General features: G+C 40.9%; 3 protein-coding genes across 8 annotated transcripts; 1 reads left to right on the plus strand and 2 right to left on the minus strand.

Moving 5' to 3' along the window:
* Positions 1-6760: 6760 nt before the first annotated feature.
* Positions 6761-82898, minus strand: BARX2 (BARX homeobox 2). The gene is made up of 4 exons (XM_019421410.2): positions 82583-82898; positions 21872-22172; positions 17206-17290; positions 6761-7785 (listed from the first exon to the last, which is right to left on the minus strand). The coding sequence occupies exons 1-4, from the start codon at positions 82767-82769 to the stop codon at positions 7519-7521; spliced, it is 840 nt and encodes a 279-aa protein (XP_019276955.1). The 5' UTR covers positions 82770-82898; the 3' UTR covers positions 6761-7518.
* An 87445-nt stretch (positions 82899-170343) lies between these two features.
* Positions 170344-468613, plus strand: ARHGAP32 (Rho GTPase activating protein 32). Of its 6 annotated transcripts, none has more exons than XM_019421406.2 (23): positions 170344-170699; positions 289742-289850; positions 310127-310218; positions 310845-310886; positions 311257-311341; positions 352270-352356; positions 374405-374542; positions 376695-376787; positions 378132-378254; positions 379850-379927; positions 392354-392435; positions 425517-425666; positions 435065-435167; positions 436986-437130; positions 437551-437633; positions 445743-445850; positions 446114-446259; positions 446868-447063; positions 453450-453595; positions 456032-456103; positions 458422-459300; positions 460024-460997; positions 462545-468613. In XM_019421406.2, exons 2-23 carry the CDS (start codon positions 289746-289748, stop codon positions 464795-464797), a joined length of 6180 nt encoding a protein of 2059 aa, XP_019276951.2. In that variant the 5' UTR covers positions 170344-170699; positions 289742-289745; the 3' UTR covers positions 464798-468613. The 6 variants fall into 6 exon arrangements, with proteins under 6 accessions (XP_019276951.2, XP_019276952.2, XP_019276949.2 ...); XM_019421407.2 differs by lacking the exon at positions 170344-170699 and adding an exon at positions 224024-224207; XM_019421404.2 differs by lacking the exon at positions 170344-170699 and adding an exon at positions 270033-270253.
* A 45426-nt stretch (positions 468614-514039) lies between these two features.
* Positions 514040-543496, minus strand: KCNJ5 (potassium inwardly rectifying channel subfamily J member 5). The gene is made up of 3 exons (XM_019421402.2): positions 543221-543496; positions 521413-522351; positions 514040-518300 (listed from the first exon to the last, which is right to left on the minus strand). Exons 2-3 carry the CDS (start codon positions 522347-522349, stop codon positions 517978-517980), a joined length of 1260 nt encoding a protein of 419 aa, XP_019276947.1. The 5' UTR covers positions 522350-522351; positions 543221-543496; the 3' UTR covers positions 514040-517977.
* Between the last annotated feature and the right edge of the window lie 20969 nt (positions 543497-564465).

Here is a 564465-nt window from a genome sequence, read left to right on the forward strand (position 1 = left end):
CTCAGACGTGACCCCTTCCTCCGAGCCTCCTCCTGGTGCCAGCGTCCCTTTCCCAGGTCACTGCAAATGACAACGCAGTACAACGACTATTCCCAAGCCTGTGGATACGTAACAGAAAAGGTGGGAGGGGGGCTGGACTTATTGCTGGTGTGAGTGGGTAGATGGAGGGCTTGACCATTCACAGTTAAGATCTGTTGTCTGCACCCCAAACGCGAGGCCATTCTGTGAAAGATACCCCAGGTTACAGCAGGATGAGAACAGGGCCAAGGCACCTGTAGGGGAAGCTGGGAGACAAAGGAGTCTGCCTACCTCCCTGCTTTGCCCTGAGATCAGGCTCAGGCAACTCAGCCTTGGTCTAAGTAAGGCAGGCCCGGTTCAGGGCTGAGAAGTACACTCCCAGGGGTGTCAGGCAGCTGCCTGAAGAGTTCCCCACGTTGTCTCGGCTTTCCCATCTCTGAAGTGGAGCTGGTAATAGTGCCGGCTTCACGGGGCTACTGAGATGATCCAATGTGATGATGCAAATGTCCTGGTGACAGGGCCTGGCGAATAGTCAGGGTGCATAAAGACGCCAGGCCAGAGCCTCGCTACGTTCAGCAAAGCTACGCGTGTTTCAGGAGCCAGGTGCTGGGGAAGAAACCCTGGCAGAACCAGGAGGGCTTGGATCAAGGACATTGTCGAAGAATCCCCAAACGGCAGGGACTCAGCCCAACATGCCTGGAGGTTCCTGGCAACCATTTTGAGCAGGTGCACAGCCACCATGCAGCCGCCCCAAGCGGTCTGCTCCTGGGCAGCGGGGACAAAGAATGAACTCTAGACCCCTGAGTCCCGCAGGAGAGACGACACACATCTTGACGGACAGGGTGAACTCAAGGCAACTCTGAGGGCCCTTGTTACATTCTTGAGCTCCAGGAGAGGCCGCGGCTTGGGTTTCGGTTGTTCTTGGCCTCCTCACTGACCTGGGGCACTATTTCCTCCTCCTCTCCTCGGCCCCATTCCTCCCCACCTTCTTTTAAAAAAAGGTTTAAAGGGTTTTGTCAGTGAATGATCTTATTCATAAAGCAGGCGTGATGACAGTTTGCAGAGCTAAATGGGCACTTAACTGCGTGTCTAATAAATCTGCAACAAAAATAAACAGAAGGGAAGTGGGTTTGGGAAAGAAAGGAGGTCAGGTATGAAAGGAGCCTGTCACAGTGATTTACCACCACCCCCTCAGCAGTCAGTGGTGGCCTCGTCCCCACCCAGCCACTGTGGACTTGGAGATATGAGAGGCTGACTGGGAGCCCTGGGTAGAGTCCAGTCCAGGGCACGGCCGGGTGGGCACAGCCAGGTGGGTGGGAGAAGACACAGGAAAGGCCCCTGGCATCCACTGCCCACTGGGGAGGCAAGTGTGGAAGGCAAGGAGACAAAGGCAGGCTGGAGTCAAGCGCCTTCTTTTCAGCATCTGCGCCCGGATTACAGATGGAATGACCAGCCCCAAACCACCCAGGATTTGGGTGACAATCCGGGATTAGAGGCACATTCAGGTGAATCTAGCAAACACCTGTTGTTCCAGTGTTAATCACACTTCCAGGTGAACAAGGGGCCTACTTAAAATATTAACACCCCCCCACCCCCCATCACCCTTAGTGGAACTAGCCTGGTGAGGACACTAAATCACCTTTCTTGTCCTGGAAGAATGCCATCTCGCAGGGAAGGGCAGGTGTAAATACCTCAAAACCCTTTTTGGAATCCCTGCTGCTTTTCCAAACCCAGTAAAGTAGGAGTTTCTCCAACAGGATTTTAACTTACTTGAGGGCAGGGCCCTGTTCCTTTGTACCCTGTCCCCCACTCCCCCACCCCCCCACCGCCCCGCCGACCCCACATTAGCACGGTATTAGGCACAGGATAGATGCTGAGCAAGCATCTGAACTGTGGCTAGTGCTACTTAAGGAGACAGAAGCCCAGAGCACTCTGCTTCCAGAGGGCGGAGGACCCCAGCACTGGCCTCCCACCCGGCTGGCTCGGGGCCCTCTCTCAAGTGACTGCTTGACTCAGTTTCTCCCTCTGTGGGCGGAAAGGATGTCTCTGGCTACTGCCCATCCCAAAGTTTTAGATTTGGCTGCAGTCCTCAAAGCTGAGCCCCTGGGTACACTGCAACCTTCCCACCATAGCCCTCCCAGGCATACTTTAGGATGCACTCACCTCCCTTTAGCCATTTCTCCATATTACCTTGTGAATGAATCATCAGGTCAACTTCACCAACCCACCACCAGCTACCAGATTTGATTTTGGTATAGACAGGATTTTAATTTTTGTTTTAGACCAATGTCTCAGTAGGCATTCTCTTCCTCTCAGACTGCCCCCTGCAACACTGCCTGTGATCTCCTTGAGGAAAATTCTTCTGAGGGTATTTTCCTCAGAGCCCTGTCAATACTTCTTCTAAAAGAACTAGCAAAATGGGGGAGGAGGGGATAGATTGACCTTTGACCATGAGCCAAGTATGGGCTCCTGATCATTCTTTGCCCTCTTTGGTCCTGGGGAAATGGGCCAAGCATTGCTTCCCTTGGGTGATGGGAATGTTTCCGTGGACAAAGATCTTTTCCTCTGCCTTCTCTCTTGTGTCGGAAAAGTGCTGGCATCCCTCAGCCCTAAAGCCAATGAGTGTGGCTCTAACAATGGCCAATGACCAGGAGAGTTGCTTCATGATTTGGGACCACAATGTGACAGCAAGTTGTGCCCACCAGACCACTAAAAACCCAAAGCCTCTGGACATCCAAGGAAGATGTCGACAGGATACCAGGAGCCTCCAGATCCTCTCATTACGTACCCATGGGCCTTGGGACCCTCAGCACAGGAAAAGGAACTCAGAACAAGGAATTTAGGCTAATCCATGTCCTCTTTGGAAATATGGCAGGACTATGGTGTTGATGACAACAGGTGCATGAAGAGGAAGAGGTGGAAAGGAATGAACAGGTTAGACTGGAGAAGAGGTGAGGTAAATAAGGAGCAAGAAGACATGACTGAGAAGGGTAAGGGAGAGGGGAGCCAAGGCAGGTCAGAGAGAGGATGTTGTCTCCTGGGCACAGAGCAGCTTGGGTACAGTCCCTCAGAGTGGGACTGAAAGAGAGAGAGAGGAGGGTGGCCTCTCTCTGGAAGATGCAACGGAGAAGAGAGGAGTGAAGGGGTACCTACCCAATGAGCCACAGCAGCCCCTCAGGGCTTTAGGCAAACATAAGAGCAATTCAGTGCACAGAAATCCTGAGAAACAAGTTTGCCTTTTTTTTTTTTTTTTTTTGGTGCAAGGCAAATTTCAGCCCTCTAACCCAATAGCTCCTGCCCTTCAAAGATGGGCATGACATGATAGGGGTTAAGATTTAGGCGGCATCTACAGAAATTGGTGGGAAGATCAGGCAGTCACCTAACCTAAGTGGCTGGCCCAGGCAGGAGAGAGATGGGGGAGGACCCCTTTGGACAGTCTTTACTCTGGTCCTGCAAAGTCCCTGTTCATTTTCTGCTGAGTGGACAGCATGTGACCCGGCTGACAAAGCACAACCTGTTGAGGAAAGAACTTCATACCCTGTAAGTCCAGCCCAGCCCAGCCCAGCCCAGGGCGTGGGGCAAGGCCGGGTGGAACCAAGTTGAAAGGTCATGAAAGGGACAGGGAACTTGAACCACCTGAGGAAGGGAAGAGGAGGTCACAGAGGTCCCCAGACCCCATCTCTAAGACAGCTCTAGACCGGACTAGTCTCTGAGGAAAACTTAAAACCAGCCTAGTGAGAGCTGGTTTCTGATATATCTCTTTGGACTAATTTAAGGACTACAGGCTCACAGCATGGAACCCATTTGGTTACTGTTTGAGTCAGGCCAGGTCTGAGCCTTACGTCTCAGCCAGCCTTTGTAGACTACGTAGAAGCGAATCAGAGGGTACGGTGACCCAGAACCCCAACCCATTGTTAGGTACACACACTTGGGACACTTACTGAGAGTCTAGAACCTGCTCCAGGAATCCTTGCTCTCTAACATAAAAGATGCAAGGGTTTGGGAGCAGAGGCGGTGGCTTCTGGCAGCCTCACCTTAGGTAGCCAGGAAAGCCCCCAGCCCCTCCCTGCCTAGGACGAGGTTGACTTGTGGGGCACACTGCTGCTGAACCCACCCCCACCCCCTCCCCCCTGACAGCCCCTTGTGGTCTTGGGAGGGAGTGCTAACCTCTAAGGTCCCAGCAGGGAATCTGGCCCCTGGGCTGGTTCTCAGCATGGCTCTTGACCAGCTCTGTGACCCAGGGACAGAGATACAAGGTAACCTCTCTCTGGTTAATAGGCTTCCTATAAAACTGGAAGAAATAGCCCATTTCACAGCCTGAGGGGGCGGCATCAGCTACAAGTGCTTGTGAAAGCATTCTCCGATGCTCAGAGACACTGAGAAGTAAGAGCCAAGGTCTCTGTGGTCTGCTTCCTTGTGTGGGCAGTTGGCCTCGGCTCTCTCCCTTCCTCTGGAAATTCTCAAAAAGCATCAGGTGGCCAGACCCTAGAATAAGACCCTGAACCCTCATGGTGTCACCATCCTGCACACCAGACAAGGGAGAGAATGCTTTCGTTTAGCAAAGGCCACACGGCCTCCTCCTAGTCACCACACCTCAGACAACTTACGGAGTTGGTTTCTGGGTACCATCACATATCTTGGGAAGTAGAGGTAATATGGAAAAGACTAGAAGGAAAAGGGAAAGATGGAGGGAGAGCAGGGCTTGGTGTGGAATCAATGCCCACTCTTCTCAAGGCCCAGCCCTGACCCATCTTGGAGTCACAGGGCAAGAGTACACAGAGCTGAGGCCAGAGGACAAACCCAGGGCTCCCAAGTGGAGGTGACACTGGGCTCAAGTCTTCCAAAATACCAGGAAGATCATCAGAGGTCTTAAGCCCTCCACTGAAATACCTCCAACCCCTAGAAACAATACAGATGACAGGCCAAGGACTAAGGGCCTCAAGTCAGAAACAGTGCCTGTGTGGGGCATCTGGGTGGCTCGGTTAAGCTTCCAACCTCGATTCAGGTCATGATCTCGTGGTTCATGAGTTCAAGCCCCATGTCAGGAGCGCTGTGCTGACAGCTCAGAGCCTGGAGCCTGCTTTAGAGTCTGTGTCTCCCTCTCTCTCTGACCCTCCCCGCTCGTGCTCTGTTTCTCTCTCTCAAAAATAAACATTAACAAGAAAAAAAATTAAAGAAACAGTGCCTCTGTGTGTGTGTGTGTGTACACACATATCTGGTGTGATGACAGTCACTACCAGACACCTCAGAAAAGGACAATATGAGGGGCACCTGGGTGGCTCAGTCGGTTGAGCTTCCGACTTCGGCTTGGGTCACGATCTCATGGTCCGCGAGTTCAAGCCCTGCGTCCGGCTCTGTGCTGACAGCTTGGAGCCTGGAGCCTGGAGCCTGCTTCGGACTCTGTGTCTCCCTCTCTCTCTGACCCTCCCCCATTCATGCTCTGTCTCTGTCTCAAAAATAAATAAACATTAAAAAAAAGAAAAAAAAAAAAAAAAGAAAAGGACAGTATGAGAGCCCTGGACAAGAGCCCGAAAACAACCACAGGAAAACAGCAACCAAATGAAAAGTTTTCTGGGATGGAGCTGAACAGGACAGTGCAGTTCCTTAGGAGTGAGACCAGACTGGCACAGGCCCACCCGCTTACTGTGTCCACGTGTATCCTCCAGCTCTCTGGGTCACCGCACGGTAGGCAGATCATAAAGCTGTACCTCTGGGTGGGCTAGAGGTGCAGGAGGCAGCTTTCTGCATGCACAGGGCGAGCAACCTCACACACGGCTGGGTGTGGTCTGCACAAACTGGTTCTCGGAGGCCAAATCCTTACCTCCTTTGTTCACAAGACGTAAGAAAAAGACTGCTTTCTTTTTGCTGATCTCAATAGCGAAGGGGATGAAGGCATTGCCTCGCCAAATCAAAGTCGCAGTCTCTCTCGTTGTCGGTGTTAATGGAGGGAAGCAGGCAGCCGGATTAGCGAAAACAAGCAGATCGGTCCCACGTACCTTTGAAAAGAATTACGTAATTTGTTTCACAGAACAAGCAACACGTTTTGCTCCCTAGTGGAGGCCATGACTAGAAGCTGGTTTACGTTTCCCGAGCCCAGAGTAACTGTGGGATGGTGAGCTGCCAGCGTGCAGGGTGGGCGCTCTGCCCAGCAGGACATCAGCAGGGAGCGTGCAGGGAAATGCAGATCAAGGGGACCCCTGTGAGGTCAGGCCTCTGGGCCAGCGGGCGCGACAAAGAGATGGTCACAGTTCTTCAGCGAGTCTGGAGTCCCCTCTTTCCTGGTCTTACTGAAAGCTGGGGAATCATTTTAAATTTCGAATCGCAGAGCACATCTAGCAAGGAGCTCTCAAATCTCCTTTTGTGGCGGAGCCCATCATCCAAATGATCCAATTTTAAACATCCATGTTTAGAGAAAGATAAACAAGAAACCAATAAAAATGGTTACCTATGCAGGGTGGAGGTGGGGAGCAAGTCTTTTTGGATTTTTGAAACAAATACATTTATCATCTCTTCAAAAAAGTAAAGGAATGTTTACAGTTGGAAGGCTACAGTGTAAAGTGGCTGATGGCAGAGCGACTCTGGCAGAAGGCGGTGGGAGGGGTGGTGGGCAGAGCCCAATCTTTTATTTGACAGCGGGGGAAATTAAAGCCCAGGGAGCCGGGCTAGCTCTCTGGGTCTTTCTTTCCAGAAGACATATTCAGAAAGGACTAAATATACTCCCCCGAAGAAACCAAACACCCAATCCTTTTGAAAGATTTATTTTTCATTAAAAAATAAAAGTTTTCTTAACATATCTGCGTTGCAGCTTCAGGGATGGCAACTCAAAAAAGCAAGAAAAACAAGGCGTATCCGTTCTCAGGTCACCTGACCATCTTGTAATGGGTACAAAGGCACACGAGTCTTCAAACAAACTTTATTCAGAAACAAGTCTAATAATTCAGAACTCCCTTCCCCCAACTTTTCTTTGTCCGCCCTCACCGGCCCCACCCACCCCCCCCAAAAAAACAACCAAAACCATTAAATTCTCTTTCAAAACTACAGAAGTTAAGTGCTGAGTCAGCAAGGAAGCCAGGCGTGCTGCCCAAGCTTCTCCATCTCTCTCTGCTTGGACGCCGGGCTGCCCAGAGGCTGGCAGGGAGAGAGCCAGAACAGTCCTCCACCACGCCAGGGTGGGGCTCGCAACATGGGCAGGCCTCTTGCACCCAGCCCCGAAGCCACCACCCCAGTGGGGGCAGGCAGTTCCAAGGCACTGTTTCCCTTCGTCAAGGGCATCCCATGGCTAAAGCAGCCTTTCAGGAACAGAAAGGCCTAAGGCAAGCCAAGTCTTCATCAAATGCTTGTGATGAAAACCACTGAGACCCGTGGGGGAGAGGGGGACCAGGATCTCTTGTCCCCCTCCCCCCCACCGAGTTTACCAGGCTTTGGGAAGCGGTTCCCTATTCTCCCTGCCTTCTCTTTCCATTCCTCCCCATCTCCCCCTTCCCCCCAAAGAGTTTTATTTTAGCTTGATGGTGGGGGTTCCGAAGAGGCTACTGGCAACTCTTGGGGCTGGCCTGGGGGCTCTGGCATCTCTAAGGGGACATCGCATGCTTTTGCTTCCTGTGTGTCACAGAGCTCCTCCTGTCTCTGGGAGGGTGCAAGGCGCTCCTGGCTCTGGGCCTGGCTGTTCATCTTCTCTTCAGCTTCAATCTCTTCTGAGGTGGGGATGGAGTTCTTCTTGGGACGACCTTTGGGTTTTGTGGGTGCTTCCTGTCCACCTTTAAGAACCTATATGGGAAAAAAGGATGGTCATTAAATCTAATAAAGAACTTCCTCCCTCCTCTTTCCCAGTCAAGAGCATCTATACCATCCATTCCCAGCAGTGATGGCCTGGCAAAAAGGATTTTCAACTCATCACTTCTAGGGTATAAAGACATTTTCATTCATTAAATGTTCATTACTCATTTTCCGTCAATATTACATATTTTGGCATTAAATAAAATGATCACAAACACATTTAAAAAATCCAACTTCAACGGTAAGGAAAGAAATAAAAAAATTAAAATATTACTGTGATTTCTATCAAGTTGACAAGTTAAAAGAAAAAGACAGTATTTATAGCAAGCAGGAAGAGAAATACTCATACTCCAGTATGGAAGTGTAAAGGGTGCAACCATCTCAAAAGGCAATCTGAGAATTCAAATCAAAAGTCTTAAAATGTGTACACTCTGACATAGAAATTCCACTTCTAGTAATTAAGCCTAAGGAAGTCATCAAAGACTGATGTAAAGATTGATCTGCAAAAAATGTTCATCAAAGAATTGGTTTTAACAGCAAAAACTGGGGGAAATATACTCTAAATTTCTGCAATATGATTGGGTAGATAAATACAGTATATCCCAAACAGAGAATACTTGATAACCATTACAGTTATTATGTAGGAGAATGTTTAGTGATACGGGAAATATTATTAATATACTTTTGTGGAAAACAGGTTATACCAGCATAATCCAAACTAGAGGACAGACAACTATATACCACCTTGGTTGCAGTATGAAGATCATCAATAATTTTTAAATTTTTTTTGTATTTTCTAATTTTTTTAAACAATGATCATATATTTCTGTAATCAGAAAAAAATGTAAGAAATATAGAATTGTATCTATAAAGAACTTACCAAACTCAACACCCAAAAGACATAATCCAGTGAAGAAATGGGCAAAAGACATGAACAGACACTTTTCCAAAGAAGATATCCAGATGGCTAACAGACACATGAAAACGTGCTCAGCATCACTCATCATCAGGCAAATCCATATCAAAACCACAATGAGATACTACCTCACATCTGTCAGAATGGATAAAATGAGTAAATCAGGCAACAACAGGTGTTGGCGAGGATGCGAACAAAGAGGAACCCTTTTGCACTGCTGGTGGGAATGCAAACTGGTGTGGCCGCTCTGGAAAACAGTATGGAGGTTCCCCGAAAACTTAAAAATAGAGCTACCCTACGGCCCAGCAATTGCACTAGGTATTTATCCAAAGGATACAGGTGCGCTGTTTCAAAGGGGCACATGCACCCCAATGTTTATAGCAGCACTATCGACAATAGCCAAAGTGTGGAAAGACAACAAATGTCCATCGACTAATGAACAGATAAAGAAGATGTGGTATATATATACAATGGAATATCACTCAGTGATCAAAAAGAATGAGATCTTGCCATTTGCAACAAATGGATGGAACTAGAATGTATTATGCTAAGCAAAGTCAGCCAGAGAAAGACAAATATCATATGATTTCATTCATATGTGGAATTTAAGATACAAAACAGATGAACATAAGGGAAGGGAAGCAAAAATAATATAAAAACAGAGAGGGAGACAAACCATAAGAGACTCTTTAAAAAAATTTTAATATTTATTCATTTTTGAGAGAGAAAGACAGAGTGTGAGTGGGGGAGGGGCAGAGAGGGAGACACAGAATCCAAAGCAGGCTCCAGGCTCTGAGATGTCAGCACAGAGCCCAATGCAGGGCTCAAACCCATGAGCAGCAAGATCATGACCTGAGCCAAAGTTGGACGCTTAACTGACTGAGCCACCCAGGTGCCCCATGAGACTCTTAAATACAGAGAACAAATTGAGGGTTGCTGGAAGGGTGTTGGGTGGGGGGATGGGCTAAATGGGCAATGGGCTTTAAGGAGGGCACTTGTTGGGATGAGCACTGGGTGTTATATGTAAATGATGAATCACTAAATTCTATTCCTGAATCATTATTACCCTATTATATATGTTAACTAACTTGGATGTAAATTTCAAAAACGTGTTTAAAAACTGAAAAAAAAAAGAAATATAGAATTATAGTGTTCAAGGGTGTAGTAGAGAATAGAAAGTTCTAGCTAGCTTTGAAAGCAGAATAACTAGGTTAAATGTTAACTCTGTTACTTTTCTGTTTTGTCCTTGGGAGAGTTCAGAGTTCTTTAAAGACTCTGAGCCTCAGTTTCCTTATCTGCAAAACAGAGATAATAATACCTTATCTCACAGGGTGACCAACAGATAGTGTACTGGAAAGAGCAAGAACTTTTTCTGAATGGCAGATTTCCTCGGTCCAGAATAGGCCTCCCACCCTCCTCATCTGGTTAACTCAGGTTAGGTAGTGCTTCTCCTGGGAGCCTTCTGTGATCTCCCAAGTGGAAGTCCAACACCCTCCACCATGTGCCCCATGAGCTCTTACACTCCCTCCATGCGAGCACTTTTCATAAACCACTGTCACTGCATGTTTACTTGCCTGTCCCACCCACTCAGCCCTTGCACATAGCAGGCATTCAATAACTGGTATTGAACAACAAGCCTTTTCCTAGAGGTGAAGAAAGATATAAAGCAAGCAAAATAACAGTATCCCAAATGGCCTTTGCTGATCTCATACATTATTATCCCAGTGTGTGATGTTCACAAGGGTACCATGACTTACGAAGGGGTAACTCTAAAAATATTTATGTGTTACTTTAGAACATAACAGATAGTCCTTCCACTGGCTCTGTACTCTGGTGTGGTTTAGTTGTTGATTTTCTCAGCAGCTAGTGAGAAGGGCTTCAGGAGTACCTGGATTAGCACAGATAATTAGGAGCAAACTATATTTTTGCTGCTTACATAACTAGCTTAATCTTATCTTCCATAGTTGAACAGAGGCTCCTTGAAGGTGAGTCCTACATCTATCCCTTGCGTCAGGCTCTAGGCAAGCAACTTCTAACTATATCTCTGCAGTCACTAAATACTTACTCTTTCCTTTGAGAGGAGCACAGGATCTCCAGTGCCAAATTGTAAGAATGAATGAATTCAATAAACCATAGGTTCTTTTTTGAAAACAGCTTTACTGAGATATAATTCACATGCCATACACTTCATCCATTCATATCGACAATTCTGTGATTTTTAGTACAGTCAGAATTGTACAACTATCACCAGAATCCAATTTTAGAACATTTTCATTGCCCCCCAAAAGAAACCCCACACTCGTTAATAGTCATTCTGTATTTCTCCCCAGCCCCTGCTCCCCAACCCTAGGCAACTGCTGATCTTGATTCTGTTTCCACAAATTTGCCTACTCTGGACATTTCGTATGAATTAGGTTATACAATATGTCATCCTTTGTGACTGGCTTCTTTTCAGTCAGTATAATGTTTTCAAGGGTCATCCATGTTGTAGCATATATCGATATTTCAATTCCGTTTTATGGCCAACTAACATAGACTGTATGGATATGCCACATTCCATCTGCCCATGTGTCAGTTGATGGGCACCTGGATTGCTTCTACCTTTTGGCTGCTGTGAACAGTGCTGCCATGAAGATGGGTATAGAAGTATCTGTTCAGTTCTTTTGGGTACCTACCTACAAATGGAATTGCTGGTCATAGGGTCACTACATTTTTTTGACGAGCTTCCAGACCTGTTTTCTAAAGCAGTGGCACCATGCCAATCAGCAGTATATGAAGGTTCCAGTTCTCCATATGCTCACCAATACTTGATATTCTATCTTTGTGGTTATAGCCATGCCGGTGGGTAGGAAGTGGTCTCCCGTGTAAGTTGCACTTCCCTGATGACTAACGAAGTTTGGCATCTTTTCCTGTGCTTATGGGCCAGCTCTGTGTCTTCTTTAGAAGAAGAATCCTTTGCCCATTTGAAAATCTGGTTGTCTTTTTATTACCGAGTTGTAATAGCTTTTTATACATTCTGGATATAGGTCCATTATCAGATACAAGATTTGCAAATGCATTCTCCCATTCTGTGTATTGTCTTTTTGCTTCCTTGAGGATGTCCTTTACAGCACAAAGGTTTTTAATGTTGATGAAGCCCAGTTTATTTTCTCTTTTGTTGCTTGTGCTTTTAGTGTGCTAAGCAGGTTTTGCCAAGTCCAGGGCTGTGCATACTTACTCTTAAATTTTCTTCTAAGAGTTTTACAGTTTTAGCTTTTACATTTAGGTCTGGGGTTCACTTTATTTTTTGTATATGGCACGAGGAAACCCATTAGCTCTCAGTAAACACCTCCTTCTAGCCAGGAATCTGCTTGGCCACTGTACTTTCCATGCAAACAGCAAACACAGAGATATGAAGGGGACCTCTAACAAGGGATACATGCTGACAGAATCCACCTCTGGGGAGAAGGCGTCCCTATATATTCCTTTTCACATAAGTCAGCATCTGATTTTTAATTCAGTCTGAGTGCAGGCTGTTGAAAGCACCCAGATGTGCCAAGATGGAACTGACATGTTGAAAGCAGCTCCACTTGGTATAAAAGAGGTTATACAAAATTAAGTTGCCCCATATAGTAATCAAGTTATAAAAGGGCAGGTCTAAGGAAGCCACCTAATTGGCAAAAGAAAGTCCAGCCCAGCAATTAGAGAACACCACCCACACAGCTTGGATAGACCCCACCTGGCTGTTTTCCTACCGCATGAAAAAAAATAATAATAAAAACAACCAGACCATTTTCTAAATGGAATAAAACATTCCAGCACAAGCAGTAATTAGGAGATAACTACCCTCTTGGCTGCTTCCCGCATTCAACCTCTGGCCCCCTGCCTCCCAGCACACCTGAGATGTGCCATTATCTCACAACCGCCCCACTCCAGGAGCTGCACATTCTCATGCACCCTGTGGCCCTCCTCCCCAGATCCCTCCTTCCCAATGACTCCTAAAGCCAGTTTAGTTCCCTCGGTTGGGAGAGTCAGACAACCCACTGCTCTCGAGGTCACATGCCTCTTGGAAAAACAGCTTGCACACCATCTACGTCTATTAGCTGTGCCTGCTGCCAGTCTGCCTCAGAACTCTAAAACTAGAGTTTTACAACTGTTTTTCAAATGTTCTGTTGCTGAAGATGTCAGGACAGGCCTCTCTTTCCTTCCCGAGGCGCTTGGGTCAGGGACAGGCAGTTTGACAGCACAGCTGTAATGTCAATGCAGGGAGGAACCCTCTACCTCCTCCATTACTCAGACAGGAAACCGAGCAGGCAGAAGTGGTTTGTCGTGGTCAAAGAGCAAGCCGAGGGCAGGGCTGGGATTTGAACACAAAACCCTGCCCATTTGAATCTAACGCTCATTGTGCATAATGTACAAAGGATACCTAAAATGTGCCGCTGTTATTTCTTTTCTTTCCTTTTTTTTTTTTTTAAGGTTTATTTATTTTTGAGAGAGAGCAAGAGCACAAGCAGGGGAGGGGCAGAGAGAGAGAAGACTGGACCGAAGGGGGCTTTGCACTGACAGCAGCGAACCAACGCGGGGCTTGACCTCACGAATTGCAGGATCACAACCTGAGCCAAAGTCGGACGCCCAACCAACTGAGCCAACCACTGAGCAGCCCTGTGCTCCTGTTATTTCTAATATTTATCTGCAGTTATGCAGTCTCCCAGCAGACCCTCGGCCACGGACTCATTAACCGGGGTGCTTTTTGCTCCTTTTTCTCTGTCTTCATTTGCAGCTCTCTGGAGCAGTGAGAGTCTGCTAAACTGATGAGTGTTCCCAAGCAGTGAGAGGCAAGTTCAGATTCTCCAGCATGAATCTCTTCCCAGCACCCTGTTCAGCAGCCTTTCTGTCCTAAAGGCCCAGTGGTGCCTCAAGCAGGGCCCCAAACACGAAGACACTGACTGGGAGACAACCCAGCAAGTGCTCAGTGAGAAAGAACAAACAGCCAGGATCGCTCTCATCCAAAAGAAACATTCAGAGCCCCTGGAAATTTCAGCTTGTGTCTCCTGGCCTCAGAAAGCATGGATAGGTAAATGAGGAGGAGGAGGAGGAGGAGGAGGAGGGTGGCAGCTAAATTTCTCAGCTGCATACTATGCAGCAGGCATGGTGGTAAGAGCTTTACAGGGATTAGCTCAGTCAACACCACAACCCTATAAGGTACATGTATATTAGGCATTGTACTAACGAGGAAACAGGCGCACAGAGGTTAAGTAACCTGCTCAAGATTACATAGACAGTAACTGGTAGCATTGTGTGGAATTGTTGCCTATTCTGGAGACTTGCTGATGATGGTACATGGTCTGTGGCCCACCCAATTCTGTGACCGGGGCAGGAAGGTGGTGAATACATTTGGATCCTCTCACAGAACAGAACTGCGTGTTAGAGCTGAAAGAGATCACTGAATAATGAGGCACTTTCAGCCTGTTGCAAAACATTGTGGGTCCTCCTGGAACTAAAGCCAAAGAGAAATGGAGTGGAGGGTGAGCGTCCCATCTAATGTGCAAGATTAAATTTACCCACCTGCTATAGCTTACAAATGCTGACCGGTAAAAACTAGTCAGAGATGCTATCTGGCCTCTGGCAGCACTATCGTTGGCCGCCGTGTGAATAACTCAGAATCAAGTGCTAATCTTTTTCCAGTTCCAATTAGGTTACTAGCCTTGAGACATCTTTATTACCCAATTAGCTTTTTCTTTCTCTCCCAGTACTTGAAGAGATAGCCTTGAAAGAGTTTTACCAGGAAAACATGAGGCAATCAGGCTCAGGCCCCCAACAATGGCTCGCTGTTCTGGGAGAGTCGGAACTCAGACCCACAAACTGAGCAACGACCCTCTCTCTCCTTTTAGCTCTGGCCATTCTGAAGTAGTTCAAGTGCTCCAAGGATTTCTGCCCATGACGCTCTTCCCACCTTCGCCTGGCCCACTTCTATTCACCCACTAAAACCAACGTGAAGCCCTCCCTTCTCTATCCTGATTCTGAACCCAGTAAATCCCCCTGTTGCCCTGATCACTCTGAATGATTACTAGTTTTACAGGTCGGTCTCCTCCTCCTTGACTGAGTATCTAGCTCTAATTTTATTTTGGAACGGACGGGTTCATGACCTACCTTTGCATCTCCATTGCCTGGTGCTCCAATATATGCTCAATAAATAACTGGTGAATGGAGAGCCTGGCGCTCTTGCTTCCTAAAGGGACCTGAATGTGGTTGGCCTGTGGCACGCTGAGGTTCAATCTGCTCACTTACTTCCATCTTGCCTTATATGACATGGATAACCAGCTCACACTGTGCCTGTAGCACCGTGGCGGGTGACCAGCAAGTGACGTCGGAGGCAAAGGCACACGCTCGTCCCACGGGCATCGGGCGGTGCTGGCAGGGATGGCGAGCTGTCAATTCATTAGTCGTCTGACTCACAAAGAGATTGCTGATAACCGATTTCAACAATGCCTCTGCCGCTCAGGAGACATTGATGTCGATGATGATGATTGACGGAGGAAGGAGGTGGGTGGCAGACTTGCCCAAAATCAGTCAGGGAGGGACAGGCATGGGAACTTGGCCCAGGGTTTCTAACTCCCAGATCTGGTTCTTTCTGAGATCAGTCCCCCAGGAGGTTTCCGCCATCGTTTTCACGTGTGTATTAGCGTTCTCGAGGTGTTGCGATGAACACTATTTAACTGAATCCCATTTATCCGGCACCTTCTCCCGGCACCCTTCTCACATACCTGTCCTCTGAACTCTTGTGGGCTTATACACCGCCCAGTAATTATAACTCATCATCATGTGCTCCCTGGCTGCTTCCTGGACCTCGATTCCCCAGCTAGATCACAAATGCCATGAAGGCAGGCTTACATCTTATTTCGTTACTTCCCATAATGCCTAGGACAAGGCATGGCTCACAAGAGAGGCTAACACACGTGCTGATTCACCCAGCATATGTGTGTTTTGTACACGCAAGTGACATCTAGGCCTCGCCTCGCAAGCACTCCGAGAGCCACACGGCCTCCACCTTCATGAACCTCCCTTCCGCTCAGGCTCAGGCCTTCCCAGAGCAAATGATGAGATTTGCCTAGGAATTTCCTTCCGGGAAGATAAATGCTGCCTTGTTGGCTTTTTTTTTTTTTTTTTTAATGTTTCCCATTAATATTAATTTACAATGTATTTATTTTTTTCATTGTTAGCAGTCAACAGCAAGAACTAAAGTTTTCAGAAAAAATTACTGGACAAAAACACAAAAAATGAGACAATGTCTCACTATCTATTAGCTATTAAAAATATCTATTAGCTTACTTGTTTTCCTGAAAACCAGGGGATGGATAATTACCTTAGCTATTCTCCAATAGCTAAGGTAATATTCTCCAGTGATTGTATAAAAAAAAAAAAATCAGATTCTAGCCTTTGAAATGCCAGAGAAGATGGCGCATGACCAGATGGGTTAGCAAATTAGAATGTCAACCAAGCAGGCCTGGACCCCCTGGTCCATGCGAGACGAGAAAGGACCAGTAGGATTCAGTGAGGACTGACAAAGGACCGGGTCCCAGGTTTATGAGGATTACAATTCTGAGGTTTCTGAGTATTCCTGGTCCCTAAAGAAAATAGGCTGCTTCCCAGCCTCTTTTCCCAGCTCACCTCTGTTCTCTGGGCTTTGACCTTTTCCCCTTGCAGTTTACAAAACTGGAAATGAAACACTCAACTACTTGGGAAGTTTGGGTTTAACACATCTTTCAAACTGTTTGTTTTTTTTTTTTTAAAGGAAGTTGAGTTCCTCAAAATATAAGAGATGTAGATTTGTTTTTTTTTGGGGGGGGGGGTTTGTTTAGAGAGATGTTTCTGTTCATCGGTCCACTGAAAAACCAAAGATGGAATGAGGCATTAGCTAGGTGTTAGAGTAGTATTAGGGACCCCGTAGTCCTTATATCAAGTGCATCAGAGGAAGCTGGGAGCTTGTTAGCACATGCATTCCCAGCCCTGTCACAGATCTCTGCAGTCAGGGTGTTGGGAGGCTCCTGGAGTTCTACGTTTTTGCCTGCAACCCAGGTTACTCTGATACCCACTAAAGTTTGAGAATCACTGCATTACAGGACACAGAGCTACAGGAACAACAGATGGGTCCTATATGTCATTATAAACAAAGAGTACTGACTTCTATTCTAAGCTACTGGTGGGAGGGGGAAGGAAGTTCTTTGAAAAGGCTAGCAGGTGGGGTTAAAACTAGCAACTGAGAAGCTTGTGGGCTTTCTTTTATTTCTAAGGAAACTGTGAAAAAGAATATCCTTCTGGTCAGGAAATCCAGGTCAGGAGGAATGACTTATCTGACTGTTCAAACTGCCTCCCCCCACAGCCAGCATCATGATAGGAATCACACTCTCTGGAACCCAAACCACCAAATGGTCCTTCCTGCCTCCTTACCAGCCCTGTAGTAAGACTTTTTCCCATCATGATGGGCACATGGTGAGACTCACTCTCTTCTTTCTTACCATTTTCTTCCACTTCATCCTGCGGTTCTGATACCAAGTCTTCACCTGCAGTTGAGTGAGTCCCAGAGACTGGGCCAAGTCCAACCTAGAAGGCATGAGATACAGAGGAAGGATGAGGAAGGAGGGGAAGGGCAGTAGAGATGGGGTCCTTTGACCAACTCTGGCACTGCTATCAATGCGTGAACGTCCTCCATTAAACCAGTTCTTCCCCCCAAAACTATACTTTCCAAGAATCTCATGGATGAAACTCTGGGAACCTAGGAAACAGTTGCCCACACCCACAGATACCTAGGGCAATCATCCTGGAAACATTCAGTGTCTACACTGGACCCAAAGAGGATTTCTCAGCCTTGACTGCAAAGTCCTCTTTCTGACCTGACAGAGTCTTTACTGGGATCCTACACAAAATAAGGGCTCTGACCCCCAAATCCATACTGGAAAGGAAAAGTTAAGACCTATCATCCTTGTCAAAATCCTGCTCATCATCCCAGATCTGGCCCAAGCCACTCCCCCCCCCCCACCAGGTGAGCCTCCCCACACCCATGACACCTCCAATGGATTATCTGCTCTGTACCTTCCCAACTGTCAGCCCTCACCGAGGTGGCTCCACATTCTCAAGTGTTCTCTAACTGTTTCACATGAATAATTTGTGTCTCCCTGACTCAACTGCAAGGGCAGAGTCCACAAATGTGCCTATCACATTCTAAAGCCAGACCAAGGACTCAAAAATACCTTCTGATGGATTGATTCATTCCTTGTAGCTGCCCTAAACTGTTATAATGGTAGACTCCAAATGAAATTAAATCAGTAGCCCCTCCTGTTTCCCATTCTGCTTTTAACCACGGTTCTGCATTTCTCTGTAGCCTTCTGAAAAGTCCTGAATGTCAAAGCCATTCCTGGGAGGTGTGAGGTTGGAGTTACTTCTGACAACAGAGCAACTATTTCTTGAGTACCCAGGCCCCCGTGCTAAGCCCCTGACATACGCTGTCTTATTTCTTCCATTCACAGTGCTGTGAAGTAGGTATAATTATTCCCCATCTTATGGATGAGAGATTTGAAGCTTGGAGAGACTAGAATCTCTTGTTAACCATGGCTAAATCCTGTCTGCTACCTGCTTTCGTAAATAAAGTTTTGTTACGTACTGTCCATGGCGACTTTCATGCTACAGCCTGAGAGTTGAATGGTGGAGACAAAGACTATATGGCCCACAAAACTGAAAATATTTTCTCGCTGACCCTGTACAAGAAAAACTTTGCTGACCCTTGGTAGATGATCCTAGAGTGAGAAGTGGAGCCAGAATTCAAACTTGCTTACGTCTGTCTTATAGTCCTCCTCCTATATAGGGGCTCCCCTCCACCCACCATATTTTTGTACAAGTTAGATCTGTCAAAGGGAAGTCCTTGCTCAAGCTTTTGTGGAGAAGAATGCAGGGGTGGGTGCCACATCATAAGGTGTAGCAAACAACCCAATTGGAGCATATTAAATGTGAAAAAGAACCAGGCTTCCAAACCCAGTCCTCAAGATTACAACTACTTTGTTGACCTACTTTGTTCAGAACCCCAGGTCTACCTGAGCATCAACTGGTTGGACCACCTCCTTGAGCCAACCCTAGCTGTCTCCCTGTGGCTCCAACCTGGGTCACTGCAGAAGTATGGACAGCTAGAGCAGTAATTTGGGATGAGCACCCTTGATATAATGAGCAGGGGTCACCACTTTCAAGGGTCCCAGGATCCTAAGGATTACAATTCTGAGGTTTCTAAGGATCATAATTTGTGGATCTAAGGTCCCTTATCTCACACAAACCTTCAGAGCCAAGAACCTGAGCCTCAGGGACTCCCAGATGTGAGTTCTCAGCTCCAACTATCTTCCCCGTGAGAGTGAGGAGCAACATATCACCATCAGGAAGGCCAATGGGTATCGGCAATGAAGGTTCCAGGTGCTAATTCCTGGTACTGCCGGGTGCACTGCCCAGCCCCCCTGCTCTGACTAGAGTGTGCAATTTAAACCTCCAATACTAAACACAGTCTTTCTCCGAGGAACTTCAGAGCCTGTCTTAAATCTGCATTCACGTATGTCTGGCCGTCCCAGGAAAAGGGCTACTGGAAGCTAACAGTTTTATTGAAAGTGATTAACAGACTGAAGCTAATAAAGCCCCGCTGCCAACAGCACTTAGGTCTCCCCCGCTAACAGAGAGCTGTTTCCCAGGCAGTCATTCATGAAGAACCAAGGACCCAGGGGGCCATGCCACAGGCTTCTGGTCTCCCAGGCTCCCACCGCGCCTTCCAGCCCGGTTCACCTGAGGCCATCAGGTGCATTAGTCAATGGAAGGCTCAGTTCGCAGCTCTGTGCGTTGTGTTAGCACATGGCGTTAGCTCACTTGGGAAAAATGCACCCCTGACTCACTCTGGCTACAGAAACAGCTTCACTGTCATCAGCTTTCTCTCATTACCTGCCACCGTTACAAATTCTCACTTCCCTGCATATTCACTTAAATGGGGTCACCTAGGAAACTGGAGAAACAAACAAAGGGGAAGAGGGAGAAAGCTGTGGGAGGAGGGAGTGCTCATGGCCCTGGTCACGTACATAGGGAGGTGAGGAACACGGGAGAGGGCGGGTTAAGGCGGCAGCTTCCATGCCAACCAGATGGTGTCCTTCTCCCCAGGCAAGTGAATCAATCCTACGTAGGTCACCTGAGAGGTGCCTGGGCAGGTATCCGGAAGTCCCAGGAGCTTTATTAGGAACTAACATTTCTGTTAAAGAATCCTCTGGCTTCTAGAAAATAAGCCTTAAGTTTTACCCTGTTGAAGCCCTTCTGGTAAACCACCACACAAGTGGTAAATAATGTGCTCACCTCACCTGGTTGCCCACATCCCCGAGGCTCTCCATCACATGCGGGGGGTACCGAAATTGCTGCTGATGCCTAGAGATCCCTTCTGTTAATCCCCAGTTCACAGCCACGTCTCCACTGTCCACCCAAAGGCTCCTCAGATGCTCAAGTTCAAACAGAACTCACTCTTTCCCCACCAAATCCAGTCTGTCCTCTGCCTTGCACACCTGCAGTTACGGTGGCCCGATCCTGGAAGCGCAGAATTCCCACTCTCTCTCCTCTCTTCTTCACGCCAGTGTCAGTTCTGTCCATTCCACCTTCAAAACTGTTCTCCAATCTCTTCTCCCCTCTGTGTTCCCACTGTCACCACCTTAACTCAGGTGTTCAGTGACTATCCCTGGACTCCCTCCCATTCTCCTGCTCCATTGCTTCCCTCTCAAATCAGTCACTTACGGTGCCACCAAAGTGAGGAGTCTAAAATGTCAACCTGGCCATGTCATTTGCAGTGCTTGGTGGCTGCTGATGGACAGCCTAGACAAAGTGTGCATTCTTGGGCCAGGCCCACGAGCCTTCCCATCCCCACGGCCTCATCTCTGGCCACGCCCACACATGCACCTTCATCTGGAGATGTCCCTACCACTTGCATTTCCCTCAGCAGGGAGACGTGCCTCTCTGCCTCTGAGTGCCATTCCCTCTGGAATCAAAGCTCTTCGTAAATGCTGCCTCCTCTGAGAAACCTTCCCGATCCCCACCCGACACACTCAGCAATATCTCTGTGCTCCTCCAGCCCTTGGTAACACACCGGCACCAGTACCCACGCACTGTGTTGTAGTCATTTGTCATTTCCTTCCCCTTGATCCGGACTTTCTAGACTCATAACCCCTGCCACAGTGCCTGGCATACGGCAAACCCCTGATGTGTGCCCTTTGGTTAGTGGTTTATAGACTCCTCTCTCACTTAAATTTGTATCAAACAGCTACTAATAGCTTAAGAGATGCATTGGGGTTTCCTTCCCTTTCTCTTTGCTAGGACTAAGGGCCAAACCTAGCACGGACCAGGAAGTGAGCAGAAAGGACCTGGAAAATCCTCCCCCAAAATAGATCGCTCATTAGCTCAGCCACTTCCACATCTCCAGAGTGAGTTTGAAGAAACAAGACATACATTCTTGCACAGTCTGCAGTTTAGATACTAAATTAAAGAAATAAGGTGAGAATCTGAGTAAAGCAGGGGTCATAGTTCAATGATCTGGATCTCAAAAGGGTTTAAAGAAGGGCCTCCCATCCAAGTCCTCCTCCTCTCAGCCACGTGGTTCTGACTTAGTATCTCTCACATGTATCAGGACATCTAACAGCTCCTCAACTGAATTAATCCAGGCCTTTCCATGCAAGAGCCAGGCCAGCACACTGAGCCAGCTGGGAGTCACGGGGTAGGGAGAAGCCCCAGAAGGTCCCGGGTCCCAATCCCACATCTAGCCCCACTGCACCTGAGCCTGTGTGCAAAGTGGCTTTTCAAAACCAAACCCGTTTTCCAGCTCAGAACCTGGGCAACCATTTCCTAAACATGACCTTGCTTATTATACTTGAGCAGTTAAGCTAAATACAGCAAGGAGCATAAATTCAGCAACACGCAGGCTTCCGGGGCTTAAGTGTGAGGAGTGCACGTGGGCTGGGTTCTGTTGAACGAGCAGGAACTACAGAAGCCAAGGACGAGACTCCTGCCGTGGTGTGGAACCTCTCTAAAACAGTCTTTGTGGCCATCCATCCCACACACACAGCCAAAGGGGTCTTCTTCCCTGCCCAAGGGCCTTCCCTGTGGACAGTCCTCTCCCTGGTTTCTCACCTGTCTGGGGTGGACAAGTACTTCTGCTTCTGGAATTTCTTCTCCAGGCCCATGAGCTGCAGCTCAGTGAAGATAGTGCGACTCCGACGGGGCTTCTTCTGCCGGGGCGTGGGCTGCTCCGTCTCTGACTCGCTGCTGCCTAGAGCCTCGCCCCCCGGGACCTCAGCAGAGGTGGCCTCAGAGGCCGGGTGGCAGGACAATGCCTGGGCAGCTCCCGGGGTGGCAGGGACCAGGTGGGAGATGACCGCGGGCTGTCGGGTGATCACTGAGAGGAGAGGGTATGCCCGGAGGGAAGCAGGGCCTGGAAGACAAACAGGGAAGCAGGTCACAAGAGGAGCCAGCGGGGGAAGGAAGCCAGAGGCCCCCGGAGGACCGCTTGCAGAGACCTGACTGGTGGGGCCTCTGGATCAGGAGGAGGTATAATGGAAGAAGGGGAAGCAGCAGCAACTCATGACCTAGAACTGCTGGGTGGGCGGGTGAGCTGTGCTCGGCCTGAGGTATGAGGTCCCCACGGCCAGGAAGAGGGTCCTGCAATTCCTCTGGTGTTAAGTGGACGTTTCCCCTCTCTCTTTTTTCTTTTTAAAGTTTATTTATTTATTTTAAGGGGGAGGAGAGGGACAGAGAGGAAGAGAGAGAAGGAGAGAACCCCAAGCAGGCTCTGCACTGTCAGCACAGTGCCCGACACAGGACTTGATCCCATGAACTGTGCGATCGTGACCTGAGCCCAAATCTAGAGTCAGATACGTAACTGACTAAGCCACCCAGGAGCACCCACCATCTTTTTTAAACCTCTAAATTCTGGTTTCAGAACTATGGGTCAATAATCTGAGCAGATGAAAAGCAGTTGTCAGAAAAAGCTAGAAACACACACTTGAGAATACAAATAGGTTTGTAATATACAAACTGCCTGAGAATCACCTCTGGTCTTTGTAAAAATACATAGTTCAAACTGTGCATTCCTCCTGAGAGGTCTTTAGACCTTGAATCATAACATTTTTCAGAGCTGGAAGGATGCTGAAAGATTATTTCATCCAGGGGCTCCTGGGTGGCTTAGTCGGCTCAACGTCAACTCTTGGTTTTCGGCTCAGGTCATGATCTCACAGTTTCGTGGATCTGAGCCCCGCTTAGGGCTCTGTGTGTTGCCACTGCAGAGCCTGTTTGGGATTCTCTCTCTCCTCTCTCTCTCTGCCCCTCCCCCACTGTCTCTCTCAAAATAAACAAATAAACTTTAAAAAGAAAATGAGTATTTCATTCAACTTCTTCATTTCAGAGACAAGGCTGAGTGAAAGGCTAAGTGACGTGCCTAACATCACAGAGATTAGAGCTTTGAGCAAGAAGGCCCAGGAGTCAAACCAAGTTCTTCTGGCTTGAAGTCCACTCTTATCACATCATGAACCACATGCATACATCATTTAGGGAAGGGGGAAAACAGAAAGATTTTAATTCACATGGAAACTCGGATCCATTACGGCCGGCTGCCTACAGCACTGTGCTGAGGACAACTGCCAGGCTGGGTCAGAGCTTGGCTGAGAAAAGAGAGCTGACGTTGAGTGATGACGTCTGCCGAAATGCCGTGGGCATCTGCGGGGGCGTAAGGTGGTATATATGCTAGCCATGTGCCACTCCTGCCTTAGGAATTTCAAGGCAGAAGTACTTTTCTGTCCAAGAATCTTACGTCTTTAAAGTTCAAGTAAAAGAGCTCTTCCTTTTCATTATTCAATAGGATTATGTTTCAAATGTCATGATCATTACCTATATGTCATTTTATCTTTCCGGGCCTCAGTCTTGCCATCCACATAGTGAGTAAAAGATAATTTCAAAGAATTCTTCAAATTCTAACTTACTGATGCCAGTAAAATACTTCTCATCCCAAGCCCATTTTGATATCTGATGAATACAGAGGAGACACAGGGACTGCCCTTGGGGACTCGGCCCAGCCCTGACAACTCATTACGAAGGCAAAGGCAGGCATGTGAGCCAGCCAACATTCACACTAGTTCTGGGTTAAAACGAACCAATGTCAAAGAGACATTCAGGGGCTGCTTGTGTTCTGTCTCCCTCCTCTGGGTTGGCTTTTCTCTTCTTATTCATTCCCATGCTTCTGTTTTGGACTCCAGTCACAGTTATTAAAGCAGATAACTTCTCTTGTTCTTCTAGAAAGGCCCAGTACAAACCACAACGTTGTTAAATAATAAATCACCAACGGCTATGACTTCCATGAACTCTCCAGCCAATGCTAACACTTGAGGTTTTGTGTTGTGGATTCTTTTTGAAGAAAACAAAACAAAACAAAACAAAACATCTGGGAATGAATTATAGCAAGAAAATAAGGACACCTGGGCCTCTGGTTTTGGATCTCCCAGTATACATTACAAAATGTCACTTCTTGAAAAAAAATTATCTGAAAGCTTCTTTACTGGCATGAGGTATTTCTCATCTCAAATCACTTTATTCCTTTAATTCGGACATTTCTTTTAAAAGGAACAGGCTTTATTAAACAGGCTAACTTATACTCTAGACACTCTGGAGCTTACCAGCATGGCAACTGCCTAGTTACCTACCTGTCAGTAATGCTTTTATCACCTGAGTTTCCGCTTTCTCTTGTGAAGAGAGTTAAACTTTTTTCCCTAACATTAAAAAATATTTTGGAAGTGTGGTAATATCTAGTGTTGGCAAGGATATGGGGAAATGGGCACCCATATATTGTTGGTGATATACCAGTATAGTCTTTTAGAAGGCCAAACTGGGGTGCCTGGGTGGCTCAGTTGGTTAAGTGTCTGACTCTTGATTTCGGCTCAGGTCATGATCCCAGGGTTATAGAATCGAGTCCTATGTCGGGCTCCACAATGGGCATGGAACCTGCCTAAGATTCTCTCCCTTTCTCCCTCTTTCCCTCTCCCCTGCTCTCTCTCTCTCTAAAAAAATTTTTTAATAAAAGGACAAACTAAGCAGTGCCTATCAAGTTACTGACCAGGCAATTCTATAATGAGGCCAATTTGCCCATACGCACAAAGATTTACGTACAAGCGTATTCACTGCAGCCTTGTTTATAATAGTGAAAAAGGGAAACAACTCACGTATCAACAGGAAAATGATTAGTGGTACATCTACAGTATGGACTACGATGTAACCACTAAACAGAGCTATATAAACAAATAGACAGATAGATACATTGATTGATAGGTTACATGGAAAGATGGATAAAGTAAAGTGAAAAAATTGTAAAATATATTATTGAGAGAAAATAAAGGTATGGAACAATCTGCATTCTATTAAAAAATCCAGATGGGTATCTGTATTTATAAATGCATTTTTTTAAGCCTAGGAAGTTAGTCGTCAAGTTATTAACAGTAATTACCTCTACAGAAGGAGTGGGAGTAGAACATAGTGCACAGTGGTCTCTACGTATTAATCTAATCCTGGATTCAATCCTGCCATAAATGGTTACTGAGCAACTGCTATGGGCTGTACTCTGTTCTAGAGGTTGGGGACATAAAGTACCACCTTTAGGAAGCTTACATTTCAGTCAGGGAGGTAGACAGAAAACAAATATATAATGCTAAAGGAACACCTGGGTGGCATTAGTCTCTTGGTTTCAGCTCAGGTCATGATCTCACAGTTCATGGGTTCGAGCCCCACATCGGGCTCTGTGCTGATGGTGCAAAGCCTGCTTGGGATCCTCTCCCTTTGTCTCTGCCCCTCCCCTGCTCTCTCTGTCTCCCTCAAATTAAATAAGTAAAAAAATTTTTTTAATTAAAAAAATATATATATCCACTATATATATACATACATACAGATACGCATACATATAATGCTAAGTTGTGATAAATTCTGTGAAGAAAAACACAGCACATTATGAAGATGGGGCAGGTGAGGAGGAGGCAGATACTTCCGAGAGGGGAGGCAAGGCAAGGAAGAGGTGACAGTTTTGGCAGACAGGTGACTCAGGGGAGAGAACCTTGAGAAGAGCACCCGGGCACAGAACCAGCTTGAGCAAAGCCCTAAAGTGGGAATGGTCTGTGTTCAAAGTCAAGCAAAAAAGGCAGAGTGAGTAAAGTGTGTGTGTGGGGGGGGGGGGGGGGGGGAGTCACAGGAGATAAAAATTTGGAGAAATATGCTGCAGTCAGATCACATAAGGTCTTCAAGCCCAGGCCAAGCAGTTAGGATTTTCTTCAGAATGAGATAAAAATATTGGTGAGATCTGAGCTGGAGAAGGACATGATGTGATCTGTGTCCTGAAGATCCCTATGGCTGCCATGTCGGGGACTGAATGTAGGGGCGGAGGGGAAGCAAAGGAGTAAGCCAGGAGGCCAGGCCACATTCCAGACCAGAGACCACAGTGGCATGGGCCAGAGAGGTAGCAACTGTGGTTGTGAGAGGTGGTCAATTCTGCGTGTGCCTTACAGTTAGGGGCGAAAGAGCCTGTGGAAGGGCGGATGTCATGTCTGAGCTACAGAGAGTTGCCATGACACATCTGGGTATCTGGCCTTAGCACCCAGAGGAACAATGGTGCCATTTACTAAGAAAGGAAAGACTGGGTGAGGAGTAGAATTAGGTGGGGAAACGAAGATTTCAGTTTCAGACAAGATGCCGTTATACATGGTAGATGTGCTGAAAAGGCAACTACATACACCAGTCGCGAGTTCAGAGAAGAGGTTAGGTTGGAGATACAACCCTGACTCATGGCAGTATATGTGGCACTTAGAACCACAGGATTAAATGCCATCACCGAGAGAGTGAGTGGAATAAAGAAGTAAAGAGACCCAAGGATTGAGCCCTGGGGTATGCCAACATCTGAGGTCATAAAAAGGATGAGAAGCCTGCCAAAGGAGCAAGGAAAGGAAACAGAAATGGGAAACCACTGACCCCATAGTTGAAAATCTGTGTACAATATTATGACTCCCCCCAAATGTAATAGCCTACCGTTGATCAGAAGCCTTACTGATAAACAGCTGATTAATACATATCTTGTACATTACATTATACACACACACACACACACACACACACACACACACACCCATGCTTATAATAAAGTAAACTAGGGAAACACATTAATAAAATAATAAGAAAAAGAAGATACATTTACCATACTGTACTGCATTTGTTGAAAAAAATCTGCATAGAAGTGTACCCATGCGGTTCAAACCTGTACTATTCAAGGGTCAACTGTATTTACATTCTACTATAAGCATGTATTACTTCTGTAATTTAAAAACAAAACTTTCAGTTTTGTTCTCATTGGAAAGTTTTAATATATGTTCAACTTGTCAAAAAAAAGAATTTTCATGTATTGGTGCTCATACCCATAAATCATTAAAACTTCTCAAGAGCTAGGCAAACAATAACCAACTAGAAACTCCAGCAATAGAGTATAAAGTATTTCTGGTTTTATGACACTGATAGTAAAGCAAATATTGTGGTATTCTGAGCAAAGGGGACTCTTCTTAGCCACCTCTGAGCCAAAGGGTCTATGGAATTTTCTCTCTTCATGATAGAAGATGTTTGAGTTCTCATGCTAGATAGAATCATATTCTTTCCTTTAAAATAAAAACTATTTAGTGTGGAGAAGTGATAGTCTTTAACAAGTGGTCCTGGGACAATTAGATATCTATATGCCAAAAAAAATGCTAACCTAGAACTCATACCTTATTTAAAAAATCAACTGAAAATGGATTATAGATCCAAAAGTTAACACTATCTTATAAAACTTTTAAAAGAAAACATAGGAGAAAAATCTCTGTGACTTTGGGTTGGGCAAGGGAATTCTTAGCTATGGCACCCAAAGCATGACACATTAAAGAAAAAGGCAAAAAATTGGTTTCCATCAAAATTAACAACTTTTATTTGGCAAAAGATAATATTAAGAAAATGGAAATATAAGCTATGGACTGGGAGAAAAATACTTGCAAATCACCTGACAGGGTGTATCCAGAATATATATTTAAAAAAACTCTCAAAGTTCAACAACTTAAAAAAAATCACCCAATAAAAAAATGAACAAAGGTTTTGGACCCTTCACCAAAGTGGATACACAGACAGTATGTTAAGTACATGAAAAGATGCTTAGCATGATTAGTCATTAAGGAAATGCATATTAAAACAATAAGATACTACTACATATCTGTTAGGATGGTCTAAATATTTTTATAAACTGACAATATCAAGTGCTGACAAGGATGTGGAGCAACTGGAACTCTCTCTCATACATTGCTGCTGAGATGCAGAATGGTACAGCATCTTTGAAAAGCGTTTTGGCATCTTCTTATACAGTTAAACTTATAGTTACCATATAACCCAGTAATCCCACCTCTTTTAGGTACTGACCCAAGTGAAAATATAAAAACCTGTATGCAAACGTTTATAGTGGCATTATTAGTAATTACTTACAAAAATTGGAAATAATCCAAATATCCCTCAACTGGAATGGATAAACAAACTGTGATACATACATAAAGTGGAATAATGGAATACTATTCAGGAATAAAAAGTGAACAACAAATTATTTGATACAGGCAGCACCGTGGATGAATCTCAAATGCATTATCCTAAGTGAAAGAAGCCAGACTCAAAAGCTGTGGAATTTGATTTACATGACATTCTGGAGAATGCAAAACTAGAGATGGAGAAGACATCTAGAAATCGCTGGTTTTCAGAGATTAAGGGTGAGGGAAGAATTTGACTACAAAGGGGTAACACAAAATAATTGGGGGTGAAGGGATGAAGTGACAGGGCTGGGTTTATTATTATTACTGAAGTGTAGTTGACATACAGTTGTTTCAGGTATACAACACAGTGCTTGGACCACTCTATACCTTACACTACACTTTACTTCTGGTGATGGGACTGTTTTGTATCTTGATTGCCACATTTGTCAAAACTCATAACCATACACTAAAATAGTGAATTTTTGCTGAATATAAATTAAAAATAAAATTTAAAGCCCCCAAAACAGTCAATAAATATTTTAGGTACTGTTTTGTTTTTTTAGGGTTAAAATTTTTTTTTTTTTATTTCAGTATAGTTGACACACAATGTTACATTAGTTTCAGGTGTACGACATAGTGATTGGACAAGTTTATACATTGTGCTGTGCTCATCACAAGTGTAGCTATTATCTGTCACCACACATACTACAATTCCACTGACTACATTCCTTCTACTGTGCCTTTTATTCCCATGACTTATTTATTCTGTAACTGGAAGCCTGTATCTCCCACTCCCATTCACCCATTTTGCCCATCCCCCCACACCCCTCCCCTCTGTCAACCAAAGATTTGTTCTCCATACTTACAGGTCTGATTTTACTTTTTGTTTGTTTCTTCATTTGTTTAGTTTTTTTTTTTTTTTTTTTTTAGATTCAACTTACAAGTGAAATTACATGGTATTTGTCTTTCTCTTTCTGACTTATTTCACTTAGCATAATACACTCTAGGTCCATCCATGTTGTCTCAAATGGTAAGATCTCATCTTGCCATTAAAGCTGAGTAATACTCCAGTGTGTGTGTGTGTGTGTGTGTGTGTGTGTGTGTGTGTGTGAACACATCTTCTTTCAGCAGGGAAATGCTAGAATCAAAAAGGCAAGAAATAAAAAATGTTGGCAAGGATGTGGAGAAAAAGGACCCCCATGCACTGTTGATGGAAATGTAAACTGGTGCAGCCACTGTAGAAAACAGCACGGAGGCTCCTCAAAAATTTAAAAATAGAACTACCCTATTATGCAATAATTCCACTACTAGGTATTTACCCAAAGCAAATGAAAATGCTATTTCATTTTTATTATAAAAGTAACACAATCTGTTACAAAAGAAATTTAAAACAAATCAGAAATATATAAAGTACAAGTCTCCTCTCATTACTATGAAACCTAAACCTTAGAGAGAAACTTCCATAACTATTCCTATGTATATAGCACAAACATACAGATAGATGCTCCAAATCTAGTAATACCTAGGCTCATCTACTAAGACACGTAGTTACAAAGTGCTTATTTTGTGAAATATAAATATATCACTTAATTTTTTTCGAAATGGGTAGCCAACAATGTCAACGCCATACACTGACCAGCCCAGTGACTTAAAATGCCAGCTTTAAGACACACTAAGTTCCCAAAGAAATGAAATTGGGAATTTTGGTCACCAGAATTCTGAGAATCTCCTGCTGTCCAGAAAAGCAGCACTACCCTTCCCAAGGGCTGCCCTCTGGGGAGGTGGTCACAAACAGAGAACACAACTGTGGTAGTATTACATGAAGGCAGTGGGTATGGGGGAGGTGGTGGGGCGGAGGGGCAGGAAATCAGAGAGACAGGTAAATTTCTAGAGGCTGCCATGAGTCTGCAACTTTGGAGAGAGCAAAGGCTATTTAGAGAAGATTTCTGAAAAACAGGGTATACACTGTGTATAATCCATGAATATACCTGTTAGAAAAACTAAAGATCTTCATGTTCAACGCTTCTGTGGTCAGATTTTCATTGTCTTTGAATGTAATTCTGTACATACACTGGGCCATATGTGGTCCTAAAAACAGGTTGTATTATGTACATGTGTCTGTTTCTGGACTCTTCCGATCTATGGAACTAATCTATGAGCCAACCACTCCACTTTAATTATTATAGTTTTTTAAGAGAGTTTTGTTATCTGGCAGAACAAGTCTTTATTCTTTTAACAAAATTTTCTTTTTCCCATTGAATTTTAGCATCCCACTAAAAATTTGGTTCAAATTACACTAACCTTATAGATTAATTTAGGGAAAAACTGTTATTTGGGTGACCCTATCCTCTGGCAGGTTGATGGCTTTTTAGGGGCACCTGCGTGGCTCAGTCAGTTAAGCATCCATCTGTTGATATCGGCTCAGGTTGTGACCCTGCAGTCATAAGGTCAAGCCCCACATCAGGCTCTGTACTAAGCCCAGAGCCTGTTTAAGATGTTCTCTCTCTCCCTCAGCCCCTCTCCCCGACTCGTGCTCTCTGGTCTCTCAAAATAAATAAACACTTAAAAATGGCTTTTAGAGGAATGCTCATACATTGTTGATGGGAATGTAAATTGGCACAGTCACTGTGGAAAATAGTATGGAGGTTCCTCAAAAAATTAAAAATAGAAATACATATGATCTAGTAATTCTACTATTGGGCATTTACCCAAAGAGAATAAAAACATCAACTCAAAAAGATATACTCATCCCTATGTTTACTGTAGCAGTATTTATACTAGCCGAGATATGGAAACAACCTAGATGTTCATCAATAGATGAATGGATAAGGAAGATCTGGTGTGTGTGGGTGCGTGTGTTCATATTATATACATAATGGAATATTATGCAGCCACAAAAAGGATGAGATCGTGTCATTTGAGACAACATGGGTGGATGGAGAGGGGATTATGCTAAGTGAAATAAATCAGACTGAGGAAAACACATACCATGTGATTTCACTCATGAGTAAAATCTAAAAAAAAATAAACAAAAAGCAGAATCAGACCTATAAATGCAGAGAACAAACTGATGATGGCCAGAGGGGAGAGGGGTGGGGGATAGACAAAATGGGTGAAGGGGAGTGGGAGATAAAGGCTTTCAGTTAGGGAATGAATAGGTCACAGGAATAAAATGCACAACATAAGGAATATGCTCAATGGTACTATAATAGCGTGTATGGGGACATATGGCAGCTATACTTGCGGTGAGCACGTTCAATGTATGAACTTGTCACATCACTATGCTGTACACCTGACACTAATTGGGAATTGATGTAATTTGGTTCCAAAAGACTTAAATCCAACAACAAAAACACCTTCGTTAAACACAAAACAAACAGGGGCGCCTGGCTGGCTCGGTCAGTAGAGTGTGTAACTGTTGATCCTTGGGGTCATGAGTTCAAGCCCCATGTTGGGCACAGAGCTTACCTAAAAAATAAAAAAAAAAAAAAAAAAACTTCCAGTGAAAGACAGTGACCTAAGGCAACATCCTTCACCAAAGCCTATAGCTGCAGGAATCCTGACCCGAGGTTCTAATGCAAGTTCAGCAAGAAAGCTGCACTCTATTCACTGGCTGAGAGCACCTTATGTTGTTGGAGGTTCACAGACAAGGCCACTGTGATGATGATAAATGTTTGGGGGTTTCAGCAGGACCACCCTTGTAAATAACATAATTGCAGTGAGGCACTGTGCTGAGTTTTTGGTACTTGGGAAGCACAAACTCAGATGCAACGGAAGTCAGGGTGGGTAATGTGTGTGTGCCAGAGCATGGAGTCTCCTGAAAGGCAAACCAACAGGGAGCAGAAAAGTGAGACACAACGTACTCGAGCCACAGCTGTTTGCTGTCTCTTCGTGTTTTAATATATGACCCGATTTCCAACAAAACACCACTGGCCCCAAGCTTTAATTTCACAAAGCACTTGCAACTCCCATTTCATATTCCCACAAAACTACTGTGGGATCATCGGCCCTATTTTTACATTTTGGCTAAAAATCAGATTTAGGTTTTAAAAATAGCAAGGAAACATTTAAAATTAACACACACGTTAGGGGGCACTGCGGTTACTGAGAAGTCAGATGATGTAGAATGCTATGTATTAAGTATGTCTTTCCCTTTCCCTGAGAATTATCACTATGTGAAAATGTTGACTGAAGACAGCTGCCTTGCTATGCTGGACCATTTACATACACTTGTGAAATTCAAGCACGTTATCTGCTACCGAGAGAGTAATGACTAATAAAGCAAAGACACTGTTTAAACAAACACATTTTTAGTTGACAAAAGGGGTGTAAACATGACCACAACGAATGCATTTTCTAATAGTTGTTTTCCTTCCAACAATCCCCCTAACCAATGTTTTGCGGGAGGATGGATATCACATAACTGTGTGTACAGTATACCTAGAAGTCATTCCCTGCCAAAGGGTTGACCACTTTTAGAATCTGTTTTTGGATTAGAAAATCTGAGTGCATTAGTGGTGGGTAGGACATGGGACATCCCAGGATTTGGGGGATGATACAGAACATTCAGCAGGCTAAACAGAACATTTTCTGTTGTGCTGATTCTGAAAACTGTAAACTCATGCATGTGAACACATTTGGGCCAGGCTGCTGACTCCAGGCACATCTCCTCAAAGGAAATCCCCTTTCATGGCAGAAGCCCGTCCCCTCCAACTACAGCTGTACTTGAACTTGATAGCAGAATCTCCAAAGAACAGTTTTTGTTCCTACTCATCTCCTGTGGGCTTCTCTCTTCCATGCTTCCAACATACCAGTCCCCAAATTGACTTTCCACACCCACGCTTCCGGTTGACACAGGCGAGGGCCAAAGGTCTGAGTGGATAAGAATCTCTAAGCTGCCTGCTTGACTGATTTATGTTCCAGGAATGTGTGACCTATATATCCGCTGAAAGCTTCCGAGGGTCGAAAGCAACACACACAAAGACAGGGTGCAGAAATACTCAGATAACCTGACAGACTCAATGGGACAACTGGGTAGCTCTAGCTGAGCTTCCTGGGAAAAGTCATAAAATCACCCACATCAAACTATTCCCATAGGCTCACATTTCTACCAATTGGCAGGTAACCTGGGGTAGTGGAAAGACTAGGGTCTCTACCATTGACTTGTGGAGTGATCTTGAACAGGTTACCAACCCTTTCTTAGTTTCAATTTCCCCTTCCATGAAGCAGGGCTAATAATAGTTCACCCATGTAGATTACTGTGAGGTTTAAACACATTACCATATGTGAAGTGCCCAGTGGGCATTTAATTGCTGTTCCCTCCTTTTCCTTTCCTACCTTCCCTGGAGTTGCCTGATGCTCTGTGAGTCAGCCAAATGAAAGCAGATAAATGTTCTTACCAAGAAAGCAGACTTCCCTGTGAACTGCGGAAGTGGGTCTTCTCGTCATCTATGGTTTCACATGCAAAGCAAGACCGCAACTCCAGAATCTGCCAAATGGAGGTCTTCAACTGCCCTTACAGCTATGTAGAGAGACAGACAGCAGCAAGGGAGCAAAAGAAATCGGTGGGAGGGCTGACCTGGCTGGACATCCCCTAAACACTATCAAGACTCCAGAAATCATTACTCGGGCTTTGCAGACGTGTATAAAAAAAATTCACAGAACGCTTAAGGGACCTAACGCACAACTCTTCCCAAGGTTAAGAAGGATGGGGTCAGAGATGGGAGACCCAAGATGGGCCATAGTCAATCTCTAACATCTGCAGAGAAAGCAGATATGGGTGGTGAAAATGAATTTGGCTTCTCTTATGCTGAAAGAGGGCTAAAGAAAGGCTGGGCTGAGGGGAAGTGGTAACCAGACATGAAAATTCAGTCGCTGTGTGTCTAGATGGATAATCTGTAAGCATGGGAAAGGGGGAGAGGGATGAAAGCAAATATAAAGATGCTCTGAGAGGCCTTTTCACTTTGTGACCCACCACGTTTCTGGCCAGCAAGAGCTAATGTGAAACGGATGCACCCCTTTACAGGTTATGGTTTTGTACAACTAAAGAAAAGAGAAAATGTTTTTTTAAGAGGCCAACTCAAAGGCTGACAAATATGTCTTAGCCATGAACTACTTCATTAAAAAAAAGGTGGCGGGGAGAGTGCTTTGATAGGTTAAGTATAAATGAATTAGAAACATATGGGACAAGGGGTGCCTGGGTGGCTCAGTCAATTAAGCATCCAACTCGGGCTCAGGTCGTAATCTCACCACTTTTGAGTTCGAGCCCCGTGTCGGGCTCTGTGCTGACAGCTCAGAGCCTGGAACCTGCTTCAGATTCTGTGTCTCCCTCTCTCTGTGCTCCTCCCCTGCTCAAGCTCTCACTCTCGGTCTCTCGCTCTCTCTCTCAAAAATAAATAAACATTAAAAAAAGAAAGAAACATATAGGATAAATTTATTCCAAAATGTACATGAGACTGCCATGCTGTAGACTCTGGAATAAGCATCTAAATAAAAACTTAAGAAGGAGGTTTGCAAAGGTTGGAAAATACAGGAAGCAGGGAGAAAACATTTGGGGGGCTTTAGAGAAATGTAGGAAATTGGGAAAACAAGCAGAGGCCATCACAGCAACCCCGGCAGGCTGATTGCATCATTCCATCTTTTCGGATTCTTGATTTTGCAAAGAGACAGGCTCAGTCTTATCACAGCCAACCTGCAGTGTCATCAAAATTGCAGCCGCCCACAAAAACACTGGGCCACTCTGAGAGCTCAGTGAAATCAACAAAGCCGGTTGGGGCCGATAGGTTTAGGGACCTTCCCCTCCTGCCTAGAATGTCAGACTACCCAAATGTGGTCACCATCCACCCTCTAGCCTCCCCCACCCCTCGTTGCCTTCTGCCAAGGAACACACTGGAGACGGCATTGTCTTTCTCCCCCTGGCCATTCTGTTTTCTACATACACCCACACCTGCTTTCATCCATACCTCATAATCACTCACTGACGGAAAGCTTCCCAGAGCAGCTGTTGTTTAGTACAAAGACTGAATTAATCACTCCTACCTTCATGCGCCCACAGCATTTTGTTTGTGTCCTTATTCACCCTTACTTAATTCAAACCTTGGAGTAAGAATTAATTTGTTTACCCATCTATTTCTCACTAGATTGCAAACTTCTTTAGGACATGATCACAAGTGCATCTTCCTAGTGTTTAACTGCATGCCTTACTTGAACTGATTTCACCTGGAATCAGACAATCAGGGCTGGAGATGTGCTCCTGACACCCTTGGGCTCTAATGGTCTCGGTCAAACCGAATTCCCAAGCTTCTGTTTTCTCTTCCATAAAATGGCAATGATACTTCTCCACAGGCTTGCTGAAGGTTAACATTAGATAATGAGCAGGAAAAGAAATATTTTTAAACAGTGAAGACCATACCAAAAAAGGCACTGATTTTTCCAAACACTCAAAAGGCACTAACGTTCTGTATTTTTGGAGATACTTCTATTGATGAGAAGTCCCAACACTGCTCCCTTGTGCTAATCTAATCCAACCCTTTGCTTCATACCTTGTGCTTTGCAATTTCTACCTAAGGTCCTGGCACCCCATGGACGCGGTCTACACAAAGCCAACCAGGAAGATCCCTCTTGTTCACTGTCACTATCATCAGTGAACTTGACCAAACAGCTATGCAGCTCTACACTAACTGCTAGAGACAGGAAGGGAAACGATTCCTCACCTCTGCCCTCAAGAAGCCAATTATCTCATTGGGAAAATGAGCCACTAAAATGAAAAGGAGACAAGAAAACAAAAGCATGCAGCAAATGCTGGGTGGGATAAAAACCCTAGGAATTCAGGACAGATGGCTGTGTTCTACAGCGTACAGGGCTGATTTGGGAAAGAGGAAGGGCTGGGTTGTGGGGAGAAAGGAAGGAATGGATTCCAGAGGCACCATCAAGGAAAAACCAATAAGATCTGGAAAACTACTAGCCTAGGGTGGGAGACAGGTGCGGACACACAGAAGGCACAGGAAGACTCAGACTCTAGTGGCCCCTGCGGAAACTGTGGCACTTCTGCTGTGGGAGAATGTCCTGGTAGGAAAGATAAGGCTTACAGAGGCTTATTTAGTTTGTGCTGACGATCAGACACCCAAGTGATGATACCTAATAGGCAGTGTTAGCCGCAAACTGTACTCCCAGAAGCGCCTGGAGGTGGGTATGGAGACTGTACAGAGAACCAGAATTGAAGGATGGAAAGTCAAATCCATCTCCCAAAAAGTAACACTTAAGAACAACAGAGGATCAAGGACAGAGCCCTGAGGTGTGTCTTTATCAATGGGGATGGAAAAGGAAAAAGAAGTAATAAACAAGACAAACTTGCCTAAGAAACAAGCAGCACAATAGAAGTGCATAGGTTCCATGAAAACAGCCAAAGAGAATTGTAAGAATGACTAACTTTCAGTGAGTCTGCTCACTAGGAAATCGTTTGACCTGGGGCGCCTGGGTGGCTCAGCTGGTTAAGCGTCCGACTCCTGATTTCAGCTCAGGTCATGATCTCACTATTTATGAGTTTAAGCCCTGCATCAGGCTCTGCCCTGACAGCATAGAGCCTGCTTGGGATTCTCTACCTCTTTCTCCCTCTCTCTCTCAAAAATAAATAAATATTTATTTAAAAAAATCATTGCCTTAAGTTCTAAAATTTTCTCCCCTTCTGACACATACAGACCTACCATCATAGTATATGAATCTCCACCAGGCAAGCTGGGAAAATGTGTGTAACGCCAGGGCCCCAGGTGAAGTTTCTAGAAAAAGCCACAGGAGGTTACTTTTCTGCAAGTGGCCCCACGAGTCCACAGGCAAGCTCCTGATTACCCAGAAGGAAAATCACCTGCCAGACTCAGTACCTATCTTATGCCAAAATGTAATTTTCTAAATTCAAGTTAATTTCCTCCTTCTCCCTATGCATTCTAATCCTGGCTTAAATATATTCTCCATAGCTTGCCTTTGGTTGCAAAGAATAGAAGCAAAGTGGGATAAAAGAGAATAAAATTCAATTCAATTTAACAAATTATGGAATACCTCGCGTAGACACTGTGCCAAGAACTGGGGATAAAACGGTACACAAGACAGACCAGGTCCTTGCCCAGCTTATGGTCTGGCCAGATGGCAGACACTTAAGAAAGAAGTAATGCAGGGTGCTATAAAGAACATTCAGCAAGAGGATTTAACCAAATATAGGCGGTCAGCCTGCTCCAAGAAGGCTGTCGTTTAAACGGAGATGTAAGGTTGAGATTAGCTGAGATTCTAATCCGAGACGAGAAATAGGTAAAAGGATGCAAATTCGCCAAACACTTATTGTAAAAGAAAAAATGATTTTTTTTAAGAAAAACAAAAAACACAGGATGAAAAGGCATTTGGGCCTTACCAGAGAATACCTAAAGAGATTCGAATGTGGAAACTGGTTCCACTGAGTAGGGCCAGTGGGAAGAGTTCCCTGCTGGAACAACAAGGCAAGTCTCTAAACCAGAGTGCTCTCAAGCCAACTGGGGTCTAGGAAGGCCCCCCAAATATAGTCAGGGGTCAGAATATTTCCCTTTGCCATAATGATCAGCATAATACAGGCATTTTCATCAGGATGTCTTGGGATCATGCAGTCAGTCATACCATTTCTGTGGTCAAGTCTCCTCCTCTTGATATCCCTTTGTTTGCTGATAAAGGGTATCCTTAAAGGCTATACAGTGAATGAAGTCAGGAAACACAGAACTGTGTGGCAGAAAGGATTCAAACTTTGGAGAGATGCACCCTATCAAAGAGAGGACAAAAGAGAAGCAGTGTATTTTGTAGAAGGATCTTGTTGGGTAGGATGGATGAGTTCCTCTCCCTTTCTCTTACTCAAGTCATTAAGAGCAAACAGTAATCAGAATATTATACAGCAGAACATCAATACTTACTCATGTGTGAGTCTTGCTCTTGTAGGCAGTAAAGGATAACAGTAATAAGGGATAATAGTAGGAATAAAAACAGTGAACGTGAATTATGTGGACCGTGGTTACCCAACTGGCCAACCAGGACCAAAGAGTTGTGCCGTACGGCAAGAAGGCCTTCCCCTTCCCTGCACGGAGTCAAGTCCTGCCTATTAAGATCCAACTCTACCCTCAACAAGGCCATTAAGTTTACTTCGTCTTCAGGGCACAATGAGGTCTTTCTCTGAATTGTCCTCATTTGTAAATGGAGGAGTTAGATGGTTTTTAAGGTCCCTTTTTGGTACCAAGATGCAATCATTTTATCAGCAGTTAATGATACTCAGAGGCAGTGTGTCTCTGGGTTTCTCAACCCGACTGTAAAGTCTTTGCCTTCTATCTCTACCTCCCATGTGGTACTTCCCTACTTTGCCAAGATACCAACTGAACAAGTATTAGCTGAATTAAACAAGTACGCTGAGAACAAGACTATTAATGCATGCAGGTAAACCTCTCCAGCACTACTAAATCTTCTCAGTTCACAAGGAAGCGGAGTGATCAACTGTGTAACTCATCTCCTATTTCCCACAGGTGATCCAGATTGCAACTACTACAGGCAGAAGACTATCTTTGCATAAAATCTAACCATGTACAATGAAGACTTTGTGGCCATGTGATTTGTAGCTAATGACACACTGAATAACAGAACACAGGGATTACTTTTTCTAACCTAGTCTTTGATGTGTGAGGCAGATGGAATTAAACAAAGTCATACAGAAGGTCGAGGTCTGAACCAAGCCACACCCCTAGAGGTAAGGACAAATGTTCTGTTCATGTCACCGTATTGCCTGCCTAGACAACAGCTACCAAAATGCTGAGTACTGGTTGGCCTCAAACATGTCTTCCTTCATGTGTTCTGTTTTTTTTTTTTTTTTTTCAATCATTAACTCTCTCACTCTGCAACCTAGTGTTACAAACCACTGTGATTTTAATAATCTGAGAGGACATGGTAAATACTACTTTGGAAATTTCTGGGCCTTTGCAATTTCCTTTTTTTTTTTTTTCCAGCTTTACTGAAACATGATTGTGAAATAAAAATTATATATGTATAAAGTGTGCAACATGATTTATGTACACATTGTGAAATCATTATCACAACCAAGCTAATAAACACAGCCATCACCTCACATAATTGCTTTTTGGTGTGTGGCAAGAACACACTTAGCAAATTTCAAGTATACATTATTTTTAACTGTAGTCATCACATGCTGTATATTAGGTACCCAAAACATATCCATCTCATGAATGAAAGTCTGTCCTCTTTGACCAACATCTTCCCATTGCCCCCAACCACCAGCTCTCTGTAACTATTTTCTACTCTCTGTTTCTAGGAGTTCAACTTTTATAGACTACACATGAGTGAGATCATGCAGTATTTCTCCTTCTGATTCTAACGTATTTCACTCAGCATAATGTCCTCCAGGTTCACGCATGCTGTCACAAATGGTAGGATTTTCTTCTTTTTTAAGGCTGAATAATATTCCATTGTATGTGTACACCACATTTGCTTTATCCATTCACCTGTCAATAGACATTTGGGTTGTTTCCATGTTATTGCTACTGTGAATAATGATGCAATGAACACGACAGTGCAGATCTCTCTTTGAGATAATGACTTTATTTCCTTCGGATGTGTACCCAGCTGTGAGACTGCTGGATCATATGGTAGTCCTATTTTTCATTTCTTGAGAAACCTCCATACTGTTTTCCACAGTGGCTGTAATCATGTGGCCTATTTTTAAGGAAGCTTGAGTGTATGTATGTATGTATGTATGTATGTATTCATTCATTCATTCATTCATTCATTGAAAGAGGACTCTATGCCCAACATGGGGCTTGAACTCACAACCCCAATGACAAGAGGTGCATACTCTACCGACTGAGCCAGCCAAGCACCCCAAGAAAGCTTGAGTGTTTTAGAGATTAACAGCTAATAATCTGACATGTTACAAAGCCAATTTGAAAGACTTTCCTTGGAAATTTCTCTTAAATTGGGCAAATACACATTTAGGAAGAGAGGAGGAATGTAAAGGTAGACCTTTAATCTGTATATTTCAACTTGATGGCAACATTGACACTGATTTGCTCACTAAGAAAAAAAAAATAGTAACTCATCTTGTGTCAAGGTCCACAGGAAGGATCAATCTCTCTAAAATAATAGAGGGTCAACAAGCCACTAAATCAGTCTCATGCCTCTTAAATTTTACCCATGTGTAAAAGGCAATGGACAGAAGAGCCAAAAGGAAAGCTTACTGAGCACTACTGTGGGCTAGATTTTGCATATATCTACCTCTTAGTCCCAACAAAAGTCATCAATGACTTAGGCACATATCTGGAATCTGAATGGATATGTGTGATTCACGGTCATGTTCTTTTAATTATATCACACTATCTTCCAAAATTCTAAAATACAGTTTCCCAGGGATTTTCCTTTCTGGTATTCTAGGGGTCCAGGTAATCCATGTACATGCATACACAGTTAAAACCTTCTGCTTCTTCCAAGGGATACTAATGAGTTATGCATTGGTGTTGGCTCATATTGCATAAGAATAGTCAATACTTTCTCAAGGGCCCCCTAATTTTCATGACATGGTGCCCCACTCCCAAAAGAAAAAGGCAAGCAAGGATATATTTTTGTTTCTTCTTCAATCGCATTAATTTTTTCCCAGTAGGAAGCAACATGTTTCAATGTATAAAATTTAAATCTACAGAAATACAGACACCAAAAAAAGTATATTCCCACGTACAGAAAAACCAGTGAAGTTCACAGATTTCTGAAATATAAAGGAGATCCTATTTGGAGAGGCTCTGCGTGGAAGAAAGATGGTACCATGGTTTTAGCCCGGGCCAGAAAAGAGAACAAATAGTTGTGTCTCCTGGGGAACAGCTTGGGTTGAAACAACATATGACATTCTGAAATCCATCTAACATAGCAATAATGACCCTATTACCAAGACCAAAGAAGTAAGCCAAGCCATACACTAGGGCAAAGAACTCAGATTTGTAGCCAGATGCCCAGGTATTGTCTCATTTTCCATGAGCTATTTCCCCATTGACCATGTGAGAAGTAGAGAGGCATTTTTCATAGAACTTGAAACCATTATCCCCAGAGATCTGTATCAATAATGCTTTGGGTTCCACTTAATTAATCAAATTTATTTTCTTTGCTGCTAACAAGTTAGCAAATGCTATAGAAAAGTAAGGAGAAAAACAAATGTTCCCTTTCCTCACTAGATTCTGAGTTCAGAATTTTAGGCTCAAAAATTATCATTCCAGGGGTGCCTGGATGTCTGTCTGTTGAGTGTCTGACTTCAGCTCAGGTCATGATCTCACACTTTGTGGGTTACAGCCCGAGTCGGGGTCTGTGCTGACAGCTCAGAGTCTGGAGCGTGCTTTGGATTCTGCATCTCCTGCTCTCTCCCTACTCCTCCCCCTCACTTGTGCATGCTCTCTCTCTCTCTCTCTCTCTCTCTCTCTTTCTCTCAAAAATAAACAAACATTAAAAAACTGTCATTCCATCAACAGAAAAAAAATAAGGTAAAAAAATTGCAGGGTAGAATCGTACCAAGATTACATCAAAGGCACATTATTTTTTTTTTTTTTTTTTTTTGAGAGAGGGAGAGAGAGAACGTGAGCAAGGGGAGGGGCAGAGGGATAGGTAAAGACAGAATCTTAAGTAGGCTCCACACCCAGCATGGAACCTAACTTGGGGCTTGATCTCACGACTGTGCGATCATGACCAGAGCCAAACATCAAGAGTAGGATGCTTAACCAACTGAGCAACCCAGGTGACCCAGGCACAGAATTTTATTTTATTTTTTTTATTAAAAAAAAAAAAAATTTTTTTTAATGTTTATTTATTTTTGAGACAGAGAGAGACACAGCATGAACGGGGGAGGGGCAGAGAGAGAGGGAAACACAGAATCGGAAGCAGGCTCCAGGCTCTGAGCCATCAGCCCAGAGCCCGACGCGGGCTCGAACTCGCGGACCGCGAGATCGTGACCTGAGCTGAAGTCGGACGCTTAACCAACTGAGCCACCCAGGCGCCCCCAGGCACAGAATTTTAAAATAAGTATACATTTAAAATTTTAGGATCCCCTTAGCCTACTAAATAAGATGGATACCAGAACAAGGTCTTAAAATGTAATCAGAAAATGGAAAATTATAGAAATGCTAATGTAACAGTCGGTGCTTAATATGTACTATCATTATAAGCCGAAAGGGGCAATACAAATGTAGGCTCTTGTCATCATCTGACAGGGACCTCTGGGCTAGCACAGTCCTTCCCAGAATATCTCCCTTCTTGCTGTCAACATTACAGAACCCAATTCCCACACCAAGTTTAGCTAACAGCACAGACACAGGGTGATTCTGCAAAGGGCCTTCAGCCTTCCGATATCCGCAATGTGTATTCTCCTCTGCTATTTAGATGCCGCTAGAAAAGAGGGTTTTTGACGAAGCAATGTTTGGGCCCCAAAAAGAGAGGAGCTTAAACATGCAATGTGCCCTGCAGGCTCACGCCCCCTTAATGGGGCATTAGCTCTCTTCCAGTGGCCCTCTCCATCCAGCTGCCCATTTAGGACCTTTCAGGCCAGACCCTGCCTTCCCTCTCCCTCCCATCACACAGCCTGAGAGCATGAGATGAGGGCCACTCCAGGGTCTTTCCTGTCCTGGGGGATGGGGCTGAGAGTGAGTCAGAACGTAGCAGTGTATCTCTCTGATCCAGCTGTGTCTATATCATTATCCCACAACTCAGCAAAGGACTGGTGGAAGGCAGGAGTGTTGTAATGTCTTTTACCATATAAATAGATCTATTGGATAGACAGACTCCTAGGACACTCCAAAAGCCTCCAAAAATAGCCTTGGGCAGCAGCCAAATTATGCCATACCAACATCTCAATGGAAGCCATCCACTCACAGAGGAGAGGAAGAACCACAGTTGATCTTCTACGTTTTTTAGGCCTATAATGAAGTTATTAGAGTCAGTTTCAAGCAGTCACTTTTCCAAGGCAGTAATTAAATATAAACTAGTGGTGACAACTTGTTAACCCGCCCACCTACCGATTAAGGCTTCTGGCTGGTCACAGTTCAAGAAGAAATTATCGGCCCCAACATACCAACTCCAAGTATAGGTGACAGACTCCACAATTTCAAGGATCTATAACAATCCTTAGTTTCACAATGCTTTGTGCATTATAGCCAAAGATAATCCATCAGAAACACTGAGTCAATTCGTTTCTCCTGAGCCATTTCTGAGAAAGTTTCTGTAGAAAGAGGATGTCCTGTCAAATGTCTCCATTCCCCAGCAGCGCTCCTCCCACTTCTCAACACACTAACCTTTGCTAGTCTTTCTTAACTGACATTCCCACCGCCACCCTAACCACACCCTACTCTCTCCACAACAACCACTGAACATCACCCATCTGCCAAGGCTGGGTAAACAATCGAGGACCAAGACACTGGCCTGGTTCCCAAACATGGAGCCACGATGTGGCAGAATTCACAGAGTCGGAGTGAGGATTTAAAAAGCACATTCAGCTTTATCTCCTGTACCAACCCCTGACCCTGAACCCACCTGCAGACCATGGGCAAGCCTTGCATTTCAAGTGCCCATGTGGAGAACAGCCAGCCCATGGAATCCAATCCTTCCCATGAAAGAAAAGGATAAAGCAAGGGGCAGGAGATTCTTAGGAAGTCTACAACTCTGAAACTGGATGGGTCTTTCTGGACATGGACTCTGAAAAGCCTAACGAGGGGGCTAAAAACCCAGGTGATGTCAGACCCCATACTAAAAAGTCTCCAGAAACAGTATCATTGGAGATACAGGGAAATCGCTGGGACGTTAAGCCACCCCCACACTTCAAAAACATCTATGGTCACCACTTTTCTTCAGGAGGAGGGGTACAAGGGACAACTGGGGTAAGAGGAGAGAAGTTTGTTAAACCAAGTCTTGATAAATGTCTAAACATATCTTATGCAATGAAGGATACGCTCATTCCTCAGCTTATGACGCTTTGAACAACTTAGCTACAAGAAGGAGTCAAAACTTTCCAGGATCCAATGGTCCATGATCTGGGAAATGGTTTGTAAACATTTGGGCTTTCTTGAGGAAAAGAGAGACGTGCTGAAGGTGACGGTTGATGCATCTAATATACAAATTATAAAAAATGGGCTCAGTAGAGTGACCAATATTGCTTATCTAAACCTCTGGACAGCTGGAGGAAGGAAAGCTTGCTGCCTGGAATAGTTATGTGAAAGACTTTCCCACGACATCCTACAGGTTTTGCTAAAATAATAAATAAATAATAATAAGGTGAACGGCTTTTCCTGATGCTTCTGGGTTTAAAAGGGGAAAAGAGCCATGAAGAGAACAACTGGCCAGCCTGGCCCCACACCATGAAGTCACGGGAAACATCAAAGAGCCTGTCTTAGTAGGCAACGGGAGCACACTTAAAACTCATCATCATCATCATTAATACCATCAAAACATTTATTAAGAGCCTAATTACGGGGCCTATCATAGGGAGTCAACTCAGTGCACCAAAACCATGCTTGCTCATAAGGAGTATAAAGGGGTTGAGGTGGGAGGAATCATCTAATTTTTAAATTAAAAGATTAAATATTAAATTATAAATAATAGTGAAACCATTTAAAATTAACTAACAGTTTTAAACAAAGGTATACAGGAGCAATATTGTACTACTTATCATGACTTAAAACGAAACACTTAATGCCCTAGAGCCAAAGAGAACAATGAGTCCATTCATTAATTGCTATCTCATTATTTGGGAGATTTGTTGACAGCTCTATTGTTCACCCTAATTATTTCTGGCCTAAACTCTTTAGCCCTTATGAAAATCATTAGTAATAATGCACTTGAATTTCTCATACCTAGCTCAGGTAGTATTTTCACATACCTGGGACACTCGTAATCAAGGCACAGGGTCTTTCTTAAGCCAGTGCATGGCAACAATCACAACAGAGCTACAAGCTGACAAGGACTCGTTCTGTCTTCCTACTGCGGCATTCCGGTGTAGTGCTAACATATGACTGAAGATTCAGGTATCGAGAGAGCATTATGGAAGCCTAGGAAAGGATCTATAGAAGTTTCCCATCCCAGACTTGGAGAACATCTCATTCAGTGGAGAAAGGTCTCAAGTTGTTAAAAGAAAGATCTGTACCTAGTAGCCATAATTAAAACTAAAGAGAAGACAGCAGGGGAGTGAGAAATAATTGGCAAGCTGAGAAAGCAGCCAAGCAGAGTCCTACATTAGGATCAAAGATTATACTTCATGTAATTCCTTTGTCTCAGAAGCTCTTAGAGAAGCCTTATAAAGTAGCTTAGGGGGCTCCTGGGTGGCTCAGTCAGTTAAGCATCTGACTCTGGATCACAAAGTGGTGAGTTCAAGCTCAGCACAGAGCTCAGCGCTGGGTGTGAAGCCTGCTGACAGATAAATAGATAGATAAATAAATAGAGAGATAAAAAGTAGCTTAGTCACAGGGCCTAAATTAAGTAATAGCCAGAACTGAACTAGATCAAAGGTCATACTATCCTCACAAAACCTAGCACTAATTTAGACAGACTATAATTCCAGAAAAATCACCATTTGCCTTCCCCTAAATAGTCTCTTGAAAATATGAGCTCTTAACTCCCAAATCTCTCTACTAATGTAAGGAAATTCAAACTAACATCAAGCCTAAATTACCCGTGAGGTATTTATTGTCCAGTCCTACATGCTTTGCCAGCTCTGCACAGAAAGGACAGTCCTCCTTCTCTGAAGTGCCTGACACAGTTCCCACCCTTTCCCATCGTAAAGACTTTGTTTAGGTGCTTCATGCCTTGACCACTGAGACATCTGTTTAACTGTTGTCTGTGCCTTCAGGCTCAAAGATCTTCCTAAAAACTACTTTTCATCATTGCACTTCCTGCCTCCAAATTCTTCAAGGACTCCCTAGGATCCAGAAGATGGTCCCCAGGTTACTTTCCAGAGAATCATATAGCTACTCAATCCAACCTGCTACTTAGTCAATGTACAAAAACACACTTTGCTCACTCTGGCCTCCCTCCTCTGCTCACTGGTCCTACAGGTGGTGGTCACAAGCTCAGCTCAAGAGCCAACACCACATAATAACTTGCGTGGCCTTTGATGAATTTTTTTAACCTCATTAGCCTTGGTTTTTCCACCTGCAATACAGAGAGTAACAACACGTAACTCCGAAGTATACTGAGAAGATAATCCACGTAAAGTGCTTCTCATGGTATCTGGGAAGAGAAGTATGCCCTTGCTGTTTGCTTTATAAATGATAAAACTAAATTAATTCTTTGCAATTCTTTAAGGTGAAACTCAAATTCCACCTACAACTAGAAACTTGTCCCAAATATATCTAAGGATACCTCTTTGAATTCTTAGTGCACTTAAATTTCCAATCATAATTTAGGAGGAAATGACTCTGTTTCTCTTCATCTTTTTTTTTAATGTAATTTTTTTTTTAATTTACATCTAAATTAGTTAGCATATAGTGCAACAATGATTTCAGGAGTAGATTCCTTAATGCCTCTTACCCATTTAGCCCATCCCCCCTCCCACAACCCCTCCAGTAACCCTCTGTTTGTTCTCCATATTTATGAGTCTCTTCTGTTTTGTCCCCCTCCCTGTTTTTATATTATTTTTGTTTCCCTTCCCTTATGTTCATCTGTTTTGTCTCTTAAAGTCCTCATATGAGTGAAGTCATATGATTTTTGTCTTTCTCTGACTAATTTCACTTAGCGTAATACCCTCCAGTTCCATCCACGTAGTTGCAAATGGCAAGATTTCATTCTTTTTGATTGCCGACTAACACTCCATTATATATATATACCACACCTTTATCCATTCATCCATCGATGGACATTTGGGCTCTTTCCATACTTAGGCTATTGTTGATAGTGCTGCTATAAACATTGGGGTGCATGTGCCCCTTCGAAACAGCACACCTGTATCCCTTGGATAAACGCCTAGTAGTGCAATTGCTGGGTTGTAGGGTAGTTCTATTTTTAGTGTTTTGAGGAACCTCCATACTGTTTTCCAGAGTGGCTGCACCAGTTTGCATTCCCATCTCTTCGTCTTTGTTATTTTTGTTTTCCCCTAATACAGAAGTTTCTTGTGTGTTAGTCTCCTCTGTGTCTCCTTGAGAACTTCTTTCAGGGCTGAGCACATACTTGGCACTTAATTAAGAGTCCCCAGCTAGCCCAAGCACAGAAATATCTCCCTATTCCAAGCTCATCTTGGAATATTATCTTGTATTTTATAAACTACTTATTTGGCACACCTTATATTATCACTTTAATTTCAGCATTAAATTTCAGGCTCCAATCAAGCACCTTAACGACAGGAGTCGTATTTTGTACTTGGTGGTCTTCCACAGAGACTCCATTCCTATGAGCATCAATTCCCATTACAAATTAAAACAACATTGGGAGCTTTTAAAAAATATTAATTCCCAGGCCCCATCCCCAGAGGTTCTGATTTTTTTTAATGCTTATTTATTTATTTTTGAGAGAAAGAGAACACAAATGGGGAGGCAGAGAGAGAGGGAGACACAGAATCCGAAGCAGGTTTCAGGCTCTGAGCTGTCAGCACAGAGCCCAACGCGGGGCTTGAACCCATGAAGTCTGAGATCATGACCTGAGCCAAAGTCAGACACTCAACCGACTGAACCACCCAGGTGCCCCCACAGGTTCTGATTTAACTGGACCGTGGAAGGGCCTGGGGATTCTACTGTGTGGCCAACGTTGAGAGTTACTCAAAACCAAATAACAAAATACAGGTCAACAAATTCTTGTTGATTTGCTGATGGACATCAACAAATTTGCTGGACTATAATGAGGCCTCCCAGTCTTCCTGTTCCTAGGTTAATAAACCCATGTTCTGTGATCTTTGCCCTACATAAGCCTCATCCCAATTCTCACTGGGTTCTCCTGATTCCACCTAGCCCGTTAGCCCACAATTTAGTTACAGAATTTCCATATGGGCCCAGCTCTCCAAAGATATACGGGCTATTTACAGAGCATAACTTCATTGTGACCGTATTATTCTCATTTACATCTACTCTCTGCCTTTCTTTATAGACTCTCAGCTTCAGAGGGAGGGTCACCAGAGCACAATCAGAAAGACTGTGAAACCTGCTGTGTTACAGACCTGTTTCAAGCCTGTCCAAGAATGTACTTGAAAGGAATCTTGTTACAATTCAGGCTTGTATATAATGTGACCATTACTCTGGATTCTGGATAGTGTATTAGACTCCCCTTTGATTAGCTGAGGGCGGCAAAGGTCACTACACTTCTCTTACGGTTCATGTTCAACCATATTCAAGTGGTATCACACAGAAACCTTCACATTTACTATTGCCTACCTGAGCTCCTATAGTAGACAAAACAGACGTGGTCTCTCCTCTCGAAGAGCTTACAATGTAGACAGAGACAGAACGTCAATAAATAATAAACAAGGAAACAAATATATAATCATAACTCATGGTAAGTACTATGAGAAAAATAAACAGGTTGAGAGATGGAGAATATATGGGCGTGGTTTGGGGAATGGGGGGCTAAGACCTTTTAGAAGAAATCTGAAGGTTTCAGAACCAGCCACAGAAAATTTTCCAGGTAGTGGAACAGAATATGCAGGGGACCAGGGAAGAGCTTAGTGTGTTTCAGGAACAGCAAAGAAGATGTATGTAGATGAAACACAATAGGAGTTCACGGGGACAGGCAAGGGCCGGGTCAGACAGGGTGCAGCAGGCTTTGTAAGGCCTGCGCACTGCCTGCTGGCCATCCTGTTCAGTGTTATTTAACAGCTACTTTCCAAGGCAGGTTAAGGTGCTCAGACCTTATTTTATTATCCCTTTTTATTATCCAAAATTTGGCTAGAAACAGAAAAGGGGTTCTAACCAAATCCTCTCATGTCACAGAAAAGTAATAATGTTGCGTGACACAACCAGGATTTTTGAAGCTTGGAGGGCGCTAAAATCAACAGGTATTAAATACATCCTTCAGTGGCATTCAGGACAAAATTCAATCTCTTTAGCAAGGCAGGAGAAGCCCTCCCCACCTCTGCAGTTTCCGCCCTCATCAGGGAGCCTATTGTTCAAGCCAGTCCTCCAAATACCCTCAGGCCTCTTTCATGCCCAACAGTCCTGCAAAGTGTGTGCTGTCTGCCTGGTTCTCCTTCACCTGGTTTACTTTTATTTGTGTTTCAAGAGTTCACAGAGGTACCAAATCCTCCAGGAGTCCTTCTCTGGCCCTCTCCCCGCACTCTTTCATTCCCAGAGAGGGTTCAGTGGCCCTCGTCTGTGACTGCGTAGCATCTTGCTTGCATTTCTATCAGTGCACTTTCCCACCATATTGGTTATATCCGTTTATTTATGTGTCTTTCCTACTGGACTGAGCTTGATTCTGAAACTACATCTTGGTCCAGAACTGCATCTGAGAAACAGGATCTAGTAAAGTCCCAAATATTCAGTAGATACTCAACGTTTACGGAATGAATAAATGAATTAAATAAATACAACCTGGAAACCATCCGACTGAACAGTTGTTTGTGGAGTGCAGATGGGTGGAAAGTGGGATTTGAGTTGATCACAGTTCAAAGAGAGCCCAGCCAAGGCATCACTAATGAAGTACAAACACAGACTGTGCGTAGAGCGTTGGGTCCAATAGTTGAAACCACCCTTTAAATGCAACCTACCTCTCTAGAATAGTGTGATGGAAACAGTATCGCATCAAGAATTTCCAGTTGAACTAGACTATGAGCTCCTACGGGGCAAAAAGCTGTGTCTTATCATCTCTGTATCCCTAGCAAGTATTTTGTGTTATTTATACAAATATTTATACACAATAAATACACAAAATAAATGCTCTGCATATATTAGATGAGGGTGTAGAAAATTGACGCAAATGTGACTTAGCAGGACTAAGAAGCTGCCTACAAATATTTGTGGGGCCTTCACCTGGAAAATGAGATTTCTAATGCATGGCTCCAGAGTGTTAAATGAAGATTCTGAGTAGGTGGCTTTAACTTTATGAACACCAACAAAGAAAGGAGCTGTCGAGGAAGCAGCAGTTGTCTTCCTCCCCACTGGACGTGCAAGCAAAGTTTGTGGCAACCTGTGCAGTCTGCGGAGGAAAGCCCTACAGCACGTCGGGGGGTCAACAAGGTGGCCTCTCTGGTCCCATTCAACAGGCTCTAGGACTCAGAGAGTCTACACTTGAACATGAGAAAGATGTATCTTCTGCCTAGAATATCCCTTTGGTAGACCACTGTCGGTTTTTCTCATGAGATACCCACGCAGTGCTTCCTTGGCTTCTTTCCACAGCATGAAAAAGACAGAAAGTCACAGTTGTTTTTTCTATTTTTTTTTTTTACCTGATTTAAAAAAATTCTTTAAACACTTGTTTTATTTTATTTATTTTTGAAATGCAATTAGTATACAATTTTATATTAGCTTCAGGTGTGCAACAGTGATTCAACATTTATATACATTATGAAGTGATAAATCCAGCTACCATCCATCACCAAAGTAGTTACATGCTATTAACTGTAATCCCTATGATATATACATCGTATACCGATGTCTTATTTATTTTATAACTGCAAATCTGTACCTTTTAATCCCTTTCCCCTATTTTTGCCCATTTACCTGATTTTTAAAACAAATTCCTGTAGTCTCTCCAGTGGTCTCTCTGCACCTCTTTCTCTTCATCTATTTTATGCATTTTATAGACTTATCTACTACCTCAGAAGCCATAAAAATCCAAAAACTGAGGGTAAATTTTGTTTACCAGGAAATGCATGCTAACCAGAACTAAAACCTTAAAGAAGAGTTATACATTCAATCCCTGTTGAGACTGGTTATCCCAGCCCAGAGAAAAACCACGTGTCCATCCTTTTCACAAACCCCCCTCTGACACAGTCCACTGATTCTCGTGAAGTGCCCTTACCAGTGTCTGCCCCCCACCCCCACCCCCCCCCACCCCACCCCCCGCCACAGTGCCTGATGGCAGGCGCCTCTCCTCCAGCAGCCATCTTGCTGGAATGAGACTGTGGCTTGCACACTCACCTCCCCACCAGCCTGCCAGCCCCCGGGGAGGCAGGAACAGGGCTTTATTTGCCTTGTATCTGCATGGGACACCTGATGGACAACATGGCCCCCAAATATAAATGTATGTTTTTGGAGTCAGACCTAAATTTGAGTTCAGACCCTGCCACTACCAAGTTGGGTGGTCCCAATGGAATTCACTAACCTCTTTGAGCCCCATTTTTCTAAACTGTGAAATGAGGACAAAAGTAATAATTATGCCACAGGATTATTGTGGGAGTTCAATGACATTTTTTTCTGAGTTTTATTAATGAAGGGCTCCTTAAACATTTGTTTAAAACAACAGACACAGAAGGGGTGCCTGGGTGGCTCAGTTGGTTAAGTGTTCAACTTTGGCTCAGGTCATGATCTCATGGTTCGTGGGTTTGAGCCCTGCATTCGGCTCTGTGCTAATGGCTCAGAGCCTGGAGCCTGCCTCAGATTCTGTATCTCCCTCTCTCCCTGACCCTCTCCCACTCATGCTCTGTCTGTCTGTCTGTCTCTCTCTCTCAAAAATAAATAATAAACGTTAAAAAACTTTTTTTAAGTAACAGACACAAAGACAGAGAAAGACAAATATTGCCTGGTATCTCACACATGAGATCTAAAAAAAAAAAAAGGCCTAACTCATAGAAACAGAGTAGAAAAATGGTTGGTTGCCAGGGTCTGGAAAGTGATGAAAATAAGAGAAGTTGGTAAAAGGCTACCATCATTATGAAATGAATAAGTTTTGAAGATCTAATGGAGAACATGATGACTATAATTGGTAACGCCATATCGTATAGTTGAAATTGCTAAAGGAATAGAACTTAAATGTTCTCTCAAACAGAGATGAGAGAGACAGAGGAAAAGGGGGAGGGAGGGGAGAGACAGAATGGAGGGAGGGAGGAAGGAAGGAAAATATGTGAGGTGATGGATGTGTTAATTAACTCCATGGGGAGGGGAGGAATCCTTTCACTGTGGATACATATATCAAATCATCATGTATACTTGAAAAATCTGAAAACTGTATTCGTCAATTATACCTCAATAAAGCTGGAAGCAATGGGCACTAAGGATATTAGATGAATGTGTGGTTGCCATGGTTTACTATGCTCCATTTATTTTTGTAAAGTATTTAAGAGTTACCTTATGCAACGTACTATGCTTTGCTCTGTAGCAACAAATACATGTCAAGAAAAAAAGAAGCCTTTTGTCAGGAATTTGTAATCTAGTAAGGAGACAGGTAAGTAATACATCAATATCTACAAAGCAAGGCATTTGATTAAATGTGGAATAAAGAATAGAAGGCCTCTAGAAACTTGGTAGAGGGAGTGAAAACTTCTGCCGGAATGTTCACGGAAGGGAGTGGCAGTGCACTCCGAGTTAACAGGATTTTGATCGGCAGACGGAAGGAATGCAAGCATTTAGGCAGAAGGGACAACTTGACTGAGATAAAAAGACAAAAACATGCAGGACAGGTTGTGGGGGGGAAAGTCATGGAGGAGAATTAGAGACTGGCATTCAAATGCGAAACAGAGTTTCTGTACTTTTAACCTCTGTCGTCTTTTGAAAGGCAGTGTTTTTTGGATGTGCTCCTGGAAGCCAACAAAGTATGCCCACCCTATAACATTACCAAAATGGTTTCTATTTACCATGTTTATTTTTTTTTAATTTTTTTTTTCTATTTATCATGTTTAAATGTAAATGTATATTATCAGTTAGGGGCCTGGTACATTGGTCTGGGTAATAATGGCCTGAACTAAGAGTATCAGTGAAGAGACAGGCAAATAAGAAAACCTACACACTTTATGGACATGGGTCTGAGGTAGGAGGTAAAGGAGCAATCAGGGAGACTCATGCCAGAGCTTGCTGCCTGTGACCAAATGGTGATCCCATTAAATACGTGATGGATGTCAAAAGGAAGACCTCCCTGTAAGGATGGGGCACAGGAAGGAAGATGAATTTGGTTTCAGACTCACAGACTCTATAGCACAAGCGTAAATTCGTCACCTCCACTAGACAGTCAACTCAAGTCACCTGCCCTCTGGAGGGTGAACAGCCTTGGCATATGAAAGAGGGCTGTTCTATCATACTATTGTTGGAATGTCTCAGAACTGCTTCAGGTCCAGGGGAAAGAAATGCTTCTGCCCAAATGCTCTGAGGCCTCAAACCCCTCAGAGCATTAAGGGACTGGATTTCACTGCATCCGATGGAAATCTCTCTCAGATCGTGCGATGGTCACAAGGAAGCAAAACACGGATCAAGAGGATATATGTATGAATGTATATATAACCCACATATTTTTTGCATACTTCCAAATTGCATTGTTTATACAGCTGTTCACAAACTCAGCTTCTCTGTTTATTTTTGTCCTTAGAGGAAACAGAGAAGAGGGCTCTGCCTATTAGACAAAGGGAGATCAAAGAGTCCCCTTCCTGGCCTGAGAGGGTATTCCACTAAAGCCTTCCATCTAAGCAGAGATCAAAACAAGCCTGCTGCCCTCCGAATGGCTCCTCCACCGGCAAGCTTGCCATGGCACCTGTTGGAACCCTCCTTTCCCTGCTCACACCAAATGGACAGGCTTTGGATTTTCCTGGGAATGCAACGTGAAATAACAGCTAGGTTCTCCAAAGAGAAAAGCACTTGCCATCAGGTTTATTAAGACAACATGACTCTCACAGGGCAGGTAGTGTCGTTGTTGTTTTATGAACCAAGGGGGACAAGAGGTAGGAAAGGCCAACCGGCAAATGAAAGGTATCCGGCGTTTATACACAGACTCGGGAAGCAGCAGATGGCAAACACTTGCTTTCTCTCTTGGGCCATGGAGGGGGAGGGGGAGGGGGATAAAAGTCAACACCCTCTGTGTTTTCTTTCCCCGTCTCCACGATGTGTCACCCTCTTAATTGGGTCTAATCACCTGAAGCAAGACTATAGAGTGACATCTATTCCCGGCACCATTTTGGTTGGCACATGAGACAGGCCTGCCCTTGTAACCTGTGAATAGAGCATTGTTCAGCACGTCAGCCTGTGGCCTCCCGTGAAGTCCTGTCCAATCTGACTGGGGTTTACTTCAGGATGTGGCAATTCCAGTCAAAACTGTAACAAAAATGGCTGTGTGGCAGCATGCACGACTTCAGGTATGGTTTCAATACTTCTCCTTCTGGGAGATTTCAGGGTTAAGTGGACACTAGACTAGCTCTCAGAGAGAACTGTGCTCAAATCGTTATTTAGGATGGGTTCCTGGTTCAGCACCCTAACCCTTGTTCTGGTGCTGTCCTTACCCTTGCTGACATTTCTGTGCCTTCAGGAAAGTGCCAGTTGCCAGTTGACCCAAAATCCACTTGCAGCAGAAGCAATGAAGGAGCATCCCAGCCAGAAACAAGGCGGAGGGACTTAAGTTCTTGCTTTCGTGTCCAGGTGCCTTCAGTTCGACACCAAATCTACAGCAAAAAATGCCACTCAGTTGTATGATAAATGTTAGTTAAGTGGACAGTCATGTGAGGTAGAGGGATACGCCTTGCACAATCACCACTGGCCGGGGAAACACACTGACTGAGCACTGTGGCCAAAGGCAGTAGGGCACGTGGGGAAATGGGGGCCCAAGAGTGGAGGCTGCCCGTGGGAAGGCCGAAGGTGGAGAAACCCAACAGGAGCCTCATGGATGGACCGGGAATAACACCCAGAGACAGATCCAGATTTCACTCCACTTTGCAGCACAAAGGAGCACGAAATTCACCCAATTTCCGTGATAAAGATTACATCTGCGACACTGCTGTGCTATCCCTGCTTCTAAGCAAGGAGAAATGGAAAGGAAGAAACCATTTGTAAGTACACGGCCGTCAGGGACTTCCCCTCCAGACAGCCAACAGGAATACTAAGAAACCTTGAAGAGGCTCAGAGAACCACAGCGGCTCCGGGCTCTATCTAGAAAGCCGTGGAGCTTCAGGGGAGACCATTTCACCTCAAGCACTGCTACACTTTATTCCAGGGACACCGTGGGCATTCCACAGCTGCTCTTGTTATGTGCCAATTTCTCCAAGTACTGCACATGTGCATAAAGAAGTGATTTGCAGGGCGCCCGGGGGGCTCAGTCAGTTGAATGTCTGACTCTTGATTTCAGCTCAGGTCACGATCTCCCGGTTTGTGAGTTTGAGCCCCGAGGTCAGCACAGAGCCTGCTTGGGATTTTCTCTCTCCTTCCCTCTCTTGCTCTCTCTCTCTCTCTCTCTCTAAATAAGCATTAAAATAATAATAATAATAATAATAATAATAATAATAATAATAATAATAAAAGAAGCAGTGATTTGCAAATGCTCTCTTTGTCCTCTGACCCTGCACTGTTTGAGCGCCTCACTTTGGCCTGAACCACTTCCCTCTTTTGAATCTCTTTTGAGTCTCTTCTGAGACTTCACGCTCCTCCTGGTTTTCACTGTTGTTTGTCTGTCTGTTTTGGATCTCCCTTGGTGTCTAGAATGTTATCTTACATACTTCAGACATTCAGTTAGCAGGTCGTCGCCTGATTAACTGACCAATTTCTCCGTTAGAGGGTCTCCTAGGAACCTGTCACAAAAGGAGTTAACCAACCAGCTAATGCTCTGACCACTAGTCTCAGTATTTACAAACATAGTTTAACGTTTCCTTTAGCTTCTAAAAGTGTTAACATGTCATGACAGTGTTTCATAAATAGCTCATTTTTCTCGTTATAAAATCGTATACAGAAGGCACTATTATTGGCCCTTTTTCACAGATAAGGAAATTGCAATATTCCAGCATGAAAAAGCTTGCCTAGTCATGCACTGATTTTCACATCTACGCACTCAACTCAATCATTCATTCAAACAGTTGTCGGGTGCTTACCTGGTCTACCCTAGTATGTGACACCTGAGAGCTTACACATGCACTTTCTCATGTAATTACCATAACAATACTGTCTAGTGGGTATGGTTATGCCTTTTTTTTTTTTTTAATATAGGCCTCCTTCCACTCAAAGGCCTTACTCTTTTATCATTATTATTATCATTTGAGATGGGCGGGGGAAAGGGGCAGAGGGAGAAAGAGAATCTTTGCGGGGCTCAATCCCACGATCCTGTGATCATGACCTGAGCTGAAATCAAGAGTCGGACCCTCAACTGATTGAACCACCCAGGCGCCCCTATTGCGCCCTTTTTAAAGATGAGGAAACAAATGCTCAGAGTGTCTAAAATAATTTGCCCAAACTTAATGGTGCTGGGCTGAGAATTCAAACGAATCTGTTCCTTAAAAAGCTGTGGGTTCTTATTCACACACAGTGATGCCTCTCAGCGAAACCCCAGAAACACAGAACCGGCACTGAAAGGCAAGCCTCATGAGTTCAGGACAGCAGTCACAGCACTCCATCCTACACACGACAATGCCTTGCATTTGTTCGATTGCTTCTGTGTCAGGGTATTTATGTCTCCTACATATTTTTTTTACTCTATCCACCTTCCTAATCACAAATCTCAATCTTTCTGCTTTCCCTGAAGCCAAAACACAGGCGCACAGGTCTCTGCCATGCTGAAAACGTGGTTTCTTGACTTATCCCTGTCTCTGGCAATTTCTCCCTTTCCCATCTTCGCCAAGTTTCTAGCAAGACTGTATAATCTTCACCTTTTCATTTCACAGTCACCCCCAGATTCACCGCAGTGTTGATTCTGTCCCCACCATTTGAGTGAAAATGGTATGCCAAGGTCATCAACAACCACTTCCACACCCAGACCCTGTCTCTGAAGTGTGGGTCATGAGTCTGCATTCCCAACCAGCTCCCAGATACCGCTGGTGCTGCTGGCCCACGGACCATGATTTGGAGAGTGCTGCTCCTGACATTTCTTAGTCTTGAGTTAAATGGATCCCTCGGCTGCACTTAATACCCCGATCACGTATTCCTTTTGAAATTCTCTTCTTGACACTCTTTTCTGATTCTTCTTCCATCTCTCTGACTGGGGTTCTGCTCAGGCTCCTAGTTCTCTCCTGCCCATTGGGATTCCCCAAGGCTCCCTCCTTAGCCCATTCGTACCACTTCCCTAGTTCATCATCTTTCGCCTGCATGAAGACAAAAGCCTCCTAATGGTTCTCCTGCCATTGATCTTGTGCCTGGCAAAGCCATCCTCCAAAATGACTCTTCCCCAGACCAAACCCAAGCGTTAGTCCCTTGCTTGGACCCATACAGTGATTCTCCGGGGCCTGCAGAATAAAACCTCCGTTGGCATTAGGGCCCTTCCTTTCCAACCTCACCTCCTAGCACCACTTCACATTTTATTAATACTGACCTGCCTGCAGTTCCCAGACACATACCATGTTGTCTCAAGCCACATTTTCCTTGATCACATTTTCCCTCTTCTCAGGATGCCCCCGGCTTCACCCCCAGGAGTCTCATTCCCCTGCCTAATTCTCATTCATCCTTTAAGATTCAGCTTGGGCTTTCTCATCCATAAAACTTTCCCCAGCCTTTTCCTGCTGCCTCCTACACAGACTGAGCTAAATCCCTTCCTCTGTGCTCCCACGGTGCCTCTGTGCTTACCTTTCACAGTGCTCTCCCCAGAGTACTTAAATTGACTTATATTTGTATCCCTTCACTACTCAGTAAGCTCTGAGGGGGTAATTCATCTTTGTAGCTGTTCCCTCAACCTGGCAAAGAGCAGGCCTTCAGTGAATGTTTTCTGAGCTGACTTAAATCTGTTTCTCAGCCAAATGAAGGTGCCAAATGAAGGTGCTTAGTTGATGAACAGCCACAAGTACCCTCTGGCTTTAAAGGTCAAGGGTTCTAATCAAAGGACCATCTCCCTAGATTCAAGAGAAGCAGTAGCTGACTTCAAGTCAAATTTGTTCTCTTGGCTCTCCAGGACCACTTGCCCTCCCACTGTGCCCCAATCTGAAGGTCTTCCCAGGAGAACAGTACAGTAAAATCTTGGATTGCAAGTGACTTGTTCTGTGAGTGTTCCGCAAGGCAGGCCAACATCTCTGATAAATTTTACCGTGCTAAACAAGCAGTGTCTTGCAATACAAGTAGCACGTGACACTGAACATCACACGATCACATGATCACAACTGAGTTTTTGAAATTCGCTTTGATATACAAGTGCTTTGGATTACAAGCATGTTTCCAGAACAAATTATGCTCCCAAACCAAGGTTTCACTGTAATCTGAATGATAAACTGATTATTTACACTCCTGGAGAGATTACAATGCTGATACACCGTGTTACAAATGCAATACTGATGGGCTAATCTAGGGGGCAGACAGGAGCCCCCAGGGACGACCACAGAAGTACATGGACTACATGGACTGTCATATAGGTAGTCTGCCACGATGTTCCTTGAGCAGCTACTGACAAAAGTTGTTATGCTTTTTCTCTTTCTGAAAATATCCCTACAGTGGAACCACAATCCCCAAATGGTAGCTTCACTAGGTACAGGAGTCTGGCGTGATTTTCGCTGAGCCACTGTCACCAAGGGACACAGTTATCCCAACCCTTCTGAGGACAAGGAGACTCAGAACTACACAGGCCCCTTCTCTCACAAACCCTATCATGGGCACTTGGCTGTGTCAAGGTTTTATAAGCCAAGTATTTGGAACTGAGATCAAACACAGCTTCTGCCAGTAGAGTGCCAAACTGTGTTCTGTACGAAGTGAACTAACACGTTTCCTGACCTCCCATGCAGATTTGGACGAACTCAGCCAACGAAATGATGAAGGAGCCAGAATCTGAAATACACATGGAGCGCTGAAATTCCAATGGGAACAGCAAGGACACACTTTATTATTTTTTTTATGAAATTTATTGTCAAATTGGTTTCCATACAACACCCAGTGCTCATCCCAACAGGAAGGACACATTTTTTTAAATTCACCTGTTGCAACTAGGATTCTAACACTTTGCAGTGAACCAGGAATGGTTAAGATCTCAATTAAATTTCCTTTGGCAAACATTTATTGAGCATCTGCTTCAAGCAGGCAAATGTGTATGTACATAACTACAGTTTGCATTTTCCTAAGTTTCCTATTTGGTATTTAAGAACCTCCAAGTACTCCACCAATGAGCATGCTATCTGCATTCAAAAGAAAAGTTCGAAAGAAGTGCAACTTACTCTAGGAGTGTAAGTCACTCTAGGAACTCATTACACAATTACAAGTAAACTCAGTATATCAAAGCACCCTCCATTCTGGTAAAACAAAGACCTAATTTCATCAAGAGACATGGATACTATACTGACCCTACAAGGCAGTAATGATGAAAACGGGAGGATTTTGGGGGGGCGCCTGAGTGGCTCAGTTGGTTAAGTGTCCGACTTTGACTCAGGTCACGATCTTGCGGTTCACGGGTTCTAGCCCCGTGTTGAGTGCTACACTGGCAGTGCAGAGCCTGCTTTGGATTCTCTCTCTCTCTACCCCTCCCCCACTTGTGCTCTCTCTCCCTGTCTCTCAAAAATAAATAAATAAATTTAAAAAAAAAAAAGGAGGGATTTTTGAGGCAACAGTGGTCATGATTCAACAACACACAATTTACCCTCCTTCTGCATTGTCCTTCTCCTATGCAAGCATTAGGTTGAGTTTACACGGGTTTATGTTTAAAACACAACTTCCAAAGATGCATTTCAGACAGTAGTATCTTTAATATTCCACTAATATTTTATACAACTACATTTACAACACTGTATAAAGACTGGTGATAAAAATTACTACCCTGAAGGTCACAAGTTCTTCAACCACCAAAATCATGCTCAATCATGTTTGCCATAGCATTCAGGAAAAGGAACTCATTTTAGAAATGAGTTAGAATTCCTCTGAGCCTGCCTATTTATCCTGATGGCCTCAGCTTAGAGGCTGCCTTCCCTGGGCCTTCCCTAACTGCTACCCCATGTCCTTGTCTGGGTTAGGTGCCCCTCAGCACACTGACCTACCCCCATCATGGAATCTGCCATTTGATATTGTACTGGCGACCTCGTATTTACTCCAGTGCATCTCCCACAAGAATGCGGGCAGAAACCTGGATGCTTTGTCACCATCCTATCTCCAGTCCTGTCATAACACCTGGGGGACAAGTGCTTGATAGTTTTTTTATTAATGAACTCTAGTTGAAACAGTAAGGGCTGTTACCTTTTCTTTGTTTCAATCGGAAAGTTTAATGTGGATCTCTCCATCATATAAGAGTTAAATTTTATTCACTAAGGCTGTTTTTTTAATGCCAGTATAATTAATGTACAGTGTCATATCAGTTTCAGGGGTACAATACAGTGATTCAACAATTCTATACATTACTCAGTGCTCCTCATGATACGTGTGCCCTTAATCCCCATCACCTACTTCACCCACCCCCCCGCCCCCTGCTCTCTGGCAACTACCAGTTTGTTCTCTGTATTCTAAGAGTCTTTTTGTTTGTTTGTCTCTTTTATTTGTTCATTGTTTTGTTTCTTAAATTCCACATATGAGTGAAATAATATGGTATTTTTCGTTCTCTAGCTGACTTATTTTGCTTGGCATTATAAGCTCTAGCTCTATCCATGTTTTTGCAAATGGCAAGGTTTCGTGTTTTTTTTATGGCCGAGTAATATTCCATTTTACACACACACACACACACACACACACACTCCACATCTTCTTTATCCACTGATCTATTGATGGATACTTGGGCTGCTCCCATAATTTGGCTATTGTAAATAATGCTTCAATAAACATACGGGTGCATGTATCTTTTTGAATTAGTATTTTTTTATACTCTTTGGGTAAATACCCAGTCGTGGAATTACTGGATCATAGGGTACTTCTAGTTTTAATTTTTTGAGGAGCCTCCATATTGTTTTCCAGTGGCCACACCAGTCTGTGGGTGGGTGGTGGGTCAGTTTGGCATTCCCACCAACAGTGCACGAGGGGTCCTTTTCTTCCACATCCTCGCCAACACTTGCTACTTCTTGTGTTTTTGATTTAGGCATTCTGACAGGTGTGAGGTGATATCTTATTGTTAACTCACTAAAGTTTTTAATGTAGACATTGTAAGTTTTGATAAACTTGCTTAGAATCTGATTTGCATAAAATCACAGCCGTCTGTACAATTTCCTGTGCATAAAGAGAGGCACGCGAGTTCATTAATAATTTCATCTCCAAATGGGTCACACTCGGAAGTGAAGCTGTGAACATTTTAGGGCATCTTCCCCAACTGCCAGCATTGGCCAGGTTCTTTCATGCAAAGATGTTTCATACCAGTTTTATATGGTAGGTGACTTATTCTTTCAGTTTCTTAGTGCTTTTCAACCAACCTCTGAAAATTCTAAAAGGTTTTGCAATTATTCTGATCATCAACTTTACATGACACCAAGGTGGCAAGAACTGTATGTCTATTACATGGATGTTTCAAGTAAGGAAGCAAGGAATGGATGCTCCATGCCAACGGAGGGTAAAGCTCCCCGAGCTACACTGAAACCTTGCTGGTGATTCCACCAGGCTTTCTTCTGGGGCATTGCGGGGCTAAAGGCTCAGGGGCTCTGGTCTCATGAGGCGTAGTCATTGTCTACAACTGCAAGTTCCAACCCCATGTCCTGTAGCACACGGTGTCCTCATCAAATTCCAGCATATTCTATTACTCCAATTCCCTTTTCATGTTTAAGCCGTTGTGAGGAGTTGCTATGCACTGTTCAACAGCTGCCATTTAGCTCCCATCTCCCCCACCCCAGTAAGTTACACTTTAGTCTTGTAGATTAACTGGAAATGAACCATTATCCCTCATGGGGAAGTACAATCAATATGAACTTAGAGCACCAGACACTTTCATTGAATGACAGGCCTTAAATTTAAGGATTCTCACACCAGAGCAGACAATTCCAGATAATAAAGTCTATTAGCCACGTGTGTGACAAGCTGCATATATCATAAATTCTGAGACCAAAAAAAAAAAAAAAAAAAAAAAAAAGTGGGTCCGGGAAGGAGCACCAACATCTGAAAACTACAGGTGTAGGAACATGCCGGTTCCTAGATGGGTTCCTAGTAGGGAGGAAGCAGGGAGAAGCTGAGCAGAAAAAAGACTACACTGCCTACAGTAAGTTAAGTGCTGGAAGGCGACACCAGGCAGAGACAAATTGCAGCAGGTTTAGCAAGTTTTGGTAAGGTGCAAAACCACACTGTTTTCAGTACCTACTAAGTGCCAAACTATGCTAGGTGCCAGCCGCACAAAGATGAATAAGGCATTTTGCTCGGCTGATGGAAACTCACAGTCCCACAGCAGAGACAGTCAAACAAACAGAAAATTTCAGTGCGGTATAGTAGCTGAGCCAGGTGCTGCTGGAGGGCAGGAGAAGAGGCCAGCTGGTGTGCCCCAGTGCGGGGGCATGCCACGCATCTCGCAATCACCGTTCCCTCCGACTTTCTGTAGACGCCTTCTCTGGCTTTCTGATGCAAAAAAATAAGGAAACATGGAGAATATATCTATTTTTAAATATTTATTTCAGAGGTAAATTCCTTTGTCCGCGTAAGATTCAGGAGACGCAGCTCAGTCAATCTCTACAGCAAAACCCGGGAGCACCGGTACATCTGATTACATCTGATTACTGATGTATCTATTTCCCACTCAATAAGGGAGAGGCGGAGAAACACACAGCAGCTTATGTGCACATCTGCACAGTGTGCCTCCAAGTCCTCTCTTGGCGCTCCTGTTCCGTTCGTAAAACGGATTTTAAGCTTTCAGAGATTGTTCTTAAGGGGAACCAAGTCAAAACCCACCCCCCGCCCCTCCCCTGGCAAATGCAGAGCTCACCAGCTCAGGAAGATTAGAGGAGCAAATTTCTTCCACGCTGAACCATGGCTATTTCAGGATGGGGGCAGAGGGAGAGGGCTGGACAGGGCACTGGAGGGGTGTGATGGGAGGGCCCGGCGAGATTCCAAGAACATTAAAAGCCTCACACCCAACCCTAAATGCATGGAACTCATTGCCCCCTAACCCCCCTCTAATCCAAATGACCTCATTAAGCTCTCTCTTGCAAAGCTGCCGTTTCCTTAAGAGGGAAAGCCCCAGGACAGTTTGTGGACAAGCTGATGAAGAGATGCCTGTGCCAATATTTGTTGACACTACAGCAGGATTCTTCAAGCTTAGTGCTTGTCTTCCAACACCGATGGCGGCCGCTGAGTTGCAAGACAATGGAAATATTGTCAGTGACAGAAACCAGGCTCCGGAAAGTAAATAAAATCTCTCTAAGGTCAGCACAGTTGACAGGGTGGGGAAAAGCAGTTTTAAAAATCAAGCCTTAAACTGTCATGATAGGTTTGATTAATGATTTCATTTTTTAAATGATCCTAAATAAGTTAAGATGCACTGAAGCAAAAAATAGGACCGGGAAAAGCGGCTGATGACTTACAAAGGAAACTGTGGGTTCCTGTAGCTCTTTGAGAAAAGCTGCATTTAAAAGGCATGGCAGGCCCCTCTGTGGTCTTGGTTAAGTAGCGTAATTACTCTGGGCTTTGGGTCTCTTTCCAGTCAAAAACAGCGGAGTGGAGTATAGATCCCTACCTGCTTTAAACCTCTGTGCCTTTGTACAACTCCATAGATTATTTCAGAAAGTTTTAACGACTATCTTTTTAGGTTGAAAAATGTCCAAATTAAACATTTCTTTTCTAGTCTATAAGGAAACGGGTGGAGCAAAGACCATGTTACCTATATAATGCAGTATTTGCTCTCTGTTGCTCTGGATGACAAAAAGCTTACTTAATGTTTCATTTAGAGAAGAAAGTACTTCACCTTCTAGTTAAGATTACTTTGTTTTCAACCTTGTTTGTTTTATTAAAAAATAAAAATCTTAAAACCACCTGGGTGGCTCAGTCGGTTAAGTGTCCAACTTCAGCTCAGGTGATGATTGCACTGTTCGTGGGTTTGAGCCCCACATCAAGCTCTGTGCTGACATCTCAGAGCCTGGAGCCTGCTTGGGATTCTGTGTCTCCCTCTCTCTCTACCCCTCCCCCGCTTGATTGCACGCACTCTCTCTCTCTCTGAAAAATAAACATTTAAAAATTATTTTAAAAATATATAAAACCTCTACCAGGGATTTTCTTTTTCCAATAAATGCTTCAATTCATTAGAAAATAAAACATACAAATCATTTTCAATTCTGGAAAAAAGTTAACCAAAAAAGCAATCAAAAATAAATCCATTTAATATGCAGCAGGCATCCAAATAAAAACAACACCTGTTTGTTTAAAAAATACATATTACAATTTTCGTTAAACTGTAAGACTATCCTTTTCGTAGAAAAACTATTTAAGTGAATACTCCTGATCACTGGTTTAAGAAAAGGAATTTAACAAGAATGTTCAAAACAATGATATCGCTAATAAGAATTGGACACAACCCCAAAGTCCGCCCATATAATGGGTAAATGCGTATTTATATGCTGGATAGTATACAGCCAGGAAAAAACTAAACACACTACAGCCACACAGAACATAGATGAATCTTGGGAATGCAGTGCTACATGCAAACACAAGTCACAAAAAATACACACAGCATACTTACGTTTATATGAAGTTAAAAAACGAGCAAAGTCAAGCAATCTGCAACTTAGAGATACAAACATATGGTAAAACTACAGAGAAAAGCAGGATATGAACAGAGAATGGAAATACTGGTTACCTCTAATGGAGGAGAAGAATGGGGCAGTGTTGGGGAGAGGCACAGGGTAACCTCAGAATAAATGTCTTTTCTTTAAACTGAGTGGAAGTCACACACAGGTGTTCACTATATTGTTATTCTGTATACCGTATATATATTGTATAAACAGTTTTATCTATTCACATTTAATTTTTTTAATCTTAACAATAAGGTAAGTTAAATTATACCCATCCTGGAACAGTACCTAAGGCAGTAAAGCATGATGGGTAAAATACTGAACAGCGCCCACCCTTCACTCACTTGGCAAATTTGGACACTAATGGATTCCCTAGGACTTCAGCCAGGACTTCACCATTCCTTGGGGAAAAAGATATCCTAATCATTCCGGGGAGTTTTATAGTCTAGAAATAAAGAACTAGGTAAGGAAAATCAAATGAGTTATAATAAGAGAAAATCAGAAATTTTCTTAAAATACTGCTGCAGATCTACTCTGTACCCAGGCAGCACTACTTTTCAAAAAGAGAAATTTGGGGGCGGGGGGTGCACCTGGGTAGCTCAGCCAGCTGGGCGTCCAACTTTGGCTCAGGTCATGATCTCACGGTGCGTGAGTTTGAGCCCCGTGTCGAGCTCTGTGCTGACAGCTCAGAGCCTGGAGCCTGTTTCGGATTCTGTGTCTCCCTCTCTCTCTCTGCCCTTCCCCCTCTCACACTCTGTCTCTGTCTCAAAAATAAATAGACATTTAAAAAATGTTTAATTTAAATAAATAAATAAATAAAAATAAGAAATCCTTCAGGAGTCTAAGCTCCAAATTAAGCAACAGAGTTCCCTATTTGTGACAAAGTTGGGATTTCTCCTCTACTCCTCCACCCATATATTTTGAGTAGGGATTTTTTCCCCCCACTTTCTATATTAGCAGTATAGAAATCAGAGATTATCTCCCAATATAATTAATCTCTATACCACCTAAAATGTGATTTCCTCTCCTCTGCCATACTATCCCATCCAAGAAGAGGTCTATTTCTCTGTTTCCTCATTTTTAAGTGCAAGAAATAATAGTATTAAATAAGTGTTTGATGTCATATTTAATTTTGGGTTTATATTTATTTTGTTTATCATTGTTATTACTGTCCTTTAATCAAGTTCATCTCCATTTGGAGTTAAAAAAAAATCAGAGGTAGCGTGTACCTTCTCTTTGAGAAAAAAAAAAATCAGAGGTAGCGTGTATGTTTCTCTTTGAGGTCAAACAGTGAGTGCCTACTGACATCGGTGATTTCTTCTTCCTAAGTTAACCTACCTTCCAGTGTACACACCTCTTTCCAAGTCCATTTTAGTGGTAAGGGCAATGTCTGAAGGATTCTCAGCGCCGTGACTGGATAAATATAGTGGGTAGGAAGTTATCATGAATCACATTTATTTCATATCTCCCACTTCCGAAAGGGCTCCATTAGCTCAAAGGCTGCCTCAGACACTAGAAGCCTCATCCTAACCCAAGTGCCTAAAACAAAATAAGAGTGCACTGAGGCACCAAGAGAATCATAGTTTGTTCTTCCTGAAAGGTCTGGTGGCCCCCTGACCCTGAATAATTGAAAGTTCCGAAAGGTGTGAATTTCCAAATTCCAAGGCAGAATGTGTGACCACAATCGAGGGCTATGGTCATGTAAGTGCAGAACTTGTATTATTATTGCTATTATTTCCAGGGACAGACAAGAAGTTAAAGTCAAGTGAGAAGTATGTAAAAGTTTACCCAGGGGTTCCTGGCTGGCTCTATCGGAAGAGCTTTCTACTCTTTTTTTTTTTTTTTTTAAAGTTTATTTATTTATTTGAGAGACAGAGTAAGCAGGTGGGAGCATGTGAGTGGGGGAGGGGAAAAGAGAGAGGGAGAGAGAGGATCCCAAGCAGGCTCTGCACTGTTAGCACAGAGACCAATGAGGGGCTCAAACTCACAAACTGTGAGATCGTGACCTGAACTGAAACCAAGAGTTGGTCGCTTAACAGACTGAGCCATCCAGGTGTCCTGAGCTGTGCGACTCTTGTTCTTGGACTTGTACGTTCGAGTCCCATGTTTGGGTGTAGACATTACTTAAAAATAAAATATTTTTAAAAAATAAAGAAAATAAAGAAAATGTCACCCAAACCTCAAGCTGAACAATGTCAGTAATTTTGGTACTCCCAGACTCTAAAAAGTTTTCATCTTCAGATTTCCTTTGGGAAAACCCACTAAGGGTTAGGACAGCAAAGAAAAGTCCCCAGAATTCAACGGAATCCTGACTACTTTATTGTAAATATTGTGAACCCCTCTCTTGGTGCAGAAAAATCTTGCGTTATTTCTAGAAAGGGTCAGAAACTCAACCCTAGTTCCAAGAGCCTTGTCTCAATTTAAAAGCGTCCCTGCAAAATTTCCCAGTAAACTCCCACTTCCAAGGCCGTTCACACATCACAGGATGACAACAGAACCCTGGTCTGTGATGAATCAAAGGAGGTATTTTGTGGCCTGGAATAACTAAGATGACATCATATGTTGTGGATCAGTAATAACCGTTATTACACAACAGAGGAACCCTACTTCCAGTAGTCTAGTTCAAGGGTCTGCAAACTTTTCCTGTAAAGGGCCAGACAGTAAATAGTTTGGGTTTTGTGGGCCATACTGTCTCTGTTGCAACTGCTTCCCTCTGCTGTTAAAGTATGAAAGCCCACCCAACACAATATGGAAACAAGTGGGTGTGGCTTTGCTCCAATCTAACTTTATGGACAGAGATATTGGGACTTCAGGTAATTTCCACATGTCACAAAATAAGTCTTCTTCTTTTGATTTCTCTTCTTCCATTTACAACTGTAGAAACCATGCTGAGCTCATAGCAGTAGGAAAACAGGTGGCCGGCCAAATTTGGCTCGCCTTTGGCCTAGCGGTCTAGAGAAACACAGTAATCATGTACGTTACTACCCTGAGACTGCGTGGCTAATCTTGCATGAAGTCTGTGCATGTTCACCACACCTTTATCTTTGCAAAGCATTAAATTAGTACTCCTTAATCTATCACTCTTCCCCAACACATGGGGGAGTAGGTCTGCTTTATCAATAGCAGAAACTGAGGCAGTGAAGGGCCCGAGAAGGGTTTTCTGACAGGATTTCCACTTTGAACTCTGCTCCCACATGGCCTCTTTATATCAAGTACGTGCGATTTCCTGCCTGGCACTGCATGCATACTGTATTATCATGTAATAATAATGATCGTTTTGTGACCCAGGATGATGAAATTCTTTAATGCATCCTTACTATATATGATAATTAGGCAACATGAGTGGCTGGGCGGGTCACTGCCCGATCAGAAGCCATCAACGGCTGTCAGTGATGAGGAACGCCTCTGGTAATAAGCACGTACTCACAGGGCAATTTCCAAAATGAAATATTCCATTCTCATTTTTAAATCTGTTTTCCTGCTGGGGACAATACATGTTGAGCAGGCATCTAAGGACCCATGCTTCAGTCTTCAGTAGTATAACCCATTTCCTGACCCTTGACTCTTCCTTTCTCCACTTGCCAACATTCCTTCTCATCCCCAACCCATTTCTGCCTATGCCCCTACTACTGTAATAGACATATGTACACACTGCTTTTCTGAATTCATGGCTTTACCAGAAAATTCTCAACAAGCTGCCAAAAATCTCTATCTCCAACTGAGTCCTATTTCAACATTGGTTCTGAGGAATTTAGGGAACCAGTTGAGTCTTCTCTATCTCCAACTGAGTCCTATTTCAACATTGGTTCTGAGGAATTTAGGGAACCAGTTGAGTCTTCTCTATGCCAATCACTACCTCTCCATGGTGGCCTTAATGACATATCAACTCATTCTATTTCACCTGCTTCCACTTGGCCCCCAACCCACCACTGAAACTGAATGATGTCATTAGACACTGTTTGTAGGAATCATCGTGATAAATGGGTGGAGAGAGGTACCACCCTGTTCACTGGGGCTTCCTTCATACCATGGAAGGCGAGAACTCCTCATCAAGAGAATTTTTCTCACACTATGGAGGGGATTCACTGATTAAAGTATTTCATTAGCAGTTACTTATCTCCTAAGATACCAGTGGCTAGCTGAGAAACACAATTCCAGGAGAAGTCCATGTAAAACCCTTGTCCACACAATCCCATCCACACAACAGTCACCATTACCATTCAGAATGCAATCTTCAACTAGCCCCTCTACCAATTTAAAAGCTGTAGAACAGGGGCTTTATTTGGAACTCCCTGTGAATCACAGACCAATATACTAGGACAATGACTTATCTCCCAACCTACCTTTTCCCACATCACCTCAAAAAAGGTCACAACTGAATTATTTTTCTCTCTCAGTACTCTGAAATAAAAGAATATTCATATTCTCTTGTACAAGACTATCCCTAACTGTACTCTTCAAAGAAGAAAAGCATTTAAACTTGAGAAATTCTGCCACTTTTCTAAAACAGTTCTTGAGATACACAGCTGTATGATGAAACGTTTCCTACAGGTAATTAATCCTGAGCAACTCTTGTAAAAAATGACATAACAAAGCACAGTTTGTGACGATGTCGTGTTGACCTGTTTGTGCCACTCATTTAGGAATTTACAAAATTCTGAATTTATATCATAAAACAGAAAGGTGAGGGAATCAAACATGTCTATTCATAAAGACCTGAACTTGGCTCCCAGACCACCCAGGATGCAAGAGGCCTCAAAAGGCAGTTAGTGAAATGACATAATTCACAAGAATGCCCTAGAGTGAAGTGGTTTTTTTAAGGATATTTCGTTTTTCGTGAGTTTAATTCATCAAGGATAGTGATCTTTCTCTAAAGGACTGTGCTTCAGACAACCAAGACATGGTTATGATTATAAGATTATTGTTTTTAATCGAAGCTATCAATTACTGAGCACTTACACTCCAGGAACTATGCTAAAAGCTTTATATGCATTATCTCATTTAACCTACATGACTAACCCTATTAGGCAGTTAATATTATCTTTCCATTATAGATGAAGAAATTGAGAGTCAGAGAGTTTAAATAACTTGCCTAAGGTCAAACAGTGCCATCTGACTCAAAATCCATCCACAAGGATCATTCCATTAAACCGGCTTCCTATATTTGAGTCATAGGGTACAAATTATATCAATCTCACCTTTAAGCTGGTATCTACACTACAATGGCTCCCAAACTTGACTTTTCACTAAAATCATTACAATCTCTTTTTGAAAACAGAGTTTCCCAGAACCTACCCCAGCCCAATTAGATATAATGTGAAAAAAATTAGTCTCTTATTCTTTTTAAAGTGATGCCAAACCAATAGCCAGATTTTTTTCCCCACTAAACTTAATAGTGAATATTTCATGAAAAATATTCCAAGTCTTAACTCACAAGGCAGTCGACTGGCATTTAGTGGTTAAGCATACATATTCTTTCTCTCTGGTTCACAAGAATGAATGAATGAATGAATGAATGAATGAATGAATAGCAATTCCACCTTTGACCCCCACAGAAAAGCTTTATTCAAAGAATCATAGCTCATGGAAACACCTTAAGGAAAGAAGCCTTGGGAATGTCATACTGAGAAGGACACTAGTATCCAGGGGCAAGGAGATGTGTTCAGAATCACACAGCCAGAAGGCAGTAGGTCCACAATCTCACTCCAAAGACCTTATGGCTTCTTAGAATTTGTCTAGAATCATTCAGAGACCCAAATAATCACAGGAAAGGAAAGACTGGAGGGCACACACTAAATGATTGGCAATATGTGTAAAGGAGTTACCAGGTTCAAAGTAAAGTCCTTCACATTCGTTGGGCCTTGCTTTATATAAAGTACAGACTTTCTATGGACTCCATGGAAAGGGACAAATGTGACTTCTAATTTACGCATTTTCATATGATTATATACAGTACGGAGCTTTGTACTGAAAGAAACAGACCTGAGTTCCAATCTCAACTCTGCCACTTACTCATGTGACCTTGTTACTATCTATTTCTTAGTGTCCCTGTGTCTCATCTTTCTCACTGGAAAAGCAGTGATCACAACTATTACAGAGAGGGTCTCCCTTTAAGGTAAATGCCTCAATGCAGGAATGTGTCTGCCATGCGGTTACCATTTATAATTATTTCTATTTCAACTTTGCAGTTACCTGACAAGTGAAACACTCTGCTTATGCAGCTAATTGTTCTAACTGCCAAGGCTCAATGTCCCAGTTTGAAAAAAAACAAAACCGGAGCTCCCACAGAATGCTCCTCTATGCTGTACTCTAAACTGAGGATTGAAAACATGCTTCCAGAACACACAGCTGTCTAACGTGCTAAGAGCAATAATGAGTTGCCATGATATCCAGGGATAACACAATTAACAACGTCCTCCAAAACAATGTCCTCTGGGGCGACTTACCAATTATTTCAGTAAAATGTTCAGTCATGAGAAGAAAAGGAAGCTGGATTGGAACTGGGAGGATTCCTACCTCTCTCTCTCAGTGAAACTTGCTGAAAAGTAACCGTAAATATTCTAAATCCTTGCCTGTCTTTTCCCAAGGAGTTCCAAACAGAAGATCCAAGGTGGACCTGTTGGATTTGTTGCCAACAAACAGACTTCCTCGCGTGGCAAGAACAGGTCCTTCTGCATTTTATCCTACTTAGAGCATCCTGCGGCAGCTCTCTGGAACTTTTTCTTGATAATGTTTTCTCCATTCACTGCCTCCAGCCCAGCTGGTCCCTTTTACGAGGAGTAAGATTTCACTGAAAAGATCCAGAAGGTTGACTGAGTAAGACACGGTGAAAATTTCAGCCCGTCTGATCTACTCTGGCCACTGCAAGTGCCTACACGGGTTAAGATAAATTGCAGAACTTGTTCCTGCAACTCGTGGAAGTCTGTTCATGGACAACAAATCTGACAGATCCACCGTCCCTTCAGTCATGTCCAATTTGGCCACAATCCTCTAGATGTGGTCATTAATTCCTGCTGCTGACCGTGGCTGCACTGCTGAGCACCGAAGAAAGCCCTGTGGCACTGTCTACAGATCGTCCGGGTGGGATGTGGGCCCTACAGTACTTAGATTTCTTTGCTTCTCTGTATGTACAGTTGACTCTTGGACAAGAAAGAGTTTGCAGTGTGCCTGAAAATCACCATCTAACTTCTGATTCTCCCCAAAACTTAATTACTAATAGCCTTACCCACAACCTAAGCAGTTAACACATATCTTACATGTTATGTGTATTATGTACTGTATTCCTACAATCAAGGAAGCTGGGGGAAGGAAAATGTTATTAAGAAGATCATAAGAAAAAATACATCCACAGGGCTGTACTGTATTTATATATACAAAAAAATCCATGTGCAAGCGGACCTGTGCAGTTCAAACCCGTGTTGTTCAAGAGTCAGCTGTACTGAGGCAGAGAGGGGTGGTCTAAGAAGGGGAAACGCGTTGGCCAACTCCCGTTTGGGCCACACTGAAGAATATTTTCCCTTTGAGGGATGCAGAGAGATAAAGCCCCCAAAGGCCACATTTTTGTCAAATATCTTAACAGCAGTATTTCTAAATTGGAACTATTTTGCAGAGAAGAGAAAAAAGGTCTTGGATGTTAAGACAGGCTGAGCAAAGCACCTGCCACCACAGTTGTCACTGTAGAGTAATATGGTCTAGGTTAACTTCTCCAAACCACAGGATGGCCATTTATTATTCCTAACACACAGCTATCTATGTGATTTCCATGGTAACAGTTCTCATCCCTTCTTAACAAGCCTTGATACCACATACCAAAGTTTTAAAATCAAATCATGGGTCCAGGGTGCTTGGGTGGTTCAGTTGGCTGGGCGTCCAGCTCTTGATTTCGGCTCAGGTCATGATCTCATGGTGCATGGGTTCGAGCCTCACGTTGGGCTCTGTGCTGACAGTGCAGGGCCTGCTTAGGATTCTCTGTCTCCCCTCTTTATCTGCCCCTCCCCATGCTCACTTGCTCTCTCTCTCTCTGTCCAAATAAATAAATAAACTTTAAAAAATAAAAATAAAAAATAAAATCACAGCTCCAAAATATAAGGAGCACTCGGTCATTTCATATGGCAATACCGACATCATTCTTTCCTCTAATAAGCTACATTTTAATTTAGATTCTTTGGTATTCACAGCTATCCCCAGACAATTGTTTTGAAGTTAAATTGTCACTAGCAATGGACAAACCTTGCTCAAAAGCCAAGGGTGGCATATCGTATCAGCAAATACATACAAATGCAAGATACAAAAAAAAAAAAAAAGTTATTGTGATTTTAAACATCACTAAGAAGAGAAAAAAAACCCTAATGACTCTTGCTTGCGTGATTATGGATGTATATCTAAAACAAACACTTCTTGGAGCAATCACCTCCTAGTCCTAGTGCCCAGCTCAGAGAGCGCTTACTCATATGCCAAAGTATTACTTGGGGAAACGGCAGCTATCCTGGTGATAATAGTACCCCCATCCAGCCAGGGGAGGTTAAGTGAGATCCAAAAGCCAATTACAGAAGCTACAGTGGTTGTTTTAGTGAGAGTTGTACACATGTATCTAATTATAAAGTGTTTTTATTTCCCCACTGTGAGACTGCGTACAACAAGGTCTGCATTTAAAAGCTTCCCCTGTTTCAGGGTAGAAAAGCTATTAAGAAAGCTATCAAAAGGTCCACAAGATTAAGAGTTTCATGGACATCTAGGGTCTCCCATACTATCATTTTTCAATGTTTATATTACGAAAAATTTCAAACACACAGAAAAGAATAATGTAATGAACATCTGTATACCCACGACCAAGCTGTGTTAAATCTCGATGTTTGGCCATATTTTACATTAGGCCTTTCTTTTCCTTAATAAACTATGACATAGGACAATAAAAACCTGTGGGTGGCCTTCCTAATCCCATACCTTTGCCTCCCTCAACAATATGTATCAGTCTGCATGTTTTCAAGCAGCATATAAATGGTATCAGGCTGTAGGTATCAATCTACAATTTGTTTTTTTCTCAACACTGTATTTCTAAAACTTATCCATATTCATACAAATAGATCTGGTCCATTCATTTTCGTTGTATAGAATTTCACTGCTTAAAGGGAGCACACGTACTTTTATCCTTTTTCCTTCTGAAGGGCAGTTTGATTTAGATTTGTCACTATCACAAACAACACAAAAATGACCAGTCTTAAACAGGTGTCCCTCTGCACACATACAAGGCATCAGCCCAGAGGGGGAGCGGGGGCTGGAAGGTACATGTGTATCTGTAGCTTTACGGGTATTGCTACACTGCTCTCCGAAGGAATCGTACCGAAAAAACATTCCCACCACCACCAGTGTATGAGAATGTCTATCGCTGTCATCGATCAATAGAGTCAGATTCTTTGATTTCCACCTATCTGATGGGTGTGAAATGGTATCTCATTTTAATGTGTGTTCTCCTGATTAACAGTGAGGCAGAACATCCTTTCATCTTTACCATGTGGATACTCATTTCTATGAACGGCGAATTTTTCTACCTGCCCTTTTTCTCATTGCTTTGTAAGAGATCTTTCTGTGTCCTGTGACTTTGGGAAAATTACTTCTCGGCTCTCCATTGGTAAAGTGGTGATAGTAACACCTACGTCTTAGAGATGATCTGAAGCTGATCATAGAGCACTCAGTCCCATGCTTATTACACGTTAGGCATTCAAAAAAACCAGTCACTCTTTCTATGACTGTTATGAATGTGAATAAGAAGGTTCAGTGTATTTCTAACATATCTCAAGTTTATAGCTGCCTTTGGGATAAATAAAGCAGGATTCCGGAAGAGGAGTCTGGGCAACTCTCTGTGCCCAAGCTATTTCCCCACCACAGAAGAGATAAAACGAGGACTCTGTTCTTTGTAAGTTACCATGAGTTAAATGTACAAAGTCGCTTCCTATAGATATTGCTTAAACTAAACATCTACCTTGAACTTCCTTCAGTCTACAAGCGGCTGTGCTCCGGTCTGTGAAATGACCATAATCCTGAATTTCAACAAAGGTTATGTTACAGAATGAAAAGAACTCTGAGGAGAGGGAAGTGGGTGGTGGAGGCTGGCAGGTTCATCAGTATCAGGAACTCGCCGGGTATTCCTGGGGTGGAAATACAGCCACGACTTCATGAGACTGCACCAAGCCCAAGACCATTCCATTTTCCCACACTTCATAAGCGATCCTTGAATAAGAAAAGCCAAAGGACCGTCATCATATCACTGATCGCACCTAAGGGTTTTTGTTGTTGTTTTTTTTAAATAGTGACACTGACATCGCCGAGGTGGCAGGCAATCCTTTTCAATGCACATTGTGAAAATGTTTATCTATCCCCAATATCGAGAGGAACATGCTGCTAAGGACGTGTTGGTAAGCTAGAAGGATGCAGTAAAAAGGAATCACGTAAGCCTGTCTGCTTGAACTCTTAATGTATTTAGTTTCATGGTGAGATCCTCCCAGATTGGCTTCTATTCAGTCGTATCTTGACCTTTCCTTGGAGAAAGGCCATGTTCATCTTTATGAACTCTGCCAGTGGAGTCAGAAAGCATATATAGCTGTTCTCCAGGCCTATCAAGTAGTCCTGACATCAGCTTCAGCTGGTGACTGGCAGGGTCCCTTTTCAGATGTACTTGCACCTCATCTAACGTTCAGAATTATCTCCCTCCGTATTCAGTTTCAACTGGCACTAAAGAAACCAGAGACTTTCTTTTGCGACTAAAGTGAGGCCCTCTACCCCCCCCCCCCGCCCCCGCCCCCCCGCATCTCCTCCAGGGCAGTCATGTGTAAGAGTCAACTCTAGCCCAAACATAATTAGACCATCTTCTGATACCTATCTAGGAGCACTGCTTTCTTCCTTAAACGTATGCCAAGTTTCCACTTTCGAGAAGTTAAATTGCCATATAAAAATGCCCTGGTGATGATGAGTAATTAGACACTGTAATGGAAAATTAACTGTGTTTTTATTTAGAGCATTCATTTTCACAAGACTTTTTTTTTTCTAACTGCTATTAAGCTGCAATAAAAATAAATTAAATCCTGAGAGTTTGCAAAGGTTTTCTGGTTAAAAACAAACAAACAAACAAACAAACAAACAAACAAACAAAAACTTCTCATTCTGGAACCGTTTGTTTTGTTAATATCACCAAGTTTATACAAGGTTCTGAATTGAACCCCATTATTAATACATTCTGATGTCAATTTTAATCCCGTCAACTGTGCTGTAGAGGAAGAAATAACCACTCCAATCTCACAGGCAGCTAACGCAGAGACAGGCACCAGAGAGGCAGCCGAGAAGGGCTTGTCACATGCGTCAAGGGCCTTCACCCGAATAGCCACAGTCCCTCTCTTTTTCCCACTTTGTCATGCTGCTTCCGAGGGAAGTGGGCCACTTACAGGCGTGGTTCCTGACAGTTCGGAACACCCGTAGGCTCTGGGCAGCCCTCGGTGAAGAGGCTGATCCAGCTGTGAACGTGGGGTTCATCTCTGGTGCCACACTGAAAGCACCAGCTCCATGAGCCGCGGTGTAAACCAGCATTCCCCAAAGAACGATGTCAAAGGAGGTTTAAATCTGTACATCTCAACCCAATCCCTACAGCCCCTCTGTTCCAATCCTCTGGTCCCACATTCCACTGAAAAGTTCATCAGCGGGTTCGGCCACAGGCCCTGGGTTAACTTCAATTTGGAGCTGGATTCACGCAGCCCGCACACTGGCGGGGCAGGTTCTGGGACACCCACCAAAGTTCACAGGATTAGTACAGATGAGGGAGACTCAGATCGAATGGCCTACCTAAGCTTTTCATCTCTGTTCCTCCCAGACTGCAAAACAACATGCACATGACACCTAAAAATGCTTTTGGCTTGACATTTTTTCAGTCTCCCCTCAGTGAATGCTGAATGCTGGGCAGGGCCCAGACTCCGGGTGGCTCGTTTTAAGGGGTCCGGCACGTATGGAAGCAAAATCAACTTTAGCCATTTACTATCCATGCACCGACAGGTATCTCAGAAGCCCCATGAGTTCTGCTGGGGGGTGGGGGGGAGGTCATGCTGAAGGACAGGGGCTTCGTGCAAGGCTGAATGGAGAAGTGTCAGGAGTTCTAGGGAAACCCACTCTTTTACTTTTTCCCTACTCCTTCCCTTTTCTTTTTTTTTTTTCATTTTAATCTCTCCTTACAATTTAAACAAGCTTTTATAATCCTTACTGCTTTCCTATAGATTCTTGGGATAGATATATTCAAGCTAACAATCTTTTCACTTAGATTCCCTAGGTAGGTTAAATAAAACTAGCAACTTTATGCAGTCCACGCTTGTATCCAAATGCAGTTTTAGTCGAGAGAGGTACAACCAACAAGAACTTGAGCAGACTGGCTTCATTAAGGAGTTACTGTCTACACCATTTCATTTTGGTTGTATTTAACGGGATTAATATGATAGTTCGGTTGGTGATAACACCCTTTAGGTGGAGTTCAAAGACAAAATTCTACATGGTAAGCAAAAATATTAAATTGTCATAATGTTCCCCTATCCCAATTCCAAACTGCCCATCATATGTTCTAGAGAAGAACAAAGAAGGGCTCAGTAGTGGGTCTACAAGTAGTTTAGAGGAATGTTTAAAGTATCCCAACTGTGAGTCAAGATTTACAATAAACTTAAACACAAGGACTCAATAACAGTGCCATCACCAAGCAAGTATAAATATCTGTAGAATGAAATTATTAAATTAAATGATACAAAAGACTGTAGACATTTGGAGAGGCATTTTAACATGTGAACTATACATTCTCCCATGGGTTATTAGGAAAATCAGAACCGGAGAAGAAGCTGCTAATAAACTCTATTCACTAGTTCAAACTGACTCCGAAGGGTCCCCTGAGCCTCCCTGTTTAACAAAGGAGTTACAAAATTTAAGGAGTAAATGAGACAACAGCTGAGGATCCCAGAAGAGCGCAGCTCCAAATATATTCTGACCCTGGATGAGTCCTATATCCTGTGCACCCCTCATTTTATTTACCCTTAGAATGGGAACAGGAGAAGCAGTTATAAGTAATTGCTAATAAAAGCCTATTTGCCTCTGGCAGAAATGCAAATGCTTGGTGATAATGATCATTCTCCCAAACCCCAGTTTACATTTTTCCATTAACATTTCAGTCCTCAATGCTCAGGTTCCCAAGATCCTGTGGGTTTTAGTCTTAGACTAACAGACCAAGCTGAGATTTGGGGAATCACGGGAGCCAACTCCACAAAGCAATAGCTGGCTGTCCAACTCCCAAAGAAGTCATTACACATGTCCCCACCTCATTTCATTTTTCACTGGGATGACACCGAATCTTTGTGATCAAAATGAACCCAAGGACACCACCCGAAAGAACTTGTTTCTCTTGGACCCACCAAAGGATAAAATGTTCTCAATGCCATCTCTTAAGATAAACACCCTCCCCAAATGCCCCTTTTAATTGGCTGGTTGACTGTCCCTTGGGTGTGAGGACACGGATTTATCCCGGGTGTGTAACCAAATTGGAAAAGTCTTCTCAATTTCTGAGTCCCCTAACAAGAAGGGCAGCAGTGCCCAGTGTGGACTGAAAGTGTCTAAGCACTGATGTGACCCCAGCACTTCACAAAAAAAAACTATATTCTAACTGGGGAGATTAGATTAGATTCTAACTGTGACCTCTGTGATCCCTTCCAGCTCTGTAACCGCAACAGTCAGCTCGACACGACTGGCCACCGAAGGTCACTGGGAAATCCAACAGAACCATTCCACCGGAGAAGGAGAAAGGAATTAGCCTATAGGTTTTGGTGGATTATTTAAAAAAGCCCTGTGCTGGTCACAGGCTGAAAATGTCCCAAATATCTACAATTCACCTTTCCCCCAAAATGTGCATGTGCAAGTCTAGGGCAATTCTAGGTTATAAGCATAAGCAATTATAATAAAACTCTAAGTAATTAGCACAGTAGGTTGGTTTCTCGGCATCCCCATGAAAACCCGTAGGATAAATTGTATCCTCGTTTTTGTGAAGCAGGCTATTCATCGTTTCCAAACAATCCTCAAATTTAGAAACCGCCTGTTTCTAAAGGTCAAACTGAAAGAGCCTTCAAAAACGACTCTGCCAGTATCTTTGCAATGGATTCCAGCCTGAGGAACCAGATTTCTCCAAGCTACTCTTCCCCCCAAGAAACGTTAATCACAACCAAAAAGGTGAAATAATGTACTCAAGAGTTAATAGTATTTATGACATCCTCAACTGCACCTCAGTTTTGGTTTTTAATCTGTCAATGTTCTAACACGTATGAGAGAATGTTAATGGATTTCTAAACGGCAGTATATTCCCATTCTAATTGGGGATTGCTGTTACCAGATTTAAACAAAACAACACAAAACAAACAAAACACGTTACACACTAAATAAATTCCAAACATATTTCACCCCTCATAGATGGTCTGAATAACAAACTTTTTTTTTTTTTTTTCAAATGGAGGCTCTCTTTGGGCTTAGTTGGTTTTTTCTTTTTTTTTTAATTTTATTTTAAATTTAATGACAAATGTTCCTTTAGCTTGGCCTCAAAGGACAGGATTCCCGTCCTCCCTGCCTATTTTGTGATGTAGAACATCTCTTGGGAAACTTCAGTAAATTTAGAGACAGCCTCCTAAGCCTAAAATTACTGCATTTGTAATAAGAAAAGGCTTGTTAAAACAAACAACAATTTTTTTGGAGGTGAGTATTCCATCAAGGTTAGAGTGTCGAATAATAAATGACTGTCAGGTGATGATCTGCCTGATGAAAAATGTTTCCATTTCTCAGTTTACTTGAATACATGTTCCTCTGCCTGAGGAGATTCAGTACCATAAATTGGCATCTGGATTACTAAATCTAAACAACAAGGACTACTTAATTATGTAGAGGCTTTTTAAATGCTGTGACTTTTGTTCCACCCCAATTTTATATACTTATTGTGCAGGGTGGTAACTTTTTTTTATTCTTACTTCATTATCTTACCAGGCAAGGTTCACTCCTGGTAGTTATTTAAATCTTAAGAACAGCAAACCAAACGATGAGAAAGTTCAGTAATTTTAATTCCAATTTGTGCCTTTCACTTGATTTGAACTTTTTATACATCAGTTCTATGAAAAGTGCTAAATAATTATCTTTATCCAGCAAATGTATATTTACATATATAGTTGTATGATGAATGCCAGCAACTTATTGCCAGTTTTTTAATTAATAAAAAAAGATTAAGTTTATCCAGTCTAAGATTTTTGATCTTGAACATAACTGTTAAAAACAACAAAAATGCTTTGAAAGTGTGGTATTTGCAAAACCCTTGAGAAGTCACTAATGGGATTCCCATGATCTAATACACGTAAGGCTTTAACTGTAATTGTAAACCCACTAAAGGCTTATGATCCGAAAGTATGGACTATTGTAGCCAGTTTTTATGGGCTTAATTCCACTGGCAAATCCCAGTTTCTATATTTTAAATCTCAACGAGAGCAAAATCATGACCTTTTCAAAAGAACAATCTAAAGAAAGTAAACACTGAAATGATAGGGCAAGAAAACCATTACCAACAACCATCCTTTCATACAAACCATCAATGAACTTCAAAAGCACAAGGCTAAGCAAAACTTTCAGCTCGTGATATATGTACAATTCACCCTTAACAGTCTCAAAACTACATATGAATCAACTTACTTCCTTCCGACTGATTTCCCATACAAGGTTTAGTGAAATACAGAACTTACTCAGCCCGTATTAATGACTGGACCTCTGTTTTCTGAGCAATTTATTCTTTTTTTTCTTTTTTTTTTTTTTTTTTTTTAGCATGTTATTACTATGATCCAATTCTGTGACTGCTAAAAGCCAGGAAAACTGCCTTCAGGACAATACACAGCAGAAAGTTGCTAAAAATTGTGCCGGCCCTGTGTCACACCTAGGTGTTCAGATTTGTTCTGTTTTGTCCTAGGGTCCTGCAGGAGGGCAATGTCTTAGCAGGGTGCATTGAAATTTGTGATTAAATCTTATTTTTCCTCAAAGGTGTCTGAGTTATTATAGCAAATGATAATTTATGCTCATTACAAGATTCAGCCTACCTCCCCTACCCAATATATATGTAGTCTATTCATTCGAGGGTTTGTACATGGCAGACGCATAAATGTAAAAATATACACATCAAGGATATCTACCTTGTTCCTAAAGTGTCTTAGTTGTTTCTTGTCTCATATGCTTCTTGGTTCTTAAAATTCGGGATTGCAAGTCTTGTGATGGCCTATCAGGCCTAATCCCACCTTACAGATAAAATTTATTTTACGAAGGTATAACTGAATATAGTATTCATCTTAGAACCAAATACATGTAGGAACAACTTGCTTTTGAAATAACTTTGCTGTATGTATTTACACACATACTGACTGTCCTAAAGGGACAATCCAAGAAACTAAGGATTCCAAGAACCATGTACTAGAAGCTTCAGGCCTGAAAGTTAAAAAAAAAAAAAAAAAAAAAAAAAAAAAAAAGTCTTTAGAAAACACTGCCAGCAATAATAATAATAATAATTAAATAAAAACACTGCTAGCTCTTCGCTTTACTTTTTCAATATAACTAAATTATTTCATGGCACCCATGCCACAAACATAAACTCAAAGTTCCTTTTCGTTGGGAAATACTAAATTTTTACCTTCAGTTGAAACCACAGCTGATAACTTATTTTTTTATAAAAGTTGCTTCAACTTTTTTTTTTTTTCTATGCCTGCATTTCGACAGCCTAAATCCTTTGAATGCCAGGGTGCACTTTGAAACTTGGAGCTTCTCTTAATGCACTCAAAGCTTCAAAAATGCCTTTCGACTTCCTTTCCACACAAACCTATGACTTTTTCAATGTATTTATTAAATGTTATCTTTCCTATTGGCCTGAGTTAGCTCTTATGGATAGAGGAAACCAGACGTGAAGAATGTTTTTATTGTTATGCCTGTTGTTTTCTTAGTCACTTAAAACAAAAAGAGGTGACCTCCTCAGCTTGCATGCACCACAACGCGACGTCTTCCAGAACTACCGCCACAGAGGGAGATCCTTTTAAGTGAAGTTCAAGGATTTCTGGATCTTGTGGAGAACCTCAGGATACTGATTAACTTGTAAAACTCCCAGGGGAGACAAGAGGAGATTGGACAAGTTAACTCGAGGCGAGCCGCAACACCACGTCCTGAAACAACGATTCAGGCGTTGAACCGGGTCAAGTGTTTGAACTTTCCGGCCGAAAACCACAGCGGCGCTGGGAAGGGGGTAGCTTTTCTCCCGCGGGCAGGATCGCCCGCGCTGCAGTAGCGGCCGCTCCTAGGGGGCCGCTACCTACCTCCACTCCACTTCCAAGCTCGCGATCGACACCTTGCCCGGCCCTTCCCAGGTCGCGGACGCCTGTGCGATGCCCGCCGCTGCCTAGTCTAGCCCCCCACCCCGGGCCGGCGCACAACAGAAGAATCCCCGCGACCCTTCCTTTCGCCCTCCCGCGGGAGATCGGAAGCGGGAAAGCTCCCGACAACGGCGCGAAAGCTACCGCACCCCACTAACCACCACCATCCCCGCTCTGCGGCGGCGCGTCTTACCGGTACAGGAATGCAGGGGCTTGGGTCGCACGACCAGCGACGGGCACACGGAGTAGAGGGAAAGTTTCTCAAAGTAGTCGCAGGTCTCCTTGGAAAGGATCTCGTCGATCATGAAAGTCTTGTAGCGCCGCCTGGCTGCTTTGAGTTGGCCGGGCGAGCTCAGCCTCAGCTCCGCGTGGCAGTGCATGGTGAGCCGGGGAGAGCGCCGGCCGGCCGGGGCCGCGGGGGCTGGCGCGCCGGCGGGGACCTCAGCCCGGCTCCTCGGCCGCCGGGGAGGCGGCGGGCTCGGGAGGCGCGCGGAGGGGAGCGGGCACCGGGCGCGCCGGCCGCGCGTCTAGATCAGCATCTTCGCGGAGCCTTTTTGGGACAGCGCAGCTGTCAATCAGCGCGCGCTTCCTGCGGGGCCTGGTGCGGAGCCGCGCCGAGGGCCGGCCGCCGAGGGGCGTCGGCGCCCACCCCACCCAGTCCGCCCGTGCGAGCCGGCCGCGGACCTGCACGCCTCGAGCCCGCCTCTCTCGCTCGCCTCCTCCCGCCTCGCGGCGTCTCGCGCTCCTCTGCCAGCCTCTCTATTTTAAGACACTCGCTTTGGCTCTCCACCCCGCCCCCCTCCTGGGACGAGCTCCAGGTGTGTGTGCCGAGGGTGCGCGCGCGGGTGTGCGCGCCGTGCGGGGAGCGCGCGCCGCCCCCGCCCGCGGGCCAGGCTTCGGCCGCTCCTCCGCTACGCGACCCCGCGCGCCTCCTTGGAGGTCCGGTACTCTCCACCAGCCACCCTGGGCGGGGGGCGGGCAGGCGCGCCTAGTTCTCCCGCTAGGAAGAAGTCGAGTCCTTGCTGAGGCTCCCGAGGCTGCGGGCCCCAGGGCCGGCGCCCCGATGACCCGGGGGTCCTTATACCCTGTTTCCCAAGGACCCTCGGCGCTCCCTCGAGTTCCCTCCACGCGCTTGCCCCCAGCGGAGCCGCAAACCTGACCACCCCCCACGAGATCCCAAACCGTAAATGACCCTTGCCCCGACCGTTATCCCAATAATGAATTGTAAAAATAAAAAGTAATCCCCCAAAGGCGTGCGTTCTTTTTTTTTTTTTTTTTTTTTTTAAGTTTTAGCAAAAGGTTTTAAACCGTTTTCGCCGCCGAAAGAGCCAGCGCAGCACGATCCCGCGGTGCCTGCGGGCCCTCGTGCCGTCAGCCCCACTCGCGGCGGCTCATCGCCGGCCGCTCCCGGCCGCGCGGCTTTGGTTCCCGGTTCCCTCGAGACGCTGAGCGTTCGGAGAGCCGCGAGGACACGTGCTTACTGGGGGGCTTGCCTTCTTCCTGCTGGGCTCCTAACCTCCGAGTCTGTTCCAACCAATCAATATCTGTAGGAACTTATGCGTTCTATTGGAATTGGTGGGCGAGGGGGGCCCCGCCTGGTCTCCGCGCCCGGGACGGCTCCCGCTGCCTGCGTCCTAGCACCCCGCCCGGCGGCCGGCCGAAACCGCCCGGTGGCACCGGTTTCCCACGATTTTGTCTCCGAACTGGTGTGCGTGGGGCCAGAAGGAAAACGCACGAGAGGGAGATGTCGAATGGCAGAGGCGGACGGCCTTCTCCCAGACCGAGTTTGGGGCTGGGGACATCCCGCTCGGAACCTGCAAGCGGCCCGGAGTCGCGGCGGGCTCGCTGCGGAGCTGCTCGCCTAGGAGTCCGAGTCGCCGCGGAAGCAAGCGGACGCGAGCCCCTGGGCGGGTGGTTCAGGTTGAACGGAAGGGACACACCTGGAGGACTAATAAGTAGGCACTTAGAGAACATAAGAGAGCAATAAACCGGATCAGAGCCTAGTATCTGACAGGGCCGGCAGGGAGACTTTGGGGAGCTTCATTCCCGAAGTGTTCACGTGTGCCAGCGTCCCCACTCGTCCCCTCCTCTCCATTTAGAATGGTTTTCGTTCGTTCTCCTTCTCCACGCACAGGCGGCTCGAGGGCCCGCGAAGACTGCGGCTAGGTGTCCCGGCGGCGGCGCGCCTCCCGCCACAAGGACTGTAGGTCGTCGCGCTGGGCCCAGGAGCGCCCCGGGGCCCGGTGGCCAGTAGTCCCCGCCGCCTGTCCTCTGTCCGGCGCCTGGCAGAGGACCGCTCCCGGCTCGGCTCGGGCCCCGTCGCACGATGCCAGCCCAGAGGGGTTCTCCAGGGCTTGGGCGGAGCGGGGACCAGCTGCTCCACGAGCTGTGGACGGGTCCCAGGGGCGCGGCGCTCACGCCGAGGACAATTTGGGGTAGGGGGTTATATTTTCTCCCTGGCGAGCGCGGAGCTGTTGGCAGGCGCCGAGAAACCGAGTGTTTGGTGGGATTCGAGAGCGCGCGGCGTGGGGAGGACCCCACGGGCAGCGCACACCTCCAGGAGTGCTCCAGCGCCTGGGGCGCCGCACCTGAGTGACAGCCTCTCCTTTTACCGGGCGACCCAGGAGAGGGACTCAGCGTTACCCGTGTGGACTGTCCGGTCCTGCCGGGCGCTTTGGGGACGCGCTTACTCCGAGTTACTCTTCCCGGGCCAGTCTTTGCATGGCTCTTTTTCCCCTGCACCTCTTGTCTCCTTTTCCAGACTTATTCCCCCTCCTCCTCCCCGTCTGGCTCTCTCCGCCCCTTTAACCGCCTTAACTCCTCTCCTCTTCTTCCTTCCCATTCATCCCTTTGCCCCCCCCCCCTTCCCAGCACTTCGGCCTCCCCTCCCCTGTGTAACGTCTCCCTTCTCTTTTCGACCCTCCTTCTCTTCTTCACCCCATCTTCCATCCTGGTTTCTCTCTTTCTCCCCTTCTCTTCCTTCCCTTGCTCCTTCTCCTCTTCCTCTCTTCCTTCCCTCTCTTCAAACCCGGATCTGCAGCCGCGCTCCTGTGTCCCTGCGTCGCGGCGCTGCCACATGGGGGGCTGCAGGCAGCGCGTGGAGGGGACAGCGAGAAAGTCCTCACCGCCTTGCGGGAGGCAATCGCCCTGGCCTCTCTTGGCCTCGCGCCACCCCCGGACCTCCGCTCCCCGCTTGGCCTCTGGACCACGGCTCAAAATTTGCTCACACTCTCCCGCACACTGCCCTTCGATTTGAAATCTAACGCGTTTTAAATAGCTAAAGAATTTCTATTCAACTCCTTGGATTTTCCACTTTTTCCACCTCGCAGAGGGGGTCTGAGGGCACAAGACTCAGATGTAGGGGGGAGAGAGAGATTCCAGATCCCGGGAGTCTGGAGCCTCGAGCTGTCTGTCGCTTATAATCAAAGCTGAGCCTCCATTTTTTCATTATAAATGGTAATCGTAATACCTACCTACTTCACAAGGTTGGCCTTTCATAATCCATGCCTTTACACAAGCTTTTCCCTTTATGGGAACGCCCTCCACAGCCTACCCCCTCCCTCCATCCCTGCCTGAAAAACTAGTTCAAGACCCATCTCAAATGTCACCTCCTCTGTGAAACGGTTCCCCACTCCCCAAGGCTGTTGATTCCTACCTCGGTGGTAGTGGTTCCTTTGCTGCATTATCTTTTACATGTTTATTTCACTCACTGGACAATGAGCTCCTGGTGTGTTACTCATCTTGTATAACCAATACTAGCATGACACCTGGCACATAGTAGGCTCTCCGTAAACGTGTCATGAATAAATGAATGCACGAAAGCTGAGATGATTCCATAACGTGTGTGTGAAAGACCCAAGCATATAATGGGACTTGAAATCTTGTACTGAATTGGTCTTTCTCCTCAAATGAGTCTTTGCCTCTCTCTTTTCTCGATATTTTTGGTTTTTTAGCAATGGCATCTAGCCCAATTCCCATTTTGCTCCCATCTCTCTCTTTTCCCTCCCTCTCTCCTTCTCTCAGACTGTAAAGGGCTTCTGTGGGAGGAAGCACACCCCAGCTGTCAATCATGAAGTGGGGCTTTGGTCAGGAATAGTCAGGGGTTTAGTTTCCAACATTAATGAAGTGGCTGGAACAGCAAACATCTGCCAAAGAGACTCAAACCTTTTCCAGCTGCTGGAGACGCACAGACACTTCCCAGCCTCCTGTGACTCTACCCAGGCAGTGTCTGCCCTGGTGCCCAGGGAGGGGAACACACACAGAGAGGAACAGAACCGTCTGCAGTGAGCCACGCTTAGGCAGGCATGGAAGGGGATAAAAATTCAGGAAATCAGCCCCCCATTCCATCTGGCACCTGATTCCTGGGGACAGAGCCCAGCCAGAAAGAAGGGGACAAGGACATCTTTGCAACGTTAGGAGGCTCAGACAGTCAAACACCAAGAAATCCCTCTTTCCTACTTCAGTTCACACCTGGTATCTCCACTCAACTAGAACTCATAAAATTTAATAAAACAAAGTGGTTTTTAAAAATTCTAGGGCAGCATTGAAATTGCATGCAGGCTTTCACCCTAGATGAACTCAGCTTGGTTTTTAGTTTATCCTTTTATAACCTTGGGCTATGTGTCAACGTAGATCTTCAGAAGCAGCCACACCAAAGGTCTTATAAATATATTTCCAATCTCTTTTCTCCAAAGAAGGGAAGGGGGACAAAAGAACTTTTTATATTCTAGTAAAGTGTATTTAATAACTTGTATTTCAGTTGCTGAGTTTTGAAATCATTTCAGACACGTAAAAGCAAAATAGGGAAAGCCTTGTAAGTTAATATTCCCCTGGGCCCCAGGGCAATGCCCACACTGCTGTCTGTGGAGCCCAGCACGGCAGCCTTGCACAACAGAAAGTTAGAGGTGGTATACAAGGAGGCTAGCTTATTTGTAATGATGATATTCATTTACAAGAACTGCTCTCATACACGGTAAAGCATCGTTTCAAGAGAGGGCACAAATGTAATCCACTTGACAAATGAGTCTGGGAAGGTCTGAGTAAGTCTTTCTGTCTTTTCTCAAAATAGTTTTCTGGAGGAAAAGTTTAAACTGAAAAAATAACCCGCAAAAACCTAAGACAATTAACTATGTCTGCAGAGCACTAAAATGTTATGAAGACTGGAAATGCAGTTAATCGTGCAAATGTTTCCAAATTTTTAATAGTTTGGTATACAGATTAAAATAATTTGTTTTGTGGGGTGCCTGGACGGCTCAGTCGGTTAAGCGTCTGACTCTTGGTTTCGGCTCAGGTCACAATCTTATGGCTTTGTGGGTATGAGCCCCTAGTAGGGCTCTGTGCTGGCAGCTCAGAGCCTGTTTGGGACTCTCTCTCCTCTCTCTCTCTCTCTCTCTCTCTCTCTCTCCCTCTGTACCTCCCCCATTTGTACTATTTCTGTCTCTCTCAAGATAAATAAACTTTAAAAACATTTTTTTAATCAAATAATATCATTAGTTTTGCGAATCCTTTCCCTTTCTTACTGGTGTTATCGTGACCTGAGACAGCCCTATTGCTGCCAATGGCCTGTGTGCTTTGATTATCTCAACTGACATAGCCAGGCAAATAAAATTTGATCTCTCCTATCTTTGTCATAATGTGGTGAAAATAAATATGAGTGTTTGGAGCATCCCTGGCCTCGACATCATTTTTCTCCACCGGATAACCCTTCACCAAGGAGAGAACTACAAACAGAAAAGGCACATCTCAACGTGCAGTGGGGCAGAGCCCTGGGGTAAGTGGAAAGAACCTTTGAGCCAGGCAAATCTGGGTTCCATCCTGGCCAATCACTTAGTAACTCCCCTGACCTCTGGTCTCCAACCGTAACATGTGGGCGATGGCAGCCAATTGGAGGTTTGCTGAAAGAGTCCATGCAAGATCGCATGCACGGCACTCCCACCACCTTTCCCCTGAGTTCAATTGGCGACCAAAAACCATCACCCCAAAAACCTGCTTTTTAAAAAGCATTAGAGCCTTTGCTATTTTGCCTGTGTTTGGGTTTGGGTTTTGCTCCATGTTCAAAACCCAGGATCCACTGAGAAATAAAAAGCGGGGGAAGGAGGAAGCAGAGGAGTATGTGACTGTTGTTCACTAAAAGGAAATGGCCTGGCCACCAAGAGTCCCCAAGTGCTACTTAACATCTGGCACCTACAGCCACAGACTCAGCACATCTGCAGGCGTCAATCATTCTAACGAGCACTTCGCAAGAGACTGACTCATTTATAGTTGTTACATTTTCTTGTCTGCAAAAAAAAAAAAAAAAAACCACAAAAAAACACAAAAACAAAACCAAACCAAAAAGCAACAAACAAACAAACAAAGCAAACCATGATCCTGCACCCACTGGGTGACATCCCATTCAAATCATCTCATAAAATATTTTTATTCTCTCCTTTGCCTCAAGCAGGCCAGGTTGGGTTTCTCATGAACTCTTTGTCATGTTCCCTAACACAGGGCTAGTCAGCAACCCAACAAGGCAGGATCTCAGAGAACAGGCACTTAGCAGTGGGACATTCACATGGCCCGTAATCGAGGACAAGCAGGCTCCTGTGTCAGCCAGCGCAGGGAAAGACTCGTGGGGCCAGTCGGCCTTCCGAACCCATGAAGGTAAAACAACACTCATGAGAGCTTTGAATGATTAAAGAAATTTGCTGGTATGATTGTCGTTTGCGAATACAGAAGAACATTTACCAAGGACACCGGGTGCAGTGTGCCAGTCACAGAATGTAATGGTTTCTGCGTTCCAGGTTCCGCAGAAAGAAGGAGCTTGTACTAACTAGTGGACATAGGTGCTAATCACCCACTTAGGTCTACGCAGAGAGGGTGTGCCTTTGTGTGCATGCCTGCCTGGGCTCATGGTCTGTAGACTTTTTTTTTTTTTTTAGGAGGGATGAAAAACTGGGTAAGAAAGAGGAATTTTTAAAAAGGGGGAAGGAGGTGCGGCACCTGGGTGGCTCAGTCGGTTAAGCGTCCGACTTTGGCTCAGGTCATGATCTCACGGTGAGTCCAAGCCCCTTGTCTGGCTCTGTGCTGACAGCTCAAAGCCCAGAGTCTGCTTCAGGTTCTGTGTCTCCCTCTGTCTCTGCCCCTCCCCTGTTCTCTCTCTCTCTCTTTCTCTCAAAAATAAATAAACATCAAAAAAAAAAAATGTTTTTAAGGGGGAAAGGAGAGACATTTGAAAATCTTGTTGGCTAAACAAATTCAAGACAAATCCATAATCTGCGGAGAAAAAAGAAAAAGGAGCCGAGTTGCCCAGCCAAAATTTCACATTTTTAGTACCCTTCTGTCCTGGGTTCGGCCTAGGTTACAATGCAGGCCTTCATACATGGAACAGCATGTAGACCGTTTCCTTTTTGAAGAAATAAACCCCAATTTGAAATATTTCTCACAAAGATGGCCTCGTAAGAGAAAATTGACCTCTGTGAGCTATTTAGAGCGAATGTTTTTATTATCAGGAGAGATTACAATGCGGCAGATACGCTCAAGCAAAATGGTCCTTGCTTACTTTCAAAAGTTACAGGGGTGCTCAGATCTAAATCAGCTATAAATTACCGAAGTAAATGAATGGGGTGATGCCAATCTCTGTGCATTGCCATTACACAAGCAGCCTGCCCTTTTAAAAGGGATTTGAAGTCATCACAGAACAGAGAATCCCCGATATTATTGCCAATCTACATCCTGATACGTTTACTTAAGTCAATTATTGAGTCTCTTAGATTATGTCTACATAAGCTGCCAAAACATCTGGTCATTTCAATCAGTTCGATAAAAGGTTCTGCCAAGCCAGGGGAAAAAATTAGTCAAATTAGTTCTTTGTATAGGCAGAACAATGGATTATTCTCTCAGGGAAGTCAGTAAATGGATACAGCTCAAAAGGTTTTGGTTTTCGCTTCTGAAACCAGAATACAGTCCAGAGTTCCTGAAGGAGGTTGTGATTTTTATCAAGTAAATGTTTGGGAGGTATTCTGACAGAATTTCTGTCCAAAATGTCATGGGTATGAAGATGACTTAGCCACATTTCTGAGACAGTTCTGTGCTCATTTGAATTCTATGCTCTCAAGGTTGGGACTATGCCAGAACTAGGCCAGACTGGTGTTTCCTAAATGTTGAAAAATAAAAGCGGCAATACTAGAAATCACAGAAAAGTGTGTGTTCCCCCTGGAACTTACTAGCGTTTCTATGAGCATGTGACCTCACTTCGGGATCCCAGCCCAACATTCTGCCCATATTACTCCATTTTCCTTTCACATTACGGTTCTCACTTACGGACTAAAAATTCTCTGATCTGAAACGTTTTATGGAATGATTTAGTTCAGAAATCTGTATTAGAATGCAAGGTCCTGCTTGAATAAATGCGTTGGAAGAACATTTTTTATGTTCATTTCAGGCAACATTAAGTACAGATAACCTACCCATGTCCGGTTTTATATGGCTTTGTTTTCTGTGCATTTATTTGGAGTCTTTTTAAAGCCACAATTAGAAATAATTATTGTTATAATTGAATAATGTAAACTTTATATTGTCTGAGATGACTCACCCTCCCACTGAATATTCCAGAGTGCATGATCTCTTAGGCTGATGTCTGTGTATAACTTGTTAAATGTCTATAGCTTAATTGTTAAGGGTTAATTGTCAATGAATTAGTAAAAACAAAAACAAACAAACAAATAAACAAACAAAAGGCTTTCTGTCTCCTTTAGGAGAGAAAATAAATCTTTACTTCAAGGACAAAGAAATTAAAAGAAATCCAATTTCCCAGGTAGGAGGAAGATAATTTTTGAAAGAGAGAAAAAGACTTGAATTTAGAACTTTAATCTGAAGTTGTATTTAGAAGTTCAACCTGAATCTTGCTTAATAAAATCTGGGGTCCAGTGAAGGAATGATGTTCATGTGGCCAAGGCTGAGGTTGGTAGTATCAAAACTTTTTGGAGAATTAGGCGGCAAGACTCTGGAACTAAGCATGGGATGAACAAGGAAGTTCAAACAGGGAAAGGAGGGTAGATTATAGTTGACTTCTTATGGAAAGAACCAGAATTTGTTTTCCATCTGTAAGGACTAATTATGCAGAGTTTATGCCTTCATCTATCTAGTATAATTTTGGAAAAGTAGGTTTTACTGCCTTGGAGACCAGAAAAGGGGGAGGACAGAAGGGAGGGTGCTGAAGAGAGGAGACACGCAGATTGGGTATCGTGAACACAGAATGTGCAGATACATTCCTGAGGACCACAAAATGATTAATGTGCTTGAAGAGTAGGGCTGGACCTTGAATTCAAACTTTAGAATACACACGTGTGTGCGCACGCGCATGGACACACACACACACACACACACACACACACACACACAGTAGCCTACAAGTAGGTTACTGTCCTGATGACAAACTAAGAAGTAATCTACAAGGTAATATTGTGGAATACAGAGAGATCCAAACAAAAGCGGCCAAATTAGTCACACGCTGTTTGTGGGAACATAAACTGGTATGACATTTCTGGAAGGCAGTTTGGCATTATGTCTCAAATTCAGAATCAATCCAGTAAAGCCCAACCTAGGAATGTAAACCAAGGTTGTGGTTCTCAGACATGACTGCACACAACAACCTGGTTGGAGTGCTATGTCTTTTTCCCCAGACGGGAATCTGGAGGTGTGAGAACTGATATTTTTAAACAAGCAGCCTTCTTAATTTTGTTACCGTCTAACAAACAGATGTGAAAGAGATAATAATAAAGGCGGGAGAAGCTATAAGCAGAAGCAAATGTGTTAATTGTAAAAATCTTAAAATTGCAAGAATGGGAAAATCTCTTTCACATCTCTGAACCTCAGTTCTCTGTCTTTGCAGTAAAAACACTCAATGCCATTCCTGTGAGATTAGATAAAGATTCCACATAAAAGCCCCAGACAATGGTTGACACATTGTTAAGGATCAATAAATTCTAGGGTGCTTGGGTGGCTCAGTCGGTTAAGAGAATGACTGAATTTTGGCTCAGGTCTTGATCTCCCAGTTGGTGGGCTCCAGCCTCACATCGGGATCTGTGCTGACACTGTGAGATCCTTTGGGTTTCTCTGTCTCCCTCTCTCCTCCCCTCCCCTGTGCGTGCACTCTCTCTCTGTCTCTAAAGGTGCCCAAAGGCCTGTTCAAACATTAACAACGATTCCTTGATAATGGAATTTCAGGGGAGTTACTTTCCTTTCTGTAGTTTTGAGTACTGCTCAATTTTACAATTAACACTTATTTTCCCCCCAAAACGTTACATTAAGTTCAAAAAAATAAACTGTACTTCAATAACATCTTACATTTGTATAACACTTCCATTTACAGAAAATTTCCAATTGTGTTACTTTGCGTGAACCTCACACAGTCCTGTGAATGAAAAAGGACATGTCTCATTTCCTTTTTACAGATAAGGAAACCAAAGGTAAGTGGTTTACTTACACCCACACTGCTTGCTATCTTTACAAATCCTAGTGTCAAACCCAGGTGTTTTTTGTTTTTGTTTTTGTTTTTGTTTTAGAGATAGAGAAAGAGAGAGAATCTTAAGCAAGCTCTATGCCCAGCGCAGAGCCCAATGGGGTTTAATCTCAGGACCCTGGGTTCATGACCTGAACCAAAACCAAGAATGCCACACTCAACCAACTGAGCCACCCGGGCTGCCCTCAAACCCAGGTCTTTTGAGCCCAACAGCATACTTTCTATGGGACAATACTCCCTCACTGATCCCAGTTAATATTTAAAAAGAGGGGGGCACCTAGGCGGCTCACTCATTGAGCATCCAATTTCGGCTCAGGTGGTGGACTTCAGCTCAGGTCGTGGTCTCCCCGTTAGTGGGTTGGAGCCCTGTATGGGGCTCTTTGCTCTCAGCACACAGCCCGCTTCAGATCTTCCATTGCCTTCTCTCTCTGCCCCTCCCTGGCTCGCACTCTCTTTCAAAAATAAATTAATTAAAAATAATAATAATAAAACATTTTTAATGGATTTCTGTTTTATGAATATGTATTTTTTCTTATCCTCTGCATTAAGAAGAATACTAAGCACTTGATAAAACTGAGAAAAGTTGAATACCAATATGCCTGATATGGCAACAGTAAAGTCAAAAAATATCAAAGTCAGGTGTTTGATACAAACCTTCACCTTTCCATGTGCCCTGCGGGTTTCGGAGGACACGAGAAATCCTCTAGAGACAGTCCCAGTCACCTGTTACAAGTTAACAGAAATTTCATGAGCCAAGAAAGTAAGTTGGCAGTTATATAGAATGGAGACCGCTGTTGGGGTTCCTCTGAGTTCTCACTGGTTTTTCAGCTCCTAGTTATCCGGCCAGAGGCATCCGACGGAGCTTTAGGGCCAAGCAAGTTTGGCTTTCCACCGCGCCTGAAATCAGGGGACTATTCTAAGGGAGCAGCCTCGATCAAGGGCCGCGGAGTGGCTGACACTGCCCTCTCCTGGATGAAGAGGAAGAGCAGCGTCTGTGCTGTGGAATCCCGTCTCCCCCTACCGGCAGAAAAAATTACTACACCGAAGACCCGCGCTAGGGAGGTGATGAATCAGCGCCCATCGCGGTCCCACGGTTTCCAAACATTATCTCGGCGCGGACAAGCTCGGGTGGAATTTAGCAGCTATCATTCGATGGGTGTTCAGTGCAGACATTTAAGTAACTCTGCGGCCGCACAGAGTTCGGTTCTCTGCTCTGGGGGCTCCTCAACCCCAGTTCTGTGACAGAAGTGTCAGAAGTTGCTATTCTTTCCTAAAATAGTGAAGCGGATCAAGAGACACTCTTTATCTTTGCTGGCCCTAAACCCTAGTCTTAGTCCTGATAGTCTCACTATCAAAGATTTAAATTGTCGGGGCGCCTGGGTGGCTCAGTCGGTTGGGCATGCGACTTTGGCTCAAGTCGTGATCTCACAGTCGGTGGGTTCGAGCCCCACGTCGGGCTCTGTGCTGTCGGTTCAAGAGCCTGGAGCCTGCTTCGGATTCTGTGTCTTCCTCTCTCTCTCTTTGCCCCTCCCCAACTCACGCTCCGTCTGTCTCTCAAAAAATGAATAAAGGTTAAAAATTTTTTTTAAAAGTCTTATACAACATAATTCTACTTCTATTTAATAAGGGCATTTAACAAGGGAGGATACGACAAAAGCACGTAGTACAAGTAGAAAGGCTGGAGCATGCAGTTACAAGATCCCGGACTGTGCCCGCAATACCACCGTGTAAGAGATGCGGCTCTCCTCTGGCGTAGGTTTGGAGGCCTCAACCATAAGGAAAGGCTCACTCTCTCAAGTTAGTCTCAAGATGTAATTAGCTGATGTTGGTAGATCTCTCGTGTATTCAGCAATGTGTACCTACTTTTACATTTTAATTATGGGTCGGATGCACCGACAGGACTCAGAATTCATAGATGACACCTGGTCTCCCTTAACTCAGGTTATAGACCCTCTTTGAAGAAAGAGAGTTGAAGGTCTGGTGGAGGAAAAATGTCAAAAGTAAAATATTAATAACAAGATGAATATGAAAGAAGGGACATAGAAAGAACTCAACATTTCCTGCCAGGAGGGAAAGCCCTGACCCCATACACCGTAAATTCAAAGCTGACTTTGCTATGTTCTCATTAACAAACACCCGTATTTCCTTATCCTCTCTCTTCTTGGAATGGATCTTCCTGAGCAAATCAGTGTTGCCTGGCATGAAAAACGAGTATGTACATACCTACAGCAACTCCCCCTGTCCTCAACAAAATTTTCAAAACAAAACGTCAATTCATGTGACTTGCTTAAATTACCATGACACCATGGAGAGTGATTAAGAAGCTGGCTGAGATGCTGTGCTCCTAATGACTGTTCAGCCAATCAGATAACTGAGTTAAGGACAGGATATTGTTATATTTCAATATATTTAATAACACATTCTTAAATGGCAGCATTTCCTTCTTTGCATTGCACTGCATTGTCTTAATTGTGGCAGTGCACTGTGGTTTTGTGATATATCTAATGTGTGCAAATTGAACATAGAGATCATCTATCCTATGGATATTCATTAAGCACCCACTTTGCCCCAGGCACCATGTTTGTTCAAAGAAATACACGTTTCTTGTGCTCGCGTCAGCAGCACATATACTAAAATTGGAAGAAGTACACGTTCCTGGTCCTCAGAATAATATACCCATAACAGAGACAGACTGATACCCAAGATTATGTACTGGGAACTATGGGAGCACAAAAGAGAGGTACCTAGGGGCGCCTGGGTGGCTCAGTCGGTTGAGCATCTGACTTCGGCTCAGGTCATGATCTCACAGTTCGTGGGTTCGAGCCCTGCGTCGGGCTCTGTGCTGACAGCTCTGAGCCTGGAGCCTGCTTCAGATTCTGTGTCCCATCCCCACTCATGCTCTCTCTCTGTCTGTCTTAAAAAAATAAATAAAACATTTTAAAAAATTAAAAAAGAGAGAGAGAGAGTTACCTAGCTCAGTGTCCAGAGGGATCAGGGAAGGATTTCAAGAGGAACTGTCATCTTAGCTAAGACTTGAAGGTAGAGTATGACTTAGCTGGGAAGAAAGGAATTGGGGAGAGCATGCAAGGCACGTGGGGAAAAACATCTAAGACCGAGGGACAAGAGAAAGTGTCTTGTTGGGATTTGCAGCACTGAGTGTGGTTGAAGCATAGGTTGAGAGGGGAGACTGTTAAGAGGAAGTGAGAGAAGAAAAGTAGGGCCAGATCCTAAAGCATCTCTTAAGCTAGGTTATTGATTTACATTTTATTCTGAAAACAATGAGGCACGGAAGGGTTTATGGCAGGAGAATGACATAACCACATTAGTGCTTCTGATAGCCCTGGCCACAACGTTTGCAGAGTGCAGACCACAGCAGAGCAGGAACATTCAACCGGAGGCAGGGAAATCAGGTCAGAAGTTACTATATTAACCCAAGTGAGAGAAACCCAAGTGTTTCTCCTTGCTTGAGAGAAACAAGGAGAGATTGAAGTGGTTTTCAGAAAATAGACTCTATGAAACTCAAGGATTATTTAGATGGGCGAAAATAAGGAAGTCAAAGTAAAGAGTGAGATCCATTTAATATCCAGAATAAAAAGAACTCCTACAACAACAAAAACACAAATGACCCGGTTAAAGAGTAGGGAAGGGACATTAATAGATATTTCTCCAAAGACAATGTACAAGTGGCTAAGAAGCACACGAGAAAATGTTCAACATCAGTCACTAGAAAAATGCAAATCAAAACCACCACGAGTTATCACTTCACACCTACTAGGATGGCAATAATCAAAGAAAATGGAAAATAACAAGTGTTGGCAGGGAGGTGGAGAAATTAGACCCTTGTACATTGCTGGTGCAAATTTACAATAGTACAGCTGCTGTGGAAAACAGTTCCTCAGAAAGCTAAACATAGCATTCCCATATGGCCCAGCAGTTCAGATCCTCGATATATACCATAAATAATTCAAAACAGGGGTTTAAACAGAGTATATACCTAAGAGAATTGAAAATACTCAGTCAAACCAAATCGTATGTACAAATGTTCATAGCAGCATTCTTCATAACGGTAACAGCCCAAATGTTCATCAGCCGGAGAGGGGATAAATGGTGTTACACCCATACAATGAAATGCTACCACAGCAATTACAAATAAATTACAACCGCTAGACACACAGCGTGCATGAATTCCATAGACAAAAACTTTGAGGGCTAGAAGCTGGACACAATAGATTCATGAAATATGATCCCATGTCTATTATTTTTAAGAACAGGCCAAACTAATCCACGGTGACGTAAGTCAGAATGGGGTCTACCTTTGGCGGAAGGTAGTGACTGGGCAGTGTCTGAGGGGGACTTCTGAGGTGCTGGAAATGTTCTAGGCCCTGACCCACGTGGGAGGTACACGGAGCTATACTTTTATAAAAATTCCTGAAGCTGTCAACATAAGAAGTGTGTACTTTATGTGTGTTTTATCTCAATTTTTAAAAATGTTTTTAAATGCCCTTTAAAGTTAATGACTGGATTATTTAGACAAATATAGAATGAGCAGAATATCCTAGAAAGGGAATGCAGCACCAATTGTATCTACAGTTGACATTTGCTGATGCTCGCTGTAAATTGTTGTCTTAGGCAGCTCAGGCTGGAGGCAGGGTAACTTAAACAACAGGAATTTATTCTCACAATTCTAGAGACTGGAAGTTCAACATCATGGTACCAGCAGGGTCTGTGTTAGCAGGTGAGAGCTGTCTCCTTTCTTCTTCTTCTTCTTTTTTTTTTTTTTCAATGTTTATTTATTTTTGAGAGATAGAGCATGAGTGGAGGAGGGGCAGAGAGAGAGGGAGACATGGAATCCAAGGCAAGCTCCAGGCTCTGAGCTGTCAGCACAGAGCCTGACGTGGGGCTCGAACCCATGACCCATGAACCCATGACCTGAGCTGAAGTCAGATACTTAACTGACTGAGCCAACGCAGGCGCCCCGGTTGTCTCTTCTTATAAGGACACTAATTCACCCTAAGGGCCTGCCCTTATGACCCCATCTAAAACTAATTACCTTCTGAAGGCCCCATCTCCAAATACCAGCTCATTGGGTGTTAGGGCTTCAGCGGATGAATTTGAGAGGGAATACAGTTTAGTCCTTGGCAGTGGTGGTAGGTTCCCAATTTCGAGAAATCTAAAAACAGCGTGAGGAAAAACGAAAGAACCCAATGATCCATTTCATATAAATTCAGGAATATTTACTAGATGACACAAAAAGTAAAATAATCTTTGGCAGATGTGGGAGAATTCTGAGATGTCCCAAGATCCCTGTCCCTTGGTATACGTGTTCTGTATAGTGATATAGTTCATGTTCTGCACTGTGATTATGATGGAATATCATTCCTGGGATGATATGGCAAAAGGGATTTTGCAGATGAAATTAAGATTCAAAGCAGCTGACCTTAAGATAAGGAGATAATGTGAGTGGGTCTGGCTTAATCACTCGAGCCTTTAAATTGGGGCATAGAGGTCAGAGACAGATGTAAAACAAGAAAAGGGTTCAGTGCACCATTGCTGGCTGGAAGATTGAAAGGACCATGTGGTAAGGAAAGTGGGCAGCCTCTGCAGGCGGAAAGCGGCTCCTGTCTGATAGCTAGCAGGGAGTCTGGGGCCCTCAGCACTAAAACTGCAAGGAGCTCAATTCTGGCATTGATGAGATTAAGCTTGGAAGCAAAACTTCGTCAGAACTTTCAGGTAAGAATTCAGGTCTGGGGCACTTGGGTGGCTCAGTCAGTTCAGCATCCAATTCTTGGTTTCAGCTCAGGTCATGATCTCACGGTTCATGAAATGGAGCCCTGCGTCGAGCTCTGTGCTGACAGTGCGGAGCCTGCTTGGGATTTTCTCTCTCCCTCTCTCTCTGCCCCTCCCTGACTTGCTCGGTCACTCTGAAAATAAATAAATAAAGACTTTTAAAAAGAAGGAAAAAAGAATCGTCTGACTCTCAGACTTTGGCTCAGGTCATGATCTCACAGTTTGTGTGTTCGAGCCCTGCATCGGGCTCTGCGCACTGATGGTGCAAAGCCTGCTTAGGATTCTCTCTCTCCCTCTCTCTGCCCCTCCCCCACTTATGGAATTCATGCTCTCTCTCTTTCTCTCTCAAAATATATAAATAAGCTTAAAAAAAAAAAGAATTCAGTTGCCACCTTGATTTTAGCCTTGAGTAGATGATCTATCCTTGGCACACCAGACTTCTGACCTACAGAACTGTGAGCTGCTAACACATGAATGCTGTTTGTGGTAATTTGTTGCACAGCCAAAGAAAACTAATTAGCAAAGCTGTCATAGGTTTAGAAATTATATACACAGAACACCAATACAGTGAAGGTACTCAACCAATGGTGGCTATTACTACCGCATAAACTAACAATTACAAGATAATGACTATAATGAAGATGTTTCTACCAGGTGCACTGGGGGAAAGCAATCCTAAATCTTTCTGAGGGATTCATGAAAAGTTCCTCTGAGAGAGTAGACTCTGAGTTGCGACCGATGAATGAGTTTGTAAGTTACCTCAGCCTGAGTCATGAGAAGCAGAGAACTATGAGCTCCGCGTTCATAAAGCATCGAGTGAAAAGTGTTGTCAACGAAGAGCAAGTAGGAGATAGAGATGATCAGGTTTTCGGGGTCCAGTTCTTTCCTGCTTAAAACCTTCCATATGGGGGGTGCCTGGCTGGCTCAGTCAGTAGAGCATGCGACTCTTGTTCTTTGGGTTGTGAGTTCCAGCCCCACGATTGGTACAGAGATTACTTTAAAAGAAATGTTTTTACAGATAAACTGAGGCAGGGATGCCTGGATGTTTCAGTCGGTTGAGCGTCTGACTTTGGCTCAGTTCACGACTTCACAGTTCATGAATTCGAACCCCACATTGGGCTCACTGCTGTCAGCACTGAGCCTGCTTCAGATCCTCTGTCCCCCCCCCCCGCCCCTCCCCTACTCGTGCTCTCTCTGTCTCTCTCTGTCTCTGTCTCTCTCTCAAAAGTAAAAATAAACATTAAAAAAAGATAAACTGAGGCATATAAAAAATGTAAACCCTCTATACAGAGTAAAATTCAAACTCCTTTGGAACTACAAGAACTGGTTTGTACCTACATCTTGCACCTCACATTCTATTACCGTTCTCTTCAAGTGCTGTCGTAAATTGTATTATTTACCCCAATTCTCCACCATTCCCTGTATCCATCCATTTGTCATTTTCAGCACCTTTTCACTCAACAATGTGACTCGTTTGGCCAATAGAACGAAGCAGAAGTGATGTGTCTGTTCTGTGTCTGTCTGGACTTGAGACCTCTTCTGTGCCTACTCATACTCTTTCACTGCTGAAGTCACCATGAGAACAATATACCCGGTGGGTCACTTCCCCCAGAAGGAAGATGGGAGACATGCAGAGGAGGACCAAATCACCCCAGCCAGGGTCAGCCCAAATCAGTCAACCCTCAGCCAACCTGCCAATAAACCATTGCTGCTTTCAGCTTCAGAGTTTTCTGAAGCTACTTGAGGCAATGGCTGACGATAAAAAAACAAAACAAAACATGGGAATCTGAGACACCTGTTCATAGAATGTACTAGCTATAGTGGCCACAATTCTATGTTGTTTCTCTCATCAAGAAGTAGAGTCAAAATACACCTGGGTGGCTGAGTCGGTTAAGCGTCTAGCTCTTGATTTTGGCTTGGGCCATGATCTCGAGGTTCTGAGATAGAGCCCCATGTCAGGCTCCCCCCTGCTCCTCTCTCAAAAAGAGAGAGAGAGAGAGAGAGATTCTGACTTGGCCTTCTAACTGACTTCAACCAATAAAATGCAGCATCAGTGACACCAGAACGGTCCTGGGCCTGCTACTCAGGAGAACCTTCAGTTCCACTTTTCCTTCTTGGGAGTCAGCTGTCATATAAAAAGTCTAGCTGCCCTGAGAGACCATACCAGGTCTCTTTGTGAGGAAAGCCAAACCAGCCATGTGGGAAGACAGTCACCAGGAAGAGGAGTCCCAAGGAGCCGGGTATTGTGAGGCGACGATCCAGTCCAGCCAAGTCGGTGACCTCACAACATGGAGATGCCACAGGGGGCAGATGAACTGCCTATCCAAGTCCTTCCTGAATTCCTGAGCCACAGAATTAGAAACTATGAGTCCTTGTTCTGAACCACTAAGGTCTGGGATGGTTTGTTCCACAGCAATGAATAACGGAAGCACTTGTGCCTTCTGGACATGTTCAGACCTGGCGTCGGACATATTTCCATCCTACAATGACATACTGCTCTGTAGGCCCAATGTTATAGCTCAGTCAAGCAGTTAAGATTCAGTTCAGGGAGAACAATTCAGGTTGCATAATTACTTGGTATCCCGTAGTCAGACATTCCATCTCTGCTAAGGCCCAGTAGCAAGCAGGCAAATACAGAATAGCTGTCCACAGAAGGGGGCATGGCCATGCCCTGGGGTGTCCTACTGGAGACTTCCAGAAGTTTCATAGCATCTCTGTCTGCCAGAGACACTTATAATAGTTTTAGGTCTGCTGGGTTTTATAAGTAAAATTGGTGGGGCAGTTTGAAACGAAGCCTGGACCCCTGCCAAGACTTCTCGTACTGGGCCCCACCCAAAATATGCAACGTTATAGCTTACCCAATGAGTGAGTCAGACCAGCACAGCCAAACATCATACGCAATCTTCCAAAATCCAAAGAGGCCCATAGCCTGTGCCCTTCCCTTGTGGTGAGCAGTGCAAGGTGCAGAAACTTGTGCCTCACCTAGAGGTGGGTATCCTGACATGCCTCAGACCACAGCACCCTAGTGATTTCATCGATGTAGCAAGCAAGTTTCAGCTCCCACTCTCTAGCATATATGGGTCATACTAAGGTACCTGGAGTGCTTTCTAATGCCTTCTTCCAGATACAAACAGAAAAACAGCATCAATGTCAAGTGTGATATTCTGTGGGATATCTTGGCCAATGGTTGCGGAGCAGGAGCCAAAAGCCCTGTTACTGTGCTCCAGTGAGGATGCTCTTTCCAGAAATGCAGCCGTGATAAGCATCACCACCTGATTAAGTTTACCCTACTCTGTAATCTTTGGCAGCTATTCATCTGGTTCCTGCACAAACTAAATAGGAACATTTGAAAACAATTCAGAAATAAGAAAAAGAGTATGTAATGATCATATAATTTCTTACTCTTTCTAATAGAATAAAATAACTAATAGAAGAACCAAAGACCCATGGATGATATTTACAGGGAAAACCAAATGACAAGGTATCCCCATGAACTGTAAAATGCAAGCAGTGAGGGCAACTACCAACAGTACAAGACCAGCAGGGCGTTGGTATATGTGTGAGAGAATGCAAATGGAAGTAATGGCTTATCTGACAAGCCAACAACAGGTGAACCCCAAAATAGCAGCCGGTATCCCCTGGAAACTGTGGTGATCTAACTTGAGAACAGCAGCTGAAACTGAGTAGTTTGGCCTAACCCCATGGTAAGTGAGCGCAAGGAGGCCGAGGTAAAGACAGAAAGGTCTGGAGAGCCTGGTCTCTGTAACTCAAAACTGACCCTCCAAGACTCCCTTCCAGAATAGGACCCATACTGAGGAGAAAGTCCTAAGAGTGAAATCAAAATTTCATAGGGCAGGGATAACAAAGACAAAGGAAGAAAAGACCCAGATGAAGATAAAGAAAGGAAATCTTAGAAAGAAAGCCACTATATTTTTCAACACTGCCGTGAAGTTACAAGAACCACTGTGAACTATGCTGCCTTCTAAACATTCAGGAAAACCAATTTCAATAAAAATTAGCAATAAAAACGAACATCAAAGTCAAATCCCATGGAAATTCTCATAAGAAATAAAAGAACAAGAAACAAAATAACATCTTTACTGGGTAATGAAACATGTCAACATCTAATTCACAGAAGAGAACGGAAATCCTATTTCAAAATAAGTTAAAAGACATTTTTAAAATAACACAAGCTTTCTTCCTTCTTAAATAATTCAGCCACAGAGCCATTAAGCAACAAAGAGGAAGACTGAGCAGAAAGGTAGCTTGGCAGGAGATTGTAGACAGGGCAAGAGGTGGCCAAGTGAGATCCAGTGGAATCAAAAGATGGGTTATATAGGGTAATTGAGTTACATAAAAGTATCAAAGACATCAGGAACCAGGGTTTTCACTGTCAGAGAGAAGGGAACCATAAATTTGAAAAGAGGGAAAGCTATAGGGAACACTCTTGTTGGAAAGGAATTGGAGATGTTGGTATAAACTTATGGTCTTCCATATGGGAAGAATAATTAAATATAGGTGTGTGTGTGTGTGTGTGTGTGTGTGTGTGTGTGTGTGTACTAGTCTGCTCAAGATGCTATAACAAAATACCATAGGGGCGCCTGGGTGGCTCAGTCAGTTAAGCATCTGACTCTTGATTTCAGCTCAGGTAATGATCTCATGGTTTATGAGATCAAGCACCAGCATTGGACTCTGCACTAACAGCACATGGAGCCTACTTGGAATTCTCTCTCTCTCTCTCTCTCTCTCTCTCTCTCTCTCTCTCTCTGTCTCTCTCTGCCCCGCCCCCCCACTCGTGCTCCCTCTCTTTCTCTCTCTCTCAAAATAAATAAATAAACATTAAAAAGAAAAAAAAAAACAAAATACAATAGGCTAGGTGTCTTAATAAGCACATATTTTTCACAGTTCTGGAGCTGGGAAGTCTAAGATCAATGCTGGCCAATTCATTTCCTGGTGAAAGCCCTCTTCTTGGCTTGCAAACATCTAACTGTCTTCTTAGTGGACAAAGAGATCCTCTCTCTCCTTCTCTTCTTATAAAACTGCTGATCTCATAATGCAGGCCCAACCCTCATGACTTCATCTAACCCTAATTACCTCCCAAAGCCTCCATCTTTAAATACTGACTTCTTGGGGCACCTGGGTGGCTCAGTTGGTTGGGCATCCGACTTCGGCTCAGGTCATGATCTCGCGGTCCATGAGTTCGAGCCCCGCGTCGGGCTCTGTGCTGACAGCTCAGAGCCTGGAGCCTGTTTCAGATTCTGTGTCTCCCTCTCTCTCTGACACTTCCCCGTTCATGCTCTGTCTCTCTCTGTCTCAAAAATAAATAAACGTTAAAAAAAAATTTAAATACTGACTTCTTGGGGAGTAGGGCTTCAACATGTGAATTTGGGATGGATACAATTCAGCCCACAGCAGTGTGTGTGCATAGGTGTGCGTATAATTCCTAGACCCAAGTCTGCTTTGGAGCAGCATTGTCTCAATAGCAATGAGCGTAACTTGTACACCCAGACTTTGGTTTCCAAATACCATTCTCCAGTAAAAGGAGCAATAGTCAATTCTAGGATTGGAGCAGAAAAATTCAAGATGAGCCTGGAATATCTTATTGTGACCTTATTGTGTAAGGGAGTTAAAGGACCAATGGGGACATGTCAAAAGGGCAAAGAGGATAGTGTGAAGCGGCTTCCACTGGACAAACCTGGGGCAAATTAAGAACCAAAATAATGAAGATAAACAATTATATTTCACTGAGTAAAAAAAAAAAAAAAGGATTCTATCAGCCAATACTGAAGTTAACAGAAATGAATAAATAAATGAGGAGAGAGGAAAAAAACCTTTCCTTATAGCCCATGCTAAGCAGTAAATGTATAAGAAATGGTGAAATAAGAAAAATCGCTATTTAGAAAACATCATAGTAATAATTCAAGCAAGAAATATGAATATATCCTAAACTACTGGAATAAAGTTGGATAAGTAATGGAATATTCACAGCGTTTCAAAAGACCTACCCACAAAATAAGTATTAATTATAAAGGGGGAAAGTGTAATTTTACAGTGGAGAAACCTGGTAGATAGCACTTTAGTTAAGTGACCAAAGTAACATCACCAATGATAGAACAAATCAACCCCTGATGGAATTACGGTAGGACTAGCGCAGCATCGATGACGTGTGTGATATTTCTGTCCTCAACATTCAAGGACACACAGAATATTGGTGCCACCACTGTGTAAAATAGTATGGAGTTTCTTCAAAAAATTAGAAATAGGGGCACCTGGGTGGCTCAATTGTTAAGCATCAGACTTCGGCTCAGGTCATGATCTTTTCTTTTCTTTTTTTTTAATTTTTGAAAGAGAGACACAGAGCACAAGTAGGGGAGGGGCAGAGAGAGAGGGAAACACAGAATCCGAAGAAGGCTGCAGGCTCTAAGCTGTCAGCACAGAGCCCAATGCGGGGCTTGAACCCACAAACTGTGAGATCATGACCTGAGCCAAAGTCGGACGCTTAACCGACTGAGCCACCCAGGCGCCCCACGTCGTACGTAACCTTACAGTTGGTGTTCGAACCCTGCATCCAGCTCTGTGCTGACAGTTCAGAGCCTGGGGACTGCTTCAGAGTCTGTGTCTCCCTCTCTCTCTGCCCCTCCCCTGCTTGCGCTCTCTCTCTCAAGAAAAAAAAGATAAACATTAAAAATGTTTTTCTTTTAATAGGACTATCGGGGCACCTAGGTGGCTTAGTTGGTTGAGCATCTGACTTCGGCTCAGGTAATGATCTCGCAGTTCAAGAGTTTGAGCCCAGCGTGGAGCTCTGTGCTGACAGCTCAGAGCCTGGAGCCTTCTTCGGATTCTGCGTCTCCCTCTCTCTCTGTCCCTCCCCAGCTTGCACTCTGTCTCTCTCTCTCAAAAATAAACGTTAAAAAATTCTTTTAATTAAAAAATTAAAATAAAATAGAAATATCACATGATCCATTAATTCCACTACTGTGTATTCACCCAAAGAAAATAAAAACATTAATTTGAAAAGATACATACAGGCCTGTGTTTATTGCTACTTTGTTTACAGTAGCGAACATAGGTGAATGAATAAAGATGTGGTTTATCTATACAATGTACTGTTATTCAGCCATAAAAGAGAATGAGCTCTTGCCATTTGCAACACGGATGGACCTACAAGGTATTATACTAAGTGAAACAAGTCAGACAAAGAAAGACAAACACCATATCGGTTTACTTATATGTGGAATCTAAAAAAACAAAACAAGCAAAGAAACCAAAAGAGCAGAAACAGACCCATAACTACAGAGAACAAACTGGAAGTTGCCAAAGGGGAGGGGAGTGGGACACATCTAAAAGCTGTCTGGGATCTTCCCCGAGGTCAGTAGGTACCATCACCACATTCTCCCTGTGTCCGGCTCCAGGATGCTGGTGCCTCCCTGGAAAGAGCTTGTGCACACATCTGGTCCCTGAGCTGGGCTTGGGGGCTCCTGCCCAGGGTAGCACTCCTTGATCACCTGGCTCCCTCGGGGCCTTGGTCAGTGGCAGTTTGTGTTTGCAAGTTCCACAGGACTTTAGCAAACAAACAAAGGGTTCTTAACTGGCTCTCCTCCCCTCCAGGGATTAGCACTGAAAGAGCAGACAGAAATGCCCATCTCTTAGCCTTTCCTTGAAAAAGGCCTATTTGCATACTTTAAAAGCTGTTGCCTAAATGTCTGGCTTCAATCAGCTAGCATCCAGGTGCTGACTGAGACCCCCTCCCCACTGTGGGAGGCTGACAGGTGTTGACACACCCTCAACTATTAGAAGCCCCAGCTGAGGGGCGCCTGGGTGGCTCAGTCGGTTGAGCATCCGACTTCAGCTTAGGTCATGATCTCCCAGCTCGTGGGTTGGAGCCCCGTGTCGGGCTCTGTGCTGACAGCTCAGAGCCTGGAGCCTGTTTCGGATTCTGTGTCTCCCTCTCTCTCTGTCCCAACCCACTCACATTCTGTCTCTGTCTCTCTCAAAAATAAATAAACATTAAGAAGCCTCAGCTGAGAACAAAGAGAGCAGTCTGGACAATCACAAGGGTTTGAGAGAAAACAAAGAGCCCTCCCTCCACCTGCCCCAGGCCAACCTAAATAATGTTTATCTCCTATTCCAGACCATTCCATCAGACTGAGCGTTAGTATTATCTGATGTACAAAAGCCAACACAGGGTATCTATCAGCAGACGTTTCATCAGAAGTTTTGGAGGACCCGTGGCTCCTGGGTAGCTCAGTCGGTTTAAGCGTCCAACTTCAGCTCCGGTCATGATCTCGTGGTTCATGGGTTCAAGCCCCGGGTTGGACTCTGTTGACAGCTCAGAACCTGGAACCTACTTTAGATTCTGTCTCCCTCTCTCTCTGCCCCTCCCCTGCTCATGCTTTGTCTCTGTCTCTTGAAAATAAACGTTAAAAAAAAAATTCTTTTTTAAAAGAAGAAATTTTGGAGGCCTGAAGGGAGTGTCATGATATATTCAAAGTGCTGAAAGAGAAAAATATCTATCCAGAATTCTACATGGCAAGATTGCCCTTCAGGACTGAAAGAGAAATGAAGAGTTTTCTAGACAAGCAAAAAACCAAAGGAGTTCAGTATTGGTAATATAAGAAATGTTAAAGAGACTCCTTCTAGCTGAAACAAAAGGACACTAATTAGTAAGAGGAAAACATCTGAAAGTATAAATTTCACTGATAAAGGTAAAGACACAGTTAAGTTCAGAATACTCTAAGTGTACTCATCTTGGGTACATCATTTGTAAATCTAGTATGAAGGTTAAAAGACAGAAGTATTAAAAATAACTATGTCACCAATAATTTGTTAATGAGTGCAAGGTAAAAAGATGTAAATAGTGGCATCAAAACCGTAAAATATCAGAGGAGAGAGTAAAAATGGAGAGTTATAGTATGCATTCAATGTTAAGTTGTTGGGATGCCCAGGGTGGCTAAGTCGGTTAAGTGACTCTTGATTTCGGCTCAGGTCATGATCTCACAGTTGTGAGATCAAGCCCCACATCAACCTCTGCACTCACTGGATGTATAGCCTGCTCAAGATTCTCTCTCTCCCTGTCCCTTTGCCTTTACCCCACTCATGCACATGCACATTCTCTCTCTCTCTCTCTCTCAAAAAAAAGCAAAAACAAAAAATAAGTTGTTATAAACTGTTATAAATATAATATATAAATATATAAATATAAGATGTTTTATGTAAGCCTCATAATAGCCACAGACCAAAAACCCTTGGTAGATACACAAAAGGTAGAAAGGAATCTAAACATGCCTCTGTGGAAAATCATCAATTCACAAAGCAACAGAGCAACAGTAGAAAAAAGGAATAAAAGAATTCCAAAACAGCCAGAAAACATGTAACAAAATGGCAACAGTTAAGTCCATACTTATCAAATAATTACCTTAAATGTAAAGGGACTAAGTTCTCCAATAAAACACATAGAGTGCCTGAATGGATAAAAAAATGAAACCATCTGTATACTGCCAGAGACTCGTTTCAGCTTTAAGGACACACACAGATTAAAAGTGAAGGGATGGAAAAAGACATTTCATGCACATGGAAGCCACAAGAAAGCAGAGGTAGCTATGTTTATATCAGACAAAATAGAATTTAAAACATACACCGTAGGGGCTCTGGCTGGCTCAGTTGGTAGAGGATGTAACTCTTGATCTCGGGGTTGTAAGTTTGAGCTCCACATTGGGTGTAGAGATTACTTAAAAATAAAATCTTAAAAATAAATAAATAAATTAAATTAAATTAAATAAATAAAATCTTAAAAAACAAAAAATAATAAAACACTGTAATAAGATACAAAGGTCATTGCAAAATGGTAAAGCGGTCGATCCAACAAGAGGATATGATATTTGTAAACGCTTTTGCACCCAGCATAAGAGCACATAATTAAATAAACCAAATATTAGCAGGCCTGAAAGGAGAAATTCACAGCACCACAATAATGGTAGGGGACTTCAATATCCCATTTTCAACAATAGATAGATAATCCAGACACAAAATTAACAAGGATGCAGTGGACTTAAATGACATGTTAGACTAGATGGGCTTAGATACTTCCAGAGCATTCCATCCAAAAGCAGCAGAATCACACTCTTCTTAAGTGCCCATGGAACATTTTCAAGGACAGATTATATGTTAGGTCACAAAATAAGTCTTAATAAATTTAAGAATATTGATATTATATTAAACATCTCTTCCAGCACAGTGATATAAAACTAGAACTCAATTACAGTAAGAAAACTAGAAGAAGAAAAAAACACCGATATGTGGTGAAGAAACAACATGCTACTAAATAACCAATGAGTCGAAGAAGAAATCAAGAGAGAAATTAAAAAACTCCTTGAGACAAATGAAAATGGAAATACAACATACCAACATAACAAATGTATTAGATGCAGAAAAAGTTCTAAGAGGGAAGTTCCTAGAAATAAATATCCCATTAATTAAAAAGAAAGAATCAGTCAGCCATTCAGTCAGTGGCATCTTAATTTCAGCTCAGGTCACGATCCCAGGGTTGTGTGATCAAGTCCCATGTCAGGCTCCATGTTCAGTGTGGAGCTTAAGATCCTCTTTCTCTCTCCCTCTGCTCCTTTCCCCCACTCATACACACTCTCTCTCCCTCTCTAAAAGATAAAAAATTTTTAAAAAGAAACAAAGAGCTCAATAAACAACCTAACTTTACATTTCAAAGAATTAAAAAAAAAAACAAAAAACTAAGCCCAAAGTTAGTAAAAGGAAAGAAATAACAAAGATCAGAGAGGAAATAAATTAAATGAAAATTTACAAGATAATAGAAAAGATCAATGAAAGTAAGAGCTGGTTTTTATTTTTTTTTTATTAATAATTTATTTTTAAGTAAGCTCTACATCCAACATGGGGCTTGAACTCACAATCCTGAGATCAAGTTGCATGCTCTACCAACTGAGCCAACCAGGCACCCCTAAAACCTGGCTTCCAAAAGATAAAATAAACAAGCCTTTAGCTAGACTTACCAAGAAAAAAAGAAAAAGAACTCAAAAAACATTAGAAATGAAAGAGGAGACATAACTACGGGTACAACACAAATACAAAGGATTATAAGAGACTATGCCAACATATTAGACAGTTTAGAAAAAAATGGATAAACTCCAAGAAACACACAAGGTACCAAGACTGAATTAGGAAGAAATAGAAAATCTGAACAGACCAGTTACTAGTAAGGAGATTGAATAAGTAATCAAAAACCTCCCAACAAACACAAGTCCAGCACCAATGGCTTCACTGATGAATTCTAGCAAATGCTTAAAGAAGAATTAATACCAATCTTTCTTAAACTCTTTCAAAAAAACAGAACAAGGGAGAATATTACCCAATTCATTTTACAAAACCAGATTTACCATAACACCAAAACCAGACAAGGACACTACAAGAAAATTACAGGCCAATATCCCTGATGAATATAGATGCAAAAATCCTTAACAAAATATTAGCAAACCAATTACAACAGCACATTAAAATGATTGTACAACACAATCAAGTGGAATGAATTGCAGGGATGCAAGGATGGTTCAACACCTTCAAATCAATTGACACCATATTAACAAATTGAAGGATACAAATGATCGTATGATCGTCTCAATAGATGTAGAAAAAACATTTGACAAAATTCAAAACACATTCATGATAAAAACTCTCAAAAAACTAGGTATAAGGCAAACATAACCTCAACATGATAAAGGGCAAATATAATAAGCCCACAGGTAACATCTTACTCAATGGTAAAAAGCTGAAAGCTTTTCCTTCAAGGTCAGGAATAAGACAAGGATACCTATTCTTGCCTCTTTGTTTAACATAGTACTAGAAGTCCTAGCCAGACCAATTAACAAAAAAAAAGAAAAAGAAAAAAAAAATGTAAGGCATCTAAATCAGAAAGGAAAAAGTAAAATTGTCCCTGTTGCAGATGACATGATCTTATATATAGAAAACTATAAAAACCCCACCAAAAAATCCTTAGGACTATTAAATGAGTTCAGTAATGTTACAGAATATAAAGGCAATACAGAAAAATCAGTTGCATTTCTAAACACTTGTTGGTTTGCAAACTGGTCCCCCTACATGGAGGGCAAGGAGAGACCCAAGAAAGACAGACCACTCCAGGTTGGTAGGTAGTAGGTTTAATAAGCAAGGGAACTTAATTAAATATGAGACTTATCTTAGCCACCAGATGAGTAGATCCCCACCCCCACCCACCAGAATCTTAAAAGTTTATATAGAATCTTTAACTGGGTTCATTCATGTATACTGTCCACATGACCTCAACAACACAATACTATCTCAAGGCTGTATCTCTGAGGCAACTTCTAGTGTGGGGAAGGCCAGCAGAACACACATTCCAAGGACAGGGAAGGGAGTGAGGATCCTCTGTTTGCATGGATCCAACTCATGGGTCAGCAGATGGTCATGTCCCTTCAAAGACCTCCTCTAACAACACTAGCAAGGAACTATCAGAAAGAGAAATTAAGGCAATGATTTCTGGATTTGGCATCAAAAGCAAAAATAAATAAATGGGACTGTATCGAACTGAAAACTTTCTGCGCGGCAAAGGAAACCATCTGCAAAATGACAAGGCAATTCACAGGGTATTAGAAAATATTTGTCAATCATATATCTGATAAGGAGTTAATATCCAAAATATATAAAAATACAATGCAGTAACAAACAATCTGATTTTAAAATGAGCAGAGGAGGAATGCTTGGAGGCTCAGTCAGTTAACCATCCAACTCTTGATCTCAGCTCAGGTCTTGACCTCAGGGTAGTGACCGAGCCTACTTTATTTATTTATGTATGTATGTATGTATGTAAAAAAAATTTTTTTAATGTTTATTTATTTTTGAGAAAGAGAGAGACAGAGCTTGAGTGGAGGAGAGGCAGAGAGAGAAAGAGAGAGAGAGAGAGAGAGAGAGAGAGAGAGAGAGTGAGCATGAGCATGGGTGGAGGAGGGGCAAAGCAAGAGAGAGATAGAATCCAAAGCAGGCTCCAGGCTCTGAGCTGTCAGCACAGAGCTGGATGCGGGGCTTGAACTCACAAACTGCAAGATCACGACCTGAGCCAAAGTTGGCCGTTCGACTGACTGAGCCACCTAGGCACCCAAAAACCTGCCATTTGTGCCAACATGGATGGACCTTGAGAGCATTCTGGTAAGTGAAATAAGCCAGACAGAAAAAGGCAAATACTGCATGGTACCACTTACATATGGAATCTGAAAAGAAAAACTAAAAAAAAAAAAAAAAAAAATTTAAACTCATAGAAACAGAGAGAAGGAAAGTGGTTGCCAGGGACTGGGGAGGGAAAGTGGTAGAGAATAGGGAGACTGGTAAAGGATACAAACTTTTAGCTAGAAGATGAGAATGTTGTGAGAATCCAGCGTAAAACATGGTAACTACAATTGATAAGACTGTATTGTAAAATCAACATTTGCTACTGGAACTTAAATGTCCTTACACACACAACAGCAACAACAAAAACAATAAATATTTGAAGGGCACCTGGATGGCTCAGTTGGTTAAGCGTCGACTTCGGCTCAGGGCATGATCTCCCGGTTCATGAGTTCAAGCCCCACGTTGGGCTCACTGCTGTCAGCACAGAACCCATATTGGATTCTCTGTCCCCCTCTCTCTGCCCCTCCCCTGCTTGTCCTCTCTCAAAAATAAATAAACCTTTTTTTAAAAAAAGAATAAATATTTGAGTTCATGGATGTGTTAATTAACTAAGATGGGGGGATCTTTTCACAATGTATGTGGACATCAAATTACCACAATATACACTTTAAATAGCTTTGAGCTGTTTACATCAGTTATACTTCAGTAAAGCTGAAATAAAAATTAAAAATAAAAAAAAACACAGGGGTGCCTGGGTTACTCTGGTTAAGCATTGACTTTGGCTGAGGTCATGATCTCACGGTTTGTGAGTTCGAGCCCCCCATTGGGCTCTTTGCTGTCAGTGCAGAGCCTGCTTTGGACACCCCCCTACCCCTCCCCTGCTGGTTCTCTTGCTCTCTCAAAATCAATAAATAACCCTAAATTAAAAAAAAAAAAATAGGGAACGGTTTGGACTAGACACTTCACCAAGAAAGATACACAAATGACAACCATGTGAAAAGATGCTCAGCATCATTAGTCATCAGGGAAATGGAAATTAAAATCACAGTGAGGGGCACTTGCTGGGTCAGTTGGTTAAGCATCTGACTCTTGTTTTTGGCTTAGGTCATGATCTCACAGACATGGGATCGAGCTCCTCATCGGGCTCTGTACTGGGCATAGAACCTGCTTGGGATTCTCTCTCCCTCTCTCTCTACCCGTCCCCAGCTTGCAGTCGCTCTCTCTCAAAAAAAAAAAAAAAAAAAAAGAAAGAAAGAAAAAAGAAAAAAAAATTGGGGGCAGGGTGCCTGGGTGGCTCAGTCGGTTAAGTGTCCAACTTCAGCTCTAGTCATGATCTCGTGGCCACTGGGTTTGAGCCCCATGTCCGGCTCTGAGATGTCAGCACAGCTGAGAGAGCCTGCTTCAGATTCTGTGTCTCCCTCACTCTCTCGCACTCGCGCTCTGTCGTTCTTTCTTTCAAAAACAAATAAACATTAAATTTTTTTTTTTGAATCAGTGAGATATTACATCACACCCACCAGGAGGGCAGCCCTGCTCTATGAGGTCTCCCCGTCCAAAGTGCTTCTGAGAGCTCTAACAGGGTCTCACAGGTGCTCGCCAATAAACCGGTCACCTTTAATTCTCCCCATAGAACTGGGCAAGCAAGAAATCCAAGTGATGGGCATCCTTTCAATCATTTCTCCCTTCAGGAGGGTGAGTGAGACTTTCTTGTGGGGCCAGGAACATTGTGGCTGTTGTCTTGTCTCAGGATGACTTCTTTTCCAGAACTCCTCATAATTCCCTTGCATGTTATCCCTGGAATAATGAATCTCCCGGGCGCCTGGATGGCTCAGTCGGTTGAGCGTCTGACTTCGGCTCAGGTCGTGATCTCGCAGTTGGTGGGTTCGAGCCCCGCGTCCGGCTCTGTGCAGACAGCTCAGAGCCTGGAGCCTCCTTCAAATTCTGTGTCTCCTCCTCTGTCTGCCCCTCCCATACTCATGCTCTGTCTTGCTCTGTCTCTCAATAACAAATAAACATTAAAAAAATAATAATAATAATAATAAATAAAAACAATGAATCTCCGCTGGGCCTTACAACCTGTTCACCAGCTACCCTCAGCATTTATGAACCCCACCATAGCTCTGGTTCCCTCCCCAGCATTTTGTAAACTCACATACAAATTACTTTCTGGCTTTCTTATTGTGTTCAGTCAAACACACTTCAATCCTATTTCCACAAAAACTAAAATCTCCCTACTCATATTACTTTTGTTTGTGTCACTGACTAATTTTATTCCTGTCTTTTCTAGGACTGCATTATGGTCCTATGGTCATATAGTCATAGGGGGTCATTGGCAATTTTGCCTTCTTGGACTTCTTCCTCCAGAAAAATGCTAAAAATTTTATTTTACAAGTAGTGAAATCATATTTAAAATTTGCATTGGCATAATGAAAAATATATTAATACTACTGAGTAACACATTTTCTTCCACCTAAAAGTATTTTTTCTTCTGACATTACAATAAATTAAAACATTTTCGTGGGTCCTTAAAAATTTCATGGGTCCCATAAAAAATATGGACTCTAAACCTGGGCCTTCCCTTACCCAGTGGATTGAGTTGGCCCTAGTCTTTTCATTTTCGTATCCCTAGTTCTCTAGTATGAGCACAACCAATATTCAATAAATTTTTGTTGAATGTGGTTAATATTCTAGTTGGGCCTACTCCAAAAGTTGTTTGAGAATCAAATGAGAGAGTAGTTTCTGAAGCAATTTCTAAAGTGTGAATTCTATGCAAATGAAAGAGATTTGGACGAGGAAGAGAGATTTTAATTTGGTGACTGGAATTCAAGAAGTCATCCAGAAAGGGGGGAAATACCAGGCTACTAGCACCATTAGAAGGCAAAGCAGGAGAAAAATCAAAGACAATCTGTGCCTCCTGCGATAGTTTGCAAAGACCTGGGCCTGAGTAGTTCTCGCCCCTGAATTTGGACAGCCGTCAAGAACACCAGCAGGACATGGGAACAAACATATGTCAAGACACAGGCAACATCAGACTGTGAAAGCCAAGCCACAGGCCTCACTCCACCAGATGGCAGTATGTCAACAGGGAGCCGGCAGGAGCGCTTCTAAGAGGCCCCAATTGAATGAACTTGTGTTGATGCCAAAGCAGGGGCACTGTTTGTTTGGATTATTGCTGATAATTTTTCTACTCATCTAATGAGGATTTTTGTCATCCACAGCAAAGAACACAAAATGACATTACTATTGTCATCGCCCACAGTAAGACTACAGTCAAGAGAGTTAAGACATGCAAATAAACCAGCCATATTTATTGTCACTGCATACAAAAATTGTCATCATCATTATTATCAATTACAAAATACCATTGGTCTCGACTCTTCTTTGAGCTCACACTGGTGAAAGACTTCTGAGTCTTGTGAATGGAAATTAATTCACTGGGTGAGGCTGTGCGTTGTGTAGGCGCAGCCTGGGATAACATCCATTCAAGAGTAAGGAGAGGGCTGGGGAAGTGCCCTGGTGACAGAGGCCTCTGTCCGCACCAAGCGCAAACCCCAGCCTCCCATCAGCAGCTGAGAACTTGCAGGGAACTCCTGCCTGACATCACAGCCTCCTCTTACTAGCCTGTGGAGGCAGTTACAAGAGCATGGGTCTTGCAGTCAGGACATCTGTAGTCGTTTTCTGGAGTTGCTGTTAACAACCTACCACAGGCCGGGTGACTTAAACAACAGAATTTAGTTTTCTCACAATCCTGGAGACTGAAAGTCCAAGATCTGGATGTCACCAGGTTGATTTCTTCTGAGATCTCTCTGCTTGGTTTTATAGATGGCTATCCTCTCCTTGCATCTTCACATGGTCTTCCCTCTGCAGATATCAGTATCTAGTGCCCCCTTCTTATAAGGACATCAGTCAGATTGGATTAGGGCCCACCCTAGAGACCTCATTTTAATCTAATTATCTCTTTAATGACTCTCTTTCCAAATATGGTCACATTCTGAGGTACCGGGGGTTAAAGCTTCAATATGTGAATTTGGGGGGGCATAAAACTCAGCCTGTAACATACCCAAATTCTTATACTGGTTTTCCCACTAACTCAGTGATGTGGTAACATTAAGCAAGCCGCTCTCTGGACCTCAGGCTTATCGGCTATAAAATGCGGTTGTTGGATTATGTCATCTCTGTGGTCTAAACGTCTATGATTACTATGACCAATACAAGTTTGAATTTTGCAAGACTAGGAACAGGATGAGTTCCAAACCAGCCACAAAGGACAATCATGTCTACACAGGGAAATGAACATGTATATGCACACAGGTGTTTCTGTATACTCTTGTAAATATAAAAACAGTTTTCATTAACTTATAGAGGCCACCTTCCACATCTGCACATGTACTCGGTGTTTTCAAGACATCTCGGAACAAAACACAGTAAGAAGATATTTCTTCCAGGGCATCTGGGTGGTTCAGTTGGTTAAGCATCCGACTCTTGATTTCAGCAGACATGTCATGATCTCACAGTTGGTGAGATAGAGACCCAAGATCTGAGCTGACAGCACAAGCCTGCTTAGGATTCTCTCTCTCCCTCTCTCCCCACCCCCCACACGATCTCTCTCTCTCTCTCCCTCTCTCTCTCTCTCTCTCAAAATAAATAAATAAACATTAAAAATAAATCAATAATGGGGCACCTGGGTGGCTCAGTTGGTTGAGCATTCAGCTTCGGCTCATGTCACGATCTAGCAGTTTGTGGGTTCGAATCTGGCATCGGGCTCTGTGCTGACAGCCCTCCGTCTCTGCTCCTCCCCCACTCACACTCTGTCTCTCCCAAGAATAAACATTGAAAACATTAAATAAATAAATAAATAAATAAATACAAATAAAGACCTTTTTAAAAAAAGAATATATTTTCTCCAATTTGGTAATTTACCATTTATTGCATCTTTTAAAGAAAAAAATCTACTTTTAAAAAAAAATTTTTTTTTACGTTTATTTATTTTTGAGAAACAGTGAGACAAAGCGTGAGCGGGGGAGGGGCAGAGAGAGAAGGAGGCACAGAATCCAAAGCAGGCTCCAGGCTCTGAGCAAGCAGTCAGCGCGGAGCCCGATGTGGGGCTCGAGCCCACAAACTGTGAGATCATGACCTGAGCTGAAGTCAGACGCTCAACCGACTGAGCCACCCAGGCTCCCCAGAAAAAAAATCTACTTAAGGACCCTACAAGTAATAAGTCTACTATTAGTTTGCCATTCATCCCATCCTCTTTCAAGACTCCTTGTCCATGGGAGTGATATTCTCTCTGTGTAGATTATACTCCCTTGCCCTTACCCTACTCTAGTTCTTCTGGACAAACAACCATATCAGAGCTCAACTCAAATGTCCCCTCCTTTCCCTGACCTCCCCAGAAAGAGTCATCTGGTCTTTCCTCTGTGCCTATAGAGCACATGGTGTACTTTCTGTAATCTTAGTAATAGTTGCCAACATGTACATAGCTTACACAGCACTGACTTTCTGCCAGGCAGAGGTCTACATGCTTTATGTATAACAGCTCATTCAATCCTCACATCTACCCTATGAGGGAGAGAGATACTATTATTAGTCCCATTTAGCAGATTAAGAAACCGAGGCACAAAGAGGTCAATTAACATGTCCGAGTTTACTCTCAAAGTGACAGAACGAGGATGCAAAGCCACACAGTCCAACTGCAGAGCTTGAGCCAACCGTTACACCGTAACTTCTACCCTACATTGTTTTGTAATTAGTTTTATTTTCATTTCTGCGTCTCACTAGATAATAAACTTCTTGATGACCAGGACCTTTTCTTTCTTTCTTTTTTTTTTTTTAGTTTATTTATTTATTTTGAGAGAGAGCGAGTGCATGAGAGGGGGCAGGGGAGAGAGAGAGGGAGAGAGGATCCCAAAAAGGCTCCATGCCATCAGCATCAAGCCCAAGGCAGGGCTCCATCTCATGATCCCAAGATCATGACCTGAGCCAAAATCTAGAGTCAGATGCTTAGCTGACCATGCCCCACGGGTACCTCAACAAGGCGCCTCAACAAGGACCATTTCTTATCCATCTTATTTCTTCAGCCTAACACAGGACTTGGCCCATGACCAACATATTTGTCATTCAACCACTAACCATGTATCGAGCATATACTCCCTGGCATCTTCCCTTCTAGCAATGTTTCCCCCTTTCCATTCCTCTCTTCACCATTATATCCACTGTTGCATTCCTTCTCCAACCTGTAGTCCTCAAGCCCAAACAAACTACTAAGTGCACCTGTCGGTCGTTGGGGTTCTCTGTGGGATTCTGAATGACATAAGAGATTGGTCCAGATGACTTCTAATAATTACAGCAACGAACGTGTACGTCAGCTTCAAGTTTAGAGGTGTCCTTCCTCCTGTGTTCTCTTTGTTCTTCAATCCACTCAGTTTCAGGAAATAGAGGAAGGGAGCAGGTAGATAAATGGGACACTTATCCAAGGAACCTTTCCACTGGAAGAACCCCACACAAATGGAAGGACTTGTCCTATAGTCCTGAAAGCTCACATTGGAGACATTCAGTTTTGTTAAGAATTAAATGCTCTAATCTTTCTACACAGAGACCTGATAATACATAGTCTGTTTCTCTTACTATTAGTAAGTAGTTACCATAAACTAATGGCCACCCACTATATTAAGGACTTCACATGCAATATCTTCTCTAATTTTCATAAAAACTAATAATGTAGGCTCCCTTTTTATCTTCATTTTGCCAATGAGAAACCATAAGCTCAGAGAGTTTAAATTATTGGCCTAAGATTCCGTAGCCGATAAAGGTCAAAACCAGGATTTGAACCTCAGTCCAGAGGCAGAATCCTTAGCACTCCTCACCACAGCTTCCTCTATTGTTTTCATCTGGCTCTCAGATTTTCTGCCTGTATCTCACCTAAAACAGAAAGAAACAGAAAAAGAGGAATGGGGAGAACAGAGTCAAAGAAAGAATAGCTGGTTATGATGGAAGAGAAAGAATGGGAGATGGGGGAAAGACATGGTAGGAGGGAGAGGAGACAGAAGGTGAGTTCTGGAATATTGTTGCATCTCATGTTTGTAATGAATTTCAATGTCAAGTATAAAGCCATTGGGCAAGTCTTTTCCCACTTGTTTTAAATAACAAAATTCTGGGGTGCCTGACTGGCTCAGTTGGAACAGTGTGTGACTTGATCTCAGGGTCATGAATTTGAGCCTCATGTTGGGTGTAGAGCTTACTTAAATAAATAAAACTTAAAAAAAAATTCTGTGAATGTGCCCTGTAAGGCTGTGTACCAGATGAGCCTAAGGCTGTCCATCCAGACATGTCCTGTGGGCAGATAAGAGACCCCAGACTCTTAGAATACCAGACGGAGATACCAACCAGCAAGGTTGATTTAGTTGTTCCTCGTAGATCTCCTGTATTCATTCACTTAGCAGAACCCCAACAGCAACTATACTCGGCCTCAGGACATCCAGGCCAATGCAATATATCCACTCAGGACCTGGCCTCAGTCACAAAGAACTGTAAATTATTACTCAGAGCTGCATGCTTCCATTCTGTCCCAGAGGCTAACTTTGTTTTACTGCAGAATGTGCCAAGGAGGTTACGTTAAAGGTAGGGCAATATTCCCAAATGCCCCTTCTCCAAAGAACACCTGTAGGTAGATGGGACCAGCACTACATTCATTATCAGTCATCCAGAGGTCAAATTAAAAACATAATGGTGTCAGGGCGCCTGGGTGGCTTGGTCAGGTAAGCAAGCGTCCAACTCTCAGTTTCGGCTCAGGTCATGATCTCACAGTTTCGTGGGCTGGAGCCCCGCATCGGACTCTGTGCTGACAGTGCAGAGCCTGCTTGGGATTCTCTCTTTCTCTCCCTCTCTCTCTCTCTACCCCTCCTCCACTCACTCTGTCTCTGTCTCTCTCAAAAATAAATGAACATAAAAAAAACAAAAACCCATAATGGTCTCATTCACCTCTCTCAGCTCTTTCCTATCCCTGCATGTATGCCACAGATGCACCTGGAGACTAGCCAGAGACATAAAGCATACCCAGTTGTAAACCAGGCTACTCAATACTCATCCTATATTTTTCTCTCGAGCATCCTCCACATCAATATTCCCCACCTGATTTAGATGATGGGTTAGAAATAGGCCTTGACAATGACAATGAGGCCTGGACAATGAGCCCTAGGATGAAATATGGCCTTTTGTAGCAACGTGGATGGAACTGGAGAGTGTTATGCTAAGTGAAATAAGTCACACAGAGAAAGACAGATACCATATGTTTTCACTCCTATGTGGATCCTGAGAAACTTAACAGAAGACCATGGGGGAGGGGAAGGAAAAAAAAAGTTAGAGAGGGAGGGGGCCAAACCATAAGACACTCTTAAAAACTGAGAACAAACTGAGGGTTGATAGGGGGTGGGGGGTGGGGGTGGGGGGGGTGGACATAGAGGAGGGCACCTGTTGGGATGAGCACTGGGTGTTGTATGGAAACCAATTTGACAATAAATTTCATTTAAAAAAAAAAAAGAAATAGGCCTTAAGTCTGGGGTCGATGGAGTCTTCACTTTTCTCAGGAAAGAGGCAGAGCGGCTATTCATTCAGTGTGGACATTTGTTATAATTAGGGAAGGGAACACTGGAGTTCTGGAGGAAAGGACCGAGTTCTGGCAAAAGAGAAAAATTACTCAAACTTCAACACCGGAAGTCCCAAAAAAAGGCAGTAGAACATTCTCGAAAGGACTAACAGTTGGCCAGCAACTAGCTGTGTGAACACAAGCAAATCAGAAACCTCTCTTGTTCTTTAACCCGCAACAAAAGAAGGGTTGAATTCCATGATCTCAAAGATACTCATCTATTTTGGAAGCCCGATTCTGCTAATCCATCCCAAGAAGGCTTTTTTGAAGAAAGAGAAATTTTCAAGGGAAAGGAGAGGAATGACTGTTAGGTAGGGAATTAGAGCCTAACTACTTTGTCTTGATGAAAAGAGATCAAATTCACAGCAAATTATCCCCCCAAACGACTAAGAAAAGAAGTATAGATGTGAAACGATTATTTATATTTCAGCTTTTTACGAGTGAAAATTCTTGCCTATTTTAATTAAATTGAAGACTGAATTTGCTTAACCACTGAATTTGTTTAATAGGCTGACATTAGAATAAAAGATCTATCATGTATCTCTATAATTTCTCATTTTTTATTCTGAATTTAATCATACATTTTGTATAAGTGCAAATGTAAAACATTTTGATGCAAAATTCATAGAATAGAGGCAGATGAAAATGAAATTTAAATGGAATCATTTCTCTTTGACAGCTAAATTCAAGAACTTCAGTCTTGGATTTAGTGTAGAAGCTGCCATTGCAAAGAATTTGTGAGCTCCGGATTATGGGTCAATTGAAGAAGAATTGCGAGCTAAGGAAAGGTCATCTCCTGCACGCTCTCCCTTCTCTACCACACCCCATGCCTTTCCTCTCAATCACCTGGTGACCAAGGCGCCTCTCTCCAGGCCCTCCTGCTCTCCTTTTGTCCCGAGGCCCTTTCCTCATTTTGCCACCTGCTGTAACTCCTACCTTGACTTTGCCTTCCCCCAAGCCTCCCCAGATAGTTCTCCATCCCGCTTTCATCAAAACTCTGCTGTGTTCTCCGTTTCCCCGAGGGCTACATTCCTGAGAATCTGCAGTCTGTTGTGATGGCCTCCTAAAACTGTAGGTGTTCCATCTGCGTATCAAGAGAAAAAGAAAGCAGGTGGCAAAGGAAGAAATCGCCCGAGCTACTCTGTCTCAGCTAGACTGCCCTGAGAGCTTGGAGGGCAATTCCTCAAACTCACCTTTAAAGGGTTATTAATAGACAGGAGTGGTTTCAGGGCAGAGTACTCTGACATATGCTCGTTAATATGAACAAATATTTAAAAAGAGTCACCAGGGCAATGAGCATTAAGAAAACTGTCATCTAAGAGAAAATTCAGGGAATTAGAAATGTTTAACGTGGAAAAGAAGAGACTTAAGAAACCAAATATCACACAGGCAGAGGTATTTGCCACGAGGTTCTGACCCCACAGAGTGACACAGGAAGAATATTTGAGTTACGGAAAGGCAGATTTAAATTTCATGTGAGAAAAATCTCCTAAAAAGTTAGAAGTGTCTATTAGTGGAAAGGATTGGTCTGTGAGGTCAGAAGCTTGTGCTTTGCTGGAGATAATCAAGTCGAGGATAACTAGTCCCCCTGAGGAATTATTCTTGAAATTTTTCCAATGACCGTCCATTAAACACTTTCTGCTGTTAAACACTGGGCTAGGTTCTGGGGCTGTAAAGCTGACTAAGGTATGGTTTTAGCAGGACAGGAAAAAGACATGAACAAGTAACAACACTGCAAGTAACTTTCATATCACCGGCCTCACCAGCCTATGGCAAAAGAATTTACAGAGGGAGCTACAGAATTATAATCACAGTGGGAGTGGGAAACCATTTTGGAATTTGGTTTAGGATTTGAAGCTACTGGATGAAGCCAATCAGGAGGCTTGGAGGCTGGAAAAGAGAGTCAGATTTTAGTGGCTGAAGAGATGCAGTTGCTAAACTTAAAAGAGCCAGTTATTTTACCGAGAAAATGGTTTTATTTGGGAAATGCAGAGGAATTGCAATCCGGGACATGCAAGCTATGGCAAAATCACAGGCAGGTCAGGAGAACAAAGGAGAGGAACACTATGTTATAGAGAAAAGGAGGAAGCTGGGAGGCACTGCTTTGAATGAAAATCTGTTGGAGGAAAATGAGAATCTGGGGTGGTGATGGTTCCCACTGGCTGAGCTGTGTCAGCTTCCCATTGGCTGGGCAGATGGGAAAAAATCTTCCTTCTGCTTGAGGTAGCAAAGTAAGCATTTTCTTTTTGGAAAAATGCAAGGTATACCTCTTCTGTTGGGCTCTGCAGTTGTCAAGTTGAGGGTGAGGGTTCCCCCTTCTGACCTCCAGACTCCTTTTTTGTTAGTTTGTTTGTTTTTGTTTGAGAGAGAGAGCACACTCCAGAGCAAGTGCAAGAGGGGAAGGGGCAAAGAGAGAATCTTCAGCACCTTCCAGGCCCAGCATGCAGCCTGATATGGGGCTCGACCCCACGATGGCAAGATCATTACCTGAGCCAAACTCAAGAGTCAGACGCTCAACTGACAGAGCCACCCAAACACCCCAAATTTACTGAATATTTTCTTTTTTCTTTTTTTAAGTAGGCTTACATGCCCAGCATGGAGCCCAATGTGGGCCTTGAACTTGTTACAATCCTGAGACCAAGACCTGAGCTAAGATCAAGAGCCAGATGCTTAACCCTGGCACCTGAGCCACCCAGGTGCCCTTATGACTCCTTGTACAATGAGGTTTCCTCCCACCAGTTTCACACAGTTTTGATCCGGCAACGGGGGCACGCTACCTAAATCCCAGGCCTAACGGACCTGGTTTGCATAGAAAACTGGGCTGAGACTGTTGGAATCTGAGGGGAGAAGTTTGTGGAAGTGGGAAAGGCACCTGGACGTGGTAAACTATGTGTAGCAGGCTGTTTCCAAACCAAGGACCATCACTGATCTGTCTGTTCAATCCTCGGATTCCTCCTTTGTGTACTGAACAGCCAACTGGGGAAGAAACTGACATGAAACTGATGCCAGGCTGGTCACGGTGGTTGCAGAAGGAGATGAAAGGAACAGACCCTGTCTGAAGGCCCAAGGTAATGAGGACCAGGCTCTGACTGCAGCAGAACTGACCAGAGACCATATGGAAAACCCAAAAGAGTCCACCAAAAAACTGCTAGAATTGATTCATGAATTCAGCAAAGTTGCAGGTTATAAAATCAATGCACAGAAATCGGTTGCATTCCTATACACCAACAATGAAGCAACAGGAAGAGAAATTAAGGAATCGATCCCATTTACAGTTGCACCAAAAACCATAAAATACCTAGGAATAAATCTAACCAAAGAGGTGAAAAATCTATACACTGAAAACTATAGAAAGCTTATGAAAAACTTGAAGAAGACACACAAAAATGGAAAAAGATTCCATGCTCCTGGATAGGAAGAACAAATATTGTTAAAATGTCGATACTACCCAAAGCAATCTACATATTCAATGCAATCCCTATCAAAATAACACCAGCATTCTTCACAGAGCTAGAACAAATAATCCTAAAATTTATATGGAACCAGAAAAGACCCCGAATAGCCAAAGCAATCTTGAAAAAGAAAACCAAAGCAGGAGGCATCACAATCCCGGACTTCAAGCTATACTACAAAGCTGTAATCATCAAGGCAGTGTGGTACTGGCACGAGAACAGACACTCAGATCAATGGAACAGAATAGAGAATCCAGAAATGGACCCACAAATGTATGGCCAACTCATTTTTTACAAAGCAGGAAAGAATATCCAATGGAATCAAGACAGTCTCTTCAGCAAGTGGTGCTGGGAAAACTGGACAGCGACACGCAGAAGAATGAACCTGGACCACTTTCTTACACCATACACAAAAATAAACTCAAAATGGATGAAAGACCTCAATGTAAGACAGGAAGACATCAAAATCCTCGAGGAGAAAGCAGGCAAAAACCTCTTTGATCTTGGCCGCAGCAACTTCTTACTCAACATGTCTCCGGAGGCAAGGGAAACAAAAGCAAAAGTGAACCACTGGGACCTCATCAAAATAAAAAGCTTCTGCACAGCGAAGGAAACAATCAGCAAAACTAAAAGGCAATCGACAGAATGGGAGAAGATATTTGCAAATGACATACAAGATAAAGGGTTAGTATCCAAAATCTACAAAGAACTTATCAAACTCAACACCCAAAAAACAAATCATCCAGTGAAGAAATGGACAAAAGACACGAATAGACACTTCTCCAAAGAAGACATCCAGATGGCCGAGGGACACATGAAAACATGCTCAACATCACTCATCATCAGGGAAATACAAATCAAAACTACAATGAGATACCACATTACAGTTAGTCAGAATGGCTAACATTAACAACTCAGTCAACAACAGATGTTGGTGAGGATGCAGAGAAAGAGGATCTCTTTTGCACTGCTGGTGGGAATGCAAACTGGTGCAGCCACTCTGGAAAACAGTATGGAGGTTCCTCAAAAAACTAAAAATAGAACTACCCTATGACCCAGCAATTGCACTACTAGGCATTTATCCAAGGGATACAGGTGTGCTGTTTCGAAGGGACACAGGCACCCCCATGGTTATAGCAGCACTATCAACAATAGCCAAAGTATGGAAAGAGCCCAAATGTCCATCGATGGATGAATGGATAAAGAAGAGGTGATATATATATACAATGGAGTATTACTCGGGAATCAGAAAGAATGAAATCTTGCCATTTGCAACTACGTGGTTGGAACTGGAGGGTATAACGCTAAGTGAAATTAGTCAGTCAGAGAAAGACAAAAATCATATGACTTCTCTCATATGAGGACTTTAAGAGACAAAACAGATGAACACAACGGAAGGGAAACAAAAATAACATAAAAACAGGGAGGGGGACAAAACAGAAGAGACTCATAAATATGGAGAACAAACTGAGGGTTACCGGAGGGGTTGTGGGAGGGGGGATGGGCTAAATGGGTCAGGGGCACTAAGGAGTCTACTCCTGAAATCATTGTTGCACTATATGCTAACTAATTTGGATGTAAATTTATAAAAATAAAAAATAAAACAAGTTAAAAAAAGAAAAAAAGAACTGACCAGAGTCCTGGGGAGTCTGCTGTTTGAGGTCGTTCCTGGTGGCTCAGTCACATGAGTTAACAGCTGAAAAGTCAGGAGAGTCCTCTACAGGCTTTTCTTCATGCATGAGAGAGAACTGAGGAGACTTAGGGAGAGGGACCAGCCTGTGCTACCCATTCTAAGCTCATGGAACTCAGTGGTTAACACAATCTCCTTACCCCTGCCCCCCTCCACGTGGCTCTCATTGGCATTTACTCACATTCCCAGCTCAAACAACAGCCAAAAAGGTCAACATCACCTCTGCTAGCCCAATTTCCTTTCCAGTCCCAGCATGTCTCCTGGGTCAAGACGCTGACCCAGTACAGATGGGATTCCTTCAGCAGAAGTGACCCTGAGGTTCCTTCGTGATCCTTAGGTAGAATTTTATTTTACTGTTTACAGTGCAAACAGGATGCCACATACTTCAAGCACAGCAGAATTAATAAACCTCACGGAAATGCCAAGAAGTCCTCGAGGGGGAAAAACAGCCTTGATTCCAGAGAAAAGGAAAAATTGTAATAATGATACTACCCCAAAGAAACCACTTAAAGGAGTCAGATGACTTTGTAACACAGAGAGACTAAAGTAAAACACCATGAGCTAGAATGAATGCCAAAAGGAGGTCCCTTGAAATAGTCAATATTGCAACATTAATATCCAGATGGCTCTCCACGGCAGGCAAACTCTATCTGAGAAGGAAGTGGGTAGGAGGGAGGGTGAGAGAGGCAACATTCACACCAGGCAAGGAAAGGGAAATGTGCATTTAATTTTAAACTGTCCTCCCAGACTCCCCACTACTTGAGCCCACCAGAGAAAGAGGAAAGGAAAATAGGAACATTGTGCGGGGTGTGTGTGTGTGTGTGTGTGTGTGTGTGTGTGTGTTCTTTCTGGTAGTTCCCCCGTGTAACCTCAGGGCACTGTTTCCCAAAGGGGATCCTAGCCAATACTAGTTCTTGTTCTTTGAGATGTTAATATGTGTTAATGCTGAGGGACAAGGGGGAGGGATGTCTGTGATGAAATCATTTTTGCAAATACTGGATTTATCAAAATTGTAAATGTTTGCTTGCTGTAGGGTTTCTGGACTTCTCTAACCTGCTGATGTACCCCGTAGCTTTCCAAATAGGGAAATGTGTGGCATTTCTCAAGTTTAGATGAAGGGATACTTCTCATGGAGTACGTTCGGGACCTAGAAAATGCTGCCTTGGAGATACCTTTTACCCCTGTATCTAATTTGCTATTCAGTCTTGAGATCTGTCTCCGATTTCTTTTCCTTCCACTCAAACCCCCACTGCTCTAATCTGAGCAGCAGCAACCCCCAGGCTGGGCAGTCCAGGTGAGATTCTCCGCCCTGAATTCTCTTCCGCACGCTACCCACTGCCTTATCTCTACCAAACCCAGTCTGTCTCCTCTGTTTGCCTTTGAGATCACACCAAATCTGTGCCAATGTGCCTTACCGGTACTCTTACCCAAAGGAATGAACGTTTCTTGAGTGCTAGTTACATGTATAGAATTACTCTAAGCACTTATATCATTAGCTCACCCGATACCTCATGCAGTAGGCACAGTCTTTTGCAGTTTGTCAAATGGAAAAACCAAGATGTAAAGTTCAGTGACTAGCCCAAGGTCAGAAGGCAAGTAAGCAGCTGAGCCACACGATGGAGTTCTGCTGTCTGGCTGCAGAACTGAGGCTCGTGGCCACCACTCTGACAGCCTCCCACCTGCCTTACTCCTACTTTCTCACGGAGGTTCCCAGCCCAGAATACCCTCTCGCCCCTTCCTCATTCCTCTGTGAAACAGTGATGACACTGACAGATCTTGGGACTCTAGGAAGCCCTGTGAAGAAGTTCGGACTTTGCCCTGAGGGCAATGGAGAGCCATTAGAGGATTTAGGAAGACGTGTGCAGGATTAGATTTGTGCTGGTGATAGCTCTCTCTAAAGACAGTGCAAAATAGATGGGGGTAAATTTGACAAAATCAGAGAAGGACAGGGAATGAGGGTAATGCACAGAGCACCTAAGTCAATGAATTATTTTAACTCTCACCACTCTGTGAGGTCAGTAAACTTCTCTCATCACCCCTATCTTATAAACGGGGAAACTAACATACAGAGAGATCAGGGAAACTGCCCAATGTTACCTAGCTAGAATGTGATAGAACCAGGATTTGAACTGAAACCGCTTATTTTTCTTAAGATTTTATGTTTAAGTGATCTCTACACCCAACATGGAACTTGAACTCACAACCCCAAGATCAAGAATCACATGCCCCACCGACTGAGCCAGCCAGGCGCCCCTGAAACTGGTTGTTACTAAAGTGACAATCTCCTGGGGCACTTGGGTGGCTCAGTTGGTTGAGTGTCCACCTCTTGGTTTTGGCTCAGTTCATGCTCCCAAGGTCATGGGACTGAGCCCTGAGTCAGGTCCTGCACTGAGTGTGGAGGCTGCTCAAGATTGTCTCTCTCTCCCCTCTGCCCCTCTCCCTCATGTGCTCTCTTTCTCAAATTAAAAACAAAACAAAACAATAAAATATAAATTGCCACTCTTTTAATACTTCAAAAGTGAGCTTTACTGCCTCTCTTGAGCGTTTTTATACTATTTTCTTAATGTTTATTTTTGAGAGAGAGAGAAGGGGGTGGGGGGACAGGGGATCTGAAGCAGGCTCCAAGCTCAAAGTAGAGAGCCCAATGTGGGGCTTGAACCCATGAACCAAGAGATCACGACCTGAGCTGAAGTGGGACTCTTAACCAATTGAGCCACCCAGGTGCCCCTGTGTTATTCTCTAACCTTTTCGCTGCCCTCAAAATAGTCCATAATTGTTTTTAAATGGACTGGAAGGGGGCAGATCGGATGCACAAAGCATCAAGGAGGCCATTGCAGGTAAGCTACCTGGGGAGCCTTCATGGCATCCTGAACAAAGTCAGAGGCAAGGAAGAGGCAGATGAATGGACAGATTTGAGAACAGAGGAAGAAGAACAGAGAGTCAAACTCAGTGTTTAGGTTGGAAATTTGGCTGCGGCGCCTACCTCTCGTTGCTCTGTGCAGGAATGTGTCCACCAGTCTCCTGGCCCGGCTGCCCGGCTCCCAGCTTTTCAACCTAAACGCTATTGTCAACATGCTGAAAGCCCTTTCTTTACCAAATGAAGAGTCAACTAGAGATATTTACAAAGCATCCTATTTTTATTTTTCTTTTCAATGGAATCTTAACTTACTAGGAAGCATGTGTTGTGTACCAGGCACAGTGCAAGGAATTGGACACAGAGGATGGAGACATGGATAAAGGTACATCAAAATAGGTCTTTCAAAAAAAAAAAAAAAGCTGCTCCACTGATAGCCTGGAAGGCCACTGGGACGCATGGTTGCCTACTTAAAGATTTAAGGGAACCGGAGTTCTCTCTGCCGCTAAATATCCCCTGTGGATGCACAATCCACCATTTGAGAGTCCGCAGACCTCCAAGTAGGAGAGCCTGGAGCTCATATAATCAGACACTTAATTTTTCACAGGCGAAAAGTGAGCTCAGAGAGATTCTGTGGTTTGTTCAGCATCATACTGCTTCTTACAGGACCCAGAGTTAGTGTCCCTGAATTACCCTGATCTCTCTCTCTCTCTCTCTCTCTCTCTCATCTTCTTGGATAACAGAAATACCAGAGGGAAGGAGAGACAATACTTGAACATTCCCAGGACTTCGAGTGAATTCCTGAGAGGCTTTCTTCTGTTCCTCATACCGAAGGATGGCACAAGACGCTTTGCTTACGAGGCCACCGATACCCTCACCATAAGAATTCCTTTCTCCGCAGCAACTTCCTGGTTCCTCTCCAGGTTGCAAAGGGACATTGTCCTCAGGGACACCATTGATGCCTTTGTTGAACTATTTGGGGAGCAATCTGCAGACCTCTTTTAAATATCCAGGGGGCCAGCTATGCCTTGTCCAAAGAGATGGGCCCTAAGCCATTGAATCATCAATCTTTAGAGAGATGGATCTCTTATCTAGTCCAGCGCTCTGCCTTGAGATAAGATTTATTATCCCACTTTTACAGATAAGGGCCTGAGTCCCAGAGAGGTTAACCGACTTGCCCAAGGTCATAACGCTAGTAATTAGAACAGTCACTTAAGGCTATTACCTACTTAGAACCCTAGTGACATAGAATGTCAGTGCTGGAAGTGATCTTATAAATACAGTGACCATATTTTCAGTTCCCAAAACTGGGACATTCAGCCTGAGAAACCCAAGTGCACTTACAGGGACAGTGAACGAGCAGATTCTTTGAATTGGTGCTGCCCCAGAAAAAGGGATTTATGGCTGTGGTTCTTAGAGATCAAGTGGGAGCCCCCTCATTTCGTAGTTGGTTGAGGCAACTGAAGGCCCAAGAGGCCAAATGACTTTGCCGGAGGTCGTGGGCAGCAATGTTTTCTGTTTTCTCAACTCAGAAGGTTGAGTCAACAGGGTGTGGGTGGGGGAGGACAAAAAGGGGCCATTGTTCCTGGCTTTTTTTCCTCAAGTGGACTGACCCAACCCCACAGTGCCTGCTTTAATCCTGAGTGGGTGTGGCAATCCCGTAAACACCAGAGAAATAACATTTGAAGTCAGACAGAGCTCAGGGTCTTGAGCTTTTTCAGACCTGGGCAGCTAGGCAAAAGGAATCTGGAGAACTAAAAATACTTCTCCTTCAGGAGGGTCAAATTCTGTAGAAAGTAGACATTATTTTCTAGGGTTCCCTCCCATACCTTTTTTTTTTTCTCTCCCAGAAACCAGAGGTTAAAATGACAAGATATAAACGAATAACCTCTCTAGTTTTCTAAATGCTAGTGTAAATCAAGGAAACAAGTCTAACTGACAAGTACTTAATAAGGATCTACATAAGCCCCGTAATGAGCTAGGCCCTATAAATATTTATTATTAAATCTTCAATTTGCCCCTAACCCCTGCTTCGTGCACTGTTTGACCTCATTTTATATTTAGTAAGAGAAGAGAGACTAAAAGAATTAGCTTAAGGGCTCAGGGTGAGTCTGTTTCCAGCCAGTGCCTTTGGCCTAGAGGCCCTGATCTCTAGATCAACACTCTTTCCCATATTAAAAAGTGCATTTCATAGTGTCCTTTTAACACTGCAGCCATCCAAATTAGGACTCCAAGTAGCAGATGGAATCCTTCCAACTGTCAGCCTAACCTCTCCTCTATGCAAATGCGGAACTACTCTGCTGATAGAGAAATTGCTTCCCGGAAAACCAATTTCCTCCTTATTGTCCTGCAGGCTACTGAGAGACACCCTGCTGGGTGGGGTGGGCTCCCAGCCTGCTTATCCCCCCAAGAGAGTGACATTGCAGAGAACATGTTGCTGAGGCTGAGATTTTGAAGCTGTGCTTGAATGAGAGTTGTGTTTCCCAAGTCCCCCATTTAGAAATTGTTTTCCTGTTGCTTATTTTCCATTAGTCTGGTTGCTTTGCACCCTCCAAGGCCCTGCAGCTAGCGTTCATAAAGCCTCACTGCCCACGATACCCCCGCTATTGTCCAGGCTCCACAGTTATTTCATTCATTACTTCGTTCATTCATTTCCTCTAAGTTTGATTCCAAAGAACCACAAAACCTTCCATTCAAGCCCACCCTCCATTCCACTGGCAGAGAATCAAGATGGGAGGTGAATGGCGAGACTCTACAATATGCTCCCCAACACTGGGTCCAAATTAGGGCGCTTTTCTATGACCGTTCACCCTCACCTCCAATCCTGCCTTGGATGAAAGCAAGTGACAGTGAACTTGAGAAGGGCTCATAAAAACCTGATCTCTCCGATAGCATCTTCTTTAATTATTTAAAGAAAAGGACAGCCTGTTTAAAAACCCTTCCTGTTCCAGTTCTTTTGTTAAAACTCTCAAGTCAGTGACAGGTTGTGGAGTGAGAGAAGGAGGGGTCCGGCCCCACAGAGGGGATACAGCAGGAAAGATGCTTTCTGGATGTGAAAAGAAGGACGACATGAAGGACCCCTTGTTTAGGATACAGGAGTACTGATGCATAGGGGCACTTGTACCCCAATGTTTATAGCAGCACTCTCAACAATAGCCAAATTATGGAAAGAGCCTAAATGTCCATCAACTGATAAATGGATAAAGAAATTGTGGTTTATATATACAATGGAGTACTATGTGGCAATGAGAAAGAATGAAATATGGCCTTTTGTAGCAACGTGGATGGAACTGGAGAGTGTTATGCTAAGCGAAATAAGCCATACAGAGAAAGGCAGATACCGTATGTTTTCACTCTTATGTGGATCCTCAGAAACTTAACAGGAACCCATGGGGGAGGGGAAGGAAAAAAAAAAAGAGAGAGAGAGGTTAGAGCGGGAGAGAGCCAAAGCATAAAAGACTCTTAAAAAATGAGAACTGGGGGCGCCTGGGTGGCGCAGTCGGTTAAGCGTCCGACTTCAGCCAGGTCACGATCTCGCGGTCCGTGAGTTCGAGCCCCGCGTCAGGCTCTGGGCTGATGGCTCGGAGCCTGGAGCCTGTTTCCGATTCTGTGTCTCCCTCTCTCTCTGCCCCTCCCCCGTTCATGCTCTGTCTCTCTCTGTCCCAAAAAAAATAAATAAAAAAATGTTGAAAAAAAAAAAATTTAAAAAAAAAAAAAAAAAATGAGAACTGAAGGCTGATGGGGGGGGTGGGAGGGAGGGGAGGGTGGGTGATGGGTATTGAAGAGGGCATCTTTTGGGATGAGCACTGGGTGTTGTATGGAAACCAATTTGACAATAAATTTCATATATTAAAAAAAAATAGGGGCGCCTGGGTGGCTCAGCCGGTTGAGCGCCGACTTCGGCTTGGGTCACGATCTCGCGGTCCGTGAGTTCGAGCCCCGCGTCGGGCCCCTGTGCTGACAGCTCAGAGCCCGGAGCCTGTTTCAGATTCTGTGTCTCCCTCTCTCTGACCCCCCCCCCCCCCATTCATGCTCTGTCTCTCTCTGTCTCAAACATAAATAAACGTTAAAAAAAAATAAAATAAAAAATTAAAAAAAAAAATAAATAAAAGAAGGACCCCTTGTTTAGAATAAAGTTACATCCACATTTTACTTGCCAGTCAAAAATTTCAAATGTCAGAAAAGACACCTTATAGCTTTTCTTTTTTTTTTTAACTGGGAACTCTTAGTCTGGGAGAAAGTCTAACCTCATAGATTTAATTTTTTCAGGTAGGCTCCACACCCAAAGTGGGGCTCAAACTCACAACCTCGAGATCCAGAGTTGCATGCTGGGGTGCCTGGATGGCTCAGTCCATAAAAGCGACCAACTCTTGATTTCGGCTCAGGTCATGATCTTGTGGTTCATGAGTTCAAGCCCCGCGTTGGGCTCCGTGCTGGCGGTGTGGGGCCTGCTTGGGATTCTCTCTCCTCCTTCTCTTTTGCTTCTCTCTTTGTCCCTCCCCAGCTCATGCTCTAAACAAACAAACAAACAAACAAACAAACAAACTTAAAGGAAAAAAAAAAGAGGTTGCATGTTCTACCGACTGAGCCAGCCAGGCACTGCCCCTAACCTTGTAGATTTGTAAAGAGCAGATTTGAAAGGCCAAGAACTAGTCAGTCCAAGCTTCCACGGGAACTTGCTGGTGCCTATGAATGCAGTATACATAGTGAGCATGAGCTTCAGAGCTTAAGGACTGGTTCTGCCATTTTCTAGTGATACGACCTGGGTTGAGTTACTAGTTATCCCCTCTAACCTTTCATTTCTTCATTGGTAAAGCAGATATCAGAATAGCTACCCTGCAGAGGTGATTTGAGGTTGAAATAGGAATGGGGAACGCGTGTAAGAGTTTGGGGGGGGACCCGATACATGGTAAACAGCAATAAATGCGATCTTAGCGATGACACGGGCACTCAAGGAATGGAGAAGAAACCAAGCCAACAGAGTCACTAACTGGACTTTCTAACATTGTTTCTGGTGAATGTGTTCTCTTGCTGGACTTCATACTCAGGAACATGCGTTTGAGTTTCTCACATCAATTTAATAGACGTGTACGTAATTGGGATTAGACACTGCATCCCTTGGAATGTCTGGGTCTTTGAATTAGAGGCCACAAAAGCAAATTCGGATGGAAGGTGGACACTGGGTCGGGGGGGTGGGTGGTGGAAGGTGTGGGCAGGGCTGTGGTGTCTGCTCCTGTGGGGGGTTTGGGAATCAGGTGCTGTCTCCTTCTTGAAAGAGGCAGTAACTAGGTAGGGGGAAGAGAGAAGAGGCTGGTGGAGAGCGGCTCAGATGGAGGAATCAGCGATGGAAGAATGAACAGGGAGGAGAAGAAAACAGAAGCATGCTGCCTACTGTGACCCACTGCTACCACTGGGCGTTTCGTTTCTCATCCCTTTTCCAGACTCTCGCGTGTGCGTTAGACCCATGTCAGCAGTACGCGCAGAAGCAGAAGCACCTACCTGGGAAAGGCAACATCCAGGTAGTGCGGGAAACAACAGGGTGGTTAATTTTATTTAATTCCCCTCGGACAGAGCTTACCATGCGCTAGGCCCCTTTCTGAGAACTTTATGAATATTAACTTGGCTGATGTTTAGAACGACTCCACAAGATGGGTATTTTATTATCCCTGTTTTACAGCTGGAGAAACTGAAGCCTGATCATAATAACTGCTTTTTATTAGTGTCTCTGATGTGGTGGGGTCTTGAAAGATCTTAAACACAGTCCTCAGAACACTATAAAACAGAGTCATTATTATTTGTCCTGCAGAGGAAGAGGCTGCAGTCGGTGGGGTCTGAACGACTATCTCGCGGTCACGCAGACACTGAGCGGTCAGGTTCCGCCGCATGGCAACCACGTCCTGGGTCTCCATGACACATGCTTTACCTGCAGGAAGCTTAGATGCGAAGAGGGATAACCATGTAAGACAGACACGGGTGTCATCGAAGTGTAGCAAGGATTTCATGGATTCTTTCCTTTCCCATCACCACCACCTTATAGGATGGAAGCTCCCCTATTGCTGTGGGTGGGCTGGAAATAACCAGATTTACAGAAAAACTCGAAGTAGACCCTCTCTCTCTACTCAAAAAGTACCCTGAGTCCTGGAGGTTCAATGACAGACTCTGATGTTCCATTCTATGGCTGCCACCCTTTGGCCCCTGCCTCTTCACTCCCACTCCCCAGACTTTCTCCGCCGTTACCCTTCCTTTATGTCCCTGAGTCCATGCGATTCAAATCTAATCATCTCTGGGAAGGGATCTCAGTGAGATGAGAGAGGCAGAAGGAAAGGGATGGCTGGAAAGGGTGAGAAGGGAAGGGGACCCAGGGATCCTAAGGGTGGGGCTCAGAGGCCCCGTTCCCTGGGGAATCCAACGCAGGCAGAGTGAGGCCACCACCCGTGTTCTGAGAGCAAACTATGCAGTGTGGTTTCCAGGGATCGTACTTGGAGTTTGCACTGACAGGCACCTTCTCCAGGGTCAAGAAACTCTGAAGTTGTGGGGCAGGGGAAACAAGAGAATGGCAAGACTCTCTGAGACGGGGTCTCTTCCCCTGTCACCAGAAGTCCCGAGTCTGGCCCATGCTGCTTGGAAGCCTTGTGCTTTGTCCATTCTGAAGGGGCCGAGGCAAACCTGGTTGAGCAGGTTAGTGCTGGGGTGGAGCCCTGAGATTGCCCTGGCTCAGGCACATCGGCACCTAGAACAGTCAGAATGCAGCTATAAATCAGTCTGCCCAGCCAATTACATTCCCTTCCTCCTGCAGAGAGGGGCTTGGGTTATTCTAGGCGGGACCAGGACTGGGAGCCTCTCAGTCAGTGCTTGGGGAGGGTGGATTCAGATGCTGGGAAAAAAGACAGCACACAGCAGCAGGTGGGGAGTAAGCAGGGAGTAACCGGTCTGGGACAATTGCCTAGAATAAACACTATTGTCTGCCACAGGCTTTTCTGTGCCAGCCTGGGCCTGCTGAGCTGACCGCGTTTAAAGGGCCAGTTGCTGGGCTCACAGAGGCAAGCTGAAATCAGTCCTGGAGGAGCAGTTCGTAGCAATGAACCTGAGGTTCATCACAGGCTCTGAAGACAGAGGCCAGGAGCTTGTGGGAGCAGGAATGGGTCCAAAGATGGGAAGCAAGTCAGAAGGTAGAAAATGGTCCAGGATGGAGGCTGGGTGACAGTTCTTCCGACCAAAAGCTGGCTGCCTGGTGTCATTTCAGATTGGCCAGTTTAGAAGAACGAGACCTGAACAGAAACCTAGCAGCCTCTCTGTAGACATTTGGGGATGAATCCACCCTACACTCATGCCCTGAGATTCACGGACTGTCATCACCCCTGCTCACTTTGTCCCCATGAAGTCTTTCATCACTACCCGCCTTCCAAAGGCTATTCTTCTCTGTTGCTGGAAACTCGCATCCTTCTAATGTGATCTTCACTCCTTTGAAGCCCAAACTGCAGAGACAGAAAGGTTTAACCATATTAAAAGCCACACTTTGCCCTCATTTTACCTGTAGTGAAGCAATCTATCTCCTGTTTCAGGGGGGAAGATGTATGGCCTCCCTCTCCTCCCTTTGGACACTGAATAGTAGGGAAGCTACTACCTGGATTAAAGGCCAACCGACAGCGGTGCTGGGGTCACCTAGAAACACACCTGTAGTGACGCCTGAGTGGCTCGGTTGAGTGACCGACTTCAGCTCCGGTCATGATCTCACAGTTCGTGAGTTCAAGCCCTACAGCCAGGCTCTGTGGAGCCTGTCTTGGATTCTGTGACTCCCTCTTTCTGCCTTTCTGTCTTCCCCCCCACCCCAAAATGAATAAACATTAAAGAAAGAAAGAAACAGACCTGTAAGAAATGTGCCTTCCAGATCAGAGTCAGGCTGATTGGTCTCTTAGAAACTAACCCAACCCATCCCTGCCCCCATGGTATTTTAATTCAGGAATGGTAAATTGGGATTTCCTTTAGCAAAACTCTTTTTTGGCCACAGTGGGAGTTAGGTGGGGATCCATCTAGAGAAAAGAGGGGTGTTCTCTAAAGGAGAACCAAGGAGATCTACTTGTATTGAAAGAAAGAAAGAAAGAAAGAAAGAAAGAAAGAAAGAAAGAGAGGAAGGATGGGAGGAAAGAAGAAGGAAAGAAGAAAGAAAGAAAGAAAGAAAGAAAGAAAGAAAGAAAGAAAGAGAAAGAAGTGAAGGAAGGATGGGAGGAAGAAACGAAGGAAAGAAGGAAGGGAGGAAGAAAGAAAGGGAAAGAAAGACAAGCACATGATGGAGAAGAATAAGGAATACTGAAGCAGCAGTAATGGCTCTGCCCCATGATTACAACTTGTCTACCTTTTCCCAAGCTGTATCTTTCACTTGAGGGTCAGTTATAGATGAATAGGAACTAAATAGGGCAGAAGAAAAATGGGGAAGCAGAGGGCGCGGGATGAGGTTGAGGCAGTTTGGTTATACTTCATTTTATGTATTTCCCAGCCAAAGACCCATTGGTAAAACCCTTTATGATTCCTTTTCACATATTATAAAATGTATATGACTTGCTCTCCGGTCCTAATGCTGCAGCTGCTTCCTTAACATTTCTTCCTGTAATGTCAGCACATCACGGGAAATGTACCCTGAATGTATGTTTGTGTTTTCCTTGAAGGCAAGTGCTCACCTGCCTAGCCTAATACAAGGCACACAAGCGATTAATAAACTTTTCTAACTTGAAGATTTTCCCTTTCCCCCTGGGCTCCTTTAATTTGTTTTCACAGTAGCTTCTATTATGACATTCCTTGGTTGATCCTTCAAATCACCATTGCCATGTCTAATCTGGAAGCCGGTGGCGGGAGGAGTAAACCTTTTCCTAGTTTCCCATCTACTAAGGTAGGGCACTGACAGTGCAGGGCTGGGTACTAAGACAAGGCAAAGCGACTTTAGAGGTTTTTTTGCCAAAGTTGGCATAGAAGCAGCTTCCTAAAGGACCTGCATGCCAAGTGTTGTACAAATGTATTGCACCAAAAGAGGGAAACTAAATCTGGTGTCTGATGCCCAAAGAGGTTTTTGGAAAAGTTTTTGCTGCCAGAACTGGGACTTTCCTGGAGGATAGACTCAGCCAATCAGAGTTTTTTCTGATGATGTAATGCTCTGCAAACAAGTTTTATTGGTGGGAAAGCTCTTAGGTGTTGTGAGGGTGTAGAGATTCCACTGCAGCTTGGGGAAAATTGTCTGTGGCTTCATTTAAGGTTCTCCTGAATTCCATCGTGCTTATATTTCCAACCAAGCTGAGCTTATATTTGGCACTCGTTAAAAATTGGGAAATCAAGAAACTTTCTTTCCTTCTGATGTCAAAAGCTACTGATTCCTCAACGTCTGCTATTTTGCTGTCCCCATCTTTGACTGGGGACCTTAGGAAACTGACCAGCAGAGCATCAGTACACAACAGTGGGCAGGAAATGATGGCACCACGGGTCAGGTTATACAAAAGAGTCTTCGGGGTGAAAAGGAGGTTATGCAGGCGTGTATTTCCATCTGATGAATTCGCAGGCACACACATGCCTTAAGTCCGCTCTGCACGGAGACGCAGCACTAAAAATAGCTCAGAGATTATTTCCCTCCTTTCCAATGTATCGTCCCCAGCTCTAGTGCCTTTCCTCCCCCAGACAGAGCCCCTGCTGTCTGCCAGTCTGGGCTGGAATTAGCACACCGGTGTCTGCGAGACGCGGCCTCCCTGCTGGTGGAGGCTGATGCCGGTACAGCTCAGCTCTAGCTGCAGTTTTGTGGCCCTTGGTCACCTGCGTCCAGGAGGCTGGGAGCACCCACCCTTAACCACATATTAAAACAATGTCATCGACTGACTCGCTGTCTGTTGTTTCAGACGACCAGCTGTTCCCGCCCTCACCACCTCTCCACCACACCACAGCCTTTCCCTCTGGGTAATTGGCCCCACCCTCGCCTCTTCAGGAAACCCCAGCCAAGCTTCACCTTGCTTCAGTCCTTCCAACCCTTCAGTGATTCCTCTTCGCCGGCATTTTTCTTTGCCACCCCTCTTCCCAAATATGTGGCACTTAATTATGGCTGTCTTAAACTGTGTTAGTGGTTCATGAATATGTTTGTGTATTTCAGCTCTTTGAGCTTCTATGTACCAACTATATTTACTCCCCCAGCCCCTGTAACAGTTAGAAACGTCACTGAGCTTGGACTTGAATGCCCCAGGAATAAAAATTGGGATCATAATGCTTCTATTGCAGGGGTTTTATAAGATTAAATGAAATCATGTATACCTGGCACAGGGTAGGAGCTTGGTAAATATTAGCCGAATCTGAATCCTAGAATGTAAATTCCAGGCATCCCCCCTTCTCCTACACACATTTTTCTATTTTCCCCAGCACCTAGTCCTCTCAGGATAGGGACATTTTTTAAAATGTTTTTTACTGAGGGGGCTGCCTGGGTGGCTCAGTCAGTTAAGCATTCAACTTCAGCTCAGGTCATCATCTCGTAGTTCATGAGTTCAAGCCCGGAGTCGAACTCTGTGCTGACAGCTTAGAGCCTGGAGCCTGCTTGGGATTCTGTATCTCCCTTTCTGCCCCTCCCTGGCTCACTCTCTGTCTGTCTCTCTCAAAAATACATAAAAAACATTAAAAAATTTTTTTATAAAATAAAATGTTTTTTATTTGTTTTTGAGACAGTGCGTGCTGCGGAGGGGCAGAGATACGGGGACAGAAGATCTGAAGCGGGCTCGACACTGACAGCAGCAAGCCTGATGTCGGGCTCGAACTCACAAACTGAGAGATCGTGACCTGAGCCAAAGTCGGACGCTCAACTGAGCCACCCAGGCACCCCAGGATAGAGACATTTAATAAATGCCAACTGACATGCCTTGATTTTCTGGATACCTTTTGGGATCTGGCATCCTTAGCAAAGGGGTAATTTGGGGCACCAACAAACTACAAGGCAATGAGACGGCACCTTTGATAATTAAGCTGCTGCATCCTATGACCACCCCCCGCCCCCAGGTTGGGAGGGGGAGAGTGAACTGCTTTCAGTGGCAGATTCGGGGCCAAGGCAAGCCAGATTGCAATGAGCACATTGTGATGCTCCTCCTTGTCACTATAAAGGACCTTTCTCCAACTCTTTCCTCTTTCTCATCTGATCTGCTCTTACTTTCAGCAGAGATGGGGACATTAATTCCTCCAGAGGTGTTAACTGATAAGGCAGCACTGATAAGGTGGGAACTGATAAAGGCTTAAGGACCCAGCCTGACTTGTTTGGCCAGCCCTTCTACCACATCTGCACAAAGCAGCTTCTAAAACTTGGAAACTCTTTGCAGGCCCAGAGGAAACCTTTCCGTTGGGACAAGATGGGTAGGGGGAGGCGCAGCGAGAGGGGCTGATCCTCCCCAAGGCCAGGATGGGGATGGCCGAAGCTCAGATGCAGAGGGAGGTTTCTTGGGCAGGAGTGGTCGGGGACACCTCACCTCCTCACCCTGATTCTTCTGGTCCTTACATGGCATTGCTTAACCTACTGCCAGGAGGCCAAACCACACAAACTCAGTCTTACTGGGCTTCTCTCAGCCTCTAAAATCACCTCACTTCTCAGAAGCTTTCCGGAAGGGTAACTTTCAGCAATCTGACCGGTCCAGATAACCCTGCCCACTTATCCTTTTAATCCCCGAGTACCAGATACTTTTTGCACACCATTCTCATTCTTGCTAACAGGGTACTTGCACAACCCTGAGTGAGCGCCCCTTCACACCTCACACCCTGGGTGCCTCCTTTGTGTTGCCCTAATCCCAGGTATTCAGAGTTGCTAGATGGATAGAAATGCAGACACTCCTCGCTTTTCAATTACTCTGGGACATTTAAAACACATCCTGATCACTGCTTTATTTGGTCCTCATTAGAACCATACTAGAATTTGGAATCTTTGATTCCTAGTCCAGAACTTCCCCTCCATTCCATGCTGTCCCCAGATGCTCAAACCCAGTGGTCTGTGCATAAGAGATACACTTAACCAAAGAGGTACAAAATTGACATTTTTGAAAAAGTTTGTTTATTTTATGAGAGAGAGCGCAGGGGAGGAACAGAGAGGGAGAGAGAATCCCACGAGGGACTCCATCTCAGGAACTGTGAGATCATGACCTGAGCCGAAATCAAGAGTGGGATGCTTAATTGGCTGAGCCACCCAGGCATCCCAAATTCAAATTCTTCTTAAGAGTGTTCTCGTGTTTTAAAATATCTTTCAAGGAGACAACACATGGGGGTTTGGGTTTTCACCCATGGTACTCAATAAACCAGTAACAGTAGCTTGGGAAATGATGGCTTGGCCAGCCTGGGTGTTTTCTCCCACCTAACCTCCCCATGTCAGCCACTGATGGTATCTACCCACCTGAACATTGCTATGCCCAGTAGGGAAGGACGGGTGGAAGGTTCATGTAGCTATTTAAAAGCTGTCTTGGAAAAGCCTTTCTGAACTGATGGACCAGTTCTGTTAGATCTGGTCCCACCTCACCAAACCAGTTTTGCTTTGGACCCAGACGCCTTCTATCCCCAGGTCCAACTCTATCCCATTCTCAAGGCGGTGCAGACGCAGGTAGGCAAGAAAGAAACTGGATCACCTGTAAATCTCGCTCTCCTCTTCTTGGTATTCACTTTATCAGAAGTGAGACCTTAGGGACCCCAAACCCCAGCGCTGCAAATCTCCTCTCCTCTTTTATCCTACCAGGTTATTTTCCTTGTTTTCCTCACATGTATTCCAGACCTCCTTCTGGGGTGATGTTGTAAAGCCCTGTCCTTTAGTAGGACCCCGGTCACAGTATCTCTTGCTAGAACCTGTTGAGGAGCTGGCCTCTGCTGGTACTATCCTGAACTACCTGCTGGGGTCCTGAGCCAACCATTCAGGTCACCTGGTATAGCTGTGGCCTTCCTGATGGCAAACAGTCATCCCCACTGTGTCTCCACAGTCTGCCCCAGTCAATGACTGGAGTGATGCCTGTTTCGTAAGTTCTCCTCGTAGCCCTGGTTCCTAATTTAGACTGTGGGCTCTTCTTATGGGCCAGGGTACTGCTGAGTTCATGTCTGTCTTATCCGTGGCCATTTAGATCCAGCTGACTACACGTCATAACCTGCTATTTCTTGAGAGCAAGACTCAAATGGTAGCACACATTTGAAGCAAGTTGCTCAAAGCCCACTTCTATCCACCCCCCCACCCCCCACCCCCGCCTTGGCTTTCTATTCTGACATTAATTTCTGTCTTTGGAACTGCCCTAATCTGGCAGTCTTTCTAACTTTTTCATCCTATTTGGACCTGGCTTTCCTCCCCAATTTCTAGCCAGCTCACCCTTCTGCCTGGTATTTCCATTCCTTGGTCTGTGTTGTACTTCTTAGTCCCTCAGAAACACACATTCTTTCTCCTGGCCAGCCATTTCAGGCCCCAGCCCATGGCTGACTTGCCTTTATGCACTGAAGAACTAGAGAGAGAACAAGACTCTTTTAATCTTGGCCTCATTTTTTCCCCCAGTTTCCTCCCTCTCCTCACAGCCATGTCTGTTCATTGTGGACTATTTTAAAAACCATAGCAAGGATGCAACCGCATATCCTGGTGTGTGAGTGTGTTTTAAGTTTATTGATTTATTTTTGAGAGAGACAGAGACAGTGTGCACAGGGGAGGGGGAGAGAGAGGGACAGAGAGAAACTCAAGCAGGCTCTGTGCTGACAGGACAGAGCCTGACACGGGGCTTGAACTCATGGAACTGAGAGACCACGACCTGGGCCGAAACCAAGAGTGAGACACTTAACCAACTGAGCCATCCAGGTGCTTCATGTTGTGTGTGTGTTTTTAAAAATCAGTCCTGGGGTTCCTGGGTGGCTCAGTCGGTTAAGCGTTGGACTTCTGCTCAGGTCATGATCTCGAGGTTCGTGAGTTCGAACCCCGCATTGGGCCCTGCGCTGACAGCTCAGATCCTGGAGCCTGGAGCCTGCTTTGGATTCTGTGTCTCCCTCTCCTTCTGCGCCCCCTCTCCACTCACACTCTGTCTCTCTTTCAAAAATAAATAAACCTTAATTTAAAAAAAAAATCAGTCCTAGAGTCAATTATTTACTTGTCAAACTGTAGATTTTGATTTTGGGGTGAGGAAACATACTCACCATATGTGTATGTGGCAGAGAGGGACACATCAGATATCCTATATACTCCTCCACGTTTCCCAGCCTCCCTTGCAGCTAGAGGAAGGCTATGTTCACATTCTTACCAATGTATGGCAGTGTCTCCTCTGTCCCTCTTTTCGCCTGCACGGACCTTGATAGCTGCATGTTGAGATGGATCTCTGAGGTCTCTGATGAAGAAATGACCCCACTGACCCACTTGGGATTTTACATGAATAAGAAATACACTTCTAGTGTATTTAGTCATTGCGATTTTAGATTTTGTCATCACAGCATTGCTTCACATTACTCTGACTAAGCAATCTAGAAACCCTAACCAAGTGGGGGTTTATTCCTGCTTCCACCACCACCCAAGAAATGCCTTTTAAATAACAAAATTTATGCAAACCATATGTGTTTACTATGGAAAATTACAAAATACAAATAAACTAAAAAGAAGAAAGTAAAAATCATCTATAATCCTGTTAGCTAGAGATAAGTAACTGTAAGAATTTTGGTGTCTATACCTTGTATTTTTTTCTAAGTGTATGTAAATGTATATTTACATATTATTCTGAAGTCTGCTTTAATATTTGACAAAATATTCTGTACATTTTCCCAAAGCAATAAAGATTACTCTAGAACACAATCCTTAATCATTGCCTAGCTTTGCATTATGGCTCTATCACAATTTATTTCTTGTTGGAGAGTCTACTATCTTCCTCTGCCTAAAATTGCTTTGGTAACATTTCTGCTCCTTTTCTACATGTTTTATCTCTTACTTTCCCTCCCACTCACAGACTGGCTCTTAATCATCTACATTCATAAAATGCAAATGAGACAATCCAAAAATAATTAGACTGGCCATGAAACTCACAAGGTGATATTTTTGGATGTGGAAGGAAGAAGCAAAGTTTCTGCAATGTATTCATCCTCTTAAGTATTATTATTGTTATTCTTATTCTTATTTGCTTGGGAAATCTTGGTTTTTATTCTCTGAGTAGTAACAACTGCCTAGGAGAAAGCCAAGGAGATGTCAGGATGCAAACGAAAAGGAAGCTGTTTAAATTACGAGTGGGTTTGGCAGCAAGAAACGAAAAACACAACAAACTTTAATTAACAGTAGCTTAAACAAGCAGAAATTTATTATTTCACTCTTGTATTTAAGTATGGAGGTAGGCACTCTACAGGGTATCATCAAAGATCCAGACTTCTACTTGTTCTCCTGAGCCTTTTTTTTCCATCCTCAAGGTCATCTCACAAGGTCCAAATGGTTGCTTTAACGCTAGCCATCACATCTACATTCTGTCCAGAGCAGAAAATACGAAGGAAGGAGAAGAAATTGCCACTCTTTGAAAAAGCACTTTTTTAGGAAATTGAACATACCATGTCTGCTTAGTCACTTGGCCAACTTTAGATGCACGAGAGGCTGGGAAAATGTAGTGTTTATCTTCAGTGTCTCTGTGCCCAGATAAAAATTGAGGGTGCTGTTACTATAGAAGAAGGTGAAAATGGGTATCAGATATTGGGAGACAACCAGACATCTCTGCCATAAGAACCCCCGGGTGATTCATAAGTATCAAAAATCTTCTAAAGCAAGTAATCCAATCATGGGTAGTTTAATTGAGTGTAACAATACAACTAGTTCATTCCCTCATAGAGGAGGATCCAACTCCAGGAAAATATCAATTACATCAACAATCGATGTAATCGAACTCTCACCGTGAACAGATGGGCTAAGTAAATACACATTCAAGTGTTTTAATCCCTGCTGGATTTCTGAAATCAGCCAAATCCTTCTGGATGAACATGTGCTAAAGGAGAGAAGAACTGATAGCCTCTTGAGCATCTTAATTAGCACCTGGGTTCATCAGAACGGTGTTATATCATACAGCAGGAGCTGAGAGCTGCAGATTCAATGGCACACATAGGTCTAATTTCCAAATCCCTCAAATAAAGAAAGTAATGTATATATATATAATCATACATACTATATGTATAGTATATATGTATAGAGTAGTCCATGTGTGTAGATATATAGATATATATATATACATATATATATATGCACACATACATTCCAGCCAATATATATATATACATGTATATATATATATGTATATATATATATGTATATATATATATGTGTGTGTATATATATATATATATATATGTGTGTGTGTATATATATATATATATATATATATATATATGTAGGATACGAAAGCCAGTTGCCTTCACACTTCTTTGCCTTTGCTCTCGTGGCTTCAACTGCCTAAAACCCCTTGTCCCTTCTCTTAAGTGAAAAAATCCTGCTCTTCTTTCTCATGTTTTTCTTCTTTCTCATTTTCAAGGATACTATTCAAATATTTACTTCTCAGGATGCCTGTTCCTTGACGTTTGAGTTTTGTGGTCAATTCACTCATCCATTCAGCACATGCCAGACACTGTCCTAGACACGGGGTAAGCGGAGCCATGGGTGAACTAGACAAGTTTGTGTCCACCAACCACATATAACGCTAGTTAGCTTGGCTAGTGTTGCACTTCCCCCATTGTGCTGGGCTGCCTGTCTGAACAAAAGATAGGGAGCTTCTGAGGGCAGAAAGTTGGTATTTTAATTAACACATACTTAGAGAGCTCTTCTATGTGCCAGCACTGTTCCATCCTATGTGTATTAGGTATAGTGACTCTTTGAAGTCTTATAATAACCCCATGAGTTATATTTTCATTATTATCTTGTTTCACAGATAATGGAGAGGTTAAGTAACTTGCCCAAGGGCACACAGCTAGTAAGTAAGGAAGCTAAAATGAGATCCAGGGAGTCTGGCTCTAGTGTGCATGCTTAACTAATATGCCGTGCTTTATTATTATTCACCCTATCTGCATTCCTAGTATTTAATAGGATGCTTGGAATGTAGTAGATACTCATTAAATTTGTGTTGAACGGAATTGAGCTAACTGCTCGTCATTGGGCATGCTGTCCTCTAAGGCATGATTCCTACAAAGATAAAGAAAAGATATTGGACTGGGAGATCTCCGAGATTCCTTAAAACTCTAAATTTGTTTCCATTCACATGCTAAATAATCTTTTAAGTTAGGTCTGGAAGAGATCTTGAGGGACCATCTGATGGAGTCCTGGGCTTTAACCAGGCTTCATCTGTAGCAGATAGGTGACAATTCTGTTAGTTGATCAGGTCTATAATGATGCCCCACGTTTTTGAGTCTAAGGAGTGGATGATTCAGATATTTTATAAATAATATACTACAGCAGGATAGATAGGATATCTCAAAAGTTCCTTCAAAGGGTAGAAAGGTAAAGTACTTTCTTCTTGCATGGACAGTAGTCTTGTAGCAAATATTTTGGTCACATTTTACCTCAGTTTCAAGAGGCCTTGGATTACATTCTGAACTGCTTATGTTCTTGTAATAAAATATTATAATGCTTCTCCCATCTCTAATCTTTGTAAATTTGGCTACAAACTATAACTTACCTCCAAAAAACTGCTATAAATTACTCTTTCAGATTACACCATGGCACAGCATTGCTCCCCCAAAGACAGTACCAGACCTTTGACCAACAGCCAGCAAAATCCCCATCATCTGACCAAATGCCAGTTTAGGTCATTATACTTTGGCCAGTCTTCTCCTCCCTGCAGTGTGAGTTGGCGACATTAGCCTTCACCACCCAGCTCACGCTGCCTGTTAATCACTGAATTGGCAGGACTGCCTTCTCTGGTGTAATGGTCAAAAGCGGGCACTGAGTTGGGCTAAAACTGACCGTAGCAGAGAATATTGGTGAGGAGTTTCCATGAGCTTAAATCAACAGTGGTATTGTTTTCTCTGCAGGGCTGAAATCAACAGGGAGCAGGAATGTGCACCATTGTGTTTGAGGATATAATGTACTTGATATGGTTTTGACTATTTGCTTGACTCTGAAAGTCTGTGATGTAATGATTTACCATTTTGCTGAGGCGGGAAGCTTGTGAGTTTGATATAAAGTTCACGATGAGGGGTATCTGGGTCTGTTAAGTGTCCAACTCTCGATTTCACCTAAGGTCATGATCTCATGATTCCTGAGATCAAGCCCTGTGTCTGGCTCTGTGCTGACAGCACGGAGCCTGCTTGCGATTCTCTCTGCCCCTCCCCCCGCCCCCAAATAAACTTAAAAAAAAAAAATAGTTCACAGTGAGTTTCTTCACCTGCTAGTGAGCCTGGCCAACCACTCGATATCTGGGTGTGGCTCCATTTGGGCATCTAATTGATGATATCTTTTAATTTTCTTGACAATCCAATGAGATACATATTATTATCCCAAGTTTACATTTAAGGGAATCATATGTTCTAGTGCTAGTCACACATTTAAAAATATTTGGAGGTCAGCTGCACCTGGCTGGCTCAGTCAGTTAAGCATCTTGCTCTTAGTTTTGGCTCAGGTCATTATCTCATGGTTTCTTGGGTTCAAACCCTTCGTGGAGCTCTGCACTAACAGCACCAAGGTGCTTGGGGGTTCTCCCTCTTTCTCTGCCCCTTCCCCACTCACACTGTCTTTGTCTCTCTCAAAATAAATAAACTTAAAAAATATTTGGAGGTCTAAGCATGTGTCCTTTTTCTCAAGGTTCATTTTGTGGGGAGAAGAGCTGGGGGCAAACTGTAGGTGCAGAGGTGAGTTCATAGCACATTCCATCATCATCACCGCACAAAGACTCCACTTTTTTTTTTTTTTTTAATTTTTTTTTTTTTTTAACGTTTATTTATTTTTGAGACAGAGAGAGACAAAGCATGAATGGGGGAGGGTCAGAGAGAGGGTGATACAGAATCCGAAACAGGCTCCAGGCTCTGAGCTGTCAGCACAGAGCCCGACGCGGGGCTCGAACCCACGGACCGCGAGATCATGACCTGAGCCGAAGTCGGCCGCCTAACCGACTGAGCCACCCAGGCGCCCCACAAAGACTCCACTTTTAATTGACAGATTGATTTCTTCCCTTCACCCCCAATCTCTGCTTTCGTTCCCTTCCTCCATGAATTCTTGTAGATAATATACGAAGTGCTCTGTATGTACGTGTCTGTAATTTACATACATGACATTGTGCTTACATCTCATTCTCTTCCTTGCTTTTTCAACTCATAACTGATTTTTAAAGTGTTTATATTTACTTTGAGAGAGAGAGAGAGAGAGAGAGGGAGAGCGAGCATGGGCACTCATGTGCGAGTGGGGGACAGGGAGAGGATCCTAAGTAGGCTCCCAATGTGGGGCTTCATCTCATGAACCATAAGATCATGATCTGAGTGAAAACCAAGAGTCGGACTGAGCCACCGGGGCATCCCCCAAACTGTGTTTTGATATCCACCTGTGTTACTAAATGCATATGTAGTCCTTACTTTTCAACTCAGAATTATGTTTAATATCCATCCATGTTACTACATGTACATCTAAGTCCAGTGCCTCAAACTGCAGCATTTTATTCCATAGTGTGCATTTGATGGCCCATTCCTCCAGTATGGACACTAAGGTGATTTTATATGTATTTGTACTATATGTATCAGATGGCTTTGCAAGTGGTGATACCTGTCTGCACTAGCAGTGCATACCCATAGCAGTACTAGCAGTGCATACCCATTCTTGACACCATTCACCAAAGTTTTATTTAAATTGACTTTATTTGAATTGACTTAAGTTTTTGGATCATCGGGCAATTAATTGGAAACATCACCAAAAAAAAAAAAAAAAGAGAGAGAGAGAGGGAGGAGTTGAATGAGTTGTGGTCCTCCCAGCCCCCTCCCTCAATGATTTACCTCTCCTGTTCTTCTATACCCCGCCATGTTCCTATTCCTTTCAGGTTGTTCCAAAATCTCTTAGAGGAAAATTTCCCTCTGAACCTCCCCCCCCCCTTTTTTTAAATCAGAGTTTTCATCACACCTTAACAGAATGTTCTCCCTGTTCTCAGCTCTAAATATACAAATTCTTCCTATGTTGTGAGGTCCAATTTAAGACCTATTTTCTCCACAAAACCTTGTCTAACTACACCGTAGTCTACATGTATCTCTTTTCATTTCGACTATACATCCCTCTTTGGGGGGGCTTGTTCATATTCAATTTAACTCTCTGTTGTGTTATATGTCATTTGCAGAAAGAGAGATCAGACAAATAAAACCAGGATGTTCGATCAGTTTCATCCTTCCAGGAGGTCACTAGCTTTGGACCACCGCATTCATTTGACTTAACCTCTCCCAGAACCTGTGAGCGAATCAGATGTTCCCAGGCCGTCATGCTTACCTCCTCCAGTCATTCTTCTATGGGATTATAAATTTTTCACTAATAGAAGAAATAGGTAACAAGCATTACTTCTGCAAAGTATGTATCCGGGAAGTCTTGCAAAATCCCTTTCTCACCAGCTGCATATACCCTACTGCCTCAGTGCATGGGTTAGAGTATGAGGTGGGTCCCAGGTGCACCTGTGTCCCAGTGGGTGCTGTCATCAATGATCTTTCAACAACCACCTGCTCATTCCCTGAATGGCCAAGGGTTCCTAGCAGAAAATGATGTCTTTCCAGCTCTTTCCCCAAATTAAATGAATTGAGAGAAATACCCTTTCTCCCCACAGTTACAACACTATTCCCATTCTTAGTTTTCATACAAAAAAACCCACATTGTACAAACCTTATTAGTTTCTTAACCAAAATTGAGTTTCTTTTTTCTCACAATTGGAACCTTGATATTTTTCAGGATGACATAGATCTAGCTATAAAATGACATTTCCCAGTCTCTCTGGTAGCTAGAATTTCATGTGACAGTTATTGCCATTAAAACGAAAGGCAAACTTACCGTCTAAGATTTTCAGCAATATTCTTTAAAGAGAAATCACTCAGCTGGCACTCACCATTGCCCCTGTCCTTTCTTTTTCTTCCTGCCTAGAATGTGGTCATAATGCCTGAGGGAGCCGTCTTGGTATCATGACGATAAAGACAGCATACTCAAGGGATAACTGAGTGGAAAGATAAAAGGAATCTGTCTCCAATGACATCATGGAGCTACCATACCTACCCTGGACTATTCCTCTAAGTGTTTGTAATGTAAAAAATAAAATAAAATAAAACCTCCAACTTGTTCAAACACTGTTTTTTGTGTGTGTTTTCTATTACGTGCAGTCAAACTCAAACCCTGATTGCCTTTGTTTGTCTTTGACAAACCTTTTCTTCTTTTTTTTTAAAGTTTTTATTGATTTATTTTGAGAGAGAGAGAGAGAGAGAGCACGAGAGAGTGGGGGAGGGGCAAAGAGAGAGGGAGAGAGAATCTCAAGCAGTCTTCTCAGTGTCAGCGCAGGGCCCAATGCGGGGCTTGATCTCATGAGACGAACCACGAGACCATGACCTGACCTGAAATCAAGTGTCAGATGCTTAACCGGCGGGGCCACCCAGGTACCCCCACAAATCTCTTCTTTCTTAGAGTCTTGCACAGGTTCAAAGGCAACCTAGTAGGAAAAATCTGATTATCCTTAAGGAGAGCCCAGCAGTTTTCCAGGTCAGACCACATATCAAGCAAGTGCACTCTGCCTTTCCGACATCTCATGAACTTTCTGTAGGTGATATGTGATATCACCCAGTGGTTTAACTGTTTTTGGCAGTCTCTTCCTCGCTGGTGGAGAATTCCGCCAACGATAAAGGCTGCAAATGCCACACACTTGCTTTCCTAGTCTCCCTTGCAGCAAGGGTAAGTGCACGTGGCCTACTTTCGTCTGAAGACATCTGGGAAGGGAAAGTGCTTGGAAAGCTTGTCTAATAAAAAGGGACACATGGAAACAAATGTCCCTTCTTCAGGGGAAATACTGCCTAGAAATGCCGAGTCATCTTTTGATCAGTGACACGTGGAGGATGGCAAAGACATCAAAGGGGAACTTAGGTCCTTGGCATATTTCCATGTCACAGCACCGGTCCCATATACTAACATCACTTTTGAGTGTGCTTTTTTGTTGGCACTTGAGAGAACTCAAAGTGATACAGGGTGTCAGAGTAAGGCCTGCTCCCTCTTCAGAGTTTCTAGGTCTCTTACTTTACTTTAAAAAAAAAATGATAATTTTTTGAGAGAGAGAGAGAGCAGGAGTCGGGGACAGGGGCAGAAGGAGAGAGAGAGAATCTTAAGCAGACTCCACACTCACCACAGAGCCTGACTCAGGGTTCAATCCCACAATCTTGGGATCATGGACCTGAGCCAAAATCAAGAGTTGGAATCAGGAGTCAGACACTCAATGAACTGAGCCACCCAGGTGCCCCCTTAGGTCTCTTTCTTAAAATTTTTTTTTAATGTTTATTTATTTTTGAGAGAGAGAGAGAGAGAGGGAGGGAGAGAGAGAGAGACAACGCATGAGCAGGGGAGGGACAGAGAGAGAGAGGGAGACACAGAATCCAAAGCAGGCTCCAGGCTCCAAGCTGTCAGCACAGAGTCCAATGTGTGGCTCAAACCCACAAACTGTGAAATCATGACCTGAGCCAAAGTTGGGCACTTAACCAACTGAGCCATCCAGGTGCCCCATGGTCTCTTTCTTTAATCAAACTCCTCCATTCCTTTGCCATTTAGACCTCTGGACAACCTGTATGACTAGTGATCAAACAAGCCCAGACAAGTCTGAATCTGCAAGGAGTATATATTTCAGGCTTTGTGTCAGAGCTCTGCTTTATATGCTTGATGTAATCCCCATTAATCCCCATTCTAAATCCTTTTTTTTTTTTTTTTTTTTTTACAATTTATTTATGCTTTGATAGAGTATAAGCAAAGGGAGGGCAGACGGGGAGGGAGACAGAGGATCCCAAGCAGGCTCTGCACTGACAGCAGGGAGCCAGATGCAGGGCTTGAACTCACGAACCGAACTGTGAGATCATGACCTGAGCTTCTGAAGTCTGACGCTTAACCAACTGAGCCACCGAGGTGCCCCAATCCCCATTCTAATTCTTGACTTTTTAGTACTGTAAGGTTTAATACAATAACCATTGTATGGCATGCTGTTATTTTTTCTTAAAGTAAAACAATTTGGATGTTTCATAAAAAATATTTATAAGGGAATTGGGATTGTTATAAAAAATCAGAATTATATAGGGGCACCTGGGTGGCTCAGTAGGTTAAATGTCTGACTTCGGCTCAGGTTATGATCTCACAGTTCATGGATTTGAGCCCCGTGTTGGGCTCTGTGCTGACAGCTCAGAGCTTGGAGGCTGCTTCGGATTCTATGTCTCCCTCTCTCTCTGCCTCTCCCCTGCTTGTGCTCTGTGTGTCTCTCTCTCAAAAATAAACAAACATTAAAAAAATTAAAAAATCAGAATTATATAAAGAATCCATAAATGTGAATTAAAATGTGTAGAGTCAAACATAGTCCTAAACTTTTATCACCTAATTGAAATATTTGAAAATAATTTGCAAGTATTTAGGGACAATTAATAAATAGCATTCAAGTAAGACACCAAAAGGTAAATATTTATTTGCTACAATAAGTTCTATCTTATTTTTATTGGCACATCCCAATATGTCTCCAGATGAAACATTTGCTTCTAGTTAATCTGGTGGTACTAATTTATGTTCTAAGTTGGGTAGGAACTGCAGAATAGATAAGCTAATATTTAACATTTGAATCCAAACCTTCATGATACATGTACATTTTAAATTGTCCTCTGGTCTCTTTGTACACAATGGCAAAAGAGCCGCTTAGATGGACAGTTCTAAACTCAACAACTCCAGGGGTGCCTGGGTGGCTCAGTCAGTTAAGCTTCTGACTTCGGCTCATGTCATGATCTCACAGTTCGTGAGTTCAAGCCCTGGGTCTGGCTCTGTGCTGACAGCTCAGTGCTTGGAGTTGGAGCCTGCTTCAAATTCTATGTCTCCCTCTCTCTCTGCCCCTCTCCCACTTGCGCGCGTGCACGCTCTCTCTCTCTTTCTCTCTCAGAAAATGAATTAACATTAAAAAAAATTTTAAAAAAATACACTGAACAACTCCAGCTCTGTCTACTTGCACAAGATACCTGAATGAAGAGTGAAAATTTCAATCATCTGACTAGTTTCAGACTTATAGGCAAAGCATTGGAATGACTGAACTTTTTACTTCTTACGTAGACATAGGCAAGTTAGAGATATAGTCTTTGTTTTTTTTCCTAAAGAAGGCACCAAATGGCAAACAGGAGGGCTCTGATTTGTCATAATTAGGGGAAATAAACCTGTATCTCTGTGTATTACAACTACACATTGTTACCAAGAATGTGAAGCTTCCTGAATGTTGAAGTGGCATTCCAAAAGGAAAGACTGCTAACTAGAGATTTGGGAATTATCTTTTAGAAGAGATTAATTTAGTAAGAACATAATGCTTTAGATGGGAATTGTGGGCCAATCGGAAACCAACCCTGGTCTAAATATGAATTAGGTAAATTCTCGGGTAGCTGTTACCAGAGGACTTTGACCACCATTCAGATCACCCTTTGATTTTTTTTTTTTTTTTTGCATTTTTAGTCTCTTTTGTTTCTTGCCAAACTTTTTTTTTTTTTTCCTGAGATAGAGTGAGAGAGAGCATGGGAACAGGGGAGAAGCAGAGGGAGAGGGAGAATCCCAAGCAGGTTCCATGCCCAGTGTGGGGCCCCACAGGGGGCTCGATTCCATGACCTGAGCCGAAACCAAGAGTTGACTCAAACTGACTGAGCCCCCCACCCTTCGATTTTTAATCTATTAGCAAGAACCCTAGGGAGAAGGTGAGTGATGGGTACCCCAAATGTAACCCCCAGTAGTGACACTGCCAATATTAAGCAGGTTCACAAGTTACAGGAGAAAGAGGGGTCTGAGACTTGAGTGTGATATGCCCTCCTTGGCAATACTCTGACTACAGGAGAGGCATGTGCCTGAAGAGCCGCAGTCACAGAACCAGAGCAAAAAGGAGGCTGAGGAATCAAATCACTTAATTTTCACAAATGAGAAAACACAGGCAGGGTCTTATTCAGGATGAAATCTCAGGCAATTAAGAGAGTAAAGGTAGAAAGAAAGAAAGAAAGAAAGAAAGAAAGAAAGAAAGAAAGAAAGAAAGAAAAAGAAAGATGCTCCAACTTTGTGTATCGATGATATATATGAATATTCTCCTAAGGACACAAGAAAATAGAAAGGAGGGGCACCTGGTGGCTCAGTCGGTTAAGCGTCCGACTTTGGCTCAGGTCATGATCTCACAGTTCGTGGGTTCGAGCCCCATGTCAGGCTCTGTGCTGACAGCTAGGAGCTTGGAGCCTGCTTCGGATTCTGTCTCCCTCTCTCTCTGCCCCTCCCCTGCTCGTGCTCTGTCTGTCTCTCAACAATAAATAAGTATTTAAAAAAAAAAAAAGGAAGAAAGAAAAGAAAATAGAAAGGAATTTGCTATAGGTCTCTAAATCTAAGAAAAGGCGTCACCAAAAAGCCCCCAAATAGCAGTCTCACCTTAGTGTGACAGACTACTACACATGTCATGGTCACGGTAAGAGATGTCATTGCCATCTCGCCACCTTCAGAGTTCTGGCCGATAGTGGGCCAAGACACAGAGCTGGGCTATGAGAGCTGGAGCTTATGCATGATTAGGATTTTAGTGAGGGCTAGATTGTAATGGCAGGGCTGGGTGGAGGAAAGCGGGCAGAGGGGAGAGTGAGCTTACTTGACGACAGCAGTTCTGAGGGAGATAGAGAGAGACGGAGAGAGACAGAAAGAGAGCCCTAGGTACAAGCAAGCATGCATTGCCCAAGTTTCAAAGATGGGACAGCTGGTGAAAATGGATGTTAGAATCTCACTAATCTCACTAAGGTAAGACACTTTCTTGTTTATTAGACATCTTATTATTATTTTTTTTTTAGTTTTAATGTTTATTTTACTTTTGAGAGAGAAAGAGAGAGCATCAATGGGGGAGGGGCAGAGAGAGGGAGGCACAGCATCCGAAACAGGCTCCAGGCTCTGAGCTGTCAGCACAGGGCCCTACGCGGGGCTCAAACCCATGAACCCTGAGCCAAAGTCAGACGCTCAACTGACTGAGCCAACCAGATGCCTCTAGATGTCTTTTTTTTTTTTTTAATTTTTTTAACATTTATTTATTTTTGAGACAGAGAGAGACAGAGCATGAACAGGGGAGGGGCAGAGAGAGAGGGAGACACAGAATCTGAAACAGGCTCCAGGCTCTGAGCAGTCAGCACAGAGCCCGACGCGGGGCTCGAACTCACGGACCATGAGATCATGACGTGAGCCGAAGTCAGACGCTTAACCGACCAAGCCACCCAGGCGCCCCTAGACGTCTTATTTTAATAGGTAAAGCAATTCCCTTGGTTTTGTTCTGTTTTGTTTTTCAAAAATTACTTAGTTACTTTCAAGTTTATTCTTTCAATGATTTTTAGAATTTTGATAAAAATATCCAAACTCTGGAACCAGGACAAGGGTGAGCAGCACATCCTTTTAAGGTCATACCACTTTAGGATTGTAGGGAAATAAACTTAGCTCATTGTTTTCTGCGGATTAAGTTTCCAGACTTGGTGAAATTACTGGTTAAGTTGTGGATTTTTGTCTGGTAGAGAAAGAACTCATTTTTGTCTTGCCTGTTGGGAATTACTCAGTTTTCTACAAATCAAACTTGGCGTTAACATTCCTTTGTTAACTTGCTTATATACACTGAATCTTATATACAATATAATTGTATACAATCATTATTATTATTATTAAATGCTCTCTGATCCAATCATAACAACTTACTGGTTTCCTCATTAAATGATCATTGTTCATTTTATATTTGCTAGATAGTTACGATGGTAACTTTTTGTAAATTAACCTTTAACAGAATAACTTTTTTTCTAATCCCCCCCCCAAGACTATCTTGTTGAGATTTTCATTGGAATTCCTTCTGTTAAATTTTTTTTTAATGTTTATCTACTTTTGAGCCAGAGACAGAGACAGAGCACAAGGGGGGGAGGGGCAGAGAGGGAGATACAATCTGAAGCAGGTTCCAGGCTCTGACCTGTCAGCACAGAGCCCGACACAGGCCTCGAACTCACAAACTGCAAAATTATGACCTGAGCTGAAGTTAGAAGCTTAACCGACTGAGCCACCCAGGAGTCTCTGATTAGAATTCCTTCTATTTATAGATTCTTTTGGGGGAGAATTAACATCCTTACAATACTGAGATTTACTACTCAGGAGCTAATCTTTTCTAAAACTTTCCTTAGTGTTTTATGGTTTCCTTCACTTAGATGCTATACAGTTTTCATTCAGTTTATTCTTGGGTAACTTATATTTTTATTGTTGTTAATGAGAATTGTTGACGTTTTTCTTCTCTAACTGGTTATATTTTGGAATATCAGAAAGTGTTTGCGTGCATGCGTATTTATCCTACAACCTGCCACCTTACTAAATTCTTAAGTTATTTCAGAGAGTTTTCCAGTTTTTGCTGCTATACAATAATATTATAATCAAATAACGATAATTTTTCTGTGCCTTTGTTAATGTTTGTAATTCTTATTTTATTCTTGTAGAGCACATCCAGAACAGCATTGAATACTAGAACGTGGCTATCTTTGTTTTGTATAACATCATCACACTTAGTCTGAGGTGCAATTTTCAAAAGGCACTAAAGAAAAAACCTATTTTTACAAACTGACGCAAAAGAAAGGTATCTTCAGCTAGCTCAATGTATTTTCACCCAGATTCCTTCTCCTGGTACTATATCTCAAGGATTGCATCCTCTGTATATTGAAGACAGGTAGAGTAGGGCGCCTGGTTGGCTCAGTCTGTGGAGCATGTTGACTCGATCTTGGGGTTGTAGGTGTGAGCCCCACATTGGGTATAGAGATTACTTATAAAAATAAAATCTTATGAAAAAAAAAGACAGGTAGAGAGCTCCATTTAATACTATTTAACACCAACATAGCAGCTTATTACTACTGTATTAATCTACTCCATATATAGCTACTGTAATGTTCTCTACCTGGCATCTCAAAAATAAATGCATGTTTGAGAGGTAAAAGAATATGTTTTTTACTTTTTCATTTTTTTTTTTAATGTTTATTCATTTTTGAGAGACAGAGCACAAATAGGGGAGGGGGAGAGAGAGAGGGAGGCAAGTAGGGGAGGGGGAGAGAGAGAGGGAGGCAGAGCACAAGTAGGGGAGGGGGAGAGAGAGAGGGAGGGGGAGAGAGAGAGGGAGGCTGTCAGCACAGAGCCTGACGCGGGGCTCATGGACTGCGAGATCGTGACCTGAGCCAAAGTTGCACGCTTAACCGACTGAGCCATCCAGGTGCCCAAAGGATATGTTTGTGTTTTTATTATTTTTTTTAACGTTTATTTATTTTTGAGAGAGAGAGAGAGAGAGAGAGAGAGAGAGAGAGAACAGGGAAGAGGCAGAGATAGAGGGAGACACAGGATCCGAAGCAGTCTCCAGGCTGCAAGCTGTCAACACAGCGCCCGATGTGGGACTCGAACCCACAAACTGTGAGATCATGACCTGGAGCTGAAGTTGGATGCCCAATCGACTGAGTCACTCAGGTGCCCTCCCCCCACCCCCGCAAAGGATATGTTTTTTAACATATCCTTGGAAGTGCACTTAGGGAAAATAGTTGGAACAGGGTACACCATTCCTGCTTCTCTTATACCAGGGTGCCCTGTTCAGGTGAAGGGAAGGGCCAAACAAACAGCATTCACGTTTCTGCCAAATGACCCTAGTCACTGCTTTGGCTCTGGCAAGGGCCGGGCCCCCGCTATAGACTCTGTGGAGCTGAAAGCTGAATACAGAATACTTTTCTGTGCCTCTAGCCTGTGGAGCAGACTTGTCTGGCCCAGATCACACTTGAATAGATGAAAAGAATCCGTTTTTGCCTTGGCCCGAGGCCTGCAGTGGAGGCCACAAAGGCGCTTACAGACACACTGCAGTGGAAGGGCAGCAAAGAAAGAGGAGAGAACTTAGGAGACTTTTTAGAAGAAATAAACAAATCCTTAAGAACATTTCCAGCTGATGTAGATTATGAGATGTTCCAATAGCCCCTTTGCTCTCATTTGGAAAAATTAAAATTGCAAAGCAACTAGTTAGAGCCTCCTGTGTTTTCGCTGGTATCTCGTCTTCCAACCTCTTTGTGGAAATCTAGGTGAAGTTACAGCCCTAAAGGTGGGACCCTGGGAGATGAGAAAACACCCCGTGAACAAGATGGATTTCTCCCCAGAAGTCTGATCCAGGAATTCAAGAGTTTAACCAAAGTAAAAGAAATGCCAGTTCATGCGTGATAATGATGTTGGGAAACCTAGCAGTGATTTTTATCAAGGTGCTTTGTTTGGTGGGTATTTGTGAAAAGTAGTCCCTTTGTTTAAAAGTTGTCTTTGGAATAGCTGGAAAGGCAAGTTCTTACCCCCTTTCTACTCTGGTTGGAACCAATGAAATGGGATTCTCACATGTGAGAATGGCCGTGTGGAATGTTCCTGCCCTGACAGCTTTGTAGAATACATTCTACAGCCCCTGTAGAATGCAGGGACATTTAGGGCAGACCTGTCTAGGGCAGAACCTGTAATTGGACAAGGAAGTAGGGTCTGCAGGACCTACACTAGGGAGGAAGCTCGATCCTTCTGGTTACCAGATTGGTTACTCTTGGCTATTTCTAAATGACAGGAAACACATGTTTTGGGAGAAAAATAAGTAGACTATCATAGACTACCAGGTGAAACCTCTTCTGTATTTTTTCCTCCAATTTATTTCCACCCTTGCTTCCTATAGTGTTCTTTCTGGCCTTTGCCAGAAAGCATTTTGGTATATGTGCCATGGAGTCGTGATCCCCTGTATCACCAACACTTGGGATGCATGTTAAAATGCAGACTGCCAGGTTCCACCCCAGAACTGCTGAATCAGAATATCTGGGAGGGAGGAGGAATGTGCCTATTTAATTATCTCAAGTTTGAGAAGAATTGGGCCCTGAAGACAGAGACCTGACTACAAACCATAGCATTGCCAGTTATAATGTGATCTTACGCAAATTGTTTAACCTCTGTCTCAGTTCTCTGGGTTGCAAAGCAGGGACCATTATACCTACTTGATGTTGTTGTTGCAAACATTAAGTACTACATTTTTAATTAGTGTGCACAGCTTAGCTTGGAGCAGAGTAAGCATTCAATGTATGCCAGCGATTACGATGCTATCATCTCGATAAATCGTGAAGTTCAGAGCCTCCTGAGGGGCTGCAGATCAATTGGTTTAACCTCATAGCTTTGTCTCCCTTAGTCCTTCAGTAGCCAGGCCTCCTCTACATGCTGTCTTAGTAAGCAAAGAAGAGCCAGCTGGTGTAAGCCCTTGTCCCAAGCGTTTGCCCAGGATAGCCTTCCCTGTAGCTCTTGACCCCACGATTCCCTGCTTTGGTCTTCTTATCTTATGCCACCTGGGTCTGTTCTCTGGCTTCCATATGTGCTGCTTTGCTCAACCTGGTGGCCTCTTCAGGCTCCTTCACCAATCAAGATCCTTGACTGTCTTTAATCTGCATGCTATCTTTATTTTGGCATTACTCACAATTTTCTGTAAAAGACTCCTTCACCCTGTGGCTCTCCCAGTGGTGTGACTAGGTTCCCTATCCCTTGTCAGAGGAAGAGAATCCAGATAAACCACACTTGAAGCACAAACTCTTTGTGAATAGACACATACAGAGAGGTGGAAAACAATCGGAGTATTTGCTTCAAAATACCGGCCTCCTGGAGTTAGAGTCTTTGGTCCTTACTCCATTTTATGAAAGCTTTTGTACTTCCTTTTAAACTCCATTCCACTCTTTTGCCTTTCAAAGCTGAAAAGTGGGTCTGCGCAGAGCCTTTTCAGGAAGGAAGGTGTGCTCAGTAGGGTGTGTGAGAACAATAAAACAGCATTCTGGGCTTGACAGCTTCCAACTCAAGGAGCTGGTTATTAACTGCTCAAAGCTTGAAATGCCAAATATGTGTGAGTGGGTGATTATGATTCCTCTCTCTCTCTCCCTCTCTTCCTCTCCCTCTCTACCTCTCCCTCTCCACCTCTCCCTCTCCGCACCCACCACCCCCCCTCCTTAGTTCTTAAATTTGTTAAGCCATTGGGTACTCTTCCCAAGAGAGCAGTATAGAAAAGAAACATCTCTAGTGTAATTGTCCTTCCTTAACAGTTGGATGAAAATACAAGCAATATAAAAGGAACGTGAAGTCATAATGGTTCCCATTGAATCTCAAAACACCAACTGTAAACTAATTCATTCTTATGCCCTGATAATGGAAGAAGTTGGAAAATATCATTGTCCTTGGGGTTCAGGTGTGAGATTGGAGGGGTGGAATCATTCAGTCATTTCCCCAAGGTTGCTCTGTGAGTCTCTGTGGAAACAGAACTTTAGTACCAGCAGCAATTATCATGTCTTAAATACCTGGCAGCCCTTGACATTGTTGACCCTCTGTCTCTCGAGATGGATCTCTCTCTCTCACTCTCACTCTCATGCACACGTGTGCACACACACACACTGTACCTGTTTCCCACATAGAAGCAGAAATCTTCACTTCTCCTTTGGCTCTGCCTTTTACAGAGTAACCAGTATAGTTTGATAACACTTCAGAGACACATTTATTGGGATTAAGAAAGTCTTGGATATGTGACTAAAAAAGAACTATATTATCCTGTTGGTATTAAAGGGAATTCTGGAGACCTCCAATTATAGATTGCTTGGAAGTGAAATAAAAATTGAGGTCTTAGTAAGATTAATTCACAGACTAGGCAGGAATCGAGACAGATTATAAGGTAACTAGATTTATATTTACAGAAAAATCAAACAAATATAAAATACGAGAAACATGAGAATAAAATTAATGAGTATCTGGATCAGGTATTGAGGGAATAAGCTAAGGCTGAACGTGTTTCTTCTAATAAACTAAATTCAGGCTGTAATTAGTACCAGATAGCATTAACTGTGTTTCCAACCACTCAAGAATTTTAGTCAATTATGAAAGTATAACAATTCTACCAGAATATGTGTGGACTTTGGAACTTTTGTGGTTTGACCTGCCAAAGCTTGAGCATAGAACCAAGCTTTGAGGCCCTCTCAGGACTTCCCAAGGAAAAATGAGAAATCAGTGTTGGATAGTGTTTAAGGAACACCCCTATTGGGGATTCTTACTTTTTAAGTAAACAAAATCCTTAAGCCAAAGGGTTGAGGTACTGAGCATGGAATTCTAGGTGTCAGCCTGGAGGTGAAGAAAGACTTCTGATTCTTCCAGGTTCATGATATGCACACATATTTAGCAACAAGCGTAACCCACCAGCCATCACTAACTAGAGCAAAAAACCCTTACAGCACTAGAAATGTCCAACAATAGGAGAATATTAAAGGAAGTATGGTATGGACATATGATCATATGAAAATGATGTAGATAAATATTTATTAACATGAAAAATGAAAAAAAAACTTGTTAAGGGAAAAAGCATATGGCGCACATTAGTTTCAATATGGTCCTGTTTCTGTTAAAAAAATATATATATGTATACATTTTTAGAAAGATATGTCGGAGATATGTACTGGAATATTAGCAGTAATTACTAATTACTAATTACCTCTCAACTGTAGGATTACCATTTTTGTTTTTTCATTTTACCGCCATTTCTGATTTTTAAACAATGAGCTTGTATTACTTTATCCGTTTTGAAATCTTCATTTTTTCAAATATAGAACACTAATGTTTCTGAATTAAAAAAAAAATCCGATTTTTATTTAAAATAAGTGCAACATGCCATACTGGTTTCTGCTTCCTAAAGTAAGGAGAGATTCGTGAGCCGCTTAGGAATTCATCAATCATTCATGTCTCCTATGTTCCAGGTGTCGGGTATAGGAATCCAGGCTAAATAAAGCTGTGTTGCATCCCAGAGTTCCTCCATAGAAAAGACAGGAAATTTCCACGCTGCCGGGCTAGCATGCAGACTTTCCAACGGCATCAAGCTACCGCACGGTTCCTTTCATTTCGCCCCGGACACACGTAGAATAAATAGCAAGATTTTCTTTGAGGTAGGACAGTTCTTGTTGCATTGGTCAGCTCACCTCATTGGGCTCCTGCTATTGCTGGCCACTCTGCCACTTTAAAATTAGTTACTGACACAGTTTCCTGAAAGCATAGTCTGGCATATAAAAGTAATTTCTGAGAAACAAAGTCACTTCAGCCTGAAGACCACGTTTAGAGGTCGCGCATCAGCAGACAACCGCTTACGTAACAGTTTGTCTTTGTTCCTCTGGCCATGGGTGACCTTTCCACTCCTTCCTGCTGACACCATCCCCGACAGAAAAATACAATCTGTTTAGCCTAATGTACCTCCTTCCCTCCTGAGCTTCGGCAGAGAATAATAACAGCAGCTGCATGACTTTTACTTAATGTAAATACTTTATTTACTTTTGTATTTAATTTATGCATCTGTCCGATGTTTGCACAGCTGTTTGATGTCTGTGTACCCATAGACTAACCTTTGCTGATTTGATCTATCTTAAACTCTAAGTACTGAGAAATGGAGGGGACTCCCGGCTCACTCTTCCTTGCCCAGCCTCCAGCCTCCAGCCTGGTACCATATAGATGAGGACTTCATTAAAAAGGATGCTTCCGAGTGAGAGTTAGTCATCTCCTTAGAGTTATCTTTCTCTCTTGGTAAAACGAAGGGTCAAAATTTCCTGATCTGTTCTGGGGAAACATGATGGTTGACTTTGTTTTCCTTGTAAAAGGATGCATTGTAGTATCGAGGTGATGTTGAGGAGGTTTGTCTCTCCAAAAAAAAAAAAAAAAAGCAACTGCACCAGAGGATTTGGGGAAATGTAGGATCGCAGAACTAGCCCAGAAACAGGACTAGTAATTAAGGAATGGATAGAGATGGAACAGTTCATCTCTTATTGAGGTTTACTTGCCCATCAGAAAACCAAGTAAGGGGGCACCTGGGTGGCTCAGTCCATTAAGTGTCCTGCTTTGGCTCAGGTCATGTTCTTGCGGTTCCTGAGTTCAAGACCTGTTGTCAGACCCTGCTGTCAATGCAGAGCCTGCTTTGGATCCTCTTGTCTCTCTCTCTCTCTGCCTCCTGCTTGAATGCATGCTCTCTCTCCCTTTCTTTCTCTCTCAAAAAGAAATAAAAATTTTGACTGGGTATGTGAAATGCCAATGGTTCGGCTAATCAATATTCCAGAGCTTAGCTTGAGACACAGTTCTTGAAGGTGGATTTATTTTTGATGCTGTCTCTTTGCAGATGTGGGAAGAGTCATGGCCACCTGCACCAGGTACAATTACTGAAGGCAGTATGTGGCATGCAAATGCAGGGACCACTGGCCTTCCCTCTAGGAGTAGGGGGGAAAGGAAGAGGGTGAGATGGGACTTTTCTGTTGGATGGGCTTTTTCCAGCAACGTACAGTTAATTTATTTTTAAATAACTTTCTTGTCCAATTTTGTATGACCTAGACATCAACCCATATTTATTAAAAGAGAGATGCCTTTCATGAAAAGAAAAAGATAATAAAGTACACAGGTTGGATTTCAGTCAGAATTTGAATCTCTGAGAGCACCTGGATGGCTCAATTGGTTAAGCGTCGACTTTGGCTCAGGTCATGATCTCTCAGTTTGTGAGTTCGAGTCCCATGTCAGGTTCTGCAGAGCCTGGAGCCTGCTTTGGATTCTGTGTCTCTTTCTCTACCCCTGCCCCCACTCGTGCTCTCTCTTTCTCTCTCAAAAATAAACATTAAAAAAAAAAGAATTTGAATCTCTGTGCCTCAGTTTCTCTGAAAGTTAATACTGCCTCATATTTGTTGATAAAGCTTTGGGTCCTCAACTGAAAGGTATTCCACAAAGCATAGACGACTCTAAATTACCCTAACTATAATTTTCTCAGCTGCTTGACTTTTTCTCTCACTACTGTAGTAATCTTCAACAAAGTATTCTGTAGTCACGAGGAAAACAGTTGCTGTTGCTTTTTGGTTAAAATCCATCGAGAACTAAAGAGAAATACTTTTTAAATTAGATCATGACCCAGAAAAGGAGTGAACTAGTAAGTTTGAGTCTGTTATCAGCTGCCTGAGACTGGCCTTTTATACCACTCTGAGGAGTACTGTTGTTTGTTTTCATCATGAAATACATAAGAGAAAAAATTGAGTGGGGACCAGGGGAATAATATTTTGATAGGGTAGTTTTATTGTTTTGTCAGATATATTGTGACCCCTAACCCCCCACTATATCCAGGGACTGCCCATACTTCAAGTTAAATACAAAATAACTTTCAAGGCCAAGTGCAAGTGATTTAAAAAAAAAATGATAAAATGGCACATTGGATTATCTGCTACAGTTCTTCTCAAGTTGCCCAGGAAACCTAGCATCTAAATTTCAGAATCATAGGTAAATTCTCAGCCAACATGAATTTTGAATACAGCAGGAAAACACAGATGTTTTAGACCTTCTGAGATGCATTAAGTTCTGGAAACCAGAAGCCATAAAAGACAAAGTCGTGGGAGGGGAATTGTAGGAAGCACCCTGGGAAAGAAGCAGCCTTGGAGTTGAATGACCTCTCTTTGATCTCTCTCTTTCCCAAGTCACTTTCCCATGCGCTTCCTCAACACTGGTTTCAGTTCTTTAGATCTAATAAAAGGCTCTGGGGTCGGGAGCATCCCCAAGCAGCTGAGTAGAGTGCTGATTCAGGCAGAGCTCTGAGGGAGGGGTATAGCACTCAATGTGTTTACAGTGAAATGGTATGTGTGTGTGCATGCGTGTGTGTGTGTGTGTGTGTGTATGTGTGTGTGTTCTCTGGAGCAGTAGCAACATCTCATCACCCTCCCCACTGCACAGCCACCGATAGATTTAGTTTCCTCCAAGCCACCTCCATGAAACATACGTTTTAAAAATAAAGCAGCATGTTTGCTGGCGAAATACAACTTCAAAAAGTTCCCCCTTCCAAACATTTTGTTGCCCCTTAAGGATTTCGTATACATCAATGTTATAGTTGTCTCTTTGTTAATTCTTTCACGAGCCCCTGCATGACTTTGCTTGCTAAGAAGCAGAATTAATACTTTATTCAACAACTTACATTTTATTGTGATTCCTTTCATTTCCTGGCCTCAGTTCACATCGGACTATAAAATGGAATCTCTGTTGCTGAGGATGATGCCAAGTGTAGAGCTCAGACAGTGGATTGCTTTGGTACCTCTGAACAGTTTTTCCTGATCATTTTAGAAATGTGGAGTGATTTTTTGTAAGTCTTTAGTTGTCTATCAAAATTAGATTTATTTCTGCCTCGTTTTCAAAATATTATGCAAAGAAGTTTGGGAGGCATAATAATCACTGTTAATTTCCAAATTCCTTTTCATTCCAAAGCTTTTTCATGATAATTAAATTATTCTACTTTTTCTGATACACCCGAACTAATGAACAAAGTGAGCAGGCCCATTTCAAAGATGGGAACACAGATGGGAAATGTCATTGACTTCCTCAAGGTCACAGAGTGGGACAAGATAGAAAAATGACAGGGAGAACTAGCATCTGCTAAAATTTACCACATTTCTTTCCAAGATGGTGATTATTTTTGTTGGGAATGAGAAGACATTTCATATAACTTGGCTTTAATTTTCTGTGCCCTTAACTTAAACAGATCAAAACCTAATTACAAGGTTAGAGTATGATTTTGCCTTATAGGTATTAAATTACTCATTTCATATGTACCCTTCACTACTGAATCTTGATATTTTCTCAGATTTTCAATGTAATTTGTTTCGATTTGACTTGCAGTAATTTGCAAATTATATAATTTTATAATTTGCAGCTGTCTGCACTTGTGATAAGTATAAAGATACATCCATAGCAATAAGTAACAGCAGAAAGTAAGTGGGCATACAGATTATGTACTCGGGCAGTACAGAATTTATTCATTTATTTGGCAATATGAATGCAGTGGTGAAAAACAAAGTATCTGACCTCGCGGAGCTCTCATTTTACTAAGAGAGGCAAATAGGTAACCAGTTACAAAACATAATCATCTACATGATCATTTCTGTGTCAAAAAAAAAAAAAAAAAAAAGAAAAAGAAAAAAAAGAAAGAAAGAAAAAGAAAGAAAAAGAGCAGAATAAGGGGACAGAGAAGGCAAACCTATTTTACAGCAGTTGAAAAGTTTAATTAATTACTTTTTTTAAGTTTATTTATTTATTTTGAGAGAGAGAGGGAGCATGAGAGAGTGGAGGAGGGGAAGAGAGAGACTGAGAGAGAGAGAGGATCCCAAGCAGGCTCCACACTGTCAGTGCAGAGCATGATGTGGGGCTTGATCTCACGGACCAGGAAATCATGACCTGAGCTGGAATCCAGACTTGGATGCTTAACCAGCTGAGCCACCCAGGTGCCCCAAAAAGGTTAATTTAAAAGAAGGGAAGTGACCCTGGCTGCTTTTAAGGAACAGCTGGAGGCTGGCCTCCTAGCTGGCGAAGTGAATGTTAAGAAGACAAGACTTTGTGGGGCACCTGGTGGGCTCAGTCCATAGAGAATGTGACTGTTGATCCGGGGGTTGTGAGTTCGAGCTCCATGTCAGATGTAGAGATTACTTAAAAAAAAAAAAAAAAAGAAAGAAAGAAAGCAAAAAGAAAAGAAGACAAGACTGGAGAAGTGCATTGGGACTAAAGGGGGGACTTGCAAGGCTAGGGAAGGGCTTTGGATTTTATTGTAGTGTGATTAGAAGAATAGAGCACTGGAGAGTTTCGGGCAGGGAGTATGATATTATCTTACTAATATTTGGAAAGAAATACTCAGGTTGCTACCCTGAGGCTAGACCATGAAGGGGAAAGAATGGAAGCAGGAGACCAGTTAGTCACCCAGGAGAGAGATTATGGGGGCACAGATGTGGGTGTTAGTGGTAAAGAGGGACAAAAGAGATTAAATTCAGTATATGTTTTGAAGTAAAACTGGAAGGATTTGCTACAAAAATGAAAGCAGTGTTTGAGAGATGTTTTTGTCTTGAGATGGGAGAGACTTGAAGGAAGCAATTTTGAGTTTTGTTTTTAATATAGAAAATGAAGAGTTCTGTTATGGGCACATTAAGTTTGAGATATCCAAATGGAGATGCCATGGAGGCAGCTGGATATATGAGCCCGGAGTGCTGGGAAGAGGTCGGGGTTGAAGATATACATCAGCGGATGGAGGCTATTTAAAGCCAAGGGCTGGAGGAGACTGCCCTGGGAAGGAGTATAGAAAGAGAATAGAAAAGGCCCAAGGTCAGAGCTGCGGGCCAGCCAACATTTAGAATCCTGGAAGAGGAGAAGGACTTAAGTGAAGAGACAGCAAAGGAGCTACCATCAGGCTGAATGATTCAAAGCAGAAGTGTAGAGAGCTATAGCTGGGTGTAAAGGATTAAAGACTGAAAAAGGAAATCTGTGTGGGAGAACAACCTGAAGTCCTACATTATTGTGATAGAGGCTAATGTGAACCAAAATGTGGCCAGTGGAGGACAGAAGAAAAGAGAGTTTATTGTTTCAATGCGTGCCCCCAGGGAGTGTCACATCCCAGGGAATAGGACTGCTGAGCCCTTTCTAAAATGTTGCTCAATAGTAGCTTTTTGTTGTAAAGGGCTCAAAGTTTAAGAGAGGTTACTCCATGGGCATCTGTATTAGCCAGGAGAATGCAACACAGAGGACACGTCTTTTCAAAAATCTATTTTGTTGTCCTGTTTTATGGGACGCTTTATGGAGCTGGCCCTTGGGCCAGGAAAAAAATAAATAAACAAGGTAATGTCAAATGTCACTTTGGGGAAATTCTCTATTAAACCTGGCCCACTTTCAGCAACTCATATTTCTCAAGCCAGCTGTTGAGCATTCAATGTGGAGATGAATAAGCTTCCCCTCCTTCCCTTGCTCAATTCCCAGGCTCTCTCTGAAACTCAAGGTTAGGTGAGTGTTGCAGTCATCTGTGTGGCTGCCCTCTCACTGGCTCTATTTGTCTGCACCATGACGCTGCTTCAGTGCCTGGAGGGGACTGCAGTGCAACAGATCAGAGATGCCAGGAGTGAGCCCAGATGCTACTGTCTGGAAGATGACAGTGCCAGGCTGAGGCCTCCAACAGCTTCAGAGGGAGAGGGGTTAGCCTTTTTTCCCCTCCCTTTTTTGCCCCTCACCTGTTGTGGTATTGAATCAACCCACAACAAATGCAGATATTTAACATTATTTTACAGTTTGACAGGCTTTTTCTCTTTTACGGAATGTTGCAATTTTTAGGTTAGATGTATTGGATCACTAAAAGTGTTATTAGGACACAGGTAATTGATTACAAACATCTGAAACACCAAGTTCAGATGGCTGCAGAGTTGCCCAGAAATAACCACCTTCAGTTTAGCTGCAGGTTTAGCAATAATAACTATTATTCCTAGGCTATTTGGATGCTTCTTTCCAAGGAGAGGGAGTGCTGACTCAGAATGAGAGTAAGGAGCATCAGCACCCTCAAGCTTGCTCAAACACCTCTGACATTTGGCATACACATATGGAATCCATTTGTGCTTTCTCTGAACTAGATATAATAGCAACAAGGGGAAAGTTACCAAAATGTTTTGAGACTCTGAAGTAAAATATCTGTGTCATCCAACAAATGCGTAAATCCTAGCTCCTTTCTATATTTACCTTCTCCACCGGTTGGGCATAACCCTTGAACATTCAGCCACTGCAGCTGAATTTCGGGGTGTGATCGCAAAACTCTGGGATGTGAAGATTTTCAAAAAGCATGCAGAATGTCATTACTGTAGTTGAGAGTAGGCAAGGGACTGGAGCCTTGGGCAAAACTTGCTTCCCATGCTGACTTGGTTTAATGTCCGGTACTGGCTTCCTTTTGACATCCCAGTAGGTTTTATGTTTAATGCTCACCAATCCTGGGAACAACACAAGCTATTGAATTCCTCTCTACATACATGTCCCTCTTTCCAGAGATGGCTCCCTGTGGTCCAAAGGTGACCCCCTGGAACTGCTTCAGTTTGGAGAAAGAGTAATTAAAAAAAATTTTTTTAAATGTTTATTTATTTTTGAGAGAGAGACAGAGCATGAGTGGGGGAGGAGCAGAGAGAGAGGGAGACACAGAATCCGAAGCAGGTTCCAGGCTCTGAGCTGTCAGCACAGAGCCTGACGGAGGGCTTGAACCCATGAACCGTGAGATCACAACCTGAACCGAGGTCTGACCCTTAACCAACTGAGCCACCCAGGCGCCCCAAAGGAAGAGTAATTTTTAAACTACGGGCTTGCGTTGAAATCAAGATCTCCAGTCTTCATGATTTATCTTGCTGTTTCTCTAGCACTTAGGAAGTACCCATTAAGACTTATGGATACTAAGTATACCTGTCTCCAGCAGATGGCTGGGATACCAGGATCCAATTTATTTGAAGTAGGCTTCTTTAAATGTTCCTATCCCAGTTTGTCCCTCTATGTACACTTCTCATTCTATCCCTGACCTTGTTCTCTGCTAGAAAACATCCAGAATCTTGGTCTTTAAAGAAACTTTGGTTATACTGGAGCTGGCAAGTGTGGGATTACTGAACATGTTCACTCCCTAATTTCTCCCCAGGATGTGTTGAAATCCTGCTTCACGTACATGCCCTTGAAATTGTGCTAAGTGTGGTCAAGGCCACATTTTATATTCAATGACACCCACTGAAATGACTGAATGCTGAGTGGACCCAAATCACTGCAGTGACATTAGATGATGCAGTATATTTGGCATCTGTAGGTTTGAAGACCAAAAGTTAAATTATGTAGGTTAACCACCACCTCCCAACAACATTTAGATACCACATGAATCAGGAGTGAAAAGTACATATATAAAAGAAACAACGAAAATAGAACGGTAGAATGTCAAGATCTATTCTGTTACACAGATGGTTATTGCAGGTGGAAGGAAGTGCTGCTCATCTCTGGAGGCTGAACAAAAGGAATAGGGAAGAACCAAGGGCAGTGCCATCCACAGGCAGCGGGTTCCCTGTGAGCTGCTTCACTTGCTCCAAAATCGCTTTTCAGTCTAGCCGCGCACCTTCAGGTTTGCTACTCTTTCACCCTTGCTTGTCCTTCCTCTCCCCCTGCCATGTCGCTTCCAGTCTTCTGGTCCATAACTCTGAATGAAGAAACCAACTGAAGGAACTTTTAGGCCTCCGATTCCAAATAATAACCGATGCGAGTTGGTTTTGGACCAAAATGCGCAAGAGCTGGAGCCACGAGGATCTTCCTGACTAGTGGCAACGCCCCCTCTCCTCCCCCGAGCGGTGACAGTATTCAGGGGTCAGTTGGGAGTGGAGAGGAGCCACTGCCGTAGTCTCGCAGGATAGCTCTTCCTGGTGTTACTGCTGCTGCGGCAGGTTTTTTATTTTTGAACCGCAGCACAATGCAGAAGCCGAGGCATCACACTACGTCCGAATCCCTACGGCAGCAAGCATCTCAGCCCCCTTCCAGCTCCCCGCCGGCCCTCGCGCCCCCGGGGAAAGCGAGCCACGCGCCCCTTGCCGCCCCCCCGCAGTGCACGTGCGCTCCCGGGACAACAGCAGGCGAGGCCTGGGCGCGCCCCCGCCGCCCTCGGCCGCGCGCGCGCTCCGCCCGCCCTCCTCGCGCGTGCTCGTGCCCGCGGCCGCGGCGGCGCGCCTCTTCTCCCCGCTGCGGGCGTCGCGGGTGCAGGAGGAGGCGGAGCGGAGGAGGCGGAGGCTGGGCCGGCGGCGGGCTCCGGCTGGGCGCGCGCCGGCGAACGGGGCGGGGGCGGCCCGAAGGCGTCGGGGTGGGGGGCTCGGGCACCTCAGGACCGCGTCCCCGGGGCCGACTCCGCCGGGGGAGGGCGAGCGCGGTGCGTGTCGGAGGTGGGGACTCTGAGGCCGCGGCCCGGAGCCCGGCGTCCCCGCCCCCGAGCCTGACGGGGCGGCGAGGCGGGATGAGGCGCTGGCGCGGGGGGCGCCCGGCCGAGCCCCGGCGGCTGCCCTCGGCGGCTAGGCGCTAGGCTCCGTGGCGCGGGCGGTGCTCGGCGGCGGCGGCGGCGAGGAGGAGGAGGAGGGCGTCGGGCCCGGCGCCCGCGGAGGGCAGACACGGAGCGGCGAGCGGGGCGCAGCGACGCCGCGGCGGCGCGGCGGGGCCGCGGGGCTCGGTAAGGCGGGGGCCGCGGGAGGGCCGGGGGCTCGGGTGACGTGGGGAGGCGCCGCAGGGAAAGCTGCGGGGGCCTTGCTTGCCTTTTTAGAATAAATTCTTTTTAAAGTAAAGGTTCCGGATCGAATGTTCTTAGAAGACCATCTCGGGTTTCCCCCGGACCCCCCCCCCCCCCACGTCTCCCCCCCGCCCCCCCTGCCCGGACTCATTTCCCCAGCCTCCCGGGGTGGACCGCGCTTTGGGCCGACCGCCTCCCGCGCTCGAATCGCCAGTCCCCCACTCCCCCCCCCCCCCCCACCCCCCCACCCCGGCCTGGGCGGACCAGGGGTTCGGACGGATTTCTGGCCTGCTGCAGTGCTTCGCGGCTGAGGCTCAAGTCAAGCAGGAGCCGTGACTCCCAGGGAATAGCTGAGTGGGGGCTCTGGGGACACGGGCGCTCCCAGAGGAGCCGCCGCTGGAGCGTTTCCCTCCGCTGCTGCCCACGGGCGACCTCGCGGTGCCCGCCCCCCGGTGTGCGTGGGGCAGGCTGGGCGAGCCGTCTCTGCTCGCAGGGACTCCCTTGGAGTTTTCCCTCTCATCTTTCTAATTGGCTGAAGTTGCCGCTACATATTGGACGAAACTGGTGACTTAGTGCCCTCCCCAGCCCCCGTCCCGAGCTCACCGTATTGGGCCTTTCTCATTTTGTTGACTTGAGTAAATATGGGAAAGGTTTTCGCAAATAGATCACAAGTATCGGTAGGGAGGGAAAGTCAAACCTGAAGTCGTAGCTTTAGTCTACTTCTGGACCCTTGATAACTTAACCTTCTGTTGCTGAATCTTAAAGAAGGTGGAGGGGAGAAGACTCACAGCAGGATGCTTGGGATGCAGTTTAGTAGTTATCTTTTAGGAAATAGAATTTGGATAATTATAATTTTGATCTCCATGCAGAATTGCAATCTGCTTTTAAAGTGCTTGGGGCAGTGCGTGATGCTACGTGGGTAGCTGGCAGCTGAGCCACATTGCATTGTTGTCAGCATCTCTTTTATTTTCCATTCTTTCAGAGTTTTATTTGGCACAGATTTAGACCTTTCAAGTCCGTCTGAATGGGAATAACTTCTGATACACTGGTTGCCTTTCTAAATGTTGTCCATATTCATATTTATATTGGAAGAAGAAAAAGCATATGGAACTGGAGGACAGTGGCTGTTAGAGTCCAGATAATATGCTAGTTTGATTCAGTAATAGGATTTGTTGTAATATGTTTGGGGAGTGATGGTTATAATTCTTTAGTATATTTTTCCTTATGGTGTAAATTGACATCTAACTCGGAGTCTAGTTATTTGCTCCTTGGACTTGAGAGTGAAGAAAATAGAAGCCTAACTGCTGCCACAACATGACCTCGGAGTTTTCAAGTATTCATTGGTATGAATTCTTTTCATTAGGGCTGTTCGTGAAGATGAGACATTATGGTGTTGTAATGTCCATTTACAGGAATATCTGGTATCTCCTTCATTCCTAAAATTGGATATGTGGTGATTCTTTATAGAACAAGTCTCTAGAATGGGGTGAGTTTGGAACCGTGTCTTCTTCATACCATCGTCCCTATAAGCAGCCCATGGAATAAAGCAGCACTTTGGACAGAGACTTGTCCTGCCATAGCTGGCGTGGAGGCCCAGTTTACTGTATGGTCGTGCACATTGAGGTGGGCGATAAAGTGTAAGTGGGCCAGAGAGGAAATGTTAGTTGGAAGAACCTTCCCCGGTTATATAACTGTTTTGTTTTCGAGGGAGTGACTAGGAAGCAGCCAGGCAGGTTCAACTGTCGTTAGAGTCTTTGATGTTGGTTTGAATTCCAGTTGTTATGTTCCTTTTATTTTCTTTTCCCAAGCCCCACATCATATTCCAGTCATCAGTTGGGTGAGACTTTAATGGCAATACATTCATCTCCACCTCCCATTCTCTTTCTCTTATTCTGTCTTTAGATGTCTTATTCAGCAGTGTTTCCCCTTTCCCAGCTGGCCTGGGTATATTGTCTGCACAGTATATATAGATTCACTGTTGACTGTAAATGCATTTAACAAATGTCAAGGAGTAGCACCTGTTTTCTTCGGAAGACTGTGGTGGCAGAGGAAAAATGGAACAAGATGAATGTTGTTCAATGTATTTTAAAGGTTGTATTATGTTGTATTTATAGATAATGGTTAATATTCTTGAGAATTTAGGATTTCACCTGTTAACATGAAACCTGATGTCCATGGAAGTAGTTAAGAGACAGCAGGCCTTGAAATCAGGTCATGGTTGCAATTCTGCTGCTTAGTAGCTGTGTGGCCTTGTTCCTTCTTTGGGAAAGTTATTTACATTTCCGAGCTTGTTTTCCTTAGGTATAAAACAGAGATGAGGGGGCTCGCATTGTCTTCCTTACAGAGTTGTTGTGAAGGATGAGATGAGAGAATGTGAAACTGCTTTGTAAAATATTTTATAGACGTAAGGTATTACTGTTATTACGTATAAATTTACTATTTAATTGTTTTCAGTATGTTAACATCAATTTTAGAAAATGTGCATGAGGAATGAGAATGTGTTAGATTTCTTCCACTTCCAAAATTTTGTGATTCTTTCTCATTCTTAGGAAATCCATACGTAGTACCTATAGTTTTGGATTCTTTGGAAATTTTGATTATTCTGGGACAGATGTCAAGCTTATTGAGACTTAAGCTTCTTTATTTTATTTTTTTAAATGTTTATTTTGAGAGAGAGAGACAGAGAGAGCGAGAGCAAGAGTGTGTGTGCACGGGACAGAGAGAGGGGGAATGAGGTAATTCCAAGCAGACTCCTTGCTGTCAGTGCAGAGCCTGATGTGGGGCTCGATCCCACAAACCGTGAGATCATGGCCTGAGCCGAAGTCAACAGTCAGATGCTTCACTGACTGAGCCACCCAGGTGCCTAAATTCTGAAAGAAGTTACAAGTTAGGATTTGTGAGAAGAGGGTTGAGTAAAAAAATATTTTATATTTGTCTGCCTCATTTATTATAGAAGTTGGCAGAATTCAGTCTGTAGGCCAAATGTGGCCCACAGTTTGTTTTTTGTATGGCCTATGAGCTAAGAATGATTTAAAAAATTTTAAATAATAGGAAAAAAAAATCAAAAGACATTTCATAACGTGTACAAGTTATATGACATTCAAATATCAGTGTCCATAAATACAGTTTTATTGGAACACAGTCTTGCTCATTTGTTTATGTATTGTGTGTGGCTACATTGGCAGTGCAACAGCAGAGTTCTTGCAGCAGAGACAGTATGGCTGGCAAAGCCTAAAATATTTATTTTCTGGCCCTTTACTGAAAAAGTTTGCCAACCCCTGATTTAGGACTTGGAAATTTTTGCTTTACTTAGCATATGCCTTATTTCCTGTCATAACATTACAGGGGTTAAGACCCCTTGAAAGACTCTAATTTCTGCTTTGGAGCCATGTAGTCTTATGTTCGAATGCCAGCTGTGATACTTACAAACTTTGATCCAGGGCAGACTAATGTCTTGGTGCCTCAGTTACCTCCTTCATTCACAGTGACACTAGAATCTGTCTTAGAAGTTGTACTGTTGATTAGATGAAGTGGCACTTGTCAGTGCTTAACACAGTATAAGCATATAGTAAGCACTCAGTGAGTTAGCGATGATTATGATGGTGGTGGCTAAACACTATGCCTGAAATATCGTAGGCCACCTTTGCCCCTGTATTATAGAGTTGTTTTCCTGGGTGGTATGCTGCTCATTACAGAATTTTCTCCTTCACTGAAACCATTAGTTTAGTTCACAACTGATAATTGGAATAACTTGAGAAATTTCCCATATATTGTACTGTAGTTTTATTAATCACTTGCTTATTTAGATGATTAAGAATGGATGGAAAGAAAGTTCAGCTGTTTTTTGGAGATCCTGGTTTTTGACCATTCCCTGATACTGTTCTATGTTGCAAACTGAAGTTAAATACCACTTCTCATTTGGTACTGGTATTCTCTTTCTTTCTCTCTCTCTCTCTCTCTCTCTCCTCTCTCTCTCTCTCTCTCTCGAGATATGTGAGAAAAACCTATCTTAATGAGGCCAGGGTGTTAGATAACTTTTCTTACATGTATACGACACTCTAAATTTTCCTTATGATTTGCATTAGCATCCCTATTAACATCCTGTTCAGAGTTGAAATAATAAAACTTAATATTTTATTCTGAAATTTTTTTAACTTTTATTTATTTTTGGGAGACAGAGAAAGACAGAACATGAGTGAGGGAGGGGCAGAGAGAGAGGGAGACACAGAGTCCCAAGCAGGCTCCAGGCTCTGAGCTGTCAGCACAGAGCCCGATGCAGGGCTCAAACCCACGAACTGCGAGAACATGACCAGAGCCGAAGTCGGACACAACCGACTGAGCCACCCAGGTGCCCCTTAATATTTTTTTTCTAAAGGTAGACCTAGTTTATTGTCTAGAGGCTTTGCTATTAGGCTGTTTTTTGAAGTATTTGGTTTAAATTATCTTACAATTGAGAAATTGGATGTGCTTCTCAACTTCAAGTGGTGGTTTATTTAACATGAATACCAAATTAAGAGTGAGCAAATAAAGGTCATTGTTCTGACTGAGTTGAACAAAATAGAATTGGGGTCATTGTGGCTCTTGCATTCCTACAAATGTGCAGTTTCTGCCTTGAATGATGCTTAAGTGCAATGGGATGATCCAAGGGAGATAAGGGAGGACATTGATATTCCCACACTGTCCTTGGTAGGAAAGGGGGATGGAAGCAGAGGGGCTCTCCGATAAAACTGGAGAGCAGCAGTACCTGGAAAAGTGAAGTTCAGGCTTCTGTTTGTAGCACCTCAGTATTTCCTCTTGAGGTTAAAACAGAAAAAACAACCAGAGATTGACTATCTAGAGAGATGAAGTTTGAGAGCAAATATTCGCCAAGGTAGTAAAATATAAAGATCTGATAAAATAGATGCAGTTTCACAGTATTCCTGGACAAGGGGGCCTGGTATTGAAAGGAGATAAAAGGAAGGTAAAAGGAAATGAGAAATAAATAAGGTGTTTGGTTTCATTTCCCATAACAAATATATGGACCAGAGTGTTCAGAGTAGAAGTAGAATTCTGGTTTTCAGAGAGATCTTATTATTTGACTTACAGTCATATATCCATTTAGTACCTTATTTTATATTGTGGATTATAATGTACATTAGTATTGGAGGTTGTAGAGGTTGGAAAGCATCGAGAGGAAAAGCATGCATGACCTGTGCATTATGGAAGTGTTATGATATGTTTATGTTGTCTCTATCAGAAAAGAAAAGCACCTTTTCCTGGGTAAGAATTCTAAAGCAGGTATTCTGTTTCTTTGCCTTTAAATAGTAAAATCTTTATTATCTGGGGTTCAGCCTTGTAATCTTGGGCAAGGCTTGATCTTCACTGTTTTTATTACTGTGTGTGTAGGATGGAAATATTAAATCCTGTTCCTCTTTGGAGAGATGTGCGGTAAAAAGACATTCATTCATTCACTCACACATTCATTCATTTATTATTTCAGAGAGAGAAAGAGCGTGTGAGTGGGGGAGAGGGGCAGAGGGAGAGAGGGCATGGAGCCTGATGTGGGGCTTGGTCCCATGGCCTTGAGATCACGATCTGAGCCAAAATCAAGAGTCAGACGCTCAACCAACTGAACCACCTGGGCGCCCCAAAAGACTTTAAGATGAGTAGCATTTTCAACAGTTTTGAAGAACGTATTATGTGAAGTTCACTATATTTCCCAGTGTATTAAACACAGACCAAAAAATGAAGTAACCTTTAACAAAGAAGGAGATTTCAACTCGAAGTCAGAGGACTTGGGTTCTTGTCTGGCTCTGCTATAAACAGTCTGTGACTCTGGACAAGTAATTCCTGTCTCTGAACCTTATTTTCCTTATTTCTGAAGTGAGGGGTCAGACTAGGGGTCTCTGATAGCCTTTCTTGTTTAAAAATTCCTTGATTCTCTAATTTTTTGAAAAAAATAGGACCCATTCTCTTGCACTTGCCCAGTTTGCATTGACCTACCCAAGTAAAACATGACAGTCCTTATTAGTTGCTTTATATTTGGTGGTCTTCCAGATTCAGTAGCAATGGTGGCTCCAGTAGGATGAGGGGAACCAAATCTCTTTTATCAATGAACTGAAAAGTATCCATTGAGTGCATACTATGTATTTTGCATCCTGCTAGATAAAGTGCAAAATAGATATTAAAAAAGGTGGCATTGAGTCTCTCAGGAAGTGTTCATTTCATTGGGAAGATAACTATTATGAAAAAGAATATTATAAAAGATTAGGCAGAAAGTGGGATGATCCTTGATGTGGCAATTTGAGGACTTGGGGATGTACTATTGGAGAGGATACTTTGTGGTCTTGAACATTTGTAAAATGAGTCTTGTAGACTCCCTCCCGCTCTAAAACTTGGTCGTCATCTCTTTGACAGAGAAGCAACTGTTTGACTCAGCCTGTCAGGAGACAACCCATGTGAATTGCTCATTCCAGGCCAGATTTTTACGCTCATTCTGTGTAATAGCTTGATTTACTAGACTCTGGGAAAGAATTACTTAAACTTCCTGGAAATGCATTCAAGGGACAACTTTTCTTCTGAAAAGTCAAGCATGTGAGAAGTGGCAAGACACAAGGGTCCCTGCTTCTGCGGCAATAAATTTGTGCCTTGGATCTCCTTCATTTCTGCCTTCTTAAGACCTTCGCTTCTGCACTTATTTTCTTCCCTAAATTATTCTCTCCTTACTGGATCATCTCTTTTTCTATGCTGGCATGCTTCATATTACTTGCAGTAGCAATGATTAATCATTCACCAAATGCCATTGTTTGTGGCTCCCTTTCAGTAACAGGACCCTCAAGTTTTATCTGGGCACATGACTGCCCAGCTAGACTACATTTCCTCTCTTATAGCTAGGTGTGGCCATCTGACTAGGTTTTGGCTAAATGGATGTGACCAGAAGTGATGTGTGTGATTTCTGGGTAATGGCCTTAGGAAGCTAGTTTCCTTCTACTTCCTCTTTCCCCTTTTTGCTGAGGACAGTGTGGTGCTGATGCATGTTACCATTACAGGTGAGAGCAACATTTAGTGGGAGAAGGATCAATAATACGAATCTTTGGATGATCTCGTGGAGCAGAGCCATCTACTAGCCTTGAACTACTCATTTATCTTCGGATGGTTAAGTGAGAGAGGAATAAAATTCTATCTTGTTTGAGCCACTAATACCTTAACTGAATACGTCATTTCTCTACATTACCCTCTCCTCCACCTTATGATTCATTTCAGCTGTCGCCCAATTTCTTTGATCGCTTTGCAGCAACAATTGTTTATATTGGCTGTGTCTACTTTCTCACCACTTATTCTCTTATTTTTCTTTTTAAGTGTATTTATTTATTTTGAGAGAGAGAGAATGCAAGTGGGGAAGGGGCAGAGAGAGAGAGAATCCCAAGCAGACTTTGCATCACCAGTGCAGAGCCCAATGCAGGGCTTGAACTCACTAACTGTGAGATCCTGACCAGAGCCGAAGTCAGATGCTTAATCAACTGAGCCACCTAGGCTGCCCATATTCTCTTCTTTGGCCTGATCCATTTGAGCACTCTACTGAAATTGTTTTTTTCCCCCAGTTTTATTGAGAAATAATTGACATCATTGTATTAGTTTAGGCTTAAACTAAATACAGCATGACGTTTTGGTTTATGTATGTTGTGAAATGATTACCACAATAGGTTCAGCTAACATTCATCTCATATAGACATAATAAAAAGAAAAGAAAAAAAAAGCTCTCTTTTAGGAACATCTTCCCGATATATCCCACAGCAGTGTCGGCTGTTGTTGTCCTGTTTGCGTGACATCCCTAGTACTTATTTATCTTATAACTAGAAGTTTGTACTTTTTACCACCTTCCTTCAATTTCTCCTTCCCCCCCATTCCCACCTCCAGCAACCAAAAATTTTCTCTTTCTATGAGTTTGGGGCTTTTAAATGTAATGTAATTTTTCAAATATTTTACATATAGCTGAGATCTTAGAGTATTTGTCTTTCTCTTATTTCACTTAGCATAATGCCCTTGAGGTCCATCCATGTTGTTGCCACTGGTGAGTTTCCTTGTTGTTGTTGTTGTTGTTGTTGTTGTTGTTGTTGTTGTTTTAAATGGCTGAATAATACTGCATCGTATACATACACCACAGCTTTTTTATCCATTCATCTATTGATAGACACTTAAGTTGTTTCCATGTCTTGGTTATTATAAATAATGCTGCAGTGAATGTGGGGGTACAGATATCTTTTGCAGCTAGTGTTTTTGTTACCTTTGGATCTGTTCCCAGAAGTGGAATTGCTGGATCATATGGTAGTGCTGTTTTAGTTTTTTTGAGGATCCCACACGGTTGTTCATAGTGGCTATCCCAGCTTGCAGTCCCACCAGCAGTGTACAAGGGCTCCCTTTTCTCCACATCCAGGCCAGCATTTGTAATCTCTTATCTATTTGATGGTGGCCGTTTGAATAGGTGTGAGGTAAGATTTCGTAGGTGTGGTTTTAATTTGCATTTCCTTAGTGACTACTGATGTTGAACATGTTCATGTACTTGTTGGCCTTTCATAGATCTTCTTTGGAGAAATGTCTGTTCAGGGACTTTGCCCATTTTTTAACTGGGTCATTTATTTGCTTGCTTGCTATTGAGTTGTACAAGTTTTTTATGTTTTGGATATTACCCCTTATCATATATATGCTTTGTAAATATATTTTTTCATTTCTGTCTTTACTTTGATCGTTTCTTTTGCTGTGTAGAAGCTTTTTAGTTTTGTAGTCTCATTTGTTTATTTTTGATTTTGTTGCTTGTGCTTTAGATTACTATGGTGACTATAGCTTTACAGTATAGCTTGAAATTAGGAAGTGTGATACCTCCTTTTTTGTTCTTCTTTCGTAGGAGATTTCTTTGGCTCTTTGAGATCTTTTGTGGTTTCATATAAATTTCAGGGGTGTTTTGCCTGCTACTGTAAAACATGCTTTTAGAATCTTGATAAGGATTGCTTTGAATCTAAAAATGGCTTTTGGTAGTATTGATATTTTAACAGTATTCTTCCAGTCCATGGGCTACCTTTCCATTTATTTGTGTCTTTTGATTTCTTTCATCAGTGTCTTATAGTTTTCAGTGAGAGATCTTTCACCTTCTTAGTAAAATTTATGTGTAAGTATTTCATTGTTAAAAAAATTTTTTTTAAATGCGTATTTATTTTTGAGAGAGAGAGAGAGAGAGAGAGACAGAGCGCAAGCAGGGGAGGGCCAGAGAGAGGGAGAGACACAGAATCCGAAGCAGGCTGTGGGCTCAGAGCTGTCAGCACAGAGCCCGATGTGGCACTTGAACTTGCAAACCATGAGATTATGACCTGAGCCTAAGTCAGACACTTAAACTGACTGAGCCACCCAGGTGCCCCAGTACTTTATTGTTTTGGTGTTATTATAAGTGGAATTGATTTATTTCCTTTTCAGAAATTTTGTTGTTACTGTATAGAAAAGCTACTGATTTTTGTCTAATGATTTTGTATCCTGCAACTTTACTGAATTAGTTGATTAGATCTAACGGTTTTTGATTAAGTCTAGAGATAACTTCTTCCTTTCCAATTCTGATACCTTGTTTTCTTTTTCTTGCCTGATAGCTCTAGCCAGGACTTCCAGTATGATGTTAGCTGTGGGTGTGTCATGTATGGCCTTTATTATGTTGAGATATGTTCCTTCTTTTGTAGAACAGAGGAATTTACCTCTCTTTTTGTGAGGAGGCACATGACAAGAGTAAGCAGACAGCAGGGACTTTTAAGACAGAAAGGTTATCTCAGGTTAAGCTTTCTTTCACTTTGCCTCATGTTTCTTACCAGTTGTCTCTGCATACTTCATAAGCTCCATGTTCATAGGATTATTGAATATTGCAGTTACATAGGCTTCTAGGGAAAATGTGGTCTTGGCCTTCTCCAAAATCAGAATTCCTTGGAAAATAATCATCTGCCCTCTACTTCTGTGTTTGTAGTGTCTGAAAACTCAGTTATATGACTGCCCAACTCTTTTTAAAAAGAGTTTTTCTTGTTTAAAAATTACTCATTATGTTAAAATGGAATGTACGTCCTTGCATTTTCAACACAACACAGATCTGCTTTATTTTTCACATGATAGCTCTTTAGCTGTCATGTGAAAAATGGCTGGTTCTTTTATCTTCCCACCAGCATTTTTTCTTTCCAGGCTAAATGTACTACTTTTCTTCAACTATTCCTCATATGACAAGGGATTCAGATTCTCTTCCAGGCCCATCCCTAACATTTCTGGGACTCATGGCAAGAATCCAAAAGAAAGTCCATATGCCATATGTCTAAAAATTTACAAGTTACAAATCGAGCTTGCTGATAAAGATGTTCTGTTGCCTACCTTTATAAATAAAACTTCATAATGACCTAAAATCAGAGTCAAACAGGGAATTCTCAGACTCCTCTGTGTTTCACTCTATAACATACTGAAGTGTAAAGAACGAACTTCTAACCTGACCTCCTCTTTTCATCCCAGGTTCCTTGCATGAGGGACTTTGTACTTGCACATGTGTGGACTTACAGCCTATACATCACCACATACCTTTCACACAGCAACTTTTTTTCTTTAAAGTTTATTTATTTATTTATAGTAATCTCTACACCCAATGTGGGCTCACACTCAAGACCCCATGATCGAGAGTCACGTGCTCTCCCAACTGAGCCAGCCAGGCGCCCCACATAGCAACCTTTTGACCATCTCTTGGGCCTGGGGCTGTAAATACTAATAGTCGAATCATCTGCCCTTGGGAGGACCAACTTGGAGAAGAGGCCTGAGCAGACCACTAAACAGGAGATTCTGGGGTCCTGGGTAAGAGGAGGCTGGGGTGTGTCGACTTCAGTTGTGTATACTTTTAGGCCCTGAGTGTAACTGGCCTCATGGTCAAGGGTGTGGCCAGCAGGAGCCAGTGCATGGCCCTCCAAGGATGCAGGCCTAGAATGGGGGTTCTGATTTCTTAGGTCCAAGGTAGTACTGTTCTATCACAGTCCCACTTTGGTCTTTATTGTTTGCCACAGCTGGCTATTGTGGAAAGTGTTACATTCCCTCTTAACAGTGCTCCACATTAGACGTGTTGTTTTAATTAGAACTTCTTAACCAGTGTGCCAGACAGTGCTTTGGATCTGTTACAGGTGGGCCAGACAGACTGATTTCCTGAATCCTTACAGAGGATGATCAGTGACAGAGTGGTAAGGGCTTCTAGGCTGATCATTATTGGCCACTAGCAGCATGGCCCATTTGCCTCAGTAGTCTGTACTGGTACTATCGTTTTCTGTACGTGGCATAAGTGAAAAAGATTGGGAAACCCTGCTCTAGACTGATGGGTGGTAACTATGCAGGTCTCATAGTATAAAGTGTTTTGCATATAGCTTTAAAATTTTTTATAACATTATTTGGTTTGCTTGACAACGTCGGAGGTGTCACAGTAGGTTTGTACCTTTCTTATTAAGGAGGCTGTAGATGTAGGTTACATGGCTTAATCTAGCCACATATTCTCAGTCAAGTAGGGCGTCGAAAATAGGACTCCATTCTTCTGACTCTTATTTTGGTATATTCTCTCTACTAACCCAAATTGGCTTTAATCTATTTTTTTTGGACAGCCTATCACTTCTGGTTCATTTAGGGCATGCAGGCAATTACATTCTTTTAGAGTTTTTCTATTCCAACTTCTGTTAGGTCGTCTGCCTTTGTTGATACTTTTTAACCTAAAGACTGTTTTACATTTAATCCCATGAAGAAGTAGTTTTTTTTGTTTGTTTGTTTTTTGTTTTTCCTTTGGCTATTTAATTGATCACATGATTTTGAACCTTGATTCTCTGTATTCATTTTGATAGCTCTTGTCCCTAATTAGTGTCATATTTATGGCTGACTCTTGGACCACATGGGTTTGAACTGTGCAGGTCCACTTATGTGCAGATTTAAAAAATAAATACAGTGCAATACTGTGAACATATTTTTCTTAGGATTTTCTTAATAACATTTTTTTCAAGTTTATTAGAAGAATACACCATATAATACATATAACACACGAAATGTATATTAATTGACTCTGTGTTATTGGTAAGACTTCTGGTCAGTAGTAGGCCATTAGCAGTTAAGTTTTTGGGGAGTCAAAAGTTGTATCTAATCGAAAGGTAAGGCACCCTTAACTCCTGCATTGTTCAAGGGTCAGCTGCAGTTACTACAGTGATGTTTGTTCAGAAGGGTTGCCGTGAGTTGTTTATAAAAGGTTAGATTACATTAAGGCAGGAAAATGTACAGTGCATCTTAGAAATATTTCTTTCATTAAGCAGTTATGATAAAAAAAAGTGCTAGCACTTAAAACTAAATTTATTACTCTTTTTATTTAGTACCTATTTTGTATTGATCTTTACAAAAGTTATTTTAATCTTAAAAAAACATGGCCCTTTGCTTAGGTTACCCAATGAAATGGTGGATTGATTCAGAATTCAAGTCTAGGTGTGCTTGACCTCAAAGTTTTCTTCAGTGCTACTCTATGTGTATCGAGAAATGACTTCTAAACATTTAATTTGGGCTGGGAAAGGGATGTTTCCCAGATTTATACTCTTTGTTTTTTTAAAGATTTTATTTTTATTTTTTTAAAGATTTTGTTTTGAATATTAGAGGTTTACTTAAAGTGGTAGATTCTTAGAGACCACAAGTTGGTAGAGGGAGAGAGAGGATCTTAAGGAGGCTCCATGCCCAGTGCAGAGCCTGATGTGGGGCTTGATCCCATGATGGTGAGATCATGACCTGCACTGAAATCAGGAGTCAGATGCTTAACTGACTGGGTCACCCAGGTGCCCCTAAAGATTTTATTTTATTTTATTAAAAAAAAATTTTTTTTAACATTTATTCATTTTTTTGAGAGAGAGTGAGTGGGGGAGGGGCGCACACCTACACAATCCAAAGCAGGCTCCAGCCTCTGAGCTGTCAGCACAGAGCCCAATGTGAGTCTCGAACTCACGAACCATGAGATCGTGACCTGAGCCAAAGTTGGCTGCTTAACCGACTGAGCCACCCAGGCACCCCTAAAGATTTTATTTTTTAAGTGATCTCTCCACCCAATGTGGGGCTCAGACTTACAACCCCGAGATCAAGAATTATATGCTCCACGGGCCGAGCTAGTCAGGTGCCCCCCAGATTTATGTTTTTATATTTAGAATAACTAATTCTCTAATGTTACTCATGCACATATTCTCTCCTCCCCCTAAGAATTATCTGGTCTAAATGTCAATAGTGCTGAGGTTAAGAAACCGTGCTCTAAGTGTTTTAAGTAGTCCAGGTTTTACTTTGAATATGTAGGTGCTTTTGTATTCAGCTGACTATTATGATGATAGGTATTAGGATGTATGAGTGATATGAAGCTCCTTCTGCCTCCACAGTCCATATTCTTTTTCTCTTTTAAAATGTTTACTTTTGAGAGAGAGAGAGAGCACAAGCAAGGGAAGGGCAGAGAGAGAGGAGAACAGAAGATCCTAAGCGGGCTCTGTGCTGACAACAGTGAGCCCAATGTGGGGGTTGAACCCCCAATCCTGAGATCATGACCTGAGCCAAAGTTGGATGTTCAACCAACTGAGCCACCCAGACACCCTCACAGCCCATTTTCTTAATCTGTCTGCCTCCCTACTTGGAAGCAGGTGGTCAGTGAGAGGAGAGCATGATGTTTATCCATTTCAATTCTAGAAAATCTGAGATTTAATCTAAAAGAGTTTTCTGAGTGGTGAAGGTTAGATTTTTTTTTTTTTAATGTTTTAATGCTTATTTCTGTTAGAACTTTTGATGGGGGAAGAAACAAGCTTGTGAAGAAGCATGAGCAACTAAGCCGACTTTTGTGTACTAACTCACTAGCCAGGATAATTTTTGAGGAGTTGTACTTGTGGCTTAACGCACACATTTGAAGGAATGGTTGCTTGGCATTCTGATATAAGTATTGTCTTTTTGCTGGGTTTTGAGTTTCAAGATATGACCAGAATGTCACCATAGCACTTTTCCCAGTTTCTTCGCAGTAACTTTCCCAGACTTGAGTTTGTGTTCCTTTGATCTAGATTGCTGATCCCACCTCCTTACACTTGAATTTCATTGTATACCTCTCACCAACCAGGAATAAGAGGTTCCCTGTGCCTACTGGACTTACTACTCTTGCTTGTTTTTCAAGGAGCTCTTCTTTATAATCCTCAGTTCAGGATTTGGTTTCACTCAGTGGTAAATATCTGTCTTATGTTATCAACTGCCAACATTATTTAAGTATTATTGGCATGCCAGGAACTATTCCTAAGCCCCTTGCATGTATTATTGGTTTAATCATCACAGTTGCCTCATGAAGTAGTTACTCATACTAATTTTTTTATTGTAAAATTTACATAACAAAATTTGCCATCCTAACCATTTTTAGATGCTCAGTTCAGTAGTGTTAAGTATATTTGCATTGTTGTGAAACATCTCCAAAACTTTTACCTCTTTCAAAACTAATTCTCTGTGCCCATTAGACCACAACTCATTTCTCCCTCCTCACAGCCCCTGGTAAACCCCCATTTTACTTTCTGTCTCTATGAATAATGACTACGTTAGTTGCCTCATATAAGTGAAATCATACAGTGTTTTCTTTTCATGGCAGACTTGTTTCCCTTAGCATAACGTCCGTAAGTTTCATCCATACTGTAGCATGTGACAAGATTTCCTTCCTTTTATAGGCTGAGTAATACCACGCTGTATGTATCTACCGCATTTTGTTTGTGCACTTGTTCATCGACGGACACTTGGGTTGCTTCCGCCTCCTGGTTATTGTGAACACCGCTGCTGTGAGCAGGAGTGTGCAGACATCTCTGAGATTCTGCTTTCAGCCCTTGAGATATGTACCAAGAAGTAGAATTGCTGGTTCCTATGGTAATTCGGTTTTTAATTTTTTGAGGAACTGCCATACCTTTTCTACAGCAGCTGTACCACTTTACGTTCCTACCGGCAGTACCCAGCATGGCAGTTTTTTTTACACATCCTCATCGGCACTTGTTAGTTTCTATTATTTTTATTTTTTTGCTAGTAGCCATCCTAATGGATATGAAGTGGTATCTCATTGTGGTTTTGATTCGCATTTGCCTAATGATAGTGATACTGAGTATTTTTTCATATGCTTGTTGCCCATTTGTGTATCAGTTTTTGGAGAGCTATCGATTCAGGTTCTTGGCCCGTTTTTTATTCGGGTTTATGTTGTTGTTGAGTCGTTGGAGTTTTTAAAATACATTCTGGGTATCAGTCTCTTACCAGATACATGATTTCAGATATGTTCTACCATTCTGTGGGTTGCCTTTTCACTTTGTTAATAGTGTCTTTTGATGCACAGAAAGTTTTTAATTTTGATGAAGTCTAGCTTATCGATTTTGTGTTTTGTTGCCTTGTCCTTTTGCTGTCATATCTAAGAAGTCACCAACAATTAAGTGTTACGATGTTTTTTCCTTATGTGCTCTTCTAGAGTTTTATAATTTTAGCTCTTTTCTGTGGATCTTTGATCCTGTTTGAGTTAATTTTTCTGTATAGTATAAGGGTCCAAGATTTCATTTTTTTTTTTTTTTTTGCATATGGACATCCAGTTTTCCCAATACCATGTTGAAAAGACTGCCCTTTCCGCATTGAATGGTCTTGGCACCGTTGTTGAAAATCATTTGACCAAATATGTGGGTATTTATTCTATTTTTGTAGATGAGGTGATTGACATAGACGTGTGACTGATACAGTATTAACACTTTTTTTTAAAGAATTAACCCTGAAGTAATTTATATTTGGTACATTAAGATGAAAGAGGTTTTTAGGGTTGTGAGGTCTTTTTTATGTGGTAGGAGAATAAGTATCAGTAACTGTGCACCCCAGTTCTGATAGGTTGTCAACTCTATGCACTAAGCCAGTGATTTTGAAACTCTTAGCAACAAAACTCCTATTTTCCTAAAGCAAAATCTTAGATGGACCTTCAGTGTTTCTACTGTTAATTAGTATTTTGTTAGTATATATTCATCTGAAAATGTATAATATTTACCCATTTTAGCTAGTGGATGATAACACAAGTTCATGCATTTGTGGTTTCCAGTGTGTTGAAAACATGTGTGTGTTATGGTTTTAAAAATTTGTGCCTGAGGGCCACCTGGGTGGCTCAGTTGGTTAAGCGTCTGACTTTGGCTCGGGGTCATGATCTTGCAGTTCGTGAGTTCAAGCCCCATGTCGGGTTCTGTGCTGACAGCTCAGAGCCTGGATCTCGCTTCAAATTCTGTGCCTCCCTCTCTGTCTGTTCCTCCCCCACTCACACTCTGTCTCATTGTCTCTCTCTCTCCAAAATAAATAAAGAATAAAATTTTTTTTTTTAAATTTGTGCCTGTTATAGTTTTAAAAATAGGTAATCATGTACTTACAGGAACACCTTGAAATCAGATGTTTGCAGAACGCCTAAAGCTCTGCTCAAGGCATCCCCTTCTGCCCTTTTTTAAATTAGATTTTAAAAATGTTTTTTCTTTTTTTAGAAAAAAAATATATTTGGAATATTATATATTTATGTTTACTTTTTTGGTATATTTCTTTTTAGTGTACAATAACTGCCTTTGTTGTTGACTCATTTGGGAAAACAAACAGGTTCCCACATGTATGTTCAGCTATTTATTCTCTCTTGGGATACATTCTGACCTGACATTTTAAAACCTTAACCAAAGTACATAAAACCATATGATTTTATTTTATTTTATTTTATTTTATTTTATTTTATTTTATTTTATTTTATTTTATTTTATTTTATATTTCTTTTCTCTTCTCTTCTCTTCTCTTTTCTCTCTTCTCTCTTCTCTTCTCTTCTCTTCTCTTCTCTTCTCTTCTCTTCTCTTCTCGAGAGCGTGAGAGTGAGAGGGAGAGAGAATCTTAAGTAGGCTCTCTACGCTCAGCATGGAGCCTGATGTGGGGCTTGATCTTGTGACCCTGGGATCATGACCTGAGCTGAAGTTAAGAATCGGATGCTCAACTCACTGAGCCACTCAGGTGCCCCTAAAACCGTATTTTGAAACAATTTTAAACAGTAGCTTTTGCTAGATTTAACAGCTCTTTATTTGTAAGTTGAGTTAAATTAATAGCATTAATTTAGTAGATATTTGCTACCTATCTATTAGAAGTGGATTTGTAGAGAATAAAAAGCAGGGCCTTTGGTTATGCTCTTCATATTGTTAGAAATGAAAAAAAAAAGAACATGAGGGCTAGAATAGTTTTAAGTATAATATAGTACAAACTTTTTTAGAGGTTGAGGAAAAATTCAAAGCCTATGTTTTAATTCTATTGTAGTTTATGTCTAGCATGCCTGATTTCTTCTTTCATTAGTAAATATTGTTACTGAACATTTTGCCCAATATCCATATTTTCTCTTAATTTGTGTTTGAGGGGCAGACATTATTTCTCCATTTATATAAAGTTCCATTTTCATTTAGCATATGGTGATTTGGTAATGGCCAAACATAAATATCTGTAAGTTTAGTTATAAAACTCATAAGAATTTGAAGGTTTTTCCTTCCCACAAAGATAGTAAAAGGAGGGGCACCTGCGTGGCTCAGTTGGTTAAGTGTCTGACTTCGGCTCAGGTCATGATCTCATGGTTCATGAGTTCAAGCCCCGTGTAGGGCTCTGTAATGACAGCTCAGAGCTGGAGCCTGCTTCCAATTCTGTGTCTCCCTCTCTCTCTCTGCCCTTCCCTGTTTGCACTCTGTCTCTCTCTCAAAAATAAACATTTAAAAAAATTTTAGGAAAATAGTAAAAGGAATTTATATATATCATTTCTAGTAATTTCCTGGTAAATAAGATTCTAACATATGGTTGACCCTTGAACAACATAGGTTTGAACTGTGCAGGTCCAGTTAGACGTGGATTTTTTGAGAGTTGATAGCAGAAGCCACAGCGTTTATAGCTGCCCACCCCAGTCTCCACGGATGGATTTGAATGTGTCTGGCCCAGAGGAGGTTGTACCTTTTGGCCTCTGAGTATATGGAGATGCCCTCTGAGACCTTAGCAGTCCCCAGGGCCTGGACCAGACAGGGCTGTAGGATGCCGCTGCAGGGGTGGCTGGGTGGGGCACCCTGGGCGGGCAGGCATGGGGGCAGGGCTGAAGTGTGAGAAGATACCCAGGGGGCAGGGATGGTGCTGTGCAGGCAGTCATGCCCCTGCTGTCCCTGACCCTCAAGTGTGGCCAGAGCTGCAGATGGCCTCAGGCCAGTGGTACACCTCCAGGCAGATGGGGTGGCTGTACTGCACCTCCAGGATGCTGTTGCTGCCAGCACACACACCAGGTGGCTGCCACTGACTCGAGGCCACCAGGCTGCAGACCATCTCCATCCCAGGGCCTGGCCTTGCTGCTGCTACTGCTGCCTGTCCCTGTCCGGCCCATTTATAGGCAGATTTTGTCCACTAAAAGTATCTACAGTACTGTAAATGTATTTTCTCTTCCTTTTGATTTTCTTTGTATATACATATATACATATAAGAGTTATATGTATATAATATACTTATGTATGTAATATAAATTGTATACATATATTATATGTGTGTGTGTGTATATATATATATATATATATGTATATGTATATTTATTTATTTATTTTGAGAGAGAGAGAAAGCATGAGCAGGGGAGGGCCAGAGAGAGAGGAGAGAACAAGAATCCCAAGCAGGCTCTGCACCATCAGCATGGAGCCTGATGCAGGCCTCAAACCCATGAACTGTGAGATCATGACCTGAGCCGAAATCAGTCGCCTAACCAACTGAGCCACTTAGGCACCACTTCTTTTGATTTTCCTAGTGACATTTTCTTTTCTCTAGCTTACTTTATTGTAAGAATACAGTGTATAATGTACAAAATTGTTTTTGTTTTCAAGTTTATTTTTGAGAGAGAGAGCATGAACAGAGGTGGGGCAGAGAGAGTGGGAGAGTGAGAGTGAGAGAGAGAGAGAGAGAGAGAGAGAGAGAGACCTAAGCAAGCTCTGCACTGTGAGCGTGGAGCCCGATACGGGGCTTGAACTCACCGACCATGAGATCAGAACCTGAGCTGAAACCAAGAGTCAGACACTTAACTGACTGAGCCCCCCAGGTGCCCCTAAAATATGTGTACAACTGTTTACGTTATTGGTAATGCTTTTGGGCAACAGTAGACTATTAGGTTTTTGGGGAGTCAAAGTTATGCGTGGATTTTGAACTGTGGGGGATGGGGCAGTCTGTGCCCCAACCCCTGCACTGTTCATGGGTCAACTGTATTTAGTTTGCCTTTTTTTTGTTTGTTTGTTTATTGTGAGAGAGAAAGAGACAGTGCAAGTTGGGGAGGGGCAGAGAGAGAGGGAAAGAGAGAGAATCCCAAGCAGGCCCTGCACTGTCAGTGCAGAGCCTGATGGGGGCTCAAACCAACAAATCCATAAAATCACGACCTGAGAGGAAACCAAGAGTCAGATGCTTAACTGACTGAGTCACCCAGTCAGTTTGCCTTTTTTTTCCCCACTGCACTATTAATATTCTGGGGATCATTTAGTGAGATGTTTTGAGTCTAAATTCCTTGATTAATAGAACAAATTGCCGTGTCAAAAATTTGCTTCTGGTAGGAAGCAGTTTTCATACATTTATTTGTTTATGTTGTGAAAACTATTTGGTGAATTGCTCATCCCCGCTTCTTTAGCATAGGAGAGTTGGGTTATTACTGGCTTTTTCTTTTAGCAGCACTGTTTCTTCAAAATTAGGGCCCTGGCATTAGCACGTAGAACTAAATTCAGGTAGCTAGAGCTATTCTGTTACAGATTAATCTCTAGAAGGTAGGAAGGGAAGTTCAGAAGCAGGAAAACAGTTTTAGAAAATTTTCAGATCAGTCTTAGCTAGATTAGTGATAGGAAAAATATGTTCGTAGCGTTTCAGGGATATGTACGCTAGAAGTAGACAAAAACCTCTTGGTTAAGTGAGCCCTATAAAGGCACTTCACTAGTGGTTTAGAAATATTTCTGAGTTACTTTTATGCAAAATCTGGAGTGACTTTTTCTTCTGTTTAGCCCTGTTCAGAGCCACCTCATGCTCAATTTTGACAATATTTCTGTAATTTTGACACTATTCCTATAATCTTTGCTATGTGATTTCTTTTTGCTTCTTTCAGCTGTCTTCCTTTGCACTGTGTGCTCATGAAAATAAAAAATCTGAGATTGGACCCATTTTCTCTGAAGAGGATCATGTTTAGCACAGATTTGGTGGCTCAGTAAATGTTAAGTTGTATTGTGAGCCTTCTGGAAGCATTTGCCTTAGTTAGAAACAATTCTGGAAAGCTTCCTGTGTGGAGGACGCAGTCTCTTATCTTGGTACCAGCAAAGTCCTCTGCATCTTGTTTCAGTTTGTGTCCTTGTACTTAGCTCTGCTGGTAGAAAAATTTATTTCAAAGATGCTTATGTAGTCCCTTTTTTGATTACTTATTGGTTAATTTTGGGGAGGGGGTAATTATTTTTTGATTGTTCAGCTAAAATAACAGTGTTTTGTTGTCCTAGAATAGGTTTTGGAGGTTGCTATTAGCACATGAAAGTAATGGGAATTTATTTAAAAATTGGTGGCTTAAATGGACAGTTTTAACAATTTAATATATTATTTTTATGCGTAGAGTTATTAAAATGTACAAAGATAAAATTACTTTTATTCTAAGTTATTATATATTTGTATTATTTATCCTAAATATATTCTTTAGGCTCTTTTCTATTTTAAAGTAAATTTTATAACTTTGAGATCTCTCATGTAAGCATATTTATTGTTAGATTTTAAGAACTTTTAGCTGTATAACTTTATAAAATCCCATAATATATTTCTTTACATTTTATCATGTATGATTTAAAATAGAGAAGGACAATAAGGATGAGAAAATCCTGAAAAGCAAAGTCAGTGAAAGCTTTACAAAATAATAAGTATGTTAAATATGACAAGAAATCACAAGACCATTTATGGCCAGTGATGTCTTTTGTGTTTGGCTAGAATCAACATCATTTATGCCCAGGTAAATAAATTATTTTGTTTCACAAAAGAGATTTAATAATTTATGGTGGAAGCGTAAATGAAATACTGTGGCCCTTCAGTTAAGTAATGCACATGCAGCCCTCTCAGATGTAAAAGTTCAGTCAGTGTGGTTGTTGCAGCTCATGTCATTGAAGGAATGGGGACAAAAGTTTGTTTGTAACTACCATGGAAGTGAGTACAAAGACGTCAGTGACCTTTGAACTTCTGTGGCTGTGCATCTGAACAAGGAATTGTTTGAGGATGGGAAAAGCTGCCAGTAGACTTGGGATATGCTTTCTCCTTGCTTTCTACAGAATTGTTGAATGACCCTACTCCAGAAAAACAAAAAAGCAGAAACCAAAAAACAAAACAAAACAAAACTTAATTGGAAGAAATTCTTCTTAGTCTCAGGAGAATCTTATGTCCACACAGCTAAATCTGATTAGGTATTCATATCTCAAAGTGATAGTCTCTATAAAAATACTGTCTTCACTTACAAAAACGGCAACATTACTTACTGCTGTTTTATGCATTGACAAGCCTGGTAGATGCTTGTGGTTCCTTCCTTTGCAGTTGTTATCTTTTTAAAACCTCTCCTTCAGCTCTACTGGTGGAAAAGTCCTTTCTGTATCTGGGTCACACTGATTCCTTAGTTTCTGTTACATTGTTTAAAGGTTGGACATTATTCAGAGAGTAAAACCCATAAGTATTTGTCAAGTGAATGAGTGAATAAATGCACAGGAAAAGTGTTGTTTTTGTGTCAGAAAGTAGGTATAGTGGCATTTGTAGTACTTTTTTTTTTCTCCCAAGGTAAATACAGTAATCTCTTTTGCAGATAGAGTCCCTCAGCCTTTGACTTTACTTCTCTTGGTTGCACTAGCTAGTGTTCAAATTGGGGCTCCAGCAACAACACATTTTATTTATTTATTTATTTATTTATTTATTTATTTATTTATTTATTTATTTATGAGAGAGAGAGAGAGAGAGAGAGAGAGAGAGAAAGAGAAACCGTGAATGGGGAGAGGGACAGCGAGAGGGAGAGAGAGAATCTCAAGAAAGCTCCACGCTGGGTTTGGAGCCCAATGTGGGCTTTGATCCCATGATCATGAGCCAAAATCAAGAGTTGGATGCTTAACCAGCTGAGCCACCCAGGTGCCCAACACGGTTTTATATCAAACTTGTTGTTTTTGAAAAGTCTGAGGAATAAGTACTACTATTATCATTTTGGAGAAAATCTGACTCTGGTTCATATGGTTGCATATCTCTTTTGCCCATGATTAATAAAGCAAGAAATCAGTGCACCGATTCACCATTAAATAGTACATGTGCTTTGAGGTGGTCCCTCCTTCCTATAAATAAAGCATGTGTGCATTTCTTTTCATATACTTTTACGTAGCTCTCTTTCTGATCAGTATGTAGCACCATACATTTATAGGTTATGATATGTTACAGAGATCTGTGATCATACTGCTTAACTGGAGCCATTGAGATGGAGTCTTGACTTCATTAGCAGCTTTGACTTTGTGAGTGAGAAGGGGAAAGATGTGAAAAATGAGTATAGCAGTTATGATAAGAAAAATGACTTTTAGAGTAATTAAAATTTTTTTTTAATGTTTGTTTATTTTTGAGAGAGAGAGACAGAGTGTGAGTGGGGAAGGGGCAGAGAGAGAGGGAGACACAGAGTCCCAAGCAGGCTCCAGGCTCCGAGCTGTCAGCACAGAGCCCGATGCGGGGCATGAAATCGCAAACCACATGATCATGACCTGAGCCAAAGTAACACGCTTAACTGACTGAGCCACACAGATGCCCCTTTAAAGTAATTTTTAAGTAACTTTTCAAAATGTGTTTGTGTATTAAAACACTGATTCATGAGAAGTTTAACATAAATTCTTAATGATTGATACTTGGAGAAGTTTCTTCATTATATTCCATCTGAAAAATTACTTAGGAGGGTTAGCCTTGATGCTTGAATCAGCTACTCTTCTGGAATACAACAGTTAACTGGCAGAAATTCTTCTCTTTTTAGGCCTAAAATGCCTAGGATGACTAAACCAGTCCTTCCTTGGGGGTAGAGTTGTGGAATGGAGGGCACTGCTTCTGTGAAGGGAAACTGGCTGTCAGGGAAGATGGTTGGTAGAGAATGGGAGCTAGGAGCTGGATAGGGATAAAAGGAGGGACATAGAAGGTACAGATAGCTGCACAAGAGCACTCTTTCAGATCCCAATCTGCAAGAAACCAGAGAATGGAATCAGAACAGTCAGCTGCAGGCATCAGATGATCTGTATCTGGTAGATCAGATAATCCTTAAATGTTTTTATGATTAAAAAAAATTAAACTTCCTTAGGTTATCTGATACATATCTTTAATTCAGGTTAGCTTTGGTTTATTTTAAAGTCTTTCCTATGATATGTATTGAACTTAGTTTAGACTTTAATGTGATAGTTTTTAAAAAATATTTTATTTTAACATTCAACGTGGGGCTCAGGCTCACGACCCCAAGATCAAAAGTTGCACACTCTACCGATTGAGCCACCCAGGTACCCCTACTGTGATAGTTTTTTGAGAACAACTAAACCCTTGCATAAAACAGACTGTATTTGACAGAACATGGTAGAATTGTAACATTTACTGAATTGAACAGTCCCTTTTTCAAATCTTCCACGAAATAGTGAATTTACTATACTGGACAAAAGTAAGCATTTCTTTGACTAGTCCACCGCATTTCATTAAATGGATACTTTATGCAAAGAAGAGATAAAAAGGAGTGCTGACGAATATGAGAAATACTGGTTAAATTATAGCATTCTTCACACCTAGTATAGTGAGAGGATATCAGAGGAAAAGTGCTACGTTACTTGAATTTATGAAATTGCAAATGTTAGCTAAGTTAATTTGGATGAATGGTGAATAATGCTTTAGGTCAGAAAAGGGCAGACTGAGAATTCATTGTTCATTCTGAAAAAAATTGTCAGGAAATAAATGCTGTCTTTAGGATTTAAGCAGTTCTGTTTTTGTTTTTGCTTTCTTGGTTTTCTTTTTTAGAACTGTTTTTTTTTTTTATTAATTATTAACTTACTACCTCTAAGAACTGACTGTTTTAGAAAACTTTGTTCAGATTTTTGGTGATTTTTAAAAGATTATGATGGAAATATGAAAGGAAAACAGTCTGGACATCTTGTAAATTGCTAGATAAAGTATACACTGGATTCATTATTAGCACATTAAGTACTCACCTTAGAGGGAGAAGATTCCTGATGCCTATCTAATATCCAGTCTCCCCTTTTCCTTACTAATCAATGCAAATTTTACTTCAAGTAGAAGTGTGTCTAGCTAAAAAATTTCTTAGTCTACCTTTCAGCTGAGGTAGCCATGTGACATAGTCTTGGTCAGTGAGGTGTAGGCAGAAATGTCTGGATGAAGTTTTTGGGAAGCTCTTTTACCCATTTCTTTTTTTTCTTGCCTGGAAATTAGACATGATAACTGGAGCTGAACCAGTATTCTTGAGACTTTTAAAGAAAACCCGAGAGATTTACAGAGATTTTAGCCTGTATATTCTTTAGCTGCCAGGCCAACAGCCAGTGGCTTTTTCAGAATTTCCATTTCATGAGAAGAGTAAACCCCTATCTTGTTTAAGCCACTGTAATTTGGACTTTTGTTGTACACATCAGAACATTATTCCTAACTGATAAAATAACTTACATGCCCATTATGACATGCTTTCAGGAGATTTGGAATCTTCTGGTTATAATTTAACAAGGGATTTATCTAACTCCAAATCCAGAAGACCATAGGATTTGGGGGATTATTTCTGTCTTTTAGACTTGATTGAACCAGCTGGATAACCAACTGTATGGATAGTGGTTACTGCTGGAGGTTTGAAGGAAATGCAAGGAAGTATTCAAACTGTCCAAGCATTTCCCACTGTCATTTTATCCTCTCTTTCATTTCAAGTCCCTGGCTTCATCTGGCTGTATAATCTATATTGAAACTATTACAGCTCCCTCTGAATGGAGAGGATTCAGGAAGTTTTGGTACAGTTAGGGTCATCTGGATTGGTTAGTATTGGGAATCTTACTGATGACCTGATCTCCCTCAAGCCAAGATTAATTGTGGCGATTGTCCTCCCACACCCCCTTTTTAAAACTTACTTATGTGTAGTATACATACAGGGGAGAGTACATATGTATACATGTATAGCTCTGTGGCTTTTCACAAACAACATGTCTGTGTAACCAGCATCTGGTCAGGAAACAAAGAAGTTCCTCTATTGCTCTTGAGGATTATTACTATCCAGACTTCTAACAGTATAGAGTAGTTTTTGCCTGTATTTGTATTTCACATACATGGAATCATGCAGAATGTATTCTTGTGTCTGGTATATTTTGTTTGACATTCTCCGTGAGATTTCTCTATACTTTTATACATTTATAATTATGTATAATTATAGACCATTCATTCTCATTGCTTTTAGCATTCTGTCATGTGGCTGCCTGTTTTCAGTGTGTGTATCTCATCTACTGTTGCTGAGCATTTGGATTGTTCCAGTTTTGACTATTATGAATAACTGCTGCCAAGAACATTCTGGTACATACCTTTTGGTAAACATCTGTAAGTATTCTATTGGCTATATAGCTTGGAATGGAATTGCTGGATGATAGGATATCAGTAGTGTATGAGAGTTTTAGCTCCTTTCTGTTTTCACCTGCACTGGATGTTGTCATTGTTTTTAACTTAATCATGCTGGTGGGTGTATATTTTGTGAAGCACCTGTTCAAGTCTTGCTCACTTTTCTGGGGAGTTGTGTGCCTTTTCTTATTGTTGGTGGGAGTCTTCTTTTGTATTCTGGATACTGATCCTTTGTCATACGTGTGTTGTGAATATCTTGTCCTATTCTGTGAGTTACTCTTACATTCCTTGAATCTTTTTTCGAGGTACAGGTCTTAATATAATCCAGTTTGTCATCTTATCCTTTATGGTTAGTGCTTTTTGGCTGTTGTTAAAAAATAACTTCACCTAATGTCACAAAGATGATCTGTATTTTCATCTATAAAAGCTTTATTGTTTTACTTTTTATATTTAAATCTTCCCTGAGTTTTGTGTAGAATATGGGGGGAGTCACAATACAGTTGTTTTCCATATGGATATTTAGTTGAGTCAGCACCATTGATTAAAAAGACTGTTCTTTCCTTACTACACCGCATTGTCAGTCTTGTCATAAATCAGATAACCAAATGTATGTGGATTGTTTCTGAACTTTTGTATTGTGTTCCATTAGTTAGTTTTTCTTCTCTTTTGCGAATATCATACTGTCTTAATTACTATGATTTTATAGCAGGGTTTGTTAACTTTAGTGTTAAGTTCTCGAGCTTTATTCTTCTTTAAGATGGCCTTAGTTGACCTTGGTGATTGATAACTCAGGTGGAGTTAATATTCATTTTGTATGCTTTCTCACTTCTACCATACACATCCCTCAACCAACTGACTGAAATACTGGTTTAATTTATTTAGCTATCTAGAGAACCCAGTTAGGACCTCTAACCTCTTAATGGATTTTCAGATTTGTTGAGTAAACAGAAAATAATTTCTTGGTGCACACATAATACATTACATTTAAAATCTGTGTTCACTTTTAGCATAAATCACTGCACTGTGTAGTAATCAGATATTTAGTTCAAATGTGTGTATTTAATTGCATTGATGCTTAATTTTCTCATTTGTAAGTAATCAGCTGTTTTGTTTATCATGACCAGCTCTGTAGATGCCATGTTTAGGAATTAGTTCGCTTCAAAAAGATGAACCAGGAATAGTGAAATAAAAATAAGATGAATCCATCTGGAAGAATGAATCATCTGTGCATGACATTTAAAGGCACTGATCTTTGTTAGTAATGTGAGATTGTCAGCTGGAAGAGATTTCTCCTCAATATCCTGCCTTCTTTTCCCCTTCCATTTCACATTGATTCAGTTGGGGGAAATCACAAGGTTTTAAAGTAAAATAGTAATCACTTTTCTTCAAAACTGATCATTCATAATTTTCCTTATTTTCTTTGGGGAGTAGGGAAGAGGAAGGAGGAAGGTAAGTTGGGAATATTCTGGGTACAGTAACTATGTGTTCCCATATGATACATGCATTCATGCAGAATACATTATTTAAAACTGAGACTGTGTTGGGAAATTCAAAATATATGATCATTACAATAACTTTGGGAATGTTTTTTCTAGTTTTTAAAATAGGGGCCGAATAATCGGAGATCTATATGCATATGGACTGCTTGAGTTTCTTTTCCCCTTTGAATTAATAAGTAGTGAGTTGTAATAGGTTGTGTTTGACTCAGAAATTGGAACTGAATGTGAGTTAGGCATATATGGCTCTAATCACACCTATTTTCTTTTCTTTTCTTTTCTTTTTAAAATTTTTTAAGTTTATTTATTTTGAGAGAGAGAGAGAGAGAGAGAGAGAGAGAGACAGTAAAGTGAGGGAGGGGCAGAGAGAGAAGGAGAGAGAGAATCCCAAGCAGGTTCCATGCTGCCAGCACAGAGTCCGATGCGGGGCTCGAACCCACTAAACAGTGAGTTCGTGACCTGAGCTGAAACCAAGAGTTGGATGCTCTTAACCGACTGAGCCCTGCAGGTGCCCCACACCTGTTTTTTTAAATTACAAATAAATAATTACTATTTCATTTATAATGTAATTTTAATGGAATTAGACTTGAACAGTTAAAAATTATGTAATCATATCCTGTTTGAGTTAGGAATACTAACCAACCTAAATTTGCTTTTATACCTGGGCAGCAGCCCATTTATACAACCGTATGGTGGGAAGAAGTGCTAATGTGTTAGTGGGTCAGGCACACATTTTTGCCTAAAGATCTCAGTGGCAGCATTTATTGAACAGGTATTTATTGAGTGCATATTGATTTTCAAATAGTTTGTAAGCACTGGGAGTATAAAGATGAGCAAAACAGATGTGATTTCTGCCATCATAGGACTTTCCAACTAGAGTTGTGTGCCTTAGGCTTATAACTTGGTATATTTGTGCACCGGTAATAATAAATAATTTTCTCTCCAGTTTTATTTGGATATAATTGATATAATATTGTGTAAGTTTAAGGAGTCTAATGTGATGGTTTGATACACATAGGCATTGCAAAATGTTTACCAGCTAAGATTGGTTAACACATCCTTCACCTGTCATAATTACAAATATTTGTTGTTCTTAGGGTGAAAATAATCTACTCTCAGCAACTTTCAAGTATACAATACAGTTTTGTTAACTATAGTCACTTAGTCACTATATTATACATTGGATCCTCAGAACTTACCTTATATTGAAGATTTGTACCCTTTCGCCAGTATATCTCTTTCCCCCCACTCTCCAGTCCCCGGCAACCACTAATCTGCTCTCTTTCTGTGAGTAAATAATTTTTGATTGCCCTTCAAGGATTCAGGGTTTCTACTCCTGTTAAGAGTAAAATTTCTAGGGCACTGTGTTAGCATCAGATTTTTGTGTATTGTGGGCTGTTTTTCTTCAGCTAATTAGTTAATAGCCTGTAACCTGGCTGGATTTAGCCTTTTACACTCTGTGTAGGGCATATTCTATCTGAAAATATCATGCCTCTGTTTTTGAGTGTGGAAATGGGCATCCAGAATGAATGTACACTGCATGTCCTTATATATCATGTTTCCTCATCTAGTAGTCTTTTTACTTGCTTGCATTGGAAAATAACGAGAATATGTACACCTACCTATCCATAAACTATGGCCATATTTGGTAACACAGAGTATGTCCAGAATAGATGGGATCTGTTTACTTATATCAGTCAGTTCTTGTTTAAATGTTTTTATTTATTTTTGAGACAGAGACAGAGCATGAGCAGGGGAGGGGCAGAGAGAGAGGGAGACACAGAATCTGAAACGGGCTCCAGGCTCTAAGCTGTCAGCATGGAGCCCGACACGGGGCTTGAACTCACGGACCGTGAGATCATGACCTGAGCCGAAGTCGGACGCTTAACTGACTGAGCCACCCAGGCGCCCCTCTTGCATCTTTTTTAAAAAATCTTTTAACATTTATTTATTGTTAAGAGATAGAGTGTGAGCGGGGGAGGGGCAGAGAGAGAGGGAGCCACAGAATCGGAAGCAGGCTCCAGGCTCTGAGCCGTCAGCACAGAGCCCAGCGTGGGGCTCGAACTCACAGACTGTGAGATCATGACCTGAAGTCAGATGCTCAACCGACTGAGCCACCCAGGCTCCCCCAGTCAGTTCTTGTTTAAAAAGCAAAGCAAAGCAAGGTAATGAACAGAGAGAGGGATGGATCTGTATCAGACAAAGTTTAGATGATTACTCCTCAGGCATCTAGGAGTAGAAGGGTTAAGTGGGTTTGGTGCCCCATTCCATCCTTGTTCTCTTTGTTTCTGGCTCTGCCAACTTGCAGGATCTTCCCTCTACCTTCTTAACTTCCTCTCTGACTCTCCAGTCCCTTCCTTAAGGCACACCTGGGCTTACTTTATCTAGACAGTTCTACTTTTACACCTTTTATTTCATTTTATTATTTTTTTTAAAGTTTTTTCTCTTAAAATCATTTATTTATTCATTTTTGAGAAAGAATGCAAGCAGGGGAAGGGCAGAGAGAAGGGGAGAATCTCAGGCAGGCTCCACACTATCAGTGCAGAGCCTGATGTGAGGCTCGAACTCACAAAACTGTAAGATTGTGACCGGAGCCGAAATCAAGAGTTAGACACTTAACTGACTGAGCCACCCAGGCACCCCCTAGTTTTTATGTAATTTTAAGTTTATTTATCTTGAGAGCTAGTGGAGAAGGGCAGAGAGAGAGAGTGGGAGATAGAGAATCCCAAGCAGGCTCTGCAGAGCCTCAGGCAGAGCTTGCTCATGACCTGAACACAGTCTGGTGGAGGATAGTTAACTGACTGAAGCATCCCTACTTTTGCACCTTTTAAACCAATGTCAAATTTGTCTGCCTCTGTCTGTCTTCACAGCTACTACTCTAGTTCTGAGAGACAGCTCTTTCTCTTCCAGTTATTGCAGTGGCCTCCTTATTCTTTCTATCTAAAACTTTTACATTCCAGTTCATTCTTCCTCCACTTTTTTTAAAAAGTTCATTTATTTATTTTGAGAGAGAGAGAGAGAGAGAGAGAGAGAGAGAGAGAATCCCAAGCAGGCTCTGTGCTAGCAGCACAGAGCTTGATGTGGTTCTCTATCTCACGAACTGTGAGGTCATGACCTGAGCTGAAATCAAGAGTCAGATGCTTAACTGACTGAGCCACCCAGGCACCCCCATTCTTCCTCCATTCTAAAGCCAGAATAATTTTACTGAGACGTGCTTGTGGTAACTCAGGGAGCTTCCCTAGGTGATATTTCCTGGGTTTAGAGTTTGGCCTAGAGAGAGGCTAAAGCATGGCCGGTAGAAGGAATAGTATTGTTACATCAAGGAGCCGGCCTCCAAGAAAGATTGTAGTTCTTTTAAACCTAATAGCCATTTACCTACAGGCATGCTGGCAGAGTCCGTCATACTCCTTTATGGTGGTATATTTTTGCTTTAATTCAAATACAAATACACGAATCTTGGTTCTCTTACACAGTTGAATTTGAAAGACCTGTTCGACCATTTCTGTCTAATGACTTGTTCTTACTAACACTTTCCTGGGGTATTTGACTTACTCTACTGTGTTTTTTTGTTTGATAGAAATAACTAGTTTGTAATGGTGATCGGTGTTTTGCTCAATGCAGCAAATGTCTTTGGTGAGTTGGAATCTCTTGTTGAGGGCAGAAATTGCCAGTTAAACTGTTAATTGAAAGCAGTATATTAGCATAGGCAGCATCCTAAAAACAGTACAGTTAGTACAGGTACCATCTGCTAATTAGCTGACCGTTGTTGCTGCTTAGCCAGTTTTTTGATAGTAGATCCTAGTGGAGCTTTTTGCTTTATTCCATTGATGACCAAAGACTAGCTATGGCTGCAGCTGAGAGTAAAGCTTTTAAGGTCAAAAGAGAGTGATTGGTGTAAGGGATGGTAAAGGTGTTAAAGATGGTAAAAATATACTGTAGAGGTAGGCTTACTATTAGTTTAGCATTGGTTCTAAACTATAAATTGTCTCCCTTTTTTTCTGTGATGGTGACAATACAAGGGTGAGGTGTGTAATCACACTGGTATGTTTGCAGTAAAGTTCCTTCTTTGTTCTCTCTCTCTCTCTCTTTTTTTAAGTAGGCTCCACATCAAACATGGGGTTGAACTCATGACCCTCAGATCAAGGTCCGTATGCTCTACCGACTGAGCCAGCCAGGCACCACATCCTTTGTTGTTGTCTTTAATCTTCAATATTTTCTACTTTACTTCTTAGATAATATTTGAGTTATAAGTATGAGGCATTCATGTGTTATAGATATGTTTCAATAAGATTATTAGACATATTTCAAATATGTAACAAATACATAATTTTAAAATGCAGTTGCGTTTAAACATTGAGCTTAAGAGGAGTAGACGCCATTATCTGTCCTTTCATGAATATATTTTCATGTGTTCATATATTCCACTTATTTTTAAGTTTGCTTTTGTGTGCCATGTGGTTTTTACATTCAGAGGCACATTTTCTTCTTCGTGAAACTGTTCCAAGATTTTGTGATGTAGGCTGATGGAAAAATGACTCATTTAACAGAATTGTATTCGACAGTCAGGACTGTGGGAGCATATCGTATTTCATTAAGGGAGGAGAGATGCTTGAGAAAAGGAGTCTGTTAACCAGATAAAAGTATTGGTGTCTTTGCTAACTTAATTATCTTATCGCCATCAGCTTTGGAGTTACTTAGTGGTGCCTCATCAAGATAGGATCAACTGTCTTGTCTACTGTTGTAGAATTCTCTTTACCAATATCTAAGAAATCACAACTTGCTAGTTTAAACTAGTATTTTGAGATCTAAGCCAAAGGTGAGGTTAGATTTTAGCATTTAGTATGATTTGGTAACATTTGTTTCTTGAATAAGTGACTCTTCAGAAGGCAAAAATAATGTAAAAGAATTCATACGCTGCTGGTGGTATGTTAAGTGGTGAGATTTTTCTGAGGGGTAGAAAGATTTAACCTAAGATATTCAGTGTAGTATTACGTCTAATGGTGAAAATTCAGCAAGTCACAATGTCCAACAAAAGAAATAGTTCATTATGATGTATCCATATAGAGGAATGTTACCCATTTATAAAATTTCTTTCTGAAGATTATTTAATAGCAAGGGAAAAATCATGATATAAAAGTGAGAGTTATAAAGAACTCTATAAGAAGTTGAGCTCTGTCAAATGGTAGCAATTAAAAACATGAGTCAGGAGTGCCTGGGTGGCTCAGTTGGTTAAGCGTCCAGCTCTCGGTTTCAGCTCAGGTCATGATCTCACAGTTTGGTAGGTTCGAGCCCCACATCAGACTCTGTGCTGACAGTACAGAGCCTGCTTGGGATTCTCTCTCTCTCCCGCTGTCTTTGCCCCACCCCTAGTCATGCTGTCTCTGTTTCTCTCAAATAGATAAACTTTAAAAACAAAAACAAACCATGAGTCAGACCTTTATATACAGACCTGGAAAGATCATTAAATGCAAAAAAGCAAGTTGTAGAATAATGCACACATGCACAGAAAAAACTAAGATATTTATAAAAATGCACTGAATGAATCATTTATATTCATATATAGGCATGTACAGGCATAGAAAAAAACTCTGGTTCATCAAATTATTAACAGCAGTGACTGCAGTTGGAGATAGGAAAAGACATACTTTGACTCCTACGTGGATTTTAACAATGAGAGTATATTTGTATGTTAATTTGTAATTTAAAGTAAAGAATTTAAGAAAAGCCCTGAAACTTAAGATTCAATACTATAAAGAAAAAAAATTCTCTAAGATATAAGCAGTGGTTATCTCTGGAAGGTAGTTCACACAGTTCTTAAATTTTCTTGCATTTTTCTGTGCTTGTCAGAATTTTGGCAATGAGCGGGGATTTTAATAATAAGAAAAAGCAGTTAGTTTTTTTTTTTTTTTTTTTTTTTTTAAGAAGCTGAAATTACTGGTAATAGCAGCATAGTCTCATAGTCTGTGGAGTAAAAATTGCCTTGATTCAGATCCTGGCTCTGCCTTCCACTAGCTGTGTGACCTTGGCAGGGGTGGGGGGTGAGGAAGTGTGCGGAAGTGTGCTTTATTTTTCCCACAGGATTATTTTTGAAGATTAAATGAGATATAACCTATGTAGGGTAGTTTTACAGTGTCTGGCACACATTTGGTGGACACGCAGGTTAATTTCCTTCTTGTTTTTTTCTTTAATGACATCATAGTTAAAACTCTTCAAAACAGTAGAAAAATACCATGAAACTATTAGCGAAAACACAAATGTATCCAAGAATTGGGCAGCTGAAGAGCTTATGACATGATAGTTTTAGAAATAACTCTGCTACAGGATAGAAAGTGAGAATATTCATTACAGCAAAACAAAGGGGTTTGGTATTTCACTTCTGATGGTAAGAAGAAGCGGGTATGGAGCTTTGGTGTTCTGTATGAACCAGTTGTTAGTCCGCAGTAACATGGTTTTCTCAGTAGAGTTTATATAATTCCCCACAGCTTCAACCTGATTAGTTTTTAAAGCTGTGTTGTAGATAAATTGTTTTTATTCATCAGGACTGTATTAAGAAATAAAGGTATTCAGGATTTCAGGATAATAAAAGTCTTCTAGTAGTAATTCAATATGTAAAATGAGATATCTTCATTAATTTCAGAGGTTATATTTCAGTGGCATAAGATAATTAGGGAAAATAGACACCAACATAAAATTCTTAAAGCGACTAACAATTATATTCTTACACATGTTTTATTAGAAGTACAGTTGAAATATAAACATTTGCTTTTGTCCTGTTTTGCAGAGGAGGTATCACAGGCTTAAAAGAGGAAAACTGATTGAAATTAAACGACTAGTGAAGTGGAGAATCAGGGATCTAGTCCTAGGTACACATTGGCCTTCAGAAGTGCCAACATGGCCGCCTCTAGTAGCGCTGCCTCTAGATGTTTTCATTAAAAAAAGCGCATTTTTTTTTTTTTTTAAAGGACTCAGAGCTTTGGTGGATATCAAGTGTTTCTGTTCCATTTGTTTCCTTTTTTAGTCCCATTTCTCAAACGAATAAATTTGATATCATTTATGGCTACATTTCTTCTTATGGTCTCTGTCTTGAATTGTAGCCCTTGAAAAATGCCACACTGAAAACCAGTTTGGGATAGATTTTCATGTGGTGGAAAATGAGCATGCTTTGGGAAACCACTTTGGTTGTGTGACTCTGAGTCAGCGGCAGGGTCTCAGCTAGTGGTTTGCAGTCGTGATCTGGCTGTAAGTACCTCTTTTCTTGAGTATCTATCTACCAGTAATAAAAAAATCTCAATATTAATGCCAACTCATTGCTTTTTATAAATATGGGAAATTCTTTAGAATCCTTTCCTCTTGAGTTAATTTCCACTCTAGTATATATATTTTCTTTTCTTTTATGTGACTTTTTTTCCTACAAAGCCAAAAATGTCCTGGAATATACTGTCTTCTTAGTGAAACCTTATACTCTAACTTGTAGATTGATCAGTGGTCAGTGTTCTTTGTGTGTGTGTGTGTGTGTGTGTTAATAGTGTCCTTGTGTTTTTAACTTGCCATATACTTCCTTGACTCATTACAGGTCATCTAGAAAATTTTGTTTTGTTTTTAATGTTTTTCTTTTGACTGTGTCCTTTTGATCTCCTTGTTTAATTCAGTATATTATTGTCATCCTTGCACTACATCATTTGTTGTAAGACCTAATCTGAGTGGTATTGTGTTATCCTTTTCTTTTGTTTTACTAAACGACCATGTGAGAGAAGAAGTGGACTCCAAGCTCCAGGAGGGCAGAGACTATGGCAGCTTTACTCACTAAATGTGTGTTGCACAGTTCCTGGTACACAGTAGGTACTCAGTAAAGCTGAGTACAGGGTGGGTATGGTTAAGTGAAGATAGAGTAGAAAAAACCATGTTATAGTTTAGCATAAGTCATCAGTGCTACTGTTTGGGAGGGGGTCTGGGGGTGGAGACACAAGAAAAGGAGGGGAGGGAAAATTCAGCCAGGTTTTTGGACGTATGTGGAGAAATGAGTAATAGGGATAACAGTATCTTGAAGACTCACATTCCATGTGCTGTACTATGAGCTTTATATGTAGCATTTGATTGTACAGAGTACAGACAACAACTGTATAACAAAAGAAGCCATGAGTGTTCTGGTTAGCCTAGGTAAAAGGGTAAGAGGGGTGATTTAGGTGTAGAATACCATTTATAACGATGTTTTGTATAAGAGTTGTTGCGATACTGGTGGAGCACAGTAGAATGATTTTCCTTCTTTTTCTTTTTTTAGAAATAATCTCCACACCCAACATGGGGCTTGAACTCACGCATGCCCCATGCGTGATAGAATAGCAATCAAGAGTTGCATGCTCTACTGACTGAGCCAGTCAGGCGTCCCAGTAGAGTGATTAATTAGATTTTGGTTAGAGGTAAATTAAATTTTCAAATAATACTGTAATCAAAATAATGAGGGCCAAGACATAAATAAAAGTGCTCTTTGAATCTCATCCCAAGAAATCGTTCTTGGTGTAAAATACTGTGAGGCAGATACCATGGGATTTTAGGCTTACACAGACTCCAGAAAAATAGGTTTTTCTCTACATGGTTAGATAGGCTGGCTGAGATAAGCTTTCAGAGTTTCCTTTCAGTTGGATTCTATGTCTTGATCAGATTGGATGTAAATAATTTTGAAGGAGGATGTTTGGTTTCTTCATTTGCCTTTTATTAAACATGTTTATGGTTCATTTAACGTGAAGATAGAATAAATGATTAAAAGGAAAATTTCCATTGGCTCAGTTTAACTTTAGGAGCTACAGAGGAACTAGTCCTTTGCATTTCCTTCCCACAAATACTTTTAGTTTTCCAAGTTATTTGTAGGAAATACTCTAAAAAATGTAATTTTCTTCCTGTTTTGCTCTTGCAAAAGTTTTTATTTTTCTGAAAGCATTTTTATTAGAAGGCAAAGGCTGTCCTTAGAAATATTGCAGCGTTTTAATGTGTTAAAAATGACCTTTAAGGGACACTTGGGTGGCTAAGTCGGTTAAGTGTCTGATTCTTGGTTTTGGCTCAGGTCATGATCTCACGTTTCATGGGTTTGAGTCCTGCATTGGCTTCTGCACTGGGAGCATTGGGCTCTGCAGAGCCTGCCTGGGATTCTGTCTCTCCCTCTCTCTCTCTGTGCACCCGCCCCCCCCCCCCCCCCAAATAAATAAACATTAAAAAAATGACCTTTGAAGATAGATGGAAAATTGCTATATCATACCTTTTGTATGTTGTAAAAGAAGGTCTTTTTCTTCCCTTAATGTAGAACTGGAAGATGAAATGAAGTGATTTTTAAAGATAAATATTTTTGAAGGCAGGTCAGTAAAATTTGATGCATTTTTCTTTTGGAGGAAATATTGTCAGAATAGTTGTATTTTTCTCCTCCTTTATTGTATGTTGTTTGTGAGGTCTCTTTAAAGTTTTTTAAAAAAAGTTTCATAGGTTACTTTGAAGTCATCAAACAGGAAGCATGAATGCACGTGAAGATAAACCTATGAATGAATTTAATCACTTTAAAATCTCATGACTCCTGGCAACTTGCCACATACCCAGCTTTGAATAATGAATGCAACTATGTCTGGACATCTTTTAAATTAAAAAAAAAAAGTTTTATTCATTTTCTTTAAGTAAAAACAAAAACAAACCATTCACCTCACAGCCCTCTTCTCTTGCAGCCAATTTGTTCTATGTATCTTTGGGCTTTTTTTTCTTTTTTAAGATATAAGAGAGAAAATACAGTACCTTTCTCTGACTTATTTCACTTAGCATAATGCCCTCAAGGTCCATCCATGTTGTCACAAATGGCAGGATTACATTCTTTTTTATGGAAATAGTGTGTATTACAATTTCTTTATGCATTCATCCATCACTGGACACTTAGGTTATGTCCATATCTTGGTGATTGTAAATAGTGCTATAGCAAATATGGAGGTGTATATATCCTTTTGAATTAGTGTGTTTGTTTTCTGTGGATAACTATCCAGAAATGGAATTACCAGGTTATGTGGTATTTCTATTTTTAATTAAAATTTTTTCTTTAATTTTAGAGAGTGCACATGCGTTTTAACAAGGGGAGAGGGGCAGAGGGAGAGAGAGAATCTTAAGCAGGGATTTAACCTGATGCGGACCTGATCCCATGATCCTAGGATCATGACCTGAGCCAAAATCAAGAGTCAGACGCTCAGCTGACTGAGCCACCCAGATACCCCTCAAGTTTTAATTTATGGAGGAATCTCCGTACTGTTTTCCATAGTGACTACACCAATTTACATTCCCACCAACAGTGTATAAGGGTTCCCTTTTCTCCACATCCTCGCCAACACTTGTTACGTCTTGTCCTTTTGATAATAGCTCTTCTTACAGATATGAAGTGATAATCTCATTGTCGTTTTGATTTGCATCTCCCTGATGATTAGTGATATTGAGCATCTTTTCACGTACCTGTTGGTTATCTGTATGTATGTCTTTGGAAAAATGTTCAGATCCTCTGCCCATTTTTAAATTGGATTGCTTGGTTTTTTTTTTGCTGCTGAGTTGTATTAGTTCTTTGTATGTTTTGGATTTTATCCTTTTATCAGATATTTGTTTTACAATTAGTTTCTCCCATTCAGTAGGTTGCCTTTTCATTTTGTTGATGGTTTCCTTTGCGGTGCAGAAGTGAATTTTTAGCTTTAGTCCCACTTGTTTATTTTTGCCTTTGCTACTTTTGGTTTCAGATTCAAAAAATTATCACCAGGACCTATGTCAGGGAGCTTGCTGCCTGTGTTTGCTTCTAGGAGTTTTATGGTTTCAGGGCTCACGTTCAAGTTTCTAATCCATTTTGAGTTAATTTTTGTGAATGGCAAAAGAAAACGGTCTTGTTTCATTTTTTTGCATGTGGCTACCCCATTTTTCCAATTATTGAAGAGGCTGTCCTTTCCCGTTTTATATACTTGGCACCTTTGTTGTGAATTAATTGGCCAGATATGCATGGGTATATTTCTGGGCTCTCTATTCTGCTCCTTTGATCTATGTGTCCATTTTAATTGCGATTACTTTGTAATATAGTTAGAAATCAGGAAGTGTGATGCCTGCAGCTTTGTTCTTCTTTTTCAAGTTTGCTTTGCCTATTTGGGATCTTTTGTGATTTTATACAATTTTAGGATTATTTGTTCTATTTCTCGGAAGAATGCCAGTGGAATCTTAATAGGAATTGCATTGAATCTATATATTGCTTTGAGTAGTATGGACATTTTAACAATATTAATTCTTATGATCCATAAGCATGGAATATCTTTCCATTCATTTGTTGTGTCTTCTTCAGTTTCTTTCATTAATGTCTTGTTTTTAATATGTGCATCTTTCATCACCTCCTTGGTTAAATATATTCCTAGGTATTTAATATTTTTTGGTAGAATTGTAAATGGGACTGTTTTCTTAATTTTTCTGATAGTTCATTATTAGTGTGAAATACAACAGAGTTTTGAGTGTTGATTTTGTATCCTGCAGTTTTACTGAATTTTATTAGTTCTAACAGTTTTTTTAATGGCGTCTTTAGGATTTTCTGTATATAGTATTTTGCCATCTGCAAATAGTGAGTTTTACTTTTTCCTTTTCGTTTTGGAGACCTTTTATGTCTTTTTCTTTTTTCCCCCGTCCAATTGCCACAGTCCTGTGGGATCTAGGAATGCAAGCCCATCTGGCCACTAGAGCCAAAGTGATGAGGGGTGTGTGCCTTGGGCATCAGCCGCAAAAACTGGGTACAAAGCACATGTGTAACTCCCTTCCAGGAGACATTGGAGCTCTGGAGCGTGGTAGAGGGTGAGTGTGAAGATAGTGTTCTCCTTCCAAGGTCTCTGGAAAGGATTATGGTAAGCCCCTAGATGTGTGTTTAATTAGAAGCCTATCCCCTGGGCCACCGTCATGATAATTAGCTAATAGGTCTCCTCAGAAAGACAGAGCTCCTGAGTTTGTTGTCTCTTGCTGTGTCCTTGGGATGGTAGTTGTTTAAGAACTGTGTTGGGGGGCCCCTGGGTGCTTAGTCTGTTAAGTGTCATAATCTCATGGTTCATGAGTTCAAGCCCTGCGTTGGGCTCTCTGCTGTCAGCGTGGAGCCTGCTTTGGATCCTCTGTCTCCTTTTGTCTCTGCTCCTCCCCTACTCATGCTCGCTCTCTCTCTCTCTCTCAAAAATAAATAAACATTAAAAAAAATAACTCTGTTGGTTATAGTCCTGTGGAACTCTTTTTTTTTTTTTTTTGTAATGTTTATTTTTTGAGAGAGAGAGTGAGGGAGTGAGGGCAGAGAGAGAGAGGGAGACACAGAATCCGAAGCAGGCTTCAGTCTCTGTGCTATCATCACAGAGCTCGACACGGGGCTCGAACCCACGGACTGCGAGATCATGACCTGAGCCGAAGTCAGACACTCAACCGACTGAGCCATCCAGGCGCCCCTGTCCTGGGGGACTGTTGAGCATAAGCCAGCTTATTGCCAAAGCCAGCAATGTAGAGGTGTCTCCTGAGAGCAGTTGCAAAGATCGGAGTGCTAGGGGTATAAGCTCCTTTTGGGTGATACTGATTATTAAAGTCCCATGTGATGAGGAATGCAAGCTCCCCGGGTCTCTAGAGCCAGGTGATTGAGAGGGTTCCCCTGGGGAGCAGCCACAGAAATCAGGGCACCAGATGCATGTAAAGGCTCCTTTCTGGAGGTACTGGTGTTATAGAGTGTGGCAAAGGGTGAGCGTGAAAATGGCACCCACTGGTCTCCATTTCTAGAACGTGTTCCAACAGGTTTCGAGATGTGTGTTAATAGAGGTTGGCCCCTCAGGCTGAGCTTTTTAATATAAGCACGTGAGCCTCCTTCACTTTCATTCGGATCAGGATTGGCTGCCTTTGAGATGGACCATGGGCAGGTGAGTCTACAACTATGAGCTCTGTAAGAACAGTTTCTCAGATCACTATTGTCTTGTGGGTCTCAGGATTTGCACCCTCTTGGTTTTCAAAATTAGTTGTTATGCTGGCTTGTCAAGAGCAGGTCTAAAAAGTTGGGGTGTCTCATATGGAGTTTGAATCTTCATTCCTGTAGGCTGTGGGCCACAGCTCTAGAGGTGGGATTTTTAGTGAGATTGTGTCTCAGCCTCTCTTACCTGCTTTGGTATGGTTTTCTTCTCAATTTCTTGATCTGTAGTCATCACTTAGCCAGATTTCATTTTTTTTAAGGAGGAAATTGTTCCATATGTAGCTGTAGACTGTGTGTTTGTGGGAGGTAAGTTCAGGATCTTCTCACATCACCATCTTGAACCGGAACCGTCCTTCTGGTCTGCAGCAGAAGAGAGAGCAAACAGGGTTATCTGAGGCTTATGCCCCAAGAAGGGTGGGGTGATCCTATGATCATTTACATTTTTAATGTACAGAAATCTAGGTCTTTTCACCATGGGTTGTTTGTATGGGAATGTGATAATTTTCTAGTCACTTCTGAGATTTTGTGGAATAAGCATTTTATTGCTGTTTTAAAATCTATTTCATATAACTTATTAACTATTTGCTAGATGCAAAGCACTGGTAGGTCTGTAGGGGAATGATGAATAAGTCAGCCCTAGCATATCAGTATATTTTCGATAGAAGATAGACCTGGGGAGAAAACAAAGGGGGCACTTAGTGGGAGAAATGCTCCCTTCGAGCTGAAAATGAAGTCATCCATTATCAAGTTCCAAATCCAAACATTGGTGTTATGATATATATTTTCTTATAAAAGACTCATTTTAGTAGCATGGTGTTGATAGAGATGAGTTTGAGAAGAGAACCGTCTGGACAAAGGATAGGCCCCTTTAAAAATCCATTCCACTGTTATGATTGATCTCCCTGAAAAATTAGTTTGAAATGCCTGTAGGGCCAGAGGGTTGAATTAGAAATTGCTAGAATGGATCAGACCAAAGGTTTAATCTTAGTGTTTGATTGCCACTAGTGATTTACAGTTAAAAATAGTTCTGCTGTGGGAAAGCATGGCTTTCATCTCTGATAGTACTTTAAAGGTTAAGTATTGCCCTGTTTCTTTGAGCAGTGATTGATTTACAGCTTTGTGTCAGTTTTCCCCCCAGAACCTTTGGGTTCATGTTATACCTCTATTTATTACATTTTGAGGTATTGGTTTTCATAATTTAATTTCATATCATAGGAAATAGAAGTTACACCTTTTTCTTATTTATCTTATTCATCAACAAAGGATCCTACTAATTTGATGGTTTTAGATTTGATGAACTCAAATTTGTGTACCAGCCATGCTTTTATAGATTGTTTTGTCCCAGCCATTACTTTTTCTAACTGAAAACTTACTTTTGGACTTCTTTATTTGATGACATTTTAGTTGAACTTCTTTGACCCTTCTTTAGTTCTGCCATATTTGGGTGTTTCTCTGTGTGAAATTTAAACACTTAAAGTTGGAATCAGTACTAAAACTGACTTCAGAGTGACCCCTCTTAAAGTCAGTTTGTGATCTGTGAACCAAGTCACCAAAGCTTACATTGACTCTGATGTTTAAAAAACTGTGTTCCCTTTGAAGGCAGGGATTGTATTGATTTATGTCCAGGTACTAGTATAGTACTGATCCTGGTGGGCTGTCAATAAAGGTTTGTTGAATAAATGAATGAATGGGATATTGTGAAAGGTTTAGTGAATGTTTGAGTAGAGGTAAGTGCTTGATTTCTTTTTATCTATGTAAATACTGTTAAGTAACTCCTAAAAATTTATTCAGGCATATAGTGTCTCTTAAAACATCAATTATGACAATAACAGTAACAACCCCAAAACACTGGTCATAAACCTTTAAGAGTATAATTATTTAAGGGGCCATTGGCTGGCTTAGCCAGTGGAGCATGTGGCTCTTGGTCTTGGGGTTGTGAATCTGAGCCTTATGTTGGATGTAGAGATTACTTAAGTAAATAAACTTATTTTCAAAAAGGTACAGTTATTTTAGATCAAGAGTTATGCGTATTATTATTTGCCTACTTGAACCAGGAGAATGGGAAAATAATGGTGATTTGCTAGGCTGACAAGTAGCAGTAAAATTGTTGCCCTTATACATTGTTGGTGGCTTTATAAAATGGTTAATCCTCTTAGAAAAAAATTTTAAGTTTATTTATTTATTTTGAGAGTTAGAGAGGGTCAGAGAGAGAGGGAGTGAGAGAATCCCAAGCAGGTTCTGTGCTGTTAGCACAGAGTCTGATGCAGGTCTCGAACTTATAGACCATGAGATCATGACCTGAGCCAAAACCAAGAGTCAGATGCTTAACCGACTGAGACACCCAGGTGCCCCTAGAAAAACGTTTTATTTTTCAAATTTATTTATTTATTTTTTATTAAAGATTTTTTTTTTTTTTTAACATTTATTCATTTTTGAGAGACTGACAGAGTGTGAGCAGGGATGGGCAGAGAGAGAGGGAGACACACAGTCTGAAGCAGGTTCCAGGCTCTGAGCTGTCAGCACAGAGCCTGATGTGGGGCTCAAACCCATGAACTGTGAGATCATGACTTGAGCAGAAGTCAGATGCTTAACTGACTAAGCCACCCACACACTCCTACAAGAACATTTTAAAAGTATGAGAAATGTCTAAACATCTATACTTTGTGACTCAATGTTATAACTTTTAGAGTCTGATGAAGTAGTCTCAAATAAGGAGCTAGCTATATATAGAAAGATATTAACTGCAGAATTATCTATACAATTGAAGAATACTATGATGTTAAACCTTGATTAAGTTATCTCTCTGCCTCAGTTTTCTTATCAGTAAAATGGAGATAATAATAGTATCTTCCTCATGTCCTTGTGAGGAGTAAATGAAACTATATATGTATATAGCTTAAAGTAGTATCTGGCCGATATATAGCACTCAAATTTGGCTCTGCTGCTACTGTTTGTGTTTTATTATTATTGATGCACAGGTCTCTCATTTCCTGGAGACTTTTATGTAATTGTGCCAGGCATTTTGTTAGGTACAGTGGGAGATGAGTAAATAAAAGTTGTGGTTTTTGTTTCAAGGAACTTAAAATTCACTTGGTAGTGATTATAATATATATTTATAAAGATATTATAAATAACTTTAAAAATTTTTAATGTTTTATTTATTTTTGAGAGAGAGGAAGGGGCAGAGACGGAGGGAGACACGAGTCCAAAGCAGGCTCCAGGCTCTGAAGGAGGAAGAGTCCCCATGTTGGAATGATTTGAGTGCCATACTGAGGAGTTTTTATCTTATTTACATAACACTGGTAAATGATGGCTTTTGTGACCTGATAAGAACTCTGTTTTGGGAATATTGGGTAACTGCAAAATGATTTTGTGGTTGTAGGAGAAGTGGAAGTAGGGAAATGGGACGACTAGTTTTTTTTTTTTTGTTTCCCATTCATTCAAAAAACATGTGTTGCTCACTTATTCTCTGCCATATTTTGTGCTTTGTATTGAGGATAGTAAGCCGTATCATATTTACTTGAACAATGATTGTTAACTGGTATTTCAGAGCATAGATCATGAAGCTTGAACTGGTATGTGTTTGTAGGAACGAAAGGTAGATTAGATGTCAAACACGGTGGTGGGACAACCGTCATAATTTTCTGTATGGGGTAAGGGAGAGGTAAAAGGTAAAGATAATTTTTAGATTTTAAACCTGAATGACTTGGAGACTTACTGTACTTATTCCTAAGGCACATTGGGAGAAAAAGAGGGTGAGCTAGTGTATGTGGACAAACGATATGTTTTACTTGATTTATTTTGTTTGAGTTGCCAGTTAAACATTCAGTGGCTCCTTTGGAGGCAGTTGGGGGGTTGGGACTTGGGGGTGGTAGAGATGTTAAAAATACAGATTTGTAAGTCATGTCCATAGATGTAGCAGATGAAGCCTGAAGTAAATTACGTTGTCATGGGAAAATGTGTGTGTGTGTTGTGTGTGTGTGTCTGTGTGTGTGTGTGCACGCACGTGCGTGTGTGTTGTTAGTGAGGGTGGGTAGGGAGCTGAACTTATTTTATTTTATTTTATTTTTTAAAAAGGGAGAGGGAGCACGTGCATCCAGGCGGGGAGGGGCAGAGAGAGGAGAGACAGAATCCCAAGCAGACTCTATACCATTAGCGCCCAGCTCCATGCGGGACTCGAACTCACAAACTGAGATCATGACCTGAGTCTAGATCAAGAGTTGGACGCTTAAGTGACTGTGCCACCCAGACGCCCCTGAACTTTTTTTTATTTTAAAAGCATAAAAGAATCACTTTATTTTATTAAAAAAATTACATATGCCTGTTTAAAAAAAAAAAAACCAAAAACCTAGTGGTATAGAGGGTATATCCAAAATCTCACTACCCAGAAGAATCTTACTTCCCAGGTGCAACTGTCATTAATATTCAGGAAGATCATTCTAGATTTTTTTAATACATATTTGTAGATAGTTAGAAATAATTGCAGAAGTCTATTATGTATTGCACAGTATATTTTATTTCATACAATGACTAACTGTAACAGCCTCAGTTCCCTCAACTGTTTGTTTGTAATATTTGAGTTATTAAAATGCTAGTACTGGGCTAGTACTGGACAAGGCTAGGAAGGAGGTACTCACTCTTGGAGACCAGCAAGTATGTGCAAGTTCTGGACGCTGAGAGTGATGCCTCTTAAAATTTTACATCATAGGTGCCTTGCTTGCTCACCCATCCCTGGTCCTGCTGTCAAACAATTAAATAATAAAATTTCCTTTATAATTACTTTGTATTTTTATTAACCAAATCAAGAACATCATTTTAAAAATCCATACTACCATGAGACTTTTAAAGAAAAACAGCAGTTTCCTGACACTGTCTCATCCCATTTAACTTAACCCCATCTGGCCTCCATTTCCTGTTCTATAGAGGCAACGATTTTCAACTCTTTTGGCTTTTTTCTCCTTAATATTTACTACTGTATTTCTAAATATTATGCTTTTACTGGTAGTACTTGATGTATCATACTGCATTATCTAAATCATTTGGGTATCAATGACCACTTTTTTTATTTTGTCTTTTTCTAAAAAGGTAGTACCTTGGATTTAGTTTGTTACTGGGCCTTTTTATTATTGAATAATTCAGCCAAAATTATTGTGCTATGACTTTGAAGGGCTTCTTTGTAAGAGCTTGTTACATAGACTTTATTTTTGCTAAATCCAGTAGAGTATCCAGTTTATTTGTTCAATGTATAGTATCAAGATTAACTATCTTAACACTTTCTGCAGATTTCATTTTTTCTTAACCTTTCTATACAAAAGAAAATCAAGTGAAGTTTTAATGAGGTGCAAGTTCCTGTGTACCTGTGTCCCTTAATTAATACAAAAATTTTCTTCTAATGTTCATTTACTGATGTAAGCTGTATACCAGGTACCCACTTAGGTTTTTTGTATATATGATTTCATTTATTCCTTATAACTTGTAGTGCCAGTAGCTACATTTTATGGTTGAGGAAATAAAGAGATAGAGAAGTTAAATAATTTGCCTAAAGCTGCAGTTGTGGTAAATAGTGGAACCAGAATTCAGACTCAGGAATGTCTCTTAAATCTATATTCTTTTTTTTTTCTTTTTTTTTTTCATGTTTAGTTATTCTTGGAAGGGAGACAGGCAGAGCATGAGCAGGGGAGAGGCAGAGAGAGAGGGAGACACAGAATCTGAAGCTGACTCCAGGCTCTGAGCTGTTAGTACAGAGCCTGACGTGGGGCTCAAACCCACGAACCGTGAGATCATGACCTGAGCTGAAGTCGGATGCGTAACTGACTGAGCCACCCAGGCACCTCTTAAATCTATATTCTTAACTGCTGGCTTGAACTATGCATTGTGCTCTCTTTTGGCTTCCCAGATTTCTTCAGGAACATTCCTTTCTCCTTCCTCTGCCGAAATGTTGCTTTTAAGGATAGTGTTCAAAATTTACACAAAATTGGGTTTTTGCAGACTACGAGGCTTTTTCAGTTTTTATTAAAGATGGGAAGGATTTATTGCAGCGGTTTCTCATGATTGTAATGACTAAAAAACATAAAAGAAAATATAAATCTCATGCTCAAGCGTTTGGGGTTTGGGAGAGGGAGAGAAGAAATTAATATGACCAAGTAGATTATTTACATCTTGTTTGGTTCACAAATATGTTGTGTCTCAGGAAATTCAGAGATAAATTACATAGACTATGTCCTTAAGGATTATCATCTAAAAGTGTACTTATAGGCAATATAAGTATTCTGTAAGAAGGGTAAATTAGGTACTATGGGAATTTGTTGAAGATCTAAGGAAAACTTGTAGAAAAGGAAATGACTTGAATGGGCCCACTGAAGGATGGATGACACAATTATGGAGTGATCAATTCAGTAGAAATTTACAGAGGCAGGAAATTTGGGGGACATGTTGTGGAATGGCAAGTAGTGCTTTGATTAGACTTTTCTTCCCCAAGTTCACATAGCTAGTGATGCTTGAATTGGAGATGGAATCCCAGGCAGTCTGACCGCAGAGTATGCAGTAATAGCTATTGTGCTAGATGCTTCATACTCACCTGGAGATTTGCCTGGTAAGAACCCCTTCTGTCAGAGTAGGGATGTGTTCTGCAGAGAGGTTTACAATGTAAGGAAATTATTTATAAGGGAGCAAGTTTCCTGAAGGATCCCTGGAAAGAGATGAGGAGGTAGTCAGCAGAGGTGGGGGGGGGGGAGTTGTGGGGAGATCGTGGCGGGAGGAAATGAAGAGGAGCACTAAGAAGACTGGAGTTCACTTTTGGGGCTGATCAAGAGAGCTTGACAGCAGTGTGCCACTTGGTGGAAATAGTTGGCCTCAGGGTTCCAAGTGGAGTTATGTTTGCCAGTTTTTAAAGGAGGCATTTAAATTATAATGAGAAAAACTTTCTTCTGTTATATCATTAAAAAAAGGTTACTTCTGGGGCACCTGGGTGGCTCAGTTGGTTGAGCCGCCCACTTCAGCTCAGGTCATGATCTCGCGGTCTGTGAGTTCGAGCCCCGCGTCGGGCTCTGTGCTGACAATTCAGAGCCTAGAGCCTGCTTTGGATTCTGTGTCTCCCTCTCTCTCTTCCCCTCCCCACTCATGCTCTGTCTCTCTCTGTGTCTCAAGAATAAATAAAACATTTAAAAAAATAAAAAAAAAGGTCACTTCTGATAGCACTTAATGAATTTAAGTGGTGTTTCAAGGTATTAGTTTACATTACTAATATTAAAGTTATTTAGCTTTATAAAAAACTATCACTATCATTACAGTTCTTGTCTTTAAACTATTTCGTAGTTGTGTTTTCAAGAATGTGTTGTTCATACATGGAAAAATAGAGAATATAAAATGAGATCTGTTGAGAATATTTCACAAACTGAATGGTGTCCAATTATTTTTGTCCGTATCATGCTGCTTACCTTTTTAGTAAGGAAGAGTTTGATTTGTTGACTAGCCATTGTTAGCAGTAAATGGGGGGGGGGGGATGCACTTAGAGTTTAGGAGCTAAGTAATAGATCGAGCATTTGATGGGTTTTGGTTAGCTGAAAGTCAAATTTTAAGATAGGGATCATTGCGCAACAAGTATAGTTGGCAAGTGGGACCCACATCCTTAAAAACATAAGGTTTTGTGCCAGATTTAATTCTGCAAACATTTTATGTACAGATAATTTGTAGGAAATGAAGATTACAAAAAAAGTCCCTCCCTTAGAATTTATAGTCTGAGAGGTGAGAGAAAAAATTTGTATAAACAAGATAGAAATAGATGACAGCTGTGTGAGAAGTGACAAAATGCTATGAGATCTCCAAGTGGAAAAAATTTATTATTTAAAAAAAATTGTGCATGTATGTCTTGATTTTTGGAAAATAATTTCATGAAGTGTGGCATTTGAGTTTGATTTAGAGAGATGGCTTGGTTTCCACAGATTGTGGATGATTTGATGGATTAATGTGAGAATAGACACAGGGGGAATAGTATTGAATATATTTGGAAAATGGCCAGCAATAGTGTGGGGAATGAGGATGTTGGAGATGAGGTTAAGGCTAACAACATGCTGAGTGTGGACGTTGTTTTGTAGGTGTTTGGAGGCACTTGATGGTGTTTTATTTGAGCAGGAACTGATATCATCCAACTTGTATTTTAGGAAGGTTATCCTAAAGTGGACTAAGAGGTGGTTAGTGTAATGGTAGTTAAGAGAATGAGCATCAGTCCTGGGGCATCTCCTGGCTCTGTCACTCTTGGTTGGTAGCGCGGTCAGTCATGAGTTTAACCTACAAAATGGGGATAATGGTAGCACTTAGAGACTGTCCTGATAAATAAATGAGATTATCCAGGGCAGCATTTACTACATGTCTTAACACAGAGTAAGCGTTCACAAAAAAATGTTAGCTATATAAGAATCTTATTCTGTAAAAGGGCAAAGGCTAGAGGTAGAAAGACCACACAGGAAAGCACAGTGAGTCTACTATTTAATAAGGTGTATGATATGCTGAGGCTTTTTTTCTTTTTTCTTTTTTTTTTTTTAGATAACATTTTATTGTGCCGTTGAAAAATCTTGTGTTTGTTAAGTGTGTGTGTGTGTATGTGTGTTTAAAGTAAGTTCTATGAAAAGGCAGTTGATTATTTTAAATCTCATCAGTCTGTGTATCAGAGTAATCTTTAACGTGTGTGAAAGCACCTGTCAGTGACACTGGTGGGCTTGTGGTGGTGGTGCTGGAGCACAGAGAGATTAGCAAACCTAGTTGCCTGGGAAATCATTGAAGAATGACCATCACTGGAGTTTCACTCACTGCTTCCTCACTGTGTAACTTTTCTTATGGGGTCTTGAGAAATAAGAAGATGGAAAAGAAAGGATATGAAAAGGTGAAGGTGCCATTTACTTAGTTTGGTTGTTGTGAATTATGCTTGAGATGGTATAAGAGTCAGAAGGAAGAATTTTTTTTTTAATGTTTATTTATTTTGAGAGAGAGAGAGTGCAAGTTGGGGGAGGGGCCGAGAGAGGGGGACAGAGGATCTGGAGCAGGCTCTGTGCTGACAGCAGTGATCCCCATGTGGGGCTCAAACTCAGGAACCTGTGAGATCATGACCTGAGCTGAAGTCAGACACTCAACCATCGAAGCCATGCAGTGCCTTTAGAAAGAATTCTTTAACATAAAGGTGTTTTGTGTCCTCAAAGTTTGCAGGGACTATAAATAAATTCCATGGTTGTTTGGCCTCTAAGATGGGAGATTCAGGGTGAATAGATTTTACCCAAACTTACAGGAAAAATTAGGGTTAGAGCTATAATTGAGAAAATTGAAAATTACCTTGAGTTATCAAAACCCTTGGAGTCAACTGTGACTCTGCTTTTTCCCTAGCTCATCACCACTACATCAACAAATTCTGTTGTCCCTACCTTCAAGATCTATCTTGAACCAGGCCATTTCTCACTTTTGTCCATTGCTACCACTCTGGTGTAAATCACCATTATCTCCTTGACTAGCCCACGGCGATAATCCGAAACTGGTCTCCATGTTTGATTTGCGCCCTGCCCTGGACTAGTCCTTATGTAACAGCCGGATTAATTCTTTTGACTAATTCAGGAAGTCCTGTTCCTGTTATACAAAACCTGTCAGTAGCTCCCTGTTTCAGGAGTTCTTAGCACAGCTCAAAAATCCTTCCACGGTCGGGCCCCGTTTTTGGAGCCCTCTTTCTTGTCACTCCATTCACCCAATGCACACGAGCCATCAGATATCTACATAATTCACCCAGTTAAGAATTCACGTCTCTGTACATAGCTTTCCTCCTTACAGAGGTTTCTCTCATTACTCTCTGTGAAGCTGCCGTCCTAGGTTGTCTCCATTCACTTTAACAGGCTTAAAGCTTTTATCACTACCCCAAAAGTATACCTTTTAAAAACATTTGTCTTCCCCACTAGAATGTAAACTCCAAGAGAGCAGGACTGTATTTTTTGTATTGCCACTAGTTAGAACACAATAAATGACCAGTATGGGGCACCTGGGTGGCTCAGTCCGTTGAGCAGCCAACTTCAGCTCAGGTCATGATCTCACAGCTTGAAGCCTTGAGGGTTCGAACCCTGCGTCGGGCTCTGTGCTGACAGCTCAGAGCTGGAGCCTGCTTTGGATTCTGTGTGTCCCTCTCTCTCTGCCCTCCCCTGCTCATGCTCATGCTCTGTCTCTCTCTCAAAAAATAAAATAAACATTAAAAAAAAAAAAAGAACATAATAAGTGACCAGTAAATACTTGTTTAGTGGATGAATGATTTTATAAACAAAAGGAAATTTACATTTCTTTAAATCTGAGATCTGCTGTTGTCATCAATATTTATTTTATGTTCATCTACATGCTGGAACAAGCAAAATAAAAATACAAATATTAAAAACAGCAACTAGGGAAATAATAGAATTGTAATATGATATCCAAATAGCTTTTGCTTGAAGTAGTGTTTGGTGGCATTAAAGGAAGAAGTTTCCTTCTCACACTACCTGTAAGTTAATCTTTCCTGTGACATTGTGCCAAACTTGAGAGCTGGCAAAAATTGTTTGATTCTTACAAATTTATTTACTATTTGATTTTGTAACTCTCATTTTTAAAGTCCTATGGTGTGTATTTAGAAGATTTCAATTTAAGCAAATTTCACCTCCAGACCAAGTTCTGACAAATGTTCAAGGTCTCAGTTCCAGATATCAGAGAACTATACTTAACTTAAATGATTGAGGGAGAAATGAACATGACACATACCAGAATGATCTTCAGTGTCCCTAAGAGACCCCAGCATACCTTGTGTATAAAACAAAGATCTTAGATGTGTCCTAAATTCGAATTCTCTCTGACTGCCATTGTGATTTTGGACAAGTTATTTAATCAATCTATCTTTCTTTCTTTCTTTCTTTCTTTCTTTCTTTCTCTCTCTCTCTCTCTCTTTCTTTCTTTCTTTTTTTAATGTTTATTTATTTATTTTGAGAGAGAGAGAGCATGTGTGCATACGTGGGGGTGGAGGCAGAGACAGAGAGAGGAAGGGAGAGAGAAAATATGTAACTTTTCTTGAGTCTGTTTTTCTAATGAGTAAAATGGGTATAGTATTACTTAGCTACTGAACAGGGTTGATGTAGGAATTCGATAAGAAGATACTGTATAATATAGTTGGTACATAATGGTAAATAATATTATATTAAAATTTTATGTACATGTACTGCTGAGTGTATATGTTTTTGTATTTTGACGGTTTTGATATACTGTTTCTAGTTTTCCAAAGATATTTGATGGTATTACCTAACATGTTTTAAATCCATCCAATTGTTATAAAGTCTAGTCCATTTGTTTTGCATTTTTTGTTTTAAAAAGCAGATATATTTTGAATTAATTAATTAGTTAATAAAATAATATTAGAGGGCTGCCATGCCTCACTGGCTCAGTTGGTGGAGTGTGCAGCTCTTAATCTTGGGGTTGTGAGTTCGAGCCCCATTTTGGGTATGGAATTTCCTTAAAAATACAATCTTGGGGCGCCTGGGTGGCTCAGTCGGTTGAGCGTCCGACTTCAGCTCAGGTCATGATCTCGCAGTCCGTGAGTTCGAGCCCCGTGTCGGGCTCTGTGCTGACAGCTCAGAGCCTGGAGCCTGCTTCGGATTCTATGTCTCCCTCTCTCTCTGCCCCTCCCCCGTTCATGCTCTGTCTCTCTCTGTCTCAAAAAAATAAATAAACGTTAAAAAAAATTTAAAAAAACTTAAAAAAAACAATATTAGAAGTTATTAATAAGTGCCATAATTTCTGCTTGTAAAGATTAGAACTTTTAATTGAAGTTTATTTATTTATTTTGAGAGAGAAGCAGAGCAAGTGAGGGAGGGGCAGAGAGAGAGCAGGAGAGAGAGAATCCCAAGCAGGCCCTGTGCTGACAGTGTGGGGCTTGATCTCACGAACTGTGAGATCATGACCTGAGCTGAAACCAAGAGTAGGATGCTTAACCTACACCCAGATGCCCCTAAAGATTAAAAACTTTTAAGATCTATGTGATGAGCACAGGGTGGTGTAAAAGGAAGTGTTGAATTCTGTGTTGTGCACCTGAAACTAATATAACACTGTGTGTTAACTAACTGGAAGTGAAATAAAAACTTGAAACCTTTTTGAGATCTATATTTTTGAAGCTCTGTAATTGCATTTTAAAATTATACTATGGATGTGCTCACTCATCTCATCGATGTTAGTGGAAGCCAAGTGCACAATATGGCTCAGTAAAATAAAATCACATATTGAAGTTTTCAAGTCACAGATATCAACTTTATCAGATAATTTTGTCATGCTTCTGCAAGCTGTTTGTTGTTAACATTTTGTGGCTTTACTCTTCGGATGCTTTTATGGTCTTGCATCTCTCAGGTGAGATAAGTAGCTTCATTCTATGAAGTATAGATTTTAATGAACCAAGAGGCAATAATAAGAAAAAACATTATTTCTCCCGAGTCCTCTGAATATGAATTAAGAAGGCAATAAGATGTACATAATGGGCTTAGAAAGACAACGCTGCAATAATGACTGATACAGAAAATGTTCAGTTATTTACCACTTATTTGATATAGCACTTAATAGCACTATTCTGGTCATTACTTGTAGAAAATACTTAGAAACCTCCTTTGACTCTTTCTTGATATCCTACCCCCTTTTCTGCTCTAACTTTGTAGAGAAATGTGGAAATTTATGGTTAAGCAGAGTCAGTGGGTCAGAAAATGGGATAGACCTTTAAGAAACAATTTAAGGGGCAGTTAACTTGAAAGTTGCCTTAGAATAAGCTGGGTATGCTGGGTTGGAATTGTGCAAATTGTCATGAAGACTTGTGCAAAGGTAAACGCAAGTACTGGGTCCTTCTGATGGTCTGCTCTGTGAAGTGCTGCACAGGGGTGCACTGCTGGAGGCTGCTCCAACAAAAGTGCCCTTCGAGACATAGTACTGTGCAAAACCTTAGGTTACTGGAAAGTGGTAGCAGGGAAAGCAGTCTAGCAGGTAACATCCAGTGTTTGCCTAGAGGAAATTATCTGGGAAAACTTGACAGAAAGAAATAGAGGTTGCAGCTGCAGCCTGCAAGCAGAACGTGTGCTTCATCTGTGTGAAAATGATTTTTCCTTCTTTTACACATATAGAGCTGGTTGGTCACCATTACTGCTTTTAAGGTGTTAAGAATAAGGACCTTGTGTTCCTATTCTACAAAGCACGTTAAGCATTGTGCGTAAATGTGCTACACTGAAGAAGGCATCAGCAGTTACTGAAGAGATGGCGTAATGAAAGGCTGGAGCCGCCAAGCATCGTCCTTAAAGGAATTCCGAGGTAGGAGACAAGGAAAACTTACCCACTGTAGTGGAACAGGAAAAAGTTATTTCTTTAGTTTGTTGTTACTCCTCTGCTGAATGTCACATATCCTGTGCTGTCAAGTCAGTAAATATTTCTACGCCATTTAGCGGTGGTCCAGACAGCAAGGACTTAATGAAAACTGAGAGCCAAAATAAGGAATATTTAAAAAAAATTTTTTTTTACATTTATTTATTTTTGAGAGACAGAGCGAGATGGAGCGTGAGTGGGGAGGGGCAGAGAGAGAAGGAGACAGGGAATCCGAAGCAGACTCCGGGCTCCAAGCTGGCAGCACAGAGCCCGATGCGGGGCTTGAACCCACGAACCGTGAGATCATGACCTGAGCCGAAGTCGAACACTTGACCGACTGAGCCACCCATGCGCCCCCAAAATAGGGACTATTTTTAAATACACTAGACATTTTAGTTGATTTGTTATCTTAACTGCTTTCAAATTAAATGCAAATTTCTGGAAAAAAAAATAGGTACCTTGTGATTAGAATCCTGTTTTCTTATTTGTGTACATTTTTACTCATTTAGAATAAAATCAGCTGATGGTAGGCTAATCACAGACTTTCTGCTGAGGTACACCTAATGTTAGATGTACATCAAATTTCATATTTATCTTTTTAAAAAAAATTTTTAATGTTTATATGTTTTTGAGAGAGAGAGGGAGATGAGACAAAGAATCTGAAGCAGGCTGCAGGCTCTGAGCTGTCGGCACAGAGCCCGATGTGGGGCTCGAACTCACAAACTGCAAGATCGTGACCTGAGCGGAAGTCAGACGCTCAATCGACTGAGCCACCCAATCGCCCCTCATATTTATCTTAAAATCCACGTGACTTTTTGGAATGAACACACCATAATATGTTGAAATTTATATAAATGTAACAGTGTTTAAAATTGACCCCCTAGGAAGATGTGACATTTTAACTTTTTATTTCTTGGCACTTGCTGTAGTACTTCCATTTTGAGAAGTAATGTGAAGATGGTCAGTTTTGGGCTTTATTATCTGGTTTAAAATTTAACAGTTTGACATGCTCCACACCAAGAAGCCCAACCAGCATTCCACTTTTGAAGTATGTGGTTGGGTGTATGAAGGAAATGACAGGTCATTTTAGACATAAATACTCATTTACCTAACACCTAGCGGGGGAAAAACCCACAGTTCTTCCCCAAACCAAATAAGGCCAATTATTTTTACACTTAAAAATATGAACTGTCTTGCTACTGAATCGAAAGATGGGACATGAATTGATACTGGTTGTTGGTACACTTTTGATAATAATAGATATAAATCTTTTCAAGCACAAAGAAGGGCTAATAAGAAAAATAAGCCAACCTAATTTACATATAGGTGAGAGATAATAGCATTTTAAATGTGAAAGGAGTTGTTCACGTTAGCTTGATGAAATCTAATTTAAAATCCTTGAAAAGCTTCAAATAAGAGCAGAACCACTGAACAGTAGAGAATATTTTTGTCATCCAGGTTTGTGAATATACAAAACTAGGAAGGTAAGAATAGCTACCTTGGAGTAGTTTTTCTTTGGAAAAATGCCAATGCTCTTTGGAATATATTTGGTTTGCATTATAGTCTTATTTAAAAATATATAGAATTTATTTTTTGAATAATCACATGTTCAAAAGAAATAGAAGAATTTACAATATTCACTCATATCCTAGATATTTTGAGTATAATTATTTTTTGTATATATATTTTCTTTTTCCTCCTTTAAACAGAAATTGTAGCAGTGTTATACTGTATGCATTTTTCTGTATCTTGAAATTTTTTTTTTTACATAATACAGAATTCTGTATCATTATATAAAGTGTCTCCTTGATCTTTCCTTCTTTCTTTTTTTTTTTTAATTTTTTTTAACGTTTATTTATTTTGAGACAGAGACAGAGCATGAACGGTGGAGGGTCAGAGAGAGGGAGACACAGAATCTGAAACAGGCTCCAGGCTCTGAGCTGTCAGCACAGAGCCCGACTCGGGGCTTGAACTCACGGACCGCGAAATCATGACCTGAGCCGAAGTCGGCCGCTTAACCGACTGAGCCCCTCAGGCGCCCCTCTTTTTTTTTGTTTTTTTAAGACTGCCTGATATTCTCTTGAGTGACCATATCCCAGTTTTTTTTTAACCAGTGCCTGTTACACTTTTAGGTTGTTGCATTATTGTCTTGATTCCATAAATACTTTGGTCTTGAAAGTCATTTGTCTCTTAACTTCCAGGCAGAAATATTGTACAGGTTCCAAAAGAGTAAAGAAGAATGTTGGCAGCTAAGTAGGGAGGGTAGTCTTTAGCTAGTGTGTTATTGCTAGAGGTAAAGAGTTCATTTTAGGACTTTTTTTTTTTTTTTTTTCTATTTAAAATTATGTAGTTTCTTAATCTGGTATCATGCATTGCTGCACGTTACATCATAGCATTTTCCAGAAAGGCTTGCAAAAAACTTGAACTGTCCTGGGCAGCATTCTGGCATCTACTGGGAGAAACTTGTGTCACTGAACCTGTGATCTGGGTTTGTATTCCCATCGTGCTGGGACGGGGGCAAACCTGAAATTCTGAACTGTGTCTTTTGTACTTTATCCTCATTACATTGTTTTTGTAATTAAAAAAAAGAAAAAAAAAACCAAGCTAGTTGTAAACATTTGAAGCAGTGGTTCCTATGTACATTATTCGCCTCCTTTCCTTTTTAATTTATATTGTTGCATTTATGTATTTCTAAAAATATTTTATTTTTTAAAAAACTCATGTGTCAACTTTTATAAAAAGAATATGATGCTCTATCTAATCTTGGGGATTTCTCCCACTTAATATTACATTGCTAAAATTTATCCTTGTTTTCACTTGTCACTAAAATTTATTCATCTTGTATGTATGTTTCCTTCTGTGACTGTTAACCAGAATTTATTTATGTGGTCTTCTGTTTGTGGACATTTTAGTTGTTCCCCAGTTTTTGTTTTGTTACTGGTGAATTGTGCTTCTGAGAATATGCTTAGACTTGTTTCTGTTGTACATGTGCAAGAGTTTCTCTTAGGAAAATGAGCTGTTAGATCATAGCATATGTGAATGTCCCACTTCAGGAAACAATGCCAATCTGTTTTCCAAAGTGCCTGTGCCACAACAAACAAATTCCTGCTTCCGTGTGTTGTAAATACAGACAGGACTCCTGCTCTTATAGGATCTGCATTCTGCTTAAATAAGTAAAAGAAGATAATTTCAGAAATATTGCAGTGTTGTGTAAAGAATAGACAAGAGTGTTGTAAGTTGGGTGATGGGGTTGTTAGCCAATTTCTACTTATTAGAGGTAAGAGTGATGGCAAGTTATTGGAGGGTTGTTTTAGTCAGTGTGGTCCCAGATGGCCTCAGGAGGGACTTCTGAGGTGAGGCCCGGGTGAAGAGGCAGCTGGGTCACAATCTGGAACTCTGGGGGTAGTAGCGCAGAGGCGCTGTGAAAGGGACGAACGTGGTCTGCAGCAGGAACAAAAAAGCCACTGTGGTTGGAAGGCAGTGGACCAAGGGGAAAGTGAGAGATGGGCAGGGCTGGAGCTTGACAGTGAAGTGAAGAGCCATCAGAAATGTAAATAGGTGAGTGATGAGTGATGAGGCGAGTATTTAGATTTTGGAAATACCACTCTCACTACCCTTTTGGTAATGGTTACCAGACCCGTCCGGGCAGGACTGGGAACAGGCAGGTGGATGAGGTGCAACAGCTGGTCCAGGTGAAGGGTGGTGATGGCTTCCACTGAGCTTGTAGAGGACGGGAGAGAAACAGTGCAATTCAGGATACGTTTTGCGGAGAAAGCAACAGGATTTGCTTATACAGTAGTTGGGATTTTTAGGGGGATACAGGCTTGGAATTTCCAAAACATAGTCTGCATCAGTGGGGTCGGGGCCATGCCATCCCCACTGAAACTGGGGGCGAGCTGGTCAGAACAGCCTGAGGCCTTGGAGATGTGGGTTGAGGAAAAGTAGTTGAGCTTAACTGTCAGAATTTCTGCGTAATCCAGTTACTTTTGTTTCTGTGTAATTAGAATCAATAAGATACAACTTACTCATAAATTGACGTTAGGTTTAAACACATCTTTTAATGTAGCATTTTAACCAGATTAGCTTTTGCAAATCACATCCTGTTGTACATACGCTCAGATGTCTGTAATTTCTTGTGACCAGAGACTCAGTACCCCGATAATATCACTTATTCCTGGTTTTACTATTTTTTTTTAATTTAGTTTATTTATTTATTTTGAGAGAGAGAGAGGGAGAGAATGTGAGCAGGGAAGGGACAGAGAGAGAGGGAGAGAGAATCCCAAGCAGGTTCCACATTGTCAGTATGGAACCTGTTGTGGGGCTTGAACTCATGAACCATGAGATCATGACCTGATGCTTACTGATTCCCCTCCCCTCCCCTCCCTTCCCCTCCCCTCCCCTCCCCTCCCTTCCCCTCCCCTCCCCTCCCTTCCCCTCCCCTCCTCTCCTCTCCCCTCCTCTCTCCTCTTCTCCCCTCCTCTCCCCTCCCTTCCCCTCCCCTCCCCTCCCCTCCCCTCTCCTCTCCTCCCTTCCTCTCCCTTCCCTTCCCTTTCTTTAAACTTTATTCATTTTTTTTTGAAAGTGAGAGAGAGAGGGCAAGCACATAGGGGAGGAGCAGGAGAGAGAGAGAGAGAGAGAGAGAGAGAGAGAGAGAGAACCCCAAGCATGATCCCACAGACTGTGAGATCATGACCTGAGTTGAAACCAAGAGTCAGATGCTTAACCGACGGAGCCACCTGGTACCCCAGATTGTTTGACTCTTCTAGCTCTTGGTAGCTCTTTGCACTCCTCAGCTTGTGGCTGTATAACTGGTCATCACCTCTGTCTTTACATAGACTTGTCCTTTGTGCTCTGGTCTCCTCTTCTGTCTTATGAGCACACTTGTCATGGCATTTAGAATTAACTCCAGAATCATTTCATCTCAAGATCCTTAACTAACATTTGCAAAGATCTTTTTCCTAAATGATGTGCTATTCACTGGGTCTGGGTATTATATTAGGGCATGGGCATATCTTTTTGGGGGCTGAAATTCATTCCACTCCAGTGATGGGAACCTGTGAAGTCCTACTTGAAAACCTAGAAAACTAGGTTTCACCTAGAGAATGGTGAGGTGGTTAATCACAATTAGGAATAACTACCTTTGGCTTTTTTCCCCTTATAGAACCCAGTTATGCTGTTAGAGGCTCCCCTTTGGAGAAGCATGAAGTTCATGTGATGAGTTCTTTCCGCTGCACCCTGGCGAGGTGTTTTTATTTGTATAAAAGTTGTCATATTCATTCAGGTTAACACATTAAATATAAGTAAACTTTTTTTTTCTTGTTTTTGAACAACCAGTAAGGAGATCTTTGGGAAGAATTTCCTAGAAAACAGCATTTAAAAACATTAACTTTAATTTTACCTTTTTTTCTGCAGATATTTCAGTTATATTTATTTTTCTTCATTTTATAAAAGGTTTCAAAATACACAGAAAAGTACAGTGAATCATAGCACTCTTGTGCCCTTTGCCTAAACTTAATTAAATTTCATATTTTGTCATATTCACTTAGTATATATATATTAAGAAGAATAATATAGATATAGTAGGCTATTCATTTTGCATATGTATTTTTATAGTCTTAAAATTATTTGCTACAGTGCTTTGAGTACATTTTGGGTTTAGTTATTCAAAATTCATTTTTGTAGAATGTATTATGGTGTCATTAGCATGACTTTCAAATCAATATTTAATTGTGGGTATTTTAGGTAATGTTTCAAATTGATTAAATTGATTCTTAACTCTTACTTGAAAATTTAATGTTAGATAACTTGTCAGTTAATCTTTCTGTCTTGAACTATTGGGATAGCCTTACTTTATTATTATTATTTTTTTAATTTGGAATATTTCAGACTGAAAAGTAGAGAGAAACATAAACCAGCATACCAACTTTATTATTCTTTATATTTTACCACCTTGCCTCAGATATTTTTTTCAAAAAAATAAAACATTATATAGTTGAACCCTTGATACTGTTTTTTTTTTTTTCTTCTTACCTAGAAGTAACCATCATCTTGATTTTGGTACATTATCATACTCATTCATGATATTCTATTAAGTACGTAGATCTAGTTATAAATGATACATAACATTAGGGCACCTGGGTGGCTCAGTTGGTTAGACGTCTGACTCTTCGTTTTGGCTCAGGTCATGATCTCATGGTTTCTGGATTTAAGCCCTGCGTGGAGTCCAATGTTGGGTTCCACACTGACAGCACAGGGCCTGCTTGCAAGGATTCTCTCTCTGCCCCTCCCCTGCTTTGTGTGTGTGCTTACTCTCAAAGTAAGTAAACATTAAAAGAAATGATATATAGCATTACTTAGTGTGTATTAAAACTATGTAACAAGTGCATGTTTCTCATTTAAAAAAATAAATGAGTGTGTTCCATTTTTTAAAAAATATTTATTTTTAAGTAAGCTTTATGGCCATCATGGGGCATGCTCCTGAGATCAGGAGTCACATGCCCTTCCAGCTGAGCCAACCAGGCACCCCTTTCCTCATCATTTTTTTGGATATCATCCATGTTAATATACAAAGATATTGTTCATTTTGGTTGTTTATATTTTGTATGAATATTCCACAGTTACTTCATCCATTACCTCATTCAAAGATACTTAGATTGTTGCAAATTTTTTGCTGATTGTGCTGTCTTAAACAGCCCTGTACATGTTTCCTTGTGCACATGGGTGAGTTCTTTAGGGTACCCTAAAAGTAAATTGCTGGGTTGAAGAGTACATATAACTTCAGTGTTGGTAGATTTAGACAGATTTATCTTTTTTAAAAATTTTTTTTTTAATGTTTATTTATTTTTGAGAGACAGAGGATGAATGGGGAAGGAGCGGAGAAAGAGAGGGAGACACAGAATCTGAAGCAGGTTCCAGGCTCAGCTGTCAGCACAGAGCCCAACGTGGGGCTCGAATCTGTGAATCGTGAGATCAGGACCTGAGCCGAAGTCAGTGCTTAACCGACGGAACCACTCAGGCGCCCCTAGACAGATTTATCTTTAAAGAAGGTGTACCAATTTGTACTCAAACCAATTGTGTATTAGAATTCTTGTTCACTGCCAAGTGTTGGTTAGGTTGGTTAAGTATCTTTTTACTTTTTATTTCTCATTTAGCTTCAAAAGACTATTATGTGACCATTAAAAAAATGCTTGTTTTTGAGAGAGAGAGTGTGTGAGTGCATGAGAGCAGGGGAGGGGGAGAGAGAGGAAGATAGTGAATCCCAAGCAGGCTCCGTATAGTCAATGCATAGCCCAGGACGGAGCTCAGTCTCACTAACTCTGAGATCATGACCTGAGCTGCAGTCTGGAGTCAGATGCTTAACTGACCGAGCCACCCAGGTGCCTCTGACCAATTTTGTTTTATTCAGAGTTATTCCTATCATCCAGGATTATTTTGAAGCAATCTCTGCCATCATATCATTTAATCAGTAACTGTTTTTCTTTTTTTTCTTTTTTTCATTTTTAATGTTTATTTTGGAGAGAGAGAAAGTGTGAGCTGGGGAGGGGTCAGAGAGAGAGAGAGGGAGATACATAATCTGAAACAGGCTCCAGGCTCTGAGCTGTCAACATAGAACCTGATGTGGGGCTCAAACTCAAAAACCGTGAGATCATGACTTGAACTGAAGTCAGAGGCTTAACTGACTGAGCCACCCAGGCACCCCAGTCAGTAACTATTTCAATGCTTAATGCATGCCTCCACAAAAGATTAAAGGCTCAGGGCTTTTTTTTTTTTTTTTTTTTTAAACAGTATTGATAATTATTTAGCATAGTTAAAAAAATTTTTTTTATGTTTATTTTTGAGAGAGAGAGACAGAGTGTGAGTTGGGGAGGGGCAGAGAGAGACTAGGAGACACAGAATCTGAAACAGGTTCCAGGCTCTGAGCTGTCAGCACAGAGCCCAATGCAGGGCTTGAACCCACAGACCATGAGATCATGACCTGAGCCGAAGTCAGATGCTTAACCAACTAAGGCACCATGGTGCCCCTAGCATAGTTTTCTTTCTTCCCTCCCTCCCTCCCTCCCTCCCTCCTTTCTTTCTTTCTTTCTTTCTTTCTTTCTTTCTTTCTTTCTTTCTTTCTTTCTTTCTTTCTTTCTTTCTTTCTTTCTTTCTTTCTTTCTTTCTTTCTTTCTTTTTCTTTCTTTCGTATAACTTACATATAGTAAAATCTTAAGCATAACATATTTTAAGTATGTATTTGATGTGTTTTGACAAATCTATACATTTGAATAATCCATACCCCAATCAGGGACTGTTCCATCCCTCCAGCTGGAAAAAGATCTATGCAGATTTGACCCCTGTGGAAGAGACAGGGAAGAAAAGAAAGGTGGGTAGGAGAAGCCCAGACTGGTGCAGTTCTAAAGTTCTGTTAAAGCTGATGGGGTACCACTGAGCCCAGGTCACTTCTTAGGGGAACCACATGCTTCCTAGGGACAGGCTTGCCTTTATATCCCTGTGGTACTCTGTCATTGGCTACAGCAGCTTGTGAGCAGTGTGGCAGGCAACATTCTAACGATGATTTCCACCCCCCCAACCCTTGATTCCTTTCCCCTGGTGATTCGATCAGACACTGATCTAGGTACTGTTCAGAGGGAGTTTTTAAACATTTATTATTGAAGTATAGTTGACCTACAGTGTATATTAATTTCAGATGTACAACATAGTGATTTGACAATTCTGTACTCAATGCTCACAATAAGGGTAGTCACCCTGTGTCACCAAACAACATTGTTACCGTATCATTGACTGCATTCATTATGCTATACTTCTCATCTCTGTGATTTATTTATTTTATAGTTGGAGGTTTGTACCTCTTAATCCCCTTCACCTATGTTGCCAATCTCCCCACTCACCTGTACTCTGGCAGCCGGCAGTTTGTTCCCTGCATTTAAGAGTCTGTTTGTTTTGTTTTTTAGATTCCACACATAAGTGAAGTCATGTGGTATCTGTCTTTCTGCTACTGACTTACTTCACTTAGCAGAACACCCCCTAGGCCCATCCATGTTGTCACAATGGCAAGATGATTTTTTTTAAGACTGATTAATATCCACTGTGTATATATATTTATATACCACATTTTCTTTATGATTCATCTGTTGATGGACATTGGGGTTGTTTCCATATCTTGGCTATTGTAAATAATGCTGCAGTAAACATAGGGGTGCATATATCTTTTTGAATTAGTGTTTTCATTTTCTTTGGGTAAATACCCAGTAGTGGAATTACTGGATCAGATGGTATTTCTATGTTTAGTTTTTTGAGGAACGTCCATACTGTTTCCACAGTGGTTGCACCAAATTACATTCCCACCAACAGAGCACAAGGATTCCTTTTTCTTCACATCCTCACCAACACCAGTTTCTTGTCTTTTTGATACTAGTCATTCTGCCTGGTGTGAGACACAATTATTATGTGTTTGTTTGCTATCTGTATGTCTTTGGAAAAATGTCTGTTAAGGTCCTCTGCCCATTTTTTTTTTAATTGGATTGTTCTTTTGGTGTTGAATTGTGTAAGTTCTAGATATATTTTGGATATTAATTCCTTATCAGTTGTATCATTTGCCGATATCTTCTCCCAATCAACAGGCTGCCTTTTTTGTTTCGCGGGTGCTTTCCTTTGCTGTGGAAAAGCATTTTATTTTGGTGTAGTCCCCGAAATTTACTTTTGCTTTTCTTGCCCTTGCCTGAGGAGACATATTCATAAATATGTTGCTAAAGTCAGCGTCTCCATAAGATTATTGCTTATGTTTTCTTCTAGTTTTATGGTTTTAGGTCTCACATTTAGATCTTTAGTCCATTTGAGTTTAGTTTTGTATATGGTGTAATAAAGTAGTCCAGTTTTATTCTTTTGCATGTAGCTTTCCAGTTTTTCCAGCATGATTTATGAAGAGACATTTTTTTTTTCCATATGAGGGGTATTTGCAGATTTGATTAAAGTCTGAAGTCAGTTGCCCTTAAAATATGGATGTTATCTGGATGGACCCGATCTAATGACACAGGCCCTTTTAATTTTTTTTTTTTTTTTTGAGAGAGAGAGAGAGAGAGAGAGAGAGAACACAAGTGGGGAGGGGCAGAGAGAGAGAGGGAGACACAGAATCTGAAGCAAGTTCCAGGTTCTGAACTGTCAGCACAGAGCCCAGTGCAGGGCTCGAACCCACGGACTGCGAGATCATGACCTGAGCCAAAGTCGGACACTTAACCGATTGAGCCACCCAGGTGCCCCTGACACAGGCCCTTCTAGAAAGAGTTTTCTCAGACTGGTGGCAGAAGGGGATGCCAAGAGAGATTTCAGAGCATGAGAAGGATTAGGTGCATCATTGCAGGCTCAGAAATAAAAGCGAGGGGACATGTGATGAGGAATGTGAGTGTCCTCTAGAAGCTGAGAGTGGCCCTTGGGTGACTTCCAGCAAAGAAATGGGAACCTCAGTCCTACAACTGCAAGGAACTGGATTTGGGCAACAACCTGAATGCGCTTGGAAGAAGAATCTTCCCAGAGCTGACAGGTGGGATTAAGCCTGGTTGACACCTTGATTTTGGTCTCATGAGACCATTTATTCATATAGTCATTAATCTCATCAGAAAAGCTGTCAGGCTCACGATATCAGATACAGATTTTCCCCAAATCTAGCTGCTTGAAAGTTCAAATTTTATCATTTGCTACGAATGCTGGCAGTTGTTTTCCTTGAAGTGACAGGCTTACTTCATTATTGAGAAAATATCTGCCAGATAACATAGTTTGAGTAACTGTAATTTGTCCTCTGTTCTTTCAAATAAAAACGGTGTTCAATGAAAAAATGGGGCTAGTTCATCTTGTATCTTAATCACTATAATGATTTCCTAAACATAATCATCTGTTGTATTTTGAAGTCTAAAATGCTTTATACACACTTCCCATTTCATCACATAGAATATAGAGAGATATGGATTCGGGGTCAGGACTGAATAAAATTAATAAGTTTTGCTGTTTTCTTTAAGAATTTTAAATGAAAGTATGGAGCACCTGGGTGGCTCAGTCAATTAAATGTCTGACTCTTGATTTCAGCTTAGGTCATGATCTCATGGTTCATAAAATCAAGCCCCCTTGTCGAGTTCCGTGCTGAAAGTGGGGCCTGCTTGGGATTCTCTCTCTCCCTCTCTCTCTGCCCCTACCCTGCACATGCTCTCTCTCACAAAACAAATAAACATTAAACAAAAAAGGATTTTTAGGGGCACCTGCGTGGCTTAGTCAATGAAACATCCTACTTCAGCTCAGGTCATAATCTCATGGTTCCTGAGTTCAAGTTCCATGTTGGGCTCTGTGCTGACAGCTGGAGCCTGGAGCCTGCTTCAGATTCTGTGTCTCTCTTTCTCTCTGCCCTTCCCCTCCCCTGCTCTCTCTCTCTCTCTCTCAATAATAAATCAACATTAAAAAAATTAAAAAAAGAATTAAAGGAAGGTAGACTTTGCAATTTGAAATTGTGAGTGCACATTGGTGAAGAATACAATGACTTAATACTACAGTTTATTGCACTGCCTTTGTTCATGGTTGTACCGCCTTTGTTACCCATCATGGTAACACAGTGAAGAGTTTATAAGTTACTATGAAAATTGTTTTCTTTTGATAGACCCCTGAAAAGTTCTTGGGGATCCTCAGCTGTCCTTTGAGAACTGCTGTCCTACATCATTACCAGCATTTGTATTGTCAGTTTTTCAGTTTTAACCATCTAATGGGTGTATCTTATTATGTTTTTTGTTGTCATTTTCTCAAGGCTAATGAGAATTGAGCACCTTTTTATACGTTTAGGGGCCGTTAAGGATATCTTCTTTGTAGTGGGCCTAAAAGGGCACTCACACTCTTGATGGAAGTAGACAGCCTTAGAAGGCCCAGTTTTTTAGACCCAGTGCACTTAAGTCAGTTAGGAAAAAATGTCATTTACCACATAGTTAGTAATTGTCTTTGCTTTTGAAACTTAAAAAAAAAATGTCTTTTTAAATTTTAGAGAGTATGAGCCAGGGAGAGGGGCAGAGGGAGAGAGAGAGAGAATCTCAGGCACGTTCCATGCTCAGCACGGAACCTGACTTGGGGCTTCATCCCACAACCCTGGGATCATGTCCTGAACTGAATCAAGAGTCAGATGCTTAACCCACTGAGCCACCCTGCGCCCCTTAAACTTTAAAAAAAAATTTTTTCTTAACGTTTATTGATTTTTCAGAGAGAGAGATGGACAGTGTGAGCAGAGGATGGGCAGAGAGTGAGGGAGGCACAGAATCCGAAGCAGGCTCCAGGCTCTGAGCTGTCAGCACAGAGCCCAAAGCGGGGCTCGAACTCACAAAGTGTGAGATCGCGACCTGAGCCAAAGTCGGATGCTTAACCGACTCAGCCACCCAGGCACCCCCTTAAACTCTTTTTTTTTTAAGTAGGATCTATGCCCAGCATGGAACTCAAGACCCATCAAGAATTGGATGCTCAACCAACCGAGCCACCCAGGCTCCCTGAAACTTTTTATTGGAGTATAACATCAGTTCAGTGAGGTGGTTTTTACTTTTATTAATCTTGGTTTTTAAAGGTTTACTTATTTTTTGTTTACTATTTCATTTATCTTTGTTTATGGTTTATTTCTACTAATTTTGAATTTAATTCACTTGTGCTTATTCTAGGTTATGGGTCAACAGATGATTGATTTCAAGTCATTTTCTTTCTATTTTAAGCATTTAAAGCTCTAAATTTCCCTCTAAACACTATTTTTATTGCATCCCACAAGTTTTGATGTAGTATATTTTAATATCATTTATTATGAAATATTTTCAAGTTTCTTTTTAATTTTTTCTTTGACTCACTTGCTATTTATATGTTGCTTAATTTCTAGATATTTGAGTCTTTTCTAGGTATTGTTACTGATTGTCAGTTAAAGCAAGTTGATTTAATAATATTCAGATTTTCTGTATCCTTAATGTTTTTTTGTCCAGGATTTCTAGAGAGGAAGAGAGTTGTTAAATTTTCTTGTTATTGGGGCACCTGGTTAAGCATCCAACTTTGGCTCAGGTCATGATCTCTTGGCTCGTGGTTTGAGCCCCACATCAGGCTCTGTGCTGACAGCTCGGAGCCTGCCTTGGATTCTGTCTCCCTCTCTCTGTCTCTCTGCCCTCCCTCTCTCAAAAATAAATAATAAACATTAAAAAAAATCCTCGTTATTATATGGTTGTCTGTTTTCCCCTTTATTTTCATTGGTATTTACTTCATGTATTTTGAATTTATGTTATTTGGAACATATACATCTATGATTGCTGTATTTTCCTGATGAGCTGACTTTTATTATTTGCAAATGTCCCATTTTACCTTTGGTTATACTTTTTTTTCTTGAAGTCTGTCTACTTTGTCTTATAGTGACTGTAGTAGTAACAGTTTAGCCAGCTTTTCTTTGGCTTGCTATGTTGACTGTTCAGCCAGTCAACTTTTACTCTTAGCCTATCTTTGTGTTGGTTTACAACCCTCTTTGGAGCTTCCCAGGCAAAATCTGAAACCCGTCCCCTTAGGCAGAGGGCAGGAAGAGACCCAAGAAAGAGGTAGGCCACTCCAGGTTGGGAGGTGACAGTTTAAAAAAAAAAATTTTTTTTTAATGTTTTATTTATTTTTGACAGAGAGAGTCAGAGCATGAGTAGGGGAGGGGCAGAGAGAGAGGGAGACACAGAATCTGAAACAGGCTCCAGGATCTGAGCTGTCAGCACAGAGTCCAATGTGGGGCTTGAACTCACGGACAGCGAGATCATGACCTGGGCCAAAGTCGGGACGCTCAACCGACTGAGCCACCCAGGTGCCCTGGGAGGTGACAGTTTTAATGAGCAAAGAGAACTTACAAACAAGGCTTGAGTTGGGCAGCGGCAAGATAAATCCTGGCACTTGCCTGCCAAATTTTAAAAGTTTATAAAGAAGCCTTAACTAGGTTTAGTCAAATATATCGTGCAGGTAGGTGTTCTGAGTACCACATCACTGTCTCCAGGCTGTGTCCTTGGAGCAGCCTGAGGGAGTGGGAAAGCCAAGTGGATCCCACATTCCAAGGAGGGGGGAGGGGTGAGGAGCATCTGAGTGCCTAGGCCCAGCTCATGGGTCAATTGGTATTCATGTCTTTTTGATGACCTTTTCCAACACTTTGCTTTTATTAATAAAGTATATTACTTTTCAACAATGTACAGTTGGGTCTTGCATTTTTATCCAGTCAGGCACCTGTTCATTTTAGTTAAAGTATTTGGTCTATTTATATTTAACCTACCTGCTAATTCCAATATCTGGGTGATTGCATGTTTTTTTCTGTTGACAGCTTTTTCTCTTTACTATGGCTTAGTCATTTTTTTTGTTGTTGTTGTTGTTGTTATATACTAGTCATTATGGATGATGCATCATAGAGGGCCTGTCTTTTGTTATCTTTTCCTGAGTATTAATTTTGCCTCTAGTAGACATTTGAATTACTGGCTGATCACATTGAACATTCAGTACCTTGGTTTTATACTGTGCCAGCCTGGACTGGTTTTGCCTTAGTCTGAGGGAACTTCTTTAATCCTGGGACATTGTCTTTGCTGTTAACATATGCATTATAAAGCCTGAGGTGTTTACCCAGTAGTTAACTTGGCTTGGCTTGGCTTGGCTTGGCTCAATTAGAAAATTCTGTTTTTCCTATGGTGGGCAGCAGCTGAGATACCTTACTCAGTCTCTTTTAGCCTTCCAGTTTTTCTTGCACATGTGAGTTAAAGAGTCAGCCAAGAATGTGAATTGAGCTTATTTTTAGAGTGTAGGTTTCCTCTGTAGCACTCTTTTTTTCTGGAGTTTCCATCCTCAAATTTACACTCACTTTGGTGACCCCAAACTGTCACTTAATATGTCAAGCAAATAAGACTGTGGCTTTCTGCTTTAACTCTCACACTCCCATATCATGGGAACTGGGACATGCTCTCAGGGGAAAAGCCCATCTATGTGATCTCACCTGTGAGTACGGTTGTTTTTTAAATGGTTGAATCCCTGCTAGTTTTGCTGACTTTCAGTTACTGTTGCAGGTCGGGTTCTTTTGGGAAGCAAACTTTATAGGACAGAGATTAATGGGAAGGAAGTTTATTAGGATATTTATTAGTATCAACACCTGAGGAAGGAAAGGAAGAAACGGGTAGAGGGAGAAGTTAGGCCAAGGTGGTCTTTAGAAAGGCTTGAGCTGACCCTGTGGGGGGGTTCTGAAATGGGATAATCCTTCAATGTTGTTTCTAGTTGGGATGACTGGGCCAAACCCATATATCCCTCCATTAGATGTTCTTCTGTAATCCCTATCCAGTCTTTTTGAGTACTTGTCTTGTATTTTGTCCACAGTTGATAGTTCTTTTTTAAAATTCATTTTATTTATTTTTTAACTTTTTTGTTTATTTTGAGAGAGAGAGAGAGAGAGAGCATGGAAAGGGCAGAGAGAGGGAGAAACAATCCCAAGCAGGCTTTGCACCGTCAGCATGGAGCCTGATACGGGGCTTGAACACATAGCCTGAGCTGAAGTTGGACACATAACTGACTGAGCCACCCATGTGCCCCTGAAAGTTCTTTTTAAAAAAATGTTTATTTTTGAGAGAGAGAGAGAGAGAGAGAGTGAGTTGGGGGGAGGGACGGAGAGAGAGGGGGACAGAGGATCCAAAGCAGGATCTGTGTTGACAGCAGATAGCCTGATGCAGGGCCTGAATTCACTGACTGGGAGATAATGACCTGAGCTGAAGTTGGATGCTCAAGCTACTGAGCCACCCAGGAGCCCCCACAGTTGATAAGTTTTTAACCTGTTGGGGATATTCAAGCTACTCCATCACTATCAGAACATGACTTTTCTAAGTTTTTAAAATGGAAAGTTTTATATAATTTTTTTTTTTTTTAACATTTATTTATTGTTGAGAGACAGAGCATGAACATGGGCGGGGCAGAGAGAGAAGGAGACACAGAATCTGAAGCTGGCTCCAGGCTGTGAGCTGTCAGCTGCGTAGGGCTGTGTGCTGACAGCTCAGAGCCTGGAGCCTGCTTCGGATTCTGTGTCTCCCTCTCTCTCTGCCCCGCCCCCACTTGCACTCTGTCTCTCTGTCTCTCAAAAATGAACAAACATATTAGGAGGATTTTCTCACATAAAACAGCATCAACTCGGAAGAGTAAATATTTGCACAAGAGCTAGAAAGCATTTATGTGCTATATAACTATGAAAAATTCATAATGTTGAATACCATATTAAGTTCTAATCTCTTATTTGATAGATTTTTATATTCTACAAATTAGCCAGTCATCGAATTGATTGGATATGGAGTATTTGATAGTTTCTGTTGAAATCATTTAGTTCAAAGATATTTTAATCTTGTTTTTCAAAAAGTTTTACTCTCAGGCACGCACTTGTGAAGTATTACTCATGAGAAATGTTATTTTGAAAAAGTATATTCTAGTTTAATTTGATGTCACAAGTTCAGTTTGGGGAAGACGGAAATGTCTATGTTAAATGATTATTTGCTTTCCTGCCCATAGCCTAACAAAAATGTTTTTCCCTAAGATGTTTTGTAACCAAATTAAAAAAAGGTAATCAGAACGACCAGTAAATGCATTATGGAGTACAGTTGCATATTCGTTGTATGTTTTACATGCATCCTAACTATAAACTCAAATGAGAGACATTAGGGAGAGTGAAGAAGAGAGACGTTTATCCAGTTTCCCAAACAGTGATTTTTTTTTCAGTAGCATTTGAAGCATTTCCTCAAATATATACATTTGGGGAAAAAATTAAGTAGTTTTGTTGGATGTATGTTTTATAAAATAATCTGGATGGGCCAACCAACCAGTAATGTTAAATCTTAGGTCCGTGTTCTCAGCCTGTGTGTTATAGTAATTATTTCTTTTACAAGAGTGCCACCTGATGTTCTACTGCTTTAGTAGCAGCTAGTTGCATATTTCATGTAGCAGATTAAGATATTTTAGTTGTTTGTTATCTCGCCGTATTAATGTTACAATACATGCCTCTTAACATGCAGAATGTGTTCTATCTAGTCAAGGTGATAAAAATTAAAATCCTTTAGTGACTTAATTTTTAAAAATTGACTTATTTTAGGAGATTCGGATACATGATTTTTTTCTTGTGGCCCCAAACCTTGCTGATAGCATGTTCACAACACTACCTTTTGTGTCCTTGCTATCTTTCTGCAGACGTCAACTCTCAGTTTGTAGTTAATGCAGTAGTCATTGGGGTTGCTTTGTGGTGTTGGTGGGGACAGATTTTATCATAACACAATGTGAAAACAGTATTAATTAGCTCTTTGGTAATTCAGAATGTTTGATAATTGAGCCAATAGTGTTAAGGTTTAATTAGGAACGAATTTTTCTTAAAAGATTTATGAATCAAATTACTATAAACATGATTTGAGAAGAACTATTTAAAGTAAGAGTGATAGTCTTTTCCCAAATACCCACTTACATGTGATTGATGCCTTAACTAATTTGCACCTGTTCATTTATACTGATCTCTAAGGCCTTCTTTCAGGGCACACTTTTTCTAAGGATGAGAAGTTATACTGTTATTGAAGACCATTTTTGTAGTAATGCCCAGTTTAAGCCAAAAGAACATTATAATTCAAAGCTTATATTTGACAAAAGTAAGAACTTAATACAACTGTATTTTTTTAAATGCTTTTAGATTATAGATTTTCAGAAATCTAAAAACTAGTTCAGGCAGTACAGCATTATGAAAAGAACACATGGCTTAAATTTTGATTTCTCTATTTCCTGGTTCTTTGTCCCAGGGTAAATGATGTAATAATTAAACAACCTGACTTTACTTTTGTGTGAACTAGGCGTAGCCACATGTACCTTTGTGCCTGTGACTATTGAGTAAAATTATGTGTAGTACTTAATGGTTTATAGCCAATAGTGGCTTAAGGTTTATCAATTTTGTTGGTCATTTCAGAGGATAACTTTTGGTTTTGTCAGTTTTTCTGCTATTTCATTAAAATTTTTTTTTGTTTTTAGTTTATTTACTTAGAGAGAGAACGCACATGAGCAAGTGACGGAGAGACAGAGAGAAGGAGAGAGGCTGAGAGAGAATCCCACGCAGGCTGGGCACTGTTAGCCAGGGCCCAATGTGGGGCACAGACTCATGAACCGTGAGATCATGACCTGAGCTGAAATCAAGAGTCAGACGATGAACCCACTGAGCCACCCAGGCACCCCTATTTCATTTTTTTTTTTTTTTTTTCTGTTTGGTATCTAAGACTATTTCTTGTCTGCTTGCTTTGGGTTTAGTTTGTTCTTTCATTGTTTTTGAAGGTAGGTGGTTAGGTTATTGTTCAGGGATTTTTCTACTTAAAAAAATATATTTTTTAAATGTTTATTTTTGAGGGAGAGGCAGAGTGCGAGCAGGGGAGAGGCAGAGAGAGAGGGAGACACGGAATCCGAAGCAAGCTCTAGGCTCCAAGCTGTCAGCACAGAGCCTGACATGGGGCTTGAACCCAGGAACCGTGAGATCATGACCTGAGCTGAAGTTGGATGCTCAACTGACTGAACCACTCAGGCACCCCATGAATTTTTCTACTTCTTAAAATACAGGCATTTATGGCTGTAAATTTCTGTGACTCCTGCTTTCACTGCATTCCATTGGTTTTGGTTTGTTGTGTTTTCATTTTCATTTACTTTCAGTTATTTTCTAATTTCCCTTCTTTGACCTACTTGTCATTTACAATTGTGTTAATGTTCACTTATATGTGAATTTCTCCCATTTCTTTCTGTTCTTAATTTCTAGTTTCATTCCATTGGGTTTAATTAATCAAGACTTGTTTCATGGCGTAACATATGGTTTATCCTGTGGAATGTTCATGTGCATTCAAGTATTCCGGTGTTACTGGTGAAATTTCCCAGAGATAGATGTCTGTTAGGTCAGGGTGGTTTATGTTGTTTAAGCCTTCTTTCTTGATCTTGTAAGTGTTGTTTTGACACTTACTTACAGTGGGGCATTGAACTCTCCACTGGTATTGTTGTGTTCCCTGTTTGTCCTCTCAATTCTGTCAGTTTTTACTTCCTGAATTTTGTGTGCATGTATGTTTGTGATTGTTTCACCTTATTGACAGATGGACTCTATTATCGTTATAAAATATTGTCTCTAGTAACAATTTTTTTCTCTTAAAATATTAATTTGTTAGTATAGCTGTTCCAGCTCTGTTTTTATGAAATATTTTTTCCATCTTTTCACTTTACATTTAAAGCGTGTCTCTTGTAGAAAGCATATAGTTGGATCATGTTTTTTAAAAAAACATTCTGCCAATGGAATGGTTAGTTGAGGGTTTTTTTTGTTTTTTTTTTTTATGTGTATTTACTTTTGAGAGAGAGAGAGAGACAGAGACAGAGTGTGACTGGGGGAGGGGGCCGCGAGAGAGGGAGACACAGAATCCGAAACAGGCTTCAGGCTCTGAGCTGTCATCACAGAAGCACGACGCAGGGCTCGAACTCATGAACCACGAGATCATGACTTGAGCCGACCGAGCCACCTAGCCACCCTTGAAGTTTTTAATTTATGTATATTTAACGTATTTTACTAAGAATTTACATCTGCCATTTTGCTACTTATTTTCTGTGTATGTCTTTTTCTATTCCTCTTCCTCCATTCTGACATTCTTTTCTGTTAGGTGTTTTCTAGTGCACCATTTGAATTTACTTGTCTTTTATTTTACAGTATTTTTTGAGTTGTTCTGTTAGTGGTTGCCTTAGGGATTATAATTAAGTGTCTTAATTTATAACAATCTAGTTTGAATTAATACCAACTTAATTTCAATAAGCAAAACTTTGTTTCTGTACAGCTTCTGTTTCTCCCCTTTCTTTGTGCTGTTATTTCATACAAATTATTCTTTATTCATTGTGTGTCTTTCAACACAGATTTATAATTATTATAGCTAGAAGAAAAAAGTTATATCATTATTAATTTAAAAATATGGAATACTAGTGGAACTGGTAATAGTTTGGATATTTTAGATTAAATAAAATGTATTATGTAAACTAATTTGATCTATTTTTATTATTTTGATAGGACAGGGCATCATTGCATTAGACCCTTGCTAATCAAGGGGTACATCCATTCGAAATACAGAATCTCCTCACTCTGGCTGTACTGAATGAGAATCTGCATCTTCATTTTTATTTATTTATTTTCCAGAATGTGCACTTTAACAAAATACCCAGGTGATATGTTTGTATATTAAATTTTGCAAAGAAGAAGCAGTGCACTACTAGATACTGTTAAAGCGTGAATAGATTTGTGAATGGAATGCACAGAGCGCCCTAGCTTCCGGGACTTAGCTTGAAACAGGGGTCTGTTCTTCTCATCTCTGCTGCCTGTGGCTTTTAAAAACAAGCACACACACAGTAATGACAATCACAAAATGTATTTATTTTGGTTTTAGTAGGGGAGCAAAGTTAAAATGTAGGTCTTTAAAATTTGTTCTTGTTCACTAATACATGAAGTATATGATGTATTATTGACATTAAAAATCATGCTTTCTTCAATATATATGATGATTTTCTCTGGAAATCCTTTTTAAAAATTATTTTTTATTTATTTTTGAGAGAGAAAGGGCGTGTGTGAGCAGGGGAGGGGCAGAAAGAGAGGGAGAAGGAGAATCCCAAGCAGGCTCTGTGTTGTCAGGACAGAGCAGGGCTCTATCTTACCTGAGCCCAAATAGAGTTGGGACGCTGAACCGACTGAACCACCCAGGTGCCCTTGGAAAGCCTTTTAAAAACTGTTCTCATCCAGAAGCGTTTGACTCCTTAAAATAATAGAGGTTTTGCGTAGACTTTTTTTGGTAAGTAATGTAATTTTAAAATTTTATTTATATGAGATTGGGGAAAGTATGCGTCTGAAGCATCAGGGTCCTCAGTTATTTTATATATACCTTTCTCCCCCTAGTGAGAATGTATAGTATTATTTGAGTCAGTGGATTTTAAAGATGACCTTGCAACAAAATCAGGTAAGAGGCTTTTAATAAATACTGGTCCTCTCACCCTATCCTTAGAGAATCTGGTTTAGTTGATGGGTCTCAGGCATTAAAAGCTCCTAGATAATTCTAATGTGTAGTTAGGTTTGAGAACTGTTGTAGTCTTTAGTTCAGTTTTGTGTTAAATAATTGTAGGCATGAATAAATATAACTTGGCTCAGTATATTACCATTATGGATTCTAGGCAGAAACAGTGATCAGACTGTAAAGGAATCATCTAGAAGTTGTTAACGATGCAGATTTAAAAAAAATTAAAAATTTTTTTAGAGAGTGATAGAGCAGAGCATGCGCAAACAGGGTTCGAGAAGGGGCCGGGGATCGGCAGAGGCGGGGAGAGAGGGGGAGAATCTTAAGCAGGCTCCATGTGGAATGTGGAGCCCAATGCAGGGCTCGATCCCAGGACCCTGGCATCATGACCTGAGCCAAAATCAAGAGTCGGACGCTTAGCTGATTGAGCCACACAGGCACCCCAACAATGCAGATTTTGTGGTCTCCATTTAATAGCTGTAGAACTGGTCGTAGAAACCAGCTTCTTTAGAGGCCTTTTAGATGATTGTAATGCAGGTGGTTCATGGTCCATTGCATTAAGGCAAACTAGAATCTGATGAGAGGATATATGTTTAATGTGAAATTTACATCTTTTCATGTTGAGAAACTTGACTCTGGCAAGGTAAAATCAATATTCTCCTCTCCTCTCACCTTTTCAGTGTTGGGCAGTGTTGGGCAGTTCTAGGTTGATCCTTGAACATCGCGGGGGTTTAGGGGCATCAACCCCACGGAGTCGAAAACCACAAATAACTTTTGACTTCACCAAAACTTAACTGCTAATAGTCTACTGTTGACTGAAAGCCTTACCAATAGCATAAACAGTCAGTAAACACATGTTTTGTACGTTATATGTATTATATACTGTATTAGTAAGCTGGAGAAAAAAATCTTATTTAAAATACCATAAGGAAGAAGAAATACATTTATGATACTGTACTGCAATTATTGAAAAAAGTCCACATGTAAGTGGACCCATGAAATTCAAACCTGTGTTGTTCAAGGATCAATTATAAGTATATGATTATTAAAAAATGTGCAGCTGTTGGAGAAATTTGATAACATTTGTACTATTTGCATTAAAAACAAAAGAGTTGAGTATGAAATTCTTGGGGGGGAGTGGTTAATTATTGACCACAGTTCACAATTTCATTTTAATTGAATACCTGCAGGAGGCTTGTTTGGACTAGGGAGTAACTTCACTGAAGCTTTTCTCTATACCTACTCCTGTCTGTGTTGCTTTTGAAAGGGACACTCCAGAATTCTACCCTAATACTCAGTTTTAACCCATTATTGAGCATAAGCTACATTACTCTGCTTATAAGCAAAAAGTACTAAGAGTAACATTTAGGCTTTTCTGTTTGGCAAGCTGTGTATATTTTTGAGTTAATAACCTCCTGATAAAAATAGTCATTTTTTGTTTTCTCCAGAAAGGAAAGGTGACCTTTTATTTTCTGTTGTTACTGTGGCACCAAGGTTAAAATAACTTTTTTTCCGTTTGCCCTGGGTCCCAGAGTTTATTCACATATCTTTATTGGTAGTCCCATTTGCCGTTCTCTTTTACTCCTAACCTGTGCCATATACAGAGCCTTTCTGTTGCCCTAAAATTGATCTTCTGCATTTTTTTCTGTGTTTTGTCCACCCTGTGCTCTCCTGGACTCACCACATGGTGAATAAGTACGTTAAAGGGGTTTAAGCCACATTATCTTGGTTAATGATAACTCTGGTTTTAAAAAAGGTAATTTATTCTAGGGAATGTTCGTTAAAGGAAAAACATATTTACCATGAAATTATCTGCTCTGCCCGATCTAGTTTTCTTAAGCAATTTATGCAAGTGCTGTAGTTTCAAAAACCTCATTTGCCCACAGTATAATTTCTTTTCACTGTTTGTCCATGAGCTTTAGGATGGTGAAGAACTGTGTTTGAAAATGGGATTATTAGGATTTGTTTTCTCGTGACAAAGTGGTTATGCATCCCTGTGTTTTCAGCAGATTAAATTTTGGGGCGATTCAGTATAAGCGTTGTGTGTGTGGATGGGTAGTTAATGGGAATAGTAATAGCTTTGGGATTTTCAGTATTTTTATTTGTAAGTAGGAACGTATCTCTCACCTTCCTTTTTCCCTTTGGGAGACAGAATATTATTAGTTACATGGCAGAAAAATAAAGTTGTGGTCTGGCCTGAGAAAGTTTGAGACAAGTCTTAATAATTTATAAATAATATGTTAATGTTATTGAAATTATCAAAAATCAGAAAAGTTTGAAAATTACTGGAGAAATTGTATTTCTGGACTGAAAGAATAGAGATTAAGTGTCTGAGAAATTGCCTAAGAACATAATCTCTGCTGGTGTGTGTGACTTTAATTCTCCATTCTTTTCTGCTTCCTATGTAGAGCTTAGATTGCATAACAGACTTCAGAAACGTGTACCTGGAAAATAGGTTTAAGTTTTCTTATTTACCATTTGGAGGACAGGAATACTAGAAAAATTTCAGGAAGGGTGTCTCAGTTTGAACTCAAAACAGTAAGACTAGAAAGAAAAGATAGGTTTTGTTTGTAAATCTTTAACCAGTTTTATATTTGATAATTAATAACAACTAGCTAATCATCATGGATACACTATGATAAAACAACTTTATATATAGTTCTCTGTACATATATAACTGAGATTTATATTTATTTCTAGTAAGAAAATATACAGCTTTCAAAATAAAGCATTTCTTTTTTTTTTCCTATTTTTATAAATGTTTATTTATTTTTGAAGAAGAGAGACAGAGTGTGAGTGAGATAGGGGCAGAGAGAGAGGGAGACACAGAATCTGAAGCAGGCTCCAGACTCTAAGCTGTCAGCTTGGAGCTTGATGCCAGGCTCGAACCCATGAACCATGAGATCGTGACCTGAGCTGAAATTGGACGCTTAACTGACTGAGCCCCCCAGGAGCCCCAAAATAAGGCATTTCTATTTGAAATAATGCTCCAACTAAAAGGTGAAAATAATTTTTATTTTTAAAGTTTATTTTGAGAGAGAGAGCACCAGCAGGGGAGGGGCAGAGAGAGAGAAAAGAGAGAGAGAGAGAGAGAGAGAGAGAGAGAGAGAGAGAGAGAGAGAGAGAGAATTCCCAGCAGGCTCCACACTGACAGCATGGAGCCTGATGTGGGGCTTGAACTCAAAAACTGAGATCATGACCTGAGCCGAAATCAAGAGTCAGACACTTAACCAACTGAGCCACCCAGGCATCCCTGAAAAGAAATTTTAAAATCCAGTTATCAAATTATTAAGAGCATTATCTGAGTTTGCAGTTTGGTTTTTGTATGTTTGTGAATTTCAATAGCGCTTACCAGTGTGGCCAAAAGACTGATTGATACAGGGTATAAAGAGTTGTCCCTGTTGCCCCTCCTCAGTTCTGAAGAGTCACATTAGTGCTCCCCAGGGGTTGGCTGCAGCTTTCATTGGGTCTTCCGTGAAAGTCAACCTCTCTTTCTTAACCTCTCCCTTTTAATTTGGGCTCCTTTTCCTTGCTACAGATGTTGATCCCACTAGCACTTTCCGGTAAACATGCTAGATGCCAAATATATTGGAGTCTGCTTCCTGGTACAATATCCACCTCGTGTTATTATTAGGCCTTACCTTTAAATTAGCTAGGAGTTGTAATCCTGAATAGTGTTTGTTACGTGGCATTAGGTGAAAGGTTCTTCCTGTGCTTCAGATGCATGCGTTCTGAAACTTTTCTTTGAGCCCTTTCTCCCTCACTCTGTCTTTACTTTGGCATGTATTTATCCTTCCCCTTTCTATCTTATCTGTCTTGCCACCATTTATAGTTCTGTTATCACCATTTATGTTTATATAAATTTTTATCTGAGGAAGTCAGGTAAAAGAAGCCTCGCTTCTTAAAGGAGGTGACACTTGACTTCATTTAGAACAAATAGAATTTTGCCACGTGTGTAGAGGTGTGTGTGTGTGTGTGTGTGTGTGTGTGTGTGTGTGTGTGTGGTTGAGATAGAGAATGGAGTGTATAAAGTATAGGGAACCACTTCTGTAAAGAACTAGAAACAGCATGGTAAGGGTGGAGAACTGTAAATCATTGCTATGGTTGATTGACAGAAGATGCCATGTTGGACAGATATACAAAGGCCAGGTCATGTATACCACGTAAAGAAGTTTGCGCTCCGCTCTGTAACAGTGGGATACCATGGATAAGTTTGCCTATATTTTCAGTACCAGATTTATACTAAGTAGATATTATTTAATATATTTAATTCTTCACAGTGTGTTTAAAGTCATGTAATATGAATTTGAACGGACATAAAGTTAATACTTTGTAAATGTCAGAAGACTTTAGAAGTAGATGTCAGAATCGGTCTTGATGTTTTACTTGAGAGTTTCACAACAACAGTTTATAAGCACTTACTATGTAGTAGGTACATTGCCAAGCCTATTGTTTATATTGTCATATTTAATTCTCCCAGTGTCTTTATCAAGCAGGTGGTATTAATCCAATTTGTATATAAGGAAATTGAAGTTTAAGCTAAATAGCTTGCCCAAGGTCCCATGATAATCAGCAGGGCTGGGATTTGAATTCAGATTTGACTCCCAAGCTAATATTTTTGACCACTTTACAAAGATGACCCCAGTGATAAGTATATCACTGTTTCTGTGACTGGAGTATTTACTTAAAAGGTCAGAATAATTCGGGGCTCCTGGGTGGCTCAGTTGGTTAAGTGTCTGACGGTTTGTGGGTTTGAGCCCTACATTGGGCTCCTCACTGCAGAATGGAGTCTGCTTAAGATTCTGTCTCTCCCCAGCCTCTCTCTGCCCCCTCCTGCACTCATGCTTGCTCTCTCTCTTTCTCTCAAAATAAATAAATAAACTTAAAAAAAAAGAAAATAAATAACTAAATGTCAGAATAATCCTTAAGGACTGTATGGTATTTGTTTTCTTAATCTTTTTAATTTCATTGAAATTATTTAGAAATCAGAAATGGAAAATAGCACTGAAATTTTTTACCTTTTTCTTTGTTTTTGAGTCTTATATTTCTAGTGAAGATAGATATCTCAGAAGTAACTGTTATATGATTCACAGTATATAAATTGCAGAGCATATTTGTACATGGTTATAAAAGAAGATAGCTTTAGAAATGCTCGTAGAAAGGAGATGTCTTTTTTTTTCAAGTTTATTTATTTATTTTGAGAGAGAGAACATGAGCTCGGGAGGGACAGAGAGAGGGAGAGAGAGAGAATCCCAAGCAGGCTCCACACTGACAGCAAGGAGCTCTATGTGGAGCTTGTTCTCACCAACCGTGAAATTATGATCTGAGCTGAAATCAAGAGTTGGATGTTCAGCTGACTGAGCCACCCAGGTGCCATGGAAATGTCTTTTATACTGAACTTTAAAAATGTTAATGGATTTAACATTTAATGTTTTCTTACTGCTCATGCAATGTTAGATTTTGGCACGGTGTAACTCTGGGTATGACATGGCTTTAAAGGTGACCTACTTTTACCACTGTTTTATATCAGTGTCTTTATTAAACTTAAGTATGGCAAGTGTTACTTCCTCATGGCTGCTTTGTTTTCAGAGCAGAGAAGAAAATTTTCTGGATTACTTGAAGCAGTAGCTAACAAGAAAGGATGAGAACAATATAGGTTTTGGTGTAAGACGGTAGAATTCCATGCAGAAAGTATTAAAACAGACAAAGAAGGTTTGTAATGATAAAGTGTACACATTGATTATTTATGCTTCAAATAACAGCATTAACAAACATAAAGCCAAAACTATGAATTAAGGAAAAATGGAAACATGTTGGAGATAACGGTGGACAAAAAAAAGAGAGATTTAGGAAACTCCAATTAACATAAGGTAAATCTAATTGAAATTTATTGAACTTTGTTCAATCAATATACTTTGTTCAAAACTGATCATATACTGGGTCATTTAAAAACCCTCAAGAAATCCCCCCAAATAGAAATAATTGACTAGTAGTCTCTGATCACATTGCAATAAAAGAAATTAACAATCAAAAACATATAAGACACAAAAACACTATTACTTGTAAATTAACAGCTCTACAAAGAGGAAGGAAAAAGGAGAAAAGGACAGTGGAAACAAAATGTACTAGAACTGATGGGGTTTAGCTAAACCTGCATATAAGGGAGGATTATTTGTCTCACATATCCATATTAATAAGCAAGAAGTAATTAGAATAAGTGAATTATCCACCTAACTTAAGGAGAGGGAAAATACTAAAAATATATCCAAAGACAGTAAAGGAAGGGGTTTTAATAAAGGCTAAATATTAGCCTCTCAGATGTGTCCCGTGACTGTGTTAGTTTACTGTGGCTGCTGCAGCAAATAACCACAAACTGGGTGATGTAACAGAAATTTATTCTCTCAGAAATCAAGGTATGGGCAGAACCATGCTCCCTCCAGAGGCTCTGGGGGAGGACTGGTTCCTCATCTTTTCTTGGTTCTGGTGGCTGCTTCTGCCTCTGTCTTCCCATCACTTTTTCCTCTCTTGTGTGTCTAATCTCTCTCTCTTCAGAGGTGGTATTTAGGGACCACCTAATAAGCCAGGGTTATTTTTCTTTAATGTTTATTCATTTATTTTGAGAGAGGGCATGCATGTGCCAGTGAATGAGGGAGAGGCAGAGAGAGGGAGGGAGAGAAAATCTCAGACAGGCTCTGTGTCACCAGTGCAGAGCCCTGTGCGGGGCTCAAACCCACGAACTGCAAGATCATGACCAGAGCTGAAATCGAGAGTCAGACACCTAACTGAGCCTCCCAGATGCCCCTCCAGGGTTATTTTCTCATCTCAAGATCCTTAATCATAATCTGCAAAGATCCTTTTTTTCAAGTAAAATAACATTCACAAATTCTAGGTACTAGGACAGGGATAGGTCTTTGGAACCTGTATCACATGACTACATGCGGCAAAAGGGACTTTGCAGATGTGGTTCAGTTAAGGATCTTAACGTGGGGAGATTATCCTGGTTATCTGGGTGGGCCCGAGGTTTTCTTAGGGGTTCTTATAAGACAGAAGCAGCAGTGTCTGAGCGAGTAGATGTGATGGAAGCATGAGGTTAGAGTGATCTTTGGAAAGGCCATGAGCCAGGGAATGCAGATGGCCTGTAGAAGCTGTAAAAGGCAAGAAACAGATTCTCTTCGCTCCTCAAGGGAGTGGCCCTGCCGACCTTTAGTTCAGTGAGACTGATTTTGGATTTCTGACTTCCAGAACTATCAGATAAATTTGTGTTCCTTTAAGCCACTAAGTCTGGGGTGATTTGTTACAGTAGCAATTGGAAATGAATTCAGAGATCAGGGCAGAAATTAATAGAGTGCCCTGAATGCAAGGATGTGTTCTAAGCACTTTACATATGTGTGCTCATTTAGTTCTTTCTCCCAGTGCCCTTGTGAAACAGGAGCTGTTATTCCTGAACTATAGGCTCTGAGAAGTTAAGTAACATGTTCAGTAGGTGATGATCCAATTAGAGAAGTTAAAGAGTGGTTTTATTTTAGAAAACAATGAAATAATTAATCTGTTAAGTTTCATTTGGAAAGCGACATGGACACATGAAAAACGTAAAGGACCGGTAAGATTTGTTTAGCTCTGATGAGATAGATACAAGAAACTGAATGAACTGGATGCTATTTCTAGGAAAGTTTGAATTACCAAGCCGACTTTAGAAGAGAGAAAATTGAAGCAGAGCGATTACAGAGGAAATAGAAAAACTTGCCACTCTAAGCCAGCGGACTTGGATGGTACTGGAGAGGAAGTCCACTACACCTTTACTAAAGGGGTAATACCAGGGCCATTCAAATAGAATGCTGGCAGAGAAGAGAAAAAGAAGGGAGAGTTTAACAATCTTTAAAAGATCTAGCAAACTTGGCAAAGATTGCACAAAAAATTGATTAGTCTCACAAATGCCTACCAGTGTAAAAATCCTTTAAATATTAGTAGAATCCAACACTCATTAAAGAAAAATACACTATGATCAAGATGTGATTATCCCCTCCTCCCATCCTTGAAAGCAAAAATCCTTCCTTTTGTAAATCACCATATAAATAAATCAAATGAAAAATCTCGTTTTGAAAAACCATTTGTTAAAATTCAACATCCAGTCTTTATAAAAGGAATAGTATGGCTGTTGTTTTAACCTGATAAAGTCTGTTTGTGTATGTGTGTCTGTCTGTTTCCAAAAGCATAATGATTACTGAGCACACGCTGGAAAGATTATCATTAATCAGAATAAAACAATGATAATCAGGGGCGCCTGGGTGGCTCAGTGGTTAAGCGTCCGACTTCGGCTCAGGTCATGATCTCACAGTCCATGAGTTTGAGGCCCGCGTCAGGCTCTGTGCCGACAGCTCAGAGCCTGGAGCCTGCTTCAGGTTCTGTGTCTCCCTCTCTCTCTGCCCCTCCCCCATTCATGCTCTGTCTCTCTCTCTCTCTGTCAAAAATAAATAAACATTAAAAAAAACCAAACAATGATAATCAGTGGGAAGAAGGACTTCACACAGGAGTGTTGCTTGAGTCTTGAAGGATGAGTCCTTGTTTACCAAGCAAAGGGTGAAAGGCTATTCAAAGGAGAGGGGTTAAATATTACATACAAAGGCATAGCAATGTGAAAAAAGTTGTTGAGTTTGGGGAGGTAATTTATAGATAAGACTTGAGTGGAATTCATAAAGGCAGGCAATTTTTATTTTATTTATTTATTATTTTTTAATGTTTATTTTTGAGAGAGAGAGAGAGAGAGAGAGAGCGCACAAGTGGGGGAGGGGCAGAGAGAGAGGAAGATACAGAAACTGAAGCAGGCTCTAGACTCTGGGCCCAATGTGAAGCTGGAACCCACAAACCTCAAGATCATGACCTGAGCCGAAATCTGATGCTTAAATGACTGAGCTACCCAAGCGCCCCAAGGCAGGCAATTTTTAAAAAGCATTTCATATTGACTTAAAAATTTTTTTTCATGTTTATTTTATTTTTGAGAGAGAAAGAGTGAGAAAGAGAGAGACAGAGAGAAAGTACGCGTGCATGAATGGGGGAGGGGCAGAGAGAGAAGGAGACACAGAATCCGAAGCAGGCTCCAGGCTCTGAGCTGTCAGCACAGAGCCCGACTCGGGGTTTGAACCCACCAACCTGAGCCGAAGTTAGATGCTCAACTGATTGAGCCACTCAGATGCCCCGCATATTGACATTTAAAATCAATATATAGTCTTTTAAAAAAAAATTTTTTTTTTTTAACGTTTATTTATTTTTGAGACAGAGAGAGACAGAGCATGAACAGGGGAGGAGCAGAGAGAGAGGGAGACACAGAATCCAAAACAGGCTCCAGGCTCTGAGCTGTCAGCACAGAGCCCGACACGGGGCTCGAACTCACGGACCGTGAGATCATGACCCGAGCCGAAGTCGGACGATCAACTGACCAAGCCACCCAGGCGCCCCTCAATATATAGTCTTGATGAGAAAAAGTATTATCTACCTGATCAGACTTAAGCAAGTTGCAATTGGATTTATAAACTCTGAGAGTGTATACTTTGGAAACCTTTGTTTACTTCAATATCCGTGAGCTGCACTTAATCCGTAGGTTAGTTTTGAAGTCAGTGCACAAGGTGAAAGTAATACTTGGTTAAAAGTATCCTTGAAAACCCTTTAAGTTTACTCTAAAGAACAGAATTAAAGCATACTATCTTCACTAAATTCATCACAGTTTTTTTTCTAGCAGTGGAACAGATTTGCTGTTTTTCAAGTGAGTACCAGGTGACCTACACTGAGACAGATTTTTTGGAAGCTTGTTTTGTTAAAAATGCATGTCTTTAAACTCTTTGAAATCCTATCCAGTGCTGCATAAATATTACTGAGTTTGCATAAATTCATCACATACTAAGGCGTGCTATTCTGTAGCTATTGTACTTGTTTTTCTCAAGTGTTTTTTTTTTAAATTATTATTATTATTATTATTTAACGTTTATTTATTTTTGAGACAGAGAAAGACAGAGCATGAACGGCGGAGGGTCAGAGAGAGGGAGACACAGAATCTGAAACAGGCTCCAGGCTCTGAGCTGTCAGCACAGAGCCCGACGCGGGGCTCGAACTCACGGACCGCGAGATCATGAGCTGAGCCGAAGTCGGACGCTCAACCGACTGAGCCACGCAGGCGCCCCAATTATTATTTTTATAATAGCCCTTGAGTTTTTGGGAATCCTCACCCCAGTCTTACTTAGGTATCAAATAGGGATTCCACCTTCCTGTTGCAAGGTTAAAGTCCATGAGCAGATGGCACAAGTACACTTTTTTGGACACAGCGTAGGTAAATAATCTTAGATAGCTCAGTGAAACTGAATCTGTGGTGGCCACCAGAAAAGAGGGTGCAGGACAGTGGCTACCATGTGATTGGAAGGGCTGCAGTTTGGGAGCTGTGAAATGGTGGGAGTAGGCGGATCAATAATTGGTTGAAAAGGCGCAATACCGCATGTGGGTAGGTGTGGCATGTCCTCCTGGTCAGATGCGTTTTCTGTGTTCCGAAAGAGCTAGGTTCCGCTGAGTGCAGCCTTCTGCCCTCACCTAACCCGAACCCTGGTTGACAAGCTAAGTAAGGCCCTTGCTGTTTTGGTAAATAAAGTTTTATTGAAGACATCCATGCCCTCGTGCTGGTGCCTGTGGACTGCTTTCCTTCTACAGAGGGAGAGTTGTGACGGAACATATGCTTCACAAAGCCTAAAGTATTATTTGGACCTTTACAGAAAAAGTTTGCCAACTCCTGACCTAGTTCTTTTAGCAGATGAAAGCATGTGTGAACAAATGCAAAATTCACGCTGTGTTCAAATTGTTTCGTAATATATCGATCACTTTGGAACAAATTTGTATTTTCAAAACAAATGTTATAGCAAAACTGTATCTGAAACCTAATATTATAGCCAACATTTGGAGAACAGGGCAAAGTCAACAAGTGAAGACACTTTCCTGAAAACATTGGAATCCTCTGAATCTTTCTGTACTTAAAGTGAGACCATTCCTTAGGCATTTTCAGTTATGTGAGCCAGTACATTTCTTTTATGTTCAGTCCAGTTTGTTATGTTTTCTATCACTTACAGCAGAATTCTTACAAAAAAAATTTTGAGAACAGTTTTAGATTTAGCAAAAAGTTACACGTAATACAGAGTTCCCAATAACTGCATATCCTTTTGCTAACATCTTACATTAGTATGGTACGTTTATTATATGTAATGAATCAATATTGATACATAATTATTATCTGTGGTCCATACTTTATTTGAATCTTTAGTTTCTACCTAATTTTTCCCCCCGTTCCAGGATACCAGATCACCCTTAGTCATCATTTTTCCTTAGGCAGTTCTTGGTTGTGACAATTTCTCAGACTACCCATAGTTTTGACGACCATGACAGTTTTGATTAGTACTGGTAGGTTATTTTGTAGAATGTCCCTCAATTTGAGTTTGTCTGACTTTTTTTTCTCACGGTTAGTCTGAGGTTATGGATTACAGGGAAGAGTACTACTATAGTTTTCTTTTAAAAATTGCTTCTTGAGCAACAAGCATGGACAAGATAAGATACATAAGAGAGAGATTTTCATCTTAAGGATTTTTATAATTTTTATTTTAAAAAGTCATTTAACAGCCCCCCTCCCCCTGCCAAACTCTGTCTCTTCCTGTCCTCATTGACCACCTCAATTTATCATCCCTACAGTGTCCTTATGTAAGCTTTGATATCTTGGCGGTTACAGAGCACTGTATCTGTTTGAAGTGAATCTGTTTGTAAATGGCTCATGTAGCATTATGAAAATGTGACACTATTAAAAAAATGTTACCTGCAACACAAAAATTTAATTCAAGATAAGGGAACATTTTCACGAGTTTTAGTCTAATATTTATGTTTTAATAATGCAGAATCCATTTAATGCAACTGAGGTAGGGCATATTATTTTTGACATGTCCTGCAATACGTTATTTAGTCAGGGTTTTGTGTGTTGTGAGGACACACTTTGGACTGTTGCATCAGTTGCTTTTCTCCGTTGTTGTTACAGCATCTGTCGGTTGCAAGAAATTTCAGTATATTAGATACTGTCATTTGCCTGTGGCAAGTAGTTCTGACAAATGGAAGATTAAAATTGAGCCGCTATAGGTGGTAAACCACATCCTTTGTGACAGATAAAATACCTCCTGGGGTATTTTTCTGGTTTAACCGAAGCAGTGATTTTGTCCATTTTCAGTGAAATGTGAATTTCATTGAGCATAGCAGCATGTTAGTGCCTGAGGGGCATCTCTTGATTACCCTGTATCTCAGTTTTCATCATTTAAATTTCAAATAGCAGAACTATCAAGTGAGTCAAAACACTTGAGGCTTAAACAAATGAAAATTCATGGATTCTTTAGGTGGACTCTATTTTGTTTGAAATGTACTATTTGTAAAATAAAATGAGACATGTATTTTGGGGAACAACTAGGTAAAGACCAAATAAAAATAAAATTTGAAACCCAAGTTGATCATGTCTGGTAGTACAAATAAGGTTTCTTTATTTGTAAAATGAACAATTTCTTTTAGCCACCAAATTAAAACTTTGTTGCCTTTGTGTAAGTATTCTGGGTCACAGATATTTAAGAACATAAATTTAAGAATATAGCATGACAGGAACTTTCCTAGAGCATTTTGTACAAGCGCACCTTGTTCTGATTGTCACCTAGAGTGTTTACATTTGTACCACGTTGTCTACTGTTGTACTATACCAGTTGAGGTAGATTCATGCAAGCATTTAAGAAATGTTAATGGAGAAATAAGTATAAATTAAGGGAAGTTAAGTGGTATGGTTAGAATAGCATAAGTGTTATTGGTACAGCCTTACTGAGAACAATTTGCCCCAGTAGACCCACGAATTTCAAAATAAAAAAGTCAGAAGGTGGTGACTTTGTTTCCTGCAGGTTGCTGGAGCTCTGTGCCAAGAAAATAAAACTTGCTACGTGTTATTAACCCCATGATTTTGCTTCCATTTCCTGCGGTGAGGGCCTGATTTGCTTATGAGGCAGACAGCAAGGGGGTATATGTAGTTGGTGGTTACATTAGTAGTACCACTCATTTAGCCTTTTCATACTCACAACTAATGAGCAGCCCTTCTGTATTTGGATTGATCAATTTGAATTAATTCCAAGTTACGGGGTTAAAAATGGCCGTTTATACAGTTTTAATACTCTTTATTTAGGAATGGTATTTCTTTTGCTTGAATTATTGATCGCTTCAGAAAGTAAACGCATATCATTTTGGGGATGTGTAATTTTAAAAAAAATGTTTATTTATTTTTGAGAGGGAGAGTGCAAGCAGGGGAGGGGTGGAGAGAGAGGGAGACAGAAGATCCGGGCTCTGCACTGAGAGTAGCAAGCCCGATGTGGGGCCTGAACTCATGAACCCTGAGATCATGACCTGAGCTCAACCCACTGAGTCATCCAGACGCCCCAGGAGGGTGTGTAATTTTTATGCTTGTTTCTTTCTTCTGTAAATACCTGATCATAAGCAACTGGGCTGTCAGATAAATAGAATCAACTGAAGGATTTCTGCACTTACAGGAGTACAGATTCTAGGATCTGGTCTCTGGAAATCCAGTGGGTCTGTATGGGGGTGGGGGAACCTGGTTTTTTTTAAGCAACTCAGGTGATTCTGATGTCCAGTCAAGTGTAGGGGCCAGCCATAGTATGCGTGTGTAGTTCTCTTACATCACTGAGGAACTCCTGGCTCTTGGTTTGCGTAGAAGACATTGAGCTGCATAGGGAATAGCTAGCTGTTCTGTTGTTCTGTTAGATGTTCAGTATTTTTGATGGCAGCAGTTTTATTCTGCAGTAAGACTTGGGAGATCTGACTGGCCGTAGAGGAGTATACAGTAAATGATGATATTGGCTTTAAAATATTTTTATACAATTTTTGCTATAATGTGATATATGTGTTTCTGAAAAATCTTGTGGTTTTACAAATCATGCACTAAAAAGGTCTGGTAGAAATAGAGTTGTACAAATCATTCAAAATCTGTACAGCTTTGTATCCAGAATACTAATAAAAGCAAAAGCGTAGTTAAAAAGATAATGTCAAACGGCTTGTAAGTTAAGAAATAGTACAATAAGTATAGGATTTTATCTTTAGAGAAAGGTGATGATTGCTTGATGGAAAGAGGTGTAATGAAGTGTTGAGGCTGCTGAATTACAGAGATGAGGACAAAGCATGCAAAAATGCGGAAGTACTATGCATACCAGAGGTAGCATAGGACTAAGTTGAACTAGCAGCAGAGTGGTGTGGATGGACACGGGGGTTTGCACAGTGCAGTCATCCCCTGCATTTGGTTACATCCACCGTATGGTAGTGAACTCCGTGTACCTGACTGAAAACATTAATGTGTGGGAAAAAAAGTGTTACATATAATCTGGCTATGATCTAATTCATGTTACAGAAATGTGTTCTAGCAGAAGAGACCGTATCTAGTGATCATTTTGGGGAACAATGTAGTGATAATCTGTGGAGTCAGACTCTTACCTCCATCCTTGGGACAATTCACTTACTCTTTCTTTGCCCATTTCTCTTGTATTTTAGAAATTCTCCTGTAATTTGAAAGTGTTTTTGAAAATATTGCAGGGCAGCAGAAAGGAAAATACTTTGGACTGGGACACAATTTGAAAATTTTTTTAGCGGAGGAGACATTTTAGCTGTTCCTTCACAAAAAACCTAAGAGAAATACCACTTATAAATTATTTGACTTGGACGAGCCTCAGTTTTCTCACATGTAATATACAGAGACAGTGTTGTTTTCTTGATCACACCAGTAGGTTTTTGTGGGTATCAGAATTAAAATGGTATGCTGTGTGAAAATTTATTATACAATTGTAAGGGAGAAAAGGAAGCATGAATTTCTAGAGTTTAAGTTTACTAAACTTCAGATTAGGTAGTCTTTAAGATTTCTCCTAACTTTGAAAATAGTGGAATCTCTGACATTTTTTATACGTGCTAATAGTTATTTCAAGTTGTGTGTGTTGCCTGACACAGATGTTTCTCTGGTCCTTCATTCTTTTCAGCAGAAAGTAGCCTCTGGCCAAAATCTTCTTTACTGTCACACTGGATATTCAGTTGGGTGAATGTTCCTGATTCAGAAATGACTGCCTAACACAAGTGTTAGTCAACATAAGGCTTACTTCCCGTACTGACTCATAGCTTGGGTCTGTGCAGTTCAGTATCCTGACACCTTCGTGTTATTTCCAGAATGTTTTGAGTACCCTTACTATTATCCCCAGGTAATCTGGTTAATGTTTTATGCCAGTTTCATCTGTGAATTTTTAAGGAGTTGTATGTTTGCCGTTCTCCTTTTTACCCTCATATTTTGCCCTTAGCTGACCAGAGATTGCATTTCATCTAGCCCTTGCTCCCTCCCCATCCCTCTTTAAAACTAACTTCTTTTGTGCTGCCAATTTCAATGAAATTCAGTTCTAATTAAAATGATTTTCACCTTACGGTTTGAATGCTCAACAAGCATGACACTTTCAAAGATAATTTGCTTTTAAATTGTTGTTGATCAAAATAAATCTCTAAATAGGTTGAGTCAGCTTTGTTAATGGATGTGCACATATTTTTGAACTCTTTGGGGGTAGAAAAAAGGATTGAAAATTTCTGTCTTAAAGACGCAGTTGAAGGGAACATCCTTAGTTTTAAAACAATGCTATGACCATATTTTCTTGTTGCATATTAATTTCCTGGAATGTGTTGCATCTTTATATATTATTAAGTTCTTTAATATTTGACTGTGGAGTTATGGGGAAATTATAGTGAATTCAATTCTCAATGCTTTTTCTTTTAAAAGTTCCCTAAAATCTGTGTTTTAAATATAAAATTTCCACCCTTCCCTCGGCTTAATTCCTCTTTGCCATTTGCTTTGAAATATGTCAGAATGCTTTGAAAATAGTAGACTGCTGTACTAAAGTGATTTTTTTTTTTTTTTTTTTTTTTTTTTTTTTTGGTGCTGGTATCTGTTTTGTGTTTTATGTTTGAAAAATGACTGAGTGGATGGTAATCATTGGCTGGTTGTTTGATGCTGGCAGAAAAACCAGTGCATGATGAATTGTCTTTTCCATTTTTTCACTTAAGAACTTGTTAGTTTCAAGCACCTGGGTGGTTCAGTCAGTTAAGTGTCTGCCTTTGGCTCAGGTCATGATCTCACGGTTTGTGGGTTCAAGCCCCACATCGGGCTCTGTGCTGACAGCTCAGAGCCTGGAGCCTGCTTTGGATTCTGTGTCTCCCTCTCTCTGCCCTTCCCCTGCTTGCTCTCTCTCTCTCTCTCTCTCTCTCTCTCTCTCTCTCTCTCTCTCTCTCTCTCTCTCTCTGTGTCTTAACTGTTCTTTGATGCTTAGATTCTGATACACTGGCCAAATAGTAACAGTGTTTTCTTGGGGTTGGTGGAGAGGAGATGGTCTAGTTCTCCACAAACTATGTTATTTTGTACTAACATGTGAGATTTCCAAGCTCATGAAGGTTTATTGTTTATCTCTGTTATGAATTAGTGTTTTCTAAGATGTGCACCCTGTTATAGGTAAATCTTTGACTTCTTGATTCCTAGTAATTATTTAATTCCAAATGTTTCAAAGTTAATGAACTAGATTTAGTATACTAGGTAATGGTGCATTTCCATATTTCAACTTTATTCATCTAATTGATAGTTTATTCTAGGGTATCTGTTGTTTTTAGTTACAGCCCAGATAGGAGTAATGATAATGTTTCTGTGCTCTCTTTTAAGGGTAGTTCATAACAGCTGTTATGTTATGTAATTAGGACTGGAGTGCCTGGGTGGCTCAGTCGGCTTAATTAAGTGTCCGACTCTTGGTTTTGGCTCAGGTCATGGTCTCACAGTTTGTGAGTTTGAGCCCCACAGTGCAGAGCCTGCTTGGAATTCTCTCTCTCTCCCTCTCTCTGCCCTTCCCTCACTTGTGCTGTCTCTCTCAAAATAAATAAAAATGACATGGCGCCTGGGTGGCTCAGCCGGTTGGGCATCCGACTTCAGGTCAGCTCACAGTCCGTGAGTTCAAGCCCCGAGTTGGGCTCTGTGCTGACAGCTCAGAGCCTGGGGGCTGCTTCAGATTCTGTGTCTGCCTCTCTCTCTGCCCCTCTCCTAATCATGCTCTGTCTCTGTCTCAAAAATAAATAAAAAAACATTAAAAAAATAAGAAAAAATAAAAATGAAACTTAAAAAAATGATAGGGACTAATGTTTGCATACAGTATGTTTGCATACTGGGTTGAGTCTTAGTAGTCATAGGTTCAGATGTGTACAGGTATTGCCAGTGAACTCAGTAGATTATGTCGCAGGAGACATAGAAATATCATAGATGCCAGTGGAAGATGCAAGGGCCCATTTAGGTAAAAGTCAACCAATGCTTGAAACCTCTTAATGTGCATTGCCTTGGGTAGCTGTTCCACTAATACCTTATTGCAAGAGTGTATGATCAATGGCCTTTGGTTACTTTTGTCTTTGCATTTCTATCATTTTATCATTTTGTTTGTTTAGTATTTGTCATTTGATTAATACTTATTTTAGAAGATTGGCAAATAAGGCAGAAAATATCAGACTAAAGCATTCCACGTAGCTTTTAAGAATTAATGCCTGTAAAGGAAATATGAGAGCTAGAGGAGCCTGTAGAACCAGACTGTTGGCATATAATCAGCAAAATCCTGAGTGTTAGAGAATATACAGGACCTGGTTTCTCCAACAGATGTACAACAAAAATAAAGGCGGTGGGGGGGGGGGGGGGACGTTTAAATCACCAGGGACTCAAGAGACTTATTAACTAAAATACCATGTGTGGACTTTCTGATTCAAAAAAACCAACTGTTTTTTTAAAAAAAGGTTCATGGCAATTGGAAAGCCTTGTACATTGGCTACATATTGAAGATATTAATGGATTATTGGCTAATCACCTTTGGTGAGATGATGATATTTTACTAATTTAAAAAAGAGTCCTTGTCTCATGAGAATTTTAATTCTTCTGAAGCAGTGTAACATTTTTTAGTAGACCTAAAACATAGATTCATGAAACATCTTCCTTTTATTATACCTCTCGGTTTTGTTTAGCACCTATTATTCACAAATGTTTTGGTAGATACTTTATATATATTGTTTCATATAATCACTTCAATTGCGATACAATTGGGGATGGTTATTCTGATCAGATGAGGAAATAGAACTCCTGAGTTCACATAGGTGATAAGCACAGAGGAATTTGGATCATCTGAACTTCATTAAATTAATAAAATTCCAACATGATTTCCTAAATGGAAACCATGGGTACTCAGAAATTGTACTTAGCAATTGTTTTCAGTTGCTTTGTATATTTAACTTGAATGCTACTTATAACTGTGAAACAGCTTAATAAATTGCATATCAGTAAATAACAAGTTAGTTCAGTTTCTAAACATGCTTACCTTATCTCAAGGGAACAGTGATATAATTTGAAGATTCTAAATTGACACTTAAGAAACAATTTTATTATTTTGAAGTACTTTTTGAGACATCATAAGATATACTTTGCATTCACTACATCTTTTGAACACATCACATGAAAAGCACCACAGATTATAATATTACTGTCTGGTTCCAGCCAAATTGGAAGAAATTGGCAGATACTCAATCCCTAATTACTGTGTCATTCAAACTTGAATATAAATCTATGTATCTTTATCTTCATTTTAGATTTGCCTTGGTCTGTATAAAAAGATTGCCTTATTTATTCACACTGACTTTATTTATTTTTGAACTTTATATTCCCTATGCTTGGGATGTAAATTTTTCTGTCATTCACTCATATGTATTCAATAAGCATTTTTTAAAATTTTGTTGTTGATTTCTTGGGTAGATGAGGTATATTCTAGGGTAATAATTCTCGAGTATTCAAGAGAAGAAACTATGGAATGGATCTTTTAACTTATGAGTTAACCAAAACAGCTAACACACTTTTGTGTTAAAAATTAGCAAAATTGTAGATAAAGAAAGTAAAACTCACACAGTATTTTTGTTATATGGTCTCCCAAGCCTATATGTATATAATGTTATGCCATACACACAAACACACACACACACACACACACACACACACACACACACACTTTTTCTTATAATAATGGAATCTACTGTATATAGTGTTTCTAGATTTTTTTTTTTCAAGTTACTGATACCAAACAGACTATATATAGCACTGTGGTTAAAAATTATGTCGAAGAAGTCTGATTAAGTAGACTGTCATAGTATATTTCTTTAACCAGTATTTACACAAGATGAAGATTCTATCTAGATCATGTTACAATTGATGGTAGTTACTGATCCGTGAAAATGTAGTCTGAGATTATATATTTATTGAAGGTAGAGTTATACATTATAAGAAATATTACACATTTTTAAACTTTAATACCACAAAGTATGTTTTCAATATTTATTTATTTTTAAAAGTTTAGTTTTGAGAGAGAGCAAGAGTGTGCAGATAGAGAGGGAGGGAGACAGAGGATCCGAGGCAGGCTCTACACTGACAGCAGAGAGACCATCGTGGGCCTTGAACTCAGGAACCATGAGATCGTGACCTGAGCCAGTCTGATGCTTAACTGACTGAGCCATCCAGGCGCCCCCAAAATTATGATTTTAATCTTTGCTTGTTTAGCTAAAGATACAGAATGTAATTTAAAAACAGTATATGATTTTAGTTAAATTTCGAGAGAATTTGTGCATACACTTGGGAAATTTCCACTTAACATCACTTGTTAAGGAGATTGGAAATGTCATGCTGAATTGTCTTTGATCTAATTTTATATGTACTTTGTAGTCTTTGTTTTAATGTAATGAAGGGAATATATGAGCTTTCTGTTCTAATTTTTGATTTTCCATCCTTCACATTCATGAAAGGGGTTCAGATAAGTAGAAAATTATATCTTAGCTGAGACTTGTTTCCTTTTATTTATGAGATCACTACTCTCTTTTAAATAAGGGTGATTACAAAGTGATAAAACTAAAAAAAGCCAAATATTTGCAGATTAAATATCTTTTTTCTCAGTTTTTATAATTACAACAATAAAAACATCTAAATGGTGTCAGTGATGATGAGCTTGATGGCTGTCATTTACAGAGGATCTTATCTTCACTGTACAGTATGATAGTTTCATCACATGCATTATTTGTGATCCACACAACCTTACAATGTTATTATTTCTTTTTTAGAGATAACCAAACCAAACTGAGACTCAACTTAAGCTACTTAACCTCAAACCAAACTATTTATAAATGACATGTTGAGATTTGAACCAATGTCTGATTTACATTTCTATTGAAAATTTTTTTTAGCTTCATAAAACAGCTTTTTGAAATAGAACATATACTTTTAAATGCGTATATTCTTGTAATAGGGATGATATATTGTTAAGGTATCCATTTTTTGGAAATTTTATTTAGCTTTTGTTGGAGAGTTGTTCACAGATCTCTGAATATATATTTCTAATGAGGCAAAACCTGCTCTGACATGGTATGTTTCATTTTCCAGCCAAATAGACTTTTTCTGTTATGTTTCAAGTGACCAATTGAGGATCATATTAAATTAATTGTATTCTTTAGCTATTTTAATGAAATGAATTTATTTATAAACAAATAACATTTATTCTGTTTAAATAAATTTTAATAAAGTAACATATTCATAATTGTTTGCCCTTTAGATATATTATAAACTGAAGCAGATGTCTCTGTATGATGATCCAGAATACATGAATATTCTGTAATAAGTAAGAAAATAGTTATTCTTTTGAAGTTAATTATTTCAATGTAGGAAACCTACAAACCACCTACAATTGGTTAGAAAAACAATTTAAATATATAAATAATCTGAAATTTTGAATGAATACATAGTATAAGAATGATTAATGATGGATGACATTTGTCTCTTACGGATTATGCTTCTTACATTTGGAAGAAAATCTTCAATCGCAAATATTTTAGGAAGATACTTGCTTAACTTTTCTTTCCAAAGAATTATTTGATACATACATACATATATATATGTATATGTAGATAATACCTAGACACATGCTATTCACATTGAGAATATATAATTTTCTGGAGTCTGTTTGGTATATTTGTGTTTAGAGTCATAATTGTGAACCATTCTGTGGACAAAGCTTGGTGCCCAGTTAGGGGATATTGACCTTCTGGCTATGTGCTGTGTGCTGTTTTTTTTTTTTTTTTAATTTTTTTTTTAACGTTTGTTTATTTTTGAGAGAGAGAGAGAGAGAGAGACAGAGCATGAGCGGGGGAGGGGCAGAGAGAGAGGGAGACACAGAATCTGAAGCAGGCTCCGGGCTCTGAGCTGTCAGCACAGAGCTTGACGCAGGGCTCCAGCTCATGGCCTGAGCCAAAGTCAGATGCCCAACCCACTGAGCCACCCAGGCACCCCACTGTGTGCTGTTTTGAAGCGATTTGAGAAAAACAACTTTAACTTAAAGAGTGGGAAAAGGAGCCCTGAAATCAAGACCTCAGTTCTCTTGCTGCTCTGCTGCCGTTTTGTGTGATCTCCTACCTGCACTCTTTTTTAGTAGTCAGCCCAAATGTGTGGGGGATGCTGTGTAGAAATGAATGCAGGTCAGTGTCTCCCCCCCCCCCCAAAGAAAGAAAGAAAGAAAGAGGGAGAGGGAGAGGGAGAGAGAGAGAGAGAGAGAGAGAGAAAGGGAGAGAGAGAGAGAGAGAGAGAGAGAAAGAGAAAGAGAGAAAGAAGAAAGAAAAGAAAGAGCAAAAATAACCTATGAGATTAAAGCCAGCCAGGCTAATGAGCTGAATGGGGACCAGGAGGAAAACCACATATTCTTCCCATACAAATAACATTTTACATGGAGGTTAGATTTATTTTATTTATTTTATTTTTATTTTTATACAGAGAGAGAGAGAGAGTGAGCAGGGGAGGGGCAGAGAGATGGAGAGAGAATCCAAGCAGGCCCTGCACTGTTAGCATGAAGCCCGACGTGGGGCTCAAACTTGTGACTTCAGCCAAAACCAAGAGTTGGATGTTTAACTGACTGAGCCACCGTGGTGCCCCTTGGTGGTTAGATTTTAAAAAGTATTTTTAATGCACACTTATAAACTGAGTAACCCTGGATGAATTATTACCCTAACCTTCAATTTCTTCACCTATAAGGATTATAAATAGCTTCTTCTGTGAGAATTACATAATTAATTATAACTAAGTTTCTAAGAACCATAGCACATTGCTTGGCACATGAAAGTACTCAGTATATGTTTGCTGTTACTATTACTACTTAACTGCTGCTAGAAAAATAAGCCACTTAAAAATTTTTTTCTTGCATAAAATGCATTCTAGTTTCAGATTCTTAAACTGTGGCTAGAATTGCTTTTCCTCTTGTTGCAATGGGTTTAGGAACTCCCCTTTCCCTTTTCTTCCTTACCTCTTGGTCAGTAGAAGATAGAGAGTCAACTCAGTCTAAACTATTGATGGTGAGTCCTGTGGTGTAGGTCAGAGACTTGCGCCCCACTACAATTTGTTGGGAAAGTGAAGCCTGATAAGGTTTCAGGTTTTAAGCCGATCAGGGGAAAAAGGGTTAAAGCAATTGTAGTCTTCAGGAAGGTGGCTCCTCCTCAGCTTCTGGTAGCCCCAGTGATTGACTCCACTTTGTTCCTTGCATGCCCCCTGCTACCTTATGTTTCTGCTAGATTTTCATTAGCCACCGAAGGGAACAGAACGCATGTTGATTTTGAAGTTAAAACCATTTTTTTAAGACTCCTGATAGTAGAGGCAAAACCATGAGGCCTGGGGTGCTGGGGGGCTCAGTTGGTTAAGTGTGTGACTTCAGCTCAGGTCATGATCTCTAGGTTGGTGAGTTCAAGCCCTGCTTTGGGCTCTTCACTGTCAACGCAGAGCCCGCTTCAGATCCTCTGTCCTCCTCTCTTTCTGCCCCTCCCCCTGCTTTCTCTCTCTCTCTCTCTCTCTCTCTCTCTCTCTCTCTCTCTCTCTCTCTTTCAGAGAGAGATAAGTAAATAAATCAAAACCTGTGAGGCCTGTGGAAGGTTGGCTTGGTGCATAGGTCAGGTTGGTGGGATTGAAGGCTCGCTGCAGCAGGGGTGTCTGGGGGAGGTTCTGCAGTGGCAGCAGGACTAGAAAAGATTTCCTGAGTGAGCTTGTATTGCTCAGACTGCCCTCACTATTCTGTGTAAAAATACTGCTTCCAGTTCATGTTTTCATGTTTAAAAGGACTTGAGGAAGTGAGGCAAATCAATGACAGTAATGAAAACAAAATAAATGATTAAAAGGAAAGATAAGTTGGATTCATGAAACAGATTCAAGGAGTTAGGACTGCTTAGGAGGAAAAAAAACACCTGATTTAAAATAATATTTAAAAATTGGATTGTTTGCTGAGGGATATAAAGACTATATTAAAATTAGTTATTATTTTCCAAGCATTGTGTGCACATGGTGCAGTGAAAACCTGTCTCCCTCTCATTCTTCTTGTCTAGCTGTGTTTTCTCTCGGAGATCGCATGCCGTCCTTCTCTGCATATTCTGCACGTGTTAGCCATGTGTGTTTCCCCTTCCTGTTTTAAAATGTGAATGGGAACAAATCATATATACTGTTCTACACCTTTACCTCTCTCTTCTTTGCCTTAATGGTGGGCCTTAGGGTTTGTTTCACATCGTGACCAATAGGGCTGCCTTGTGTTTCTCATTTACCCAACTGTATAGCACTCCCTTTGATGGGTATTCCATAATTTGGTTATCCAGTTTTCTGTTAATGAGCAAGTTAGATTGTTTTCGCTATTCTATTTTGCTGTTATAAAGTTTTGACTGCCATGAATATTTCAGTTCAGTTCTTATTTCCACCTGTGAAAATAAGGCAATTTCCTAGAAAGGGAATTGCTGGGCCAAAAGATGAATATCTGACATGTCAGTGGTTGGTAACAACATGGCTGTTTTCTAAGTAACAGTTGTCGTTGCCAGTGTTACAGATGCTATACTTTTCACTCATTTACCAGCAGGTCATTGTATTGCTCCCATGGGCATCTGCAGTTTAAATGATGTGTAAAAGTGTCGCATGCCTTTATTTGAAGTAATAGTCAATGTCTTTTAACTTACGGTATTTATTCATTTTTCTTTAAAAGGCTATGGACAAGCCCAGCTGTTATGTCCCGTTTTGGATACCTGAGCAAGTGTATCTGGCAGTTATTACTGAGGGGAAGGAAAGATGGATGTAATATTAGAAGGCCTGCAGGTCCCTACAGCAGGCTTACCTTCTCTCTGAATTGTGATCCTTTTTAACTGTGAGGTCTGTGTGTGTCTCATTGTGGTTGGCCCAGGAGACTTTTACATAAAATGTTATCCTTTCTACTTTTTTGTTTACCTTTCTTAAGTCTGAAATAGCAAAATAAGAGCATCCTGCACTTTGAAAATGTCTATTTTTAACTTATTAACTGGAAACTTTGAGAAGACTAAATAAATTAGGGAAAAACCACCTTCATTTGGGTTTTGCGTTTGGTTATGTAGGTCACAGAGCCTGAGGCAGTGGGAGGGACTCTGGTGTCACAGGTGCAGCACTCAGAGGCGGTGAGTGTGCTCTATGTGATTTCCTGTCTTTACCCCAACTGTAATTAAGCGAGCACGTAATAGACTGTGGCCCGGCATGATCACATATCACTGTGTATCAGCCACACACCTGAGTGTACATAAACAGAGCTGAACAACTTGAACATTGGTGGTGTTCTTTATCCATGCCTTGAGGTTTACATTTTTCGAATACAAGATGGAGACTGAAAGTGAGAGTAGCACTTCAGGAGATGATAGTGTCTTCTGGTTGGATTCTGAAATTCTAACTCAGGTGTCTGGAAGTGAAGAGGGAGAAAGGGAAGACAACTTCAGGTAATTGTGGAATTCGCAGTTCTCTCTCTCTCTCCTCTCTCTCTCATCTTTGTTCCTCCCACCACTCCCTCCACCCCACACCCCTTTCCCATTTTTTCTGTTTTAATCTCTTTTCTGGTAGGACTGTCTTTTCTGTGGGGGGAAGGTTTGGAGCTGAAAATAAAAAGTTTCTAGTTGTACATAGCTCTCTTCATTCCACAACATGCCCTGAGCTTATAAAATGCATTTTAAATGACTTGTTAGAACACCAGGAAGAGAAGGTGTTAGACAGGTTTTGTAGTAGCATTTCAGGAATTTCAAGTAGAGACTCATAATGAATGAACTACCACTCCTTCCTGTATCTGATTTGTACCTAATAGATTTGATCTGAATTTGAATGTAATAAGATTTTTTCTTCCTCTTTTTCTTGGAATGTTTGTGTGTGTGCATGTGCGTGGATGCTTTTGCTGCGTTATTCACGCAAGTAAAACATTTTGACTACAAGTACAAATTATTTCATGGGTTTGATCCTTACTCTTGTCTCTGATCTTCTATCTCATTCCCCTTCCCCCCTCCCTCCTCCCTTGCGAATCTTTCTTGGTTTTCAATCTCTAGTTGTAACTTCATAATTGAAATTTTTAGGAAATGCTTCCCCATTAAGCAGTTCTCAAAGTCTGGTGGTACTGGTAAAGATCTTCCCCAGCTTGTGGAGACAGACCATTGGTTTATTCATGCTGTTACAGACTTTAGAAGGCATTTTTCCCCCCGAACATGGTTAGCAGATTCATTCTTTTGGAGTTACTAAAACACCTCTTGAAGAAGTTTGTTCTACATATTATCACTGTCACCCACAGGAGCAATTAAACATCTTTTAATAATTTTACCTGTGCATACTTGGGTAGGTGAACATACCATTATTTACACCAGAGCTTGTCTTTATGTTTAATGTTCAAGAAGAGTCTCTCTGAAGTTAAAGAATTTCTTTATCTTTAAAGCCTGGGATAGGGCTACTTAGGTGGCTCAGTCAGTTAAGCATCTGACTTGATTTCAGCTCAGGTCATGATATCATGGTTTGTCAGATAGAGCCCCATGTCAGGCTGTGTGCTGACCATTCGGAGCCTGCTTAGAATTCTCTCTCCCCCTCTCTCTCTGCCCCTCCCCTGCTTACAGTGTCTCTCTGTCTCAAAATAAATAAATAAACTTAAAAATAACATCTAGGATAAAGGACAGAAGGGATTGAATATAAAGAAGTCCTGATAAGCTACATTAAATTTGTCACTCAGTGGTTATAATGAACAAGTCTGTTTTAAATTTTGAAGAAAAATTTAATGTTCAAAGTATGAAAATGAGTTATTAGCATATGAAGTTCTTATTTTTGTATCAACTTTCTCATTCTTCCCATAATTTTATTTGTCCTTTCTTATATATAAGAAAGGACATATATTTATATGTCCTTTCTTGTGAGTAAGCTGCTTCTCTCCCAAGATATGCTGATGTTACACAAATTCCTTACAATATGGCAGTGTCTCATGAACAATTAGAAGAAATAAAGTATTTATTTTGTTTGTGTTAAAACTGTTTGACTTGGTATTAAAACTATAAAAGTTATTTTGGGATATTAGTCAAAGGAAGAAACAGGACTTTGTTGTAATACATTTGGTGATGTCATTCTCAATTTACTTGTTAGGCAACAGGAGACTATCTGGGATTTTCTTTTGATTGTTAAATTTGAGAGCAAATCTGTGCAAGATTGAACTTTTCTTTTCCTCAAGCCTATGTGATAGCATTTTCATCCTGAGAAACTGAGCTCTATTAGTACTTGCTTTGTTTTGGGAAACCATGATAACACCACAAAGCATTGATCCTTTTTATAATGATATTTCATATCTGAATAGCTTCATGGCTCTCCCAGACCAAATAGGTCTTTGGGGTTTGATCTTACTTTATTTTTGTTTGTAAGCGCAACAGAGAGATCTGAGTAAGGCCGTATTTCATGCATGTTTCTCACCTATTCAGCAGTTAGACATGGGGAAACGCGGCGGCACGGTGCCTTTACAACATTCATAGCCGCGTTCCAGCTAAAATGCCTAGCAGAAAAAAATGTGTGTGGGTGTCGGAGGTGAAGGGTTGGATGGTAGGAGTTGCAGCTGTAGCCTTGGGAGAACCAAATAGTAGACTCAATGTTAGAGTTGTTTTAGTAAAAGCAATTTAATCATTAAGAAAATATACAGAAGAGTCTTCATGTGTTTCTTTAAAATCTTACATTAAATCAAACTGTCCTTATTGTTTACATTCTAGTTAATTTCCACTTACACACTCAGTCGCATACACACACAGCAAGGGCAAAAGATTGTGTGCTGTTCTTTTTCTCTGAATAGATTCTAAGCTACGTTTAAATTCATTCTTAGAAAAATAGCATTGTGTTATTTGAGACACCGTGACTGATAAGAGTATAAAGTTCTACCATACCTACAATGTAGGTTCCTGGTGCTGCCCAGCTGTCATCTGCGTTAGGAGGAAGTACTCTTGGAGGGGTGTTCATGTCTGTCCCAGTAGCTTTTAGAATAGCATTTATTTTTAGACTTGGTTGGAAGAAAGGATACTTTTTCTTACATTCTAGCCCTGTGGGGAGTTGCCCAGTCTCCTTCTTAGCAGTAGTTCAAACTTGTACCGCTGACTCACAAATGTCTCATTTTCTGATTTCTTATTTGTAGAGTGAAGTTATTTTCTACCATTATCACTATGGTAAAATAGTAATTCAACTAGAATATTTAAAGATTGTCAGAGTCCTTAGAATTCAGTAGTCCTTAAACATCATTGGAAGAGCCCTTTTGTAAATAAGGAATATGAGGCAAAAAAGGAAAAGCAGAGATGTTTTAATTATTTTAAGACAGAAAAATTTAATTTTGGAGTTGTTATATGCAATATATTAAGCCAAATATGTTATGTACAGGATGTCATTTATCTGTGTATCAAGCCTATAAAATAGGTACTATTTTCCCGATTTTCCAGATGAGGAAATTATCGCTCAGAAAGTCACACATAGTCCACATTGTAGTATATGGTAGAGCAAAATTTTGAACCCAGGTGTGATTGATCTTGAAAGTGAAAGACTTTAGTGAAACATTTAGCTGCTAAAGGTTATTTTCTGGTAAATGATAACTTTTAAGAGACTTTAAAGCTGACATCTTAGTTCTGAAATTCTTTCTTTGAGGGATTTTGAGCAATGGTGACGTGTATAGTTTATTCAGTGAACATAAAAGTGAACTAAATGCATACAATAATGTGATCTTTTAAATGTGATGACCTCTATGGGGTGCCTGGGTGGCTCAGTCGGTTGAGGGTCTGGTCCGACTTTGGCTCAGGTCACAATCCCATGGTTTGTGGTTTTGAGCCCCGCATGGGGCTCTGTGCTGCTGACAACTCTGAGCCTGGAGCCTACTTCAGATTCTGTATCCCCCTCTCTTTCTACTCCCCTGCTCTCACTCTGTCTCTGTTTCTCAAAAATAAACATTAAAAAAATTTTTTTTTAAGTAATGACCTCTAGAACACCTAGCAGTTATTACTAATTCATTATCATAAGGGTTCTGGTTCTTTGGCATTTAAGATTAGAAATGTTTGTCATATAGTCTAGTTTAGTCTTCTGTAGTATTATGTTACTGGCAGATACATAGCCTGGCAAGTATGACATAATAGCTCGAAACACTTACAGAGATGATATAGTGCATAAATGAACCACATCTTCAGAACTATGTGTTTTTAATACATTTTTTAAAAAGTTTATTATTTATTTTTGAAAAAGAGAAAGTGCGAGCAGGGTAAGAGCAGAGAGAGAGGAAGAATCTCAAGCAGGTTCTGGGCCATCAGTGCAGAGCCCAGTGCGGGCCGCACAGAACCACGAGATCATGATCTGAGCATGTATCAAGAGTTGGATGCCCAATTGAGTGAGCCACCCAGGTGGCCCTAGAACTGTGCTTTTAAAATCAGTTTGTAGATGTCCAGATCTTTCAATAAGATCTTTGCTTTAACTCCGTAATAAGGTGATTTTAGGTGAAAAGAGAAACTTGTAACTTTAGTTAAACCAGATGGTTTGGTGAACATGTTTTAATTTATTTTGCAGTGTCTTCATTGGTTTATAGCATCATATGACTAATAATAGTTCATGCACTTGATTTGTTGGTTGCTTCATTAATTCTCGGCCTTATTGGAAATGATACTGTGAGTTAGAAGATAACTGCAGCAATCCTAATAGGTAACAATGGCTTTGGAATATGGTATTCTATTTCTTCTAGGCTCTTACTTTTCCTTTAGATTTAGAATGATTTCTTTTGATGGCTAAATTTCTCTGGAAGCCTATAAAGCAATTTCACAATTCCTTGCTTTTAATTCCATGGCTGTTCTTATGTCGTCTGCAGAAATTTTTTTGATTTTGGGATCCTCAGTTTTTATGAGCCTGGAAGGATAGAGAGGTAGCATTAATAATTAACCAATGACATGTATACCTATATTATAACCCAGGTCTGTTTTATACTCTGTGACTTCTCATAGGCATCTCGCCCTTAATAATCTGTTATGTATGATACCAAAAAAAATGTATCTTACCAAAAAAGATGAGTATTACTCCATAACCCTGAATGTGTGATCTAGAATACAGGTGAGTCCTTAAAATATTCTTTCAACATAAAGTATAATTTTCACCTAACATACTCTTACCAGTGTCACAAGGATAATAAATTTAATTATGATCAGCAAAGTCTGATATGAACATCACAATCTCAGAAAATTTTATGCAGTATTGGAGTCTAGCCTTTGGGCTGTCTTTATGATCTATGAAATAAATCTGTCTTAACCATGAGGCATGCTAGTACAGGGCTTTCTTGGTATTTCAGTAATTAAACTCTTTGGGATGGAATCCAAGGTAAACCTTTCTTCTACCTGCCTGTATGAGTTTTTTGATGTTCAGGAAGGGCCTTAGAGTACAGAAATGATAGAAAAGTATGTCAGAGTTCCTGGCTATTAGGTTGTTTATTTAAACCTTAAAAACCAATTTTTCCTTAACCTTTGCATTTTACTGAAACATGAAAACTCCCTTAAACAGTCATTTGCATGTTCAAACTCAGTAAATGAAAACCCCTGGAACATATAAAGTATTGTTTGTAAATGTAATATAGTCAATTTCCTTAAAAAACAATCAAGTGATAGCCTAGCAAGATTAAAATGAGAACAAGCAAAACCTTTCTGGACATTTAATTTTAGAAGATATGCTATAGTTTTACTTTCCATTAATGATTAGCTTCTCTTTCCATGCTCTTATATTCAGATATGTATTTTCTTTATTATTAGAGAATCAAATAATTTCTTCCACTCAGGTGTGCTGTCTTTTTCTACCATGGTTCTCTTTTCTACTTCTCTTCCTCTTAAGACAAGATCTTTAGAATACTTTTCCATCCTCTTTCTCTCAGTCCCCTTTGGATACTCTTTTAAACTTACCAGCATCTTACCCCACCCCAACCCCAGTTTTTTGCTCAGATATTTTGATACTTTTTGTCATTTATTCACATTTAATTATATGTATCATTGGTCAGGACCAATGTTGTTTCCTTTTTATCCTCTTCCATCTTCGTGTGTCTGTTCTGGTACATTTGGCTTTTTGTTGGTATTTTCTTGAGTATTTTGTTCACATAAGTTCCATGAATGATGTACTCTGATTTCTTGCCTGTACTCGTGCCTTTTTTTTTTTTTTTTTTTTTTTTTGTAGTTTCTGTCTGAATGCTTGTAACACAGTCTTTTTATCCTTAGTTACATGTATTTTATCCTTAGTTCTTCAGCTTGGAGCTCAGTGACTTTCAATCCATAGATTGAAGTTTTCATGTTAGAACAGAACTTTTTATTATTACTTATTATTTATTTAATTTTCCCCTCTCTTCTATCTACAATAAGTGTCTCATTGTGGAACCTATTTATTACATATCAAGTCTTCCTAATCTGTCCTTTAATCATGATATATTTCTCTTTACATTTTTATTTTTTTGATTTGATGTATTCCTTATACTGTTTATTTAGGCCACCAGTAAAATCTTTAATCTTCCAAATTCAATCTGAGTAGGGAAATAGTTCTTAAGGTTTTTTGTTTTTTTTTTTTTATATAGACATAGCATATGCACTGGTACCTGTAAATAATACATTTGTGTTATTGTCTTCTTTAGCTTTGTGACTATTTATTTAGTGTACATGTGGTATTTTTTCTGACTGAATGGAATTTATGCTTTTAACAACTAAGCTAGATGTCTGCCCTTCTTTGCCTCTTTCCCTTAGCTGTTTTCTTTAGTAGTCCCATGATGCATCTAGTTTCTCGTAGGTGCAGACACCCACATTAGGAGCCCTGGTCCTTCTAATTGATGGTTAAATTTCTTTACAGAGTGATTTTCCAGTTTTTATTAATTCCTTAGGGGCAAATACCTCTTTTGTTGTGGAGAGAAGTGGGAGCGTAGCCTCCTTAGGCCTGTTTTCCTCTTTGGGTTTACCATTCACTGTGGTCCCACTTGCTTATCAAGACCTCTGTCCTGCTGCTTCCACCCATACCATTCTGTTAAGGATTTGTTTCCTTTTATTTAGCTTTCAGAGACTTTTCAGAGACTTGGAGAGAAAAGAGAGATCTCTTTCTTAACATACGTGCAGTCTCGAATTGGAAGTCTACTGGTACTTTTTCCCATGGCTTTAGAGAGGAAACTTCTGAAGAGAACATTCAGTGAGGCAGAGTGTTGTGGTGTCTGTTAGGCAGTCTAGTGTGTCTCTAGAGATGTGAATGGTTTATTTCAGTGTCTTCCTTAGGATGTAAAGTGGAAACTTCCAGGAGAAAACAGCTCGCCACATCTGGAATGACTGAGATGTGTTAGTGCATTTCAGTTTTCCTATCTGCACAACAGGGCTAATAATAGTGTATCAGATAGTAACTAGTTAGAAGATGTAATGGAAGAAAAAGTGCCAATTTTAAGAACAACGGAAATAAAATACCCAGAAATAAATTTAACATTTGACATATTTGAATTAAAAATAAAACATTACTGAAGGACATAAAAGACATTTGGAAGAAATGAAAAGATATACCTTGTTCGTAGCTGGAGATATTCAGCATCATGAAGATGTGAGTTTATTGGGCTGCCTGGGTGGCTTAGCTGGTTGAGTGTCTGACTTTGGCTCAGGTCATGATCTTATGGTTTGTGAGTTCGAGCCCCACATCGGACTCACGGTTGTCAGGGAAGAGCCCACTTTGGATCCTCTGTCCCCTTCTCTCTCTGCCCCTCCCCTGCTCATGCTCTCTGAAAAATAAATAAACATTAAAAAAATTATCAGTTTATTATAAATTTATGTAATAATAACAATTTTTTAAAACCTAGACACATTGATCTTGAAAATAAGTTGATCTTGGCTAAATAACTTCACCAAGGAACTTTGGGAAGAAGAAAAGAAGCAAGGACTAAGTACAACCAGATATTATACTATAAAGTCTCAATAATGAAAACTTTGTGGTGCTGGTACCTGAGTAGAAGGCATAATGGGATAGAATGGAAAGCCTAGAAATATATTCAGACACATAGGAAGACTTAGATATGGTGAAGATGGCCTCTCAAAAGCCCATAGGGACAGTGTGTGCTATTCAGTAAGTACCTTGGGGGAAACTTGGTATGCATCAGTGGAAAATAAAAAAAAATGAAGTCATACCTCATACCAAGAATAAATTCTAAAATGACTAAAGATATGTTTATTAAATGACATCACAAAAATTTTAAAAGAATACGTGGGAAAAAAACATTGGGGGGTCAAGGAAGGTTTTAGAGCTATTCTTTAAAACACAAAACCCTCAAAGGAAAGAGTTGTGAAATTCAACCACATAAAATAGAAAACATCTGCATTACAAAAAAAGGACAAATGACAATCTGGGAAAAATACTTGGAACTCGTATTACAGATGAGGGACTGATCTCTTTAATATATAAAGACCTAAAAATAGGTAAGAAAAGACCAGTAACCCGCTAGAAACAACAGCTTATGTATAAAAAGAATTTTTTCATTATGGAGAATTTGCCTTTCAGATATACTTGCACATATGTATTAATGACATATTTCGAAGCTTATCGTAGCATTGTTTGTAATAGCAAAAGATTGGAAATCATGCAAGAATCCCATCAGTAGGGGACTGGTTAAATAAATTGTGGAACATCTACACAGTGGAGTATCATACAGTGTAAAAACAGCAAAGAAACTCTTTGTAAACTCATGGAAATTTGAAGTATGCTGCAGGAAATACTAGACAACTACATAGTGGTGTGTAGATATGATACTTTTTTATGCAAAAAGTGGATTGTAATAGAGGAATAAATGTATTCTTCCATTTTTGTACACAAAGTAGGATATTTACACATTGCTTTTATACTTAGTGTGGATGTGTTCTTAATATAATATGAAAACATTTATATATATGAATAGATATATTCATAAAGTTTGGAAGAATATATAAGGTGGGGAGTGTAGTGGATAGGAATTGGACAGGATTTTTGTCTGATAAAATTACAGTATCTATTAAGAATTATAGCATATCTGGCATTTTCAGTTGGAAGTGACCACATCTCAATTCCACTGGCTTCAGCAAATCTCTGTTCTGTTTTCACCATCAAAACAGCTGACCCCATTAGTCTTACATATTCAGTTTCTTTATTTTCTGGGAATTCTGGGAATATTGGGTTTATGTAAGCTCTTAATAGTGTATATAAACTATCCGGAACAGAGCTTCTATATTTTAAGGAGCTTTATAATCTAATGTATTAATATCACCTGAAAATAGGAAAATATATAACTCTTTATGACGACAGGTAATGACTATCAGTTACAGACATACCCAGACACCTTGCAACTTCAGTCTTACTTCAGCCATGGGTAAAAGAACACCAAATTCACCACTTTAGGTATATGAACAAGCTCTTCTCTGCAGTGGAATTGAAGCCTGTTCTTTCACAAACAGATATAAATTGAGTGACCAAATTCTCTGTTGTCTGCAATAGAGTAGAGATGCCTGTCTCTATCAGTCAAATATCACCGCATGCTCAGGCCATAAAAAAGACTTCTCGATCATTTCCCATACCATTGGGGCACAATTTATTGGCCATAAGTGTCACAGAACCAGAACCAAACTTAGCAAAGAACCATCAATAAACAAAAACAAAGATTAAGGGAATAGAAGCAGAAAGGTAGAATTCTGTTGCTCCTTGGAATTTACTCCAGGGATCAAGAAAAGATATGCCTGAGTGTAAGCAGTCCCTTAGGGAACGCTTCTCAGGCAATGTGTAGTGTGGACTTCTCTGTGGAATTTAACACTGTCGAGTATAATTTTTCATAAGCCATCAGTAAGACTCATACAAAGATAAAGTGAGTATATGTCAAAGATATAAATAATTTTTAGATGAGGGAGATGGTAAGGCTGGTTCCCACAATTTGAAGAGAGTGGTTTTTTTTTCCTCTTTTTCCTTTTGCTTGAAAATACTGCAGGTCCAAATCCGAGGTTTTACAGAAAACTCTTGTAAATAAAACATTAGATTCTTTAGGTTTTATGGTTGGTAATCTTAACATTCTATCTTTTCTCTTCGATATGCAACTATAATGAATCACTTTAAAGGTAAAATTTGTCCATAATTTAAAAAGCATGGAACAAAAGGATCAATTAAATAAATAGATATTAAGTTTTTATGGAGTTGATTCATTGTTATATAACACAAAATGTATAATATAAACAATTTTTATACCTTTTAAAATATGTAATATTTACCAATATACTTCTTATTTTATACTTTTATTACGGTATAACTTGCATATAATTCACAAATAATGAGTGTATAGCTTGAAGAATTTATATAAATGTATATACCCATGTAAACACAAACCAGTCAAAATATATATTACTTTAGCCCTAAAGGTAACCATTATTCTGACTTCTGTCACAGTAGGTTTTGCTTGTCCTTGAACTTTATATAAATAAAATTACACATATAATAAATATATAATGTGTATTATAATAATATATAAATATAAATAAAGTTATACAATGTACTCTTTTCCCCCTAGCTTTATAGAGCTATAATTGTCATTTAATATTATTTAGGATATTCAGCATGATGATTTGATACGCTTATTTATTGAGAATAGTGTGTACTTTTGTCTGGCTTCTGTTTCTCAGCATTTATGAGGTTCATCCATTTGTTGCACATGGCAACAGTAATTATTTTTCAGTTCTGTGTAGTCTGTTATGTGGAAAATAGTACACTTATATTTGGCTTCTTTTTGCCTTACTGTGTGATACTACTATATAAATACATTTGATTTTTGCCTTTGACCTTGTTTCCTGTGATTTTGCTGAATTATCTTACTCTAATTGCTGAACACATTGTGTCATCTTCAAATAATGAGAGTTCTAGTTGTTCCTGTCTAATTACCTTTTATTGACTTTTCTTGCTTGTTTTAAAAACTAAGACATCAAGTATAGAAGACATTCTTGTCTTGTTCACGACCTTCTTGACCTTGCTTGTCATCAGGAAAGCATCAGTATTTCACCATTAAATATGATGTTATCTGTGTGTGTATTTTAATAACCTTCATCTCTACCTACCTACCTACCTACCTATCTATATTTATATTCACAGAAAACCTGTGAAGAGGTATTAAATTTTACCTGATATATATGATATATGATATATATGTTTGTATTCCTTTATTTTAATCATATGGTCATTATAGCAATTGATTTTAGAATGCTAAAACAGTTTCCTTTTTGGACTAAACTTACTTGGACACTGTGTGTATATCCTTTTTGTAAACCGGTGTTTTGATTTGTTGCTTTATTTAGGGGTTCTGCAGCTATTTTCACGATCATGACCTACAATTTTCTTTTCTATTAATGTCTTTATCAGCTTTTGTTATGAAGACAGTCCTGGCCTCATGAAACAGGTTGGAAAGGGGTCTTCTTTTTATTTTTATACTCTGGAAGAATGTAATATTGCTATTATTTATTCCTTGAATATTTGAAAGAATTCACCAGTGAATCCATTTGGACTTGGAGTTTTCTTACAGATTCAGCTTTTTTAATAGCTATAAGACTATTCAAATGATTTGGTTTCTTATTTCAGTTTTAGTAAGTTGTGTTTTTGAGGGAATTTGTTCATTTCAATGAAGTTCACAAATATGTTGGAATATAGTTGTTTGTAATGTCCTCAGCACCATTTTGTCTGTAGACTTTCTAGTTATAACTCTCTTTTCATTGTTTATATCGTATGTCCTGGTTTTTTCTTGATGAATCTTCCTACAGATTGTCCATTTTGTTAATCTTTCAAAGAATTGGCTTTTGGCCTTGATTTTTCTCTATTATCCACCTGATTTCTGTTTCACTGATTTTTTTGTTTAAATAGTTTTTTCTAGTTTCTACTTTGCTTGGAATAATTTCCTTTTTTTCTAGCTTTTTGTAATGGAAGCTTAGTACATTTGTTTTCAACTGGTCTTATTTCTGGTAACGTGCATTTAGAGGCCTGAAATTTGCTCTGTTTTAGTGGTAGCCCATGTTTTATCTGCCGTATTTTTATGATCATTTAGATAAAAATATTTTCTCATTTTCTTTGTGATTTCATGTATTTGACTCATGGTTATTCAGGTTTTGTAATTTCTATACATCTGGCAGAATTTCTAATTTCCCTTCTTTTTTTTTTTTTAAAGTTTTTTATTTATTTAATTAATCTCTATACCCCATGGGGGACTTGAATTCACAGCCCCAGATCAAGAGTCACATGTTTCCCCAACTGAGCCAGCCCGGTGCTCCTCTTGTTATCTTTCAGTAATTGATATTTATTTATTTAAACAATTTTGTTAATGTTCATTTATTTTTGAGGGAGACAGAGAGGGAGAGAGAGAGAGAGTGCAAGTTGGGGAGGTGCAGAGAGAGAGAGAGAGAGAGAGAGAGAGAGGGAGACACAATCCAAAGCAGGCTTCAGGCTCTGAGCTGTTAGCACAGGGCCCAATATGGGGCTTGAATTCACAAACTTTAAGATCATGACCTCAGCCGAAGTTGGATGCTTAACTGACTGAGCCACCCAGGTGCCCCTAGTAATTGATTTTTAGTGTAATTCTGTATTGGTCACAAATCATTCATTTATGATTTAAATTATTTTTATTTGTTGAAACTTGCTTCATTTTCTAGATTATGGTCTCTTGGTAAATGTTTAACATGCTCTTGAAAAGAATACATACTCTGCAGTTGTTGGGTTTAATGTTCTAGCCTAGCTCAGGTTGCAAAGGTGGGTTGTTCAGATCTCCTATATTCATGATTTTTTTTTTATCTGCTTATTCTATCAGTCATTGAGAAATATCTGTTAAAATTTATGACTAGTTGTGGATTTGGTTATTTTCAGTTCTTTCAGGTTTTTGCTTTATGTATTGTGAAGCTGATATATTGGAATATGTATGTATTTCTTTCACATTAATTTTATATTATGCTGTTTACTTGACACTTTTATCATGAAATGTCCCCCTTTAATTAAAATAATTTTTTAATGTTTAGTTATTTTGAGAGAGAGAGAGACTGAACATGAGTGGGGAGGGGCAGAGAGGGAGGAGACAGAGGCTCTAAAGCAGGTGCCAGACTCTGAGCTGACAGCACAGAGCCTGATGTGGGGCTCGAACTCATGAACTGTGAGATTATGACCTGAGCCACAGTCTGATGCTCAAGTGACTGAGCCACCCAGGCACCCCTACTTATTTTAATTGGAATTTTTAGTCTATTTAATTTTTTTATAAAGGTATAACTTACATACATAATAGTCACTCTCTTAAACAGTTAAGTGTTATTAAGTATATCACACAGTTGCACAACTACCACCACTATCTAGTTCTTAAATATTTCAGGAAGATATCTCTTACTTATTAGTTCAGACCTACCTCAGAGATATTGTGGGTTTGGTTCCAGACCACTGAAATAAAGTGAATACCACAATAAAGTGGATCAAATGAATTTTTTTTGGTTTTCTAGTGCATATAAAAGTTATGTTTGCACTATAGATGGCTGCTGACTGATCAGGGTGGTGGTTGCTGTAGGTTGAGGTGGCTATGGCAATTTCTTTTCTTTCTTTCTTTTTTTTTTTTAAGTTTATTGATTTATTTTGAGAGAGAGAGCACAAGCCGGAGAGGAACAGAGAGAGAGGGAGAGAGAGAGAATCCCAAGCTGTGGGGCTCGAACTCACGAACCATGAGATCAGGATCTGAGCCAGAATCAAGACTTGGAAGCTTAACCGGCTGAGCCACCCAGGCACTGTTGTGGCACTTTCTCAACATAAGACAGCAGTGAAGAAGGTTGCATCAATTCAGTCTTCCTTTCATGAACAGTTTCTCTGTTGCATGTGATGCTGTTTGGTAGCATTTTACCCCTAGTAGAACTCCTTTCAGAATTGGAGTCAGTCCTTTCAACCCCTGCTGCTGCTTTCTCAACTAAGTTTATGTGATACTCATAATCTTCTGTTGTCATTTCAGCAGTCCTAACAGAATCTTCCTCAGGAGTACATTCTATCTCATGAAACCGCTTTCTTTGCCCATCCATAAGAAGCAACTCCCTATCTATTCAAGTTTTACCATGAGATTGTTGCAATTCAGTCACATCTTCAGGCTCTACTTCTAAATCTAGTTTTCTTGCTATTTCCACCACATCTGTAGTTACTTACTCAAGTCTTGAAACCTCTCAAAGTCATCCATGAGGGTTGGAATCAACTTTTCTAGACTCCTGTTCATGTTGATATCTTGACCTCTTCCAGTGAGTCAAATGAACATTTCAGTGGCATCTGGAATGGTGAATCCTTTCCAGAAGATTCTCAGTTTCCTTTTCCCAGATCCGTCCAGAGGAATCACTATCTATGGCAGCTATAGCCTTATGAAATGTATTTTTAAAATAAAACTTGAAAGTTGAAATTACTCCTTGATCCAAGGGCTGCAAAGTGGATGTTGTATAAGCAGGCATGAAAACATTAATTTTATTGTACATCTACATCGGACCTCTTGGGTGACCAGATGCATTGTCAATATTTTGAAAGGAATCTCAACAGTAGGTCTCAACAATGGGCTTAAAATATTCAGTAAATCATGTTGTAAACAGATGTGCTGTCATCCAGGCTTTGTTGTCCCATTTGTAGAGCACAGGGCAGAGTAGATTTAGCATAACTCCTAAGGGCCTTAGCATTTTCGGAATGGTAAATGAGCACTGGCTTCAACTTAAAGTCGTCAGGTATGTTAGCCTGTCCTTTGAAGCAAAGCACTAACCTCTCTTTTCTGGCTGTGAAAGTCCTAGATGGCGTCTTCTTTCAATTTGAGGGTGTTTTGTCCACGTTGAAAGTCTGTTGTTTTGTGAAGCTACCTTCATTAATTATCTTAGCTAAATCTTCTGGAGAACTTGCTATATATATAGCTTCTACATCAGCACTTGCTGCTTCACTTTTTACTGTAACAGAGATGGCTGTAAGATGAATTAACTTCTGCCAGCTTCAAACTTTTCTTCTGCATCTTCCTCACCTCTCTCAGCTTTCACAGAATTGAGAGTTAGGGCTTTCCTTTGCATTAGGCTTTGGCTTTAAGAGATTGCTGTGGCTGGTGTGGTCTTCTATCCAGACCACTAAAATTTCCCCCTTATGAGCGATAAGGCTGTTTTGATTTTTTATCATCCATGTGTTCACTTGAGTAGGAAATGCAAGAACTTTTCCTTTGCATCCACAACTTGGTTGGTTAGCACAAGAGGTCTACCTTTTGGCTTGGCGTGGCTTTTGATATGTTTTCCTCACCAAGCGTTATCATTTCTGACTTTTGATTTAAAGTGTGAGACATTCGACTGTCTTTCACTCGAACACTTATAGGCTGCTTTAGAGTTGTTGATTGGCTTAATTTGAATATTGTTGTGTCTTGGGATAGGGAGACAAGAAGAGAGGGAGAGATGGGGGATGGCTGGTTGGTGGAGCAGTCAACACGATGGCCAGTTGGTGGAGGGACCAAAAAACACACACGTATTACGTTTGCCACCTTTGGGGTTCGTGGCACCCCAAAACAATTACAATGATAACATTAGAGATAACAGACCACAGATCACCATAACAAGTAGAATAATAATGAAAAGTTTGAAATACAGAGAATTACTACAACGTAACAGAGACATGAAGTGAGCAAATGCTGTTGGAACCATGGTGCCTATGTACTTGCTCCACACAGGGTTGCCACAAGCTTTCAATTTGTAAAAAATACAGTACCTGTGCAGTGTAATAAAGCGAAGGGCAGTGAAATGAGGTATACTTGGAGTAATTTGTGATGTCTTCCTCTCCCTAGCCCCTGGCAACTACCAGATATACTTTCTGTGCCCCTGTGAATTTGACTGTTCTGGATATTTTGCCTAAATGCAGTCATACAGTAGATGTTCTTTTGTGCCTTCTTTCACTTAGCATGTTCTAACCGTTCATTCTTGTGTAGCATGAATCAGCACTTTATTCTTTTTTGGTTTTGTGGTTGAATAATATTTTATTGTGTGGGTTTGGTGATTTTGTTCATTCTTTGGGCGATGAGCATTTTGGTTGTTTCTATTTTCTGACTATTATAAATAATACTGGTATGAATACTCATGTATAAATTCATGGTGGACATATGTTTTTATTTCCCTTGGTTACATTATCTAGGAACAAAATTGCTGAATTATATGGTATTTCTGTTTAATATTTTGGGAAACTGCCAAACTGTTTTCTACAGTGACTGCATCATTTAAATTTCTACCAGCAAATATTTTCTTATTTGTCTTTTTAGTTGTGCCTTTATTTTTCCTTTCTCCGCTTTCTTTTGGATTAATCAAGTATGTTTGGTTTTTTTTTGTTTTTTTTTTTATTGAGATGGAGAGAGAGAGTGAGCAAGCAGGGGAGGGGGGCAGAGACAGGGAGAGGGAGAATCTTAAGGAGGCTTCATGCTCAGCACAGAGCCTGGTATGAGGCTCAATCTCATGACCTGAGCTAAAATCAAGAGTTGGATGCTTAAACGACTGAGGCACCAGGTACCCCAAATATGTTTTATTATTGTTTTATGTATTTACTTATTTTGAGAGAGAGAGAGAGAGGGAGAGAGAGACTGACCCAGAGAGACTGCACACGCATGAGCAAGGGAGGGGCAGGGAGAGAGGGAGAATCCCAAGCAGGTTCCAAGCAATCAGTATGTTGAACCCAGTGTGGGGCTTGAACTCATGAAACTGCGAGATCATGACCTGAGCTGAAGTTGGATGCTTAACCGACTGAGCCACTCAGGTGCCCCAAGTATGTTTTATTTTAACAGATTTCTCCTCTATCAACTTTCTAGTTACACATTTATTTACTGTTCTTTTACTGATTATTGTAAAGATTGCAACATATATCTGACTTACTGCATTCTTTTCTAAAATAGGGCTTATTTTATTTCCCAGCCAGTAGAGAACTTCTATACTGATCGACTGCACATGTCTCTCCTATGTGCTTTTTTATGTGTATTGTAAATCTCATCCATAGGGTATGATTGTGTTATGTCAGTTTAAAACATTACTTACATTTTCCAACTTTTTCCTTCATTGTTCTCTTCGTGAATTTTTGTAGTTCTGTGATCAGTTTCCTTCATTTAGAAGAACTCTGTTTCTTTTACTGCAGGTCTCCCAGTGGTAAATTTTTTATTTTTTTTAGAATTTTTTAAAAAGTTTATTTATCAAGAGAGAGAGAGAGGGAGCGCACAAGTGAGCACACAAGTAGGGGAGATGCAGCGAGAGGGAGAGAGAGAATCCCAAGCAGTCTCTATACTGTCAGTGCAGAGCCCCATGAGGGGCTTGAACTCAGCACGAAAATCATGACCTGAGTCAAAACCAAGAGTCGGATGCTTGACCAACTAAGCCACCCAGGCACCCCTCCTGGTGGTAAATTTGTTCAGCTTTTCTTTGAAAATAATTTATTTTCTCTGCTTTTTTAATGGGTGATTTTAGAGGATTCTTCGTGGGCAGTATTTTTTCCTCTTGCTATGTTGAAGGTTTACTACTTTATCTTTTCATTTTCATTGAAATGTCCTCCCACATTTTTGTTGCATCTTTGAAGTCAACTTGTCTTTTATTCTCTGGCTGCTTTTTCTATTAAGTGTTTAGTTACTTTTTTAGCACTTTGAGTAAAATATGCCTAACTTGTTTTTTTATCCTGCTTGAGGTATGTGGGACTTCTTGAATCTCTATTTTGATGAATTTTATAAGTTTTTAGCTAGCTATTCTGTTTCAGATATTGGTTTTGCCTTGTTTTCTCTTTCATCATCTCCCTTATGTCTAAGTTGGCAATTTAGACATATTTGAGACCTTTTTAAGCAGTCTCATGTTTTGTGTTGTGTATTTCCTTTTTCTCTGTGTGCTTCAGTGTGGATGTTTTCTATTGAACTGTCTTCCAGTTTACCAATTTTCTCTTTAGCCATGTGAATTATTTTATTAAACCCATCTAATGAGTTCTTAATTTCAGATACTGCATTTTTCAATTTTAGGATGAGCATTTGATTGTTTTTCAGATTCCAGTTGTGTCTTAAAATTCTTCATTGTTTCATACAGGTTTAAAACATTTTATTGAATGTATTAATATTGAATATATTAATCATGAATTTTTTTTAGCATATGATTAAAAACTTGATAAAACCTGGTAAGGATTTAACTGATTTCTTCTTAGCAGCTTTCTTCTTTTCTGCTTTGCTCCAAATAAGCAATTGCTTGCGATCCAGCTCATCTTAGAGTTTCCTGTCTTTCTTTAGAGTTTATCTAGTTGCCTCAGTTTTTAAAAAATGTTTATTTATTTTTGAGAGAGAGAGAGAGAGAGAGAGAGAGAAACAGAGCATGAATGGGGGGGGGGGGGTAGAGAGAGAGGGAGACACAGAATCCGAAGCAGGCTCCAGGCTCTGAGCTGTCAGCACAGAGCCCAATGTGGGGCTCAAACTCACGAACCCCAAGGTCATGACCTGAGCTGAAGTCGGATGCTTAACTGACTGAGCTACTCAGGTGCCCCATAGTTGGTTAGTTTTCTGATGGATTCAAGAAAAGTTATGATTTTTTAGGCTTTCTTTTTGTCTTGTTTGGCTGGGAACAGTGCCTCTTACAGCTTCCTCTACATCATAAGCAGAAGCCAGAACTCCATCATAATAATTTTAAAGCCCATTCTGGAAATTCTAAAATCTGAATCAAATGTGAGTCTTTGTTTTTTTACATTTTCCTCCTAATTTTTAGTCATTTGTTCCTGTTTTTTACAATTGTTTTTCACTTTTTAAAGCATGCCTTGTAATGTTTATTGGGTATTAGAGTGGTTAAAATATTTGCAGAAGGCTTGTCGAATGTTATTTTCCTCTGAAGAGCGTTAATTTTTTTTTCTGGCAGTTCTGATGCTTTTATAAAGTCTTGGTTTTTGGCTTTGTTAGAGTTCATCCATTGGCAGTTTGACCTTACTCCTAAGGCATGACTTTTCTGGAGTCTCAAGAACTGAGGGTGCCTTTTCTTTTTTCAGTACTCCTCCATCTTGACACAGCTTGTTTGCCAGCCTCTGTCTCTACAGTATGACTGGGCTGCTGAGATCCCCTGTTGGTTCTTTAGTTGCCCATCACCTGATTTTGGATGGGTTTCTCAGCATGTTTTCCTACATATTTGTAGACTTAGGAATCAGTTAACAGTTTCCGGGGGGGGAATTTCTATGTAGATTTATGGGTTCTGTTTCTACACGTTTTCTTAGGGGTCATTTTTCACCCTGAAGCCCCACCCTGCTTTGGCACCTGCAACCTCCAACCTCTGCCAGCTTAGTTCAGTTAGACCACAATATTATGTTTGGGCTTTATTTCCCATTATTGATTTAGACAATCTCTTATACAAAAGTAATGATTAAATGTGGAATTTGCTTGATGGGTTCTCAAAGAACGTAGCCCCAGAACTCTTACCTGTATTGATTGCTTTCCTGCACCTTTAGACAAGTTATTTTGTATGTTTTATTTAGCATTCATAGCTGTTCTCAAGAGTGCTAGTTCAATGCACTGTGCTTCATAAATTGGAGCCAGAAATACCATATTCTGGAATTGTGGTAATACTGGAATTTTACTAATGCTTAACACCTTTCCATTAATATTGGTGGCTGCTGCAAATCTTTGCCAGGTTCCTACTGTGTTAAACAGATAAAATCAGTTCTTATATAACAGTTACCATAGACCATGAAGGTTAGCTACTTATTAACTTTACTTTTATCTTTTGGAATAAAAGAAGGTGTTTAGTACATCAGGAAAGATCTCTGAAAGCCAGAGTACAAATGGGGAATCAATACTAACCATTAAAGGTCTTAATTAAACTTCATACTGACATAAGCTTCTATTTTTTGAATTATAGTCATTGGAAGGTTTTCATAGAATTGGGAGTTCTTATCATAGTTTCTCATGTTTTTATCTCCAGGAAGATGAAGTCCTCAGTACATTCTGAAGAGGATGATTTTGTTCCAGAACTACATAGAAATGTTCACCCTCGAGAGCGGCCTGATTGGGAAGAAACACTTAGCACAATGGTAAATCAATTTTATGCATATGTATCTGTGTATATTTTACTTACGTAAGGAGAAGGGGCTGATGAATCTTTAAAAAAATTGTTTTTTGTTACTTTGTTAATTTATTCAGGAAATATCTATTGAGCAGATAATCTATTCCAAGCAATGTTTAAAACTCTGTGGGCAGAGTCTTGAAAAAAACATGCCAATTTCCTACCTTTGTGGTGCTTATATTTTAATGGGGTAGGACGAGAAGGAAACAATTAAATATATAATATGTCAAGTGATGGGAAGTGCTATTGTAGACAATTAATTGTAGAGTAGTGGGGTTACAGAGTAGGAGGATTGGAAAACCATTTACAGAGAAATGGTTTGGATGGATGGAGAGCTGATCATGTAGTTTCTTGTGGTCCATTATAAAGACTTAGGTTTCTTATGCTGAGTGAGATGGGAAACCCCATTGGAGGATTTTTGGTTGAGAAGTCACATGATCTGGCTTGAACTTTTAAAGGAAATCTCTGGTTTTTGTTTATAGGCTAAAGGGGGAGGCAAAAGAAGAAATAAGGAGACCAACTAGAAGGTTATTATAATAGGTGAACAGTAATGATAGCTTGAACCATCCTGGTAGATATGGTGGAAAATGGTTAGATTCTGGAGAGAGTTTTACAAAGTCTACTATTTTTGCTGATGAATGGGATATAGAGTGAGCTACAGATAGATCAAAAATGGCGTCAGGTGTTTTGGCTTGATCAACCTGAAGACTGGAGTTTACATTTCCTGAGATACTGGAAAAGCAGTTTTTGTTGGGGTCTGATTAGGAAAATCCTATGCAATGTAGTTTTCCACATGATAAGTTTGAGATGCATGTTTAATCTATTATAACTTTTTGCAGCTCAGGTCTGTGAACAGTGACATTTTTTTTTCTTATGGAGAATAACATTTTACTTAATTGTAGTTAAAAGTTAGTGTTTTTTATCATCAAAATTGAATGCAGATACTCATCTGTCAATGCTGGTCTATAATGAGATTTTACAATTTTATTTTTGAAAATGTCTTTTCAATCAGGTACTGCCAAATGCTGACATCCGTTCGTGAGCAAATGATTTTAATTGAGCATATTTATCGCTTAAAGGGCATTTATAGAATTCTATTAGATTCTTCTCTTGTTATTTACCTTTTAGCATAACATTATATTACAAACTTCCGGTGGAAGGTTAGGGTGAAGCTCCTCATTTGCAAAGTTAAATGGATTTTGTAGTATGGAAATATACTTTGCGCTTGTATTGTGGTCAGAAAAACTGTACTGGAACTGTAGTTTGAGCTCTGAAAATATATTCACTGCAAATTTATGTGGTAATAGAGATCTTTCTTCTTGTTTTAGTGTTTGATAGCTTGATAAAAATATATGGCAGCTCATGATTGTGACTCTGACATTTATCACAGTGTAAATTTCTCATAAGCTATGTTTTCTTTGTAATTTTAGGTTAAATTGATCAAGAAATAGCATCAAATCTACAGCAAAAACTAATTATGAAAGCCATTTAGCATTCAGTAACAGAGGTTGAAAATATGTCCAACTGAACCTTTTCTGTTTCTTATTTATTTATTTATTTATTTATTTATTTATTAATTACCAAAAATCTGTATAATGCATCTTAGTGGATTCCACTTCAGGTTGTACTGAATCAATGTTTGTTGACTTTATTTGAGAATATTGTTGGCTTTGATTGTCCCATGAAGACTGTACATTGGGACTAATTCTTCACTCACTTGGAACTCAGCATTGACTCCTCAACAACTGAGCAGTATTGGCTGCATTTGTTGACTCATCAAGAGTTAAGGAAAACCAGTTGAAATCATTTGCATTCTTTGTAAACTGACTCTTGATTTCACTCTCAATGACCTCAACTCTTCAAGCCTGTACTTACCAAAAGGCTTTTGTTTTCTCTGGATTTCTTTGCTGTAGTCAAACATGATTTAAGTGATTCACCATTGGTCACTGGCTTTCTTGGTCTGCCAACAAATGATCTACTTGGGAATTTACTCTGGATGCAGTCTTGTTTTTATTTTTATGAAGGAATTCTGTGTGAGGCTTTGCTCATTTACTCTGTTTTAGAGTTTTCTGACTTTTCAGATTGTTGTTTTCCTATGAGTTGAGAATACTGTGATGAGTGCATAGTTTGGTAATGTTTGATTTGTAGTCTTTCTGCACAGCTGTAGTGCCAGTGCATAAGAAACACAGTGTTTTGCCATCTTATTTTATAATGAAACCCATGTTCTCCTTTGCCTTAAAAGCATGACATTCAGAGTCCACTTATCTCTTTGCTTATTTTTTACATGTGTATAGATAGGTAATTTAAAAAATGTGGTATGGTGATAATGTGGAACTAGAAATGCTGTGGAGTTATAACTCAGTAGTGCAGTTTAGGGTGTGATGAGCAGCAGTATGAATCAGTGAGAATGCCTCATAAAGTCTCTTTCATAGCTACTCAGTTCTGTCATTGTAATATGAAAGCAGCCATTAGATAACACATAAGTGAGCGTGGCCGTGTTCCGATAAAACTATTTATGGACACATTGGAGTTTCATGTAATTTTCATATGTCATTGGATGATCCTCCTTCTTTTGATTTTTTTTTCCCCCCAAACATTTAAAAGTATAAAAGTCACCTCTAGCTTATGGGCTGTACAAAAACAGGCATTGGGCTGGGTTGGCTCTAATTTTTATGTGTACTTATTTATTTTGAGACAGACAGCACACATGTGCATGCATGAGTCAGGGAGGGGCAGAGAGGGGCAAGCAGGCTCTGCCCAGATGATGCAGATGTGGGGCTCAGTCTGATGAACTGTGAGATCATGACCTGAGCTGAAATCAAGAATCAGATGCTTAACTGACTGAGCCCCCCGGGCTCCCTTGGGTTGGCCCTAGTTTTGGGTCCTGCCTTATATAATTATAACGTAAGATGTAAGGCTCTCTGAAATATTCCAGATAGAAAAGGATTCTATTTTAATTCTCACAGTATGTTGTTCATATCTGTGTCTGAATACTTAATCTCATTCTAGTTATTTATGGTTGTTACCTCCTTTTATTATATTGTGAGTTTTTTGAGAAGGGATAAAGATAATCTTGTATTCATTTTATTGAAGGATAAACTTTAAAAAAGGATATAATCATGACTTGCTTACAAATATAAAATGAACACATGCCTGAGATATTTAACTCATTAATTAATGAAGGAACCAGTCAAGTGTTATAACTTGATTCAAAGGAGATTTGGTTCAAAGGAGAATTCAAAGTGCCTTACTGTTAAGAGATTAATCATGCTAAAATAGATGCAAATGGATGCAAAAACTGGCAAAACTGCTTAGTTCCACTGGACACAATTTGCATTTCTATGGACGGGAATTATTTGTACTATTAGTTTTCTGCAAGTTAACTTCTCTGCAGGGATGGAAAATAGCCTCAGCAAAGACAAGTCCCACACCCCTATTTAAGTCAAGGAATTCCTAGAGGTACTGGACTTCCATTGAAAAGATATTCAATAATTTGGTTTGCTAATAGTATATGGAAACACAACTGTTTTAATGACTTTGTATTCTGAAACTTTACTGAGCTTATTAGTTCTAACAGTTTTTTGTTGGAATCTTTAGGGTTTTGGATATAATATGTAATCTAGAAATAGTTACAATTTTACTTCTTCCTTTCTGATTTGGAGGTCTTTTATTTCTTTTTCTTGCTTAATAGCTCTGGCTAGGATTTCCACTACTGTTTTGAATAGACATGATGAGAGTGGACATTTTTGTCTTCCTTGTCACTGAGTATGATATTAGCTCTGGGCTTGTCATATATGGCCCTTATTATGTCATTTATATCATCTGTATTGAGAGTTTGTGTCATAAATGGATGTTGAATTTTTTCAAAAGCTTTTTCTACATCTATTGAGATGCTGATTTGATTTTTATCTTTCATTTTGTTAAGGTGGTGTGTCATGTTGATTGATTTGTGGATGTTGAATTAACCTATGATCCCTGAAATAAATCACACCTGATTATAGTGTATGATCCTTATAATACACTGTTGGATTCAGTTTGCATCTATGTTCATCAGGGATATTGTCCTGTAATTTACTTTCTTGTGGTGTTCTTGTCTGCTTTTGATATCAAAGTAATGCTGGCCCTGTATAATCAGTTTGAGAGTGTTCCCTCATACTTTTTGAGAAGAATTGGTATTAATTCTTCTTTAAATGTTTGGTCAAATGTGCTAGTGAAGCTATCTGATCCCAGACTTTTATTTGCTGGGAGGTTTTTGATTACTGATTCAATCTCCTTACTAATAATTGATCTGTTCTAAATCATTTTTAAAATTAAGACAACAGCAGGGGCGCCTGGGTGGCTCAGTCAGTTAAGCAGCCAACTGTGGCTCAGGTCATGATCTCACAGTTCATGGGTTCAAGCCCCGCATCAGGCTCTGTGCTGACAGCTCAGGGCCTGGAGCCTGCTTCAGATTCTGTGTCTCCCTCTCTCCCTGCCCCAACCCCACTTGCATTCTGTTTCTTTCTCAAAAACAAACAAAAAAAAATTTAAAAAAATTAAATTAAAAAAAAAATTAAGACAACAACAAACCCTAAAGTAGCTCCCTATCCTGTGGTTTATGGCTTATGGTTTATGGTGTATAATTTATTTATTACTCTTAATAAATTTATAATTAAATAAATAGCTATAAGTATTGTAAAAAATCTAATAAAAAACTATAGTTTTTCTAAATTAGTAAGTGAAATATTTATTTGCAATTATTTAACAATAAAATCATTTAGTGAAAAAAATTAGGATCTTAAAAAAATGAGATAAAAAAACCCAAAAAGAGGGAGAATCTTTAAGTAGTTTTGAATATTCTAACTAAAACCACCTTATATCATACTTCTTAGTGTTTCATTATATATTTTATTTTTAGTTTTAATTATATCTGTAATCTCAGAATGGATCCTGTTAATTCTCAAGGTTTTTGTTTTTGTTTTCTTTTTTTTTGTTTTTTTTTTGTTTGTCTTTTTGTTTTGTTTTGTTTTGTTTGTTTTGGTGGTGGTGTTTTTAGGAACAGTTTCTCACTTGAGGGTCTGTTTCTAATCAATGTGTTCAAGGCTAATGGCTAAAGCAGGTCATGTTGTAGTAAAGAAGTTGTTATTGACAAAATAAAAATGGTCCTTGGTGAAAATACTCATAGATGCTAACAACCAGAGCCATGAAAATTAAAACAAGTTATAAATTTTGAACTTCCAAAATACCTAAAATTTTATGAAGGAAGATAACAAGTTAATGCTCAGTGTTGTTAACATTGTATGTGTGCCCCTACAAATGCCATCCCCTTTCCCTTTCTCATACACAAACACATGTGTGCTTGGCTCTTGTGTGTGTGTGTGTGTGTGTGTGCACACATGTTCTCTCCCGTGTGCACATACTCCCTGTCTCTCACGCACACACAGACAATCACAGTCCCAGTCACTCACTCCTGAAGGGTTGGTTGGCTTTTTCCCCTCTGTATCTCTTCTTCCCACCTGCTAAATGCAGGCATTCACAGGGGTCTGTATTTTGTTTCTTTATGCTTGTTTCTTCCCACTTCTTTACTATTCCTGCAGATTTGACTGTCATCTCTCTACAGATGACTTCATGTCCCATATCTCTAGCTCCGTAAGAATTCATTCCCCACTGGAAGGTCCTAGAGAAACTGTGAGTTATAGATTTTCACTAAATCTCTGTTTTCCTTCTCTCAGAAATGAGTTTCTTCCTTTTAACTTGACGGTTTATGGTAAGAACACTAACTTTATTCCAGTCACTCCGGTTCAGAATCCTTGCGTTTGTTATAAATCATTTTGCTCTAGTCACATGGCCTCCTTGCTCTTTCTCAAATATGTCAAGTATTCTCTCACTTCAGGGCCTTTGTATTTGTGTTCTCTTCTTCTGGAAAGTGCTTTCTCTACACAATCTGCAAAGCTTGCTCTTTTCCTTCTGTCTGGTTTCCTCGAATGTTACAGTTAAGTGCTGCCTTTACTCACCCTCTTAGAGAAAATAATAGCCCAGCCTTCCTCTTTTTTTGTACTCAGCTTGAATTTTCTCTGTAGTACTTGCAAATGTAATTTGTATCATTATTATCTCTCTTTTCCATTAGATTTTAAGCTCCTTGAGTACAGGGACTGTCACTTTTGTTAACTGTTTCATCATCTGTGTAACTCTGAGTAAACTCTTAGTAAAATACTTTTTGAATGAATGAAACTGTCATTCCTGGACAAGTAGAAACACTTGTTTTTCCTTGAAAATGCCTTAAATTTTCCTGCTTCATTATCTCACTTGTCAGATGTTAATATCTTCTTTCTTTTCTTTTTTATTTTCTGTTCTTTTATTTTCTATTCTCTCTCTTTTTTTCTTTTCTCTCCTTCCTTTTTTTTAAGACAAAAGTTGAGACCATTGGTACATTTTTCTTAACTTTTCGAAAGTACCCTATGTATCTGGAGCATTTCCTCCGTCTGTTGCCTGCTTTCTAAAGAGGAATGAGGATTGGTGAAAACAGCTGGATTATTTCTTCCTGAATAATCTTGAGCAAGAGGTAATTTTGGAGGAGGTCTGTATTTTGTTTATTGCTCCTTTTATTAATAGTTGTCCACTCTGTTTGATACTTACACTGGTTCCTTTTACCCATAGAGCTGTAAAAAAATTGCAGTTTGAGTAAAAGAAAAAAAAAAAGTCTTTGCAAGTGTTCTTTAGGTGAATGTCTTTAGCTCCTTTATTACAGTGTGATGTTTAACAGTTTAGTTTTGACTGAATTTTAGTTATAACTAGAGAAACCGGTGATGTTTATCATTTCACAGCCTTTAAGAGCTGGATGTTTTGTTTAGTTTTGCTTTCTGAATAATCACAAATGCAACCATTGATTAATATGCAAAGCCCAGGTTTTGAATTTGTGCCAGTATATTCAGAGCTCTTCAATAAACAACCCCAAACCCACCCCATTCCACAGTGCATCCTTTTCTGGCTGAAGATTGTGGGAATTCTCTGGCATGAATCAAGTGGCATTAATTATTGAAGATAATTAATGGTCTGCTGAGTGTTCTGAGATATGTATTAGGTGAACCATATGAAATTGTTAGTTTTATACATTAAAGAAGCTCAAAATTGGAAGTTTTACAAGTTTAAGCATAAAATCTTTTGAATTGTTGAGCTGATCTCAAACCCAGTATTTTATTGTTGATTATTAAACTGAAAACTACAGTTCACCCTTGATCAACACGGGTTCGAACTGCACAGATCTACTTGTACTTGCATTTTCTTTGAGAAATACAGTATGGTACTGCAAATCTATTTTCTCTTCAGTGTGATTTTCTTAATAACATTCCCCCTCCCAGCTTATTGTAAGAATACAGCACGTAATACATATAAATACAAAATATATGCTAATTGACTATTTTATCATAAGGCTTCTGGCCAGCAGTAGGCTATCAGTAGTTAAGTTTTTGGGCGTCAGAAGTTAAGCTGCAAGCTTAAATTTTTGACTGTGCCAGGAGTCATCATCCTTAATCCCCATGTTGTTTAAGGGTCAGTTGTACATTCGAAATATTGTGCTTTTGAAGGGGTTAAGTGATCTAGATGTTACTTTTAATGATAGAATTTGTTATATAGCTTTCCAAAAAAATTATTAAACTTACGAAACATTCAGGGAGAAAGTACATAAAACATACAGTTAGGGGAATAGTGATTCTTGTAGATCTGAACAGGAGTGTCATGGGTAGTCTAGGATCTTGCTATGTCTTTCTTTAATAGAAACTTTCCAGTGAAGTATCTTCCGCATTTGTGGTTCTTTCTTCCCTTCTGCCATTCTTTTGTTTATACCCTACCTTTTTTCAGAAAGAATTTGTATTTTTTATTCTATATTCTGTATTTAAATATTACATGCAAATTTTTATTAGTAGATCTGTTGTACAAAATTCAAATGTAGAAACAGATTAGTATCAGTTTCTAGCAGCAATGAAGACTGGCAATAATTTACCTGAATAAAGTCCCTATAAAGGCAATGTTATACTGTTTTTAAATTTTCCTAAGAAGCTTAATATACAATATCTGGCAAATTTATGTACAACGATGGAACCCTGGATGTTCAGTCCATTAAATACCTGCTGAATAAGGAGGATTATCTTGTAATGATTGGAACAAACAGGAGTCAGATGAAGGAGAGATGAATCTCCATTATAGACAAGTATAAATTTCAGAATATCTAATGATTTTGCTGATATGTCAGTGTGTTAATTTTTACGTTGATTCCAGATGTTGCCTGGTAGGGGCTTTGTGATTATTATAGCAATGGTACTTGGTAATAACTTTTCCTAAATTATTTTAAACATTGCCCTGAATATTTTTTTTTTCTTGGTGTTAATTGGTTCTCTCTGAAGAGACATTATTTTGCAGTAGAATTGAACTTAAAGGCAACTTCTTCCCTGTGAAGGAACTGGTTTTATAATCACTCTTAGGAATCATAGATTTTTTTGCTTTAGTAATCTCACTCAATTGTTACCAGTCAAAATAGAAAATTAAGTAGGATAATTATATAGTTTACTCCTGGGGCTTACTTGATGGTTGTTTGTATGCTTTTGGAGGGGAGTTATCCTTGTACATAAATCTACCTGCCTCCTTTGATTTCAGAGTGTTTTTTAGCATTTGCACATTAGGAGTTCAGTTCTAAATACCATATTGAAGGAAATAAGTGAAGAAAATTATGTAATTTGTTTTTAACATTGAGGGTATTTTGTTGTATCAAAAATTCTTTTGAAGATATTCACACAGATAACTCAGGTCATTAAATTTCTTGGTAATATACTTTAAAAGTCATTTCAGTGATACTGTTGTTCAACATAGTATACTGTAGATTTAATAGATTTAGCTTTTCTGTAGTATTGGGATAATTATTATTACATTTCCCCTCTTTGTCTCTTGCTTCTTTGTAAGAAAGGGAACAATACTTAGACCGATTAAAATTTAAAGTTTCTATAAACATGTTTCATTTCAGAGATTTATTCCATGTACGTCTTACAGTTAAACTACGGTCGAGTCCAGAAACTGACAGTCCTGTTTGCCTTTCTTGACAGAACAGATTTCATATTCAGGTCTTGTTTTTTTAGTTAGCCGTGTATATGTTAATGCGTATGTATTATGTACAGATTTTCCCTTGACTGATGATGGGGTCATGTCCTGACAAACTCATTGTAAGTCAAAAATATTCTAAGTTGAAAATGCAGTTGGTGCATCTAACCCACTGAACATCATAGCTTAGCCTAGCCTATCTTAAATGTGCTCAGAACGCTTACGTTAGTCTACAGTTGGGCAAAATCATTTAACCCAAAGCCTGTTTTATAATAAAGTGTTGAATATCTCAGTGGGTTTATTGTATATGGTATGGAAAGTGAAAAGCGGAATGATTGTGTAGGTACAGAGCCAGTGCTTATCCTCATGATCCTATTGTTGACTAGGAGCTGTGATTCACTACTGTCGAGGGTCACGAAAAGTATGCCACTGCATATTGCTAGCTCAGGAGAAAAAAACTCAAAGCTTAAAGACAGTTTGTACTGAATGTGAATTGCTTTCACAGCATCGTAAAGTCAAAAAGTTGTAAGTCGAGCCATCTTAAGTCAGGGACTGTCTGTATACGTATGCAGTTCTACCAACAAAGCTCCTACGTTTTTTGGGTTTTTTTTCCTGTTTAAGAGGCCAAAGATCCTTCCCTTTACTACTGTATTTTAAGCAGAAATGCTATATTTCATCATCATCATATCAAGAAACATAATTTATAATATTATTCTAAAGCTGTTGTGCCTTCTTTCAAATTCTGAGTGCAAATAAAAAGAATATATTAAATAAGATTTGAATCTGTTAAAGGAAAAAAGTAAGAAGTAACAGAAAGTTACCATTTTTTCCCCTGAATCTTTTTCACATGCTTTTTTGCTAGCCTTGTGCATAAAGAGAATCTTGATCTAGGCTTCCTTTACTCACATATCTTGTGTTTGGATTTTTTGTTCTTTGAAGAAAAGGGCATTTTGGTAACAGCATATTCTTACACTTGGTTGCATTTTGATGTTCTTTGTGAATGCTTATTTGGTGATATTATTGTTAATTTTCTATAACAGTTTCAGAACCATCTTTGTTGTTCTTAAGTATTAACTACTCATTTTGAATAATTTGCCTTTATGCCCAGTTACACATTTAATATTACAATCTTGCTTTTTCAGTTGATTATATATGTGTATGTATGTATATGTACCTATGTGTCAGTATGGGTGTTATTTGGTTGCTGTACCTTTTGAAAATATGAGATTTTATGTAAAATCACTTATATTTCAAATTACTGGAATTACATATAAGTACAATTACATCTTCATAATTTAGTAATGAATGTCATGGAGCTGGGTTTGGGATTTCCTGCCCCTCTGCTTTGTTCTGTTTTGCAGGAGGCTAATCCCTGCAAACTACATGCTCTCTTGCCAGCAGACTTCTGGCAAGGTTTGGCCAGTGGGAGGTACTGGTAGAAGATTGGAGAGCAGGAAAAGGGGAGAAAATAGGTCATTTCTCCTTCTCTTTTTATCTGGTTTGAGATACATCTCCATTGTGGTTCTAGCTCCTACCACATTAACTCATGACTTGGCTCAGTGAACAAAAAATTCCATTTTATTACTACAACATGGGTATATCTCATCATAAATATGCTTTTCTTTTTTTCTTTCCTAAGTTGCCTATAAATATGAATACCTAGTTTTGTCTCTTGGAATTATATTGAGTATCTAACCTCCTTTAGTTATGACAGGTTGTTATGCATTTGCATATGATAGCTGTAATATGTAGGTAATATGCAGAGGTGGAAGAAGGTAGCTAACTAGCTTGCTTTCTCTCTTTCTCTCAGTAAAGCCTTCTTCCTTTATAAAAATAAAACATACTTACATAGAAAATGCAGAAAAGTGAGAAAAAAAAGACTCACCCATAGTCCTATTTTCCATACTGGTGAGATTATTTTGGTATATTTCCTTCGTGATTCTTACAATGCAGAGAAACTTTAACACCCATATGAACACATTTTTCTTATACAAATTTCTCCAAATTGTTACTTGCAAAGAATACTGCTTTGTTAATATATTCTTTTCCCCATCATGTCTGGGAATATAGTTTTATACTTGTAAACCATTTACAGTTTTCTATCTTTTTCTCCCCATTTAACATATGCATTCTGCCTTATTATTAAGGTGCTGCAGTGAAGAGAAAACTGAATATTCCCCATTGTACATTATGGAAAGTGTCATAGGTAAAGGAGTTGGCTGGTTCACTGGAAGGAAGAGATCTCTGGAAAAGACTGGCTGGTAGACATAGTGTAGGGAACCGCTGTGAAAGGGGAATACAAAATATTGCCATGGAGAGGGAAAGGAATTAAGTTTTCCTCCTTGTAGGGGAAAAGAGTGAGGGTCTTGAGAGTGGCACAATGGGTATGGGACAGATTGTAACATGCACATTGAAATATGGGTTGCAAGGGAGAAAGTAGAGATGGCTGTTGCCCCGAGTCAGATCTGTGTCCCTCCTGCTGGCTACCAACCCCACCTGCAGAAATTGCACTTGCTTCCAGGGCTTGCCTTCACATGAACAGACTCCTGTGAGACTTCAGCAGGAGTGTTTGGAGAGTACTGAAGTCAGTGCTTTCGGTGGAGTCTGGGAGTGCTAGAAAGCAAGAGCTCCTGGGGCTTTGCGTCCTAGTTCTGGGAAGAGAGAGTTTTAATTGCATGAGAAGTAAAGGAGCACTTAAAGCCTGAGATCACTCAGGAATTTCTAGGGTCTTAAATATACACATTATTAGTATTTATTTTCTATAGCTGTGTGAGAAATTATCACATATGTAGAGACTTAAGACAATACTCATTTGTTGTCTTACAGTTCTGTAGGCCACAAGTTTGGGCAAGCTGAACTGGGTTTTCTGCTCGGGGTCTTGTAAGGCCGAAATCAGGGTGTTGGCTGGATTGGGCTCTCATCAGAGGACTGAAGAATCTGCCTCCCACCTCATTTAAATTATGGGCCGAATCTGCTTCCTTGTGGTTTCTTCTAGTTCCTGGGTCTGGGGTTCCAGTTTCCTTGCTGGCTGTCAGTGGGGACTGTTTTCTACTATTAGAGGCTACCTGAATTCCTTCTTACTTGGACACTTCAGTCTTCAAAGCCAGCAGCAGCACCTTGAATCCTTATCATGCATTAAATCTTTGATTTTCCCTTTTGCTACCTGCTGGAGAAAACTGCTTTCGAAGTGCTTTTGTGATTAGATTAGGCCCATCCAGACGGTTATCGTATTTTAAGATCAACTGACCTGGGAATGGAATTACATCCACAAGGTCTCTTCCCATCATTACCTAGGTTAGTGTTTGAATAACCAGGAGGTAGGCCTCTTGGCAGGTGTTTGTGGGGGAGGGTGGGCTGCCTTCCTTAGAATGTTGCTTACCACATTGTTACATAGTTTTTCTCTGTTATATGTGCTGTAATGTGTTTAACTCATGTGATAATATTAGTTGATAGAAATCACAAATATCCCAGGAGATTTAAAACCACTAATACTTTATAAAACTGTAACTTTTTTATGTTTGCCTGGGAGAAATTTATGTATACTGTGTGTTGTAATTGGTGTTAAATGAAAACTCTTAATAAAGAAATTTAAGGACTACACAATATCCTATAATATAGGATGTATTATTGATGCTTCATCAATTAGTAGGATCTTGAATTTGCTTTATTTATTTTTAAAGTTTATGTATTTATTTTAACACACACACACACACGTGTGTGTGTGTGTGTATTTATTTATTTTAACACACACACACACACACACGTGTGTGTGTGTGTGTGTGTGTGTGTGTGCATGTGGGAGAGGGGTAGAGGGAAGAATAGAATCCTAAGCAGTCTCTGTGCTGTCAGCATGAGCCCAATGCGGGCCTCGATATCGCGAGTCGTAGGATAATGACCTGAGCCAAAATCAAGAGTCAGATGCTCAACTGAATTTGTTTTATATTTTTCACATTGATGAATATCTTTATGATGAATTTTGTCTTTTCTTTTTATTGTTCCTTTATGGGGAACTAAATCTAAAGAGTATGAAGATCCCACATTACTTATGAAGAGTTTTGTTAATTTGTATTCTAAGCAGTAATGTTTCGTGCCATATCTTTTCAGCCTTACAAAGTTTTGGTCTTTCATATTTTGATAGAAGAAAAGCTGTTTCTCATTGTAATTTTTTATTTAAAAAAGATATTGTCTTTGAACCTTTTTTCTTCCTTGTGCCTATATTAGTTGTAGCAGATTTTGTAATAGAAACTCAGTTTAAATACTGTGTCTAATGCACTATGGCACGTTGTTTCTTCTTTATTGGTCTCAGTTTCCTCCTTGCATTGAAATGGCTGAATGAGATTTCTTTCAGCACTCTGATTATGTGTTAAACACCTTTCCATACCCTATTTTTTCCTTAAAAATCTGTAATACCCATTAGCATTTTGCTAGTATTTATTAAGATGGACTTTATAGACTTTGGGAGAAGATAGTCACGCACATAGATAACACAAAAGGGTGTGCCTTGTGTTGGGGCTGACTGTAGAAGTAGCCAGCTTTAATGGTTCTGTATCCGAACACAGTGTGTTACAAGACTTAAATCACTTCTGTTACCCAGCCATGGGAGAGCTTTACATGGGAGCTGGAAAATAGTCATTTGCAAGATTCTTTAAAGGTCTGTACCAGTGGCAGGAATGGTGGAATATTTTTCTGGGTTAGGGAGCAGTGAAGTAGAAAGGATAAAACATTACCCATTCCTGTTTTTGTTAAGTTTTCAGTATCAAATAATTTCCTGAAATGGATGAACTATTCTCGTATGTGGTTTAACTGGTTCAGATTATAGAGAAACAGATACTGTCCTTTTTATAGATGCCGCATTTTTTCAGACTGCATTAGCTTTTTACCAGTGAGGATATACTTTTATAGTTGGCTTGTGGTTAAGTATAAGCCTTAGATCTCGTTATGTGAATTTTTATCAAACAGAGTGTGCCCCCCCATACTTATATAATTGAATTTTTGTTCTTGATGCACTTTATAATCATGTTAGTTTGTCTTTGCAGCCTGTTAAAGTCTCTTCAACTTCTGTCACTCAGAGTGTTAGAATCCCTTTTAGTTTTCTTCTGTCTATAAATTTGATAAGTATGTCATTCGTTTTCATTTATCTTTTATAAATATCCTGAGAAATTTAGGAATGAAAGAGCCTTATGGTCTGCTACCTTCTTTTTTTAGTGATTTATTATGTAATTGACATTTAACGTATTTTGAGTATTTTATCATTTAAAAATTTTAAACTTCATTTTAAAATTCTGTTCGTGGGTATATCACAGAAGACTCAGCTACATGCTGACTGTGGTTATTCAGTGGACCTTTTGCATTTACCTCTTCCATTATTCTAGCAGCCTTAGTTAAAACCCCTCACCATCAAAAAATGGGGAAATGATAAGGGTTTCTGCTTAATTTCTTTGATTTGTATTTGTATCTCTTATTCTGAAAACCTTAGTTTTTAATGACATTAACAATTACTTATTTGCTTTAATTTTCTACTTTTAATAGTTTCAAAATAATAATGCAAACATTACTGAGAATACTTTGTTTCCTTTTATCTCTAGGAGGATATATCCTATTTGAGGTCTATTACTTCACATTAGTGTCATTTGAAGTAATTTCTCTCTGTGTGCTTAAGCCTCCAATTTAAAACAATAAGGTTCATTTGTTTTATTTGGCTTTGGATTTTAAGGGATTGCCTTTTTTTCTTTGCCCCAGTTTAATTTAATTTAGTTTTACAAATATTTAAAATATTTACATCTGAACTACAAAACAAGGCATTCAGAAAAATCTAGCTTCTATCCCCTGTCTCTTTGTTCCTCCATAGATAAACATTTTAATTGACTTTTGGTTTATCCTATCTCATTTAAGTATAAGAAAATACACATATTTTTGTATTTATTTTTAGTTAAAAGGTAGCTTGTTTTTATAGCATGCGTCTCCCTGCCATGACCTATGCAGAAGATTATTTTATAGCAATACATTAAAATATTCCTCATTCCTCTTACAGCTGTTATTCACTTGTGTTGCTGCAACATAGTTTACCATTCCCTTATGGATGGACATCTAGGTTGTTTCCACCCTTTAGTTAATAAAGATAGTCCTGCAAAGAATAACCTTATGAATATGGTACTTTGTACTTTTGCCAATATAAGAAGAAAATCGTAAAGAAATTTATGTATTATTTTGGTAAGATGTGAGAGAGAGCAGAGATAAATATGTCTTCAGCTTGTTCAGTTTACTGTTGTCAGTTGAGCAGTCTTGTTGGATGTTATTGTCTTGAATGGGTGTGGAGTTTTATCAGATAATTTTTTTGGACTTACGGCAACAAACTAGCATTTTTTCCTTATAATTTTTAATTATAATTAAGATTGAATTATAATGTTAGATTTTTTTCTATTGTTGAACCAATCTTGCATTTCTGGGATAAATTCAGTTTGGTTCTGAAGTATTTTTAAAAATTCATACAGTGATGGATGTGGTTTGTTATTTTATTTAGGAACTCAAACAAATCAAAACACTGAATATCTTTCCAGGTGTCAAACCAGTCTTGCATTCTCAAGATCTATCTTGTCATGGTGTTTTCTTTTTTTTCCTTGTTGGTCTCATTTTTTCTAACTTTTTATAATCTAACTTTATATTAAAATTATTTTACGCTCAAGCAGAATGCAGAAAACTCGCCACCAGTAGTTCCCTTTATCTTTTCCCTTTATTATTCTAGCTTCTGTAAGTATTACATTTACATTCATCAGTGTTATTACAATTTTTGCTTTCAATTGGCACATATATTTTAAAGAACTTAAGAGGAGATTAGTGATCTATTACATTTACCTAATTATTTATTATTTCTTTTGCTCTCCCTTTTTACCAGAAGGTCCATGTTTTATTCTGATGCCATTTTCCTTCTATATGAAGAGCTTTCTTTAGTATTTCTTGTAGAATCCATCTACTGGTAACAAATACTCTCAATTTTTGAAAATCTGAGTACGATCTTATTTTTATGTCATTTCTGAAGGATATTTTCACTTGATATAGTTTTCCGGATTGAGCGTTCTTTCAGCATTTTATAAATGTGGTTCCACTATCCTTTGGTCTTCTTAGTTTCTAATGAGAAATCCAGTCATTTAAATCCTAATTTCTCTCTATGTAATGTAGTATGTCTTTTTTCTCTGGTGGCTGTCAGGATACTTATTTTATATAGGTTATCAACAGCTTGATTATGATGGATTGTTTTGTGGTTTTCTTTGATTTTATTCTGTTTTATTTTTGCTGATCTTGAATCTGTAAATATGTATCTTTCAACAAATTTGTTATGTTTTCATGAATTATTACATCAAAATTTTTGTTTTCTGTGACCATATTTCTCTTCCATGGGTATCTGTGAGTCTGTTCATATTTTTCAGGTCTTTAATAATTTTTTTCTAATGTTTATTTATTCCTGAGAGAGAGAGAGAGAGAGGGGGAGAGAACAAGTGGGGTAGGGGCAGAGAGAGGGAGACACAGAATCAGAAGTAGGCTCCAGGCTCTGAGCTGTCAGCACAGGGCCCAATGCCGGGCTTGAACCCACAAATCATGAGATTATGACCTGAGCCGAAGTCAGACGCTTAACTGACTGAGCCACCCAGGCACCCCTGTATTTTTCAGTCTTTTAAAACAATTTTGAATATTGTCCTTCAGAGTACATAATTAATTTCTTTTAGTCTATCGTTAGGTTGTTGGTTCACTGACTCTTTTCCTCTATCGTTTCTATTCTGCTATTGAGCCAAGTCAGTATTTTCTTATTTCAGATACTATATTTTTCCATGTTGAAATTTTTATTTGATCTTTTTTTACATTTTTCATCAAGGAATTTTTGTCTTTCCATTGGTTTCAATATCTAATGCAGTGTGTTTATTGTAATATATGTGTTTTAAAGTCTTTGATAAGTCCAACATCTGTTTCATTTCACATTTGGCCTTTCTTGATTGTCTTTTCCTTTGGAAATTGCTCATATTTTACTGGTTGTGGTGTATCTAGCAATTTTGGATTGTGTCATGGATATTTTGAATATTGTGTTGTGAGACTGACTCCACTAGTGTCCTGTATAGAGTGCTGACTTTTTTCTTTTTTCTTTTTTTTTTTTTTTGTCTTATCAGACTTCAGCCTGGTTGGATTCAGATTGAACTTTCTCTCTGGACTTCTTTATTCTTTAGGTGGTGGTTTTAGCATCAGTTCAGTTTTATAGTCTTTGCTGTACTCTTACTTTTGTTAGGGATTTTGCACACACTGTTCTCAAAGGATGCTTTCCCTGGTTTCTCTGATTGGAAGGGTGGAATTCTCCAAGAGCTTTAGCCTCTGGTATAATACACATTTTTTTCTGACTGAGCTACTGTTAGGTGTAAATAGTGAGAGAAAAAAGAAAAAAAATAACAAGGATTATCTCCACAATCTTTATATAAGAGTCCTTTTTCATTGTTTTTCTATTTAGAAGAATGGGTTTTCACTCTACAACTGAAGTGGTACCCTCAGGTCTGTCCTTGGGCCAGGTTGGAAGAGATAAAAGGGGAAAAAAACAATCTCTCTGCCCTTTTCCCCACAAGGGGCAGTGTTCACATCTTTTGGCCAGAAAGTTGGACTTCTCTAAGAGTTTTGCTGACTCTGCCTGTTACTCACATCCTGATTAGCCTGTCCTTGGGTCAGTCTAGGAGGTAACATGGGAAAAGCCAGGAAGCACACTGCCGCTACATTAGCCACTCTGCAAGTTTTGACTTTGTTTCCAAATCTACCTGCTGTCATTAAAATTTTTAGAGCTCTTAGGTAGTTGCATGTGTATATTTTATTTCATTTTGTTATCTTTAGAGTTTTTACCGTAAACACTGGAAAAGGCTGGAAACCTCACATTCTTTTTTTGAAATAAATTTTGCTGGATATAGAATTCTATGTTGACAGTTGTTTAAAAAAGCAACTGAAAGTACTCAGTCCAAATTTTGGTTTTCTTCTGTTTATTCCTGTGAATGTGATGTGTATTCTTTTTTTTTCCTTTGGCAGCTACTCAGATTTTATCTTTATCAGCGCTTTTCAGCCATCTGATTATGATATGCCCTGTGTAATTTTCTATGTGTTTATCAGACTCTGAATTTATGGAGTTTTCTGGATCAGTGTGTTTATAATCGTCATAAAATTTATAATTTTTTTTATCAATTATTTTTTCAATTGTTTTTTCTATTCTTCTTCTCCTTAACCCCCCTCCCACCATCCCAAGGGAAGGCATTTTACTCTCCTTTATTTACCATCCATTACATGTATGTTAAATGGCTTTATATTGTTCTATATGTCACTGAGACTTTTTTTCCTGTCTTTTTCTCTCACACACACAAACTAAAAACCAAATAAAAATTGTTTGTGGATAGTTATCTTGCTGTTTCTTTAAGTTCACTGATCTTTTCTTCTGCTGTGTCTAATACAGGCATACCTTGGAGATATTGCTGGTTTGGCCCCAGACAATTGCAGTAAAGTGAATATTGCAATAACGCGAGTCAAATGAATTTTTTCATTTCCCAGTGCATGTAAAAGCTATGTTTACACTGTACTGCACTCTGTTACTGTACTGTGCATTAAGTGCACAATAGCATTATGTCTAAAAAAATAATATTCTTACCTTAATTTAAGAAATATTTTATTGCTAAAAATGCTCCTTTGATGTGTGTTAGGGGATGATGGCCTTTCTAGCACAGAGAGCCTATATTCAAAATTGGGTTAATATTTTAGGTTTCAGTCTACCAGATAAAATCATCACCATTTACCAACTATGTCCAGTTACTCTTTTTTACTTTTATATTTTTAAGTCTGTTAATGAATAATTTACAGAATAGTGAAAACCCACTTTATTAGAAATTTTAATAAGAATTTAAGCACAGCAAACCTCTTTATGTCAAGTAAATTTTGATGCACAAACTTCATAAAAAATGAAAGAATATTGTTGCACATTATTTTAGCAAAATAAGGTGATCTAGGTTGTTGTTGCAAAAGACCGTGTGATAAAGTCTTTTCAGTTGAATGAATGACTAGAGGAAAATACCATATTTTCTTTTTTGTCCTTAGAAGTATGTTGTTCACTCATAATTTTTAAGTTATATAGTATTCATCTAGGATAAATACCCTCAATCTGAGTTGTTGTTTACATGATCAACGTCACCAAATTTTTAAAATCTAGAGCTAGAGTTACCCCTTGCCTCAGCACCCCAAACAACCAGTCTGTTCTCTGTATCTATGAACTTGGTTTTTGTTGGTTTCATTTTTTAGATTTTACATGTAAGTGAGATCATATGGTATTTGTCTTTCTCTGACTTATTTCACATAACACAATGCCCTCAAGGTCCATCCATGTTGTTGCCGGTGGCAGGATTTCATTCTTTTTTATGGCTGAGTATACACATCTTCTTTGTGAGTCTCTTCTTAATTCATTGTAACTGCTCATCCCATATTATTGCATCCTGTGGCACTGGCTCTAATAACTCAATTTTTCTGTTATAAATCATAGATGATATATTGTAAATTTGTTTCTTTACGATAGGTATTTGGATTTGCTGTTTATTTTGTCCAGAATATGGAGAACCATTTGATTTTCCAGTTTCTGGCTTTAAAATGATGCAGCTGAATGTGCCACTAGAATTAAGAAATCATGACTGTGAAAACTGGCAGACTAAGGGTTAAACTGGAAGTATGACATACATGTCACCTTCAGATCTTGGTGTGAAAAATGCATGTTGTGATCTCCTGATTATGTTCAGATTGCCATTTCAACTTTTCTTAATCATTGTAAGCTAGGTTATTTTTTTTTCCAGTTCCCTAGGGGAGATTTTAGTTTGTGTTGAGACAGATGATACAATAGCTGCTTTTGAAACTTGATTGTAAGAGTATGATAATTCTTAAGATTCACAGAAAATTTTTCCTTATGCAGTACAGTTTTTAAATTAGGTGAATATTTTTTTTTCTTATTCTTAGTAATTAAAACTCAAGTGAGTTACAATTTTAAGAAAAGATTATTAAATCAGTATGCATTGCTGTTGGTACAGAGTCAGCAGAACCGTTAAAATTATGATCTGCTTTTTAAAATATTTATATTAAAGGAATAGTCCTAAATCCTTTGTTTTTATTTGTTTATTATTTTTTTTTAAGGCAAGAGGAGCAGATGTCCCAGAGATTCCTGGAGATCTTGGTCTTAAGACATGTGGCAGCACAGCCAGTATGAAGGTTAAACAGGTGAAAAAGTGAGTATGATTTTACAGTGGGTTTTCAGTGAATTTGTATAAATGACAGTCAGTTTTTTAGTTCTCTTACAACTTTTATTTAGATTTCTTGGTAAATATGCTCTTACTGTCCACACATTAAATTATACTATAAGCCTAAATTATGACTCAACAATTAGTGGAATAGGTCTGAAGATTATGTGCTTGTTTAAAAATAGATTTTAATTTTGTCCTCGCAACAGCTTTATGTCATTGTCTGTTAGGGTGCATTTGTTCAATGGGAACAATCCAAGTGTGTCTGTCTCAGTGCCCTTAATACATGTTCTCATTCATTTAGAAAAATCAGCTTTGTCATTTGAGTTATGAGATTGCTGTATCTCAGCTCTGCCTTTGAGAAAGCCTGAATTTGATGCCGGTAGTTGGCTCTTATGTCAAATGTCTGAAGGTATCCATTTCAGTCTTTAACCAAAAAACCATTTCATACTTTCCCACTGAAGCCTTACCTACCTCCTTCCCCATCCCATGAAGTTGGCATTAAAGAACAAAAACCAGAAAAACCATCTTTTCACCCAGTAGAGTGTTAGATAGCTATGTTTTCGTTGTAAATAGAGAAAAGACAAAGATAAAAATATTCATTCTGCATCCAGACCCACCAATCCAGGACTGATGGGCTGCGACAACATTCACAGGTAAAATCTGGTTGTATATTTCATCGGGAATGCTGCTTCTGATCAGAAGTTGGCTCTTCACAGTTTTTATAACATTCACTGAAAACATAGATTTTCTACGGACATTGCCTTGGGTCAAGATTAGGAGAGTGTAGTGGTGCTTTTTAATTTTTTCTGTTGTTTTTGTTTTTGACCTGTGCACTGAATGTAATTTTCATTTGATCCACTGTATTTCTGGGAAGGTTTGTGTGGCTATTTGTGTGCTCATGCGCATGCGCTTATTAAATAGTTTTGCTTGCAAGAGCTCTTCACATTTTATTTTTCCCTTGGGCTTAGTTATTCTGACTGTTTCAGTATCTTGCGTCTCACTTAGTTATTTCATGTACTTCAGGTTACCCTTCACTAAAGGTCACTTTCCGAAGATGGCTGAATGTGCACATTTCCATTATGAGAACGTTGAGTTTGGCAGCATACAGGTATATTTGAAATATTTCCTATATACTGAATTAAGATATATCTATATCTGTATTTTTTTCTTGGTCTCTATTTTTATCTATATATGAGAGGTGACACTTAGAAGTAGTTTTTTCTATTGATGTCTTGTTGGTTGATGGGAAAACTTTTATTTCCTTCTGTTGGCAAATACTTGATGCCCTATAACTCCTATTTTAGGTGGAAATAGTGTAATCGAATCACTATAAATCTTAGAACTTCTATTAGACTCCTTATAATTCGCTATTGTTTTATAGCATGAAGTATTCTAGTTGTTCCCTGACTAACATTGGGTCATAGTAATGATGATTAAATGAGAGTTGGAGTGAAGTGGAGTACGGGGCAGATGTGCTAATAGAGTTTTATTATTTTATTTTATTTTTTAGTATTTTTTTCTTACTTTTAGGTATATAGTGTGTGTAAGTATATATGTTTATAGAGCATGTGCATGTATACATATATGTTACATACATATATATATATATGTATATTTTAAAGCCCAGGCTAAGAGAGAAATTACCTAGGTGTCCCTCCTATGTTGCACTTGCCTTCTCTACCCTAAAGATTACTTCTACCATGACTTTTATAGTATTTGTTATAATTTTTTGTTTTATTATCTGTATGCATTCCTAATCAGTATGGGTGTTTAGTTTGCCTATTTTTGAACTTTATGTACTTAGAATTATTCTAATCCATTCAGCAAATACTTACTGAGCAAGTACAGTGTACCAGGCACTGTTTTAGGTGCTTTGGCTATATCAGTGAGCAACAACCACAACAAAAACCGGATACCCATTCTTTTCTTAATTTTTTAAATTTTTTTTTAACATTTATTTTTGAGAGACAGAGACAGAGCACAAGCAGGGGAGGGACAGAGAGAGAGGAAGACACAAAATCCAAAGCAGGCTCCAGGCTCTGAGCTGTCAGCACAGAGCCCTACATGGGGCTTGAATCCACGAGCCATGAGATCATGTCCTGAGCCAAAGTCGGACGCTTAACCGACTGAGCCACCCAGGCACCCCATCTGAATACCCATTCTTAAAGCGCACAGAGGATGGCCAAGAAAAGAGCTATGGTAAAAAAGTAGAACAGGATAAGAAGGATCAGGGGTAGGTTGAAATATCAAACCTGGGTGGGCTTCATTATTGAATGTATTCTTTCTGCTTTCATTTACCACTGTGAAATTGATCCCTGTAGATGTATGTAGTCATAGTTGGTTCAATTTGTTCACTACTGTATATTAATCGATAGCATGCATTATGTTACAAGTAATTTATCTTCTTTTTCGTTTGTTTGTTTGAAATTTGGGTTGTCAGTTTTTGCTGTCTGTGAACGTTGTTGTGCACAAATCCTCACGCACATATGCAGGAGTTTCTCACAGTAGAATTTCAGAGTTCTACAATACCCACATGTCCAGCTTTACTGAGTAAAGCCAAGCTACTTCCAAAAGTGGTTGACAAATGTATACTTTCATAAACAGTAAATGTCAGTTGCTGTTGTGCATCCTTGGGAACTCTTGGTTGTTTGCTACTTGTTAATTTTTACTCATCTGATGAGGATGTAATTCTCTCTCACTGTATGTATTTGTAGTCTCCTGATTTGTAATGCAGTTGAACATCTTTTCAAATATTTGTTGGGCATTTGAGATTTCTGTTTTTTTAAAACTCTAGATCAGATCTTTTGTTCATTTTGTTTTACAGATTTGCTTATATTTTTCTTACTCAACCATGGGAATGCTTTACATATTTTGGGTGTTCTTTCATGTTGCATCCAGTCCTTTATTGTTTTTGCATGTGTAATAAAAACACTTTCTCCCACATTGTGGCATGTTATTTGACTCTCTTTATGCTGCTCTCATTGTACAGGTATCATTTATTTTATTCTTTATTTTATGCATTTTATGTAGTTGTATGTATGCATAAGCCTGACTTGTACTTTTCCTGTCACATTTAAGATGTTCTCTCCTGCCCTGAAGTTATGAAATTATTGTCCTTTTCCTTTTTGTATAAGTTTCATAATTTTGACTTGAACGTTGAGGTTGCTTGGAATTTATATTTATAGTGTGAAAAAGAGTGATATTAAAAATCCCTGGTATGACAACCAGACAGAATGGATATTAACCATAGCCCTGGAGTGGAGTGCTAATGGCCTTCTCTTGTGCAGTGCATTGCCCCTCTAGTTGTATGGATCATTGGTGGTCTGTTATTTCAGTATTTTACTATGGTACCCACCAATCATTTCTGAAAGTCTGTTTTATTATTATTTTAAAATATGATTATATTAGAGTTCTCCAGTGATACAGAACCAACGCGTTTGTGTGTGTGTGTGTGTGTGTGTGTGTGTGTGTGTGTGTGTGTATAAAGAGAGAGAGAGAGAGAGAGAGAGAGAGAGATTTATTTTAAAGAGTTGGCTCCTGTGATTGTGGAGACTTGGTTAAGTTGAAAAATCTCAGGATAGGCTGAAAACCGAGGGAAGGGTTCAGGTTGCAGTTTGAGTGCAAGCACAGTCTGCTGGCTGAGATACCTCTTCAGGGGAGGTCGGTTTCTTTTTCTGTTAAAGAGTTTCAGTGGATTGGATGAGGCCCACCCACATCATGGAGAGTAATCTGCGTTTAAAAAATAACTTCACAGAATTATTTGGAATAATGTTTGATCTGAAGTTAATGTATAAAATTAACAATCACAGTCCACTCTGCCAACTAGGCATTCCTTAAACTGTACTTAATCTCTAATAAAGACAATAATAGGGTCCTGCTTCGCCTAACAGCATGATCAACTGTTTTTTATACAACCAAAAACATTTTGACCATTTTCCCAGAAGAGAATACAAAGGCCTTGAGTAATGTTTACTCTTCTTGGCATCCTGCAACTTAAATACTATGACGAAAAGTTAAAATATATTAAGTACCATGATATAAATCTTTAAAGTAACAAGAGAAAAGAAACCAAAGATGTTTGCTATGACACACACACACACACACACACACACACACACACACACACGCACTTCCAGAGTAAAATAAGAAGGTAATACTCATGGCAATTATTGTGCTGGCTTCTGTAGCTGGTCATGTGGTTGTAGCTGGTATTATAACTACTTTCTTCTGCTTCTCGTTCTGTATTCCCTTTGCCCTAAGCAGTAATCTCAGTTGATTGTGGTTCTTTCCCTGGTTGGGTGACCCATACCTTCATTTTGGGTCTGGCCATTAATAGCCCTGCCTGAATTGGGTTCTGCTAATTTCCCATTCAGTTCAGTGGCAGGGCATGTGATACCAAGGGATGCTCTAAGGGAGCTTCAATATTCCAGATGTATTTGTTTTTATTTTTATTTTTATTTTTACCTCTGTTGTAGAGTAGCAGTCCAATTTCCCCTGGGTAGTCAGGATCAGTCATCCCAGCTAACACCAAAACTCCCTTCTTTGCCTGCTGAGTTAAAAGCATTAGGAGCCCAAAGTGGCTGGGTGGCAGGCTTACTTCCAAGTCAGTGGAATCGTTGTTTTGTCTTCTGGTGGAAGCATTCCTCCTTTTGGAACTAAGACTTCTAGGTTAGCAGAGAATATATGATGGTAGGGACAGGAAGCATAAATTTTGCTAGTGAGTCCCTATGAGTAATATTGAGTGGTCCCACTCCCATTGCCACCCGTTGATTCCTGTTTCTCCAATCTGATTAGATTTAAAGACACTCATGACTCCATTTTTTTAAATATATTTTTTCATTGTTTATTTATTTTGAGGGAGAGAGAGAGAGAGCATGAGTAGGGGAGGGGCAGAGAGAGAGAGAGAGAGAGAGAGAAAGAGAGAGAGAGACAAAATCTGAAGCAGGCTCAAGGGTCTGAGCTGTCAGCACAGAGCCCGACATGGGGCTTGAATTCACGAACTGTGAGATCATGACCTGAGCCGAAGTCGGATTCTTAACTGACTGAGCCACCCAGGAGCCCCGTAATGACTCCATTTCTAATAGTAAAGAGAGCATGGATAGTCAATGGTGTGATGGGGCAATAGAGATACACAAAATATCACCATTATATACTTAGAATCAAATACTTGTAAGCCACAAAGTTCTGGGTAACCATTTATTTGGTATCTTGGAGTATTTTTCCATACTGATGAGTAAATTGAAATTTTCATTTCACTCATGATTAGTGATGTTGAACATTTTTTCATGTGTTTATTGTCCATTCGTGTATCTCCTTTGGAAAGATGTCTATATTCAAATGCTTTGCCCATTTTTGAATTGATTTGTTTGTTTTTTGTTTTTTGTTTTTTTTGATTTGAGTTTTAGGACTTATCTATATAACCTATTTGTGTCTTTTGATCTAAAGTGAGCATATTGGTGGAACGTATTTTTTTTAATTTAGCCTTTTATATCTATCATTTTTAATTGAAGTATAATTAACATACAGTGTTATGTTAGTTTCAGGTGTCCAACATGTTGGTTAAACAATCACTCAATGTTCACCACAGTAAGTGTAGTCACCTTCTGTTCACCCAACAACCTTATTATAACATGATTGACTATATTTCCTATGCTGTACTTTTTGTTTGAAGTATTTATTTTATAACTGAAAGTTTGTACTTCTTAATAGCCTTTATCTATTTCACCCATCCTCCCATCTACATCCTCCCCTCTGGCAACCACCAGTTTGTTCTCTATATTTAAGAGTCTGTCTGTTCATTTCTTTTGGTTTTTAGATTCCACACATAAGTGAAATGACATGGTATTTGCCTTTCTCTGTGTGACTTATTTCACTTAGCATAACACCCTCTAGGTCCATCCATATTTTTGCAAATGGCAAGATCTCATTCTTTTTATGACTGATGATATTCCATTGAATGTATGTATGTATGTAGGTATGCATGTGTGTATATATACTACCACATCTTTATTCATCTGTTGATGGACACTTGGGTTGCTTCCATATCTTGGCTATTGTAAATAATGCTGCAATTGACATAGGGTTACATGTATCTTTTTGAATTAGTGTTTTTGTTTTCTTTGGATAAATACACAGTAGTGGAATTACTGGATCATATGGTATTTCTATTTTTAATTTTTTGAAGAGCCCCTGCACTGTTTTCCACAGTGGCTGCATCAGTTTGCATTCCCACTAACAGTATATAAATGTTCCTTTTTTCCCATATTCTCACCAACCATTGTTACTTCTTGTCTTTTTGATTCTAGCTATTCTGACAGGTGTAACGTAATAGGTCATTGTAGTTTTGAGTTGCATTTCACTCATTTGAGTGGCATCATTAGTGATGTTGAGCATCTTTTATGTGTCTGTTTGCCATCTATATGTCTTTTTTGGAAAAATGTCTATTCAGGTCTGCCCATTTTGTAATTGATTAGTTACTGTTTTGGTGTTAAGTTGTATAAATTCTTTATGTACTTTGGGTGTTAATCCTTTACTGGATGTATCCTTTGCAAATACCTTCTCCCATTCAGTAAGTGCCCTTTTGTTTTGTTGATTGTTTCCTTTGCTGTGCAAAAGCTTTTTATTTTGGTGTAGTCCCAATAGTTTGTTTTCACTTTTGTTTCCCTTGCCTGAATAGATATCTAGAAAATTGTTGCTAAGGCCTATGTCAAAGAAATCGCTGCCCATTATTTTCTTCTAGTTTTATGATTTCAGGTTTCACGTTTAGGTCTTTAATCCATTTTGAGTTTATTTTTGTGTATGATATAAGAAAGTGGTCCAGTTTCACTCTTTCATATGTGGCTATTCAGTTTTCCATTTATTGTCTCCTTTGTCATAGATTAATTGGCCATAAAAGTGTAGGTGTATTTCTGGGTTGTCTATTTGTGGCTATTTTTGTTCCAGTGCCATACTGTTTTGATTACTACAGCTTTGTAGTATACCTTGAAATCTGGGATTGTGATGCCTCCAGCTTCAAGATTGCTTTGGCTGCCATCTCTGTTTTTTGATGATAGAGTTTAATCAATTCTATTTAATTACTGAAAAGGGAGGACTTATTTCTGTCAGTTTACTATCTTTTTCTTTTTCTGCATGTATTATAGATTTCTTTCTGTAATACAATGTATGCTGATTTAATTGGATTTTTTTTGTAGTGAAATGTTTAAATTCTTTTCTCAATTCTTTTTGCGTATATTGTATAGCTGTTTTCTTTGTTGTTACCATGGGATTACATTTAACATCCTAAAGTTACAATACTCTAATTTGAAATTGTACCAGTTTAACTGCAATAACATACAAAAATTCTGCATCCTTTTTGGTTTTAAATATCTTACAATTACATCTTTATGTATCGTGTGTCCAGAAACATAAACTAATAATTCTTTTAATGCCTCTTAAACTATATTGAAAACAAAGTGTGTAGTAATAAGCACAATACTAGCTTTTATGTGTAAAATTTAAAGAAAAACTATTAGTCTCTTAAATCATGTAGAAAAGATCCATAGTTACAAACCATTGTTACAGTGATAACTGGTTTTTATAATTGCACATGTATTCACCTTTACTGAGGTCGAATTACTGTCAAGTGTCTTTTCACTTCAGCTTGCAGGACTCCTTTTAGCCCTCCTTGCAGACTGGGTCTATTGACAGGGTGCTTCCTCGGCTTTTGTTTAACTGGGAATGTCTTAATTTGTCTCTCACTTTTGAAGGATGGTTTTGCTGGAGATAGTATTCTTGGTTGACACTTTCATTCTGTTTGTAATTTGAATATATTGGACTACTGCCTTCTGGTCTCCAAAGTTTCTGGTAAGAAATCTGATAATCTTATTGAGGAACCCTCGTATGTGACTAGTTGCTTCTCTCTTGCTGCTTTTAAGATTCTGTCATTGTACAGGTATACCTCACAAATATTGCAGGCTTGGTCTCAGACCACCACAATAAAATGATTATTGCAATAAAGTAAGTCAGATGAATTTTTTGTTTCCTAGTGTATAAACTACTTTATTGCTAAAAATGCTAACCATCATCTGAAATTTCAACAGGTTTTTTTTTTTGTTTTTGGTTTTTTTTTGTTTTTTTTTTTTGGAGAGAGTGCATGAGCAGGGATGGGGTGGTGGGGTAGAAAGAGAGAGAATATTTTAAGTAGGCTCTACACTCAGCATGGAGTCTGACACAGGGCTTGATCTCACGACCCAAGCTGAAATCAAGAGTCAAATGCTCAGGCAACTGGGCCGCCCAGGCACCCCTCAACAGGTCTTAATCATGGATCAGAGATCACCATAACGAATGTAATAATAATGTAAAATTTTGAAATATTGCATGAATTAACAAAATGTGACCCAGAGACACAAAATGAGCTAATGCTCTTCCAAAAATGGCACCAAAAGACTTACTTAATGCAGGGTTGCCACAAACCTTCAATTCGTAAAAATCACAGTATCTGTGAAGCACAATAAAATGGGGTCTTCCCGTATTTGGCTTTAGAAAGTTTGATTATAATGTGTGTCAGTGTGAGTCTCTTTGAGTTCATCTTATTTGGAGGTTATTAGCTTCTTGGATGTTTATATTCATGTCTTTAATCAAATTTGGGAAGTTTCAGCCATTATTTCTTCACATATTATCTCTGCTCCTTTGTCTCTCTGTTTTCATTCCGAGACTTTCATAATGTATACGGGATGGACTCCCATAGTTCTGTTAGGTTCTTTCATGGTGTCACATAGCTTCCTGAGACTCTGTTCACATGTCTTCACTCTTGATTCTGTTCTTCAGATCAGTAATTCCTTGTCATATCTTCAAGTTGGCTGACTGTTTCTTCTGTGTGTTCAGATTTCCCCTTAATTTTCTCTTATGAAATGAGAATTGTAGTGATTCTACTTTAAAGCCACAATACTTTTTAATTCTTTTTTTTTTTAAGTAGTCTCTACAGGGGTGCCTGGGTGGCTCAGTCGGTTCGGTTAAGCATCTGACTTCGGCTCAGGTCATGATCTCATGGTTTGTAAGTTCGAGCCCCACATTAGGCTCTGTGCTGATAGCTTGGAGCCTGGAGCCTGCTTCGGGTTCTGTGTCTCACCCTCTCTCTGCCTCTCCCCTGCTCATGTTCTGTCTCTCAAAAATAAATAAATGTTAAAAAAAAATTTTAAGTAATCTCTACACCCAACATGGGGCTTGAAGTCATGACCCTGAGATCAAGAGTCACACACTCCACCGACTGAGCCAGCGAGGTGCCCCCCATAGTGCCTTTTTAGATCTTATGTCTCTTTGTTAATATTTCTGTTTTGTTCATGTTGTTCATACATCACTTTCTTGGCATTCTCTGTATATTTCTTTAGTTTTTTTGGCACCTTTAAGACACTTGTTTTAAGGTCTTCTTGAGCCTGTGCCTTTCCCTGGTCATAATTGGTCACTTTCTAATTTTTTGCATATATGCAGTTCCTTTCTAATGATCTGGTCTAATGTCTGGCTTCTCAGGGGGGAAACAGAAAAACGAAGGAGGAAAGAGTACAGGCCTTTTAAATTTCTTAGAAGTGGCATCAGCTGGTAGATGCTTGCAACAGTATGGGGAGGTGTAACAACAATGTCCATCCATCTAATTACTTGCATCTCTGAGATCAGAAACAGCAATTAGGGACCAGAGCACAGACCCTTTGATATTTATAGGAAGAGGTCTTTTTGCCTCCTCAGTCTCCCCCAAGCTGTTCACAAGCTGCTCACAAGATGTAGTTCCTGCACGGTTGCCTCGGATGCTGAGGGGCTGGGTAGCTCCTACTGTGTTCGAGAGCCGAAATAGACTGAAATGAGCTGCAATTTACTATCCTAGCTTTTCCCTGGAAGTTGCAAGTCTTCCACAGACTCTGGAATTACAAAATAATTATATCAGACAGATTCTGCCAGCATATCTGTTGCCTAGATGGGAGATTACTAGTGCTTTCCTACTCTACCATTTTCCTAGAATCCTTCCTTATTTTTTCTTATAAATTTTTTAATTTTTTAATTTTTTTAAGAGTGAGATAGAGTGAGCATGAGTGGTAGAGAGGAGCAGAGGGAGAGGGAGAGAGAGAATCTTAAGCAGGCTACACACTGCATGTGGAGCTTGACGTGGGGCTGGATCTCACGACTGTGAGATCATGACATGAGCCGAAATCAAGAGTCAGACACTTAACCGACTGAGCCATGTAGGCACCCCTCTTTACTTATTTTTAATATCAGATTGACAGTATGTTCTGAGGAGAAAATAAGTATGAAAACTTTATTAAATGTGATTGGAATAGGTCATCAGCCTTATGCTTGGTAGCTCTGTATATCCCAGTAGGTTATTCAGACTGCCAGTTGACTCCATTGTTGCTTTTTAGTATGTCCCAAATGTGGGACATTCTGTCGTTTGCATACCTACTTTTTTTCACTCTGATCTGAGGAATTTCTCTTAGACTTCTGGATTTCTTGTATTTGTAGCTCTTTCTTTTCCTCACATATTAAAAATATGTGACTGCAGTAGGCCATAGTATCCTAGAAGATGTCACTGAGCTCTAAATTTTTTAAATCCAGAGAAAATTATGTTTAACTTCTAGACTTTCAGTGATAAAATGAAAATAAGTTTTTTTGATCTGATGTTGCAAATTCAGATTTTCAATTTTATGGAGACTTGAAGACACAGTCGCTTATAAAATAATTGAGATAGAAATTACTGGGCCAGTAATTTTATTATCATATAACATACAGAGGAAATGCTCACGGTCTCTCCTTTGAATTCTAGCATTGTCTATCTAGCTGGCTGCATTGCAACTTCACTTGGATGACTTGTCAGCATCGCACATTTAGCAGTCTCCCCTCAAACCTGCTCCTCTTGCTGTCCTGTCCATGTCGGTAAATAGTAAACCTATGTTTCTAAAACCTATGTTTCCAGTTCCTGAGGCTAGACGAAACCTCTGAACCATCTTGGACGTCTCTAATCCAAGTCCATTGGCAAAATTCTTGGCTCTTTCTTTAAAATAAACACAGGATCTGACTACACTCACCTCTTTCTCTCCTACCTGCTGTCGTCATTGTGGGGCCATTAATTCAATAACCTTATTTGGCACAACTGCAAGGGGGAGTCTTTTAAATATAAGTCAGATCATGTCACTTTTTCAAAACCACTCCAGTTACTTCTTGTATTCTTCATGGTAAAAAGTCAAATTTCTTAAAATTTCTGAAAAGGATTTACCAGATCTGCCCTCAACGTGTCTGACCTCATCTCTTACTTCATTTATTTCTCCTTCCCTAAGACACAAGTGTTCTGGCCACCGTTGCTCTTCCCCCAGGATACAGCTCCCTTCTTACGACCTTTGGACTTTTTTGTTTCCTCTACTTGGAAAACTCTTCTCGCTGGATAACCGTGTAACTTACTACCTTCCCTTCTTTAAATACTTGCTGAAAAGTTACCTTCTCAGAAAGAGTGTACTTTCTCTACATAAAATTGCAACTCCTGGTCACCAACATTCCCCATCTCTCCCATAATTTATTTTTCTCTGTAACGCCACTCTCTGGCATGTGAACTATTATTATTTATTCTATTTTTTTCTACCTCAGCATCTAGAACAGTGCCTGACACATAAAAATCATTTGGTGAATATTTGTTGAATGTATGGGTAAATGAATTTATGTTTAAAAAATAAAATATGCTTCAAAAATACTTTTTAAAATATTTTGGGTTTTTCAACATTTAAATATTCCCCTTACATGATAAGAATGTATTCTTGGGGTACCTCGGTGGCTCAGTCAGGTAAGCCTCCCACTTTGGCTCAGGTCATGATCTGGCTGTTTGTGAGTTCGAGCCCTGTGTTGGGCTCTGTGCTGACAGCTCGGAGCCTGGAGCCTGCTTCTGATTCTGTGTCTCCCTCTCTGTCTGCCCCTCACCCGCTCGCACTCTGTGTGTGTGTCTTTCTCTCAAAAATAAATAAACATTGAAAAAAAGAATATATTCTATATGAGTGTGTGTGTGTGTGTGTGTATATATATATATCAAGTATAATGAATGATGACATTTACAAACACGAGTGAAAATTCCCTTTACGTGCTCTCCTGTTAACTATTATGTGCCTGTCTAGAATTCTTTATAAAATATATAGCAATATCTCCGTATTTCTCTAGCCATAACCTTGTATCCAGCTGTCTATAACTTTTTAAAAATACAGATAGTTTGCTACTATACATACTGCCTTGAAAGTTGCTTTTTTACTTGAAATGACATCTTGGATATATTTTTTCAGAGATTTGGATTTAGCTGATTATTTCAGCTATATTTCATTTCTTTCTGTTATTATACCATAATTTATTTGATTTGTTCCCTATTGATGGATGTTCTAGGTTTTATTGATGTGAGTATATGCATTAAAATCCTATTAGATGATTTGTTGGGTCAAGGGTATATACATTTAGAAAGTTGACAGTTATTGCTAAGTTTATTTTTGAAATGTGCTGATTTATGCAAGTTGTATATTTTTACATCATCCACCATTTGCACTTTTATTTATTTTTATTTATTTTTTGGTATTCCCAGTTATAAACTCTTTGGGCTGATATGTCACACTTTTTATTTCTGTAGAACTCAGCACAATCTTTCAGTATTAGGGGGCTCAGTAGTGCTCTTGAAGATATATCTTTGTGATGTTTCCTGTTAGATATGCTGAGGAGTCTGTCATTTAACAAACACTTATTGTGTATTGGCAGTATTCCAGACACCATACTGTATGTTGGAAGGAAAAAAAAATAGGACAACAGTATTCATTCTTTTGAAATGTTTAAACTTAAATGGGAAGACTGAAATATTAAAGGATAATTCTAACATACATTAGAATCAAGATATGTTACCTTGAAGTTAATTTCATGTCTTCATTTATTTATGCATACATATATATTCAATAAATACTGATAAATTAACTTTTTGAAGCATCAGAAAATGCTATGCAGAGGTGATGACATTTGGTGATATTTTAAAGGAGAGTAGAAGTTCTTTTAGTAGAGACGAGGGCATGATAAATAAAGACCAAGTCTCAAAAGATTATCCATGTATTCATCTCATCATCATTTATAATAAAAAGTAAGAAGTAATATAAATGCTCAGAAATCAGAATGGGTTACATAAATTATGGATTATTCGTACGGGGAAAGTCTATGTACTTACTTAAAATCATGTAGAATATTTACTGAAGTGGAAACAATATTCTTGTTATATTGATAAATTAAAGAGTTTCAACAGAGCATACTGTTTTTGTAAGAAAAAAATGTAGACGTAAGTATAAAATAAATTGGAAGAACTTGTAGGAAAATGTAATGTTTATATTTCTTGAAAGAATGCTTTGGCAATAGAAAAATGATTTCTATGTTTGAAGCTTAGAGCAGAGTGGTGTGATTTTTTTCTCATACATGTTTTTTTGTAAAATGGAATGTCTTAGAAAAGTTTCTCCCTCATTCTGAAAGATAGGGTGGTTCTTAAATCATGTGTTCTACCTTTTGAGAGCAGAGTAGACATCGAGCATCCCCAGACATTCCTTTGTTTCTGATATAATTTGTACCAGATGAAATAATTCTCAAGCCCATGTGTATTTTTTCTGGTAGATTGGTAAGACATATGCTTTAGATTGCATGGATGTGTTCAAATCCTATTTCAAGTCATTTTTAGTAGACTGTAGCCAAATTATCTGACTTTCCTGTTGAAGTCTCAGTCCAGTATCTTCAGTTGTAACTTGTGGTGTAAGGTGGCACTGCCATGTTGAGGAGAAATTATCCTGGTGTGGTGTATAATGGGTGTGGCCAGCTGGTGGTATGTTCTCATTGTGTCATGCTGTCTTGACCACTAGGGAGATTGTCAGCCAATCTTCGCCTTGTTTCCCTTAATCTTCTAGCTAATATGTTGTAGATGAATTGTGAGCTCTGATTTAAATGAACGGGGGTGTGACAAGGTAAAGAGGAAAAAGGATATAATAACACAGGGGCAACAGAGGGTGTTTATCATGTCATGTTCTTCCTTTAGTCTACTTTTATAGAGTATGAATGAGTGGTCTTTAAAAATTAGTACAAAGAATTACTCTGGTCATAAAAACAGATTGTTGAAATGTCTTTATATTTTTGGGACACACTCTACTGGCTTAAATTTTTAAATATTTTTTTAACATTTATTTTTGAGAGAGAGAGAGAGAGAGAGAATGAGAATGGGGGAAGGGCAGAGAGAGAGGGAGATACAGAATCCGAAGCAGGCTCCAGGCTGTCAGCACAGAGCCCGATGTAGGGCTCAAACCCATGAACCATGAGATCATGACCTGAGCCAAAGTCGGTCACTTAACCGACTGAGCACCCAGGTGCCCCAGCTTAAATATTTTAAAAATAAATTCCATTTTTTACTCCATTAAGAGTTGATGATTTTTGTGTCTATGTTTTTTAGTGATGTTGATCTATATATTGTACTTGTCCAGTAGCCTGAGTTTTGGGGAACTTCACTGCCATATCTCATTTTAAAAATCAATACCCAGGAAGTTTGTAGGAGTGGAAATTATCAGTTTTTTGAAGGTTTAGTAGACTTTTCCTATTAAAGCCTTTTTTGGCCTCAAGGGCCTAATCCTTAATTACCATTTTAATTTATGATTTGATTATTGGTCTAGACAGGTTCTTTTGTGTCTTGTTAGGCCAATTTTTAGCATTTATATTTTCTTAGAAAAATGTACATTTGATGTAGGTTTTCAAATTTATGAGTATATGTTGTACACAAGGTATTCTTAAAGTTTGGTCTTGTTAAGAAACAAGCTTATGGTTTGATCAGTTCGAGGCTCCCTCCCTCCCTTCTCCTGTCTCTCTTTTTTTGCTTCCTTCTTTCTTTCTTCCTTCCTTTCTCCATTCTTCCTTTATTCCTTTCCTCCCTCACACTCTTCCTTCCTTTCTTACTATTAATTCCTAAGCCTATTTTTTTTCTATTCCACATTTTTTTGGGTTTGTTATTTTGTCATATTTCTTGTTTCTTGAATTCAAAGTTTAGTTCCTTATATTTTTCCCTGGAAAAGAGTTGTGAATAACCAGTATGCATGCACCTATTTGATGGTGGAAAACTAGTATTATCATAAATCAACTTTGTCAGATATTAATATTATTCTGTATATGCTTTTCTTTAGAGAAATATAATTCTGTAGGTATTGTTGATATTTTATTCATTTTCAGCCATTGGTTTTTAAATAAGCGCATTGAAGTTTGGACATTTTCCACCTAAATAGTACTTTGAATGAATGTTGCAGGTTTTGGCACATAAGTGTCGTATTATGTTTTGTTTAGAGCAATTGAAATGTCAAAAAAAGAAAAAAAGAAGATGAAGATAAATAAGTTTTAGAAATGGGTTCTTGTTTTAGGTAAAGCTACATGTAGCTTTAAGTTCTGTAAATTTATTATCCTAATTGCATTTCTCCCTGTTGTATCAACTGTGCTGTCCAAACACAAAGATTTATCACATTTCGTGAAGTATTTTTCAGTAATAAGGAAAAAAATCTCTTGTAATATGCAAAGATACAATCCCTTTATTCTCATTTACCCACTTGAGGAATTAATCTCTTCCTGTTTGCTTTATGTGGTACTGCCATCTAGTGTAGAGGATACTCAAATGGGTATGTGTGGTTTACATTTTCTTATATCATTTGGTTATCAGAAGCTGTGAATTAATGTTTCTTTTTATCTGATTTTATATAAAACGAGGCATTCCGTTAAATGAACCTGAATGCAAGAGCTCAGGTTTTACCTGAAATACGGCATTCGGAAAGTATGGAATTGCATACCCATGTCTCAGGCATTCTCTACTAAAGCTTCTGTGCAGGGAACTCGCAAGTGCTACTACGGCCTTGTATTATCAGGTGCATTCTTGCCTTGATATTGAGAAATACGGAAAGAGGTAGTAAAGTTTGACCTGAGTGTAACAATGTTGACAAGTAATATAAAATAAGCTCCCCCTCCTGAAATTTCATTTTAAATTAATCAGAATTATAATAAAAATACGGGCCAGTATTTATTGAATGCTTTTTGTGAGCCAGACATCATGCTAAATACTCTTTGTATGTTGTCTCATTTACTCTTCACAGTAGATTCAGATGAGGGAATTGAAGTAAAAAAAAGTTTTAAGAACTTACCCAAGATCACAGCTTTGGTAACTGGTACAGCCTGTGTTTAAGTCAAGGCCATACAGTCATTCTGTTCCAAAAGTGCTAGGAAAGGATAAAATGACAAGACTCCTGTTTTAATAAGAAGGAACAAACCACAGATTTGAAATATCCTACATCTTTAATGTAGTTAAAGGTAAAAAAAGTATGATGCATAGTAGTGCAGTGTAACCTGTGTGATCTCATGTAAACTCCTTAATTTCTCTGGTCCTCAGTTTCCTCATCGGTAAAATAGGAATAAATATGTCTATTTCAAATATATATTACAGAGTTCTGTGGGAAGTAAGTGAGGTGATAACTAAAAAACAAACAAGATTGCTCAAATTTTAAAGAACTTTAGAGAGAGAGAGAGTGTGTGTGTGTGCACGTGAGGGAGAGGGGCAGAGGGAGAGAGAGAGAATCCCAAGCAGGCTGTGCACTGTCTGCACAGAGCCTGACGCGAGGCTTGATCCCACAATCTGTGAGCTGAAATCAAGAATTGGATGTTTAACCGACTAAGCCACCCAAGCACCCCTGTAATATACCTTTTAACACAGAAACTAACCTTATGGGACACCTGGGTGGTGTAGTTGGTTATCGTTCAACTCTTGATCTCAGCTCAGGCCAGAATCTCATAGTTTGTGAGTTCAGGCCCTGCATTGGGCTCGATGCTGATGGTGTGGGACCTGCTTGGGATTCTGTCTTTCCTTCTCTCTGACCCTCTCCTGCTTGCACTCTCTCTCAAAATAAATAAATAAACTTTAAAAATTAAAAAAAAACCCCTCCTAACCTTATATAAAATTGTGAAATGAAGAGAGTAAGTTAAAATAACATGAATTTTCAGTAATTGTAATTAACTTAAAAATTTAGCTTCAGTTTCAGAAAGAATTAAATCTATGGGTTAGAATATTGAAATTGTAATGTATTTAGAACGTTTAGGGTTTAAAGATAACTATAAAGTAAACCAGAGAAAACACATCATTGCATTTTCCCCCTTTGAATAGAAATTGAGAATCCTTTGTTAATAGATTGTTAATGGGTAAGGTATCATACATATGGATTCTACATTTTCGATTCCAGTATTTTAAATACTTGGTATAGGGGCTCCTGGATGACTCAGTTGGCTAAGCATCCGACTTAAGCTCAGGTCATGATCTCCTGGTTCACGGGTTTGAGCCCCGTGTCAGGCCCTATGCTGACAGCTTAGACCTGGAGCCTGCTTCAGATTCTGTGTCTCCCTCTCTCTCTGCCCCTCCTCTGCTCATGCTCTGTCTTTCTCTCTCTCTCTCAAAAATAAATAAACATTAAAAAAATTTAAAAAATAACCTGGTATATTTTAAATATCTGGTATTTACCAGTTCAGTTGATTATTAACTAAGTGTGGTGTCTTTTAGGAAACAGACTGGGTTTTTCTTCGTGAGTAAGAATTTATCTAGGGGTGCCTGCCTGGGTGGCTCGGCTGGTTGAGTGTCCGACTCTTGATTTTGGCTCAGGTCTTGGATTGAGCTCCTCACTGGGCTCTTTGCTAAGCATGGAGCCTGCTTGAGGATTCTCTGTCTCTCTCCCTCTGCCCCTCTCCCCCACTTGCACTGTCCGTTTCTGTAAAATAATAATAATAAGAAAGAGTTTATCTAAATGTAAGCATTAATGTTTATAGAGATATGTACCAGCAACAAGTTTTGGTACTTATCTGAGGGACTTTCAGTTATTAATAAAAATGAATTAAACTAATGAAAAGGTTAGTTCCCTCATCTTGTCAACACTATGTATAGTTTCCAGACTAGTATATATTTCTAGTTAAAATATACTTATGTAAAAGTACATAAGGTGTGGGCATAGCCTTTTGAAACCAAAGCTATTATAATTTTATAATTTTACTGTTGCCACTCCACCAAAGAATTTATTTTTCCTCAAACCAAAGCAAGTAGAACTTTCAGCCCTACTGTTTTGCACGTTCCATACTAGTACCTGTTCTTATGCTGTGAAATTATTATCATTTAAGGGGAGGATTTGAAATGAAAAATTCACATAGTGAGTTATCAGTGCTGCCTTCAGTATCTTGAACTGAGGGTGATTCTGGTAAAGACTGATGAATGGATAAGGAAGATGTGATACACACACACACACACACACACACACACACACACACACACACGGGAATATTATTCAGCCATAAAAAAGAATGAAATCTTGTCATTTGCAATGACTTGGTTGGAGCTGGGGAGTATTATGCTAAGTGAAAGAAGTCAGTAAGAGAAAGACAAATGCCGCATGATTTCACTCATATGTGGAACTTAAGAAACAAATCAAATGAGCAAAGGGAAAAAGGAAGGGAGAGAAAGAGGAGACCAAGAAGCAGGCTGGTAACTATAGAGAACAAACTGATGGTTACCAGGCAGGGGATTGGAGGGAGGTTGGGGGAAATAGGTGATGGTGATTAAGGAGTGTGTTGTGATGAGCACCAGGTGTTGCATGGAAGTGTTGAATGACTATATTGCACACCTGAAACTAATATGACACTGTATGTTAACTAACTGGAATTTGAATAAAATCTTAAAAAAAAATAAAGATGAGCAAACCAGTTACTATATCTGGTACTTAGCTGAGGGAACAGTGCTGTATTCCAATCTGGAAGGAGAAACAGATTGTTAGGTTTATTAAGATGCATTTAGGTCTCTAGTTTTTCCTGAGAAATTTGAAGAACAGTTTTGTCTGTTACTGATTTTTGCCTTATGTGCTAAACTTAGAACTTATTTCACTTATTACCCACCTAAGATAAAACTCTAACATAGAGTTATTTGTCCACTTGGCATATCCCAGCTCAGTAGTTTTGAAGTAGTATTTTCCATATTGCATATTAGGATGTTGACAATAGGTGTGAGTAGAGCACATAATATTGCGCAACAAATTATTTTCTGTTTTCCACATCTACTACAGGCTACAGAGGTGAAGGAAAATGTTTATAAATTGTATAGGTATGACACAGTGAAATTACAACCATAATAGTTCTATAAAAGATGAATACAAGAAGTCTTCATGTGCCCCATTTGCAAGCTGTTGATTAGACTTTGATGAATAATTTTTTTATGTAGGTGGGGTGATTTTTACCCTGTCTTACTCTAATAATTCCCACCCTCCATGCAAAGAAAAGACTTTTCTGAACATTTGAATGCTTTCTGAATAGAGTTGTATTTTTAAATATTCTAACAACACTAATTGCAGATTGGTTTCCATGGTGATAGAAAAGTGAATTCAATATAGGAAAAATAACTCCAAAAATAGATTTGTAAAGAATCCAGGAGTATGGGACTTAGAAATTCTGTTTTCCATTCCTTATAAACAAAGGATTGACATATCATTAACTTGAAGAAGTAAACATAATTTAAATCATCACATTCACGTTGTAAGTTTCTCCAGGCAAATAAATGTTGCCTAATTTTTTCATAGTGTATACTCTTAGTATACATGTGGTTCAGGTACTGTATAAACACACTGATGTTCAGATTAGTGCATAAGATGTCTTAAAACCCACAATTCCAAATGGTTTTACTGAAAAACCTTGTATGTGCTAGATACTTATATGAATATCACTGATGAAATAGGTAAGAGATTCTTCCCTTAGGGGTAACAAGCAATATACCAGTAAACATAGAAAGATAAGAAAAATGTAATGCATGTTGTAAGAGTTCTTATAGGTATTCAGAGGTGAGAGAGGTTATTCCTGTGGCATTTAAAAAAGACTTTATTGAAGATTAAATAGATTTTAGATATGCAGAAGTGACGGAACATTTAGGCAAGGAAAATAACATAAACAAAGATACCTGGAAGGGAAGGGAATGGATGGAGTAGAATGATTGGGGGAAGACATGACTTAGAAGATACGTGGAGAAATGACCTTCCTTCAGGGCTCCTCTATGGTATTTGGACTTTACGTTTAAATCATTTTCTTATTAGGAACAGAGAAGGTATTGCAGGATTTTGAGAAGAGAGTACCATGGTTTGTGTATAATGAGAAATGGATAGACAGCGGTTTAGAAAACTATAGTAATCATCCATTCTACAGTCAAGTAGACCAGATCCTTCGAGGCCTAGAGCCAGGGCAGTAGCAGTGGAGAATGGGGAAAAAGGGACAGGTGTGAGAGACAAGTTTTGGGAGACAGGGGAGATTAAGGAATTGGAGTTTGAAGTTAGATCTTGACAATGGGAATCTAAAAAGACAGGATGTGTGGAGAGGAAGAGTAGTAGAGAAATCTAGGATGATTAGGTTGGTCAACTAGATGAATGGTTATGCTATTTTTTTACTTAAGGAATTCAGGAGGAAGGAGAGGATCTGTAAGGAAAGGTAGTGAATTCAGTTATGGAAATGAGTACTCTATTCCAGTGAGACAATTTGTTTATTCAGTCATTCATCAAATATTCAGTGATCCTCACTAAAATTCCAGGTACTTGTCAAGATGCTAAGATAGGTGTATGTGTATCTCATTTTTTCATTATGTATTATGGTTAAAAATCTGTCAAATGCATGTTATAAATATTTTTATACCAGTTTGTGACTCATCTTTTCACTTGGTTTATGGTGTACCTTTTGTGATTAGTAGTCAGTTTTATCAGTCTTTTGTTTTGACCCTTTTGTGTTTTAGCTAAGAAATTCTTCCCTGCCCTGTGGGCATAAAAGCATTTTCCTCTATCTCCATTATTAATTTTTTTACTTTTATTTGTATTATTTTATGTATTGCTTTTCATATTTAGGCATTTAATTTACCTGGAGTTACTCATTGACTATGGTATAAGGTAGGGATCTATTTTTTTTTTTTTTCTAGTTATCTTAGTACATTGAGTAAATAGTAATTCTTTTCCCCAGTAATTTTTAAGTCCTAATTGGTCATATATCAATGTCCAAATATATGTGTTAGTTATCTGGCTATCTTCTGTGATCCATTGGTCCATGCTCTATCCTTGTGCTGGGATAAGTATCCCTCTTAATTAATAGGTTACTGTTACTTCTTACTGTATGAGTCACCTCAAAAACTTAGAGACATAACATGACAATGCTTTTGTCACGTTTTATGATTCTTGATTCCTTGGGTTGACATAGGTGGGAAATTCTCTGTTGGTCTTACTTGGATTCTCTTATGCAATTGTCATGTGGTGACAGTGGCTGGGGCTGGATATCTAGTACCCCAGTGATTCTTCATGTCGTCTCTCTGTCCACATGGTGTTTCATCCATCAAGGGTTTTTCTGTGAACTCTTTAGTAGTGTACTATGGTCCTTTGACATCAAGGTTTGGAGGCTTACAGTAAGAAAGCAGAGATGGTTAGACTTTTTAATGACTAGTCTTGGAAGTTCTGGAACATTGTTTTTTCCACATTTTTTTGGTTCAAACAGTCCAAGTGCAACATAAATTCAGAACTGGAGAGGGACGCCCTATCTCTTGATGAGATGAAAAACAAGTACCTACAGAGAGACACTGAATTGTAGCTTCACAATAAATCTTGATATCCAGTAGGGTAAGACTCTTGACTTAATCAAAGTTGTCTTGGTTCTTTTTAACTCATTGTTTTCCCATATACATTTTGCATTTCCCTTGAAAAATCCTGGGAGGAAAAAATCAAACTATTGCAACTTTTAATTTTTTATTTATTTTATCTTTTAACCTTTAATTTATATTTTTTATTATTTTATTATTGAATTTATTTTTATTGATTTTTTAAAATATATACATATTTTAAATGTTTATGTTCGAGAGCACACTCGCCCAAGTGGGGGAAGGGCAGAGAGAAGGGGACAAAGGATTCAAGTGGAACCATGCTAACAGCAGAGGCTCGAACTCAACCATGAGGTCATGACCTGAGCCAAAGTTGGATGTTTAACCGATTGAGCCACTCTGGCGCCTAAACTATTGATATTTTGATAAGAATTGCACTTAAATCTATAGGTTAATTGAGGATAGTTACTGTGTTTATCATGCTGAATTTTTAAATCTGTTTGGATTATTTTTAGGTGACACAGTTTTTATTGTTAACATGAATGGAATATTTTTTCAGGTTCATTTTAAAATTAGATACTATTGATTATTGAAATTCTATTGATTTTTCACCTTTAAAAATCTACTTTTAAAACACATTTATTGAGATAGAATGCATATACCATATTATTCATCGACTTAAAATATACAATTCACTGGTTTTTGGTATATTCACAGTGTGTGCAACCATTGCCACAGTCTAATTTTAGAACATTTTTATTATTCCAAAAGAAATCGTGTGCTCATTATCAATCATTCCCATTCCCTCCTCAACCTGTGAGCCCTCCCCTCCCTGACACTTCTGCCCCTAACCCTGGTAATCTACTTTCTGTCTCCAGGGATTTGCCTCTTCTGGAAATTTTGTATACATGGTATCATATACTATGTCATCTTTTGGGGACTGGCTTTTTTCACTTAGCATGTTTTCAAAGTCCATGTAAAGCATAGCATGTATCCGTACTTAATTGTTTTTATCATTAAATAATGTTCCAACCTATGGCTACATACCACATTTTATACATTTTTAATTTTGCATTTTAAATTTAATACTGCTGGGAGACTAATGCCTGTGGGAAGATGGAATAGATAGTGGTGAGTTTCCTGTGTTTTTTGTTTTTTAGCCATTTCAACCATTTTATACAATTCATTGGCATTAAGTGCATTCACATTGTTATGTAAAATCACCACTATCCATCTCCAGAAGCTTTCATCAACACAAACACAAATCCAGGATGGTTTAACATATCAAAATCAGTCAATGTAATATAGCACATTAACTGAATGAATGAAAAAAACACCCATGTGATCATCTCAGTTGATGCATAAAAAGCATTTGACAAATTTAGCCTCCTTTCATGATAAAAACACTCAACAAACTAGGAACAGAAGGAAACTCTGACGGAATAAAGACCAACTATGAAAAACCCACAACTAACATACCCATGGTGAAAAACTGAAAGCGTTTCTCCTAACATCAAGAACAAGCATGTCTGCTCTCAACACTTCTGCTCAGTATGATTCAGAGCAATTAGGCAAGAGAAATAAAAGGCATCCAAGTTGGAAAGAAAGAAGTAAAATTATCTGTTTGCAAATGAAATGGTCTTATATGTAGAAAATCATAAAGATTCCATAAGAAAACTCTTAGTTCAGTAGTTTCCAAATATAAAATCATCAATCCCATATCAGTTGTATTTCTATACGCTAAAAGTGAATAATCTGCTAAAGGAAATTAAGAAAATAATTCCATTTACAGTAGCATCAAAATCAATAAAACACTTAAGAATACACTTAACAAGCTCTCTTATATACAGAGAGCTACGAAATGTTGCTTGAAAGAATATAAAGAAAGCCTAGTAAATGTAAAGACATCTCTAGTTTGTGGGTTGGAATACTTAATGTTTTTAAGATGACAATACTACCCAAAGTGATCTACATCTTCATAGTAATCCTATCAAAACCCCAATGGCATTTTTTTTTTGTAGAAATAGAAAAACCCATCTTAAAATTTATATGGAATTCTCAAGTGACTCAATATGCAGAACAGTCTTGAAGAAGAATGCAGTTGAAGAACTCACACTTCCTAATTTCAATCCTTACTGCAATCTAAAGGAATCAAAACAGTGTGGTACTGGTGTAAAGACAGACATACAGACCAATGGAATAGAATAGAGAAACCTTCATATTTACGGTCTATTGATTTTAAACAAGATCATCAAATCCATTCAGTGGAGGAAAGGACAGCGTTTTCAGAAACGGTGCTGGTAAAACTGGATATCTACATGCAAAAGAATGAAGTTGGACTCTTTACCTTATGAGCTTAAAGTGAATCGAAGACCTAAATGTGAGAATGAAAACTTTAAAACTTACAAGAAAACATACAGGAAAATCTTTATGACATTGAATTTGGCAATGATTTCTTGGATATGACACCAAAACTAAAGGCAAAAAAAAAAAAACAAAAAAAAAAACCAACAAAAAACCCAGTAGATAAATTGTATTTCATCAAAAGTAGAAACTTGTACTTCAAAGGATATTATCAAGAGAGTTAAAAGGTAACCCACGGAATGGGAGAAAACACTTGCAAATCTTGTATCTGATATGGGACTAATATCCAAAGTAAAGAACTCTTACAACTCAAAACAATAAAATGGACTAATTCACAAGTGGGCAAAGAACTTGAATAGACATTTCCCCAGAGAAGTTATACAGATGGCCTATAAGCATATGAAAAGAAGCTAATTTAACCGTTACTTAAAGTAGTGTATTGAAGTCTGTTATTACTGTAGGGCTGTTTTTTCTTTTGATTCTGTCAGTGTTTATATAATTTGGGGCTCTTTTACATGGTGCATACATATTTTTTCCAGCTTTATTGAGGTATGATTGACAAATATAAGTTGTATACACTTAAGGTGTATAATGTGATGTTTTGATATACGTATACATTGTGAAATGATTACCACAATCAAGCTAATTAACTATCCATCACTCCACATAGTAACTATTTTTTGGTATTGAGAACCCTTGAAATCTATTGCAAGCAAATTTCAAGTGTACAGTACATTATTTTTAACTGTAGTCACCGTGCTGTGCCTTAGTTCTCTAGAACTTACTCACTTTACCACTGGAAGTTTGTCCTTTTTCCCCTGCCCCTCAACATCTTGTAACTACAGCACAACTCTGTTTCTCTGAATTCAACTTTTTAAAAAATATTTATTTATATTTGAGAGAGAGAGAGAGAGCGCGCATGAGCAGGGGGAGGGGCAGAGAGAGAGAGGGAAACACAGCTCCAGGCTCTGAGCTGTGAGCACAGAGCCTGACATAGGGCTCGAACTCAAAAACTGTGAGATCATGGCCTGAGCTGAAGTCAGATGCTTAACTGACTGCGCCACCCAGGTGTCCCTAGCCTTTTTTAAAAAAAAAATTTTTTTTTAGTGTTTATTTTTGAGAGAGAGAGAGAGAGAGAGAGAGAGAGAGAGAGAGACAAAGCGTGAGCAGGGGAGGGGCAGAGAGAGAGGGAGACACAGAATCTGAAGCAGGTTCCAGGCTCTGAGCTGTCAGCACAGAGCCTTACGTGGGGCTCGAACTCACGAACTCTGAGGTCATGACCTGAGCCAAAGTCGGATGCTTAACCAACTGAGCCACCCAGGCGCCCCATCCTTTTTTTTTTTTCCTAAAGATTTAAAGATTCTGCATATAAGTGACATCATGAAGTTCTGTCTTTCTGTGTCAGGCTTATTTTATAAGCCTGTATAACATAAAGTTCTCCAGGTTCATCCATGTTGTCACGAATTGCAAGATGTCCTTATTTTTTATGGCTGCACGATATTTCATTGTGTGTAGTGTGTGAGTGCATGCATACGTGTGTATGTCTATGCATATACCACATTTTCTTTATCCAAGTGTAGATGTACCTTTAGGTGGTTTCCATATCTTGGCTACTGTGAAAATGCTGCAGTGAGTATGGGATGCCGGTATCTCTTTGAGATAATGATTTTATTTCCTTTGGATATATACACGAGTGGGATTGTTAAGTTATATGATAGCTCTATTTTTAATTTTTGAGGAACCCTCATACTTTTTGCCATAATGCTTGTACCGATTTACATACCCACAACTACTTTGCAATCAAAAGGTAAGAATTCACAAGAATACCTTTTCTCCACATTGTTTTGATTTTTTTATAATAAGTATCCTAACAGGTGTGGACTGTATCTCATTGTGGCTTTGATTTTCATTTCCTGGATGATTAGAAATGTTGAGAATTTTTTCATATACCCGTTTGCCATTTTCCTTTGGAAAAATTTTTATATATGATCTTTGCTTATTTTTTGATCAGGTTTTTTGTGTTGTTGTTGAGTTGTAGGAGTTCTTTATATATTTTGGATAATAAGTTCATATCAAATATGTGGTTTGCAAATATTTTCTCCCATTCTATAGATTGCTTTTCATTTTGTTGATTGTATCTTTGCTGTACAACAACTTTTTAGTTTGACATAGTTCCAGTTGTTTATTTTTGCTTTTATTGCCTGTGCTTTTGATAAAGTCAAATTCAAAAAATTATTGCCAAGATCAATGCCAAGGAGTTTCTCCTGTTTTTTTACATGAGTTTTGGGTTTCAAGTCTTATGTTTTAGCCTTTAATCCATTTTGAGTTGGGTTTTGTGTGTGCTATAAGGATCCAATTTTATTCCTTTGCAGGTAGATACCCAGTTTTCCTACAATTTATTGAAGAGACCATCCTTTTCTGATTGTGTACTTTTGGTACATTTGTTGAAAATTGGTTGACTATATGTGCATGGGTCAGTTTCGAGGCTCTCGATTCATTTCTGTTGGTTCTGATTTAGCTCCAATGTCTGTTTTTATGCCGGTACTGTTTTTCTTTGATTACCATAGTTTGGTCATACAGTTTGAAATCAGGAAGTGTGATGCCTCTAGCTCTGCTTTTGTTGCTCAAGATTGTTTTAGCTATTCTGGGTCTTTTGTGGTTGTATGTAAATTTTACAAATTTTATTTTATTTCTGTGAAAAATGCCCCTGGAATATTGATAGCAACTGGATATAACCTGTAGATTACTTTGGGTAGAATGGACACTTTAACAATATCAATTCTTTACATTTAATTGTATCTTCAGTTTCTTTCAGCAATGTGTTGCAGTTTTCTATGTGCAGATCTTTCACCTCCTTTGTTAAATTTATTGCTAGGTATTTTACTCTTTTTTGATGCTATTGTAAATGGAATTAAAAAATTTTTTCACATATTTCACTATTAACATATTGAATTGCAACCAATTTTTGTGTGTCAATTTCGTATCCTGCAACTTTACTGAATTCATTTATTAGTTTCAATATTTTTTGGTAGAGTTTATGGGTTTTTTTTAAGTATAAGATCATGTCATCTGCAAACATTTTTATTTTTTCCTTTCTGATTTCAATGCCTTTTATTTCTTTTTCTGGCCTAATTGCTCTGGCTAGGACTTCCAGTACTATGATGAATGGAATTCGCAAGAGGGGTTCTCCTGTCTAGTTTCTCATCCTAGAGGAAAGGCTTTCAGCTTTTCATTGTTGAGTATGATGTTAGCTGTGGGTTTTTCACATATGGCTTTCATTATTGAGGTGCATTCCTTCTGTGTTTAATTTATTGAGCATCTTTATCATAAAAGGATGTTGGATTCTTTTTCAAATACTTCTTATGCCTCTGTTGAGTTGATCAAGTGCTTTTCTCTTTCCTCCCATTAATGTCGTATATCACATTTATTGATTGTGTATGTTGAACTCTCCTTGAATGCCAGGGAGAAATCCCTCTTGATCATGGCCTTTTAATGTGCTGTTGAATTTGGTTTGCTAGTATTTTGTTCAGAAATTTTATATTCATGTTCATCGGGGATATTGGTGTATAACTTACTTTTCTTATAATGTCCCTATCTGGCTTTTGGTATCAGGATGTAATGGTTACTTTCATAAAATAAATTTGGGAGTATTCCCTCTTCTTCAGTTTTATGGAAGAGTTTGAGTAGGGTTGGTGTTAATTCTGCTTTAAATGTTTGACAGAATTCACCATTGATGTCATTAGGCCCCGGTCTTTTCTTTGTTAGAAGGTTTTTGGTTATGGATTCAATCTCCTTGTTATCAGTCTATTAAAATTTTATTTCTTCACAGTTCAGTCTTGGTAGGCATAGGTTTCTAAGAGTTTATTCATATCTTCTAGGTTATCCAATTTGTTGACATATTGTTGGTAGGAGTTTCTTGGGATTCTTTGTATTTCTGTGCTGTCAGTTATAATGTCTCTTTCATATGTAATTTTATGTGAGTCTTCTCTTTTTTTCATAGTCTAGCTAAAAGTTTTTCAATTTTGTTTATCTTTTCAAAAAACCACCTCTTAGTTTTATTGATCTTTTTTTAAAAATATTTTTGACAGACAGAGAGGGAGGGAGAGAGGGAGAGAGGGAGGAGCAGAGAGAGAGAGAGACAGAGGATTCAAGCAGGCTCCACGCTGTCAGCACAGAGCCTGACGCGGGGCTCAGACTCACAAACTGTGAGCTCATGACCCAAGCCGAAGTCAGATGTTTAACCGACTAAGCCACCTAGGTGCCTCATTTTGTTGATCTTTTATGTTGTTTTTCTTTTATTCTGTTTTTCTTTTCATTTATTTCTATTTCATTTGTTTTTTGAGTTTTATTATTTATTTCTGTTAACTTTGGGCTTAGTGTTTTCATCTTTTTCTAGTTCCTTGAAGTGTGAAGATAGGCTGTTTATTTGAGATCTTCTTTTTCTTAATATGGGCATTTATCACTATAAGCTTCTCTCAGAACAATTTTTGTTGCATCTCACAAGTTTTGTTATATTGTACTTCCATTTTGTTTTTCTCAAGATATTTTTTTTACTTCATTTTTTCTTTTGACACCTGTTGGTCAGGAGAATATTATTTACACATATTTGTGAATTTTTCAGTTTGCTTGCTGTTATTGATTTTTAATTTCATAACAATTGGAAAAGATACTTGGCATGATTTCAGTCTTCTTAAATTTCCAAAGACATATTTTGTGATATAACGTGCGATCTGTCCTGGAGAATGTTTCGTGTGCATTTTTAGGAAGAACACGTATTCTACTGCTGTTGGATGGAGTATTTTGAATATGTCTGTTAGGTCTTTTTTCTTTTAAAATATAGTTTAAGTCTAACTAACGTCTCCGTACTGATTTTATGTCTGGATGATCTGTCCATGTTAAGTGTCAGATATTAACATCCCTCACTATTGTTGTATTGCTTTTTACTCTTCCTTTTTTTTTCTATAAATATTTGCTTAATATATTTAAGAGCTCTAGTGTTGAGTACATAAATATTTTCACTTGTTATATCTACTTCATGAATTGACCCCTTTGTCTTTATTTAATGACCTTTGTGTGTAACACTTATTTTAAAGTTTGTTTTGAGAGAGAGCATGAGAGAGTGTGTGAGTGGGGAGGGGCAGAGAGGAAAGAGAAAATCCTACATAAGCTCTGTGCTGTTAGCCCACATGGAGTTTGATCTCACAAACGGTGAGATTATGACCTAAGCTGAAATCCAGAGTTGGACGCTTCACCGACTGAGCCACCCAGGCGCCTCTTTTGTGACACTTTTTGACTAAAGGTTGGTTTACTTGGTGTGACATAAGTGTAGTCACCCCTCTTGTCTTTTGGTTTCCATTTGCAAGAAGTATTTTTTCCCTAATCCTTCACTTTTAGTTTATAAATCTCTTCAATTTTAGTCCTTAAAGCTAAAATGAATCTCTTTTAGGCACATTGTAGTTGAATCTCACTTTGTATCCATTTACCTACTATCTGTTAGTCTACTGGGAAATTTAATCCATTTGCATGTAAAATAATCACAGATAGAAGCTGAGAAGATGGTACAGTAGGAGGATTCTAAGCCCACTTTGTGCCCCAGATCCCACTTGATAACACTCACATCAGTGTAAACAATCCAGAAAACAACTTGAAGACTGGCAGAATAAACATCACAACTTAAGGTAGAGAAGGGGCCACACTGAAGAGGGTAAGAAGGGTGGGGAGCTAAACAGACCTGCAGGCCATCTGTGGGAGAATGGGATCTGTGGATGCAGAGAAGGGACAGAAACAGACTCTCACAGTGAGGAGCCTGCGTGGGGAAGCCAAATCCTCATAACATTTGGCTTTGAAAACTAGAGGGGCTGAATTTTGTGAGTTCTTACAGATAGCAGGACTTAAAGCTCTGGGAGAGCTGCAGGGCAATAGGAATTGAGTCCCTGCCCTTAAGAGACAAGCAAAACAAAAAGCCAGGAGAGATACAGCATAGAAACAGTAGTTTGCAAAACACCTGGGCCATATGGGAGAGTTATTTACTAATCTCAGTCTGTGCCATAGACAGAAATGGCTGGGAGACTCCTCCAGGAACAAAGGATCTGGTAGGTGCCATTTCACTCCTCCTCCCCCAAGGTAAATACACTGGCCACCTTTGAGAAACAGCAAACACTTGCTACCTACACCCCCCTGCCCTTTGGTGAATCTGCCCTTTCCAGTCATGCTTGATTCAATCCCACTGCTGGGATAAACACTGCCCACAACAGGCAAAGAGAGCCACAGCTGATGACTGGACTGAAGGAAAAAGGGGCTCAGCCACAACAGCAGGGTGCACGCAACACAAATAGGAGACACCTTTCCAGTAAACATGGAACACTGCACTGCAGGGCACTAGGGGATCTCTTCATGAGGCCATCACTTTCAGGAGCAGGAGATGTAGCTGACTTTTTTAATTTTTTTTTTTTTTTTTTTTAATGTTTATTTTATTTTTGAGAGAGAGAGCATGAGACAGGGAGGGGCAGAGAGAGAGACACACAGAATCTGAAGCAGGCTCCAGGCTCTGAGCTGTCAGCACACAGCCTGATGTGAGGCTTGAACTCGTCAACTGCGAGATCATGACCTGAGCTGAAGTCGGACTTCGACTGACTGAGCCATCTAGGCACCCTGTAGCTGACTTTTCTGACACACAGAAACAGACACAGAGAGTTAGGCAAAATGAGACAGAGGTGTCCCAAATGAAACAATAGGACAAAACTACAGCAGAGGATATAAGTGAAATGGAGATAAGTAATGTGCCTGATAGAGAATTTAAAATAACAGTCATAAAGGTATTTACTGGACTTGAGAAAAGAGTGGAGGACATCAGTGAGACTCTTAACAAAGACATAAAAAAAAAAAAAACAGAGATGAAAAACACAATAAATGAAATTAAAAATACACCAGATGGAATAAATGGCAGACTAGAGGAAGCAGAAAAATGAATCAGTGACCGGGGGACAGAGTAATGGAAAGTAATCAAGCTGAACAGGTGAGAGAAAGTAAAATTATGCAAAATGAGAATACACTTAGGGAACTCCATGACTCCAACAAACAAAATAACATTTATATTATAGGAATCCTAGAAGAAGAGAGAAAAGTGGGCAGAAAATTTATTTGATAATGTAATAGCTGAAAACTTCTTGAATCTGGGGAAGGAAACAGAAATCCAGATCCAGGAGGCACAGAGATCCCCCAACAGAATTAACCCAAGGAAGTCCACACCAAAACACATAATAATTAAAATGGCAAAAAGGAGTGATGTAGAGAGAATTTTAAAAGCAGCAAGAGAAAAGAAGATCAATACATACAAGGGAAACTCCGTAAGGCTATCAGTGGATTTTTTAGCAGCAACTTTGCAGGCTAGAAAGGGAGTGGCATGATATATTCAAAGTGCTGGAAGCAAAAAGCCTGCAGCCAAGAATACTGTATCCTGCAGGGCTGTCTATTCAGAATAGAAGGAGAAGATAAGTTTGCCAGGCAAGCAAAAGTTAGAGGAATTTATGACCATTAACCCAACCCTATAAGAAGCATTGAAAGGGGACTCTTTGAGTGGAAAGGAAAGACCATAAGTAAGAGTAAGAAAAGTGGGAAGCACAAAAGCAGTAAAAAGAAATATATACGTAAAAATCAGTCAAACGATTCACAAAATAAAAGGATGTAAAGTATACCACCATATACCAAAAACATGAAGGTTGGGGAGTGGAAGAGAAGTAAAGAATAAGTTCAAACTGAAGTGACCATCAACTTAATATAGACTGCTGTATGCAGAAGGTGTTATATACAAACCTCGTAGAAACCACAAACCAAAACCAGTAATAGATATGCAAAAAACAAAGAGAAAGGAATCCAAGTATATCACAAAAGAAAACCAGCAAACTATGAGAGAAGAGAGCAATAGAAGAAAAGATCAGAGAAGAACTACAAAAGCCACAAAACAAGTAACAAATAGCAATAAATACACACCTATCAGTAATTACTTTATAAGTAAATGAACAAAATGCTTCAATCAAAAGACACAGGGTGATGGAATGGATAAAAGAAAAAAAACAAGACCTATTTATATGCTGCCTCCAAGAGACTCATTTTATACCTAAAGATACATGCAAATTGAAAGTGAAGGGATGGAGAAACATTTATTATGCAAATGATGTGAAAGTGAAAAGAACAGAAAGCCAGGATAGAAATACTTTTATTGGACAAAATAGACTTTAAAACAAAGACTGTAACAGACAAAGAAGGACACCAAATAATAATTAAAGGGAACCATCCAGAAAGAAGATATAACAATTATAAATATTTCTGCACCCACTTTGGAAGCACACAAATCATAAAACAGTTAGTAACCAACATAAAGGAAGTAGTTGATAGTAATACAGTAATAGTGGGGGTCTTTATCACTACATTTACAACAATGGACAGATGATCCAAATAAAAAAAAATCAATAAGGAAACAGTGTTTTTTAATGACACACTGTACCAGATGGACTTAACAGATATGTTCAGAACATTCCATCCTAAAACAACAAAATATACATTCTTTTCAAGTGTACACAGAACAGTCTCCAGAATAGATCACATATTAAACTACAAAACAAGTCTCAACAAATTCAAAAAGATCAAAGTCATACATGGATGTTTTTTGACTATAATGCTATGAAACTAGAAATCAACCACAAGAAAAAATATGGAAAGAGCACGGAAACATAGGGTTTAAATAATGTACTACTAAACAATAAATACGTCAACCAAGAAATCAAAGAGGAAATAAAAAATTACATATAGAGAAATGAAAATGAAAATGCAAAGGTCCAAAATTCCTTTGGGATGCAGGAAAAGCTGTTCTAAGAGGGAAGTTTATAGCAATACAGGTCTACCTCAAGAAGCAAGAAAAGTCTCAAATAAAAAACCTAACCTTACACCTTCGCAAACTAGGAATAGAAGAAACAAAACCCCAAACCAGCAGAAGGAAGGAAATAATAAAGATTAGAGCAGAAATAAATGATATAGAAACTAAAAAACAAAAAACAATAGAGCAATGAAAACAGGAGTTGATTCTTTGAAAAGATCAATAAAATCAATCTAGCCAGACTCATCAAAAATAGAGAGGACTCAAATAAAATCACAAATGAAAGATAACAACTGACGCTACAGAAATCAAACAGTTAGAATATTATGAAAAAGTATAAGCCAACAAATAGGACAACCTAGAAATGGGTAAATTCCTAGAAACATATAACCTACCAAACTGAAGGAGGAAGAAATAGAAAATTTGAACAGAATACCAGCAATGAAATTGAATCCATAATCATACAACTACCAATGAACAAAGTCCAGGACCAGACTGCTTCACATAATTCTATCAAACATTCAAAGAAGAGTGAATACCTATTTTTCTCAAGCTTTTCCAAAAAATGAAAGAGGAAGGAAATCTTCCAAATTCCTATGAAGCCAGCATTACTCTGATACCAAAACCAGATAAAAGCATCACAAAAAAGGGAACTACAGGCCAATAGCTCTGATGAATATAGATACAAAAATTCTCACCAAAATATTAGCAAACTGAACCCAACAATACATTAAAAAAAATCATTCACCACAATCAAGTGCGATTTATTCCTGGGATGCAAATCAATTCCTGGGTTCAGTATTTGCAAATCAATCAGCTTGATACATCACATCAATAAGATAAAAGGTAAAAACCTTATGATCATTTCCATTGGTACAGAAAAAGCATCTGACAGAGTACAATATCCATTCATGATAAAAGCCCTCAACAAAGTAGGTTTAGAGGGAACATATGTCTAATAATGAAGGCCATATATGAAAAACCCACACATCTTCAATGGGGAAAAACAGAACTTTTCCTTTAAGGAACAAGACAGGGATGTCCATTTTCACCCCTTTTATTCAACATGGTACTGGAAGTCCTAGCCACAGCGATGAGACAACAACAACAACAAAATAAAAGGCATCCGTTTTGTTAAGGAAGAAGTAAAACTTTCACTTTTTGCAGATGACATGATACTATATATAGAAAACCTGAAAGACTCCAAAAAATTAGTAGAACTGATAAATGAGTCCAGTTAAGTTGCAGGATACAAAATCAATGTAGAGCAATCTGTTGGATTTCTATATACTAATAATGAAGCAACAGAAAGAGAAATTAAGAAAACAATCCCATTTATACTTGCACCAAAAATATTAAACTACCTAGGAGTAAGCTTTACCAAGGAGGTGAAAGACCTGTACTCTGAAAACTATAAAACGTAGATGAAGGAAATTGATGACAAAACAAAGAAATGGAAAGACATTCCATGCTCATATATTGGAAGAAAAAATATGGTTAAAATGTCTATACTATCCCCAACAGTCTACACAAAACATTTTAATTCAGTCCCTATCAAAATGCCAACAGCATTTTTCACAGAACTAGAACAATTAAAAAATTTGGAACCACAAAAGACTCCGAATAGCCAAAGCAGTCTTGTAAAAGAAAAACAAAACTGGAGAATCACAATTCCAGACTTCAAGCTGTAGTAATCAAAAAAGTATGGTACTGGTACAAAAAGAGACACATAGATCAATGGAGCAGAGTAGAAAGCTCAGAAATAAGCCCACAATTATATGGTCAATTAATCTTTGATGAAGAAGGCTAACTAGGCAATGGGAAAAAAAAAAAAGTCTCTTCAACAAATGATGTTGGGAAAACTGGACAGCTACATGGAAAAGAATGAAACTGGAACATGTTCTTTCACTATACAGAAAAACAAACTCAGAATGAATTCAGGACCTAAATGTGAGAAACCATAAAAATCCCTGAAGAGAGCACAGGTAGTAATTTCTCTGACATCAGCTATAACAACATCTTTTTTGATATGTTTCTGGAGGCAAGGGAAACAAAATAAAAAAGAAGGTATTGGAACTATATCAAAATAAGCTTTTTGCACAGCAAAGGAAACAACCAACAAAACTAAAAGACAACCTACTGAATGGGAGAAGGTATTTGCAAATTACATATCCAGTCAAGTGTTAGTATCCAAAATATATGAGAACTTATAGAACTGAACACCAAAAACAAAACCAACCAACCAACCAACCAAACAAAACCACACCAGTTAATCCAGTTAAAAATGGGCAGAAGACACGAACAAAGATTTCTCCAAAGAAGACATCCAGAGGGTCAACAGACACATGGAAAGATGCTCAACACTGCTCATCAGCAAGAAATGCAAATCAAAAACCACAGTAAGATAATCACCACACATCTGTCAGAATGGCTAAAATCAAAAACTGAAGAAACAAGTGTTAGTAAAGATGTGGAGGAAGAGGAACCTTTGTGTACTGTTGGTGGGAATACAAACTGGTACGGCTGTTGTAGAACACTGTGTGGAGGTTCCTCAATAAATTAAAAATAGGACTACCCTAGGATCCAGTAATCACAGCACTGGGTATTTATCCAAAGAACACAAAGACACTAATTTGAAGTGATACATGCGCTCCTGTATTTATTGCAGTATTATTTACCCTTGATCTTAGCCAAAGGCTGAGAAGCGATATCGCAGCATTATTTACAATAGCCAAATTATGGAAGCAGCGTGTATCCATTAATAGATGAATGGATAAAAAAGAAGTGGTATATATATATACAATAGAATATTATTCAACCATCAAAAGGATGGAATCTTGCCATTTGCAATATCATGGATTATTGTATAATGCTAGAGAATATAAGGCTACCCGAAATAAGCCAGTCATAGAAGAACAAATACCATGTGATTTCACTCATATGTGGAACTTAAGAAACAAAAAACAAATGAGGAGGAAAAAGAAAAAAAGAGACAAAGCAAAAAAAATGAGCTTTTAGTTTAAGAGAAGAAACTGATGGTTACCAGAAGTGAGGTCGGGGTGAGTGGGTGAAGTAGGCGAAGGGGATTAAGAGAAGGGAATTTATGAGTCCTGAATAATACATGGAGTTATCAAACCACTGTATTGTATACCTGAAACTAAAATAACAATTTATGTTTATTGGAATTAAAAAACAAATTGTATGGGTGAGACCCTAACCAGGCAAAACTGATAACTGCTGCCCCTGGGCTGACCTGCATTTTGGCTCTATAGATGGGCAGAGCTCCTGGTGGGGCTTTCTTATCAGGCAAGGTTGCCAGCAGGGGCATGGTGCCACGGTGTCATGGTACCAGTATCCATTGGCTGGTTGCTCTGTGTCGCACCCCCCTTTTTTGTTACTAAGTGACCCTAGGTGGTCTCCCTCTGCCAATTCCTTCAGTGTTCCCTGTGAGGAAAGACAGGAATGGGCCTCCTGAAGATCATGTCTGAGCATTGGGGAAGTTGGATATCTCTAATGGGCTCTTTTCTCCCAAAGGATGATCACAGTCCTAGGGAATCCTTTCAGTGTGGTGCTATGCTGGCCTGGGAAAGGGGTGATAGTCATCGTGAAACCACTCCTCTTTACCTTCTAATGTGACTTTCTTAATTTTTGTGGTCTAAGTTTTGTGTTGACCTCACCTCCCAAGTTCTGGGATTTTCAGAAAGGTATTCTTGTGTGTTGATAGTTGCTAATGCCTGTTTTTGTGTGGGGGTCTAGAGTCTGCGCTCTCCTGTTCTTCCTTCCATCTTCCTTTTTAATTTTTTTTGTTGTTGTTGAGACAGAATATGCACTTGGCAAGCAGGTACGGGAGGGGCAGAAGGAGAAGGAGAGAGAGAATCTTAAGCAGGCTCCTTTCCCAGTGTGGAGCTTGATGCAGGGTTAGATCTCACGACTGTGAGGTCATGACCTAAGCCGAAATCAAGACTCAGACAGTCAACCGACCAAGCCACCCAGGTGCCTCATCCTGTTCTTCCATCTTCTTTATTTATATTTTAATGTTTATTTCTTTATTTTGGGAGAGAGAGAGACATAGCACATGAGTGGGAGAGGGGCAGAAAGAGAGGAGAGAGAGAGAATCCCAAGCAGGCTCCACACTGTCACTGTTAAGCTTGATGCGGGGCTTGAACTCACAAACTACGAGATCATGACCTGAGCCAAAACCAAGAGTCAGATGCTTAAGCGACTGAACCACCCAGGTGCCCCTTAGATTGTTTTTTTATATTTATTTTTGAGAGAGAGAAAGAGAGCGAGCCTGAGCACGAGTTGGGGAGGGGCAGAGAGAGAAGGCGGCAGAGCATCTGAAGTGGGCTTTGTGCTGACAGCAGAGAGCCCGATGGGGACTTGAACTCCCCAACCATAAGATTATGACCTGAGCTGAACTTGAATGCTTAACTGACTCAGCTGCCCAGGAGCCCCATATTCTTCCTTTTTCCTGATATGACTTCTATAATCTCTTTATGTTTTTCTCTTTTGCCTTCTGGGATTTTCATAATGCATGTGTTGGTCTTCTCGAAGGTGTCCTACTGGTTCCTGAGTAACATTTCACCTTTTTAAAAAAAATGTTCATTTATTACAGGGGAGGGGTAGAGAGAGAGGGACAGAGGATCCAAAGTGGGCTCTGTGCCTGACAGCAGCGAGCTTGGTGCGGGGCTCAAACTCAAGAATGGCAAGATTATGGCTGACTGAGTCCACCAGGTGCCCTACATTTCACTTTTTAAAAACTTTTTCTTTCTGTTCTTTGGACTGTATATAGGTTTATGCTGCTTTCTGAAACTTTTCATTTTACCACTTTGCTTTGATGAAGACCTACATTAGTAGAGTAACGACTTTTTTTCATAAAAGTGAAAACCCTTTTTGGATTTCTTTCAGTTAGCAAAACCAGGTACCAACTAACAGAGGTCTTTCGTAAAAGTAAGGTGGTGTAATGTAGACTTTTGAAAGGCAGGGGATACTCTTTGCTTTATACCATTTTGCCTTTTAAAAGGTTTCAAAGGCTCTCTCTCAAAAATAAATAAACATTAAAAGATTAAAAAAAAAGGTGGGGGGTGCCCGGGTATGGATCAGTTGGTTAAGCGTAGGACTTTGGCTCAGGTCATGATTTCACGGTTTGTGAGTTCGAGCCCTGTGTCTCAGCTGTGCTGACAGCTCAGAGCCTGGAGCCTGTTTCGGATTCTGTGTCTCCCTCTCTCTCTGCCCCTCCCCTGCTCGTGCTCTGTGTCTCTCTCAAAAGTAAATAAACATTAAAAAAAAAATGTAAAGGTTAAAGGAATGCTCTACTTTTTGGATAGTGAGGGAAACCTGTGTTTTGACTTATTCTGTCTTTCAGTAAGCTGATTTTTCTTGCCCAAATCTGCTGTTGATCCCTTTAGTGCATTTTTTAGTTTTAGTTAGTATTTAGATCCCTTTAGTTAGAATTTTTAGTCATTCCCCAGATTCGTTTTTTGTTCCCTTTTTTACTTTCTGTTTCTTCTTGATATTTTCATTTATTTATAAATTGTTTTTCATGTTTCCTTTAGTTCTTTGTGGTTTCTTTGACTTCTTTGAGTGCGTTTCGTGTGGTACATTTAATATGTGTTAAGTCCTATATCTGGACTTCTCAGGGATAGCTTCTATTGGTTTATTTATTTATTTTTTTTCATGTCAATGACTCATGCCTTCTGGTTTCTTTGTATATCTTGTGATTTTGTTGTTGTATACTGGACATTGGATATTATAATGTGGTAACCCTGGGAACTGGATTCTATCCCTCACCACAGGTTTGCTGTTTTTGATACTGAGGGCTGCAGTCTATGTTTTTAGTGACTTTAACAGACTATTTTTGAAAAGATCATGTTCCATGTCATATGTGCTCACTGAAGTCTTTCTTCTTTTACTTGTGTTCAGGTAGTATTTTGTCAGGGAATTCCCTGAATGCCAAGAACTAAAAATAAAAAATAAAATAAAGAAAAAGCCACTTCCTCCAGTCTTTGCATACTTCCTTTGTGTTGGGGCACTCATTCAGCAATGAACCGGGCTTTTTACAGCTCTGACAGCCTGGAGAGTAGAGGTGAAAGCTTAGGTCTTCTCCTGTCTTTCGTGCATGTGTCCCAGCCTGAACATGTTCATGGGTTTCTAGAGTGCTCTCGTTTCCCAAGGAGCCTCTCTCCTCAGCTCTTTCTCCTGGGCTTTAAGCTGACTATAATCTTTTGCTTCATATGACTGAAGACTTTTAGTTTATTTTACAATATCTTAGCAACGCTGCTTTTTTAAATCCCTGAATGAGTTCCAAGTTAGGTGAAAAACCCAGAGATGTGTGCCGTGTGTCGGTTCTTCATGTAGCTGCCAGACAGATTAGAAGGGACATGCAGTCGTTTGTCAATGATGTCTCTCCTCCTTCTGGACCCAGGGAAAGGGGGTCCCGTACTTGGGGCCAGGACTGCTATCCACAGGAGTGCTGCCAAGATGGGGAGGAGTGGAGCGAGGGTGGGTGAAAATGCCACAGAGTTTTTAAGTTGGCTTTTTCTTGATTCAGCGTTCTCATGGTGATTGTAAACCTTTACTGTATTCTAGCATACTGCGAAAGTTGGTTGGGAGAGTTTTTGCTTGTTTGTTCATGTTTCTGTGAAGGGACTGGGATTTGCAGTTGCCTACTTTGCCATTTTACTGACATCATTGGACCATCTGTCTTTGCTGTTCGTTCCTCCACATCCATCTTTTTGCCTTTTGGGGGAAGTTTCTTCTCTTCTTCCTGACCGTCTCCTCCCCCCAGTTCTGTTTAGGAAGATTGATTTTATTTCTAGTCTTTACTTATTTTATAGTTACTGACATTTTAATTTATTTTTATTTTTAATTTTTTTTTTAAGTTTATTTCCAGAGAGAGAGAGAGTGAACATGAGTGGACGAGGGGCAGAGAGAGAGGGAGAAAGACAATCCCAAGCAGGCTCTGTCCTGTCAGTGTGGAGCCCAACATGGGGCTCGATCCCAGGAATCGTGATATCATGACCTGAGCTGAAATTAAGAGTCAGACGTTTAACCGACTGAGCCACCCAGGCGCCCCTGTAGTTGCTGTCATTTTAAAGTTTTATATTCTCCCTTATGGTTTGGATGTTTAGAAATCTTGTGTGTTTTTTTCCCATTGTGGGGAAAGTGAAAATTGGTGAGATATCTGACGATCTATTTATGCTTTACTGCTAAGCCACCAGTTTTCTGACCTAAGGGAGAGCATGCGCTCATTCTCTGTCTCAGTCTTGAGTGCCTCAGAGGGCCCTCTGCGCTTTCTTGCCCTGTCGCTGTCTACACTGGTTAGCTGCCGTGTGCTCGGGGAGACTTCACACACTGCACAGGTTCATCTCTCTCCGTTCTCCTGGTTTATCTGTCTCTGTTCTCCTGCTCTTGCCCGAGCTGTTGGTGCATTGACCCTGTCTATATACCTGGGGAGGGGGGTGGGTATTGTCTCTCTGTTACAAGATTTTCGTTGGAATTTTAGTTCATCAACTCTAGTCCATATGCGGTCTTCATGGTTTGGCTGGTTTCTGCTTAACCCTGTCTAATGCACGTTCTTTATCCTCCTGCATCTTTACCAGGCTTCTGAGCATGTCTATGAGTCTGAGCACGTCCATGAGTCTGAGCACGTCCATGAGTCTCTTCTGTCTCATGAATGTCTTGTCACTTTCTACAACTTAGTTCATTTAGGTTTTTTCTCACCCTTAATCCTTTTTTTAAAGTATGATTTTGTAGTGAATCTGCCTTATTTTGACTGGTGTGAGAATAATCATTATCCTGCGAACTTCTACCTCAGACCAGAATGTTTTTTTTAATACCTCAGTGATCCTGCTTTCAAAAATAGAGACTATGTCTTCATATTTTATTTTTATAATATTAGCTATAATGATAGGTAACATTAAGTACTTACTGACTACCAGGCGTCTTGGTGAACACTTTCTGTGCATTATCTCATTTGATCCTCACAAACTTGAGAATAAGCATTATTATTTCATTCCCATTTTCCTGATGTGAGATTATATGGGTTGCTCAATATTGTACAGCTAGCTAGTGACACTTTTTTTTTTTTAATTTTTTTTTTAACATTTATTCATTTTTGAGACAGAGAGAGACAGAGCATGAACGGGGGAAGGTCAGAGAGAGAGGGAGACACCGAATCCGAAACAGGCTCCAGGCTCTGAGCTGTCAGCACAGAGCCCGACGCGGGGCTCGAACTCACAGACCGCGAGATCATGACCTGAGCCGAAGTCGGATGTTCAACTGACCGAGCCACCCAGGCGCCCCGCTAGTGACACTTTTGAACTCAGGGCTGTGTGTCTCTGGAGCAGAGTTTGTAAACGTAATATAAATGTGAGAAGAGAATTGTATGTGGAAAAAAGTCACAGAGCAAGTGGCATGATGAATGACAATGAACATTCAGCCTAAATACTGGGGAAAAAATGAAGAGCAATTAATTCTGTGGCAAAGTCTTCTGGAGAATACATGCCTCCTTTAAAGGGTTTGGTCACTTTTCCGTTCCAGCCGGTTGTTGCTCATATGAGAATATGGGTCCGATATTTCAGATTTTCTGATTTTTCAAAGAAGTCAAAATGTGTATTTTTCCTATGAAACGACCCCATTTCTAAATTTGAGCTGCTGGTTTAAAAACAAGTAAAATCTAGTGTACAGACATACATAATTCTGAAGTGACATGTGTCTGCAGGCCCGGACTATTCTCTGGGAAGTCAGTTTCCAGTCTGTGTAATAAAGCCTGAGCCCTCTCTAACCCCTTGGGCATGCTGTCTCTCAGTGCCTGCCTTACTGCCTTCCTTTCACATATGTGCTAAATAAGGAGGTGAAGACCTACTCATGAATGAATGTATTTTATTTCTTTCTGTTATGCAGTTGTGCTAGTTTAGATTTAAGTTACAAAGACAATTCTTAGAAACGTAGTTTTTGAAAAATCCTGAATTCTTCATTTTGTCTTCCGTAAGCAGTAGATTTCCATTAAAAGGCCTATCTTAGAGCAAGTTAACGTGAGGGTTCAAGTATTACTGAATGCCTCGTTTATTCGTCATTAATCACAACTTTCCCTCTCTTCTGCCCTTTTTTTTTTTTTTTTTTTTTGACATAGCTTTCGCTTTCAGAAGAACAGAATGAAGTAACGAAAAATGGCTGTGAATCTAAAGAGCTGGTCTACCTCGTGCACATTGCTTGTCAGGTAATTTTGTGGATGTGGAGGCTCCTTTTAGTGCATTTCTTCAATGGCTAATAGAATTCGCAGAAAGATACCTGTGTGATACTGAAGTGGAATTGGACACTGCATGACTATTGTTAAGAAAATAAATGGTATCCTTTAAAAAAGAGATAAATGTGTTCGTACAATATTACATGGAGTGCACAGTTTAGTATTGTAACTTGCATATCTTCTATCTGCATCTTTAGAAAGTTTTTAAGGTTTTAGACGTTTGTGGATGAATACCAGTGACGATGGCAACACAGATGTTTTGTTTTATTCTTTGTCCCCGTCATATTGGCAGTTCTGCATGTACTCAGGGTTGAAACAATTAATAGAATCAGTCTTACAGATACTTAATTTACAGACATAATTGAAAGCTCTTCTTGTAAGAGTAAAGGAAATACATCGTTTATTGACAATTAGATTAAATGAATCAGCTACTGGTCCCCTATCACAGTAAAAGAGCAGATGAAGTTCTGCCTGAGATGCTCACTTTTCTAACCAAGACAGTACGTTTCACTATAGTGTCTGTAGTGTATGTGGTGTATATAGGGGGGTGTGTGTTTTAGAAGGGCACTGTTTCTTGACTCTTAGTATTGAAACTTTTGTGAGGGGGGTGCCTGGGTGACTCAGTCAAGTGTCTGACTCTGCTCGGATCATGATCTCATGGTTCATGAGTTTGAGTCCCACATCAGGCTCTGTGCTGACAGCTCAGAGCCTGAAGCCTGCTTTGGATTCTGTGTCTCCTTCTCTCTCTGCCCCTCCCCCATTCTCACGTTGTGTGTGTGTGTCTCTCAAAATAAATGAACATTCCAATTTTTTTTAATTTAAAAAATAAAACTGTTGTGAGTGTAATTACTGTGACTTCTCTTAATGAGATTTAAAAAGGGTCATTGTAGCATTATTTCCTCTGTCAACTAAGTAGTTTAGTTCCTGTTAATTTACTTTACATTCATTAAGCCTTATGTCTAGTTTTAAGTTCATAATTGTAAAGTAAGTGTTTTTGAGGGAGGCTTTCTTTTGTGCAAAGTTTTTAGTTTTCTTTGGGAAAGAGTTAGATAAGGGCATTTATGTTTTTTTCCCCTCAAAAAGTGTTATTCCTTCACCTGAAGTTAAAAATTATATGATCTTGAAAAATCTAATGCTTATCTCATGAGAAATCCCTGACTTCTTAGTCTTCGTGACTTTAAGGAGAACCTTTCAGAATTTAGTGCTTTATTTATAGATGTAAGAATATGAGATTGGAAATTGACTTTAGCTTGTATAGAAATAAGATGGCCAAAGTTTCATATTGTTTAAATATGTTTTATTGTGTGTCATCTTAGTTCCTTTGAGGAAGTAGGCAGCTCTGAATCACTGTTTTGTGTCATGTTTCAAAAAATGCTTCTATTTCTTGACTTAATTTTTAAGTGAAAGTTTCACATGTTCTATGGTGAACCATTACTCACACATTAGTGTAAATCATATCCTCTTTATCTAGAGTACATGAGTGGCATGTCAATAATGAATTTATTAATCCCTCTATGACCTAACATCTTTTAGCATCTTTCCTTCTCACCATTAATTTTCATATGTTCTGACAATGCAAATAGTTTTCTCATAAGCAAATCAAAATGTTATAAATACTGGTACCATATTTTTAAGTGAACTTGAAAAGGTAAGCATGGTATTTTGGAACCATATGCCAGAATGTATAATTGTCACTTGATTATGCTTAGTGAATTAGTTACCTAGCTACTTAGACTATTTCCTGGTTGCAAGTATCTTGTCAAGCTGCTTAAAAAAATTCAGACTACTTGGTACGCTATTCATTACATCAAAGTAGTAATTTACTGCAATATGATAATGCCATTGTACCTCTCTGTAGCACTGAAAGTAATTATTGATGCACACCCCCTCCCCTCCCGGCTTACTTTCTGTATTCTTGCCATATGTGTTGGCCATAAATCGTATTAAATTAGAATCATATATATTTTTTAATAACTAAAATTATAGAGACTCATAGTCAAACCCTCTCATTTTTGCCAGTGAGGGAATTGAAGCCCAAATTACTGACGTGGCTTTCCTAAGTTCTGTAAAATCTTAGCACTAACTTCTAGGGACTTCAGTTTCCTGATGATCAGTTTTTCCTGCATGTCGGTGGAATTTACAATCTAGAACAGACTTAAGAGATTGCCTAGTCTTCAGATAGGATATGATCACCATTACATGCTGATATAAGCTGTACGAGAAACCACTTTTTCACATATTGCATATTTTTGCTAATTTCTAATTTTTAATTAAAGTAAACTTGGAATTCTTTTTATTTAACCCAAGTATTTGTCTTTCATCTGAACCCACTCTTCTCCTGTTCTTTTATCCTAGAAAATGGCCAATTTTCTGTGAAAATTCTGAAAAAACTGTGGATTTTTTTTCCAGCTTTTTGGAGGTTAAATAATACTGATTCTCTTAGGTCTTATCTTTGAAACTTTAATTGTCCTTTCATCTCTGCCTTTCAAGTTTTTATTTCTTATTAAATTGTGAATTCAGAAATGTAAACCATGTCTTTCATACTGAATTGATACAAATTCAGTAGGCATTTTGATTACCTATGTGTTTATATAAGTACACAGATACTGCGACATACAGTACAACATTTAATTCTTACAACAACTGTGTGAGGTAAGTAGTCTGTGTTTCATTTTACACATGATGAAGACTCAGGAATGTTAATAACTTCCCCAGGGTCATAAAATTAAAGAGAAAGACCAGGATTTGAACCTCAGTCTAGTGTTTTTGTTTGTTTGTTTGTTTGTTTTACTGTTGTTGTCTAATATGATTTATACTCGGTTAGCTACTCTGAAATCTGCAAGCATATTGTAAATGGTAGTAAAGAATTACAGAAATGCACTGAGAGTGACAGTCAAGTTTCTTTGTATGACTTCAGTGGAGAGAGTTCGTGTGTACATATTTTAGGACATATATATGTGTCTTTTTTTTTCTCATTTAGAAGTGTGGGTTATAGGTTTTTAGGATAAAAATACTTTTAGAAATTTTGGAAAATATGGGAAATGGAGAAAAAAGAATAAAATTGCCGTAACACTACTACCCTGATATAGTCTCTGCTTACACTTTTGTATATTCTTGCTTTGTTTTCCATAGTTGTATTTTAGGATTGGATACAGAGATATATATACAGTTTTATGTAATTATTTATAAAGCATTCCTCCGTTGGTTATAATCTCCCTGTAAACATTCATTAATTAATATACTGAAGTATAGTTGACATACAATGTTATATTGTTTTAGGTGTACCAACATAGTGATTTGACATTTACATGTGGTACATGTTCACCATGATACGTATACTTACCATCTGTTACCATACACGGTTATTACAACATTATTGACTCTGTTCTTTATGATGTACTTTACATCCCTCTTAGTTATTTTATAACTGGAATTTTATATCTCTTAATCCCCTTCACCTATTTCATGCATCCCCCACCCTTCTCCCCTCTGGCAGCCAGTTTGTTCTTTGTATTTATGAGTTTGTTTCTGTTTTGTTGTTTGTTCATTTGTTTTGTTTTTTAGAGTCCACATATAAATTAAATGATAAGGTGTTTGTCTTCCTGTGTCTGACTTATTTCAGTTAGCATGACCCCCTCAACGTCTGTCTGTGTTGTCACAAATGACAAGATCCCATTCTTTTTTTAATGGCTGAGTAATATTCCATGTACCTATATTCCATAACTTCTTTATTCATTCACTTTTCAGTTGACACTTAGGTTGTTTCCTTATCACATCTATTGTAAATGATGCTGCAGTGAACACAGTAGTGCATATATTATCTCTTTGAATGAGTGTTTTGTGTTTTTTGGGGGGGTAAATAGCCCGAAGAGGAATTGCTGCATCATAGGGTATTTCTGTTTTTAAATTTTTGAGGAACCTCTACACTATTTTTTTTTTAGTGTTTGCGCCAATTTACATGCCCACCAACAGTACATAAGGGTTTCCTTTTCTCTATATCCTTGTGCCAACAATTGTTATTTCTTGTCTTTTTGATACTATCCCTTCTGACAGGTGGGAGTAACATCTCATTGTGGTTTTGAGTTGCATTTTCCTATGATTAGCAATGTTGAACATTTTTTCATATGTCTCATGATCATCCGTATGGTCATTTTCTTCCATTTTCTTTGGAAAAATGTCTGTTCAGGTGTTGTGCCCATTTTTAAAATAAGATTGTTTTTCTGTGTGTGTGTGTGTGTGTTCGGTTATTTGAGTTCTTTGTATATGTATATCTTATTTGATATATCACTTGTAAATATCTTCTCCCATTTAGGAGGTTGCCTTTTCATTTTGTTGTTGGTTTCCTTCTCTGGGCAAAAAAAAAAAAAAAAAAAAGCTTTTTAGTTTGATGTAGTCTCAATTTTTAAAAAAAAAAATTTTTTTTTTACATTTATTTTTGAGACAGAGAGAGACAGAGCATGAACGGAGGAGGGGCAGACAGAGAGGGAGACACAGAATCGGAAGCAGGCTCCAGGCTCTGAGCCATCAGCCCAGAGCCCGACGCGGGGCTCGAACTCACAGTCTGTGAGATCATGACCTGAGCTGAAGTTGGACGCTTAACCGACCGAGCCACCCAGGCGCCCCAGTCTCAATTTTTTATATTTGTTTTTGTTGCCCTTGCTTGAGACAAATCCAAAGAATAATATTGCTAAGACCAATGTCAAAGAGTTTATTGTCTGTGTTTTCTTTGGGAAGCTTTATGGTTTCAGGTCTTACATTTAGGTTTTGAATCCATTAAAAATTTTTTTTGTAACATTTATCTGAGAGAGAGAAAGAGACAGAGCATGAGTGGGGGTGGGGCAGAGAGAGAGGGAGGCAAGAATCTGAAGTAGGGTCCAGGCTCTGAGTGGTCAGCACAGAGCCTGTGGCGGGGCTCGAACTCATGAACTGTGAGATGGTGACCTGAGCTGAAGTCAGACACTTAACTTATTGAGCCACCAGGCACCCCAGGTCTTGAATCTATTTTGAGTTTGTTTTCATATATGGTGTAAGGAAGTGGTTCAGTTTCATTCTTTTGCATGTAGCTCTCCAATTTTCCAAACACCATTTATTGAAGAGACCATTGTATATTTTGCCTCCTTTGTCATAGGTTAATTGACCATATAAGCATGAGTTTATTTCTGGGCTCTCTACTCTGTTCTGTTGATCTATGTGTCCCTTTTTGTGCCAGTACTATACTGTTTTGATTACTGTAGCTTAAAGGTGTAGTTTGAAATCTAGGAGCATGATACCTCCAGCTTTGTCCTTCTTCCTCAAGATTGTTTTGTCTGGATCTTCTGAGGTTGCATACAAATGTTAGAATTTTTTTGTTCTCGTTCTATGAAAAGTACTGTTGGTGTTTTGATAGGGTTCTAGTTTTATGAAAAGTACTGTTGGTGTTTTGATAGGGATTACATTGAATCTATAGATTGCTTTGAGTAGTATAGACCGTGAAACAATTTTAAATCTAGTCATGAGCATGGTACATCTTTACATTTATTTTTGCCATCTTTCTTTCATTAATGTCTTACAGTTTTCAGAGTATAGGAGTTTCACCTCCTTGGTTAAATTTATTTCTAGGTATTTTATTATTTTTAATGCAATTGTTAGTGAGATTTTTTTCTTAATTTCTCTTTCTGTTTGTTATTAGTATATGGAAATGCAACAGATTTCTTATATTAATTATATTAATTATCAAATTCATTAATTATATTAATTATCTAATATTAATTATATTAATTTTGTATCTGCAACTTTACTGAACTCATTCATTAGTTCTGATAGAGTTTTTCTGTGAAGTCTTCAGGGTTTTCTATATATAGTGTCATGTTATCTGCAAATAGTGACAGTTTTTACTTCTTCCTTACCAGTTTATATTCCTTTTACTTCTGTTTCATATCTGATTGTTATAGCAAAGACTTCCAGTACTTTGTTGAATAAAAGTGGTGAGACCTCATCCTTGACATGTTCCTGATCCTAGAGGCAAAGCCTTCAGCTTTTTGCCATTGAGTATGATTTTATCTGTAGTTGTGTTACATATGACCTTTATTATGTTGAGGTATGCTTCCTCTATTACCACTTTGTTGAGAGTTTTTATCATGAGTGGATGTCGAATTTTATCAAATGCTTTTTCTGCATCTATTGAAATGATGTGTTTTTTTTATTCTTCATTTTGTTAATGTGGTGTATCATTTTGATTGATTTGTGGATATTGAACCATCTCTGCATCCCTGTCAAATCCCACTTGATCATGATGTGTGATCCTTGTACTGTTACTTTATTCTTCTAATATTTTGAGGATTTTTATAGTTCCATTCATTAGGGATATTGGTCTGCAGTTTTCTTTCTTTGTAGTGTCTTTGTCTGGTTTTGATATCAGAGTAATGCTAGTTCATAGAATGAATTTGGAAGGAGTCTTTCCTCTTCAGTTATTTGGAATAGATTAAGCACGCTAGGTATTCAGTTTTCTTTACTTTTTTTTTTTTTCTCCAGTTTCACCTGTGAAGCCATCTGGCCCTAGACTTTTGTTTGTTGGGAGGTTTTTCATTATGGATTGAATTGTATTACTAGTAATTGGTCTGTTCAGATGTTCTTTTTCTTCTTGATCAAGTCCTAGAAGATTTTATGTTTTTAGGGATTTATCTGTTTTTTGTAGGTTGTCTGATATGTTGATGTGTAATTGTAGTAGTCTAATAACTTTTTGTATATCTGGGATGTGAGTTGTAAGTTCTCTTCATTTCTGATTTTATTTACTTGACTCCCTTCTTTTTTTTCCTTGATTAGTCTGGCTAAATATGTTTGTTTTTTTACAGATTTTATTTTTTAAGTAATCTCTACATCCATTGTGGGGCTCAAACTCACAACTCCAAGATCAAGAGTCACAAGCTCCACTGACTAAGCCAGCCAGGCACCACTGCCTAAAGGTTTATCAACTCTTAGTTTCATTGATCTTTTCTGATGTTTTTTAGTGTTTACTTCATTTATCTGCTCTGATTTTTATTATTTTGTGTCTCCTACTAACTTTGGTTTTGTTTCTTCTTCTTTTTCCAATTTCTGTGGGTGTAAGTTTAGATTGTTTGAGATTTTTCTTTTTTCTTGAGGGAGGCCTGTATTGTTCTAACTTTCCCTCTTGGGACTGCTTTTGCTATTCCCTTAAGATTTTGAACTGTTGTGTTTCCATTTTCATTTTTGTCCAGATACTTTTTTTTATTTCTATTTTGATTTCTTTATTGACCAGTTGGTTATTTAGGCTCGAAATGATTGTGTTTTTTCTAGTTTTTGCCTTGTAATTGATTTCTGGTTTCATACTGTTGTTGTGGGAAAAGGTGCTTGATATGATATCAGTCTTTTAAAATTTATTGAGACTTGTCTTGTGGCCTAACATGTGATATGTCAAGGAAAATGTTGCATGTGCACTTGAAAAGAATGTGTATTATGCTGTTTTGGTAATGTTCTGTACATATATGTATGTCAGGTTTGTCTTAAACACTGTTTCAGGTCACTGTTTCCTTATTGATTTTTCTGTCTGGACACTGTATCCACTGATGTAAATGGGGTGTTAAAGTCTCTTACTATTGCTATATTACTGTCTGTTTTTTTGCTTTTTGTCTGTTAATATTCGCCTTATATATTTAGGGGCTTCTGTGTTGAGTATAGAGATATTTACAATTGTTACATTATCTTGTTGGATTGATGTCTATCATTATGTAATGTTTTTCTTTGTCTCTTCTCATAATCTTTGTCTTAAAGTCTATTTTGTCTGATAGGTGTATTGCTACTCCAGCTTTCTTTTTGCTACATTTGCATAGAGTATTATTTTTCATCTTTTTACATTCGGCCTGTATGTATCTTTATGTTTGAAGTGAATCTCTTGTAGGCAGCATATAGATGGGTCTTACATTTTTATCCATTTAAGTTGCCTATTGTCTTTTGACTGGAGCATTTAGTCCATTTACATTTAAAGCAATTACGGGTAGTTTTGTACTCATTGCCATTTTGTTCATTGTTTTCTAATTGTTTTTGTATGTCTTCTCTTGTTCTCTTACCTCATAACTTGATGACTTTATTTAATGTTATGTTTGGATTCCTTTCTATTTATTTTTTATGTATCTAGTATAGATTTTTGCAGTCAGTATGAAGTCATATGTAACACTCTTTGCATATAGTAGTCTGTTTTAAGTTTATGGTCTCTTAGGTTAGAACACATTCTGAACATACTACATTTTTACTCCCCATCCCCATGTCTTTATGTATTTGAATTCATATTTTACAGCTTTTTACTCAATGTGTCCCTTAACTAGTTATTGTAGATATTGTTGATTTTACTACATTTGTCTTTTAATCTTCATACCAGCTTTATGAGTGGTTGATTGACCATCTTTACTACATGTTAGCTTTTACCAGTGAAATTTTTCTTTCATAATTTTCTTACTTTAGGTATGGCCCTTTCTTTTATGCTTAAAGAAATCCTTTTAACTCTCTTAAAATGCCAGTTTAGTGGTGAAAATTTAAAATTTTGCTTGTCTGGAAAATTCTTTATATTTCCTTCAATTGTGAATGAAAAATTTGCTGGTAGACTGTTCTTGTTTGTAGGTTTTCTCCTTTCAGCAGTTTAAATATATCATGCGTATTCCTTCTGGCCTGAAAACTTGCTGCTGAAAAATCAGCTGATAGTCTTATGGGTGGTCCCTATACTTACTACTGGCTTTTCTCTTGTTGCTCTTAAGATTCTCTCTTTATCTTTAATTTTTGACATTTAAATTATGTGTCTTGGTGTGGTTCTCTTTAATTCAGCTTGTTTGGGGCTCTCTTTACTTCCTGGACCTGGATGTCTATTTTCTTTCAGATCGAGGAAGTCTTCAGAGGCTCTTTAAGTGGAAGCCTCAAATTTAGAGCCTCTGTGGGAAGTAGTCTAGGCCATCTGGTTACAATGATAAGTCATTATATAGTCCGAGTGCTTGTTACAATATTAAAATCTAGTATAACATGGTCCTGGAACAGATACCTGTCAGACAGCTCTCATTTAGCCACATTGGTGTGTCTGAGGAGAATATTAAGCATTTTTAAAGTGATATTCTCTTGAGGCACCTGGATGGTTTAGTCGGTTGAGCATTTATCTTCAGCTCAGGTCATGATCTCGCAGTTCATGAGTTCAAGCCCACAGCTTGTCAGCTCTGTGCTGACTTCGGATCCTCGTTCTCCCTCTCTCTGCCCCTCCTTCACTTGCTCTCCCTCAAAAATAAAATAAACATTAAAAAGCAAATAAAGTGACTCTCTCAGATGCTTGGAAAATAGATCTTTAATGCCCTGCCCAACTCCCTGCCTCTCATACTAATCCCGATTTAGAATAAGTTGTCTTGGGGTGCGTGGGTGGCTCAGTCAGTTAAGTGTCTGACTTCAGCTCAGGTGATGATCTCATGGTTCATGGGTCTGAGCCCCGTATCACGCTCTGTGCTGACACAGATGGTTCTGTGTCTCCCTCTCTCTCTGCCCCTCCCCCACTCACGTGCCCTCTCTCTCTCTCTCTCTCTCTCTCTCTCTCTCTCTCTCTCTCTCTCTCTGTCTCAAAACTAAATAAACATTAAAAAAAATTAGAATAAGTTGTCTTAACCAATATAGGCATATTGTTTTTCAGATGTTCCCTCCATTATCGTTTTATTCTGTTCTTTAAGTAAACAAACTGAAAAAGTGTATTGTGTAGAACAAACAGATTAGCTTGTGTGGATGAAAAAACACTCTTGTGTCATAATATTGAATCTGAATGGTAATACTTTATCTTTTCTGAAAATCATACTAATTTTTCCTCTGTCTATCCCCTACTTTTCAGAAAACATAATGTGTTTACTTTGAATTTAATAAAAATTAATAGAAATTCTAAAAAAATTGTTATATGTCAGAAGATACTAGAAAAACCTTTACTGTCTTAAGTGTTGAACATTCACTAATTTTAAAAAGCCCAAAATGAGATAAGCACTCACAGTAATTGAACCCCACTATGTGGAATAAATCACTTATGAGTATAATGTCAATGGTAATATGTCTCAGTACCACTCTATATTCAATTGTTTTATTCTTTAGCAAGTAAGTGAACATCAGCATTTACTTACTTACTTATTTAAGTTTATTTATTTATTTTGAGAGAGAGTATATGTGTGGGAGGGGCAGAGAGAGAGGAGAGAGAGAGAATCCCAAGCAGTCTCTGCACTGTCAGTGCAAGGAGCCCAGTGCGGGACTTGAACTCACAAACCTGTGAGATCATGACTTGAAATGAAATCAAGAGTTGGATGCTTAACCGACTGATCCACCCAGGTGCCTCTCAGCTTTTAAGTGTTACTTTTAAAATGGCAAATTTAAACCTAGCTGTTTCAAGAATTTATTCTAACGTGTACTCCAATGAAAATCCTTCAGGATTTTTCTGTTCTGTGAGTATAGGTTTGTTAGTGTAAGACATTGCTGCTTTATAAAGTACTTAATAAAGTACTTACTATTTTATTGTTTGATTGTAAGCTTTAGACCAATTAAAATCAATCATTTCATTGTATTTGGAGTATATTAACCGCCTTTGTATTTTAACGAGAATTCATCAGTATATAATACTTTATTTTTTCTGAGGATCAACTTTTTCATAAATATTTATAATACTCTGAAGGCTCCTTTATGTCCTGGTAGGTGGGGTAAACAGTTGGTTTTAGGGGAATGCTTTCCTGCCTCAAAATATCTCCTGCTACCCTGCTTGAAATTCCACCATCAGAAATGCATTCCTTGGTATTAAGTATCTCCTCCACTTAGTCCTTTTAAAAAATGCTGTTACTAAGGGGTGGGGTTGACTATTCACATTTGTAGAGCATCTGTGTATGAACAAAACGTGTAGAGATTGTAAACATCCAAACCTGTAACTCTTCTGTGAAATGTAGATGTTACTATTTTCATTTTATAGGTGAGTAAAGATTGCTGAGAGGTTTAAGTAACTTATGTAAATTTCTATATCTAGGATAAGGCCCAGCTGAGATTTAAATCAGGTCATTCTCTTTTCACTGAAATTCATCATACCATTAAAGAGAGAATTTGTTCATTCTTTTTCAGTTAACTTTCCCATGGTAAAGGAATTTCCAAGGACATGGGTGAGGACTGTTCTCCGAAAGAACAGCAAATGTATCTAGAATTTGTCTTTTACCAACTCTGTTATTACCAAGCTTTATCTTGTTGGGATGTTGTGATTAGCATTTGTATTTGCATCAAATTGCATCTAGCATTTAACTGCTGGAGTGATGTAAAATGTAATTTGAAACATGTTGCCTTCGTGGTTAACACTCCAATAGATTTTCACTGTGTTTAAAACTGAGCCCAAACTGCTAATCAAGGACTGTGAGGACCCCACCTGACCAGGACCTTGCTACCTCTTTCGTATCATCTCATGACAGTGTGCCCATTCCTGTGTTCTGGTTATGCTAGCTTTCATTCCATTTTTATTTCTTTTCTGTTCTTTACTTTTATTTTATTTTTTAAAAGTTTTTATTTATTTTAGACAGTGAGGGAGAGAGAGGAAGAGGGAGAGAGAGAGAGAAAGAGAGAGAGAGAGTGAATATGAGTGGGAGAGGGGCAGAGAGAGAGAGAGAGAGAATCCTAAGCCCAACACGGGGCTTGAACCCACAAACCTGAGCTGAAATCAAGAGTCGGATGCTTAATCAGCTGAGCCACCCAGGTGCCCCATAAGGAGTTTTTGTATTGTTTTTGTGTTGATATATTTATAAAAGAAGTGAATTTCTAAGTTATTCTGATCCTTTGTAGTTGAACCTTGAACATCAACATTGGTTTGAATAGAATGGTTCCACTTATACATAGATGTTTTTCGCTAAATAGAGTACATTACTGTAAATGTATTTCTCTTCTTTATGATTCTCTTAATAATACATTTTTTCTCTATCTTACTTTATTGTAAGAATAGTACATAATATAGCATAAAAATATGTTTGTTGCCTGTTTATATTATTGGCAAGGTTTCCAGTCAAGAGTAAGCTATTAGCAGTTATGTTTTGGAGAAGCAAACTTATATGTGGATTTTCGACTGTGAAGGGGAATCAGTGCCCCTTCTCATGTTGTTCAAGGGTCAGTTGTACTTTATTTACTTTTAGAAATTGGATGAATTTCTGCCAGAATGGTAGGTATTTTACTATTTTTAGAATTTTCTCACTGAATCTAAGTTTCAGATGATTTGCAAATTAAGGTTTTCATTTGGTGAATGACATTCTGTATAAAAGGACAGATTTTTTGCTGGCACAAGAACATTTTTAAAAAAATTGAAAGAAATCAGTTCACTGATATATGAGGAAATGAATTTTGAAATCCAGTCCCTCACCATTTTTAGGCTCATTTGCATTTATGTGGTTGGTTGATATTTATTTCCTTTAGTAAGACTGTTTGGATGGAAGAAAACACGATTTATTTTTAACAGTTAATATAGTTGATTTTTTAGATTAGTTTTAGGTTCACAGCAAACTTGAGTAGAAAGTATGAGGTTCCTGCATATGTTTTATCCCCACACATGCCCGACTCCACGATAGATGTCTTTGTGACAGTGATGAACCTACACTGACATAGCTTTGTCAGCAAGGGTTCAGTCATGGTGTTGTATGTTCTGTGGGTTTGGACAAATTTATAATTATATGTACCCACCATTAAGGTATCATACAAAATTATTTCACTGCCCTAAAAATTCTGTGCTCTATTTCTTACTTCTCCCTAACCAGTGGCAACCACAGATATTTTTACTGTCTCTGTAGTTTTGCCTTTTTCAAAATGTCATATAGTTGGAGTTATACAGTACATAGACTTTTCAGCTTGGCTTCTTTCACTTAGTAGTATGCATTTAAATTTTCTCCATGTCTTCTAATGGCTCGATAGTTTCTTTCTTATTTTTTTTATTTTTTTTTTAGTGCTGATTAATACTGAATTTTCTGGATGTATCACAGTTTATATATACATTCACCAGCTGAAGGATATCTTGATTGCTTCCAAGTTTCAGCATTTAAAAACAATTTTTTTTTTTTGAGAGACAGACACAGAGCACAAGCAGGAGAGGGGCAGAGAGAGAGGGAGACACAGAATCTGAAGCAGGCTCCAGGTTCTGAGCTCAGCACAGAGCTTGATGCAGGGCCCAAACTCACAAATCATGAGATGATGATGTGAGCCAAAGTGGTACCCTTAACCGACTGAGCCACCCAGGCACCCCTAAGTTTCAGCATTTATAAATAAAGCTGCTGTGAACATGCATGTACAGGCTTTTGTGTGGACATAACTTTTTAGCCCATTTGGATGAACACCAAGGAGTCTAATTGCTGGAACCTGTGGTAAGGTATCTTTAGTTTTATAAGAAACTGACAAGTTGTCTTCCAAAGTGTGTTTACCATTTTGTATTCCTACTAGCAATGGAAGACATTTCCTATTCACATCTTTGTCAGCATTTAGTTCTGGGTTTTTGCCATTTTAATAGGTGTGTGGTGTTATCTCGTTTTAATTTGCATTTCCTTGATGACGTATTGTGTGGAGCATTTTTTCATATACTTATCTATTATTTGCATATCTTTTTGGTGAGGTGTCTGCTTAGGTCTTTGGACTTTTTAAATCAGCTGTTTGTTTTCTTATTGTTGATTTTTAAGAGTTCTTTGTACATTTTGGATAACAGTCTTTTGTCAAATAAATCTTTTGCCAGTATTTTCACCCAAGTCTATTACTTGTCTTTTCGTTTTATTGATAGTGTCTTGACACAGCAGAAAATTTTAATTTCAGTGAAGTCCAGCTCATCAGTTCTTTCATGGATTGTGACTCTAATGTATCTAAAAAAGTTTATCACCAAACCCAAGAGCATTTGTATTTTCTCCTATGTTACCTTCTATGAGTTTTATCATTTTGCATTTTACATTAAGGTCTGTGATCCATTTTGAGTAATTTTTTGAAAGCTGTAAGGTCTGTATTTAGATTTATATTTTTGACTGTGGATTTTGCCAATTCTTCCAGCACTATTTGTTGAAAAGAATTTTTTTTTTAAATCCACTGTGTTGACTTTTCTCTTTTGTCAAAGATCAATTGACAGTATTTATGTGGGTCTATTTCTGGGCTCTCTGTTCTGTTTCATTGATGTATTTGTTAATTTTTTTTTTTTTTTGCCAATACCACACTGTATTGATGATTATAGCTTTATGGTATGTCTTTAAGTCACTTGGTGTCAGTCTCCCAACTTTGTTCTTCTCCTTTAATGTTGTGTTAGCTGTTCTAATCTTTTACCTCTCTCTATAAACTTTAAAATAAAAAAAAAAAAAAACTTGCTTTGGTTTTGATTGGCATAGCATTGTGAATCTATAGATTAAGTTTGGAAGAATTGATACCTTGACCATATATTGACCCTTCTATCCAGGAACATGGTATATCTCTCAAATTTTTTTAGTTGTTTACCTTTACCAGAATATTGTAGGTTTCCTCATACAGATCTTGGACATAGTTAAAAAAATTCTTTTAATGTTTATTTTTCAGAGAGAGAGAGAGAGAGAGAGAGAGAGAGAGAGAGACTTTTGAGTGGGGGAGAGATAGAGAGAGAGGGAGACACGGTATCTGATGCAGGCTCTAGGCTCTGAGTTGTCAGCACAGAGCCTGATGCGGGGCTTGAATTCATGAACCATGAAGTCATGACCTGAGCTGAAGTTGGACGCTCAACTGACTGAGGCACCCAGGCACCCCCATGTTTTTTTAGATTTGTATTTAATTCTTTCTTTTTTTGGGGGGGTGTGCTGATATAAATACTATTGTGCTTTTAACTTCAAATTGAACTTAATCATTGTTGGTACATTGGAAAGCAATTGGCTTTTTTATATTAACTTTGTATTCTGCTATTTTGGTCATTAAATTTGATCATTCATGATTAAAAATTCTCAGTAAACTAAGATTAGTGGGAAATGTCCTCAACTTGATAAAGAGTATCTATAAAAAATCTATAACTGTAATAGTGAGAAACTCATTCTGTAAATAAGATCAGGAACAAGGTAAGGACGTCCCCTCTTTCCACTGCTTTTCAACACTGTGCTGGAATTCCTAGCTAATGCCATTAAGGCAAGAAAAGGAAATAAAAGATATACAAATGGGAAAGGAAGAAATTAAACAGCCTTTGTACACAGATGACATGATCATCTAGGTAAACAGTATAAAATAATTGTCTAAAAATCTCCTGCAACTACCAAATGTAAGACACAAAACAATGTATTTTTAAATGCCTCTTTAAAAAATATATTTTAAATACATAAAACCTTGGATTGTGAGTAACTTGTTCTGCAAGTGTTCTGAAAGACGAACAAACGTTTCTAATAAATTTTAATTTGATAAACAAGCAGTTTCTTGCAATACGAGTAGTACATGATGCCAGATGTCACATGATCAAACTGAGTCAGTGGTTCTTGAAATTCTCTTTGATGTGCAAGTGCTTTGGATTACAAGCATGTTTCTGGAATGAATTCTGCTCACAAACCAAGGTTTTACTATACTTCTATAGGAAGAAGTCTTAAGTAAGAAGGACCTACTAACTTCTTTTCCACTTTTTTTAAACAAAAAAATTAGTATTTTAGTGTATTAAGCCACTTAATATATCACTTCAGAATGCATTCAAGGAAATTTCTTTCCTTTTTAAAAAAAATTTTAAGTTTTATTTAAATCCAAGTCAGTTAACATACAGTACAATAATGATTTCAGTAGAATCCAGTGACCCATCACCCACATACAACACCCCAGTGCTCATCCCAACAGATGCCCTCCCCAATGCCTATCACCCATGTAGTCCATCCCCCCACCCGAAATGCATCCAGCAACCCTCAGTATGCTCTCTGTATTTAAGAATCTCTTATGGTTTGCCTTCCTTTCTCTTTTTATCTAATTTTTCCTTCCTCTCCCCTATGTTCATCTGTTGAGTTTCTCAAATTCCACATATGAATAAAGTGATGTGATATTTGTCTTTCTCTGACTGACTTACTTTGTTTAGCATAATACCCTCTAGTTCCATCCACATTGTTGGCACCTGGCACGATTTCATTCTTTTTGATCACCGAGTAATATTCCTGTGTGTGTGTGTGTGTGTGTGTGTGTGTGTGTGTGTGTGTATCACATCTTCTTTATCCATTCATCAGTTGATGGACATTTGGGCTCTTCCTATAATTTGGCTATTGTTGATAGTGCTGCTGTAAATATTGGGGTGCATGTGCTCCTTTGAATCAGCATTTTTGTATCCTTTGGAAAAATACCTAGTAGTGAAATTGCTGGGTTACAGGGTAGTTCTATTTTTAATTTTTTGAGAGACCAAGGAAATTTCTTGACTAACAAGCTATTTGAGTAAAAGTGTTAAGCTTTCAAAGGGCTAATAGTTAAATGAAATACTTTGGCTAGACATTCAGTGTAATAGGGTTTGATAAGTTTGATAAGCAATAATTATAGGAGTATACAATATATTTTAGTAGAAAAATTGTCAAAGATGTAAATAGATAATTCCTAAAAGAATAAAGATATCATTTTCACCTTTTGGAAAATTAAAGTGCTTTTATAAATAAATATTAGTGTAGATGCAGTAAAATAAGCACAAACAGTAAAAATTGGTACAATCTTTCCATTTTTAGAAATTGTGTGTGTATTTTAACTTTTTAAATTAAAAATAAATTTAGTCTTATAAAAATTTGCAAAAATAGTGCAGAGAGATTCAGTATACTCTGCAGTTAGGTTTAGATGATGTCACAATTTTTAGGAATTTATTCTTCTAAAAGAATTTTAATGTTTCTTTTTGAGAGCAAGAGAGAGAGAGAGAGCATGAACGGTGAGGGGCAGAATCCAAAGCAGGCACCGAGAGCTGTCAACACAGATCCCAAGATGGGACTCAAACTCAGTAGCCATGAGATCATGACCTGAGCTGAAGTCGGACACTCAACCCACTGAGCCACCCAGGCGACCCAGGAATTTATTCTAAAGAAGTATAAGAAATTGGAGCATAGACTTAGATACAATTATTACATCCTGTTTTTTGTGCTCGCTTCAGCAGCACATACACAATCTTGTTTTCAATTATTGAGCTTTTAACCTGGGAACTTCCCAATTCTATCAATTTGCACGATTTAACAGCTTTTCCAAAATCAGTCTAGGTTAGTGAATGTATCGTTAATATTGTCCGTGCATGTTAACAGTTTCAACCAAACTATTTGTCTGTTATACCCCATGCATGACAAGTATATGACTAATAGAACATTCAGAAGGTATTTCTGGGCCAGACCGCTATACCAGTGACAAAAATATCAGTAGTGATAAGAATGTTCAATGAATGATTGGCAGGCAGTGTGCTCAGTAACTCACATGCATTATTTCATTTAATCTTTCGACTTCCAGGTACTGTTAACTTCCCCATTTTATAGATGAGTAAACTGAGGTTTAGAAGTTACCTAAGGTCTACCACCTAAGGTAGCCCATAGTAGTTTAAATTTAAATCCTGCATTACTGACTACTGCTTTCCTCATTGTTTTCTTTCTTCTCTCTTCCTTCTGTGTTTCACAGTCATGTTGATCTAGAAATCTGTTTTGTATGCCAAGGGGAAAGTGATATGCCAAGGGCCAAATGTTACCTTATGTCTTAGTTTGGGGTGCTTTCACAAAGTACCATAAACTGGGTACCTTATAAACAATACAAATTTATTTCCAACAGTTCTGGAAGCTGGAAGTCTGAGATCAGGAGGTCAGAATGGCAAAGTTCTGGTGAGAGCCGTTTCTCAGACTGCAAACAGCTAGCTTCTTATAACTTCATGTAGCAGAGCATAGAGAAGGAGAAGCAAGCTCTCTTAGGGCTCCTGTAAGGGCACTAATCTCATTCATGAGGGTTCCACCCTCATGACCTCATCTCATCTAATTATTTCCCAAAGGCTCCATTTCCTAATGCCATCATATTAGAGGCTTTGGTTTCCACATACGAATTTTGGGGAGATGCAGATACTCAGTCCCTAATACCTTACAATTATGTCAGAATATTCTTCATTTAGTGAGAAATGCTTAATGAAAACGGGATTAAAAGCAGAGCCAATTTCTATTCTAAAAGCACCAGGTAACAACAAATTCAGGACTACATTTTCTTTATATTGACCACTTCCCACAGTCTGTTGGCTCGAAAGGAGTAATAGATGTGAAAGTACCAAGTTGTCAGCTTATTTCTCTCCTTCCCAGACAGTGGGATGACTATACGCATGTTTAAAGTTGATCCTGATTGATTGCTTGGCCTTTGTACTAGTGACTTGAAATCCTGATGTTACGTTTTTTTCTAAAAGAAAGCAGGAAAACAAAACAAAAACAAAATGTCACCGGATCTATAGGTTATCTTCAAATAATGATATTAAATTTAAGATTTGCTTTCCAATATTAAAGCTGGAAATTCAGCCAGTATAGAAAACAACCTTTGACCTCTAAAGATGGATTAACTTCTCTAGTTGAAAACCTGATGTACTTGAAAGTCATCAGTAAAAATGTTCTTTTTCCTTTGAGTTGCTGAGCTTTTGGTGACCAGTCATTTGTTCTGCTAAATACCATGGGGTTTTGTTTGGAAACTCTGTTTTCTAATTCTAAGTGTTTGACTGAGAACAAGTTCTCTAAATCAGTAAAGAATAGTAATAGCCAGCGTGTACTGAGCCATTTCTGTTAACTGATACTCTACTAATCATTTTACATTAATTTACATCATTTAGTTCTTAAACAGCCAGGATTCACAATTAGGACATTCTGATCCTATAATCAAGTTTTTAGCTATTTCTTTATTTCAGATATATATTTTTAGGATCTATGCAGGTAATGTAAATAAGGTGTGGTCACTTGGGCGAATTAGACCTTGTTGTGCTGTACCTAAAGTATTCATATACATTTTTATTTTATTTTATTTTTTAGATGTTTTTATTTATTTTGGGGAGGGAGTGAGAAAGAGTGAGCATGAGCAGGGAGGGACAGAGGAAGAGGGGGACAGAAGATCGGAAGCAGTCTCTATTCTGACAGCAGCAAGCCCAATGTGGGGCTGGAACTCACGAACCATGAGATCATGATCTGAGCCGAAGTTGGACCCTCAACCGACTGAGCCACCCAGGCACCTCCATATACATTTTTTTAATGTTTATTTTTGAGAGAGCGAGAGAGAAAGCATGTGCATGCAAGTGAACACAAGTGAGAGAGGGGCAGAGAAAGGGAGACAGTGCCTCCATAGAGGGATCTGTACTGACAGTGGAGAGCCCTATGTGGGGCTCGAACTCAAACCACTAGATCATGACCTGAGCCAAATTTGGTCTCATAACTGACTGAGCTACCCAGGTGCCCTCCTCATATACATTTAAAACACACACACACACACACACACACACACACACACACACACACACACACACACTTTAGGCCTAATCCAAATCAGAAGATAGAATGGATAAATTTAAAATACTATGGATGATGGATGTAAAACCTTGTTCAGATGAAAATTTATTTTTTTTGACGTGTGTTTTAATTTCTGTTCTCTCACATATGTGAGGCTTTAAGCAAGTTACTTAATTTGTGATTAGGTTCATAGAGAACGAAGTAAAATCTTATTACTTGTTTTGGACAATGTACTGTATACATGCATATATGGTAAAGGTATAAAATGCATTTATGCATGATAACAATACACATCAACTCCTGTCTTTACTTTTAGAAGGGATACAAAGAATGGTGCTTTGTATCTATAATAATTGGTTCTTTAAAATAACATCCAGAGCTTTGAAACAAAAAAGTCAACATCTGTTTAATCTCTGTGATAGAGACATGAGTATGTGATAAATTATTTTGTTTACTTTTCTGGTATTTGAAGTGTTGCATAGTTTTAAAAAATGTGTGTATGAAAGAGAAAATAATTGCAACTGTATGCTAAGTTTTTCCTTTTATTTCTGCCTTTGTTTGTTTTTAGTTTTTATTTTTGCCATCCCAAAGGATCAAGTATTTAACTCCCTATGGTTATTTAGGAAATATTTGGGTTAGAAGGCAGTGTTAGAACTGAGGAAACAAAGGAGCTTACTTCAGCAAAGAGTAAAAGAGTGACTTTCCATAGCCAAAGAAGCAGCAGTTAAAGATCATGGAGGCAAGAAAGGGAACAAATGTCTCATAAACTGAATAAATGTAAGTAATTGAGCATAACTGGAGGCAGAGAAAGGGCATGGAGGAGTAATGACTGAGATCAGAGTATAAATTCAGACAGAACCTAGATGATGAAAGCCATGATATATGCAAATATGTTTGGACTTTATCCTATGGATCAGTGGTTCCCAGTTCAGGCTGATCATCAGAATTAACTGGATCCCATTTCAGACTCATGGAACTAGCATTTCTTAGAATAGTGACCAGGACACTTTTCTTTAAAAGGCTCTGCCATGTGTTATTGTCTTAATTCATTCTAAAAACCCTCTCAGACAGGGAGTTGGTATTGTTCTCCATCTACGTGATAGAGAATTTCAGTCCAGAGTAGGATTATGCAAGTTGATCATGTTAGTTTTATTTAAAAAAATTTTTTTAGCATTTATTTTTGAGAGAGAAAGAGACAGAATGCGAGTGGGTTGGGGCAGAGAGAGGGGGAGGCACAGAATCCGAAGCAGGCTCCAGGCTCTGAGCTGTCAGCACAGAGCCTGATGCGGGGCTCGAACTCATGAGCTGTGAGATCATGACCTGAGCCAAAGTCGGATGTTCAACTGACTGAGCCACCTAGGCGCTCCTGATCATGTTAGTTTTAATATACCTCTGTGTAGAATTCACATCTCTGCCTTATGAAGTGGTGCATTCTGCCTCTGCCCCATTTGGCTGGGGCACATGGAGAAGACTTCCACTAAAAGTGTTTCTTCAGTTCTGAGATGGTTGCTCTCAGGCCTTTCTTGCAGTCCTTCTAGAATTTTATGAGATGAGAGCCTCTGTATAAAATTAGATAAAATTGCAAGACTAAATGCTCTGCAGCAGTGCTGACTCATGGGAGCTCTCGATGGATTTTTGATAGTGTCACCTGATAAGCTTTGTATTTTGTAGTGGTGGGAAGGGGAGCAGGGGAGATCAAAGGTGAGGACAATTAGCAGTATTCTCGGTAAGAAATGATATTCATCCCTACTAAAGCTTGGGCTAGGGGAAGTGATAGAGTCAAGAGAAAATTAGGAGGTAGAATGTAATAATAAATAAGCTCTGGGAGTAGATTTTCATTGTTTTTTTTTTTAAATTTATTTTAGAGAGTGAGAGCAAATGGGGGAGAGAGGCAGAGGGAAAGATTGAGAGAAAGAGGAAGTCAGAGAGAGCAGGTTCCATGCTCAGCACGGAGCCCGATGTGGAGCTCGATTTCACACCCCTGGGATCATGACTTGAGTCGAAATAAAGAGTTGGATGTTCAACCTACTGAGCCAACCAGGCACCCCAGATTTTCATTTTTGATGAGCTTGTGAGATTGGGCAAGGCAAGGAAGAAAGCCTGAGATGTTGGGAAGGATAATGAGTTCTAGATAATATTTGTATATTGAATGTGTATTGATGAGGACTTTAGTGGTTTTGATTTTCCAGTCTTAGTCATAGAAAATGTTGATGATACCTATCAATAACTTGGTTTTATTTTTCTTTAATTTTTGATTATATTCTCCCACCCCAAATTATTTTATGATTCTTTTTGTGGATTTAAGGCCACATGCTGTCTTACCATGTAGCAGTTACTGCTCCCAGAGAGCCAGTGGACTTTGATGAGCAGTAGAGAGAGTGGAGAGTTTTATCTTATTTTCATTATTGACCTTTTGGTGTAGTGTAACTCATTAGATTGTTTTGGAGTTTGAGTATTTACCTATTTACTAACAAGTTGATAGAAGTTTTTCACTAGAAAATATAAAATCTCATAATGCCATTATAGAATAAGGCCTGATTCATAAGCATTTTCTAAGAGGCAGATTATAAGTATCTTTTTTTTCTTACCCATAGGGTAAAAGTTGGATTGTTAAAAGAAGTTATGAAGATTTTCGGGTACTTGATAAACATCTTCATTTATGTATTTATGACCGACGATTCTCCCAACTCTCAGAGCTTCCCCGTTCTGATGCTCTGAAGGATAGTCCAGAGGTAAGCATTTAGTTCTTTGCAGCCTTAATTGCTGTATATAAATTAGCAGAAAGTGTTGCCTATATACTAAATAAAAGCTTATATCGAACACTCAGGATGATTCTTGGGATTATTTAATTATTTCATAACTGAAAAAGTTATAGTGCTATGTAGAACGTTTAGAATTAAAGTAGGTTTGGTGTGTAATTTTATTAAAAAGATTCATAATATATAATGGGCTACATATATGAGACCATTCTTCAAAGAGAATATAAAATATGGAGGCAAAAACATGGAAAAATGTTGACCTCACTAATAATTAAAGAAAGGCATAGCTTATGATGGCATGCCATATCTGTGCCTTTATCTTTACTCCTGTCAAATTTCTAGTAAAAATATAAAAGATTTTAAAAAAATTAAATGGGAAAAGATTCTTTATAACATCAGAATATAAAAACCATCAAAATTATGAGGAATCTTCTTTATTTTTTATTTTTTTGAGAGGGAGGGAAAGGGAGAGAGAGAATCCTAAGCAGGCTCCATGCCTAGCACAGAGCCTGACGCAGGGCTCGGTCTCACAACCATGAGATCATGATGTGAGGAATCTTTGAAAGAAGATAGGATAAGATTTATGGGGGTGAGCAAATACTGCATACAAACAGGTACAGGAGGATTGAAGAAGACAGATCAACTAGAAATCTTAATCGTAAAAGCCAAATAAATAAAATAATTGAGAAGAGCAAACAGAGGGCTTTCAGAAGCATGGTTACTATCCTCAGAGAGACAGGAGGCAATCATAGTCATGGAATGAGAACATATTTTTAGAAAAATAAAAAATCAGAGATCTTAGAAATGAACATGTACTTATTTAAATTAATTTTAGTTATAGCAAACCTGAAGAGCTGGACTGTGTGCAGAATGGACACAGATGAAGAGAGCATTAGTGAGCTGGGAGAGCAAACTTTATAATAATACAGCCCCAGAAGGGAATGAAAGATAAAAAGTTGCGTGAGAACAGTGGGAATCATGGAGAAAAGATCCTGAAGTTCCTACTTCCCTCTCCTAGGAGTTCTAGCAGGATACAGGAGATGGAAGTAACTAAAAGTTAATATAAGAAAATGCCCTAAAGCTAAAGAAAGCCATGTTTCAGATCACATGGGCCCAGTAAGTACTAAATATAATGACTGAAAAGACATGCATCTATAAACAGTGTAGTGAAATTTCAACAGCCAAAACAGAGAACACCAAAAGCTTCCAGAGAGCAAAAAAACATGCTTTAAAAAAAAAAAAAGAACAAGAATTGTATTGACAGTAGACTCAATAGCAGCTTGAAAACAGTGCAGATGTCTTTCAAGTCCTGATGGGAAGTGATTTCAAATCTGTAATTAATTCCAAGGCAACTAAGTAGGTAGGACAAAGTAGAGGCATCATCAGTCATGCAAGAACTGACACAGGAACGGGGTCTCAGGAATATTCTAAAACCACAGCTTCTTTTGTATCACCGAAAATCTAGAAGTCTGTCTCTGTTTCCTATCTCTGTCTCTTTGTTCCATTTCTCTTTCTCAAGCTGTCTCAGAACATGGCCACTACTAAAAGGCCCCAGGTTTTTAATCTCTTTTTTTAAGACAGCTGCTAGAATGAATTAAATATTTTCAACTTAATTCCTAATTCCTGCAGTAACTCTTGTTAGGCCAGCTAGTGTTTGGTCCCATTTCTGGACCAATCCACGGACCCGTGGTGTGGGATCACATATGAACATGGCTGTCCTGCCGCAGCTGCATGCCTGGAAGCTTACAGCAGGTCTTGGAGTTTCAGAGTAGCCAGGGGGAAGCTGGCAGAAAAGCCAAGTATGTCTCTGCTGTGATTATTTTTTTACATTTTCAGTATGAGATAGAGACAGCAATAAAATTAGAAGCTATAGAATAGTATGACCCCCTGATGATGAGGAGCTAGCAGTTAAAGTTCTTCACAAGACAGGGGATTTCTATGTAAGTGCCGATGGTTTCACTTCACGGAACTCTTAAGCCTCTGTGAAGAATCCTCTGTAACTATTAAAATGCCTAAAAACCTACAGAATTTTTGCCCCAGAAACAACTAATTTATACCGGTTACTTGGACAGGGAGTGCAGTATCTTGACTTGGAGTTACCACTGAATCTTCTCTTTCTCTTTAGTCCATCACTCAGATGCTTATGGCTTACCTCTCCCGCCTTTCAGCTATTGCTGGCAACAAGATCAATTGTGGACCTGCCCTTACTTGGATGGAGGTATTTTCTAATTCACTTCTTATCAAAATTTATTTTTGAATTGTCTACGAAATTTAATGTTAATTTAATTTCTATAGCTATTGAGCTTCAGGAATCAAAGAAATAGAATTAATGCTCATCTTTTGGAAGGATAGATATGTCTTATGCTAAGTATTTTTTTTATCTCAAATCTTTCTTTGAGAATCCAGGAAACTAATTTTAATATATCTTGTGAATTGCAGTGACACCTCTTATTTTGGTGTTTAATGTATTAAGTATACATTTAGCAAGATATATATATTTAATTGACTTAGTAATTGAAAATATTTTTCAATTATTTATGAATGACAGACAATTAACCTTTTAAAGAGTCCAGTTTAAGTATTGAGTGTTACACAGTATCCAGAAAATATGTTAAGTATTTCTCCTTAATTTGCAGATTTATTCTCTCCTTCCAGTGGAAATTGGCAAGTCAGAATGGGAAGTAGAAAGAATATGGAATTTAGCACCAGGCCAACTTGCACTGAGATACTGGTTTTTCTATTATTGGCTGTGTGATCTTGGAAAATTACAGTGAAACCTCAGATTACAAGTAACTTGTTCTGAGAGTGTTTCACAAGACGACCAAACATTTCTAATGTATTTTAACCTGCTAAAGGAGCAATGTCTTGCAATATGAGTAGTACGTGACGCCGAATGTCATGTGATTACAACTGAGCCAGTGGTCCTTGAAATTTGCTTTGATACACAAGTGATTACTTTGATATACAAGTAATTTGCTTTGGATTACAAGCATGTTTCCAGAATGAATTATGCACACAAACAAAGGTTTTACTGTATTTAATTTCTCATAAATTACATAAGCTCTTTGAGCTTTAGCATCTTCATCTTTAGGTTTTTTTTTTAATGTTTGTTTATTTTTGAGAGAGAGAAAGAGAGACAGAGCGCAAGCAGGGTAGGGGCACAAAGAGAGGGAGACACAGAATCTGAAACAGGCTCCAGACTCTGAGCTGTCAGCACAGAGCCTGATGGGTGGCTCAAACCCATGAACTGCGAGATCGTGACCTGAGCCGAAGTCGGTTGCTTAAGGGACTGAGCCACCTAGGCGCCCCAAGCATCTTCATCTTTAAGTGTTGATAATCATGCTGAGTACCTTTTAGATTTATGAGGATTACATTGAATCATTTGTTATATGCACAGCACAATGACTGGCATATAATAAGTACTCAGTAAATATTAGGTGTTGTTTTTTTTTTAAGATTCTTTGGGTTATGGTTTCTCTAAATCAAATTGAACACTTTTGTAGATAGAGAAACTTTTACAAGTCCCCTGTCTTTATCTCATAGTTCATTTTCTTTGTCATAGATTGATAATAAGGGAAATCATCTTCTAGTTCATGAGGAATCATCCATTAACACTCCTGCTGTTGGTGCTGCCCACGTTATCAAGAGGTACACTGCTCGGGCCCCTGATGAATTGACTTTAGAGGTAAATGACTAAAGACTCTGTCAGCTCAGGCCCTTTCCCCATACTCTATTGTCTTTCAGCCTAGGATGCCATCTGTTTTTATTTAACGACTATACTCATCCTTGAAAATTCAGCTTAAATGTCTCCCATTTCTTCTAGGAAGTCATCCTTGATCTTCTTCCTACTCCATGCAAATACATATCCCCAAAGAGCCTGGAATGAATGTTACTCTGAACTGTTCTCATGGCTTATATCTGACCTTTCATTTATTACACTCAGTCATAATTGTTCTCCTGTTTGTCTCCATGACCTTCTTGAAAGCCAGGTCTCAATCTTTTTGTTTTGTGTTTTTAGTACCTAAATATGATACCCAGTGATACCTTCTTCTCATTGTTTGTTCAAAGATTGAGGTAAAGAACAGATGAAAAGTGAAATGAACATTGCTTGCAATCAGATGCAAAAGGAGGGGAATTAAGTTTCTTCCTCTAATACTGGATGATGAGAGACAAAAAACTGCTTACAGTTATTCAGTTTAAGAAACACAGTATAGATTTTTAGGTTCCATACACAGAGGAATGTATGTCTTAAAAGATGCCATGCCTGTGAGCAAATACAGCTTTGTGAAGTTGATTCTTTCATGATGTGAAAATTAGTTGTAAATATACAAAGAAAAATTCTTTTTTATTTAAAAAATATTTTAATGTTTTTTTAAATTTATTTTTGAGACAGAGACAGAGTATGAGTGGGAGAGGGTCAGAGAGAGAGGGAGACACAGAATCTGAAACAGGCTCCAGGCTCTGAGCTGTCAGCACAGAGCCCAACATGGGGCTCGAATTCATGGACTGTGAGATCATGACCTGAGCTGAAGTTGGACACTTCACTGACTGAGCCGCCCAGGCACCCCTACAAAGAAAAATTCTTAAAAGCAATATGTATACCACAGTAATATTGCTGTGAAGCACTTAACTATGTTTTGTCACAGAGATCACCACTTATTTGAAGAATGTGATTTCCATTAAATATATTATTAAGAACTATTATTATGATTTTATATTTATAATTTTTGTAAAAGTTTGTATAAATTCACTAGTTTGTCAAATTTTATACTTACTAAGAATAACCAAGTAATTGTAGATATCTTAGGCCTTTGATATATGATTTAATAAGATATGTACTCAGCACAGTACATGACACATGGTCAATGCTCACTAAATGTTTATGAATAAAAGTTATGGTGGTTCTAAGTATGAGTATTTTAAACTATCCCTTGTAGGTGGATCTGATCACTTTTACTTTTAGTAACAGTAGTGACTATTTTAACAGAAGTGGTGGTGATGGTGTGAAACCTGACATTCAAAAATCCTATGCTGTAAGTCTGACTTTCTGAAGTTACTACACGTAGGTTAACCACTTACCTTTTCTTCTTACCTCTTCTTTACCAATCATTAAGATTATTAAATTCTTTACAGAAGTAAGTGTTACATTTTTCCAGAAATAATTAGCCAGAGAATGAGAGTGGAACTTAACTTTTTGTTACGGTTCACATTTAAATTCTAGACATAATAATGGGTTTAAAATTTGACTAAAAATATTTCACTTAAAATTTTTTCTTGTAGGTGGGAGACATTGTTTCTGTTATTGACATGCCCCCGAAAGTGTTAAGCACATGGTGGAGAGGCAAGCATGGATTTCAGGTAGGCAACAAATAAGGTGTGAAGGAGTAAAAAACAAAAAACAAAACAAAACAGTTTTTCTTTATTCTTTAGTAATATTTATTTCTCTTCGCAGCATGTACTGGCAGTGGACCTTGTCAGCGGAGGTAGAAAAATATAGATGATATTAGACTTGGATTTCCTTTTCTAGTTACTCTTGTGGTTGTTTTATCTCCTTCTTCTTTAAATGGAAACAGTAGGAACATAGTAGGAACAGAATCACAGGTCTGAGTACCACTTTTAGATTATCAGGCCTGTGATTCTGCCTTGCTTTTAAAAAAAATTTTTTTTTAATGTTTATTTATTTTTGAGAGAGAGAGAGAGTGTGTGAGCAGGGGAGGGGCAGACAGAGAGGGAGACACAGAATCCAAAGCAGGCTCCAGGCTCTGAGCTGTCAGCACAGAGCCCGACGTGGGGCTCGAACTCACAAACCGTGAGATCATGACTTGAGCTGAAGTCAGATGTCTGGCTTAACCGACTGAGTCACCCAGGCACCCCCTGACTCTGCCTTGCTTTTAATATTGATTTGGAATCAGGATTCACATGTATTTAAAAAAATTTTTTTTTAACCTTTATTTATTTTTGAGAGACATAGAGAGACAGAGCACAAGTCAGGGAGGGGCAGAGAGCATGGGAGACACGGAATCTGAAGCAGACTCCAGGCTCTGAATTGTCAGCACAGGGGCTCGAACCCTCGTGAGATCATGACCTGAGCCAAAGTCGGACACTTAACCTACTAAGCCACCCAGGCACCCCTCACACATTTTTTTTTTTTTTGGTTTATTTATTCTTATTTTAAGAGAGAGAGAGCCCAAGCAAGGGAGGAGCAGAGATAGAGGGAGAAAGAGAGAATCCCAAGCAGGCTGTTAGGGCAGAGCCTGATTCAGGACTCCAGCTCGTGAACTGTGTAAAATGGGGATAGTAGGACTGTTTTTTGTTTCATAAGATTATAGTAAAGATTAAAGGTGTGAGGATAAAATTTGTAAAGTACATAGAACAGACCTGATGCATACTTTTCACTCAAAAAATATTGATTTTTAAGTTTTAATTGGTTTTTTTACAAATTTAATTTTATTGATTCCTTTATTATAAAAGTATCCATGGCAATTTAATTTGATGATTAAGACTAGAAAAATCATATCCATATTATATCACAAAATAATTGGGGTCATTTATCTTAATTGCTATGCATAATTGTTGCTTTTGATTAAATATAAAACTAAATAAAAGACTGGGGTATCCTTTTTTCTATTGAGGAGTCAATTTTTCATGTTCATGGAAATGAGCTATATATAAACTTTAGGCTCTAAAAGATGATAAAAAAATAAATTTGGATTTTAAATGGCAGTTATATTGTTTTCTTGGTATGGCTACCTTTCTTATAATCTTAGACAAGTCATTTGCTTTCTTTGTACTTTAGTTTATTCTTAATTGGAAAGTTCCACTTATAATCCTTCTAGTCCTTCTCAACATTTTAATTCTATTATTGTAAAAATGGTAGCAGGTTTCTCCTTCTTTCATGTGACATATTTATTGAGATCTGACTTTGTGCTAGGTATAGATTCCTAACTTTAAAAAATAAATGTTTATTTATTTTTGAGAGAGAGGGAGAGAGAGAGCATGAGTAGGGGAAGGGGTAGAGAGAGAGGGAAAGAGAAAATCCCAAGCAGGCTCTGCACTGTCAGCACAGAGCCCGACATTGGGCTCTAACTTATGAACTGTGAGATCATGACCTGAACTGAAATCATGAGTCGGACACTGACTGAGCCACCCAGGCACCCTCTTCCTAACTCTTTTATTTAGAGTCACATAAATTAATTTCTAGCCTAAACAGATTATTCATTTAAAAATTAGTATATAAATTAACAATTGTTAAAATTAGCTTATTGCCAAACAAATTATTTAAAATAAAAACAGATTTTTAAACTTAAAGGGTTTATTTGTAAATGATAGTGAAAGGTTTTTTATATAGTACTGAAAATTTTTTTCATCCTAATTAGCCTTGGAAGGGCAGTCATTTCTGTTTAGATCATGTTAGGATATGCATTTGAAAAGGGGAGTTGATTGTGGGCATTTTGGGGGGTCACTATAAAACCAGGACTGGTTTTTAAATGTCACTGTCAAAACTTCATTTATAAAATGAGCCCAGTACTGTAAGGAAATAATCCACACAATCCACTCTTCTTTGCTGTTCCTAAACACTCGTCCATTTGTAAGAATGCCTCATGGCTTATTGAAGGGGGAAGTTGAATGGGGAGGCATGTATTGAGCATCTGTTATGTGCAAAGTATTGCTGGGCACTTTATACACAATATTTTCTTTAATCTTCACAAAGCTATTAACTCCTTTTATGGAGGGGAAACAATATGAGAGGCTTAATAAACAGCCAAGATACCTAATTGTAAGCGATGGAGTAGGGTCTCAAATTCACGTCTGCCCCATCCCATTGCCTGAGGAGCACTAAGTAGGATTTCTGCATTTAAGTCTCATTATTAACTTCATCCACCTCAGTTTTCAGCCCTATGAAAAAGAACATCTTTCCTTCCCAGCCAGCAAAAAATGCTGTAAAGATGAACCAACTAAAGACTGTAAAGCATACAGGTTTTACTGGTGGAAACATTTCTGTTACCATGTGTTGTTTTTATGTGATGATTAATATATTGTATCTAGGAAAAAACTCCTCTTCAAGCTATTTGTGATGTTCTCTACCCTTGTTAGGTATTTTTAAATGGCAAACATATGCCCTTCCTTACTCAAATATTTCGTTGAGAGAGGAAGATAATTAGAATTTATTCCATGAATATGATAATTATAGATGAGATCGCTGATTTTTAAGTTTGAAAGAACCGGAATAATGGCTTAGCCCATTGGTTTTCCCATGTATGTATTTTATGTTTGTTTATTTTTTAATTTATTTTGAGAGAGAAAGAGAGCAAGCTGGGGAGGGGCAGAGAGAGAGGGAGAGAGAAATCCCAAGCAGGCTCCTGCACTTTCAGCGCAGAGCCCAATGCAGGGCTTGAACTCATGAACTGTAAGATCATGACCTGAGCCGAAACCCAAGAGTCGGACGCTTAACCACTGGGCCACCCAGGCGCTCTACATGTATATATTTTAACTCCATGGAATTGTTAATTAGAGTCTTACACCTGAGTGTGAGAAAAGGCAACAATGGAGCTGCCCTTGGTAGTTTAAGGGGCACCCTTAAACTTAGTTTAAGTCAGGCACCCTGGGGCCTTCTGCCCCAGGGAGCATGTCTGGTATGACCTCAGTGCTCCCCTCAGGGTCTCTTAGATGCATGGTAGGTTCAGAGCCCAGCAAGATTCCCTGGGAGTTCTAGGAAGTTTTCCTGGACAAGGTGACTTTGGAATGCAGAGTCTTGTGTGTTTCTTCTGAGGGCGGGATGTCCAGCAGGGCAGACAGATCAGACTGAAACGGCCAGCACCTCAGTTAGCTAACTTGACTGATCCTGGACATACAGATGGACATTGTAAGCTGGGCTTTGTCAGTGGACCATGCGGGGAGGAGCCACCAAGGCAGGAAGCCTGCACTAATAATGTGTAGGGGCTGGGCTTGACCGTGAGGTAGGTTCTAGTAGTTTTCCTGGGGATCAAGGCCATTTAGAGATGACTGTTCCCAGAAGAGAGAGTAAAGGGGAACAAGGATGTGGGCCACTGCTTCCCAGGATGGATGCCAACTCTGTAGTATCATGCTCTGAGCACTGCTGGAAAGCTTTCTGGAAGTGTGCTGTCAGTATGCAGGCCCTATGCATCTCCACTTGCATGTCTGCTCAACTTGAAGTGTTCATGCCTTGTTACATGGATTCTGCTTTTCTTCTGTTACAGTCACGTGTGTTTGTTGTCTCCTTTCTGGCCAGCTCTCAAGGCATGACAAGGTACAGGCATCAGTATGGTAGCCTTTCCTGTGTATTGCTGTGAACTGATGCTGTGCATTGCTGGGTTGTGACTTTATCATTAAGAGAATAATTAGACCTCATTTTTAGTACAGATTTACAGAATAATTGAGCAGGTAGTATAGAGTTTCATATAATCCCTTCCACCGCCCCCACACAGACACATACACAGCTTCTCCTATTATTAACATCTTGCTTTACAAATTCATTGTATAGCATTGGCAAAATGCTGATCTTTACTGACCACCAGCTGATTTGCAAAGATTACAGATAGCATAGAATAAGTACTGTTTCTAAAAGAGTTGTCTGAGGATCATTAGATCCTGGGCCAGAATCACATGGATACAGAATATTTGGATATATACAATACAGAATGTCAGTTTCACATCCTGCCCCACAATGATTAAAATAATTTGGGGGCTTGCTTTTTTGTTACAATTAATGAACCAAATTTCGTACATTATTATTAACCGTAGCCCATTGTTTACACTAAGGTTCACTCTTTGTGATGTATAGTTCTGTGCGTTTTAGTGAATGCCTAATTACATGTATGAACATTACAGCTTCATACAGAGTAGTTTGACTGCCCTAACCCTTGTGCTCTACCTTTTTTTCCTTCTCTTCTCATAACCCCTGAGAACTACTAATCATTTACTGTCTCCACAGTTTTGCCTTTTTCAAAATATCATATAGTTGGAGTCATACAGTACGTAGTCAGACTGGCTTCTCTCACTTAGCAGTGTGCCTTTAAAGTTCTTCTGTGTGTTTCTGTGGTTCGAGAATTCCTTTTCTGTCAGTAATATTCATTGTTGTGGATGTGCCAGAGTTTATTTTTCCATTCAATTATTACAGGACATCTTGGCCGTTTCCAGTTTTTGGCAGTTATTAATAAAGCTGCTATAAACATCCATGTGCAGGTTTTTGTGTGGATATAAGACCTCAGCTCCTTTGGGTAAATATGAAGGAGTGCAGTTGCTGGATCATATGGTAAGCCTGTGTTTAGCTCTGTAAGAAGCCACCAACTGTCTTTCAAAGTGGTTGTCCCGTTCTGCATTCCTACCAGCAAGTGATGCTGTTCTCAGCATTCTCACTAACATTTGATGGTTCTCAGGTTTTTTTGGATTTTAGCCATTTTAATAGGTGCATAGTGGTATTAAATTGTTGTCATAATTTGCAAATAAAGTCCAAGTTATAGGATTTATTAATACACTTAAGGGTGTTATGCTGCTATCTTCATTCTTCTATTACCAGTAATTGCTTCTACTTTTCCTTCACCACTGATTTTCAAACCTTAGTGTACTTGAAAATCACCGGGGGAACTTGTTAAAATATAAAGTCCCAGGACCGAAGCCCAAAAATTCTGTTTCAGTGATGGTGGGATGAGGCATAAGACCATATTTTTATCTATGTGATTCTGGTTCAGGTGTTGCCCAGAAACAGTGCTCACTGTGTGCTGTAGGTAGTAGGTAAACTGCTACTCAGCCAGTGGTTGATAAAGTTGAGCATTTTTCCAAGTTCTGGTCCATGTATTGTTTTAGACCATAATTTAGCTGTGGGAACAGAAGGATTAGTTCACCCATGTGTTTAAATTATACCGTGACTCTGTTTCTTTTCTTAAACTTCTCAGAGTAGGAAGTGTGAAATTATATTAACTATAGAAATTCTGAAATCTGTTTTTACTTTGTTTCCTAAAGTGTATCATCTTTTACCTTTGTTTTCTGAAGTGTTTCATCATAGAATGTACTTAAACAAAAGCAAAAAAAAACAAAAACAAAAAACCCAACACAACTATTTTTTTTCCCTTATTTTAAAAACTAAATGGCATCAGCTTTTGTGCCTGGCTGTGGAGTTTTGTTGGAAATAAGAGGTGAGGTATCTGGGGAGCCTTTTTTCTTAGGTAAAAGACATAACACAAATATAAAATGTCAATATCTTTGAGAAGTATTTGTTTAGGCAGTTTCTCAGAGTTTTATCTGGGAGTAGCTAGCATCAGAATGACTTGAGAAACATGTTAAAGTGAGGTATTACCAATTAGAATCTTGGGGAATGGGGACAGGAATCTGAATTTTACCAAGTTATTCAGATAGTTATTCAGCACAAAATGTGAGAATCACCAAGTGGCCTCCCGTTGTCTATCCTATGCACAGATAAAAGAAGAAATTAAACACAGTTTAGCAAATACTCTCTTTACCCCCCAGGAAATCTTCCTTAAAACACATTTGGGACATAGTTAACCTAATGGATAGAATACCACTTAGAGATAGACAGAATTTTATACAGCTTGCGTTCTCTTAGCTCTCTACAACGTGGTAAAGGATGAGCTGTTTTATTTTTCATAGTTAGCCCAAATGTCATGTTAGTGTTTTTGTGTACAAACATCAGAGAAGCAATTCATGGACAATAAAAAGGTCCTTTAGCTCAGGAGTTTAATATGGTTCTAGGTAACTTATTTTCAAAAAAGTATTCTTTATTCTAAAGGAAGATATTTGGGAACATTGTCCCCCATACTAGTTTAACAGAGGGGCGAAGTTTACCTGTTCCTTTACAAAAAGATCATATTATTTATATATGGCATCCAAAGCTACGCCTTTTCATTACTCACTATTAAATGAGGCACAACATTTCCTCTCTAGTTAAGTTTCAGGAAATCATATACTATAAATTTTCATCGGTAATGTTAAATAATTTCAAGTAAAGAGGGAATATATTATACTACAAATGAAGTGCTTCTTAAATGTGCTGTGCTAAGTGCTTTCCATCAATCTCTAGTTCTTATAACTCTGTGAAGAAGGTACTATTATCATCTCTTGCTGATGACAGAACTAAAGCATGTGGGTTTAAACAACTTGCCCATTGTTATTCTGCTGTTTCTTATCTGAGCTTAGATCAAATCCTAGGTATTCTGGGCAACGAATAGATCACAATAGTAATTTAACGAACTGGTAGTGGCTTCTACTTGTCTCCTTGTAGAAAAAATGATAGTGGGTCATCTCGTCCTAACCTGTCATTTAAAAATTACAGAAATCTAGAGACAAAAAGATTTAGATAAATTGTGCAGATTCTGATTCACCAAGACAGTACATAATGGTATAGCCAGGACCAGTTCACAAGCTTGGTGAGTTCCAATTTTGCATTTTTCCCCCTTGGATCATAAAAATATGTAAATTTTCTTAAATTATCTTCTGTATTGTTCCTATTTTTATTTTTCTTATTAGTGCAACGGCCATTGATACCATAAATTTGTTTCTTCATAGCCTTTTGATAATTTATAGCATCAGAATATGTCCTACCAAATGATATTTAAACGTTCAATTTCATGGAAATTATTAACAAAATGGTTTAGAGCAGTAGTTCTTAAACTCCTCAAACTTACACACCCCCCTCATTATAATAAATATTTTCTAAAATCCTTCCATGTGATTTCTGAAATGAAATATACAAACAATACCTACAAACAATTTCAAAGAAGTCAGTATTTTTCACATATAAAAGAAATAAAGGTATACTTTTTATTTATTAAATTTTTAAATAAAAATTTTAAATGATTTTATTTATTTTTGAGAGAGAGAGAGAGACAGAGACAGAGTGTGAGCGGGGAAGGGTCAGAGAGAGAGGGAGGCACAGAATCCGAAGCAGGCTCCAGGCTCCGAGCCATCAGCATAGAGCCCAATGTGGGGCTCGAACTCACAGAGCTGTGAGACCATGACCTGAGCCGAAGTCAGACGCTCAACCGACTGAGCCACCCAGGCACCCCAAATACTGATATATTTTAAAGTTCAAATGATCAGTCACAGATTCATACTGAGTAGTAAAAACAAATGATTGGAAGGGGAGATGGTACCCTCGTGGGGAAATATAGGGAGGAAAGGGGTGCAGTATCTCTGAATTTGAACTTCTCTTGTCATGGAATATATGAACACTAGAGACCTGGGAAGATAGGAAATTGTAGTCTGAAAATGAAAAATTAGAAACTCTCTGAGGCCACATAGTTACATTGATGAAAAATCTGTGGTATATCTCTGGAAGTAAGAGCATGACTTCATTCACTATGCTTAATACAAAAAAATATTTTGTTATGCTAAGTCCTAAACTTTCACTAGCCATTAATTAACATAAATCAACCATTAGAATAGGATTTTTTTTTTAAAAAATCAGTGGTAAGCACATTGTTGTGTTGAAATTCCTGTTAGATTTTGATTAGTTGCCTCAGAGAGACTATAGTTAGGATTAGGCTCCATTGGTAAGCAGTGATTTCATTCTATTCTCACTGTTACCAAAGCTCCAGCCTTATTTTAAGACAGTAGTTTCTTATCCAACATTCCCTCTAAGTTGTACCAGAATATTTTTTCAGTACATTGACTTTTGTCACCAAACCTATTTCCTTTACTGTGTGAGCCCATCCTCAATGTAGAAGAAGGTCAGAAGATTCAGATTGCAGTCTGTTGCATTTAGGTCTTTCCTTATTCACTTGCAGTTGGAGAGGAAGCCATGTATTGGTCAAGCTGCCTGAAACCTATTCCCAGGAGCTATTAGGGTTACGACAGGCACAGGACCCAGTGTGTAGGTATAGATTAGTGGTGAGCCAGAGCAGGTCGTGAAATTTTTAGGAATTTGGTGGTACAACTGTGAAACACAGCTGCTTTTAAAAATTAAAGCCTATGAATTTTTAGTTAAATGAATTGTATTAAAAACAAAGGTAATAAATACTTAAAACTTTATTTATAATTATTTCACTATATTTTACTGTTACCTACGCTCTTGAGGGTATTTCTGCCTAGTGTTCTGTGTGGTATAAATACGACCTAACAGGCTACTGTGCATCTCTTTGCAATTGCGTTTGGTTGTGTCTTGTTGGTAGCTTGACACCCGCCGGGTCTTGACACCAGCCACTGACTCTGGCAAACACTATAAATCAAGACCCTTCCTCTTGGAGAGCCAGTTGTTTAGCTTTATCAGCACACTTTGGGATATACAGTAGTCCTCCCTTTTCCCCCAGAGAATGCCTGAAACTATGGATAGTACTGAACCCTGTAAATACTAGGTTTTTCCTATACATATATATGTATCTATGGCAAAGTTTAATTTGTAAATTAGGCACAGTAAGAGATTGACAAAAATAATAAAATAAAACAGTTCTAAAAATATACTGAAAGTTATGCGAATGTGGTCTGATTCGCTCTCCAAATACCTTATTGTACTGTACTCCTTCTCCTTGTGATGATGTGAGATGATAAATACCTATGTGATGAGATGAAGTGACGTGAATTATGTAGGCATTGTGACGTCATGAGAAGGAGAATCATTTGCTTCCAGACCATGGTTTACTGCGGGTAACTGAAACAAAGCAAAACTGTGGATAAGGTGGGGGGACTATCTCTAGATAGATTGGTCTTTTCTCTCTCTTCCTTCTTATTCCTGGAGTTGAAACTCATCTTGGCCCCTCCCAATATACCCAATTTTCCTCACCCATCTCAGTCCTATAAATTAGAGCTTTAGAAATTGTCACTGCTGCAGAAAGAATAATCTATGACACAGGATGACATAGTTCATACATAAATCATATTATCAGAGTTCCAGTCGCTTTTAACATTTGACATTTTGAGTTTGCCAGAATTGTTGATATTTGGTAAAATATTAGTTTCAGTATGAATCAGAAAAGTAAATGTTCATTAAGTATATTTTTAGTTTTACTTACGTTCTTTCTTAAGGTTACGTTATTGTGTATATTTTCAATAGAACACAACTTCATTTTTTATGATGGAAATTTTATAATAGGAAAATAGAATCTATTTGCCTTTCACAAATTTATAGAGTCAACTCTTCTAATTAAAAGACTTATTAACTAGGAATGCTTTTGGTTTCAAGAAACAAAAAAGTGAACAGAAAAAGTGACTGATGGCTGTTGAGTTAGCTAACTGATGCTAAGCAGAAATCTCTAAGATTCTCTTGGCTTTTCTTTTAAGGTCAAATGATGGCCACTACAGATCCAATCTTGATACCTGGCTTCAAAACAAGAGGAAGGAAACAGAATAGTGGTAATAGAGCTGTATTTACACGTGCTGTGGCTACACCTGCATGCAAGGAGTGTGGGCACTGAATATATAATTTAGCTGATGGTAATATACTTTATATTAAAGGGAGACAAGTGAGCAGGGATTGGAGATAGGCAGTAGAGGAACATACCATGGACCTTTACATAGCACACAGTAGCATGCTTACTCATATATTTAAAGCTAATGCATGGAGACAAATTTAAAAGGTACGAATGTAACTGATATATATTATATAGTTCCCCAAAGAAGTTCGTTAAACTTTGTTCAGTTTTTGTTAGGAAGTGACAAAAAACTAGTTTTTATTTGCTGAAAGATATTCATGTTTAGAAACTCGGCTAGGTGCTTTCATACAAATTATTGTGGTAGCTAATATTATCCTGTTTTTTTATTAAAAAAATTTTTTATGTTGCAGAGAAAGCATGTGTGAGCAGGGGAGAGGGTGGTACAGAGAGAGAGAGAGAGAGAGAGAGAGAGAATCTTAAGCAGTCTGCACACTTAGTGTGGAACCTGCTGCGGGGCTCGATCTCACGACCCTGAGATTATGACCCAAGCTGAAGTTGGACACTCAACAGACTGAGTCACCCAGGCACTCCTGTTATCCCCATTTTCACAAATTAAGAAACTGAAACAGATGTTGACTAATTTGCTCCAGATCACAGAGCCTAGTAAGTAGGTGGGCCAAGTTTATTTAGATCCTGGTCTTTTCTCTCTAGAAAATTGCAGAAAATGTTTATAAGTTGAAATGAATTCTAATTTTATGGAAAGAATGATATTTCATAGGCAGGAAACAAACTTAAGTCTGTATGTGCAGAAGGTGGTAAGTATTATGTGTCATCCATTTAATGGAGGAGCTGGAGCCTTCAAGGTCTTCTGGTAACCAACTATTGGATACTGACATTTAATGGGTGCTAACTATATGCATTGTGCTTATGCTGATCCATTTAGTTCTCATAACAACACTTAGGAGCTAGGTACTATTACATTGTTTAGATGAAGAAACTGAAACAGAGGCTAGGTTGCGAACCTGATCTTGTAAGCAGACCTAGAATTGAACCCAAGCACTCTTACCTTTGAGGCTACACTGTTAACCTCTCATAATGGGTTTGTGTAAGAAAGAATGAGAAGGGTTTTTCAAGGTGAGTCTTATCTGGTTCTAATCGATCTTGGAAGAATTTCTACTTGTTTGGCTAAATAGGAAGTTGAATAAAATATTGTATGAAATTTCACCAGTAAAACAAAGCATCGTTTTGGAAGGCAATGCATAGGGACTTTAAGAATCCCCAAATCAGAGAGCTTTTAAACAAACTGATAACTTGTTAAAAACCCCTTTTCAACTCATGATAACTGGTTACATCTTCATACTCTTAAGAACTACCATGGAATATTGATCCAGAAATCGAAATAAGAATGCAGCAAATGCATATGTGAAAATAATCCCACACAGATGGAAATTATACAGCTCAGAACTTCATGATGAGTCATAACTCTTGGAAGACCATTCCATTCTTCCCGAGTCTGTCAACAGAGGGATGTAAAAGTGATGTAGTTTTCATGTTCAGCTTTAACATCTGTTGCATGGTAGCCTGATTATATTCCTATCTAAGGAAACATCTATAAATATTGGCAAAGATCTTCTTTTTACTTTTGTTTCCAAGCTATTTATCTCTGTATTTATTCTATTGGCTATCCAGTATCTCTGTGTGATCTGGGTGGTCTGTGGGTGATCTCAGTATTTTCCTAATATAACTTCTTAGGATTCTGTATCTAACACCATGAACAGTTCTGCGATTAGGTCAAAGTGGTGTGTTTGTCAAAGCCAGAGTCTGTCACTACTGCTGAGTTTGGTTGTTTTCTTCTCTTTTGCTTTCCCACGTTTTCACACACTACTAGCTCTTTCACAACAGCAGGATGTGAAATGAGTGTTGTTTCACCAATTTATTTTAGTCCTGTCATTTTTCATGAAACCTGTGGGAGAAATGAGAAGAAAATTCCAAAAAAATTTGAATGTGGTTTAGTGTTGATTTTTTTTAATTATAGAGAAGACAAATATAAAATTTGGCTGTGGAGATACCAACACAACTAGGTTGAAATTTCAGCAAAGTAAGTTATTAAGAGGTAAAAATTATAGGTACTGCTTGCTTAGCTTGGTTTCAGACTGCATATTTGAATGGTGTAAAAAAAAAAAAAGTTTGGTAAATTAAAAGCTAAAACTAAAAAAGCAGACTTAGATATTTGGACGAATAAAACACAACCCTGTACACACATAGCAACAGATTGTTTTATTATTTGTTTGTGTAATTGGTATCATCTGTGATTTAGAGTCTTGGAATAATAGAATCCTTTGGGAGGGACTGTGGAGTATATTACTGGAATTGAATTGGCACTGTTCACACACTGGTCTGCTCTCTGGTTTAGAATCCTCTCTTTGCTGCTTTTCTTCCTTAGGTGGGTCTCTTTCCTGGACACTGCGTGGAGTTAATTAATCAGAAAGTCCCCCAGTCAGTGACCAACTCAGTGCCAAAACCAGGTGAGTACACTTTTTCATCAGGGTGATGATTTTTATCAACTGCTTGAAGAAACAGGTTTTCTCTTTTAGTCAAGCACATAGCTTGTTTTGCTGTTGTTGCCATTTATTGACATGATATGTATGCATTCTTAATTTTAGGTGGCTTTGAGTTTTAAAATATTCTTATTTCTTTATTGATCATTTCACAAAGATACATCAACATTTTAGATAATTTCAAACAACTATTTGTTCCATTAATCTTTGTCATTATTTGTTTTTATAATTATATAGTAGGGATATAGTTTATTGATGAACACAATGATGAAAATAACAGGTTTAAAGAACTCACACAAATGATGTGATTAGCTGGAAACTAATAAATGAAGGGAATGTATATTTTATCAATGATTGTGAACATCAAAACTATTTTAAACAGCATTTCTCATTACTTAATAGTATATTTATAGTGCTATATAAATATGTGGATTATTTAATGAATAAAGCAGTGTTACAGGGGGTGAAAATCAAAATGGAAACTTGTTTTTATTGGGGTGATTTAATCTAGGTAGATTGTACAGAATACTTAGCTTGGAAGTTTTTAATGTTATATAAAATTTTTAAAGGAAAACAAAAACAAAGACTGAAAGATTTTGGAGGAAAGAGGAAGTAATCAGATTTACGTCTCCTACTTATATTATATTCCCTTCACCTTTCTTTGCCCTTCTCCATACTCTGCCCGCAGTAAAAGAAAAAGAAAAATTTGCTGGGCCTCAGAATTTATTTGTAATATTTTCCTTAAAGTATCTTTTAGGGTTAGGACCTATATATAAAAATTAGGGGGGAAAAGCTTATTTAGTATTTCCCCACCTCTGCCCCCCAAGCATACATCAAATCATATTTGCTTATAGTATTCAGGTAAAGGTAATATGCTTTTGAAGCTTGTTTCTTCACAGAAGATTAAGAATTCTCATAGGAATTTTAAATTTTTAGGCAGACTACTTTTACTGTTTAGTAGAGAAAAATACTTCAAAACAGTGTTCTCTACAGTTCTACTTGAGACAGGATTCTCAGTCTCTTTTCTTTCTTTTTTTTTTTTTTTTCAATATATGAAGTTTATTTTCCAATTGGTTTCCATACAACCCCCAGTGCTCATCCCAAAAGGTGCCCTCCTCAATACCCATCACCCACCCTCCACTCCCTCCCACCCCCCATCAACCCTCAGTTTGTTCTCAGTTTTTAAGAGTCTCTTATGCTTTGGCTCTCTTCCACTCTAACCTCTTTTTTTTTTTTTTTCCTTCCCCTCCCCCATGGGTTTCTGTTACATTTCTCAGGATCCACATAAGAGTGAAACCATATGGTATCTGTCTTTCTCTGTATGGCTTATTTCACTTAGCATCACACTCTCCAGTTTCATCCATGTTGCTACAAAGGGCCATATTTCATTCTTTCTCATTGCCACGTAGTACTCCATTGTGTATATAAACCACAATTTCTTTATCCATTCATCAGTTGATGGACATTTAGGCTCTTTCCATAATTTGGCTATCGTTGAGAGTGCTGCTATAAACATTGGGGTACAAGTGCCCCTATGCATCAGTACTCCTGTATCCCTTGGGTAAATTCCTAGCAGTGCTATTGCTGGGTCATAGGGTAGGTCTATTTTTAATTTTCTGAGGAACCTCCACACTGTTTTCCAGAGTGGCTGCACCAATTTGCATTCCCACCAACAGTGCAAGAGGGTTCCCGTTTCTCCACATCCTCTCCAGCATCTGTAGTCTCCTGATTTGTTCATTTTGGCCACTCTGACTGGCGTGAGGTGATATCTGAGTGTGGTTTTGATTTGTATTTTCCTGATGAGGAGCGACGTTGAGCATCTTTTCATGTGCCTGTTGGCCATCTGGATGTCTTCTTTAGAGAAGTGTCTATTCATGTTTTCTGCCCATTTCTTCACTGGATTATTTGTTTTTCGGGTGTGGAGTTTGGTGAGCTCTTTATAGATTTTGGATACTAGCCCCTTGTCCGATATGTCATTTGCAAATATCTTTTCCCATTTCGTTGGTTGCCTTTTAGTTTTGTTGGTTGTTTCCTTTGCTGTGCAGAAGCTTTTTATCTTCATATGGTCCCAGTAGTTCATTTTTGCTTTTAATTCCCTTGCCTTTGGGGATGTGTCAAGTAAGAGATTACTACGGCTGAGGTCAGAGAGGTCTTTTCCTGCTTTCTCCTCTCAGTCTCTTTTCAAGACATTTTATCCTCTGTTAAATTCCCCTTCTTTGGGTAAAATTACTAAAAAACTTTCTCAGTGGGTACTTGCTCAGTAGATGTTAATTTGTGGTTGTGATGACTGTAGGGTTTTTTTTTTTCTTTTTTTTAAACATGGCGTCATTAACTTAAAAGAAAATCCCATACCCTTTAGCAGAGAGGTGCCTCAACCCCATCCCTCTTCTCCAGCCCTAAGCAGCTATTAGTCTACTTTCTGTCTCTACAGATTTCCCTATTCCAGACCTTTCATGATCATACAATAGTGGTCTTTCGTAATTAGCTTCTTTGACTTAGCACAGTGTTTTCAGGGTTCATCCATGTATCAGAATCTCATTCTTTTTTATGGCTAAAGTAATATTCCATTGTATGGAGAGGCCATATTTTATCCACTCATTTTGAGTTGTTTCCATTTTTGACTATTATGTATAATGCAGTTATGAACATCGGTGTATAAGTTTTTGTGTGGATATATATATTTTCATCTCTCAAGTATATATCTAGGAGTAAAACTGCTGGGTCATATGGTAGCTCTATGTTTAACCTTTGAAGAACTGCCAGACTGCTTTACAAAGTAGTTTTTACAATACGCCCTGGCAGTGTGTATGAGAGTTTCAGTTGTTCCATATCCTTGTTAGTGTGTTTTTGATTATTGCCATCGTAGTAGTTACAAAGTGGTGTATCTTTGGGAGTTTGATTTCATTTTCCTGATGACTAATCATGTTGAGTATCTTTTTATGTGCTTATTAGCCATTTGCATGTTTTTGGAGAAATGTCTATTCATATCCTTTTCCCATTTTTTAATTGGCAAGTATTCTTTATATACATTCTTTATATATTCTTTAAGTATTCTATGTATATTCTAGATACAAGTGCTTTATCAGACAATATGATTTGCATATGTTTTCTCACATTGTGTGGGTTGTCTTTGCTTGTCTTTATTCTGTCCATGGAAGTATAAATTTTTTTTAATTTTGATGAAGTTCAGTTTATCTTTTTTTGTTCCTTATGCTTTTGATGTCTTATGTAGGAAGACTTTGCCTAACCCAAGGTCAAGATTTACTCATATATCTTCTCCTAAGAAGTTTATGGTTTTAGGTCTTAGATTTTAGTAAACTTTGAGTTAATTTTTGTGTCTGGTATAAGGTTCAACTCCATTGGACATCTAGGTGTCTCAGCACTATTTTTTGAAAAAAAGATTATTCCTTCCCCATTGAATTGTCTTGACTCCCTTGCAGAAAATTGACCTTGGACATATAAGTTTATTTTTATACTTTCAGTTCTGTTCCACTGATCTATATGTCTGTTCTTTGTTTTTTTTTTAAGTTGGAGAGATAGAGAGCATGAGCAGGGTAGGGGCAGAGAGAGAGGGAGAGAGAGAATCCCAAGCAGGCTCCATGCTGTCAGCATGTGTTTGTTTTGTGGCAAATTTTGCTCTTAATACTTTATTCTTTCTCAGGATTGACTTGGCTCTTCTGGGTTCCTTGCAATTCCGTATGAATTTTAGAATCAGCTTGTCAGTTTCTGCAAAGAAGTCAGCTGGATTTTGATAGGGATTATATTAAATCTGTATATCAATTTGGGAAGTATTATCCTCTTACCAGTATTTATTAAGTCTTTCAGTTCATGAACATGGGATGTTTTTCCATTTATTTAGAGCTTGTTTAATTTTGTTCAATGTCTTGTAGTATTCAGAGTGTATGTTTGCATTTTTTTGTTAAATTTATTTTTATTATTTTTGATGCTATTGTAAATGGAATTACTTTCTTGACTTCATTTTCTTTTTCATTGCAAATGCATAGAAATACAATTAATTTTGTATATTAATCATGAAATCATGAAATCTTGTTGAAATGTTTATTCTAATAGTTTTTTTTTTTTAGTGGATTCCTTTGGATATTCTATATACAAGATCAAATCATCTGTGAATATATTTTTACTTCTTCCTTTGCAATCTGGATGCTTTTTATTTCTTCTTCTTGTCCAATTTCCCTGGCAAGACTATGGCCATCCTTGTCTTATTTCTGACCTTAGGAGAAAACATCCATTTCTTAACTAACCATTAAGTAAGATGTTAGTTGTTGGGTTTTCATAGATGCCCTTTATCAGATTGGGGAAGCACCCTTCAGTTCTTAATTTCTTCAATGATTTTATCATGAAAGGATGTTGGCTTTGTCAAGTACTTTTTATCGATCTGTTAAGATGACCATGGTTTTTTGTATCATTATTTTGAAGTTATTAAATTCAACATCAAAAATTTATTGTCTCTTATGCATTATTTTTATATGCATTTCTTCTGTATACACTTAACTTATTAGGTATTAAATATCATCTTTGATATTTTGCCTCAGAGATATCCTGCAAACTTAGTTTTAAAAATTAGCTTAATATTGGTATTCAATTTTGTCAATTGAATACTTTCTCATGTTTTGAACGAGAAAGTGACATTTCTAATAGCGATAAGCTCCAGAAGCTTTAAAACTTGAGAAAGTTAATCAGGTATTGATAGTTCTGGAAGACAAGTGTCTATTAATAGACCTGTAGGACAATGTTAATTCTAAATGAGTGATGACTTATAATGCCAGCACACCTTTAAAAGCTAGTATTTTATCTTCTGTGAGCAGCATTGCAGGATTGGCATAAGGAAATGTGGATTCTTAATATATTTCGAAAAGGATGATGTGAATTCTGTTAGCCTCAGGCTTGTTTCACACTTTAAAACTGTCTTTGCCTACAGTATAAACAACTTGAATGTTCTATTTATTTTTAACATTGCCATCTGTTACTGTTAGATGCCAAATCTGAAAGATGCAGCTATAGTTTGAGGCTGAAATTTAAAGCTCCCTATATTATTACACAACAAGGGCAATAGGAAAATTTTTCCCTTTGGAGTTCTTCTTAATGTTCTCAATATGTTCAATTATTTGTGTATGTAAAAATAAAATCATTGAGTCACCATGTCCTGATCAAGAAAACAAGTATCCGTGTTGCCTTAAGAAAAAGAAGGTGTGGTGGGGGAGGGAGTAGGTGGGAGAGGGAGGTAGAAAAGAAGAGGAAAGAAAAGAGGAAGAAAGATAGAAGCTTGTCCATAAGAAATTGGCAGTTGAATCATCACAGTTACAGTTTGATGGGAGAAGGTGAGGTTGAGGTGGGGGGAAGAAGAAGGGAAAGCATACGTAGTTTTTTGTGTGTGTTTATCCTGCTTGTAGCTTATGGAGCAGTTGGATTTATTTATTGATATCTTTCTTCAAGTTTTAGTTTTCTCAGCTATTATCTTTACAGTATTTCTTCTGTGCAATCGTTGCTCTTCCTCTTTTCCTTTACAGATTGGTTACACTCTTTGATACTGTCTTACACACCCTCTCTTTCCAGTTTACTTTTATTGACCTCTCTTAAAGTTCAGTTATTCTTCTGTGTAGGCTTAAGCCCACCTGATAAATTCTTCAATTCTTATTTTATTTCTTTTTTAAAAAACATTTTTTAAGGTTTATTTATTTTTGAGAAAGATAGAGTGCGAACAGGGGAGGGGCAGAGAGAGGGAGGCACAGAATCCGAAGCAGGCTCCAGGCTCTGAGCTGTCAGCACATAGCCCAACGTGGGGCTCAAACTCACAAACCCTGAGATCATGACCTGAGCTGAAGTCGGACGCTTAACTGACTGAGCCACCAAGGTGCCCCTTATTTTATTTCTTGGATCAACATTTTGTCTTTTTTGTAATTTCCATAGTGGGATTCCTCATTTCTTCCATTATCCACCTTTTTGTCTAGAAAGAAAGAAAAAGGGTTAGGGGAGGAAGAGGGGAGAGAAAGGAAAGTAGGGAGAGAGGGTAAGAGAAAAGCAGGGCAATGCTTATTTTCTTCTTAACTCGAAGGACAAGGGAATTTAGATAAAGCCTTTGCTCTGAACACAGAAGATTTGGACAGGAATAAAAAAAAATATCTCTTTGAAGCATTGGAGAGTTAATAAGGCAGTAAACAATTACTGAGCTGAGGTTAAGCAGAAAAAGGACATCCTGAAGACAGACTTCAGTATATGGAGACTTTATTCCCCTAGGGTATCTACTGATAGAGTAGAGAAAGGCACAGTAGTCCTAGGAGAACAAAAATTGGAGCTCAGAGCCCAGTAGGGCAGAGTTACTGATAAATGCCCCAAGTTTTGAGTTAGAATTTTTGTGGAAATTGACAACTGGTTCTAAACTGATTCTAAAATAATTATGGAAATGCAGAGACCTAAATCCCAAGACAATTTTGAAGAACAATAAAGTGGGGAAACTTACTATTTTAAATATCAAGATTTATTGTTAAAACTTCACTTAAGGTACTGATATTAATTCAAGGGTAGACAGACAAATAGATTAGTGGAGCAGAATAGAGTCCAGAAACAAACCTGTGAATATATAGATACTTTTTTGCAGAGCAATGTCAAAAGGACAGTTATTTCAATAAATGGTGCTAGGTCACCTTCAGGGGTGTGTGTGTGTGTATGAGTGTATAAAATTCTTATTTAACCCTGTATACAGAATCATTTCTGGGAGAATTACAGATCTGTATGTGAAAGGCAAAACAATAAAACTCTTAGAAGATAATACAGTAGAGTATCTTCATGACCTATTTTCATGATCTCGGGATAAACATAAGCAGTAATCTTAACTGAAAAGCTTAATAATTAAATTGAATTAAAGATCAGAACTTGATCTTAAATGCTATTAAGATAATGAAGAAAGCAAATCACAAAATGAGAAAGATATTTGACAAAGGTCACATAACTAAAGTGTGTAAAGAATCAGTAAGAAAGGGACCGATAAAATGATTTGTTTAATTAAGTGAAAACTTGAATAGGTACTTTACAACAAATATCCAAAATGCTCATAAGCGTATGACAAGATGGGAAACGTCATCAGTCTTTAGGGAAATGCAAACTGAAATCTCATTGACTCTTTAATACATACCCACCAGAGGTTAAAATTTAAGAATAATAATGCCAAAGGTTGGCAAGGATATACATCAGTAGGAATTCTCTCACACTGCTGATGGGAGATAATGTGGGACAATCATTGTTTGGTATTACATACTGAAGTTGACACATACCCTGGGGTCCAGCAGCTTCACTCTTAGGTCAATATAGAATGTTTATAGCAACCTTAGTCCTAATTGTCAAAAAACTTGAAAAACCAGAGGCATATTCATAATGGGATGGATAAATAAAGGCACATTCGTTGAACGGATTCTTCTACACCGATGAAAATGAAATGAGTTCTGGCTGTCTGCCACAATATGGGTGAATCTCACAAAAATAAGTGTTGAGTGAGAGAAGCATGCTATACGTACATGCATACATACGCCGTATAATTCCACATAGATGAGGAGAGAGTTCAGAATCACAGAGTTTAAGATGGTTCTGTGGTGTTAGAATTCAGAATAGCAGTTAACTTTGGGCGGGAGGAAGGGAATAGGTGACTGGGATGGGTAGGAGAGAGGATTCTGGAGTGCTAGCAGTGTTCTGTGGATCCAGGTGGTGATTATACAGAAATGGAATGATGTTGAACATCTTTTCATGTGTTTATTGGCCATTTGTATATCTTCTTTGGAGAAATCCCAGTTCAAGTCCTTTGTCATTTTTGAATTGGTCACTTTTCATTCTTTAAATATATCTCCCATCCAGATAAATATTCTTTGCAGTATTGCTTTAATATTCAAATGTTGGAAATCACAGTTTCAAAATAGATACTTCCTTATCTATTTATGTGTGTGAAATATTCTGCAGCCCTTAAAAAGAAAGTCATATGGAATTGTTTTCTGTGATTTATTGTTAAATGAAAAAGCAAATCACAACATAGAATAATCTCATTGTAAATTCATAGAAAATGATCTGGAAGGATATATACCAACTAGAAAGGGGAATGAGATTGTAGACATCAGCAAAAGAAATTTAATTTTTTTCTCTGTTTGCTTCTGTATTATTCAACCCCTTTACAATAAAAAAGTATTACTTTATAGAATATGAAAAAATAGATTGTATCTCTCCTTAACTCCATCCTTTCCAAATAGGTGATTTCCAAGGGTCCTTCTTAATGCAACCACCCCATAACATAGATATTTTCTGACAGTAGGTTTAATTTAGATATTTAATTTATATACATGTGTGAAAACAACACAGTTGAAGGGATAAGAGCATAGGCTTCCAACCTCAAGTTTTAATCCCTGTGCCACATTTTACATTTGGTTTCTCTGACTTTTAATTCCCTTATTTAAAAAAGTGAGGCAACATCCCTTTGAAGATTAGGGATAAGGCATCTAAAGCCCTTGGATACTTAATAAATGTCAGCTGTAGTATTTATTGATTTATATTTATCCACTCTTATGTCATTTAAATTCCAGAGTGTCAAAAACTAGATTTATGTAGATACAAAATTAATATTTGTTGGTAAAATCTATATGCCAACATCTCACAGTATACCACTAAGACAAATGAATTATAGTAGTTTTCCTGGGACCATGATGGGAGAAGGAGCCTCTTTGGATGCCACTTGAATGGAGTTTGCATTATAAATATTTGGCTTTTGGGGGGGGGGGGGGCGACAGCGGAATTTTTTGATTAGCAGACATAAAAGTAGCTGAGGCTTTCATTTCGAGAAAAAACTTAGTAATTAGATATAATACTGATGAAATCCTTATGGTAAGAAGTAGTTTATAAGGTAACAAATTAGTCTAAATTTGTAGCATAATTTTGAAATTAAAAAAAGTTCTTTATTTTCTTCTTTTAGGGAATTGGTCCTTTAGTGTCTTGCTTTCTTTGTTTTACTTGCAACTTTGCTTAATTATAGTTTTTTCCTTTATTTTCTTCTGTTTGCTCCTGGATTGTTTGTTTTCTTTCTTCGAGTTTGTAGCACTTTCCTCTTCTGTAACCATGTTTCCTTAACATGTCACTGACCAGACATTTTGTATCAAGTAAAGTAGGTACAGGTTTTTATCCTGTGTGCAGCATTGTATTGAACATATGCTTCCTTATATTCTGGAGGCCAGTACTTCAAGAATCGGATATTAAAATCAGCACCCTGGAAGGCATTGATGTAAGATACAGATTTGTACCAAAATGCTAGAATGCCCGGGGAAGTTTCTTTCTGAATACATTGCAAGTGACAGATTAAGATAATATTTTCATACTCTGCATTAGGGAAAAACAGGTAGAAGATTCATAATGGCACATATCTGTCAAGTGCTTGAGAGTTTATGGATACTTTTATTTCCCTTCTGTCAATTGGAATTTGACTCTTGATGCAGTCCTGTGAGGTTTGGGGGTAGGGGGTGTATTCCTGTATCCTGCCACACCTTGCATTAACAAATGGAGCCCAGGAAACTCAGGGAGGTTAAACAGCTTGCCTGAGGGTTCACAACTGGGATTTGCTGAAATTTTCTGATGTCTGGTGGTAACTATGGCCAATACTTAACGTAGCTCTCACTGTGTGGTGTACCAAGACATAAATGAACTCATTTGTGGTTGATTCACTCAAAGTCCAGAATTTGTCCCACTGTAGAACATTGAGTAGAGATGAAGTTTATTGTTCTCTCTCTCAAAACAAATATTTATTTAATATGTTTAGCTTTTATTACAATAGGCATGAATAAAAACACATTTGGATTTTCACAAGGCTTATACTAACGGAACAGAAGTTGGGGCAAAGATGGGTTTAATGGAGGACGAAGAGAAGTGCTTCTAGGACCTTGCTTAATGGGCTGATTTCAGTCAGCCTTCATCCTCTCTCATGACTGATTAACCCAAACAGTATCCTTCAGTCTGTCCTCACTGCACACTCTGTTCTGGAACAGCGTTTGTAGGCATCCTCCTCCTCTGCTCTCCTGTTCTCGTCTTTCTCCCAGTGCACTCTGCTGGGCGTTGCTTCTGTGTGCTGTGAACATACATGCCCTCAAAGTGCTCCCATTGTGCCCAGAGTGTGAAGTGCCCTCCTCCCCATTTTGGCCACTTGAAATCCTCCTCGTGTTTCAGGCTTCAGGCCATGACCTGCTTCCTCTGTGAGAGCTTGCTAACCCCTCTCTCCCTACCCCCATGTCCTGTTTACCCCTGGCCAAGTCTAACGGCACCTCTGCCACTTGCTCCCAAAGTGCTGTCTCCTCACAAAGGGTGAGCGTGTCTCATTCATCTTTACCTGTCTCACAGGAGGTTCATACAGTGGACACATGATTATTTCCTCTGTCTTAATACTGCTAACACGAATTTCTAGAATCAAACTTTTTTTTTTAATGTTTGTTTTTGAGAGAGCGCAGGTGGCGTAGGGGCAGAGAGAGGGGCACAGAGGATCCGAAGGGGGCTCTGTGCTGACAGCAGTTAACCCAATGTGGGGCTTGAACTCACGATCCTCCAGATCATGACCTGAGCCTGAGCCACCCAGGTGCCCCCATAACTTCTTTTTTTTAGAGTTTTATGTAAGTAATCTCTACACTCAATGTGGGGCTCAAGCTCACAACCCTGATATCAGGAGTCCCACACTCAGGGTGCCTGGGTGGCTCAGTTGGTTAAGCGTCTGACTCTTGATATCGGCTCAGGGTGGGATCAAGCTCCATGTCGGGCTCAGTGCTGACAGCATGAAGAATCTCTGTCTCCCTTTCTCTCTGCCCCCCCCCCATAAATAAATAAATAACCTTAAAAAAGAAAAGAGTCGCATGCTGTACTGACTGAGTCAGTCAGGCACCCCTAGAATACAACTTTTATCTCATAATCCCTAGCTTCAGAAAACTTCAGTAATGTCCCTCTGCTCCAGAATTATGTACAAAATCTTTAGTCTAGAATTTGAGGTGCTCCATAAATAACTGGAACTATCTCGTCTTTGTAACCAAATGTTTCCCTTATCTATACTTTAGTGTCAGGAACATGTTTCTTTACCTTGCAGTATACTTTGGGTTTCCCTGCGTACTCGGACTCTGATCTTTCTCCTCGCTGAAATGTTTACTATGTTCTTCATGAAGGTTCTTTAGACCACTGCTTCGAAAACGTTCATGTGTGTTCAGTGTGCCTGAGAGGTGGTATTAAAAACTGTGGATTGTGATTCAGTGGGTCTGGGGTGGGACCTGGGTCTCTGCATTTCCAATGAACTCCCAGGTGACTCAACGATCCTCATCCTAAGACTATATTTTGAATAAAAAGGGACTCCATTTTAGCCGTCAGTAGCTATTATTTGTATCCGTCATTTGGAAATAGTGTATAGTAATGAGCCATCTTATTTTGAATTTGATTCTTCACTTTTTATGTCTTTTTCCTCACCTAAATTGTTTTGGTTACTGGTGGATATTTTATTTTATACCAGTTTGCATCCTTTATATATAATGTTTGCTCTAATACAGTTGATTGATAATTAAAAATATGAACAATTTCTACTATAGTAATCAAAAATGTTTCCTGACCTCCCGTATGCCCATTAGCCAGTGCTAGGTGTAGGCCCCTAATCAGTCTTCTCCGTAAGTAAAGCAGCTGTTCCCATTTTTGGTCATTTCCAGTACTCATTCATTGATCAGAATTTATGAAGTACATACTAAGTACTAGGACCAAAACAGCAAACACAGCAGACAAATATTGTCATTTTGGGGTTTTGTATTCAAGTGTGATGCGAAGGAGAGAAAAAGGTAAACAAAGGAGTAAAAGGTATAGTGTGGTAAAATCTATATAGTATGATAAGTGCTATGCAGAAAAGTCTGGAAAGGGGTGCAGGGGTTAGGAAGTGGTGGGATGTGGCCCATGTGGGCTTATCATTCCAAAGGTGGGTAGAGTGGTTGGGAAGGGCTCATTAGAAGGTTACTTTCGAGTGCCTGAAGGGAGATGAGGAGGGGAGCAAAGCACTTACCTGGGGGGTGCTTTCCAGACCGAGAACTGCAAATGTGGGGCTGCTGAGCTGGACATATGCCTGGCTTGCTACAGGATTTGCTGGAAGGCAGTTTGACCACAACAGTGAGTGACGTGAGGTGAGGTCTGGAGGTGAAAGGAGTCAAGTTCTCTTTGGGGCCTGGGTATGGATTTTGGCTTTCATTTAAAATTAGATGGGATGACATTAGAAGCTTTTGAGCAGAGCTGTTACTTGGCCTTATTTGGAGGATCACTTTGGTTGCCACGTTAAGGACAGGAGACCTGGGTAGAAGAAGGGAGACGGGCAGCAGCTGTTTGTAGTGGGTCTGGCAAGAGATGATGGTGGCTCAGATCAATGTGGTAGCAGTAAAAGTGGGCAGAGGTGATTGGATTCTGGGTATATTTCAGGCCATGAAACCTGCAGAATTTTCAGACATACTGTGAAGAGTTTGAGTAACACAGGTAATTCTTAGGATAGAATGATTACAGTGTAGCTGTTCCTTTCCATTGAGTTCCTTGTTAACGCCACCACCCGCACAGATTCATGTTAGCCCCTCACAGGAGAGCCTCCAGACACTTTGTTAAATATGAGAGAAAAATAACAAGTGACCTCTCCTGTGCCATAAACCGTCATTGGAAGACAAAACATGGTGCTTTCTGGGTGCCTGGGTGGCTCCGTCGGTTAAGCTTCCAACTCTTGATTTCAGCTCAGGTCATGATCTCATGGTTCGTGGGATCTAGCCCTGAGTTGGGCTCTGCGCTGACAGCATAGAGCCTGCTTGAGATTCTCTCTCCCTCTCTCTGTCCTTCCCCTGCTAATGCTCTCTCATTCTCTCTAAACAAATAAATACACTTAAAAAAAAAAAACAACGAAAAACACATGATGCTTTCAGTCAGCCATATTTTTTAATTTTTAATTTTGAATACTTCTCATGTCAGAAGAAGTTGCAAAAATAGTACAGAGAATTCCCATATACTCAAAAGCCAACTTCTCCCAGTTTTAACGTCTTATGTAACATAATGGCACGTTATCCAAACCAGGAAATTGATGCTGTCACACCGCAGTGAATGAGATTACAACAGACCTTACTCTGTGCTCAGCAGTTTCTGCCTACTCTCCTTTTCCTACCGTGTATTTTTATGGAGCATACATGGCAGCCTTTTTGGTTTCAGGTGAGAGTTACTGTTATTAATTATGGACTTCCCCTGCACTCCGGCAAACAGTTGTCGAATTTATGCGTTCCCATCTGTGCTTAGATGTTAGGTAACACAAGGGGTCTATGAGTCCTACTGAGTATCCCCAGATGGCTTTTCTATAGCATGGCCCTCCCCTCCCCCTTCTTTCTCTTTTTTCTTCCTCTCTTTCCTATTCTCTACTCCCCCACCCAGCCCCTTTGTCTTTAGTACTAACCTCTGAAAGGGTGGGAGGAAGGATGTTTATTAGTTAAAACAATTTTTTAAAGAGTGGCTTTGCCTTCTCCGCTATGAATAAACTTTGAAAGCCTCATTTCCTATTCGACAACAACAACAACAACAACAACAACAAATAATCCATAAATCCACAGCTGTTCCACTGGTAAAAATTAACATGTTTTGTTCCTGCTACATATTGGAATTCTCTGGGGCTTTTCATATTTTAAAATTACATCAATTCATTGTTTTTCTTACTATGGCCTACCATTTTTCAATAATTTTATATTCAGAGCTGTGTTTAGAAAGGAAGGAGAGAATAAATTTGATCAACAGCAGAAGATTTTGGCATGGTAGCTACACTCTGGGTATCTTGAATCTGACATTCCCTATTGTGTGACCTTGGCTTTTGCTTAACCCCTCTGCCTTGGTTTCCTCCTGTCTAAGATGGAAATAACATTAGAATCAACTTCATAAGGTCATAATGGAGACTTATCTGTGAAATACTTAGAATTGTGTCTAGCACATAGTGGCATTATTTTGTTTACTAGAAACAAATATCTGAATGTGGATTTACATTTGTATTTGTAAAAAAGTCATTTGTAGCAAAATATGTTAGTCTCTTACAATTGATGTATTCAAATAATTCTATGTGCACTGTTATTTAGTATAAATATTGAATCTCTTGAATATATAAGGAGAGTTAGAATTTTAACCCTTGGGGGCACCTGGGTGGCTCAGACAGTTAAGTGTCTGACTTTGGCTCAGGTCAGGATCTCATGGTTTGTGGATTCGAGCCTCATGTCAGGCTCTGTGCTGACAGCTCAGAGCCTGGAGCCTGCTTTGGATTCTATGTCTCCCTCTCTCTCTCTGCCCCTCCCCTGCTTGTGCTGTCTCTCTCTCTCTCCTCTCTCTCTCTCTCTCTCTCTCTCTCTCTCTCTCTCTCTCTCTCTCTCTCTCTCTCTCTCTAACATGAATAAAACATTAAAAAATTTAAGAAAAAAAGAATTTTACACTTGGGTACCTTATAAAGGAGGTCATACTCAGGAAAATTTAATTCTGGATTTTCAATTCTTCTGGTTAACAGAGTGTTGTTCCTCAGAGTTGTTCACACAGAGGCAGTGTAAACTGATACTTTTTTCCTGTTTTACGTGTTAGTTGAAGCACAGTTAGAGGTCATTACCAGCAAAGATGTTAAAAATGAATGTTTTCCTAGCTTGTTGCTGCTACTTTAGTGATTCAGCCTTTTACTGGGAATACTTCCTGCTTGATCAATTACTATTCATATTTTATTTGGGCCTAAAACACCTGTCATTTTTTTGGATACATTGTCTCCCATCTAGATGGCAAATATAAACAACCAAAGAATAAGTAACTTTCTCCAAGACTAAAAATGTAATAAATGCCACTCTCCTACTGGTGTTTTTCTGAGCAGGAGTGCTCACCTGTGTGAGGTTGATGGGTGGAGCTATTCTGGCAAAGCTTGTTCTGCGAGTGTGGGTTTGGGCAGGGCCCTTTCTGTGTGCTGCAGGAGCAGTACGTGTGCAGAGAGAAGGAGTGAGCTCCTGAGGCGAGCCTCGTGCCCACACACAAGCCGGTTCGCCTTGGGTAGGGACCAAAACCGGCAAAGGAAAGTGCTTGAAAGGGGCGCCCCAAAGCAGAGCTGGAACCTAAAAGTGCTGTGGAGACCTGACTCGGAGTTACCCTGTGGTGGATGCGGTCCGAGCCGTGGGACTGTGGTTCATTCTGCATGCTTTTGCACGGAATGTAGAGCTGCTGTGTGCTGTCGGATCCACTGCTGAGCACAGTCCCTGGGAATCATTTTAAATATCCTAAAACCTGTGCCACAGCAGGAGGTAAGGATATCTCGGTTATTCAGATGTTTGACTTCAGCAACAGAATATTTCACGGAGTCTGAAATATTACGTTTTATTTGGGCACAGGTTTCCTTGGTTGCTTTGAAGTGGATGGTTAATTTTTTAATTACTCAGAAATTGAGTAATTGAGCTTTAGTATTTGTCATGTCTGTAGAGAGGCGATTATTAAAGTAGATTATTGAAGTTAATTATTTTCAAGTAGTTGTACCACATAGGTATTGGGCACTGTAGTTCTTACTTTCATAGTTAGTTTCAGGAACTACCCATTTTTCTATTTCAAATCAGCTTATTTCTTAATGTTTTCTATACTTTAGGTTAATGCACAAAAGTCTTTGTGACTCAAAGAACATAACTTTGCTTAATAAACAATCAGTATATCTCATTAAAAAACTGTTTTTCCTGGTGGGTTAATAATATTTCAATTATCGACTAGTTGAAAATAGGCAGCACTGACTTACCAAAATGAATTGAGCACATTGTATAAAAAGTCTCTTCAAATTGGCATAAGAAAGTAACCCTTCTGCCCTTTTACCTTTAAGTATGCCGTGTTTTTTTTTCCTTATTGGTGTTATTAAGGATAACCATCTTTGTTTCTAAAATATGTGTATTAACTCTTTCCTTTTGCAGAGGTTTTCTTTTTTTTTTTTTTTTTTTTTTTTTTTTTAGCACTAGGGTAGAATTCTGTATTTATGGTGTTTCTTTAGACATTGATAAGAAATGCCTTTCTTTATAGCATGGAATTTGCAGTTTTCTCAGAATCACAGATCAGCCCTGTTAAGCAGCTGAACATTTTCTTCTCAGGAGTGTTCCACTACCATTTAAATGAATCAGTATTTTAATTTTCAAAACCGGGGGTTTGAAAATTAAGTGGGGGAATTGCAGAATTTAGAGCTTATTTTCATTGTCAATTTTTTTTTAAAACACCTGTTGCTCATGTGATAATGGTTTGAGACCATAACTTGTTTTTTTAAGTATTAGGTAATACTCTATGGTACTCAGTAGAAGAGAGCAGAAATCTAAAGTTTCTGCATGTAAACCTAACATGTAAGACGAGTGTAGGCAGAAGGACTGGAAAGTGCTTTCATGTTTGTGTGTGTCCTTCCATAGTGACTTCAGCTCTGAATTGAGGAGGTACGACCACATGCGATTAAGCCTGCTTTGGAAAGCTGACTCAGGTTCTGGTCAGCCCTGTGCTGTGGAGGACTCTAAATGTTTGTAGACCAAACGTAAAGAGAAATTATAGTAGTAAAAATAGCTTATAGACACTTACTGAGTTAAGTACTTGGCATATACAATTTCCTGTAAGCATTCTAGTAGCCCTAACAGGTAGGTATTATTACTGTCATCCTCATTGTGTATTTGTGGGAATGGAAACTTAAATAGGTAATTTGCTCAAGAGCTTGCAGATTGGGAAGTAGTAAGAGAGGGGGCTCAAACCCTCAGGTCTGTCTGATTGCAAAATCTGTCTTATTCTCCATGCTAATGGTCAGGGTTTTTTTGTAAGGCAGGCTTTTAAGACTTTTGTCTTTAAATAAAGTGTCCTCATTATCAGTTCTGTGCTTTCCAAATATAGAACCTTCCCCCTCTGGCTCCTGCAAAAAGGAAAAAAGAAAAAAAAAAACCCAACCCACAAAAACAAACAAAAAACGACCTATGATCACATCAGTGTTCAACAGCAAACTTCATGGCTTAATAAAGCACAGAGGATTATATGACTTCAAAGTGAATATGATGACACTTCAATCTACATTTAATCTGTTTTTAATCTAATAAAAATTTAATTTCAATAAAACAATTTTCACACTGTTAAGGTTCTAAATTTTCAGGTTTCTAGAACTTCATGTAGTTTTTATGATAGCCCTTCTACCTTTGATGTTACTGAATCCCTAAGAATATGTAGTTATTATATTTTAATTTTTCTAAGAGAGAGTATACAAATAAATGTCTTCCTGAAATTGTACTCATTTTTAAGGTTCATGTCAAATAGTAGCAGTTCCTTTGGGTTATTTTAAAATCCTTATTAGAGACACTTCTCTAATCTGTATATAACATGTCGTTCCTGTGTTAGAATCCTTTAGTGAAAGGGATTTATATCCACCCCATGTTTCCTCCTCCTCTTCTCTGCTAAAATGCAAATCATTTTGTGCTGTATTTAGAAATACAATTAGTCAGAGTCTTTTATATAATAACTGAGGTGGTAAAGTCACCAAGTTAAAAAAATTTTTTTTGCTTCTTTTTTGTACAGAGTTGGGGAACAAAGCTAATCACATTTATTTTAATTTGTAGTTTAAATTTTAAAATAACCAGTATCAATTTTAGCAAGAAGCATGTATTTATGTCACCCTAAAATCACATAGGCTAAATGTGAGCCTCCTCTGATATTTCTGAAATGTATAGCTCCTGGAAAAGTAAATGTATAATGTAAATAATGAGAGTGCCTTATCTTAACCTGATGACTATTTTCCCAAGGGAACTGTGACTTTTAAAGAGCTACATACCATGCCCTTTCTAACTTATATCTGTGTGTGTGCTCCTCGAGGAAGGGCGGCAGTGTGCTGTTGCTTTGGTTTCATTCTCAACTCTGGAAAAGAGAAACGTTTTTATTCAAATACCCAAATATTTTTGTAAAGCATAGGCATGCCATTGCACATAAGGGTTGTGCTGGATATTCTGAAGAAGCCATTCGTTGCCTGTTTTCTGCTTCTCTTTTTCCAAGTGCATTGCTCTTATCTCTTCTGTGTCTGAAAGATTCTTCTCTAAAATTTACTGTAGATTTATCTTCTAGATGCCTTAGTGTCATCCCTTTGCATTCCAGAGGGTAATGCCTTTTGAAATGCTTGCTCCTCTCTCTCGTAAGTAAATGGAAGCATTCTTGACTTATGTAACTGTTAGTAGCTTTCCAGTTTTTCAGTCAAGAGCCCTCACTGTCAATGCTATTTTTATGTTAGCATTGTACATGGCATTTCTTGAATACCTGGTTTCCTCCCTTTGAGGTTGGAATGTACAGATATCAAAACTGTTACGGTCGTCCGCATTCCAGAGCCTCATCCCTGAGCTGGTCTCATATGTTTTCTCTGTGGTAGTCCCTTGCAGCTGTTAACACGCATCAGTTAGAGAACTGTGTTTTTTTTCTCTTAACTTCCAAAATTGTTTATGATATATTAATCAAAAATGATTCTGTACTTTCTTGACCCACGACAACTTCAACAGCTTATTAAGATTTAATACTCATATTTATCTAAAGGTTTTCTTGGACATCTATTTTGGTGGTGGGTGGAGAGGGAGAGGCATGAAATTCAAGGCTAAAACTGCTGTATTCCTGCTTTAAAAATTAGAAGTACTTCCTAAGGAGACAGTGAGAATTTTGCATCCTGAGTATAAATCTGATAGAATATAAATTTGCAGAAGTTCAGAGCCTATACATAATATTTCCCTTTTTTTCTATTACTTAAAATAGTAGTAAGGAGTTCTTATATAACTAATTTATACAACATGCTTATATAACTATTTCCAGAACTTGATGCATAATTGTATTACTGCAGTAAATTCATGAAACCTAATTCAAAAATCAATCTTTATAAAGTATATAGCATTTTCTGGTAAAAATAATATTATAAATGGCCATCGTACCATTTACCAAGGATTTGCTAGCAAAGAAATAGCAATAGTGTATCATATGATATAATCAACAGCTGTGAATGCCTTTCACATTAAAGCCAGTATAATTACTAACTACTATTTTAGGTTTTCATGGAGAAAAATAAATCCAATGATTTAATTAAAATTAATTTTACTTAAAAAGTGCTAATAACCCTGATTTAGTATGCATAAAACCAGTAACATTTAACAGCGATCTTTGTTTCCTAAATTTTTATACCAGCCTTTTCCAAGATGATTTACAAAGCCTAATTTATTTTCTTACTAGCTCTTCAGTGAAGTTTTAAATGATGTCTTTTTTTTCCTTCTGATAAATTTTCCTACAGCAAAGAGGTTTTCCACAGACTTCGGAGCTTCCCATGCTGTGGTTTAACGTTATATTTTGTCAGAGTATTTCATGATTTCGCAGGTGTTTTCACTGAAATTTCAAATTTGTAAATTGGTTAAACTTCTCATTTTTCATGTTATTAAACTGACATCTAGACTGGTTATTTATCTCATCTAAAATCTGAGAGCAAGTTATTGGCAGAATCAGGACTAACACTGTATCTGCATATGCTTAGTCCATCCAGTTCATTTTCACCTGCTCATGCCTGGCCAATAATAGGCTTGATTGAATGGATGACCTTCATTGGACTATTTGTTTTATTATTGGAAAGGCATAAAAACATTCAATTACGAGGCCATTGGTTCATGTATTTGTAAATCTTCAAATAGAGTTGCTAAAATTTTATGCCTATTGAATATTTTTACCACATATTTAGATATTATAGGATAGCATGAAATAAACTGAAGAAAAGGAATATGAGTCATAGGTCATTTTGATAATTAGAGCTGGATACATTGAAGAAAGGAAAAGCATGAAAGTATTATTCTTATAACCTTTATTACATTTAAAAGTCATCACGTTGAATGTAATGGGAGACGAATTAGATTTTACTTAATATACCTGTTTTTGTGACATAAACTTTTAAGAAGAAGATTCTAGTGATCAGATACTGGTTTATATTTTGAGTTTAATTCATTTAGAGTGTGATGCTAACACAAACTGAGTTTTAGTTGGTTAACACATGGAAAGCACTGGCACATAGTAAGCACTCAATAAATATTAGCTATACTGTAGTTATTGTCATGATATTGCTGTGTCATGGCTATTACCATTTCTAGACTTTTCCCTCAGTTTTTGTTGGATATCTGGTTTAGGACTAAATTTATCTTTTTCATCATAGGAGTTGGAACCAGGCCATGGGTAGAGCTAGGTTGAGGGAGAACTAATACAAGCTAGACCAGAAGATTTTCAGAGATAAAAATAGAGTCAGAGACTTAACTTCTTGGACATGTCCTTATTCCAGCAAGTAAAAACTTACTATAAGTTTGGTGTGCAAGAAACTTCTTTACTCTGATTTGGAGGGTGTTTTTTTATAAGATCAATAAAACCACAACATCAAAATTATTTATGTGTATTTTCAGTTATCGACTTAAAGAACTTCCTTTATATCATTATGCATCCTAAAAGCTTTATTTATGTTGAAGTTTTTTTTTTGCAAAAGGGAAAGTTCCAAAGGTTCTGTAGTATTGGAAAAATGTGTTTTTGGTTCAGTCTGCTTAATTTATATTTGAGTCACGTGTTAGAATCTTGCTCAACTATCCAGAAATTTTTCTTTAAAAGGTTTGTAGAATTATTATTCTAGTGAATCACAGCTCAATTTCTGAGTTCACTTAATGTCAAATAAAAGCTTTGTTGGTTAGTTTGAACCAATTTAATTGATATTCAAAGCTATAAACTAAAGAAGAATTATATTACATTTTCCCCTGGCATGATTATTTACTAAATGATTCCAAAGCTATGTTTGTTGGTTGCCCAAAGATCCTTTCAGGACATATGACAGTGCATGCTAAAAATAAGTTAATTTTTATATCTCTTGTCAATATCCCCATTAATAAATTTGAAAATACTAAGTAACACAGTTCACTTCAGCTCTTTACTTAAGACTGCAAATGTAAATCTATGTCATATAGTTTGTTGCTAAAAATGCATCAGCAACCTGTTAGTTTTTGTTTTTAGAATTCTTTGTCTATACTTGTACCCTATAGAATTATTTTGCTTGTGTTCCTTTAATGAAAGTCACTTCTAATATGTTTACAGTACTCCCTTGTTTATTAGAGTTCCTGAGATGGAACTTTGGCTTAAGACTTTTTTTTTTTTAATTACCATGTCCTTCCATTTCCTTCTTTAGTCTCCTGTATTCATTTCTATCCTTACAAAGATACAAGGGAAGTGGGAGTAAAGGGAACTTACAGAGTATAAAAGCAAGACTTTTAAAAGTGGGTGTAAATTTAGTTTGCCACATTCAAAACTTAAAAATTAAGAGAAACTAAATAATCTCTTAATAGATGCAAAGTAATCATGTGATAAAGGTCAACACTTGTTCATTTTTTTTTTTTTTATCTTAGCAATTAAGAGTAGGGAATTTCTTTAATATATTTAAGGTTTCCATCCAAAATACCCCATGAAAATTTTATTCTTAATGGTGAGACTTAAGAAACAATCTATTTAAAGTCAAGAACAAGATAATTGTTCTTTAGAGGGTCAGTGATATTAGACAAGAAGAAGTTAAAAGATTGGAAAGGAAGAAAAGCAAATCAGCAGATCTTTGTTGTTAATTGTCTACAAATCCAGAAGAGTCTACAGTCAAATTATTAGAAGAGAATTGAGCAAGGTTGCTGAACAAAAATTATTCAGTGAAATAGCACTCAACATTAATTTTTTCTGTCTAGCACTAAGTGCTTTATACTCTTGTTTAATACTCACAACGTCACAATCCCATTAGGTAGTTACTATTTTTAACTTTTTCGTAGATGATGAAAATGAAGGACTGAGAGTTACACACTTTGTCCACAAACATACAGCTAGAAGTTGTAGGGGCATAGGTGGAAGGAAACAGTTCATCACAGCATGCTAATTGAGTTTTTATGCACCAGTAACAATTAGAAAATATAGTTTAGAAAATAGTACCATTTACAGTAGCAGTAAAAACCATAAAGTTCCTAAGAACAGCTATAACAAAAAAAAAATACATAAGACCTTTATGGGGAAGAGTTAGAAAAATTTACTGAAGGACATAAAGAATCTTAAGAGCAGAGATTTTCTGTTTGTGTACAGGAAGGCTCAGTATCATAAATCCATTCTCGTTGAAAATAATCTATAATTCAGTACAGCTTTAGTCAGATTCCCCCAATTTTTTCCTCCTTTAATTTGACAAGCTGATTCTAAAATTCATATGAAAGAGTAAAGGGCTAAAAATATAAAGGCAGTTTTGAAGAGTAAGTAGAAGGGACTCCTCTTTCTAGATATTAAGACTTATAAAGTGCTAGAACTTAAGAAAGTAAGGTATTAATGGAGAGAAGAGACTGACAGAATTAAGAGAACTGAGGAAGAGACCCCTCACACACTATACACATTTTCATATAAGAATCAGTATTAGGGGCACCTGGGTGGCTTATTCAGTTAAGTATCCGACTTCAGCTCAGGCCATGATCTCATGGTTCGTGAGTTTGAGCCCCTCATTGGACTCTCTGCTGTCAGCGCAGAGCCTGCTTCAGATCCTCTGTCCTCTTCTCTCTCTGTCCTTCCCCTGTTTGCATTCTCTCTCTCTCAAAAATAAATAAACATTAAAAGAAAATGAATCAAAAGTTAGTAGAGAAATGATTACTCAATAAAAGGTGATGAAATACCATTGGTTATGCATAAGGAAAAAAGTAATATGATTATATCTCAACCTCATTCCAGCCATACAAAATAGTTAAAAAACAAAAGAAAACAGAAAAGCAGGGGTGCCTGCGTGGTTCAATTGGTTGAGCTTCAGACTCTTGGTTTTGGCTCAGGTCATGACCCTCGGGATGTGGCATTGAGCCCCACATTGGGCTCCACACTGAGCGTGGAGTCTGCTTAAGATTCTTTCTCTCCCTCTGCCCTTCTCCTTCTCTCCCCCCCCCACCCCCCGCCGTATCTAAAATAAAATAAAACAAGAAAGTGAAAAAGTTTTAGGAAAAAAGGTTTATAGGAAATAGTACAATATGTTTCTGACCTTAAGTGTTTCCTTGCTGGAAAGATATCTTAAAGCATGGAAACCATACTTAAAGACATTTTAAAATTTGTACTGGGAGAAGATGTTTGTAATATGAATAATTAACAAAGGATTCGTCTCTACGTTATTTAAAGAATTCTTGCTCATCAGTAAGAAGAAGATAACCAAACATTAAACTTGACACATTACCCATTAAAATGGGTAAAGGGTATGAACAGTTCTCTCACTAAAGAAGAAAACTGAATGGCCAAGAAACATATGAAATCATGCACAGAAATGCATATTGAAGTGGAATAAAATTTCAGTTTGGCAAAAATGAAGAAGTCTGAAAGAACTAAATAAGACAAAGAAATGAAGAATGGAAACACCAAAATACATCCTATGTTGGTAAATCATTTTAGAGAATATTTTAGCAAAGTTGAAATATGATTGAAAAATAACACACTCCACAATCCAACAATCCCATGCCTAAACATGAGTTTCAGATAAGTTGTCTCACAGGTGCCCAGGGAGACACTTAGCAGATTGCTCAGTGCAATATTGGTTGTAATAACAAAAATTGGGGAAATCTCACAATGATAGTAGGAGAATAGAAGTCTAAGTGGTGGTATATACTTACAAGGGAATACTATAATGTAGTTAAAATGAATATACGTAATCACAATTATATATTCTGAGAATACATGATTTTGGAGAAGGTTTAACATAGTATGATTTCATTTCTGCAGATTTTAAAAACATTTAAAATGATTGTATATATTCTTTATGGTTTTATGTGTCAAGTATAAAAACATGTATGGTAATGATAATACTAAATTCAGGATAAAAGTTCTCTCTGTACAAAAAACAGGATTGGAGGAGTTATGTGGGTTCAACTATGTCTGTATCACTTAATGTTTTTTTAATTTAAAAAAGGGAAAATCTGAGGAAATAATATGGCTAAATGTCAACAGCGTGAAAAAGCTAGATGATGTGTACATTGATATTGTCATATTCTCTTAAACTTTTCTGTATAATCAAAGTATTTAAAAGGTTTTTTTTAATGTTTACTTATTTTTGAGAGACAGAGAGACAGAGAGAGACAGAGAGACAGCACAAGCAAGGGGAGGGGCAGAGAGAGAGGGAGACACAGAATGCAAAGCAGACTCCAGGCCCTGAGCTGTCAGCTCGGAGCCCGATGCAGGGCTTGAACTTTCAAACCACAAGACCTGAGCCGAAGTTGGACGCTCAACTGACTGAACCACCCACACACCCCATTTTTTAAAAAATAAACACACCTACACGGGACTCTAATACTTCTAATAGTTCCATAGCTCTTGATTACCCAGGACCATCCTTACCCCAGACCTAGTCTTCTGCTCGTGTTTTCCAATCAATTTGCCCTGAAAACTGTCTAAGCAAGTTTTAGACCAGTAGGCTTTTAAATAATAGTGAGATTAAAGACAAGCATAATATGGTAGACTTTACTTTTCTCAACAGTTTTTTCTTAAAATTCATTTTGAAGTTCTAATAATAGAACTTATTAGTCTATGTCTATAATAACAAGGTAAGAAAGTCCATTTGACACTGCTTAGAGAAAAATCTTTCTTCATGTTTATTGGTACAAATAGATCTATTGTTTAGCCTTAAATAAAAGCAAGCTTATGGAATTTCATTTTTTCAACTTAAATGTTTTCATATTTATTTAGCATAAAATATTTCAAAGTCTGTAACGGAGGCTTGGATTCTGGGAAGTTATGAGATCCTTAAATATCCATATAGTCCAGTTGCCTACATTTCTGTTCCCCTCTGTTAAATTTCCACCAAATAGCATCTAATACGTTTGAAAACTTTGAGCAAAAGAAGGATATTAGGTACAGTCATGAAAATCCATTGGACATGTTAAACATCATACTCTTATTTTATTAGGTTCAATAATGGTAGTCTCCTCAGGTATTATGCATCCCACTTCTACCCTTTCGCTTGTCTCCTTGACTGTGAATTTATCACAGATCTTAGAGCTCAGTGCATATAATCAGGTAAATGTAATGCTTAGGCCATTATCTGGTGCAAAGTCATCTTTTAATTTCCTGAGAAATTAATCCAAAGCCTCAACCTGTCTAAAATCAATCTGTAAGATTTCTGAGACACAATTTAGAGAACTCTAGTTTAAGTGAGTGTTGAGAAAGTAAGAATTCTTCAGTTTTGCTAGAGAAATATTACACTTGTGTAATTGGTAACACCCAGTGCCCCATGTCTCTGTGTCAGGGTTCACTGTGGCTTACTGAACCGTCTGTTTTTAGTGTGCCCTGTAAACTGGTTATCGACATCGTAAAGATTTACCTTGGAGATGCTGAGTTGTGTGTCATAGTGCTGAAGCTTTTAACTACTGGAAAGACTGGTCTGGTTGGGTTTGTCTCAGGTTTGAAAAAAGACTGCAGATGTAAAATCTACCATTTGTAAGTAACGAGGAAGAAGTTAGCATTGTGGCGCATGTTGCATTTTAACTCTGGAATAGGGAATTCGGATATAAAATGGTATGATTTGCTTTTGTCTAAATATTGTATGTGTTTTACTTTTGACGTATTTTATCTGTGGAAATGCCATTATCATTTTCGTTTCTCTAATTCAGCATGTTTGGTGAACCTTAACCCTGTCACCCTTACGACTACCTCCAATGTTCCTTTGTTGAAATGTGTCTAAACCTAAACCCACTCTGCCTTCCTCAGTAGAAATCTTGTGATGGTGGGAGGGGGGATGGGCTAAATGGGTAAGGGGCACTAAGGAATCTACTCCTGAAATCATTGTTGCATTATATGCTAACTAATTTGTTTTTTTGTGTGTGTATTTATTTTTGAGAGAGAGAGAGAGACAGAGTGTAGTGGGTGAGAGGAAGAGAGAGAGGGACACACAGACTCTGAAGCAGGCTCTATCCGGGCTCAAAGCTGTCATCAGAGATCCCGATGTGGGGCTTGAACTCACGAACTGCTAGATCATGACCTGAGCTGAAGTCGGATGCTTAACTGACTGAGCCACCCAGGTGCCCTGCTAACTAATTTGGATGTAAATTTTTAAAAATAAAAAATAAAATTAAAAAAAAAAAGAAATCTTAGGATGTAACTGACAGTATTCCATACTCCTGTTCCTCAAAACGTAGATTTGCTGACTTAGTTTTCTGGTTTGTTATAAAACAGTGGGTCGGGGACAGTGTCAGTGTCCATAGTAAGCTTTTTCTGGTCATTTTTTTATCTAAGAAATGGAATGAAAATACAAAGAACAAATTAATGAAGAGACATTTATGTCTGGAAGTGTTGTGAAATCTTCAAATTTAAGTATAACTAAATTGAGTATTTTTATTAGTTTAAACTTCCTATGTAATGAAATTTATCTATTTTGATGGACAACCGATTATTTAATTATGGATGCCAGAGCCCTTACCCAACTGCCTCTACCGTGGTGGATTAGAATGCCAATTAGATTGTGCTCACTTCGGCAGCACATATACTAGAATGCCAGTTAGATTAACAATAGCAGCAACACTGAAACTACATAGGACATAGTTTAATCTTACGTTGAAGACTGAGAAGTCATTTTAGACTCTATGTCTAGTCATCATTATGAACACTGGTTATTTCGGTGTCTCAGATTGGACTACAGATTGGTAGGTGGAGACCACACTGACCCCTCCAGACCCGTTACAAATTTAGATTTAAAGTTGCCAATTTATTTTAATGTGTTTTGGAAAGGTAACAGAAGCAAGGGACCTGGCCACGCATCGTAGAAGCCAGGTTGTACGTATGCCGGCACAGTTTCCCAGAACCCTCAAGTGCCACATGGGAGTGGAGTCGCTACAGACACTCTCCTCTTGTCTTAATTTTGTGTCCTGTTGCAACCCTTACTTTAATTGAGGCTTATGTCACTATTTAGGACAAATACACATGAACAGTCTTTACCCTAGCAGGAAAAGATGGCCAAGTTTCCTTGTCCATGAGCCAAACTTAGCACACCAAAAGCAGAGTCAGAGCTATCTAGTGTCCTGGAAAGTCCAGTTCTACATCGGCTGCCCTCTGACTAGTGTCATTTTACTGTGTATGAGAATGTGGTTGGAGGATCATGATTATAACTTATTTCCATATAGCTATCACTGAATTGTGAACGTGTGCATTTCCTGGTTAACATAGACGTAATTCTAGTCATTCTAGATAGGCTGTTGCTAATTGATGCGAAAGAAGTAAATACGTTCCTTTCTCTACTAGTTTGCCACTAGCCAGTGCAGGGTGGCAAACTATTCATGCAGTTTTTTAAATGTTCTAGCTCCATTTGTGCTGAAAATTGTCATTCTCTTCCTTCCTTTCTTCTGGGGAGTGTTACTGTGGACACATGAAGTTTTATTTGTTTGGTGTTTTACACTAAGTCATAGTCATTCGTTGTGATATGCGAGTCTTCATTGTGTCCCAGAGCTGGCCAGTGGCAGCATGTTCACCTGTCTTTTTGGCACCGCTCCTGCTGGGTGTGGTTGTTTCCCTTGCTTTTGGCCACGACAGAATTTTACCCTCTCACCTTGTACTTTCCTTGCTGTCAACCTGCAAACAACCATTTCTCCAGGGAGTCTTGGTTTATTTGATTAAGGAATGATATTTAGAAACCCACACCTGAGACCAAAGGAGTTTACTGCAAGTGGAGTGTCATTGTTTCTTAACCCTTTCAGTGGCTAGAGCTTAGGGGAAATATGTGTGTATTTTAAGTTCATGTTCAGATTTCCAACTCAAGTTAACATTACTGGGGTTTTTCCTCGACGACTTTGATTTTATTATTGTATCTCCTTTCTCTCACACCGAAAATCTTGGGTCCTAACAACATTAACATATTTATTTGTTCTGTCCCACAATATGTATAAAATTGTTTACGAATTATACTACTGATATTACTACCAATACTAAAACAGTTGAATGAGATTAAATATTACTTTGTACGTTTTTTTTTTTGTTACTAGAATATATCCCACTAAGTAAGCATGGTCAGTTTACTATTTATAGGTCATTTAAAATAATTTCTCTCTGTTGACAGTGTTCCCAATTTGATGTATGAGATACATTGTTTCAGGCTATTTCCAAAATTAGGATTTGCTTTTTTAATGTTCTAAATTTTATTTTTGAACATGTAGAAAGATTGTTAACATAATTTTAAAATCAAACTATATGGGGCACCTGGGTGGCTCAGTCGGTTGAATGTCCAGCTTCGGCTCAGGTCATGATCTCACAGTCCGTGAGTTCGAGCCCCACATCGGGCTTTGTGCTGACAGCTCAGAGCCTGGAGTCTGCTTTGGATTCTGTGTCTCCCTCTCTCTCTGCCCCTCCCCTGCTCATGCTCTGTCTCTCTCTGTCTCAAAAATAAATAAAAACATTAAAAAAAAATAAAATCAAATCAAACTATATGAAAAGGTAAATTCAGAGCAGTTTTGCTTTCTCTCCCCACCTATTTTCTTTACCCATTTTTATTAATTTCTGGTTTATCGTTAAAGTGTTCCTCTTTGCAAAAATAAACCCTTAGGTACACACATACATGTATTTGTGTGAATTTATGTGTGTGTGATATATGTATTCCCCATCCATTCTTATACAAAATATACTATTCTCTATGTTCCTTTTTGACAGAATGTATCCTGGAGATTATGCCATAGTGTAGGTAGAGAGCCTCCTTTATTTATTTTTTTATTTTTTTATTTAAATTCAAGTTAGTTAACATGTGGTGTAGTTTTGGTTTCAGGAGTAGAACCCAGTGATTCATCACTTACATATAACATCCAGTGGTCATCACAACAAGTGCCCTCCTTAATGCCCACCAACCATTTAACCCATACCCAACCCCAACACTCCTCCAGCAACCCTCAGTTTGTTCTCTGTATTTAAGGTCTCTTACGGTTTGCCTCCTCTGTTTTTATCTTTTCTTCCCTTGCCCTGTTTCATCGGTTGTGTTTCTTAAATTCCACATATGAGTGAATATTTGTCTTTCTCTGACTTATTTCACTTACCATAATACATTCTACTTCCATCCACATTGTTGCAAATGGCAAGATTTCATTCTTTTGGATCGGTGAGTAATACCCCATTGTATATATATACCACATCTTCTTTATCCATTCATCTGTTGATGGACATTTGGGCTCTTTCCATAATTTGGCTATTGTTGATAGTGCTGCTATAAACATTGGGGTGCATGTTTTCTAACATATCTTCTGATCAGCATTTTTATATCCTTTGAGTAAATACCTAGTAGTGGAATTGCGGGGTCATAGATAGGGTAGTTCTATTTTTAATTTTTTGAGGAACTTCCATGCTGTTTTCCAGGGTGGCTGCACCAGTTTGCATTCCCACCAGCATCGTAAAGAGGTTCCCTTTCTCTGCATTCTCACCAACACCTGTTGTTTCCTGAGTTGTTAATTTTAGCCATTCTGACAGGTGTGAGGTGGTATCTCCTTTAAAAAAAAAAGCAGTAATTCTCTGTGCAGATGTATCATAATTCAACCAATTCCCAATTAATGCACATTTGTGTCCCTAATACACATATTGGGTTATTTTTAATGTAACTTTCCTAAAGTGTTTAAGCGAACAACTTAAAGTGTGTTCTCGTTGCATACATTCCAAACTCGGTAACGTGGCCTCTAGTACCTCGCCTTTGCATACCTCTTCTTCCTCATTTCAGACCATACTGTCTTCCTTGCCCTCTACACCCAGTGCCTTACAGATCAGATGTGACGTCTTCACACCTTCCCTGGCCACCCTATCCAGCGTACTTTTCTTTTCTCTTGACATTGTCACTTGACTCCATTTCCTTGTGGGCAGTTAAAAGCAGTCTGAAATTACCTGGTTATCTTAATTTAGGCAGTACCACACAGTGGCTTAGAGCTTGGGTTTTGAGCCAGGCCACCTGATTTTGAATCCTGGTTATTTGACATTAGACCTGTTACTTAGCACTCTGTGTCTTAGTTTCTTCATCTGAAAATGGGAATAGTAGTAGTATTTTCCTTACAGGGCTCTATGAGAAGTGAATGGTTAGTAAATATAAACACTTGTGCAATTGCTAGCTCTTACTAATATAAAATAAATGCTCGCTATGTTGTTGTTTGTATTTAATCGTTCCATTGTCTTTCTTCTCTCGGTAAGCTTTGTGACAGCAGGGAGCTCACCTGAGTTGTTCCCCAGTGTAATCTCAGGACTCAGAACAGTTCCTAAGATATAGTAGGCATTTAGAGATTTGTTGCTGAATGAATTATACTTAAAGTTCAATTCCCATTCCTAGGAAACATTCTTGGAGATCTGAGACTAAAAGAATGCTCTCTCGTATACATCATATACATATACAGTTGTCATATTCAACAGACATTTTCATCAAATTTGTTACCAAAATACGAATGCCCACTGTTAACATTGTATCTTGGAATTCTGGCCAGTTATTAAAATCTGAAACAGAAATAAAAACTTATTTCTATCAGAAAAAGGATAGAATGATCATATTTGCTTTGATGCAATGATATATCCATGAAATCCAAAAGGATCAACTACATTCCTCTTAAAATTGTTGAGGGGCGCCTGGGTGGCTCAGTTGGTTGAGCGTCTTACTTCGGCTCAGGTCATGATCTCACAGTTCGTGAGTTCGAGCCCTGTGTCAGGCTCTGTGCTGACAGCTCAGAACCTGGAGCTTGCTTCAGATTCTGTGTCTCCCTTTCTCTCTGCCCCTCCCCTGCTCACACTCTGTCTCTCTCTCTCTCTCTCTCTTTCTCTCTCTCATTGTCTCTCTGTCTCTCTGTCAAAAATAAATAAACATTAAAAAATTTTTTTAATTGTTGAGAGTATGGTAAATGATCAGATTTGAACTATACATAAAGAAATTGTTTTCTAACATACCAGTAATTACCAGTTAAAGCCATAATTGAAGAAAAGTATTATTCTACAAGAGCAGCAAAAAAATGTAAAATACCTTAAAATATTTCTAACCGGAGATTTATGTGGAGTGTATCTTTTCATAAAGAAAATTAGAAAATTTTACTAAGAGATAAGAGGTTCATAAAAATGATGATACACCCAGTTTCTGGGTAGTAATAGTGAAAATATGTAGAATTTTATCACTATAATGTTAATGTATAAAAATACATAAAGTACATATAGAAATCCAATGTTAAATTATTGCAAACCAAACTCATTTGTATTTTTAGATAAATCTTGTCAGAATTATTTTAAAGCTTATGTAGAAAATGTCTGAAAATGAATAGAAATCGTTTGATGGCCACTCTTTAACAAAGATTCGTAGCACACTCTGTGCTAACAACTAGGGGAGAATAGAACTCCTACAAGTCCAGTGACTTTTTTAATACAGTAATGCTATGATACGTGCGACATACTTCTGAAGTTACCCAAGAGTGCTATCAATGTCTCACTAGCAGGTAAGAGAGCATATCATTTAATTTACAGCAAGGAATCTAGGATACAAGAGAGGTTGTAATTTACCTAGAGTTTTAGGACATGTCAGAAGAGATAGCATCAAAATTTTTCTGACAATTCCAAGTAAATTTCAAATAATTTATATCGAAAAAATAAATTCCCCGTGTAATCTGTGTACAATCTAAGATGACTACCTTGTTCCAGTTTGCCTAGAATTTCCTCGTTTTAACACTTAAAGTCTCATGTTCCAGGAAACCTCTTGGTTATGGGCAAACCACTGTTGTTGATCACCCTTGCGCAGTTCATAGAAAAGATGATGTTTGGAAATAGAAATAAATATTTCTTATAAAACAGAAACACATGGAGGACAAGTGGCTGGTTCAATCTGTAGGAACCCATCTAAGGCCATCTTGTGGTCCCCAGGCCACACGTTCTGTCTGTGCACAGAATTCATACAGGAGGCTTCGTCAGTTCAGGGGATTTAAGATTTGGGTTCATTCAAGAATCTATACATAGTAGGATTCAGTAAGACTCCCAGTAACCATCTGCAAACTGAGTAGGATTGAGGCCATGTGGCTTATTAGTCTTCTATTCCACAGCTAATCTCTGAGTTTATGGTAGTTGTGGTATGTTGACTTTTAGAGTAGATTTTCCTGTAGGCTGTACTTTTCAGAAGTCATTTTTCTGGGGGATTTTTTTGTTTGCTTTCAGTTTTATTGCTATTGTCTTTCTATATTGATGAGTGGAAATATTTTACTGCTTATTAATCTACTTATTTCTCACCTTTACCTAAAAGGAATTAAGGTGATATATTTAGTATACTATAGATGGATGTTAATAGAAGAGTTCATGGGTTTTTTTATGTAAGTGTTTTATATAGCTGTTTGACAAGTGTGTTCTATATCATGACATTGTCCTCTTTATAAAATAAGAAAGAAGGAATTCTTTCTTTTTTGTTTTACTTTCCAGGTTATAAATATATTAAAAATTCTATCCATCAAGTAAAACATTTTAGAAATAGACTAGAAATGCGAACCACGTTTACATCATTGAAGGTCTTACTTATTATAAAGATTTCCAAAGCAATATATCAGAGTAAAACTCGGGTCCCAGCCATAATCCTGTAGCATCCTTGGGTATACGCATTGGGAAGATAGCTCGTTTACTAAGCTTGGTTTATAGGTCACAGATTATAATACTTAAATATATTGTTATATTTATATATTATATTTATATATTTATATATTTATATATTATAATACTTAAATATATTAAGTAAATACTTAAATATATTTAAATACTTAAATATATTGACAGTTGCATCAGGTAAGATCAAAGGTTGGTGAGAAGAAGATGTAAAATTATGCCATTTATAATGCAACTGTTGCCTAAACTTCTACTGAAAATTTCCTACAGAATATAAAATGTGCATGTAATAGATGATTTTGCAGTCAGCCTGTTGAGAGCTCTGCTGTTTTTTTTCACACCAAGTAAAAATGTAACCACATGCCACAACTGAGGGATTTCCTCTTTATTATTTTTCAGTGTCCAAAAAGCACGGGAAGCTCATCACTTTCCTGCGCACATTCATGAAGTCTCGTCCCACAAAACAGAAGCTGAAGCAGCGGGGGATCTTGAAAGAGAGGGTGTTTGGTTGTGACCTGGGGGAGCACCTTCTGAATTCTGGTTTTGAAGGTAAAAATAGAACTTATAACCTCATAAATTCAGCATCTGCCCTCTCCATGTTGCTTGTCGATAATCAGTTTGGAAGCAGATTAAGCAAGCACCATTTATTTCATTTAAGCTCCACAGCATGTATTGAACTTTTTCACATACTCCTTTGAGTTGTGAGATAACTGAGAATAGAGAAGGTCTAAGAATGCACTTTGGGCCTCACAGCTGCTTGTGATCTGCCTGGGATGGGTAAGTAAGATGTTCACACAAAGGGTACAATAGCACTGTTAGTCTGCATTATTTTTATATCTGTCCAGACTGCTTTCTCGGACAGTGTTTCCTCTCACTTGTTTGTAACTTATTTATTTAATTTCTATTTTGAAAAAAAAAGTCAAATTCTTGAGACTATAAAGTACCAAGACCAGTCTCCCACTGGTGTAGCTGAAAATTAATTTTTTTTTTTATTTTTAAAATTTTTCTTAAGTTTATGTATTTATTTTTGAGAGAGACAGAGCAAGTGGGAGAGGGGTAGAGAGGGGAGGGAGTCAGAGAATCCCAAGCAGGCTCCACCCTGTCAGCGTAGAGCCTGATGTGGGGCTCGAAGTCATGAACCATGAGATCATGACCTGAGCCAAAACCAAGAGTCGGCAGCTTAACCAACTGAGCCATCCAGGAGCCCGTAAATTTCTTTCTAAATTAAACTCTGATTCAAGAATTCAGTAATTGGCTAAATGGATCCAGGGGATGAATGGATAGGAAGAAAGGAAAAAGTTAAAAAAATTTTTTTAAATAATTCTTTCCTCTACCATCTCCTTTAGAGATCCTGTATTAAAGAAGTATCTACCTGCAGAAATAGATAATTTGTGAAATTCTGAATCCTGATGGGAAATACCCATTGTACGTTTTTAAAAGGCCACTAGTGAAAACTAGTGTTAAGTACCAATAAACATCAAGTTCAAATTAAGGCCTTACTCATTGCTTAAAGAATAGCAGTGTATTGGGGCATCCGGGTGGCTTCTTTGGTTAAGTGTCTGACTTCGGCTTTGGCTCAGGTCATGATCTCACAGTTCCTGAGTTTAAGCCCCACATCAGGACAGAGCCTGCATCAGATCTTCTGTCCCTCTCTCTCTCTGCCCTTGCCCCACATGTACACACTCTTGTCTCAAAACATTTAAAAAAAAAAAAAAAAAAGAATAACAGTGTGTTTATAATATGAATTTAATACAAACTATACCATGTTTCTTGAAGGAGAAGGTAAAATACTATTTTATTTTATTTTATTTTTTTTTAATGTTTTTATTTATTTTTGAGAGAGAACAAGTAGGGGAGGAGCAGAGAGAGAGGGAGACACAGAATCAGAAGCAGGCTCCAGGCTCTGAGCTGTCAGCACAGAGCCCGACGCGGGGCTCAAACTCACAAGCCCTTGAGATCATGACCTGAGCCAAAGTCAGACGCTGAACTGACTGAGCCACCCTGGCACCCCTAAAATAAAATTTTAAAAAAGTGCTGTTCCGAAACTAATGTCAACTTAATGCAGTTTCTGAAAAAACAACCTGAGGATTATTATTTTAACTAGTCAAAATGCACATGGAAAAGTAAACCATTGGGGAATATCAAGCAGTGCTGTGGTAGAAAAAAATCAGTGATAGAATAGGAGGCATCTAGCTTTACCAAACATTAAAACAATATGCAAAAATAGAATGTTATTAGTGTAGAGAGTGAGATATGAATGAAATAGCTTGGAATGTTCAGAAGTTCTTACTATAGATAAGAATCCACTGTGCTAAAGTATGGTCTTAAAACCAGGTCACGGGGTGGGGGTGACTTATTAACTATGTATGTGTATATAGAGAGAAAGAGAGGGAGAGAGTATGAAATAGCAATTTTGAAAAAATTCTTACTTTATAACACTGAAAATTCCAAGTGTATAAAACTGTCTTAAACTCATAGAAATGCTAACATGAAGTGATTTCTTTTTGCGATCAAAGAGGGATAAAGCTTTTCTCAGGTTAAAAAAAAAAACATAAAGGAAGTGGTGGGCTCAAGTACCTAATTTCCATATAATGAAAATGACAAATGCAAAGGAAAGGTACCTCAGACAGAAAGTAATCTGTTTTTGGATATGATAAAATGTTCCTAATAAAGTGTATGAAAACATCATTCAGATTTGTGAGAAAATTAAGCCCCTGAGTAGAAGAACTGAGAAAAGATAAAACATATAATTTTCACAGGGAAGATAGATGGTATCTAAAATACAAAAACCTATTTCTGCTTATTCATAATCATAAAGGTATCTTTGTATAAATTTTATATGGCATTTTATATTGGTAAACATTATTAATATCACAACTGTTTTTCTAAAATATGATATTCAGTGCTATTAAAAATAGCAGTGATTTTTACCAATAAGGGAAATTTGTGAATTACTGTGAATTACTGCTTTTTTGAAAAACATTTTGGCACTTTATAGCAAGAGACTTTATAGTGTTCCTTTTATGTAGCAGTTTTCCTTAGGGATTTATACTAAAGTTGCATTTCAATAGGAGCAAAAATATTCATTATAGCATTAGATATAAGAGCAAACGAATTGAATCCTCAACTTTTAGGGAAATTATTCTATAAATTATGAGGCTATTGAAATTGTAGTTTGAATATAATGTCGAAATTTGAAAAATGTTCTATATACACCCTTTTGAAAGTATGTATATTTAGGTGATGTAAAATTGAATACAATTATGGTACAGTATTCGATGTAGATAGGAATATCTTTGTAACTTTTTTCTTAGTTGTCCTTTTTTCAATTAAAGAAGAAGAAAAAAGCACTAGAAGAGTATTAGAAATGAAATTAATAATCTGAGAAGAGAAAACTCCGCTAAAGGCCTGTCCAGAGGAAAAGTCTGTATTCAGATGATTAGAGAAGCAAAAATTAATTTGTACCATTAGAATGTAGTGGTAATTTGGTGAAATTTAAAAGGCAGAAACCTTGAAGACTGAGGTAAGGTATATTGTAGTTAACATACTAAAGTTACTTCCTGTTTGATCAGGGATAGTGGAAAATGAAGAATAAGTATCCATATGAAGTATATGCATTTGAATGTTCAAATAAGGGCTAACCAGAAAAGGGAAAACTTTGAAATGTAGTAAGTAAAATTTTTGGAAAGAAGATGGTTTTTAATAGTAAAATAGTTTATTAGTTTGTCTTTTATTTAATAAATGTGGAGGAATTAAAGCTTTTTAAGATTTTGAGGGACACCTGAGTAGCTCATGTGATTAAGCATCCGACTTCAGCTCAGGTCATAATCTCTGGTTCATGAGTTCAAGCCCCATGTTGAGCTCTGTGCTGACAGCTCAGAGCCTGGAGCCTACTTTAGATTCTCTCTCTCTCTCTCTCTCTCTCTCACTCTCACTCTCACTCTCACTCTCTCACTCTCTCACTCTCATTCTGTCTCTCTCTCTGTCCCTCCCCCACTCACTGTCTTTCTCTCAAAAATAAACATTAAAAAGAAGCTTTTTAGGATTTTGAGACTTAATATATACTGTACATAGTCTATAACTACAATCATGTGTGTATTTGTATAGGAGAGAACGATTATTTTAAAGTCTAAATTAAAAGATAGAATTGAATATATATATAATAGTATTTTCAAGTCAAAAGGAATAATCACAAGGAAGAATGATATATTTATATAGTATATACATAATTGTGAGAAGACATGAGATATAAATATGGATGGCTAGGTAGATATAATTTAAAATGTGTATAATCATTCTTCCTCATATTTATTCTGTTTTAGTTTGGACTGTAAAATAGTGTTCTTATTCTATATAAAATAGATTTTGTACCAGATTTTCTAATAAGAAAGCTCATTTTGGAGTACTGTTTTGCTAAGTGATTCATTCTCTCAACTGTATTCCTAATGAATAATTAACTTTATAGAAAGATTATGCTGTTAACACTTTCTAAACTTTTGAACACCTCCCTGTTGGAGAAAGTGACAAACCTGACCTGTTTCTTCCATACAAAGTGTTGTAAGAAATCTTGTAGGAACCTGACAAGGCATTAAAAAAAATCCTTTAGTACCAGGATTCACTCAGAATGATCTTACAGCATTTCAGCTACCACAAAACACAATGCTTATAATTGAGTTGCTTAAAGATTATATCACAGTTCTCTAAAGAACTGATTTCTTTTTAAATCTCATATAGTACTTTTTTTGTGGGTAATTTGTCATTTACATAGGCATTCTTAATTATGGAGTCAAAAGTTTTTTGTTATATTTCTTTTTTCTTTTTTATCTCTTTTTAATTTTTATTTCTTTTGTGTCTCATTTTTTTCAACCCTGCTTGGATGTGATATTAATATGAGGAATGTTTTCTCGTTTGGTCTGCCATGCTTTTTAGCTTTCGCACATCAATTCAGCACATTTTAGTTGTACTTAGAAGTTTCAGGTGTGTTTCCATTCTTAGTAAGTATGATAGTAGAAGACAGGTACCAATATATCATTTCTTTCTGAAAAATAACAGATTTAATAACTAGAGTGTTCATACATTCCCTAAACTATGATAAATTTATTCTAGTGGAACAAAGTTTTCAGGTGTCATGGATTTTTTTTTACAGGATTTGTGTTGTTTACTGCACGTACTTGAAACCAAATTTCCTTAAAAATGAGATTTGAAATGAAATTGCAAAAAAAGTGAGAACTTTGTAGAAAACTTGGTTTTCTACAAAAAATTAGAGTTGCTACAAAATACAAAAATTTTAAAACTCAAGATGAGGAAGCTGTTGCCCGAGCACATTTCTGTGTTTGAGGCAGAGGCTTTTTTGTTTAACATTTATTTATTTACTTTGGTGGCTTGGTGGGGAGGCAGAGAGAAGAGAGAATCAGTGCAGAGCCTGACATGGGGCTCATTCTCAGAAACCGTGAGATCATGACCTGAACCCAAATTAAGGGTCGGATGCTCAACCCACTGAGCAACCCAGGTGTCCCTGAGCAAGAGGCTTAAAAACAAAAAAAAACCAAAAACACTATTGTAAATATACAGAGATCTTATAATCAGAGCACACTGCGGGGGGGGGGGGGGGAATAACAAGGCCAAATAACCCATGAAAGTACTCCCTTTTGATAATCCTATTTGCATAACCAAAAACGATGACACACGTTCTAACAAGTAAGGCTGTACCAGTGTCCTCCTGGCCTAGAAGCCACCCCTCAGAGAGTGGAATTTGACTCTTTCATCTGTATCACAGAATGCATGCTTGATGCCTGGCATATAGAAGGGTTGTAATAAATGGTTGGTGAATGAGTGAGTGAGTGAGTGAATGAAGAGAAGAGACACGAAACCACAGCTGTCAAGAAAAATCAAAGACCAGTCCGTGTCCTACTTACTTACCACACACTTCTTTTAGCTATGGTTCTAATCTTAAATGTCATCAGTTTAATTTAGACATGTACTTATTATATTGTCATGATGACATCAAAACTACTAAAAATACTAAATAAAAATGGATCAGAAGAATGCTGTTGGAGAGTGTGGGAATAATTCTTAAAGTCCTGCCCTCTTTTGGTAGAACCGGTGTGGAGGTTTTCTAATGCTACGTTTTGACTGGGTCATTGTTTAATGTGCACTTTGCTGGTTTGTTAGATGGTGTTGGGGGAAAAGATGGTTATTAAGATGCCTTTTTTAAAACTAGGATTTCTTCTAATAATGTAACGGGTTCCCATATTGCTTTCTTATATGTTAGTGAAAAGAGAAACCAGATCTTTTCTCTTTTTATCTTCTGACCCTGTTCTTGTTTCTACTGTCTTCTTTAAAATCATGGGGCGCCTGGGTGGCGCAGTCGGTTAAGCGTCCGACTTCAGCCAGGTCACGATCTCGCGGTCCGTGAGTTCGAGCCCCGCGTCAGGCTCTGGGCTGATGGCTCAGAGCCTGGAGCCTGTTTCCGATTCTGTGTCTCCCTCTCTCTCTGCCCCTCCCCCGTTCATGCTCTGTCTCTCTCTGTCCCAAAAATAAATAAAAAAAATAAATAAATAAATAAAATCAAAGTTTATGCTTTTCTCTTTCATTTTACTACCTATTTTAAATAACTTTCTCATTCATCTCTCTTAAAATTCTAATAGCACTGTTCAGTTATGTAATTTTATTTATGAAGCCCCACTATGTGATTGTTTTGGGAACACTCAGTCTTTTTGCCTAGGGAACATAAAATGTTAAACAGTTCAGATGTTTTCCATAATGTATTATATCTGTGGAGCCTCAGCCATATATTATCAGGGAAAGACCTTTAATTCAAAGTTTGCCTACTTATTTAGAAGAATATAAGCAAGTATGCATCTACTATCACATGGTTGTGAGAGTCCCAAGAAAGTAATCTATACTTTTTAAGAGATGGTAGCTTATTTTTATGAAAATTCTATAATGCATCCTAAGAGAGCCTGATAATACACAAATAAAACCCTGTGTTCTGAAGGGCTTTGAGTACCTGGGTCAGTTAGCATGCTAATTTGGAGAATACATAATGAGAAGTGTCTTTTAAGAAAAAAAATTACAGCTTTGTTTTCCTTCCTTTAAGTAATTATATTAGTTATCCCAATAATCTCTAAATATATTTCCTTTGAAGTAGGTGGTAGAAATTTTCCAGGTCCCAGTTTATTATTTTACTTCTCATTTGTAAGGATAGAAACCTAAGTAAGGTATTGAGATTATCACTGATGGAGCAGTATTAGTACTAGAACTCCAGTTCGTAAAGATATTTTTCTTGTTACTAAGATGATAGAAAGCATACTCTTGAAAAAATACAGTTTCTTATGGAAACTAAGATGGCCCTGCTCTGCTGACTTGATCATATGACTTTCTCAGGCTCACAAGGGCAGTTATAGATTAACTCATTTGCTAAATTTGTACGTTGTTTCCAGACACAGACTTTGAATATACAAAGACAGATGAAACATGCTTTTTGCTCCTTAAGAGCTTGACTAATAAAGGGTAATAGTTGTATAAACAAGCAAATATTTCAAAATGACATAGTTCTTTGGGCACCTAGAACATAGTGCAGCTAGCTCTCCTTGGGAATATTCAAAGAAGGCTTGCTTAAGAGTGAAAGTTCAGTTGTGTTTTCAACAACAGCCAAGAGTTTTCTATAAGAAGATGATAGTACGAAGAAAATCCCAGAAGAGGAAATTGGTTTTTCTCTACTAGGAAATTGGGGGACGTATAAAATGGCTGCTTTGTGTGGCAAAAGAGGAGAGACTTGAGTTGGCCTAGAGTTGTGAAATCAATAATGTAAGTGCAAACCATGGAGGGGATCTTATGTTCTAGGCAGTATTTTGCCTTAGTTAAAAATTGGCTTTGTACTTGGACTGTTTAAATTAGAATCTCATTTCGTCCGTTGTTTCCTGTTTGCCCTTGGGTAAAACTTCATGTCTGTAAGACTCAGTTTCCTCTCAATATAGTGACAGAGCTTTTCCTATGGATTTTTGTGAGAACTAATTGAGGCATCTATTGTAAAAAAAACTTAGCTTGGCACTTATTACATGCTCAATAATATAGCTGCTTTAAAAAATTATTCAAAGCTAAAGAGTTTAAATTTTAAATTAAATTGTAGGATCTGGTAGAATTTAAAAGATGGAATGCAGGAAGGACAAAAAAAGGCAGGAAAACCAATGAAAAGTCTGATATAGGGGCACCTGGGTAGCTCACTTGGTTAAGCTTCCGACTTTGGCTCATGTCATCATCTCACAGTTTGTGGGTTTGAGCCTCGCATCGGGCTCTGTGCTGACAGCTCAGAGCCTGGACCCTGCTTCAGATTCTCTGTGTGTGTCTCTCTCTCTGCCTCTCCCCTGCTCATTCTCTGTCTCTATCTCAAATGTAAATAAACATTAAAAAATTTTTAAAAAGGTCTTATAATAATAATGTTATATACAGTAAATGAAAATACATTAGCTATAGTTACCTAATTAAAATATCTCAGTTGTTTCATTTGCCAATCTGAATGTTTCATCCTTTGTATAGCAGTTTTTTGCAGACCAAATAATGCTCTCCCAACCTTCCTTTCATGGATTCTTTTAACTAACACTATCAAATGAACATTGTTATGCTAAAGCCTGTAAATTCATCAGTCTTCAGTAAGACAATTAAGACATTAAGACAAAGTTCAAATTTCAGCTACTGTACATTTTTGAATGAGTATAAAAACTTTTAAATTATGTACTTTGAATGGTCTTTTCTAGACTATAGGCCTGGACTAGCTGTCAGTTTGTATCAGGTCTTTAGTGAGGTAACCAGAGAGTACCCCTTCTTTTTTTTTTTTTTTTTTTTTTTTTTTTTTTTTGCTTATTGCTACAGTGTCCTTTATGATTAACTGATAATATTAAGTCGAAACATCAGCAATTTTAATGTAAAGACAGGCAGGAAATTAAAAGATTCCTTCTACCTGAAGTCACGTTGACCTTTGCCTTATGTTGGTGTTTTGTTTATTGGATAAAATTCAGAATTAGCATTAACTATGAAAAGATGAGAGAAACTTTTATTTTTTTTATTTTTTAAAGTTTATTTTTATTTATTTAGAGAGAGAGAGCAGGGAAGGGGAGAGAGAGAATACCAAGCAGGCTCCGTACTGTCGGCACAGAAGCTGATGTGGGGCTCAAACTCACAAGCCATTAGATCATTCATGACCTGAGCCAAAATCAGGAGTCAGATTCTTACCCAACTGAGCCACCCAGGTGCCCCAGATGAAAGAAACTTTTAAAAGTGGGAAACTGGGGGGGCGCCTGGGTGGCTCAGTGGGTTAAGCGGCCGACTTTGGCTCAGGTCATGATCTCACAGTTTGTGAGTTCAAACCCCACATCAGGCTCTGTGCTGACAGCTCAGAGCCTGGAGCCTGCTTCCAATTTTGTGTCTCCTTCTCTCTCTGCCCCTCCCCCACTTGTGCTCTGTCTCTCTCTATCTCTCAAAAGTAAATGTAAAAAAAAATTTTTTTTTAAGTAGGAGATTGGAACACTTACAGGCAATGATAATTGCCTAATGTTGGGATAAGCATTAGCTTTGTTATATCCATTTTCTATGTGTGAAGTTCAGCAAAACTGTTACAACTCTCCTGGGAACATGAATTCTTTTACTTACCATTACACTTACATGTAACTATCCTAATATATGAATTCTTTCACTTACTGTTGACACTTAAATGTAATGGGAGAGAGCTGGTCTTGATATTCAGGTACCAGTTGTCTAGTTTACATGTGAAAATAAGTAAACGTGTCTTCATCAATTTTTGTAGTAGACTAATCTCTGCCCCTTATAATTTTAATTTACAGATTTTTTTTTTTTTTGCTTATGAAAACTAGGACATTCTGATTTTTTGTCAACTTTGTTTTGACAGAATACTCCCAATTTAATCTCTGTTTTTAAAACCCTCTCTTTAGTCCCCCAGGTTCTTCAAAGCTGTACAGCATTCATTGAGAGATATGGCATTGTGGATGGAATATATCGTCTCTCTGGCGTTGCCTCTAATATCCAGAGACTACGGTAAAAACTTATTTGGCATTTTCTTTTTCGTTCCTGTTGTAATTTCTTAAAATTAAATTATTTCAAAATTAAGGCACATTGATGACCATAACTTTCAGTAATATAGTCTGGATGAAGTGGGAAATAATATCCATATTGATTTTTGTAAATGTTTTCCTAAATGCCATTTCTTCATTTGTTCTATCAGAAAACCATGTCTCCTTAATCTCTTCAATTTTATATTTTGTCTCATTTCTATATTTGGAGATTTGAGCAAATTTCAAAGTTTGCATCCATGAAAAAAATGAGACGACAATTTCCATTGTACTAGAATTATTCTTCTTAATTAAAACTGACGAGTGAAACTTCTTCTGTTGAACCACTTTGCAGCCCAGGAATCAATCACACTCGATCGTGGTGAATGATTCTTTCAGTGAGCTGTTGGATTTGGTTTGCTAGTATTGAGAATTTTTGCATCCATGTTCATCAGAGATATTGGCCTATAGTTCTGTTTTTTAGTGGAGTCCTTATTTGGTTTTGCTCTCAGAGTAGTTCTGGCTTCATAGAATGAGTTTAGAAGTTTTCCTTCCTTTCTGTTTTTTTTGGAATGTATTGAAAAGATTGGTATTAACTCTTCTTTAAATGTTTGGTAGAATTCCCCTGGGAAGCCATCAGGCCCTGGACTTTTGTTTGTTGGGAGGTTTTTGATGACTGATTCTATTTCTTTGCTGGTTATCAATCTGTTCAAGTTTTCTGTTTCTTCCTGTTTCAGTTTGGGTAGTTTATATGTTTCTAGGAATTTACCCATTTCTTCCATGTTGTCCACTTTGTTGGCATACAGTTTTTCATAATCTTCTATTATAATTGTTTGCATTTCTGTGGTGAAACTTCCTCTAATCCCCTTTAACACTAGTTTTGTAGCACATATACAAGTTATGTATTCTACGTCCTCTCCCATTATCTTCTCAGAGACAAAAATAGTGGTATCCGTTATACCAGCAATATAAATTTTATTTTCTCTTAATCTCTTAGATTCTAGTCTGTTCTTAATATGCTCTTATCCTTCATTTTTCACTGTGCTGCACAGTGATTGCCATTATTCTACACAGATTTTAATATTCCAATTGACCACAGAGCTCCTCTCTATTTTCAGGAATACACGTTTGTAAAGTACTTAAACTGATTCTTGTACTGAAGATAGTTTCAGTCTTCAGTGTCAGATGGAGCAGATCCATTGTCCACATACACTAATCCTCTAGGTTGATAAGTAGTCCCATGCCCGTCGATTAATATTAATTAACCTCCTGGAGAGTGAGCCTAACTTGCCTTAGTATTCTAAGCACAACTTACATTTCACTCACTTTACACTATAGATCTTACTGGCTATTCAAATTCAATTAGCTAGAAATTGCTTTATATTGTTCTGGCTTCCTTATCCTCTTTCAATAAAGTTTCCTGAACTATATACTCCTGAGGGATTTCTGTACAGAGTTGTTCATGGACCAGCTGCCATTCAGCCCTACTGTCCAGAATTGCCAAAATATTAGATATTCAAAGCACTGGAAATTGGGAGTTCTGTTTTCAGATCTATGTGTTAAGAGCTGCTCATCCATACATGTTTCAGAGGTTGTTGTCCTTTGTAATATTAGAGCTATGCCCATAATTTCCACTTAGAAAAACACTTCTCTTATGATCAGACATCCAGTTACTGCTGAAGTCCAAACATAACCTACATAAAATACAATCACTTGAATAAAACATTAACTATGCTTTCTGTTTTAAGTCCTATATTTGCTTTTCCTTCAATAAAATAATTGTATTTTGTCTCTCGTTTGTTAGCCATGAATTTGACTCTGAACATGTCCCCGACCTGACTAAAGAACCTTATGTTCAAGACATCCATTCCGTGGGCTCCCTCTGTAAGCTGTATTTTCGAGAGCTCCCAAACCCTCTGCTCACCTACCAGCTGTATGAGAAATTTTCTGTGAGTACAAGTCACTGCTAATCAAGTTCTCTTTGGAGTTGTGCTGTGATTTTATGTCAAACGTGCAAAGATTGGCTTGGTCATGTAAGAAATAGTTCTGTGACTAAAATACCTCCTTCAAAGAAAACAGAAAACTGTTATTGATAGCTAGTCCATAGTCTTCACTGTTTTCACATGTGCATACATTTAGTTTCTGACTTTGGCCCACTAATCTTATCATCCTCAAATTGGTTACCATAAAGTTTTAAAAAATTATCTTTTAATAGATTTCAATGTCCATACAGTATGGAAACAAAGTTTACTTTCTTGATACTATATAGTTCCTTGTCGTTCAGTAGAGTGAGAACTGAATTGTAAGTGAATAGCTTAAGTTTCTACCAACAAAGCCTACTAGTCTGTTTCTCATTGTGATTGTTGCAGGATGCTGTTTCAGCAGCAACAGATGAAGAAAGGCTGATCAAAATTCATGACGTCATCCAACAACTGCCCCCTCCTCACTACAGGTAAATGACGTGTTGTAGATATCGCCCAAGAGTACAAGTCAGTTGATGCGAAGAGTGGTGTTTTTCTTTGGTTTTCTAACTACTAAAACTTCCATGGAGTTCTGTTCAAACTTCTGTTTGTTCATACATTTATGTTTGTCTGTGTATCCCAAGGCCTGGCACAGTGCTTGGCATCCAGTAGGCACTTAATAAAAGTTGAATTAATGAACAAAAATAAATGAACAGATTGATAGTTGACTAAACCTGTTTGGGGGGGGGGGGGGTTGTTTTGTTTTTTGTCTTTTGATACCCTGAGAAATACTGGTGTATGATCACAAGTGTGAATACTTGTGATTGCTTGAATCCAAAGTAGGATACAGTGCTGAGTGCCTGTTTACTTCCAACCCTCTTACCTTTTTCAAAAGGTGTCCAAGCTACATAGAACCACAAAATGTAACAGGGGTCTCAGAATTCCTCCTCAGGAGACTCTCAGATGATCTATAAACCTGTGTTTTGTTTTAGGTCTTGTTCTTGTTTATTGTTTTTGTTGCCATTGCTACTTTTTAAGACCCAATTTAATTTGTATGTTAGTTTGACTCTAAGAAATAGTTTTGGTCATATCAGAGAAGACCAGAATAAAATTAAAGATGACTGCCATTTAGTGAGAGAAAGAAAACAGTATGAACCATAGGTGATAATATGCAAAAAAGCAAAAGGTAAAATTTTTAAATTTCAGTCATTGACAAAAAGTAAATGCAGTAGATGTTTTAGTAATACACGAATTAAGTAATTTAATACTTTTTTTAAGAATCACATTGGTCATATATGTATTTGAAAACTCAGCACTAAATTTGGCACTCAACACTAAAATTTTTAATCAACATTAAAAATTAGCATATTTTTTTTAGTCAGCACTATAGTTGTAAATCATGATAATCAAGAGCCAGAAGGTAACTTGGCCCTGACTCATAGCCTGTGTTAAGAGGAATGTGAGGGAATTAGAGGTTCTTAACGACCCATTGAAGAGTGAAAAAAAAACCCAACAACACAAAAGAGCTTTTGTGAAGGAAGGTCAATAAATGAGGTCTTCAACCCTGAAAAAGAAAGCTGAGGAGACAAATCTGATAATACACAGTTATCGAAGAATATTTAAGGAGGAAGACAACTTTTTTTTTTTGTACTTGCCAGAAAAAGAAACCTAGTGCAATATAATGAATATTAGCTTTGATAGATGGGAGTTTTTATTTGCATGTTCATCACTTCCTATGTGACCTCTCCAAGCACTAATATCCATGTGTGTGAAAAGAATACTAATAATCCCTTCTTAAGAGGATTTTTTTGATGTTATAATGAGATCCAATGTGCAAATGAGTCTGGCCCTGAGTATTTTTTTTTAATGTAAAACACAGCAAGACAGATGATTAGAATTAGGCCAAGACTTCTTGACTTCGTTTTATAGGAGGTACCATATAAATATATCTTTTTTCTCTAAATTAAAAAAAAGATCAATATAATATATATGTACATGGTTTTAAAAAGTCAAATGGTGTGTACAGATGACTATTTTTCACTGTAAAATGAAAAATGCTCCACAACCCCCCTTCCTAATTTCTCCTTGTTCTCTGTTTCTGAATAGCATGCGTATGCTTTTATTTCTTGATTTTTCATTTTTAGATAATTATTTTTACCTTCCTTTTGTGGTGAATAAAATTTAGCTCTCTTATCACCCCCACCCCAGTACCACACAAACTCACACTTCCCCTTCTTTCATGTTCAGAGTCTGGTTATGTCAGCATTTGGAGTTAAACCAGTATTCACTGTCTACATTGTAGTGTTACAACCATGTAACTGTTATTCATGACTGCACATAATAGGTACTAGACTTTATTTCCTTTCTGGAATAACTGTGTGTGTGTGTGTGTGTGTGTGTGTGTGTGTGTGTGTAGCAGATGCCCATTTTTGGCTTGCTAAGTTTCTGTTCATCACTAGTTTATCCCTGAAACTCTTTCACAGGACTATAAATGTTCTGTCAGTGTGTTCAGACTTATCAGGCAACGTGTTTGGTTTTTTTTTTTTGGTCCCGTGAAAATATCCCTGCTGGAGCCTTATGCCCCACTACTCAGTACCTCAGTCCAGGCTGTTTGCTCTCTAGATGTGCAACACTGTGAACTCTTAACCCTCATTTTGGAAGTTCTGTTCATTGCCTCCTGCAGGATCTCTTGTTGTCATCTCCCTTGTTTTTACTCCCTGCTTTGTAGTAGACATCTTTGGAAGCTTCTCCAGGAAAGTCGAACGGGAGGTAAATGTGTTGAGACTTTGATATGAAGATGCTCCTATTCTACTCTTGTATTTGATTGGTAGTTGACTATAGAATGTTAGCCTGTAAATAATTTTTCCCCATAATTTTGATGGTATCACACCATTGTCATCTAAGCAAAAATGCTGCAGCCATATGACATATTTTGTTTTGTTTGTATCCTTTCTGGATGCTTTTGAATTTAGAACCTACCTAGTGTTCAGTTTTCACATTGACCCATCTTGGAGTGGGTTCTTTTTCATTCTTTGCTGTGGACACTTGGTAGGCTTTCTCCATCTGGAAACTTCTGGGAAGTTTTCTTGTTATTATTTCCTTGATGGTTCTCATTGCAGCTGAAATCCCATCCCTTTTCTTTATTCTCTTTCTGGGTTTATTGTAGCTCTTGAACTAACTCTTTCATTTTCTCACCTTCCTTTGTCAGTTTCCACATATGGATTTCCTCCATCTCTTGATTTACAAGAAAGTTATTTCCAGGAACAAACTAAACTTTCTTCCTTCCTTCTGTCCTTCCCCTGTACCTTCCTCCTGCCCTTTTTTGTTCTACTTTACAGCATCCTGTTCTTATCTCATGGAAATAATCTCTGCTCTCTAGGAGAACATTACTGGTAATTATAGGTTTTGTTTTGTTTTAAATTGTTCTCTGCTTGTCACAGTATTTGTTCCTTCCTCATTTGGCAGCTTACCCTTATCAAGACTGCAAAATATTCAACAGATTTATGGAAGCAAGAAACAAAAATTCTTTTTTAAAAAATCATGTTTTATAAGTGTGATAGCATTTAACTTCATTATGATTTAAAATAATCTGCCATGAACAGTTATAGAAACACTTATGATTGGCTTTAGGTAAGCTTACAGTTTAAATGATATTTAGTGAAAGTGGTGCAGGGAAAGAAACTATTAAACAAAAAAACTTAATAGTGCTGTAGACACCAATCTGTACATTTTGCAGAGGGAATCGAGAGTACTGGTTAATATTGTGGGTGAATTAAGAGAACATCAGTAATATATATGGACAGTGTGTATTATGTGTGTGTGTATATATGTATATATGTATACATATATATGAGATATAGTATATGTGTATATATATTTTATGTATGTATACATATATACTGTATACACATGCATACATATATTAGTATAGTATATATACAGCATGTCTAGCATATATATGTGTACATACTAATATATGTATGTATATATACTGTATATATGGTATATGTGAATAATTATGTCAGCAAACTAAAATATATGGTACATAAAATATATAAAACATATATTTAATATAATTAAACACTATTGGCAAGGTGCTATTCTTAGAATACAGTGATAAACAAGATAGAATTCATTACCTCAAGGAACTGAAGTTTTAGAGGGGCTATGTATAGAATAGGCAATACTGTATATATATCCATATAAATATATATAATAGACAGTATATATGTATATATTTCTCATCTGGTAAAGTATGTATGCCTCCTATATTTTTTATTTTTTATATTTTATATAAATAAATCTCCCAACATAAGTTTTATTTATATCCCCTACATATTTATCCCCTGTTGTGTAGTACATTTATGTCACCTGTTATATATAATGTCTCATTATAATGTAGGGACTTTGAAGCCAAACTACCTATATTAGCTATGTGACCTTGTGACCTTGGGCAAGTTCCTTTGCCTCTTAGGCTCACTTTCATTGTGTCTAAAATAGACAATAATAGTACTTTTCTAGTAGGATTATTATGAATATTAAAGGAATAGAACTTAGGACAAGGCCTGTTACATAAGTGCTATTTATATGAGTTAATTACCCTTATTGTTATTATGTATATCTGTGCATTTGCTTTTTTATGTTTTATCTATAATGTGTGTATGTGTGTATATGCACTCACATACATATGTATCTTCTGTAGAAGCAAGAAACAAATTATTTTTTAAATCATGTTTAAATAAAGTGTTTATACCATTTAACTTCATTATGAATTAAAATAACCTTGCATAAACTTAAAAAAACACTTAAAATTGGCTTTAGGTAAAGCTTACAATATATATTCATATATAACTTTTATATATTATGTTTATCTCCTCTAACTATATTCATATTTTTCCTACACAGTATATATTTTCCTTTATTATACAGATATAGATATTTTTCAACAATATATAGATATTTCCCTTACTAATTATATATGTAGCTCCCTTAGTTATTTAATCTTCCCTGTTGAACATTATATACTTTTACCTGCTATATATTATATATTGTACATGTATTGTACCATATATCTGTATAGAATATATATCTATATCTATTTATATGGATATATATGTATTGTTTGTTTTATAAACACAAGTTCCTTGAGGCCATGAATTCTGTCTTATCACTGTATTCTCAGAATAGAACCTTGCTAATAGTAAATGTTCAATAATATATATTGAATATATATATTATATATTTTATGCACCATGTATTTTATAGCTTGCTGATATATGTATACATATATAGAATGTATATCCTAATATTATTTTCTTTATTCCTAATATATATTACCTACAATGCATGCCCACATGTTTTACATATATTGTTTACTATATACATATTTCCCATTCTATATAATATATAATTCCTTGTGATAGATCTCCTGCTATCTAATGTGTTTTTATATTCTAGCATCCTCTACATAATTTGAGTGTTAATCTCCTGTTATGTATCTCTCTCCATCCAGACTTTTTAAGATTTTAACATTCTCATTTCCTAATTCCTTAAATTCTTGAAAAACATGATTTTTGATAGTGTTCTCTTATGTTATTTAACCTTTTCCCTAATGTACCTATCTGATATGTTTTATGGTGTTTTTAAGTTTTTAGTTTAATTCCAGTATAGTTAGGCATACAGTGTTATATTAGTTTCAGGTGTACAATATAGCGATTCAACAATTCTGTACCCACTTACTCAGTGCTTGTTGTGATAAGTGTACTCTTCAGTCCCCATCACCTATTTCACTCATCCCCCCACCCACCTCTCTAGTAACCATCAGTTAGTTCTCCATAGTTAAGACCCTCTTTCTTGGTTTGTTTCTCTCTGTTGTTGTTTTTTTTTTTTCCTTCACTTGTTTATTTTGTTTTATAAATTCCACATTTGAGTGAAATCATGGTATTTGTCTTTCTGACTTATTTTGCTTAGCGTTATACTCTCTAGCTACATCTGTATTGTTCCAAATGACAAGATTTCATTCTTTCTAATGGATGAATAATATTCTTGTGTGTGTGTGTGTGTGTGTGTGTGTGTGTGTGTGTGTCTATATATACATACCACATCTTGTTTATCCATTCATCTACAGATGGATACTTGTGCTGCTTCCATAATTTGGCTATTATACATAATGCTTCAATAAACATAGGGGTGCATGTATCCCTTTGAATTTGTGTTTTGTATTTTAGGGTCAATATCCAGTAGTTTGATTATTGGATTGTAAGGTAGTTGTATTTTTAACTTTTTGAGGAACCTCCATACAGTTCCACAGTGGCTACACCAGTTTGCATTCCTTGGTGGAATTTTTCCCCCCAATTTTGAACATTACTGTGAGGACCACCCATTTACATGAATCTTTGTGAAAATCTAGATTTTTTTTTTTTTTTGGATAAAGACCTGACAGTGGAATTCTTGGAAATCAAAGGGCACTAAAATTTTCTTCCCGATATGCCAATATTTCTAAGCTGTGAAGATTTATGCAGTGTGTGCTCTGCTGAATACGACAGTGCTCACTCACCTCATGGCACTGCTGACTAAAATTCTCCATTAGCTTTTAAAAACATTTTTACAATTAGATATGTGAATAAAATGGGATCTTTGGTTGTTTTGATTTGCATTTCCTATAAAGTATATTTGTGAAGTACTTTAATATCTCCCTTCCTTCATCTACCCACCACCCAAAATTGTAAGATTTTACATGTTTTCTGAACACATTTCTCAAGCTTCCCACCTGTACATGGTCTCCAGACCAGCCCCACTTCTGTCTGTGTGTCTGCCTTTCCTACTTAAGAATGTTAGGAGGGAACGAAAGTTCCACCTGCGGTTGAAGGAGCAGGGACTTTGGAGCCATGCTGACCTTGATTTGAGACAAGCACTTCTTGTCTTTGTAACCTGGGCACACCTTGGCTCTCTCCTCCATAAAGTGGGGAGTGGCAACACTGTGCTGGGTAGGGCTATTAGGGGAACTTGATGAGATCCCTGTAGAAGCATGTTCAGGGCTCCTGGGTGGCTCAGTCGGTTGAACTCGGCTGACTCTTGATTTCGACTCAGATGATGATCTCATGGTTCCTGAGTTCAAGCCCCGCATGGGTCTCTGCGCTGACAGCAAGGAACCTGCTTGGGATTCTCTGTCTTTCTCTGTATCTCTCTCTCTCTCTGCCCCTCCCCTATTCACTCTCTCACACTCTCTATCTCAAAATAAATAAATAAAACATTTAGAAAGAAAGAAAGAAAGAAAGAAAGAAAGAAAGAAAGAAAGAAAGAAAGAAAAAGAAAGAAAGAATCTTCAACAGTGCTTCTAGCTGCCAGCCTCTTTCTTCTCAGATTCACATTGGTCTCTTGGGCTCATATGCCAACCACAGTTTAACTTTCATTACTGTTTCATACAACAGTCTAAACTTCTGTCTCCTATTTATTGTCTTTAATGGCTTCAATCCCTATACACTGTAGGTAGGGGCACTTTGAGAAATGTAGGTAATACCTCTGTGTGTTTATCTGATCTCACTTGCATCTAAGCTGATCATGTTTTCTTTCCAAAACTGTTCTGCCCTGTTATTTTAATCTCTCTCTATATACATAGAATTGTTTAAGTAAAGCAAATAAGATAACCCAGGATATTAGGATTTGGAATAGGCTTTCTCTTCTAAAAGCACATTTTTTACTCAAATATTCTCTGTCCTTGGTGCCCACTGCAATTCTTCTTTTAACTGTTTAGGCTTGTGTAATACTGTTTTCTTTTATAAAAGAAAAGTTTAAGTCCTCTCCTGTTAGCGGGTCTGTTACAAGTAGAATATCATAAGTTCATGATATCATGTGTTGAGAAATTAGCTTTTATGGAGGACTTACTTCACTGGTGTCCTTGAAACTAGATGTCTGATATTGAGGAGGACACCTTTTGGGATGAGCACTGGGTGTTGTATGGAAACCAATTTGACAATAAATTTCATATATTGAAAAAAAAAAAGAAACTAGATGTCTGACAGCCAGGAGCAAATATTCCTAAAGATTTTCATTCATTCATTCATTTTTTTTATTTTTTAAAAATATGTATTTTTGAGAGCAAGAGAGAGAGACAGAGTGTGACCGGGGGAGGGAGAGAAACACTGAGTCTAAAGCAGGTTCCAGACTCTGAGCTGTCAGCACAGAGCCCAACTCCGGGCTGGAACCCACGAGGAGTGAGATCATGACCTGAGCTGAAGTTGGACGCTTAACTGACAGAGCCATGCAGGCGCCCCTCCTAAAGACTTTTAAAAACTAAGACTGTTTTTTAGAACCAGTCCTGTCAGAAACGTTCATTTCTTACTGCATCTGCCTTACACTTTTTTCTTAGAATTCTGTGGATGTGATTACTGTATGCAGAGTATGTAATTCATAATATTCTTCTGACATTTCTGTGGTAATAATAATATTCAAACCTAAACAGCAACAAAAAAATTTGCTGGAGTTTGTATGGTTTCTTTTTCTATTTTTCTATTGAAATCTTAAAAATTAATTAGCACTTTCAGTCTCTAAACTGCTACATACTGTTTCTTTTTGTTAATATGTTCTATTGCATTTTCCAGAACGCTGGAGTTCCTGATGAGACACTTGTCTCTTCTAGCTGACTATTGTTCCATCACAAATATGCATGCAAAAAACCTAGCAATTGTTTGGGCTCCAAACCTGCTAAGGTAAGATGCATTTGACTTATGACCTTATGTAGAATTTGTCATCTTAAATGAAAGTGTTCCTTCAGTGTTCCATGAGGACAGTTTTTAAAAGTAAAACCCATATGCTGTTCTTATGAGCATCTCCTTAAAAGAGGCAAGTGGAGCTTAACCAAGGTGCTAAAAGTATGCTTTCTTCCTCTGTGGTTTACACATTTAAAAAAAATAATGCTCTTTGAGACTGCTATCTTTGGGGTTCTCTGATGGTAATGTTGGTTACCCCCCAGATCGAAACAGATAGAATCTGCCTGCTTCAGTGGGACAGCAGCTTTTATGGAAGTGAGAATTCAGTCTGTGGTGGTTGAATTCATCCTGAATCATGTAGACGTCCTCTTCAGTGGGAAAATCAGTGCTGTCATTCAGGATGGAGCAGGTACGGCTCACACGGATTTTGTTTACTACAAGGAACATGTATCTGTTCTTATAAAGGGATGGAAAACTGCATTTCTTATCTCAGTGTGATAATAAATCTGTCTTTGGTAGAAAGCAGCTAATTTATGTCCACTTCTCAAAATGCATAGCTTAATAGTTATTTTATGTGTACTTAGTGAGTACTACATATTAGACCTATTATGTAAGTTCATGACACATTAAAAAATATGTCATTTATTGATGTATATAAAGATATGCTATGGAGCAGCAAAAGAACAATTTTTTCCAAAACCAAAGAGATCTCACTGATACCCAGTCTTGCTTGGTATCTTTTCAGAAAGGAAAACAGTTAAATTATTTAAGGAATTAAAATATCTATATTTATATATATTTATGTCATTGTTAACAACCTGCTATGTCACCTTCTTTTCCTCATTCAGTATAATGCCGTATTATTTTTGCCATTTAAAAAACTTAATGAAGAAAATTTAAAACAACACAGACAGGTAGATAGATGGAGACTGATGTACAGACACTCACACATATTTATATTTTTTTATCTATGCCAAAAATCTTTACTCTTTTCATTGCTTTTCTTTCTTTCCAAAGCTTCTCTGTCGAGACCCAAGTCCCTGCTGGTTTCCTCTCCATCCACCAAGCTGCTGACATTGGAGGAAGCCCAGGCACGAACGCAAGCTCAGGTCACTTCTCCAATTGTGACTGAAAATAAATATATTGAAGTAGGAGAAGGACCCGCTGCACTTCAGGGAAAGTTTCATACCATAATTGAGTTTCCACTTGAAAGGTAAAATTCATTGAATCCTCTTTAATAATGTGATTTTCATGGCCAAGTGTTCTTCTTTTTTTAACTTTTGTATTTTAGTATTATTGTATTGATGTTGAGCTAGTCCCAGAAAAACCCATTCATTTGATTACAGATGATATTTCATAGGGAATGACACAAATGATTCTCAAAAAGCATGACAACATCATGTCATTTTAAAGAAGATGAAAGTTAATCATAGACGGTGAACTGTTAGGAAAAGTAATACACTTCTACTATGTAGGGTTTGATTTTCTCTCTGAGATACTTATTTAGACATAAACTGGATTGGAACAGATTACTCAGGAAATAATGGATGGATAATGACTTGTTTGACATTAAGTTTAGAATAGGTAGAACTTCTCATAGTGTGACCTCCCAACCAGCATGAAGAGATGAATGCATAATATTCCTCTGTGTGTGTGTGTGTGTGTGTGTGTGTGTGTGTGTGTGTGTGTGTACACACCGCATCTTCTTTATGCATTCATCTCTTGATGGACACTTGGGCTGCTTCCACATCTTGGCTATTATAAATAATGCTGCAGTAAACCTAAGAGTGCACCTGTCTTTCAAATTAGTGTTTTTGTTTTCTTTGGGTAAGTATCCAGAGGTGGAATTACTAGATCATATGGTGCTTCTATTTTTAATTTTTTGAGGAACCCTCATACCATTTCCCGTAATGGCTGCACTAATTTATATTCCCACCAGCAGTGCAATGAGGGGTCCCTTTTCTCCACTGCCTTGCCAACACTGGTCATTTCTTCTCTTTTTGACACTCGCCATTCTGACTGGTATGAGGTTGTATCTCATTGTGCTTTTGATTTGCATTTCCCTGGTGATGAGTGATGTTGAGCATCTTTTCAAGTGTCTGTTGGCCATCTGGATGTCTTTTGGAGGGAAAGGTTTTTCAGGTCCTCTGCCTATTTTTTAATTGGATTGTCTTTTGGGTGTTGAGTTGTAGGATTTTGAAATATATTTTGAATGTTAATGCCTTATTGGATATATCATTTGCAAATATCTTCTCCCATTTAGTAGGTTATCTTTTTGTCTTGTTGATGGTTTCCTTCACTGACCAAGTTTTTAAGTTTGATGTGGTCTCAACTGCTTATTTTTGCTGTTGATGCCCTTGCCTGAGGAAATACTCAGAAAAGTACTGTTAAGGCTGATGTCCAGGAGATAACTGCCTATATTTTCTTTTAGGAGTTTTATGGCTTCAGGCCATACATTTAGATCTTTAATCTATTTTGAGTTTATTTTTGTGTGTGGTGATAGAAAATGGTCTAGTTACAGTCTTTCACATGTAGCTGTCCAGTTTTCCCAGCACCATTTGTTGAAGAGACTGTCATTTCTCCATTGTGCTTCTTGCCACCTTTGTCATGGATGAATTGACTGTATATGCATAAATTTCTTTCTGGGCTGTCTGCTGTCCTGTTGAACTGTGTGTTGCTTTTGGTGCCAGTATACCGTACAATTTTGATATTAGGGACTGTGATACCTCCAGCTCTGTTCTTCCTCAAGATTGCTGTGGCTGATCAGGGTCTTTTGTGGTTCCTTACAAAGTTTAGGATTTTTTTTTTGTTCTTGTGTGATGAATACTATTGGTATTTTGATCGGGATTATGTTAAATCTGTAGTTTGCTTTAGGTAGTATACACATTCTAACAGCATTAATTCTTCCAATCATAAGCATGGTGTGTCTTCTCATTTGTTGGTGTCATCTTTAATTTTTTTCACTAACATCTTATAATTTCCAAAGTATAGGTGTTTCACGTCCTTGGTAAATTTATTCCTAGGCATTCTATTCTTTTTGATGCAACCATCTTTTTGATGTTTTTTTTTAAATTTATTTTTCTGCCAGTTTGTTACTAATGTAAAAAAAACAGCTGAAGATTTCTGTATATTAATTTTGTATCTGCAACTTACTGAATTCATTCATTAGTTCTGCTAGTTTTTTGGTGGAATCTAGGGTTTTCTATGTATGGTATCATTTCATCTGCAAACAATGACAGTTTTACTTCTTCCTTGCCAATTTGGATGCCTGCCTGCCTCTCCTGTCTGTCTGTATTTCTCTCTCTCTCTCTTTCTCTTTCTTTTTCTCTTTTTTTCTCTCTCTCTCTTTCTCTCCTCTTTCTGTCTTTCTCTCTTTCTCTCCTTCTTCCTTTCCTTCCTTTTCCCCTTCCTTTCCTTTCCTTCTTGTGTGAGTGCTTATAGCTAGCACTTCCAGTACTGTGTTGAATAAAAGTGGTAAGTGCATCCTTGTCTTGTTCCTGATCTTACAGGAGAAACTTTCAGCTTTTCACCATCAAGTGTGATGTTATCTGTGGGTTTGCTGTGTATGGCCTTTGTTATGATGATATATGTTCCCTCCAAACCCACTTTCTTGAGAGTTATTATCATGAACAGATGTTGAGTTTTGTCACATGCTTTTGGTGCATCTGTTGAGATGTGCATGTGATTTTTATTCTTCATTTTGTTAATGTGGTCTATCTTGATTGATTTGCAGCTGAGTCATCCTCTCATTGCTGAAATAAATCTCACTTTATCTTGCTCATTGATCCTTTTAATGTGTTGTTGAACTCAATTTGCTAATATTTTGTTGAGGATTTTTGCTTCTGTGGTCATCAGGGATATTGGTCTATGATTTTCTTTTTTTTTTTTCTTGCAGTGTCTTCACCTGGTTTTATGGTAGTGCTGGCCTTGTAGAATAGATTTGGAAACATTTCCTCATTTCTTTGTTTGGAATAGTTGGAGAAGGATAGGTAGTTTTTTATTTTCTGTCTGGATGGATCTATTCATTAATGTAAGTAGAGTGTTAGAAGTCCATGACTGTTATTGTATTACTGTCATTTTCTCCCTTTATGTTTATTAATATTTGCTTTGTGTATTTAGGTACTTTTGTGTTGGTTGCATAGATACTTACAATTGTTATAGCGTCTGAGTTGGATTGATTCCTTTATTATTATGGAATGCCCTCTTTGTCTCCTGTTACAGTCTTTGTTTTAAAGTATGTTTTTTTATGTAAATTTTGCTACCCCAACTTTTTTTTTTCACTTCCATTTGCATGGGATATCTTTCTCCATTTTTTTCACTTTCCGTCTGTTTGTTGTAACATGTGAAGTGACTGTCTTGTAGGCAGCACACAAATAGATCTTTTTTTTTTTTTTTTTTTTTTTTTTTATCCATTCAATAACCCTTTGTCTTTTGACTGGAGCATTTAGTCTATTTACGTTTAAAGCAGTTATTGGTAGGTTGTACTTATTGCCATTTTGTTCATTGTTTTCTGGTTATTTTCTTAGTTCTTTGTTTCTTTCTTTTTCTCTTGCTCTCTTTCCTTGTGATTTAATGACTCTTCAATGTTGTGCTTGGATTCCTTTCTCTTTTGTGTGTGTTCATCTATTATGGGATCTTGGTTTGTAGGTTTGAGGTTCATATATAATACCCTATGTATATAGCAGTTTATATTGAGTGGATGGTCACTTAAGTTAAAACACCATATTTTTACTCCTTCCTCTACATTTTATGTATATGACATCATATTTTACATCTTTCTATTTGTGAGTCTCTTAACTAATTTTTTGAGTATACTTGATTTTGCTACTTTTTTCTTTCAACCTTCACACTAGCTTTATAAATGATTGATCTTTATGTTTGCCTTTACCTGTGAAATTTTTTCCTTTAATCATTTCTGTTCTAGTTATGGCCTTTTCTACTTAAAAAAAAAGTCTTTGTATCATTTCTTGTATGGCTAGTTTTGTAGGGAACTTCTTTAACTTTTGTTTGTCTGGGAAAGTCTATCTCTTCTGAATGAGCCTTGTCAGGTAGAGTGTTCTTGGCTGTAGATTTTTTCCTTTCAGCACTCTGAATATATCATTTCACTTCTTTCTGGCCTGAAAAATGTCTGCTAAAAAATCAGCTGATAGCCTTATGGGGTTTCCCTTGTATGTAACTATTTGTTTTTCTGTTGCTGCTTTTAAGATTCTCTCCTTATCTTTAATGTTTCCTATTTTAACTATTATGTGGCTTTGTGCGGACCACCTTAGGTTCATCTTCTGGGAGGCTGTTGTGCTTCCTGGACCTGGATGTGTGTTTTATTCCCTGCGTTAGGGAAGTTTTCAGCTATTACTTCTTCAAATACGTTTTCTGCCCCCCTGCTTTTCTCCTTTTGGGACCCCCATAATGCAAATGTTAAGATGCTTGATGTTTTCTAGAGGCCCTTTTGCCTACTATCATTTTAAAAATTTTTTTCTTTTTGCTGTTCAGCTTATGTGGTTTCTGCCACCCTGTCTTCCAAATTGCTGATCCATTCTTCTGCGTCCTCTGATCTGCTGTTGATCCCCTCGAGCGTATTTTTCATTTCAGTTATTTTGTTTTTTCAGCATTTTTGGTTCTCTTTTCAATTTTTTATCTCTTTGTTGCAGTTCTCACTGACTTCATCCACTCTTCTTCAAAGTCCAGTGAGCATCCGTGACCATTACTTTGCATTGTTTATTAGGTAGATTACTTATCTCTGTTTTGTTTACTTCTTTTTCTGAGGTTTTGTCCTGTTATCCCGTTTGGAACATATTTCTCTGTCTCCTCATTTTTCTTTCTCTGTATTGGGTAGTCAGCTCTGTCTCCTGGTCCTAAGGTAGTAGCGTTATTAGAAGGAGTCTTGTGGAGCCCAGTATTGCAGTCCCTCCTGGTCACCAGAACCAGGTGCTCCTGGGGTGTCCCCTCTGTGGGTTGTGTGTGCTCTGCTGTTGTGAGTGAGTGGGGACTGCTGTGGATGTGCTGGTGGCCGGGGCTGGCCCTCAGTCCAGCTGCCTACAGTGACCAGCCATGACCACTGTGGGCACAGTGGTGGGCACAGCTGGACTTCAGTGTGGTAGTCTGAGAGGCCTGGCTGTAGCTGCTGTGGAAATGCTTGGTGAGCGGCCGACCTTTGGTGCAGCTGGTTAAGAGGCCTCTGTAGCTACTGCCGGTGTGCTGGTGGCCAGGGTGGCTCCCTCCCTCCCTGGGGCAGGAATTGCTTTGGATTTGGATGGGCCCCATCCTGACCAAGGCTGCCTGCTAGGTGCGGCAGGAGCCACTTTGGAGGAGTGCCAGCAGGAACAGGTGAGTTGGGTGGGACTAGTCTGAAGGGAATACTGGGCATAGTGTTAGCAAGGTAGATGGATAGTGTCAGAACTGGCTCCTGCCAGTGCTGGGCCAGCAAGACTGAAGGAGGGAAGAAAAAAAAAAAGATGCCTACCAGCATTTTCCATAATTTCTTCAAACATTTCTTTCTAGAATAGTAGTCAAGAGAGTAGATACTGGGTTCCAACCCTGCCTCCATTATTTACTAGTTTTATAGCATTAAGGAAGTTACTTAAAATTAGTGTCATAGTTTCCTCAGCCTTACAGTGAGAATATTAGTACCTTCCTCATATGGTTATTTTTAATTTAGATGAGCTATTACATATAAGGCAGTTAGCACAGTGCCTGCCGTTCAATATATGCTAGTTATCATTTGTAATACTTTTCTTTTTGGTGTATTTTTTTTCTAATTTTTAAAAAATGTTTATTTATTTTTGAGAGAGAGGGAGAAGAGTGAGACAGAACATAAGTGGGGGGAGGGGCAGAGAGAGAGGGAGACACAGAATCTAAACCAGGCTCTAGGCTCTGAGTAGTCAGCACAGAGCCCGATGCGGGGCTCAAACTCATGAGCCATGAAATCATGACCTGAGCCGAAGTTGGACACTTAACCAACTGAGCCACCCAGGTGCCCCTCTTTTTGGTTGAATTCTGTTTACTTACATCTAAAATAATTTTCTTAACTCTTTTATTTTTAGAGTTTTAATAATTCCTACTTCCAAATATTTCTTATTCTCAACTTATTTCACTTACTGTGAGGTTAGATCTAAATAGAAAAACCTGTATAAAAATTACCTTTGTGACTAGTTACTAATATTAAAATCGAGGGGCACCTGGTTGGCTCAGTCAGTTAAGTGTCTAGCTCTTGATTTCGGCTTAGGTCGTGATCTTAGGGTTGTGGGATCAAGCCCCACATCAGGCTTTGCACTAGAGTGGAGCCTGCTTGAGAGTCTCTCTCTCTCCCCCTCTGCCCCTACCCTTGACTTGTGGTCTCTCTCTCCCTCTCTCTCTCTGTCTCCCCCTCTCTGTCTCCCTCTCTCTCTCTCTCTCTCTCTCTCCAAAATAAAAAACAAATCTATACATTTTATTTCCATTTCATGCTTTAGCTGCACAGTTTAGGTGCACATACACATATGTATGTGTATGTTTTCAGCTGTGCCTCTCTAGGCTCTTTGGTTCTTTCCATCATTTGTACATTTCCTGTAAGGAAGGATAGCCCCTGGGATATCTTAACACAGGTTATTTTCTCTCTTACAGGAGGAGGCCTCAAAATAAAATGAAAAAATCTCCCGTGGGCAGCTGGCGTTCCTTTTTCAACTTGGGGAAATCATCATCTGTTTCTAAGCGGAAGTTGCAGCGGAATGAGAGTGAGCCTTCTGAGATGAAAGCCATGGCTCTGAAAGGTTGGTGCTCTCCTGCCCTTCCTGTGCTCTGCTGCCGGGACAGCAGCCCACACGGCCGCTCCGCACTGCCCGTCCCGTGGCGCACTCTGGGTCTGTAGTCAGTGTATAGTTATACTGTGTTTCTGTATGGTGTGTCCACGGTTGTGGTGCTACCCCTGAATTGTCTTCTTTTATGCGCAGACACATACATAAACACGTAGAAGTACCCAGTTTCTTGTGGGAACTGTGTAGATTATATAGAGTGAGAATGTGGTTAAAATTCACAACATACTCATAACATAGTTTTGTATATTGCTGTTCATACAAAATAACTGCCGTGGTGTTAAGTTTATTCATGTACATTTATATAGATTTAAAATGTGATAAAACCATGATTCAGCATGCCTTTTAAGTTTATAACTCTTACAACCAAGGAATCTATCTTTTTCCTGGGTAATTCATTGATGAGAGTATCTTATTATATTAAAGAAATCGCTTACTGTTGTTGAAAATACTACTCGTAACAATAGTTTAAAATCCATCATCTGCTGACATTGATAGCTTCTGAATCTAGGAAGGATAGTAGTGCTTGAATGTTAGAAATACAACGTTCAGTTCATTTAATTCATCATTTGGTTTGCCATCATGTACTAAGTAAGCATATACTAGATATATTGATAGCAGCCTCTCAGATAAAAAGAAAATTAAGATACTGCCCCTACCTTCGGAGACTTACTTGGGAAATCATATGTGTAAGAAGATAAGTTTCATTCAGAATCATAGCAGTTGAGGTAGATGTTTGTGTGAAGTATTTATGGTAGGACATGCCAATTTGTATAGGGAAAGGGACTAGTGGTCAGAAATACACCCTTTGACTTGGTTTTTTGAAAGATAAGTAGGGATTCATGTGATCACCAAGAGGCTGAGAAAGGTATTTCAGGAAATGAGAGTAAGGTGTGTGCTCATGTGTGGAGCAGGGAACTTGGCTGGGTACATTATGGTACAAAAAGAGGTTTCGGTCCCTAGGGGCCTTGTGTGCTTGTCAGAGTTTTGGTTTTGTCTTCCATTCCTTTGGGGGTTATCAAGTGGCTTTAATAATGTAACACGATCACACTTGCATTGAAGAAAGATGACTTCAGCAGCAGTATAGGGAGTATATGGGGAGAGAAGAAGACTGGAGACTGGACAGTAATTAGGAGACAGTTACAATTGTACAACCAAGAAACAAACAGTGAGTGTCTGGAGTAAGCAGTGACAGTAGAAGTGGGAAATAGATTTGAGATATTTAGGAAGCAGAATCTACAAGGCTGAGTGACCAAAGGATTGTGAAGGATGAGAAAAAAAGAGGAGCAAAGATCATTTTCAGTTCTCATTAAATGATTAGGGAGATGGCATTATTCATGTAGGGAGTAGTAGTCTGGGGAAGAAAAACGATGTGTTTATTTTGGACACGGTGAGTTGGACATGGCTAAGAGATGATTAGTAGTATGGATCTGGAATTCAGTAAAGGGGCTTAATATTAGTAGAAATATGGATTTGGAAGTCATCAGCAAACGCTCAAGGATGAAAACTCTGGAGAGAGATTTTATGGGGGAGCCTGTTGAGTGAGAGAAGCAGGTTGGGAACTGAATCTGGAGAAAAGCAGTGTTTAAAGGACTGGAAAAAGGAGAGTTGTTACGAAAAGAGTAAGAGGAAATGATTACAGAAGGATAGGCAGTGGACACACCTTACTCTCATTTCTGTGATCACCAGAAATCATGGAGGAGGGGTTTAAACAGAAAGTGTCACCAGTGTTGAGCGTGGCCAAGAGGTAAATGAGGATGATGATATTTAACAAATAAGATCCAACATATGTAATCAAGGCACTGTGTTAGTTTCCTAGGGCTGTCATAACAAGTTGCTACAAATTGGGTGACTTAAACCAACAGAAGTTTATCCCCTCATAGTTCTGTAGGCTAAAAGTCTGAAACTGAGGTGTCAGCAAGGCCATATACCCTTCAAAGGATCCAGGGAAGAATCTTCCCTCACCTCTTCCAGCTTCTGCTGGCTCTTGGTGGTGTCACTCCACTCTCTGCCTGTCTTTGCATGGCCTCCTCGGTCTCTGTGTCCTCTCTGCTTAGAAGGACACCAGTCATTAGATTTAGGGCTTATCCTAAGTCTAGTATGATGTCATCTGAAGATATCATGCTAGTCTTTAGGAAATACAACGGAAAGAAGTTTTAAAATTCATCTGTATTCTCAAGTTCATAATCTTTTAGAAGAGATTTTTCACATAGGAAACCATCTGAAAACAAGACAGCACCTTATATAATATAATGCTTAAATTGAATGTGATTGTCAAAATGTAAAGCTGTTCACTCTTGGCAGTTTAAATGTGTATAGAGACGAACAGTGTTCCTTTCCTCTACATCTGTAGCAGTGAATAAAACTTCACGCTATTTGGATTTCCTTCTTCAGGTGGCAGGGCAGAAGGAACCCTCCGTTCAGCTAAGAGTGAAGAATCTCTTACTTCTCTCCATGCAGTCGATGGTAAGACTAAAAGCATCAATTGTTTTATTCTTTATTTCATTAAAGAACACAATTGAGGATATTTAATAAGTACATGCTTAATAAATAGGCTATAGACTATCATTTCCAAAGAATCCTAATATCTAGCATTGTCCATTGATATTTTCATATAGTACCAGTCTCTCATTTCCTCACTTTGACATGATTGCTATTCAGTTTACATAAAAATAGGTGAAATGTTTTAAGTTAACCATTTATATTTATTAATGCCCAGTGGAAAATGATGTATTTCTTGCTTTAGATTTCATGAAAGCACAGTCTCACAAAGTATAAAATGAAGCAGCTTTCAGACTAGTAGTCTTTTGTCTTGTAAATGGCTTAACCTGACATTAAATTTCATAGATAAGATTGATTATAGGCAGTCCTCATTATCTGAAGATATATCCTCAGTATGAGGAGAAGAAAACTTGCAAGTGAATCCTCTTAAAATGGCGACCAAAATTCTAGTGAAGGGTACAAAATGGTTTCACTGCAACTTGACAAAACTAAAAATCAGGAAAGTAAGTTTTTTAAGCCCCTACTTGGCAAAAGTCAGGTTATAGTTGCAGTTATGTACTATGTTTTAGACTGAACAGTGAACTGCAATATTAGAAGGACGTACAACTTTTTTGACAAAACCATATAATAGCAAATAGGACATCCTTTACTTCATGTTTGACATATGCAGCAGGATTGTAAAGAAGGCCCTTTTGGGGGCTCCTGGGTGGTTCAGTCAGTTAAGCGTCAGACTCCTGATTTTGGCTTAGGTCATGATCTCATGGTTTTGGGATCCTGAGATTGAGCCCTGTATTGGGCTCCGTGCTCACTGTGGAGGCTGCTTAAGATTCTCTCTTGTTCCCTCCCTCTACCCCTCCCCCACTTGCACTCACTCACTTGCTCTTGCTCTCTCTCTCAAAAAAAAAAAAAAAAGGCCCTTTTTACAAAAATAATCAGGAGCTACATTGATTTCCCAAGGGCTTTCTTAATCTGTTGATATTAAAATCATGTTTTTGAGGTATCCTGGGTGTCGTCATGCTGGTCAGATTTCTCATCTTCATTTATTAACTCTTCTAACTGCCAGATCCTCATGGACACGTGGCTCTGCTTGTGATTCAAGAAACCCTCACACATCCCTTAGTTGGGTGTCTGACATCTTAAGGGTTCCAAGATTTTCCATTTCTCTGTAGTTAAGAGAATGACTCACAGATATAATGAACTGGACTGGGTAGATGCCAGTATTTTTAAAAAATATTTTTAGTGTTTATTTATTTTTGAGAGAGATACAGAGAGACCGAGTGCAAGCAAGGGAGGGGCAGAGAGAGAGAGAGGGAGACACAGAATCCGAAGCAGGCTCCAGGCTCCAAGCTGTCAGCACAGAGCCCGATGCGGGGCTCGAATTCACGAACCGTGAGATCATGACCTGAGCCTAAGTCAGACGCTCAACCGACTGAGTCACCCAGGCACCCCTGGGTAGATGCCAGTATTAAGCAGAAAATAATATTTTAGAATAGATTAATTTTATAAGTGGTTAACACATTTTGAATGCATTTATCTAGTTCTTTATAGTACATTTTCAACATGGTGATTCTAATAATTGTAATAGAATGGTGGGATAGAAGATTTCTTTTACCAGTGGATATTTAGCAATATCATAAAATCATGTAACAGTCTACTGTGGAAGGACTCTGCCTGAGAAACTCAAAGCCTATACTCATTAAAGAAGAAAAATGAAATTGTTTTTGCTTAAGTATCTGAAAAGAATCCTGTACTAAATATATGTAAATACTTTATGGAATTGTAGGGAGTTTTTAGTTGAGATGTTTGCTTTTTAGAAATGTGGTTATTATGAGGATTTTTCCTGCCAAAGAAACAAAAACAAAAACAAAAAAATCCCCTTTGCTATTATATATCCAAAGTACTCTTTTAGTGGTTGATTCTGTCTTAGAAGTCATGTGTGAGATGAGTGATAAACTAAGACCAGAAGAAATGAAATCTTGCCCAAAGTCACCACAGGAGTCAATGTTGGACTAATAATAATAGTTCTGAGTCCTTTTTCCTGTTGAAACCATCAAAGGCTGCATTCTCTCTCTGAATATTATCAGATGTTTTTGTTATTTAGCTTTTGGTTTGGGAGTTCCAACCGTACGCCCAAGAGACAATTTCTGGAAAGAAACTGAGACGTTAACATTTTCTTACCCTACGTAGTGCATTACTACTCTACTGACTAGGTGACTTTCATGGTGTTGTGTATTGTGTATCATATGCATTCAAATGTTGATAATGTTATCCGTTTTTGCCAGGCGATTCCAAGCTGTTCCGACCCCGAAGACCCAGATCTAGCAGTGATGCACTGAGTGCCTCTTTTAATGGAGAAATGCTGGGGAACCGCTGTAACTCCTATGATAATCTGCCCCATGACAATGAAAGTGAGGAGGAAGTAGGGCTGCTCCATATTCCAGCTCTTATGTCTCCTCACGCAGCTGAAGATGTTGACTTGAGCCCACCAGACATTGGAGTAGCCAGCCTGGATTTTGATCCCATGTCATTTCAATGTAGTCCCCCTAAGGCTGAATCAGAATGTCTGGAGAGCGGTGCCTCCTTTTTAGATTCATTAGGATACTCCAAGGATAAACCAAGTACCAACAAAAAGGATACAGAAGCAGGTGGTAGCCAGTCGCAGACTCCAGGAAGCACGGCAAGTTCTGAAGCCGTCTCTCCTCTGCAGGAGAAACTGAGTCCATTCTTTACCCTGGACTTGAGCCCAACTGAAGAGAAGTCATCCAAGCCATCCTCATTCACTGAAAAGGTTGTCTACGCTTTCTCTCCAAAGATTGGACGGAAACTAAGCAAATCGCCTTCAATGAACATATCTGAGCCAATTTCAGTGACTCTTCCCACTCGGGTATCTGAAGTCATTGGTACGGTTTCAAATACAGCAGCTCCAAATGCGTCTTCTCCAACTTGGAACAAAAGCATTGAAGAAAGTGATGTCATAAATAGATCCCCCACCCAGGTAGTAAAGATGAAAACAAAAGAGAGAGAGTCCCAAGAAGGATGTGAGTCTGAAGTCCAGCCCCTAGACCAGGTGGCTGCTACAGAAGTAGAGTCACCAGGGAAAGAGGAACAGGCCGTCTTAAGCAGTCAGAGTAAGGCTGTACCTTCTGGACAGACTCAGACAGGTACCATTTGTTTTTCTCCATTCTTTCTTTAAGCTAAGAGGGATCATCAATCCTGTGTGCCATCTGTGCCTTTTAAGAGAGAAATTTGCTCCACAGCTAGCCTTTAATCAAAGAGAATGTTTTTTTGTTTTTTCTGGGAGGTGCTGATGGCTCAAAGCCCTAAATTAAAATCAGTCAAACAAAAGTCTCCCAAAGGACCAATGGTCCTGCTCCAGACCTTCATAAAGTCCCCTTTTAAAGTCTTTGGACAGTCAGAATTCATGGATAATTTTTGCACAACTTTGTAGCTCTTGATTCTGTTTTCTCTTCTAATAAAAATACCTATATTATAGCCTTACAAGTTAACCAGCCAGCCTACACCATCAAATGTAAAAAACAAAAACAAACAAAAAAAACTATTCTTAATAACAGTCTTCAGGCACTTGAAGCTTGTTTTCTAAGCAATCTTTTCTGAGCCCGATGAGGGACCCGCTTTTTTTTCCCCCTCATCTCTGTAGCAGTTCAAGAGGAGATTGCAATCTCTAAACAATTTGTTTTAGTTTTCCTCCTGAACCAGATGTGTTTTCTACAACATTTGCATGTGGGATGGAAGTCATGGATTGCCATTTTGAAATATGGAAGGCACCTATTTGGTAGTGATCAGATGGGGAGTGTTTGGATTTCCAGTACAGGATAACACAAGCTACCTTTTCACTCTCATTTTCTTTCCCAATTTCCCACCAGGAGCAGTTACCCATGACCCCCCTCAGGATTCCGTTCCCGTCAGTTCAGTCTCTCTTATCCCACCACCACCGCCTCCGAAAAATGTGGCCCGCCTGTTGGCGCTAGCACTGGCTGAGTCTGCACAGCAAGCTTCAACTCAGTCATTGAAGAGACCAGGGCCCGCCCAGGCTGCTTATACGAATTACGGAGACCTAGCAGTGGCTGCAAACGAAGATAAACTGCCTAGTTCCTACTCTAACATCACTCTAGATAAAGCCTATTACCAAACTGATAGGCCAGCAGAGGAATCCCGCCTCCAGAACGAGGTATCTGGGAACTGTGACCAGCCTGTAGCAGACACAGCAATTGGGAATCACGCTTATTCCAGTGCAACTGAATCCGGGGAGCAGCTCCACCAGGCAGACTTACCAGGGAATCATCCACATCAAACCTATTTATCTGGGGACCCAGAAAAGGCCAGAATCCCATCAGTTCCCTTAACAGACTCTAAGTCTGATGATCACATAAGCTTCTCTGAAGACCAGTCTGGGAAGACCAGTATGCCAACTGTCTCCTTTATGGATCAGGACCAGCCTCAGCTTCATTTCTATAGCGGAGATCAGCCTCCTTATCTTGGTGCAAGTGTAGATAAACCCCATCACCCTTCAGAACTTGCAGACAAATCTCCCACACCTTCTAGTTTGCCGAAGGACAAAATCTACCCTCCTTCTGGGTCCCCTGAAGAGAATACCAGCACAGCCACCATGGCTTACCTGACAACCGCTCCAGCGGCGGCTGAGATAAGCACCAGGGAAGCCAGCTGGGATGTGGTCCAGCAACCCACCGCAGCTGATTTTGCTGCCGCCACCCTCCAGCGTCCGCACAGAACTAGCCGCCCCCTTCCCCCACCTCCCTCCCAGAGGCCAGCGGAGCAGCTGCCCGTCACGGGGCAGGTACAAGCAGCGGCCAGCACAGGATTAAATAATTCCCACAAGGTAAGAAGGGGAGGGATTCAGGGAGATGAAAGAAATGCTTTCCAAAGGTATGTCATTTGTGAGCAGGGTGAGTCAGATACGACATTTATTTTAAGTCCTGTGGCAGGTTTCCATGAAACGTTTCCTATCTGAGGTTGGACCCTGCCTTTACCCTGATGCTGGTTGTTCTCTGAGGAAGGAGCAGTTACTCAATGATTGTTGTTGAATTCTGCCTGCTATCTTCTCTTCCTAAAGCATCTAGGTGGTTTCTTCTTGTAATACAGAGAGGTCATGATCAAATAAGTCACATTGGGCTGCAGCTCTCGGGGCTGCAGGTTGGTATTTTTTGTTTTTTGTTTTTTGTTTTTTGCCCAACTCCACCAGTGATTCGTTGTGACTGTGGGCAAGTCATTTAGCCACCCTGTGCCAATTATTCACATGTGCACAATGACCGTGCTTTATTCTGCCTTTCTGCCTTACAGACGTTTTTTAGAAATGTAAGCGATTACATCATTTTAGGTCTTTTGTTATGTTCCTAGCATAAGCCAGCAGGTTGTTCTGCAGCCAGACATCTGTTGTGATGAGAGAATGTTGTATGCAGAATGCTGAAGTTTCTTTCAAATTTTCTCGTACTTTAGAAAAGTAGTCCATGCGTTTTGTGGTCACCGTGAACTAAAAGGACTTCAATATCTAGTCTTTAGTGGAGGATGCTGTTTCTAGCAACTGCTTCTCAGGAAGCACCGTTGCTGTGGGGGTCCCGTTTGGCTTCAGCTGCTACAGACCAGGGTGGAATAGAAGGTGGGGACAGACAGTAACTGATTTGAATGGCACATCAGACAGGTCACTTCCTTACCCTTCCCTGGATTCGGGGGCTTAAACTGCTCACTACCTGTCACTGTGATTCACTTCACAAATCTCTCCAGCTGGGATCAGCTCTCCTTATTTAACAAAATGTTCTTGGCATGGAGGCTGAGCTAGATGGATAGACTAGCTAGATGGATGTATATTTTTGAGCTTGACTATACTTTAAAAAAATGTTTTTAATGTTTACTTATTTTTGAGAGACAGAGACAGAGCATGAGCAGGGGACAGGCAGAGAAAGAGGGAGACACAGAATCCGAAGCAGGCTCCAGGCTCTGAGCTGTCAGCACAGAGCCTGACATGGGGCTCGAACCCACAGACTGCGAGATCATGAGATCATGACCTGAGCCGAAGTTGGATGCTTAACCGACTGAGCCACTCAGGTGCCCCTGAGCTTGCCTATGTGTTTTGGTCTGCACATTAAGATCATGTCATAAGCAGCCTTGTCTCACATTGAAGACTGATCGTAAGTTAGAACAGTTTTCCAAGGATGGTAATGGCTGCTGTGGCAGCTGCAGCACAGACCTTCTTTTCCTGGCAGCGAGGACAGACTGGCTTGCCGTCTTGACCAGTGCCACCACATGGCTTGGGAAATTTCATGCTGCTACCCCAAATAGCCTCAGAGTGTGGGTTACGAATTGAACAGTGTTTGATTCCACAGAGGGGAGCATAAAAAATAAGCTCATAATGTGGTCATCTTTCAATAGGTTCAAGCAGTTCCAGCTCCAGAGAGACCACCTGAACCCAGAGCCACCGATGACCCCGCACATGTCCTGGTCGGTGATGGCAGCACAGCCATTCAGTGTCCCATGTCTGCTCCTGCTCTCCAGCCGGGCCTTCCTGACAAGGTGCGGGAAGGTGCCAGGGCCCCGCCACTGCACCTGCGCGCCGAGTCTGTCCCCGTGTACTCGTCCTGTGGCTTTACCGCACCGGTGCCCCCAACCAGGACGCTGGAGAGTAAAATGGCCGCTGCCATCCACTCCAATAGTGCAGATCCTGCCAGCAGCGCCAGCTATCACCCCTTTGTCACTGCTTCTTCAGCTCCTGTGGACGATGTTCTGCCTTTACCACTTCCTGTCCCACAACCTAAGCATGCTTCTCAGAAGACGACTTATTCCGCCTTCGCGAGGCCTGATGTCACCACTGAACCCTTTGGTCCAGAAAACTGTCTGCATTTCAGTATGATCCCAAACTGCCAGTACCGTCCCCAGAGCGTACCTCCACACCACAATAAGTTGGAGCAGCACCAGGTGTATGGTGCCAGATCAGAGCCACCAGCCTCCATGGGACCTCGTTACAACACATACGTGGCCCCAGGAAGAAACGCGTCTGGACATCACTCCAAGCCATGCGGCCGAGTTGAGTATGTATCTTCTTTGGGCTCCTCCGTTAGGAGTAGTTGTTACCCTGAAGATATTCCTCCGTACCCTACCATCCGGAGGGTACAGTCTCTCCATGCCCCTCCGTCTTCCATGATTCGCTCGGTTCCCATTTCACGGACGGAAGTTCCCCCAGACGATGAACCAGCCTACTGCCCAAGACCCCTGTACCAGTATAAGCCATATCAGTCCTCCCAGGCCCGCTCAGATTATCACGTCACTCAGCTTCAGCCTTACTTTGAGAATGGCCGGGTCCACTACCGGTATAGCCCGTACTCCAGTTCTTCTAGCTCCTATTACAGTCCAGAAGGAGCCCTGTGTGATGTGGACGCCTACAGCACAGTACAGCTGAGGCCCCTTCACCGCCTACCCAATCGCGATTTTGCCTTCTACAATCCGAGGCTGCAAGGAAAGAACTTCTACAGTTACGCTGGTTTGCTCCCACGTCCCCGGGCCAACATGACCGGCTATTTCTCTGGTAATGACCATAATGTAGTCAACATGCCTCCAACTGCGGAGGTAAAGCACACTTACACCTCATGGGATCTTGAGGACATGGAAAAATACCGCATGCAGTCTATCCGGAGAGAGAGCCGCGCTCGGCAGAAGGTGAAAGGGCCTGTCATGTCCCAGTATGATAACATGACCCCGGCCGTGCAGGATGACCTGGGCGGGATCTATGTCATCCACCTGCGTAGTAAATCAGATCCTGGGAAAACTGGACTTCTCTCAGTGGCAGAGGGCAAGGAGGGGCGGCACGCAGCCAAGGCCGTCAGTCCCGAGGGAGAGGAGCGCTTCTACAGGAAGCATCCAGAGCCAGAGTTTGATAGAGCCCACCACCACGGAGGATATGGCAACGGACAGTCGGAGAAACCATCCCTCCCTCAGAAGCAGAGTAGCCTCAGGAACAGGAAGCTTCATGACATGGGTTGTAGTCTCCCTGAGCACAGGGCACATCAGGAAGCAAGCCATAGGCAGTTATGTGAATCAAAAAATGGGCCACCTTACCCCCAAGGGGCTGGCCAGTTAGATTATGGGCCCAAAGGGATTCCAGACACTTCTGAGCCAGTCAGCTACCATAACTCTGGAGGGACATACATGACATCGGGGCAGGAGTCTCTGAGACTGAACCACAAAGAGGTGAGGCTCTCCAAAGAGCTAGAGAGGCCTCGGGCTAGGCAGCCTCCCGCCCCAGAGAAACACTCCAGAGACTGCTACAAAGAGGAGGAACACCTGGGCCAGTCAGTAGTCCCACCCCCGAAACCGGAGCGGAGTCATAGCCTGAAGCTCCACCATACTCAGCACGCGGAGAGGGACCCCACTGTGCTGTACCAATACCAAACACACGGCAAGCGCCAGGGTGGTATGACTGTTGTGTCCCAGTATGACAACCTGGAGGGTTACCACTCCCCACCCCAGCACCAGCGAGGAGGCTTTGCAGGAGGAGCGATGGGGACCTATGTGCCCTCTGGCTTCCCCCACCCACAAAACAGGACATATGCTACCGCTCTGGGTCAGGGGGCCTTCCTGCCCACAGAGTTGTCCTTGCAGCACCCCGAAACACAGATCCATGCAGAATGAGCCCCGGAGCAATAGAGTTGAAGCAGCCTCTGCTGGACAGTGGACTGTTCTATTTTTTTCAGTAACCAAAAAGATTAAAAAAAAAAAAAAGCTACAATTCCCCCCTACCACATTAAAAACAACAACAAAAAAGAAAAATTACCATTTTTCCCCCTCCCTGCTTCATCACCACCTCTTCCATCTATAGACTGATTTTTGTCATTAAAAGAAATCTGAATGATTGTAAAGCACTGTGTTGAAAACCTAGTGAAGAAATTTGTCACAGACCATACTTGCCATATGGGGCTAATTTTGTAAGAGCCTGAGGACTGCCTTTCACCGAATTTGAATTTAACTTTGTCCTTCTTAGTGTTTGCTATATAGCGCAGAGCAGTTTCTGTCTATTTCCTGGTAGGCTTTTGCATTTTCTGTGGCATTCCTCCGTACTTTTTCAGTAGCCATGCAGGTGCCCAGACTGACACTCAGTTGCCCTCACTTCCTTCTCCCTGACTTGGAAGGGTCTGGTGTGTTAAATTCGAACAGAGAAAAACTTCTCCCCGATCCTTCAGATGATTCTGTCAGACAATTAGCACATTATAATTACAAAAAACAATAAAGGAATTAAGACTTGAAGCATTTAAGAAAGAGTCATCATAAAATGTCAGGCCATTTAGACCCAAGCTGAACCATGTCCTTTTCATCCTTCTCAGAGTTGTTCCGTGCAGTTCGGCGAGCAGGCTGATGTCCACTGCAGAAGGGATTCTAAAGTGAGAAGAAGCTTCGTAGGCAGAACTCAGTGAACTTTGTTAGCACCACAGAACCCCATCAGTGCTTCTGATGTGTTGCCTGCCTTCAGTAATTTTTTCTCTCTCAATAATATTTGATAAATTGTAATCCTAGTAAAACATCTCACACCATTTGTTCTCCAAAGCCACTCCCCCCCCCCACCGCCCCCCGCCATTGGGAGAAAAAAAAACAAACCCAGCGTGACTTGACTGGTGGATAAATACACATCGTTTATCATGATTACAAATTTACATGTTAATTTCTGTTTCTAAACCAGAGTACAGGTTTCTTGGGAACTCTTAAAGTAGCTATGAATTACCTGTTAGTAAACTGCAAACCCCTGCAATAATTACACTTAGTGCACAGCCCCCTTGCACCAGAATTCTGGGCAGTTCACTGTTTACATCCTAAGGATTCACGTGCTGTTTGTTCACACTGTACTTGTGCAACCACAGTCGTCCTTAATTACCATTTACACCAGCATCGCAGGAATAGCTCTTACAGCTCTGCGGGCATGTTAAACATGTTGAGTACCCAGGACTTTCTTCTGAAAGTCACGTTCCCGGTTAGAGCAGGAGCAGACCACTGTCTGGCCGGCCACTCCACTCCATCTTCCCAACACCCCCTGCCCCCCCGAGCACATACGCCAGACTGACAAGGCAGTCCTATACTTAACAAACGAGTTTCGATTGTCGTGGCATTCCATAACTCTCAGTAATACTTGAGTTTTGTCCATGCACATGTTTGAAAAGCTCAGTTTGTAGAAGACACTAGGAGAATTTCATTCCATTTACTGGATGATTGCTGCTCTGGCTTTTTAAAACTTGGAATTAACTTTTATTTAGAGCAAAGGAAGAAATCTTTTACGAGGCTAAATACATGCTGCTATTATTGCTGTGAAATTGTATAAAGATTAGGATTCCTGCCAGTTCTTTTTTTTATTTAAAAGAAAATCATGTGATTGCATTTTAAGGGTTTATATTTAGAAAAAAATAAAGTTTTAAGAACACATTTATTTATATGTGGAGATACTCTATAAGGTTTTCTTTTGTTTCCCCAGAATTGATGAGAGGAATTCAGTCAATAAAGATCATGGTAGCAATCCTGAAATGCTGACCTGTGAAAGGTCTGTGGAAACGGAGGTCTCTAGATTAAACATGTAGACACAATGGGAATATAGTCACAGTGTTAGGAAACCTGATAGGATACTTTCTTCTAGCACACAAACATGTCAGGTGCTACATACAGAATTTTGATCTTTGGTGAGTATGCAGCATTAACGTTTTTTTTTTTTTAACCTTAACCATCTTTTTGTCAAGTAGGCAATGCATTATCCCTCTGAGGTCACACATGCCCTGTAAGTTCTCACCAGCAGCACGGAGCGTTAGAAAGGAGCCGGTATGACGAGGTACAGATGGTGTTAGTAACGGAGAGCCCAGAAGGAGGTGGCTGAAGGAGTCCTGTCCAGTCTTAATATTTGTGGATCTGTTGTCACACACATTGTTTACTCCTGAACCTAAATCTATTTTATGAATACTAAGGTTAATTCCTCAAAGCAATTACTTAATTAATGTCCTATGGGCTTAGAAATATCAGGTGAATATTTTGAATACAGAAGAATGACCCAAATTACTGGTATAATCGTGAAACACAAACTTTAGGTAAAATCTAGAGTTGTGTCACTTGATGTAGATACAGCCTTAACTTCAGAGTCAGCTCTTTGAAGGACTTTGCCTGTATCTTTCCCTTTCTGGTCTTGTAGGGTAGAAAGTGCACGGCAAATCACTGTGAGCCAGGTTACCTCAGCATAGTTCACCTTGTGTGCGACTTCACAAGCAGTAATTAAATGTTCGAGCTTTGATACGGAACATTGTGATCAAGGAAATGGAGCTGCCCTTGTGCATCAGACCCATAATTGAATTCGATTGGTATTTTCTTCGCCATGTCTCCAGATTGTATCTTTTTGGCAAAATTCCAATGTCCCAGTTTGGTTTGACTGAAATGAATACGCCCTAGACGTCTGGCCAGAGACTTTGCTGACCGCCCCAGAGGTGCCATTTTCTTATTAATTTCATCCAAGTCTTACTGCTTATTGTATTCAGTTTCCTTTAAAACATGCAAGTTTCCGGGATGGTCCCACGGATAGGGCCTGCACACTTTTATAATGGCAGAGCATTTTTTTTTTTTTTTAAGTTAGAGTCAGGTTGAAAAATTCTAGGACTATGTAAAGAAGAGGGACCATTAATATGAGTGGAGATAGAAGACTGGGTGACCACATGGAAACAGCAATAGACACATATGGCATAAATTTGGAATGTGCCCTTTGAGTTAAAAACGGAGCCTGCAAAGTCCAAATACCCGTTCCCAGCCCCGTTTGTCAGTCATCCATTCATTATGTTGGCCGAGTATCGTCTGAGCAGTGTGTGTAAGGAAATAATAAGGAAAGCAGAAGTATGTCAGAAAGTTACTTTCCAAATGGTTAGAGGCATGTGATTTTCAGTACTGTGTGTTACGGAAATGTCAGGAATGGTATACTTTAATGTTGGTGTGCACAGAGGGTCTTTTTTCCTTTTCTGATTAGTACTGTTAGCGTTCAAAGACTAAAAATGGTTGTTTCACAGTTTAGATTCTAAGGTAGCAAAACCTGATTTTTTCAGCCATGACCTGCATGAGAGAAGCATCCTAGGAAGTCTTAGATCATACTTTTGAGTTCTTAACTTTAATTTATATAGTGTTTTTTTTTTTATGTTTTAATATTTTTGTGAACTGGTGTAAATTGTTAATGCATATAAGCTTGTGTATTTTTGTAAATAGTTTTGTGATTTATTTCTCGACCCATATGTAAATATTTAGAGTCTCATTTCTTCAAAACTTATTTGAAGCTGAGTTGTGGGTTTGGGGTTTTGTTTGTTTCTTTGTTTTGGTTGGGGGAGGGGGGAGAGAAGAGATTTTGTACTCCGATAATCCAGATGGAGATATCTTGTGGTTGAAAGCAAATGTCCCACTGAAAGCAATTCAAATATCAACAAAATTATTTCAGGTTAAAACAGACTTCTTTGTGTATGTGTTTCCTTTTCAACCTAATATGGCTATAACAGAATGGGGTAATTGGGGATATTCAACAACATTCAAATCTGAGTGTATGACACATTATGATACCAAATGGAATATATTTGAGGGAAGAGATTTAACATCTCCTGTTTTTATATCTACTTGCCACAGTGTGCCGCCTGGCCAGGTTTTTCCCAGGTCAAGCAGTCACTTAGAAAGACAGAGACTTGTTGCACTGTGCTGGAAGGTGTAGACAGACTTGCCTTGCCCCATCTAGGGCTGCCCCAAGGAGCCCACACCGTCTGCTGTGACCTGACTCCCAAGCTGCCAGTTTCAAGGAAACTGAATTGGCTTCTGAGCTCAGGAGCCCTCCACAAGGGGATTTGAAATCACCACCACATTTCCAAAGATTCCCTCAAAGCATCTTGGACATCCTGTTGACTTTTCAGAGAGAAATGATCAGAAAGGAGTCAGCTCCTACACTCTGTGGCAAGCTGGTTTGTGGCAAACCCAGATGAAGAAAGTACTCGACTGAGGCAGGTATTGAACTTAGCCTGGCTGCCTGACCGGGGGTCGAGAGCAGATGCCTGTGCCAGAATTCTTCTCAAAAATATTTCCCTATCAACCGGTATTTGTTGAAAAACACGATATTCAGCTTTTGAAAGCTTAGTTTTCCTTTTGGGAGTCATAAATTACAAATCTTTATCCTAAATTATTAGGGCCTCTCCCTCTTTGCCTGCAGTAGAAAAAGTTGCCTGTTTAGTACCAATGGCCCCAGTGAGCCAGCCGTTTTCTGTATACCTGCCTACCGCACTACATGCTGTCAGCAAACGTACAACATCTGCTCTAGGTAAGTGTTCCAGACCTGAACACGTGTTCCCATGGAAATGGCTCTGATGGGATTAAAGAAAAGACCGGTATGGCATTCCCTGTGGGTCTTCTTAATTTTCTGGGATTCTCATTTCTTTACCAATAATTTCATCTCCAAATTTCCTTCACACGGATGAAAATCTAGTGCTTCTTAAAATGTGTGTTTATCATTGAAGAATCAGTGGCAGACACATTAGTGTGGTGTTTGAGACTTTAATTACTTGTGGTTCTACGGGAAAAGGCACATTTTAATGTAATACTGACCCCGACGCAGTGAAACCTTGGGCATCTGCAAGCACTGGAAGTAACACCTTTTAGCTGGTCATGTTTGTCACGCAGTTGAGAGTGTACATCTTAAAAACACAATCGTGATGCCTAATTTTTATTTATATTTGTTTAATGTCTATTTTTGAGAGAGAGAGAGAGAGAGAGAGGGCATGAGTGAGGGAGGAGCAGAGAGAGAGGGAGACACAGAATCCGAAGCAGGCTCCAGGCTCTGAGCTGTCAGTGCAGAGCCCGATGCGGGGCTCGAACTCATGACCTGAGCTGATGTCAAACACTCAACTGACTGAGCCACCCAGGCGCCTCAGCCACTTGTTCATGTTTTAAACTGGGCAAGTGATTCTTAAACTTACAATGTATATAAAGCATCTGGAAAGCCCGTTAAACATTCAATTTCTTGAGCCATCACCACATAGTCTAATTCAGTAGGTCCGGCCTGGACTCAGGAATCCACAATTTTAGCATCCACTACTTGTGATTCTGGTACAGGTGGTTAAGTAGTGATCTAGAGAGCATATTTAATAGCCTTCTTTGAAAAAATCACTTTCTACTTCATTTCGCTTCACCACTTTTTCTCATTTTTTCTCATTTCCTTTGGTCACCTATCACTTTAGTATTACTAGAACACAAATTTATCATTTTTTTTGGTCCCCAGTGTTTAAATACTAAGCCTAGATTAAATGATTTATAACCATGACACAGAGATATTAGGACCAATTGAGCTGACAACATAGAAGACAGTTCAACATTCTCTAAAACTGGTAAAAACAATACCGATCACTACAGCATTGATTCCAATTACATACATAGTTCTTGTAGGTGCGAGACATTTAGGCTGGTCAGGAAGTACAGTTGGTGCATATTTATTGTTCAGGCAGGCAATTGTTTCAAACACTGTATTCCTGGAAAACAAATAATGCTTGTTACTTGTGCTCTCCTTTCTCACCAAAGCTTTTACAAGCACAACTGACACACGATTAGCTTATTTGTTTTAGTTTTTTAGTTTTATGTATTTTTATCAATTGTGGGCAATAATATAAGAGCAATTTTTAACAGCTAATGACAACGAACACCGTGCTTGACTATACTACGGTGCCAGTCACTGTTGTAAGTGTTTTATACCCATCAGCTCATTTGTTCCTCAGGGCCTGTCAGTTTCTAGGTGAAACCATGACACGTGGTTGAACTCTTTGCCTGCTGTCAGACAGCTAGTGAGGGGTGAACCTACAGTTCAGACCCAGACACTCTCAGCATCAGTTTATGCTCTAATAAAGGCAGACTTTGAAGCCGTCTAGTTGAACCCTGACAGCTACTTACTAATTGTAAAGCCCTCACGGAACTACTAAGCCCTTCTAAAACTATTTCTGAAACTCTTGCTAAGCCCTGGCTTCCTCATCTCTGAAATGGGAATAGTGCTTACGGTTGCCGGGAGGACTGAATTAGATGATGGATGTCTCGAGAGGGGTTAGCAGGGGAGCAGACACCCAGCGGAAGTTATCCAGGATACTGACTGAATGGGGCAAGGAAGGCCCTGCCGCAGTTAAAGAAGAGAGGGTTCTATTATGCCTCTATCATTACGTTATTAAGAATTTAATCAGGTTTCATGTAGTTGACATTGTGCAGGAAGAGTCTTAGCAAGTAGATACATGAGACATAACTTAGTGGTTAATATGAAACTTCACAGCGAAGCTTGGAGCATGACACGGAAGTGGAGAAAGCCCTTGTTGTCTGAAAATATTTTGCATTTATTCAGCAGAACTCTTGATGTAGATAGTGCTGGTGATGACTGAATAATGTCTGCGTTCTGGAGCGGAGCTATGTTATCTCCATGCCATCCCATTAAATCTGATAATTATGCAGTTCAGGGAGATGGTCCTAGGAACAGCTGTGAGCTGTGCCTTCTCTGCCAACGGAGTTCCTTTCTGCAGTCTCTGCCTTGTTGTACTGCCCTACCTGCTGGTGGGCCCATCAATCCACACGGGGCACCAACAGAAGCGGTACTCTGGATTGCTGCTTCAGAAGAATAGTAGGGAGAAAACGGTGTGGCATGTTACAAGAACCTGCTGAACACAGGTGGCTTTGACTGTCCCTCCAGTTTTGAGTGGTAACACTTGGTAAGTTAACAAGGGCCTTCCCTTTATTCTTAAACACACGGTTTCCCTGGTTCAAAATCTATTAAAGCAAAATGCCTATCCAGAGAAGAGAAGAGAGTGACTGTACCGATTGTAACTAACAACTTATTAATCAATCATCAGGTACCAGGCTATTCTAGGTTTTTAAAAACATATTACTATAGCTCCATCTTCCTAACAATTACATCAAGTAGCATTATTTTATTGCCACTTTACCGATAATGAAACTGAGGCCCAGAAAGTTTAGGTGACGTGCTGGAGTTCATACGTCTGAGGTTAAGTGGGATTTGGATCCAAGCTCTCTGACTGGAGCCCCGTAGATTTTCTCACTCTTCTATGCTACCTGCCCAAAGAGGATCTTCAAAAATTATGAACACCCTGGGATGCCTGGGTGGCTCAGTCGGTTATGTGTCCAACTACAGCTCAGGTTGTGATCTTGTGGTTGGTGAGTTTGAGCCCCACACTGGACTCCGCTGTCAGCATGGAGCCCGTTTCAGATTCTCTGTGCCCCCCCTCCCACCCCTCCCCTTCTCGCACTCTTTCAAAAATAAATAAACATTTTGAAGAAGATTATGAACACCATAACACAGAAGTGGTGAAGACACCATGCTACGAATTTGCAGGGAAATCAAGCCCTCCAGGACAGAAGAGGATCATGCTGTAATAACATCACCAGAATCTCAATACCTTAACACAAAAACAGGTGTATGTCCTGCTCGAGCAAAATCTGCTGCAGGCCCAGATGATTCTCCTGGGTAACAGTCCTCTGTGTGGCCACTCAGCCACTGGGGGTGAGGCTGGCTTCCCCCGTGCTTTCCCTACATCATCTAAACATGTTCCGGAGAAACCGTGGCAGCGAAGAGAGCCCCAGAGGTTCCTGCACAAGTAGTTAGCATGTGGCCCAGAAATACTGCAGGTTGTTCCTGCTCAGAGCTCGTGAGCCAGAGCTAGTTTCAAGGCCCTGCCCCAACACAAGGAAGGGGGCAAGTTCAGGAGAGTCTGCCATGTACCTGGATGGAGAGCCCAACGGGGCAGTGGTGTGCATTAACAGTGTCTGCCACACCACCTGGCTCCCCTGTCGGATTCTTCCACTTGCATTAAGGACAGACAGCCATATCCTAGTATGGGAAATATTGCTCAAAGAATAACAGTCCTTTGGACACAAGAAATTGGGCAGTGTAGGGTTGGCAGGTCCCCTGGTGAGGCGTCACTATTGGGGGTCCCAAGATGGCAGCAAGAAATTGGCCCTGCAGCCACAGGTTTCTGATCATAGTGGGAAAAGCATCTGGAAGTAAAGAGATGCAGTGTCTCGCCCCAGTCCCAGAGGAACGGAGGAAGGCTTGCAAAGGGGAGCGTTGTGCTCTGCGGATGCCGTGTGAGAGTCAGATATGACCACCAGTTGTGTTTCCTCCACTACTCTCTCACTGGCTTCGCTGTCCCCCCTCCTCCTAACACAAACTCACCAGGTTCACTTCCACCTCAGACCGACATTGTTCCCCCAGCAACCCTCAGATCCCAGGTATTTATGTGACTTGTTCCTTCACTTTAAATCTTGCCCCGTTCATCACCACCTTGGAAAAGACTTCCCTTGACCACCCTACGTAATGCAGCATCCCCAATTAATCTCAGTCCACTTATTCTGCTTTCCCGTAGTACCTATGTGATAGCTGCACCTCCTCCAGACTGTGAACACCAAGAGCACGAGAACTTTGTCTTGTTCACTATTACGTCCTAGTGCTGGAAACAGTGCTACAGCCATATGTGCATCACTATTTGCTGAACAGATGTACTGATGGGTCTCTGTTTTCCACCGTAATATAACGGAAGGTGGGTGCTCAGAAACCCTTTGTTTGGGGACTGGAATAGAACAGGTTGTCTTTCCTCAACACCAAGAATGAACCCAACATCACTTGTTTGGTTGACTTTCATATGCTACACGCACGTTTGCACTACTGTTGTGGGCTGATGGCCCCAAAAGGAAAGCAAGGAGGTTTAGATGATCTCAAACTGCCAGGGTGACTAGACTCTAGAACAAGAACTAATCAGAAAATACGTTTAATGGAGGTCAGTTGTGAAAATCATTTGGAAAGTTTTGAAGGGAAGCTATGTGGAGGAGAAGAATGGAGATGTTCTGAGTGTCCAGGGGGGCTGTCTTCCCATACTCACATCTGCTGTAGTGTGCAGGCTCGAGAAGATGTAATGAACCCAGACAACCTTGGAAGAGAAGGGAAAATTGAGACTTGGGCAGTTTTCAACAAGCCTCTGTAGTAACCTATGTGCCAAGGGGTGGTAGAATCTAGGGAAAGATAGATAGTTAGTCCTTGAATGACCTCCTTCTCTAAGCTACATGAGTTTTAAAGGGAACAGCTAAAACATCTCATTATGTTTCCTAGATCCTAAAGGATAAAGTTACTGGGACTTAGAGGCCTCAGAATCCTCAAGAACTCTCTGAAAGTAGTTGCCATGGACTCTAGATTTCACTGTTGCTTGGCCCCTCCTGATATAGAAGCTACCCCTTCCCTTAGCCATCCTCTCAATGCCACTTGGCAAGTGTATGACACTGATTATGGTGGGAAGTGGTTCTCTTCCTACCAGAGCTTAAGATTATCAGGGTGTCAAAGGCTATCGTGACTTTTTTATTTTTATGGTTGTTTTCTTTAAAACAACAACAACAGCAACAAGAACAACAACAACAACCCAGGGGCACCCTGGTGACTCAGTCAGTTAAGCATCTGACTCCTGATCTCGGCTCAGGTCACACAGTTTGTGAGTTCGAGTCTGGGCATTGGGCTCTGCTCTGACATTGCAGAGCCTGGTTGGGATTCTGTCTCTCCCTCACTCTGCCCCTCCATGGTTGGAGGGGCTCTCTCTCTCTCTCTTCTCTCTCTAAATAAATAAATAAACTTAAAAAAAAAAGTCAAACCTAAAACATGTAGGTAAACCTTCCTTGGCATTAAGCAAAAGCACCCAATGTTGGACTCAAAATGTCATTGGCTACACTAATAACAAATGAGTATTCCAGGACAGGGTACTGACACCATCACTCTTCCACTTTAAGGTAACCTTGGCTTTCTGGGATGTTTCCACCTTACACAAATGGGCACCTTTTGTCCCCTATTTTAGACAATGTGACGTTTGTCCAAAGACCTCATTGTCCAGGAAGGTACCTGATCACCTGCCTTGGCTCCTCCTGAGGTCCTCGGGCTACGTGTTCAATGAACCTGCAACCCAACATTACAGCGAAAGAGGGGAGACTTACAAGCATAAGGGTCCACCTAAGTGTAGGCATACCTCTCAGAAGAAAAGGGTTTACACTTGTTGGATTGACCCTAGGTGGCAAAAGCAATCGGAAATGGATAACCATTGAGCAAGGATGTTGTAGGAGGGACAGAAACATTAGGCCAGTAATTGGAGCACCTTTGGAGCCCTTCCCAACCCTGAGGCTCTGTGGTATTTGTGCCACCTGGAGGTTGTTTGTGGGCTGCCCACTCTGCTGCCCAGTGAGTGCACTGGTCTCTCTACCTGGACTGCTCTTCTCCCCTCTCCCTCTGCTTGGCGTCTGCTCCCTCAAAGACTTCCAATAGCACCTCAATCCAACCTATCTGTTCTGGCCTATACAATCTGGTGTTCTGACTTTTCTGCCTCTCTCTCTCTCTCTCTCTCTCTCTCTCTCATTACAATTAGGCACTGGCCTCTTTTAAGGTTCCCGTAGCCAGCCCCTTCCTGCCCCAGGTTCCTTGTACATGCTCTTCTCTCTACCTAGAATGTTCTTCTAATGGAAGGCCACTTCTCTTTCACTGAGATCTCACGTCATCAGAGAGGCCTTCCTTAATGTCCCAATGTGAGGTAGCCACTTGATCACATCACCCTCTTAATTCTCTAAGTAGCACTTATCACTCAGAAATTATCTGTGGGGCACCTGGGTGGCTCATTCGGTTAAGTGTCCGACTCCGGCTCAGGTCATGATCTCACAGTTTGTGGGTCTGAGCCCCGTGACGGGCTCTGTGCCAATAGCTCAGAGCCTGGAGCCTGTTTCAGATTCTGTGTCTCCCTCTCTCTCTGCACCTCCCCCACTCACGCTCTGTCTCTCTCTCTCTCCCTCAAAAATAAATAAACATTAAAAAATTTTTTAAAAGAAATTATTTGTAATTAATGATTTATCTATTAATTATCTCATCACTAATTTGTTAGCTTCATGAGCACTTAGCACACAGTATATACGCAAATAAGTTTGTCGAATGAACAAATGAATGAATGACGTTTAAAAAGAAAGGGGTCATGCAAACAATTTCAGAAAACTTTGATATTTTGCCCAAGCTCAGCCCCACAGGAGCCCACTGTCTTTGGTAACCACAAGCAGTCTCTTTCGGTGCTGTTGAGTTTTGACACGCCTACTGCCCAGAAATTTAAGAGGCCACCAGATGGTGCCATTGGCACACTTTTGATTCACAAGTGTTGCCAGTTCTTGAAAGGGTCCCCAGTCCTACCAAAGTGATTCAATAGGCTGCTGCTTTCTTCCGCATCGCTTTCCGCCCCACTTTTACAAGAGCAGTGTAAGGACAGCGGCCAGCAGCAAATACCGGGAGCTGATTCGAGGACCTGCTTGTTTGGAGCCAGCAGTGAAAAAGAAGGATAAGATTTGAACTTGCCACACAAGACTTGGATAAAAATGTCATCTGTCCAAAGAACTCGAGTGGGAGTGTGCTTTCATGATGGATTCCATAATTTGTAAGGATGATCTTATGATTTTAAATTTTCAAATATTTTCAGGAAATGGCATAAACCACATAGAGCCTGGCTTCTCTGTGCTCATCTGCTAAATCCAGGCAAAGCTTCTGAATCTCAAGAGTTTCCAAACCTGGATGCACATAGGTGTTCCCTGCAGAGCTTTTTTAAAATACAGATTTCTATGGGGTGCCTGGGTGGCTCCGTCAGTTAAGTGTCAGACTTTGGCTCAGGTCATGATCTCACAGTTCGTGAGTTCAAGCCTCATGCCTGGCTCTGTGCTAACAGCTCAGGGCCTAGAGCCTGCTTCAGATTCTATGTCTTTCTCTCTGCCCCTCCGCTGCTCACACTCTCTGACTCTCTCTCTCTCTCTCTCTCTCTCTCTCAAAAATAAACATTAAAAATTTTTTTTTTAAATACAGATTTCTATGTGCCACTCAATTAGGTGTCTCTCTGATGGCCAGAGAACTTGTACTTTCACAAAGAACTCTCCAGAAGATTCAGTGTCATCTGTAATTTGGGAGCCCTTGTTCCTGAAGAGCAACCATCCCTCCAGTTCCCCTTCTAGAACCTACCAGTCCTGCCCATCACTCCTCTGCTTATCTGGGCTTAAACGGGCCCCAGGCCAGTGTCACCCAAGTTTTGTATCAGGATCTTCATTGTTAATGGGAGTCTCCCCAGCCCTCAGCCCCAAAAGATCGCATGATCCCAAGGTTGTCAAATAATAAATCAAATAGATTTGTTTGGGCTTTTTGCTGTAGAATTCCCTAGATCCACACCATACCGTTAATACATTAAAGCCTCTAAGAGGGGTATTAATGTCGGGTCACAGATACATTTTATTCACAGAACATTTCTTCAGGACGCAGGAAACATGGTCTAGTTGATTAGGATCTGGACTAGGTGTCAGGAATTTTTGGTTTTGGTCACAGCTTCTTGATGAATAACAACATGACTACTTTGTTTATGCCCACCTGATTCCACAGCACATATGAGGAAACTGGCCAGGGGACTTTGCTAAGTTATCCCATCGTTTGAAGCCTCCATTGCCTTATCTGTAAAATGGGCTAGTAACTGCTTCAGAAGTGTTGAGGGACAAAGTGATATGTGAGAAAATGCTCCTAAAAGAGTGAGGTATTGTGGAAGGGAGGGGTGGAGATGTGTCGAGGGGGATGTGAGAATTAGTCCAAAGCCTCCCTAGAGCTGCAGGTTTTCAAGCTAGCATATAAATTTGTAAATATTTACTATAACAGCTGTCCTCTGTAACAACTTTGCTGCAATGATTAGTTTTAAAGTGATTTAGTTTTAAATTTTTTTAATGTTTATTTATTTTTGAGACAGAGAGAGACAGAGCATGAACAGGGGAGGAGCAGAGAGAGAGGGAGACACAGAATCTGAAACAGGCTCCAGGCTCTGAGCTGTCAGCACAGAGCCCGACGCGGGGTTCGAACTCACGGACCGTGAGATTATGACCTGAGCCAAAGTCGGACGCTTAACCAACCAAGCCACCCAGGCGCCCCCAAAGTGATTTAGTTTTAAAATGCAAGTAAAATCAAAAGCCTTAGAATAACACATCAGTTCTCATTTACTTTCCACGTTCTACTGCCTTTTTCAACTCTTTTAGGTGTCTCTTCCTATGTACCGCCCAGTTTCTAAATAATGTGCTATTTCTTGATTTTTCAATTTTTAAAAAAATTTTTTTAAGTGAATAGTTTTGGTTTTTTTTCTTTTTCTTTTTTTCACATTTATTTATTTTTTAATTGTATTTTTAAAAATTTACATCCAAATTAGTTAGCATATAGTGCAACGATGATTTCAGGAGTAGATTCCTTAGTGCCCCTTACCCATTTAGCCCATCCCCCCTCCCACAATCCTCCCCATAACCCTCAGTTTGTTCTCCATATTTATGAGTCTCTTCTGTTTTGTCCCCCTCCTAGTTTTTATATTATTTTTGTTTCCCTTCCCTTATGTTCATCTGTTTTGTCTCTTAAAGTCCTCAGATGAGTGAAGTCATATGATTTTTGTCTTTCTCTTGACTAATGTCACTTAGCGTAATACCCTCCAGTTCCATCCACGTAGTTGCAAATGGCAAGATTTTATTCTTTTTGATTGCCAAGTAATACTCCATTGTATATATATACCACATCTTCTTATCCATTCATCCATCGATGGACATTTGGGATCTTTCCAATCTTTGGCTATTGTTGATAGTGCTGCTATAAACATGGGGGTGCATGTGTCCCTTCAAAACAGCACACCTGTATCCCTTGGATAAATACCTAGTAGTGCAGTTGCTGGGTCATAGGGTAGTTCTATTTTTAGTTTTCTGAGGAACCTCCATACTGTTTTCCAGAGTGGCTGCACCAGCTTGCATTCCCATTGATTTTTCAATTTTAAACGTCATGTATTAACTTCCCACTAAGGAGTATGAGGGTGATCTTCTTTGGCTGGTACCGTGCCTGGTTACTGCCCCACCCCTGCCCCAACAACACACATGTACACACTCCATCTACATTTTTAATTCTAGTTATGTACAGAGTCTTTTCACCAATAGCCAATATTTTCTATGTACTGATTAACCCACCCTCGGCCTCTGCTGTGGAACTGTAAATTTCCTCTCAGTTTGGGTCAACACATCAGATACTCTCAGTTGCTGTGTGTTCCTCTTTTTGGAGGTTGGGAATAAAGAGGTATCCCCCGGAGCCCTTCCTATTCCCATTCAAACCTAAAAGGTGTTTCTCTGGGCCTGCTTCACAGCTGTGACTGTTGTGGGAATACCCTTGACTTCTCTCTGTGGGGAATCCCTTCTTTCCCGAATCCCACCTTCCTGTCTTATTTGATTCCCTCTTTGTGATGGAGAAAGGTGCAAGGGAAATAATTTTTTGTAACTTTGCATGTATGAAAAAATATTTTTTCCCTACCATTACCCTTTTTGATGATTTGGATCAATATAGACTTCTAGACTGAAAATCAATTGCCCTTATATTTTGAATATCATCTTTTTTTTTTTTTTTTGTCTTTGGTAAGTCTAGCTGTTGAGAAGTCTGATGTCATTCTGTTTCTTGATCCTTATAGGTGAACTATTTTCCTCTTTGGAAGGTTTTAGGATCCCCTTTTTCCTGAATTTTAATGATGATGTAACTTGGTGTCTTTTTAAACTAATTCCGCTAGGCATTCAGTGGCCCTTTCAAATAGGAAATATATGGTCTTCAGTTCTGGGGATCTAAAATATTTTCTAGTTTCTTCTCTGCTATTTTCCAAACACCTGTGATTTGGATATTGGAACATCTGGATTGGTCTTCGATTTGATTTCTCTTATCTTTGTTCTCCTATTGTCCATCTGTGACATTTTGTCTTACTTTGTGGGACATTTACTCATTTAAAAATGAATCCTTACTAAAATTATAGGACACCTGGATGGCTCAGTCAGTTAAGTGTCCTACTTCAGCTCAAGTCATGATCTTGCAGTTTGTGAGTTCGAGCCCTGTGTCAGGCTCTGTGCTGACAGCTCAGAGCCTGGAGCCTGCTTCGGATTCTGTATCTCCCTCTCTCTCTGCCCCTCCCCCACTCATGCTCTGTCTGTCTCTCAAAAATAAATAAAAACATTTTAAAAAATTTAAAAAAATAATCCTTACATTGAATTTTTATACCTCCATATTTTTTCCCCTAAGAGTTCTTTCTTTTTTCTTTGTTCTCATTTATATCTTTTTGTTCTTATTAGTGGATCCAGGCAGGACCTAGCTCCCTGAAATTACTAAATGAGTTTTTATTATTTTTCTTCTGTCACCTCCATTTCTTTCCCCCTTAATTTTCTTTCATCTGTTTGGTTTTGTTTCTGTCCCTTATGTTAGAAACTTTCCTCACATTTCTGACAATGGGCGGTTACCAATGCAAATCTGAATGGAACCTGCGCAGGCACCTTGCACACACACGCTGATTGGAGGTTGTGTGAGGAGGCGGGGCTGGTTGGCTAGTGAAGCAATGCAATTGGAAGAATAATGCTCCCCGCCCAAAGATGTCTGTTTTCTATTCCCTGGAACTTGGGAATGTGTTAGGTTACATGGCAAAGAGGAATTAAAGGTTGCAAATCAGCAGATCTCAAGATAGATTCTCTGTGGCCCCAATGTAATCACAAGAACCGTTAAAGTGGAAGGTGGGGGCAGAAGAAGAGAGTCAGGGGCAAAGATGTGACAATGAAAGCCAGGTTGGAGGGATGTCATGTGACAAGGACTCCACTCCCCATTGCTGCTGTTTAAATTTTTTTAATGTTTATTTATTTGGGTGGGGGGCAGAGAGAGGGGGAAGACACAGAATCTGAAGCAGGCTCCAGGCTCTGAGCTGTCAGCACAGAGCCTGATGCGGGGCTTGAACTCACGAACTGTGAGATGATGACCTGAGCTGAAGTCTGATGCTTAACCAACTGAGCCACCCAGGTGTCCCAACCATTGCTGCTTTGATGATGGAGCCATGAGGAGCCATGAACCAAGGGATGCAGAAACCCTCTAAAAGCTGGAACCAGCAAGAAAATGGATTCTCCTCTAGAGCCTCCAGAAAGGAACCCGACCCCCTGCTTGACAACTTGATTTCAGTCCAGTGAGACCCATGTAGGACTTAACTTTAGAACTGCAAGATGATAACTATGTGTTTTTGAAGCCACTAAATTTTTGGTAATTTGTTATAGCAGCCATAGAAAACTGATATAAAGACCCACCCACTTGGGGCGCCTGGGTGGCACAGTCGGTTAAGCGTCCGACTTCAGCCAGGTCACGATCTCGCGGTCCGTGAGTTCGAGCCCCGCGTCAGGCTCTGGGCTGATGGCTCGGAGCCTGGAGCCTGTTTCCGATTCTGTGTCTCCCTCTCTCTCTGCCCCTCCCCCGTTCATGCTCTGTCTCTCTCTGTCCCAAAAATAAATAAAAAAACGTTGAAAAAAAAAAAGACCCACCCACTTAGTTGGGGTACCCACAGACATTACAGCTAAGGAAGCAGAGAGTTAAAGTTGCCAGGAAAATGTCTTCGAGACTTGCCATCAGGGGAGGAACAAGAGGTCTCTGGAGTTCAGCTCAATTTATGGCACCTACTATATCCATCTGGAGAATTCCACTGTCTTCTCAAGAGTACCAAGGGCATTCACTTGGACAGGAATTTGGGGTTTCCTAACCCAATCCTGAACACACCTGGCTCCTTTTTCCACTATTTTTTTTGTCATGATTTGCCTCAGGTCTCCCTTATCTCTGAAGGAAAAAGCAAGGACATTTTAGAATTGACCCGTGTGCAGTCTCCTTAACTATTCATACTAGTTTGGGTGGAGATGCGGTGGTCAAGCCCAGCTAGATCACAGCCAAGGGCCATGTTACATGGTTCATCTTTTCACTCTCTTCAAGATACCATTTGATGAGCAAAATCTTCATTCTACTGTAGTCCAATTTATCATTTTTTTCTACTTGGTGAATTTCATATCCTATTTAAAAAGTCATTCCCTACCATGAGGTCATGAATATAGAAGCGTTATTGTTTTACCTTCTTTTTCTTCTTTTAAAGTTTTTATATAAATTCCAGTTAGTGAACATAATGTTAGTTTTAGCTGAAGTATTAGTTTCATGTGTACAATTTAGTGATTCAGCACTTCCATACATCACCCAGTGCCCATCACAAGTGCCCTCCTTAGTCCCCATCACTTATTTCACCCATCTCCTCACCCACCTCCCCTCTGGTCACCATCAGTTTGTTCTCTACAATTAAGAGTCTGTGTTTTGGTTTGCCTCTTTCTCTCTCTTTTTCTTTTTCCTTTTGTTCATTTGTTTTGTTTCTTAAATTTCACATTTGAGTGAGATCATATGGTATGTGTCTTTCTCGGACTGACTTATGTCGCTTGGCATAATACATTCTAGCTCTATCCGTGTCATTGCAAATGGCAAGATTTCATTCTTTTTCTATGGCTGAGTAATGTTCCATTGTGTATATACACCACATCTTCTTTGTCTAGTCATCAGTTGGACATTTGGGCTCTTTCCATAATTTGGCTATTGATAGCTGTTGATAATGCTGCTATAAACATCGGGGAGCATGTATCCCTTTGAATTAGTATGCTTTGGATAAATACCTAGTTGTGTAATTGCTGGATTGTAGGGTGGTTCTATTTTTAACTTTTTGAGGAACTCCTGGCTGTTTTCCACAGTGGTTGCACCACTCTGCATTCCCACATTTGTTTTATCTTTTACACTTTGGTCTACAATCTACCTGGAATTGATTATTCCATGTAGTTTAAGATGAGATCAAGTTTAGTTATTTTTCCATGTGGATATCTAATTGACACCAATTACTGAGAAGTTTCCTTTTCCTAAAGTCAATCAATGCCCTATTTTTTATAAATCAAATGTTTAGATATTGGATTTACTCAAAACTTATCATTTTCATTGTTCTTCATTTCTTTCTGTATCTTTGAACTTCCATGTGGGATCTTTTTTCTGCCTGGATTAATTAATAAATTATCTTAATGAGTTAATTAATTAATTCTCTTAGTTTTTATTTCAAAATATTTTCATTTCACCTGCATTCTTAAAGGACATTTTCCTTGGATATAGGCTGGCTTTTATTTTCTTTTTATTAACTACTTAACTCTGTTGTTTTTTATGAAGAAATCCACTTTAAGTTCAATTGCTACTCCTGCAAAGGTAATCTGTTTTTTCACCCCTTCTGACAGCATTTAAGATCTGCATTTTGGGGCACGTGGGTGGCTCACTCAGTTAAGTAAGAGTTTGACTCTTGATTTCGGCTCAGGTCATGATCTCGAGGTTGTGAGATCTGTGCTGGGCGTAGAGCCTGCTTAAGATTCTCTCTCTCTCTCTCTCTCTCTCTCTCTCTCTCTTTCTCTCTCTCTCTCAAGCTCTCCCTCTGCCCCTCCCCCACCATGCTTGTGTAAGCTCTCTCTCTTTCAAAAAAAATCTGCATTTTGTCTTTATTTATTTTGTAAGTATTTCCACTATAGTGTGCTTAGGTGTGGACGTGATGTGTGTGTAGATAGAAACACACACATATACAAAAATATACATATAACACAAATATTTTTTAATGCATTTGGCTTATGGGTGTAGGACGTTTTAAATCTATGGCTTAATATTTTTCAGCATTTTTGTAAAGTTCTCAGCTGTTTTATTTCTAAATATTGTCTCTGCCTGATTTTCACTCAGCCCTCTTGACATGCCAAGTGTATGTATGTCAGACCTGTTTCTTACTCTCCTGTTTTCCATCATTTTGTCTCTCCATGCTTCATTCTGGACATTTTCACCAGTTCATAAATTCAATAATTACCTTTACAGATTAATTTAATCTATTTATTATTATTTTTTTTTAATTTTTTAAAAATGTCTTTATTTTTATTTTTGAGACAGAGAGAGACAGAGCATGAGCAGTGGAGGGGCGGACAGACAGGGAGACACAGAATCCAAAGCAGGCTCCAAGCTCCAAGCTGTCAGCACAGAGCCCGACGTGGGGCTTGAACTCATGGACTGTGAGATCATGACCTGAGCTGAAGTCAGACACTAACCGACTGAGCCACCCAGGCGACCCTATTATTTATTATTTTTTTAAAAGTTTACTTATTTATTTTGCGAGAGACAGAGAGATAGAGAGGGAGAGAGAGAATCCCAAGCAGGCTCCACACTGTCAGCCCAGAGCCCAACGCTGAACTCTAACTCATGAACTGTGAGATCCTGACCTGAGCCAAAATCAAGAGTTGGAGGCTCACCAACTGAGCCACCCAGGTGCCCCTAATTTAATCTACTATTAATCACATCCATTGAGTTTTAAAAACAGGCTTTTGTATTTTTCAGTTCTGGAATATTCTTTTTTAAAAAATAGTTCTCTTCTGCCAAAATTCTCCATATTGGTTTTGGTCATCTTAAACATACATGCATCAATATATTAAATTTTTTTTAATGTTTATTTCTTTTTGAGAGAGAGAGAGAGAGAGAGTGTGAGCAGGGGAGGGGCAGAGAGAGAGGGAGACACAAAAACCAAAGCAGGCTCCAGGCTCTGTCAGCACAGAGCTTGATGCGGGGCTTGAACTCACACGCCCTGAGATCATGACCTGAACTGAAGTCAGAGGCTTAACCGACTGAGGCACCCAGGTGCCCCACATGCATCAATATTTTAAAGTTCATGTGCAGTAACTCTTCTGTAATCTCTGGAAGTCTGTTTCTGTTGCCTACTTTTTCTTTTAGTTTCTTTTCTTCTTGTGTGCTTGTTATTTCTTATTGTGTGCTGAACATTAGTTTTGAAAAATTGTTTGCTGAAAGAATTTGAGGACTAGAATAACATATAGGACGTATGCTTGCTTCTGCTGTGCAGGTAGGATTGCCAGCACTTGGAGTTACCTAATCCGGTTCGACAGTGAGAGAGCTTCGAGCTGAATTGCAGCCTCCTTGAGAGCAATTTACAGCTGTTCAGTTTTAGGGTACAGCCTTTCTGTGACCCCAACCCAAAAGGAAGTGGGTTCATCAGGCCACCCCTGTACACCAGCTCGCTGCTATGTTAGTGAGCTCTGCACTCCTCTCCTGGCACACCACGCCCTACGAATGTGCCGCTCAGCCTTTCAGCCGGCTTCTCTAGGGTCAACACACACTCCCAGAGGAGGGATGGCCCAGCTACTGGGCTTACCTCTCTGGGCCTCTGGTCTGTCTTCTAGATCGTTCCCGTAATTCTTTATGACCTTGTTAGTTCACTATCAAGACATAACAATGCCTTCAAGAGAAGTTTTTAAAAGATTTTATATACTTTTAATATTTGTTCTCAGCAGGAAGTTGTTCTCTTTTTTTAATGCTTATTATTTTTGAGAAGGAGAGAGAGAGAGAGAGAGAGAGAGAGAGAACGTGAGCAGGCAGGGAAGGGGCAGAGAAAGAGGGAGACACAGGATCCAAAGCAGGCTCCAGGCTCTGAGCTGTTAGCACAGAGCCGGATGCGGGGCTCGAACTCACGGACAGCGAGATCATGACCTGAGCAGAAGTCGGATGCCCAACCCACTGAGCCACCCAGGTGCCCCGAGGAAGGTTGTTCTAAATTACTGCACTCCCATCACCGGGAGCAAGAAGTCCTCTTCAGCAGAGGGGCTCTGCCCACCATGTTACTCTTTAACATTTAATATCAGGCATTGTCCAGTAGCAGGAGTTGTATCTGAGAATAACTTTGGAGAGAGAGAGAAAGAGAGAGAGAGAGGGAGAAACATAATATGGTAGCATAAGAGTGCGGGCTAATTTTGGACCACAGTCAGCCTCCATTTGAAGCCCTTTGTTTCAGAGATTGGCTTGGCCAAGGTATTTTGTTCTTTTCTTTAATTAAAAAAAAAAAAAAAGCTCTTAATGCTTTAGAACCCATAGGATCCTTTCAAAACGAATCACGTCTGTATGTTTCTCTGGAAGTTATAAAACTGTATTTAAAATATCTCCTAAAAAAGAAATACATACCAAACCCTAAAACATATTTTAGATTTAGATTTCCCATCTCAGGAAATTTGGAAGATAACCAGAAAATATTTTTGTGATTCAAAGAAGCTCTTCTGAACTCCCCATCATTACCTGACTCATTCATTTAAAATGCATCATTGGACTTTCCCTGTTTTCCTATGCTAGGGCCCCAAACATTGGGAGTATGCACTTCTCAGCCTCAGAGAATGTATAATCTAGCTAAAACCAGACAGGTGAAAACCATCTAAAGTGATAAATATGCATAAGATCTTATAATGAAATGTACATATATTACAGAGCCTAATTCCAAGAATGAACATTTATGAATTATTCTGCTTCACTGATCATTTATCATAAACCCTCATGGCAGTTCATAGTTGTTGACTACTTTTGGCTTCCCCTGAGAAATTCAAAAATACCTGTGTAATCTAAAAAGCTTCATTTGTTAATAGCCCCTAAAACTTATACACTAAAAAGGAGTATAAAAGAATAGGCAAGGGGGCAGATGCAGGAGTTAGACTGCAGGGGTGTGAATTCTTTCGAGTTGGGTGACCTTGATGGGGTCATTTAACCTCCATCCCCCTCTGTTTACTCTTCTGTAAAATAAGGATGAGGGCACCTACTTTGTAACATGTTTGTGCAGAACAAAGGAGCTGAAATCAATCTTGTACTTAGAACAAGTTCTAGGGCCTGAGAAAATACTCAATGTATTTTTTTTTTTTTCTTCAGGTGCAATCATGGTTAAACATCTACTTGGGGGAATTGAAGAATAACTTAGAAAATACTTTGTGAATTATTAGGAACAACATCCACAATTAAGAGGGAAAAGGGAAAATCCATTTTGTTGCCAGCCAAGAAACATTTAAACAAATATCTTTCCTGTCCCGCTCAAATGTTTGTGGTACAAAAGCAGTTTTAACTCTGTCCTTCCAGAATATCTTTTTGATTTTTCTTATCCTCACACCTGAAAGAATTGGCTAGTGACTTTTCTTACTGGAGGCAATTTTACTGAAAGAATATTTACTTCCTCATTGTGCAGGGACCGGAGCCTCAGTAAAGACGGTTCGCTTATGTCCTCATTACCTACACTCTCATTGATAATATAGCTGTTCTCCTACCCAACTCAATCCTCTCTCCTCTTTGCCCCTAAATCAAACTTTTGACTTTGGCTATTGCATTACTATAATCTTGATTATCGAGTACATTTCTTAAAAGCCTGGGAGAGAAATAGCACTGTATTTACCAATTACTACCCACGAGAACATTCTGTCTTGTTAAAATTTAAATTGACCTGAAACAGTAAAAATATACTTTCTCTAATAAAAAGCCCCATTCATTGGACAACTTTTCTTCTTCATAGCCCTTTAATGTTTGTATTCTTCTTTTCTTTTTTTAAATAACATTTATTTATTTATTTTGAGAGAGAGAGCACGTATGCACGCACAAGTGGGAGAGGGGCAGAGAGAGAGGGAGAGAATCATCCCAAGCAGTTCTGTGCTGCCAGTGCAGAGCCCGATGCAAGGCTTGAACCCACAAACTGTGAGTCCATGCATGACCTGAGCTGAAATCAAAAGCCAGACACTCAACAGACTGAGCCACTCAGGTGCCCCTAATGTTGGTATTCTTAAGACCTAAGGGCTTTTTCTTTGCTCTCCCATTTCTTTTTGAAATCACATCCATGTTAAGGATTTCCTTCCCTACCACTTTGTATCTTTTGCACAGAATTTGTCCTCAGTTCTGAAGACCGATCCGACTTCCTCCTGAACAGCTGCCATCTGGATATCCCACAGACGCCTCAACCTCAATATGTCTAAAGCAACTAACAATAAAGTGCAACCAAAGTGACCAATATGATTATGCTATATCTCTGCTTAGGTTCTTGAATTAACCTCTCAGTCAATGGTGCCAGTATTTTCTAACTAAAGGGTGCATAAGCATTACCCAGGCATCTTGTAAATCTGTGGGGTCCTGGGCTACAAAAATTCTGATTCAGTAGATCTGGGAATGGAGCTCAAAAGTCAACATTGTTTTTCAAATGTTAATTTATTTATTTTGAGAGAGAGTGTGTGAGTGGAAGAGAGGGGCAGAGCGAGAAGGAGAGAGAGGATCCCAAGCTGGCCCCATGCTCAGCATGGAGCCCGATGTGGGGCTTGATCTCACAACTGTGAGATCATGACCTGAGCTGAAATCAAGAGTCGGACACTTAACTAACTGAGCCACCCAAGCACCCCAGGCATCAGCATTTTTAAGAAACGTGTCAAAGCTCTGACATGGGCAGCTGGATCCCATTCTGAGAAGGACTGCACTACAGGACAATTCGGCGCCCTGGGGATAGCACACATGCCCATGGTTTTCGGCATGTACTCACCTCTCTAACCTCATCTCTGTCTATTCCCCACTTCGTGCCCTAAAATCCAGCACGCAGGCCAAGGACCAGGAGCCTGGGAATGCCTGCATCTTGACCTGCCATTCACTCATGTTTACTTCGAAGATCTCCCTGAAGGAGGTCTACCCCCAGACTATAACAGAAGTGAGAAAAACGCCATCTTGTTAATAGCTCAGACTATGCCTGAGTTCATGGTCATCTTATAAAAACTGGAATGCTAAACATGGCTGAGCATAGGATAAAGAGAAGGAAGCAAGACACCGCCCTTGGACCAAGAGTGTCCACATCTACAAAGCCAGGCCTGAGTTCACTTGCCCAACTGATGATCAACAGCTGGTCTATGGCCAGGCAGGAGACCTGGGAGCAGGGAACAAGGGTCGGTGGAGTCCGTCTAAGAAGACAGAGGTAAAAGTGTGCTTATTTCATGGGAGGACAAAATTTAAGAGAGGTACCATGCATGGCTAACAATCTTTAAGCCACAGTAACTGCTCACTGTAAAATGACACTAATTTCTCTTCCCTTATTTTAGGGGAGGGGTCTTGGGAGGTAGACTGTTGGGTGGAGGCTGGAAGCCTGGGAAGACAGTGGACACTTGTTGCTCCTGGACTGCTGGAGGAAGGACAGAGTCAGAGCCACTCAAGGACAGAGCTCTACACCCCTTGCCATCACGGACTCTTTAGAATACTAGAAAGAAGGGGCGCCTGGGTGGCGCAGTCGGTTAAGCGTCCGACTTCAGCCAGGTCACGATCTCGCGGTCCGTGAGTTCGAGCCCCGCGTCAGGCTCTGGGCTGATGGCTCGGAGCCTGGAGCCTGTTTCCGATTCTGTGTCTCCCTCTCTCTGCCCCTCCCCCGTTCATGCTCTGTCTCTCTCTGTCCCAAAAATAAATTAAAAAAAAAACGTTGGAAAAAAAAAAATTAAAAAAAAAAAAAAAAAGAATACTAGAAAGAAAATATATTTGGGCAAAAATTATTCTTTGCAAAATTGTAACTTTTGATTCGGGAATGAGATAAGGAAACACAAATTACATCTCTTAGAGAATACAAATGAGTTTTCAAGAAGCAAATGGGAGTGTTTCTCAGTGTGAGATACCTTATCTGGCTTAATTAAGAGCCCCAGGAATCCTATTCAGGGAGCATTGATCACATCAGATTTCCTTTTCTCTAAAATAAAAATGCAGCCAGTGAAAATTTATCCAGTCCTGGGAATAAAGAGCTCTAGATTCTTCCAGAGAACTTGGAGGCATGAAAAAGAGGTGTATATTTGAAAGTTGGAAATGTGGAATAGGGGTAAAGATTCAAATTCTGCCTGTGGTAATGTCTTTAGTGCATAACGCTTCATTCAAAATCAGGCCTATCTCCCTTCCAGGTAGAAGCTGGACACTCACCAGTAACCATGAAGACCATTCAAGGCGACCCAAACTTCAGATGAACGCAAGGCAACCCATTCTCAGAGAACACTCTTTTCACCTTTAATTGTGCCATCTTCCCATGTTTCATTTTACCTGGGATGGGAGTTGTGGCTCTTGGCCAGGCCTGGTGATTGGGGTGAGACCAACCCCATGGTGGGTGCCAGAGGTGGGTATCAGCTCCCGAGGAAGGCCAGAGTTTAAGGCAGAGCATGAAAAGTTTGGAAATCCAACTGGCCAAGTAAATATGTTAAAGGCACATTCCAGAGGCTGATTGGAAACCTGCCTTGCCTAGTCTTCATGTGCCTTCATGAGACTTAAGTTTTTGGAGTGCCGTCTTGTCCCTCGAGCTAAGGAAGAAGACGGAGGAAGGCTAAAATCAGGTTTCTGGAGAAAGTCCAGAAACTTCCATTATACCCGTGAAGACCATGTGTGCATCAGGAAAACCTGGCCCAGATGGTCTGGAATGAACGAGGCTTCAGACCTCCTGCCAATGAACACGCTTTTCCCTGTTCACCCACCATTGCTCCCACCCCACAGTACTGTGACTGGGGGACCTGCGTGCCTAAGCCAGCCCCCACCACTGCCAGCTTGCCAACAACAGGCTTCAACTCGGCCATTTCGGTGAAGGGCCCACAGGCACCTCTAGGGAGAGTTCCAGAGCCTGTAATTCATTTCTGGAGACACTGAACCCTGGTCACCTACCCTGGTCACCCTGGCACATTTAGCACCCCCAGCCAGTGGGGGCAGTGTGCAGGAGGCTAGTTCCATGGTTCCCCCAAATTCTAGGAAGGAGAGGAGAGAAGAGAAGGGAACGGAGTAGCCCTGATGCTTTTTATTGTAACTATATTTCTGTATCAATAGATCTGTCCCTAGCCACCATTATTTCACTCTTACTTTGTGCTGTCTTATCAAATACTCACAACAATTAATGTGAGGAAGATATAATTACTACCATTTGCAGATGAGGCTCGGAGAAGTTAAGTTACTTTACCCCTCATCAATGGTTCTCGAACCTTTGCATATATGAGACTCCCCCGAAGGGATTGTGACCACACAGAATGCTGAGTTTCTGATTTAATGGATCTGGGATGGGGCTCAAGAATTTGCATTTCCAACCCGTTCTCAGGCGCTGCTGCTGCTGCTGCTGGTCCGGGGTCCACACTTTGAGACACAGAGGTGTCCACAGTCTCGTGGGGTCCCAGACAGTAAACAGCTACTGATCTGGGAGAAGTGCACGGCAGAGGGATGCGTGCAGGTCCACCTGAATCTGGAAGAGAGGCAGGCGGGGCTTCTGTTTCACACATCTTCTGGGGTGAGGCGGTCTGGTCATATTACAGAAACGGCCCCGCCTCCTCCTCTCCGCTCTACTTTTGGGGCAAAACTACTGGAGGTATACCAGTTGGGGTTCCATCAGAAGCAGAAACCTCACATGTTTTTACAGGGCAAGTTTAATTTAAAATAGTATTAAGTATTTCTAGGAGATTAAACACTCAGAGAATAAAATAACTCTCAAGGACACCCAAGGCTGCGGTAAATGATTCCCAGGGGGCCCGCTGGATGGGGAGGGGGCTGACTGGGCTGCTATGGGCCCCAGTGGGTCTACAGGTGGAGACTATGGTTGGAGAGCAAAGAAACTCAGATGGGGACGGGCCTGCTGTAAGCTTCCCGCTGGGTCACAAGTAGGCCAAGGCCAGTGGACAGGGAATCCTGGGCCAGGACCAGCAGACCCTCCTGGGGTGCCAGCGGGCCAGGAATCCAGGCTGGGACTGGCAACAACACGTGCTGGAGGGTAAGCACTACTGGGGGTTCAGCACACGTCCTCCAGGCAGCCACGGGGAAGCAGAAACAAAAGCACAGACCAGGGAGAGAGGCCCTTCCTCCTGCAGCGTCTCTTCCATACCCTCCACACAAGCTTAACGTCGTGCAGGATGGCAAAGGAGAAACGTTCACAGAGTCCAGTGTCATTATCAGGAAGTAAGGCATTGAAAGGTGCATTGAGAAGCAAGAAATTGATAACTACCCACCAGGGATCCACGAACTTAAACTACAGTGTGAATGACCTTTTGGAATCCAGAAGCACGGTGGCCCTGAGAGAGGCATTCGCCCACGTCGGTGGGTGGTTAGCGGAGTTGTCCTTGAAATACTTTCCATTCCGTCATGGAAATTGACTGGAGGAAAGACAGGAAAGGCAGTGCAGGCAGAAAGAATTGTTTTCCTGAAGGCACATAGGGGGAGAAGACCATGAACTTTCCCAAGGAGCCATTGAGTAGAGAGAAGGGCAGATATTGAGCTTTTCATCCTCCCAAGAGCAAATGCTAGTTAAGCAAAGAACTTCACTTCCCTGAACCAAAATGGATGTGAGGGAGCAGCTCCTTTTGTCACTTGCCCTCCTCCATCTCCCCTCCCTACAGACCCTCTGGCTTTCCACCCTACTTCCTGCCTTTCCTCCTAGGCTTGCCCCTCCTAGCCCTGCCCCAACCCCACCCTCTTAGTCCCGCCCCCCAACCCCACCCCTCCTAGCTCCACCTCTTCTAGCCCCACCCCTCCCAGCCCCACCTCTTCTAGCCCCACCCTCCTAGCGCTACCTCTTCTAGCCCCACCCCTCCCAGCTCCACCTCTTCTAGCCCCACCCACCTAGTTCCACCTCTTCTAGCCCCACCCTTCCTAGCTCCACCTCTTCTAGCCACGCCCCCTCCTGGCTCCACCTCCTTCCTTTTGAGAATCCTGTTCTTTCACATTTCTCCCCAGTAGTCTTTGGAGTCTCTAGGAGGAGATCAGGGGCTTCATAAGAGGTGATTCTTTCCACTACTTCCCTCCTCTCTTGCTGTAGTTCATTGTAGATGAATCTTCTGATGCTGCCAATGCCACACCCACCAGAGGCACCCCCACCTCGTCAAGTGCCCAACAAGGGCTGTGCCAAAGCTCCAGAGGCCTGCTGTGTAGGGCCCCAGTGCAAACACGCCGAAGGTGGCCGCCATTGTTGCCCGAGCAGGTGCTGGTGTCCACTGACATCCTGTCCAGGGCTGCTTCTGCCTGAGGCAGGGGCTGATATCTGCAGTAGAGACTGGGGACCCTAAGCAGCTTGCTCTCCCTGGCCCTGGGAGCAGGGTCACGTCTCCCTCCAACACCAGCTCAGGTTCTTAACCAAAATGTAGCCCTTGCACCCTGTTAAGCATGAGTTCCCTTCCAGAAGGCTCCGAGGTTCGTTATGGTAATAGACCAGGGATGGCAAATGGGTATCATTTCACTGCCCTCCAGATGTTTGAGGATTCTCTGGGCAGGTCCAGAACAGGGAAGGAGGAGCACCCTGATAAATTACACATGACAAATGGAGGTGGTGCCTCTGCAAATCTCCTGGGAAACCAGTGTGGCCCAATCCCACCGCTAGCACAGCAGGGACCCCTCCTTCTGAACTGTAATGTCACTTTTCAAACAGGAAATAGAAGAATAAAGCTTGTTTTGACACAAGAGCTATAATTTGTATGTGAGAGTAGGTGCTGGAAACACCACCTGTGCACCCAGCTCTCGGTAGGAACAGCCCAGTGTCTGAAAAGAAGCAGCTGCTTTTCCTCTGCACCGAGGCATGGTGTGTCCGAAAGGTTACCCTGGGTGTCTGACTCATTGTCCCTCTTGAAGCAGGATGGGTTGTGGCAGGACCCCTTAGGGAACTGGACAGTTCAGGATAGGAAAGTGAATCCTCTAAGTTGGGTCCAGATGCTGAAGAAGCACATCAGCGGGGAGGGGGGGGTGGTGGTGGTCCCTGAGCCAGGTCGTCTTGGCGGGCTGAAACCTGACAAAATGTCGGGAGGAGAACCAGACAAATCAAAATGAACGCTGGAGACTCTTGTTCTCGGTGGTCGGAAGCTAGGGATGGAGGCACCAGCTCAAAATCTGAGCTCCCCAGCTGCTATCCTGCAGATCATGGTGGGCCAGTCTGGGCCTTCTGTGTGGACCCAGGGAGTGGGGGTGGCTGCACCACCCTCGGCAGGGAGTGAGGCCCTGGCGGCAGGTGCCACTGGCCTGGCCCTCTTTGGAACGTGAATTTCTTATGGTTGCCGAGCTCCAGAAGTTCCAGGGTGTAGGGACTGTTGAGAGCTGCTGTACCTCCCCCCAAAACAGGAGGGAGAGGAACCCTCGAGGAAAGAGCTCAGTGCTAGCATCGAACACCTGCTCTCTCACATTTTCCTGACGTGTGGAATTGCATAAGCTCCTGGTGAGTTTGGTTATTCCTTGAGACAACTGGGGAAGAACTTCAGAAGACTGCAGGAAGGATTTTAAGAAATAATAGATGCATAGTACTTGCAGTGTTCGCCAAATTGGCTGAATTGACATATTTGACGGGAAACAGGGAGGGTTGAAGGTGATGACCTCTATGTTCTTTTGAACCCGAGGTGTCTGATTCTACTGGTTTCAGCTTCTGTGCTGGAAGCTGCTTTTGTCCAACCGGCTGGCCTTCCGTGGACTCTTCTCTCAGTCTGCGTGTGAAGCGCTGCTTGCTCCTGGGCGCCCTCTGGAGGTCAGGGGACGCAGGCACAAGCAGGGCCGGGAGCATTGCTGCGCTATTGGACTTCAAAGAGTGTATTCAGCCCTGGTGTTAGGGACAGGGGGACTGTCTTCAAGCAAATGATTTACATAGTTTGGACTGTGCATGCCCTTCCTTGTCACGTGGCTCCCCTAAGTTCGCCCGTGGCGCCTGTCGCTGCTGCTGCTGGGCCCCCCGTGGAGCTCCCGAAAGGAGACACATCAGCCGCTCCGCCTTGCGAGCACCTCACGCTGGTGCAGGGTGCCAGGGGCAGGGCTGGATGCCCCCGCGTGAGGAGCACTTTGAGGAAGCTACCTGACTGGTGACTTCTTCCAGCTCAGTGCCCAAGGACGTGACCTCACACAGGGCAGCAACAGCAGGGTCTGGTCTGCAGGAGGAGCGGCAGGAGGCCAGAAGGTAGGGGTAGAATGAGATCATGGTAGTTGTTTGCTGGGCTCCCTGCTTGTGGGCTTGGGTGGGCTGTGTCCCCTAGAGGCCATAGCTCCTGGCTGGTGGACTTCTCTCTCCATCTCGCTGTCTGCCCCAGCTCAGGTAATTTTCCTTCGCCCTGGCTCCTCAGTCCCAGAGACTGTGTCCTCCCTGTGGCTTCCCCTAAAACCAGCCCCAACCTTTGCTAATAGGTCTTACATTAAAATCCCTCGGTTGCCCTGTTTGGAGGTACCGTCTGTTTCCAGCTGGGACCAAGGCTAATAACTGGGTGAACCTTCTCCAGAATTCGCAGGGGCTTCTTGGGTCCTGTCCCTCTTTCAAGTATGGACTCTGAAGCCAGACTGTTGGCGTCAGAATCATGTCTTCACCCACACCCCCAGCTGTGACTCTGGGCACAAGATGCCACTTCCCCAAGCCTCACTTTCCCTGCATGTGAAATGGGCACAATAACGTTATGTCCTCGGTGGCTTGTTACAGGAGCTAAATGTGGGGGCATGTGCCAAATGCTGGCGAAGACCTGGCTCAATGAACCTGAACTACAGCTCTGCTTCGCCCCCCCTGCTTGCCTCTTCTGTACCCAGCTCCACCAAGGCCTTCACCTCCAGGAGGTGGGGTGGGGAGAAGGCCTCCATTTGGGCAGCTGGCACTTAGTCTCCGGGCAGATGTGCAGGGAGTTCAAAGTCAGGCAGGCAGCCCCCAGCTCAATGTCCGGGCCCTGGTGAATGAATGAACGTAGTCATTAACATGATTTTTTCCCTGGAGAATCCGTAGATCTTACAGCTAGACGCACCCCTCGGAGAAGCTCCGTGTCCCACACCTGACTGTTGTAGAAACAGAGGGCTTGTTGCCTTCCCCAGAGTCACATGACTGGTTGCTTTCGATGTCCCTCCTCCCACCCCTCCCCACCCGCCGGGGCTTTCTGTTTGAGTTTGTAAAAGCATCTCTAAGGTGTTGTGATTATAGCCCAGCCCGACTATTTCACTCTGAGTTGGTAGACCGCTCCTTTGGTGATGTCAGGAAAACTAGAATAGGAATAAATACATCCTGGCAATAATAATAATAATCTATTATTTCATAATTTATTGTAATTATTTGTTATATATAATATTATTTATTATATAATAATTTATTATAATTTATGTTATTATTATTATTATTATTCCAGTTCTGCTGCTGCTACCACTTTTGTTTTCTATCCTGCACTTTTTTTTTTTTTAATTCTCTTAAGCACTGGCCCTAATAACAAGCCGGTTTCCCGTTTTCCGCAGACAGCCTCTCTGCAGCCGTGAGCTCAGATGTGCTCCAGCTTCCGACAGTGGGTCCAGAAGGCAGGGCTTGGGCTGGCGGGACACCCAGAGCCCTGCGGGGACACCTCAGAAGGAGCAGGGCCCCAGATGCCCCTGCCGGCTGGACTAAAGCCCCGCGCGGCATGGGTCCTAATCAAACCAGAAGAGACTGTGACGACTTGTCCCCGCCAGCTTCTCAGGAGGCTCTGTTCTCATGGAAGTTGGTCTGTTCCTGAATCCCGTAGCTGAACTCCCAGCCTCGCTGTGACTCGAGGTTTGGGTGACCCGTTTCCAGCTCTGGGGACTAGAGAGGGCAGGCCCGATAAACAGCTCCGGGAAGGGCCGGCCCGCCTCTCAGTCCTGGGTGGCTGCAAGGTGCAAAGGTCTTTTCTTGAGAAGCCGCCTGGGCTTTTGGAAGGAAGAAGTTCATGGCTGGGCGCGGAGCAAGGAAGAGCTACCCGGGGGGGAAAGCTACGCAGCAGATGGACAGACGTGCAGGGGAGAGCTGCGATGGGGAGAGGGGCCCCAAGGAGAATGTGGGCCGGGGGGGTGCAGGTGGGGGGGCGGAAGGGCTCAGCATCTGTCCCAGAGCCCGGTCTCTGTCACAGCTCAGCTGGCGATCAGGTGGCCCGCAGAGCAGCAGTCCTTGACTCCAGGAGGCCTTTTCCCCAGGCAGGGGAGGACACAAGGCACTTGGAAGCTTTGCGGCTCCGAGCAGGGGAAGAGCACACCGGGCTTTCCCCTTATTCTTGTCTCCTGGGCGCCGGACTGCAGGGCTGGGGCCTTGGCGGCCAGGAGCCGGGCGCACCCCGGTCTGTCCCCCGGGGGCGTGGGGAGGGCACAGACCTCGCGGGGTGGGGGCTGGGCTGGTCAGGCTGCTGGAGGCCACGTGCTGTGGCAACGAGAAGGGGAGGCAGAGCCCCGTTATTTGCCATCTCTGTCTCCGCTCTCCTTTGCTCTGATGACCTTGAAGAACCTTTTGTTCCTCCTGTCCCAGTTCGGTTTCCATGGGAACCGGAGTGGCAGCCTCATCTCTCGGCAGAGGTGCTGTGCCCCCAGGATGCCAGGAACACCTAGGGGAGAGACTAGCAGAGAAGGATAAACCATCTCAGAAATTACCCTTCAGGGCACTTCCATATTTGGTTTTTATTATTTTTATTTTTCTATATAATTTATTGTCAGATTGGTTTCCATACAACACCCAGTGCTCATCCCAACAGGTGAAGGGTGCTTGCTTACATTCTGCTTCCACTTTCGCCTGGGTTGTAGGTGTTTAGTTTAGTTTGGGTTAAGTTAGCCCATGGAGGCTGCAGGGGAAGAGGCTCTCGGTTCCACTCCGTCTGGATCTTTGGTCCTCAGCAATGCCTTGTGCCTGGTTGGCGTGATAATTATTTACGGAGGGATTCGTGGGCGGGGTGGCTGCGAGCACATGAAGTAATGTGATGTCCTCTCAATAAATCGAGATAACAACATAGGGCTCCTTGAGTCCTGGCCTCTCCCCAGATTTGCCACCTGACAAAATGACTTCATGAGGGAGTCATGAACTGCTCTAGATGCATTTTATTTGAACTTCTCCAAAAAGCTAATGGTACACTTACAAGTGGTCGCCTACAGCCAAGCTGATTGACAGCCATGGAACTTTCTGGAATGGGCTGGGGCCCGCTCAGCAGGACCCTGGACAAGAAGACAGATTTGGGGTAAGCAGTCTCCTGGTGAGAGCACAGACTCTGGAGCCAGGGTGCCTGGCTCAGATCCCAGCTCTGCCACTTACGGACGGAGCTGTGTGACCCTGACCAGGGAACTTTGCCTGTCTGAGTCTCAGTGTCCTCATCCATAAAATAGGATGATAACAGACTCTATCTCATAGACTTGCAGTAAGTATTGAATGAATGTACGAAAAGTGCCCAGAAAATACCTACCCATAATAAATTCTAGAAGTCTTATTATTACTATCCTTATCCTGTTTTGTTCATTCCAAGACACATCTCTGAAATCTGAAGATTTTTTTTCTGTCTTCTTGGTACATAACATATGGTGTGCCCAACAGTAGATTGTATTTTAGGTTAAGTTAAATTCATTATTGTTGTAATGATCTCCAGTCTCTAGCACAGTATCTGGTAAATAACAAGGACTCCATACACTTTAGGAAAAACCACATTCTCTGGACACTTAGCCCTCCCAGGTGTCTCTCCAGGCCTTCCCCTCCTGGAGTCAGAGTGCTTAAAGGTTTGCCAGTGTGATCATCAGTGTGGGTTCAATTATGATCAGAATAGAAGTTCCGTCATGCAGACCAGAACTGCAGATTCTAGATATGTGATCATCTCATTTCCTTCTCCTTAGCCATCAAGCCAGATGTGTTAGCTGGGTTTTCAGTGTTGCGTGGGTACGTTGCCTCGTTTTGCATTACGCTAACAATCAGAGGGAGTTTTGTGTCTTCACTGGTGAGAGTTCTCCAGAGAAACAGAGATGAGAGGATAAGTACTACATATATAAAAAGAATTGACTCCTATAATTATATGATTGGCAGTCCAAAACCTACAGAATAGGTTAGCAGGCTGGACACTCAAGAGGGAGCTAGTGTCGCAGTTCAAATCTGTAGACCGTTTGCTGCAGAATTCTTTCATGCTCAGGGGAGGTCAATCTTTTGTTCTAGGCAGGTGTTCAACTGACTAGGTGAGTCCCACCCACACTATGGCAGGCAATCTGCTTTACTCAAAGTCTACTAACTTAAATGTTCATCCCATTCAAAATACTGTCACAGAAACATCCAAAATAATGTTTGGCCAAATATCTGGGCATCTTGGCCCAACTAAGTTGTCACAAAAATTCACCATCATAGTGACTTATGGAGACTTATGGAGTGACTTACTACCTGGAGTAAAGGTGTTCCATTCTTGCCTTGGGGAGACCACCCCCACTCCACTGTGAATTTCTGATGGTCTGGGCTAGACCCTACAATTGTATCTTCTATCCTCCCAACAACCCTGCACATTAGGCAGGAATATCTTTATTTCTCAAATGAAGAAACAAAAATCAGAATTTAAATGATTTACTAGTAGCTATCTCTGGCCAACTAGTGGATGCATTACTCAAATCCAGCTTCATTTGTCATTAGCTCTTGCTTGTCAAGGATCCGAATAATCGTTGTTGTTATTGTTTTATTGTATTTGACTTAGGTGTAGTGTATTTCAGGCACTGTTTGAAGCACTTTACATATATTAACTTTTAAAAATTAACTCTCTATCCTAACCATCCCCCAGCCTTCTGAAGACAGATGTGATAAACAAGTCACTTGAAAGTGTGACCTGCCTGTGTCCACATTGCTGGGGCTGGCCCCCCACCCCAGGGCTCTGGGTGGTCCTGCCAGTCCTCTCCCCTGCTATTTTTACTGAGCAACTGATTAATTCCTGCTCGGGGTGGACATGCCCACTCTGTGGTGTTCACATCTCATCAGTTCTTAGCACCTTCTAATTGCTTCTGAGATTATCTCCTCTCTTAGTTTGACACGTCTGATGAGGACAGGGAGGACAGGAGGACAGGACACACAGGAACCAGGGATGCTGTCAACACCCCAGGCTCTCCTACATCCACCCTCTTACACTCTCATTTTGCACCTTTTGTTAATTGCCAGTAGCTCAGACCTGCCATCCTCGGGAGAAATGTGAACCTCGTTAGCAGGACATCTGTCTGTCTCTGAGCGTTCACTCAAGGGTTGAAGTCCTGTGAGCACAGGGCTGCTGGAAGGTCTCTGTCCTCACCCTGACTCCTGATAGAGATAACTTTGTAGTAAAAGCCCTTTTCTCTTTCACGTCAGGCCAGCGCTGGTGCTGAGGGAGGCGCATTAAAAGAAAGAAGATGTCACCTTGATTGACTAGATGGCACATCTAGAGGACACGGGTCATCATTTGGTGTGAGCAGTGAGTGCTACAAAGACTGCGCATTCGGGGGGGGGACAAGGAAAACGGAGGCTTGGTTTGGCTAAGAAGGAAAAAGGGGTGTTGACTTCATCCGGGTAATGAAGGATAAGTAGAACCTTAAAGTTATATATTTATTTTGAGAGGGACAGGGACAGTGCGAGTTGGGGAGGGGCAGAGAGAGAGGGAGAGAGAGAATCCCAAGCAGCCTCTGCGATGCCAGAGTAGAGCCCAATGTGGGATTTGAACTCATGAAACTGTGGGATCATGACCTGAGCCAAGCATCGGACGCTCAACCAACTGAGCCCCCCGGCGCCTGAGAATAAATAGGACTTTAAAAGAGCAAAGGGAAGGGAGAAGAAAGGCACTGGGGACAACAAGGGAGGGGCGGAACGTCCCACAGAGCGGGGGTTCTCCACTGTGGTCTTGTCAGCATGCTCCGGATCCCACTGCTCCCGTTTTCTTGGGGATCATTTGCTGATGCCCCCAGCCCTGTCGTGCACCTGCTGCTGTCTCTTCTCTGGGAGGCATTTCCTACCAGCATTTCACCATGCTAAGCCTCCAGCGTCCTCAAATGACAGTGCACAGTCGAAGCTCTAACAGAGTGTCCCTCCAGACACCCACCGCCCTGCTTCTCCACTTCCAAGCCAATAGTCCAGAAGGAGATGTGCCTAGGTCTTCTGCCTCACATGCCCCTCGGTCCCTCCAAGCTGGCCTCCCTCTGCACACACAGTCTCCCATGACAGCTCTTGCTAAGGGACACTGTGTCAGTCTTTACTATTGTCTGGTTCTTAGCAGCACGTGACCGTATTCACCACTCGCTTCTTGTTGAAGTGCCCTTGCCTTTGTCCCCAGGGGTCCCAGACAGGTACTACTCGTTTGCCCCCTTTCTGACTGTCCCATCCAGGCTTCTTTCCCACCCAGCACATCCCACTTGCACGTATCATGGGCCCTTCACGTGCAACACGTGAAAAAGAAAACTCATTCTTTTTCCGATCCTGATCATTCTCCACTAGCTTTGTCTTCGTCACTGGGATCACTGTACATCCAGTTGCCCAAGCCCGAAACAAGGGGTTCAGTCTTTATATCCCTTTACATACTCTGTCCACTTCCCTCATTCTTTTTCTATTACCAGGTCCTGTTCACTTTCCCTCTTGAAAGTCACCAGTGAATTTTGTGTGTCAACTCGACTGGCTCAGAGGACACGTTGTTTCTGGGTGTGAAGTTAGCATTTGAATCAGTGGACTTCATAAAGTAGGTTGCCTTCTCCAATGTGGGTGGGGGGCATCATCCAATCCATGGCTGGCCTGAATGGAACAAAACGCAGAAGAAGGAGGTATTTGCCCCTCTTTTTCCTACCTCACTGTTGAGCTGAACATCTCATCTCATTTCTTCCTGCTTTCAGACTGGGATTTATACCACTGGCTCCCCCTGTTTGCAAGTGTTTGGACTCAGACTAAATTAGACCACTGGCTTTCCTGGGTCTTTAGCATGCAGATGGCACACTGTGGGACCTCTCCATCTCCGTAGTTGGGTGAGACAAATCCTATACTAAATCTCTCTCTTTCTCTCTTTTATATATGTATAAAATACAACATATTATATATAATGTATACATGCATACACACACATTCACATATACATATATCTATATCTATCTTACAAGTTCTGTTTCTCTGGAGATCCCTGATTATTTATATCTATCTATCTATCATCTATCATTTATCTATCTCTCTATCATCTATCATCTATCTATCTATCTATCTATCATCTACCATTTATCTATCATCTATGTCTATTATCTATTATTTATCTGTCTACTATATCTATCTATCAATCATCTATCTACCATCATCTATTATCTATATATCTATTTACCATCATCTATCTATTATCTATCTATCTATCTATTTATCTATCTATTATCTATCTACTATCTATCTACCGTCTATCTACCATCATCTATCTATCTATCTATCTATCTATCACCTATCATATATCTATCATCTATATCTATCTATCATCTATCATCTACTACTTATCTATCATTTATATGTATCTATCTATCTATTATCTATTTACTATCTATGTATCTATCTATTATCTATTTACTATTTATCTATCTACCATCTATCTACCATCATCTATTATCTATATATCTATCTATTTACCATGATCTATTATCTATCTATCTATTATCTATATATCTATCTATCTATCTACCATCTATGTACCATCATCTATTATTTATATATCTATTTACCATCTATTTATTATCTATCTATTATCTATCTACTATCTATATCTCTACTATCTATCTACCATTTATCATCTATATCTATCTGCCATCTATCTACCATCATCTATTATCTATATATCTATCTATTTACCATCACCTATCTATCTATCATCTATCTATCATTATCTATCTATCTATTCTCTATTATCTATTATCTCTCTCTATCTATCTATCTATATATATCATCTATCATTTATCTATCACTCTATCTATCATCTACCATTTATCTATCATCTATATGTATCTATCTATTATCTATCTATTATCTTCTATCTATCTATCTACCATCATCTATTATCTATCTACTATCTATTTATCTACCATCTATCTACCATCATCTATCTATCTATTCTCTCTCTCTCTCTCTCTCTCTCTCTCTCTCTCTCTCTCTCGTATCTACCTACCATCTATCTACTTCTACTCTCCTAGCCCAAGCTGCCAGCATCCCTTCCCCGGACTAGTAACTCACTTCTAACCAGTTTCCCCGCATCTGTCCCTGACCTTCTTCCATCTTATTCTCCACATCGCAGCTAAATTGATCTTTTAGAAAATTGCAAATATCATTTTGCAGCTGCTCTATTTAAAACCTGCCAGTAGCCTCTTTTTGCTGCAGACCAGAGTCCTTCCCGTGGCCTGGGGGCCCGCCTGGACTGACTCCTGAAAACCCCACCAGGCACATGCCACGTCATCTTCTCCCCACCCCATTCACCCTTCACCCGTGGGCCCTGTCACTTCCTCCCACACTCCAAGCTCATGCCCTCTTCCTGGCTTTTTCCCAAGCCCTTCCCTATGTCTAGGACATTTTCCTGCTAAACCTTTACCTAGTTCTTGTTCTCTGGGGGGGCACTGTGTTCAGAGCAGATATCAAAATGCGAATTCGACATTAATTGTAGAATTAGTTTTCAGGTACCTCCCCCCTGCACCCCAGAACGAGGGTTTCTGTTCATCTGCTGCGCCTGTGGTGCCCTGGCATGTGCTGTGCCCACTGGGACCTCAGTAATCCCCCAAGCACCCCAACCTCCCTGCTGCTGGCTTCCCCCACGGAGCCACCAATCTGGCTGTCTCACTTTCTTTTTTTTTTTTTTTTTTAAATTTTTTTTTTCAACGTTTATTTTATTTTTGGGACAGAGAGAGACAGAGCATGAACGGGGGAGGGACAGAGAGAGAGGGAGACACAGAATCGGAAACAGGCTCCAGGCTCCGAGCCATCAGCCCAGAGCCCGACGCGGGGCTCGAACTCACGGACCGTGAGATCGTGACCTGGCTGAAGTCGGACGCTTAACCGCCTGCGCCACCCAGGTGCCCCATGGCTGTCTCACTTTCTTAAAGCCCTTCAGTGGCTCCAAGTGGCCCACAGCTCTGCTTGTCAATCTTTTCCACTTGAGTGAAGGAGGTCCAGGAGGTTACGCAAAGCAGCCAATGTCAAGCATGGCATTTTTCTGACATTTCACGTTGTCTTTTAAAAACTCATGTGAAGTCTGCATTCCAAGCTCTAATATCCATTTGCTAAAAATAGAAATCATGCTTCCCCACAAAATGCACACACACAAAACTGATGCTCCAAGCTCATAATGCCCGTGGGGCCCTCCTGTCATGACCACCATGTGCTTCTGGGAATGTAAATACCCGGGTTCGAGAAGTGCAAGTTTGGTGTTCTTCATAGAAGATGATGTTGGGGTCGCATGCCACCCCTTTGGCCTACCTTTCAGTTTCCCACAGGGGCAGTGGACAGTCCCCAATCCTGCTGACAGGTTCTCACCTCACGCACCTCAGAGCTTTTTCTCCGTGCAGTGAGAGCTTGCTCAGCCGGTGTTCAAGGCAGCTCAACCCTGAAATTTGAGGGATTTAAAAACTCCAGGGCAACCCTCAACTGAGGAGGGAAGAGTTGGTATGTAAATTCTCCAGCTTCCATTGGTGGGTCAATTGTGAGTCATTTGGGTCTTCCAGGAAGAATATGCTAAGACGTAGTTAGACATGTGATTAATAGAGAGTAAAAGACAAATGGCTTTTGAAGGCTGAGGCAGAGCCCGAAGTCACCCGCTGCTGGTGGCTGTCAGCCAATTGCATTCCTGTGGCTGGCTGTGTCACCAAGAGAAATCATTATCTACCTTTGCAGAGGAGGCTAACGGGCACTAGGTCACAGGGCAAGCTATGGATCCAGGGCTTGATTGGAGGGCACGATGAGCAACCAGAATGAGATTGGGTTTTTGTTAATGGCAGAAGTTAGGATATACTTGAGTTCTTGGCTTCCCCTGGGACAATGCCAATGGCCTAAAGGGGCCAGGTTGACTCCTATGGTTGACGAGAACCACAGGAGATGTTAGCACCAGAATGGACCTGCAATGGGCAACCAGAGGCCATCTGCACCAGGACCATATCAGAGCTCTGTGAGCCCAGCGTGGTCTTTCCCAATTCCTTATGCTCATATCAGTGGCCATAGTCAATTCAAAAGAGTCCAGGCCCCCAGTGCTGCAGCAGCCCTGTGTGCCATCTTCCCATCTCCCTTGCCCCAGAGGTGCACTGTGTTCCCAGAGCCAGGCCGCCATGTTGCTCCTGGCCACCCCCCGTTGGACCAGAGCTGAGTTTCCAGTTCTGCGGCTGCACCATATGCCCAGTTGATCTGTCCTTCTTGTCTGTGTAGTAGGGCAGGGTCCCCGTCTCTCAACCATGGTCAACAGATGGTGACAGCTGAGCAGGCAAAAAGATCAGAGCGACCTGGTGGAACCCTGGCCTCTCAATGACTTCTGACACGTGACCCCTGACTCCCTTTCTCTCATCTGTCCTCCTGTGCACAGGAGTCACCTGTTAGCCAAGACGAGCCTGCTGTCCAGCTATCTGTACATAGAGCACATGAAAAATGACTGGATTTTGCTCAAATACGTACTGTGAAACCTGGAGCGAGGACCTTGCACAGTGCGGGGCACAGAGTTGACCAGGTTCACAGAAGGTGCATCACAGAAGGTAAATCACTGCAGAATAAACGAATGAATGAGAGCCTGAGGTAAGCTATAGGAAGGAGGGGGAAGCACGCTGAGAGAGGCTGGAGGACCCTCTCCCTCAGGGAGAATGTCATGCTTGGAGGAATGGCTCCAAGAACAGGGCTGTCAAGGTGCAGGAGAAGATGTCTATTTAGCTTGGCCCAAGAGGTTCTTGGAAGTCCTGTAATTAGGTGGAAAACACTGGAAAGGTGAAGCAAAGAGGGGACAAGAAGGACTTGAGGGAAAGGTAGAACAGGCTGGGACATTTTCATCAGTGGCTGGCTGAAGGTGGGAGGTGGATCTGAGGGGAGAGGAGGGTGGAAAAAGAAAGTTTCTTTCTCTGCACATGGCCCCCGACCTAAAGGGAGAGGAGGCCATATTTACAGAGATGACACCTTGAATGGGGCCTTCCCATGAAATCCCATTTAATTTTATGACATTCCATGAGGTAGTTATCACTGTTCTACAGCAGAAAAAGAGACTCAGAGGTTGAACCTGGGTCTTTCTGACCGAGGGGCTCTTCTCTTTCCAAGGTGGTATGGATACTCCACGTTCAGGTGGAGTTACTTCTTGCACTAGCACTTTTTGCTCTTTACCTGTGTGGGGTAGATAATGGTGAAGATGATGGTGAAACTTCAATTGTGAGACATTAAAGTTTGCACATGGTTTTCAATTTATAACTCTTGTTGTAAATTAGTGGGTAAGGCCACGGTTATTATGACCAATTCAAAGGTCAGTAAAGAGATAGCCACTGTGGAAACAGTATGGAGTTTCCCCCCAAGAATTAAAAATGGGATTACTATATGATCCAGTAATTCCTCTACTGGGTATTTATTTACCCAAAGATGTGGAGATATGGAAGCAACCCAAGTGTCCATCCATAGATGAATGGATAAAGAAGGTGTGGGGAAAAAATATGTATATATAATGGAATATTACTCAGCCATAAAAAAGAATGATATCTTGCCATTTGTGACAACAAGGATGGGCCTATAGGGTGTAATACTAAGTGAAATAAGTCAGAGAAAGACAAATACCATGTGATTTCACTCATATGTGGAATTTAAGAAACAAAACAAACGAACAAACAAAGAATAAAAGAGCGAAACCCCCCCCAAAAGACTCTTAAATACAGAGAACAAACTGGTGGTTGCTAGAGAGGAGGTGGGTGAGGAAATGGGGTGAAACAGGTAAAGGGGATTCAGACCACACTTATCATGATGAGCGCTGAGTAATGTACAGAATTGTTGAATCACTTTAAAAAATAAAAAATAAAATTAAAAAAAGAGAATTGTTGAATCACTATCTTGTACACCTGAAACTAATATAACGCTCTATGGTAATTACACTTCAATTGAAAAAGAAGAAAAAAGAATATCATGACATCAAGTGCATAGGTGTTCCAGAAGAAGAGAGAGAGAAAAGGCCAGAAAACTTACTGGAACTAAAACCCAGAATTATGAATTAATGCTCAGTGCGGATCCTGGAGGGGTGTATCTTGTATATTTGTGATGTAAACGTGTGAGTGAAAACATTACCATATTTTGGATTTTTTTCATGAGTCTTGGCTGAAGGAGTCTGCTGTGGAAACTTGAAGCATAGCTTCCTAAAAATGAAACAGTTGGGCTGGATAAACACCCTGCAAATGAATGAAAGGCACTAACTCATGACACACGAAGACCCTCTTTAAGTGAGTAAAATGAATAGAGTGGAAACATCCGGGACATTTCGTTGGAATTGCAGCTGAGGTGGCTGCTTCTGGATTATCTTTCAGAAGAGTCTATCCCAGGCACAGATTCTATCGATTACATGGGGATGGGGTGACGTGAGGGGCAGTCATGGAGGCATCAACTCTATTAACTAGTGACAAAGTTCTCCTCCCTTGGGTAATTTCTTAAGTTTTCCTCCCTGGGACCTCACATTGACAGGAAGCCAGTGGCTTCATTCCATATACCTTTCTGCCCACCAGCTGTGTCATAGGAGCCGACTGCCTTTCCTCCAACGGATATGAAAATGCAAATCTGTAAGGAGAATATGGAAATTCACTCTTTTAAGCTAGCTACATGTCAGACATCCCAATAGAAACCAACAAGATGACATCAACTTTAAAGAATGCTTCAAAAGTGAACGTAAGGCGTTTAGATGGGCAGTGGAAGTCAAAAGACAGCGCGAAGCTACAAAGTCAAAAGAACTAATTAGGAGAGAGATTCAGAGCAATGTAGATCATGTGGCAAGTGAGGAGAGAAAAATAGGCCACATTCAGGAGGTAGAGGAGATGGTTATTGGAGGGAAACCCTCGAACCCTCTTGTTTGAGGATGGGCCCTCTTGTTTGGCCATCTTGGGGCTGGGGTGCTTGGAAGCGAGCCGGCTGGTGCAGGGGGACTTTGAAGGGTGTGCTCTGCTTGGGGCAGGTCAGTGAGTGCTGCCTCGAGCTGCCCAGTCCTGCTGTTTTCACCTCATGACTCTTCCACAGGCTCCTCGTTCGGCATCTCCTCGGGATCCCAGAGGCTCTAGGAGAAGTCGTTGTGCTTGTCTCTGGGAGGGTCTCCCGAACGTAGCACCCTGCAGAGTCCTGGAAGGCAGGGGGGCCTTTGTGATCCCCTTCGCAGGCCCCTCCTATCCAGCCTGCCTACCAAATGAAGAAGCAGTCCTGTCCCTGCTTCGCCCTCCATGCTTTCTTCAAGGACGATCTCATCTGCAGACTCACCTCCATCTTCCACTTGTCCGCTGATGACGCTCAAACTCAGAACTTTTCCTGTTCTCAGTCTCTGAGCCCCAGACTTCTATGTTCAAATGGTTACTGAGTGTCCTCGGACATACCTCACAGGCAACCATGCAAATGCAGAGATTTGGTGAAACCACACCAGTACCAGTCTCCTCTCTACCCCCACCACCAAAACTGGCCTCTGCTCCAGTGCATCGAGGCTCAGGGGATGACCCAGCTGTCTGTCTGCTTCTGCAAGCCAGAGGGCTGAATGTCCTCCGTGACACCCCCAGGATCCCATCATTCTGCTAATAACTCGTCTTGCATTTTCCCAAACCCGCCTACATCTCCTCAACTCCACTGCTACCTCCTTAGTCCAAGTTACCAACATTTCTCACCCAACTACCTTCCCCAAAGCATTCTCTGGCCCTTTCCAATCCATTCCCTACTCTTTATTTATTTATTTAGAGAGTGAGGAGAGGGGGTTGGAGAGAGAGAGAGAAAATCTTTTGTTTTCATTAATGCTTATTTATTTTTGAGAGAGACACAGAGCATGAGCAGTGGAGGAACAGAGAAAGAGGGGGACACAGAACCCCGAAACAGGCTCCAGGCTCTGCACTGTCGGCACAGAGCCTGACGCGGGGGCTCGAACTCACGAACCACGAGACCGGGACCCGAGCCGGAGTCGGACGTGCAACCGACGGAGCCACTCAAGCGTCCCATCCATTCTCTACTCTTAACCAAAGAGGTATTCTAAAAACTGCACATCTTTTGGTGGTGCCCCATTGCTCTTAAGCTAAGAGTCAAAATCTGTGCCACCGAAGTAGCCCTGGCACCCTGCTGTCCTCCAGCCCCCGCCTCCAGAACTTTCCCCCTCAGCCTGGCTATTTCTCTGTCGTCCAGAACATCATTCTCCCTCGCCCACAGTGCCCACACTGGGAGGGTTTTCTTCACCCCGTCTCCTGACTAAGCCCTCTCGTGCTTCAGACCTCAGCTCAAATGCCACGACTCCAGACCAGGTAAGATCTGTTGTTCTGTGCTTCGTAGATTTTTCATTGCCTCATGTAACTCTCATTGACACGGCTGGCCAAAGCCTAAGTTTGCACGATGTGTGAATTTACTTCATCAATGCTTGCCTCCCCACTGGAATCTAAGCTCCTTCAAGACAAGAGACATCTCTTTTGCCAGTTGCTGAAACTCCCATCCCAAGTCCAGTGCCAGGGCCACCGTGTCCCCACCCCCTGGCAAGGGCGCTCTGCTGAGGTTCGCTCAGTGGTGGGTCAGGGATTGGTGTATGGGAGGCCTGGAGTGCAGCTTCCGCAGAATCTCCCTCTGTGGACCAAGTTTCCAGTTGGAAAATGCTGCCTCCCCCTGGTCACCTGCATGGACAGGAGAGGGCCGTGGGGGACCTGCAGGGCCCTGTCAGGGTCAGGATGGGCAGAATTTTCCAAGTCCGTGATGAACAGCTGTGTTCCTTTTTTTTTTTTTAAGGTGTAGCATGAAAAAAATCCTGGAAACTGGAATAACTATTTGCTGGTTGACCCATTTTCCATAGATTAAGCCGAAGAGTTTGCAAATGAGTTGAAAGTGGAGGGTCTGAAGGTTTTGCCTGGAATTGTCATTGTCTTTTAATGGTGTATCTTAAACGTATAAATTGTTACTACTGATTTGATGGCAAATCATTGACTTTATAGACGAAACCTGCATTTTGAGTCTTTTCGTTCACTAATTTTTTAATGAAAACATCCTTGTATTTTTATCTGGTCCTCTGGTAACCAACAACATGGGCATTTGTCTGTGTCTATAACGCAGATTAAGATGGTTGGTCAATGAGACAAATCAGAGCCATCAGTTTGAAACCCTTGTCCAACTTGGCTGCGGGCTCCCAATGGGCAGGGGCCGTGTCTTATTCGATTCTCTTCCCCCAGCTCCTGGCAGGATGTTCAGAACACAGAAGGTTGCTCACTGAAATTTGCTGAATATGTGAGTGAGTGATTACAAGTTAAGCCTGGCCTAAAGGGATGGCCTAGAATGACTTCCGGAACAACCTAATTCCTCTCTAAAAATCCTTCCACTGAACCCTTCCACTTAAAAATGTTGTGAATTTTGTTTTTTGTTTTGTTTTGTTAACTGTTTATTTCTGAGAGAGAGAGAATGAGCTGGGGAGGTATGGCAGTGGGGGGGGGGTGGACAGAGGATCTGAAGCGGGCTCTGTGCTGACTGCAGAGAGTCCATGTGGGGCTCAAACCTATGAATTGTGGGATCGTGATCTGAGCCTAAGTTGGATGCTTCACCAACTGAGCCACCCAGGCTCCCCTTGTTTTGTTTTTAAAAGCGATCTTATTTTCATATACAGAGGGGGAAGAAAATGGTAAGTTGAACCTGGCTGGGGGCCAATATCCTTGGAAGAGTGTGTGCAGGGAACCTTTGGCTAGCAACAAGGCATCTTGCAGTGGAAGGTGGAGTGGGCGGGGGAGGCGGGGTGGGAGCAAAAGAGTCAAAGGGTCCATGATTGAAGGTGGGAAGAGAGGTCATAAAGGGGCAAGGGGGTTGGGAACAGCAGGAGCACTGGATTTCTTTGAGTGTCACACAAAGCAATACCAATTTTCAAGATGTTATACACATGTCATACACACGCATAGTGCCTTACAGAATGAAATTTCCTTTTTCTAAAGCGAAAACTTTAAAGCCTTTGAAAAGCGACCAGTTTTCTCTTCCAGATGCTGCCTGGCAGTGTTGCAATGAAAAGAGCCTGCCATCTACTTGAAGTGAATGTGCAATGAGCTGTCAAGGTCAGTGCTATACAGTAGGAAGGCTTTCTCGATATTCTTAAGTAGCCGGAACGCGGCTTGAAAACCAGCGTAGGTGGCAAATGCAGCAGGTGGACATGGGCGTGGCTTGTGGCATTAAGGGGCCCTGACCCGATCCGATCAGCATCTCACACGCAGGGGATGTGCAATAATATTTGGAATGAATTTGTTCGGAACGGCTCAGAAATAGCACAGAATTTACAACCTGGAAATGTTTATAAAGTGTTTCAAGTCAGCTGTGGCTTTTGAGTACAGCCAGACGGAGCAGCTCAGAAAGCGGCCCCTTGTGGCTGATAACCTGAGGCCCCGCTGGGGAACGAAAGCCCACACAACTGAGCCCACGCCATCTCGAAATAGAATCGCTTCCTGTCGGGTAGCCCCTCTGACAAAACCCTTTCTGCTCTTCTCCACTGTCCTTGGAATAAAGCCCACGCTCACAGCCCTGTCTCCCAGCCGGCAGGGTCTGACCTCTGCTTCACCCCCCCCTCCCCACCACGGTGCCGCAGCCTCCCTGGTCTTTGCCCTCAGATTCTTCCACTCCAGGACTCACGCACATGCTCTAACCTCTGTCCAGAATCAGACACTCCCACCACTTTGCCTGATGAATTCATTCCTCCTCATATGCAAGTCTCAGCTCCAGGACACCTCCTCGGAGGTGGGTCCCTGCATCCTTCCCCAGGTGCACCTGCGCTGTGCTTGACTTCAGTTTGCTCTTTCCTTACCGCAAGCTAAGTCTTTCTTTTGTTTGTGTCCCTTTCTGTCTCTCTTCTGCTCCCTGCCAGATGGTAAGTTCCCTGGGGTAGAGGATCAGGTCCGTCTTGACTGCTGCTGAATCCATGGTGCCTGTTCCTGCTCCTGACACACAGAAGGTGCTCCATAAATTTTTGTTGCGTGACAGGATGTGTAGGCAAATCAAAACGATGGAAAGTGAGAGACCCTTTGGACATTGTGCAGAGTCAGCCCCGTGTTTTCTGCAACGAGACGGCGGTCGAAATGGCTAACAGCACTCCACCGAGCCTGGAGGGAAGGGATGGTCAGGAGTAAGGTCCAGGCTCTCCTGCCAACGTGGCCCCACTGGGATTCTGGGACCCACAGAAAGAGGAACAGATCCTTCCCGCCCCACCCTCAGGATTTTCTCCTTGCATATGAAAAGACTGTGAGGGCCCTGAAGATGGGGTGTGTGCATTGGGCAGAATTCTAGTCTGAAGCTTAATCTGAAAAGGAAGGAGGGTGGGGGTGGCTTGGACACCCATGCTTCTACCCATCGGGGAGCAATCTGGGTCCCACTAACACCCTTCCTCTCTTTCCTGTCTCCATGTGCACACCCAGCGGACCTCTGTGAGGGGAACAGGTGGCGGGTGAATGCCTGAATGACCATGGCTGAGCGCTCCTGCGGGTTAGGGGACAAAGCAGTTGCCATGCAAGGGTTCAAATCCCCCAGGTCTGACTGCAGTGTCTCCCATGAACAGGTCTATTTAAGACGTGATTGGGAACGTGACAATGACATTCAGCGTGTATGTCACCTCCTTTCTTACTACCAGCGGCCTTATCCCGCTCCGCCCTAGATTTTTCCACCTACGCTATTGCCACTTGGTAAAGAGGGAAGCTCAAAGCACACGCTGGTGCTCCCAAATTCTCATTAATTCCTCCCTGTAATTTGGGGAGAAATCGAGGTTACTTTAGTAGCAGCTTCTGAGTAAAAGTAAGTAGCCTCTTAGAGAACAAACAACGTTCCTGTTTCCGAAACTCCTCCCTGAACACTTATTTGCCAGAGAGAAGTCAACATGCCTTATGGCTGGGATCTAACAGGGTCTAAAGGGATGGTCAGGGACACGTGTGGCACATGTTGGTCTTTTGCCTAGCACAAACCACGACTAGACCTTCTGGGCCAAAGTGGGTCTTCCTAGGGCAACATTCAGATTTTTGCTTTTTCCCTGCAATGGGTGTATGGTTCTCCTTCCCCAGATGGACATCTAGGCTTGGATGGCAAATTGCCCATTGAGGGGTCCAATTCCCCCCCGGACCTTGTGTCTCCCTTCTGATACTGAACAGTATGGGTAGTGCAATCCTCAGCTGGGAGGCATTCCTGCAGGCAAACAGGCAGCCATTCTCAGAGTGTCCTGACCTTTGCACATGGTTTTTATTTTCCCTCACCACCACGAAGGCAATGTCACCCTCCACATTGGCAGGTGCTTTGGCCCTGTGCTGATGTAGAGGCCCCACTCTTGCCTCGGCCTAGGTCACACGCACTGATCTTCTTATACCTTGCTATAGAGCGAATGTTTGTGTCCCTTCCAAAATTCACATGTTGAAATCCTAACCCCTGACGCCATCATGTTAGGAGGTGGGCCTTTGAAGGTGATTAGGCATCTATGAACTAGGACATGGGACCCTCGCGGGACACCCCAAATCTGGCAGAGCCTTGATCTTGGACCTTCTAGACTCCAGAATGGTAGAAATAAATGTTTGTTATTTAAGCCTCAGTCTTTATTATTTTTGGTATAGCAGCCTGGACAGACTAAGACGTAGCTGGTTAATCATGGGCCGGCCACTGAACCAGACATGGGAGAAGCTCCCACATATACCAGGACTGCATTGCCTTTCACAAGTGAACATATTGCTTCTTGTTCTCTTATTTTTCTTTTAATGTTTATTTATTTTTGAGAGAGAGAGAGAGAGAGCGAGCAGGGGAGGGGCAGAGAGAGAGGGAGACACAGAATCTGAAGCAGGTTCCAGGCTCTGAGGTGTCAGCACAGAGCCCGACGCTGGGCTCAAACTCACACTTCATGAGATCATGACCTGAGACGAAGTTGAACGCTTAACAGACCGAGCCACTCAGATGCCCCTAAAGCAGATATTATAAAAGATGCTCATTATTCAGGTAATGCAGAGTCTGAATATTTAACATTAAAGCAGGTGTGACGATTATTTGGGGAGAGGGAATAAATGATCTGAGAACCCACGCTGCTTAGGTTCCCTGCTCTGCACTTTGTCTACAGGCTCAGCCCTGACTCCTGGTCTGGCTCTCCTCAATCCAGTGCCCTCCCCACCTGTGCCCACATTCTCACCTCAATGCTGGGCTAGATACTGACGCTGCATTTTTAGACTGATGAGAACAAGAGGACAAGTTTGCTTAAACCGGCAGTCACTTTGAATGGGAAACCAGTGGCCGTCTATTTAAAATGGGAAAGAGTGCTCTGTAAGATCAAATCCACTTTATTGGATGAATTTTTAGCTGTGCAATGGTGTTCTCTTTAATAAGAAGATTGACAAATCTTACACAGGGGGAAAGAGATTTGACACAGCAGTTTAAGGAGATGTTGTTAGCAAAAAACAAGCCGAGCAGAATTAAGTGGCTTCTTCCAGAAAGCAATAATTCCCCGTCTAGTCTCTTTTCACAGCTCATTAATTCTCTAGGCATCAGAAAAAGGTGTCTCCCAATTATCCTGCCACAGGAGAACGATGCTGGTGGATGGAAGCGGACGGTCTACAGCACAGCACAGAAAAGTGGTGATCTGAAGACGTGGGATGCTCCTGTTGCCGTGGCCCCAGCTCAGGAGTCGCCCTGGAGGGGGGTGAGGCGCACCATGATGGCCTCTCTGTATTTGGGAGGGCTTGGCTTAGAGGCCCCTGCCTATCATTATCTGTGGCCTTGAGCAAACTAATTAACCTGTCAGTACCTCACTTGTCTCATTGGTAACAAGGGGTTACTAAGAGCTTCTCTACAGTGTTTGCAAATGAAGTGCGATCATCCAGGTGAAGTGCCTCATCCACTGGGCGCGTAGTAGGTGCTCAGTAAATGGTGTATGTGCAGAGATGCGTTCAGGGCATATTCTTAGAAGATAACAGGCAGATGGTTTTTGTGTGTGTTTTGTTTTGTTTTTGCTTTTGGCAATTTCAGTACAAAAATTTCAAGTTTCTGTGGCTCTCAACTCACATGAGACACATGGTTGAGGCAGGCTGGAAAGCAGGGCACAGGATAAATAAGGTGAAACTAGGTGCCCGGTTGTTATAGGTGGTGAGCAAGGAGGGCTCTTGCCAGGCAAGACAAGGGCTTCTTCTCCTCCAGCCAGGTCAACTGCTCAGGCCAGGATCTTAAGACAGCGGAAGGGAATGACAGGAAGTGGGCTTTGACTGCACAAGGGTGGCATCTGCAGGGAACGGTCACAGGCAACACCCATTCTACCTGGCCTGAGAACAGGGTCAATGGGCAATGCTGTCCACACCTATCAGGTGTCAGATTCATGGGGAGAGGAGAATTAGTGGGAACGTAGCTTCCTCTGAGTTCTCAGGGGCTCCTCCCTTATAAGGGGTGATTTCAGAAAGGAAGGTCATGGAAGCTAAGGCAAGAAGTTAGCTCCCAATGCCTCAGGGTCTGACCTGTGGGATACCGCTTTGGGATTTGGGAGGTGCTGAGGCCTATGGGAATTACCAGTGGGCGTGCCTGACTAACTGGCTTAACTCAGCTGTGTGGCCCTTCAGAAGTGATGGGCGGGCTCGGAGCCGTGTAGCTAAGGGCTGTGATCCACACATGGCTGGTGTGAAGGTGCAACGTTTATAAAGTGATCCACTGAAGGTCTGGCCCCCACCAGACTCGACATTTAGTAAGTGCACGCTTACACGAGAACTTCCAGAAAATGATTTGAAGAATGTTTCTTAGGTGTACCGAGTGGTCACGAAGAAGGATTTCCTTGAGATATGAAGGGCAGTCAGTCTTCCTGCAATTGAATCTTCATGAGAGAAGGCAGCGAATATGCACACTGGGATTGGTATCTGACTAATCGGGGAGCTTTGGAAGAGGACCACATTGATCTCATTGGCTTCTGCAGCCTCGACGGTTTCTGTAGTTGGCTGAGACATGATACGGCCCGGGTTCATGGAGGCCACGGCAGAGTTAGCCAGCTGGAGAGTGGCTCACTCGGCCCGGTGCGGGAGGTTTTAGAATTGGAGATGGAGGCAGGTGTGAAGCGGGCCCCTCCAGTCCAGCTGCAGCATTAGCTTCACCTGCAGTGCCCCCTTCTTAGCTGCCTCACCGAGGGCTCTAACACGCAGGCACTGATGGGTATTGACTAAGGCCAGGTTTAGGTCTGGCGAGGGGGGTTGAGGAAATAGCCCCGCTGTGCAAGCCCTGGACCTGACAGGCCTGGGGTGAGGCCTGGAGCCCACCCGAGAGTCAAGACATCCCATCTTAGTAACGGACTGCATGCCTTAGATTCCTGATAGCATGCAGTTCCCCGCTGGGGTGCTTCCCCTTTCCGTGGGGGCAGGATTCTAGTGTATTCCCCCATTCCCTCCAAGACCTGCCTCACCACAGAAAAATGCCTGGAACCTGGATTCGGCGCCATGCCCCTGGCAGGAAGACCCCCCACCCCCCACCCCTTGCCGGCCCTGTCCCTATGCCTGCTCTCAAGATGGAGTCCACATACCCAAGCACAAGAATCCCCTTCCTCTGAGTATGGCGGCCCCACAAGAGGCTGTTCCCCATCCAGGCTGCCTGCCTCCTCTTCTCACACCAGCCCAGCCTGAGGGGATGTGGGCCTGAGAGCCCAGAAGTTGTTCCCTTTGTTCCGCCTTAACTTTCTGCCTCACCATGGCGCTCCTCTCTCTTCCAGGGAAGGTGCCTCAGAGCGGGCAGAAATGTGCTTCCATTCTCAAAGGGCAGCTGAGGGCTGTGAAAATCATAATTCTGCAGCCAGGGAGCATTTGAAATCTCTCTCCAGGTCCAGGGCAGCCTCTCAGGAGCCTGTCTGCCTCGACACGTGTCAGCTGTGCTTCATGGACCTGACCATCTGCCCCGTCTGCCCGCCCTCTTCCTGTGCCACTAAACTGGAAAAGAAAACCTCCGGAAGTTGTCCTTTTGAAGACCCTTCTCTGCTCTTTTCTCTCTTCAGTTTCCCCGGCTCCCTGATTCTCCCACTGATTGCCCTCGCCCCACGTTTCCTTCCCTTCCCGTCTGCCCCCTGGGCCTCATTCCTGCTCTCTGGGCCCAGCCTACAGGAAGGAGGCCCAGGGGCTTCTCAGCTGGGCTGGAAGGTGAGGACTCCTGGGTTCCCCCTCTTTGTGCTTCACAACTGCCTCCCCTCAGGTAAGGGCGCTGAGTCTGAGGTAAGAGTGTCTTGGCAGTGCTTGGTGCTGATTCTCATTTTAAAATTTTAATTGCTTGCCTCTCTGGTTTTCCTCCCCCCTCCTGGTTTCAGTCCTGACTGGCTCATCTTGCACTGGAAACTCCACTCTCTCCCTGGATCTCACCACAGGCTGAGACCGTGAAAGAAAACTACAGCGAAGGTGATAGGTACTTTGTGATTCTTGGGCCAAAAGTGCGAGAAAAGAACCAGCCACTGGGTTCTGTCTTGGGTGGGAGCTCTGGGGCACAGTACGATGGGGAATGGCCAGGAAGTGGCCCGTGACAGCTGTACATGAGCTCGTGGGTGCGCTGGGTGGCCCAGGCCAGCTTCTGAGAGTTACTTCCAGGAGACCAGGTATCTGGGAGGCTACATGTGGCACGCAGAACACAGCAGAGGAAACACAGAGGAGGACAGACCATCAAGGACCTTGTCCTCCGTAGCTCTCAGAAGGTGGACACTGCTCTGGGAGTTGGAAGGAATCGCCTGCATGACGTGGATGGACCTTAACCCATGAGGTCTGTGAGCCTAGCCCAGGACCAGGGGTGTGAGCTTCCAGGGGGGCAGAATCTCCCCGCCCAGAATCCACAACAAGCCTCAGGGTGGTAGGGATGAGGGGGGAGGGGTGCTGGCCCTTGGAGGGGAGCTGCTGGGTGGTCTGTGAGATCCAAAGAGCGGGGTGATCCCGGCCAGCCGGCAGAGAGAAGTGTGTGTGAAGACAGAGGGCCCTCTGTAACTATCATTGTGGGGGAAACCCATCCTGCCGCCAGGGCTGGTAGAGGCCGGGGGGGAAGAGGCAGCATTGCCACAGGGGCCCAGGCCACAGGCCCCCTACTCAGGAAGGCCTGAGCTGGGAGATGCCGGGACTGGACATACTGTTCCTCCCCATGGAGCCTTGATGGCCCCGGGGCCCCCCAAACAGCGCAGTCACATCATTCCTCCTCCTCCCCCGGCTCTGTGGCAGGTGCTGTGCCCCTAGAGGCCAACGAGGGGAGGTCGTGGGGACAGAACCGTCCTCACACCGAACCCGTGTTCTCCCGGGACCCACCCAGGCCCTCGGGCCCGTCCTCTCCCTCCTGCTCGGCCTCTGTATCAAGCTCCGTTTCAGCACAGCCCCCCGGCAGGGGTGGGCTAGGGAGATACTGGAGGAGCCGGCCTTCCCGCCTCATTTCTGCCAGCTCCTTGGCACAGCAGCTGGGCGTGTTGGTCTCGTAGGTGTCGTGGAAGGTGTTGTAGTCCACCTCGTAGAAGCCCTTTTCCAAGGTGAGGACTGGTGTGAATCGGTGGCCCCAGAGCACCTCTGTATCCATGTAGGAGCTCCGTGCCTGGCAAGTCATACCTGGGGGGACAGAGGGCACAGGTGTGAGGACTAGCCACATCCATCCTCCATCGTCCAGCCAGCATTTGTGCACCTCTACTTGTGCTGAGCACGTTGGAGAAGTAAAGCTGAAGAAGGCACAGCCCTCGCCTTGGGGGAGCTCCCCGGGGGGGGGGGGGTGGGTAGAGGCAGAAAAGTAGAAGCCAACATGCAAGATTCTGGAGTAGGTTCCTAGAGACTGGGGCAGAAAATGCTGGAACAGACAGAGCCAGTGACATGCATTAAGGTCTAGAAGACTGAGCTACAAAAGAGGCAGGAAAAACGTCTGAACAAAGATAAATACAGAGTGAGTGAATGTTGAGAGACTGACAGGCATGTAGGACACAGGGATTGTTTGGGGGTAGACACATATGGGCAGAAGCCTCTCTCTCTCTCTCTCACGCACACACACACACACACACACACACCTTGGCTCCTCGACTGTGGCATGCTCCAATGCCTCCATTCCCTGTCTGCTCAGCCCTTGCATGCTTATGTTATTTTTAGGTATCGCTTTTTCTCCAGGGAGGAGAGCAGCTTTGTTTATGGATGAGGAAGCCTCTGTGTTTGGGGTCACAGGAAAGCAGCTTTCTGATATTTAATCTTCCGGTGGCTTGCGCTCTTAACTGAAGGAGAAGCCCTCTCCAGCTCACGGGGTCTCATGCACACCTAACCCAAGTGAAAGGCTGCTTCCCACCCATTTGTACTCCAGTGCTGGGTACCCCCAGTGCACCCCACACACCGTGGGCTTGCAGCCCGCTCTCTGCTCCCGGGGTGCTGCCTGGGCCGGGCCTTTCCATTCTGTCGTGCCGTGTCACGGCCCAGAAGAGGGGCAGAGGCCTGAGCTGGGCACTGACCAGCCTAGACCCAGGCCAGATGTCCGCAGGCTCAGGGGGCCTTGGAGAAGACAGCGGTACAGGACGTCCACAGGGGCCTTTGGGCTGCATCTCCTGGGGCCCTCCCCTTGGGATATGGCAGGGGCCACCCTGCAGCTAGAGAGCCCACCTGTGTCCCTGATCTGGAAGGAAAAGACGTCCTTCTAGGTGCCAGACACGGTGCTGTACATAGGACACTCCGTGTAATCGCTTCATCCCCCCCGGCCACCCTGTGAGACGGATGGTGCTCGCTTTGCTGACAAGTTAACAACTTGCTCACACTCACGCAGGCTGGTTGTGGCAGAGCTGTGCTAGTCAAAAACCCGCCTGAATCCACGGCCCGTGCCTGGCTCCGAGAGTGTGGCAACTAAGACGTTAAAGTCACGGAGAGAACAGGTGTGGGTGGGAGCTGTCCTCCCCTGGTCTCCCGGGGACTCCCTGTGCTCATGGGAGGGGAGGAGGTCAACCAGGTCGGGCAGGTCACCTGCAGGCCACTGACTCTGAAGGATACCCGAGGGGTGGAGAGCCAGTTCGGCTGGGTCGACACCTGATCCCTCCATGGCAGGTGGGAGCAAAGGCATGAGGGCAGTGTAGGGCATAACTGTCCAATGTGTCCCCACTTCTCTGACCTGGCCCCTCCTTTGTGGTCCCAGAGTGGAGCTCCTCCTCCAGAAGCTCAGCCCCTGTTCGGATCCCCAACCCAGCACCAAGGGCGGTGTGGCCTGCAAGCCCCCCTCCCCCTGCTCTGCTGCAGGCTTCCTGCCTCCTGACTGTCCTTGGCCCCAGGGCTCCCTCGGCTGTCACCATATGCTGTCTGGCCAGGCTCCAGCCCCCAGCAGATGGCCGAGCAGCGCCCCCCCACGCCCGTCCCTGGAGCCTGTTTGCACCCCCAGCCAGCTTCCCCAGGCTCTGTCCAAATGGGAAGGTTTGTGAATGCCCCGTCTGAGTTTCCCACCCAGCCACCAGCTTCCCAAAGGTGAGGAAGGCTTGTTTGGCCATCTTTGTGACAGGCCGCTGAAATTCTGGGAGGCGGTGTGGTGCGGCAGACAAAACTCTGGATCTGTAAGTGGAATACCTGACTATGAACACCTTCTGTCTGCACAAAGCTGCACGACGCAGCATCAATGTCTGCTAGACAGGACTGGAGTGACCCTGGGGTGCTGTTGCGACAATTAGAAAACTACTTATCATTCCGAGCCTGAGTGCGTTTTCTCCGAGTGCTCCGTCTACTGGGTGAAAAGAAGAGAAAAGGCAAGGAGAGGAAAAGAAAGAAGAAGCAGGTGCAGGGTTCTGCAGGAGGGCTCCTCACCCCAGGAGGTGTGGCAGGGGTGGTGGGAGTGGGGGCTCGCACAGAGGCCTTGGCCTTTGAGGAAAGGCTACCAGCTGCCTGTGAGGGTTCACAGCTGAGCAGGGAGGTGCCAGACTGGCCACGAAGAGGGCATTTGCGTGGGGTGTAGATACGCTGTTTTCGGCTCGCCCCGTGTTCACTCAGCCGGCCTTCCACAGGGAAGCTTACGGACAGGCTTCTCCAGAGGGGGGCCAGCCAGAAGAGCGGCTCCCATGGCCCTGGGGCATGGGCTTCTCTCCCAAAACAGGATCCTGTGACTTTGGGAATCCTTGTGTTTGGGAAATGCCACACCAGAGCCTCTTCTCGCAGAGTGACCCGCAGCACGGGGAGACACCGTCAAGTCCTGCTGTAAAGAAGCCAGGGCACCCTGTTTGACTGTATTTCTCCAAGTTCTCTGGTCACAGAACTCTGTTTGGGTAGACATGTGCTCCAGGATGGGGTGGGGCAGCGTGGCCTGCTGAAAGCAAGGGCCAGCTTTGAGGCCTCCTGCCTTCACGGGCATCCTGGCTCTTTGACTGGCTCTTGGACAAAAAGTAGACCAATGGCCTGCCTGTCTGTGCCTCTGTTTCTTTATCTGTAACTTAAGGACCATCATCTCACAGGAGGTGGGAGGGCATTAAAGGCAATATGATATGTTGAAAGTTTAGAACTGCGTGGGGCAATCGGAGGGTTCAGTGAACATTAGCTGTTGTTACTCCCTCTTGAATACTCCCTCTTGAATACACCCCTCAGGTCACACCGTTAGAGACTGGGCTGGCTGAGTGTGCCATCCCAGGATTCTTAGGCACCGACCTCCACCTTCTAGTCCTGGTGACCTAAGCTCCCGGGCACGTTGGAAGGTTCCGTGGCTGAGGAAGATAAAGTGTCTTACCTGTTGCCTCCACCATCCCTTCTAGAATGACCACGACTTCAAACTCCTCCTGATCCAGCTGGGCCCGAGACATCTCCCAGAAAGGGCTCTTCTCATTTATCTCGTGGGAGATGATGAGCGGAGACACCAGGAAGAGACGGTCATCCCCAGTGTCGAAGCCCACGTTAATGTCCGTCTGGTTCAGGGGGATGAACTCCCCTTCTTTGGTCTGCCGGGACTTGATGAGTTTGGCGCGGATGGAGGCCTCCACAATGTGGGAGTTGCGAAGGTCACCCACCCGGAACATGAGGCAGAGCTTCTCATCCCGCATGGAGATGACCGCGTTGTTGGAAAACATGAGGGTCTCTGCTCTCTTCTTTGGCTGACTGATCTTGACAAACATGCACCCCACCATGAATGCATTGACGATGGAGCCAAGGATGGCCTGGACCAAGAGGAGTATGATCCCCTCTGGACACTTCTCTGTGATCACCCGAAAGCCATACCCGATGGTAGTTTCAGTCTCAATGGAGAACAGGAAGGCAGACACAAAGCCACTGAGGTTTTCAACACAAGGAATCCAATCTTGGTCACCAACGTGGTCCAGATCACCTCGGATGTAGGCAATCAGCCACCAAATGAAACCGAAGAACAGCCAAGTGATGGTGTAGACCATCGTGAAGACAAGCAGGTTGAAGCGCCATTTGAGGTCCACCAGGGTGGTGAAGAGGTCGCTCAGGTACCGATAGGTTTCTTGGACGTTGCCATGGTGGACGTTGCACTTGCCACTCTTTTCCATGTAGCGCTGGCGGGGCTTCTTGCCTTCTGCCAGCAGACGGGTGCGGTCGGTGGCAATGGGGATGTAATCCCGGGCCTGTTTGGGAATCTTCTTAGGGTCCCTGGGAGTGACTCCAATCTCCATATCCTGGTTCATAGCATTCCTAGAATCGCCAGCCATAGCTGGGATGCGTGGAGTTAAAAAAGACATTATCAGTGAAGTGGACTGTTCTGATTCACAGAAACACAGGCCTTCAAGGTCACCCTTGCTTCTGGGTTCTCAAAGGCCCCTCATCTGGTATACAGTAGACCCTACTGTGGCGTTCTCAAGGGCAGGGACCATGTTTTCTTATATTACTTGCTTGTATCCCTGGTGCCCACGACAGGTTCTAGCATATAGTAGCAGCTCAATAGTTGCTTGCTGAAGGAAGGAAGGAAGGAAGGAAGGAAGGAAGGAAGGAAGGAAGGGAGTAAGCGAGGGAAGTGGGAGGGAGGGAGGAAGGAATAGTTGTTTGTTGGATGAGTAAGTATGTAGGTGCAAACCGCACATCGTATTGAAGGGATTTAAAGATATGTGGGAGCAATTTAAAAAATAAAATCACAACAATTTATTAAGTGCCTGCTACAGTCCATGCATTACACATGGACCGTCACTTGTTATCACGACAACTGGTTGGAGTTGGAGCGTGGGGTCTCACTGTTTGCTTAAGCATCTATTTATTTCTAATAGTTCCCCCCCCCCCATTAGAACGTAAGCTCCGCACGGGCACAGTTGTGTCTGTTTTGTTCCCTCATACATTCCAAATACCCAGAGGCTAGCCCAGAACATACTGTATCCTCAAAAAGTACTTATTGGATAAATGAATAAACAAATAAGAAAATAGAGTCCCAAAGCAGTAAGTGATTAAGTGCTACCTGGGCCACCAAACATGTATGTAGGGGAGCTGATAATCTGGATTCTTGATCACTGGGCCCAACGTCTGTGTTTTTTTCTTTTTATCTCCCTGTCTCCTTTCTTTTTGTCTCAGATCTCAGCAGCAGACAAAAAGGAAAAGGCAGTGGGTGTCGGATTCACCATGTGGTCACTCCTCCCATCTGAGTGGGGAGTGCTGCCTGAGCACTTAGTAATATGACAAATTGCAGTGTAGACCCACCATTAAAAATCTTGACACAGTAATTCTGTGGCCTCTAAAAAACTGAAATGGACAGGACATTAATGCCCCTAAGGTTTTCAAAAGGGCTGCAAACTTTTATGTGGAATCAAAAAAGAATGCATGAAAACCAAACTCACAGATACAGAGAACAGATTGGTGCTTACCAGGCAGAGGGCTTATGGGGCCAGCGAAATGGGTAAGGTGGTCAAAAGGTACAAACTTCTGGTTGCAAAATAAGTCCTGGGGATGTAGTGTACAGCATGGCGGTTACAGTTAACAGAAAGATGCTAAGGGGACGAGTCTTCAAAGTCTTTGTCACAGGAAAAACAATTGTAACTACATGTGGTGATGGATGTTAAGTAACTGTGGTGATCGTTTTGCAATGTATGCATCTATCAAATCATTATGTTATACACCTGAAACGAATACAATGTTACATGCCAATTATCTCAGTAAAATATCTCAATATTTTACTCAAATATCTCAAAAAATAACTTTCAGAAAGGGCTGTGAAATGTTTTTGGAGGATATGCCATACTTTATTTATTTATTTATTTATTTATTTATTTATTTATTTATTTATTTTTATATTTATTTTTGGGACAGAGAGAGACAGAGCATGAACGGGGGAGGGGCAGAGAGAGAGGGAGACACAGAATCGGAAACAGGCTCCAGGCTCCGAGCCATCAGCCCAGAGCCTGACGCGGGGCTCGAACTCACGGACCGCGAGATCGTGACCTGGCTGAAGTCGGACGCTTAACCGACTGCGCCACCCAGGCGCCCCAATATGCCATACTTTAAAGTAACATCTAGATACCTGTAATAGTCCACTATTTTTCAGATATTCTGCCCCCTCGCATTTAAAATACTTTAAGGGGCATCTGGGTGGCACAGTTAAGTGTCTGACTCTTGGTTTTGGCTCAGGTCATGATCTCATGGTTTGTGAGTTTGGGCCCCACATCAGGCTCTGTTGCTGACGACATGAAGCTTTCTTGGGATTCTCTTTCCCCCTCTCCCTGCTCCTCCACAGCTCCCTCTTTCTCTCTCTCTCTGTCTCTGTCTCTGTCTCTCTCTCTCTCTCTGTCTCTCTCTCTCTCTGCCTCTCTCTCTCTCTCTCAAAATAAAAAAAATAAACTTAAAAAAAAAAACAACTACTTTAAGACTCTGCTGAAACTAGGAACGACCATGAGAATCTCTACAGTTAATAATCACAGCTTAAATTTCTGAGCATTCATGAACCAGGCCATGTGCTAAGAAATTTACATCCATTAGCTCATTTCTCACAACAAAGCTATTAGACAGGAACTGTTATTATCCCCCCAATTTTCAGGCAAGGACAATGAAACTCAGTTAAGTGGCTGTGTTAGGATTTGAATCTTGGTTTATTTAGCTCCAGCCTGGGGTCTCACAGGACCCACCATACAATGGCTTCTAGACATTGATGTTCTATGGCTCCTGCTTCAACTAATGAGCTGCCTATTCTGGAAAGTTCTATGAGCTTCTGATCCTGGGGAAATTCACCTCAGGAGATGCTGTTACTCAGCCCTTCACCTTTACAAGTAAACTTGTCTTGATTTCACAGGTGCTCCCATTCCGAGGAAGCAGGGTCCCTGGTAGCAAATCCCAGATGCATGTTCTATAAACCATGGAGGAAGAGTTTACCCATCACAAAAAAGTCAGATGATCCTGGAAGACCTTTTTCTCTGCTGCCTTGGTGGTTGCAGCAATTTCAAGGTAACCTTTAAAATATCACATTGAAGGGTCATCAGGAAGGCTGTTTGTCTCAGACATCCGTTGGCCATTTCCCATTCTGCAGAGGGCCACCTGCTCCCTGCTCCCTCACATGGCAGTTACAAAGATAAATGAAACCAGGAGCGAAATGCTTGGTGCTGCTTTGCAGAATCCCAAGCGTGATGTCACTCTTCCCCTCGGTAAGAGACTGTTTACTGACGACTCACTCAGAGATGCCCAGAAACAATGAGAATTGCTGCTAATTCCAATGCCTTGTGTGCTCCTGGGGACTCCAGCTGTTGGAACCCAGAGAGGGGTCTAATAGGAGGGCTCTCCATGGACTCCCCAAGCCACCCACTCTGGGCAAGGGCAGGTGCAGTGCTGGCAAGAATGAGTCACTGGCTAGGGCACCTGGGGAAGCACATTCTCCTGCCCCAGCTCTTCCAGAGAAATAGCTTTTCTGCTGATTTTCTGCACTGTTTCCTTCTTTACTTTTAAACATACTTTTGTATGTTCTTGTAGGAGAAAGCCTTGCTCTGTAGTAGAAACAGAGAAAGATTTTCTAGGACCCCTCAGTCAAGATCGGAGAACTCGTTGTGCTCAGCAGACAGGGAAAGGGTTTACTTGATATTGGCATCCGTTCTCCAAGTGTACTAAAATCATCTGCCGGAATCATCTCTTGCTCAGCCCAGGTTGAGATCTGGGTTCTAGCCCAGCTTCCAAGAAACTTGTTCTGTGACCCAAGGAAAAACAGTGTTAACTTTCTTTGCCTCAGTTTACTCTGCTATGACCCCAGATAATATTTTCCACCATTCCAGCTCTGGGGGCCATTATGGGGATCTAGGGAAAGACTACATGAAAACAAACAGAAGTGTGAATGTAAATATAGATCCTTGAATTGAAATTTCATGCAATGTCCCATTAACCCCCACTTGAAGGATGAAGAAAGAGACACAGAGCATCTAAGTCAAGGACTGAAGGGCCCCAGTGGGCCATCTGCTGGGCAAGGCACCACGCTCACAGGTATGGAGCCTCTCCTACCCGGATTTCTTCCTAGGAGTAAGTGAAATGCCCATTTTAGAAATCTTGGCCTCCAATGCTATGGGCCCATAACATGAAAAGAATTTTTAGGGACGATGGAGATGAGCCTTTTGAATCAGATTTTCAAGATCTATTCTATTAACTCATGCACCCATTCAGCAAGCATTGGTGGAGGAACCAGTCCAGCTTTTGTGCTGAGAGCTGGAGAGTAAGTAGTGAATGAGGTGATACAGACCCAGCCTCCATGCCCTTTAGAGTCTAGCACTGCCCCCTTTGAACCCAGGGGTCTGGGCCGGGGAGAGGCTTTGGACTGGAGGAGGCAAGCCAGAAAGAGAGCTGCTCTCTGCAGGACCAGGAAAGGCACTGACTTGAGCAAATCCCATTAAACCCCATCAGGCCTGGTGCCGCTACTCATCTGTAATCCTTTCCTGTGTCTTTGAGTAGGAAGCTGTGCCCAGACATGATTAAAACTCTTGGGAAAGACAGAGCCTGAAGTCCAGCAAAGTGGTGAAAACTCTTTGATATAAAAGCACAAACGGAGAAAGAATGAAAGGAGGCACAATCAAAGGAAGTTGTACTTAAAAAAAAATTGTTTTTTAACATTTATTTTTGAGAGACAAACAGAGACAGAGTGTGAGTGGGGGAAGGGCAGAGAGAGAGGGAGACACAGAATCCGAAGCAGGCACCAGGCTCCGAGCTGTCAACACAGAGCCCGACGCGGGACTCGAACTCACAAACTGTGAGTTTAGATGATGCCTGAGTGAATCTGACATTCTTTTAAAGGGACCTCTGTATTAAGAATTCCCACCCCTCCCCCACTGGACACACACGGTAAACAAAGTCCTGTGTCATGGGGATGCTTTTTCTACAAAGTCAGGAGCCATGGACACAGTCCCTTGATACAAGCTGCACTTGGAAGTCGGCAGGGTTTCCGGAAGGGAGCACTAGGCTGGGAGTCTTGTTTCAGACTGGTTCCCTACTGTGAAAAGGGGAAGAGCAGATATCCTTCACGATTTCTTCCTTTCTCTCTTACATATGCTGAGTCAGTGTCTTCCCGGAGATTTGGGATATGGGATGAGGCTGGAGGAGGGGTCATGAAGAACATACTCCTATTTCAGGCTAAATATTTGTATACTGTTCTACATGAATCTCTGTGGCTATTACTGAAACATGAAAATGCTCCAAATGGTTGATGAATAGGCTGTCCCAATGCTCTCGAGGACCTTCAAGATTAGCAGGGAGTAGGGGCCCTGGGTGGCTCAGTTGGTTAAGTGTCGACTTCAGCTTAGGTCATAATCTCAAGGTTCGTGGGTTCAAGCCCCACGTCGGGCTCTGTGCTGACCTCTCAGAGCCTGGGGCCTGCTTCAGATTCTGTGTCTACATCTCTCTTTGCCCCTACCCCACTTGTGCTCTGTCTCTCTTTCTCTCAAAAATAAATAAACATCAAAAAAAGAGAGAAAGATTAGCAGGGAGCATTAAAGGTGTTACCAATGGAGTTTGTGCTGGGTATAGAGAAGGCACATGCAGGCGGGCAGAATTCTAAGATGCCCCCGTTATTCCTACCCCCCCCCATAGAAACTCCCTGTAATTCCCCCAGATCTGGGGAAGGGATACTCTCTCCTGTGACACGCCACAGCTGACTTTAAGAAAGGGAGACCACCTGGGGTGCGCGCCAGACCTAATCAGGTAAGCCCTTAAAGGGACTGGGGCTTTTTCTGAAGCAGAAGCTTAGAGGCATGGGTGGAATTAGATGAGAGGGAGAGGCTCTTGGCCAGCTGTGAACATGGAAGGGGCCAAGTGGCAATGAAAGCAGTGACCTCTGGGAGCTGACAGCAGCCCCTCGTGACAGCCAGCAAAGAAACAGGGACCTCGGTCCTAATAACCATCAAGAACTAAGTTCTGCCACAACCAGAGGAGCTTGAGTTCCAAAGTAGTGCGTAGCTTGCTGACACCTGGATTTTAGTCTTAGACTCAGAGCGAAGAACACAGTCAGGTCATGCTTGGACTTCTTACTTAAGAACCCTAAGCCTAAAACTGGCTGTTGTTTTAAGCCATTTAGTCTACAGTCGTTTGTTGTGCAGAGAAAAATAAGACAAAACAAAACAAAACAAAAATAAACAAAACCAAAAAAACCCACTAACACAGACTAGAAGGGGGAACCAGGTAATAAGTAGTTAGGAAAGCTGACCCTGGCATCAGATTGCCCAGCTTCTGATCTGACCTGGAGCTGAGGGACTTTGGGGGAAGTTACTGCTCTGAGCCTCAGTTACTTTTTCTGCAAAATGGGGATGATGATGGGACCAACCAGGGAGGGCTGCTGTGAAGACTGGATGAAGGTTGAGGCCAGCACTTATTTTCCATCCAAGGTAGAGTTGTGGGGGTGGGGCAGGAGGGCTTCAAGCAATTCAGGAGAAGAAAGAGCCAACAGCCCCTAGTGTCTACTGGGTGTCAGCATCATGCTTCCAGCAGCTTCTTTCACTCCACAGGGAGGCATGGTCTTTATTTTCCAAAGAGGGACACTGGGCGGGAGTGTGAATAACTTGCCCAGTCAAGCAGCAACTGTGGAGAAGCTCTCTAGAACCCACAGTAGTTGTGCTGGATGAGTCATTGCTGCTTGGAAAGGAGCTCTCACCTCGCTCTGGTCTCTCTGGGGTCCCCAGGCGGCTGGGCCTGAAGAACTTCCTAAGAACTCTCTCACCCGTGGCCCTTGCACGTAGAGGCAGAGGCTGTTCTGGGGCTCAGATATGGGTGGCTCACTCTTCTGCTCCTCTCTTCCTGGGTCCCGATGAGCTGCCCTCCTGGGGCAAGAGCGGGATGAAGAGGGGGAGGGAAGGTGACCAGGACAGGGGAGCCCCAAGCACGAGCATGGCGGGAATCTGGGAATCCCTAGAGGGGGGGCCTGGAGCATGGGGTCGGGGTCCCCTGGCGTGTCCAGCATGACCCCGGCCACTCTCCCATTACTGGTCTCTTGGAAGGAGACGCAGGGGGCTTTCCATGACCCTTCTTTTCTCAGCAGGCTGCCAGAGGACAAAAGGTTGGAAACTGCAGTTCTGGCCTCTGCCTTTATAGCTCCCTCGGGGCCACCCCGGGCTGCCCTTCCTGACTGACGCACAAGCAGCTGGAGAAGCTCGGGGGGGCAGCGGAGAGCAAGACCGGCCCTGTCCCCTGGATGAGTGGGGCTGGCCCAGAAATCCATGTCTGAGCCCTGCTTCCCCAAGGAGGGGGTCAGCGGCCCCAAACCCCCAGAGCCTGTGTCCAAACCACACTGATGGGCTGGCTGCTGCCAGGGGGCCAGTCCCGCTCTCCCAGCTTTCAAAATTACCATCCTTAAAAAAAAAAAAAAAAAAAAAAACAAGAAAAACAGAAAAACTTCAGCGCATTCTGTGGTTTAATGGCAAAAGAGCACAGTAGTAATACATCTTTAAAAACCCGTCAGGTATTTTATTTTAAAGTGCAATCATTTTGCAGCTATTTGTTCTTGTTCACTTAGATGGAAACCTATTCTTTAATTTAGTGTGTTGTGGTTTTATTTTTTGAACCTAAGTTCAAAAATGATCTGGGTGATAGCACGTGTGAGAGTAGGCGTACAAGCCCATCGAAAACTGTAATGCGCAGATTCAGTCATTCATCCAATCCGTGAGACCTCCACTGACCAGTCACTGCAGGCTTTAACTGTGCTGGGCCCTGGGGGTAGGAGGAGGTAGATGAGCACTTTACCATCTTTCTTGTGCTTTCTAGTCCTAGAGATCTTGTTAAAATGCAGATTCTGATTCGGCTGGTCTGGGGTTCCCAGAGTCTGCATTTTATCAAGGAGCTTCCAGTCATGTTAATGCTGCTGATCCTCTCTTTTTTTAAAAAAACTTTTTTAATGTTTTTTTTTAAATTTCTTTTAATTTTTTTTTTTAACGTTTATTTATTTTTGAGACAGAGAGAGACAGAGCATGAACAGGGGAGAGGCAGAGAGAGAGGGAGACACAGAATCTGAAACAGGATCCAGGCTCTGAGCTGTCAGCACAGAGCCCGACGCGGGGCTCGAACTCATGAGCTGTGAGATCGTGACCTGAGCTGAAGTCGGACGCTTAACCAACCAAGCCACCCAGGCACCCCAATGTTTATTTTATTTTTGAGAGGGAGAGAGACAGAGTGTGAGCGGGGGAAGGACAAAGAGAGAGGGGAAACAGAATCCGATGCAGGCTCCAGGTTCTGAGCTGTCAGCACAGTGCCCGATGTGGGGCTGGAACTCAGGAACCGTGAGATCATGACCTGAGCCGAAGTTGGACGCTTAACTGACTGAGCCACCCAGGCGCCCCTCTCTCTCTTTTTTTTTTTTTAATGTTTATTTATTTTGAGAGAAAGAGAGAGAGAGGGCACGTGAGCGAGGGTCAGAGAGAGTGAGAATTCCAAGCAAAGCTCCATGCTGTCAGCACAGAGCCCGACTCAGGGCTTGATCTCAGGAACCCTGAGATCCTAACCTAAGCGGGTATCCAGAGTCCTTGCTCTTGGGTGGTCGCTTCCCCAGCTGAGCCACCCATGCGCCCCCTGCTGGTCCTCTTGGAGTTGCAAGACTTCCCTGCAGGTGCGCATTGTAATCAGCCCGGAGCTGGACACCAGGCTGATGCCTACGTCCCGCCCCCAGAGAACCTGACCCCAGGGGATTCTAACAGCAACCAAGATCGAGGATCACTAGTGTCTTTTCTGCCTTCTAGGAGTCACGGCCTGCTGGGGAACACACGGCAAACAGTCAGGGTAGCAGAGAGTGATGGCCAGACCAAGAGACAGTTCTTAATTTGGCTTGGACAGGGTGAGTGAGGAAGGGCCAGGAACGACTTTGTGAGGAAGGTACCCGGCGAGTGAGGTGGAGTGAGCCTGCTCGCCATGAGACGCTGGTGGGCTAAGCACCTGTCATGCGCCATCTCTGTGCCAGGTGATGTTTACACACTGTCTCATTTAATATTCGAATAGATCTATTAAGCCTGCCTTAATTTACAGATGATTTAGTAACTTGCTGAATGTCAGCTATTAAGCAGCTGGACCGCGTGTGTCTGATTCTAAACCCTCTAAAAGCGGCTGCCGCTGCCTCTGAGGTTACTCGTCCTTGGCCCTCGGGGTTTGACCAGGCTCTCAGTGGCTCTGAGCCTCAGGGGGGACCCGACCCTGAAATATCTGGCCCAGGAGACTGCCAGACGGACACGCACCTGGTCTGTGCCATGCAACCACTTCAGGATCTGCTGCTGGGCAGCCCCACGTCCCCAGGCTGCCCAGAGCCACCTTCCTTTTCCCCCCGAGGGGACTGTACCTTCCATCCACCCTCCTACTTGCCCTCAGAGGCCCCCTGCTCAGGCTTACAGCTGCTCCTTGACTTTTTCTAACAACGGCAACACTTGCCCCCACAGGTCCCTAACTGTTCCAAAGAGACGGGGGGGGGGGTCCACGTGTCCCAGCTGACACCTGTTCAGGTATAATCACCGAGCGCCCCTTCCACTCCCAGAAATGTCAGGGTTTGCACAACATGGCCCCATACAGGGAAGACACAACTTCCCGGCAGTCACCGATTCCTCTAAGAGTAAGTCTCCTGCCTCTAAGGTGTGTCTATTTCTGCCAGGAGTGGGGTGAATACCTTGCCATTCCTGAATTTCTTAGCTGAGTGGGGCGTGCAGCCTGCGGTAACCAGAACCCATGAGGCTGGTGCCAGACTCTGCGGTCCACGGAGCTCAGTGAGCGGAGGTGCTCGGCTGAATTCTTTCCGCACTCACTGGCCAGGTACAGATAATATACCTTCTGCCATTTTGCATTCGAATAGAAGCTCTCTTTAGGCCTTCACTTTCATGTTTTTGATAGAGACAAGGATTTTTAAAAGATTTAATTCTCTTTATCCTGGGAAAAGCAATTATATGAATACATAAGTGCAACCAAAACTTGCTCTGGGTTTCGGGAGCACAATACGGAGCGGTGGGGAGTGAGGTGAGGACACACACACAATCCTAACGGGAACAACTGTTATTCAGCTGCTGCTGGTTGTTACCATGTCAGACTATGGAGCTGGTGCCGTAAGACCTTCCTCTTTCTTTTTCCAGAAAAGCAAGAGATGAAGACTTTTTTTTTTTAGATGAAGACTTTTAAACAGGGATTTTTTTTTTTCAATGTTGACAACGAATTCAACGATTTTTGAAACAGCAAGCTAACCAAAGAAAATAGATCCGTGAGTCAGATTCAGTCTGTCAGCTGCCAATTTATACTCCTGGGCTCCTGAGTCGGAGAGAGGCTTTTTCCTCACATGGGCGCGTTGGATTGTACTTTGAGTTATGCTGAGCATGGTGTTAAGAGTTGTGGTGGCACCAGAAAATTCTCCCTAACAGGTCTTCTGTGAACACGGCCTGTCAGCCCTCAGTACACGGGAAGCCAGAAGGCCCATCTGGGACTCACATCACAGCAAGGAGAGGGGTAAATGGGTTGTCCTTCCCTGCCCACTGGTCCGGTTCCTATGGTCCTAACAAGCCCTGTCTCCTCACCGACAGCTTTGTCCTCCCCAGTCTCCTCCATTGTGCAGGCTACTGTCGCGACCCCTCCGCCTTCCTACAGTGAATCTTCTGTCTAGCTGCCTTTCCCTCTCCGATTGCACCCTTTGCAAGTATGCTGTCACGAGTAGAATCTTGGACAAGCATTGCAGCCTGCCATCTCAGTCACGGTGGACGCGGTTCTCAGCGGGGAGAAAGTTCTATAATTTCTATAAATGCCTCAGAGAAGGTGGAGGGAGCTCCCTCTCCAGAGGGGGGCTGTAAGGACAGGAGCATGGGGCAGGTCAGCTCCCAAGCTCGTTTCTGGCTCCCAGGTAATGGATGCTGATCACCAGCGATGACAGAACCCTAGAACAATGGGACTGCGAGGCTCTGACGCGGGTAGGGTTCGACCACCTGTGCTGGTCTTAGGCCCAGGCTGCTCCTCGCTCTCGTGGGCCCGCAAGGGCTTGGGGAACGCCTACCGTTGGTTCTGCTCCAAGCAGAGTGCCCAGTAAAGGGGGTTGTGCCAAGATCTGCCATTGCCAAAGTGAACTTGGGCACCCCTCTCTCTGGAGTGCAGAGGTCTCCCATGGCTTTGTGGGTGGGTGGGGGCTGCATGTGGAAGGAGCAGAGTGAAGGGCTTTCATTGAAACACGGAGCCAGGGACAATGTGGTGGGAGGAACCGCCTGTGTCAGGACACTTCATCACTGCGGATGTCCCGGCACACCATGTTCCTGATAGCTCGGCTGCCAAGGCCACTGCGAGGGAGCCACTGTGGAAGGCAGGTGAGGAGGCCTCAGGCCTCAGGGCTCCCCCCCACCCGCCCACCTCCCGACCGCATCGGCCTGGCTCAGGCTGCCCCTTCCTGGAGAGCGGTCACAGACTCACACATCTCCCCCTGCCCAGGCATCCCAGGCCTCCATCCTGGGGCAGCCTCTCTCCCTTCCAAGGAAGGGGAGCCCTTGAATCTGGCCCCTCGGCACGAGTGTGATTATTATCTAGAGCCAAGTCAAGGTCTGAGGCTGCTCCTAGAATAACTCAGCTGTGCCTCGTTTCCACTCAGAGCATCTATTCCGTCTGCGCCCCACCTTCCCTCTGCCCTTTCCACTCATTCTGCTATCGTTTAAAACATGTGCTCGATTTATTTCCTGTAGCTGGTGACGCTGACTTCTTGTTTTTCTTCGCAGAACAGCCGTCGAAGTGAAATGTGCATGCGTATGCTACTCCGAATAGGTGCCTTGTGTAAATCAGCTCACTTAACCATCCCAACAACATTTTAGAGCGAAGGACTGTGTCTGTTAGACAAACAAGGAGACTGAGAGTCAGAGAAGGTAAAGAAGTTGCCGACGGTCACGTGGCTCCTAAACAGCAGAACCCGGTTTTGAACTGACCGTGGCCAAATTGCAGAGCTGGTGCTCTCCTGCTCTCCCACGTGAAGCCCATCCAAGTCCAGAGCACTAAACAGAGTGTGATCTTGGTTCTGAATTATAATCCTGACTTTCCTGGCTGCATATCTGGCTCTGAATTACACATTACTGCATAGGTCCCTACCTGGGGTCTCTTTCCAATGTAAGAAATGGAAATACCCCAGGGAATCATAATGGTAATGAAATAGCTGCCATTGTTTCAGGGAAATTCTACACTACCAGATAATAGTATAATATACTTTGTTCCCTAACCTGAATTGTTACAGGCTAAGAGCAGGCATGAAGTTATGAAATAATACCAGTATTATTGGTATATGTCATCAGGATGGAATAATAATAGTAACTGGCATCTCTGTTGGGGGTCTCTCAGAACTCTTGGATTGGCTCATGAGAATCCTATAATATTAATCTCACTTGCTAGTTGCATAGTTGTGGCTTACACAGGGCACACAACTGCTGGTTAACTCCCTCCCAAGATGATGACACTGTAGACACAGCAACACTGAGTGTGAAGTTTTATGTCATATAAACACTGAAAAATGTAACAAAGGCTTAACAGGTGGCTTTGACTTCTGGCTGCACTTCTGGTGAAGGGGGCCAGTCAATGCCACAAGGGGCACCAGAAGGTTGAGTCTGGGGCCTTCGGAGCCGTGGGCAGCCCAGACAAGGGAAGATAATTAGCTGTCTTTCAAACTGCATCTTTGGAGACTTCAGCACCGACATTCTAAGGAAGTAATAAAAACTTGTGCGTTATTTTATGGTATCTGGAGAGAAACATGTACTCTATGCGAAGTGCTGTGGACTAATCCCCTGTTACTTGTCATTAAAGAAACAAAAATACTGACACTTCACCATAAAGATAAAAAGCAAGGAGAGGAGGATTAAAGGGTGTTTCACTCAAGGTTTTGTTTTGTTTTGTTTTGTTTTTTTGGAAGACACAGTTCTTGTCCGAAACGGGAGCAGGCAGATCTGGCACTTGCTGGTGGAGTTCAATTCTTTGGAGAAAATACAGAGACAAAAAGATCATTTTGATGGTACTGAGAAGGTTTCCTTGAGTAGATTTGAGTCCAAATACACCCAGAAATTTTTAAAAGGGCAAAATTAGGCCTATTTCAAGGTATGGAATATAGATTTGAAAGTCTTAATCACGGTGTGAGTACTTTTCAAGCAATTGAACATTTCATATGTCCCTAATTATCGAGCAGTGCCTCTATGGAGCAGGCCTGGAAGCCTGTGACTGAGGTTCCCAACTCGTTTGGCCCTCATTTGCTTAAGATGGAATATCTCATTGCCTTTCTCAGCAGGCTGCTGTGGGCCACTCGAGGGGCCCTTCCGTCTATTTTTCCTAATACTTAGCCGTGGCTTACCGGCCACAATGCAGATTCACCCACCCAGCCCCCTGCAGATGATGTATGAAAAATCATGAATAAAAGGGCATGAAAATCAAATTAATTCATTTTCCATTTCCCCCACATTTGTATCTGTCTACCCAGTACTTTTCCTTTTTAAGCCTGCTGTCCCTTTGAAAGTGAGCAGCACGGTTATAATACATTCTCCTCATCGTAACCCTGCACTGTATGCATTCTACATTAAATAATAAAGGAGATTAATAATTAAATCAAAATGAAAAACCACTTGTTTCCTGTCTACAGCCCAAGGGACAGATTTCCTGGGCTGGTGCCAATTTATCAATGATGATTAGAGACTAGGAGGCAGGAGAGGTGCAGAGAAGACAACCACGAGAAAGCAGAGTCATGTGAATATGAACGTACTGATGTATGAGGGAAAAAGAAGGGATGATGATGACAGGTAAGTGAATGGGGAGAAAAGACCAGAGAAACAGTATGACAGGTAAAATCCCAATAATTATAGCTGAAACCTACTGGGGGCTCACCATACCCCACATTGGACTCTAAATGCTTTACATGTGTTAACTCATGTAATCATTTCAGAACAGGTATAAGATAGATAGTGTTTCCCCCATTTTACAGATGAAGAAACTGAGGCACAAGGCAGGGTAAGCCAACTGCCCCAAAGCTAGTGTTTGCGTGGACTGAAACCCAGGCTAACTGGCTCTAGGCTCATTCTCAGAGTCCAAGGACAAAACACAGGGAATGCCCCAAATGCGAGGAATGACAAATACTAAGGGAGAATAGACAGGAGAAGTCAGCAAGAATATGACAAAGATAAAAGCCTAAGAATAAAAGACTTGAGAGTGAAAGTAGGTTAAGAAACAAAGGATGAAAAGACAAAACACAGTGAAAGTGAATACGGGCAAGAAGAAGAAAAGAAAGAACAGAGACGATCAATTAAGGGGAATAAGTCATCAAGTGCTTATTGTCCGATGCTTCTCCTTTGCTGTCTTGTTTTTCCATGCCATGTCAAGGTAGGTGTTACTATACCCATTTTACATAAGGCAAAGTGAAGGTCTGAGAAGTGATATGCACAAGGTCACACAGTTGGTTTATGGGAGATCAGACATTTTGTTGATTACAAAATATCAATGAGGGGCACCTGGGTGGCTCAGTCAGTTAAGTGCCTTCCTCTTGGTTTCAGCTCAAGTCACAATCTCACAGTTCCTTGAGTTTGAGCCCTGTGTCGGGCTCTGTGCTGACAGCACAGAGCCTGCTTGGGATTCTGTCTCTCCCTCTCTCTACCCCTCCCTCGCTCTCTCTTCCCTCTGTCTCTCTCAAATAAACTTAAAAAAAAAGTGTCAATGAAAGACATTAAGGAATATCTAAATGAGGAAGAAATATACTGTGTTCATAGACTGGAAGACTCAATAACAGTAAAGATGTCAATTCTCCCCAGAGTGATGTGCAGGCTTAATGCAATTCCTATCAAAATCCCACCAGATTTTTCATAGGTAGAAAGATTATGCTAAAATTTCTATGGAAAGGTAAAGGAACTAGACTATTCTTGTAAAACAGTTTGAAAAAGAATAAAGTGGAAGAAATCAGTCTAGTGCATTTTAAAACTTATTGTCTAGCTAAGTGATCAAGTCTAAGTGGAACCGGAGGAGAGACAGACACATAGATCAATAGAACAGAACCTGGAACCCAGAAATAGACCTTCACAAATATACCCCACTGGTTTTTGACAAAAGCGCAAACCGGATTCAATGGAGAAAAGACTGTCTTTACAACAAATGGTATCAGAACAATAGCCACAGACAGAAAGATGAACGTGACTGAGTCTCAGACCTTATACAGAAAGTAACTCAAAATGAATCACGCACAAAGTATAAACGAGACAGCTGTACAACTTTTAGGAAACAAAAGAAAACCTGCGGAAACCTTCAAGATCTACAGCAGGCAGAGAATTCTTCGACTCGACACCGAAAACCTCATCCATAAGAGGAAACACCTATAAATTGGACCTTGTCGGAATTAAAAAGTTTACGTTTTGCTGAAAAAGACCTTGTTAAGATGAAAAGACATGCTCCAGAGTAGGAGAAAATGTTTGCAAACCATGTATATGGCAAGGGTTAGTACCTGGCATGCATACAGGACTCTCGAGATCCAACAGTAAAGCAAACAATCTAATTAGAAAATGGGTCTAAGACACGAAAGGACATTTTCCTAAAGAGAACATATGGGGAGCAAACAAACACATGAAGAGATGGCCAATATCATTAGCCATTAGGGAAATGCAAAACCACAGTGAGATATCATCGCACACCTATGAGGATGGCTAAAATAAAAAATAGTGACACCACCACATAGTGGCAAGGATGTGGAGAAAACGGATCACTCCTACACTGTGGATAGGAATGTAAAATGGTACAGCCACTATGGAAAACAATTTGACAGTTTCTTGAAAAACTAAACATATAATTACCATGTGAACCATCAATTGCACTTCTGGGCACTTATCCCAAAGAAATGTAAACTTATGTTCATGCAAAAACCTGTATACAAATATTTATAGCAGCTTTATTCATAATAGCCTCAAACTGGAAACAACCCAGATATCCTTCGAGGGGTGAATGTTTGAATGACTTCCACATCCACACTGAGATATGACACAGCCCATATACTCATGCACACACACACACACACACACACACACACACACATATCCCTGGATCAACCTCCAGAGAATTATACTGATTGAAAAGCCAAAAGGTAAGGTCGCCTGGGTGGCTCAGTTGGTCAAGCATCTGACTTCGGCTCAGGTCATGATCTCGCAGTTCATGGGTTCAAGTCCAGAATCAGGCTCCCTGCTGTCAGGGCAGAGCCTGCTTCAGATCCTCTGTCCTCCTCTCTCTCTGCCCCTCCCCCTCTCATGCTCTAGTGCTCTCTGTCTCTTTCTCTCTCAAAAATAAATAAACATTAAAAAATATTTTAAAAAAGAAAAACCAAAAGGCTATATACTGTATGACTAAATTTATACAACATTCTTGAGCTGATAAAAACTAGAAATGAGGGCAAGTTAATGGCTGCTAGGGGGTGAGGAAGAGGTGGGACCGGAGGGAAGTAGGCGTGGCTATAAAAAGGGGCAGCATGAGAGATCTTGGCTGTGAGGGAAATGTTGTTTTGTTGAGTGAACATTTAAGGTAAAGATTCAGGGGGAATCTGAATGGATGAGAAGAAGGACCAGTGCAAGTGCAAGCCCCGCCCCTCCCCACCCTGCCCCCCTCTAGGTCAGTCTCAGGGCCTCTGGAACTGGGCTCCTTCCTCAGGCTCCCTCCTCTCTTCCACCTCACTGAATTTTTGAGCCCCCTTGGAAAGCTTTCCTGATTCTGCCTGGCCTTCCCTAGGCCCTTTTGCCTCACTGTGATGGCTCTTAGCTCTGATGCCGCGAGGTATTTGTGGACGTCTGCTTTCCTCGGGTAGTCAACAGAGAGAACTCCAAGGTCGGGCAGGCAGGGTGTGTCAATGACCCAACCTTGTAGCGAAGGTTTCTACACAGGGTCTGGCCTGTGGTAGGAGCTCCATACACATTTTTATTTTTATATCTTTATTATATTTTCAAGTTTATTTATTTAGTTTGAGAGAAACAGAGACAGCGTGAGCAGGGGAAGGGCAGAGAGAGAGAGAAAGGGAGAGAGAGAGAGAGAGAAAAAATCCCAAGCAGGCTCCGCACTGTCAGCACAGAGCCCTACACGGGGCTCAAACTCACGAAACCGCGAGATCATGACCTGAGCCGAAACCAAGAGTGGGACGCTTAACCGACTGAGATACTCAGGGGCCCCTCCATATGCATTTTTAAAGGAATACGTGAGTGACATTTAAGTTCGTCCAATAAAGGACACTTTCCAAAGTGACTCAGGCATCCTGACTGTCACTGTAAGGCCTACATACCTTACTGTCCAGTGGGGTTGCTCTGTGATAGTCCAGGTTAGCTGACTGGCATAACTTTGGTTCGTAAGGGGCTCTTATAAACCTGGGCACCTGTGGGGTCTGTTATCGCTGCTGGATGGCCAGCTTCCTGGAAAGGAGGCAGGACCTAGTCTCTGTTGCTCTTATCACTCTCCTCCTGGCCAGACTCTGGGCATCCAGTGCTCAACAGCACGATCTTGGGAGGGACAGACTCGGAGGGCAAAACACACAGGACACGGGTTCAACCCCCTGATGGTACTTCTCTGCCCTACTTCCTCACTGCTCGTTATGAGCAGTAAGAAATAATGTAGGAAGATGGCATTAGGGCCTGCCTCATATTACAGTAAGAAGCCTGAGATGTGGGACAGGACAAAGAGGTGGACAGCACACCCAGCCTCAAACAACCAAGTTTGAGGATGAGAGTTTGGAGAGAATGAGAGTTTGAAAGCCCTTCGTGGGCTCTCCTTCCCTCCTTCTCCATTTATTTCTCCACCCCCGGCCACCAGCCTCTCTGGCCGCCATACGTGGGTTGACCCTCGGTGACCCGGAAGCGCTGTTGCCACCTGACCGACTGGTCGGGTTATCCCTGACCTTTGCCCCTCAGCGTGCTCTGGCCTGGAATGATAACGGAGCTTAACATTTGCACACCAGCCAGGATCTCCAGGGTCATGTGTTAAAGGTTTGGCTCTGACATTTAAGTTAACACGGTTGTTGGCAAGGCTTGCTGCCATCCGGGGCTCTGTTGACTAGAATAGCTCACTTATCAGAATGTCAAGGTAGGAGGAACTAGATAAGCTTACTGCACTGGCAGGGACATGGCCCCGTTCCTCAGCAGCCAGGGTCTCAGGAAGGGGGAGCCGTCCCCTCTGTTTCCAAATAATCCCAGAGAAAGCCACCCACAAGTCTCTTAGAGAAATACATTCAGGTGGTTTTTGTTTGTTTGTTTGTTTGTTTCAAATGCCTCACTACACTCCTTTGTGTTTGATCTCCCATGCTTCTTATCTTTTCTTTAGGAAAAAGAGAAAAATTCCTCCATGGCTGACAGCTGTCTCAGGAGACATCTGATGATGGCCCCTCTCTTAGAAACGCTGCCAGCTCTCAATGGCCTGCCTGTAGCTCAGACACAGTGAAAATTTGAATCTAAACATGGCTCCTTCAAACCACCGAATGGACTCCTCTTTTCTCCCCAGGGTACTCCCACCCCCAGCCGAAATACTCAATCAGTATTGCCCAGAAAATGCAAGCTTTTGCTCTCATGCTCTGACGTGGAAGGCATAACCCTGCCTGAAGGACCACGTTCCAAGGCTCTCAAAGGTTAATTGTTCCTGGCACATGCTAAGTGATCAAATAAATGGTTGTTGAACTGATTTAAAAACAAGAAGCTGAAGTAGATGCCATTTTCAAGTACGTGAGCGCCCAGCACACCTATTTGCGGCTTTGCCCACAGAAGGCATGGGGAACTAGGTCACTTTCAGAGCAAATGCTAAGTGGAGAATGGACAATCTGGTTGTCTCTTCCCTGCTGTGGGGTTAACTCCGTCACAGGGGACTACGGCAGTGTTGGAGTCTCCTGAATTTCTGGACACGAAACCCCGGCAGGCATTTGCAGGAAGCCCCAAAGGGATGCTGCCACTCAGCTGGCCGGGGACACTGGGGCAGAGAGAATGTCTGTGACAGAGCCATGCTGATGTTTCCACAGTGGGAGAGCTGGGCTCTGCTCAGGATGTGCCCGCAGACTCAGGGGTGCCCCTGTTGGGGAATCCCGCTGAGATCTGCCTGCATCCCCAGAGAAGGCAGCAGAGTTTTCGGACCAGCCCCTTCTCTTTGCTCATGCTTATCGCTTATCCTGTCCCCACTGCTTGCTGGATGGAGTTAGTTCATTCATCCCATGTCTAATGCAGGCGTGCTACTTCAATAAGACATGTTGCCTGTGAGGAGTACTGGCAGACTGTAGTGGCTTTTGGAGAGGACAGAAGTCTGTGTGAGTGGTCCCCTTTCAGCCAGAGAGCTAGATAGTGTATCTAGAACACGGCTCAGGGAGATAGGGAGGACTGTGGAATGTGCAGACACGCTCTCTATGTGATGTTTCCCCCTTCGGTGGTGACCCTGGTGCTGTTCTGATAATTTAGGCTGCTGTAATAACATATTATCAATCTCATAATTAATATGCAGAGCCTGACAAGTAATAAACACGTAACAAATGGCCCAACATACTCCTTCCAAGGTAAAAGAAGGTTGTCTTTTTCTAGCCTCGGGCTGTAAGTCTCTACTCTGTGAACTCCGTTTCAGATTGTCTGGGTCCAGGATGGTACAGGGGATGGGAAGAGGTGAGAAGGGGGGAGTAGGAGAAACAGCTGATGGAAGAAGAGACAACCCCATCGCATACACAAAATGCCCAATGTCATGTAGTCAGCGTTCAATAAACGACAATTCCTTAATATTACGGCCAAGAAGCATGCACCCTGAGTGCGTGAGGCCATCTAAGGTCAGATCAATAGTTTAAAATCCCAGGCAAGGTGACAAAGCTTTTTGTGCCAGAGCCCAAACGAAGGCCTCCTCCCCCTAACTTCCACACCATCCACACCCTGCTTGGTTCTTCCACCAGATTCTAGGGCGCCCCTGAGCCTCATCAGCCAGCTGATAGGATTTACACCCGGCTTTGAGGAAAAGGTTGGGATTGGGAAGGCCAGCTTACCTTTCGGGGTTACTGTTTAATAGTGGAAAGAGTCTGGCTTTGAAGTCGGAGGACAAGGGTTTAGGAGATAATAGCTCTGCCATTATTCCCGCTCAGAACTCTAAAGCTGTGGTCTCATCTGTAAAGCCGGCGAATGACCTCCACCCCGCGGGACAGGCATCCAGATGAACTCATGTGAATGTGTCTGGCTCAGTACTTGGTTCCATAAATATTAGCTTTTTTTTCACTGCTTCTCTCCCACTGGGAAAAGTGCTTTGTGAACCAGAAAGCCCTATGATGTGGTTAGCTTAGCGGTGAGAAAAAGGTACATTTTGGAGTCAGGCCCAGGTGAGAATCTCACTTGTGAGCTGGGTACCTCCCGCGAGTTACACAGCCCCACGTAGCTGCAGCTTCTCAGCCGGAGAAGGCAGATGTGAATATTGGTTCTGTTAAAAGGATCAAAAGAGAGCAAAGCGCTTGGCCCATTCTGACACAGAGCAAACAGTCATGTGCCTGTTGATCTTCTGGTGTTCCAGAGGGCTCTCAGAACAGGTGCTGGGCTAGCCTTCCCCGACCTGGTGTTTAGGGTAGGCCCTGGAACTTTGGGGGCCAGACCTGGTCCCAGGAGCCATCCCTGCCAGCTTCCAGGAAGTGACCAGGCGGCAAGGAGGGCAGAAAGAGCAAGGCCACGTTTCCAATGTGGCCAGACTTAAAAGAAAGCAAGAGTCAGCTGAGAGTCAAAGGCTGAGGGAGCTGGCCGCCTCCCCCCAGCCCTCTACACCCGGGTATGAAGGCAGAACCCTCACCCCGGGGAGGGGGTGGGGGGGGCGGGTAGATGATGCCCCCACCCTGCCTTGGCTTCTCATTCCACTGCGGGGGGGGGGGGGGGGGGAACCCTCCCCCTCCCCCTCCCCCTCCCCCTCCCCAGGTAACCCTGTTGCAGCACCTGCACTGAGATGTTTACAACCCTCTGAAGACTGAACTCCCAATGCCCGGGGCACCTGCCGGCTCTGGGGAGCTCGGATTTCCTGGTTGAACTTTAAACCGGCCCTCAGCCCTCCACTGAGTCCCCATGGGCTCCCAAAGTGGCAGATGCCTGGCAAAAGCTAACTGCCAGGGCAAGGGGCACCTTGAGGGTACCCATCCAGCCTTCCAGAACCAGTGGCGGGGGTTAAAAATGCAGAAGGAAAAGAAGGCAACTTACTTGTTGAGATGGGAGCTTCCAAGTCCCACTGATGCTAACTTCTGGGTGCAGGGGCGCTCAGGGCCCTCGCGGGGACTCTCCAGCCCCAGCCATTACCACAGCCTCGGAGTCCACCTAGAGCTTCTCCCTGGCGTGGGGTCCTGTGGCCAGAGGCTAAGCCATCCTGTCCCTTCCCGCGCCAGCCCCTCAGTCACTCCCTTCCTCCGGCAGCCGGAGGCTCTGCTCACGCTCTCGCTCTCTCGCGCGCGCTCCCCCCTCCCCTCCGTCTCTCCCCCCTCTCCTACCTCCGCCCGCTTCTCTCCCCCGCTTCTCCTCCCCTTCTGCCCCAGGACGGAGGACTCTGTGTAACGTGTAATAACCCACTTAAAGGGCCCCGGGCAAAGGCGGGAGGGGCGGGAGGGTGGGGCGGGGTTCCCGGGCGGGCCTGGACGCAGCGGTTCTGAATGAATCGGATCTGGGAGGTGCGGAGAGCACCCGAGGAGAGGGGGCGGACAGCTGTCCCCTCCCTCGCGCCCCCTCCCTGCCGCGTCCGGGCTGGTGGTACTGGGGGTGCTTCTGGCCGTGCAGAGAAGCAAAGGATGGAGATCTTGTGCAAGTGTGTGTGTGTGTGTGTGTGTGTGTGTGTGTGCGCGCGCACCCTCCCGCGTGTGCATGTGCGTGAGCTCGCCTGCATGTGCATGTGTGAGCGCCGCGTGTGCCTGTGTGTGAGCGCGCCTGTGCGTGTGTGTGAGCGCGCGCGTGCTGAGTGGGTGCGGTGGAGCAGAGGAAAGGAAGAAACTAGAAGGGCAGAAATCTTGGATCAGAGACCTGGACGGGCTGCTCAGTCACCTCGCTGCTGTTGCTTCCTCGCCCTCCCGCTCCTGTGGGCGCAGTGAGGGCAGTGGTCCCGTCCAGAGACAGGAAACAGGTCTGCTCTGATCCCAGGGCTCTCTGCTCACCGTCTAACCGGCCTTTCCGGGGACATGTGACCTGGGCCTGGGTAGGGATAGCAGGAAAGGGGAAATGCTCCCTCCGCTCAGAGAAGTCTCCCATCGACTTAGAGCCCAAGCTGAATGCACACCTAGGCGGAGTAGAGCCACTGCCTGCCCTTTGGGGTTCCTCCCTGCCTGGAGGACTGATTGCATGCGTTTATTCTTTAATTAGTGGGAGCTGCAGGAAAGGCAACTGCAGATGGGCCATCCCCTGCAGAGAGGCCTGCTGTCTGGGGAGGCGCCGGCAGGCTTCTCTGAGGACCGTCCATTCAGGGCAGACCAGCCTATGGGGTTCGGCACCCCTGCTCCAGGCCCTGAGCGTGTCTCCTCTCTGCCGGCAGGCACACTTGATCAAGGGTGTGAGACCGGTGTCCATGAGACTGTAGGCTCTGCTGGGGCAATGACTGTGACTGACTTGTTCTCTGCTGAGTCCCCAGCACCTAGCAGGAGTGCTCAATGAATATGTATCAAGTGAACACTGTCAACAACAGGAAAGCCGGTTTATTAAATCACAAGGAGACAATCGGTTGTTAGTGGGACTGGGCGGGGGGGGGGGGGGGGGGGGGGCGTGCACCAAGTCATTCCTCTCCTGTGAGAGCACAGCAATGTGACAGCGACATGGCACTGGGAGCCATGAGGGCAACCCCCCCGGGGGCTCCTGTTGTGGAATACAGCAGCCAACGTGCACACGTCCCACTACCCAGAGTTAGAGCACGGAGGGTCCCTGCCGGGGTTTACATGCTGGACGCCCCCCTCCTCTCTGTCTGTAGCAGGGTCATTCAGTGCGGCTGCAATTAACCCTCACTGAGTAGGAAATCTCAAAGTCCCCTTGGGGGATTTAGCCTGTCTTCCTGCTCATTCATTACACATTGATCTAATAGTTTAACACTCTGAGAAGACAGTTCTTAATTCCTTAATTTCCTAGCTCTTGGGAGAAGCCTTGACTGTATAGCCCTGTGGACTGGATGACATCCTTTATACACATTTACCAAGCCTATGAGAGCCTGTGAGCCTATGAGCCTAACTGTTGCTTTTGGATCCAGCGTAAAAAACTATGGGATTTCTTCTGCCAAATGGGGAGAGACTGGCTGACTTTGAGGCAAAACATAGGGTGGTCTGGGAAATGTTGCTCTGTAAATATTCTCACAGCGATGGGACCTTGGGCCAGGGGACAGAAAACCTGGGTCCAGTTCTTGGTCTGGATCTGAAAAATCAGAGATATGGGGGTTCTCGTCCTGACTGGTTTTTGCACATTTAGGTGAGCCTTCACTTTTCCATATGCCCAAGTCTCCCAGAGAGCCCGGGCAACATCTGAGGATAAGAGATACAATTGAAGAATGGCTCTGGGGGCTTGGAAGATGCTGGGTGCGTCTTTCAGTGTCCAAAAATTGATGAGGCAGTACTTGAAAGCACTGGGAATTCAAGGGTGTTATCACTGTTAATTAGAGTACTGCCTCTGTCCACCTTTATCAGCTTCTCTTACCTGCCTTCACTGAGTGGGAGGTGAATCACAATTAAAGTTTTCTTTTTAGAATATGACACACAGGAAATTATCTTTTCTCCTATTTATAGAAATTCGATTTGCATTTATGAGGCTGGTAATGTCTCATAAATATTTCCGGCCACCTAAAATATTAATTAAAAGAGCTCTACTCTGAAGTCCTAACTAAAACTCTTCTAAGACAAATATTGTAAGTATTTTCACTCATGGCAGAAGAATTCCTCACATATTAGTTGGATATGTTAATGAGTCAACCTAGCAACAACAGACATGTGTCGACTAATGAGTACTAACTTGAAATAGTTAAGAATTCAAAATGGTATGAGAATAGTATCACAGATAATTGTGAAGATGCCACCCAGTTTAAACAGCAAAACACAAGATTGCTGAGATTGTGAACCCACCCTGGATTAGCTCCTCATCCCTCAAGAGAGAATCAATAGCCTGAATTTGGTGTTTTTCTTTCTCATGATTTCTTTATGCTAAGACCACACACACACACACACACACACACACACACACACACACACTTATTCAATCAGTGAATATTGCCCATATATCAGTATTTTTGCACTCATAAACTCTTCTGAGCACATTGATATGTGCTGTGAGAAAAGCTAATAAGTATAATGGCGGCTTTGATCTACGATGTCTCACCATTCAGTTGGGAGGGTCAGCCTCTATGCAGGAAAAGTTAGCAGACAAATTAACAACTTGGGTTCTACTTCATAGGTGCTAATTGGATGGGATGATGGTGTAGAACAGAGGGTAATGCTAACCAAGCTTGGAGAATCGGAGCTGAGAGCTGACATCTGCCTAAGGACCGAAGGAGCATCTGATGTGAGCCCTGAAGTAAGACTAGGGTTTGAATATGGAAGGGAGTAGGGTTTGTATGAAGAAAGGCACGGGAAGGCAAGGCTTACGTGTGTGTGTGTGTGTGTGTGTGTGTGTGTGTGTGTGTGTGTGTGTGTCGGGGACCTGAGGGAGGGACTGGTGTCAGGGGATAGGGCAGGGAAAGTGTGAGGGAGGGTTGATGTCAAGTGACTGTAATGAGCTGAGTGCCTATTACCTCTGAGCTCAGCTAAGCAGTCCACATAAGCAGATGCTTTCATCTTAAGACCCCAGGGGAAGGTAGTATCATCATCATTTCTCCGATGAGGAAACTGAGGCTCAGACAAGTCAAGTGTCCTCTTATGGGCACAGTCATTAATAGTGACTTTCATAACCCAGCTTTGTGAGATTCCAAAATCATATTCTTAACGGTTATGGGTGAATGGTGTCCCCCACCCCACTCCCCAGATTCCTATGTTGGAGCCTGAACCCCCAGTATACCCCCAGGGGTGCTGTATTTAGAGACAATGTTTTCAAGAGATGATTAGGTTAAAATGACGCTGTTGGGATAGACCCTGATCCAGTCTGCCTGGCGTCTTTATAAGAAGAGGAGATTGGGGCACGCAGACACCGGCGGGGGGTGGGGTGCACGCAGAGAAACGGCCACGTGAGGACGCAGAGAGAAGACAGCTGTCCGCAAGCCAAGGAGAGAGGCCTCAGGAGAAACCAGCCATGCTGGCCCCGTGATCTTGGACTTCATCCTCCAGACCCGTGAGAAGTAAATCTGCTGCTCAGGCCCCTCAGTGTGTGGTGTTTTGCTACGGCGGTTCTAGCACACCAACGCACCAGCCATACTGGCTGCAACTGTGCCTCTCGGAAGCGCCTTGTGTCCCAAGCCACGGAGCGTGGACTTGCTTCGGCAGAGGGGAGGTGACCGGTGAAGATTTCTGAGTCGGGGAGAAATAGGGGAAAGTCATTTCTCACGAAGATTTTCCCCGAGGCGTTTGGTACATAACTGATTCGTGTATTCCTTTCAGCAAATGATGACTGAGCACCGATCTTGGGACCTGTGCTGGCGCAGAGGTCGTGTTCGTGCTTTTCACCCCTACAAGCTCCACTGGTCCCACCTGCTGGTGCATAGTAGGCGACGAATCAAGTTTTGTCAAATGAGAAAACGGTTACGGGCTAGGTTCTGGGGATAGGAAAAATGGCAAGACAAACACAGAGTTTGTCTTCAAGGAGCTTACGGTCTGGTGAGGGCACCAGGCCGTATGTAACTAGTTCCGCCAGTGACCAGTCTAGGTGCAGAGAGAGTAAGCAGCGCCACCCAACGGAACTTTTGCGACGAAGGAAACATTCCGTATCTGTGCTTCTATAACACGGCACGTGTGGTCGTTGAACATGTGAAACGTGGCTACTGCGAGTAACAAAATGACTTTTAAATCTGATCTCATTTCTTTTAAATAGGCACTATGGTTGGGGGGGTGGTGGGTGCGGGCTGCCGGATGGCACTGTCTAGGGGTCAGAGGCAGGGGTGCACGCTTGGGCTTTGGTGGTCGCAAGAAAGAACCCCACGACCCGTAGGGTGTTCACAGATCAGCGGTAGGAGCCCCACTCCGGGGAGCTTGTACGAACTACTGAACTCCAGCCTCCACCTCAGTCCTGCTCAGAGACCAGCTTCACTCGAACAAAATCCCTAAGTGATGCCTACGCACGCTGGGGTCGGCGAGAGAACACGCGGTAGAAAACACAGCTGAGGCAGACTCAGCAGATCCAGTGCCTGGTAGCATCTGGGGAGCGGGGAGAAGAGAGGGTGGAACTGGATGGCTTGTCGCTGAGCTGTGCCAAGTAGGCTTCCCGGACTCCCCTGGGATCAGGAGAGCACCGTTCCCCTTCCGCTTCCCTCCGCTAAAGCCCTGATCGCGGGGTGCTGGGAGTTCCTTTATCTGTCTTCCTCTACCTACAATCTGCAAGTTTCTTGGGGGTGGGGACCTTGGGGTTTCAAATCCTTCCATTCCCAGCGTCCGGCGTCACGCCTTTTATTCAGCAAATGCTTACTGGATGTATGTGTGGCTCCTGGGAAGGCGCAGGTGGCCCGGGGAAAGAGAGACACAGAGTTTGATTGTAGATGAGGTGCCTGCTAACTTAAGGCTGACAAATCTCCTAAAGAAAATTGTCTGAGAAGAGGAAGGACTGAAGGCCTGAGTTGAGGAAGGAGTCAGGGACCCAAGTGCAGATTTCCGGCTGTCATCTGCAGAGAGGACAAGAAGCCAGAGCTGGGGACTGGGCTCACATCCGGCTTGAGGGAGGAGGAGGGGGAGGATCCAGAGCAGGACAAGATGGCTGGAGGGTAGCTCTGGGGGTGGGGGTGGGGGTGGGGGTGGGGGGCTGCACCACGCTGAAAGGATGAGGGGCAGGAAAACATTGTGGTTCGTGTATCAGGTTCATTCATTAATAAAATATTTCTTTAGTGGTGCTTATCTTAGGAAGTCTTGTGCTCAAGCACAGCAGAGGGTAAGAAATGTGTACCCACAGTTCCTGCAGACCACGGATCCAGAAGAGTCAAGGGAAACAGAACTAAGGGGGAGAAAAACAACATCAATCAGGCTATCGAGGTGTCATTAGTAATTGCAGAATGTATTAAATAGGCCTTTCTTCATGCCTGATTTCCATGCCTATGTCTCTGCTTCCTGAATAGATAAGTATCCCAGCTGTCACTGGAGGATCCCAACTCCAGTTTTCTTTGAATTTCTTTGATTTCTCACATTAGCACCACCTGGCTCTTAGGCTTTCCTAAAACAAGCTTCCCGTTCCTGAATTTCCTCTTATCCATGAGTCCAGGCCCCAGTGCCCGAGAGAGATATTTACCACAATTGGCTGCACAGTTGATTTTATTGAATCAGCATCTGTGCTCCTAGAAGGTGGGGCACTCAACAAGCTAGAAGGTTCTGGATTTTGTCCCCAGCGTTGCGCTTTCAATTATCACACCACCGAAGGCAAATGATTTTTTCATCCAGGTCCATGAAGAAGGATGATATTTGAAGATGAAAGAAGATAAACAATTTAATTTTTTTTCCTAATTTTATTGATAAAATCTCATTCTGCTTTATGGAAAACTCCTTGGAAATGCCTGACCAGCGGGGCCCTTCCCAGGCCGGTTTCACAAGTGGCCAATAGCACCATCTAGTGGTTGGAAGAGATTTTCTCTCTCTCTCTCTCTCTCTCTCTCTCTCTCTCTCTCTCTCTCTCGAACAATTAGGCATTCATTCATTTTCATCTTTAGTTTTGTTTTATTAAAGTAATATGTGCGTATGTTCGAAGCACATGTGCATATGTTCTGGATAGTTAGGAAAACAGCCAGGCCGCCCCCTCTCCTCCCCCCTCTCCCAACCTGCAGACACTCCTACTTTCATCTCTGTTATTTTTTCTCCTTGGTTTCACCACACATCTCTAAATGACACATTTGTAGTAATACTTCTAGATGCTTCTGTTTTAGAGTCTCTCCAACTTCCCAGAAGTGTTGGATGGAACACTAAGATGGAACTTTGGTCCCATTCCTCCCCCACCTCTACCACATATGTTCTCCCTTCTCATTTCCCATCTTCCCAGTGGAGTTTTGTCAGAATTTCCATCAGACAGTCCATGTTAATACTCATATGTCTGTAAAATTCTGGTTGGATTGTAGCTGATCTATGCAGTCAGACTACTTTTTCAATCTCTCACAAGTTCTGGGTTTCCCTGGCATCACTAACTCTTCTTGGTTGGCTCTTATCACCAACCTCGGTGAAAAAATTTCCACCTACGCTTTCAAGCTCTTCTCAAGATGTCCCAAAATAAAAACAATTTTAAAAGATTAAAAAACAAATGTCCAGATACATCAGGTGTCCTGTTGGTTTCATCCCTTGGGGAACTCTCCTCTGGAGTCTTGTGCTCCCTTTGGTCTACATGGGTGGCCCTCTCTGCTGGGGGTGTCTCTTGTCCCTTCCACTCTCTCTTACTGCACCCCATTTCCTGAGTCTCCTGTTTGCTTATTTCTTGGTTCACTCTCTCACTTTGGAGGAAAATATTCTACAGTTCTGTCCTGGGAAAGAGAGCACGTGAGGTACATTTTTTTTTTGGAGACTTTGCATATCTGAAATATCTCTATTCTGTTCGATTGACAGCTTGGCCAGGTATGGCATTCTAAATCAGAAATCATTTTCCTTGAGGGGCCCCTGGGTGGTTGCTCAGTCAGTTCAGCATCTGACTCTTGGTTTCAGCTCAGGTTATGATCTCAAAGCTCACGAGTTTGAGCCCCATGTGGAGCCTGCTTAGGATTCTCTCTCTGCCTCTCTCTCTCTCTCTCTCTCTCTCTCTCTCTCTCTTTTTCTCTCTCTCAAAATAAATAAATAAACTAAAAAAAAGGAAACCATTTTCCTTCAGAATGTTACAGGGATGTCTTAATTTTCCTTCCATCTTTTGATGATGTTGAGATGTCCAAAACCAGATTCATTTTTGATCCTTTTATATGTCCTCTTTTTCCTTTCTGAAAATGAGCATGATCTTCTCCTTGCCTGTAGTGTTCTGAAGTGTCCCAATGATGTGACTTGTGGTGGGACTATTTATATCCATTGTCCTGGGCATTAGGCAGACCGTTCCATCATTGCCTTCCATTCTGGGAAATTTTCTTGCAATGCTTCTTTGATGATTTTCTTCTTCTGTTTTCCCCATTCTCTTGTTCTGAAATTTCTGTCACTTAGATACTGGACCTCAGAAACCTCATATTTCTTTATCTTTTCTCTTCCAATTTTATCTCTTTGTGTTTTTTGCTCTGTGTTCGGGAAGATTTCCTCAACTTTGTCTTTTGAACTATCCATTGAGATTTTGGGTTTTGCTATTGTATTTTAATTTCCAAAACCCCCCATTTTTATTCTCTTAAGTTCATTTCTTTTTCTTTTTTAAAAGTTTTTTTAAATCTTTATTTATTTTTGAGAGAGAGAGAGAGAGAGAGAGCATGAGCAGGGGAGAGGCAGAGAAAGGGAGACGGAGAATCTGAAGCACGCTCCAGGCTCTGAGCTGACAGCACAGAGCCGGACGTGGAGCTCAAACTCACGGACAGTAAGATCATGACCTGAGCCAAACCAACTGAGCCACCCAGGTGTCCCTTAAGGTTCATTTCTTGAGGGTAGCATTCTTTCTACTTGAAGCTTTCTTCTTCCTGCCTGGTCCCCACTTCCTCCAAGAGGCTTTTACGTGTCTGTCTGTTTTAGCTCCTTGGATATCGGGTAACCTGCTAAGAGGAAGCTCTGGGGCAGAAGATGGTGTTGACAAACTCTGGCTGGGCCATTTCGTTGCAGGAACCCCTGATAGCAGTTTCTCTTTAGGACGTGATCTGAGTTTTCAGGAGCAACTCTTTCAATCTCCTGTTTGGAGTGTCTGATACTGACTGCTAGCCTCTGAAGTCAGGCTGGGGAAGAGAACTGGAGGCTATCTACTATGCATATGTTTACTTAGTTCTTCTTTTTTTCAGGGTATGATAAGCCCATCTTTAATGGTGCCGTGTGTCCCTCTGTCTAGGGGCCATTTACTTTACCATTTCCGGGAATAAATCTCTAGACCAGTGCAAGAGAGGGCCAGGAGAAATTTTTGTTTTTGTTTTTGTTTTTGTTTTTGCCTGGGCCTATGCAGAGAGGGGATCTGGAAATCTAACTACTGTCTTTCCTGAACAGCCTCAATGAACCCTCCTTGTGTGAGCTGCTTCATTCATCTCCTACCCCAACTTCTGGAGGTAGACAGTGTTATAGATAGCTAAATCTTTTGGGATTCTAAAGGGTGAATTTGCTGTTTCCTGTTTTTTTTTCCTATACAAGCATAGAACACATCTGTTTTCTGGTTTTCAAAAATGTTGTTGTTATTGTCTCTTGTCCAGTCTTCTTACCCTTGAGGGTTAATGCCTTTTCTAAAATTGTTATTTTATTGGGGTTTCAGGGGAGAACAAAAGTAGAAGCATTTCTTTAATTCACCCTCTTTATACTCAAGTCATGCATTCATTTTTAATAATCTATTCTGCAGACATTTGCTGACCCCTTGCTATGCAGAAGGCTCTGTGCCAGTTCTGGATGTGCAATGATGAATGAGGCTATATTCTCTGCCTACAGAGGGGCCTACCCTCATGGTAACAAATAAATAATAAATAGTTATACAAGTGTATATAGAACGAGAACACAGCTAATGGTGATGGTTGGGCGTCTCCTGTGAGGTTGAATCTCCGTTGAGGAGGACAGATCTCTGCCTTTCCAGAGACCCCAAAAAGTGACAAAGCTTAGAACATCTGTCAAGGTCCTTGCAAATTCAGTCACTTGGTTGCAAGCACAGCCATCTCCCAAGGGCACCCATTAAAATCTAGCTTCCTAATGTCTAGACAAAAATGCTAACTTATTAATTCTCAGTGAACACCAGAAACTAGAACTCACAGACGGCATGGTCAACAAATTTCTCCCTACAGGGAGAGACCTACATGGGAAGCCATATCATGATTGGAACATTGCTAAGTGCACCTGGAATCCAGTAAAGGGCATTAGTTGTAGGTAGACTGGGTGGTTATTAGTCTTGGCTATTGAACAAGAAGGAAGGTCATAGTCAATGGACTAAGATATTGAAGTCTGCTGCCCTTCCCCTAGAAAATGCTTGATTCACAGTGCACTTGGGGTTGTTATTTTCTTCGCATACATCCATCACTCTTTGTGTGAAGACCCAAAGGTATTAGGCTTTGTCTAGAGTGCGTTCAGACTCTCTCCTCCCTGCATTCCCCCTCTCCCTGACCACAGATGCTCAGTTCTTCCCCTGACACTCTGGCAATGTTGAGATTTTTATTGGGTCATGGGACATGGTCACTTACTAGATGGTGGGTTTTGGATGAGCTGCCCTAAATCTGTCTGATGGTGGAAGCACCTGCTAGGGGATTGGAGAGTCATATGAAGTATCTGTCAAATTCTACAGGGACACAGAAGAAGATCACCCTACTTCCTTTTGTAGTAACATTAGAAAATACTTACTGGGCAGTTTTAAGCTTCCCGTTATCTCAAGAGAACCTGATGATCATTTGCCCCAGTGTCCTTTTGTAAAAGAAGAAACCAAGCCCCAAAGCTGTTAGTGAGAGTGGCTGGGTGGGCTCTTTCTCCTCTGCTGAAGGATTTGCGGGCCAAGATAGGACTACAGCAGTGGGCATTCATAGCCTCTGTCTAATGAGCCAGGGAGGATGGGTGAGGTCAGGAGGAAAAGGGGTGGGGTTGCACAAATAAAGGTGGGAACAAGAATTGCCCATGCTCAAATCATTTGTCTTCCAGGACACCAGGGCTGCTCGGGTAATGAGGACAAGACTGTTAACCTAGCCTCGGGTCATGAGGCCGGGGTCATCACATGCCCTTCTCTGCAGCTACCTTCCTTTGTTTGGATGACCACATAACATAAGGGTCATGAAAGTGTTTTTGGATGAGACAGATAAAGGGAAGCTACTGTGATGGTTGTGTTATAAAGCAATGCTAAGTCTTTTTCAAAGAGGAGAGCTCATTGCTGGGATTCTTTTACCTGAGGGTAGCAACAGCCTTATATCATACTACCTGAGCCTAGGTCAGGCCCTGTTTGTGTTCTTTAATCTCCAAAGAACATCCCAGCCACCCACCACCCCCATTTCCACAGCCCCCGGCAGTCCCTGGGGCCACTGGGGACAGTTGTCCCCATCCTCACATCCCAGCTGGGGAAAGCATAGTGTGGCCTCTGCTGTGCATCGGTGGAGGACTTAGGACTCAAACCAGGATCTCCTACTCCCTGGTTAAATTTGATCTTAGTATTACACATGATAATAATAATAATACTAAGTGATGTTTATGTAGCACTTAGCAAGGAACTTGTACACAATATTGTGTAAATAAGGCAATTATAATTTGTCCCTTTTTCAAATGAGGAAGCTGAGACTCAAGGATTATGTAACCACCCCAACGTCATACTGCTATGACGTGGCAAAGGCAGACCTCAAACCCAGACTTCCTGGCTCCAAGTTCAGTGTTTTTCCTACTACCCAAGTTCCCTGAGGCTGTCACCCTGAAATTTGGGGCCCTTATTCTAAAGCACGTTTCCTCCCCTTGAATGAGATCCTCATTACCTACACCCAAGGTCACGGTGGGATCCAAGAAACAGCAGGGGCCTGGCTGGAAGGCCAGTGAAACCCACTCTTTGGGGTCCAAGTTCTGAGATATTCTGGGAGGGCCTGGGGTTTATGGTCCTATAGGCACTATGGGTACTGAAGGCTGAGCGACAGTATTAGTTGTGGGTAAATCTCTGAGCCATGTATTGAGGACAGGGCTGGTCACCAGGGTGGAAAAGGACTGTTCACGTCACATCAGCTAATGTGGTGGAAAGGCATCAACTTCAAGGTCACAGGACTGGCCCAGGATACTTGTGCTTTGTCATGGCAGAAGTTGGCAATTTCCAGAGCCCGGGTTTGCGCCTGAGTTCAGGAGCTGAGCCTCACAAATATGTGAGCCTGGGAAAAGTACCTGCCCGGTATCTGCGCAAGGGGAATTTTCTACCTGCCCACCCCTCCCCCCTTCCCCAGAGCATTCAGTGAGCACAGGGGTGACCAGCTGAAAACATGCAAACTCATTTGTCTTGACTTCTGATTTTATGGGGACACCTGTGAGCAACCGAGAATCTAGAACAAAGTGTCTGAGACATTGGTGTGAGAAACCCTGGAAAAGCAAAGGCCGGTGTCGCTGCAACATTGAAGCCCTTCCCTCTACAAACATTTCTGGCATGACTCTGGTCCTCTGTCCTGCCATGTCCCCAACCCAGACCTGCTCCCCAAACAGATGAGTATGAAAGGCAAGGTCATCCACCATCCCTTCCTTCTCTGGTCAGCTGTCTTGGCTTGAATTGCATGCTCTGTGGGGTTCCGGCAAGTCTGTACATGCTCGAGAGAGCGGTGAGGGTATCCTCCAAGAGTCTACTGGATACCACAGGGGCCGTAGCCCTAAGGGAAGAACGTTGGCCGGACTATGTAACAAACTAGTCACTGTTGGTCTTCAGAATAGAGGCACGGCCATGACCACTGTTGGGGGTGGGACACTCAGCGTTGTCCTTAGCTCATGGCATGGTATGGGGGGCCCTGTGTATCATGGTGGCCCCCAGAAGGAAGGCACGGAGTGCACGGTGGCCCCTAGTAGGAAGGTGCTGAATGCATGAGGGCCCCTAGTAGGAAGGCACGGAGTGCATGATGGCCCCTAGTAGGGAGGCATGGAGTGCTCTGTGGATATGACGTCACTGCTGGGGTGCCGAGGCAGCCGAAGAAGGAAAACTACAGATGCCACATACAGCTTGTGCCTGATCTCGAGCACACCGCCTGAAAGTCTTCCAAGAAAGTTTCTTTTGGAGGATGGTAGTGCTTGGCAGGGGAGGAGGCATCCAACGTTATACAAGGTTATACGAGGCAAAGGAAGGACACTCAGTCTTAATCATTCATTTATTCTATGGACGAGCTATCAAGCTCTATAGCTTTGGAGCTTGAGCAATTGTGGAGGATGGAATGAGGACTCCGATCAAGAACAGGTTTCCCGGGAACTTTGTGTCAGCGAGGGAGAGAGCCATGTTCATGGACGAAAGTGGCAAAAAAACAAAAAACAAAGTATTGACCAGGGACAGTAAGAGTTAGGGGAGAAAGATGTGTGCTGACTTGGGGTCTGAGATTCTTCTTGAGAAGTGCAAGGAGAGAGTCTTCTGGAGGCTGCCCTCTGTCTTCTCTCCTTGCTGGGGAGAGAGGTCTGGAAAGCAGGGATGCTGAGTCTTCAGAATGCAAAGCAGGATTTCTGTGGAAGCTTCCCCGGGGGCTCTTGAGCGGCTCCTTGCCCTATTCGTATTCATCACTTCCGTCCACCAGACATCCTCTCTGCGCAAGTGGTAAGATGACCTATATCTATTTCGCCTTTCTCAAGGATGCATTTTTATATATTTATTTTTTTATATATGTTGATACATAGTGAGCCGCCCACGTTTTTGTCTTTGTTTTTATTTTGCAGGAGTTCTTGTTTTGTATATATAAAAACAACCAAACCCAAATGGTTCAAAAAGAAAAGAAATTTAAGAAAAGGGAAGAGAAGGGGCGCCTGGGTGGCTCAGTCGGTTAAGCGTCCGACTTCGGCTCAGGTCATGATCTCACGGTCCGTGAGTTCGAGCCCCACGTGGGGCTCTGTGCTGACAGCTCAGAGCCTGGAGCCTGTTTCAGATTCTGTGTCTCCCTCTCTCTCTGACCCTCCCCAGTTCATGCTCTGTCTCTCTCTGTCTCAAAAATAAATAAAACATTAAAAAAAATAAAGAAATAAAAATTAAAAAAGGGAAGAGGAGACTTTGTATAACCCGGATGTATACTCTCACTCTCAAGCCCAGGGCTCTGCCCCAGGCACTGAGGAGACGACTTCTTGGCTCCTTGAGGCTTACCGAGTTCCTTGCTTAGTTCCTGGAAGCTCAAAGAGCAGGGAGGATATTGGAGAAGGAGCTTTGTGATTTGTTTAATATTTATGCCTCCCCAGCACAGTGGAGTTAGGGTCTTGGATTTGAGTCCCAGTTCCTTCACATATCATCCGTGTGGTCAATTGAAAACAAGCCGTTCAAGGGCAGGCAGTGTGTGTGTGGGGGGATATATGGATTATTTAGCATCTGTAAACAAAACAAAAGTCATCTCCAGCTCAATGTGAATCACCCTATGAGTTCTAATGGGTGCTAATAAGAGCATGATGTGTACAACGAAGGAGGCAATGGTCCATCTCACTTGGGTTGGCTGGAGAGCACCTCTGGAGTGCTGGGCTCCCAGGGCCATGTTTTTCAGAAGACTAAGGAGGCTGAAGTGTTTGGGTGGATGTCATTGAGGGGAGAACACGTGGGAAATGTGGGCAAGTCAGAGTCCTTTTCTTTTTCTTTTTTATTTATTTTTATTAAACATTTTTTTAACATTTATTTATTTTTGAGAGAGAGACACACAGAGTGCGAGCTATAGGAAGGGCAGAGAGAGAGAGAGAGGGAGACAGAATCTGAAGCAGGCTCTAGGCTCCAAGCTGTCAGCACAGAGCCCAATGTGGGGCTTGGACCCACAAACCATGAGATCATGACCCAAGCCAAAGTCCAACTGAACCACCCAGGTGCCCCACCAGATTCTCTTTCAATGCAGGGGGTTTGTGAATCTGGGAACCTCTTCTTCCATTCCAAGAAGGAAACTGCCTGACAAGATGGGGGTACAACACTTTTCAGGATGCTGGTCTGGTATCTAGCGATCAAAAATATCAGAACAGCCAAGTTCACATAGCAACTGAAGCCTGTCTCAACCCCAGGGCCAACTGCCAACACCAGGATCTTTTTGGGAAGGCCATTCAAGGCCCTATAGGAACTGGTCTTGCTAAGCCTCTGTTTCCTCACATCTAAAATGATTAGAGGGGCACCTGGGTGGCACAGTTGATTTAGTGTCTGAGTCTTGATCTCGGCTCAGGTCATGATCTCATAGTTTGTGAGTTCGAGCCCCGAATCAGGCTCTGTGCGGATGGCATGGAGCCTGCTTCGGATTCTCTCTCTTTCTCTCTGCCCCTCCCCTGCTTGTGCGCTCACATGCTCCCTCTCTCTCTCTCTCTCAAAAATAAAATACATAAATTTTAAAAATAAATAAATAAGTAACATGAGGGTTAGAAAAATACATGTCTGCCTCCTTTACAGAGACACAGACAAGAGAGAACAGCAAAACGCCTTACCCACAGGCCAGAAAGATTATTCTCTTTACCTGAGGACCTCACCAGCCTCGCGCACTCCTGTGTTGCTCATGAGTAAAACCTGTAAGAGAGCAGGTCCTCAGGAGAGGAGTGGGTAGCAGAGCAGAGACCCAGGAGCCCTGAGTCCAGCCTTTTTCTGACCAGAGCCCAAATGCTGGCCTGCAGAGGGCAGACACCTGAGGACCCACTCACTTGAAAGTGCGCAGCCTTGGGGAGGTTTCCATTCTCAGGGGCAGGACATCAAGTCCAGTCGCGGTCATTACCCAGTCTACCTAGCAGAAACGGCCTGCAGCCATGTCCTACTTATCTCAAAGGGCCAGGAGAGGGAAATATACTGGTTGCTGTTTAGTACTGATGTAGCACTTGCTTTAGGGGAACTGACTAAAATCTGTTCAGTGTCTGGAGCTTTTCTGAGCGGCAAGAAGGCCTCCAGGCACTGCTGAAGGATGTCTTTTTCTAGAAAGCCTAGCAGAAAGAGGAACCGGCCAAGGCTGCAGGCTTTTGGCACCTTGTCTTTGTTTAAGGGCACTTTCTGACTGGTGTGACTGGCAGGGCTCCATAAATAGCACATTGTGTGTCTTTGTGTGTGAGATTTGGGCTTACCGGATGTGCCCCCACAATGTCCTGGAGGAGGAAAAATTTTATATTTGCCAAAAACGCGCTAAGGGTATCAAAACAGGCAATGATATATGTAAACACAAAATTGTGAGTGAAGCATGACAAAATTCCTCAAGATAGAACATTTAAAACAAAGAAAAACGGCAAGCATCATCTTCTCCAGCGACCCATCACACTGGCATTCCAAGCATCTGTCTCCTCCCTCAAAGCCACGTTGGTCACACAGTTGGAAATGGATATGAGGTCAAAATCCCAAGCACAGCATGCTGTCCTTCCGCCATCTTGTTCCCATCTACCTTTCTCCTGCTTCATCTACCAGCACACCTTTTCTTGAACCAACATTCTTCCCCTGAGTCTTCCACACTCCCCAAGCCTACCTTTGCTCTCCAGCGTCCAAACTATTTCTCCTTCATCCACTCCCCACCTTCGACGACCCCCCCAGTTGAATTCTACCTTTCTGGTAGCACCCAGTCTAAACATCGCCATCATGGTAAAGCTTCCCTAAGTAACCTCTTCTATTTCCTCATGACACTTTTCATGCGTTTATGCCTCATTGTGTTTGTGGCTGTCTTCTCTACAAAAAGTTAAACTCTTGAGAAAAAGGGCCATGTTTTATTCATCTCTATAACTCCCCAAGTGCCTGGCACTGTGCCTTTTACTTAGTAAGGTCCTCAACAAGCTTTTAGTGGATTAAATGGAATCACCAAAATCCTCCCTTCATTGAATTCTATTTCTTTTTTTAAAAAAGTCCCTTCACCTGGAATTTCTTACAGAGCAATATGCTTTCATCTTATCTTCAAGGGCAGTAAGTGTTTCAGAGGAAAAGCGTTTCATCTCCTGCATATGGCCTTCTTCAAAACCTTTCTGTGGTGAAACCTGTGTAGAAATGCTCTTTCCTTTTTGTCAGCACAATGGGATTTTCTGCTTCTCCTCTGTAGGAAACACATTCAGATTTTACCATTAGACACGGATTCTCAAGAAAATCAAGGCCCAAAGACAAAAGAAGATATTTCATCAAAGGGTCCCTCTGTCCGGTCCCAGTTAGGATCTGGGCAGCCCATCTCACCACCTGTAGCAGGTGGCGGGTAGGAAGATGGTGTGTTAGGACACAGGAAATCTCCTCCCTTACCTACAGGTGGAAGACAGCTTGTGTGTTTGTGGCTCTCCAGCTCAGTCTCCCTGTATTCAACTGCAACAAGTCAATGTGCTTGTTTTTCGCAAAGAGCGTGAGATTTTGGTGACAAAGTCATGTATCAGTAAGTCTCGAGACGGACCCTGCTTGGCTCTTACTGCCTGGCTTTGGGAACACATGGGGCTGCCCAGGGTGTTGTCCCTCTGGCCAAACAAGCCCCCTTCTCTCAGAGCCAGAGTCAAGGAAATGGAAATGTTGTCCACCAGAAAAAAAAAAAAATCGCAATCCTGTGGTCCAAATATTGAGCATTAGCCTTGGAGTAGTATTTCTGAGAAAGGCCCCTGCCCTCAGGCAAATGTTTGGAGGGGTGGTGTGGGAAAGAGGATAACAAAATGTTCACATGCCCGTGACGGTGACCGTAGTAACCCAACATTCATCTTCTTTTCCTTCCACCCAAAAGGGAATATGCTGAGTGCAAATGCCCCTAGTCACTCAGTGTTTGTTATTAGGAGCTGTCTTTTTCGGCTCTTGCAGTGCTGGTAAAAGACATTCATTTAATATTTGCCTCCTTATTTCTAAATAACGAGTTCGTACTGTATCGATTTCCTTTGTTTGACTCTCTTGACTTCCTCATCTGGGAGGTGAGGAGTTAGCCCTCCATCAGCCCTATTTCTCCCTATTTCTCTTCTCTCCATTCTCTCCCTCCAATTACATCAAAAGTCTTATTAGCTCAATACCCAGTGTTGACATCATTACCATCCTCTACATGTTGTTCACAGCTGAGCCAAGTGGCATATTCTTTTTAACCTTTTTAAATGTTTGTTTATTTTATTTTATTTTATTTTGTTTTATTTTATTTTATCTTTTTACTGTTTATTTAGTTTTGAGACAGGGAGAGACAGAGCATGAACAGGGGAGGGTCAGAGAGAGAGGGGGACACAGAATCGGAAGCAGGCTCCAGGCTCTGAGCTGTCAGCACAGAGCCCCAAGCAGGGCTTGAACTCACACACCGTGAGATCATGACCTGAGCCGAAGTCAGAAGCTCAACCGACTGAGCCACCCAGGCACCCCAAATGTTTGTTTATTTTTGAGCGAGAGAGACAGAGTGTGAGCAGGGGAGGGGCAGACAGAGAGGGAGACACAGAATCCAAAGCAGACTCCAGGCTCTGCACTGTCAGCACAGAGCCTGACACAGGGCTTGAACTCACGAGCCATGAGATCATTATCTGAGCCGAAGTCAGGCACTTAACAGACTGAGCCACCCAAGCACCCCCCAAGTAGCATATTGCAAATATACCTTCTCTTCCTTGTAAATGTTAACACTTTTCTCATTTACCTAGCTCTTCGTGTATCTATTATTCATTCCACCTGAAAATCTCCTTCAGAACCATGAAACCTCTCTTAAGATCCATCGGGTAACACTGTTTTCCCTGAGAGGCAGCCATCGCCCAGGCCTGGCTGTCCTTGCTGCTGGACAGATGTCCTCCAGGGTGGCCCCCCACCTCACCGGACAAGCCTTTCCATATCTCATCCATGCCGGGTGTCTGTGTCTGGGATTTCTCATATCCCTCTCTCAGGGTTTCTGCCCTCTGTTTTGGCAAACGCATCTTCCGGTAACTTCCTAGAGTACAGTCCATGAAAAGTAACATTTGAACCTTGTGTGTCTAAAATGGCCTTTATTCCACCTGCACATGGAGTTACAGCTTAGACTCGGTAGAGAATCGTTTCTCTCCCCTCACAAGTTCAATGGGGAATCACTCCGCTGTTTGGTAGGATCCTATGTTGCTACTGGGGATTCGGGTGTCACATTGGTTCAAAATCATTCAAAATCATTTATGTGTAATATCGTTCCCTCTATCGCTGGTGTTTTGAAACGTCCTGAAATAGCCTGCATGTGGGTGTTTAAAATTCCTCAACTCTCATTTTGGTTGACTTCAGGAGGGAGCAAAAAGAAACATTTGCTTCATCTGCCATATTTTCATCTTAAAGTTCTTTTTAATGTCTTTGCCCAATTCTCAAAATGATGAGCTCAGTGCTTTGTGAAGAATATATACAGTGCCAGAAAGGGTACAGTGAGAACTGCTTTTTTATTTCTAATTTTTTTAACGTTTGTTCATTCTTTGGGAAAGAGAGAGACAGAGTGTGAGCAGGGGAGGGGCAGAGAGAGAGGGAGACACAGAATCCGAAGCAGGCTCCAGGCTCTGAGCTGTCAACATGGATCCCCATGCAGGGCTCAAACTCGAGAACCGTGAGATCAGGACCTGAGCCACAGGTGGATGTTTAACTGACTGAGTCACCCAGGTGTCCCTAGAACTTCTTTTTCTTTTTTTTAATATTGAGGTACAGTGGACATACAATGCTATATTAGTTTCAGGAGTATAACAAGATCCGCTTTTTCACTAACTAGAGCAGAGGCAGGACAATGACCCAAACTTCTCCGTTCCCTCGCAGGGGAAACTGTGTCCATCTGAGGTGTCCCTCACCTTAGGGAGGTAATGGTTGGGAGGAGCCTAAGCCTTAAAGGTAGGCCTGAATTTGCTTGTCCCCTCCCTCAACCCCCAAACTTGGGTACATATGGAATGAGTACCCAGAGACCGGTGTCCTCACCACTCCATTGGTCGGCTGTGTAAAATAACACCTATCCCAAAGGTCGTTAGCATGATTCAGGCCGGTGTGGGCAAAGCCCTTGACACAGACCGCCAGCTTAGCCCACGTCGGGTTCCCCCTTTCCTCTGTTCGGACCAGGAAGAGCTCGCCTCACTCAGCAGTGTTCCTGCGATTTGCTCCTCTCGCCTTGAATCTCCACGCGTGCCCGCTCTCGGGGCCCAGAACGTGGCTCCAGCTTTCCCTGATGTCTGCTTCTTGTCTCTCAAACTTTTCGTCATGTGCCACCATTTCTGGTGCGAATGGGACGCCCTGCCTTTTCCTAAATCAGACAGGGGCCTCTAAAGACCTGTCCTTTATTCCAACCGCTCCTGTTAGAGTATTAGTCATGAGTAGAATACTTTCTTTTCACAGTCGGTGGGCTCGAGCCCCGCGTGGGGCTCTGTGCTGATGGCTCAGTGCCTGGTGCCTGCTTCGGATTCTGCAACTCCCTGTCTCTCTCTGCCCCTCCCTTGCTTGCATTCTGTCTCTCTTTCTTTCTCTCTGTCTCTCTCAAAAATAAATTTTAAAAAACATTTGAAAATTTTTTTCAAAAAGAAAAGAAAAAAAACCACACTATCCACTCGGGGCCTCCAGCTCGGGTGCAGAGTTTGGGGGGAGGCTCCAGGCGGCTAGAGGGGTAAATGCTGGCGAACAGCAGCAGGGTTAGCAGAGCAGACCGGACAGAGCCAGGGGACAAGTCCAGAGTGCAGGACCCCTGAGGACTTTGTGACTGCAGGGGGAGAAGCAGCAGACTGGGAAGCAAGGGCGGCGTTTCTTCATGAAGCCTGCGGGGAGCAGGACAAGCTGAGGAAACGAATCGCTTTGCTTCTATGAAGAGGCTGCGTTCCATCAGGTCCAACATCTTCACTGGCACCTTATAAGCAAGATTCCTGGAAACGGAAGAACGCAGCAGCCCTTTCCTCTCTGTCACTTAGCAACGGCCTCTTTCTCCTTTCCAGCGGGTCCCAAGGGGTCTTTTTGAGGGGGTGGGGGTGGGGGGGACGGATGGAGGTAAGATAATTACCTGGTGCGCATAATAATAAGACATTCGGGCTTCATTGTGCAGGGAGTGCTTGCCTTGCAAATGAATAAGACACTTAAGAAACCATTTATTTTCCTCATTTGGGTTTGTGCTGTGTTGTGTTGTGTGCACGTATGTGTATCTCCAGTTGTCTGGTGGCTGCTGGGAGAGTGAAAGGCCTACCCACAACTCCCACTCAATCTCAGAACTCAGCCTCCGCCTCCGCTCTGCAAATTGGATGGGAAAAGCCCTTTTCCTGAAGCGTCCTGTGCCTCTCCAGTGTCCCTGAGTGTCACAGCTCTCTGGGAGCTCCCAACCTAGCTGAATAGCAGGGCCCAGCCCAGGGCCTTGGAGGAGAGACACCAGGATGGGATTAACGGTGTAAAGATTTTATTTGGGGAAACATCCAGGTGAGGGAAAATAGGAAGGGGGCCAGGCAAGCCGTCGGATAAAATTCAAGGTTGACTCTGAGTGAAGGAGAGAGGGAGGCAAGACTGAAGCATCCTAACCAACCCTGGGGGAAGGTACCACATGGTCATACAGTTCTCCAGAGGAGAGGAGCCCTCTCTCAGAGGAGTCCCCCCACCCCCACAGTGGCCTTCCCGTGTGGTGCTTGTGCTCAGTAATTTGGACCTGGACAGTCCCTCTCCCTGTCCTTGGACATCTGCAGGGCGCTTTTTCCTGGTTCCCACACCCAGACTTGGGGGAAGTGCACTGTTCAGAGGTGGGCAAGGGGGCAAAC

The sequence above is a fragment of the Panthera pardus genome, unplaced genomic scaffold (genome assembly GCF_024362965.1).
Source record: "Panthera pardus isolate Hobbes unplaced genomic scaffold, ASM2436296v1 HiC_scaffold_12, whole genome shotgun sequence".
Classification (NCBI taxonomy): domain Eukaryota; kingdom Metazoa; phylum Chordata; class Mammalia; order Carnivora; family Felidae; genus Panthera; species Panthera pardus.

Excerpts from the sequence above, each read along its gene's own strand:
- BARX2 (XM_019421410.2), bottom strand. The coding sequence starts at position 82,769 with ATGCACTGCCACGCGGAGCTGAGGCTGAGCTCGCCCGGCCAACTCAAA. Across the intron at positions 22,173-82,582 it reads GCCCCTGCATTCCTGTACCG|GCCCTGCTTCCCTCCGGGCA; the intron begins GTAAGACGCGCC and ends TTTGTCTTCCAG. Across the intron at positions 7,786-17,205 it reads GGATGAAGTGGAAGAAAATG|GTTCTTAAAGGTGGACAGGA; the intron begins GTAAGAAAGAAG and ends TTTCCCATATAG.
- ARHGAP32 (XM_019421404.2), top strand. The coding sequence starts at position 270,138 with ATGGAGACTGAAAGTGAGAGTAGCACTTCAGGAGATGATAGTGTCTTC. Across the intron at positions 310,219-310,844 it reads AAGGTTAAACAGGTGAAAAA|ACCCACCAATCCAGGACTGA; the intron begins GTGAGTATGATT and ends TTCTGCATCCAG. Across the intron at positions 446,260-446,867 it reads TGTCATTCAGGATGGAGCAG|CTTCTCTGTCGAGACCCAAG; the intron begins GTACGGCTCACA and ends TTCTTTCCAAAG.
- KCNJ5 (XM_019421402.2), bottom strand. The coding sequence starts at position 522,349 with ATGGCTGGCGATTCTAGGAATGCTATGAACCAGGATATGGAGATTGGA. Across the intron at positions 518,301-521,412 it reads AGGGATGGTGGAGGCAACAG|GTATGACTTGCCAGGCACGG; the intron begins GTAAGACACTTT and ends CTGTCCCCCCAG.